Raw genomic sequence first — 558,717 nt, 5'->3', positions numbered from 1 at the left:
GAGCGACCATTGCGAGCGACAACCAATAGATGGAAAGCAGTGGAGCTCATTTAATCCGTCTCTCATCGGTTACTGGAGGGTTTGTTCAAACTGTTAACCAAAGCTAGGAACACCTTCAAATGATCTCATAGCAAGCGACACACAGTGACTTCATGCGGCGCTTTGCAGACCGTTCTGTGAGATTAGCTGCTTGCAGTCGAGGGAGGAGTTAACAAAGGAGCAGTCGGAAACCTATAAAAATGTCGGACACCTGCTGCTTTCCGTAGTGATGTTCGCGCTGTGTTTCCCTTCAAAGCGCAATGATTAGGATTAGATAGATTTGTCCAGTAAACAAACATTTAAATCAAAAAGTAAACATTAACATATATTATTAAATGACCAACGGAGTTGAATCAGTATTCGTTTCATTTTCATTTTATTAAACAACAAAAAATATCAAATTATGATTATACAAACAGAGTTTAAGTTGTTTTAAAAGCATGAGTTAATAAGTATAAATTGAACTGAAGGTGTTAGAATAAACCCCAATCATGAAAAGCTGTGTCATCATCACAGCCTGGTGGAGCCGCTCCTGAGATGCTTTGCCAGCTGAGCTGGACGGCTGTTCTCGAAACGCTCTCGCGGTACTTTGATTCACCTGTGAAAGTCACTTGGCGTCTGAACAAAATTTCTAACCAGCATGCACTGCATCAAGTCAGCTGGTGATCGGTCTTTGTAGCTGCGCATGAAGTCGAACTTACCTATTCAGTTTATTCGTTGCTTCTGCTGCTGTTGTTGATTGTTTTCACAGTCTCGTCTGGCCCCATGCAGGGTTTCCCTAGTTTTTCCTCTTGGACTACATCTCCCATCATCCTCCACCTTCCCTCACCAGTCCCTCATGTGCACTAAACCTGCCTGTCATCAGCCTCATCACTGGACTGCTTACATTCTCTGCCCTTTCCATTTTCTCAGTGTTGTTATATATTATTTTCCCCATAGATAAATAAGCCCACATAAATGAATGAATAAGTGCGGCCTATGTGTGGTTTTAAGGCTCACAGAGCGGATACCTGCTAGCAGAGCAGACCGCTGGCTAAATGTGGAGGTAGAGAATTTATTTAAAGCTAAACATTCTTTGTCTGACATGCTATGTTTTCTATACCTTATTTGGTATAGCCAGTGTCTTATGGCACACTATATAAAGATGTGTCTTCCATATAGTTTATATACCTTATTGGGTATAACAGGTGTCTTGTTGTGCACTATAGAAGTATTTGTCTTCCCTGAAATAAATGAGTTCAAAAGCTGGATGCCTTTGTGTCAAGTTCTTGTGCTCCCAGATCTGCAGAAGAATTCTCTCACAACATCCAACCTATTTCTGATTTGATTTAAGGGTAATCCAAAACACAGAAAGAAACTTAGTGTTCGAAAGGAACCTGAAGTTTAACAAGTGTCTTTCTACTGTTTACATTATTTTGCATGCTGAATTCTTAGATGTCGGATTACCTGTTTTTATTCCCGTGTTTCTCTTGGAACTTTAATTCAAGTGTTATTTTGGCAATTCTCCCTCGTCTCTGGTTCCTGGCAGTTGCATAACACTTGTCAATGTTAGTTGTTTTTCCAAAGTTTTTTCTTAACAAACCATGTTTGTAATAAATGATAAAAATGCATTCAACACAGTTTAAACAGTTACTTGAACCACGTTTTATACATTATAACACTAACAAAAACATTTTGTTCTGTCAATCATGTATCAACATGGTAACAGATATGTATTTTATTATTAAAGGGCCGATGAATTAAGACCTCAATTTTAACCCAAGCTTTTGATATATAAGAGGGAATTGTATTCAAGCAAACATCCTGTAAGTGTCCTGGAATGCACCTATCTATGAGGACATTGAAAGGTTAAACACCGCCTCAACAGAAAAATATCAACAACTACTTCTCTAGCCCCGCCCACAATTTCGAGCATGACAATTGTGAAGTAACACAAGTTGGAAACAGATAGAGTAAGCAAGCAATAAACATGCCTTTAAAGATCGCAAAGTGTTGTGGAGTCAGTGCCTGGTTGTGGAAGAACACCGTCACTCCATAACCTTCCTTTGAATTCTGATATTAGTAATTTTTTAATTTAAAAAAAAAATGTTTTAAAGAGGTTCCAGCTCACATGAGTAAAACATTACCGCGGATTCCTTCATGACCAAGGCACAGGTCAACGAGGGATTTGCTTAAAGACTAAAATTAAAAAGCAGTGCTGTGCCGTCAATATTGTATCCAATAGGAATGGTGCAGCAATCTTATGTGAGTACAACATTTTTGTACTATGCGTCACTATTGCTTTGTCAGAGATCGGTTGATATGCCCTGAGCACTATTCAAACCAGATTAGTATTACCTGGTCATTTGTAATACTTGCAGAGGTTGTCTGTGATCTTAAATTGTGCGAATCGGCCATGTCTGTAACTTGTAAAGTAAAAATTCCCCCACAACTGACCTACCATATTTTGACCAACGCGAGCTCCTGTGATAATATTGTGAATCCGTGTGAATCGAGATCTCTATGATTTGGCGGCTCATATATATTATTATATTCCACATTTTGCAAATAAGGCAGGCTGTTTTGAAGTGTTTTGGTATCATTTCAGGTGCATATCCATAAGTTACCGGGAGTCTCATGTTTGTTTATTTATCTGCTGTCTGGATCGTGATCACGGGCTCAAATGTTGACAAGTATGGATATCATTAAACACCATACAACTATAGGCAATACAAACTGCACACAAAGCCTTGCCATCACATCCGGGAAATGAATCTGTAAATTTGTGTAGAATCACAGGCTTCATTTATCCCGTGCGAATGCGCCACATGAAATATAGATGTGGGGAGGTCATTTATAAGTCATACGAGGTCCCCAGATAATACTCATCCTGTGCGAATAGGGCGAATGTGTATCCCAATGTTACATCTCTAATCAAATTCACAGAAGGCTCCAACTAAGTTTACTACGCAAACTTCTATCCAATCATAACATTCGAAACCGATCGTTTGTCGAGCCGGCCTCAAAACCCAGGTAGAAAATAGCCTATTACTCATTGATTTTGATGTTTTTGAATGTAAAAGCCATGCGAACGTCATAAGTAGACCTCATGCAACAATATAAACCAATTAATAAGCCCAGTTCATCAAACCTTTAAATTATTATATCTTTTATTGTTTTAAAAGATAAAATATAATAATTATTTTATTGAGAATTATTGTCTTTTGTTATTTAGTTATATTTGTACTGTACTGGATTTTATAGTTGCCACCAGTGTAGTGTAGCTCGGTCAAGAAAGCTCCCATTATGTACCCAAACTCTTTAAATCAATATTTATTAGTTTGTGAATAATCCCGCAAGGTGACTTGTAATATAGCTATGATAGACTCAACTGTGTGTCGTTGCTTTATATAAACTACAAACATTTAACAATGTCACTTGTGTTGTACAGGAAAAAAGTCAAACAGGGGACTTGAGGTTGACCGGGCGATGACGCGACCCACTCAATTCAAAGACTCTCACCGAGTCTTTGTTCTACAGCGTTTTGACCCCCATTTGGCAGGAAACCCAGATGTTTCGAGCGGCTGGTATAGATGGAGGACGCTGAGAGAAATTATATATCCCATTCTGGAACAGCATGTTAGATTCTTGTCATCATTATGTGGAAACATTGATCCTTTGAGGCGCTCTCTTAAATGAATGCACATATCCTAATGAATATATAAACCCTCTGTGTAATTCTTAACGGTTATAAAGGCAGTAAAAATGAAAAGCGTACCAGAAGAAAAAACCCAGGCCCCATTTTGTCTATGTAATGTAATGTTTGTAGTACAAAATGAACCCAGGCACTATATGTGATATTTTTATGGGCCTTATGCTTACACCCACAGAACTCACCGCTGCTGAGAAATAGCCTGAGTACGACGCAGGTATGCTGCGAGGATTCCAACAGATTCTGTTACCTTACTTTCCAAAATTCTCTTGGCACCCAATGAAGACACAGGGCCATTATCCCGCATACTTGCTTAAATAGTTCTCTCCGTATAATGTCATCATTAATGTTGAAGTGAGCTCTAGAATCTCAGATTTTTCCAGCATCATGACCACCTTGTCGCTCTTAATCCCTTTACAGACGCGCTCTGAGATCCATCACACTCAGACAGACCCGAATGTCAAATTTCATTCAGATTGTTGAGGTAACAGCAGGAGCTATAGATGAAGATTTCAATTGAATCATTGAAACCTCCTTTGAAATGTCTAAGAGATATTTTGAATGGGGATCACTTATAGCGATTTGTTTTTCCCGCATCCGTTGCCTCTCTTTAAAATCACAAACATGGAACAATGGTGAAGCGAGAGACGCGGCACACCTTTCCATTAAGACTTGGCTTTAATTTATTAATAAAACCTGCTCAAGGATTTCGATCATTATATTTTATGATGCTGTTTTGTCTCACATTATGATGCCATAAAAGTGGGCTCAAAACGCCTTTGATTGAAGCATTAACATCTGGATTTAGGTCTTATTCACTGCAAAGTGTTTTCTGATCCAAGAAAAAAGTGTCATGAGTGAGAACGGACTCAACTGCGGGAAAAATAACAACCTTTATTCAGACCGAGAACAGACGTTTGAAAGTCAAACAGATAATCCTCTGGCATCTAGCGGTGAGGTTCTGAATTGTAACCAATGCTCCTCCGGCCCTCCCTTTCAAAGCACTAAAATAGCTGACACTAACAATGATGTCGTCACGTTTTTGCTTCTCTTCCCAAGAAGATAACGTATTTACAAAACAAGCCCTGTAGAGCAGTTTGTCTGTTTAGGGCTAACTTACCGTAGAAACAGCATGGCGAATGTAAGGGGACCCACAGTCTATTTACATTTCTATTTATGCATTTGGCAGACGCTCCAAACGACTTACATTGCAATGTCCTACACATTTGTTTCTAAGTATGTGTAATCCCTGGGATCGAACCCACGACCCTGCATGGTTTACACAATGCTCTTACCACTGAGCTACAGGAAAGCATGTAGATAGAAATAGGTCATTCTAAGGCAACAACTACTAATGCTAAATTTGGGTATAAATGCAGTTCAAATTTGTACAAAGTGAAAAAATATATAGTTTATGTCTAGATGTCCAAGATTTTTTATATTTACCACAGAATTTGATCAAAATACATGCACTCCATCAAAGGTTTTGGGACACTACTCACTTATCTGTTCATATGTTTTCAACATTTTATAATAATAACAAACTCATCAAAGTTATGAAAGAAACACAACAAAAGGAATTGTGTTTTTATTTTATTTTTAAACATGTTACATTTGATCATCTTTGGCGTAGTCATCTTTTGACCAGTTTTTTCTTGTCATTTTATCAAGCAGCTTTTCAGGGTCTCTAAAATGCTCTTTAACCCATTTAAAGTAGTTCCCATCTATATTCTGTGCTGCCATTGGCTGTTCTTCATTATTCTGTCAAAATGATCCTTTTCAAAAACATTTCTTTTCAACCAAATTTTTTGAAAAAAAAAGACATTTTGTCTACTAATTTCAGACATTTAAGCATACACCCTGAAGTCAAACGATTTCTTTTTAATAATGAGAATAATTTCGCTCAAGCGTCCCAAATAATCTGGCTGATATCGTGTTATTTTGCATCTGATGGAATAATGACATTGTGTAAAAAAAATCATGAACATGAATGAATGCTCTTGTGATGTACGCGCAGATGATCCACATCATTTTCATACAGTATATGCCCTGCATCCATCCATCTTCGACTCTACTCTGAGGTCCTCCCGAGTGACTGAGTTTCTCACCCTACCTCTAAGGGATCGCCCAGCCACCCTGCGGAGAAAGCTCATTTCGGCCGCCTGTATCCGGGATCTTGTCCTTTCGGTCATGACCCACAGCTCATGACCATAGGTGAGAGTAGGAAAGTAGATTGACCGGTAAATCGAGAGCTTCGCCTTATGGCTCAGCTCCTTCTTCACCACGACAGACCGCTACAGCGACCGCATTACTGCAGAAGCTGCACCGATCCGTCTGTCAATCTCCCGTTCCATCCTTCCCTCACTCGTGAACAAGACCCCCAGATTCTTGAACTCCTCCACTTGAGGCAGGAACTCTCCACCCACCTGAAGTGGGCCATCCACCCTTTTCCGTCTGAGAACTTATGTCAACAAACTTATTTTCTTGTGTTTATTGACATATTCAAGACAAAGTTGTTACTTAATGTGAAAGAAAGATCCATAAGCTCCAGAGTTGTGAGAGAGCGTTTTCTTTGGATCTGTGCCCTTACAAGTCACCGAAAATCACTTGGCTCCATAAATAAAAATGAAGCAAATCTCAGTCTAGATTGCCTCGTCAAATCTCAACAGGATATTTCACATACTGTGCATTTCAATCAACTCCACGTTTCATGTTTACTGTGTAGCGAATGCTGATGTGACATTTCCAGCAAGCGCGCGCGCGCAAGCTCGTGTCCGCGTGCGTCTATACAAATCTGTTTGTCTGCATCTTCTGGCGCACAGATGAGAGGAAGGAGAGAAATTGGCAGCTTTGCAAGTTTGTTTTTCCAGCAGGCTAACGTTACTTGGGTCGACTCCATTCGGCGGAGTGCACTCCGATAGCGCGCGCTGCCAGAAAAGCTTTTGAATGCTGTTTGACTGTCACTCTTATCGACGCTATGACATCACGCGATAGACGAAATATGACTGCGCTGATCCGAGGTCAGCCGGGTGAACATTTCTCCAGCCGTTTGGAGGGCAGCAGGAAAAGTTAACAGCTCCTGCAGGAGTGAAGAAAGAAGAAAAGATTGACGTGTTAATAATGTTTGAATCGGGTGACTCGAGGAGGGCATTGAGTCCGCGCCAGCGCGAAATAGTTTTGTGAAGTCACGCATGCTGTCGGTAGAAGAGGTGCGATACACAGATGTTTAGAATTATTGAGGAATTTTGTTTTGGAGTGAAAACGTTCAGGAAACCAGGAAATTCTCGTTTTGCTTTTTATTGGAAACCTTTTTGGTTTATTCTTACGAGAAAGCTGGAGGTGACTTTCTTTTACAGCTCTGTCAAATTTGTCATTTCGCTGTGGGTTTGGTTACCAAATAGACGGAATATTTAAGGGTATATCGCTTTTTTTTCACAGATGTGATTAAAGGAGGATTATATGTCGATTCAAGCTACTCTGTGAAATATTAAAACCAAATTATAAAACAAATAAAAAAATAATTCATTATTTATTCTCGTTACCAAACTTTTTTAAAGGTGGTTAATTTGGCTACTTTGTACGATCTCATTCGTACAATTGAATGCGATTTGCTTCCGCGTCAGTGACGTTGGGTTTAGGGGTGGGGCTTCAGTATTGCTTTTTTCAAGTTATCATGGGTTTTTGTACGATCTACAACCTACGAATTAGATTATCAGGATTTTGAAAGCATGATTTTGTAACTGGAAAAAGCAAATCCATCCATCCATCAGAACGTAATGTGCAAGATTGTTTTGTGTGAATACATTTCCGTTCCTTCAGCAATCTTTGAAGAAATTGTCTTGAGGTGTGATGATGCAACACAAGTTTGAATTTTGGAAACTATTTTACGAGGTGGCAAATTCATATGAATTTGTACGAACTTATTCGTACATTTTAGTATGATTTGCTTTAGCTCCATGCAGTGACGATAGCTTGGGTTTATGGGTGGGGCTTTAGTATTGCTTTTTTCAAGTTATCTTACGTTTTTGTACGATCTACAACCTACGAATTAGATTATCAGGATTTTGAAACCATGATTTTGTAACTGGAAAAAGCAAATCCATTCATCAGAAATGTATTTTGGGGGTTAAAACATTTCCCTTCCTTCAGGGAAATTATATTGTTATTGCAGCAATCTTGTAAACATTGTCTTTAGTTGTGACGATGCAACACAATTTTGAATTTTGGAAACTATTTTACGAGGTGGCAAATTCATATTCTTATTCGCACCATGTGACGATAGCTTAGGTTTATGGGTGCTGCTTCAGTATGTATATTTTTATAATCATTCGTTTTTTGTACTATTCACATCAGACAAATTCCAAAACAATTGCACGCCAAAAACGTGACTATTTTACAATGTGGCTAATTTGCTTTCGTGCCAGTGACGTTAGGGCTTAAATATTGCTTTTTTCTGCTAATTGTATGTTTTTGTACAATTCACAACATACAAATTCATACGAATGAGCCACCTGAAATAGTAACGAATTCGTGAGATCAGGTAGGATGTATAGGATTTCGAGGTCTCATAAAGATATAACATCCAAGCAAAGGCCCAAATCACAAAATGAGATGGAAAATCACTTTTCAAGGAGTGTGAAACCTTTTTGATTCACCTACATAATGCGTGAGGTCAGAGGTCACGAGTACAGCATAACTCGACTCCCTTGTATTACGCACTTACCGTATACATATCCATAACACATACAACTGCCATCGAAATGTTTAACTTAAATATTTGAATCAACTGTTCCTTTAAACAAGGTCAGTCCATACATACTGGAGCAGTATAAATGTATCCGCTCAGTCTGATTATTTATGTATTATGGACAGGGTCGTGTTTGAGGTTTGGGGTGAACTATGCCTTCAGGTTTACATTTCGACATACATATACAGTCGCAGCACATTTTTCAATGTCTCGTAGCCTGGAACGACCCTTTCATGAGAGCCTTGATGAAACCCGCTCACTGAGATTGCTTTTCACTGGCAAATCTGCCAAAAGTGTGTTGGTTCCTCTCATGCAGGCGTTTTGCTTACAGTACTACATCTGGACACAATATTACAGTTTACCTTAAGACCACACAAGACAATATCCTTTAGCTTTCTTTTACATCGATAAGAACAACGGAATTCAATATATCAGTTGACGTATCCAATCGTCAGAATGAAAATCCTGAAAGAACATGACAAAAGACAAATTTATACACCCTTACACAGAAATTACCCGTGGTTTAACTATAGAAAAGATGATAATACAAATGTGCCAAAACACATACATTTTAACTAGAATAAACACAGTATTGCATGTGTATTATTTACATTATTATATATTTTAAAAAGGCAAGGACTTTGGCTATTTGACTAACATTACAAAGGCATTATTGTGATGAAAAAGGGGAAAAGAATTTGCCTGGCAGTCTATTAAACTGACCGATTAGTAACCGACTGGCATCTAAATTGTTTTGTTTTCTCAGTACAGAATATTCTGTTTCTGTTATTTGTTTGTTCTCTGTCTCTTTGGACAGCGGCCTCGTTCTCGCACCGAAAGGCCCAGGAATATTTCAATAAAACCGTACCACTCGCGTCCACCTTTGGTCTCCCGCCCGCCAACGAGAGCGATGCGGTGTGGAGTCAGAGGTCTGAAATGACCTCCGGAGGCACGGCGGATGTGCCAGCACGGTCGGCGGGCCTGTTTTTTTTTTGGACGGCTCCCTCAACGGTTATAACGTAAAAGCCACACTGTGGAATACATCATTAACATCTATTTTCCTTGGCTGTTCTTCGGCCCCAGGTTGGACACCGAGGAAATGCAAGCCAGTCTCAGAAAAGAGGTTAAGCTGCCTATAATTGTCCATATTTTTCTAATCAATATGCGGCACCGTTTGAAGGATTCTGACTAAGACATGATTTGGGGTGAATAATGCAAAATGAAAACTTTGGAGTATTTCAAACATTGGCAGATGTATTTGAGAGCCGAATATTTACAGCGGGAAAAATGAAAGATATAATAGGAAACATTCGAGCTATTGAAAGAAGGCAGGCAAACAGAAGAATGGAACGAACGGTTTCGGGTATACACACACAACTTGAGCGGCTGCCCAGATGTTTAAGCCATTAAATGATATTTTTGGATTGACCAGGTTTCACCTTAAACGCTCTCCAGTGATATTCAAGAGTTTGTTTGACGGTGAAATAAATAACAACGCGAGATGAGATTGGGACAGGTTGTAAACTTTGCACCGAATCTCTCTGTGTGAGATGTGAATGTTTTCCACGCAGACTGCACTCCATCACTGTCCGACATAATAAAAGTCCAAACCCGCCAAATGACTTGATCAAAATTGTAAATTGATGAATTCTCTGTAGATGATGGAGTAATGGAGGGGAGGGTGAGGCACTTTTGCTCCCTTGCTCTCTCTAAACTAAAGCAAGCAAATAAATGCTTTGACGGTGAAGTGAACTAGAAGATAAGTTTGATATTTACAATCATGCTGGATGGCGTGTCTTCCCAATGCATGATGGGATTTAAACCCAAAAATATTTATATTTACATATTTTCAAGAAGTCAAGATAGACGAATAAGTTTGAATAATTATGAGATAAAAGTACCACTTAAGAGCCTTTGTTTTCGATGTGTTGACCATTTCCAATGCAAAAGGTAGGCACATATTGAGTGGCTCCTCCCCCTTTTGAGATAGCCAATAGTGTTTAGTTTACCTCACAGCCTGGAATCTAATGAGTGCAGAACGATGGCATAAAAACTATTCATCCATATTGATGTAAAAGAGAGACTGCACGTTTTGAATCTTCTACATTTTGTCAGTTTTTGGACCACAATAGTTACAAATAGAACAAATTAATACAAAAAGGCAACAAAAAATATGTTGGTTTATGGATCAATTTCCTTGTTTCCTTTTAGGGTATTTGTCAGCTCGCTAAATCTTGATTCTGATTTTGTTTCAGACAGATCTGTGAGTGAGAAGTTTTATGTAAGTGAGAACTTTTTTAAGCGCAAACCTGTGTGAGGGTATAAAAGATGGAGAGAAAAAGGTTGTGTTTCCTTTAAGAGATGAAGAGTTTGGCTTAAAGCCCATTCTCCAATCTGCTGATGTCGAGACTTGGGATGAGGAAGAACCAAGATCCATTTTTAGCGATGAGTTCATTTTGTACAACAGAGGAGAAAAGAGCAAGAGTGCAGCCGGTTCACTGGCAGTATGACACTGAATTTATAGTGTGTGTGTGTAGGTGTGTGTGTGTGTGTGTGTGTGCGCATGCGTGTGTGCGTGCATGTCTGTCACACATACCACATAATTATAAAGAAAGCTTCAATCTGGACCGTTTTTGTGAAAAATATTTTAAAAGTCAGTAATTGTGCAAATAGCTCTGCAGAAAATATCAGCGTTAACAACTGTGTCGATACTTTATCCTGATTCACAACGGTAAACTTATAATAATATTTTCTAAGTTGAGGTGTCAGTTTGTCATCATTTGATTTTAACATAAAGATAAGGACATAACCTGCCATTTAGGGTTTCAAACAGACATTGAAAGTTATGAAATTCAGCTTTAGTCACACGATTATTGAAGATTTAAACAATCTTCTGTTCAAGCAGTATAATAATTTAAAATGTATAGTTCACAAAAATGACATTTGTTTAATCATTTTCTCACCGTCTTATTATTACCAAACCTTGTATGACTTTCGTCCTTCAGCAAATAAAAGAAGATATTTTGTTTACCAAATTGTCCACCAATGACTTCTATATGAACACAAAACCACTTGGACATTTCTCAAGATATCTTCTTTTTTGGTCCACATAACAAGTCGATTTTGTAATTTTGGTTGAACTATCCCTCTAATGTCAGTTTAATATAACATATCTTCCTTTAAAATGCAGATATTCTTCTGTTGATTTCCTCATGTTAGTGGACATGAAAAAAATCACTGCTTGTAAAGTGAGTGTAAAGTTGTACTAACTTCAATGAGAGAAAACTAAGGATTATTAAACTAATAACAATTACATTTTTCAACTGAAAATCTGAATTTTACAGAACATCTCTTATAGAAGACAGAAGAGTTTTTGTCACATTCTCTTCATACTGTCAGTGCTCAAACAGAGCCGTACACACTCACAGAAGTGCAGAAATAAACACCCATCAGCATCCTTACGTCAGTCCAAATGTGTTTCAATAACAGCCGCACGCTTATAGCGCCATCTATGGGTGAATGAGGGACAAATTCATCTCAATTGTGTGGTAAGACACACATATCCAAATCAGAAACTTATTAGGAACAAAAACATCACAAAATACCACAAAGGGTTGGTAATAGCCTACATTCACGATCTGCACATTGAGAAATTGTTAATAAATTGAGTTAGCAAGCAGATGAATTCATGGACACTAATGTTGTTTTTTGCAGGTAAAATTGCCTCGAAAATCAAATCCAAAGGCTAGTTAATATCTGACACCATTATAGCACTCGGTGTTCCTTTAGAAACACCCTAATTTTCTGACAGAACGGCTCGATTTTTGTAATGTGCCATTTCTGGAAAGGGAATGAAATATTTGTTTGCAATAATAGAACACTTCACATCAACAAGTGCGTGAAAATGCATGAAATTGCCATAATCTTAAGCATTTAAACAGCACATAGCTACAACTTTTGGTAAATGTTTGGTATCCAGTCAGCAGGGGCCTCATTTGTAAAATGTTGCGTAGAAAAACACATTTTATTTGACAAAGTGTGTATGTGAGGCCCCTGGTTTTGAGAATCAGAGTTGGAGAGGTCAGATAATAAGTACAAACATGTTGTTAAAGCGGATGTAACCAACGCAGGTACTGCCAATCTCACATTAATCTTCAATGGGCTCACGCTGGGGGAGTGTATCGAGCACAGAAACGTCATACGTCCAACTCGTTTTTTTGACAAGTTGACGTCATGCATGAGAAGACAGTAGGTTTAAAAGTGTAAAGGTGTCAGAACGCATTAAACACTGGCACCCCCCCCTTTAAAGGGTACCTCTCTGAACGCATACTAGACTTAAATTCAGTATTCACGTAAAGACATAATGTCCTCGTGACATCTGGATTGTGTGCGATCATCTCATTGACCTCCTGCATGAGACAGTGGAACATTTCTAAGACCTTTATTCACCTGAAGGGTCAGAACCGAGTCATCATCACAGATTATTTTTGTTCAGTGAATGTCTGGAATTCTTCTGTAGGGAAGACCGGGGCTAGTTGTCACATCCTACATGTTTTGCTATTTTTTGCTAAATGTTTGCTAAGTATTAGCAAACGTACAAAAATAGTTTATTCAGGCATGTTATACTTTTTAAAACTAAAAAGGACTAAAGAGAACTTAGTAGGAAAGTATATTTTCATGCAATTTTAAAAAATAAAGGTGCATGTCATTGCATTGTTTTTCTAAATGGTTCCATAAAGAACCTTTAACCTCCAAAGAATCTTGCTGTTTCATAAAAGGTTCTTTGTGACAATTTTTTTTCTTCAGATTATAAATAGGTGACAAAGAAATTGTTCTTTAAAGAATTATTGTGTTCTTTATTACTGTATTCTTCTAAAGAACCAAAAGACTGAATGGTTCTTTGTGGAACCAAAAATGGTTCTTCTGTGGCATCTACCTTTTATATATATGTATTTTTCAGAGAAACATTTGCTATTCAATACAAATATATTTCTGTTGCACATAATAAAATCATAGAGACGTAACTATGAAAAATATTTAAAACGTCAAAGCATGATTTCATGGAATTAGAATAAACTTGCAAACTAGCTTTGTACATACATACGTAATAGATAAAAGTACATTTTTAGAAACTATTAAGAGGGCATATTTGGCTCCCAGCATGAATAGTACACTAACAAGTATACTACTACTACCAATACTTAGCACTGTACATCAAAAATATATCTTGAAGTGTACTTATTTTTTGGTTGAGGAATGTTTTGTTAATGTGTACGGCTATATTGGGACTGATTTTCAAGAATACAAATGCTACAAAAATGTGCACTGACATCAAAGTGAAACATCTCATTGTTTATGTTTTAATCTGGGAAATCCAGAACTCTATAAGCGTCTATAGTTTATAAACTGTAATTCAGTGTAAGGTTAGAGGAAATAGCTCTTACAGCATTTGCAGATGCAATAATTGGGAAGCATGTCGAAGCATAAACCAGTTCACTGTCTGTGCCATAAAATGTGTGTACACTGAGTGGTTGTTTTTGTGCTGAGGGAGTCGTGTGTGTGTGTGAGTGTGTGTGAGTGTGTGCGAGTGTGTATATGGTAGGAACATTTGGAAAGGTCGTGCGAAATCAAAGGCTTTCATTATACATTATGAAAAACATGGTTTCCACTTTCCTCTAATTATGTTGCTGTTTTCTTAAACATGGATAATTTCCTTTAATTTGTTTTTGTAGAACATTAGCCTTAAGTTTAAAGGAGAGCGTGTTCCACACCTTCAAAAACTCAACCCAAGCTATAGTAGAGGAAGCACTGTGGTCTGGCACCAGATGTTCTTCTTTCTTGAGGAATAATCACAGTGGGCGTTGAGTGAAACAGATTGTAATTTACCTTTTGCAGTAATTGTTTTTGTTTTAATTCTGATCTTATGCTCTGATGAAGAGCTGGGTGGCTCGAAACGTCACCAAGGGGGGAATATAATAATTGCGTTTTTAGGGCCATAGCGTGCCGACATCCGTGGGAGTTTGGAAGATTCTATTCTAACGTAACAATTTATGTTCAAAATGAATGTACTTATAAGGTATCATGGCCCTAAAAGTATTTTAAGCCACACTTTAAAGGTGTGACTTAAATCGTGACAATGTGCAAACAAGTGATGTGATGTTTCATCTTTTCACAGATCTCACCTTTTTTTGTCATTACTTAAAATTAACTGTTGGAGGTACGAAGTCAGTTATTCTAGCAGAAAAACTAAAGTTCATAAGTACTGGTGTAAGTACTACCCAACTGATTTTTGGCCAATGTTTTGCTTTTGTTATCTTAAAAAACTTGGTTTTTATTTTGATCTAATGTACCAATATTCAGATATTTAAGTTGCAGTGTTTTATGGTATCTTTAATAACATGAGCAAAAAAGGAGTAGAACTTATGTTATTTTCAATTATGCATTCTCTTTTATATAAACTACACCTTCCTGTGCATTTATGTAAATCAGAGATTCTTCAACAAATTAGTTTCCTAAAAAGCGCATTAACATTTTAATTTAAAGCTAAAGAGCAGTGGTTTTTTTCTGGAGCTTTGCTGCCCCCTGGCGATTTTTAAAAGAATATATATTATTTTTATGATAACCATTTTATTTTTTACTAAAAGAAATATAAAAATGTAATGGATTTTTATTTGATCTGAATATATTACAGATAAATTCAGCAATGAGTGAAATATGAACCCACAAATAAATACAAGAAATATTATTAGAGAAAGAAGGATTGGGTTGTTAGGGTGACTGCAGGAGGAAACTGACACCATATTTGTCAAACATTTGAGTTTCCTACAGAACAGACGGGTGCCTTGTGAATAGACTTAAAAAACTGAAGACGTCTATGAACAAAAACATGCTCCTCTACAGCAGCTATTCAATAGCAATCTGGGCTTTTATTCTTGTTTCTTAGACGTGTGAGCAATCGACTAACTAATAGCATACAGCAACAAACAAAATACTTTCAACGTCACAATAACTATTAGCCAATAAACCTCAACCTCTGTTATTTACAGAAATCACATTTGCATTTGAACCCACAAACCTGACTGATGTTATGGAAGGGCATTTATAAATCATGTACGTTCTGAAAACGATATATTGCACATTTAAAACAAGAAGGGGTTAGAGTCAGTCAGGGGGACCTATATGAAGAAAACGGTTTGTTACCATAAATTTGTATAGTAATAAAAATGTGTTTTTCCAGAGTAATACTGAGGGACTATAAAAAACATTGGTGTGCTTTAAGCCATATGTTATTCTCATTTCTACACATAACTGCTAATTTATCTTTTTAAGATAATAGAACATAGACATGTCATCTGTCATTCTGTACAAACTGTTTGCCTTCTAGTTTAAAAAGACATTAATATAATCTCAACATAAAATTGTGATCCATCTGTGTAATAGTGTGAGTTCTCGGGTATACACTGAGGTCTATATAGGAAGGAGACGGTAACTGAAATAGCAAATTACCTCAGTAAAGCTAAACAAAACAGTACCAAATGTCTTCTTATCCGCAATTCCCAACATGCATTGCACCTTCTACGAACAACAAGATGACCGACGCTTCAGATTCCAATGTGTAGGGAGCACCGATGCATTGACTTCTGTCATAATGAAGACACGGACATGTTCAAAACAGTTACATCACCATCTTATAGCCACAACCGTCCAACAGGGTGCAGCACTGAAGCATCCAAAAACAGTAAAAGATCCTCTTACGTTGAGCTCTCCAAGGTGCTCGTCATCATATGGACAATGTTATTGTAGACACACCCCCATGAACTAAATCCATTTGATTCATACTCGACTGCTTCTGAATCCATCGATACTGATCTTAAAGTTTAAAGATGTACGGATGTTTTCAGCGATTTAACATGAATCTGTGGTAGAGCTGCGTCTCTTTTGGTCGGTCAGTTCCATGTAAATGTCGGAGCGGAGGAATCGAGGGTATGAGTCTCTTTCCATGAGTCCAAAGATTCTGCTCTGTGCCAGGTCAAAGCAGTCTGCACAGATGTTCTCCATGTTCTCCTTGATGTGCTCTCTAGTGTACGAGTCCAAGTTAACCTTTTGAAATAAAACAAGACTATTTCATCCAGGATTTAGTTTCTGGGGCGTGTGATACCAAGACTGAATTAGTGCAAATGAATGACAAACTAATTCTGTTTCTTTTCTGAGCAATGAGTATGGAAAAGAAGTTTATTCAAGTGCGCTATGAGTTCACTTCTTTTAAAATATATATAAAGTAGACTTGACCTACACTGAAAGAACAATATATTTAACATATAATTTTTTACATCAAAATATACTTAAAGGTCAGTTAAAGATATATTTCAAGTGTAAAAATGAATTAGAACTAATGTAACAAACATAAAGTGCAAAATTAATGAAAACGTACAAGTGCTGTTGACATATAAAACAGAAAACTAATAATGTACTGAGAGTATACTTTCATAAACTACATAAAATATACTTCAAATATAGTTAAACTTAATAAAATGAACTTGGTCCAAGTTCACAGGTACAAGTTAAGTTAAAAACCTGACGTGTTTTTACAGTTACATAAATAATTGTATTATTCTTCTATCATTTTCTCTAGAGGATTTGTGAACAAATTGTGTTCAAGCTCACCTCTTTACAGGACTGTATGGAGATGTACTCTGTGAATATCTTCTTTGCTCTGGATGCCATTTTGGACAGCGATTTGATCCTCTTGAAGTCCTCACATGCCAGCCAGAAATCCAGATTCTCCTCACTAAACTCTGTTTGCAGGAAAAAACGAAACACCACCTGGCCATCTGAAGGACAGAGAGAAAAAACAGGATTTGGCATAAATTTCCAAGCGCAGAAGTGAATGTGTATGAACTGAATGACATCACTGAGGATGGAGATCTTACATTTGTGAGAAAGGAGTGCGTCGAGTGAATCTGCCCATTTGAGCACTTCCTCTGGAGTCGGTCTATGAATGAGAGCAGACAGTGCGGTCAACAAAACCGTGACTCACCCTATGAGCCATTCCAATATAATTACAGCACATAAAATAGGCCGTCGACTTACAACGTCACTGTTGTTTAGATTTAAGCACTCAAAAGTTTTACACCATGTCTGGCTTATTCATACATTCAACATTTCACATGACAAGGAAGTTGAACGTCAGCAGGTCCTTCAATTCAATTATCAGGCTTCAGCTAACCTAATAAACAGTCATCATCTTCATTAGTGATGCTTGCGAGGGCAAACATTATTACCAAGATTACTCACTTCATGTGCTAATTCTTTTCAAGGAGAGCAGACAGATAACACTCATATGTGACCCTGGATCACAATACCAGTCTTTAGTAGCACAGGAACATTTTTAGTAAAAGACAAAAATATATTGTATGGGTCAAAATAATCGACTTTTCTTTTATGCCGAAAATCATTAGGATATGAAGTAAAGATTATGTTCCGTGAAGATCTTTTGTAAATTTCCTACCTTAAATATATAAAAACTGAATTTTTGTGAATGAATGGCAAGATAAACAACTTCATGGGCAATTTTCTCAATATTTAGATTTTTTTAGCACTCTCAGATTCCAGAGTTTTTAACAGTTGTATCTCAGCCAGATATTGTCTTATTCTATAGAAAGCTTATTTATATATATAAAAATCTAAATTTCGAAAAATTTACCCATAAGACTGCTTTTGTTGTGTCAGATATGAACTTTTCAGCATTCCACCTAGAAACACCCTAGCAACAGCATAGCATCAAAAACACAACTTACCGTAGCAATCCGCATAAAGTCAAACATCAAAGATTTCTACGACAATAAAAGTTGAAATCGAGGATAGCGTGGAGATGGAGTCATTGACAGAGGATGCAATGGATAATACACTGATTCACATTGCAAATTTCTCTACTACACAAGTAAACAAAACATATAACATTGTGTTTTTGTTTAACTGTAATTCGAAATCATAAACATTGTGCAAAATTGATACTTTTGTTATTATTTATTCACTTGTGTTCTGCTGTCTTAGATCTTTGGAAGCAAAGTGTGTTCTGGTTACTATTGGAGTGGATTGTGACCGCCTTCTCAAACTTTAAAAGTACTAAAGCATTATTATAAATTACGGAAATAACCGGGAAGCCTCACCATATAGCACACCACATAAATAGCATGGTGATGACTTTTGCATAGGCTTTACCGCTTACACTTTCTTCAGAAAACGCTCCAAAGTACATCTGCATGTGTGTTCTGATCATGTGAACGAGGAAACAATCACGTTGACTCACTTCTCTGACTTATGGACCTTCTCAAGCTTGCTGGCTGCATTGCTTCCATGTCTGTCGTTGGTCTTCTTCCGCAGGAAAGTCAGTCGATTTTTCATGTCTTTGGCCCTGTGAAAGGAAGACAGAAGTTTATTTGTGAACTCTTCACTCAAGTGAAGTTCACTCAACTTTCAAAAAACAGCTCAAAACATACCTGTTTCGCATCTATTTGACTAACCAATAACTGTCTATGTCTTGTGTCTTTAAAATAAAACTTATAGTTCAATCTCTCTCTTGCTTACTTTATATGCTCGGATAAAAGCGTCTGCACAACGATTAAATGTAGAGATTCTGAGTCGAGCTGAGAGCCTGACTGAAGAAGGAAAACTGATACAGGGTTTTTCCTGCATAGAGAAAATGTGTGCCGCCTCAGACACTCGCCAAAATGATGTCTTCACAAGAAATGCTGCGTTTTTACCCCTTTCTTTTGTAACTGCAGTTGCGTCATTACGCCACAGTAGTGGCGCTGTTTCGTAATCAACTCACCGAGGCGCTAAAAAGAGTCGCAGAACAAGAGCTGGCTGTGTTTCAAGTTAACTTCCGGTCTGTGTTTGGTTATAATATAACAATTTAACTAATATTTTACCATATGTTAATTGTATTACATACTCAACAGTTATAGATTCTTTGTGGGGTCTACTAGAATGTTATGTTTGGGCCACATATTGTTTGTTCCCGCTGAAAAGTCTATGAAATATAATATAAATGAGTAAATGTGAAATGTGCTTTACCATGTTATTGAGTTGTATGAGCTGTATGTTTTTTTTAGGAGTTAAAAATCTGATGTTACCAAGTGTTTTGTTTCTTGTTTACAAAAATACAAAATAAAATGTGTAAAAAATTGTGGTTTGACTTACAGGTTTTTGGATTTCTTCTTCTTCAGACCACTTTTTCCCGTGTCACATTTACAGTTCGGCTTCCCACAAACCTACGGGAGATTTCTGTTTTAATATCATTACTAAAGTGCACATTGTAAAAGGCAGAATCGATTATTTAAGTTTGTTTCTGTGTACAGAAAAGACACACACCCTCCGTCCGGTGAAGAGCAGACAGATCTGATGAACAGACCCTCCGTTCTTGGTCAGCTCTTTCCTCATAGTCTGCGGTGAGGGAAGGGCCCACCGCTCCTGAGGTTCTCGCTTGGCCTCGATGCAGTCGATGGCCTGATCGGAGATGAAACGTGGAGAACGCGGCTCCTGGAGCAAGCTGCCCTCGCTGTGCGTGCGTCTGTGGAGGGACCTCTGCACGCACAATCCCCCGTCCTGCTGGCCACCGGATGGTGACGCCTCCACCATGCTCCTCCTCTTCAGAAAGGCTTCGTCGCAGTCCACTTCTTCGTCGTCTTCCTCATCCTCCTCGTCATCATCATCGGTGGAGGGTGAGGTCAAAGCGTCTGTGTTGAAGGAGCGATCCAGGCACAGTTTGGGAATGATGAGAGGGGATGAAGAAGACGACGAAGATGTGGGTCGGGCGCCAACGCTGATGGTCTCCGAAGCGCTCTCACCCTCCCCCTGCTCCCTCTTCTCCAGCTGCGACTCCTCCCCGCCTCCCTTCGCCTCCTTCCGTCGCTCTTTCCAGATCTCGGAGGTCTCCATGTAAGCAGGTTTGCAGGCGTCTCGTGAAGTTGGAGAGGTTTGGTTGGCGTTTACGGTGCTGCAGTGGAGGTCGGGGTAAGAGATACGCTGAGCTGGGGAGCTGCAGGTGGCTCTTCTCATGACGGGGGATGCAGACGGGCATGATGGAGAACACGGCTCAGACACACTGTGAGAGGCGAAGCCCAGTAGTCCCAGATCAGCCTGTTCAGCTGCTTTTGGTTCCAGCATCTGTCAAATTGATTTGACAAAGTTAGCAGACGGCTTTACATGTCAACAAAATCAGAGAAATTCGATGAGTTCTCAGTTGTGTTTCCTTTAAATACCAACTTAGTTTCAGACATTGTTAAAAAACAGTGTGGAAGTGTTAATTAATGTAGATTGTAATGCAAAATATAATTTTGATTTGGTAAATGTAATGAGAAATGTCTCAGTTCATTCTTATTGAGATCTTGAATAATATTGACATTTGATTGCAGACTTGACAAATCTGAGCTCAGCTTGAGACCTCTTCTGAATCTCTAATGAAGACATTTGTGAGATGTTTGCCTCTCCTTCCCAAGAGAAATATCTGAGAGGCATGAGACTTAAGAAAACATTTCCATTGGCTTTTCATTTAATCTTATTGATGTCTAGAAAAAAAACAATTTATATTAGATATTGAATCTCATCCGTGATTTTTCTTTCTAATGGGTGGTTGCCAAGATGTACATAGTGTCATAAAAGATTTTTTAATCCACAAACAGTGCGGGATGAGTTATGACAGAATAATAATAAGCATGAGTAATACTAAAAGTTCTTGCTATTCAATTAAATTACACTGCTTTTAAATCATATAATAGCTTTAAATTGCTAATGAAATAAATACAATTACATAAAGGCTATTAAGTAAATGGAAAAAGCTATTTGTTAGAAAATTACAGTCAATGCCGAGACCCTTTCTAAACAAACCTCAATTATTAATGCAGCTCTCATTCACATCATAAAAACATCACATTAAGAGCAATGTGAAAACAAGCCTCCAGTATTCTAACTAACCCAATAAAACATGTCAACACGGCAATACAGTGTTATTCTGGGTATTGCTGCAGCAGGGAAAGCCACAAAAGAAAGGGCACCAAGCCGGAAAAGAAAGAAAGATTAAATCAATGTGGATTTTTAAGTCTCTCTATCGTAGTGGAAAAGGTTAATGTATTCATGCACCCTGCACATCTAATAAGCTCATAAAGGAGTTTGCTGGCGGTGCGACTGACTCACGCGTTCCCGTGCTCTTTAGCAAAGACACAGCGCTGGAAATCTGACAATACAAGATAAACACTAATTCTTTTCACAAAAGGCAAGAATGTGAACGTACGCTCACTCGCTCTAATCCTCAAATCAGACACATTTTGTCTTTGTTCAAATGTACAAGATACAAGACACAGTAACCTTACTCATGTTACAAAATTTCCATGACAAACAATTCATTCAAGCTGTTGCTCCAAAACATTACATTTAATCCGACACACTTTCTTACTTCTCACTTATGCCAAACACTTCACAATGAAGATTTTAGGTATAAAACAAAAACTGTAAATGCATGAAACAAACCAGAACATAAAAGCACAAAAAGCAACCTCACCTCTACAAAGATCCAACGCTTCTGCTCTACAAACATATAATATATTCATCCATCATACCAGCATGCATTACAACTGCCTTGTTCTCTCGCTCTTTCTCTCTTTCACGCTGTCACATGTGCGTGTCTGTTTGTGCTAGTCTGATGATGATGTCGCTGCACTCCCAATGTCACTCGCCCACCGAGCGGAGAAAGTGAGAGAGAGCATGAATAAGAAACAGAAGATGCAGGAAGAAAACATTATGTTTAAAGCTCTATTAGAGTCGAGTACCGAGCATCTTTACGCTCGCATTGTCAACTGTGCATCTATCGAACGTTAATCTACAGAAAAAAATCTCTCAAAATGTAGCAACTTTACGGCGAACGTCAAAAATATCAAAATTAAATTAAAATAAATAAGGAATTTTTTTAGCCCTTCCCTCCAATCACCTGTTTTGCACAGTGCACAAATACTATACTGTCTATTTGGGGGGGGGGAATAGATAAATAAAACGATTTAAAAAAAATATTCATCGTGATTAATCGAATCCAGAATAAAAGTTTGTGTTAACATAATATATGTATGTTTACTGCGCATATTTTTTTAGTATGTATTTATAAACACTAACACATACGTGTATTTACATTTGTAGGAAATATTTACGTCTTTATTAATATTGATCAATAATTAAAATTATAAATAAATGTTATAAATAAATGTTTTCTTAAATATGTGCATGTATGTTTGTGTTTATAAATACAAAATTTATATACACAGTACACAGACATATATTATGTAAACAAAAACTTTTATTCTGGATGCTGCCCTATTCGGCCCTAAAAAGACTATATGGAATATTTTACTTTTGATTAAAAACCATATAATTTATATTTAGTTTATTTGCATTTGCAACCACTAATTTGAATACAACTTTGCACGATGAAATAAAATGAGATGGACACGTGGTTTGTTAGTACCAGTTCAAATCAACTTTAAAGAGAAAGCAAAACTAAAAAACATCTAAAGATGAAAAAATAGCTCTCGTGGTTCATGTCAGATTGCATATATATTAAAAGGATCATTCATCAAAAAATGAAAATTTATCATTGACTTCCATTGTTTGGACACAAAACCACCGAGACATTTCTCAAAATATCTTCTTTTGTGTTCCTCAGAAAAAAAGAGAGCCATGAACGAATAAATGATGATGTTCGTATTCCGAGTGATACACGCTGTGTTTAAACGGAAGGCTGCGTGTGGGAGAGATGTTGTACCTGATCAGGCCCTATTCTGTCCCTCAGGGTGAGCTGCTTGTCAATATTGTCTCTTAAACACTGGACGACCCTCCTCTTCTGTTCCGCTGAAAAGGCCTCCAGACTGAACAAGCACTCGGTTCTCTTCAAGGATAGAAAGAGAGATCACGTAAGTGACATTGAGTGAGCGATCGAGTGAGTGAATGTATGAAAAAATTTACGTACACAAAAGAGAAGGAAGCAAATGACTCATCAAGGTCTCATTTATTTGAGAAAAAAGTAACAAGGTTTATCTAAACGCATGTTCGGCTCATAAAAAAGTCTCTTGCAGAAGACAAGATGCAATTATGCATGCTCACATGTTCATCTCAGAGAGAGTGTGTGTGTATGTGCGACGTGTTGTCAGGGAGATGGGCAGATGGCTGTTTGCTCGAGTTAGCAATGGGCACGTTTACTCTGGAGAGAAGGAGCAGCTTTAGGGATCTAATATGTGACGTAAACCCCGAGCTCAAGAGGCCTTCCACTTAACAGGTTTAGCAATGTTTACTTCCTGTAAATGTTTACCGCAGGGCCTTCCTGTCTGGTCACCGCTTTGGGAAACACATTCGGTGGCGTGTGATTTTTAGTGCGGTTAACAGTGTCAAGCGTGATTAAATCGTAACTTGTGGCCGTATTTGTGTGGGTTGGTGCTCGGATGCAGGATCTCACCTCTATCCAGTAGGAGACGTACAGCCGGAGTTTGTCTGCGGGAACTGGAAAGAAGGAGACAGAGGTGTGAATTTCTTCATCGTGAAGATCTCATGAAGGACTGCCAGGGTGTTATTTTAACATTTCCTGACGTGGGGGAGGAGAACACCCACATGTGACCTGACATATATGGTGCTCATATGTGGCATGATGAGTGACATCCCGATTTCCCAGAAGCACTACAAAAAACTCCATATGCTTTCAAAGGAACTGTCAAAATGAATGTTTATAAAAATAAAAAACTTTACGACGATCCGCATATAATGAATATGATATAACAAACTAATCCTGCAAGAAATAAAGAGCGAGGAACGTGATGCTTCGCGTTTGGTGTAAACATAGCATATGTGATCCTATTTTCCAGCCCTTGGCAAAGTACTTCAATTTTTGTAATATTGGACAAAGAGGAAGTATAGGAACTGTGAACAAAATATATAATATATAGAAATATAAATTTAATGATATGCTATACTAGAATTGATGGCATAATTTTTTTTAAACATACTTTATAAAATATATAATAAGATGATATGATAACAAATAAATGTTATGATAAATAATCATAATAATAATAATAATAATGCTATTAGACAAATTCATCTTAATTTTCTTTGTTCATTTTGTAGGGGGTTTCCCAGCTTCCCGAACAAAAGAACAAGGCTACAATCAACAGTAAAGCAGATCATTTTATCCTCCCTGTAAAGAACTAAAAATGTACTGTAGCTTTTACAATCAAAATATTCAATTAAATTAATCGGACATCACTAGGCTACACCAGTCACTTCCAAAGGTCAAATCAGACCAACTGAGCTGCGAATCATCACTTTTGTACAGTATTCCTATCATTATGGGACAAAGGTCAACAGCGATAGTTATTTCTAAAACAGAGATGTTAAAAAAAGGCTGGTTGAAGATAGAAATGCCCTCTGAGCCACACGCCGCAGTATTTCTGTCTGCAGGAAGCTAAAGAATACACGTTCCGCCCACTTTGCTTATAATGCACCATAACCGGAGACGTGAGCATTGTTCCCAGCAGACACACAGAGCAAGGAGCACTCTATTCTCATCACACAAACACACATTCACAGGCACACGCAAACACACATTCGCGTAGTCCCATCGCCTCCTTCCTGACTGTCGCTGCCGACACATGACAAATAACACAGGGTGGAACTCCTCAACATCCCCTTTACTCCAAACAATCAGAGCAGAGACATGATATACAGATGCTGCACTGATACAGACGGAGCGTTCCCACACCTTTTCACATACAGTATGAACTTCCATGACTTTCTAGTTGTTTCTGATGACTGGATAAAGATTTTTTATAGAATTTCTACAAGACACAATATTTTAGAGCCCAAAAACATTATATCTGGAAAAAAGGGTTTTCTATAACTATAGGATGGGTAGGTTAAGAAAGTAGATAGACAGACAGACAGACAGACAGAAAGACACAGACAGACAGACTTTGAAAGAAATGACATTAAGCATATATTATGCTTTTTACTTCAATATAATTTATAAATACATGTTGTTGTTTTTTATCTTTAAGTACATTAAAGATCAGTAGGTTCCCAGTTTTACTTCTGTGAAAGCACGTATTTTATTTTTAATGTACTTAAGTATCCCAGATATAAAATAACATGAAAACATGTATTTATGAAATGCAGTCGAGTAAAAAGTATGATTTATGCTTTATGCTGAAGTAAAAGCACTCCAATAATGTACAGATACTTAAAAAAAAGAAATACTTCAGTATCATCCATTTCTATTAGATAGACAGAAAGACAGATAAAACGAAAAACAAATATACAGAGAGAAAAGATACGTATATGCGTAGTTGTCAAATAAACCGTAAATGTGTCCTATGGCATGACTGCAACATTTTAGAAAAAAAACTGTTAATAATATGTTTTATATTTATATTATTAATACTTATCTTTATCATATCAAATAAAATAAGAGAGATTTATAGGACGCGTGCGTTTTTTTTATCAACTACCCATAGACAGACAGATAGCCAGAGATATCACATGACGTGAGTGTTTGTCTTTTACACAGAGTTAGTAAAGAACAGTAATGCGTACCATCCTGCAGATGTATCTGATGGAGGTAGAGGGGACTCTGCAGGACATTACAGCGGCCTGGTTCATCTTCTCTGGTCAACAGAATCAGATCGGTGTAGATGAACACTGTGACCTGCAGGGGCCGATAAAGTCAACAATTAGTTTCACACTGAAATGTCCATCTATGACCTCCAATGTCACTCTCTCTCTCAGCTTCTGCCCTTCCCTTATAATGGACGGCATGAGGCAAGACCTTCAAATATTTACACCTTTCATTTTAACTTCATAGCAGACAGCTAAAACCGACACCAATGCTAAAATTCAAGGCCTGGGAAAATTTTGTGATTGGTCACTTTGTGGCTGGGCTATTGAGTTCTGTAAAGCAGCGCAGAGTCCTTAGTTGGCCCTCATCACATTGTTGGACTCGGAACAATATTCTGCAGTGTGCTGTACCAATTTTTGTAACACTAGTTGGGTAAAATGAACAAAAATGTGGTCATGTTCCATCCAGGAATAAAAGTTAAATATATTTATTATATGCAAAGACGTTTGCATCCTGTTTATGTTACAGTTACCCATGTCGAGGTGAGGTATGTCATTTCTACACTGTTGGTGTCAACGATTGGAAATGCAAAAACTACTAAACCAATTTTACAAATACTGTGCCAACAGGTGCCCAGTCAATCTTCCTCCATTGGTCGAACCACTGTTGCTACAGTATGTCGGGCCATTCCAACAGACATAGCAATGTTGAAAGACTCAACTTACGAATAGCTTATTTATAGTTGTGGCATGAGAAAAAACATTGAATAAATTACCGCCGGCATCTTTAAGGTTACGATGAGGGCAGAGAAAGCGCTCTTTGATTCCCACACATGAAACGGTAGCAGGTCGAGGCACTTTGCTTTTATCGGCACCCACGGCCCAGGCTTGGATTTACGCCAACTTAATAACATCAGCCCATCTAAATCACGGTGAAACACACACTCATTCCAGGACACTGGAGGAATGTGCTTGGTGATGAACGGCTCATCCTTCTTAAACACTCTGATCTTTAGAAACTCTTGACTGCATTACTCAAACACGTCTCCAAGTGAAATTGAGGTCAGCTGGCAAACGGACGGAGGCCCCGCGAGCCAGCACAAAAGACGGGACGCGCTCTGAAAGGGAATCGCTATAGATACGAAGTAGATTTCGGAGGCTATTGTGGAACTCTGAGATTTATCTTTGCACAATATTGCTCATGCTGAGGAAACCAGAGGTCATGTTATTCCCAAACTGCAGGTTTCTCTTAATCTCCAGCTGAAAGATGAAGGCGTCTCCTTGCCCTCTGCGTCGAGCGAGTATTTTGTGTCAGGCATTACTGTCACAGAGATAAATATAATTCTCTGGTTCTCAAACCATCATTTAATGAAATGGATCTTATATGAAAGGTTGTGTTTCATCTAGCCGAAAACTGCAGTGGGGTGTCCAGACAAACAGGCTTTTAGAGAGGTATCATGAGAATGGCTAAAATCCTGAGCGAGCAAAAACATCAATTCTTTTGAAAGAGGACACCGATTCTTTACAGTTACAGGTCACCTTCAGATGAAGATATTTCAAGAATCCTTTTAATGTACAAGAGATGAGATTTAGACAGCATGTCCCAAACTAGATTACTGGAATTGGAGTAAGACTAGACCTTAAAGAAGAGAACATAATCACAGTGGTGAATGTAACTGAATTAGATCTTTTAAACATCTGGGTTCCCCCATCAAGCTCTACAGAGAGCAAATGAAGAACGCTGCCTGTGATGTCTTGTTTTTCTAAACATTGTCGCTGTCCTCCTGAATCCTTGGATGACCACTTACACCACAGTATTTTAGCATTTAAACTGAAAAGCGCTTTTAATACTTTTTGTTGGTTAGATATCTGCAAAACTCAGTGACAAACAAAGGGTGATAATAAGGCTTGATAGCAAAACAAAAATCACAAAATATGGAGATACAATGGTTCAGAGGGTTGATATGCGCTTCAGTTTGGAAGGATCAAAAACATTTTAAATAGATCAGATTGGCCAGGACAGCAAAACGTATTATTTTAAGTCACATATGAAATCTCTTTTATCTCTTAATTATTTCTCCTAGACATCAATGAGATTAAATGGTGAGCAAATGGAAAAATCCAATCTGCATCTAAGATAATTCTCCTGAGAAAAAGAGGCAGACATCTAATACGAATCCACTATGAACTCAAATATTTCTTATACATTGACCCAAATCCAGATTATTTTACCTCTACAAACTGCTTTCATTTAACATCTCTTTACTCTTCATGCATTTTAACAATTGTCTGATTTGTTTTCTGTTTCAGTATAGGGGGCAATTCTCACTATTAAACTAGTTGTTATTGGCATATTGGCTGATTATTAGAATGTATAAATAGGGCTGTCAAACAATCGCAATTAATTGCATCCAGAATAAAAAGTTTGTCTTTACATGATGTATGTCTATGTACTGTGCATATTAATTTTGTATTCATAAATACAAACACATACACATGAAAACATATTTAGGAAATATTTACATGTATTTAGTTATATTTACCGATAATTGAAATTATATATAAATGTTTATACATTTTTCTTTAATATATGCCTGTATGTGTATGTGTTAATAAATTCAAAATTATTATGAACAGTACACAGATATATATTGTATAAACACAAACTTTAATTTGGGGTGCGATTAATCGCAATTAATCATTTGACAGCCCTACTTATAAAGCATATATTCTGCATGACCTAATTCTACATCCCTAATCCTACCCAATACCTAAACCTAACAACTACCTTACAAACTATAAATAAGCAACAAGTATAGAGTTTATTGTGGAAAAGTCGTATTTTATAGTGTGTTACCTTCAGAGAAATGTGTTTACTGTCGTGAAGAGTCATCTCCTCTGACAACATTAGGATTCTCTCAGGGCTGCAGAGATCCAATGGCTGAAACACAATTAAAGCCACAATATGTCTTTGGATTTAATCATATGATTAAACTATAGTAAAATGGTGTGTGTCTGAAAAAGAGGTGAATGACACATTTACAGATATTCACAATTCATTTGAACCCATAATCTTTAAGCAAAGACATTAATATTAACAAAATGCGTCACTGCCATTGAAATTAATGGGGAGGAACGCAACGCTCAATATTGCGAAGCTTTGCGGATGCGTAGTATCTAAAGAAACCTGAAAATTCATGATTTGTAAGCTCAATTTGATCATAAGAAACAATGGTTATGGTTCAGTTTACGTCATTTTTAACTGTTGATTTTAAATATGCCTTTTAATTGGGATTTCCTACGGCTGTTTGAATTACATGATAACTGCCTGGAGGCGCATTGCAAAGATGGTCGCCGAGTGGCACGACTTCCCTAAACGGATTTTGTCTTTAACCCTTATTAAGTTGGCATATTCAACCACCTATTTACATGTTTAATACACTGCGCGAAACATTAAACTTAAATAATAATTAATATATTTAACTCAAGTAGGTGAAGATATTGAATGTACCTGTACAAAAACAGGAAAGATGAGAATCTTGGGTGCGAGGCTGACATATGTGCCGTAGTTGGAGTGTGGCAGGTGGGACTGGACGATTGTGCAGTTCTGGTAGTTGGCATAGCTCTGTCTGTATGATGAGGGGGGCATCGTGGTAGGTTTACTGCTTAAAGTCCTGCATAATGTGGCTTGAGGCGGCAGCGCTCCATCCTGCAGGTATCCCGGGCTCTGCTGCGGCCCTCTGTTGGTATGAGTCTGATAGATCCGTCCTAAACATTGACAAACAATGTACCAAAATGTACCACGTTATTACTATGTTTTTGAACATGATAAAACCGTTGTTGTTCAGATGAGCATTCTTTCAAATATTTTGGATACATCATGACATCCGTTACTTATCCATTACCATTGTATATATCACAATACCATAATATTAGCGGATACATCACTGTACCACAGTTAATTAATAAATAAAAAGGAAATCTTACCGAGAGTTCCCAGCGTTCCGTTGGTGTCTGAATACACCGGCTGCAATATCTGCAATGTGTTGCACAAATCAGTTATTATAAACATTACATTTACATTTGCATTAATCATATGGCAGATGTTTTTATCCAAAGCAATTAACATTTCATAATACTATACATTTGTTTCTAATTATGTGCAATCCCTGGGATCGAACCCATGAACCCATGGTTGGGCAACAAACACATACATTTCAGTGCAGTTCATTTCAAGGAATGTGCACAGGAAATAAAATACCCTTTCTGACTTCTCGAGATACCCGGAGATAAACCCAGAGATACCCGGAGATTTGTGAGACGCTTCTCTATCCCATGATGCAACGTGAGCTGAGCAACGTTCAAATTTCAAAATTGAATCAAATAAAAATTGCGGAAAACAAGTGGGTTGACATTTTTTAAATGTGAGTACATATTAAGGAATTTCTGGTGAATAAATGATGTTCGATACAGGTTAATAGGTCAAAGGTCAAAAAGCATGGGTGACATGACAATAAAACATGACAGATGCAGTACATCCAAAATCTATTCGTACTACCCCACACATGCTATATAGACGTATGTTTTATACTAAATCGTGAGTGTGTGTTGTATTTCAAATCTCTACCTGATTTCCAGGACTGACAGGCGAGAGGATGATGTAATTGTCGCCGTTTGATGATGTCACACGGGTACCTTTGAGGGTCTGGGTTCGCGTTTTGTAATCGTTCTCCTCTCGCTTTCCGGTCCAAGTCCACAATGACTCTCCAACTCCGTTTCCTGTGTTCTCAGGGCCACTTTCTTTCTTGCGGCGACCCGCTTTGTGATTGGTGGGTCGAGAGAGCAAAGGCGGGGTTTTGCTTTGTGTCTTTGTAGTAGAAGATACATTGTCAAAACCAGAGGGTTTGTAGGAAGGCCTGTGGATGAGCCCCTCGTAGTACGGTTTCATGACCGGCACCGTCCTCCATACCACCACTGTGATCTCATTCCGACAATTCCTTCAAGGATAAAGATCAATAATACGTTCCCATGTTACCATAACTGAACTACAATCATTCCAAAATCAAGTTTTTTTTTTCATTCAGACCTGATGGCATGGGCCAGGTCCACACATTTCCAGTGTTCCACCGGCTGGCCATTCAGTTGCAATACCGTGTCGAGGTGCTGCAAACCGGCCTGGTTAGCTGGTCCATCTAAACAACACAAAGAAAGATAATCCAGAAAGTCAGACCTAAGTCAAATGAAGCCCTTTATCTCAAGTCCTTCCATCTATATCAATGAAAACAGAGGCTTGTATTTGAGGGTTCTCCTATAAATTATTCTAAACGGTCGAAAATTACCTGGATCAACAGCTTGGACCCGCACAGGTGAGTCAGAGCAGATGGTGAAGCCAAAACCATCTTTTCCTCTCAAAATAGTCACCTGTGTGAGACAGGACAATCACAAAGATGTTATAGAGATAAACCAGTGATTTTGAATGAAAATGTGTCAAGGTCAAGCTCATTTTGAGACAAAGACTTAATCCAAAAGATTTCAGAGAAATGTATTACATCTTTCTTAGTAATTCCATTAAAAGATAATCGAAAGGAATCTTTTAAATGAAAAACAGTGACCTCGAGGTTTACAGGAACGTCCGTAAAATAGTACTTAGTTCAGAGAATGAGAGCCTTTGTGAGTCAGAAACAAACAATCCCCCCGGACCGCTGCTGTACCCCAGCTGCACGAGGACAGAAAAACCACAACGGCAAACAGTCAGTGATATTAAAATCCTCAAGCCGAGACATGAGCCGAGGTTGCTGGGTGATCCGCCAGCTTTGCTCTTTCCCTGGCAAGAAAAGGAAATGACGGCTGCAGAAAAGCACCGTGCCACCGACAAACAGCGGAGAAAGAATATTTGAACAGTAGAAGTTCAAAATGTCAACAGAACCTGGAGCCAAACTAAATAGGAAACGTAAGGGGAGGGGAGCAGTGTCTCGCATTTAACATGACATTGACCGCACAACAACAAAGAGGCTTGTTTAGAGAGGAAAAGAGAATGAAGAGAGAGAGAGCGATGACAGCTTTAAAACCAACCGTGCACATTCTTCTCTTCTGGGTCCACACGGTCGCCTTCATTTACAAGCTCCATTAAATGTCGGGATGAAATAATGAACCAAATCAAATTCCCTTGAAACTATTTTCCCACTTTCGATGTTTAAAACAATGACGCTCACCTGGGTAAACTGGATGAACACTGGCTCTCGTTATGAGAATATTCATGTTTGTATAATGTCGCATTCCAGTCAATGATGGAGTCACATATTAACAGGAAGCAAAATAAATATAGTATTTATCATTGTCTTTTTGCATAATTCGTTTTAAAAAGGACACGCTTTTTAACTGGTTACACCCGCTATAAAGTGTCTGGGGAAACATGATAAAATATCCCTGGAGAACCAAAAACAACATGCATTACATTAGCAAATTGAACGCTTTATATGGTCAATGGTAAAAAAAATACGGTTAAGCGTCGGTTGTAATTGTAAAGGTCTTGTTTTTCATTCCCATGACAAGTATTTGAACATTGTGATGTTCCCCCTTAAAGGAACAGTTCACCAAAAATGAAAATTCTGTCTTCATATACTCACCCTCAAGTTATTCGTAACAGAGAAAGATATTCTGATGGGCCAAACCAAACAGTTCTTGGCCACAATTGACAACCATATAAGGTGGAAAAATTACAACAGTAGTCAAAAGTGCCCCAGAACTGTTTGCTTTCCTACGTTCTTCAAAATATCTTCTTTATCGTTCAACAAAAAGCAATTTTTCCTTCTATGACTCGAGGGTGAGTAAACGATGACAGAACTCTTATATTTGGGAGAACATTCCCTTTAAATGCTTATTTAGGACTGTTAATTGTTCCTCTGATCTATACGGTGTCCAGACACCCCAGTTTACCTACAATGTGTCTTGATGTTCCAGAAATCCATGAATGTAAATTGTAAACCGACTTAAAATAGTTAATATTTCTAATTTCTTTTAGTTTGTGTTAATTCTGTTGTTTTTAAATCAATATAACATATTAAATATGAGGTGACCATGAGGGTTTAAGCACAAAAGCTTTAAACCAAATCTGTGACACCTACAAAGCAACCATGTAAAATAACGTTAAAACATGTCCGTTTTCTTTTTTTAACAAAATATAATACATTTCCTGACCTATTGTTATACTTTTCATCTTTGCAGACAAGGGTGAGTGGGCACTTCCCACTAAAAAAACACACCCTGTGTGTCTCGCTTTGTGGTTTTTTAACTTATCTAGTCCTGTCAATCACAACACTATATGTGGCTGCATACCTCACCTCCGTGACAAACCTATAATCGACCCCCTCGCCCGTCACCCCCCATCACCACATCCACAAATCCACCTTTATCTTTGTTATTTCCCTTTACATATTAACTAGCTTGATTTACTGAGACTCTTTGTGGATTTAATGTTTGACTAAATCTGTTACGGTAACACCATCTGACATTAGATGAACTCCTGAAGTGCATGAGGTCATCCCACATAATATATTTTCCAACCCTGAACACCTTAAAACAGACACTCACACTGACGTTCAGTCAGTCTGGGGCAACCTGAGGCAAGTCATTCCCAAAAAAAAACATTGTATAGAGCCCAGACCTTTAAACACCACAACACGGTAGACTCAGACTTTTAAACCTTCGTTATAAAAACTTCGCTCAATGTAATTCCTAAGACCGCACTAACCATAACAATTCAAAAGCACTTTTCTAAATCCCATCAAGCCGAAAGCAAATGAAACAAACCTGTGGCAGGTTTCGTTGGATGCACAGTCTGCACAGCCCGTGTATCGTATGCATCGCTCAACGCATATACATCCACCTACATCTAAGACGCTCTGGTCGACTCCTGGTGCCTCGAATCAAAGTCAAGTCACACAGGTGATGAAGTTTCCTTCTCAGTTGCTCTTGTGCGGCTATGCATGCCCACTCATGGGAACAGCTCGGAGCAGAAGAATGACAGGAAACCACCTTCCAACCCCCCAGCCAGTGGCCAGGCAGTATGTCTGCTCTCGATAAGCCAACATGTTTCCGGAGCAGCTCTCAACAGAAGCGGCTCTCGCTCTCTATGCGTAGACTGGGATTGAGCTTGCTCGGATTTAGCGTAAACACAAACATTCATTGCAAGCCAGAGATGTTAAAGTGTGTTACAATGTTGGTTTAGTGAGACGTCGGACGTGCAGCCCGGCGTAAACACGGTGTATGGTTTTCCAGATACCAACAGACCTGTACGGATCTGATGTGAAAGCACAATTGAGCAATTGCTTTTAGTAAATCGAAGCGTTGTTGTGGTTCAACTCGTCATGCTAAGGTCATGGGTTCGAATCCCATACTGTACATTTTTATGTACAATCAAACTATCCTTTTAGGTGAACTTAAGCAATTACTTAATGTAAGATGGCACATATTCATGAAATGTACAGCTTGAATATAAGCTACAAGACATTTTTAGATAAAAGTGTCTTGTAAATGAAAATCTGACCAGTCCATAGCCAGCAGACATGTTTTATCTCTTGTTTCATCATATCGTTACCAGTCCTCCCATTAAAACCAGTCATCACAGATAAGAAATTCTTAAAAGCTGCATAATCTGAAAAGTACATTTTAGGAAGAAAGAGGAAGGAAATACGAGATTGAGTAGCAGGGTTTTTGACCGGCCTCCACCTGAGAACTGAGGGAGCCAGCAAGAGTGTCAGCGAGGTGGGAATCAAACAGGGATAAATCATTAACAGAGAGCGGGATCCAGCTTCCTATTACAGCCACTTTGTTAGCCTTTCCCGTTTCCCAGCTTTGTCTGAGGAGAACAGAGCGGGCGGAGAACAGTCCTGGGAAAAGTTGCTGGCTAAAGTGGATGGGAGGGTTTCTGGAGTGCGTGTGTGTCGGGAACGAGAGCTGTTGGCTGCATGCTGTCATGCAATTTCCAAAAGTACAACCACACACCTCCCTGTATTCCTACAGTCTGTCTCATCCATGCGGACTTGTATTCCCAAGCGACGAAAACTGTCATCTCTCTGATGGCTCCGTGCTGAAAAATCATCTGTTTTAAGCTCTCTCGGTCTCTCTCTTTTTCTCTTTTTAATCACACTACTTTAACATTTTTGAGTTCAATCTTGCTTTATCTCATCGTATCTGATTGTTACAATGGGATCAAATCGTCTTGAGAATTCTTAACATAAAATAGGAAAATTAAATTGCAATGGCATTTAGAATTGTTTCATAACAACAGATCGACAAGGAGAAATTCACAACATTTAAACAACACAACATGTATATACTGTAAGTCCAAAAATAACATCATACTGTAAAAAGTGAAAACTGCAGTTGTATCATCAATTAGGGGAAAAATGATTTATGTATTCAATATATATATATATATATATATATATATATATATATATATACATATGCAACTAAATATTATTAATATGTTGTGATTAGTGATAAGTTAATTTACTAATAGTTACTATAAATTCAAAAGCACTAAAATCTAAATGCTTTGTAAAAAATATTAACACGTCGTCTTCGTAATTCAAAATATAAAAATATTATTTTTAAACAAACAGCTTCTTGCAAAAGACCTGCAATCCTTCAAAAGTCAAAACGTCATGTCGCACACTTACTGTAAACGACTGCATGTTCTCCGGTCGCGTGCTCTCGGCTCCTGCCTCATAGTTGGACGGAGCGGCTTCTGCAAGATACACAAGAGAGTCCCACGAGTCCCAGGCAGACAGATTGCTCTTTGAGTACATGTTAGCCCCGGGTCGAGTTCTCTCGACCGGAACGCTCCTCGAGCTGAGTAGCGATGAGCAGCGGAATCCGGTCACAACTGTCTTCAGGCTTCAAATGAAAGTGACTCTGCACCATATGAGATGACCTAACCCTGCATCCCTGTGACCAAGGCTTACTGCCCTAGAAAAGCATGAGCGAGCAAGAGAGAGAGCACGAAATCTAGTCCCCTAAAAGCATTGCCCCCTAACCACAAGCGACAGGCTCCCCCACTTTGTAACCATGGAGATTACGCTCCCGGGAAACAATGTCTTTTTAAACATTCTTCATAGAAACAGCTTTCAAGGGAGACACAATACAGCTGGCTCTCTCTTGAAGTCAGCCCAGTGCCTTGACTCAAGCCCCCCCTTCTCTCTCTCTATCATCTCTCTCTCTAATCAAACTTAATCTCCGCTGAATTTCTTAGACGGCACACGTGTCCTTCCGTCTCCGCGTTGGGAGTCAAATCCTTCTTGAACTAGAATTAAGATGATCCCTTAAACGCAAAGCGACCGCGCGTTCGAATCGCCACTAAAATACCACGTTTCTTTATAAAGGTCTTTATGAGCACTGGCTGTGGGAGGGGAGGAAGATCTCTAAAGTGGATTTAATCTGACTTGGACACGCCATGACGCTTTAGCCTTTTAATTCTCATCTTATTCCCACAGCTCATCAGTGCTGCTGCAAAGAGCGTTGGCCCCGGGCCCCCGTCTCTTTGTTACTTCTCTCTGCAGGGATGCTGTACATTTTAACACCAGGTCCTCTATATCCCGCTTATAAGTACAAGGCAATGCTTGTTAATTTAACAGCAGCTTTTTTGTGAGAATGAAAAAAGCCCATTCTGTTTAGAGTCATGGCCGTGGTTCCGATCACCTCGCCGGATGCATACGCCAATTAACAATTACTTTTACAATTTCTTTACAATTACTTTTAACTGGTAAAAATGACATTAATATACATTTAAACTGATCACATCAAAACTTCCGGGTGAAGATAACCGAGTGTCACTCAAAATTTGTCCGGTTTCGCTGTTATACCTAAAAGCCATCGGTAAGTGACCATAACCCAGAAAAACTTTAAAAAAAAGAGAAAGACAGCCAGACAGAGAAACGCTTACCAGCTGTCTGTCTGATGCGACGTGCGGCCACCTTCAGATGTTTGCTCCGGCCCAGCTCTTCTCCCAGGAGATAATACCAACCTCTGATCTCCTGTCAGCGGATAATGTGAAAAATACAGACAGAGTAAGAACGACAGCCTTGGGAAGAAACTGCTCTTTACACGCTGGGTTCCTAATATCTGCAGACTTGTTCATACATCCCTCACAGAGAGAAAGTATAAAGTCAGTCCCAGTGGTTGTGTGCTGATCTTAGAACTGTTATGTGTGTGTGTGTGTGTGTCTGAAACCTTTGACTCATCGCAGCTGATGCCCACACTGTCTCTCGCTCAGGCGGATGGCAGCACGTTATGTAAAACATCCATCGGGCCTTGATCTAATTTTTTCAGAACATATCAGCCAAAGAAAAAATATCTGCTGTCTTATTTCATAACCCGTAAAGAAAACACTCCTAGATTTGCAAAACGCAAAAGAAAAAGGAGCACAGACGGGATATATCTGTGGTTTCCACACAGAATAAAACCAGTATGCTAGTGTGTGCTGCCCTTGGTAATTGTGGGTCATTTTTTAAGCCTCAGTGAACAAGCTGCCGCTTCCCCCACTGTGTAATTAGAGAGGGGGATTCAATGAGGAGAGAAGGAAATCAAGAGGACCATTTTTCGAAGAAAATAACAAGTTATCTTCGTCAGAATAAGGCTAGTTAAACTAAGCAGTCTTACAATTACGAGACCCCTAAGGTTAAATAATGAGTGTTATGATTCACAATCCAGTCCCTAATTGTCTACTTTTTGATTTCCACGTCACCTAACGAATTCACTAAATGTGCTTAAGATGAAGTGTGTCATTTCAACATCACCTAACAAAATCATAGAGATGCACCGATACTAAATTTATTCACCAATTGCGATAGCCGATTATTCACACAGATAGAGTAATATAAGCCGATACCGTTTCTGGAGATTGAATTAATATTTCTTAACTTATTATTCATAGAATGACTATTAATACTGAATATCAAACTGGTGATGTTTCTCAACATTTTCTTTATACAGAGCACAAATTCATTGTATTAATATATATGATATATCGGCCCTGATCATTGTTTATTTTCAAATGATCTGCCAAAAGTGTAAAAATTCGCTTTTGGTGAATACATTTTTTTATCGGTGCATCTTTAATAAAAACAATATTTTCTCGTTCGAACACCTTGTCTGCAAAATGAACTAAAAGTAGTCCCGCCGACAATTCACGCAATTGCCCGAATAGAACATCGTTATTTCAGGCTGATTGGGATGCTTAAACAAAAAGAGCGATGTTTTGATAGCACAACAAAGCCACACTATGTAATATTTTTAGGGAGATCGACCTACAAGTTTCTTAGTTATAATTAAAAAGGAGGCAGACATTCTTTTATACAGAGCATCTTATTATGTTATCCCTTTTTTAAAGAATAAGGATATTTGAACAAATCATTGTCAAAACACTGTGAAATGCATTATGGGTAGATGTATGGCGAGCATAAGCTCATTGACTGCACAATATTTACCTTGGATGAGGTGATGAGAGAGCGGACACCAAAACTCATACAGCCCAGGAAATCACTGCGCCTGTGGGCAGAGTCAAACGCTTAAAAACAACAGGCAGGGGATTTCTGAACTCCTGATAAATTCTCCATGTATTAATATCAGTTCATCATATCATGTGCGCTGCCCGGGGACACTGCTGGTAACCCAATAACATATTGATTTTCTGCTGACTGTGCCAATGCAACATGTCACAAATAAAAACATACCAGTACATCAACATTTGAAAAATTAATTTAAAAAATATCTACCTGGATGTCCGGTCACGATTCCAGATTGTTACCACCAGCCTCTTCTTCTCATCATCTTCATCCACGTCTCTGGAACAGAAAATCAACATTTCAAAAGCTCATCCATCAATGTCCAGCTTCCCCCAAAACACAATGGCATTGTCTTCCGAAGACTTAAAAGAGATTCGTCCGATTCACCTAAACAAAAGGCAGCCTCAGACCTGAACTCTCTGTCAGGTCGAAAAGGCAACAAGACCGATGAAGATCTAAAGCCTGTCATTAAAGGATGTCATAGAGCACAATATTGTTAACATAATTAATTCATCCATAAGAAAACGTGACACTGCGTGCTTCCTCTTATTAAACCTAAAGAACATTGCGAACAATAAAAAAAGAGAAATATCACTCACATCATAAAGGTCTCGTTGAAAACCGGAGCCTTGCAGTCTAGAACGGTCCTGGTCTTCCATCGCCTACTGTGATCAATATCTGGAGCCATGGTTATCTATAATATACATACGACACATGTTAGCCAATGCAATAAAGTACATCAGTTTAACATTGCCGGAGAACATATTCATCCTAAACGGAGGGGAAATCAATCAACACTTGTATCTGGATGTGAGAGGACAGCTGCCAACACAACTGACAGTTCATAAGGCCTGAAACCTGCTCGAGCTGACATGAAAATGGGTTCATTTGAAGGGCAGACATCCAAAGCGGATTAGATGGCAAATAATGACAAAAATAATATCGCATCATCGCTTACTCGGACAAGGAAAGTTATTGCGGTCTCTCTCTACCGAGACAATATTAGTTTTAGTTGTATGCTCACTCATACATAATATCCTTCAGAATCTTTAAAACAAACCGCTTTATTTGTGCTTAAAAGAGCCCACCTTGACGTACGCGTCACATGGTCTATACTCTCTTCCCATGAGTCCTCTGGCTTCCAAAACTGTGGAAACATGAGCGATGTTTACAATTATGTCAGTGATGCACAACTTGTCTAGTAAAATTTCAATTGGACACATTGGAAACTGCTTGATCTAGAGCAAACAAACCGTTGAACCTCAAAGTACAAAGTTCAAAAACATATAATGCTTACTGTGAACGTAGAGCAGTCCGTTGCCGGGTGTTACTGTTAGTTTCAGCTGACCTGTGATCAGAGGAAAAAAACACGGCTTTATATCCAAATAATGAAGGTTACAACAAGTTTCATTCTTTTCCATTACAGATATTGAACTTCCAAGACTTTTAATGACTCCCTTGATTTCCCTGAAAAAAAGTGTTGTGGTCTTCCCCGAGGAGAGTCAAATTATTAGGGCATAACTTATATGACAAAAACACCATCCTCAAAAACCAAACACCATGTGTTACCCGCTCTCACACACGTCAACAACCCCGATGTCACAAACAGGTCACAATGTGTAACATAGCTGCAAGTCTTTTACTTCAGATGTGACATCCAACAGCACGCAACACTTAACTGCTAAATGTTATTGAAGCTTCAACACACAGCAGCTCAATAAAGATCTGACTCACCACACGTTTGTAAAATAATAGACGATCTCCGCCATTGGCTCAAACAGCTTAGTGTCATTTCTGTGCACGCTTATGGTCCATACAAGTATAAAAAGACTAAACTGATTTTAAAACTCTATATGTGAAACACATGAATTATCAGAAGGCTATTCATCTGATGGTTCATAGGCTCAGAGCTGCCACGGTGCATATGTTGCAACTGAAGAATAAAGGACAACAAAAGAAAACAGGCATAAATTTCAACCGCCTTTTCATTTTGAATAGCTGATAAGAGATGAGCAGCTGTGATTGGTCAGCGAGAGTGGAGGGGGCGTGTGGAGGGAGGCAGCATGAGTCCACCTGCTGTGCAAGTAATAAACAAAACCTGTCACTTCTGCTGGTCTGAGTTTTGTGGAAATATCCTGAAGGTCTTTGCTCATACAGTCTTGGAATAGAGAAAGTGTAAGAACGGCGCCACTTCAAAGAGCGACTCCAGTGGCGTAACGTGTTAAGTCTGTATAGCTTTGGCGCTGGAGACCGGTATTCTAATCCACCTCTCGCTGAATACGCTGTTTTACCTTTTTCTATCACATCATCATAAAGGCATTTACTTTCAATAAAATTGATGTAAGACTTCAAATTCCTTTTTATTCATAACATTTAGGATTATGGTAAGGTTAGGGGTAGGGCATTAATATCTCAACAAGTTGTCATCATTTTAATAATTTTTACAAATATAATGATTTAAATTCTTTGGATAATGTTTAATGCACAACAATACGGAGGTGCAAACAGTAACGTTATCTGACGCTATTTATAAGTACCAATAGCATCGAACTACTATTTCGACTTAATTCAAAGAAAATACAGCTATTTTGGGTTAATGTGAATAGTATATCGCTAAGAAATTCTGCAATTTTCACTTAGTGTAAACAGAACCTACTGCTATTTAAGGTTAGTGTAAATAGCATCTATTGCTATTTACACTTAATGCAAATAGCCGCTGCCGTTTTATTATTATTTATTATTCTGTTTGCAGCGAAGCTAGAAACATAGAAATGTTACATTTAAAATTCAAGGAAAATACTTTCTTTATGTCTGTTGACGGACTTTAATCTTTTTGAGTCATTTATTGACACAAGAAATTAAACAATCATAATTTGGTCAGGTCAAACCGTGGTAGCACTCAATTCACTAGTTAACATACAGACAATACTAAAACTCAAAGTTTATGATCCATCATATGGTTGTGAATATTTTGCAGCCCTCATCGAGAGCAAAAGCATGTTGGCTGCATAAAGTATTTGTGCTGAGCTGTCTCCTGGTGTCCTCTGGGAGAAAGTGGCCATGGAAAATGCATGCAAGTGACGGACAATAAAACAACAATAAAAAGCTGGTGAAGAGCATCCAGTTTTACTCGACTTAATTCAGGAATGATCTAAATCCAAAAATATGATACAAAATTATACACTTTGTTTTGGCACCTTAATCTCAGATTTTAAGTTTCTGAAAGATATAAGATATAGTAATTCACTAATTTTAAATATTGCATGGTGATATTTTGTTACTGGAACAGTTCAGATATGTAAACTAAAGCTGTGGTTAAAGACATGCCATTTTAGCACCAAGTGCCCCCTAGAGGTCTGTGAAGGTGCTGCAGGGGCTAATATATATAAAACTATTTTCTTCAGTAAAAAATCTCTCTTTCAAAATATATTATATGAAGTACTTTGATCTGTTGAATATTTCTGAAGGTAATAGTGTTTGTTAAAGCAATGAATGCTAGGAAAAATTGTTAAAGTCCAGATTTGTTATATTTGGGACCCTGGATCTAGATGGAGTTCCTGGAGGTAAAAACCCCCAGCTTTGACCTATTTCCTTGTATGCTTTACAGGAAGTGTGTCTTGTTATGAGAATTTCAACACTGCCATCTAGTGGTACATTGTGAACTGCAGCAGTAAATGTTTATTATGGCATCGCATTCAGAATGGACTGGGAAACAATGAAGAATATAACTGTGTTACATTGATGTCTAGGTAACCTCAATAATGTCTAAAAAACCTTTCCTTTACCTTTCCCTGTGAAACCAGAGGGGTGAATCTTTCTCCTCTTTTTAGGGGCAGGTTCTGAATCAATCTTGATTGTGGTTTCGACCACAGCAGCTACTTTAACCTGTGCAGATGAAATCTGGCTCACAGCTTTGCCCCAGTCACTCCCACTTTCTCTATTGGCATTGAGGCTGCAGAAATACAATAAAAACATAAATTATAAAACAATGCAAAGTTACTGCATTAATTATATTAAAAATATCACATTCTACATGACTTATAAGCAGTGGTATAGTCTACATGATACACAAGTATATGCCGTATAACCACTAGAAATAATCAGAGCATTGGTGCAACCGAAAAATATATAAAACAAAAGGAGATCATGAAAGGCAATCATTTACCCTACACTATTTCAGTGTTTTCGTAAGCCTGCCACTAAAGTTACACCGGGGTCCCCCTCCATCGCGACAGCGTCCCGGGGTCGCAATCGCATACCCTGTTTGCAGGTGTATTATACTTTCTGTTGATAACTCACCCTCACTTTTAAAACCACTGCATATTCTAAATTAAATGAGCATATTTGTTATCATTAACATAACTGTAAGGGGATTGTTGGCATATTAAATGGTATCTAACTAGCTTCACAACATTAGTTTGCATGGTGAATCATTAAATGTGGGAGAAAGGGAGAGATAACTTATACTATAATGTATATAATTGTTTTAGATGATTAGAGATAAGAACTCCTGGCCAGCATTGTGAAAGTCATGATAGAGACACTGCCAGCAATTTATAAGTGCAACAGGTGTATGATAAAAGTGCACAAATTATCATTGTTAATTTTTATAGTTAACGATCAATGTCAATAATAGATGCAACTTGCACTAATACGCGTGAGAACAGTGTGTGAAAACCAAAGGCTAAAAATCTAGTTATTAGTGACAAGTTTGATTTTAACCATTTATTTCAATATGGCCTTGGTCAGTCAAAATCATACTTAATTAAATTCTAAAGATTATACTTTCACAGGATATTCTTTAAATTATGTTGGTTGCCCTGCAGAAAAAATCCCAAAACACAATAGATGCCAAAGACATTTTTCTCATTTTGTAATAGAAAAATGGTTTGTAATAGTATGTAATAGTATTTTTTAGCAGGGTGGGTTTATTTAGAAATAGTTCATCACAAATAAATGACTTTACAGCTGGGTTTTCACATGGATCACAAATGTGCATTGAAAATTGCTGAGAAACCTGTGCTTTAGGGATTGTATACATATACCATCTAACGCTAAATGTTTGACAGTGATTAACAAAACCAGCAAGTCATAGGGTACTGTATCTTGTAATCTTGCTTGCAATAAATCTTTCAGAATGCTCTGGATTACATAAAGAGGCATACTCTATGCATTCGTGAGTGTTGTGGTGCTCATGGGTTGATCTGGGATCAGAGTATACACACTATAAAAACTAGACTACACCACTGCTTTTAAGCTATTACTTGACTGAGGAACTAGGATAAAGTCATCAGTTTTATTTCAAAGCAATTACCAATAAACATAATAATAAGTATAGTACACAAGACTGGTACACAAGAACACGCATAAAGATTCTATCCCAGTCCTCAATATTAGCAACAGTCCCGACTGTCTTTTAACTAAGTTAATGCATTATTGATTAGTTAAGCAGGATTATACTATTGGGTAATGTATTATTCCACTGGCCTGATCAACAGAACTAATCAGATAACAGTTGGTATGGGTTGTTTTGATCTGGTCACGCGACATTAAACAGAAAATGTTCCATTCACATGCAGGTCTGTCGCATGACGAAGTGGTTTCTTACTTTACGTGTTGGCTTGGAGCCAGTGGCCTTTTTTCCCTGACAGATCTGATGCGTCTCACTGAAGACCTGGTCCCTAGAACCTCGTCTGTGAGGCTGGTTCTTTCTCTGCACGGCTTCTTTGATGACACTCCCTTAGAATGCGACGGATCCAGTAGCCAGAGGGATTCCCTATGAAGTCTCTTCCTGTGGGCACAGCCAGAGGCGTTTATGTGTTTCACATAGTTGATTCAGACATGAACACACCCGACAGGAGGTTTCAAAGTGATCTTTATCCACTGAATACAAAAGATGAAACGCTAAAGCAAAAGGAATTTAATAAAGAATTAAACAACCAGGCAAAAGCTGCCAATGTAAAAGTTATATATATTAGAGGTATGCTTCTATAAATGATCTTACACTCTAAAAGATGTTAATTTGCTGAAGATTTGACAATATTTAAAGTATTGAATGCGTCATTGATTAAGTTAAATTAAAGCTTTGCCCATGAACTGAAGGAGATGACTTCTGACAGCCCAGCAGGAAACCACAAGATTACAAGGTCACAGTTCACTTAGAGCAAAAACACATCTCGTATATTTCTAGGCTAAAATCTATTTCAGACAAAGATATTCTGGCATTTTCTGCTTGTCATAAAGTAGTATCCAAAAGTGATATTCACAGATGGCAATCTTGTATAATATTTGCTTTAATGCCCCTCATGGTGATTAACCTAACAAAAAATAAGAGGATTATGGTAAACAATGAAACTATAAATAAACTTTGCTATCGTATTTGTTTGACAAAGTTAATAAGCAAAAAAGGCACACTACACCATATCGAAGGACATGGGTTTAAATCTAATTTAGAAAAACAGAATAGAAAAACTAAATCAGTTATTATATTTTGTTTACCTTGTTTTGACTACATTGTTCATTCTCTTGTATCTTGACTTAAAAAACTCTGTGTGTTGTGTGTAAATGTTTGCCCAGAAATGTTAACAGTGTCGTTATTTAAATCACCCCAATTTTTCCAAATCTATATAAAATTCTTTGTTCAGATGAACACAGAGAAAGATATTTGGGAGATTGCTTAAACAGTTCTTCGCCATCTTTGAATACCAGATGTTCTGTTGAACACAAAAGAAGATATTTAGAAGAATGGAGGGCAGCAAGTTGGGGCACTTTTGACTACCATTTTTCCCACTGTTCATCAGAACAAAGAAATTTACTTTGAACAACTCATGAGTTTGTATTGTTGGGTGAAGTGTCCCTTTAAATTCTTCACAAAATTTAGCTTCAGTTTACACTACACGCACGACTTTTTAAACCGTATTTAATATTTGTAAATAAAGGGCAAAGACATCCTTTTATTTATAGTTGGACATCCCTTCTGACTGACACGCACTACAGCACTTAATGGAGCATGTTAATAGTTAATGTGGTTAACTAGACAGAATGACTTCATTCATCCACTAAATATTACCTTGTGATCCGTCAGTTAAAAAGAAACTCAAAGAAAGACTTTGATTCAACAGTTTTGAGAAAATCACTAATTTCATTTGGGTGGAGCCTGGTTTTACTTCAACATTTAAATTCTATATTTTATTGACCTTTTTTGCTAAACATTATATAACGAAATAAATACGTTAAGAAGTAATACCTTTACTGGTTTGTTGCAGACTGTTGTTGTGCTAACAAAAAGCACATGCACACAAATAAATGCAAACTTGAAAAGCTTCATCATAAACTTCAATTAAGTCACTTATTAAACAAAGAATTTCAAAACACATTTTCATTTGGGTTTTCTGAGGGATTTAACGTTAGAAGTTACTTTGTTGCATTATTTTTGATAAAGAAACTTTTCCGATAGTTCACCGTTATTGCTGTTGCTCAAAAGTGATCATAAACTATATCCATAACGTGAAATTTTACCCAACTGCCTTTAAGGAATTTAAAGAGATTCGTAAACGTATTTCTGAAACGCTACAGCTGACTGGAGAAGCCTAGAAGGCGTTTCCACGCGGACTCTCACACTTGAGGTGATTTACTCTTACCTTTCTCGGATGTCCATATACCGTGTGTATTTTCTTTCATAGTCCATATCTATTAGCATAAAAGTCCAGTTCTTCTGTGTATTTTTGTACAATGGTCCGAAAAGTCCAGATGTGCCGCCGTAAACATTCAAACTCCAGAAACTCCCCCGTCGCTTTTGCTGAGAGGAATAGTGTGTTCGACGACTTCATGCGGCGCTGTGCAGACCGATCGGCGTGCAGCATCAAAGTACCGCGAGAACAAATGGGGAAAACGGCTTTTGGATTCCTCTCGCGGTACTTTGAGGTCATACGCCTATTCGTCTGCGTCGCTCCGCAAAAAGTCGAACAGACCCGAAGATAGCCGAAGCGTTCGCTATGAGACAGCATGCATGTTTCCACCAATCCGAGAGCTGCATTTTAAACGCAGGGGAGTTTGAGGAAATATTCACAAATTTCCCAAACTTTAAAAGGATCCAGATGTTCCTTTAATGAGGGAGTAACTGTTTTCTAAAAATATTTTTTATATAAAGTTTACTTCGTTGTGTTAACTTTTTGTTTTTTACCCTATTTGTAGCATAGAAGTTAATACTGAATAACCATTTCTTACATACACTAAGTTCACAGGGTACAAGAAAGCGGTTACAGTAACTGTGGTACCAGATTGTTCTTTCAACTTTAACTATCATTGAAGACATCATTGTTGCCAGGTGTCTTGAAAGAATGAGCATTTCTATGAAGGAATGAGTCGTTTAGGACGACTGGAGACATTATTGTTGCCAGATGTCTTGAAAGAATGAGTCCTTAAGGATTGTGAGCCAAGAAAGCTTGTAATATCAACATATTTCTTTTAGCAGAACTACTTTTTTCTTTTGTTGCATTTTGGTGTCTTTTCCCTTTATTAAAGAAAATAGTTAGAATCCTTTGTTGTTATTTTGCTAAAATAATCCTAAAGGCAGTGTTATTTTACAGTAGTGTAACATTTAACACAACACAGTAGATCTACTTTAGTCAGTAATTGTCCTACACAATGACACTGTGGAAAGAAGGAACAGAAGAAGTGTTGTCACCAGACAAAGATGTCACGACACGAAGGATGTGTCCTAATATAACGTGAGAACACTTCAGCGGGCATTAGAGATAAATTAACATGTTTAAAACCCTTTGCACATCAACGACTATTCACACAGATTTGAGAATTTAAGACCTGAGATAGATTAAATGTATAGTTTTTTTAGAATGCACTCTTTAATGTAAAGGCTCTTTCAGGTTTTATGGTTCCATAAAGGAAAATAACATCCACAGAATCTTGCTGTTGCACAAAGTTCTCAAAGGATCTAGAGCTTCGTTAAAGAACCGTTGACTAAAAGTTATAGCACTTTTATTTTAAGAGTTTATTTTATACGATACAGTTATTTATACAATTTAATGCAAATGTTAAGGCTCCTTTTGAGTTTTATGGTTCCATAAAGAAAAGTGACATCCACAGAACCTTTCTGTTGCGCATAAAATTCTCAAAGGTTCTAGAGCTTCTTTTAAGCTTCTTTACTAAAAGTTATAGCACTTTTATTTTTAACAGTTTATTATATATGAATACAGTTATTTATACAATTTAATGCACATGTTTGCAAATGTTGCAAGTTCCAATTAGTTCATTTAAATGATGGGAATACTTTTTTTATGAAAATCTTTACTGTTCTAATGTTTGACTAAATGAAAGGAAAGTGTACTTTAATGCCCTGTATATTATGCAGCACCTCCCCCCCACACACACACACACACACACACACACCAGTACCGCTCGGCTTTTGAGAAACCAAGGCTACATTATGCAGTGTTGACCCACTTAACATAAATAAAGCCACATAGTGTCAGACATATACAACACACTACACCCTGATTGTCAAACATCAGACTCAGTGTTCAGGCAAACGAACGCTCCCCCAAAGCATTTTATCAATTCATATTAGTGCATCTAATCACACTAAACAACTACTGACAGTTGTTTGCTTTGAGATATATTGTCAACAGTCAAACATGTTAACTGTTGGTGGTCTAAAGAAAAATGTAATATTTAGTTTGTTGGTTACCTCAAATGTTCTCTTTTTAGGAGGCTGGTGGCTTTTCCATGAACAGGAAATCTGTAGTTTGTGATGATATCTGCAGTCTACATCAGCTTGTTCATTGGTACTTTGGGAATTCCATTTCCTCGGCTCTCAACATCTAATTCCCAGAGAGTTCCTCATCTGAATGAACTGGCCTTTTCAGTTCTGCCGTGACATTTCAACCATACAGAGTTCATTTGCAATGCTTTATAAAGAGATATAATATACCGCTGCATTACATTAAATGCTAATAATGGAAATATCAAATAATTAAAAGATTAAATATTCTACGGTTGAGCGAATTATAAACAATTATTCATTTTAACGTTTTATAGCGAAACAGGGCCTAATATTTCACACTTCCTACTTTTTACACTATAGGTTTATTTTTGACGGTCAATTTCTGCATAGGAACATAATACAATTTAATTTTGGCCACGGAAGCTATTTAAGATTTATAAGGAGAAATCTAAAGATTTACTACTCAGAAACCCAGCTTTTGTACACACGTTCACATTTCGTGACAATATGCCCCTATTGAACCTTCATTACATTGGACATTGCCTTATGTATGTCAGTGAAGTTTAGTGTTTTCCAATATTTACACATTTGAATTTGAAAGATGGAATTCTTAAATAATTGTAATCATTTTAATAATCAAATCCATACAATTTAACTAAATACAGAACAAGAGGTATGCCATAACAAACAAAACAGAGTCAGCACCTGTCACCCCCTTAATCGTATAAAATACTGTATGCTATTGTAGTAAAGTTATAAAAACAACAACAACAAATAAAATCACACATGAGCTCATTGTATCTTCCACACAGATGCTTTAATATCATCACAAAGCATTGGCCAGTTTATAACACCAGACCACAATAAGATACAGATGGCAGCAGTATGATTCACATTCACCAGTTCCATTTGATTTGGTGATGCCGGCAGACCCCTCCATGGATGTATATACACACATTAAACCATATGCTTATATTTTTACAATCAGTTCATTTTCAATACGATGACGTTTTTATCAACACTCAGTAAATGTACATTTTGACACACAGCAACAGAAGAACAATCCCAGAGATGCACAACAGATATACAACAACACATTAATTTTCACTCAAAACAGCTCCCATATTTACTCTCAAACTTTTGCTGGGTCAAAAGAATGCATTTTTAACCTTCATCTGAGATGCATTTCATACCAACTATCCCTCGATTCAGACATCTTCTACGATTGCATCAAGAAATAAACAAACCGCGCAAACTTTGAGTCAAATATTTTCACTAGTACTTTTCCCCCATACCAGATATTTCATAATATATATATATCCTAATGTATATACAGTGCATTTCAGTCAAACATATCTTATTCGTTTGGGAAATACAAAGGCTTCTAGTGAACCGACACTGGACGAAACAAACATTTTGGGTTTCAAAGATTTTTTTTCCATAGATAACACTTACACACGGTACTACATGTTTCAACTATCAGGAGTTTAACTTCTGTGCGTCCACCGTCCTGTAGAGGTGAAGGGACACATACAGTACATACTGTAAGCTTATATACGGCTTATACACCTCGAGTGACAGCTTAATCTAAACATGTTTACATTGTCTAGTGTGTAAACACAAACACCACACAGTATCTTCATATAATAAACACTGCAGTGACTTTAAAAGTTGACATGCTGGGCATATCATTCAAGAGCCTGTGACACGAATTTCTCTTGTATCCCTTGATTTCAGCTATTATTTCAGCTGCTAAACTTGATTTGCAGCGATTCTGACAGGCTCTTGGTCAAAGGAAAAAACACAGAGAAAGAGAGAGAGAGGGAGGCGAAGGAGGAGAGGATTGGCTTTAAGAGTCAAATGACGGATGCTGACTCTCGCTGTGAGACGGGCTTCCTTTGCTTGGACGGCTAAAAGACAGAAAACAGAGGAGCGAATAAAACAAGAGGGAGAAAAGTGGAATTAAAAGAAAGGGATATTAGGAACAAGTGTGGCTAGGTCAACATCCTGTAGAAGGCATATTTTATCTGATTATTCTCAAAAAAGCACTTTGTGGGTATGATTAATGTAAATCAATCATGTATGGCTATATCTGATTAGAGAAAATACGAATATGAACATAAAAATATGATAAAATATTGCAGATTTTGTAATTCTGCATTGTTGGTTAATAACAAAATCAATCCATCAATCAATAAAATATATATATATATATATATATATATATATATATATATATATATACAATATACATATATATTAATAAATATGTATAATCATTTGGTGGGAAAAAATTGTCATTATTTACACACACTCATGATTCAAACCTGAATGACTTTCTCTTCTCCATTATCACAAGATGATTAAAAAAAGACTTTTTGCTCTATAATGACAAAAAAGCATCCAAAATATATTCCATAATAAAAATGGTTCATGTTATTTCTTATTATGTAACATGATATAAAATATTACTGTATATTTCAGGCCTTCAGGAGTTTGTGACAGCTTTCAATAGTTATTAAATCAAAACAGTGGACATGAAATTCTTAAAAAATTCTAGTCTTTCCATGCAAAAACGCTTAAACACGTTAGGAATAAAATGAGGGTTGGTGTACAGTGACAGAATTTTCCCTTTAAGATCAAGCTTAGCTCCACAATGAGTTCAAACCAATTCTTGGCACAATATAAAAATCTGGCCTTACAATAAAACAATACAGAAATAAAATATGACTTTATGGAAAGTGTGTGTAAAAAAACGATCTAGTCGAATACTATTTTATAAAAACATGCAGGGGCTCTTATTAAAATTCCAATTTCCAATTCCAAAGGCCAATGTAATCCAGCATTCATGTGGATACACGATAAAGCGAACAGTGAAAATAGACTGGTTTACATCGACAACTCCTGTGCATTTCATTATTCATGTTCTTCATTCAAAAATACAAAGCATTTCTGCCGGTCAAAGAAATAGAATGGTACCACATTTGTGGTCTTGAGAACAGCTTTTAGGTCAATTTATAATATTTATGTGATCTAAATTACACAGAAACTGTACATATACAATGTTGTAGGGTAACATACAGTGTACACCTTATCAAGTAAACGTGATCGTGTGTGTGTGTGTGTGTGTGTCAGTAGGGGGCAGTGGTGGTCTCTGCCGCTGATCTCCAGCGTTAACGCTCAGTGAGTGAGTCTCTGTTGGATCTGGTGGGGGAGGCAGGTGCTCTCCGACTTCAAAGATGACAAGAGACGGATTGATGGATGCAGACAGATGAACATAGGGACAGACAGACAACAGGGGAAGACACACAATTAGGAACGACACAAAACACTCACACACACACAGACCGTATGCAGTCGCTACGAACATCGATACCACATTAAAAATGAACGAGGAACATCATTGACCCTTCAATGAATCCAAAATAACACAAGCATGCTAGATGAATTATTCATAGCTGATCATCATTACGTCTTACAAATCAACACTGTTAATACAATTATGTAAGGTTGTCTCAAGAACACACATCAAACACAAACACCATGTCGCAGTTATGAAAGGAAAAACGTATTGGAAACGCAAATCACACGTTGACCTTGAATCCATCACGAGATAAACAATGTAAATGATTTAATGAAACGCACATTAGAATATTTTTAGCCTCACATCTGTAATGATAAAAATTGCAGTACATAGTTATTAAACATTTAAAAAAAATGTTCTGAAGAAAGCAAGTGTCAATGTAATGAGTGAATACATTTATAAATGGGATCATGCAGAAGAGGAAGTGATGTCACACAAGGACAATATGTGTCAGACATACCATTTGCGTATCTCCTCATTGGTCACTGATAGAAATTCTGAAAGAATAACCGGAATCATTGTGGAAGGGGTTTAGTGGAACTGAGATCAAGGAGAACATGGATCTACAGCAATGGCAGGAGGTCTTACTCTATAAAATGTCTATGTTTGATTTTGTAACTTCTAAAACCCCAAAGTCACGAGAGAATGATCTCACAAAGCTGATGCAGTGACGGTTAATACGCTGGCCCCAAAAAGTATTTGGACACTTAAGTGATAAAGTAAACTTCATATAAAATAAATAGATTTGGTAACAAAAGTGAATAAAAATATGCAACAATGAGCAAACCTTTTTATTTTAATTTATTACTTTATCAATTTATTTTCATTTATTCATTCTATCACTTTTGGCATATTTCTAAATGCCTTTCATGTTCTGTTATATAATCTTTTAATTTTATGGGCTTTTGTTTAATGTTTTGTGTAAATCTGCACTGCACAGATGCACATTGTGAAAAGCGCTACATAAATAAATAAAAAAATGTAATGTTTAAATGCAAATTGTATAGAGTTATTTTTTAATAAATGAATTAAAATATTTTGCACTTTGTTTGATATCTTGTGATTCTAATGCAATGAATTCGTACATTTTTAAGTGTCCAAATACGAGTGATGCATGTGTTAAATATTTGCATTACATGTAGTCAATTTGAATGAATATGGATATGAATTGTCACATAAATGGACGATGGAAAAAGATCCAGTGTTATGCATGAATACAAGTTAAACTGCGAGCTGATTGAGTTATGGATTGTGAATGGAAAGAGACGAAGAATGAGCAGAATGTGAGATTGTTACTAATCTTTTCTTTGTTGTGTTAAAGAACAGGGATTGTGTCACTGCGGGAGGGCTGTAAAGGTGCACATGGAGGGTAGTTTGTAGATCATTGCTCTCAACACCATCAGCAGTTGTATTACTTGCCACAGAACACACATCTATGGCACTATACAGTTGTCAGATTGAGGAATTTAATCAAACCAAACATTTCAAGCATCCTTTTTGTTTGTACTTTGATTTATTGTGTGTGTTATAATTATTATAGAAATGCCATTCTATATATGTCTAAATGTTGTTCGATTTTCATTACTCTAAAATCAGTGTAGAAGATAAAGTCCTCTACAACTCACCTGGGTACACCTGGTGGGGCACGGTTGGGACGTGAGGGGACCTGGGGCGGGGGGCCACTGAAGGGGTCTGGGGAGGCTCCAGGTCTAGATGGTACTGGTGGTGCTCCAGCAGAAAGGGGACCTGGGGCGGTGCGACTCCCAGGGCGAGGGGGTCCGGGTGGGGCCCTGCGCTGGGGAGTCGGACTAGACATTGGAGATCTGTTCAGATAATGAAAAGACCATACATTAACAAACACATAATATAACAGACGGATAAATTGGAGATTTGTCTTCCAGTTTGATTGTGTTAGCTTTATGGAAGTGCGTTGGATTTCCAAAATCATTATTTTCAATAACACAGAATTGCTTAGAATTACAGAATTGAGAATTTTCAATAAATTATCAAATAAATTAATACAAATTAAATAGGTCTCTCACTGAAAAATAAAACTACTACATTTAACATGGAATTACAGTTTTAATTTAAAATAAACCCCAAGAGAGAGCTTCTGTAAAAGTACAATAAACACCCTAACATAGGTTGGCAGCTCAACCAATAGGATGAAATAAAAAAAAACAGAAAATTGACCAACCCAATGAAAATCCTATAACTTAAATCCAATCTTAAAGCAAACTCTAAAATTCCATTAAATGACAAGGAATTAAAGGCACAGTACCTGCGTCCTGAAGGTCCTCCTTGTACCTGCAGCCAGGAGTCATCGACCGGCGGAGGCATGACGGTGGACACGGTGGTGGTGCTGATGTCACCGATGATGTCGAGAGCCTCTTTGAGAGCGTGGTACATACGCAGCATCTCCTCTCGGTGCTGAGCCTGATCGGCCGACTCCTCCATCAGAGAGTTCTGATCTCCACATGAGTACAGGTTAGCCAGCAAGTCCGCATGGATAAACTCCTTAGTCTGTGACCAGAGGAGAGATAAAGGGAAGAAATAAATGTATGCTTTATCTTTCCTTGACATCAATGAGATTAAATGGGATGGAACGTGTCTCACATTGTTGATCATGAGATGCATGATGGTCTTGGGCATGAGGTCCCGTACGGTCTTGTTGATGATGGCCATGTAGGAATCCACAAGGTTCCTGATGGTCTCCACCTGCCTCTCGAGCTGAGGATCCATAGAGTGAGTGAAGCCATCCGAGCTGTCCTCACTGCTGTCACTCTGATAATCATATGCGTGCAGATGTTTACACAAGAGAACAACACATGGAGATAAACACATACTATGAATGCTCAAATGACTACTTAGATTGTTTAACTATTATGATATGACTCAGGGGTTTCGTCCTTCAGTATGTGGCACTTTTTTACTCATTGTATCTTTGTTAACATCCCTTACCACACGTTTAAAATATGACGTAACAGATAACTTACCTTTTCTTTATCCTGCAGATGTAGACATGAACCATCAAAGAAAGGTTAGATGTTAATAACATGAATAAGTTTGTTAACAGTGAGTTAATGGATATGTAAAAGCTTTACAGCGCTGTAATGTGAAAGTTAACATGATGAATGAAACATACGATGATGCGCTCTGGGTAAACACCAGCACGCAGGAACGATGCTTTCCAGCTGTCCACCTCGTCCTGAGTGTCGCTGGCCAACTCCAGCTGTCTGTAGTCTTTATACACGTTCCTGAGACAACAATGACACGTTTGTGATGTCATACAAAACAGCATCGTCTTTACAATACTTTCATATTGATCCATTACATTAAAATAAGATATATTTTGTAAAAATAAAATACTCAATAACACTTAAGAAATACAAATTAAATCATAAATAATCACTAAATATTTTTCAATATTATTATTATACAAGTCAAAGTTTTCACAATTTACACAATTTATGCAAAATTAAACACAGGAATTTTTTTCTGCAATGAGTGTTCATTAAACATTTATATATTTTACACATTCTTGTTTGTATTAAATTAATTGTTTTTATGATAGTTCATTAAAAAATATTTTTCTGTTTCATAAGCAAAATGTAAGTATTTAGCTGAAACTGGTTAAGCACATTTATTACATTTAGATTCATTCATTTAGCAAATGCTGGTATCCAAAATGACTACAAATGTGAGAGATTTTATTCCTTCGTCTAAGTTCCCTTGGTTGGAAATCACTGCTTTAGTGAGAAGAATATTTCTTTCTAACCTCTGTTCAGTGTTAAAGAGAGCAAACACGTGCTTGCTGGACATGAAGCTCTTCTCGATGTCTCTGAGCTTTAGGTTGTCCAACGACAGCATGTACTTCTTCTCTTTCTCCTGCAGGGGGCAACAATAAGAATTCAAAATCAGGAGAAAAACAAACACTGTTAGATCAGACCCTGCATTGAAAAGCTATTAGAAAGCAAGATAGCTGAGCCAGGACTATATTTCCATGTCATGAAATAAAACGTCAGCCTAAATTAGATGTAACTATATGGCAATGGCAGTGGAAAAAATGTTCTTAAGAGGGCCCTGTTTCACATTTCTGTTTTCTGCATTCGGCATACTAAGGGCATGTTAAACAGTTCACATTTTTAACAATAAACACGGTATGTTTATAATAGTTTGGCTGTCACATGACTTTAGTGAACGCAGTTACAAAAATAAATAAATACGATTAGATACAGTTTGAATATGTTTGAGTTTTGAAAATGTAATTAAATAGTGTTTCAAGACAAAGATTAAAGTCTCATGCGTTGCGGGATACAAAATATTATATACAAAATGATATCTATTAATGCACATTTAGGCAAATATCTTAAGTATTAAATGACGGATAAAAGTCAGGCAGGAGCTCGGACCTCGTTCATTTTAATAAGACTTTCCAGCCGAGACGCGTTAGGATCCGCGGTACTAAGACTTTTAGCAGAGAAACTCATATATATCTATGGAGATACATTCCTGCAGAAAGTCGTTGGAGAGAAAGATGGTCTTAAAATCACCCCCGAGGAGGTTGCTTTCGGATCCGCATGTGAGTAACATTTGTATTTCTGTTTGTTAGAACCAAGATATGTTGTTGATTTTGTTCTAATATTAGCTGTGTGACGGAGCAGTTTTGAGCCTCATTGTATTTCTGGAACCGCTTTAATATTGTACTCATCCAGATACTGGAGAGAGAGAGCGAGAGCGCATTGGTGCTAAAACTGTAGAGAGAGCTAGTTTTTCTCTTCCTCAATGATGAATTGAGGTTCTCAATTCTTAGATTTAGATATATCTAACCCCGGTTCAAATGTGTCCTGAACCGTAGAGTACGATCCGTACGGATCATCTACGATCCGTTTCTCCACTATACCGCAAGGGGGAGGAAATTCGCATTTTCGAATCGTTTGTCCGTTTAGGGCTGCTGTACAAAACACTGTGTGTAGATATAAACAGCTTATTCTAAATTATGACAAACATAACGGTTTATTGCGTAAGGTCTTTATACACCACTGAAGAAATAGTTTTGTTTATTATATTGCATTTCTGTCAATAGATCCTCCTAAAAACCCTGTATTGCTCCTTTAAGAACAATGCATGAAGCTCTGAACTAACAAAATTCTTGATTTGATTGGGTGACTACAATAAAGATGCTGACATAAAGTATAATAGTTTTATTACACACACCTTACACATTATTCACACACCTAAAGGATCATTTTAGCGGCATCTAGTGGTGAAGTTGTGAATTGCAACCAACGACGGAGGCTGAATCAGCGCTAAGATATTGTCATATTTTCGCTTCTTTCCCAAATGAGATAATGTATTTCCAAAACTCACTCTGTTTGTCCGTTTAGGGCTACTGTAGAAACAACATGATGAATTCTATTTAAGAGGACCCATGGTGTATGTAGATATAAATAGCGAATTCGAGGGTAATAAAAACATCACTTCATTATATAAGGTCTTTATACACCTCTAAAGACATAGTTTTGTATGTGATATTTCATTTCTGTCATAAGATCCTCCTATATTTTACACACTGGACCTTTAAGGTTAAGAAGTTCTTGTGTTGAGTATGGATTTCTCACTGGCAGCCTGCAGTATCAGAGCCAAAATTGATTTCAATGAAATCTACTGTATTAAATGCTTTGAAACCTAGAGGGGTTTATAAGGTATGATCAGCAATTGATGATTATCTCCTGTGAAAATCTACACAATATGAAAGCAGGAGTAGGAGAAATGTCATGATGCAGTGGGTAGGAGGAGAAGAGGCAGTGAGGATCACAACACATCAGAAGAGTAACAGACTTACAAACAACCAGAGCAATTAATTTCAGTAGTAAAATCTCATTGAGTGCGTTTACATGCACAGTCTTACTCCGGTTATGCCTAATAATCTGATAACAAGTAAGGTCATGTAAACGTGTAAATGGTTTTCTTTTATCGGGGAAAGCTCATAAATGGCGTAAGCAAATCCCGCTGGGCAAAGGTATTTTTTGCTCATTACTCATATTTCGCGCTGCATGTAAATAACTTTACTGGTTTTCTCTCAGTTTTGTTTATGTGCGCATGTCTGACGGCACAGTTGTAAAAGTCCCAAACGGAAGTAATAATGCATAAAAGTACGCTCTCGAATCATGCAGTTGATGTAGAAACGAGAACAAGAACTATTGTTGAATATGCATGTACTGCGGACATGAGAAGATATATAAAAATACAGCTTCTGACCGTTTTCCCGCTGCATTTTTAAATACTAAACAGACTATCGACGATGACGTCACTGCACGTGAGAAACCCGGCAAATCTCAAACTTCCATGTAAACGCGGTTTTCTGCGTAGCCGGTTTATTACTATGCATTTCAACACGCAACAGGTTTCCTTTATAAGCTGTTTATTGATAGATATCCGTTTATTTTGTGCCTGAAAACACACTCGTTGATTCTGCAATAATGATGAGATGACTAAACATCAAGCTGGATTCTCAGTTTGTTTTAATAAGATAACATATAGAATTTTTTAATGAATTTAACTTAAAACGATTTAGTTATGTGGATTTATAAGATGTATAGTGCTACATGTCAATAGCACACAGGGGTCCAGGTTTAATCGTAAAATACACGGTTTAATGGTCATTATGTAGAAATATTTGAATCCTGCGATTGACCATTCATGCAAGAAAGGAACATGTTTCTGCCGAAAGCTCGATGGGAGCCATTTTAAAGTTTTAAACTCCAGCTAAGATCTTACATAAATTAAATAAATTACATCAAACTTTAAAAGGAATTGTAAGGACGCACAACCCAGGATAACATGGTTATAAAAAGCCCTTTGTCACTGTTCAGAATGTCGATTTTCTCACGATTTAGAAGGAGTTGGAAACATTTGAGGTATTGTAAGTACTCAGCTGAACAAAATATATAACACTAGCCTAGTGGTTTTTGGATATTTTACTGCAAAATTCTTACAAACTGCACCTTTAATTGTCTGTTTTAGGGTTTTGACATTTAATTCTCATACACTTTTTATTCTGCTTTGAAACGTCCATATTGTTCTGAGTATAAGACTGTTTTACTTTCTCTTAAAAAATAGGGTCATCATACTGTTTATTTAAGGTCTAGGATTTACATATCAATAATACAGCCGCCAAGTACGTGTAAAACAAGTTTGACCAGGAGTGAATTGAAGCCTCCATTAAAATGCTATCAGTCATAGAAAAGCTTCTAGTCAGTTTTTTTCTCACTTGAAAGACTTAAAATTTTACTTATATGTTAACAAATTTTTTTAGGCTGTTTCTAAATAATTTAATAATAGTTACAGCCCTATTTCTAACTGAGGGTTACAAGTTTAAAAGGCCCAAAAACATCAACCAAATTCTTTGTTTCAACAATTTATGCTTTAATTTATGATCATTTTCCTCCACGGTGTGATATCCAGTAATAACAGACTTTGGAGTGAAAACAAAAATGTTGAATTACACACACAGAGGACGCCTGTCTGCACAATCCAGAACACAGTCATCTGCTTTTTTAAGTGAAAAATCATTTGACATTTCTGGCAGTTTTGTACCAAACCTGAAATTATGAATTATGATTCTAAGATTCTTATTGTATTTGTACCCTATCAAATATTCCAAAACAATTCCATGTCTTTTTTCTGTAAAAAAGAAAATAATTTATTAATGCAAACAGTTCTGGGTCCCTTTTGACTTCCATTGTCATCTACAACTGTAGTCAATGGTGGTCAAGAACTGTTTGGTTATAAGCATTCTTCCAAATATCTTTCTCTGTGTTTATCAGAACAAAGAAATGCATACAGATTTGAAACAACTCGAGGGTGAGTAAATTTTGACAGAATTATTATGTTTTGGCTGAATAGCCCTTTAAGGACCACAGACTCTCTTCAGAATCACTGCACAAAGCAGACAACCATATTTCTTTCACCGAAAACGCAAAACTGCATCTCATAACAGAAAAAAGCCCATCCAAACTATGCGTTACAAAGATGAATGTCCTTACAGGCCAGTGTAAGAAGAGCCCTTGACCCCAGGAACAGATCAAACGCTGTAAAGATGATTTATGTCTGTTGGTTAGGTCATCTACATGTCACAATCCCTCCTGCATCGCAGAAGAACATTCAAGTTTCCTCCTGTGGCTTCACCAAAGTATCTTAAAGGGACAATGGGGTATTTGCATTGCACACGGTGAAAAATTACTAGGGATGTTACGATTCACTGTGAGCCGGTTAAAATCGTATGTGACAATTCAAGCCAGTTGAGATGTTATCTGAATTGCAATACATGTTTTAAACAGCAGTGGCCGCTCTGTTAACTGCAAACTTTAAAAACGTGGAAATGCTGAGATTCCTTAAATATAAAAAAATTGCAAAATCTTAGTTTGTTTAAATTAAAGAGACTTTGTGGTATTCGATTTTTATAAAATTGCTGTTTAGTTTTGTTATTTGACAAAAATGAATTTTCTTTTACAAAAAATGGCAGTCCCCGCCAAAGGAAGAAATCGCTTTTAGCAACTTGTTAGCAACCGCAGTTTGTAAGATACAATAAGGCTTTAAAATATCACAAGCAGGTTATAATTGGTGTGTTTTAAGTCATAGCATAATACGTGAAACTATTTAGAGGTTTTGTTTACCACAGACCTTATTTTGGTGATTTACCAAAAACCCATTAAAAAAACCAATTGACATTGGAGCGATGGAACCGGAAAGCCTAAAATGCTACCTCGCTTCCGGGTTTTCCATACAAAAATACATCATCTCTGAGCCCCCTATAGGGTTCAGTATTGTTTGGTGATCAAACATTTCAAAATATATATTTTTTTGTTATGCAGAAGAAAGTAAGTCATGCAGGTTCTGTTGACAGAATTTTTGCGTAAACTAGCAGTTTAACGTTTGTTGGTTATGTGTGTGTGTGTAAGCCAGAATAAAGAACTCTTTATCCAGTCCGTAGAGAGGAAGTCCGCTTCAGAAGAAATAGCTACATGAAGAGAGGTACAGACCACAGGACCGCACATCTGGAGATATTACAATTCCGTCTCCATGCCAAGAAACACCAGCCAGCCACCCCCCGCACACACACACACACACACACTCATGCACACACACACACACACACACACACATATACATACACAGATGCCAGAAATACATAAAAAAGCAAATGTTGAGTCTGACAGGTTTTCATCAGTGCCAGCACACTCTTTTTTGACCTCCGACCTTTCACTTCCTGTTTAACAAGCGAAGTAACATAAACCAAAGACGAATTGGAAAAAAGAAAAGCTCCGCCTCGTTCGCTCCCTCTCTTTTTCTAACAAGGGAAAGTTAAAAGTCTGCCACGTCGATCCAGAAAAATGCACATTTAAAAACTACGGAATAACTCTGTCTGGATCTGGATTCGTGACATAATCCGAAAAAACAACATTTTTTACCTTTTGCAACATGTAAGTTTATGCTACAGGTACACTTTTTCATTGATTTGAGAGGGATTTACGAGTTGACCGGCCAGGAAATACATCGCTTCTTACCACCCACATTCTTTGACTCCTACCTCCATCAAACACTCTGTGGTTTTAAAGGTCCCACCTCTCAGCCTCCTCCCCCACTCACCCACCGCTCTTTGGCATCTCACACACTCGGACGTCCAGCCGAAAGGAGCCAGAGCGAAAGAGAGACAGGAGAAGAAACTCATTGATGGAGGATCTCAAAGGACAGTCAGTACATCAGATCGCTAATGCCAAATCTGATTGGCATGGATGCTCAAACTGTGAGGTATTTCTATCTCTCTTTATTCGTCCCTTTGAAGTATTTATTAGTCACGTATGGTAGAAACGGATTGAGGGGTTAAAAGGAGGGACAATGATGAACACTTTCCGAAAACGAATGAAAGCTAAGTCTAGGAACTCTAAATGGGAGATTTTGTATATATTAAGATGCTTAATTTTTTTTCCAAACATATCTGAATACAGTACTTCTATTTAAAATGATTATTTAAAACTTTTTAGAAAAATTTACAGCACTATTGTGATAACTTCAATGATCAAATTTAAAGATGAACTTTCTCTCTTTCAGGATGAAAACTTCAAACACAGACAAGAGCATTGAACTAAAAACACTTTTAGGGATTTCCATGCATTTACATCACATCATCATCGCTCAAGACTCATCTCATCTTGTCTCCATGTGAAGCTTCATACCCACCCCGCTTGCCCAGTGTTCAGACTACCTGTTCAGGGCGTAGAGATTGTACAGTAGTCTGCACATTGGTTAGGCTGTGTGAGGGGTCAAACACATCGTCGCTTATGTACATCTATCAATGCAAACATCCATCTGCAATGTAATGTGTGTATATATGTGTGTGGGTAAGTAGCTATAGTTTTGTGACAGATTCATCCAAAGACATGAGCACTTCCTCGTTTAAAAAAATTAGAAGAATAAATACAAATCTACTCTAGGATTTGGGTTAGTTATTAGTAGTTTTATAGAAAAACTACTGACGTCTGTTTAATATCATTTTAAATAGCTAAATCAACTCATCTGTGAGGAAGAAAAAAAAAGAAAGTTAGACAGAAAGAAAGTTAGACAGAAAGAAAGAAAGAAAGAAAAAAAAAGTTAGAAAGAAAGAAAGTTAGAAAAGAAAGTTGGAAAGAAAGAACATGATTTCTCATTTAAATAGCTAAATCAACTTATCTGTGAGAAAAAAAAGAAAGAAAGACACAAAGAAAATAAATAAGTAAGTAAGTAAGAAAAGAAAGAAACATAGAACGTAAGTGAGAAAGAAAAGAAAGAAAGAAAGAACGTAAGTAAGAAAGAAAAGAATGAAATAAAGAAAGAAAGAAAGAAAGAAAGAAAAGAAAGATTAGAAAGAACGTTAGACAGAAAGAAAGAAAGAAAGAAAGAATGAAAGAACATGAAATCTCATTTAAAAAACTAAATCAACTAATTTCTGAGAAAGAACGAATGAAAGAAAGAAAGAAAATGATATCTAATTTAAATAGCTAAATCAACGTATCTGTGTGAAAAAAAAAGAAAGAAAGACACAAAGAAAATAAATAAGTAAGTAAGTAAGAAAAGAAAGAAAGATAGAACGTAAGTAAGAAAGAAAAGAATGAAAGAAAGAAAGAAAGAAAGAAAGAAAGAAAAGAAAGATTAGAAAGAACGTTAGACAGAAAGACAAAAAGAAAGAATGAAAGAACATGATATCTCATTTAAAAAACTAAATCAACTAATTTCTGAGAAAGAACGAATGAAAGAAAGAAAGAAAAAGATATCTAATTTAAATAGCTAAATCAACTCATCTGTTAGGAAGAAGAAAGAAAGAAAGAAAGAAAGAAAGAAAGAAAGGCAAATAACGAAAGAAAGAAAACTCAAAAAGATGTGATACGTTATAATGTTTGTACGATGGAAAATAAAAGCCATTCTGTGTAAAATTCTCTTGCCTCGGAGTCTTATTTCATCTTTTTGGAGCATGAGGAACTTATTTTGGCGGCGGCACAACATAGCTGCGGTTTTCAGAAATGGCGAGATTAAATGAAAAACTATTAAATGCAAAAGAAGTCGTCTTTTGTTTTAAAAGGCCTTTCGCTGGATGCCTAAACCAGCTCAAGCTTTTGGGAAGTGTTGGACCACAATCTGGTATGTACGGATAATGAAAACCATATGCCATCTCCCCCACCCCCAAAGCAGCCCTCCCACCAGCCCCTGGTCTGCATCTCCTCATGCCTGCGGTCTGGACTGACAGTGGGGGTGGGGCGGGGGGGTCACGGCGGTACCGTAACACCTGTGCTTGATCAGACCATCGAGACGGCCAAATGCCTGGCCATTACTGAAATGAGAAACAGAACTACTGCAACGCTCATTTGTCCTGTATGACCTCATCCGTCCTATTCCAACACATTTAAACCTTCACCTTGAAAGGAAGCTTTGATTCTGCGAGTTTATTTAATATAGCTTATCCGATGACTTAAAGCTAAACTGGTGAATAGCTTTAATACAGGGCGGGTTAAAAAGCATTGTGTAAACGTTCATGAAACAGAGGCTCACCTCATCATCTTTGTACCAGGACAGATTCTCAGCGGTCATGACGAACCAATATTCCTTTGCTCCACCTTTCATTATGCCGATGTTATTGATGGTCAGCCATCCCTTTCTGATCACCTAGACACAAGAGATGTAAGAGATAACAGACAGTGCGACCGCCATCAATGCATCGATAAAGTTTTTTTAACCCTTTCACGCACGGTGATCAGTATAGTGGGAATCTATAAAACGCCATTTCTTGTGTTTGCATGGGTAGACATCTTGAAATATATTTAAAATATTTAATCTGTATGTAAGAAATGTTGTTTCTTGTTTTTCGTTACCCTTAGAACAATAACTCGACTGAAGTTGTTATAATTCATGCATGAAGGGGTTAATACATAGACATAAATGGCTCGATTTAAATCAACTATTTGTAAAAAGAAAGAAAGCTATGTAGAAAATCAGCTGACTTTAAAGTTTAGCGATCATTATATAAAAACATCCACAGACAGTTTACAATCAGAATCACGTATTCCAGGGTGCTGTGCAATGACATGTAAATATAACGTTTCTATTGAAAACCTTGTTTATTTCATAGCTGTTGCCTGAAAGCATATCATTTCAGAAATATGGCTGAATAGCATTTTCTATGAAGAAATAATGATCATAATGGGAAATAGGCCTGTTTTTCAAAAACACACCGCATTACAGCCCATAATAACCATCATGGAATGCTATTTTTCAATTTGCTATTTTTATTAAACTGTACAAAGACAAGAGTGCATTAGCAAACACACACACACAAGAGAGGATACGCTCTCTACACACTTACCATTATCTCATCCTGAGATGCGTTTGGCATAGCAACAGTAAGGAAGCAAGAGATAAGTTCAAGACAGGTAATTATATTCTGAGAAAAGGCAACAGTGAAAACAGGCAAAATGAACAGAATACTAAAGTAAAAGAAAGATAATAGCTCGGAGAGGAAAGTTCACTCACACTTTTTCTTTTCACAATTTAAAAACGCTGGAGGTTAGATAAAATGTGGTAAAACCTAACCGTTGGTTCAAATTGACCAAAGATCCATATCTGAGCCAACTATAAGTTAAATCCCAGAATATTTTGAGCATATACGTATGTACAGCCAAATTAAGAGACCCATTCAAAATAATTTTCTGTTTTTCTGAATTTACTATTTATAGGTATGTGTTCAGGTAAAATAATCATTTTTGTTTCATTCTGTGAACTACTTTACTTACAATATATCTTCCAAATAAAAAATATAGTTTCTATTTGCATTTATTTGCAGAAAATGAAAATAACAGAAAAGATGCTCTGTATTTTTCAGACCTCAAATACTGGAAAGAAAACACGTACGATAATTGAATATTATTATAATATGAATATGTATGTAATATTATTATAATATGAATATGAATGTTATATTTGCTCATGTATATTGGAAAAGTTCAAACAAATTATGTTTGAACTCCTGAGGTCTGATTTTGTTAAAAGACGACAAAACTGGACTCAAATAGCCACAATACATCTAGACATGCTGATGATATAAAATGTTTTTGTAAATGTTTCCAATTTACAGTATGAGCGAAACTCTTACAAATGTCACATCCATTATCAAACATTCATGAGCATTGCAATGTAATTTAAGTGTTATTTAAACATAAGAGTACATTAAAACATTGATTTTAGTAACATTGATAGTATTTATTAACATTGAAAGAGTGCTATCACAGAAATAATTTCTTGGTTTAGTTGGGAAAGTCCGATGTGTCTGGCACGCAGCCTAAGTAAAGAGTTTCTCACCATGAGAGGCAACATTTGAAAATGACTTTCTTGCTTTCTCTCTGAAGGTAAAGTAATAAACATTTTTTGTCATGATTCTTTCCTTCTTGTCATGAGTTTTCTAGTTCGGTGGACAGAGTCATGACAGTACCATGTCTTTTTGTAGAGTACCCGCCCCCTTGTTTCCCATAATCTCGCCCTTTGTGTTGATTCCCGTCACCTGCCCGTTACCTGCCCTATGTCATTATCCTTTGTTAGTCTCCCCTACTTCAAGGAGCTGTATGTAATCATTTTACTGTATTAAATCAAAACAATATCTTAATATATTCGTAGATATTTGGGAAACATGCTATGTCCATATATTGGTTTGTCCAAATAAAAATGTTTTAGCCAGTTATCCACCGTGAAATGTGCGTTCAGTGCCGCAATGTCTGTTTTGGTCTGTGTGACTCCGCCCACTGATGATTTACGCAGTAGTGTATTTCGACAGCTCGGTTGCCAGTTGGTGACAATCGAAGCATATTACAGCAATTATTTTACAACTTACGAGGAGTAATATACAATTTTATTATGGTTATTTAACTCTTTCACCGCCATTGACGAGTTATCTCGTCATTTAAAAAAAACCGCTTCCCCGCCAAAGACGAGTTATTACGGCAATCAGTGTTTGTACTGTTTGCTCTATTACACACCTTTGGGAAAAAGTACAGAATCCCAGAACCTAGAACGTATATGTTTTAGTGGTTTTTAATAATTGTTCTGAGTGTAATCTTGGCGGAATCTTTGACAAAAAAACGTTAATTATATCAGCTGTTTAATCAAAATGAGGCATTTTTGAAGGAACCTACCCACATCTACGGAGTGATAAAAAACGAACAAATGAAGATAGAAGAATACAGTTTATTTTGTTTATAAGCTGAGACTCTGTTCTTTCATTTGACATATTGTTTGTCCATATATTCCTTAAAGAAAATTTACTGTGAGCCATTGGGTGAAAATTTAAAAAAAAACGCTGGCATAGGCTGGCAACTTTTTTTTAAAGAGGCTGGCGGCGAATGAGTTAAAAGAGACAGCAATATGGCCCCTAAATGCGACCGGAAGATGCAACCTCTGAAACGAGCTGTATTTCCAAACAACAAAACCACTCCAAACGTATACATTTGAAAGAATTTATGCTTTCCATTACACTCCTGTAAGTGTCTGGCAGGAGGAGGGGCGGGGAAAAACACTCCCCAATAGTTAGAATTTTGACTGCGATAACACACTCAACCGCTAGGTGTCAATGTCACATACAGTTCCTTTAAGGCCCTCTTGATTCTTGTCCGTGGGCGGTTCGTTTTGATTGATTCCCTGGTACCTTGTCCGTTTTGTTCCTGCCCAGTCCCTGTTATATACTAAGCCTTGTTGATTCAAGTTATTGTTCTTGTTATGCCCCCTTGCGGGAAGTGTTTGTTTTGTTGTTATTATTCAACCAATGGTTCCTTGTTTATGTTCTGTTTACCCACTCGTGGGGTTTGTTTTATTAATAGAAGTTGTTTCTGCGTCTGGGTTATGTGCACACATCGTGACAATTTTCTATACGCGTTTTGAATAACAGAAATGCTTAAAAATATATTAGTACATCGGTTTAATCTTTTTGAACCATCAGCCACCGTCATATCTTATAAAGGCACAGATGGACAGAATATGATTCATATTGAATGTATTCATGTTTGAGTAAAGCTGCAAACATCTGTGAGGTTTGTGTGAAGGACGCATCCGTAGCATCTGTTCGCTTTTGTTTGTGTTTACCTGATTGCCAACAGCTTTCTTCTTATTCATCTGACTGCTTCTCTGCTGGGCACTGAAGAGACGGACAAAAAACAAGACATAAAGAAGCGAACGAAACCAAGGAAATCTATCGTAACGTATTCACAAGTCGACAAATAATTTCACACAAACATCAAACCCACGACCTTTACAATGCTAGCGACAGGAACGCGAATAATACAACTAAAAAGAGACGTTCTTACTTGGCAAAACCGATGAAATCCTCATGATTGGTGTTCACGTAGGCCAACTCAATGTCTATCAGCAACATGACCTAAAGAACATCAAAACACATTAAACCTCGTATTTGGTCAAATCTAAGTATATTTTGATAGTGCTGATGTGTGACGGTTGTGCGCCTGCACCTGATCTTTAGTGCGACTCTCACGATCGCGGATGTGCTGGGTGACAATCCGCTCCATCTCCTCTCTAAGCATAGGGTACTGAGCCAGCTGTCGCACAAAAATACACACCGGATAAACCACAACCATTGACACAAAAAGATGAATTTTATCCTGAAGCAAATCCTTTTACCGTAAGATAATTAGTTAAAGGATAGAGCTCATGAAAACACCGAGCGGGTCACATCTAACCCCCAAACCGAATGAGACAGAAATGCATGAAAACAGTGTCAGCGGTTCAGTACGGCTTACCTTCTTGGTGCACTGCCTGACCGTATTAACCAGCTCGGTGATCACCAGGTCAACACATTTCTGGCACGGCTCTTTGATTTTGCCGATCTGACGCTTTACGATGGTCTCGAAGGCCATATCTGGAGTGAACAGACCGGTCCTGAAACAGAACAATTATTATGATTTCAGACATTAAATTAGCTCTGGTTAAAAAAATGCAAACCTCCCATAAGGGAAGAACTTTTTAATTTAGTTGTGATATTAAACTGCAGCTTTCACAGCTGACCAATCAAATACTCGTATTCCAGAGAGCCGTGTTATAACGTTGTTCTTCTTGTCATTTTGTTTTTGTTCCCATTTTTTTGTGCATCTTGAGAGCAGTTGTTCAGAATGTCACAGTGACATTGAAGTGAGTTTGATGTCAGAGCAGGTGAGTCACTGCTTTTTGTGTGTGTGTGTGTGTGTGTGCGCGTGTGTGTGTGTGAGTGTGTATGCGTGTGTGTTGGAAACGCACATACCTAATACCGTGGATATTCTTGATGGCGTAACTAATCTCCTTACGCAACTCTTTCTCATCAAACTCCATCTAGGTATTGTTAAAAGACAGATACGATTCATTGAGATACAACTTTAAAAGGGTCGAATACATGTTTTATGTGTCTTTGGTGTGATATAAGTTGCCCATGCATGTATTAGACACAAAAGATGCATTCTATCTAAAAGCGAATGCTCACCCAGACCTGCCTGAAATGTCTTGTGTATCCACACCCCCACAAATCTACGTCATTCCGGGGTATGAGTTGACTAAGACCGGCCAAATGTATACGCAAGTATAATGCACGTTTCAGAGAGGCAGGGCAAAGAGAAGATACAAACATGCACGGTATGTGGTAAATACAGCGTTGTGGAACCTTAAATCTTGTAGACATATTGTATTACAAACACAAAAACAAACGATAATATTCCCTTTAGCCGTGTCAGGACCCTTTTAATCATACTAATAATATTTTTAAAACCTCTGTTTACCACAATCTACACAACTGTTAAGAAGTATAGAGTCACTAAATTATTTTTCCCACATTTAACTAAACATATCAAAACTATGTAAGGACACAAATGGAACTATGAAAATAAACTAAAAATTAAAACTACAGCCGGGGGAAAAATAAGAGACCATTCCAGAGATTTTAAGAGGTACTATTCAAAGGTATGCGTTTAAGGAAAATGATCATTCTTCTTTCATTCTGTGAACTACTAACAATATTTTGACCAAATTTCATTTGATCAATTTGCATTTATTCGCAGAAAACGAGAAAACTGTAGAAACAGGTAAAAAAAACTAATAAATAATGCTCTGTATTTTTTCAGACCTCAAATACTGCAACGAGTTCATATTCACTTTTAAGCAATACAACAGTCATATTTCTACATGTATTTTGGAAAAGTTCAAAAATGATTTATTTATGTGATAACCTGGATTTTGTCATGCTGTCAGTCTTTCATATTGCTGTTGGATGACTTTATGTCACTCCTGAGGTTTGAAATTCAACAAAAACTGAACCGGAAGGACCATAATACGTCTAGAAATGCTGTTTTGAAATGAAAATTAGGAATGGTCTCTTTATTTTTTCCGCGGCTGTTTTTGATTATGGATACATTTTATCTGTCTAGAATTTGTAGAAATGTTCCCATGTCATTTAATCAACCTGAGACGCTCTAGTTTTGAAGGACATCCTTCAGTCAAATTTGAAAAATGTAACTAAAATAACATGTTTGTTTTGTAATGATATAAACAAATATGTTTGCACAATTGTTTTTTGTGTACAAAATGTATTTTATTCAACCCAAAAACATGTTATTTTACTAGAAACACTGCATCGACATGCTGAAAATCACCTTAACCAGCTCAAAGGGAAAGCGCTCGTGGAAGATGCGATTGATCCTCGCGCCCCCAGACAGCTCCACCGTGTCCACCTGATCTCCCGAACCCTCGATGCGCTTCTCGAAATCCACAGCAAACTGCTGCACCATCCTATAGAATCCCAGAGGTTTTCACCAGTGACTCACAGGCGTACATTCTCACAGAAACATAGATGTGTGTGTATGTGTGCGTTGGCCGGGAACGCTAGAAACGCTTCAATGGGTGACACTTACTGTAGCAGAGCTTTGGTCTTGCGGGATGGATCGTCGGGCCGGAAGTGTTTGTATTCCTCCACTTCTTTCTCAATGGACAGCAGCTGACTCTGCAGTTTGTTTCTCAGTCCGGGGAGGGTGTCACGGATGTGGTTAGTCAGTTGCTAGACGCATGTGGAGACCAATGGTTACCGGCCAACATTTATCGGTTGATGATTGTTTTCTAATAATTTGGAACCAACATTTCTCCTGTTCTCAAATTATACGATATGAAACCCATCTAGTATCTCTACCTGATTGAGGACCTTCTGCAGGTATGGAGTACCCATGCGATCAGCCAGGTGTCGATAGGCTGGGTGGGTGAGAAAAAACTTCCTCTCTGCCGCCATAGCAGCCGTGATGTCCTTTTTACCATCAATGTCCTTCTGACTGCGGTTCACCACCCCAACGTATCCTGCAGAGAGCATCACCCCGACAGAGAGATTCATGCAGTTACACGCCATCAGAACCAAACATGTTCAGCTCAAACAGAGAACCACGCGTGTCCTAGATAAGGTGCTTTCAACTCCGTTCCTGGAACCTGTTGTATCCGTTAGTTAGACATCTCAAGGTTGCTTCGGAAGTTTTGTGTGTTTACAGTCAATCTCAGTAAATAGTAAAGGGGCGCAAGACAAGCACAGAGTACCAGTTACTTAAATCCATAGGTACACTTGATAGTGCTTCAAAGGCTTTCAAAGCACAAATGTTCTTTACAGAAGCGCGTTTCATACATTACAGCCATTTTTTTGCTCCTGAATTGTTTGAAGTGTTTCTGTCTAAGTGCTCTTATACACAAATAATTAAAGAAATGGCCCACCTCTCTTTTTTGCTTTGAAATATTGCAATAGTAATTTATATTCTCTTTGAAAGACCCGTTTTTTAAATGAGATTAGATATGTTTCTCACCATCTCTCGCAAATTGGTAAAAGATGGGTTTACAGACAGATAGGGATGTTACGATTCACTGTGAGCAGGTTGAAAATAGATTATAATATGTGGCGATTCAAGTCCATTAAGATGTTATTTGAAACTTTGGGAAATGCGGCCGATATGCTGATATTTCTAAAATAAAAATAAAAAATAAACAGAGGGCTTAGGAAAAGCACAGACAAAGTCTTGGTTTGTTTATATTAAAGAGACTTTTGAATTACGATTTTTTTATTTTATTTGGATTAAATTTTTTATTGCAATTTAGTTTTATTTGACAGTTTTACAAAGAAATGCTAATAAAAGGGCAGTTGTTCATTTCAAATTTTGCTCAACTCATTTTGTAAAAAAAATATTGTATCGTGAGATCAGTATCATGTATTGCATCGCATCATGAGCAGAGTGAATCATTTCATCCCTACAGACAGATTCACAGCGGATCACATCAAGCTGACTCCACCTTCTTTATGATTTTGTGAGCATGATTAAGTAGTTAATGTTGTTTTTAATACGCAAGATAATGGAAAAAAATTAATGTAGAACTTACATGTAAGTAGATACTAGTTTATGCTTTCTCTTTGTTGTAAAAAGGTGGGGTTTTTAAAGGGTGCCTCTATTCTTGATGAAGTTAAATAAAATCTTATTTGCCATTACAAATTAGAAGCTACTATACAAAGTCCAAAATGTATTATATATCTTTTATGTAATATTTTGTATTGCTTATATATAAGTAAATATAATAGGTGCAAAGCAGAAAATGTGCAATAGATTTTCCTGAAAATTCACACAACTTATTCAATGTTAAATCCTTTTTTTTGTGTTTCAAATAAAATGGGACTTTGGATTGTTCAGAACACTGCTATTACAGAAATGTAAAGAACGGAGTGCTCTAAACTTCTCTAGTGTAAATAATGATTATGATATAATGAATAAAAATTACCTCGACGTAGGGGAAGAAGTTTGTTCTCCAGGATGTCACGCGCGTCAGTTCCTTCATCCATAAGATCCAATTTAGTGATCACACCTATGCTTCTCAAGCCTAGTTAAAAACACATACAGATATAAGTGTGATCACACTTATCAAAGCTGGAAGCTTTCATAAATGTCTCCTGTCAAGGTAAGGCTTCAACCATGAGCCATACCTGATCCTAAAACATCATCTGTTTCTGTAAGTATTACACAGTTGGATTTAAAAATGTGTTTTTAGTAATGGATGGATGATAACACACCCTGAGGGTCCACCTCCTTGGCAATCTTGAGGGCATCTGAGTTGGCCAGGTCAGAGTTGGCAGGAGACACAGCCAGCAGAAGGCAGTTCTCTTTCGTCACAAACTGCATCAGCATGTCTCTGATCTGGGACTCTATATCAGCCGGCTGGTCACCGACGGGTACTTTGGTCATACCAGGCAGATCCACGAGGGTGAGATTGAGAACTGGTGGAGAGAGATAGAAGTGAATTGAGCTTACATGCAGGGCCTTCATGCACCTGTTTTTGTTTGGCGACCAGTAGCAGTTTTGTCTTTCTTTGTGCCCTAAAATGGCGACTAAGTAGGCAAAACTCGGTTCTTAATATGATATTATCACACTATTTTTTAATAATTTTGAAAAAGTAAGATTAATTTCCAAAACATTAACAGTTTCCAATGTTTTTTAATGTAAAGACCACTTCGCAAGATGTTAACACTGGTCCGGTTTTATATTTTTTAAAATCTTACATAAATATCTTTAAAATATTAGTTTAACATATTGATTCATTTTAAAGTGTTGGTTATATTCTGTTCAACGTTTGTGCAGTTTTTCTGGACCAACTTTTTATATATTCAAAGCGGTTTCAAGCTGTAACCAAACCTTCTGTGTAAATGAATATGTCTGCCATTGAAAAAGGAAAAGTGTTTTTTTTACATAAATTTAAAAGTGAAAAAGAAGTTAAGAAACCAAAATCCTGAGAACTTTTAAACAATAAAAAGCAAAACATATGTGACCCTGGACAGCAAAGCCAGTCTTATGGGTCAATTTTTCAAAATCGAAATTGATAATAAATAAATACATTACTTGATCTATGGTTTGTTAGGATAGGACAATATTTTGCAGAGATAAAACTATTTTAAAATCTAAAAAATCTAAATCTAAATATTGAGAAATGCGGCTTTGAAGTTGTAACTCATAGGCACTGTAGCAGATCGTTGCTAAAAAGGAAGCAGGTTTGTTTTAACATTAAATTCTGAAATTCTACACTTTACATAGATACCAAACTTAAAGGGGTTATTGCCTAAGAGCGAGTAGCAGCGAGTTAAGTTTGTAAGCGTGTTTCTGGCCATTATTCTTAGCGGTTTTACTGCATCCACTCACACGAATAAAGTTTTGATATATTTACGGCAGGACATTTACAAAAATCTTAATGGAAGATGCTCTTTATTTAATATCCTAATGATTTTTGGCATAAAAGAAACGCCTCCTTCCTTCCTTATATGTTGAACTTCATTACACGATAATTTTCAAGGCAAGTTTTGTGGTCCAGGGTCACATAATGTTGCATTTCATGTGTTGCCAGTGGCTCAGTACCGTGTCGCATCTGTTTTGACAATGTGAGATAACATCGTACATAAAGAAAGACTTGCATATCAAAATTATGGTAACTGTTGAGTTACAGATAAACACTTTGAATATGAGAGGATCCGCACGCTACAGTTTCACTCAGCGCGGCATCTCTGTCTGTGCATGTCTTTGAACACTGTGTGGCGCGTTTGAGCAAGCATGGATATTTTCAGATAAAATATCATTTTAATTTGCGTCTAATGAAATTTGGAAATTTGACAATAATTGTGGGGTTTTAGTAGTCTAGTTTTAATGGAAAAACCAGGGGACCCCCCAAGTTCATTATTTTAGACTTTATAAGGTATCCTTTAAGGCTAATGAGGGGTCCGGGACCTCCCCAGCCCCCCTTAATTCGAACCCTGGCCTGCTCAACAAATAAAACTTAACAGACTTCATATTGCAGAAAATAATATGGTAAGTCATGTAGTGATATACCATGAGGTGAGTAGACCCGCAGGTTGATTGGGACCGGTGAGATTCCTTTATTCTGTCCGGTGAGGCGGTCTGTCTCTGCTTCAATCTCCTGACGGACTTCATCAAAATCAGTAAACTTCTTCCCCTTACACTGAAGGAACTCGGCATATTCTGAGAATGCAAATAAAGAGTATTAAACAAGATTGCACTTTTGAAAAAAAGTTCAAATGAATGAGCTTTTAACAACCATCAGTGTACAAAAGCAAGATTTTTACCAGTAGGGCAGTTGATGAGCTGAAGCACTAGGGGGCGCCGAGTGACAATGCCAGATCCACGGGGCAGAAAATCCCTAAAAGGGAAGGAATTACAAAATTAGCTCATGTATTTACCTTCCTGTTGTTTAACGCCTTTTTGTGGTTCGGTGAAATACAAAAGAAGATATTTTGAGAAATGTCTCAGTGGTTTTGTGTTTATATAAAATGGAAGTCAATGGGGGTCAGTGTTGTTTGGTTTCAACCGTTATTCGAACTCCTTTTGTGTTCTGTAAAAGAAAGAAAGTCATACAGGTATAAAATAATAATTTGGCCATGCCATGCTGCTATCAGACAAGAGAAAAAAACATAAATATTGTGAATACGAAAGTCTCAGTGATTCATCTAGAGATGGCTGTGTACGATCACACTAACAGCTCATAGCATAAACAGATGTACTGATATAATGAAAAAAAAGACCTGGTGCAATTGTAATTGCCTCTATGTGTCATAGCGTCTCTTGAAAAAGAAGCAAGAAGAGATGGTTGTAATTAAGAGAACTTGGAGAAAGACCTTCACACCGTGCGAGAAAAACACTGTACGAGATCAGTAAGCAGAAGTGCTCACAGTGTTTGGAAAGACAAACCATGTAATTTCATTGCACCTTTGACCACAGCTGATCTGAAATGGGTTTTCAGAGTTTGGTTGTATCATTTAGCCTCCATAATGTAATCTTGTTTATTTTAGGTAGCTAAAAGCCTGTATAATATAATCAAATATGATCTAGGAATATTATCAAATGAACCTGACAGCGTAACGCGATAAAGCAATCATGATACTGATATTACAGACCTAACAACTGTTATGATGATCATCTCTTATCGACCTTGAATGTTCACACTTTTATTCTTCATAAACTGCTTTGCAAGTTTTTATTAAGTGGGTGACGAGAGTTAATGATGAAGTTATGTTTGTTGAACTGTAAGTTATACCAGACACGGTTTATTTTAAAGATGCTCTGAATGAATTAGGTGCTTTAGTCGTAGGTCGATATTTTCCTCACAGCACTTTTCTGCAGAAGGAGGGCAAACCATTACTTTACAAATTGATTTGGCAATAATTTATTAGATTGCTGTTGCATTATTATATAACCTAATTTGATTCAGTGGAGCTAGCTTTCGTAAATTGATATTTATGTTGTTGACATTTTGAAAAAGGGCCACACATACAGTGAAAAGATTCAAACATAAGCCAAATGCTGTACCAGAAACCCTTTGCATCATTCTAGCAACGCCATAGTACAACTTATGAAATATTGGGACAGTGGGATTTACATGCATTTTCATAGAAAGTAATATGTTAAAAAAACGGTTTTCATTTCATTTAAAAGCTGCAAAAAACTGAGCAGCAATTGGTGTTTAAAACAGTCTCCTTATCTGATACACAAGGGTAAGCTTGTTATAATGATTCATAATCTGAGCCGTGTTAAATTCCATGGTAGATGTCAGTTTACTTTGAAATAACTTGTCTTTAACACTTCAACGTGAGTTAAACTGCACCCAACGTGCACTTTTATATTTCAAATTGAAATGGCGATAGAGAGCCAGAAGTTGTTAATAGTGGCTTTCATTTTATTTTAGCAGCACTCTTCTTTGGCTTCCTTTGGCAAAAAAGTGAAAACGCAACGACATCTTAGTTCTGTACAGCCACCGTTGTTTTTCAAAAGAGAAGTAGGGCTAGAGCAAGCCGTTGATTGCAGTTCGCAAACCTCACCACTAGATACCGCTAAAATGTCCACATTGCTCCTTTAATAGAAACAAAAAAGCTAAGTACTATTTTTTTCTTCAAAAAATTACATTTTATAAAACATTCTCCAGTGCGCTGACCAAAGACGACTGTTGCCAGAAACGAATTGACCTACAATTCGTCTTTCCTTCATGCCTCCCAACATAGCCTCCATAAAAATACCCATTCAAGTTTTAGCACATCAGCCCTGAATTAGAAATTTCCACTGCTATATGAACAGCTCATTTACTGACACATGTGCATTCACATCTCCTTCTGACAAGCACTATAATGACAGTCATACGACAGCTGTGAAACCCCGGCTGCTTTCCACAGAACTGCACCATCTCATAAATAATTATCACATCATGACTGTTAGTCTAAGCAGGCATGGAGGGCACCACGTCACACGATGTTATGACAAACCAATGTCCTCGTTCACCGAGAACTCCTTTCTTGTAACAGCTGTGGGCATTGTACTAGCATTGTGACTGACCGGCTCGACCGATGCTTGTGTACTGTGTGGCGTGACCAATAATACAATGAATACAGTAAATCACAATGCAAGTTCATGAGAGTGCATCAGTAGTCATAATGTTATTGAATTATTTTATCATTTACTCATCCTTATGTCATTTCAAGCTTGTATGACTCTCATTCTTCTGCAGAACAGAACATACTTTTACCCCAATTGACTTTCATTGTATGAACACAAAACCACTAAGACGCTTCTCGAAATATCTTCTTTTGTGTTTCACATGCAGAACAATAAGTCATGTACAGGTTGTGAACGCTGTGAAGGTGAATAAATAATGACAGAATGATCATTTTGGGAAACACTTGCACCACTATTGTGTTTTTTTGGGCTTGCGCATGCGAAAACAAAGCAGCTTACAAAGCTCACAGTGTTCAGAGCTTGTTGAAATGCGAAGAGAAACCTGGGGCCCATATGATGCATGTGTGTAGCTTAAAAATCCCCCCACTGTTTTACAAATGCAATTGTTGGAGCGGGAAACGTGAGATTAAGGAAGATTGACATTTTCAAGACCCCCAGCCCCTACAAACAGATTTTTTTGAAGAACTGTCCTTGGTCCTGAAAACAAACAGGGATCATCTGCCTGAAAGCCAAACACAAAATAACAAAGAAGATAAAAGATACAGATGAGAACTGTTTTGTTTACGAAGAGGTTGGATGGAGATGTATCACATATACAGTATACCATAGAAAACTTTGGTTACAATAATTTTCATAATGGCCCACATAAAACAACTGTTAGATTTACATTTACAACATGTTTTATTAAGAAAATTTAAATATAGCACTAAAATACAGAATGTAATGCATTTGTAGTCGAGATTGTGAATATAAAATATACAGCAAGGAATACGATACAGGCCTGTGGCTCACATACACCCGCTACACCCGATCGGTGAACATTAAACCCTTGACTGACTTCACCTCTGTTATACACGCGACCTCTCTGGATGCATTTATATCTGTTTTGTATGATTAAAACATCATGAAATAACTGAGCCATAAGAGCAATTTTCGGAGCCATTGACGATGCAACATTATTCTTGTACATTAAAGCAGGAAATAGTTGAAACCAGTTATCTATAACATATATCATATAATTGACATTATATTAAGACCATACGAATAATAACCCAGATAGGAGGAGAGCATGGGAAAACCAGTGAATCATTTGTTAATGCATCAATATTTCCAGGAGCTCAGTGGTTAGAGCATGCCACTTGCTTAGGTCATGGGCTCAATCCAAGGGATTAATCTCAGAAACAAATGTATGGTATAATGCAATGTTAAAAAAAAGCGTCAGCCAAGTGCATAAACGTAAATATCGCTTTTGCACCTGCAAACAATGTTGAAAAATGTTTGAAATGTTGAAAAATGCAGTATTGGCTCCTATAAATGTTTAAAGAGTTGTACCATAACATAGTTGGACATAAAATATAGATTTGCATATTTACTGACTGCTACAGTGTCATAAGTAGAAAGACATTTCTAAGATCCTTTGTTGTTTTCTCCTGCCCTAAAAGTGCCCTTTTTTTTGTTTCGGCCACCCTCATAATGTCTGAGCATGGCCCTGCTGCCCACAATCTATGTAGGCAGCTCGATTTAGAGCCTACCATGGCCTCAATCAAACGAGGAAGACACACACAGAGAGAGAGAGAGAGTGAGAGAGAGAGAGAGAGCATCATTCTTTGACACTTTTTTATGTCGGGTGATGCCGAGCAAGGATGTACAATACATGTCAAGATCATACTGACAAAAGCATTTATGCGGTTCAATAAATAAAACACTATACATAGGTTAGACATTGTCAAAACGCTGCATTAAAATACATAACAAATGTACCTCATGCATATAAGACAGTAAAACCATGCACCTGTTAATATTTATGAGTGCCTATCTTGCTTAAAGAATACAGCAAATATAAACATAAGCTGTGCATCGCATTTAATAACGAGTGATTCCTGTATATGGCAGAGAGAATAAATGATGCATTAACGTTAGATGCTATCAGTCACCGTGCATGTAACGTTACACATCAGATGACACTTACTTCCCGACGAAGTTCTCTAATACCGAGCTCTTCCCCGCACTCTGCCCACCGACCACGGCGATCTGAGGCAGGTCCAGGTTGGCATTTTGTCCGATGGAAGAGAAGGCGTCCTGCAGTTTGTTCACCAGAGGAATCAGGTCCTCCATTCCCCGGTTGCCCATCTTGTGGGACAAATGGGTAACGTTACTTTACAGTGGAAGAGAAACTCCCTCAGATGAACCTGAATGTGCAGGCCCCGCGATATCTGAATGCTGTCCCTTCCAGCGTTTTCTTCTATGTTTCTCTGCAAATCGACATACGTCCTCGTTCCCACCCGCTGCCGCCTGTCTGTTCACCTCCACTATGATGATCCGCGGGAGGGATGCGATGATGTGCTACTTGCAGTACCAAGGGAAGCCGTTGGGAGGCGCAGTTGAACATTTTACACAAATACCGTTATCCTGCTTAATTTTAATATTATGTGTATTAGTTATTTAACCAAGATCCTCATTTATGACCATAGTAGTTTGGACACAATTGATAACAAATCGTTACACTGGATAGGAATTTGTTTGAAAATGTATTACGAGCAGCTCATCCTCCGAGCCAAGTGAGGGCGCAAGACCGATAAATGAACTTCAGCGCCACATAGCAAACAACGCCAGAGGAAGATTCATCTGGAGATTTAAACGCTGATGGAGTGAAAATTCATTTCTGTATTAAACGGTGAGCAGTTTTCATACCAAGTTTTCTTTATTTACAGACATTCGTGGAACCCTTGCTGTGTATTGCTAGATTCAATACAGACTATTGTAAGATCTTCTTCGTCTCTCAAGAACAGATGTATAACTTGCTCTTCAGTCTGAATGTAATGTTTTTGCTCTGCGTAAAGAACTGTCAAGGCTTGTGTGGGAGGAGATGAATTGGTTTACTATCTTCTTCACCACATACATTTCATTTAGTTTTAGATGTATATATCAGACAAATATTGACTTATTTATTTATGTAACATAGGACTTACAAATCGTGCAATTATTTCATATTCAGTTTACATCTCAGCATATCCAATACTAAAAACTTCAGTCCATTATTATTTGTAAACACTTAAAACTATGTATTGCAATAGTGATTGCTTTATATTGCAGTGCATCCTGGTTTTCCCAAAATATTTCAAACAAACATTGTTCTCAAGATTATTGGTTAAATGCCATGATGTCAGCTTGATTAAATAGATGGACTTGCTCTTGGCTGCAAGCATACAGTATAACGTTTTCTGAATGAAATGAAAACAGTTTGATTGTGTAGTCACTTATATAATATATACTAAGTGTAAAAGGGGATATGGGCACACAGCCAAGCTGAACAGGTAACCAATGGTCTTAATGATATGGACAATATATATAAACTGGTCTGAAGTCCAGAGATAGATTCGTGTAGGGCTTATTGGAAAAAATATTGCTGTGGCACAGTATGTCTTAGACATCATACTTCATTACTTTCTTGTATTCCCTAGAATTTTACAAACTCTGTGTTTTAAACAGACATCAAGTTATTGCAGTGTGGATCTGGGCGATCACAGCAATAAGAAGAATGCTCAAAATGAATCAAGGGGAACATCCTAACCAGCAGCACAAGGAACCTGAACCAGGCCCATCAGAGCCTCATGGACCAGGAGCTTCAACTGATTCTTCTCATCAGTCTCCTCAACAGATCAATGAACTACATGTGCTTCCTCACAGACGGTAATGAGCCATTATTGGTTTATGACTGGCGGAAAAAAGTTTATGACTTTGCAATTACCTGTCTATATTAATCTTCTTAGAATGAAACAGAATTGAATTACAATATTAATCCAATTGCATTAGTTTTCAATTTTGACACATTTCTTCCTTCACCAACAGACCATCAGCACCCCATTCTCCCCCCACTCTCCCCTCAGTCAGACCACACACCTCACAGAAACACGTGCACCCAATCTCTGTGCCACGTCAGTCAGCATTCATCCATCCAATGCAAGGTAGAAGATTTGACTTTTTCATGCTGAATTTGCCCGTTTACTTGTTTCACCGCCCCTGCAGATAACCTCATTTAATAGGTTTAATGTTTTTATCTATTTTTATTGTAGGAGTACCGTTAAGTCACTCCAAGCAGGTACCTAAAGCGTCTCCAGAGGGAGGGGTTAGGCAGTCTCTTCTGGGACAGCCTCCCATAGGCTCACCTGTAAAAGATCTCTACAGAATCTTTTCACCTGGTCATTGTCACATTTATGTGAATCTTACTTCAAAAGGGTACCTGTCATTTCTCTTTATGTACCCTTACACTAACAAAGGCATAGTAACCTGTTCACAGCAGGAGAATTCTTGTTGCACCGAAAAACTTATTCAATGAAAATATTTGTTTGTGACATTAAAGCTGATAAAAAGTGCTTATACATTTAGTGTCTTTGTCTACATGATTTATAGTCTTATTTTATATATACATATTAAAGGTTTTGGTATTTGCTTTGTTTTATCGTTTATTTTTGTGGATTGAGGAGAAATAATTCTTTAAATATAATTTTTTCATGTTTTTTTTTTCAGGACAGTCCTGTGCAGATTATAGACAAAAAGGAAAATCATCTTAAAACAGCAGGAAAAAGTAATCAACCGGTTACAAAATCAAGCACAGATTCAGGCACGGGAAAAGGTACCACTGGACAAATTCATTCTTTATTTCTGGAATATGGAGAGCCTCTTTTGAAAAAGCAGAGAGGTCAGAGGTAATCATGATATGTGCTGCTTATTAAAAGTGCTGTGACTTCAAGATGTCATGCTCTTATTTAAATCAGGGGTTTTCAAACCCTAGGATGCCAAGGACCCCCAAATATTATTAACCTTTTGTGAGGGACCCCCTTTTCTAAAATATATATCAATCTAAAAATAAATCTGTGTAAAGAAACGTTTAAAAATTTGTTGGATAAATAGTAAATAACTCCATTCAGGGTGTATCCTGCCTTGATCCCCGATGACTCCTGAGATAGGCACAGGTTCCCCGTGACCCGAGGTAGTTTGGATAAGCGGTGGAAAATGGAATGGATTGGAAAATAGTAAATAGAAAATTCTAAAGACAACAGATTGTTTCTTAACCTAAATAGTCAGCGACAATTTCACTTTGAGTCCAAAAAAAGAAACTATAGTGAGAAAAACTCACTAGAAAGATTCACATATATAAACAATTCCTGAAACTATCCATAGCAAAATAAAGCAGATAAACACTGTGGACTTTTATCACTTTTCACGTAATCTTTTTTCTAGAAAACCTCTGGGGGACCCCTTCCATCCTTCTGTAGGCCACCTGGGGGTCCCCGGACCCCAGTTTGAAAACCTCTTATTTAAATGAACATCTCTGTATATAGATTACTGTTCATGATTTAATTCAAGACACTTAACAAACAACTTGCTTAAAAAACAACATTGTTTTTGACAGGGCAATTGAGCTGGGGGAGGAGTCTGCAAATGAAGATAAAATACAGCAGCCACCAAAAGCAAACTTTGCAAAGATATTGGACTGTGAAGGTATACATTACAAATCCCATACGGCACTCAATTTTTTATCTCTTTAGGCTCAAGATTACAAATCCATTACAAAAGTGTCACACCCTATGCTGTTTGAGTTAGACTTAACACTTTGCTGATAAATCTAGCATCATGTATACCCTTCATCAATTTTAATCATGAATATGGTTATTTTCCCCAATAAATGATGCAGAGGGTGAAAACAACAGTGTACTGCATGAAGACAACAGCGTGGATCAGGACAGAGCAGCAGGGGTAGAGTATCTCATCATCAATAATATATTTGTCTTTTTTTGGCTCTGTATACATCCCAGTACAGACATTTATTCCCAAAACCTGGAATATTCTTTTAATTTTGAGTATGTGTTGATATATACCGTAAATGATTTGAGTGTTGTGTTCCTCAGGTTCAAAGTGTTGGCACCTCACTTAAAGTGACCATTCAGCGCAGCAGTGAGAGTCGAGCCTTCAGCACTACATCTGAAGAAACAGATGTAGAGAAAGAGAAAGGCAAATTTACTTGCTACATTTGCAACGTCGCCTGTGCTAACCAGAAAGTAAGAACTAACTGTGTGGAAATGAGACAAGGAGTCAGTCATATAATGATATACAGTATGTTTACCAATTTCAACATGTTGCGCCCGATGACATGTGTAGTTTAAACATAGTGTATGAATTGACCTCTGCAGGGATTTCTGACACACATGGTCAGTTTGGATCATCAGCAGCGTATGATGGAAGTCCAGCGTGCAAGTAACAACTGCCTGGCCACACTGCTACCCCAAAGCCAAGAGTCTCTGCTGTGTAGTGATAGGTCAGTGGTGCTGTCAACATTTGATTTATTTCAAATCTTAAAAGTGCAATACGTCATTTTTGCCTCTCTATCGCCATCTCTTTTTAAAACATAATATATTACTTTAGAATGTGATATTTCAATCTACATACACCACGGGGCCCCTTCAATGGAATTTGCCATGTTGTTTCTACAGTAGCCCTAAACAGACAAACTACTCTACGGAGAGCGTTTCATAAATACTTTATCTCCTTCGGCAAAGAATCGAAAACGCAACGACATATTTTTTTCTGTATGAGCCGCCATAGTGCTTCAAAGGAGGGGTGAGCGGTGTAGTAATTGTTGGTTGCAATTCGCCCAACTTCGTCCTTTAACGTGGGTTTTAGTGAAATGTTGTCAAACTGACATTTTCTTGTAAATCACGTAGATTTGAACACCCTTAATTTGTAATGACGATTAAAATATGAATCGTGTTTACTCTAAACGTCACATATACTGTCAATTAAGTACAGTGTCATTTCAGAAAGTTGTAAGAGAAAACAATTCCAATACTGTACTTGGTAACACGTTCTTTATTTTTGTTTTGTTACAGGGAGAGGAAGATGGGCCGCCAGCGCTGGTGTCCTACATGTCAATGTCATTATTGTGGTGATCTTATAGAGCACAGACGAACAACAAAACACAAGGTGGTCTTCACAATAACAACCTCTGAAAGAAAAATGACCCATTTCAAACTTGGTTACAATGAAGACAAGTCTTGGATGCTTTGGTATAGCGTTACGTTTCAGAGAATTTTCTGCTTCAAACTTTAAGCATGTTGGGGTGGAGGTCCTTATAAAATGATTTATTGTCCTCGAGCTCATTATTTCATATGTCCATTGACAAAGTAAAAGTTCAAACAATTGTGGTGATGGAATCCTTAATACTAATAACTGAACTTGTTCTTCAGCTGGCCAAGATCTCTTCAAGACCCTTCTGTACAGTGTGTGAGCGCCATTTCAGAACTCCTCGAAAGTTTGTGGAGCACATGAAGTCTCCCGATCACAAACAGAGGGTTGAGGAGGTTTGTGTGTGCTATTATAATCTAGATGTGCAAAGTTATGTTAGATGACGTGCATTTTTGAGCTCTTTGAATTTTGTTACAGCTTAGAGACGAGGGCGGCCCGGAGGTGATGGAGGAGTTAATAACAGTGGATGCTGTCGGTTGTTTCGAAGGGGAAGATGATTATGAAGAGGACAGAACGGAAAAAGAGTTTCCGGTGCTTGAGAAGGTTAGTTGCGTGACTTCAGGTGCTTAAAACCTTGGTGTTATTGTACAAGAATGCTGAGTTTCTTCAATTTTGTTTACAGGATGCTGTTCATAAAGAGATTATTCCTGAGCAAAAAACTGCATGTGAGGTATATGATCCAGACATTCAGTATGGTGAGTGATGGACTTAAACCAGCATTTATGGATTTTAACTTTATTTCTATAACTCTTTTTTTATTACCCTCAGGCACTAGTTTTGTGGTCCCTGTCGCTGGCTTTCTCTGTAAGCTGTGTCATAAGTTTTACCACTTTGAGTCTTCCGCACATGAAACCCACTGCAGGTCTTTCATGCACTTCCAGAACTTACAGGTGAGAAAAAATGAATTTGACTCTTGTGACTTTTGATTTCCAAACGACTTTGTGTCATGTTACCGAAGATTTGTAAACCTTACCAATTAAATTCAAGCTTGTGACTTTGAGAAACCACATTTTTCTGTGTTGACAAATTTGTTTGTGTAAATAATGTAGAAAGTCTTTTAAAAGGCTTTTTTACATATTTTAGAAGTACAACGCACTAAAAATGCAGAAGAAACCTCATAAGGACACTGAGAGTGATGTCTCGCGCAGTAGTCCCACGGCGGACTCCCCAGAACTGGAGCTCATCGCTGGCTTCGCCAATGAGACTTTTGACATCATCCAGTCAGATCTCAACACATCACGCACTCGTCACGCAAGAAAGAAAAGGCGATCTAAAAGACATCACAAATCCAAGACTCCGTACTCGAAAAACTCTGTATCTGTTGTCAGGAAACAGTTAGTGTGTTCTTCACACTTCAGCCCAGGGTCAAACCAGGAGTCGTATAAACAAGAATGCAAAAAGCCAGGGGTTCCAGTAATGTCCTTCAAGTCAATTGGAAAAGACAAAAGCTCTTATGACCCTGATTATTTTCCTACAGAGCACAAAACTGGGAACATAATGCACAGTTTGTGCCATGTTTCACAGTTAAACCCCAAAGAGAATTTTTCACAATCTGCAGAATTTAAAGAGAAAGTCAGCAAAGAACAAGCAAAACAAACTCCTCATGTTCATAAAAGCCCTGTGAGAACGGTGAAGAATACCTGAAGTACACTTAAAGCGCTGCATGATAGAAATAACGTACACATTATATATTATTTATAAAATATATATCAATAGTGTATATTTATATATATATATTACTTATATGTTCTCTGCAATGCTTAACAAATGCTTTTAAAGCGTGCTCGACTAGACTGCCCCTAGGCACTTGGTGTAAAGCAATTATTTTCTGAGCTAAAGAAAAACAGGACTTGTATATTTCTCTTTAGAGGCAGTTGTGATTTCTTTGCTATTTCAGTTTTACCTCTCAGGTAGTATGGACACATGTGTTGTTTTCCAAAAATTGTTATTTATATGTTTTCGTAAAGCACAGATCAGATATCTGTCATTGTTTGTGGTTACCTGAGCGTGTAGGACATTACGCTTTTTAATTACACATTCTTATTTATTTAATTAAATGGTATTTTATTGCTTCCTCATATATTGAATTATTTCTTAATGAATTTTTATTGTACATTATATACTGACACCAAGGCTTGAGCTCTCTGGCAGAAATAGTACACGTGGCATGCAGCTGCGTATGTGTCCTGCAGGGGGCGCGTGCGCAAACTGCAGGGCATTATGGGGCGGAGATGGGATTCTAGCGAACGCATACAGACGACGGCGAGGAAGGAAACCAGTAACACTCGCCAGTGGGCAAAGGGATCGATAAACATCACATAAAGACTCAAAAGTCACCCCATAGAGAGGAAACCGTGTCTCGGATTGTGGTGTCATGGCGCAAGATGATTTGATGAGTAACGCGGAGGACGTGGCGGATCGGGTAAGAATTAAGGCCCTGCTAACTTCCCTCAGAAAATCACTGAGGGTTGACTTTTAAACCGCCTGTTGTGTTTTTCCTCCGAGCGAAGCTGCTGAAAAGTGTGTTTTATTTAGAGTTCAGCTCGTATTTGACTTGTTGCGAAAGCATTTTGTTTCTCAGCGAACTTGCTTTGTGTTCGGATGAGGAAACCGAAGTCTGCGCTAACGTTACTGTGAAGAATTTAAATATACAGTTTTCTCATGGCTTTGTTTATTTTAAATGCCATTTCTCGTGATATCATAATCCCTCCATATGCTGGTTTGTATTAACGTTAGTGCTCAGGGCATTCTCGAGGCAGCTCCATCTGCAGATGTGTTACGTTACGTTACGTTACGCACATATAGTGAGAAAATGGTGTTGAGCACATCGAAAAAAAGTAAAGATGATGCATTTAAAATACATGTGCATGAATTGAGTCTCGTTCATTTCTCACTTTTAAGTATTTTTAGGAGGAGGCCGTGCGTGTCATCATCTCTAAAGATATGAGATAAGATGCTTCGTCTTCTTATCAGTGTTATTTATTTAAGTCCTCTAAGAATGCGAAGACGTCAATAAGATGCAGATGTCGTCACATCTGTGCTGCTTGATAGTACTATTCGAAATTAAAGAGGGATGATTGTCTAAGACTTGATGGACATGTCAGTCATCTTGCTATTTTTGTATTTTGCCATGACGTATGTTTCTTTAAATAAAATTGATAGTCCATTGGTGCTTGAAAACATATCCCTTTAGGCACACTGATAAGTATTAATGTGTTGACAGAGAGGGAGACATTGGCCCTGAGGTCTCTTTCCATTCATTCGGTTTCACTTGGTACTTGTTGAATTGTGATTGGCTCATTCTTTTCTAAGTGCTGATGTGGATAGTTTGGGGGCGGGGCTTATGAGATGCCTGTATTAGGAGTGTTGGGTTAATGACAGGCATTATGAAGGTGATATATGAGAGACTGGCACATTTTTGGTTATTATATATCATCACTATCTCTGCCCAAAAGTGAGTTGGCATAACAAGATACTAATAAACCATTCAGATTCGTTTTATTTTGCTTTGCTCTATTTTGTCTATAGCAGCTTTACGGAAAATATGTTTTTGCAATAGCGAGTCAAAGGCATAAGGAAAAACTCTATAGAAACAACAAAAAGAAAACGAAATGGTGTCAGAACACAAAAAATCTAAGGTATTTATTAACATATGGTGCATATCAGATAAGTGCCTTTTTCAGGATTGTCACATCCATAACGGTCGACAAGAAAATCATAATTATAATAATAAAATAATTTTGTGTTCTTTTAAACGCCCTCCCTTCTCCATTTGTTGGGTATAATGCTTCTGGTTTGTGCATTTTAATTCAAAGAAATCCAACAAAGTTAGTCGTCTCCCAAAAACCATGTCCTTTTTGTCACATCCATAACATGTTTATTTCCCTTTTATACAATAGACTGACTACGTTTACATGGACCTGACGTCAGTGGTCAAATTATTTTCCTTATTTGGAGTAAGCTAATATAATAATCATGAGTTGCTTTAAGAAGATACCTTTCATGTTCCCGTTTTACATGTTACACTACATAGTTCGATTAATGGCATACGTCATTACGTCCCTAAGCGACGCCATTCGATTGTCATGCATCAACAGTTTGTCACCTTCGCATGCGACATACGGTGGACACAGCTACACTTGACAAGGGTCTGCGACAGGTTAAAAATTAAAAAAAACATGCGAACAGCAGCATAAGGAAATGATCAAAAACGGCATCTCCATTCACATATGATCACATTCTCACAAATCTGCAGCGTTTTGGACGATGGAGACAAAATAAAATAAGTATCCCTTTAATAATGAATTGTCACATAGTGGATGCGAAAACAAGTTTATCCTTGCATGCAAAAATCGTCATAAATGTAAACTCTTTCAAGAAACAGAAATGCACCAAAGTCTTCTTGTACCGACCTCCTTTCGAACTATGCACTTTTTAAGTTTTAATTTTTCTAAAAGTACTGCTTACTACCCTTGCTGCTATTATAAGCAACCTATAATAAGGACCCTTGTGTTAGCTGGTATAGTCTGTGTCAGGGATCATTACAACATCCTTGTGCCTCTGTGCTTAACACCTGTTGCATGTGGCAGTACTGAGGTGGTAAAGATTTATTGCTGGTGGAGTACAGGGTTTACTGTTAATTAAATGCTGGAAATGTAGCCAATGTGCTCTTGAGTCTTGAGATCTGGCCACCTGTGTGTCTGAAAACAGAGAAATGAAAGTTAACGGTTGAACATTAAACAGCTTGATATGCTGTGGAAGCAGAAACGAGGTTACTCGTAACATTCACACAAGGAAAGCCATTGGATTTTTATTAGGGATGTGCACGAATATTTGAAAATTCGATCCGCAATAACTATTCGAATATTACAAATGCTATTCGAATATTCATATTTTTCATAAGAATAAAACTGCGTCACCACAAGGTTAAGTTACCCCTAAAGAAGACCTTAGAGTTGTCAAGTCTTTTTAACGTTTCTTCACTTCATCTATAATGATTTTTATAATATACAGAAAATGTAAAAATGTATAAAATATAAACATATATAAAAATATGTTTTTTTTGATGTTTTAAAACGCGCTGTGATTCTTACGTTAAAATAAATAGGCCTACCTTATTTATTGATGCAAATCCAATTCAAAGCTTAACAGCACAAACACTGACCGTGAACGAGAAAGTAAACAATATTTTTTGCGCAGGTTTGAATGCAGTTTTTATTTTTCTAGTTTTTTCCAAATTAAAAAAACCTATATACAGCATATAGAATTGATGCATTATGAATATGTAATGATAATATACGCTTGATGTGAAATTGTGACTTGATAAAAACGTAGCAAATGACATCATTATTAACTTAATTTAAATGTACCAATATTCGAATATTCGTTTTTTTTTTAGCTCAAATATTCGAATATTAAATTATTGAAAAATGCACATCCCTAATTTTTATATCGTAAAAAATGTATAATACGTAAGAGACCATTTTCTGTGTGCATCCTATGCCTTTATAGACAGGTGATGTCGTAAGTGAAGTTTAATTAAAATAGATTTCTTAAAGCATAAATCTGAGCTACATAAAAGTTTTATCTCTTTGTTGTGTCTCAGTCGGCTACTGAATGCTTGCCTAAGCTAAAAAACGTTCTGTACTTATTTATAATCTTTGCAGAAAGCTGTAATTATTGTCTTCATACATACCCCAAACTTATCATTTATCATAATGACTGTTTCATGCCAAAGTCTAACAGTTTGAGACATAAACAGGTAGTCTTATGATAAGCGGACACACGGTCATCACTTTATAAGCTCGTGGTGAAGGGTCTGCTAATGATAACTCTGCTCTTTCACTCATCTGCAGTTCCTTCGGGTGACAAAGCAGTACCTGCCTCACATAGCGCGCCTCTGTCTGATCAGCACCTTTCTGGAGGACGGCATCCGCATGTGGTTTCAGTGGAGCGAGCAGAGAGAATACATCGAGAGCACGTGGGGATGCGGCTACTTCTTCGCATCACTCTTCGTCTTAATCAACTTACTCGGACAGCTGGGTAAGAATGATGCTGTAAGGGTGGAAAAATCGTATTATTTTAAAAGCATCATCTCTAAACTCTTATTTTTTTAAACAGGTGGCTGTATACTGATCCTAAGCAGAAATTTCGTCCAGTACGCATGCTTTGGATTATTCGGTATCATCGCTTTGCAGGTGAGAGCTGAGTTTGATTTCTTTAGTTAACATATTCAAATTCAAATTACAGTCTGAATGACGTGTCTCCATCTCTTCCAGACGGTAGCCTATAGCATTCTTTGGGACCCGAAATTTTTGATGAGGTGAGCTTCGGATATGATCATCTTCACGATTGTATTGCTCTGATGACGTCATTGTCTTCTCTTTCTTGATGTTTACAGGAATTTGGCACTGGGTGGAGGTCTGCTGCTGCTGTTGGCTGAGTCTCGTTCTGAAGGCAGGAGTATGTTTGCTGGAGTTCCCACGATGAGAGAAAGCTCACCCAAGCAGTACATGCAGCTGGGAGGCAGAGTCCTTCTGGTCCTCATGTTTATGACTCTCCTTCACTTTGATACAAGCTTTCTCTCGGTGAGCAGACCACCTCAGATAGAGCCAATATTTCAATACAAAATCAGCAAAACAAAATATAAAATTATGTTGTGCTCACTTGGCATGAAAATAACAGCAGGGTAGAGAAATCTTGGTGGCACTTTACAATAAAAGTCAGTTTCTTAATATTTTTTCATGTTCAATGCCTGATCGCAAACTTATTACGGTCTTAGCGTTTATATTGGCAGCTTGGTTTGTTTGTAAAAATATAGAATTTATAACATTACAATGATTCTAAAGAGCAAGATTCAATAATATTGTTTAATACAATAAATGATTTTCACTATATTATTACGTGGGCAGTTTAAAATACTGCAATTTTATATGGTGCCACTTACATATGAAAGTGTTTCTTTTGATGACACACAAAAAATTAAGAGACCATTTTAAAATTATTATATCTACTAAATCTACTACTTATAGGTATGTTACTACTAACAATATTTCTCCCAAAGTTCAAATAAAAATATACTTTCCATTATCAATTATTTGCAGAAAATTTAAATAACAGAAAAGATGCCTTGTAATTTTTCAGACCTCAAATACGGCAAAGACAACAAGTTTCACTTTTAACCGAAACAATAAGTCATAATGTTACATGCATTTAGGAAAGTTTCAACAATTATTTTTAATTTGATAACCTGGATTATCATCACAATTTTTGTGTGTCTTGTCATGCTGTCAGTATTTCACATTGCTGTGTGATGACTTTGTCACTCATGAGGTTTGATTTTGTTGAAATTCAACTTAGATGGACTGAAAGGCTGAATAAACGAAAAAGTAGAATGTTCTCTTTATGTTTTCCACGGCTGTATTTATAAATATAACACAATATTGCGATACTACTGTATACTGCGATAAATTCTTGCAATAATCTCTGTATGAAGAAGAAATATGCCGGCACACATATATGCTTATATATAGATAAAAAATGTTCAAATTTGTTGTAGGGACTGATTAACATTTATAGTCCGTCCTATCTGGGTTTATAACTGTGCTCAGAAAGTCAGATCTGCCATTTTATATGTTTGAAGAATTTTATTACTGTGCTTTCAGCTGTTGCTGGAGGCTAATGCTTCCGTCTTTGTGTATAGTGCAGATGGTGTAGTGATTTTGTTGCTCAGGATGTGGGCAGAATTTGTGTCAGTTGCATGATGACGCAATGCGAAGTCATCTGTGTCAAACCATAACCAGTATGGATTAAAATGTTTGATGTGTATTTACAATATTTATGTCTTAAATAGTTGGACTTAAATATAAACCAGAAGCAAGATTTTAAATGATGTCTTGTAAGGGTGTGATCATTGTGCATGCTTTCATTGTAGTTACCCATTTTGGCCACTAGAGGCCAGACTTGGCTTTTGCACAGCTGATTGGGTGTTCCTACTTCCTGCGTTTTGCCCTTTTACTTTCTTTATCAAAGCTGATAAAAAAATATTATTTTGCTTGTCCTAATGCACATTTGTGTTTGGTTTTAGATCTTGCAGAATCTGGTGGGTACAGCTCTCATTGTCCTCGTGGCAATTGGTTTCAAGACCAAGCTGGCTGCCCTCACCCTGGTCGTTTGGCTTTTGACCATCAACGTGTACTTCAACGCTTTCTGGTCCATTCCGGCCTACAAGCCCATGCACGACTTCCTCAAGTATGACTTCTTTCAGACCACATCGGTGATCGGAGGCCTTCTGCTGGTAGTAGCGTTAGGTCCAGGTGGAGTATCTATGGATGAGAAAAAGAAGGATTGGTGAGACCGGACTGAACTCGATAGGCTCACTCGGTAATTTTCGACGATAGTTTTTCTGTGCAGTTATCATACAAAGCAGGTACACTACTTAGGGAGAAACGAGCCAATTGAGGCATGGCCAGGACCAGGACCCCAGGACCAAAAGAAAGACCCGCTCCCCACATGTCAGGCACGGTCTTATGTTTCCATTCAACCTGCTTATGTCTACCAGCACTTTTAGACATTAGTTAATCATATTTATTTTCTAAGGTTTGGGCTTCTGTTATTTGAAAACCCCCTTGAAAATCCGGTTCATCCACATTATAAACGTGTTATATAAGGTTTGCAGCCATTAATGTAATAACAAAAAATTCGTTTCTCTCTGCCTTTTTGTCTGGGTGCCAACTGCAGTGAGCTCACCAAAGACTCACCAAAACACCAATGCTACTCGCTCATGTCGTTCTGTACAGTATCAATATGTTTCCAAGTTCAGTCTATCAAGAATCTGAAGTAAAACCACACACGATGAACCGTGGAAGTCATCGAAAATTGTGTTTTTGCAAGAAAATGGGTCAGGTGTTTGATATCACCCGGCTGGTCTTAAAATCGATGTCATCGTGTTGAAATTTGCTGCACACTGGTTATTTTTTATGGCTCACTGTGTAAATCTCTGCTGTCTCCCTATCAACAGGCCACAGAAGGAGTATTAATCGAAAATGTTCAATAGCATTTAAAAGCTTAGATCTTGCGGCATTGTAACGAATTGTTAGCTGTGTGTTTGCTGTCTGTTGTCAGGTCACTTTGAAGTTTAAAAAAGGTGAATTATAGTGTTTCTCAAAACAAGCAGAAAAGTCAGGTTATAAAACTTTAAACCTGTGGTTTGTCGGACCATTATTGATGCTCCTCTTTGTACAAAAAGAAATAACAGAAAGATATTGTTTTTCTAAATGTTTTAAATATTTGTTTTGACATATAAAGGGAAAAGAAAAACATGTCAGTTTTTTTTTTACACTTAAGCAGGAACCAACAATACAAAACGGTGTCAGTTTTGTATTGACAAAAATGGTTGTGATATTCAGGAGTGCAGAACTCATCTGGTCTAAAACATATTTGAAAGATTCAATTGAAGTATACATTTTTTTCTAAATTCTGCAAGTGCTATGACTGGTTTCATAAACTGCTAAGATACTTACAAGTAATTCATGTCACTTTCTGTTCAAAACTTGTAAGTCAGTTACACAAAAAGGAAGCTTAAATCAAGCTCATTTGAATCCGAAGAGTAAGATAAACCTAAAAGAATCCCTAGACAGTCAGTCAGTTCTTAAACGAACAGTTCCGCCAAAATTTTGAAAATTCTGTCATCATTTACTCGCCCTTGAATTGTTCCAAATCTGTATACTTTATTTGTTCTGATGAACACATAGAAAGATATTTGGAAGAGTGCTTATAACCGAACAATTATTGGTCACCATTGACTTCCATAGTAGGAGAATTTGCTTTATGAATGTCTTTACTACATTCTTCAAAATATCTTAATTTGTGTTCGGTAGAGCAAAGCAAACCGTTCTGGGGCACTTTTTGTCATTTTTCCCACTGTGGTAGTCACATGCCACCAACACATAGTCATCATAAACTTCATCACTGACCTGCATCTAAATACATAGAAAAACAGCTTTACCAAAGATATAAAATAAGAAATAATAAGTCTCATCTCTCTTCAAACATTCACCACAATAATACATTTTGCTGCCATTAATTGATTATTAATATCAATGATGTTATTTAATTGAGCATTAATTTTATCCTCATCAAACATTAACACTCAATTATTGTCACATGAGGAAAATGCTGTTGTATTTACTATAATAAATCATTCAGGAAATTCCTACATTATATATATAAAAACTACTGTATTTGCTGCAGTTTATCACTTCACCATAGTTATAATTATAAAACACTATAGTATTCAGTTACAAAGTCTAGTAAATAGTATATTGTGGTATGCTGCAATCTACTATAAGTATTGAAGTTATTTTTTAGTTAGTTTAGTTTGTTAAATTACCTTATGTTGCTGTCTTTAATAAATGGAATTGTCATTCATTTGCAGGAACTTTGTTGCAGTGCAAAGAAAGCAAAAAAGGTTTGTCTAAAAAGAGCTTGACTACCTATACATTTTGATAAATGAGGCCAGCAGAACTTTCACAATGCACACTTACAGTAAGACTGTGATAACCTGCTGTCAGCAAAGTAAACGCAAAAAAAGATTAGGCTATATGTGACCCGTGCAAAGTCTCAAAATCTATTAGATCAGCATCAAAGTTTGATTTCAATATTTAACATGGTACTGCTCAGTCAATATTAAATAAATCAAGGTTATACTTTCATAAGATGTTTATTAAGGATGATTTAATGCAGTTGACTGGGTTTGCACTGGCAGGGTCACATATGAAGATGGATTTATTGCAATGGGGTTTCAGGAGCGATATTTCTTTCAACATGTTTTTTGGAAACTGGTTTTTGAGGTTTGTAAAGACAGGATTTGCCTGTTTGTTTGCGAACACTTAAGTTTCTGTAGTAAGCGATTGGCGGTGCTGTGTTCCGCCAGCAGAGGGCGCGCCAGGCATGTCTAATACGGCATCAAACTTCGGCACGACCGCTTCGAACGATTTCCTTCATTTTGACACATTAACTCTCGTCGACAAGTATTATTTAAATTCTTCAAATAAGCCATTGGATTTAAAAATTTTTTATATATTTGTATAATTAAATTATATAATGTCAAATTTAGTCCTACTTCAGTATGACTCCTACCTATTGTCAAGTAGGCCATAACGAGCTGAACCGTTTATACATGCTGACAAATACTCATATCGAATAGTCAAAGTCATTTTTTTGATATTGTAAAATTTCTATGAAATCACGTGAGGAGATTGTAAATGATGACGTAATCATGGTTTTTGGATGGGGTACGATGGCAAGCGCATGCAAGTTGTCTTTTTTCATAAATAATATCGGTACCAACATGTATATTGTGCAGACTGCCAAGCACTACACACATTTCCCAAAACACATGCGAAGTCTTAAAAAATAAATGAAATTCATGTTTGTTTTTTTATTTAAAGGTGAAGCTCTTATTTTGTAATCCTAAAGCAGTTGTCTTTATTAACAAATTCACTTCAATATAGGACATTTTCCTCACACGGGTCTTGTAGTGTTTGACTTAGATTTGGCCCCCTGGCTGTTTTCCTCTCATCTTTTTGTTTTCCTTCTCTTTGAGCCCACGATGACTTCCTCAGCCTTGAGCCAAGCAGCGTTTACTCTCTTATTTGTAAACAAATACTGCCTTCTTTCTAGGCCACAGGTTTGAAAAGATGTTGTGGGGACAGCCGAGTTCAGTCGCGGGTCGATGGAGGTGGCGCATGTCTCGGGTTTACCGTACCGACTCTCCTCATCACCGCATTAATAACTCTTCCGGTTAAAGATGTTCCCGTTTGCATATCGAAAGTCTTGTTGCCTCCGCAGGAAGTGTGGAAACTGTTAAAGATCAATGTAGCACTTTAAGAGCGTCAACCTCGGGCCACACTTTAAGTCTGCCTCTGCGGGGTCACCGTTCTGAAGATGAAGGTGAAGAGGTCGGTCTTTAAGTACCATCAAAAAGATGTTTCTTCGCCGTTTCGGCCTCTCCTTTGAGAAGCCGGAACACACAGACAGCGATTTGTCACCAGACACGGCCTCGATAATTTCCAATTTCATGGGAGCCGGAGAAGAGACCGTGATGGTCAGCCACAGCTGGACGTGTGTGTGTCCGCTGTGGGACGGGCCATTGTTGAAGCCCCAGCCGCAGGCCAGTGTGTGTGTGGGGGACACTTTCATTCTGAGCTCTCTGACAGCCAAATGTCACCATTAAGCATGCGCTGCAAAATCGAAGGCATTCATGAGCGACGCTCCTCATGAGCCATAAAAAGGGTCAGCGGTGAGGGTGACTCAAGTTCAGGAAGTCAAGTTGTGCCCAGATTCAATGGTGTCATGCTTGTTCTGCTCTTTGATGTGACGTGTGTGGAAATGTGGCTTCTTTCTCACGCTTGTTAGCGCTGTCAATCATCCGAGGGATTCTTTGGTTAAACAGTTGTCTGTTCTGAATGCTGCCACTGTGAATTTGGTGATTTTGTTGACAGATCGTCAGATAATTTCATCGAGAAGTATGATCTGATCGGTTGAACCGTGAAGCGCTTTTTTCTAAACGGTTAATTTTGGTCGTAGATGCCGATTGGTCGGTATAGCTTTTCCTTCACGCTAAAATACGCAATCTTCTGTCTGTAGTATCTGTACAAGAGAAGATATTTTGGAGAATGTTTGTAACCGAACAACGGCAGGACCCATATTGAAGTCAATGGGGGACAATGTTGTTCGAAAACCAACATTTCTCGAAATATCTTCTTTTGTGTTCGGCAGAAGAACATCACACGGGTTTGAAATGAGCAGAGGGTGAATAAATGACAGACTATCTTTATTTTTAGGGTGAACTATCCCTTTAAACTTCCATACAAAGGCAGTATCATAACGTTTCGAACAAAATTTTAAAAAAGATTTATTTAACATTAAAATTTTCAATAACATGTTTTTATTTGTTATAGAATTGACAACATTGAAGGTTTAATTTAACATGTTGTACGTAAGTAAATTGATAAAAATGAAATGGCTTTGGCACTGAAAGATAAAACCAAGAAAGCTAAAGAGAGAAGTTAAAGCAGTAAAAAATACTTCACATTATACAGTATATAAAATAAGACATATGTTGGCGACTAAACCAATAGGATTAAAGTAAAGGATTAAAGTTGAAAAATAATTTCTTCACATTCCAACCCCATATGACTTTTTCTTCTGCAGAACATAAACAAAGATTTTTTGAAGAACACTGGTAACCAAACAACACCGGCCCTCATTGGCTTCCATGTTATCGACTCATTGTTCTTTGTATGAACACAAAACCACTCAGACATTTATCAGAATATCTTCTTTTGTGATCGACTGAAGAAAGACTCATAGACAGGATTTGAATGACAGAAGGATGAATAAATAATGGCAAAAAAATTATTTTCGCGTGAAGCATCCCATTAATATTGCTTATTTGTAAGAGGCTGGGCTATTATGCAAATATAGTCACAGTTAAATGGGTCGCACGTCGATCCACCTGTTGCCCGGTCCCACGCTTCTCCAGGTCTGAGGTGATCAGTCCTGTGAGATCTGTCAACACCGGGCTCTCAACACACTTCCTACAGCCCTCTATCCCTGATATGAAATGCAACATTTGCTCTTACTGTCAGTGTTGGATAAACACAAGAGTCTCTTTGATCACGGCAAGGGGAACCTGTTGGTGTTGTGGTTGAGGATAGGAAAGAGAGGGAGGGGTGGATGCTGGGAATCATTGCCACGCAGGAAGCGAGGCCGATCTGCCGGTGATTTCTATTGTCTTCTGTTGTTTGATTGACACGATGCCAGGAGGCTCTCGCCTGAGGGACCATCAGTTACTCCATCCACAAATTCCTCTGGAGGTCACGGGTTAGATCGAGGGAGGTTTGATATAAAGCGACCCCAAATGTATGTAATATAATTTGCGTTAAATAAAATATCTCCTTATAAAAGACACTTTCATCATTTATTTACCTTTCTTTAAAAGATATTTTGAGGAATCTCTGAGTGGGTTTGCATTCGGCTAAAGTGAAAATTAATGCGGAGCACTGTCAAACATTCTTCAAAATATCTTCTTTTGTGTTCTACAGAAAATAGTCATACAGGGTTTGATGACAGAATTTTCATTTTGTGTGAACTCCCGTATAGAAACTTTGCACATAACTCCTATGTCCATCTCCTCGTTTTATTATAAACATTTACTTTTTGTATTGATTTGTTTTTAGAGCTGTTCATTTAAAGTAAGCAACAGTTTATTCAAGTCACTCTGTCCCATCTTTTCTGGCCATATTGCAAACTTTCATTCCAACTTCTCTCCATCTCTTCCCCTGCCACCAGTTTCTTTTCTCTCTGCTCTTTGGGCCTCAATTGAAGGGCAATGAGGCAGCTAATGTGCAGAAAGATAGAAATTTACTTGCTTTAAGTTCATGCTGCAGACCTCTCTGAAAGAGAGCATTCAGCTCCCTGCCGCTCCACAATAAAAAGCGATTGAATAAAGCCTGCAAGCAGGTTCTTAGCGGCTACATGATGGTTCAGTTCACGGCCCATTTGCCTCCAATGCTCTCCTTTTTCTCCCCCGCATATTTTGATCTCTTCCCCTCTAGCCGAATGACATCTTTCGGCCGGACCCCCCTGCTGTGGAGGTTTAAATGAAATGCATTGATACGGCCACAAGAAGCAATTTGTCTCTTGAACTGTTTCGAGGATTTAAAGAGAGGAAAAGTGAGAGAGCGATTGAGAAGGTTTTGCATGACGTGACCTGTCTGAATTGCCGTGCCCGGTGGATTGATTTTTCCACGTTAATGGTGAATATGCTCAAATAAGTTTTGTCATATTCTTTTTTCTTTACTGAAGGTGTTTTACGTGGCAGGTGCACATGCTTGTAGAAAACATCTCTCTTCACATTCAAATTCAAGATGAATCACTTGAAGACGGGTCCAGGGACACACAACTTGAAGCAGAAAATGTTTTTTTCCCATTTTTCTCGCTCAGGAAATACTGTTGGGAAAAGCACCAATTGTTTACTCTTCAATAAAATGGCTTTAATTAAGGACAGAAATACGTTTCCTTTTTCCGATTAAGTATAGGTGACCTCACAAACTAAGTGGCACAAAGCTGTATTTAACCTCTTAGACCATGTCGGTCTACATGTCAAGCGTTCTTTGGCTCTCATTTACCCTTTCTCACCTCATCTCTCTCTCTTTCTCTCTCTATCAGCTCCAGCTGTGAATGTTTGTTCAGGTTGGGTGAAACCATCAAGGCAAGAAAATATCATTGCTGACTTCTGCGCTCGCTTGAACACCCGCCTCCCCCCCATTCAATTTTCTCAGACTTTATTTTTGTATTTTTTTCTTAAGAACAGACCCTGGATTTACCAACACTGGACTCTCAAAAGCTTTTAGATACTGGGCTCCTATAGTCTGAATTGAAAATATAATTTATATTTCAAAGTTAATCACGTTTCTGAAGATTCTTTAAAAAAGGTAATATGCAAACTCTTCTGTGCATGAGATTAGAAAAGCATGTTTCCATTTCTGAAACCTTCGTCAAACTTAATAATTGAACTGAAATGTCTTTATTCGTATGCTGACAATATACAGAAAAACTTGAAACATTTCAATCCACACTACATATGAATGTCATTTGTGGTTTGAAGGTTTTCCTTTTTGCGAAGACAGAATTATATTCATTATAAACCTCACATTGAATAAAAACCTGTAAGCGTTCACAAACAGCAACAACAAATGCGAAAGCATGCTAGTTTTAAAATGCTCAAAGCTTCAAAATAATATGTCACCCTAGAAAAAGATGCATTTTATCCTGAAAAGCCTAGCTTTATTTCCTCTCTTCGCATTCACGTTTTTGTTTCTCACTTCGTGCTCTTAATTAACGCACGTCATAGCCGTAATGAGCAAACACAACCGGTGTGAATAGGTATTAGAACCGCCATTTAATAGCAGACACTCTTTTTGAAAGGACTCTGCCTACATTCACGCAAAGGCCATGAATTCCTCGTGCTGGAAAGAAAGGACGCATGGCTATAATATTTTCTTCACGGCTCCATCTGCGGTAGCATTGTGCGCACCTCCTGAAAGCGATAAAGAGAGAGATCGTGGCGATCCATATTGATAGACTGCGTGGCAGATTGCGTATGCCCGGCGCATTCACACCACCACTTCATTTATTTGAAGTTTTAATCTAATTATTAACTATTTTGGGGGATAATAAGCTTTGCGGCTGTAATAGGCCAATTGTACGCCTGAGCTCTTGTGCCGTTGAGAGCACCGTACAGAGGCCGATACGCGAGGAGGGGGGGTTTGGTCCGCTCACAAAAGCGCTTGTCCAAAAATATTTTGTCAAGTCTTTTACGCGCCATTCTTACAAAGAGGATGAGAAACACGCCTTTATAGGCTTGATTGGCAACTGCAAGCACACTAAATGCTAATGAAGCCCAGATGGATTGAAGATTAGCGTCATAGCGTTTTCTGCCCTCTTTCTCCGTGTCCACAAAAGTTTCAGTCTCGTCGAACAGTCCCCCCCTCGTTCACCTCTGCAGTCTGCCACCCCTGTTCCCACTCCTAAGCCCTTTTATTGCTCATTTCGTACTATTAATAACCCGTCCAACGTCCCCCCTTCAGGCGGAGAGGCGGACGGTAATTAATTCATGGGATCCGGCCCCTTGATCTGGCCAGAGGAGGGGGTCCGAGTGTGCGCAGGTGGGGGAACCGTACTGCGTCCCTAGCCCCTGTAAAGTTCAGCGAACTTCTGTTTTCACTCTGGGTTATATAATCCTCTCGCTTTTAGGTATTCATAAGACGCTCACGCAGACCAGAACGCACGCATAGCTGTTATAAATGCACAGGGACACACGCACATGCTCAGGGCCTCTCCCTCCTTTTAAGACCCCGCTGCTGCATAGAGAGCTGGTGGGACAGAAGGTGCAGTGCGACAGGACAAAAGCATGGCATGAAATTCAATTAGGAAAGGGTCTGCTCGAGATTTCACAGACTTCACAGAGGAGAATAGCTTTTGATATATTGGTCCTCCCATTTACAGCCCATCTAGGCATTGCTCTCATTAGTAATCACCCCACCTCCGGCCCTCTCTCTTTCTGTCGTTCCCTCGCTCTTTCTTAGAGATTCTGGCTGTTTGCTAGTTGCGACAAATATTCTCTCTCTTGTTATTTTTGTTGGTCTAATACGTTTTTGCTAATGGTAAAAAGGCCAACGTTAATTCAAACTCACAAAGAGGTGATGACCTCTCTGTTTGGCCTGTTCCTGTACACCAGTTGATTCTTTCAGCTTTTTCGTACTTTAGGACAGTATTGTTTCTGCCATAACAAATTCTATGCTGTACAAAATTTTCGATGTTTGTAACACAAGTAGTGTGTCTTCATGGGATTTTCTCACTTTGTTTTTGTAAACAAAACAAGTGCACAGCAGGTTACTTATATTAATGCTTTTTTGTTGTTAATCCAACAAGGGTTCCTTGAAATGGGTTTTGTAGGTTTATCCTGATCACATTGAATTTTGTAACTGTTTTACAAGATGGCTACATTGGTATGATGTCAAATGTACAATATTTTTTTTTTTTTAAATTGTATCAAACATATTGTACCAAAACTGATTTTATGTATATTCTACGTTTTTCGCGAATCTTAATATGATGAGAATTTTTGTGATGTTTATTGAAGAAACAAGACCTTTGCTTGTTTTGTAACTTACATTTTAAGGAGAAGCATTAATCAGATGAATAAGTTGTACAGTTTTCGTTGAATAGGTTAACACAACTTAAGACGTTTTCCTATTTTTGGACAAAAATTTCTGCTTTAAAAATGCTTTAATAATGCTTTAATAATGCCGTGTTTTGTAAATCCAAATTTTTATATTCAGTCATAGTAACAATAACTATACAATTTTAACTCATTGCTATTTTGTTTAGTCAAATTTAATAGGTCAGAGATGAATATTTTAATGCGTGTGGCTGTTTGCATTTCATAAACACGCCTGTGATTGTGCTGTCATAAGTGCTTGATAAAGAAGCATACTTAAGAAAAGCTGATCTAGAGACAGCTCTTATTAAAAGTGGGGCGTGTCAACCGGCTAGTTAGTGCTGACAAATGAGGCTCCCTTAAGAAAGCTCTGTGAAGTTATGATCTCCCGGCCCACTTCTTTTGTTGTCCAGGGCCCATTGGGTAACTGATGACTGGGAAGTAATTAGTCCAGGCTTGAATGTTGGCAGGTACGGGCAGCTGTCCTTTGTATGGACGTCAGAGCGCGGTGTGTGTGGACGGTAAAGGGAGAGAGTTTGTATACATTTGCGTGTGGGAGGGGCCCGTGGAGGGCGAAGGGCAGTCTGAGCCCATCTGTTTGAGCGATCCCCCCCAGCTGCGGAGAAACCAGAAGGGCTTCCCGGGGTCCCACCTCATGCTTCTGCCCTCATGTGCAACGTATTATTGAGTGACGTATTATTGTTACAAATTGTAATTGAGATGGAATAGATAAGGGGACGTTTTCTCTTTTGGTCATGGCTTGTAAAGGTCCAAATATTAGGAACTCAAACATCTTTTCTGGTGTATACTTGTTTGTACATGGAAGGATGTCAAAAAGCATTGACATAGGGTGTCCGTATCTCTAACTTAGTGTTAAAACAACTGCATGCAAAATTTGTTATAGAAATTTCATTTTTTTAAAGAACTTGAATTTATTTTTGCAAAAATAACAGATCAACAGAATTTTCTAAAATCCTTTTTTTACTAAATAAATGTCAGTAATGTGCAACTTTTTTATTTTGTACAAAAATTGCTTACTGTATAATTTTCAATTTACCCTAAACATATTATAATAATGTCAATTTATCAGATTTTTTAAAACACTTTCCGACACGCAGTCAATGAGGATCCTAAAGTTAGTAAAGTTGGAAGTAGTCCCTTCCTTAGACTTTTATTTTTAATTCTTGTTAAAACATTTCCATCACAAAAGATGTGTATAAATACTATTATTATTTTATTTTAATTTGTTTTGCCATTTTTGCTTGTTTGTACAGTTAAGTGAGAGTGGGGACACGAAGCGAAGTGGGAGAGAGACAAGGGGGTGTGTTCTGAAAAGGACCTCGCAACGGGAATCGAACCCGGGTCGCCCCATGCGCAACAGCGCTACATGTTGGATCACTGCCCACGAGGCTTTCGGCTCCGACTGTATAAAGTATTTTATTAACTGCATTGTTTTTGTGTATTAGTGGCCAAATGTGATGTCTGAAAGGATATTCACACACTTTGTCCTACAAAGCGTCATGACACCCCCCTTTTTCAGCTACTGTCGTTTTGAAAAATGCAACTTAAATTGGCGTGAACGCTGTGTGAAGAGTGGTCACAAGAGAAAGTGATCCGATTCCTTTCAATATATATTAGTCATTACACTAACCATACGTTCAAGCCAGAGCGGTATTGACACCACAAAATGTAACGAGTATTTATTTTGAACAAAATGCAAGTGTAACTGTTGTAGTTAACGTATTTTAAGAGATAGAAATGTCCTCTCAGGTCACGGTACCCCATTCCTCATTCGCGATCGCATTCTGGTGGTCGGGCTTCTGTCAGTTTACAATAGCGTTTCAGTGGTCGGAAGTCCCTTCGTTCTGTTTGAGTCCCAAAAGCGACACATTGAGCTGTACTGGCCCACATAAACTCCGGCCCACCGAGAGCTCCAAATGGCAACAATTTCATCAACTGTCATGTAATTATCACTTTCTATGGGGAAGCCATTCCCCCATATACATACCACATACAGTGTATTTCACATAAAAATATACTTTTATATGCATAATTAGGCCTATATATTTTTGCAACTCCTGGTACTGCTTTTTCTTCATGTGCCATGAACACCTTTCTCTGAAGGGTCAGATAGAAACGCAACATATGCTGTCATGAATAATTAGGAGAAATGTCTTCTCATTGGAAAAGAAAACACCGCCTCATAAATAATCATGAGACACAGCCACTTCATCGATGTACTATCGCACAGGTCCAGGTGAGGATTTTAAACCCTGAAGGCACAAAAAAACACAAAATTATCTAGTTTTCTCTACTGTAATAACGGACTACTTTTCTATGATGTGCAACACACCCAACCTTGTTAACATCTAAACAAATGTTGTTTAGTGTGTCATGACGTTTTAACGGCCCTTTAGTTTATATTATACCATCCAAATATGAGATATAATAGAGAAAAACTGTATAAAACAATACAGCTCACTAAAAAAAATCAAACATTGTGTTCGGTTTTATCAGTGATGTTCTGCTGTTTTTGAAGTTTACACATGTTGTCATTTTTTGTCAACCCTCCTTTAATACATATGGGAAAAAGAGCAAAAACGGCAGGTTGACATCACTTTTGGCCATTACTATGTTTTGGGCTAATTGTAAAAATCCAGACACAAAAGATAAACAAAATGCCATTCATCCTTCTGTCGCCTCAGCCGCTTATAAACCCTGATCACATGTAAGTACATGTGATTGAAGCATGTCAAATATCTCATTGCCATCTGTCTGTATCCCGGCAGAGCAGTTTGACCTGCAGTAAATGGGTTTGTATGTACGATCAGGCCATTAGAGATCGACTCAGACTCTTCTGCCTGATGTTTTGAAGGCAGTTTGAGGATATCATATCCCTCATTAGCTCCATTTAACCACCGGCACATATCAATAACCATTTCATCAAATCTCTGCATTATTTACTTAATTGGATCAAACAACGTCTTTCAGTTACACTATTTACAGAATTCCTAAATTACACTTTTTAATAAACTCATGTTACATTTGTCATTCTAAATGCCGACAAATTTTGTCCATTATATTGACAATACAGAATGAATCGTCTCTCCCGACAAATGAATGCTTTTCATGCCTTTGTGTGGTCCGTGTTTCAGTGTGTTTGTGCCTGGGTTGGATGCAGACGTGTGTGTGTGTTCGTGTGTGATGGAGGGGGTCTTCTCTGGAGGACCACTCTGAGATAAAAGGGGTATGTCTAACTGCCAATTAAACATTTTGCCATTAATAGCAATTAAACCCAATTAGATGATGTTTTTTTCAATATGGCAGGTTTGGCCATCAGATGAGCTATAATCGATAAAAGGGTTCCGGCTGTCCCTGTTATATTGCATATATTACTGCTCCTACTGAACAAACTAAAGCCTCTTTATATGAATATTTTAAGTCAAATGAATGTGATAAAGAGAGCTTGTCTGTAATTTATTTAATGTTTTCGCCACACAAAATGTAACCATTATCTTTTTGCATGCTAAAGAAAATCTATTCGCTCGGCATACTGGATTTCTATTGATCAATCTCAGCATACTAAACAGAATAAATGATAGTTGTCCCCAGTAACCTATTTACCACATCACTGTGCTAGTTTCATGTCTTTCACATCAATCTCTTTATTCTTTCTTTCTTCTCATAAAAGAACATCATTTTATCTTCGATCAATATTTCTGTGAGTTTTATTTGAAAAGTAGCTGCGTAATAAACTGTATAATGTACTGTCATCTCTTTCAGCCTTTTTCAAATGGGGGGGCGGAGCCCAGTAGGGGGGCCATAAATGGCTTCAAGCGGGGCCGGATTATATAATGGGCATTATGGGCACAGGCCCAGGGGCCCAAGTGCGCTTGGGGCTCAAGTAAGGGGCAGCGGTGGGTAGTAATAAGCGCTACATTTACTTTGTTATATTTCCTTGAGTAACATTTAGGAAAAAATGTATTTTTAAAGTAAAATTAAAAGTTGGTACTTTTACTCTTTCTTGAGTATATTTCTAATAGGGTATCTGTTCCTTTACTTCGTTGCACAGCATGAGGTTCCTTCGTTCCTTTAAAATATGCATTTTAAAATGCCTCGTTTATTTCAAGGTTGTGATCTCTTTTTACTGGGGCATTCCCGAGTGATTGATTCTTTTGAGTCGATTCTTTTGAAAGCATTAATTGAACAATGGTCAAAACCGTCTGATTAGGTTCACGAATCAGTTCAAATGATTTGTTGAGCGATCTGGAGCGGGGGTGTTTTCTCGTAGCGTGAAATTTAAGAACACGCAGTACACAGAGAGGTGTGTAAAAGCGACATATTGTTCACCAGCAATGATAAACTGCCCACCATTTGCTCGCGCGAACTGATCGTCAAACATAAATCATGCGCGGGACTTGTTAGACACAGAGATGTGGGCTTGCAGAAATATACATTTGAAGAACAGAATGGATGCCAATAATGAATTTTATATTGACATAATGTTGATTAGGTCTTACTGCCTTACTTTACCAATTTTTTGCTTTTACATGCATTGCGAAATGTTTACTTACACAGACTCGTAACATACGTATACCTATAATATTCTCTAATGCCATTTAACACATTATATGCTTACATAAGAATGTGAGTCGAGAGGTGTTTGTTACACAAATAAAGTTTAAAGTGTCTACAAGACACTTGTGCCCAGGGGCCACCCAATTCTTTACCAGGGCCTGATTTAACGGGATAGTTCGTAATCATTTCGTCATTTACTCACCCTCATGTCAATCCAAATTTGTATGAGTTTCTTTTTCTGCAGAACACAAAGGAAGATGTAACAACATTGTCCCTCATTAACTTCCATTGAATGGATTTTTTTTCGAAATATCTTCTTTTGTGTTCTGCAGAAGAAACAAAGTCCTACAGATTTGGACTAACATGAAGGTGTATAGATGACGACATGTTAATTATATCTTTTTGCGGGATCTTTCCCTTGTGTAAGCAATTATGAAAGGGGGGCTTTTAAATATTGTCAACAATAGAGGGATAGCCTTGAAGTTATTATTGCAACTTTTAAGGCGATATTGACTAGCACATTGTCCCCTCCTCGTCAGAATCACCTGCTGAAAGTTCTTCGGATGCTCTCTGGTTAACACAGTGCAGAAATGAGGCCCTTTCCCCTTCCTAGATGAGACGAACCTAATTACTGGTTTAAGTTTCCCTCTCAAGTTCCCTCGATCCCTCCTTTCCTGACAGACTCTCCCTGTCAGATCCACCCTACCTGACTGAGCATGTGACGGACGAGGTGCTATTAGGAGAGATGCAACTCGCAGATAATTGGCTCAGATTAGGAGGGTCTTTTTTCAGACTCGAACACCTGTGGATGAACCAGGACCCTCCCTCTGTATATTCTTTCTTTCTTCCATTCTCCCCTGCACTTTTTCACTTTTTTCAGCCAAACAGAGCGAAGGAAAACTATGTAAGGCAGGGCTGGTCCTGGGGTGGGGTCAAAGGATGTGCCTCTCCTAAAGCTTTAGCTTTGTGGCCCTGAGGTTCTGAAGGGCGCTCGCAGAGGCCATAAGGCTGCGCTGTCCGTGAGATGAGACATGTACTGAAGTGGATAATGGAACTGAAGTGTGCTGGACAATTCTGCGCATTACGACCCTGAGAGCCGATCCTCGTCGCAGCACGCATAAATAAAGTGCAGTTAGTGCACTTAGCTCAGTAATTGTGGGTAAAACGTTACATCGGGGGTCCGAAAATGACATATTGCTCAGGTATGAGTTTGATGTCGGATGGAAACGGATTTATCATTTTTCAGAGACTGTGTAAGTGCACTTAATATTTCCATCGTTTTAGCCCTAAAGAAATAAAAAGTGCGTTTGAAATATGTTTTAAATCATATAATCACATGAGAAGAGTCCAGTCGTATCGGCAGCCTAATAAAAGCAGATTTATTTTACAGAGGGTGGGTCGTCTCGTGGCGGCTGACGTGTTCAGGTCACATGATCAGTTGAAGGCTAAGCACACATTTATCACAGTAACCCCCCAACCAAAAAAAGAAAACTTAATTAATTCTGAAAAAAGTTTCTGAAAACTATCTGGAAGTAAAACCCTCTGTGTTTCATGATGTTGCATGCACACAAGATATATCAACACAATATCTGTCACGATACCGAATTGCGATATTACAGCGAAATATATTCTAAATAATAAAAACACTTTCAATTGAGTGATCAAATTCATCCTTCATTTTGTTTGTTTTGTGTTTTCTCTAATTACTTTGGCCAAGTTTGTAATCATTGTGGATTTGAAAAAAAACCTTTGAACAGGTGCTGGATGGTTTACGATATATTAAAAAGTTTACAATATCACAATTCTGATACCAGTGACATTTTGATACCATGGTTGTTGGCAATAGCGGTATATTGTAACACCTCCAACTAACATAAACCAAAAACGATGTAGTTTACTTTACTTTAGTTTTTGGTCTCCTCTAAAGAATAATGCAAAGTTCTAGAAGATGCAAAATCGCGCTTAGCACCTCTTTTCCATTCATAAACAAACATTATGTTAATGAGAGCATTCGTTATTATTAGCATCGGTATATTAACATCTTAATATTGCCGCATTCATTTTGGCAGTCGGCTGCCAGACACACACAACCGCCTCCACTTTGAAACAAATGCAAAGAATGTGTCGTCTTTGTTGCCTCGTTTTCATCTCCAGTTGTCTAGAAAATAATCATCCCGGTGTCTATCCAATAAAGGACAGTAAAATCTGCCTATGCGGTTTCTATTTTGCACATGGTGTAATGGAAACAAAACAAGGGAACAATGGACCGAATTTAGATAAGCAAAAGACATTAACGCATCAAGGTAACAGAAAGCAGAGAATTGTTTGGCGCACAAATAAAAAAAACATTCATTACAATTTTTCAACACTCGTGCAACAACACAGCGGTGTTCAATGAATCGGCCTTAGAAATGTCTCTCTTTTCAGGCCTGCCTAACAAATAAAGCGCCGGCAATTTGACAGGATTGTCATTTTAATGAGAGTGATTAATTATGGTGGCAAAAGGGAAGGTTTGCTTTACAAACATCAGAGCTGTGGGGATGGGCGAGTGTCTCTGCTAGACTCTATACAATATTAAATACATTCATATCCTTCATTCACATGAACAATACACCTTATACAGTTTCTTAGACGGTACGACACCAAGCCTGAAGTGCTCTGAATGGTGGAGTTGGTGACCTTGGATAGAAAGATGAAAAAACTGTATTTAAATACTTGATGTATGGCTTATTTAGTAGCTTACCTCATTTTCAACCGACATTGATTTGGTAATAATACAGAGAGAAATGTAAGGAAAATAATAACCATACAAGCAAGAAAAGAAAAAATGTCAATGGGTACGGGAAGAAGATGTGTCTTAAGGTGAAGAGCTTTCAGAAATGCAGAGATATCTAAACAACATCGCCGTGACAAATCTTCAATGGCCAGGATTAGGATCTACAAAGTTAAAAATGCAAGGTGTTGAACTTTATAGAAATGTTTTCTTGAGTATAGCACATGAGATTTGATTGAGATTTTAGTCTTTCATTATGCTTACTGTGAATCAGATGATTCAATCGTAGATTTATCTCCTACGATTGAAAAACCCGCCAGAAACAATTCATGGTTATTATGAAGAGTGTGGAGGTATAAAATGTAAAATTATGTGGGGTTTTTTGGGGTGTGGATGTATGAGTTCATATTGAGATCTTTAATAATATTGACTTGTGATTTCACACTTGAGCTCAGTTTGAGACATCGAGCTCTTTTCTGAAACTAACGGACACATTTGTGATATTTGTGCTGCTGGAAAAATGTTTCCATTTGCCCTCAATTTGATCTCATTGATGAAGTAATTGAGATATACATCTTATTCTCTCGTGAGCTGATACCTGCAGGCCTTCCTATCGTATCTTTTCTTCTCTTCAGCTCCGCTCTTACTTATTAAATGATCCCTTAACTCGCAGGAGGAGGGCCAATTAGGAGGCTGAATCTAGACGCATGCACTTCTGCATCACTGTGTTTGTGTGTGAATAAACATGATCGCATGCAAGTGTATCTGCACTCCTGTGGATGCATGTCTATTACCTCCCGAAAATCACTTCTGGACTCATCGACTGCTCTGTTGTCTAAAATGTGGTTCTGGCGTTCTGCAAATTTGTCATGGAAACTTAAAAAGCATCACTTTTATTTACCATACATGTCTTCTTTTATCTATCTATTTACTGGTCCCACATACCAACTAATGAAGACACAACAGTGCTGTGCGTGTTGTTTTGAGGTGTGTGTGTGACTCAGAGAAGCATGCCAGACTCCCCCTGCGCAACACAACGCACTGATTGGCAAATTGCCACGCATATCCGCTGCAGGCTGAGCTCCGAGTGGCAGGTAGAAATTGAAAAATGTGAAGCGTGCTTTTCCGCTGATTGCTCGAAAGATTGCCGCGTCTCTCTCCGTGGCTCGTTGTCTTCTTCCACATCAGGTTGTTTCCCACTCCTTCCTTTCTGTACAAACGCGGTGAACACATAACTAGCGGTAACTGAGGCCTGCGGTGACAGGCGCTCTATTGAACGCGATGGCGGCGCGCGCACCCGTGTCATGTTTGTCACCGTGTTTTCACGCGCGTGATGGGTGGAGAGAATACCGAACACCGCTGTTGTCATCCGCCGTGTCAGTCTCTAAATCGAGCCATCCGACAGACGACACCTCCCGACCTGCGTGAAGTTGGCCCCCCTCCCAACATAAAACATTTGCAAAATAGTCTTAATCGTTTGTGCTCCGTTTGTGCTGGTTTGTGCCGAAAAAAATTTCGTTTGTGCTGTTTCCGTTTTTCAGATATTAGAAGAATAACTTTAGGTCATTCGGAGGTCACTCATCCCCCCGAAATGCTCCAAAACCACCCAAAATAGTGCCGCTTGTTTGTGCTCCGTTTGTGCTGGTTTGTGCCGCGAAAAGTTGCGTTTGTGCTGCTACGCTTTTTTAAATATTAGACATTGAATTATAGGCGATGACGTCACCAGCCCCCCTACATGCTCCAAACTTATCCAAAATAGCCTCAATTGTTTGTGCTCCGTTTGTGCTGGTTTGTGCCGTAAAAAAAATCATTTGAGCTGCTTTAATTGTTTTAATATTAGACATTGAATTATTGGCGATGACGTCACCAGCCCCCCTACATGCTCCGAAATCATCCAAAATAGCCTCAATCGTTTGTGCTCCGTTTGTGCTGGTTTGTGCCGTAAAAAATTTCGTTTGTGCTGTTTCCGTTTTTCAGATATTAGAAGAATAATTTAGGGTCATTCGGAGATCACTCATCCCCCCGAGATGCTCCAAAACCACCCAAAATAGTGCCGCTTGTTTGTGCTCCGTTTGTGCTGGTTTGTGCCGCGAAAAGTTGCGTTTGTGCTGCTACGCTTTTTTAAATATTAGACATTGAATTATAGGCGATGACGTCACCAGCCCCCCTACATGCTCCAAACTTATCCAAAATAGCCTCAATTGTTTGTGCTCCGTTTGTGCTGGTTTGTGCCGTAAAAAAAAAATCATTTGTGCTGCTTTAATTGTTTTAATATTAGACATTTAATTGTAGGCGATGACGTCATCAGCCCACCGACATGCTCCGAAATCATCCAAAATAGCCTCAATCGTTTGTGCTCCGTTTGTGCTGGTTTGTGCCGTAAAAAATTTCGTTTGTGCTGTTTCCGTTTTTCAGATATTAGAAGAATAATTTAGGGTCATTCGGAGATCACTCATCCCCCCGAGATGCTCCAAAACCACCCAAAATAGTGCCGCTTGTTTGTGCTCCGTTTGTGCTGGTTTGTGCCGCGAAAAGTTGCGTTTGTGCTGCTACGCTTTTTTAAATATTAGACATTGAATTATAGGCGATGACGTCACCAGCCCCCCTACATGCTCCAAACTTATCCAAAATAGCCTCAATTGTTTGTGCTCCGTTTGTGCTGGTTTGTGCCGTAAAAAAAAAATCATTTGTGCTGCTTTAATTGTTTTAATATTAGACATTTAATTGTAGGCGATGACGTCATCAGCCCACCGACATGCTCCGAAATCATCCAAAATAGCCTCAATCGTTTGTGCTCCGTTTGTGCCGATAAAAATATCCTTTCTTCGACTATTGTAACTATACAGTTGAGGTAACTTTATCAAGGTAACACCAAAACGCCCCGCCAAATCACATTTGTTATCTATCAACTCTGCGTTTTCAAGTTTAGAAGGACACAGCGGATTACAGAATGTGTGGAAACGCAAACGCCAAGGTAAGTGTTTTTACTTAGTACTTTATATTGTTGTGTGAAAAGCCGTGGTAAAATGAATGTATGTGAAAGTACACGCACTAAAAAGACGCGCATGCCAATCATTAGAGAGGCGCGAGGTGAGGCACATGTTTAGTAAACGTGAGCAATAACAAATGAATGTGTGTAGTGTTCGTCTTTGAATGATAGTGATTACCCGTTTCTTCAAAGATATTTATTAATTTAATCAGCTATAGACACTATTTTATAAATTAATGTCATGTTTCCATTGTTATGGGGCGTTAAGACCTAAACTCGCTGGGTTAAGATAGTGCACTCGGCGCATTCACCTCAGTTTATATTATTGAAATTGCAGTGAAGTTTTGCTGTAGTATGTCCATCCGTGTAGCCTCAATTGTTTTTCAGACATCATGTTGCTGTAAGGCTGATGATAAGTTATTAGATATGAATATAATTCTGTATATGAATATATTGCAATTGTATAGTATTGTATGTCGTAGTTTGTTAGTGCATAACTGTCAATACATGTCATTCTAATTGTTTCTTTATTATTGTAGATCCACCCTCACCGGTTAATCTACCTTTTCACAATAAACCCTTGAATTGATTCTGAATGCTGTATCCAGTGATACACACCAGAGACACACCAGAAGATAGGTTTTAGAATATTCTTACACTTTCTACATATTTAACATAGTCTGGTTGTATATACTGTACAAATATATGGTGGTCATTACATACACTGCAGAATCTGGAAAATGTCGAACATTTAAGAAAGGCAAGAATTTTGTAAACAAAGGTTTGTTTTTAATTTTGTCCTGAGCTTGATTGGCCTGGACTGTCCACTGATAGTCATAACGATCACACAGGTCCTGCATAATTGTCCCCTATCCAGCGCTTACTATATTAGCCACAAACATTTAAACAGTGATGCTCAAAGAAGTGAACACGTCGCATTTCTACCACTAACCTAACCCATTTAATTAATGTGAAATTGAATGTACTATCCAACATCTATTTGCAGAAATAACAGATCTTTAAACACATTAAACCTATAAACTCTTAATGATGTTTCAGAAATACCAAACTGAATAACAGATCTGAGTACAAACATCATCAAGCCCAACTTACAGTTTTAGACTCTCCAAACAGGACTAAGAACACAAAGGTTGGTGGCATACAGCAAAAATACTGTACTTGTAAAATTACTTTTAAACAATGTAATCATTCTTTTGTGTATAACACAGCATGTGGGCATATTTTTTTTTTTCTGACACTCCTGTCACTCCACTCTTCAGGTCGTCATACAACTCCCAGAAACATGGAGGCCTCCTACAGTAGGCCACATAATGTCCAAGAGCATCCTGGGTTAAGCCTCCTCTGAAAGCAATTACGGCCCTTAAGGTAAATCTCTTTCCTTGGAGCATCAGACTGGAAGGAAATTCACACAAAGGAAATTCTGTGGAGTTGCTGTTTCCCAGGTCAGTGTCAATCCACAGAAGTTCTCTTAGACTGTAACTGTGTGAAACTCTCCCAGCACAGACCATTGTTTCTGAGGTAGACTCTGTCTTGAATTCAGAGGGACACTGTGTTGGATTTCGGATGGGCCTGAGGCAGGGGGATTCTGGATGGTTAAGGCCTTCTTCCACTGCTGTCTGAAGATGAGCCATACCAGAAGCCTGCAGTACAGCAACAGAAGGGGAAACAAATGGAATTTCCCTTGTTACCTGTTTATTGAGAGCGCAGTACTGAGAGGAGCAATGTTTTGAGAAGGTAACACATGCACGTTTTGTCATTGACTTTTCAATGATTGTAGAGATGTGGCACTGTGCATTGATCTGAAGAGCACCTGACTTCAAATTGACAGCTTTGAATATTTCACTCAGCAGCTCTGCCCTCTGTGTGTAGACCTGAGCATTCAGACCATTTGTGGTGATAGTTTTCACAAGCTGGAGGACGTTACTGGCGCTTTCACTTTGAACTATATTTCTGAAAGTGCCACTATCGCAGAAAGCACAACACAAACATTGACAAAAAGCATCAAAAGCACAGGTGTTTAGCACAGAGATTCTTGATTTCCTGAATTTAACAGGCTGTTGATTATTTCCATTTTTTAACGTTTCCACTTTCAATTTTTTCCCCTTTACAGATTGATCTGCTTGGAGCCATTCAGGACAAGGTGAGAGGTACGATTTTCTCTTCCTCTTTTTGGGCGGAACTGCTAAGCCTCTCCAGTTTTCAACCACGTCTTCATCTTTTGGATGGATGTCTGTGACAGTGTCAGACTGTGCAGAAGAGGCAGCATCCATTTCTGGTTTTCCATCTACATTGCAAGTTGTGGTGGGTAGTGTATTCGCTCCTGTGATGATGACTGTGGCAGGATCCCCATCTTCTTGACCTTGTTTTTCACCTTTTTGTTTTGCGGCACAAATACGCATGTTGCCTTCAATGAAGGACAAATGTCGAGCAATGAATCGATCCACACGCATAGGCAGGTTTTCATGCTTGAAAAGGCCGTGTTTGATGTTTTTGAACTCTGCTTCAACATTAGCTGAACTAGCAGTGACGTTGGTGCTACGGAAGTGAGGGATCATTACCCCTGTCCAGAGTGGTAAGTAACTTGCAAGTCAGATTATATTAGGAATAATCTCAGGGAGGAAGTGCATATTATCACGATCACCATTAGCCACAGCAAGTGACCTGCTCTCCTCACATATGTCTGTAACCCACTGCTTTAGGTCTGTCTGTGTTTGGTCACATGGATCTAGTTCGTCCAGGTCCTCACCCTCTACATCTGGAATGATCACACACTCTTCTGCAATTCGGGCTTTCAGGTATTTCTTGCACCTTTCAGATATGAGGGGGCCTCCAGAGCTGTCATTGCCCTCTGCTTCACTGAGAGCAACAACAGTTATACTGCTTAGTATCTCCCTTGCATCGTCCATGGATTGTGACTTCAGAAGCTGTGCCATTGACCTCACATAGAAATCTTTGATGCGATGTGTTTTTTTCCGCAAACAGTCCCACTGGCAGATCATCTTGATGCAGTGTGCCACATCAACCCGTACAAAACAAGATGGCACTTTTGCTGACTGTTTCCCAAGTAAGACACCACAACACTCACTGATGTAGGTCTTGAGATCCCGATGAGAAGTAAATGCTTTGACCAGAGCTCCGAGCAAAGCCAGAGAAAAGTCACTCACAACCTCTTTTGGAGTTGGTGCACCTGCACGTAACCATTCTGTCATCCAATTTGTTATTGCATTAACATCATGTCTCTCTGACAGCATTTGCAGCACTGGGACACCTCTGCTTTCGTCAACTGCCAGAATGCCCTGATATAAAAAGATATGACCAGACATACCATTTGGTTTCTGTAGTTTCCTCACTACTGAGCCAGTTGCATCAAAACTCACAGTGGGGTTAGTAGATGTCTTTGATAATGTCTTGTAGAGATACATCTGTGTTTGACTCCAATAGTGACAGAAAAACTTGTCCAGTCCAATGTCTTTAATGCTACCACTGTGAGGTGCACTGTATTTTAGCATCTGCAGTGACAAAATAGGATCCTTGTCACCTAATTCTAAATCATTTCTCTCTTGCTTTGCTTTTCGCAGGGTGGCCAGATTAGGCAGATGGCTCGGCTCGGGATCACCAAACTCCATCAGTTTTGTTGCCTCTGATGCCCCCCATACATGGGGTTCCATTCTACCCTCACATAGTTCTTTGGATATCTGCACACGCAATTGCCCAGAAATTGCACGCTTGGGACAGCCAGTGTGCAGGGTGTCATCAGTGTTTGTGACAAAACACTTGAGCACCATCGGGGTGTTCATTTCAGGCTCTCGGTCACATTTTATTAGAATGTTGGCATGACACTCCTTACAGTTGCCTCTGATTTCGATGTATTTCTCTCTGTCTGATGGGTAGACCTTAGCTCTTTTAAAGGCAAATGTGCAAGAGCTCTTCACTTCTTGCCAGATATGAGAATTTATCACATGCGTCCAGATGCCAGGTTTCAAAATTGTATATTCTTTTTTTTGTGTTTTAGAGAACTTGTTTTTGTACTCAACTTTTTCAGGCATGAATTCAATCCATTTCTGAAATGGAACTTGAAGATCAAAAGTCCAGCAGTCTTTTGGTCTGGGGGAAAAAGACCCTGGCTCAAAGTCAGTGTCATCACTACTGACACTTGTTTCATGCTCACTTTCACAAGTATGCCCTAAAGCAGTCCAGATGTTGTGTCTGTTTAATTTCACAAAAGTGTATAGAGCCTTTGGGGTGATCTTGTTTTCTAGCTGCTCACTAAGCTCTGTCCAGATTCTCTGATTAGGAGTAGCTATGTTGCCATATTGTACTATTGCCTCTCTTGATGAACACAGGACTGTGAACATGGAATCCCTGTCAACTGCTGGTTTCTTGGGCATCTGGTATAAGCAAAATGAAATTACCCACATATCCTGACTATAAGGTCATTCATAGCATAGACGTATTTTCATGGATAACTGTATTGGTCAGAATATTAGGATAATATAATGTACTAACAATAAATGTGAACCTCCTTTTGAAAACCAGGCTAAAGTATCATAAACAATGAGGTCCTGAGCAAAAAAAAAGATTTTAACTATTATTTTCAAATTGTGATTTGGAAATTGTGAACTGGTTAATTAAATATATCAATGTTATATTTTCACAGAATGCTTATTGAAAGATATGAAGATATTTTCACACACTGTTCTTTACATTATGTAGGATGATTTTATGAATAAACAGCAAACCACCCAAAAATGACTAAAATGACAATGACTGAAAAAATAACTTTAACTCTGTTTTCACTGGCAGGGTTAAACATAAGAATATTATATGGCCCTTTCTGTAAAAACAGAGCTGAAGTGTTTTGTATGTGATTTGCTGTTTTTAACATGAAATCATCCTACATAATGTTAAGAACAGTGTGTGAAAATACCTTCATATCTTTAAAATCGACTAAGTAATACCATAACACAAATTGAAATCTTAGTGAAAATGAATGGTTGAAATCAAACTTTGTTGCTCATGATCTTATAGGCTATGAGACTTGAGCCTGGGGTCACAATTTAGAGACGTGTAGCTGTAATTAGCATTTCATGACGGATACTGATATTAGCAAGGAGTTTTTGGTTGAATAAATATTGACAATCGAAGCTTTCTTGAATGTCCTTCCCTTCATTTTTAAGGAGGTCTAATAATATTGCAACTGTCAGTGTGAAAATGGTGTACTTACATTTGCCAGAAATTTGATATAGTAACTTAATAATGGATTTTTCCTCTACTAACACTATTTACCATAGGATCTTGTTTAACATTGTGTCATGCGCAGTGTTGGCAGTGAAGCGTAGCAGATGATAGGCTACTCCGTGTAAAAAAAGAAAAAGAAAAGAGAACCCATGAAGAGAGGACAAATATTTATTGAATAAATATATTAGTATTGACAGAAAGTCGGCAGTTGGACTGAGTGACCTCGGAATGACCAATTCTATTTTTTATCATATGAAAAACAAACAGAAGCACAAAAAAAGAAGCGCAAACTTAATGTTTTAAGGCACAAACGATTGAGGCTATTTTGGATGATTTCGGAGCATGTAGGGGGGCTGATGACGTCATCGCCAATAATTAAATGTCTAATATTAAAACAATTAAAGCAGCACAAATGATTTTTTTTTTACGGCACAAACCAGCACAAACGGAGCACAAACAATTGAGGCTATTTTGGATAAGTTTGGAGCATGTAGGGGGGCTGGTGACGTCATCGCCTATAATTCAATGTCTAATATTTAAAAAAGCGTAGCAGCACAAACGCAACTTTTCGCGGCACAAACCAGCACAAACGGAGCACAAACAAGCGGCACTATTTTGGGTGGTTTTGGAGCATCTCGGGGGGATGAGTGATCTCCGAATGACCCTAAATTATTCTTCTAATATCTGAAAAACGGAAACAGCACAAACGAAATTTTTTACGGCACAAACCAGCACAAACGGAGCACAAACGATTGAGGCTATTTTGGATGATTTCGGAGCATGTAGGGGGGCTGGTGACGTCATCGCCAATAATTCAATGTCTAATATTAAAACAATTAAAGCAGCTCAAATGATTTTTTTTACGGCACAAACCAGCACAAACGGAGCACAAACAATTGAGGCTATTTTGGATAAGTTTGGAGCATGTAGGGGGGCTGGTGACGTCATCGCCTATGATTCAATGTCTAATATTTAAAAAAGCGTAGCAGCACAAACGCAACTTTTCGCTGCACAAACCAGCACAAACGGAGCACAAACAAGCGGCACTATTTTGGGTGGTTTTGGAGCATTTCGGGGGGATGAGTGACCTCAGAATGACCTAAAGTTATTCTTCTAATATCTGAAAAACGGAAGCAGCACAAACGAAATTTTTTACGGCACAAACCAGCACAAACGGAGCACAAACAATTAAGGCTATTTTGCAAATGTTTTATGTCGGGAGGGGGGCCAACTTCACGCAGGTCACCTCCCGCCATTGATCTTGTCACTCACGCGCCGGTTTATTTCCCGTTTAAGATTGAAAATCGCCCGGGTCTTCATCCGACTCCCGAGCTCCGCAATTGTGCAGACGCCTGTCAGCCGAGCCGCTAAGCCCATAAAGCCCTCGGTGGACATTGGCAGCCCCTAATTTGCCGAGATGGGCTCGCGAGCGAGAGTGCCGCGCTTTCTCCACAGCGGGTCCACCTTTTCTCACTCTATTAAAATTCGCCTCCTAATAAAAGCAAATTTGATAAACGCCTTTTCTACCTGTTCCATTACGGAGTCCCCGCTGTGCAGTCACACAAGAGGCTGAAAAGAGCCGTCTCCCGGTGAGTCAAACCACCAAGAGAGCAATTAAATGAGGTACACTTACCTACTCGCCCCTTTCTCGCGCCTTTAAACGTTCATTTCAAACCCCACGCTGCTATTTCTCAGTTACCGGAAGAAGAGAAATGTCTGACTGCACGCGCTGCAACTTTTTTAAAGGGGCCAACCATTAGGACAATTAACCGCGGTTTAACCACGTAAAGAACAAAAAGTCTTGTATTGTATATTTAAGAACATAGTCATGGTACGGTTACCATAGTTTAACCGTGATATAACCGTGTGGTGGATTTCCATAAGGGAACACACATTTGTGGAAAGCTTTCGTAGCGGGTCAAGATGAAATGTAAGGCCTTTTTGATGATTTTTTGCTAATGATTTTAGGAGGGTAACATTGAAATCAAATTGAGCTTGACGTATTTATGAATATTTATTTACATTTACGCATTTGGTAGACGCTATACATTGCAATGTCCTATACATTTATACATAAGTATATGCGATCGACTGAGATCGAACACACAACCTTGCGTTGTTGAAGAAATGATCTCACCACTGAGCTACAGGAAATGTATATGGGTCAATGACAAATAAGAAAATGTCAGGTGGTGCGACCATATATTAATTTAAAATAATATACATTTAATGTATTTAGCACTGAGTATTTTCCCCCTCATATATAAGAAATTTAACATAAAATCATGCCAAAATATTTTATTAAGAATTTTATTGAGAAAATTAACATTTATTTCTCAGTTTTGTTCTCTGTTTGTATGTTCGGACGGTCGCACCACCTGACATTTTTGGTCTTTCAAACACCAAAACTCAAAAAATCTATTGAATTTCAATAAAATGAAAAGGGTTTCTTATAAAGGACATCTTGTAGATCCATTTGATATATGACATGTATTTATTCAAATTCTTTTTAGGAAAATAATGAATTTGGACACAAAAAATACATGTCACGTCATTGACCCATATATGTTATGGTATAAATAGAAAATAGAATTTAATATAAATATATATATATATATATATATATGTATGTTATAACATATGAAAGCATAATTCCGTTTAGCCATACTATTTAAAGCTGATATTTTTAACAAAAAAGTCATTTTACAAGAACAATAAAACTTAAGAGTGTTCTACCTCTGACTCACTTTATAATTCTTATCTATACCTTGTGCTGTTATGTACAGTTTAGTGGGAGATGCCATTAGACTTTAACCCACACAAAGATAACTACAAAAAGTTGCAATTTAATGTTTCAAACAGAGATGGCGATAGAGAGGCAAATGTTAAATATTTCTGCTTGAATAAACAAACAACAAAGTTCATTTTCTGGAGTTCTACTGACGTTTAGGGGCACACATTCCATGGAACCTAGCAGCAAAGTTTAGATGGTTGTCGAGGCTGTAAATGATTTACTGTATCTAATGAGCATCAAGACTTGCTAATTGATTGACTGATCACACTGATTCATTCTCAGGTCTGATTTATTGGTTTATTACTCTGGTGGTCTTTGTTTTTTTTTTAAACACACACCTCTAGGTGGACCCTCAGGCATATCTGTCCAAGGCTGTTTCTTATCTCTCCGATCTAATGAGAGTCTCTTCTCCACCATAGACCCGGGGTCCTTGAGAGCGGAACGGATGACTTGTTTGCAGACCTTCCATTTGGAACGATCTGGTGCAGAATTTGTTTGTTTCCTGCTTGGTTTCGAGTGCATCAGTTACTCGTATGACACAATGGAGGATGTCATTTTTTGGGAGGTGTAGAGCAGCGATTTGCCCCACTCTAGTGAGCCATCTTACACAAACCCTTTACACACAACACAATGCACACAAACACGTCGCACTTACATCGCAACTCCACCTCCTTAAATCCCAACACGGCACTTAGGACTTATTTTAGCCTCCTAACGCAGAACGCACTCATTGACCCCGTCTGAAACACCACATGTCTGCAACATTCAGGCTGGGCGTAAATCTTCCCAAACGGTTATTGGTAAAATGACGATTGAGTTGAATTTTTTGGCACTCAGTTGATTTTCCCAGTTAAATTTTCATTTGATTTACTTTCTCTTTGTGTTGTCCCCCCTTCTTTAACACTGCACCCTCCCCTTCCAGCAGGAGAGGTTTAATTGCAGGGTTCCCGGAGCACGTTGCCCCTGGATGCCGCGCGGCCGAACGGGGCCCTACCCTGTCATTTACTTGCGTCAAGCTCGGCTCAGCCATGGGGAAGCTGGAGATTTTCACGGCAGGTCCCGCAAGTAGAGTGGACTTGTCTGCCCCTCAGCGGGGCCGTAATGACAGATGCCTTTTAACGGCTGCACGGGGAGAAGGAGGGGGGGGGCGCGGGGGCGCCTGTCAATGTGAAGGGGATCATTTTTATCACCAATGTGTGACGTTTTTAATCGTTCTTCCTGATTTGCTCTCTTTTTTTCTCATTTGTGAGTGCGACAAGAGAGTTAATTTGTCTCTCGTTGGGTGTGATTTGTCAATGGACGGGAATGAGGACAGTTCTTTCTCCATCACTAAAGACAGATTAGGATAACTTTATCACGTCGTGGGAATCTGTGTGTGTTTAGCCTTGAGTTTGAGGGATGATCTTAAAATAAATGATTAAGTGTAAAAGTATATATATTTTTATAACTAGTAACATACTTTTAAAAACGTGATATTAAAGAAACATTTGCACTAAAAGGTAATAATTATAATATATGAATACATTGAGTATCATTAAAATATTGCATATCATTTAAGTTTTAATAAAACGGGTTAAGGTTCAGATTATGTTTTTGAAGGTATTAAATATTTAACTTTTAAATAATAACATTTATATAAAATAAAGATGTACATTAAATAAATCAATATTATTTATTTTTATTATATGATTATTATTAATTGTAACACCAGTATATTTTTGTATGAACCAAATCTTTAGTGTTAATGTATAACAGCTAAACATAAATTATACAAAGTTGAGATGACAAAAATGACATGTAATGATGTATATCAAATATATTATTATTATTTATTCCATCCATGTATTATATGAATATGATCATGATGAATAATAACATCTGTAATTATTTGGTAGTAGTTGTTCTGTGTGCAAGTGTTGAAGGTGAAGTGTCATGCTCTGTTATCCTCAGGCAGTGTGTGTGTGTGTGAGAGAGAGAGGTACAGAACAGAAGGGGACAGATGGACACAGTGAAAGTCTCCATTGATAGGGTCCTGTCCTCAGGCTCCAGTCCAGCTGTCAGAGAGCACTGAGAGGGAGGGAAAGGTGAGCTTCACCTATTTGATAGGCAGACAAGTAACATATGTGTCAGAATTACTAAACTTACACAGAGGTGACTCAGTGTTTGATAGCCGGCAAACCTGCCCCTGTGTAAATGATAGGCAGATTAAAGTGCATAATGACCATCTGATGGCCAGGGGATTATCTGCACCGGCACTGTGCTTCCCAACCAGGGGTATGTTTTGCTCGGGGGTCCCATGAGAAAAAGCCCCAGATGAGACTCTTTAGTATCTCAGTTATTTATTAAAGACATTTAAGAGAATGGAGATCAAATGGAAACTTTTGCTTAAGTCTCATTAGCGTGTTTCTGCTGAGAAAAGAGTCAACAAATGTCTCTATAAATTTCAGAAGTGATCTCAAACTGAGCTCAGATTTGCCAAGTCTGCAACCAAAAGTCAATATTATTAAAGATCTCAATATGAACTTGTGCATCTAATTTACCCAAATCCAGATCCTCTGATGATTTCATCAACAGATTTCATCCAATATTTCATACATCTTTATTAAAAGATGCGCATTACTGATTTGGAGATCACAGATGGACTTGTGGGTGTTTGAAACACTATAAAGTTTGGGTAACACTTTAATTCCATTTAGGAAATCTTGGCATGCGCACATAAACAGACATTACTAACAGTTTCCAAGCGTGTTTTCACCTTGCTCAAGAAAACTTTGCATCTCTTCAATCTTTTACTTCTGACGCAAATTAACAGTTTGGACTTTAGCAGGGATCATTGAGTTCCTTCCGTTTATTTAGAGCAATCACTCTCGGATAAACGCAGGCATGCAAACACCTCCTCGCACCTTCAGAAGCAGCAGGAACCGAGTTTGCGGCGCCGAGGGCCCTTGTCAGGTAGCCTTCAGGTTCCCTCTGTGCTTATCACATCTCTCTTCTTTGTCCCTCACGCTTCATCTCTGTCTTTTGATTTCTGCTCGGCTGCTCTCCAAAGGCTTTGACTGACGGTGTCACATTAGGCATGGGGAGACACGGGCGCTCGGGAGGGGGGGGGGCGGAGGGGTGGGCGCTCTCTGGCGCAGTAGGTAGAAACTACCGTAATTATAGAGCGCAGACACAGTGAGGAGGAGAAAAAGAGCCGAACACGCAGCTCGCATTAAAAAAGAAAAGCACAAAAATAAAAGCAAGTGTGTTTTCATGCTGAAAGAAAAGAAAAGGGGGAAATAAGTGGAGTGCGGGGAAAGTAGGGGTTTGTAATGGGGGAAAGAGCTTAAACCGAAGGAGAATTGCCTGTTTTCAGATTGCAACTCTTTGTAGGGACCATGTTGTCTGCTGAGCGCATGTGTTTGTGGTGATGCACTCCTGTTTAGATTTGAATGCTTCACTTTGGGGAGTGAATATTTCTCACAGATGTTTCTTGTCTTCTGATAAAATCTGTATTTCTTGAAAAGTTTTTAAATGTTAATGCACTCGCCATCAACAATGTGATTCTTTGGCATTTATTAAAGGAAAAACGCAAATATTCAAATATTTTTTACAATACGTTGTCAAATATTTGTTGAAAGCTGTGCATTAATTTTATTATCTATTAAAGTGGCTGATCAATATTGTAATGGGATTGGATGTACTCTCTGAATAAATGAAACCTCTCAGCACTGGCGGACCGAATCTGAAAGAGCAGTCACATAGTGATCTTTATATCTTAAGATTTGACTTCTGCCTCATACTATCTAAAGTATCTGTATACAGTATCAGGTCACCAAACTAAGGATGTGAAATGTCCACAGAACATCTTCACAATATTGATTTAGAAAACTGAGTGGATTGCCGCAACAAAAGAAACATTTCCTTTGAATGGGAATGAAAACGCTGGAAGTCGCAACGGCTTTTGTTATCATTGGTGCCTCTAAAAGCGCCTCTTTCTCAGTGCCTGAGAAGTTAATGTGATGTGAAGGACGTTCCATGTGGCTTTTATATCTGCTGTTCTCTCTCTGTGAGACATTTATAGTCAGGTAGATGATGAACGGTGTTACTTGCCGTCAGGGGTAGCATGGGGGGAAATTTTCATAGCACTGCAATTTGACTAGTGAAAATAAAACACACTTTATTTTTTAAATTATAAAGTTATAGTTCAACAACTATAGCAGAACTACAGTACAGTATGTATGTAATACAAATATTTAAATGTATATTTCTATATAATTTGACCACAGTTTACTATTGTAAATGATGATCATATTTTTTCATGTGGGTAAAATTATAGAGGGTGATGGACATCGTTCTGAATTTTTTTTTACCTTAGCTTATGCATTAAACAATGTGAAGCAGAACATACCTTTATTACGAGCTTACTTTTCTTCATCTGCTTTTCTCTTTTTAGCTCCTGAAAAGTACAGTTTTGATGCCATTGTTTGCCTAAACCTAACGCCGCAACCTCACTAAAATAAGGAATTAGTTCTTAATCTCTTATTTCATTTAGATTAATCAAATTTCTTGATGTAATGTGAACATTACGTTGTTATGAGATACTACATAACCCATAATCCTGAACATTCCAAGTTTGCGCAATGAGACGTATTTGACATAACCTAACGCACCTCCGCAATTGCATCATGAACATTATGCAGATTAACCCACTCTGCCTCTAATTTCTAATGTTTTCTGTCTTTATTTATTCTGATGTTTTGCATTTATTGTAATTTTTCTGTTGATTGTCTTGTGGAGAGTTGATCCAGTTCCTGTGGGTTTTTTACTTGCCATTTTCTGATTCCTATGTTAATCAGAAAGCTCCATGCGCATGTAGCATTCAATTTCGCTTGATCACGTCTGGTGAAATAACACAAATATTTGGGGGCTTGTCCACGTTGTCATGTGGCCTCAAGCAATTGCCTGTAAGATGGGCCAGCCCTGCTTGCCCTTCGTTTGTTTGCATTCCAGCCAGGGCTGGATTCGGACCAAAAATCATCCCTGGACTTGTTTACCCAGCGGCCCATCGGTTCCGTCTGTGCGTGCCTGGTTTTCAGGCTCCTACATGACTGCTTCCTGTCTGCAATTAAGTTCTGACCCGTCTGCAAGTGCATTTCGCATTTCGGAGGGGTTCCCTCTTTGTTAATACCCATTCCGGCCCATCGGGGAGATGCCAAGTATGCCAGATTAACAATAGGGTTCTGGTTCTAGCCCATATTTAGACGTGGCCCAGCCGGAAAAAGTCCCTATACGCCAGATTGCCAGTCCGCCCCTGGTTTTCTGGATGGTGGGTAAAATCGTGCAGTTGCCACAACATAAGAAAGACCAAGGTTGTATGTGGGGGTTCTGCAGGCGTGTTCAATTGCTGTTTGAAAGAAAAAGAGATTTGATTGATATCAAGTTATAAAAAAAGAAAAATAGTACTACTTTAATAAGAGTCAATATTATTACTGTTTTATTGTATTACCACTAATATACACAGTTATGCCATTTACTGTATATTACTGTACTGTACATCCTGCAGACTTTTACAAAGTCATTTACTTTGTAGTTTTGTGGGCGGTTCGGTGTCAAATTAAAATATATTCAAACATGTAAAACGCTTAAATGGATTAGAAAGTATTTCGAACAGGTTATAAAACATAAACAGCTTTCCACCTCAAACACATTACATTAATTCATGGATATGTCCAAGTTTGATTTTATAGTACTTTACACACTTTTGTTACTGTTGGCCTTTGTTAAAGATTGTGAATGCCACCGTTGGTCAAAAAGATGAAGCTCTGAACTTTATTGAAGCCTCGCTTTTGTCAAGGACATTGTGTGCTATATTGTGATCGGCGGGTGTTATTTTATCTTTCCATCTCGCACAGGTCCGGGTCATGTTTAAAATATCATCAATTACCACTTCAGTCAAAACGGAGGTCCACCTCACATAAAAATTAAGTGCTTTGAAACCCTCTACTTCTTCCTCGCACAATTATTGAAATCTCGCTCTCAGCCGTAAAAAAATAACCATCTCTCTCTCTTTCTGTGGAGGGCGGGCGGGTGCGTTGGTGGGCAGGAGAAAGAATCATGTTGCATATATCTTTATGTATAAAGATGTGAGGTCAAGTCTGGTCGATAGGCAATCTCTCAGTTCGAGCGGAAGAGATGGGACTATTTGAGGCTGCAATGGCTCTGTTGTAGTGGAAGGAAAGGCTAATCTGTTGCAGATGGGTTTGGAGCCAGCAGGTGTGCTGGTCAGCTGGTTGTGAGACCTGTGTGGACATGAGCACGAAGAGAGGGGGCTATGGGGGGCGAGAGTTTCACACTATCTCGCATGGTGCTTAAGGCTGGGATATCTCACGTGACCTGGACTGTTGTTGAATTGTATTGTATTTGGCTTTCTGCACCGATGGCTGGGTTTTCTCCTGTATGATTCTTTAATATTCGCTCACATTTATATTCAATGTTCCTGCATTTCTGCCTCGGTTTATATTCTTTTCATACCATCATGAATAGTGTCAGAGTTGCAAATTCTTTCTTTCTTTTTTATTGAAACATTAATAAATTGTATATTAAATATGAATAGAATAATTATATATTACTACTATATTCATATTAAAATATTAATAATTACGTTTGATATTGTTATGTAAATACACTCACCTAAAGGATTATTAGGAACACCTGTTCAATTTCTCATTAATGCAATAATGGTGGTGGTGTAATGGTGTGGGGTATGTTTTCTTGGCACACTTTAGGCCCCTTAGTGCCAATTGGGCATCGTTTAAATGCCACGGCCTACCTGAGCATTGTTTCTGACCATGTCCATCCCTTTATGACCACCATGTACCCATCCTCTGATGGCTACTTCCAGCAGGATAATGCACCATGTCACAAAGCTCGAATCATTTCAAATTGGTTTCTTGAACATGACAATGAGTTCCCTGTACTAAAATAGAGCATCTTTGGGATGTGGTGGAACGGGAGCTTCGTGCATCCCACAAATCTCCATCAACTGCAAGATGCTTTCCTATCAATATGGGCCAACATTTCTAAAGAATGCTTTCAGCACCTTGTTGAATCAATGCCACGTAGAATTAAGGCAGTTCTGAAGGCGAAAGGGGATCAAACACCGTATTAGTATGGTGTTCCTAATAATCCTTTCGGTGAGTGTATATTAAACATTTAATAAATGGTTATTGATAAATGATACCTTGGTTTTATTTCAAGGGATAAATACAGGTTAGTGGTGTATTTAGTTTCACAGTACAAACTCCAAAATGATCACAGCTAGATAAAAATATCTGGGAAACTGTCATTTGGATTCGATGATAACCAAAAGTATCAAAACGAGATGCAGAAAAGTTTTGATTGCATTATTTAGGTAAAACACTGATATGAGCAATAATACTTGTTTGTTGTTTTGCCATTCGAAAATATTATGAAACACTTGCAAATAATGCATTTCTGATCTAAAGGTTAGTACCACAAGTAAAAAAAACTTGAAACAGCTTAATAAACTAACAAAAACTCATAAATCACGTTAAGGTAATAAATTAAATAAATATTATTAAATTCTTTGTGTCAGAGCCGATAGCCTTGTTGTTAGTGCTCCGACATATGGCGCTTTGTGCTCCGGGCACCCTGAGTTTGAGTCCCAGCTCGTGGTCCTTTCCCGAACCCACTCCCCCTCTCACCCACTTCGTTTCTTGTTCTCTCATTGTTACTATAATATTAATAAAGGCAAAAAACACCAAAAATAAATCATTTCTTTTGTTTTGATACTTTCAAAAGCTCATTTTGCAAGTTCTGCAAGAGGACAATTTTATTGCTCTATCAAATGAGATCAGATGGAGTCTTCAGTTGTATTTCATTTAAGTATCAGCTTAGTCTTAGAATAGAATAAAATAGAGACAAATGAGACAACCATTCAAACTCATGAAGAGTATGGAGGAATAAAGTGATTGATAGAGTTAAAATAATCTGGATTTGGACAAATGAGATGAGAAATGTTTGAGTTCATATTGAGATCTTGACAAAATCTGTGCTCAGTTTGAAACATTGTTGAGAATCTTTCTGAAACTCTAATGGAGACATTTGTGAGATTTCTTCCTCATTTTCTCAGGAGAAATAACTGAGACAGGAAACCTGAGCAAAATTTTCCATTTACTCTCTTTTTAGTCTCACAGATGGCAAAGAGAAATAATTGAGTTGTTAAAAAGATTTCATATATGTATTTTTTTCTTTCTTTGCCTCAACTTAAGACTGCTCAAAATGTGGAAAGCCAAGCTTTCATCCCCTGAGGTCTCCCATCTGGCTCATTAAGCTATAATTAGCTGTCTTCTTCAATCACTTTTAAAACGTATCCCTCCATTTAACCAATCTCACACTTACATTAGTAGTGTGTTGTTATGAAAATCAGTTAAGCCACAACCCCGTAAATTACTGTGCCACGATTGCTAATTTAAGAAAATGATCTTCTAATAAAATCAAATCATTAAGCAGCACGGCGGCTCGACTGTATCAAACGTTGAAGTGCACGTAAAACATCAAATGCAGTGCTGAACGTTGACTTTTGTAGAATTCTGGAGAAATGAAGGACTTTCCTTAGTTTTTCGTGAGCGCCAAGCGATCGGTTTGGCTCTTTGGTTTAATGTTCCTGAAATGCCAGGGGCTGTAAGAAGTAGCCTACCTGTCAGTGGTGGGAGGTCAGATTAATGATGCTTGACTTGCGTCCATTATATCCCATTAATAACAGTACACGACCCTCTCAGCCTCCTGCGGGAGCCCTTAGACACTCATTAAGGTATGAGCTATTGTTTCAGAGGGAAGTACGTTTAAGGTGATTTTTTTGAAAGAATAGCTCACGATTTACGAACATTTTTTTCAAGGTTTAATATATATTTATAAAAATATATATCAGTTATCATTTTTTCTTCTGCATTACATTTTTTTGACATTTCATGGTCATCTTCTGTATCATTGTTTTCTAAATTCCTCTATAAATTCAAGTTGTCCCAAAAAAAAAAAAAAACTGCTGTTCAAGTGCTGTACATTTGCATTCAATTCATATTTCATTCCCATTGATATCATTCTCTTCCTCTCTTATCCCACCTCTCCCCTGCCGATTTGCCTCCATGTCCCGACATTCAATCTCTGACACTCAGGTATCCAGGTTCTGGTCTGATGAACTGCCCGCCGGATTCCGTGATGCCTGCAGAACAATACGTGCAGGCGCTCCATTACTAAATGAGGGCCGTAAAGTGTTTGGACGGTGTAACCTAAGACCCGGATCTGTGTTGGTCTTCCTGGTAAGAGCACGAGAGGATTGTGATGCACGGTGGAGACATTAGTCACACTCTCTGCTCTTGCGGAACCAAAGGTGGGCTCCTCAAAACAGAGCGAACACTACAACAGCACTAATGATATGTTTTAGTGAGCTAAGGTATTCCATTGAGACTCACCTGTCCTGATGCTGTTCTGATAACTCTTAACTAGAATTACTTTTGTGTTTGTTTTTGGACTTTTAAAAACATTAATACTAATAAGAGAAAATACAAATAAAAACGACAAATTATAAGTCAACAGAAAGTTATATAGCTTTGACTGTTCTTTTAATAAAGAAGACCAGATTAAAGATGAAACAAGAAATAACAAGACACGCTGCATGTGATCTGCAAGACTATCTGTTTGTCCAAACAATGGTAGGCAGAAGGAAAGTATTGGAAAATGTTGTTTTTTCTTAATTTCTCTGCCGACGCCAACATTAAACACTTCTGCCTTTATTTATTTCTATTCTACATGGAGCACTATCAGTTTGGCTCAAAAAAGAAAAACAATCCAATTCCACCTCCATGTGCCAGAAAACCTTAGCATAAGTGCAGAAAGTTTAAAATGGTTAAACCGAGGGTTGTTTCAGGCCATTTTGCGCTTCGCATTTTTATGAAAGGAAGTGCATTACTGTGCATTATCAGACGTTATGATGAGCACAAACACGGTCTGTTTAATGGCACTTCCTGGCTTCCTGAAATATTGATACCAACCTAATTACCTGTCTTTAAGAAAACAGGAGAAATTTAAAAAGTGCTCAAGTTGCCTTTTCTCTCATCGTGTGTAAATGATGTTTGTTAGGAAAAATACCAACAACTGACTGTTGCTTCAAAAAAAAAAATGTGTTAAAAATGACCTGCATGTAATAGAAAATATGCAAATCATAGTCATGTAAATCACATCCCAGATCACAGTAGTAAATTATTTCCTTATAATTTGTTTTATACTCGGAACTGCCGTATTGTCCTTCATCTCTCAGATTCCAAAGTAATGAGATTCTTATCAATCTTGTGCGAGACGTTAAAGCTTTAGTCCACACTTACCCTCCTGCTGGGACTTAATCTTCAGCCTCAACACAGTCGCGGAGAGCCCTTATAAACACCCGAGTGTAAGTCCAGTGTCAAGTATTGACCAGACGACGGTGAATAGAGATGAGTGTGTGAGGGGTGTCTAACCTCTCACCAGCTGCTCGGCTGTTCAATCGGTTTGGTCTCCGTAACACCCCAGGGTAACAATAATGCAACAGCAGCTTATCCCAATCAATACCTTCATCTCACTTTTGGGGGCTTTACTGCAGATTCCCCAGAGTGCGGTCGTCTGTTTGCAAGCACAATTATGAGGACGTTTGATCTGCTTTTGATGTTGTCGGGAAAACATTTGCAAAACAAAACCGTGCACTTATGTGGCACTTATGTCATTTCAATGTGTAGTGCACTGAAAAATGTATTTTGAGAGTAAGTGCATCATTGAAAAGTAAACAAAGATTTAGGTTTTTGCAGCTGTTTAGTTCTAACAGCTTAAAGAAATTGTTGAAAGATTTTGAAAAAGCTTTATTAAAAGTGATATGTCACCCACCCCCCCAAAAAAAGAAAATGTACCCTCTTTTAAACCAGTATGACTTTCTTTCTTCCACAGAACACAAAATATGATATGGTGAAGAAAGATGGTAAGCGAACAGCACCGGCACCACTTCACTTATGGACACAAAACCAATGTAAGTGAATGGGGGCCAGTTAACAACATTCTTCAAAATATCTTCTTTTGTGTCTTGCCAAAGAAAAAAACTGAAACAAATGACAACATTTTTTGTTTATTTTAATTCATCTTAGTTTATTCTGGGAGAACCTAAAAAAGTAAATAGACTATCAATTGCATGTGTTTGTGATCTGCAGGGTTTACGTATGCACAATTGTTTATCTAAGCGTTCAACGTATTTCTGTGCGGGACGTGGTGTTGACTCGATCGGCGCGGCCTCTGCTCCTTCCAATTGTGTTGTGTCTGTGTAAAGAGGCCTCCGAAAGTGGAAAAGCATGTCCACTTGAGAGCCCTCCACACAAAACACGTCCACAAGAGCGTCTGAGAATGACACGCAGGTCACATATGACATTAGCTTCTTACTGCGCTTCTGCGTTACCTCTCTTCTTCGGAGTGGGCTAAAACAATCGTGACCAATAAGAAAAGCAAGCGTGTCCTTAATGGCTGCGGGCTTTTAAGGATTTGTGCGTTTCCAGATGGGACTCAGGCTCGTCGATGTGCTGAAGTCAAACGCGTTCGAATGCGAGCGTCTGCGTGAGCACATGTGTGTAAATATCTGAGATTTTAAAGAGACAATGGTAAGCCAATTACGGCAAACAAACTCCTGAGGTTGAGATGTAACACATAATGACTCCACTTAAACGCCAGTTCTCTTGAAAATGGACGGGCTATTGTGAAACATATTGAGTTCAAGGATGAAAAGGCCTCCGTTGATAGAAACAGATGGGAAAACGAAGAATGTTAATAGTCTGAAAGGATGTAGTGGAGTGTTGGGAATAAGAAATAGAGATCTGAAGCATTAAAGGATGAATGGAGTGTCTGAGACAGATAAAGCAACACATGAACTGCGCATCATGTCACCACGCAGTGCATGCGGAGCGATTTTCAGAAAGTTCATAAACAGTTTGATAATATTATTAAAGCTGAATGTTTTTTTTTCTCAGTGAGTGTGTTTTATTCTTTCGTTCTCTCTCACACGCGGACTTTGAAATTTGTGCGTCTGCAAAAGAATAGAGAGGTAAAAGCAGACCCGGGTGGGGGAGGGATGCGGGTACACCAAGGATCCCGTGCACCGGCCCCCAAAAAAGGAAACATTAGGGAAACGCATGTAATTTTCACCACAGGGTTCTGGGTAATTGAGTCATTTAAAATACAGATACATAGATGAATAAAAGCTAAGGGGGAGTGTAATAAGACAGAAGAGGACCCTCGGAGATCCAATTGAGGATTTCTTACAGGAGCGGAAACTGTTTTCTTTCTTCTCCTCCACAGAGCTTTTATGTGTTGTCATTTCAGACAGATACCTACCTCAAGTAATTTTGTTTTCATTTGGATCCTTTTGTCAGGCTCGCCTTTAGTAAAAAATGGAGGCAATTTGTCTCCGATGGCCTCTCGCCTTAGTGAAGATGCAGGTTTTGTTCTGAAAGGAAATATCGTTTTTGCGACGTTTCTCGCCTCGAGAAGGTTTGATCATTTACCAAATGAGTCTGTAGACCAGCGCCAGGTTTATTTTTGAATAGCAGTTCTTGATTCTCTTGTCTTGGGTCTGTTTGACCTCCTTTTGAATCTTGGATCGCTGTTTAGTGAACCAATATAAATGACATAAGAGGATATAACCATATGATATGACTGATCACACGGTTAAGAAGACTCCTCCTTTGTACATTTTTACTTTACGCAAAGATCTTTTATGAAACTCTAGGGAAGTCATTTGTGCGATTTCTGGTGTTTTTTCTCAGGAGAAATATCTGAGACACAGATGAGATTTAAGCAAAAGTTCCTAATTGCTCTCCATTTAATGTAACTGAAGTCTAAAATGTCATTATTAAAGAGATCTCATCAGCTTTTGTTAATATCACACCATTTTATTCAGTTTATAATATCTGGTATTATTACGTTCCTAATGCAACCATTATACAGTATGTAAAACATAACATTCATCATCATCAGGCCTAAGGGAGAGAAGACCCACCCATAATAATTACAATTTTAGTGAATTGTAGTGATGGCCCTGATAACATGAGAAGTCACCTGTTTAAAGTTGTGATTACCTGAACAGCCCAACCATTAAAACATGACGTCACAACGTGTAAGAAAAGGCTCGATTTCTTCTTAACACTGTATCATTTTCTATCATTGAGTGAAATCCTACAAACCTTTTGATCTGAAGTCGTATAATTGAATCTCTGAAAGCAGTTTTGCAGACAAAAATACAATCATTAAAACTATAATTGTATTTATGATTATTTTTTAAATGAATGTGTTTGACTAAATAATGAAGTAAAGTCCAGAATGAATGTGAGCACCTCCAAAACTGTTTGAAGCATCTCAAGGTGAGATCTGCTTGATGAAGAGAACATTTCTGCAAATTCAAAAGTAGACTACACTAAAGATGATCAAATATAAAAAAAACATTTTTCCCATAGTCACATTTGAGTTTCTCTGATTTGATGAGTTTATTAAAAAAAAATGACACCAGTTTCCTAGTGCAATTGTTTAATTTTTCCTAAACTGTTCTTTCGATCACATAACAAAAACCAAATTGTGAGTATTTTAATCCGCCTGTCCTACTGTAAATATTTTTGCACCGGCCAAAATAAACGACCATAACTAATTTTTGCCTCTTGCCAAACGGTCACGCAACCTTCTGTTAACTACAGATCTCTATATAGATAAGACATCAGCATGAGAGAGAGAGAGTAATGCGATATTCCCCCAAACCTCACATTCACGCACACACACACATGCCGCTACAGTAAGAATGCATCTCTTATCTATCTTATCGCTCCAATCAGTGCCATCTGGACCTACAGGCCAGGTGTGTGACCAGGGCAGGTCTTGGGTCACCTCTGTCACTCGGAGGGGTCAGAGGAGGAGATGCATTGACTTCATTCACTCGGGTTCTGGGGTTAGATTTCGGACTGTTAGGGTGCGAGTCAGGCTTCCTCCGTGAGGATCACCTATCAGATGAGCTGAGAAGGGTATTGTGTAGGTGAAAGTGAATTCCATCCACCCGAAATAGAAATAAGAAGACACTGGGAGTATAAATTCAATGCATCTTTTTAACCAGTGACAATACGTTTTTAAAATGTGTTATTGCTCAAAAGTTACTATTTCATTGCTCATGAAATTAGACATTTGAGATTAGTTTTGTTTCATTTAAGTGTCAACTTGGTTTCAGATGTTTCTCCTAAAATTGCTTTTGAGACTATTGTTCAAATCCATGAAGAGTATAGAGGTCTAGAATAATCTAGATTTGGGTCAATTTGATGAGAAATGATTGAGTTCATTTTGAGATCTTCAATAACATCGGCTTTTGATCGCAGACTTGACAAATCTGTGCTCAGTCTGTGACATTGAGATCTCTTCTGAAACTCTAATGGAGACATTTGTGAGATGTCGGAGACTTGAGCAAAGGTTTCCATTTGCTCTCCATTTTACCTCATTGACAAATAATTAACATTTTAAAGAGATCACATCTGTGTTTTTTATTTTTATGGAGGGTTAAGATACAGCTTGTTATCTTTGGCTTTTTAAACCTGTAAGACATTGATACGAACAGGTGGAAAGCAGAACGTGTTGAATATGAATAATAAATCAACAAAAGGCAAAATTTGAGGCGATTATACACTTATTTATTCATTGAAACTTGGCTGTCTTGTGTCCTCCCTCGATTGCATTGCATGTAAAAACATAATGAGTAAAGCGTGAAATGGAAGACGTTAAAAAGCCCTCCGCTGATGTATTCTGATGTACACTTACCATGTTTAAACCGTATTTAAATCCTCTCATAGAAAATCATTTTGGCCTTTGAAGAGCAACCATAAAAACATTAAAAAGGGACAGTGGGTATTCAGAGATCCCGTCCATTAAGCCTCGGCCATGCTGGAGTCTTTTCAGCGTAAATGCAAATAGGACCTTGAAATGACAAACAGTCCAACAACTTAGAGTCGATCTGTTTCGGTGAACACTTTGGCCAGCTCTCCCACATTCTCACGGCTCTTTTGCTCAACGCTCGTCCTGTTGAGAGAAATAAGAGAGAGATCTTAACCATCTATAGAGAAACAGAAAGAGGCTTTAGGTTGGCGGTGAGTGACATGCACTATTGTACGGAGGGCTGCCACTGTCCGACTGTTGAGCCTAACGCTTATCTTTTCATCCATTATGATCCCCGGGCCCTGAATTATTTCCCTTTTGTAGGTAAATAGACGCCACGGGAAAGGGTGGGAAAGAAGGAGCCGTGCCGTAATGCGCTTGAACGTTCGGCCAGGAATCCGCTGGATTAACTTCAGTCTGAGCTCAGTTTGAGGACAAAAATGTTCAAGTGGTGATGAGGGAAACACGGCAGGTTTCAAAGGCGAGATTATGAGTGCCTCCGAGTCGCACGATTCAACTGTAGACATTCTTACACAGCAAGTGTCTTCTCTTAAAAAGACGTATTTACATACATTTACAAGCCTTGGTAAAATTCTCACAGAGATGGAAGTCATTTAAAGGAATCTTTCAAGCTAAATACAATTTTGTGACTTGCTGTCTGTTCCCGTAAAATTTGTCACATTGCATATTATTTCAACAAACAAAAAATGTCTTGACGGTTATGCAGTTCAAATGGAAGTCAATGGGGTGATGAAGCTCATTTTGCACTCAGGGCTTCCATCATACCTGGATATTTACAAACAGTGGCGTTAAAATTATTATTCAATTTCTTCAATGAGACGTTTAATGACCAATTAATATAAATTCATGCCACAATTCAGGAGATCCCCTGCCAATTCTTTTGTTGACACCTGGAAGCATTCGCATTCATTTTGAGGCTGAAGAATCTCGTTTACCTTCCAGAATTTGGCACGTTGCATCTTTGGCACGTTCAATCGTGTTTTGTGCGTTGGTCGATTTTAATATGCAAAAACATTTATTACCCTGATCTGAGAATGAAAGACACGGAGGTTTATTATATTATCAGCTCAGCTCTTCGATCTACGAGTGTTGAAGTGTTTGATCTCACCTTAAACCTGCGAACGTCTTACATGTATTTTGAAGCAATGACTGCAGCAAGCTCCCAACCGAGAGTCTGTTATAGAAAATATTGACGTAGCCATTTCATTCCATTTTCATCAAATCAGTCCTGGATCGTTACACTTTCAATTTGCTTCTTTAGCCTCACGGAGGCCACATTTGTTTTTGTATTAAGTTTTGTAAGAAAGATGAAAAGTTAGATTAACTTCCAATCTCTTTCTCTCACTCACAGTGGGTAACCAGCTCGACTTGATGGTACAAAGATAAGAGACGTCGACTCAATTTACCCAGTGTATAAACTCATATTGATATTGTTCTCGTGAATTCACATTGTTCATCCAAACACACACAAAACATTGACACAACCTAAACACATTGCCCAAGTTCTTCAAGTTCATTTTATTAAGTGTACTTAAGCAATGTTCAATTTTTAGGTATACTTTATGTAGTAAGTATGATATCAATGTACTGATAGTAGCTATACTTTTAAGTGTAATATTTCTGTAATATGTAAGACTTTTGTGAGTTCTTTTTTGTTTGGGCATTTACCAGTTTCAGTGGTAGAGAGGACAGGAGGCGAAGTGGGAGAGAGAAGGGAGTGGGTTTGGTAAAGGACCACAAGACTGGACAAGTGAACTTACTGATGTTTTACTAGATCAATACTTGTAGCACATTTTTTTGTTTACTTCAAGGACACTTTAATATATACTCTCAGGTAACAAGTTTATATTACAAGTATATGTACAGTATCCCAGGTAAAAAAACAGTGGACTAAACCACTTAATGACACTTTGTACAATTCAATAACTGTACTTTAAGTGCTCGATTTTCACACATCAGGGGAAAGCAGTGACGAAAGTACTATTTTTCAGAAAAATGTCATTTAAAAAAATAATTATTTAGAAAGAGATGTTTTTTTGCTTAGAAAACTCACAAATGTGTAGCTTTAGCAGGTGGTATTTTGTTTGAATGTTAAACGACATCTGTTTTCACTTTGAAGTTGCACATTGTTACTTTCGACCCCATTAGTTGGAACGAAAGTAACACACAGATGTGTCAAAAGTAACACAATGTAACTTACTATGACCTTGTTAATATGTAACCCCATACAAATTTTGTCCTTTATCTTCACAAAAAATGATAACATCACATTTTCATTTAAATTTTTGTTTTATCAAATGTTTCAACAGTAAAAACTTTTAATTGTTTAGAAATATTTTTTGTATGGCACAATTGAGTAGGCTTTAATCTTTTTGAGTTGATCATTCTTTTATATTAAGTACAAAATTAATGAGTGAAAATAGAGCACTTTATATTTAAGTGTGGAGTGATTCAGAAATTGTGGGCCCCAAGTGGAACAAGTGGGCCCCTGGATTTTGTGGCAATATAGAAAATAATCATCAATTTTATGCAATCAACATCAGAAAAATAAGACCACCATGTTCCAGCATTGTACAAAACTTGTTTTGGGTTTTATTCAAATTCTAAGTTTAATATTATACATTTTTATTTGGGAGGCGTAAAGTGCTGGACTCTACACAAAGGGGGGCCTAACAAAATTTTCACCTTGAAAGTTTTTTTAAGTAAGCAACATACAGACGATTAGACATGATCTTTCACTTTATGCATACTACTATGCTCCTATTAAGGTATTATTTTTACTTGAAATACCTTGAACTGTATTCTTTAACTCGATTTTAAATGGACTACAATCGCTGAATACAAAGATCAAACGATTCCATCCTAAAGCTGACATGTTATGTAAACTTGAACATTTATAGTTTGTTTAAAAGATAGCTTGTAAACTACAGTATGTGAAAAAAAGAGTACACATAACTATAATAATCAAATACTTCTTTTTACTTTTAAGTCTATCAAAAAAATTGAGAACAAGCATAGGCCTTGTATAAACTTCAGTCACATGTACTTAAATTTTAAATATATTTCTATAAAAAGTAGACTGAAGTATGATTATTCAAATAGCACACTTGAATAAATTTCTTTTTTTTTAAGGAATGGCTTGTACAACCTGGCTTTTAATTCCTGTATCTGATATGCATTTTACTTCTTCCCTCAGTAGGGTTTATATATTCATCTTTTCCACCATATTGTAAGATCGCTTATTTGGAGGTCAGGATCTTCTTTATCTGTAACATTGACTATTCTAACATCACGAGTGAGAGCATTGAAAAGGTTTTATTATGTTAATTCTTTGATATTTTCCTGGTTCGGCTCTCAGAAAGGAAGTCATTTTAGGTTTCATAATGAAGTCTATACACCTGGGTGGCCGGTGTGGGAGAGCGAGAGTGTGTATGTGTGTCTCTCACTCTCTTTGACTTTTATTCTTTTTCTCTCCACTCATGTATGTATGGCTTTTAAAAGTACCATTTGCTCCCTACGTAAAGTGCTTAATGAAGGGGATAATGCATGTAAAGTAATGTGACATTAATTGTTTGAGGTTGATAATAACAGCCCTCAATCATCTGGAAGATTGCTTCGGGCTTTAAATGAAAGCCGTTTTCAAGGCGATGGACTCGAATGAGTGAATGACAGAGTCAAATTAGCTGATTTGCCATTCACGTACACTCTATTGCCTGCTATTTAAAAGTCATTGACCATTTAGGGACGGGCCGTTGGTCGCAGTGAGTGTGCGATGAGCGCTGGTGGCCGTGTTTGTGTTGGAGGCCGGGGATGGATGGATGGGCAGCGGCAACTATGATAGTTAAGAAAGAAAAAGGCAAGCAATAGAAATGTCAAGTGCCTTGTGTGCAGGGTGAATGGGACAAATAGAGCTGGTTTTAAGAGGGGCCCATCCTTGCATTAACATAAGAAACGGGCCAATATGGCTGGAAGTCAGCCGGTCTGGGTGCTGTCACGGTACCATTTCGCCGGGGTGATTAATGTGTTTACGATACCGCACGCGGGATTCGTAGGAGCGACGTGCTTCTCGGGGATCTGGCAACTTCAGGTCTTCACAGTTTGCAACGGAAGGATGCAGCGACTGCGGTTTTACATATGCTTCACCAAACGGATCACCAAGGTTCGGTTGATGAAATATGTTTTGCATCGTTGTCATGAGACACGCACGACGGCAACATTATTTTGCTTTCATGCTTTGGTCAAATAGGGACATGATCTAAGTTCATTCAAACCAACGGTTGGTCCATACTCAGCAGTTTTTAGAGTCCAGTAGCTTCTTGGCGGCGCACCGGCGGGATCTACGCGAATCGGCCGATTTTGCGGCTGAGCCGTTCGACATTCCTTCACACAGCTGTCCGCCCAGCCTCCCTTCTCTTGTGGCACCCCTAACCTGCTTCATTGAGACTCTCTTATTATGTCCTCTTGCCAAGGCCCACTCTATGAATTGAATAGTCGGTGTCTTTATTTCTCTCATTCTCCGACTGTAGACCTCATAATGGCTTCATTAATGCAGAAGTTGCATTTGGTTGACAATGGGTTAATGGCCCGAGGGTAGTCTATTGGCACTGGGAGAAGGCCAACAGGAGGAGGCGGCTTTTTTTACAGCCCTTTCAGCGTAAGTTCACCCCGGGTCAACCGTGTGTCCCCCAAAAGTGAACAAACATGTAATTGATGTTCGGACATCTCTAGCCGACTCTTTTTTTGAGCCCGGCCCAAAGAAGAGGGTGCTGTCTGGTCTTTGAGGGCCTTTTTTGCAGAAAGGGGAAACCGTTTCATGAATGCTCGCAATCTGCCACGGTGAAGAAAAAGGAGTGGGGGGGTACTCCTGGATTTTTCCCTTTATAACCCCTGCTGAATCGGTTCTGTTTGGCTTGTTGTTGAAATGCAACCCCCGCACATAGGTCGTGATGGGGGTGGTAGCCGCTGCTGGTGTTCCTCGAATGGCCTTTCTCCTCGTGGCTGGGACCACTGTCTGTTTTTGTCTCCGATTTTCATGGATGTTAGCGGAAAATGTCGAGAGGAGTCGCAGACCTTTTATCGGGCCGTGTTGGAGCAGCGCGGCTCTGCAGTCTTTTTATATTCACCTTTGCATAACAACCGGCAGCAATTTGTAGAATGGAGGAATACATTCTCATGAATGCCAAGAGGGTGTCCGAGTGACTCTTTCAGGAGACTATGATTGTGCTTCATAGTCATAATGTTTGCTTTTATAAATGGATAAGCATCGTTGCTGTCCTTTTGAAACCATCTCCATATTTCATTATTTAAATGTTTTACTATAAATCAATATTATAAGTCGCCCTTTATGTTTGTCACTTGGTTTTGCAAATATCTACCCAATAAAAATTATACAACACAGTATTTATCATTTAAAAAAGTACAGTGTTTTCTTTTTAAATTCCTGAAAAACATCAAAATATATATGATATATAATGACAAATAATGCATATAAACTGTGACAGAAACTAATTTGACAAAAAAGTTTAGACAAAAACATTGACTAATACAGCTTTTGAAGATTTGTGGTTACAACCCATAAGAAAGTAAAATCACATATGAAATCTCTTTGATATCTCAATTTTGTCTTCTAGATGCCAATAAGTTTAAATGGAGAAGAGATGCCTAGGTCTCGTTTGCATCTCAGAATTTTTTCAAATAAAAAGAGGCAGAAATCTCTCAAAATGTCTCAGATTTGTCAAGTCTGCAATTAAAAGTCAATAGTATTGAAGATCTCAACATGACCTCAAACATTTCTCCTTAAAATGACCCATATCCAGATTATTTTACTTTTACAATCTACATTCATTTTACACCCCCGTAATCTTTGCTCATTTGTTTCTATTTTTTACTCCTGAGCAATTTTAAGAGAAACGTCTGAGACTTAAGTTAATATTTCAATGAAACACAACTAAAAACTCCATCAAATCTCATTAACTATGAAAGAGCATCATCTAAACAATGACATTTTTCAAATCAAAGACAATTTTATATATGAAAATAGTAATATTGAGAAATTATCGACTATAAAATACTTTTAAGTGAAATGCATATGCTTTCCTATTGCACTAAGCCAATGCAAATCCCATAAACGCTTAGCTCATACCATGCACCTTCTCCTATATCACACACTTTCTCTCTCTCTCGCTCCTCTGCGGTCAGGCCCACGATGATGTCAGCCATCAAGTATTTACCAGTAATTACACATCAGATGGCAACAACTTAAAATTGATGTCCTACGCGCGAGCTCTAAGTGGCCATTTGAAAAGTTTGAGACAGGAAGCCGGGAGAAGAGGCGCGTTATGAGGGTGTCGGCATGGGAATTGATGGGCCAGCCGTACTGTACGTGCGGCGCTGTAATAGACGCACACAGCCTGGTGCCAAAAGCACATTTGGCATTGCTCGCCAACGAGTAATTATTGGGAAATGACCCAGAAGGTGTCCCTTAATTGAATAGTGAATGTAGGGAGAGTGGTGCCACACTGTCATAAAGGCAGATGGATTATTTCAGGAAATATTCTCTTAAGTGGAAGGGTAAATACTGATGAGCCTGCATTTATTTCTCTGACCTTTAGATAGATAACCACTGATTAAAAATTTAGGCTCTGGTGGGAAAAGAGGTTTTCGCTTTTTGCCTTTCTTCCACGACGGACCGCATTCAGCCTGAATTCTGAAATGCATTAGTCACAAAATCGACTCGTGCCAACTTTAGGAAAAGCCGTAAGTGGACTATTGTGTGGACTAAGAGGTCTTTTGTTTTGAGATCATTGGATGCGGCGACGTTTTCCCCAGTAAAATGTCAAGATCGCCCCCGTGCCCAGGAGGCTCATGCTATTTTCTCCCTCTTTGCTGAATGATAGGTGAATTATGTAAATGCACACATCAGTTAAAGTGTATTTACCTTTTACAAGCGTTTACCTTTTCTTTTAATGCACTTATCTCTCAGAAGCAAATTGCCCGTTGATGCCATCACTTATCTGCAGGAATAATGCAGACGGGTCTTGTTTTATTGCCATCGCATCTACATGTTTCCGGCATTCTCGCTGCTTATCCTTGTACTCTCACCTTGAGTTTTGTCACTGTAATAGGTTGCTGTATCAAATCCCCCTGAATTGAGAACAGTACGCTGGGGTTATGCATCTGTCGTTAATGTTTGGGAGCCCTTTCTGACACGCTATACAACTCGTATTTATGTGCTGGCTCTTAAGTGCTGACAAAACAAGCATTTGTTCAATTATCAGAAAGACTTGATATAGAGAATTGACTTAGACCTTAATAGAAAGGGATTTTTTTTGCTTTAGTGGATAATACGCCCGGCTTCTTGGGCACCTTAAAAAAAAGAAAGTGGTGTGAATGCTGCTTCTTGAGCCTCATGACACCATTTAAAAAGATTTAATATTTCAGAAGTATAGATGATCCGGCTAATCATCAAATCTTAATCATTCTTTTACAAATAAGACTCCCAACACATCTTGGATTTTCAACAGGTTGGTTGAACAAAGTCTGCTCCATTTGGTACCGGGAACCGTTTCGCTATGAAATGTGTGGCATGGAATTGCCAAATCCGCTGTGTGTGTGTGTGTGTGTACTGTGGTCTCCACCCACCAGGAGACCTGTCTCTGTCTCCCACTGACTCTGACAGCAGCTGTTTTCAAATTCTGCTCCTTTTCAGATCATTCCCTGCTTTGCTGCATTACACGTGAGACTCTGAAGTGTCTTCATTGATTATCGTTTTGATATCTTAAAATTTGCTTTAAAGAAAGGATAATAGCAGCAGGGCGAACGGTGAAGTCAGTGTGCGAAGTAACACCTTAGTTCACAGACACTTGATCAATCTGTATATAGAACTCATCATGAGTACATAAAATTAATAATCCTGAAAAAAACATATTAGTGCTGCATCACTCCGTGTGGGTTCTGATCTGTTGAGAAATACAAAAAAGTTATTTAGGTGCAAAGTGACTTTCAGTTTACCAATAATTTATTAGTGAAATTCAATGAAAGCAGCCTGACAGATTTATATGATGTGCTGGATTTGTAAAGAAAAATGTATCATTTGTGTCAGCTGAATATATAGATATTTTTATATTTTAGAGAAGCTTTTGTGTATGTTCAAGAAAAGCAGTCTGTCAGGAAAATCTTCAAGAGTATAATGTAGAGCTTACATTTTGTTCAAGTCTTACATTTTCACAAAAAATTGCAAATAATAACAATAATTATTATAATAATTGCAAGAATCATTCCTGCCATCTGTCTGTCAACTGTGGAACTCTTCTCCCACTTTCTCACTTGCAAGTGCCTTCGAACTATTTTCAGGATTATTAAAAGGACCACGTACATTTAAGAATTGTGAATGTTGAAATACTACTGACAATATTCACATATTTACTATTTTACTGTCTAATTATTTAAAACTTGTCTCAAAGTATGCAAATGTACCAAAATGCGCAAAGGTCTGCTTTGATTGATTTATTCAAATCTTTTCTAGAAAATGATGCAAAGATGTTGGGCATTAGGCATCTGTGTAATTAAAACATCAAACCACTAATCAAACGGCTGTTTACATAATGCAGTGAAATAAGTAAATAATATATTTACAGCACAATTTAGTAATGCAGTTGTAAAAGAGCTGGCCCATTAAACGCGTTTTACTAGTATAGTCATAGAAATTATATTTTATTACAAGTCCACATAACACAATTTATTCATAATTTTCTCTGTAATTAATTGGTCGTATAAGGCTAAGGACTAATAAATATACATTTCATGACAATAATTCATGATACGGTTAATTCAATTTAAGTGACCATTCAAGAAGCATCAAAGATGCTCAAAACAGAGCTACAGTACAACATTTTAATAACACTAATTTTACTCTGTGTCGATCTACATTAACGGCAGCGCTCCAGCCAGACGCTGTCATCTCTCAAATCTCTCCATGGAAATTGCGCACGTGCTACGGCAATATCCATCTCTCAATAAAAGAGCGTCTCTGGACGCATTGAACTCTGCTTTACACTGTACTAAGACAGACGATGAATATGAACAATACTCGCGTGATATTGGTTCCGCTCTTGGCGAAAGTTTTTGTCCACCATTTGGGCGCATTCCCATGAGCACTTGTGTGATGTCGCACCCCTTTCCGACTCGGCTTTTTAGCGCTCTCTGTTTGCTTTCGAGTCCCCCTCTGGTCTCTCTGCTCTATTCACGTCCTATAGTCTCAGCTGGTCTAAGTGGGCCAAACCTGGAGAAACCTCTATTTTTGTTTTGTCTCCTCTCTCTTTCAAATAATCAGCCGTGTGCCAAAAGTGTCCCTCTTGTTTTTACGCGTGCCAGTCACCTGCCGTCTGCCTCGCTCCTTCCCATTCTCAAAGCTTGCTTTTCTCTCTCCAATTCTTTTGACTTTCTGCGGTCTGCACCCCAATGAGATTCAGATTGGGTACATATTGAGTCCTCTATTGTCCTTCAAGGGCTGTACTACGCTAATTAAATTTTATCCAGCCATATAAAAACCATTTCTCTCCTCCACGCTCCCAATTCAGCTTTCCAACCCAACTCTTCTGTTTTTCATAGCCCTAAAAATCCAATGTTCATTGAGTCAAATCAATAGAAAAACATTTGCAAATCTCCATTATTCTGGGATTTTTGTCTCCTTTCTATTCTGATAAAAGCACCGCGCAACAGCTTGCAGCTTTGTGCAACCGAGACGCTCGGCGCAGACGAAGGCCATGAATGTAAAAGGCATTACGCACCGCAGCAAGTTTCTTTATCGTCCTGTTATTGAACTCGAATTATTTCCACGCCGTTTTTGCATTTTATTGAAATTAAGTTAGACTTCAATTAATTAAAACATCATTGATTTTATTTAGGCTACAATCTGGGTTGTTTCTTATTGTGCAACTTTTAAAGCAGTTCCATAAGAAACACGACTTCTCTAATAATTATACGCAATAAAAATATGGTTATTTTTTAAAATAAACAAACAAATAAAAAAGAAATAAATGTCTTTATGTTTCAGGCTTGTATACATTCTAAACAGGATTTTAAATTCGTTTCTATTTGTTCGCAAAAAAGGCTAAATTATTTGTGAACGTTATGCTTAAACTTTCACGTTTTGTCCTTTTCATCTTCAGACATTAAAAGCGTTTTTTTGCAAACTCTTTGTATTCTCCTAAATGATGTCAACATTTTAATTTCCTTTCTAATGAAAACGAATCGTTGCCCTGTTTGTTGTGATACATCTATCCCCCCCAGGCTATACGTTTGCCCTTATTTATGAAACTTATAATAGCGCAATAAAAACAAATCAATCTCTACTTGTGCAAATCCAATTCAAAAGGGAGGGTCAAATCCCAAAGAAAAAGAAACCCGAGGACGGGGGCTATCCCCCAAAGCAGCTGTTGAGTCCTAATCTTTTTTCTTGCCCTATCACTCACCTACATTCTCCTCTGCGCTCTCCTCGCATCTCTCTTTGGAAGTTCTCGCTCGCGGCTCTCCCCACTTGCCAGACCCCGTCCTTGTCCAGATTTTTTTCGGGCCATCCCCTTGTACTTATCTTAAAGAAAAGAAGAGTGCATGGATGTCAAATTGCCCTCAAAAACACCATGAAAGATTGATTTGCAGCACTTTTCATTCAGCCGGCATTATTTTGAGGAGAGCTGAATAGGAAACCCGCAAGCCGGGGAAGGAATAAAGATGTCCTCCCTGTTGGAAAGGGGGGTACTGCCCATTTTGTCTCAGTCCATCAAGCACGGAGAAAGAGGGGGAAAGGCAAGGAGCTTTTCATAAAAAAAGCCCATATACACCTCGCACAATACTAAAAGACTTTAAATTAACATCCATGAATATTAAATTACTTCGGCCTGAAAAAGATTGAATAAAAGATATACTTGACCCAGACGACTTTGCATATTTGCGTACTCCAAAGCACATCATTAAAACTCATTCAGAGTGTTTATGCGAGTTTAATTTCGATACGATTACTGCGTCCTACAAATAGAACTAAGTCGTAAATACAAACTAACAGAAAGTTTGTGATACTAGATTTGAATTGAAGCAATAATTAATTGCGCACTGAATGTTTATAAAATAATCTGGTACAATAAATATTGGCATCATGGCACGAAAAACGCTCAGGTAATCTTTAAACTCCAGAAAGAAAAAAAATCTAAAGATACAAAATAGTAATTTTCTCTGTGCGCATCAATACAACGGATTTATATTTTTGGATTGATCACCTTAGTCAGCAAAATACATAAAAAATCAACAAGATTGTCAATTTATAAACCCTTCCCTTTACTCGTCTTCGCAATAAATATTTGTGTTGTCTCAAGTGCTTTTCCATGCCAAAAGCGCAGTGCGCCTCTCAGGCGAGCAAACAGCTGGAGCGGGGCGCACAGTGTGGAGATGCATGGGGGCTTGTTATTTTAGCCAAAACGTGGTTGTTGGATCCTGAACATCAACACACACACAAGGCCCCCCTTCTTCCTCAACCCCATCTCCCCCCCCCCCCTCAGGAGTAGCCACTCAATAAAGAGTGTGGCGTTTTTCCTCTGGTTGAACAAGTCTAAAGAACACAAGGGGAGGGTCATTAATAACTAATTACCGTGGGTCAGACCTGACGCATATAAAGCCCACCGGGACCGCGGAGAGGCGCAACATTCTCTCGACACTTAGCGAAGAAGAGAGTCTCCATATTGCGCCGGCTTCTGACTTTTCGTCCAATTTTAACAGCAAAGGGGATATTTTCCGTTATTGTCGACAAGAGTTTTTGCCGTCATCATGGGTTCAGTGTTGCCTGCCGATGCTTTGGTTCTGAAGGCTGGATTTAAGCAGCAGACTTTGGCCCTGTCCGACATCATCACCTCTGACATCCTTCACAGTTTCTTGTACGGCCGCTGGAGGAACGTGCTGGGGGAACACCTGTTCGAGGAAAAGACAACCACCGTCAGCCCCAAAACAGCCTTCACCGCAGAGGTCCTGGCGCAGTCCTTTTCTGGAGGTGATTGAACACGATTTCGCATTATTCGTTTTCTAAAACGTTAAAATGATCATACATTTAAAATGTTTACAATTTCATGTTTTATCAATTTAGAAAAAGCTCCAAAGCGCGTTTGGCAATATGGCACAGATTTTAAAGGATGATTTTTAAAATCTTTTTCCACTACAAACACGCTTTTTTTTAATATGAATGTTCTTAATGGAAACTTTTTTTTTTTAAAGTGCATGTGAAATTAATATTATTTCCAAAAGCTTTCTATACAATATCACATTTTAAGCATTGCAATTCATACACCGCGTAATGCTTAAAGTAATTCAAATCAGTCTATTAAAATCATGAGGGTTGTTCTTGACCTGAGAAAGAATCCAGGACGTTAGATGGAGAATAGGCTGTCATTCATCAGCCCGGGACAGTCTCCACACCCCCGCCTTGACACTTTTCTTTCCCTCGGTCTCATTTAAAGTTTCCCGTCCCGCTGTTAATATGCCGTGAAAGCTGATTTCGCTGCTATTCACACCATGTCAAGCAGCTAATCTCCTTTTCTGCGTTTTGTCAGAAATTCCTGGGCCGTTTAAAGAGAAACCTGGTTTCATTCAGCGCTCATTTTGTGCTACAAAGTTGCTGAAAGGATAATGAATACGGAATAAGCTGTTTCTTGCCTATGAATATGTAGCCTCGTCACATTTAAAGCGTGGAAAATTCCTGGATTGTTAGACTTAAAAGGCAATTGACATTTATTTGAGTCTCGCCATTTGAAGGTATTCTGACGCGCAGACTGCACATTCCTTTATACAGGCCTACAATAAAAAGCACAGTTTGAAATATAAAACGAAAAATATGCAAGGCATAATTTGTTATAATTTAACATTATTTTTATGATTTTATTGTGCTTTTTGCCTTTTCTTTTGCTTTAAATAGGCAAATAGCGTTTGTAAAACAATTGAGTAAGTTTTCTTTTCTTTTCTTTGCTTGCTAATTCATCTAACAGCTCACTCACCTTTACCCGCTTTCTCTTTCCAGAGGTCCAGAAACTCTCCAGCTTGGTGCTGCCAAGTGAAGTCATCATTGCGCAAAGCTCCATCCCAGGGGAAGGGCTTGGCATCTTCTCCAAAACCTGGATAAAAGCTGGCACCGAGATGGGTCCGTTCACTGGCAGGGTCATTTCACCCGAGCATGTAGATCTCTTCAAGAACAACAATCTCATGTGGGAGGTACGTGCAACAGGTGTCGCGGGCGCAAACGCGCTGTTTTTGAGAGTTTGGCTTCGTACAGTCTCAAAGTCAGACATTCACGAAAAGCTTTCTGTTGTTCTCAGGTTTTCAATGAGGATGGCACGGTGCGCTATTTTATCGATGCCAGCCAAGAGGATCATCGCAGCTGGATGACTTACATCAAATGCGCGCGCAACGAGCAAGAACAGAATCTCGAGGTTGTGCAGATTGGAAGCAGCATATTTTACAAAGCTGTTGAGGTGCGTTGATCTATTTTATTTATGTTCATATTGTATATTTATGTCATAGGGCACATCCACAAGAAGCCTAATTTAATTATATGAATTATTTGTTTATGAAAGCAAACACTTTAAATATTGCCCTGGCTTAGTAAATAAAACATTATTTATTTGATTGACAGACAATTCCTCCAGATCAAGAACTGCTCGTGTGGTATGGGAATTCCCACAACACCTTCCTGGGCATCCCGGGAGTCCCTGGCATCGATGAGGAACAACAGAAAAAGACTAAAAATGGTGCGTAATTCTGCTGCTTAAAGGGCTAAGGGTGGGATTTGGTACCTCTACGACAAGCCGGATCTTTATCATAAGCATAGCGTTACAATAACACTATAGTTAAGACTGCATTAACATCTGTGTCAAGTATTTGAACATTTCACTTTATTCCTCACAGATGACTTCAACCTGTGCGACAGCGTCTGCTCCGCCAACCTCTCCACAGCCAGTCGCATGCGCTGTGTCATCTGCCACAGGGGCTTCAACTCCCGCAGTAACCTGCGCTCCCACATGCGTATCCACACGCTGGACAAGCCCTTCGTGTGTCGTTTTTGCAACCGACGTTTCAGTCAGTCCTCCACCCTGCGCAACCACGTGCGCCTCCACACGGGCGAGCGGCCCTACAAGTGCCACGTCTGCCAGAGCGCGTACTCCCAACTGGCAGGGCTGCGGGCACACCAGAAGAGCGCACGACACAGGCCGCCCAACACAGGGGCTGTGATGGGATTGCCGGCCCACTCACCCCCACCTCCTCCTCAGCTGGCACAGGTTCATCACCCGGCCTCGCTGGTGCATCACATACCCACCATGGTGCTTTGAGAGAGCTTATCAAACTCAAGCGTTTCAGATGTTTGCAGTCTCGCAGGCTGTGTGTCTATGTAAAGCAGGTCCTGTTCAGTACTCTCACTTTGTGGTTTGCCATCCTGGCCATGTGAAGCAGAAAGCAGTGATCAGATATGGCGAAATAAGGCCTGCGCAACTCACAGACAGAACTGAAGTAAACTGGCCATCGAGGGGCCGTTTTTGTATGTTCATGTTGAATTCTTATTGGAACGACAACAAATGGTTCTTAAAAGTTTTTTTGTCATGGCAAACGACTGCCATACTATCAAACTAATAATGCCATTTAGAATGTATCTTTTCATATGTGCATGCAACTGTATTGTTTTCTTCCTTATTCCACTAAGGTTAAATCAAGCATTTTATCCACATTAGTCTCAAAGATCAACGAAAAGGCAAATAATAAGGCATTAAAGAATTATGAAGATGAAAAATACAGAGAAAGAGTGTCTATTCATCTGCCTGTATAACAGACAGTAAAACAGGGGATACACCGGGATCAAGCGCCACTTGCTGACCAATTTGCGTCACTACTTTCCGGTCATAGAGGCGCAAGTTAAAAGCATGTCATTGTGAATGAACAATATGAAGTATGTAAAAGAATGTATATATGGTTTTAAGATTTATTTCCAAAAATATGGAATAGTCACTTTATCTGAGTGTGTATGTAAAGCTTAAAGTATTATTACCAAACTTGGTTCTATTATATTATGTATAAGCCCTATATGTTTGCTTTTATCAAATTATTTGGGTATTCACAGTGTATGCTCAATAAATAATTAACAAACGCCGTCAGTGTTTTGTCACTTTTTCATGGTTTAGTTTTTTTGTTGGTAGCTTTTTATTGCTTGGTGTCACATCAAATAACTAAAAAGTATAATTTAAGAACAAGTACAGTATACTAATCAATGTAATAGCACTGTAAGTGTACACTGTAAAACCTTTGGTTTGCTAGTAACTTAGATTACTTTCCTATTAGTACTGTTTTCAATTTGTGTTAAACTTTACTTCAATTAAAGTAATACACATTGACTCAAAATGAACAAGAAGAGATTGACATTACCACAGCAACACTCCAAAAAAATGACATTTTTCCTAAGCATTATTGTGTTGTTTTCTAGTATACAAATATTTGAAACATCCTAAATAACGATACATTTACATAACAAGAAAAGTGATTTAAGATATTCAGTCTTGTTTCATTATAGAAAATATAAGAAATAAGTTTATGTTTAAAATTTAATTAAAAATGAAATCTACAGTATGCTACTGGCAAACCTGCTGCAAAACTACAGCAAAGTTTTACAGTGTAGGCTATTATTTCAATACTTCAGACTATATTTTTAGTTTATAAAAGTATAGGGGAGTGCGGGGCACAAAGTAACGCAGTGTTAACTGTGGCATGGATGTTTTTGCTTTCTGTATTTTTCAGGCATTGTCAGATGACGAATTTCTGCAAATATTTGAAAAGTTTTAATGTGTTTTCACAAAGATATTGCACAAAGTATGTTTTGGCAAGTAAGTTTCTTCATGTATTTTTCAATTTCTCATTTAGGTCACCAAATCCAAACCTATTTTATCTTAATCACTGTCCTGTTGCCTAACACATGTACCATACTGAAATATGTCAACCACTTCATAGCAACTGTTAATGGCTTTGATGGCAGGATAAATTGTAACAATGTTACATTTAATCCTAATGTGTGAAAATGTATACAAGACAATAATAATCAAATCGATCCATATGTATTGATATATAATAGATGGGTGGTTATATGAGGGATGGCTTGATGAAAGATGTGTAGATTTCTGTCTGGCAAGTTTTACAACTAACAACTTTATTTGTTTTTTATAGTTTTGGCCAGACAGTACAGTGTACAGTGATGAGAAGGTTTTTGTTTTATACTGGAATTATACTACAAGTGAGGTTTTTACGAGGGTACTTGACATTATACACACAGTTTACTATTTTTTGTGTTAATTTAGCAAGTTATATATAATACCAAGTTTTTATTAAGGTAATTTAAAAACATAATTTTTTATACTCGTAATATACCTTTATTTGTACTTTCAGTAGATTTGAACTATATCTCGATCAAGAGACTAGATACAATTACAGGTCAAATGTACTTAGACTTTTCAGTAATAATGTGTCAAGCATATACATATATTTGTATCTTTAAGTGTTTAAAAAATTCCCTTTTTAGTTCAAAAGAAGTATACTAAAAGCACGGCTAAATAAAATATTTTTTGTAAGGGTGAGTTGCAAACTTTTTTCACCCATGACCCATATTCAGCAAATCAATGATAACATTTCCCGTAAATCAGAGTGTTTTCAAGTCTCTTGCACAATAAACCATTGCAAAGCAAATAGCTCTGTAAAATCTATATTTGTGGCAAATAGATCTATACCTGTTTAAACTGTATCTGAGCATTGACCATTAAAATGTTACAATTTCTGATGTAAAAACAAAATAATCATCAAAATTGTGATTGTTTAGGTCTAGTTTATTCTGACTTTTCCTTCATTCATTTTCAGACTTTTTAGAGAAATCCTCTCTTCTTTTAAGACAGTTGAGCTAATAATTAACTTAAAACAAGCACAGCAGATGATATGATGATATGAACTAGTAGCAGAAGCTTGTTGTTTTGCAGCAAGCAGTCTATGATGGCACGTTTCATTTTGATCTGCTTATTTCATCTTTTCGCTTGCATTTGCGCTCAGGATAAAGTGTAAGTCGAAAGTTTACATTCTTTAACATCTTTACAATAATATTGAACAAAGATCATTGTTTAGTATATACGTATGTAAGTGTATTCACTCTTTCTGTTTACAGTCAAGCATCTATATTTAAAATGAATAGCTTTGTCTACAACTAAAGTAAACCCACAGACTTTTTTACAAATCAATTTTGGTGCTATTTTGCAGATATTTAATCACTGCACCCAAACTCCTGCGACTCGACGCTTCAGAAAGTGTGCTGGTGCAGTTGTTTGGCTATGACACGGAAACCATTGTGGATCTTTCTTTAAAGAAAACACTGGCACATGGAGACAAAAGATATGCCTTTCAATCCCTAAAACTCAATGTCCACAACAAATATCAAGCGATGGCCACCTTAAAGGTAAGCCCGTGAATATAACGTTATTCTAATCTAACGCATCCAATTCAACGTTATTCTGTATGAATGTTTGATTAAAGCTCTTTTCTTTGCTTCTAGATCATGCCTGATGATTTTCCTAAGGGGGAGACGCATGTCTATCTTCAGGCCATTTCGAGTGGTTTCAATACACATGAAAGAATCCCAGTCACTAATGTTAATGGTTTTCTTTTCATCCAGACTGACAAACCATTATACACGCCTGATCAGGAGGGTCAGTATGATAAGATTCCTTTATATCTGAGTGTGTGTGGGTTTCTTAAACATTTCTCATCTTGTCCCGGCAGAAAGGGATTAGAGTTCTGCAATAATATTGATTGTAGACTTGACAAATCGGAGCTCCGTATGAGACATTGTAGAGATCCTTTCTGAAACTCTAGTGGAGACATTTCTGACTCTTTTTCTCAGGAGAAATATCATAGACGTGAATGCCACAAATGTAAAGAGTAAATTTATGTGAAAACACTTTGATCTTCTGTGGGTTCACAGTACAAGTGCGTGTTTATTCCATGAATGAGGAGCTGAGGAAATCTGGGCGTCCCGTAACCCTGACGTTCGTGGTGAGCATCTTTATCGCTGCTTCTTACTAACCATTTTTTGCTACAGGTGAACCTTATTGATTCAAAGCTTTCTTTAGGACCCCAATGGTCTCAAGGTAGAAATGATTGACATGACTGAAATCAATGGAGCGAAACCACTTCTTCCTCCGTTCAAAATACCTCTTAAGCCAACGTGAGACATATTTATTATTCAAAGTTATGTTTAGATTGATCCAAATAAAGAGACCCAGTAAAGTCCAATTAAGTATAACTATTCCGTTTAGTTAAATCAGCATCCAAAACATGTTGCTTATCAGCAATGTTCATCTGATGTTTTTCAGTTTTGGAATCTGGAAAATCCAGGCCACTTACACTGAAATATTTGAAACTGCTGCCACTGCTGAATTTGAGGTCAAAGAATACGGTAAGAGCAATGATTTAATACCATTTCCAAATGAATATTAAAAGTTGAGGCATTTGAAGTGTTGTTGTTTGAACCCATGTTACTGCATCCGTCTCAGTGCTGCCCAGTATTTCACTTCAAATCAAGCCGGAGGAAAACTACATCAGTGCTAGCAACATTGAGTCTTTCAAGCTGAGGATTTCTGCCAAGTGAGTTTTTCTGTTTTGTTTTTTATACATAACGTAGGGACAAAAATTCTGAAACCCCACCGGAAATCTATCACGTTTCAATGTTTTTATAAAAATGTCTTACAGGCAGAAATGTTTCAACATTTGAAATTGTAAAACAAATATTGCGTCAAAAACAACATTTGTAAAACTATGTTAGGATATAAAACATGGAAGAGCTATTTAGGATTATGAAACACAAAGCCATTGTATTTTTGCAACAATAAATAACGTTTCTAGAACGTTGCAAGGTGTTTTTTAAATAACCTAGAAATAACCGTTAGGGAACATATTGTAATTTCTAGGATATTTAAAAAACACCTTGCAACATTCTAGAAACGTTATTTATTGTTGCAAAAATAACCATTAGGGAGCAAGCTGTTATATTTAGGTTATTTAAAAATACTTTGCAACATTTCCTAGAACACTGGTTTCCAAAAACTCAGATAAAAATAAACAACCAATCGGGAAGCAAATAATAACATTAGGTGAAGCTCCTGTGTTTGCTGGGTAAATGCATTTTGCAACTTACATTATCTTTTCGATTGGAACATGGAACTATGAGGATCGTATGTTTTGCAAGCGATTTTAATGTCTGATTTAGATTTGTGTAACTACATAGTTCCTTGCAAATGACAATCACTTATTTGCCTTGAAAGGTATTTGCAAGGAACACCGGTTAGTGAAGCTGCTGTGTTCTTGAGGTTTGGCTACAGTACTCCAGATGAAACTGTCATGATCCCATCAACCTTCACATTTTATCAGGTAGAATCAGTTTTGCAGTCATCAAAACTCACGTGCGTATATCCGTTCTCAAAGTGTGTTACCCCTTATAGATGATAGATGGAAACCTGGATGTCAGTCTAAAAATCAAGTCAGCTCTGTTGACTATGCCTGATGGACCTCAAGACCTTCGAGACATGAAGCCAAATACTTTCCTACGCGTGATAGTTTTGGTGCAAGAGTCAACTGGTGGGTCTAGTTAGCATTATTATTTTTTTTCAATATCAAACTAAATAATAAATTATAAGGATCAAATATGATTCTGTAAAATGCACTTATTGTTACCCCTTGTCATATTCAGGTGGTATCTCCGAGCAGGGAGTGATGTCACATGTGAAGTTTGCAGAAACTCCATTTACCCTGAAAGTGGTCGCAACCCCTCCATTCATCAAGCCTGGCTTACCATACGCTATCCGAGTAAGATATCGGTCTTTACTGTAATTATTTTTACTGTAATAAACTTGTATGTGAAACTACAGCAACTCATCATAAGAAATGTAAAGCTAAAGAATCATTCTACAAATATGCATGTCCGTAGTCTTTGTACTGTATGAGTCTTCTGGTCATAGGTCTTGGTGACGAATCCTTTGGGTGAGCCAGAACGAGGAGTATCAGTCAAAGCAAGAGCAATGATAACAAATGTTAACAACGAAGAAGATCATTTCAAATTCTCTGGAAACTATGATACGATGACAGCAACAAGTGCAAGGGATGGAATTGCTTACTTCATATGTAATATACCCACAGACGGGCAAAAAGCTGAATTCAGTGTGAGTGAACCTGTGGAACATTTTAATATGAAATTCTGAACCACTTCAATGAGTTGTCTATATACAGAGCCCAGTTCAACATTTTCTAGTGACTATTTAAATGATTCAATTGGCTCAAATATTCATGAATGTTTTACTTGGGGTGTTTAAAGGAGTAATGAGTGGTTTGTGGCGGCATCTAGTGGTGAGGTTGTAAATTGCAACCAACAGCTCAATCCACCTCTCCACAACGTAGCACTACGGTGGCTGACACGTTCACGTTTTCGCTTCTCTTTAGAGGAGTTTGTCTGTTTAGGGCTACTGCAGAAACAACATGGCGAATTTCATTCAAGGGGACCCACTTTGTCTGTAGATAGAAATAGCTCATTCTAAGGTGTAAAAACCTAACCCTTCATTATGTAAGGTCTTCATACACCTCTGAAGACATAGTTATCTGTATTATTATATTGCATTTCTGTCAATAGATCCTCCAAAAAATTACACAAAGCACCTTTAACACCCCTTTGTAAAATGTTCAAAACTTCAACTGAGCCACCTGAAAAGTAATAATACAACACATCAATAGAAATGTGACTTGTAGATATTCAGTGAATAGGGAGAAAAAATTCAATGTTTAATTTGTTATTTAGCGCTATAATGTGTCAAATATGTATGCTAAATATATTCATATTGTTTTGATTTCAGTTTGAGACAGAAGATCAGTCCCAAGTCCAAGTCAAACATAAGGTCGAATCATATGTGTCTACCAATCATCGGTATCTGTACATAAATTTACCATCTGACTCTATCAAGTTCAAAGTCGGCGAGTACACAAATATCGAAGTTCACTTTGAATCTCGCGTATATCTTTCTCTGAAGGCCTTCAGCTACCAGGTAAAACTCACTTGTTGTTTACCAAAATTCTAATACTTACCTTTGTGCTATTCAGTTATAGTTTTGTTGAGTTGGCTTTTCCCTAAAATATAAATGTCAATAGGTCATCTTAACCCTTTTAGCAGTAGTGTACATTAATAACAGCATATGTACTTTAAATATGTAGATTCCAGTAATGAATTAAACATTTCTCATGTTAGATCATCTCAAAGGGGAAGGTTGTGAGGCACAACACGGTCGAACGTAGAAATGAAAAGAGTCAGAATTTGAACATTCAGATAACGGCAGACATGGTACCTTCTGCACGTCTGCTGGTGTACTACGTCCTGACCGGCGAGGGCAAAGCCGAGCTGGTGGCAGATTCCGTGTGGTTGGATGTCCAAGCAAAATGCATCAATGATTTAAACGTAACACTTTCTATTTCACTACGTTCACACTGTAACTGATTTCCACAAAAAAAGGGGTTTTCCACAAAACAATTTTAAGTTTAAAATTACAAGTCTTTATTTGTGGCGGCACAAAGCGATGCACTTACAGGCAAAACTTTTGAGAACCACGGCCATAAAGAACCTTTAACATCCAAAGAACTTTCCTGTTTCACAAAAGGTTCCCCCTAGTGCAACTACAAAACAGAAAGAAAGGATTTATATAAAAAACCTTTACGTAAATGGGTCTTGGGGAAACCAAAAGTGATTCTTCTATGGCACCATATATATATTTCAGGTGGACATATCAACTCCCAACTCACAACAATACAAACCCAAAGATAAGCTCCAACTGACGGTGTCAACCAAAAGCAGAATAGAGGACTCACTGGTGGCATTGTCTGCTGTAGACACGGCACTGTACAACCTCAGATCGAACGATAAAGACCCTTTAAAACAGGTGAACGAGCTGAGTTGTACACTCAACAAGCACAATGACAAAAAAAACAAAGACGCTAATGATATACATAATTGTTAACGCCATGTTGCAGGTGTTGCAATACATAGAGAAAAGCGATTTGGGTTGTGGAAGAGGGGCTGGCAAAAACAACGCCGATGTGTTCGACCGCACCGGCCTTATGATCCTCACCAATGCCAACGCCCAGACCACCAATGCAGGTGACCTTCACATCCATCAAATGTAAACGTGAAGATTTTTTTTCCTGAGGCCTCTCACAGTCTTTCTTTCATTTATCAGGGGTTTGCACGTCTACGGCTAGACCAAAGCGCTCGGTCAGCTTGAACGATGAGTTTGAAAAATATGGTTTGTTTCTCGCCATTCAAAATAGCCCGCACCTCTTCTGCTGATCTTTCAATAACAACAACAATCACACACAATGTTTATTCAACAGCCAACACGTTCGGGCAGTTCAAACGGTGCTGCCTAGCTGGGACACGCAGTAGCCCGACCCTTGAATCCTGTAGAGAACGTGCTGCGAGGCTAACGGTGCACCCTAAGGCTGTGGTACAGTGTAAGAACGCCTTTCACAAATGCTGCGAACATGCGATGAAGCTCCATGAAGACAACGAGGACAGGATCATACTTAGTCGCTCTGGTATGTTTGCTGCCCACATCAACATATAGACGACAACATATTTTTTCATCATTTATTCATCCTCACATCATTCCAAACCTGTATGACTGTCTCCTGCAGAACACAAAAGGTATTTTGAAGTCCCAAACGACGTTGGTAACCAAATATTTAAAGTAAATTGGCGCCATTGTTGTTTGGAGACATTTCTCAAAATACCTTCTTTTGTGTTCGTCAGCATAAATGGTCGGGTTTCGATTGACATGAGACCAAACAAACAGAATTGTTATATTTGGGGTGAACTATTCCTTTAACAGCGATTGACTTTCTGTTGGATATATCTCCAACGACCCGGAGCTACTTTCCTGAGAGCTGGTTCTGGGAGGAACACACAATAAAGTAAGACCACAAACACTACAATGGATTTCATTACTTAAAATAAGTTTGTAATAATATTTATTTGAGAAAGAGAAATAAATAGTAAATTAAAGCAAAATTTGCTATATCTTCTCAAGATCTGGATCAGTAAGCATCAACAAGAATCTTCCAGACTCGCTGACTACATGGGAGCTGAAAGCTGTTGGGGTTTTCGATGATGGTGAGTAATAAAATCCATTGTTTTGGCGTCACCTTGTGGTGAAAAAACGTAGAGTAGACCAGTGTTTCTCCTCCGGGGGTACTCGGACCCCAAGTGGTCCGTGGCGTAATTGCAGGGGGTCCGTAGAACCATTTAAAAATGATTTGAGGCATTATTTTTCTTTCAGAGTTTGAAATTAACACCCAGCAGACTCAGATAAGAATCATCCGAGTCGTCTATTGCAGTCACATTAAATGCCAAATTGACTGGTTACTTTTTGTTCATAAATTGTCATTCACTTTGCAGTGAAGGTTCATGTAAACCAAATAATATTCTGAACATTTCTGCCTCAACATACCCATCATGTGGCGTCATATAGAGCAGTCGGCGTAGAAATCACAGCACCGCGAGAGAGAGTCGACTCTCTGGTTCTGCAAACAAGTATATTTTCATTTAAGCTCCATCTATTACCTAATTCAAGAGCTTTAGCTCTTAGCAATAAACAGTAGCTTGAGAAGTGTAACGGAGGCCTTCTAGGCCTGTTTCCGACACCTGACACCATGGTGACGAAACGCTGCTAGAATGATATGCGTTTGCATCCAGTTTCCAAACACAAAACGTGTAAACCAACGAACAAGTGACATTTTTCCTCATAGGAATAAACAGTTTTTAAGTGTAATGCACCGCAACAGGCACATGACCTTCCCAAATGACCGTTTGGGAACCACAAACTGTGAGACCTGGAGTCAAAAAGCGGAGTAGGCAAGATGCCCTTCAATATATTACCAAATTAATTCATTCCATAAATTAATATAACAGTGCCATTCGCTCAACAAATGAACTGGTAAATAACACTTGCCATATTTTCTTTACAGAAACTAAATTAACAATGCAAAGAAACCACATATTTTACAAAAGGATCCATTAGAATGAGACGCTCATTACTTTACTTACCATTACAAACAAACTACTATTATAACGTGTTAAACTGTACAGTATTCACTAAGTAGTAAACTAGTGCTCGATTCAAAACATATACATTGATTTAGGAAATAATGCATTATGCATAATTCATTATGAATATGTAATATATTATGAATAATACATATTCTTCTATTGTTTTTCTGGTTAGGTATATGCGTTTCAGATCCAGCAAAGGTTCAAGTGTCTCAGGGCATAAGTGTGAATGTACCCTTACCGTATTCAATGGTGCGTGGAGAGCAGATCGAGCTCAAGGGTTCAATCTACAACCGGCATTCTTCAAGTACTTCGGTGAGATCTTAACTCCAAAACATATGAAATACGGTTTAGTTAGAAGTCTAAGACAGTCTAAGAATATTGTTCAAAAGTTTGGGTCACTTAAATGAAAAATGTATGACTGTTTTAAAACTCTGTGTGATTTGAATATGTCTATATGCAAAACAGTAATAAAACTTAGATCAAATAATTTATAAATACATGAAATTATAGAACATTTATCTCATATATATATACAATATTTAATTGCAAAATCAACAAAAGTTTTGATTTGGACCAAATTATAAAGAAAAGCAGGCAAGAGAAGTCCATAATAGATGCTGGTTGATAGAATAAGACCACATCGTTTCTATTTATTTTGAGTTCTACGTTTGTGTTATTTCATCGTTTTCAAGAGTTTACTATTATTCAAAAATACATGCAAAATATGAATAAAAAGAGAGTAAATGCCACTAAACTTGTGTTTTTATATCTTCATGTGACTGTCACATCACTGTTTTCTCTGTATCTCTCACACAGTACAGTGTAACCTTGACAGCACCAGAGGGAGTGTGTGTGTTTCAAGGTGTTCAGAAGGGGACAGGGGGATTGGCACATGAAAATAAGGGCAAAATAGAAAGTCGCTCTGTGGCTTTGGTCAAGTTCTACATCATGGCCATGGAAGCGGGAACTCATACGCTTACATTCACTTTAAAAACAAGTCACGGGATTGACATTCTCAAAAAGACATTGAGAGTTGTGGTAAGACCTGATACATAAGAATAGAGCTTTGGCGACAAACACATTTGTATGTTCCCAAGTTATATTGAAAGAAATGGTTCAGACACAAATAAAAATTATCTCACAGTTTCCTCGTCCTCGTGCTATTTAAGATGTATGTGACTTCCTTATTCTAGTGAAACAAAATAACTATAACAAATAATTTTATATAAGCATGTTATCCTCTAAAATATTTTGAATGAATTGTTTCTTTAAGTATATAATCTACTATTTCCTTTGTACTGTACAGCCAGAAGGAATAAGAAAGGAGCAGACGGTTGGAGGAAGAATCGATCCAAGGGGCGTCTTTGGTAAAAGAACCTCTGAAGAGTAGCAGTACGCTCTCTGCTCATTGCACAATTGTGTTTTAAACCTCATTTCTTTTGTCTTTTTGTAGGCACTCAAATACGAACACTAGAGTTAAAAAATTCCCTGCCTCTAACAATCGTGCCAAAGTCAACGGTGGAACGATCTCTGATAATTAACGGTAATAAAGCGATGAAAGAGCGTGCAGCATTTTTGGAGATTGAAATATGCGAATATCTTATTTTCTTATTTAAGGAAATTTCCTTTAAAAATGTTTACTATTAGTTACTTGGACTATTAAGTAAAGTAAAACAACCAATGTCTGGACAGACAACATATAAAAGAGTATAAAAGAGCCGAAGAAGCAACAACACAAAATTAGAGACCTTCAAAATAAAACGGACCCAAAGTGTGACACTCTAAAACTTAAGAGTCTTGATATCATGATGCGTTACAATCAATGTTAACCCTTTTCACTGAGTTTGTAACTTCTATATATATCCATCAGGTGAATTGCTGGGAGAACTCCTGTCAATATTAACCAATCCACGTGGTTTGAATCAGTTGACTCAACTACCAAGGGGTTCAGCTGAGGTGGAACTGATGGGTCTTCTACCGATCTACTATGTCTACCACTTCCTGGAGAGCACAGAGCAATGGGACATTCTGGGGAAAGAGATGGCTGCGAGTAACGTAGAACTGATGAGAAAAATGAAATCTGGTAAGCTCCATCGCACGGTACAACTGAAGCAGTACAACTGGATGTAGGGATTTGCTATTAAGTGATGGAATATCTCACTGTTCTTTGCAGGCATCACCAGCATCATGTCCTTTAAGTTAAAGAGAGAATACGCCTTCAGTATGTGGTCAAATGAGGAAAAATCCGCCAGCACCTGGTAAACAACTGCACATGTTCTTCTTCGCCTGGAAGTTTGTTAGCTGAAATGAGTCAAATCTGCAGTATGTTTGATTGATATCTATCTAGGGTGACTGCTCTTGTGGTCAAGACTCTCGCTGATATGAACGACTACGTCCATGTGGATTCTAATTTGATGAGCAACACCATCTCTTGGCTGATCAGACAATGTCAAAATCCTGACGGCTCCTTCAGTGAAAAATCTGAAACTAGACCACTGAAACTTATGGTATGAGACAACAGAACATAATGCATGTTTTACTTAAATATTCATTTAATATTCATTATGCTTTATTGAATGGTGATTTTACATGAAACAATTTACTCCACACATCTGGGTACATTTTAAAGCCAAATTAAATATAATGTTTAAATTGTGTAAATTGAAGTGAAAAAAAGTGTTTTGCACAGTGTTGCAGTAATCGTTGTTAAAGATATATCTGTGCAGACCATCTTTTTCTATTTGTTCGACTGTCCAATGGCCAGGCATTTTTACTCCTCACCTCCAGGTCTAAATGGAAAGTGCAAAATAAAGCCTCCCCATAATTTTTTTTCTAATTTCAGAAGCTGTTTCCCTCGGATATAAGTCACAATACGGAAAATTAGTCAATTGCAGCTTCCGTTTCATGGTGACTTTAAAAATAAAATTCAATTTAATACTTTTTTTCATTAAATAAACTTAAATAATGTGTATAGTTTATAGAAGTTAACTGTTAAACTTTTTTAATATGTCCTACTGAAAAAAATCTGTTAAATGATTTTAAAAGATTTTATCAAGTTAATATAACTGTTGATTTTTCTGACTAAGCCAAATGAATGATTTTTTAGAGAGAAACAGAACGTATTGCAGGTTTTTTATATAAATATGTTTATAAATATACTAGGGCTGTCGAAAGATAAATCTTGATTAATTGCAATTGCAAGTTTGTGTTTACTTAATATGTGTCCGTGTATTGTGCATATTAATTTTGTATTTATAAATACAAAAACATACACATAAATATATTTAATACAATTTTGAGATGTATTATTTATATTTACCAAAAACTTAAATTACATATAAACGTTCATCAATTTTTATTCCATTCCATTCCATTTTCTACCGCTTATCCGAACTACCTCGGGTCACGGGGAGCCTGCGCCTATCTCAGGAGTCATCGGGCATCAAGGCAGGATACACCCTGGATGGAGTGCACACCCTGGATGGAGTGCTATCAATTTTTATATTTTTCTTAAATATATGCATGTACTGTATGTGTTTAAAAACACAACGTTAACATGTACAGAACACAGACATATATAATGTAAACAAAAACTTCTATTCCGGATGAGATTAATCGTGATTAATCATTTGACAGCCCTAAAATATACACTCATGATTTTAGGAATATTTTTGCAGGTATATGTCTGAATGTTATGAAATCCTTTGCAGACAAATTTTTCTTTCATTTTACATGAACAGTATGTACAGGTTGGGTATATAGATTATATTAGAGATATCTTGTATTCCAGCATTTGATCATCTTTGTCTTGTTTTTTTTTCAGGGAGCTGGAGCAGATGTTACTGAACAGACTGTTTACCTCACATCGTTTGTCATGATTGGAATTAAAAAAGCTATATTCATCAAAAATCTTAATTTAGAGGTATGACTCCCAGTAATATATGATCAAATTTAATAAGTTAATACTGTAGAATTAATCGTGCATGTTTATTAAATATTATATTTGAAGTTCTATTTTTTTCCAAAGAAGTGCACAATATTATCTCTATTTATTTCACGTAAATTAAAACAAGGTTGTGCAGTAAAGACAGATGTAAATTTAGTTTTTGTATTTTAAAATTCCCCCCAAATGTTTGCTTAATATTAGAGATGCACCGATACAAAATTTCTCCACCAATACGAATATGTAGCAGATTATTACGAGTAATACATGCCGATACCGATTCTGAAGATTAAATTAGTATTTCTTAACTTTCAGAATGTTATTAACGACTATTAATATTGAACATCGATGTTTCTTAACATGTCCTCTTTTGTTTGACAGGATATATCGGTCCAGATCATCGGCTGTTTCTAAACTATCGGCCGATGACCGATAGTGAGAAAATGGGCTTTTATGGACCAATACCGATTATCTGCCGATATATCTGTGCATCTCTAGTAAATATGTAAACAGTAATTGTACAGTGTAATGGAACAACTTTTTTATGTTTGAAACCAACAAGAATGCTAAACTTAATCTGTTTGTCACTGAGTCTGTTCTGTGGGTTGTACCTTAGTATCAACCGGTCAGCCATTGCCACACCGAAAAGAAACTTGACTAAATGTTTCAAACAAACATTTGAACATTGCACAAGACCTTTACACATTACAACCTCACAAACCTGACTGTTTTCCAAATGAGTGTTTGATACAAGTCTAATTTAATGTGGCCTCCACCCTGAAAAAGTGGAGATCTGGCTAACAACACATTCATCCTTTCAGGAATTTAAAATGGCTTTAAACCGTGCATCCGACTATGTTTCCGCTCACACGCGGAAGCTCAACAATTTGTATGTAAGAGCCATTTCTTCCTATGCCCTAACACTAGTAGACATCAACAATATGCCTGCAAATGAACTTTACGAGGGACTCAAGAAACAGGCTCAATTCATAGGTAATGTCTTATACTTGTTTTGACCCCAAAAAAAGAATCACTTTCCTATTTCTAAGAGAAAAAATCACATTTTGGTACATTTTCAGGAAACCCAGCCATGGTTCGTTTCTGGGAGGAGGCTCAACCCAAGAAAGATCCATTAAAACCCAGTAAAACAGCAGCAAAGAGTGTGGAAACGACAGCGTACGTCCTGCTTAATACTTTACTCAGAGGTCACTCAGACTATGCCAAACCCATTCTGAACTGGCTATCACAAGACCAGAGATACGGCGGAGGCGTCCATTCAACGCAGGTCTTTCTCCTTACAATTTATGCTCGTTTCGAATGTATGTCTTGCATTATTTTAGCTCATGTTATCTTTCTTTTCTCATTTTTCTAGGACACTATTCTCACTTTGGAGGCGCTTTCAAGGTACAGCCTGTTAGCTAAACGAGCCACCTTAGCCATGAAGGTCAACGTTGAATACCGGACTAAAGGTGACATCACTACCATCAACCTAACTCAGCAGAAGCCAGTGGCTAAACCAATAGAAGTATGGCTTGTGTTTTTTATGATGTAAATCCATAGTTCACAGGAACAGTGTTTCTAAACTTAACACAAAACCTCTGCTTTTTCCATTGCAAAGGTGACCCAAAACGATGATGTCATTATCAAAACGGCAATGTCATCGGGAGTGTCGTTCGCCACGGTTAGCATTTGATTTCATGTCAAAGAAATTCCTTGTCATTGTCTTTACATGTACAAAACTATATTCTCATGTTTTGACAGCTGAGAACAGTGTACTATGAAATGTCAGAAGGCAATGAAAAATGCCATTTTGATCTCTTAATCGACGTTCACGGCCGCATCAAAGATACAAATGGTAGCTGGTGCACATTTGCTTTTCTCCGCTCAGTATTCTATTACATTTTAACTACAGTTAAAAATATTGAATTTTCTGTTTAACCAGATCCAATGCAATCATCACAGCGGATTGTAGCTTGCGCAAAGTAAGTTGCCAAACTTTTTTTATGCTCTTTGTTATGGGTACATGTTTTAAGCATTCGCTTATATATTCTTTTACAATGCCCTGTTTTGCATGAAGGTTCAAGCCACATGAAAATTCGGTCGAAAGGGAGACTGGACGCGCTGTGATGGAAATTAATTTGCCGACTGGAGTGACCCCGATCCAGGAAGATCTAGATTTGGTGAGAGCCTAAAACATTTTATAAATAGTCTTTCTGTTTTTGAAAACTGTACACTGTAAAAAAAGTAATTTTCAGGCAGCTGGGCCACCAGAAAAAACATAAAATAACATTTAGATATAATGAAATTGAATTAAGTTTTTAATGCTATTTTACACAAGACATGTAATTTGTCTTAAAAATATGTGAAATATGTGAACATTTTGTAATAATAAACTGAAAAAATGTAACTGTTTTTTTACTCTCTTTACAGTATCAGAACGGAATTGAGTCTCGGTTTTCCAACTATGAAATCGAAGGTGACAAAGTCATCCTTCAAATCGATTCTGTGAGCATCGATGAGCAAATCTCTTTATCTGGCCCATTTCTGCATTCTAATACAGTGAGCTTATCCTGTGTAAATTGTAAAATGCATTTCTAATGACGTAGATACCGTCAGACGAGTTCTACTGCGTGGGTTTCCGTATTCAGGAGGAGTTTGAAGTGGGCATGAGCAGTGCCTCTGTATTCAAAGTTTACGAATTTTCTGCTCCAGGTACTTTACATTGTTTCCTGCTTGTAATTGAATTCAAGTGTATAAGGCAATTACTCAACTGACTTTATGATTTTAGATTATCAGTGTACAAAGTACTACTTCAAACAAAGTCGCAGGCTCTTACGACTCTGTGACGGAGAACAATGCCAGTGTATGGCAGGTGAGTCAGCATGTCACAGTTTAATATTTTAGAGCTAAAACTACTGATTTATAAACAACTCTGATATGAAATAAAATACACAGAATGAATTAAAATTTAAAATAAAACTAAACCAAAACCAAAATATGTGAAACGCTCAATATGGCCACACTAGCGTGGAAGTCCCGCGTTTTAGTAAAAAGAGCCAATCATCAACCATTAAAGATTGATATCAAACCACATATTTATACTGCTGACCCATATTTACTTAAACTTTATATAGCAAAAGAAGAAAAAAAAATATTTCAAACCATATGTGTGCATTGAGATGAATTTGTTAGTTTATTAACAAGGTATTGGTATTTTTCTTCAAAATTAGCGGAATGCGGCAATTTCAAGTCTAATGTTGATCCCAGTATCACCTCTGAGCAGCGCAGACAGGACATGTGCAGAGAAAGCATTAAATATGGTAAATGTTTATCTTAGCCTTCATGTCATAAATTTTGAAATGAATAAAATTATTATGTTAATTTATAAAGCTACTTTGCAACTCCGGATGCATACTCTATCATATTTATGTGCATGTAAAGTCATTTGCTGTTGTTTTTTTTGCAGCCTTTAAAGTGTCGATTGAATCCTCTGAGGCTGCGGGGGACTTTGTGACCTACAAAGCAAAAGTTCAAGGAACCCCTTTGAAAAAAGGCAAGTGTGTATTGAATTGACTTGTGTCTATGATTAATCTCCACGTGGTGTTACCCCAAATCTGACACGTTTCCCAGCTCAATTGAAACGCTGACTTTGTGTTCTACAGAACCAGCTGATGACATCAAATCGGACACAGAGATAGAACTTGTCCGAAGGGCGACTTGCAGCTCAACAAACCTTGAAGTTGGCAAGCAGTATCTGATTATGACCGCTAAAAACATGCAGATACGAGTGGGTCGTGCTTACAAGTGAGTTCTTCTCTGCACTCCTGCTCATTATAAAATGTCTCCCGTCAGCTCATTTCCTCTCATTATGACGTTTCAGGTATAAGTTTCCCTTGGATTCGGATGCTTGGGTGGAATGGTGGCCACGTAGTTCAGACAAATGTTCAGACGCTGCCTGCCAAAAATACATCACTGTTCTGGAAGATTTTGAATACGACTTTACCATATCTGGCTGTTATTGATAGTACATGCCAACAGAGGATATTCATGTGCCTGTTGTTACAATATCCCCTCGAAAAAAATGCTATCTTTAATATGATAATAACATTTACAAATGAGCTATGTGCCTCCTTAAGGAAAATGTTTTATGTAAGTATATTGTTTGAACAAAAAAATCACAGTCTTGTCTGATCATTTTACTTATTCCCAATAATCCCTTCTCTAGCATATTTTCCCTGTTCAACATACCTCACTATATTGACCTTTTGTCATTGCCCAATATGACCTTCTGTCTTAAATCTTGAATTAAACATACAACACTACAATCGTTTCCACAGTGATTTTTCATCCGGAGAGGATAAAAGAATAAAAATATACATCATATAATGATGTATGACTGTAGTCTAGCTAGCATAATGGAGCACACTCTCTCACACACTTTTACTTGTCTAAATACAAACATTCCAATAGAATTTCTCATGCAATTTCTATTCAAAGCTACACAAATGTTTAAACAAAATACAACCAACAAAACTTTTAAATGAGTACATGTAAGGTTGAACGATGTATGTGAAAATAAAATAAAACAAATGAAACCGGAAGTGCCTCGAATACAGTGTTTACATCTTGTGAAGAGGTCTATACACAGATAATTATAAATATTACCCACACACTTAACGCTAAAAGAAACGTGTGCTTGACTTTCGCCAAATATATTGTATTTGTTCGGCTTTTAAACAAATGAAAAAAAATACCTTTGTGAACTACTATAATAATATTGTAATATTCAATACTGATTAGTCAATTTACGTTATTTATAGTTTGTTATCCTTGTTAAATCATCAAGTAGATGAATATCTTAAATATACTAGTTGTGTTATTATTTGGCTGCTTTTAAACGAAACATTTACAAATAAAATCAAGGTTAAAAACTGCATTGACGATTTGATTTCGGCACAAGACTCTTATTTTGAAGTTCCTGTGGCTGTGTCACGTGATCCAAACATCACCGCGAATCGTTTGATTTCGTACTTCAGAATTACAGTGAATGGTCACTTTAAACGTTTAGAAACCCAACGCATAATATCACACCTTTGACACGAGAAGAGATAACCGTTGGTTTATTTATTTTGACCGATTTTGACCGCAAAACCATACGGACATGTTATATCAGACGGTTGTTGGCTTAGCTTAGAGTCTTATCTGTCGCCATGGAAACTGGGCTAACAAAAGTTGACCAGTCGTCATAAACCAGTGACCATGCAGTTAGCTGCTTGGAAAGCTATGACTTGATATCAGTTAAATTATTCTTTTTGGTTTTATGCATCGTATCCCAACGTAGAATAACACACGGTACTTTTAAATGTTTTAATAAATACTTGAGACTCAGGGTGAACGTTGAATGTGCGCGTCTTCTCAAATGACGATATGTCTGAATGTCAAGATTGAAGATCCAAATTACGTGAGAACAAAATGAAAAAAGGAGGTCAGACGCGCAAAGGATCACCGAAGAGCGTCCAGGGCAAAGCTGCGTCTCCCAACGCCATCTCATGGCCGGAGACTGAGGATGGAGATCTTAAGGGTAATCCCAGTGATGATGATACTAAGTGTCTTATTATTCAACATATCATAAAGTCGCCCACCACACATGCATTTACTCAAATATTTCCTAACAGACAAAAGAAAACACAAGGGAACAAGATACATCACTGAAGATCTGATCAAGAAATTGACCAAATGTGAGAATTTAGCACTTGTGCGGACTCTTGATCTGTCCACATTGTTGAGTAATGACAAACAGTTTAGGGTAAGATTTGCACAGTGTCTGTTAAATCTAATGCAAACACTTTATAGTGTAATCCATTATTGGTACTGATCCCTGTGCTTTTACGTTTTTATAGTATATTGAAAACTTGGACAAGTGTGAGCATCTGCAGGTTCTCATCCTCAGTAACAACAAAATCGAGAAAATCGAGAAACTTGAGAAACTAAGCAAATTGCGGGAACTCAACCTTTCCAATAATGCAATACAGTAAGATATGACGCTTGTTTTAACTGCGGCGGTACTGTGGTATCAGTTTACTCTAAAGTTGTTCAATGAATACTATAATACCTATAAAGTACAAGCTATTTTTATTAGTGTTGTAAATGAAAATGTAATGATCATTTTATATAACCACAGAAAAATTGAAGGTCTGGAGCACATGTCAAGTCTTCAGATTCTGAATTTCGCCTTCAACAACATTGAACATCTACCGATATGGTTGGCAAAGAAGCTCAGATCCCTTCAGACCATAAATCTACAGAGAAACAAGATATTCTCGGTGGGTCGTGTTTCTCTGTGCTTTTCACGAATCTAGTACATGCCTATATTGTTTTATTGATATATATTTTCATCGCTCGTTTTTCAGGAAATAGAAAAAACACTGTACTTTTAAATGATTAAATACTGTGTTGTCAAAGTTGACAAGCACTTTCAAAAGCTTTTTATTGGTTTGATGTTTGCAAAACCCATTTAAAAACATAAAGAGTGACTAATAATAATGCTTTGTGGCAAAAGAATGACCAAAAATGGAGAAATTATATTTCAGAAGGACAGCAGCAATCTGCTTTATCCAGTGATAAAGTGATGATAGTGATGATAAAGTCGCCATCGTGTCACATCCTACACAGTGTGTATTGATATTAAGTTTTTTGTTATCTAGCTCAATGAAATGGCTAAACTGAAGCCACTGAAGAACCTGACGAGTCTCACTTTAGCAGAGAACCCTGTTGCCGGCCTCCCCCACTACCACCTCTTCATAATCTTCCATCTGAGGTCACTGGAGATACTGGACGGACAGCCAATCAGTCCACAGGAAAGAGAACAAGCACATAACCGCTTTCACATGGGTACAACAATGACTTTTACACATTTGTACATACACAGTTGTCTTATGTAGCTTTATAATCTGAGGCTGTCCTCACAGAGGAGGTTGAGCGTCTGGAGCAAGAGCTTGAGTTGCGATCTGAGGAGATGTCTAGGTTGCAGAGAGAGCAGACGGCAGCGCAGGCAGAACTGGAGCGGCAGGAAAGAGCCAATCAAAGCCTGAGGCAAGAGAATAAGGAGCAACAGCGGAGCCACGAGGAGCTCAGGAGAGAACTGGACACTAAATCTGAACTGGTGGGTGATTTAGTCTTCACTGACACCAACCACATTGTGAATGCGGCTAAAATGAGTTACAGAAAGAGCGTTCCTCGTGTCATTTGAACGTGCATGATGTTTCATCTTTCATGGAACATTAAAGGAGACCTTTTTGATAAATAACAGTCTGGTTAAATCACCTATTGTGTTTCAAAGAAGAAAGTCCAATTGTTTTTTTTTATTGTTTTTTTTATTTGACTAAATTTGACATTTTACTTTGAAGTTGGAAAGAAAGATATTTAAGAGCTGGTTGCAAACTTTGATCACTTAACAAGTAAGTTGTGAAATCATGATAAATAGTTCAGACCATTTAATTGTGAAGTAAATCTTATCCTTCTGATATCTTCATTTCTGTGTATTTTCCAAGTCTCTGAACTTGAAAACTTTGAGGGCACTTTCCTTTTCTCTCTATTTCTTGCTAGTTTCCTGTTCAGGTCTCTCTTCTTCCTCCACGCTTTTAACAGCTACTGTAAAGGTACCTTGTTGCCTAATTCCTCAAAAAACACAACGTCATGCACTTTTTTCACCCTGTGTTGAACTGAACTTGAGTTCTTTTCTGAAGCAGGTGTAGCATTAGACTTTCTGAAATTCATACAGCAGATCAAAATATTCTCATCTTGATATCTGGAAGGAGGTATAAATCATTTTTGTTTTGCTGACACCTGCTGGTGGAGATAAAGTGTCACACAATAGCAAAAATGTAACCCTGAAATATTTTCTAAAAACGAACTTTTAGTTTATATAACACAAAGGTGATATATTTCCTAAATTTCTACAGTCAAAACAACTATGTGAAGTCCACATGCATCAAACATGTGGACTTAAAGGGACAGTCCACCCAAAAATTGAATTCTGTCATTATTTACACCCGCTCGGGTTGTTTCAATAAATTTCTTTGTGAACCGTTCCTTTAAACGTCAAAACTATCTTCTCTCTGTTTAGCTCACTGAAATCTCATGCTCTATTTTCTTGTGTAAACTGTCTCCTTGTCTCTCTCCACCTCTGCTCTTCATTCTCACTTCAATCTCAGCCTTCACTTTCCGCTCCTCTACTGGATTCTCTTTGTCAGGTATCTGTTACCCATAAGCCACTGCTCAGTGTATGATGTGCACATGATGTTTTCTGTGATTTCAGGTGCACATTATGTTGTCCTGTGCTTGACTGTCATGTTGATGGTATGGCACTGCCATGATCTTTAGCATGTTTTGGTATTGCATGTTCTATAATTTATGTGTGTATATTGTTTCAACAGTTTTGTGTACAGTACAATTCACTTAAATCTCATTTTGTGCTGAGAAGTTTGTGACTTCATGGTAAAGCGTTGTGTCTAATGATCTGTTTCTAACTGAACAGCTAAAGCAGAAGTCGGTGGAGTTGACCCGGGCCTGTCAGAAACACTATGAGCTGGAGCAGGATCTTGCCTTTCATAAAATAGATGCCAAGTTTGAACCTCTTCCGTTTTCTCCAGACCCTGTAAGTTTTTTTAGTGTTATTTATTAGGGTTGCATAATTGAGTTGGGTGGACTATTCCTGGTTCTTCGTGTTGATCAGGAGGTGGAGATGGAGAACCTTTCTAGTGAGAGTCCTTACATAGGAAAGGCTCGACAGAAACGAAACGTCACATTCGCTTCAGACAACAAGAGAACACGAGATCTGAAGCAGGACCTGACGGAAACAGACAACTCAGCATCTCATGATATGTTCAGACATGCTCAGCTTAGAGGTACAAGGGTTAAAGGGCATTATGTCCTCATAATATTATAGACTATAAAGTTGAACATTTTTAATATCTCTATATTTGCACATTTCCAAACACATGCCCTGCTTTTAGCCGAGGAGTTACTGCAACAACTACATAAAGAAATTGAGGAGAAAGAACAGCAAATCCTCAAAGTCAGTGAGGAGCTCCAACAGCTGGAGGAGACACTTTCACAAAGAAGGGTGAGATTTGTCCTTTTAAACATATTCTTTTAACTGTATATCAATTGACAATCTGGAATGAATAAATTCATTTGTCTTTTATTAAATATAATCTGACTATAAGGTGTCATTTGGTTCTTTTGCAAACAGATCTGTGAAGCGGAGAAGGATCAGGTCAGACAGGAGCTTCAGAGGAGAATACAGAGACTGGGAGTACTGAGAGAAGAGATGAAGACGCTTGAGAAACAGCTGGACAGACAGAGCACAGAGAAGATTCAAGCGCAGGGTGAAATGGAGCAGATGCAGAGTATTTTGGGCAGCCTGGATCCCAATGACCCCAGATATGTCAGTGTCAATCATTTTTACACATTATCACGATATTTCAACGATGTTGCAATAAAGACATAGGGATTGTACAACTTTGCATTTACATACTTATGGTGTTTTCACGGTATGGGGTGTCACAACAAACCAATGTATCGACATTATTAAAAACCATGATTACCCATAATATATTAATAGTAGACATATGAGAATATTATAAAATATTGAGCACCAGTTTAACATTTTGATTTAAGAGCCACAATGGTTCAAAAACTACTTCTCTCTTCTTTCCTGAAGGCAAACGAAACGCGCTCTGAAGAGCAGCTTATTTACCTCTGAAGACATAGTTATGTATATTATATTGCATTTCTGTCAGTAGATCCTCCTAAATATTAGGTTGTGTGAATATAGTCAAAAAGGATGGAAGGATGTTACTTCCAGGGGAAAATAAAGACGTTTTACAACCGCTGCTACTTTTAACACTCAAACGTGAACAATCACACTTCAGTTCTGTACAGTACAGTATCATTCAAAGGGCACCACAAGCGTTTAATTATCAGTTTTTTTAGATGTGAGTTTATTTATTATACAGCTCCATAAAACATTGAAATCACACTAAAATTGGACTTTAATCAGCATTCTTACATGAGTTGCAGATTGAATTCTATTCTAGTGTTTGTTGAATCCAAAAGAAGTCCTGTTGAGTGACATAAAGTCAGCGAACGTGCCGAGCACACAAAAGCATGAAACTTATTTGAAAGTGATCCATAAATGAGGTGTATAACAAGTTTACATCTTTCTCATTTCAATAATTGAGTCTTAATCTATCATATGTTGTGCCTGCTCCCTAACAACAAAGTCAACTATTATAAGATGACGTTCCCTATGGAGTTCATCATTTCCATCCCTTGATGCTCAGGATTAGAGATCACTGACTGCAATGCGTATGAAATAAACACCCTGTCTCTTTAAGAAACAAGGGAGCACTTGTGTCCTCGGGGAAGCCTGTTGTTGAGGTGGGCGGAGCCAAAGAGGTTCCTCACTCCCTGCCGGCCCCAGGCTTCAGACACTGATTGGCTAAGAGGGAAAGTTTCCTGTGTTGATTCAAAGAGTGCAGAAGAGGAGGGGCGGGGAGGGATGTCCAAAGGAGGGGGCGACTTTACTGATAGTTGTGCACTGAAGACAAAAGCTTTAATGTTTAGAGTAGAGAGCAGCCTTTAAAGAGACTGCAAATGCTCCCTTACTGCACAAAGTTTCCCTGGTACACCTCCCGGGGCCGCAACAGAGCAAAACTGGACATGTAGAGACAGCAAAAGAGATAGCAGACGCTCCGCTATAGTAAGTACCCCACAGGGGCAAAGGAGGGGCTCGTGGTCGCCTGCTGTCAAACTGTTACAGTTTAAGGCTGTCAAAGTTGGCTGTAATGATTATTGCTAACTATGTAAACTTTATTCATTTTTAAAGTTTATTATCGCAGTATGGTGTGTTTCAGGACTTTAAGTGCTTTTCACTTTTTTGCTTTCAACAGGAAATTGCAAAGGAATTATGTCATCTTACATATTTTACAAGCTTGTGTTATTTTTGAAAGTAGTTTGCATAAATGCTCAGCATTCTTTAACCCACTTTCAACAGAACACTAGATAAGTGCCTTGAAGTGTACAAAAGAGTATTCGCTATGTGACTAATTAATTATGTGTAAATAATGTTTAGTGAAACCAAAAAAAGGGCTGGAAAGGAAGAGGAAGTGAAGGGGTGGAGAAAGTACACAATGACTGTTTTATTTACACTGTAAAAAATCTAAAACTGTAGCAATAGTTCGCCTAAAAATGCTAATTCCGTCACCATTTTTTCAATAACACAAAAGAAGATATTTTGAGAAATGTCCCTAGGGTTTTGGTTCCATAACATGGAAGTCAATGGGGTGCAATGTTGTCTGGTTACCAGCGTTCTTTGAAATGTCTTCTTTTGTGTTCTACAAAAGGAAGAATGTCATAAAGGTATGGAATGGGGTGAGAATGAGTAAATGATGAAAGAATTGTAATTTTGGGGTGAACCATCTCTCCTCAGACCCATGTGAAGGCTCGGCTGTCCAGTACGACGCAGCTGCTGGCCATCATGAGCCGAAAACATCAGGAGCTTGAGAGCAGGCTGGATGATATGATCACACGCATATACAAGGAAACCCAGGAAATCAAAGAACTTGAGCAACAACTTACTGATGGTGAGAAACTTTGTCAAACTTCATACTGATGGATGCATTATTCATAATCGCAGATTGGGGATTTCCAATTTATATATGGATGATGATGAATGTATTCAAATTGTGTCTTTATATTGCAGTAGTTGATGCCACAGTGGTATTGGATTAGTCATTTAAAACATCATTTTTAAATTAGGAATGACTTGCAATGATGAAAAATAGTAAATGCACCTTCAAAGTCAACGGTGAGCATGAGATCTTTTAGGAAGAACTTTCGAAACCTACTGATGTTGAACATCTTACATTCCTCAGGTCAGATCGCTGCAAATGAAGCTCTAAAGCGTGACCTGGAGGGCATCATCGCAGGTCTCCAGGAGTATCTGCAGGGGGTGAAAGACCAAGCACGAAGAGCCCAGTCTGAATGCAGACGTCTACTAAGGGACAATGACGGTCTGCAGCGCCTCCTACATGAGAAGGACCTGCAATGCTCGCAGCTGGAGATAGAAGCTAGGAGTGCAGAGAGCAACCAGGAGGTGGGAATCAGTTTCTGACATTAAATCATTTAGGAACATGAGGGGAAACTGAGCATTGTGGGTTGTTTGGTTGCAGGAGTTAATGCGTCAGCATGAGGAATTGGAGGATCTGAGGAAGGAGAATGAGGAGCTCCGGCAGGTTCAGGGGCAGGTCAGTGAATACGAGACGCAGCTGCAGGAGAGAGATGCACAAGCCACACAACTGAAGGAGGAGCTGGACAGACTGAGTCGACTTAGTCAAGTAGGAAATCATTTTTTTTACAAATGGCAGATGCTTTTGTCCAAAGTGACCTAGAGTGCACTCAAGCTATACATTTATTATCACTCAGAATTTATACAGAATATTTTTTGGTTTTCATCATTTCCAGAAGGAGCACTCTGCACTACAGGCAGAGCTTCAGAAGGAGCGGCAGGCTAAAGAGAACGCTTTAACTCAGATGCAGATGACTACCGACAGAGAGCTGGAGTATGCGGAGCTACTGCAACAGGTCAACACCCTTCAGGTGTGTTACTAGAGATTAAGATTTGATACCAGGATAGTGTGTTTTCTGCTCTATTTGTATTCCTTATTTTACATTTCCTTGCCATTCTGGATGACCAGAAGGGTAGGTTTCTGGCCCCTGGGAGCCTGCTTTACATAAACCACAGACCTTACATAATGAAGCGTTATGTTTTTATTTCCTTAGAATGAGCTATTTCTATCTACATACACTGCGGGTCCCCTTTACATGGAATTCATCTTTGTGTTTCTACAGTAGCCCTAAACGGACAAACTGATCTGCATAGTGCGTTTTGTAATTGCGTTATCTCCTTTGGCAAAAAAACAATAACGTGACGACCTCTTAGTTTTGTGTTAGTGCTTCGAAAGGGTGGGGTGTAGTGAGCCTTTGGTTGTAGTTTGCAACCTCACCACTAGATGCCACTAAATTTCAGAGTCTAGTCGTTGCTGCTTTATTCACATGGACAAATGATGCAACCTGCGTCAACAACATTTCCTAGAGTTCATTTGTGCAAGAAACTGAGCTTTCTTTACATCACTATAACCTTTATTACCTTCTGCTTGTTGATGTGCTGGATGAGAATTTTTCCGCCTCCAGTGAAAATCCCAAATCTAATTCACTGCCTGTACAATTTATTCAAAGGAGGAGAAAGACTTTCTGAAGGATAAGGTAGAGACTCTTCAGGATGATTTGGAGCAGGTCCGGTGTGTCCTGCTGTGTCCGGTGGATGTGTGTAAACATCTCAAGGAGTTAAAGCGAAGCATAGCTGCGGGACAGGCTGAACTGAGGTACAATGCATCAGCAGGTTAACAAAAAGTTTTTTGTCTAGCCTGCTACAGGTCCATCGAGAAATGAGATTGTTGAAATGAGATTGTTTTCCATCCAAACGCATTAGCTTTGAAGATCTTGGAGAAGCCGTGAACAAGAGTCTCATGGACCTGCAACAGGAGGTTCATCGTGTGGTATCAGCAGCCCAGAGAGATAGAGATGAAGCCCAACAGAGTCAGGACACACTCGCTGGAGAGATGAAGGCCCTCAAAGAGAGATTCCGGAGGTATCAGGAGAGATATCAGATGGAACGGAATCAGGTGAGAGACCTGTTGTTTTTAATCCTCAAATTCTTTAATAGCAGGCCTGAGTTGAATGTGATGCTGATCTCCCAAAGTTGTTTTCAGCAGGCGGCGGAGAGGCGGGTCGAGGAGGCGGAGCTCCAAAGATTGAAGGAGGACCTTGAAGACGGCCATGACCAGCATTACTTGATGCTGAAGCGTCTAGAAGATACAGAAATTGAAAGAGACCGTCTGCTGGCTGAACTGGAGGAGCAAGAGAAAGAGGTGCACATGATTCAAATGACATTCAAATGAATTTTAAACATTTATATTCACAGTCATTTCACATTTTTTATTATTTCTACAGTGCAGTGAATCAATATTTACTCACCGTTATGTTATTCCATCCCAAAATGTGAGTTTATTAATGAGTTTGATAGCTGTGGTGACATGCTGTTGTCCTTGTGGGTTGATAAAGGCTAAATAATGACAGAATTGTATATACCGGATTTGTTTTTTCTATTTCGAGATGAAGGTCGAGGAAAGTCAGACTCGGGGGCAGTTGGAGTCTTTAAGTCTTGAGTTGCAGAACCTCAAGAGATCATTCTCCACTGCTGACAGGATGGCTGCTCAACAACTCAACGACGCCAAAGACAAACTTCACTCTCTCCACAGCACTATAGAGCAAATACATCTGAAGAGAACAGCAGTAAGACATAAAATTGACAAAGTCTAATGCCCTGTTCAAATTACAAGCGACCATGTCACTGCAAGTCACCAGGGGTTGGCGGTTAGGTCGCTAGTGGGCGTTCCCACTACTGGTGATACTCCTGCAGGAGCTGAGAGAAGAAGAATCATGTCAGCTCCCATCCCAAATTCTTTTGGCTGTGGCTCCCAAAAGTCGCTCTTCATTTGCATAAAGTTAAACATTTCTTAACTTTGTCGCGTTGCTAGACACGCCCCATCCGTTGGCAGCGGTTTCTACTGCTCCTGTCGCCTGAAGTCGCCAGCTCTCCATTGAAATGAATTGGATCATGTTGCTTGTTATGTGAACGGGGTATTAGAAGATAAAGATGGGATGTGCGTGTGTCTCATTAGCTATGAAATGTCTTTATTTTTGATGCTCCTCATAGATAAGATGTCCTCATTAATACACTGAAACAAAATTGTGTTTAGAATGCAGAGGAGTTGAAGAACACCAAACTTCAAGCTGCTCAAGCCATTCAGGACTTGACCGATGCTGAAGCTGAGATCCAGGTTCTCCAAAATCTTCTGAGAGAAAGGGTAATGCATCTACTGTAAATTCTCAGACTGTCACATTCTCTGCAGCTATATATTCACGTTTATCTTGTTTGTAGCTTTATGAGACAGATAGGAACCACCACAGCGTCTCAGACTTTCAACAGCAAGAACTGGACAGATTAAACCAAACCCTGAAAAAACAACAAGCCCACACCAAACGCCTCAGAGATCAGCTAGCTCAAGCCAATGAAGGTTGGTTTGTATCGTTTTATACTGTATAGGCTTATACAGTACATCATAGCCATAAATACAAGATACATTGTGATCTGTTTAGCAAACAATGAAAATTTACAAGAGCTGCTGGAGGAGATTGGAGCTCTGAGGGAAACTCTACAGCAGCAGAATAACTTCCTGTCAAGTTTAGGAGATCCCAGCCCGCATGCTGGGTATTGGTACTATGTACCGTCAAATCAAAATGTAAGACATTGTATTTCTCATGTTAAATGTGTTCTTCAACTTCAATCGGTTTTATATAATAAGCCGCATGTTTTTCATCTTCAGGCTCCTAGTCTGGGATCTCAGGGCACACAGGACTCAGGGTTGGGCTCTGCGCACCCTCAATCTCCAGACAAAGGTCGACGGCCCAGAGCACACAGGGACCGAAGACCACCTGTTAATGGAGGATACTGGGTCCATTCTCCACATCCACACGCTCATGCCAGAAGAGGCAGGGTTTTCCTTGCATATTCTTTCTCTCGAGAAGATCATGTCACATAAACCTTCATCTTTATTTTCATGTTATGACTCCACAGATGCTCAGGTGTTCAGAGACAGCGGAAGAGAGAGTGATGTGGAAGGTCTGTCTCCTCTCGCCGGCACCGCTGGATTCACTCCGGTTCCTCCCGCTGGCTCAGTTATGTACGATCACCCTGTGCCTGGCCTTCCCATTGGCTCCAGCACTGTTCTGTATGGGCCGCCCCCTGATGGAGCCAGGCTGTTGTACGGTCCCCCTTCCGGTGGTCTTACCGTTCCTTTGGTGCCCAGTGGAACACTGCACTGTAATGTGCCGGGACATCAGGACTTGGTGAGTTGCTTTTTATCATTCAATTATATGATGACATAAATATTGTATTAGAAATGGTCACTGTGTTAATGCTAAATATGATAACTATATTAAATAGAAACGGGTAAAAATGTCAGTCAAGATGATTGTTTGAATCGGTGTAGGAGCGAGATCTGAAGAATGCAGAGCGCAGGTTGAAAGATGAACGTGCTGATAGAGTTCACGGTGAGAAAGAGCATTCGGCGCTTCAGGAGAAAACAGCAGATCTGCAGCGGGAAATAAAGCGTCTCCGCAGGGCCATCCAAACGCTACAGCACCACACGTCAGTGCAACTCCAGTCTCGCGTTATTCTATATCAGCTAGTAGAAACACACCATGAAAATACATTTATTCTCCCTGCAAATTGCCTTTCAATTGTTTGGTTCATTAGGAGCAGGGTGGAAAGCTCCGTATCTCACACGGAGGATGAGCAATGTGTGTCAGGAGAGGTGGCGTGTGTGGAGAAGACCCTTCTGAAGCGCAGAGCGGAGCTCAGAGAGGCTGACAGACTTCTGCTTGAGGCCGAGACCGAGCTCAAAGACACCAAAGACAAAGTCCGACATCATTCAGACTTCATTGTGTACATGACATGTAAACTTAAACTTTCTGTTAGAAGAATGCTAACGATCTCATGCATGTGTGCGTTTGTAGACTAAAGAAAGCATGCAGAGTTATAATGAGGCCAGGAGACGGGTGGAAGAGACAGAACGAGAGCTGGTAGAGATGGAAAAGAGAGCTCGAGACAGCGCCACACAGCTGGTCCACAGTAAACAACAGCTCAGGTAACACTCCAGTTGTTTTGTTCAGGCTAGTTGCAAAACTGTTATGTAACCTAAATGTTCCACTGCAGAAATCTTCAGGAGGTAGTTCTGGAGCTGCAGAAACAGAAACAGGAACAAGAACACACACTACAGGAGGTGCAGGACATAATCGCACGTCACGACGCAAATTTTCAAGAAGTCAACAGAAAGCTGGAAAGAGCGACTGACAGGTGGTCCGGCGATTTGTTTTCATTTAACAACTGATTGTGTGAAATGACAAACTCATTTTATTGAAATGTCGGTGTGTTTTGTTTGTCTTATAGACTGGAGACTGTTCAGAATGAGCTGAAAGAGACACAGAACCTTGAAGCAAAACTCCTACAGAGCTGCAGAGAGGCGGAAAACAACCTAACACAAAGGCAGACACAGCTGGACGAGATCAGCGACCAGGTACACACAGTTATACAAGTGCTTAACGCAAATACATACTTTAAGAACAAACTTTCAATCCTCTGCTGAAAAAGACTTTGTGTTAAAACTAAGCTTTAAAACAATAGTAAAACGAGTGCCTGAAGTTCATTTTCAAGATCATGTTAATGTGTCTGAGTGTCTCAAAAGCTGTTTTGTGGGTAACAGGTGGAGTCGCAGCAGAAAGAGCTGTCGTTGCTGGACAGGAAGCTGGAACAATGGAAACAGGAAGAGGAGGTGCTTAGAATTAGTGTTGATAAGCACAGGCAGGGTCTGTTAGAGGTGCTCAGACAGGGAGAGGAGGACGTCCACAGCTTACATCAGCGCATTCAGGTCTGTTTTGAATCACACTGAACAAAATATAAGTGAAGTGGGTCAATGCTTATTGAGAAAATATAAGAGAAGTGTGTCCATAGTTAATAAACGTCCAAACTGTATGGGTAGGAGCTACGTGTGGATGTACAGACTCTGGCCGTACAGAAGGGAGAGCTGGACTCTCAGCTGTCCGAGAGGAAGAGCAGACTGGCTCAGTATAAGACAGATCAGCAAGAAGAAGAGGAAACCCTGCATGAGCTGAGATCAGCTACCAACAAACACAAAGCAGGTGTGTTTTATAAAAATACAATCTTAAAGGATAGCTCTAATATTACAATCTGAATAAATGAGTTTAAATAAGCTTTAAAACAGCAAAGACCTGTGATCACCAGGGTGACAAAACGTATGAACAAAATTGGGACAGTGCTGATTTTACAAGCTAGATCCCAATAGAGTTACAGTCGGGTAATACAATTTCAATACCAACATGACTGCTCAAATTTATGTTTGACTTACTATAGTGTCCAAATAAGGGTCCAGTCTTTAATATTTAACTATTCTTTTAAAACATTGCTTAAAATTAGTGTAAATAAATAACTAAACTGTATATAAATAAATAATCTAACCCTAAATAAATAAACTCAAATTGAAATCAAGTATATATTAAACCTATAGACCGTTTCATCTGACGCGCCCGCCAGGACTGCACTTAACTTGCGGTTTGTTTATCTGTCTGGCTAGCGTCTGGTAATATTACTATTTATTTATGTAAATATGAATTATATTATTATTTTATTGTATAATAATTTATTCAATTAACAATGTGTTGAATGGGTCCTTTAGCTTTGTGGCATTTAAAGAAACTGTATGTGACATTGACATTTAGCTGTTGAGCATGTCTACATTTTAAATATTGGAGAGGCAAGTTTAACCAGGTTATGCGGTTTATTTTGCTTTTTTATAAATATTTTTTTTTTAATAAATAATCTACAAGCACAATATTGTTTGCGAATGTGTACCGGAAGTTAAGGGCAGTCAAGTGATGCATGCGCAGCAGAGTTATTTTAGTATTAATTTTAGTTTTATTTAGTATTATTAATATTTTAAATACGTTTATTTTTTGTTGTTGTTGTGTTAAAGTTAAAGTTTTAGCAATTTTGGTATATGCTTTTGTCATTTTATAATTTATTGGTTTATTTTTAATGTTGCTATATAAGATTAATTACTATTTATTTTAGTTTTTGTTTATTATTATAATTTTACTGCTTTAAACTTAGTTCAGTTTATTTTGTTAAGTTTTTCCAATAATTTTCAGGTCAATATATTATTTGATTTCAATGAACACGAATGTGTTCAAAGGTTTAATTTTAGTCATCTTAAATAACTTGATTTGCATTAACGTTTGTTCATGTTTAGGTTTTTGCTTTGAAATTGTCTATATAGCAATATTAAAAATAAATAAATAAAAATAATAATTATTAAGAAAATGACATTTTTTGCATCAAAATTGCAACAATAACTAAAATATAAAATATGAAAACAAAAGCTAATACATAATTTTTATAAAACAACAAACAAAAACATTTAAATAACTCCTATCCAAAGACCAAATGTGTCCAGATGTGTTGGATCACACCAAGCTGAATTTAAACTAACCATTATCGTTAAACTAGCACATAGAAAAATGTAATTATGTTGTTTACCTTACATATTCATGTTGGGGTATGTATAATGTTTGTAGAGCTGAAGCATGTGTTGGAAAGGGTCCATCTGGAGTCATCAGAATTAGAGGGTGTGAAGATCCAACACAACCAGAAGTTGGACCAGCTTGTGAAGAGCCAGGAAACTCTACTGCAGGTAAGTTCTGTAGAAGGTCTGTTCTCATTTTTTGATATGCAAAATTATGACATGCACATTATTACCATGTGAGTATATGTTGCTCAGGTGCGCGTGGAGCTCCAGCGTGTCCATGAGCAGTTGCAGGAGCAGAATGGAGAAGCTGAGAGACAGAGGACACTGCTGGAGAAAGAGATAGAGGAGCTTCACGCACTCCAACAAAAAAAACTAGAACTACAAGGGCAAACAGACACAGCAGTCCAAGAGCGTAGCAGCCTGCAGGAACAGTGCAAAAACCTGGAGGCCAGACGTATGCATGCTCAGAGGTAACTGAGCTTTAACAGATTGGATGGGCTTCATGTTTTTGTAGTGTCTGAAATGAATAATTTTGTCAGGTGTCTGGAGGTGGCAGAGAAGGCAGCAAGGACCGCAGAGACAGAGCTGCTCAGAAGACAGACAGAGCTTGACAGACGTCAACAGGACCAGAAACATGCACACGAGCTCCAGCAGGAGATCCACAGAGACGCCGCAGCCAAGCATGAAGGTCTGTGCTGTTCGACATCATTACATCACCATGACAACAGCTCGTATGGTGCGTGTTTATGAACACCGTTATAATATGTGCTTACTTACGCTCAACTGCTTGTTCAAACCCACAGAGGAGATGAACAGACTGAAGAAACAGCTTGTGGAATCTCAGATGCAGTTAGATGAGATCAGAGAGGTGAGTTTAATGCACATCTCTGCAGTTTTAGTGTTTATTGTGCTTCAACACAAAACATGTTGAACTTCAGGAGGTGAAGAGTGCAAAGAAACAGCGAGACGATCTTGTGAAGCAGCAGAACGATCAAAAATCTGAACTGCAGGAGAAGATCAAGAGAAGACAACTGAAATTGGACAAACTGGGACAGCAGCTGCAGGAGCTGAAAGCACGAGTGGACGAGAAACAGAAACAGCTTGAAAAGCGAGACAAGGTGACAGAAGGAGGAAAAATAACAGACGAGATCTCTTTAATATCTCAGTTATGTCTCCTACAGTTTTAGGCAATGTGGGACAATCACTATAATGCACAATTTCACATACATTCATCTTAATAAGAGTAATGAATGATATGTGTGTCCTGTTTACAGCTGATCAGAGTTCAGCAGCAGGAGAGCAGTGATCTGGAGCAGCTGCACAGACTGAAGCAGCAGACGCTGCAGTCGCAGCTGCAGGCAGTAGAGGGAGCTCTCGCCCTGAGGCTGGAGCAGGTGCAGCAGGTCACAGCTGCATCCTCAGAAATGCAGGTGGATAAACATGCAAGTACAGTGATAATAGGGTAATTTGTTGTAACATGGTAATGAATAATTACCTAGTAGGTTTAAGGAATACCATGGTACTACAATATCCCAAAATATTGAAATATCGTTCTGTGAACGATAAAAAATAATCTTAAATTTTGTCTTACAAAACGTAGTAAACAATTTTATTAGGAATTCTCTGCTTGGCTTACACTGTAAAGCTACTTTATAGCCTATACAATCTTTAAACCAGCAAACTCACTTCATTTCAGGATCGTCCACAGCTCCAAAGGGAACTGCTGATTGTGGAAAAAGGCGCTCAAGAAAACCATAAACAAGCCAGGACGCTGCAAGAACAGCACGGCACATTTTCCCAAGAGCCACCAGGCCTTAAAGACACGGTACACAGATAAACATATTATTATTTCAGCCGAACTTGTTTGGTTGATTATATAAGGACTTGTGTTATGAGGTGATGGGTAAGATTAGTAAATGTCGTCTCTCAGCTGCAGGAAGACAGCATTGGACTGGACTTTAGGGACACAGTGCCCTCCGTGAGGTCATGGGTGGACAGCGGGGAGGTGAGGGAGCTCGAGTCGCCCCCCAGCATCTCCTCAGATACAGACAGTCTGAAGGAGAACCATCTTTGTGTTACGCTCGCTGGGGGGAAACCAGGCTACAGCATTATGGTACTATTAGTATGATTTATTTGATTTTTAAACATCAATCTAAAATAAAAGATCTGTTATTAATAAATTAAGTCATTCACAGTGTTGATGATGTAATTGTGCTGCAAACAGGATGAGCAGTGGCGTGGCGATGCACTTAGGGAGAGACTCAGACAGAAGGAAGACCATTTAAAGGTACAGTAATAATGATTAATAATAATAAATATATATATTGAATATATTCTTAGAAATATATAACATATATTTGGGTGAACTACTCTATTTAATCGTACTTTGCCATCCAACAATATACAGGTCCAGCTTCGCAGGCGCATGTTCTCCCAGCAGGAAGCTCTGAGTCAACGCCGACTAGAGGCCGAAGGCAGCATTCAGGGTTTGCGCAGACATGTCGACAAATTGGACCAGCTCCTGTGCAACTCTACCAAAGACTCCTCATAGGCTCTTCTCGAGGACATCTTTAGCAAAAATGCAATTGTCAGTAAAAGGTTCCTCTGAAAATTGTGCATAAACTGTGTAATAACCTTACAACACATGTAAAGAAGGAAGTTCTAATTCATTTTCTTTAGTTCTGTCAGGTTATGAAACCAAGCGGTTAGAGAGACGAGCAGATCTGGTCGGATGAGCAGTTACTCTAAGCCAGACAAAGAGCAAGAACACGGAAGACAAAGAAATGATTGTGGCAGATTTACCATGGGGTGAATAGATTCTTGTGTTGGTCACAGCAGTCCAAGGCTTCTTTAAACCAAACCAAATCGGTTGCCATCAGCACTTTCCATATACAAATGAGGAAACTGAAACTTGAGGTTAAAACTAAGGGCAGTGGAGGTTTAACTCACTACCTCAGTTTAGGTTTTCTGTTGTGTTTAGAGATACAAAGGCATTCACAGATATAAAACCTGTTATTTGTAAAACTGAAACTGTGATTTTCCTTTTTATATTTACATCAAGCAATTGAGTTTTGCAAGCCAAGAAAACTGTTGTCGACTTCACGCGGCTGTGCAGACCACACGAGGAAAGACGTCATATTATCGTGAGAGCCCTCTGAAGTGTTCCGCTCTCGCGATACCTCGTCCTCATGCACGGTTTGGTCTGCGCAACGCCGCTCTTTGTATTATTGTGAGGTGATTGACACTTTTCCATAAGGCTTACAATTTAAATGTGAAAAGGTTCCTTACATATTTATATTGACTATCAAACATGAAATTGTATTCATGATATGCAACGTATTTATTACAGCGCTTTTCTTTGTGTACAGTTTGTACAATTGTGTCATTATTGCTGATATACAGTGCAATTTATTATATGTGTGGACAAAAACACTGTCTACAGTAATGTCTTTATTAACATAATTACAAACAAATCTCACTTACAGAAGACATACTTGAGTTCAAGAGCAGGTTAACGTTAACTTTTTGCAGTGTAAAGATGTCATTAAGACATGAAAAAGCAAGACAGTAGGAGCGAAATAAAAACTGAATTTTAGTTTACAAAACCACATCTAAAATCTACCATAATACACGAATAGAAAATTATATTTGGAGTGTCATTTTGCCTTTTAACCTGTTCAACATCTATGTGTATCTATGAATAAACAACTGCTGGTTGTATCATCAGTCCATTTGTGTTGTTTCTTAAAGGGACAGTTCACCCAAACATTGTCATGTAGTTTAAATCTGTATTTGACTTTCTTCTCTGGAACCCAAAAGATATTTTGAGAAATGTCTCAGTGGCTTTGCGATCATAAGTTTTAATCATTTGTGTTCTGCGGAGATAGGGGGTGAATTATCCCTTTAAGAACATTTCCCCACATTGATGTTTCTCATGCTGCAGTGGTATATTCTTATGCTAATATTGGAAAGTTAATAACTCCCATCAACTTTAGGAAAACCTTGATGCCTCTTAAAAGCAGTCGTATCATGCATCATGCTTAAGAAACCGTTAATAAACTCAGCTCAAAGCATAAAGTGATCAGTGTTTGGAAATAAATTTAATGGAATGCTTTTGAAAAGGCAAAATCACTATTGCAATTTATTACACGTCATTTACTGAATTCTTCTGTTAAAAGCTATAGAGGATTATAAATAAAAATGGCCAGCACAGAGTCAACAAAAGCAAATCATAAGGCATCGTAAATTATCAATGTAAAAAACAATGACTATATTGATATGACGAGGGTTTTTCGGGGCCCGAACGTTTGGTACCTGGTCCCTAAACAGGCACAGATTGCTCTGGTCCGTTTCTTAAGTGACGTTGAAATATTAAAAGAGAACGGACCAAAGATCTAAACCTTGCAGCATGACAGACTTAAGACCTCAGTAACAAAAACAAGCTCCATGCCCTCGGAAAACCAAATCGAAAAAGCAAAGTGCGAAAAACATTCTTCAGGACAACAGTAACTATTACCAAGTTAAAACAACTGCGTCTGACCACAGAAATAGATTTTTTTTTACAATGGACCTTCCATTGAAATTTCTTTCAAAACAATACTAATCTCGTATAGTACATGTATAATATTTCCTGAATAGGTACAAACAGGGATAAATATTTGGTGATTTGATGTGAAACTGCAAACCTCTAATTTAAAACAGAATACATTATTTCAGTTTTAGATTCTTTAAACAAAACAATGTTACATACAACGGTGATGCAAGTCCTCCTGATCACTTCTGACACCAATAACGTTTGCCAATATCTCCATTTCATTTACATTACGCTAGCATTCAGACAGCTTCTGTACACGAGATGTTTCGCTTATGGTTATGCACATCATGTCTGCAAAGGATAAACCCAGCATTTCTTCAGTTTATCAACAATCATCATCTCTCTTCAGGATTAGTGTTCGGCCGGGATCTGTCCTCCCTCGAGTGCTTGCTGGGCACACTGGGATGTGTGCGTATGACAAATAAGCAAAACGAGTAAGGGAAGACAGAAGAGATGGGAAGGAGGATGAAAGCAGGAGTATGGAGGGAATTAATTATGTTACACGTCCATCACGCAGAGCCATCTGGCCCCAAACGCCATGACCAATCATACAGGAATGGGAGGGGCTTTTAGATACAGAGGGAGGCAGAGGTGAGAGCTGGGGTAGGGTATAGAGAAAGAGAGAGAATGAAGTCTTCATGGTCATTAACAGCTGCAACCCTCTTTTTGGGGCTGTGCATCACTGCTGAGGCGACCGCCCTGAGGAGCGGTTGGCTTGTGCTGGACCCCCGACTCGGCCGCATTCAGATCCAGACTACCATCCTGAATATTCTGGTAGATCTTCTTCGCTGCTTCAAGGAACGCATCCTCCACATTCTCACCTCTGTTGGACATATGCAAAGATGCTAAAGAGAACTAAAATATCACGCTAGGCGTTGTACAGATAAAGCGATTATACTCCATCAGCAGGCAGCCTGAAAAGGCACTTACGTTTTTGCGCTCGCCTCCAGGAATAACAAACCTATTTAAATAGATCGAAGAGGCGAAAGTGATTTTTACAATTCAATCCTTCACACGTTTGCATCAGCCTAGCATTGAATTCAGAAGGCCATGAACTTCAGCGATATGCGAGCTAATCTTACCATTTTCTTCCGCGAACTGCTTGGCCTCTTCATACGTGACATCTCTCTGGGCTTCAAGGTCTGCCTTGTTACCAATCAGAATGATCACCTGAGGAAACGTTCAGATTGTCTTACAAAGGCTCAACATGTGGCCACCCTGCAATCTCAACATAAAATATGTATGAAGCTCTGACACCATACTGAACATAAAACCACAGCAGGAGAACATTAAAAGGGCAATTTTAAGGCCACTACCAATTTGAATGTGTAATGTAACAAACTTACAGTATTGGGATTGGTGAGATTCCTGGCATCAGTCAACCAGCTGCTGAGGTGGTTGTATGTGCTTCTCCTGCAAACAACAGGCATCACAACCGATAAGGCACCAGACAAACATGTAAACAGAGCTGAATAATGACAAGGTAACATCTGTCTACCTGGTGATGTCATACACCATGAGGGCCCCGGCGGCTCCTCTGTAGTAGCTGCGTGTGACCGCGCGGAATCTCTCCTGCCCCGCCGTGTCCCAAATCTGGAGCTTCACCTTCTGCCCGCTTACTTCAATTATCCGCGTGCCAAACTCAACGCCAATTGTATGAGGACAGTCAGCCATAACTGAATAGATGGGTAGATAAGTTAACTACAGTAGTTGACAAATAAATGTGTCCTTTGGTCTGAGAGCAAAATTTTTACTTTATTTTATAAATATTCATACTTAAAAAATTATATTATCAACAGTTTGTTTTCAAAAAATTGCTGTCACACCAGAGGACACATGTACGGTGAATGAAATAAGTGTGTATAAACAAGATTACTATCGTTGAATGCGTTCTTGTTTCAAGGAATATTAGGAAATGATGATGACAAAAACATTGCGAAAAAAAATATAAACAACACAACACATATGGCGTATAAGCCTGCAGCGCGGATGTCAATGGAACGTTGTTAGTGTAATTCACACCGCCCTTGGCACTTACATTTCTTTTCTGTAAACTGGTGGAGTAAACACGACTTTCCAACCCCCATGTCGCCTGTAAAAACACCAAACAATCTTATTTGGCACAACAATAGAGAAAAAAAGAAACCTAAAATGTATATAGGTAAAATATGAATCTGTTTAGTATACTACAGTATTTCAAACAGTTTATCAATTACAGTTGATCTACTTTGTAACACTATATAGCACACACTACAAAGCATAAAAGTAATTGCACCATACTGTAGTACACTACAATATATCATACTATAACATACTTACAACAGTATATGAAGAGTTTGGCTCCAAAATGAAATAACTAAGTGCATTCCAATTAATATCAATCAAACAGCAGTTGGTTTGTTTTGATTTTAGCCCTTATAACTAAAAAAATACAGCTAACTTACACAATAAAAACATGACTTTATACCAAACTCTTCATATGTATGTTTACACATGCGAATAAGATACTTACCAATAATGATATATTTGAAAATATAGGAATAGTTATAAGGTGCGGTCGTCATTTTGTTGATCTAAAAAGCAGAAACAATGTGCACATGTATGAAACTGACATACACTGTGAAACAAAAACGTCCTTTTAAATGGATTACGATGAGATGTTCAGCCAACACAGCAGCTCTCTCTCTCAGCTGACTACAAAGACACATTTCCTTTACAAGTCCACCCAGCTTTAGACCAAGAGATCGATAAAAAACTATCCATCCAGGATCATAATATATACAGATGGAGTTAAACACTTGTTATGTAAAACGAAAGGTACACAGGAACATGACACTTGAGTTTAAGCAGCCTAAACACACAAGACTGCAGCATAACAAGCTGCCAGCGCCATGACTATCTCATCAGCTAATCACACTGTCATGTCAAGGGTTGTGTAGCTTTAAACAACACCGTACTTAATATAAAACACTCCAAATTTATGTATTAACGACTCCAATACGTATTTTGATATGTTTGTGGAATTTCCCGGTGGTTAAAAGTGTAAATTCAGCACGAAAAGGCTAGTTAGCGTTAGCTGACCTCGCGCTGAACCAAACCCTCAGATGCTAAAGCTAACGGCTACTCCCAAAATAAAGCGTTGGAAACGTTGACGTTCAGTTATACGCAACACAGTTATTGAACAAAATGTGCCGAACGTTGTCTTATAATGTCTGAAGTTTTACCTAGTGTATAATTCAAGTGGTTTCGGAGGTTTGGGTTGGTTCTCGCGTTGAAGCCGTCCGGCCGCTTTCTTCCTCTGAGCGCTATGATACAAACAGTGAGAATAGCGACCTCTACTGGAGCAATAGCGTCATACGTTACACTAAACACCTCCACTGGAGCAACAGCATACTACATATACATTAAACACACCGACAACACATTAAACTTATCTGCGTAAACAAAACAGCCAACCAAAAACCGCTGTCATCCTTCATAATAAAGAAACACATCAGCGTGATATTATTAGCACACAAAGGATGGAACTGCACCAATAAAAATAAGCGTTTACCTTAAAAAATAGTTTGATTAATTACAAATATGTAGGCTACCCACTTTCGAGAAGCTATAGTAAAGTTATTTGAATACTGTAGAAAAACATTCTGTACTAGGATTTGTGTTCCTGTAATGCAAATATCTGCTCCACACGACACTGCTTATAAAATACGAGTTTACAATTTCGTTTTTCACCAGTAACACACATTAAACTGCACGATGTGTAGTGCATTCAATCAAATGTGTTATTATTTTTAGCTGAGTAATATTGCAGATTTGTGTTTTTTATTGTGTAGCAAAAATAGGAAGTACGGTGTAAAGGAGGAGTGTCGTGCGCAGATATAACACACCTGTGTAAAGGGTGCTGCTGCTCTCAGTACCTGCGGAACCTCTGAGCTCCACACAGAACCCGAAAGCTGTCTGTCGTCTCAGCTCTGTTGATAATCTAACCAGGACTTCCGCAACAGGTAATGTGCATTTATACCAATATGAAAATCCTACAGCCTATTAAATAATCAATCATGTGTTTTATGAAGCGTAGGTCTGATGGAGATTATTAATGATTGACTCTTGTCTGACAGCATCTCTCTAAATAACCATCATTCATAATAATGCATTCAGTGTATGGATCTTGAGTGTTTAAAACGCTTTAGCAAACATTGTATTATTATTTACTACTTCTATTTTAGTTATTTATTGTAATTAGTGTAATTTATTAATTTGCATGCAATTATTAAGTTGACATTTAGTTTCTTTGTTTACTTATGTATTTAGCTGGTGTATTAGCAAATGTGTGGTTTAAACAAAGAAACCAACATATTGTCATTCGTGATGACTGGGGAAAGCTTCATTAAAAGCAGCACTTTTGTAAATATTGCAGATTATTGTTGTTTGTATTAGTGATAACTGATACAAGGCAATCAAAAGTCAGACCAGCCTCCTGGGTAACTTTGTCCTTGTAATATCGCCCACACCTGAGCCCCATTATATAATGCAGGGATACTCTTGCAGAGATACAATGCAGTGAACAGGTAGGTTTTTTTGTGGCACACCTCTACAGTGAGGAAAAAAGGACCCGCCCTATGTCGCTCTTCTGTTTTCCAGTGGGGGAGGAGAGCTCTGCCTAAGGCATTATGAGACTTAAATCACCACATACCAGGAGAGCAGTTTGGTTGCGGAAGCATTATGTTCCGGGTGTAGCGGGAATGTTCTAGACGGACAGAAACGTGCCTTTGTTATTTAATTTCCCCTAAGATTATCTCCATAATTGTCATTACACTTATAAAAGAACAAACAATATCACCCACTTCCTCTATTTTGTTCTTACTTTCGAACACAATAAACTGCACCGATCAATTGTGGAACAGCACGCAATGAATGACTATTGTGAATTGTTTCCAAAAACAGCACCATGGTGAATCACCCTGAATTTCAGAAGGCAGGAAAGCAGGGAGGCCTACAGGTATGGAGGGTTGAAAATATGGACTTGGTGCCTGTGCCTCAGAATCTGCATGGCGGGTTCTACACAGGTGACACTTATCTTGTCCTCAACACCATCAAGCAGAACTCCGGCCATCTACAGTACGACCTGCACTTTTGGATAGGTGAGATTGCGGCTTTTGATTCATGCCAATTATTGTCACTTATACTTGAAGGAAGACTGGAATTGTTGTGGATCTTGAACACCTTGTTAAATGGTAACCGCAGGTGATGCGTGCACCACGGATGAGAGTGGGGCAGGTGCCATCTTTTCTGTCCAAATGGATGATTTCCTGGGAGGGAAACCTATCCAGTACAGAGAAGTCCAGGGATATGAGTCAAAAACCTTTGTGGGTTACTTCAAATCTGGCCTTAAATACATGGTGGGTAGACCCGATCGGACATATTTGGCATAAATATGTTTTTTAAAAGACGCGTTCGCTAACGACACAAATTTTATTTATTCAGCAAGGTGGAGTTGCTTCTGGGTTTAAACACGTAGCTTCCAATGAAGTGGACGTGAAGCGCGTTCTCCATGTGAGCGGCAGACGGGTCGTTCGTGCCATTGAGGTGCCGGTGAGCTGGGACAGCTTCAACCAGGGCGATTGCTTCATCCTCGATTTGGGAAAGGTGATATGAAAAGCAACTTGTTTCCATCATCTTGCTTTTAAGCAAATTTGATCCATTTTGAATGTAAACGTTAAAAATGTATTCGTTCTTGGTGCCTCAGGAAATCTACCAGTGGTGCGGATCCAAGTGTAACAGATTTGAGAGGCTGAAGGCCACCAACGTCTCCAAAGATATCCGTGATAATGAGCGGTGCGGACGAGCGAAACTTCTCGTATGTGAGGAAGGATCAGAACATGAAAACATACTATCGGTGAGTATATTACAAACTAACGAAATTAACTAACTCATAAACTATCCTCATAGTGAGTACTCAACATTTTATATTACGTGTATATATATTGGCAGATTCTTGGACCCAAGCCTGACCTTCCTGATGCACAGGCTGAAGACACTAAGACTGATGTGTCCAACAGACAGTTGGCCAAGTTGTACAAGGTACAGTTAGCCTAACACAAAATGTAATCACTAGAAAGTATCTTGATGGTTGTTATAACGTTGCCTATAATTGTTCAGGTGTCAGATGGCAGTGGAAGCATGTCTGTCTCTTTGGTGTCTGGAGAGAATCCCTTTTCCCAAAGTGATCTACTGTCCACTGACTGCTTCATTCTGGACCATGGTTCCAATGGCAAGATATTCGTTTGGAAAGGTCGGTTTAACGGTTCAGTTCAGTCATAATGTGCAGATTTCTTAAATCCAGGGGATGCCTAAATCTAAACCATGGCCCTTTTCTTGAACACTTGTAAAAAAATAGGAAAGGATGCTAATAAAGAAGAGCGAAGCGCAGGGATGAAAGTTGCATCTGACTTTATAAGTAAAATGGGCTATCCAAAACACACCGAGGTCCAGATCATACCTGAGAATGGAGAGACTCCTCTTTTCAAACAGTTCTTCAAGTTCTGGCGCGACGTGGACCAGACGAAAGGTATGGGACAGGCTTATGTGTCTAACAAAATCGCCAAGATCAAGAAAGTGCCATTCGATGCATCCTCTCTTCACAAATCGGATGCCATGGCTGCACAGCATGGGATGGTGGATGACGGGAAAGGGGAGAAAAGGGTACATCTCTATCATCTATGCTGTTTAATTATCGGGAGCTAACAATTTAATTATTTTATTTATTTGACATTAACAGACTTTTATCTTGTTGTTGTTTCTGAAAGATGTGGCGCATTGAGGGATCCGACAAGGTTTCTGTTGACTTGTCAGTCAGTGGACAGTTCTATGGAGGAGACAGTTACATCATTCTCTACACCTACAAGCACGGGGGACGCCAGGGCCAGATTATATACATATGGTAAGACCCTCCTTAAACTGAAAGAAATAAACGCAACCAAAGGATTTGAACCTGAGCCAACGGCTTTGTCTGCTCATGTTACGCAAGAACACTCAAGTGACAGAACTGGATGCAACCTCACTGGGCTGGGATCCTGTTAGTCAATAGAATGAGTCATCACTGTAAAGGTTCATTAATTGGAGATGTTTGTCTGCAGGCAGGGGGAGGATTCCAGCCAGGATGAGAAAGGAGCCTCTGCTATCCTGGCTTCACAGCTTGACAATGAGCTTGGTGGGAGCCCAGTGCAGGTGATGTATTTTCTATTACATTCAACATTTAATTATTAACTCCTTCAAAACCCTGAACATGAGATTCGTAAGCTTAAATGTGTAAAGAATTAACGTTTCATGATGTAGGTAAGAGTAATCCAAGGCAAAGAACCCCAGCACCTCATGAGTCTCTTCGGAGGTCAACCAATGGTGATCTACAAGGGTGGAACTTCACGAGAGGGTGGCCAGTCAAAGGCTTCTGATGTGCGCCTTTTCCAAGTGCGTGCCAACCCCGCCGGACACACGCGAGCTGTTGAGGTGAGTTAAGTTTTTCTAAGTTATATGTTTTTTACATTTGTAAATGCAAAACAAGGTTCTCCTTGAGCAAAGCCGTTTTGTGTGGTTCATGTTGTCTGACACAGGTTGATGCTGTGGCCTCTAGCCTGAACTCCAACGATGCCTTAGTTTTGGTGACTCCGTCAGGCTCTAAGCTGTGGATGGGTCAGGGTAGCAGTGATGCTGAGAAGAATGGAGCAAAGAAGCTTGCCACCATTTTAGGAGTGAATCTTTCTGAGATAAAAGAAGGATCAGAGGGAGGTGTGTGTACATGTTTGTTGTGCTAGATTGCCTTCCAATTACCTTCCTATATTCTTTTTCTATGTCTCTGACATGTCCCTTATGTCTGCTAAAGAGTTACGTTACTTTTATGTTACTTATTCCTGCACAGGTGACTTTTGGAGTGCTCTCGGAGGAAAAGCAGAGTATCGTACATCTGAAAGGCTTAAGAACAAAACGGACTCTCATCCACCCAAACTGTTTGCATGCTCTAACAAGACAGGACAGTTCCTTGTGAGTTCCTCATCACTGCGTCGACAGTGACTTGCAAAAATTAACTGAAAGTCACTGAAATTCACGTCTCAATTCACTTATATTTCACGAGTTATTTGTTGTTCTAGATTGAAGAGGTGCCAGGAGAGTTGACTCAGGATGACTTGGCTCCCGATGATGTCATGATCCTGGACACCTGGGATCAGGTAAACACCTAAACAATTACTCCCCAGAAAACTTTTTTCAGTAAACCGAATGCTACCATATTTATACAATTTTGTCTCCAAGGTCTTTGTTTGGATTGGAAACGAAGCTAATGATGAAGAGAAAAACGAAGTGGCTACTTCAGGTAAGGACTTGTTTTTTTAAAAGGACTGAACCAGTATTCATTGGTTAACCATTGATCCTTATACTTTTTTTTTACCCCAGCTGCCAAATATATCGAAACGGACCCTTCAAACAGGGATAAGAGGACACCTATTGTTACAGTGAAGCAAGGCTTTGAGCCCCCCACTTTCACAGGCTGGTTCCTGGGCTGGGACCATGATTTTTGGAGCTCTGATCCATTGGAACGAGCTTTAGCTGGATTGAAAGTGTAATCTTATGTTGGAGTTCAGCACACTGGGTTGTTTGTGTCTGTTTTTTTTGGATGTGAATGCAAATGCTTTAGGCTGATGGTTAACACGGCATACTACAAATCTTAACATCATCTACTTGTTTGTATCACAATCTAGTTTTACCTTCTTGTGAGATCAATAAACACTCAGAACCCGGTTACACTTAAGACTTGTTTATTAATGTGTAGAAAAATAAATGTCAATAAACATAAGATTTGTACATTCTATACATGAACATCACAAGCATCTTTAATGAAGAGCTTTTATCTATACAGTAAAGGAAAATGTAACGTAATTTAAATCATCAACATCAGATTAAACTGTAATAAAGTAGTGCATTTTCTATCATTGTCCACTCTCCTCATCCACTTCAATATCGCCTTAACTGTCGTTATTCGCATCGTTATCATTGTCGTCATCGCTGTCAGCGTCACAATTTTCATTTACATCCTGAAAGATGTCAGAGAGAAGGAAACTCTGCTTCTGGTCAGCTGGCAGGTCATTCTCATCAAGATCCTTACATTCATTCTCCAGTTTTGGTTTGACCTTCTCATGCAGGTAGTCAACAATGTCTGGGAGAAATGACATCAAACATTCATATCAGTCAGCAGGTACTATACAGTGTGTGTATATATATTCATATATATACACAGACGTGCTCAAATTTGTTGGTACCCCTCAACAAAAGATGAAGAATGCACAACTTTCTCTGAAATAACTTGAAACTGACAGAAGTAATTGGCATCCAACATTGTTCATTCCATATTTAATAGAAATCAGACTTTGCTTTTGAATTTTTATTCAAAATAATATTGTTAATAATAAAACAAATGAAAATGTCATGGAAAAAAATGATGTTTGGCCCACTCTTCCAGCTGTCTCAGGTTTGATGGGTGTCTTCTCCAGACTGAAAGTTTCAGCTCTTCCATAGATGTTCGATAGGATTCAGATCAGGACTCATAGAAGGTCACTTCAGAATAGTCCAATGTTTTGTTCTTCTCCATTCTTGGATGATTTTAGCTTATGTGTGTTTTGGCTCTTTATCCTGTTGGAGGACCCATGACCTGCGACTGAGACAGAGCTTTCTGACACTGCGCCGTATGTTTCTCACCAGAATGCCTTGAGAGTCTTGAGATTTCATTGAGCCCTGCACAGATGAAGCAAAGAAGCCCTAAAACATAACTGAGCCTCCTCCATGTTTCACTCCAGGTGTGGTGTTCACTTCTTTGAAAGCTTGATTTTTTCATCTGTGAACATGGAGATATAAACTCAGCAAAAAAAGAAACGTCCCTTTTTCAGGACTGTGTATTTCAACAATAATGTTGTAAAAATCCAAATAACTTTACACATCTTCAATGTAAAGGGTTTAAACAATGTTTTCCATGCACGTTCAATTAACCATAATCAATTAATTAACATGCACCTGTGGAATGGTCGTTAAGACCTTAACAGATTACAGAGAGTAGGCATTTAAGGTCACAGTTCTAAAAACGCAGGACACTAAAGAGACTTGTCTACCGGCTGTGAAAAACACCCAAAGAAAGATGCCCAGGGTCCCTGCTCATCTGCGTGAACGTGCATTAGGCATGCTGCAGGGAGGCATGAGGACTGCTGATGTGGCTAGGGCAATAAATTGCCATGTCCGCACTGTGAGACGCCCAAGACAGCGCTACAGGGAGACAGGAAGGACAGCTGATAATCGCGTCCAGGGAGGTTGGCTACAATTCCATCGATCATAAACTTCTTAATAATATTTGCAACTGTTGTCACAGGAACATTGAGCTGCTTGGAGATGGTCTTGTAGCCTTTACCTTTACCATGCTCATCTATTATTTTCTATCTGAGCTTCACAGACAACTCTATCCTTTACTTTCTCTGGTCCATGTTCAATGTAGTGCACACAATGACACCAAACAGCATAGTGATTACTTTTCTCTGTTTAGGCTGAATGATTGATCAAAAGATTGGAAACACTTCTGTGATACTTATTAAAAAAACTAAATCGTTTGGAATATCATTATAATCCAATGATATATTATCTTTTCTAAGGTGTTTAGAATATCTTTGTAGAATAAGCAATAATTCATCTCTTTCCACAGCTTCTTTGTTTTATTCTTTGACACACCAAAGGCATGCAAGTATACATGATACAATAGCTTTTATTTTCATCACTCTTCAAGAGGAATGAAGCATTTTTTCCATTAGATGAAAGGGTCCCAACAATTTTGAGCATGTCTGTAAACAGTATATCAAACATATATACACACTCAAACATGTATTGATATTATATGATTGTTTTATAAACTCGTGATTATAATATAAATATACACTGTGTTCAAAATGATTAGGCAAGCTGATTTTCTGATCTTAACAGTTAATATTAAACAGTAACTATTAATTGTGCATGTAATTATTTATAAGTGATATATAATGGTTGACAAAGGCTAGAAGTGAACAATGCTTTATGTTCAGATGTACATAATTATGAAGCAGGATTTATTTACAGGTGTAGTGAGTAAAAAATCTTTAACGTTGCAGTGATGAGAAAAATTTTGATGCCCCTTATAAGAATGCAATACGAAAGCAATGCTAGAAATCGCAGCAGTGAATTTTGACCAAATGAATAGCAGAATGTCCATTGGGTCTGCAGTCAGACATAAGGAGGCCAAGAAGAAAAGACACAGTTTAACTCCAGAAGAATGAAGATTAAAATGAAGAATAAGGTGTGAAACCATGAGGAACATCTCAACTCTCCAAAGGTACAAGGTGTCTGGCTCTCAGAGATAAAGTGTCCTAAAATATGACTTTCACTTTATAAGAATGACCTAAAGTGTTGCGAAATACATGACGACTGGTCTCATGAATGAATTGGGTGATGTACCAGCACAGTTCAAGTCAGACAATCGTGTTTTTGGCAAGGGAGTTATGGCATAAACTATAACTAACAATGAGCAAAACACACCTCTCGGGGTAAGAGATGGACTAAAAAATAAATTGTTAAAACTTATTGTCTGATCATGGAGAAATAACATTTTCAAACAGTGGTATAAAATAATGTCATAGTGGTCCGTCAGGAGTCACTTTTAATCTTTGTCCTACAGTTTCAACATGTGGCTTTAAAGCCTTTTAGCTCAATATTCATGTATTTGACAACATTCAGTTTGTGTTACTTGGTATGTGTCTGTGGTGGGGAGTTAAGATTCTTTAGCAAATTCTCTTAGAACCTGAGAAACTTGTACTTGTAGCCTGGAGACTCCAGGTAGGTTGAAGTTCTGGAAAATAGTTGCACTGGAGGCTTAAGGGTTCCTTATGGTTTCACACCTTATTCTTCATCTTACTTCTTCGTTCTAGCAGTTAAACTCATTATTTTCTTCTTGGCCTGCTTTTGTCAGAATGCTGTACCAATGAACATTCTGCTACACCACTTCTCACGATTCAATGTTGCGATCTCTGCATAAGTATTGCATTCTTAAGGGGTCAGCATTGTACATTCGAAATCGAAAAAACGACCATCTGTGACCTAATTTCGACAATACGACAATTTGTTTCACTAATTCGCCGCAGCAAACCAAACTGAAATCGCCAGGAAAGATTGTGTTGGACGGTAAACACCCTCGAGCCACCATTGGTACATGGCCATTAGGTAATGGGTGGATGTGTTATGTAGCACCTACCAGTCTGTAGGAAATAACTTGTTATTTAATTTAGTTTACGTCATGTAAACCCCGCCTCCAGAAACAAAGGGGTGTTGGTTTATTCGAAGACACTATGCCTTCTAACGTTTTCGAGCTTCGTTTTAACCCAAAACGCAGAATGAAAGTGCAATTCGCCCGGACTATGCCAAGCCCTTTATAATGGGCATTTTAATAACTCACACCTAAATATTAAGCGTTTTTCGCTGCAAGCCTTTGTTAACCATTATATATACCTTATACTAATGATTATATACAGTACACGCATTTAATAGTAGTTATTAAAATTGATGTGTTTAGCAACTAGTAAATGTGCCTGGAAAAAAATATGATCATAAAATCAACTTTCCCAATAATTATGCATACTTTGTAGTATACAAAAAGTTAAGTACACACAGTAGGAAACATACAAAACCTAAAAGATAACTAAACAAATCCAGCAGTACTGCTACATGAATAACAATACTTGCCTTCAAAACTGTTGTTCTTCCAATTTGGCACGTAGCACACTTTGAGCTGATGCCATTTCATCTGAACATATGCAGGAGGAACATCGCTTTGAGAATGAAGACAAAAATCATGACACTGAGATTATAATCATGCCTGAATAACCAGACACATTATTCTAGTTACTTACTAGAGACTCTATAATAATGCCACCTGTGTAATTGCACATCTTTTATGTACTTAATGAACTCCTCAGAGAACACTCCTTTCGTCATTTTGGATCAAGTGACCTCACAATGTAATCTCCAGAGAGATCTTATTTTTCCCATTGTTGAAAATGCTCGCCATGTTCAATGAAAAAACATGCAAGCTGAACACATCAGCTTTTATACAAAACAAAAAACCTGTACAAAACACGAAGGGATGATGTGATGATGTGTTGCTTTCTTGAAATGATGTGCTGGTGTAGTTCCGTCCAACTCTCCCCACTAGTCCCACTTTAGTAGCTCGTGTTTTTCCGGAAATAATCGTACAGTTGTATCTCTCTTTTATAAATTTGATCAAACTAAAAACTCTTCGTAGAAAGGAATGGCTAGTAAAGACTATTCATGTCTTTCGCAATATAAACTCCAACTTTTTTCATGCGACTTTTTTCTTCATAAAAGAGAGTGATTGTGTGACTACACAAATGACCAAAATCTCATTTTACCCACATTATGAAACTTAATTTTTTTGTATCGCAATACCGTTGAACGGCGTTCATACTGAAAACTCATACTCACCCAAAAGTACTCGTGAGATCCTCCCAGTCAATATTTACCGGATCATCTACCTGGCTTTCATACATTCTGTGTGGACAAAGATAATTTTTCATGTTCAAACTTATGACGGGTAAATAAAAACAAAACAATATTAAAGCTGCGATCATCGGGCCCTCACGCAGAAGTGCCATCGCAACCATGTGCTACAACCACCCGTCGGCCTCAGGAACAGTGAACGGTGGGCAACATGCATATATGGAGTTACATTATAGATTTAACCATGCCATATTTCCTATTAGCAGCTGGTGGCGCAATGACTAAGTGAACACTGACATGGATATGTGTTCGCCCTAACAATCCAAGCAAGCATGGAAAACCAAGATTTCTTACGCTTGAATGAGTCTGATTTTGGCCAAGTGGGATTTCCTTCCCTGGGATAAAGTCCCAGATGACATCCGCACCGCAAGAATGTCCATCCTTAAGGGTAAAAGAAAACTTTCTTGAACAATAGAGAATCACTTCGAGAGCATGTTTAAACCATCCTTCTCTAAAATGTGTTCTAATCTGATATATCTGATAAAATAATCTGATTTCTCTCACCATTTAACTCTGCACTTGGTCCAGCATCGAGTTTTAACCTTGCGAGCTATTTCAAACCACGGCAGTCTCTTGTAGAGAATTTCTCGACTGACTCTGGTTGGCGTCCTCGTATCAGTGGACATGGACTTAAGTTCAGTTACCATATAGTCGTGCACAGCCTTCAACAGTCTCTGCAACTCCTTTTCTGACCATGGTCCAAATTTTTTACCTGTGTAATAAAGAACAACCGATATGACCTAGAATTCCCCCCATCATACAACATGGACCCTAATGAAGAAGTGAGCCTGGCCACTTTTACATAGAGATGTTTCATCCAAAGATTTTATCATCATATATTGTCCTTTTTTGTTCAAACCTTTTTCTTCTGTGCAACACAAAAGATGATATTTAGAGAAAGGTCTCATTGGTTTTCTGTTTGGTTACCTGATCTTCTTAAACATAACTTTTATGTTCTGCAGAAGAAAGCAAGTCGTACAGGTTTCAAATGCCAGGTTTGTTTATCACATCAATTTGTTTATAAAAGGGCCAACATACAATGAAAAACTGCACACACATCTATTAAGGGAGCACCTCATTTTACCCAGAAACACATCTTCTCTAGCTTTTCTGTACACAATGAAAAAAAGCTGAATTAAACTTACTGATTTGAGAATAACGCTTCTCAAGAGACAAAGTGCTTCGACCAGTTAGTTTAGAAATCTTCAACCAGTCATTGCCATGTATTGTCTGATATTTTATCAACGCTTTGACCTCTTCGTCATCAAACCTTTTGAGGAAAGAAATGAATTGCATTGAACTCCCTTTCAGGACAACGAAAAGCAGAGCATAACGTTTCTATCGCTAAACAAATATACCACCTTTAACATAGTAATACTTGTCTTTACCTTCCTTTATAATTGTTATGATCAAAACATTTCCTTCCACGGAAAAAAACTTTATAGCAAGTCCGGGGAATTCCTTCAGCTGTTGAATAGAAATTAATTAGTGAAAGTGAACTTTTCTTCAAAGCTCCGGACATCTTACTAAGCAGAAAAACATTCCACTTGATTCAGTACAACCTTTTACAGTGTTTAATATGTGTATACGTATCTATGGAAAGCAAGTTGAATCTAGTACGCTTCATGGAAATGAAGTTAAATCAATGTGAAGTCTCACCTATTTTTAAGAAAAACTTGTTCTCCCTTTTCAACTTCATCAATTGCTTTCTTTCATCTGGAAACCTTCGCACGTGAAAGAGCTTGTTAACATTGTCAACTCCTGTGAGAGCAAGAAAATCCAAAACGTTCCGTCTCAACCTCTTATTTTCCTCATAGGAGAATCGTCCATATCTCAGTGGGATACCTTTAGACAAACATTCACAAAGAAGATTAGTAATACCTTTTTATTTGACGTTTCTATATTATTTACATTTAAGACCTACAGCATGTGTGATCAATAAACTGGTGCAACATATAAGAAATATTAGAAAAATGTTTTAAGAGAATACTTTGTGTTAAGAGGCGTGCTGAAAGCAGTGTACCTTGCCTTTTGAACTCCTTGAACCTTGGCAAGTCATTTAAGATCATAATTCGGACATTAATTAAATTAGTGGACTTAATGTCAGGAACAAATTCTTCCAATTCATCCCTAAGTTTTAAATCAATTTCTATAATTTTAAGTTGTCCATTTTTCTTTCTAATTTGAAAGGTTTGAATATGAGTTTGGGTGGCAGGATCTGTGAGGTCTTGGGCAGTTTGCTGGTCATTTGGCATGTTCTCCATCTCCGTGGTGACACCAGACTGCTCTTCATGAGGGTCTTTTGCCGTGTCATCACAGTCTGAATGTGTTCTTTTCACTTTCTTTCTTTTTTTCTTCCTCTCCTCCTCTTTTGATGGTGAGGTGGCGTCATTTACTTCATGTAGGAGTCCATCATTGATCAATGTCGCCTGTTCAGTGTCAATATCAAACTCTCTTTTATTCAGTTTCCTTTTCTTCTTCTTCTCTGTAGGTGTCTGGTCACTTAAATTCTCCACGTCTTTTTCCCTCTTGTTCTTATGTCTTTTCTTTTCAGACTCGTTCTGCACATTTGAACTTTCAACAAAAGTTTGCACCTCTCTTTCTCTTTTCTTCTTCTTGATCTTTCCTTGATAAACCGCGTCCATTTTAAGCGCAAGTGACTGTATTTAATCTTTACGTCTGCTCATATGACCGTTGTTTTAGCTGTAAAACGTGCTGCGCATAAATAACAGTTGACGTAACATCTAGTCTTCCACTCTTCACTTATCATCACACATTTAAACTAGAAACATGTGTATTAAAAATAAAGATTACATTTACGCACCTGGAAAGTTATGTTTACGGGATGTTTACCACAACATGCTTCCTTCTCTTCTTCACTACCAAAGACTACAAATGCATTACTACACTGCCATCTGTCGGACAGGAGGAAGTCTACGTCTCTAAGATCCCTGGTGCTTTCGTGAACACTTGTTATGGTGCTAGTAAGGACCCTGGCTCATAACACATTGGGACAAGTACAGATTATTTACTTAAAATATTACAAAAGTATTCCGTTTCATATCCCTGCAACATTTCATCTGAAAATGTATTTAAAATCGCACCCACACCTATATAACTGTGCGTGTTTAACTGTATGTCATAAATACCCCAATCGGACTGTGCAAGTCAAACAGGCGTTTATTTATTGTAATGGTTGACTGTTGTTTATTCTCACTCAGCTGCCAAATATATGGAAACGGAACATGTCAACAGTGATAAGAGGACACATATTGTTATAGTGAAGCAAGGCTTTGAGCGCCCCACCTTTACAGTCTAGCTCATGGGCTGGGACAATGATTTCTGGTGCTCTGATCCATCTAATGTTGTCCAACATCGAATGTTCTCCTAGAGCTGGGCAAACGCTCTGAGCTGACAGTTAACGTGGCATACTGCAAAATAAAATCTCACATTTGGTTTTACTTTATTGTTAGGCTAAAAATGCTCAGAGGCCTGTTACATTTAAGACTTGTTTATTAAAACGTGTGTAAAAAATAACAATAAAGACAAGATTTGTACATTCTAAACATAAACATCCTGAGCATCTTTTATGTACATCTTTTATCTAAACAGTAAAGAAATCTAATTAAACTGTACAAGGAATAAAGTAGTCCTCTTTTTATCATTGCCCTCCTCCTCCTCCTCATCCTCCTCCTAATTTATATCCTGAAAGATGTCAGAGAGAAGGAAGCTCTGCTTCTGGTCAGCTGGCAGGTCATTCTCATCAAGATCCTTACATTCATTCTCCAGTTTTGGTTTGACCTTCTCATGCAGGTAGTCAACAATGTCTGGGAGAAATGACATCAAACATTCATGTCAATCGATACACAGATATTTCATTATATTATATTTGACGAGTCACAAGATTAATCGCATCCAGAATAAAAGTTTGTGTTAACATAATCTATGTCTGTGTTCTGTACATATTAATTTTTTATTTATAAAAACATACGTGCATATATTTAAGAAAAATTTAAAAATCAATAAACATTAGTATATAATTAAAATTACTTGTAATATAAATAAATACATATACATATTTTCTAAATATGTATACATGTTTATAATACAAAAATGAATATGACAGTACACCAACATATATTATGAAAACAAAAAATGTTATTCTAGATATGATTAATCGTGATAAATAGTTTGATATCCCTAACTTATATATACTAAATTATAATAAAATAAATATACAATATCAAGGTATAGTACACACAATAGAAAACGTGTTTACTAAACCTAAAATATCAAATCAAATTAAGCAGTTCTGCTACAAGAATACCACTACTTGCCTTCAAAACTCTTGTTCTGCCAATTTGGCACGTAGCACACTTTGAGCTGATGCCATTTCATCTGAACATATGCAGGAGGAACATCGCTGTGAGAATGAAAACAAAAATGATTATTCATACCGGCTGGACAATTAAAATGCCTGAATAAGCAAACCCATTATTCTAGTTACTGACTAGAAACTCTCTACTAATGCAACCGGTGTAATTGCACAATTACATCTCTTACGTACTTAATGAACTCCTCAGGGGCACTCTTTCATCCCAATATGCAATTTACCAGTTGACACATCTTACCTGACACCACCCAATAACATGTTGTTTGATGGACAAAATGTCTTATCCAACAAAAAACTAAACAAATACTTTACGCCGGTTTTTACATTTACTGCATTATTCTAGGGCAGCCATATGATTAGTCTCGACTAATCGTTTGCAGAATAAAAGGTTTAATTAAAAAATATTTGTGGGTGCACTGTGTGTAATAATTATGTACATATTTAAATACACACACATGGATGTATGTATTTATATATAATTTGTATTATATATACATATTTAATATATTTCTTTCTTTAAATTATACATGCAAGTGTATTTATAAACATTATTATTATACACAGTGCCGCATTATTCATGAGTCGCCTTTGTGACGAAATTTCTGGCTGGTAAACACTGTTCATGTTTTTCTCAAAGTAAGCTCCAACTATTTTCATGAATTGTTTACATACACGCATGTCTTGCACAAAGACAGACAGAGAGATGGGCAGGTGTGACAGAGTTTATACAACTGTGTTTTCCTTTAAACCGCCTAACTTCGCTTAGATTACACCTGGCGTTTATACTACACTTCGAGCACCGAAAACTGAGATTTTGTGGAAACGAAGATGTCCTTGCTTTTCCTCGCTTGTCATCAAGAACCAACTTACGTATGCCCATACATATATAGTTTACATATATGTTCGCATGCCCAGCGTGTCTGAATGGTCATGTGACCTGCGTTTTCAGTAGTGTTGTGTAAACGCAGATTTGTTCTATAATGCATGTGGACACAGCAGAATAAACACCACCTAACTACATGTTTTTATAAAACATATTTTGGGGTTTTTCAAATGGTAGACTATTCTGACTGAAAACAATCCTCACCCAAATGCACTCGTGAGATCCTCCCAGTTGATGTCCACAACATCATCTACCTGGCTTTCATACATTCTGTGTGGACAAAGACAATTTATCACGTTCAAGCTTTTGACGGGTAAAGAAAAACAAAACAACTCAAGCAAGTTAAGCATGGAAAAACACAATTTCTTACGCTTGAATGAGTCTGATTTTGTCCCCATGGGATTTCCTTCCCCGGCATACACTCCCAGATGACATCCGCACCGAAAGGATCCCCATCCTTTAGGGTAAGTGAAAACTTTCATGAACAACAGAGAATCCCTTGGAGTACATGTTTTACGTCCTCCTTCTCTAAAATGTGTTGTGAAAATAATCTGATTTCTCTCACCATTTAACTCTGCACTTGGTCCAGCTTCGAGTTTTAACCTTGTGAGCGATTTCAAACCATGGTAGTTTCTTGTAGAGAATTTCTCGACTGACTCTGGTTGGCGTCATCGTATCAGTGGATATGGACTTAAGTTCAGTTATGATATATTTTCGCACAGCCCTCAAAAGTCTCTGCAACTCCTTTTCTGACCATGGCCCAAAATTTTTATCTGTGTAATAAAGAACAACCGATATGACCTAGAATTCAATACAACATGGACCCTAATGAAGAGCTAGCCTGGGGCCCGTTTCAATAAGGAAGTTCAACCAACACTGAGTTAAAATCTGAACCCTGAGTTGATTTACTCAGAGAATCGTTACTCTGAGTTTTCAGTTTCAGAACAGCTGATTTGAGTTAGTTTAATCAACCCTGAGTAAGTTCACTCTAGGTTACGCGCGTGCAGCATGGCGATGAAAAGCCATCATCAATTGAGTGAAGATAGCACGATTCACCATGGCAACGGCACGTGACAAAAAGCGCTCTGTTCATTTCTCGCCAATCAAATTGAAGGAACTGTTACAAGCGTATAGTGAATATGAGCAGATATTTAGAAAAAAGTGCAACACAGCCGCAGCAGCAAAAGAAAGAGAGTTGGCGTGGGAGAAAAGTGCTTCACGTGTTAATGCGCAAGTTTATATGTCAATCACTTTTATATTTATTTTGTTGAAACTGTGAAAATGTAAATTATATTTAACTCTCTTGCTCTCATGTAGGTGAAATCCTTCTGCAATAAAAAGATCTTGGCAGCAGCTGAATATGAAATATACGACGGCGTCGTAAAAAAAAAGATTTCGAGAATAAAGTCGAAATGTTACGAGAATAAAGTCGAAATGTTACGAGAATAAAGTCGAAATGTTACGAGAATAAAGTCGAAATGTCAAAATCTGACATGAACTACGAATTAACTCACTGATTCAGATGACGTACTTAAACATAATTTAAACTCTTAAACTACAACTTTCACGAAAATAAAATACGTATTACGACGAGTTTATTCTCGTAACATTTTGACTTTATTCTCGTAATCTTGAATTTATGTTATTTTTAACGTGGCACTAAAACGCCGTGGTAGAAATACAATAACATCATTCATTCAGGAAAGTTTAAAGAAATAAAATAGTCTTGCTAGTAGGATGACTGATTGGGAAATGTTAAATATACTTCTTAGACTGGCCTTAAAAGTTAAGATAAAACGTCCAAACGGGGCCTCACAATTCTCTCCCGACATAAATATAATTCTGTGCGAATTAATGCAGCTTCCTCATCTATGGGTTCATGAATAAACGAACATGCTATTTTAAGTTCTGTGTGACTAAATAGAGCGCGATTAGGAACTCTAATCAATTAAACATATGACGTATGTCATTTCAACCCGCTCGCGCTTCGAAAAGGGGGCGGAGATTGTAACAAACCCTGCGTTTGCGGAATAAAACCTGCTCCCGACCAGGTTAGGTTCACGGAGTAGGTTACTCTGGTTACTCACCCGGAGTATAAGATACCTCGATTTCTGAAATGGGCTTGACTTACTCCGCGGTCGCGGGTTTGACATTCCTCGCGTTCTGAAACCAAAAACCCTGAGTATTCCGTTTTCTGGGGTTGACTTACTCGGAGTTTGCACTTACCCTGCTTTCTGAAACGGGCCCCTGGCCCCTTTTACGTAGAGAAAAATATTTTTTCATCATTAATCCACCTTTTTTGTTAAAACCTGTTTCTTCTGTGCAACACAAAAGATGATATTTAGAGAAAGGTCTCATTGGTTTTCTGTTTGGTTACCTGATCTTCTTAACATATCTTTTGTGTTCTGCAGAAGAAAGCAAGTCGTACAGGTTTCGAATGCCAGGTTTGTTTATCTCATCATTTTGTTTATAAAATGGCCAAGTACAACATACAATGAAAAACTGTCCAGACAACTATTAAGGGAGCACCTCAGCTTTCCCACAAACACATCTTCTCTAGCTTTTCTGTAGACAATGAAAAAAAAAATGATGAATTAAACTTACTGATTTGAGAATAACGCTTCTCAAGAGACAAAGCACTTCGACCAGTTAGTTTAGAAATCTTCACCCAGTCATTGCCATGTAGTGTCTGATATTTCAGCAACGCTTTGACCTCATCATCTTCAAACCTTTTGAGGAAAGAAATTAATTGCATTGAACTCCTTTTCAGGACTACGAAAAGCAGAGCATAACGTTTCTATCGCTAAACAAATATACCACCTTTAACATAGTAATACTTGTCTTTACCTTCCTTTATAATTGTAACCATCAAATGTTTTCCTTCCACGGACAAAAACCTCATAACAAGACCTGGGAATTCCTTCCGCTGTTGGATTGAAACAGAATGACGAAACTTTACTCACTGCTCCTAACTTCTTATTAAATAAAGAAACTATTTTATTGCAACCAGTACAATCGCTAACAACCTTCAAGGACTCAAAAGTGTACATAGGTCTTTATTAAGAGCAAGCTGAATCTAGTACACTTTATGGAAAATAGGTCAAATCGATGTGAATGCTAATACTCACCTATTTTTAAGAAAAACTTGTGCTGCTTTTTCAACTTTACCAACAGGGTTTTCTCGTCTGGAAACCGTTTAACGTGAAAGAGCTTGGTCGCACTGTCCACTCCTGTGAGAGCAAGAAAATCCAAAACGTTCCGTCTCAGCCTCTTATTTTCCTCAATGGAGAATCGTCCATGTCTAAGTGGGATACCTTTAGACAAACATTCACAAAGAAAGATTAGTAATGTCTTTTTATTTGTACTGTACTATATTATTTACATTTAACCCCGAAGGCAAGTATACTCCATCAACTGGCGCATGAATGCAAGTAAATAAAATAATTCCACTGGTGAACAATGGACTACAATGTTAGTTTGTAAGGATTGAAACTATGTCTTGACAAAGTATTTAAAATATTACCTCAACATAAAACAGTAGTCGACATTTGAAGTGGATCAAAAACGTTCATCAAAGTTGTCCTAAGACAAGAACAATATCCGTTCTTGTCTCACTTTGATAAAACTTTTTCTTTATCCACTTCACACGTTGACTACTGTAGTTTGTTTTAAGAGGCATCCTGAGTGTACCTTGCTTTTTGAATTCCCTGAACCTTGGCAAGTCATACATGATCATTTTTTGGACATTTATCATGTATCTGGACTCTATGTCAGGACAAATTCTTTCATTTCACTCAAAAGTTTAAAATCAATCTCTAGAACTTCTCCATTTCCCTTTTTCTTCCGGAAGGATCGAGTATGAACTAGTGTGGCAGGATCTGTGAGGTCTTGGGCAGTTTGCTGGTCATTTGGCATGTTCTCCATCTCCGTGGTGACACCAGACTGCTCTTCATGAGGGTCTTTTGCCGTGTCATCACAGTCTGAATGTGTTCTTTTCACTTTCTTTCTTTTTTTCTTCCTCTCCTCCTCTTTTGATGGTGAGGTGGCGTCATTTACTTCATGTAGGAGTCCATCATTGATCAATGTCGCCTGTTCAGTTTCAATATCAAACTCTCTTTTATTCAGTTTCCTTTTCTTCTTCTTCTCTGTAGGTGTCTGGTCACTTAAATTCTCCACGTCTTTTTCCCTCTTGTTCTTATGTCTTTTCTTTTCAGACTCGTTCTGCACATTTGAACTTTCAACAAAAGTTTGCACCTCTCTTTCTCTTTTCTTCTTCTTGATCTTTTCTGGATAAACCGCGTCCATTTTACTCGCACGTGACTGTATTTAATCGATATGTCTGTTCATATTCTGTAAAACACGACAGTTCTTTTAGGTGATTCGCACAAATAACGCAAATAGCAGCTGAATTAAGATTTAGTCCTGCACTCTTCACTCATTGTCAGCTATATAAACTAGAAATGTGTGTATTAAATATTAAGACGGCATCTACGCACCTTGAAAGTTGTATTTACAGTATTGTTTACCACGAGGGTACAGCTTTTCTTCTTCACGACTGCCACATAAGTTACTAAATACGCATTACTACACTGCCATCTGTCGGACAGGAAGCGGTCTTCATCCTCAAGATCCCTGGGACTCTTGAATCCCTATAACGTGAACACTACTTAGGTCACTTGTAAGAAGTTTAACCTGCTTATTACCATTGAGCGACCGACTTCCAAGCGAAGTACTGTCTCGGTGTATCTTTTAACATTATGTATTTAAGTTACATTACAAAATATTTTGTTTTATATGCAACATTTCAGAGGAAAATTCGATTTCAAATTACGAAAAAAATTGCGCCCACACCAAACTGTAGAAGTTGTCGCTCTCGCGATAGTTTGATGGCATTCGCCAATCAGACTGCGCAGCGCCGCAGGTCAGTCAGGTGTGTTTATTCCTATTTTGCAATATAATAACAAATGTTTGTCTTTCGAAACAATAATGTAATTTTTGTTAAATGTATATTATAATACACAAAGAACGTTGATATACATGACATGTTGTGTGCATCTATGCCGTGTAAAACAAATAACAACATGATTCGCGTTTCTGATGTTGTGCTGCCACCTTGTGCACTGGAGCTAACGTTACAGTCTGCAAAACAACAACACCGCATCGCCAATAGGAAGTAACAACGCTAGAGCTTCGTGTTCAAATACAGTCAACGGAACAACAACAAAAACAAGCAGAGCGATTTGCTGAACCTTTGTCATCGGTAAGCGGATTAAACAACATTGAATAAATTGTCACAAAATGCATGCATTTCGCTTTATTGCACCGGTTGATGTTGGGAGATGAGGTTTGTTTTAAATCAAACAATAGTCATTCTCGTCATCTCTGTATTTTAATTTTTTTTATGTCAAAAAATATAATTTACCTCAGTAAACACGCTCGCGACATTCATCGCGAGACATTTTGATTTTACATGCAGGTTGCAAAGGTTTAATGTGAAATTAAAATGCGGTTTGGTGCCGCCGTATGTTGTTTCTTGATTAGATAAATAAATAAATTAACTGAAAGCGTTTATGTGATCCGTGTCATCGTCATACTCTTGCGTTTCGGGACGTGACTGTACAAGGGACATTACGCCTTTGGCTCTATATTTAGTATATCATGAAGGTATACAGTGACGATTTAAGGACATGATATTATAGTTTTTTTGCCTTCATTTTATTTAGGAATACATAAATTTCATGACTCTCTTTTACAACACGAGTTCCGTTGAGAATTTGTGTTTGTATTTAACTTAAATACCTCAAACGATTTCGTCATAATCTCATCGAACGCGATTTCAAAACAAACGCGTCGTCATGGCAGCGCTGCGTTTTTAAACTCAACAACGTGTCAGTGGTGCAGCTGTTGACTGCGTGTGCTTGACTCCTGACCCGAGGCTTATTTTAACATCAAGTCGAGTCATGTTAGAAACTTTTATGGGCAGGACGACAAATTGGCGTTTTTATTTTCACACTTTGCTTATGTTGGAAACATGTTGTTTTAAAAGTTCTCGGCCCCACCCACTAGGAGAAATGTCAAAATCTTCCGGACAAAATATCCGGTCAGACAAGGTTTTGGAAGAAGATCAATCTTGCTTTTGATGTGAAGCTTGTGTGGTGTATTTTGAGTGGACTTCATAGAGGGTTGTGACAGCTATCTGCTCTGCTTTCATTCACTTTTAGATCACAACTCCACTCACTCATCTCAGGAGGTCATTCTGTCAGCAGTAAAGATCTATTTACTCTTGCAGTTTGTCCTTCAAAGACAATAGATCACACATTAAACTGTAGGTGACAAGAGTCCAGAGGGGCTTTATTTGCTGTTAGGGAGAGGTTGGAGTAAAACGTCAGCAAAATGTATTTATTTAACAAAATTATTTGGGAGAAGACGAATCTAAATTGCATTTAGTATGCAAAGAAATGCTTAGAAAAACAAACACTCACAGGAAGTAAACCATACGCAGTGTTGGGAAAGTTACTTTGAAAAAGTAATTCATTACTAATTACAAATCTAATAGTGTAATTAGATTACTGTTCAAATTACTCTTTCCAAGAATTATTTAATTACTTACTACTAATTACTTTCTATATCCCAAATCGATCTTTATACGTTAAGTGATTCAAGGATAGACATGAAACGACTCTTAATTCATTCAAATAAATAATGAAAAATTACATAAAGTACTCTTATTAACTGACTAAAGTATTACAAATGTGAGAAAGATGCATTAATGCATACATTTTAAAGTTAGACTTTGAATTTTGATGTCAATTCCAGTATTGGGTACATTACACACAGTATTTAGTTCAATAACATCCAAAAAATAATCCCTTACTTTACTTTTTAAAGGAAAAGTAAATACATTTTAGTAACTAGTTACACCCAACACTGACCATACGGTTATTAGTATATTGCTGTTTCTATTTTGTTTTTAACATCAGTTATCCTCCCGGTCCTAGGTCTCTAAAAGCGTTTCTTTTGTTATGTATTATTTTTAGTGAAATTAAAAATTAAGTTACAATTTCAATTTTTTCATGTGCCCTCATAATCCTTAGTTAAATTCTCAAAATGCATTTCCCCCCTCTAGTGACAATCCATTTTAAATGAGGTATGTTAGATGACTTGGGTGGAGCATCCGTTAAATTGATAGTTCATCCAAAAATGAAAATTCTGTCATCATTTACTCACTTTCATGTAATTTCATGCCTGTATAAATTACTTTGTTCCTATGAACACAAAGAAAGATATTTGTTAGAATGTTAGTCCTTTTCAGTTCCGTGACATCATGGACTACCATAGTAGTAAGAATGAAATGGTAGTCAATGGTACACAAAAACTCTTTGTTTTCTTTTGTGTTTAGCAGAACAAAAAAATACAATTATTTTCCCTATTATAGTAGTGAATTATGTTCAAGAACTGAAAATCGCTAACATTCTTCCAAATATCTTTCTGTGTGTTCATTGGAACAAAGACATGTATACTGGTTTGAAATAACCTGAGGGTGAGTTAATGATGCAGATTTAAATTTTTTGGATGAACTATCCCTTTAAAGGGAAAGTACACCTAAACACTCAAACCCATATAATGGGTTCTACTGCGTTTCTAATGTCTTTGTCATGACGCGTCATGCCGTTCGCGTCCTGTATAGACACATTGTAAGAGTTCCTAAAGCACATAATCCAACAAAAATTGCTCCTGTGACATATGGACGTCTTGTGAAGCGAATTGACCGTTATTTTTCAATAAACTGAATGTCATTTTTAATAATATTACCAGTACTGTACAGTCTCTGGCAGACACCCTGATCGGGATCTTCTTCTTGTAGTATTTGGTGGTGGATGGCATACCTGCTTCTGGTGTGTTTAGCGTCACCTGCAGACAGGGAGTGTTGAGCGACCTTCGCAGAAATTACGTATGCACGGTGTCAAACGCGGGAGCAATCTAGAGGTGAGGTTGCGAATTGCAACTGAAGGCTCACTCCAAACCTCCAATTCGATGCACTACGGCGGCTCTCACAGGACAAAGATGTTGTTGCGTTCACACTTCTTTGCTGAAGGAGATAATGTATATACCAAACGTGTTCTGTGGAGCAGTTTGTCTCTAGTGCTACTGTAGAAACCACATGGCAAATTCCACAAAAGGTGACCTGCAGTTTTTGTAGATAGAAATAAAAACCTAACGCTTCGTTATGAAAGGTCTTAATCCACCTCTGAAGACATGCAATTATATTGCATTTCTGTCAGTAGATTCTTCTAAATATTACACACAGCACCTTTTATTTTGTCCATTGTGCTTCCTTGAATGGCAGCATATGGTAGTCGAACAGTGTTTTTGGATCTAATTTCAAGAGCAGACCTTTCGATACCAATGCTAGTGTTACTTCATTTGTCTAGACATCATAAAAGGATAGAAGAATGATTGTTTGTGACCACAAGCATTGCATATGACACATGCGGTCAGTTTATCCTCCTTTCTTGCTTGCTATTTCATCCTCGGTTTTGTTGCTATTTTCATGTCAAAGGTCATGAGGCACCCCCAACCCTGACCCACAAGGTCCATTTTTGAATGCGGTACTTCCATAGGCATCGGAGAATTGGGAACCAGAGAGAAGGCCCTCCATCCATGAGCTTCTATTTGACCTTGAGATCCAACAGGAGACCTCCTATGTAAGCTCTTCAGCACGTTACATTGTTTACCAGAAATACATCATGGTGCTTTTATTATGTTAACACAGGTGGAGTTGTCAGGGTCAGCTGCATACAAGCTTACATTTGTCTGTTCACCTTTTAGCTGGTTAGATTTCTTATCTTTCATACAATTCCACACAATAGGCATAACCTTTCCCCTGATTATTTGACCAAAACTCGCTTGTTTCACCAGGTTTCCATGTTTTGACTCTTTTTGTGTTTGTTCAGCTGAAGGTGTGAGCGTGGGAGGTGAGATGGATTCAGATGAGAGAGGAGGACGAACTTTGGTGCAGGTGATCAGTGAGAAGTACAGCCCTGACAATTTCCCATACTGCCGTGGGTCAGGGGTTGGAGTAGTGATCCGGTCGAGTCCTCAGGGTTCACCTGTCAAAGGTGAGTGGTATTCCTGCCTGGCATTGGATTGAAAGCTGATCTGCGGTCTATTGTAGTGGTAATAATACGGGCTTGACATGTAGAACTGTTTTGTGTTCTGCAAATCAAGTTAATCTCTGTTAACAACATCAGTGACCTGTTGGTGATTGCTGCGGAAAAGTTCAACTAGTCCCTTTGTAAAAATAATCATGCAAAAAAATAAACCTGTCCTCATTTTCTAACCCTCGTATTTCTCCAAATAAAGTCATTTTTGTAAAATGACAGAATTTATACTTTAGGGTGAACTATCTCTTATACTTAAGCATGTTATATAAAACCCAGATTTTGTAAGCCAGAAACACATATTGTAATGCCACTGTACATATGATATGTGTAGATAATTTCTAGATATGCATTACATTTATAATTATATTTATCCTCACTTATCTCTATCCGTGTGTGTCAGATCGTCTTAATCTGCCCAGAATTCTGGTCCTGGATGGTTGTGGAATCACGCAGGCTGGAGATGAGGAGGAGGTAGCCGCCTTCTGTTCTCACGTGGTTGAGCTGGACCTCTCTCACAACCAGCTGAACGACTGGGGAGAGGTGAGAAAAATTGATTGTGAATTACTTCAAAATAACATTCCAGTATTTAACTGTGTAACTCTAACATTAAAAAAAGAAAATGAAGTAGATAGTAGATTAGGGCTGCAAAATAAATTGCGATTAACACAAAATACAGCATAAATCAACCTGTCTAGAGCGATTATGAGACCGTACTGTCTGCGATTATGTTTAGTGCTCTGTTTGTCTGTGAAACTGTGATCAGTAGGAAATGCTGCTTGAGTGTTTTTTTAACATGCATTTGAAAAAGCAACACACGTCAAACATCGACATTATAAATATACTCTTTGTAATGAAAATACCTGAAGGGCGTAAAGAATAACAATAAAATGTGCCGTTTATTTTCGATTCATCATGCAGCTCTATAGTAGATCAGGTCTGTTTCCAACCTCAACTATAGAAAAATGGTCTGTTATAATTAACGTATCATCGCTCGTATCTCCAAAACTACAACACAGCATTTAAGTTGTTCCAAACCTGTATACATTTCTATGTTTGGTTGAACACAAAGAAAGACATTTGGAATAATGTTAGCAACTGGTATATCTGGTTTATCATTGACTACCATTAGATATTTTGAAGATACAGTTCTGGGGCACCTTTGACTACCATTTTAATGTTTTCTACTATGGTAATCAACTGTACCCTTAGAATTCTCAGTTGCTAACATTTTTGCAATACCTTTCAGAAATAAATGTATACATGTTTGGGACAACTTGAGGTTGAGTTATTCATTACAGAATTTCATTTTTGGGTGAACTGTCCCTTTAAACACTATCAATGATGACAGGCTACTTTTAATACTTTTTATTGGTTAAATATTTGCAAATGACAAACTTGAAGGGTGACGAATAGTAATGATTTATTCAAAAAAGATGAAAAATGGAGCTACAGGGTTTGACAGTGAAAGTATTGTAGCTTAGTCAGTATGATAATTCTATGATTATTCTCTGCTTCTCTAGATATGTAAGATCCTGTCTAATATCCCTAACCTGGACTTTCTCAATCTGAGTATGAATCCACTGAGAGGGTCGTATCTGGAAGCTGGAGCAGCTGAAGTGTTCTCAGGCCTCCGCCGCCTCGTCCTCACTAACACACACGTCACCTGGAACATGGTGCATACGCTTACACGAGAGACCCCAGAGTAAGTGTGTGTTCTCAAACATTTCAGTAGTCTGAATTTGTGAGTGAGTTACTATATTTAGCATCCCACACTGATTATTTTGCCATACACTAACATGAGTGTGTGTGTTTGTGTGTGTAGACTGGAGGAATTGTTTCTGTGTTTGAATGAGTTTGAGAGTGTGAGCGTATCGTCTGTACCGTGCCCATCCCTGCGGCTGCTGCATATCACAGATAACCAGCTGCAGGAGTGGGTGGAGGTCCGTAAACTCGGCCTCATGTATCCAGGCCTGGTCTCTCTCATCCTGGCTAACAATTCTCTTTCATCGATCCACGAACCTGAAGACTCCCCCCAGAGACTCTTTCCTAACCTGCGCAGCATCAACCTGCACAACACAGGTGCCTGAACGCCACCACCTGCTGTAGATCAGCAAACACACTCTCCTAACACCGACACACACACAAATGTCTGTGTTGTTGCAATGTTAACCTTTACATGTCATGTGTTAAATGAGCACAGTGTGTGTTTAGTTTTGGCAGCAGTCACTGCAATTGAGCAAATACTGACATCTAGTGTAAAATGAGTAGAGTTCTGCTCTAGATGTCGGCCCCTGTGAGGCGACCAGCCTTATGTAGAGTGAAACAAACGTATTTTACTTGTTTATTCTTTTTTTTTAATTCTCAGTCTTTATTTTGCAGCCCTGATGCTTTATTTAAAAACAAAGTGTATTAAATGTCTAAAAATAGAAACATACATTCTTTGCAGATTTGCTTATTTTTTGGCTGGGATAAAGACAATGGGTTGTACATGTTATGTACTTTCCTGAATAATATTTCGTACACAGTAAAAAATGATTAGCTGTTGTTGTCTTATTTTTAAGGTCTGGCTCGCTGGGAAGACATCTTGAAACTGAATTTCTTCCCAAAGCTTCAGGAGGTCAGAGTTCAGGGAATACCTCTACTACAGCCATACACAGACCATGAAAGACGCTTCCTCACGATCGCACAGTGCGTAAACACACAACAGTTAACAAAACAGCAACAAATGTTTTAAACATCAATGGTCATAAAGGATTACACATCAATGTGTGTCCCTTTCTTGCCCTCTTTCTGCACATACACACACACACAGACGTCTTTCTGTTGTTTTGGTAGGTTACCTAGCATAACTGTATTGAATGGCAGTGTCGTCACCGATGGAGAGAGAGAGGACGCAGAGCGATTTTTCGTCCGCTACTATCTGGACTGCCCTGAGGATGAGCTTCCACAGAGGTAACCTCTCCCGCAACTCCTCACACCAACTGTGCCCAAGTCTTTAGAGAAAACTTGGGCTATCATTAGATTAATTGCGATTAATTGCATACAGATGTCTGTGTGCTGTGCATGTTCATTTTGTATTTATGAAAACATACACATTCATGCATATATTAAAGAAAAATATAAAGATTTATATATAATTTAAATTATTGGTAAATAAATTAATACATGTACATATTTCCTAAATATGTGTCCATGTACTGTATGTGTTTATAAATGCAAAGTTACAGACACACACACATATATATATATATATATATATATATATACACATAAATAAAAATTATATTTAACTCAATTCAAGGTCTTTAAAGTCATCTGTACTTTGTTACAATCATTTTGTAAAAGAGCAACACATCTATCTTTCTTGTAATTTCAGTTACATCCTTTCGCAGTCAGTAGACATTAAAGGTTAGTTTCATTTGGATCTCATAGTCAACATTTTTCTCCCAGTATCGCTTGTTTTGGGATGAAAGGTCAATTTTCTGGTTAATACAACTCAACTTCACTGTTTTGGATGGACCAGGTAATAGAATCTTTAGGACGTCAGTGCCCAGCCCCTTTTTCCGGATAATCAGGAATACTTCCTTTAACTATCCTTCACTCGCCTGCTAGCAAAATATCCCGGCGAGAATCCGCTACTTTCTAGTGTAGTTTCCTTTTTCTTGTTTTTAGTCTACCGTCTCTAGTTATACAAATGTTATAAAAATGATTGTAGTCTTTAGGTGGACATTTTTAGGTTTTTAGGGCAAATTTTGATGGGTCTTCGTAGACAATAGACACTTAAAATGGATCACCCACGTTCTGTATCCCGCCTCATTCCACTTAATCTGGGAGATTGTACGGAGAGTTTTTCAGTGGTTACGGCAGGCTCCAGCCTCCAGCAGGGGAGTCTAACCTTTGGGAGACAATGTGTCCACTCTCTTTCTCCTCAAAGACGCCTTTGTACCAGAATACTCCAATCAGAAAATCGATACACGAGGTGGCAGCTTTATTCGCTCTTCCCCCCCTTATGCTCCCTTGCTTGTCTCTCCTGCCCCGTTTCATTTAGGGGGATTGGGTTTGCGGGAGTTTCTTTTTTTAAAGGAATGGAACGACGTACCAGACTTTCTGTTTCATCCATTGAGTGATGCAGATGCTGTGTTTTTCGTTCTGGAATGGCTCACATAGGCCTGGTGTATTGATGAGGTTGTGTAAACAGTGCCACAGGAATTTCCATTATTGCGATTGTTGTGAAACCGGAGGTCAGGTGGAAATGAGTCTTTCAGCAAGTGTTCTCTTGTGTCTTATGTCTAATAGTTGTGTAAAATAAAACTCCCATTGTCTGAAATATGAACAGGTGATTCATTTTATAGGATTTTTTTTTCATTAGAAATGTATCCAAAGGATCATCAGTTAATGAACTGGACGTCTCATGTTCGCCTCACCGACTCAATAATGGGGTCACAATAGTTTACAGCTCCCATGAGAGAAACTAAATTCAGATTCATTTTCTGTCCGTTTCACACAAAGTTATCGAATAACCTTAAAAATGAGTACAAAGTGCACAAATTTAAAGTGATAGTTTATCCCAAAAAGGAAATTCTGTCATCATTTGCTCACCCTCAAGTTGTTCCAAACCTGTACACATTTTGTTGTTCTGCCGAACACGAAGGAATGTTTTTAACCAAACAGATCTTGAGCTCTATATCAGAACAAAGCCATTTAAACAGGTTTGTAACAACTTGAGTGATGAAAGAATTTCATTTTGCACGACCTACCCCTTCGAGCATATAACTTGAAAATGTTGCATTTATTGACTCACTGACCCTGCTTATTCTGTCCACATTCCCATCAGCCCTCTCTCCCCTGTCTCTTTTCTCTTGCGAAAACGCTGCTTTCCCAGAGGGATGAGGTTGAGATGAGAGTTGGCACTGGAGGGTAAAGGGCAGGTGGTGAGGTATACTGGAGATTTGGGTTAAGGTTGGCCCCTTTTTGAACCCAGGTTGCTCTCGCTCCCTCCTGGGCAGAGATCAGAGCTTAGGCTATGTTACCAACTCTGTGATAACCCTCTGAAAGAGGGCAAAGATCTAGGGAACAGAGACAGAGATGGACAGAAAGGAATAATGCCTACCTGACCTCAAACACACCTTTTAACTCAATACATGAGACTGAAACCCTGCTTCTGTAAAGTAATGAATAGGACAACTTGAGAAACTTTTAAAGTGACATTTTGTAATCTTAGTTACATTTATGGTTGCTTGGTGATAAACTTAAAGCAGAAGTAAGCATGGCAGAGTTATCTTAATAAAGCTGATGTGATATAGAGATTTAGGAAGAGTAATTCTTACCCCGTAGTGCTTTATTGCTCACATCGATTTTATAAATGATACCTAGGGTTTAAATGAAGCCTGCACAACTTAATGATATGATATAATTCAATTCTAAATCGTTTTGTCACCCTTATGTGATTTAAAACCTGTATATGACTCTTTCTTCTGTAGAACACAAAAGAAGATACTTTGAGAAATGTCTCAGTGAAGTTAATACAATGGAAGAAAATGTGGGTCAGGGTTTTTTGGTGACCAATTCTCTTCAAAATATCTTTTGTGTTCTGCAGGGAGGTTTGTAATGAAATGAATGAATTTACATTTCTCTGATATGAACACTGAAAGTGTTATTTAAAGAGTCCATCTATCAAAAGGCTTCAAATGTTTTAGTTTAGTTCAGCAGTGTAAATGAATCAATCCCCCCAATGTCGGAACAGTTGCCTGGACAACTTGGGAATTTTCCGTAAACTCTCTGTGAATGAAGCTATAGTGTGTGTAAGTAGGAGAATGGCAGTATAGCACTATACAGCCTTTAGCCTTTGAGAAACATAAACCTGAGCTGTGTCCATGGTACGCTGATCCTCCCGCGAGGAGCTGGAAATTCAGGAGGGAGGTGAAACATAAATGGATGAGAGGAGAAGAGTGTGAACGTTGTTAAAGAGAGTTTTGGTCTTGCTGTCTTTGAGTAACTATAGCATTGAACATTGCTAACATACTTAATGTGGGTTAATACTTAATACTTAACTTGAAGGGCACCATACGTAAGAGTGCATCACTGCTCATATAGTGCGCCTTAAGACTAAGAACAATAATAGATTGTGTAATTTAAGAAGATAAGTGGATCCAGCCTCTTTAACATCCACCGTGATGGACGTCTGTGGCATAGATGTCAAGAGTTGCTGTAATAACTACAGTAAATGATAAAAACGCCATGGAAGAGGTTGACGACTTAAAATTGTATTTAAAAAATGTATCCTACTTGAATTTACATCTACAGTTATTCATTTGACAGACGCTTTTATCCAAAGTGACTTACAAGTAGGAGAGCATATAAACATTTTGTCAGGCCATGCTACATGGAGGATTAAAGCAGGAGTAAGCAAGGGAGAGAATGAACAACAATATTTTGTTGACTGTCAATAGACTGACATAGAAGTAAAGTAGTAGTTTACCAAAATATTGACTCAACTTCATGCCATTCTGAATGTATATGACTTCCGGTCTTCAGCTAAACACAAGCAAATTATTTATTTGTTTAAATATTATATTATTTCAATATTTCACACTGATTTGTTCCTATGAATGCACTACACAGCCGCAGACAAAAGTAGGAGACCGTTTCATTTGTTAGTTTTTCTGAATTTACTATTTATTGGTATGTTTTTTGGTAAAATTACATTTTTTGTTTTATTCTGTGGACTACTAACAATATTTCTCCCACATTTCAGGGTGTGTTCATACATGACATGTTTGGTTCGATTAAAATAACTGGAGTGCGTTTTATTTGCGTAAGTGTGAACGCTGCCACCCAAACCCTGGTGCACAGCAAACAAGCTTTCAAAAGAATTCTGGCAAGGTTCGATTGAAATATGAACACAAAGGCATCCAACCGAACCAAAAACAGGAAGTGATAACAATATAGGACCCGGAAATTAAGTGATTTGGTCATATAAAAGGAGTGTTTATTAGATATGTGCTTGCGCATGTAACGGAGGAATGCCTCGTGCCCTTTTGACTGCTTTAAACACTTGCTTAAAAATCTTTAGGTTCGCTATTAAAATTCCAGTCTGAACACTAAGCGAACCAGGACTTAATTTTTATTCCGCACCGAAAGAACCGAACAACAAATATGAACGCATCCTCAAATAAATATATTTTTCTATTTCCATGTATTTTCAGAAGATGAAAACTGGATGATGTACTTCAGACCTCAAATACTGCAAAGAAAACAAGTTCATATTCACTTTAAAGCAATATAAAAGTAACATTTCTAAGTATAATATTTTTTAATGTGATAACCTGGATTTTGATCAAAGTTTTCATGTGTCTTGTCATGCTGTATGACCGTCTGTCATATAGTTAATATTAAATGGTTTCAAGTGTGTGCATTGTGAACAAAGCTTTTGAGTTCAGTTTCACGTTTGGTTCATTTAGGGTGACTGCCACCAAACATTTCCTTTGTATGAAACTATTCACACAGTACACACAGGTATTTCGTTGGGTCAGATGAAGTTTTTCTTATGTTAAGTTGTAGTTACACCTCATATCACATTATCTACATTCACTGCTATCTAAAATTGAAGCTAATGGCGATTGTATCTTGGTTCAGATTATCTACCTGAAAACCGAGCGTGTTTTGTTTTTTCTGACAACGACCGCAGTATCTACAGTACCCTCGCTGTACGTGGCTCTACCGTGAACCTGTTGCACCGCACTATGCTGACCGTCCGGACCCATCCCAGAGAGAGGCACTTTCGGAGGAATCCGAGGCAGCTATGTTATCGCGACGGCGAACACCGTTCGCCTTCATTTAAGGAGCTTAGCCACACTAAATGAGACCCTTGAGTGAGACTGTTCTTTCGCTCAGACAGAGTGGCACTTTGTATAGAAGGGGCTGTATTCCCATGGCGAAGGCAGGGAGCCACAGGCACCTACCCAGGCTCATTCTCGGCATTGTGGGTAGACTGTTCTGGACGGACTGGGGAAATTACTTTGATTGGCTGTGTCGGTTACTGTAGCCCTCTTAAGCTAAAAGACTTTTGTGTGGAGATTTTATTTAATTGTACCTGCCGATCTCCTCTTATCTTTCCCACAATCCTTCGGCAAGACGGGATGGGAGGTAGGGTGAAACGGCCGGCGGTGAGAACTTTCTCACGGTTCAAAAACTCACTGTGCTCTCAAACAGCTATGCAAACGCACAACCGGGTCAGAAATACACAAGCTCTGTGTTACCTGCCTCTATGCGGCTGTTATAACTTAGCATTCCATCTCAAATATTGGAGAATGATTGAATAAAAGTAAAAGCGCCATGTGAACAGACACAGTTATGTTGACAAGTCCCGTTTCAGGCATTCTCTATGATTTTTTCAGGTACCAAACTTTGCTAGCACGCTACGGTCGCCTGGCCCCGCTCGCGGAGGTGGACCTGCGTCCTCTCAGCAGCGTCCAGGTGGATTTGCGTTGCGGGGATCACACAGACCCTCTGGACCTCAGACTGGACCAGACAGTGGCCGACCTAAAGAAGCAGTTGAAAGCCGTGGTTCAGCTTCCTCCGAACAAGATGCGCGTGTACTACATCGACCGACAGCTCGGCTATGCATTAGAGCCCCAGGAGCTGAAATACGGAGGTAGAGCACTTCATTCCTACAGCATACGGGATGGAGATGAGATCTTGGTGGTGCCGAAGATGCAGTGACGGAACAACTGTTAGGAAAACAACAGCCAGTTGAGATGTTTCTCCATAGAGAGAGAAGGAGAGACAACATGAACACTGTCTAATAACACTGTGCAGTAGTGTTGTGGTTCATAACAGAGGGAAACGGATTTAAGAAGCTGATCAGGTTTTCGAGCATCTACAGTTGTGTTTGACAAGGTGCCAGTCCGCGAAATGAGACGTCTAGATGAAAACCTTTTCAGGTTAATAGGTGTGAATGTTACAAAATGGTGTGGACTTTTAAAAACGTTTTTCTGTTTTCCTTTTTATTCACAATGTTTGTTTAGTTTTTGCCTGTTTATGAGACTGCTTCTCAGGAATTACCCGCAATGCCATACAGTCTCTGATCTTTTTTTGGCAATTAGAAAATAAAAAATATCAACACCAAAGGTCACACATGCTATATAAAAATATAAGCATAGTATAGTCTCACAAAAAGTCACATTTTTTCCACCTTTTTGGCCCATGTTTGCAAATTTAGGTAGGTATTCCCAGGCTTGAGTGTTTTATCAATAAACCATACATGCTATATGTACAGCTTTAAGCTCACAACCCTGCTGTCTAGAGTCCTGAAATAATTCTTTTAAAAACCCTTAACAATGGACATCTTGTAGATAAATAGCCATCAGAGGGATTGCGAATTATACGAAAGAGGAGTAAACGGAGAACAGGCACTGTATTCGTTCTCTATGTGATCTGGATGGCGGGCTGGCACAAGGGATTGTGGGATTGACAGCAAAGTGGAAAGAGTGTTAAAAAATTGGGGAAAACAAATGAAAACTTGTCGCAGCCATTTATTGTGAGTTAATGACATCCATCCTCTTAATGAAAATGAAGTCATAATTTATTCACCTTCCTGTCGAAGATTCTATTGAATTCATTGATTTAATGTCATTGAATTTATAATTTATTCAGATTTTAAGAGGTTTGCATGGATTTATTGTGACCAAATATGTGCATTTTGGACATACAAAAATAAAGTTTTTCTGATATATAATCATGCATATGATGAGTGTTAACCTTGTATTTAAAACAATCATAAATCACACTTGACCTCTTTTGCTGTGTTTTTAATCAGCAGACCGCCAGCTTTCAAAGCTATGTGGTGTTACAACAGTTAAAGGAACGGCTCACCCAAAAAATATTCTGTCATCATTTACTCACCCTCAATAATACATTCTTTTCTATGTTGAACACGGAGAAAGATATTTGGAAGAATGTTTGTAACCAAACAGTTCTTGGCCACCAATGACTACCATTGTAGGAAAAATCCTTAATACATTTCTTTGTGCTGTTGAACATGATGTTAAAGATATTTTAAAGAATGAAGGAAAGCAAACAGTTCCGGGGCACTTTTTACTACCATTGTCATTTTTCCTACTATGGTAGTCAATGGTGTCCAAGAAATGTTTGGTTTCAATTATTCTTCCAAATATCTTTCTCTGTTGTCATCAAAACAAAGAATTTTATGCAGATTTGGAACAACTCAAGGGTGAGTAAATGAAGACAGAATTTATATTTTTGGGAGGAATGTCCTTTTGAACCACACAGTCAGCTGTAAAGATGGTCCGTGCCTTTAGGATAAAGCTGCAGCTGTGAGGTATTAAAGTGGTATGGTTGCAAGAATTAAGAGAGGGCCTATAGAAAGTGAAGGAAGACCAGCCACAGAGATACTTCCTCTCTGCATGAATAGCAACAACTCAAGCCTTCAAAGGACAGCCATACATGTGTTTTGACATCAAACTTAGTAGGATAGTTCGCCCAGGAATAAAAATTCACCCTCATGTCGTTCAAATCCTGTATATAATTTTTTCCTTTAAGAATAAGAAGACTTTAAGAATGGTCTCAGTAGTTTTGTGTCCTTACAATGGAAGTCAAAGGGGGCCTGTGCTGTTTGTTTACTAACGTTCTTCAAAATGTCTTCTTTTGTGTTCTGCTGAAGAAAGTCCCACAGGTTTAGAGTGACATGAGGGAATAAACTAATTTGGGGTGAAGTATCCCTTTAAACTATACCCTACTCAGCAAAATCCAGTCTATATGTTACAGGAGTTGGATTACTGGGGCTTGTCCTGTTCATTCCCATAGCGTTTCCCAACAGAATGGCTCCAATGTCGGAGTCTCTGATATAGTATAGACTTCATCTCTAGTTACCAAAGTGTCCCTATGCAACCCTATCCCTCAGAAGGGTGTTAACAAGAAGCTCAGAAACCATTAGGGGTTCAGATTAGCTGAAGAGTTATATATATTACCCCTACCGATAGAAGATGAGCCCACATGGATATTGTTTTCAGACATTGAGACAGCTTTATTGTTATTGTCTTATCACCTGCGCAGTTTGAATCCAGCTTCTTCAATTTGAGTCTATGGTCCCATCACTGTGTCAATTGTTTCCTATCACTGAAAATTGAGCTTGATCTTCATGTTTTGTCCAAATCCTATATCTATACCATATTTTTGTTATTTATTTGCCTCCTCTGATAATCAGAGATCCTCATAATGCTTGCCAATGTCCTCATTTGGATAATAATCCTGACCAATTCAACGCCCCAGTAGGCCGCATTGCATGCGCTCTGATCCACAAACTATAGTCTGTTCTCCATTCTTTTATCCATGCCTGTGTCTCTACAAGTTTCTCATTGCTCATATTCTGTTCTCATTGTGTTCTGGCTGTGGTGATGTCACTTGATCCTCTCTGTTCTGCTCCCAATGGACGTCTGGCCTCTAACGCCAAAATGTTGTTAACAGCGCAGGTGCTGACGTATTTACTTTGTTATTGCTCTGGTGTCTGTAGGGTGGGTTTAATAGTGTAAAAAGGTCCGTTGGCTTGTGCTACGAGTACTAATTCTGTGTCAATGATTATGTGAATGCTGACATAGGATATAGTTGTGAAGGTGTGCGATGTGTTATTTTAACAAATTCTATCATGCTCCTGTGTTGTTCTGTGGATGTTTTATTGAAACATGTTAATAATAAAACGCTGGCAGTGTTAACATGAAATCGATCGATCGTTTCCTCAATCTATGTAAGTTTATTGTTACATAACGTGTTTGGATTTTGCAGGATTTGATGGTATATGTTCCATCTTACACAAGCAGATGATTATGCAGATATCATGCTCTCATTTTTGTACAATCAAAAGATTTATGATTCCTTCGCTTTTGACATTAAGTAATTTAAAGTATACTTTAAAGTGTACTCTTTCAAAACTATTTAATCCTAATTGGCCAACTTTTTAGTTTTTAAAAGTAATAGTAAACTTTGAGCACACAACTAGTTTACAATTATATTTTCATTTTGTACTGCAACTGTACAGTATAAAAATACTAAAAATAGATACACTAGTAATAGTACTAATACTACTATACTAATAATACAACTAAGTGTATTACAATTCAGTTTTTGAAATACACTCAAGTATACTTAGGATTTAACATCACACTTATAGATGTAGGTTATTTTTGCACTTTTAAGTATACTATAATGTTCCCTTTTGAAGTATTAATGTTGGTACATGCAATATACTTTAAAGTTGAATCAGGTTCCATGCATAGGTTGTAAAATGATGTGAAAATATTTAATAGGCTACTTAATCAAAAGAGAAGATACAATTACAAGCAAGTATACTTAAAAATAGTCCAATATACTTTTAAATATATACCCATCAAAAGATTTAGTACAGGTTTACTGTGTCATTTTAAGTGTATGAAGAGTACATAAAAGTAGACTGAACGTATACTTTCCAATTTTGAGTTTAAAAGAAGTATACTAACAGCACACTTGAAAAAAAATCTTTTAAGTAACACTCACCAGAGATAAGCCACTATATAACCTCACCAAAAGCCTTGACATAAATTCTAAAGGGAGTCCAACCACATGTTTCCTGCCTCCTGGATAACTGCCACAGTTTGGCTGATAAAAAAAGATGTCTAATTGGTTCTGGAGGCTTTGAGGGTGCTGGTGTGTCACACCTGCAGGTGAAAGCTTCACACGTGCCAAATCACTGTCACACAAACACCATTGTCCAACCAGACTTTCATTCTTTGAGAGGCCTTTCTATTGGACAGCATAGCTTTCCAGAGTTCACCAGTGAATCGGCAACACCTAGAGCTGTGCCAGTTTGAGGGAAGAGTGACAGAAGGGGTTACTAGGGCATAAAAGCAGGGCTGGGCTACAAAGGTAAGGTCACACAGGGAGCTGCTAAGGGATTTGGTGTTTTGGATAGGTGAGGGTTTTAAGTAGGTTTTTATAATCGCCTTACTCTGTAGCTAGAGCAAAAAGAGCTGGCTGGGTAGCTGGTAGGATGATCTACCCTGTGCACCACGAAGCAACGAGAGCTGAAGGAGACTCATTGTGTGGCCAGGAGGGGGAGATGTTTTCTGGGAAGATTTTAGTTACCTTTGGGGGGCCTGACATTGTTGAGGAAAGGAGAGAAAATGAGGGCAAAACAACTGCTTGGGTTTGCTTAAAAAATTAAGATATTGGATGACCCAGCCAGGTTCTTGTCCAGGACCTTTCCTGTTTTCAGAGACAGGCCTGGTGGAGCTAGCGGCACGACACTGCTGCGTAAGCGTTCCCGTCTTTGCTCGAGTCCTTTCCCACAGAAACGGTTCGATGACTCCAAAGGTCCCCGTTGTACCCGTTGACATTATGGTAATTTGGTCAGCCCGATTCAGATCTGCCAGGTTTAGTTGGCAGGTGGTTGATGGGGCTGACAGTTTGTGATTACGTTTTATCAGACACTTGACTCCTACGCCCAGACAGTGGAGGTAGCGCTTATCGTAAAGTGCATAGCGGTCTCTTGTTCTTTGTGAGACTGAAACTAGTTCTAAGGATTCAGGATTATCTCGGCTAGGCTGACCTATTCCACAATCACAACATTTCTGTTTCTGAGTCGAGATTAATAGATTTACGGACAAAATAAAAGACCCAGAATGATAAGACCTATTAGCAGCTCATTACATCGTAAGAAGGGGACGTAGGTGAGAAGATAAAGATTGTTGTCTCCCTCCTGTCCTTACTTCTTTGTTCTGCTCATGTTTTATCTGGACATTCCGGCACAAGATGATTCAACTGTCCAACAGACCGTCTGGGACCACATTGCGCTCTTTGTCAAATTCTCAGCGTCCTTGTTTGGTTAAAAGTATGGGTTGCATTAACACAACAAAGCAACAAGGTGTAAAAGAACCCTCCGCTGGGACCCCCTGCATTGGTCACAGGGAATCTGGGGTCTGCGTCCGTCCAGTCGGCTTTCACACATCCTGCCCACCTCCGGTATCTAGTTTCGTCCACTGTCCTCCTAGAAACAATGCGAAGTCTGACTCGGATCTCTCTCCCATCTCCTTCCCAGACCCTATCATCGCGGATGCACCAATGATTTACCTCCTTTTTAGTTATCTCAGCACCACATCTATGGAAATGAGCCCCATTTGGAGACCAAACCAGGGTTGAGTGAGCCGTTGCAAATGAGGTTGTCTTTAATTAGTGGAGGTAGCCCAGTTAGACTGGAGGGGGAGCACTGATTCGCTCATGCACTCTTGAGTCACACACACAGAGTGTCAGAGCTGATTCATGGTAATGTGGCAACCTAAGATCTTCTCTCTCTTTTTAAACAAATAAAGCAATGTTTTTCTGCCGTGTTTCACTTTTGTAAATAAATGCCCCTAGGGAGGGCCAAAGAAGCCCTGGAGATATGCAGTGGACTGTGCACTAGCTAAAGAGTGGGCTGCTGTCTAGGGAATTGGGGTTCATTCCAAAGGCCTGACATTTTCTCCAGAAATCCTCTTTGTGCCTATGGGTCTAGTTTCAATATTTCCCTTTGCTTGCATAGCGAACGCCACCCTTCACTGGTCCACGGCTCAACTCCCCCCCTCACATTTCTCTCATCCACTCTTCTTTTTCGTAAGTCTCAGCCCCTCTCTTCATCCCCACCCTCCCTCCTTCCTTTTCCCTCTCCTGTCCTCCCCCTTTCCCCAAAAACTGATCTCAGATTAAGTTTAACACTATACCCGGTGCAAAAGGTACCGCCTGCCTCTGATGCGTCTCCCTCCAGTAGAGCCGTGCAGGGAACCCAGGCACTCACTCCTCCTCAGTTCGCTCATTCTGGGATAACTTTCTCCAGACTTTTGCTCTTTGAAATCAACCATACCCTGAGGCACGCATCGGGCCGTGTTCTCCATTCTTGTCATTGGCGGTAGTCCGGTGGAATTGGACCAGTGTTCTCTGTGAGTGGAGGATTTAGAAGGGTTCTGAACATTCTCCCCCTCCCTTTTCTGCATCCGAGAGCAGAGCCCCTCCGCTCTTGAGACTGCATTGATGGTACCCACTTGGATGTGACTTAGAGGCTGATGCACAGGTGACGTGCTGAACTTCCGTCCTCTGAAGGCAGGTGAGTGCTGATTTCTCTTCACCATTTTCTTCTTGTGTTGTTTTCATGTCTTCTTTCCTCATTCTCTCCTTGTATTTTTCTCACAAGTGATGTTCAGCTGCTCTCTGGCTATTTAACACCCACCTTCTCTCTCTCTGTTTCGGAAAACACTTTGAACAAATGTAAATGATAGGTTTTAACAGGCAATTGGTTACAAGTTATTTTGATAACATCATTGGTATTAATGTCAGTTGTCGGATGGGCAGCTCGTTGAGATCAGTTTCTAAGAGGTTAGCCAGATGAACTCTGCCAGTCTATCTAATGTTATGTGGACGGCAATGGATTTGCCCTTTTGGCATCACACACCGTATCTCATGGTTCACTTGGGAATCCCACCAAATGGCAGTTTTGTCCATGCTGTGGTTTCATGACGAAAGATGTTAAACAGCATGTTATCCGAACACATAGGCTTTCCTTAGGAGACTAAATTTCAGTTATTTTGGCCGTTGGATATTTAGGCAATGAGAACCAGTGATGCACCTATCAGAATCAAATTCTTATTCAGATAGATTTAACATGATATTTTCAAATGCCAGTGGACAAATTAAGTTGTTATTGTGTAAAAGTAATGTAAGAGTTTTTTTTACTTTAAGCTTCATTGTCTTTGTCTTCACAATTACAACGATTTCTGAAAAACTTCCAAGTCTTAAATTCCTATTGTTTGATCTTTTAATCTCATTTATGCTTTCATTTTTGATTGATTATAGGAGAACAATAAACGTGTATGCTATATGATACTATACATAATGTGCCAAACATTTGCATTTAACATATTTAATCACATAGAGACATATTTTACTGACCCAAAGTCAAAATTTTTGAAATTAGGATTTCCGTCTTGTATTCTGTCATCATGGTGAATATGGTATATTGTGAAGTAATTACACCATGTCGTTCCAAACCCATATTAAATACTTCTCCCTGAAATACTGTACAAAAGGAGATGATAGAAAGAATGTTTGGAATTCACATGCGCTTTCATGTATGAAAAAAAGAGCAGAAATATTGCAACGTTCTAAAATATTTTTTCATTGGTTTTTCATGAAAGTTAAACAGTTTGGAATGACATGAGGGAAAATGATGACAAAATGTGTGGGTCAATTATTTCAAAAAGATTGCATTGTCATGCCTAATACCAAAGGCCCGAAATGACATATTCATGTTGTAAAATATTATTTTTCACAACCAAGTTGTATTTAAATATGAAGTTGTATTAGGTTTTCATTTAATTGAAGGTAAATAGCAGCTTAAGCCGTTTTAAAGTGCATCTTTGCTGATCTGTTTGTTTGTTATTGCCTTTTCTAAAATGCATTTGATTGACCAACTAAGTGACTCTTGCCATCATTCCAATTTTTGACAACATAGTCTCAAATCAAATTTACGTCTTCATCCATCACCTGATCCCGGGTTTTGAGTGAATGTCCATTTATTTTGGCACGCTAAGGTTAGGGAAATCCAAAGGGAGGGAAACTAAAACTTCAGCCCCTCAGGGTTGCCGTAAAGACCCTGGCAACTCAAGCCTGCTAAATTAAACCCATTAGCCTCACTGTTCAAGGCCCTTCCTCTGATGCCAACCAGTCATAGCACATAAACACCTGGTAATGGACCCTTCAGATGACGGAGAGGAGCAAGACGAGTTCTCCCAGCCGCCGGCTCGTTGGCACGATGGTGGCCCAAGAACGGCATCACCAAAGCCCACTCACACGGTAGCGCTGGAGAATGTGATCCCTGCACATTGTTCAGCATCACATAATAGAACCTTTTCAGATCAGGGCGAACAGGCCCACCATGCAGGGGGAGAACGGGGCAGAATGCCCTCATGGGAGACCTGGGAGACTGCTCTTTAAATCAGTGAAGATTGGAGACAAATGGGTCTTGGCCTAGTTGTTAGTTTATTTAATTAGCTCATTTCCAGTGCCGTTTATTATATAAATGTACCTGGTGTCTGGAAGCCTGGCATTTGTGATGCTCATTGTGATAAGACGTAAACACCTTACATATGTGATTCTCAGGTGTTTAGGATGGTCAGAACGGGCACTTTAGTCTCTCTGCTCCAGCTCTTTAGCACCCTGGCTCCCAGAGGAGGTAAATGAAATTCTCTCACTATATAACACATAAAAACATGTACAATTAGATACAACAATGCCAGATATAAGAACTATTAAAACACTTTCATGAGTAAAAAAGGGGAAAACATGTATCCACAACACTTACCCTTTCTAAAAGGCGCAACATTGAATTTATGTTGTTTAAATGTTTTTGTACAGTTGTAGCCAAAATGATGTCCAAGGGGATTTAATGCCACCTCAGTTAAAGTGATAGTTCACCCAAAAACAAAATGTCTGTGATCATTTACTCACCCGCTTGTCATTTCAAAGCTTTATGACTTTCTTCTCGATATTTTGAATAAAGTTGGTAACCAACAGCGCCGACACCCTTTCACTTCTACTGTATCGACACCAAACCAATGCAAGTGAATGGGTGCTGGTTAACAACATTCTTCCAAATATCTTCTTTTTGAAAGAATGTCATACAGGTTTGAAATGACAAGAGGTTGTGTTAATGACGTCAACATTTCCTTTTTGGGTGAACTATCCCTTTAAAGATTTAAACATCAATATTAAAGTGTATGACAAAATGCACAAAAAGCAAACATAGACTGATTTTATTTGTTAATAATATTTGTTTATCGTTTCTTGTGGTACTATTTTAAAGTCATTCTCCGGGACTTAAGAAACTTTGCACATAAACTCAAACTTTTTTGTTTCTTAAAAAATCAGACCTTTAGTTTACACTGCAAACAAACCAATGCAACATAGCCTAAATGCAAATTGTTTTATGTATCAAAATAATTGAATAAAGACTGAAGACTTCCAAAGTTGGACATAACCTTGGCCACTTCTGTACCAGTACTCATCTGACCTTTGCTTGTTTGCTTTGGTGACATTATTTCCTTATCCCCTGCTTAGCATTGTCTCAGGATACCCTCTACCCCTTTGGACCATCTCACAGGGATTTAGAAACCCCCAAGATGGATGATGGCAGTTCTCTGGAGATCCCATTGCTAATTCCCTTCATATTCTTCAGTGTGCCCTATAGATCCCTTTATGTAAGTATCAAAAAACGTATTTCATAAACTCTTAGAGGATGTGATGAGAATTATGCGTGCAACATCTTTTGTCAGCCTATCATCTGTTCATGCAATCAGCGCAACCGCCTCTCTATCCCCTCAGGTCAATAACAACGGAGTGATCTCCTTCAATGTTCAGGTTAGTCAGTTCACACCCGAGGCTTTCCCGCTCAGTGACAGCCGGTCCTTCATTGCCCCCTTATGGGGTGATGTGCATAACGGCATCCGTGGCGATGTATACTATCGCGAGTCCACGGAACAAGAGATCCTGGAGAGGGCCACTCAGGACGTCCGGAAGTATTTCAAGATTATGGTGTCCTTCACCGCCACCTGGGTCTTTATCGCTACCTGGACTCAGGTCACATTTTACGGAGGCAGCCAGACGACGCCGGTGAGAAATATATCATTTTTGTTAATGTTCTGTTTGACGTCTGTTAGCGTCCAGCTCATAGTAGAATACATTTTTCTTGTTTCTCAGGTAAATACATTTCAGGCAGTGTTGATCTCTGATGGCCATTCTTGTTTCGCTATGTTTAACTATGGAGAGATCAACTGGACCACAGGAACGGCTAGCGGAGGAGACCCTCTTACAGGCCTGGGAGGAACCTCAGCGCAGGTAATCCTGAAAAGATAGTCTGTGCTATAACAGCTGATACAGAAATTCCTCTGGTTATACTTTCTACTATTAGCTAGGAAAGTGTCCTTTTGGACATTGTAAAAGTAGTCTATTTCATTTCTCGCCATTATTCTTTCCAGGCAGGTTTCAACGGTGGAGACGTCAGCCATTTCTTTAACCTTCCCGGATCACGCTCGAATGAAATTGTCAACATTGAACTGACCACTAACGTCAACGTCCCCGGACGGTGGTTCTTCCGTATTGACACGGACCAGATAGACCCCGCAAATGGCTGCAGCTACAATGGTACAAAGTTGGATGCTGCGATGATTAAAAATAATTTATTCACACATTCAAAACCTGTATGACTTTCTTTCTTCTGTGGAACACAAAAGAAGATATTCTGATGATATTTCTGAGTCAATGGGGTTTCATTGCGTTTTGGTTACCAACATTCTTCTAAATATCTTCTTTTGTGTCCTTAATTGATGTTGTAGCATCTTGGCTTATTGTATTTGAAAGCAGTCGCTCTCCCTTTCAGGGCGCTTCTACCGTCGCGGGGAAGTGTTCTGGCTGTCAGACCAGTGCACTCAGCGATGTAGGTGTCTTGATTTGGATAACGAGGTGACCTGCCAGCACTCTCCATGTGGTCAGTTAGAGACCTGTGAACAGGTGGAGGGGGCTTACCACTGCCAGCCCACCCGTACCAGCACCTGTGTGGTGTTTGGAGACCCCCACTACCACACATTCGATGGATTTCTTTATCACTTCCAGGTACAAGACAGGATTAAAATGGTAATAATAGTAAATTAACAAGTTTTGAGCATTTTGAACCAATATTGGATGCAAATTAAAACAAAAAAAGAATACAAAGATTTCACTGATTTGACTATTTAGAGGTTATGTTGGATGCAAATGGTGGAAACAGGTTGGAAATGGTTAAAAGCTGCTAGGTATGGCTTTCCAGACTATCGATTAGTTTTGGAAAATAACCTTTACAATAACCTTGATCTCCCATCCAGGGTACCTGCTCGTATCTGTTGGCTCGCCCATGCTGGGAAACACCCGGTTTGCCTTTCTTCAGTGTGGAGGCCAAAAATGAGAACCGTGGCGTGACTACGGTATCCTGGCTGCGTGACGTGACGGTGGAGGTGTATAACCACCGTGTCACACTACCCAAAGGAACTCTGGGAACTGTACAGGTCAGCTTTCCTCATGTTTCTGTCCTTTAAATTAAATTCTGCTAATTTGACTCACTAAACAGTGAACTATGAACGGCTTAGAAGGTTCAATTATTCTCGTAGGACACTACAGCTAGGCAATAAAGCATCTTTCACTTTGTGTTTCTGTTCATACAGGTGGACGGCCTAATAAAGACTCTCCCGGTTCAGCTTCAACTCGGTGCAGTCAGAGTGTACCAATCTGGCGTCGCCGTAGCTTTGGAAACCGATTTTGGACTCTTGGTGACATATGACGGATTGCACTACGCCTCTATCTCCCTCCCCAGCTCCTATTTTAACAACACTTGTGGCTTATGTGGCAACTACAACGATGACCCGGCTGACGACCCTGTGTTGCCAGATGGCTCTTTGGCAGAGAGCGTAGTGGAACTGGGCGGTAGCTGGCGAGCGGAAGACACTGATTTTCGTTGTACGGATGGCTGCGCCCAGAACTGTAGCATGTGTGAGCCAGCAGCTGAAGCGTTTTACTTTCGTCCAGACTACTGTGGATTGATCAATAAAACCGATGGGCCGTTCAGGGACTGCAGGGCTGTGGTAGACCCCACGGCATTTGTGTACAGCTGCGTTTATGACATGTGCAGTAATCGTGATAACATCACCACCCTATGCCAGGCTATACAGGCATATGTGCTGGCATGCCAGGCCCTGGGAGTCACTATACGACCATGGAGATCACGCTCCTTCTGCGGTGAGTGATGCAAGATGATTTTTTGTGTACTTTTTTTGTAACCCATTTATAATATTTGCTAAATTGTTCGGTTTCAGGATGACGCAATTTTAAACAGGGCTTATTGAATTTACAGCCATGTTTGTAAGCATATGTTAAGAAGGACATTTTAATTAATATGGGCTGCCGTTTTTTCTATTTCCCATGTGTGATTAGCATTGACGTGCCCTGAGAACAGCCACTACCAGGTCTGCACCAGTTCGTGCCCTCCCTCCTGCTCTGACGTAACGGCTCACCTCTACTGCACCCATCCATGTACAGAGGGCTGCCAGTGTGACCAGGGATACGTGCTGAGTGGCAGCCGCTGCGTTCGCCGCTCAGAGTGCGGATGTGAACGTGACGGCCTCTACTACGCCTTAAATGAGACCTTCTGGGTGGGAGAGGGGGGTGAAGAATGCTCCCAGCGTTGTGTATGTGGACTGGCGGGTGAAGTAAAGTGTTACAATGACTCTTGCAGTGAAGGCGAGGTGTGTATGGCAGAAGTCGGGTTGTTGGGGTGTTACCCTCGCCGGGAAGCGGTCTGCTCGCTGTCTCAGACTCAAATACTGGCCACGTTTGATGGGTCCACAATTCCGTTTCCAGATGAAAGCTCATTCTATCTGGTGAAGACTTTGGGGCGCTTGCCTGCGAACGTTACATCAGTGGAGGTGAAGATTGGAAGGAAGTTGGTGAATAAGGGCCCTAGGTGGCTGCGGCCAGTGGTGGTTAGGGTGGCACATTTGGAAGCACAGATTGGTGGCTCGGATTTAGACGTGATCAAGGTCTGTAGTGCCGTTTTACACTTTGCATAAACAAATTAAATTGCTGTTGGTGATGCTAGTCTTCTATTCCTCATACAGATAAACAGCGAGCCGGTGATTCTTCCTTACGTCCATCCGGTGGAGCCACTCATGATATACCGTTTCTCTGGCAATTCCACAGTGATCGAATGGACCGGCCTCGTCCGTGCCCGATACTCCCGCCAAGGCCTTCTAAACATCACTCTGTCCACTCTCTTTTACAACACCACCTGTGGTCTCTGCGGTTTCTTCAACAATGATCCAATCGATGATTTGCGTCTACCTAGTGGCAGGCAGGCTGATACAGCCGACCAGTTTATTGAAGGTTGGAGAGCCATTGCGGACGATTTGACCTGCAATGGTGACTGTGAGGACTTATACCGTATGTGTACGGATTTGAGGCTGTACCAGAGTCCGTGGCTGTGTGGAAACATCAATGACCCTGGAAACAGTTCGTTCCTGGCCTGCCACACGGCTGTTAACCCCTCTCCGTTCTTCAGGAACTGTCTCTACAACATGTGTGTTCGAGAGGGAAACCGTTCAGCCCTGTGTAACTCCCTGCAGGCTTATGCCTCAGCTTGCCAGGACGCTCAGATCAGCCTGGAGGCTTGGAGGAGTTCGACCAATTGCCGTAAGAGAGAATTGCTGAAATAGTTCAAATCATTTACAATTACAAGAATCTTTCCTTTCCTACAAATTCATCAACCATTAAGTGTTTTCCTGTTTCACTTTGTCCTCAGCTCTACCCTGTCCTGAGAACAGTCATTTTGATGACTGTACATCTGCATGTCCACTCACTTGCTCCAACCTGGACGAACCCGAGGAGCCGTGCCCGCTTCCGTGCTCTGAGGGATGCCAGTGCGAGGAGGGCTACGCCCTACGCGACGGCTTCTGCGTGGCTCGCAGCGACTGCGGATGCTTCTACTTGGGTCGTCATTTAGCCACCAACGAGACCTTCTGGACAGATTGGGAGTGCCAAGAGCGCTGCTTCTGCAATGGCACAGACAACAGTGTTTACTGCACCTTTTCACCCTGCCCCCCAGAGGAGTACTGCCAGGAGAACGACGATCTGTTTTTCTGTCAGCCAAGGACAGAAGCCATGTGCGTTGTTGCTGGATACGGACACTTTTTGCCATTTGGAGGCGTTCCATTTGACCTCCAGAGCAGCTGCACTCTTCGGCTGGCCACCACTGAGTGTGGAGAAGGGGACGAGGACGGATTTGGGGGAATGGACAGTGGAGAAGAGGTTCCAGGTGGACTTCCTAGGTTCCAGATGTCGGTTCGGAGTGAGGAGAGAGACACCGGTCAAGCTATATGGGTACGGGGATTCGTACTGGAGGTTTACGGATATGAGATTGAGGTGTCTCGAAGTTTCAAGCACACAGTCACGGTAAGATGTGGGAAAGGGGTTGTCCTGCATGTCAAAACTGAATAATGCTGATGTAATGTTTTCTTCCTGTTTTTTTTAAACAGGGGTGTGTTTAAGAAAATTATTTTGCGTTAAAGCTGTTATATAACTTATAAATGTTATATAACTTATAACCTCTTTCTCGCCACCTGTGTTTGAATGTAAAATTCCAGGTTACTTACATGCTTATCTTAAGTCAAATGACATCGAACTGAGACAACATCCTACCTGATAGCTCAAATTATAAATCATTATTATATGCTTGCCGTTGTAATTCAGAATAGGAAAAGGATACGGTTCTAAACAGTGATATTTTGTGTATTTGTGCTGTTTTTTAATTTATTAAAAAAGTAATTGTTTTATCAGTTCGACATTCTCCACCTATACTGATACAGATAACCACTGATAAATGTTCTGCTATCTGTCCATTTGCTCAAAAATGTTAAAATCACAAGAATTCATCTGTAATTCTAGAACACATGAATCTACACCTTTCGAAGGTCAAGCTCCTCAAATCTTATGACACAAAGTTATTTTAATCAACCAGACAGAGGAGCTTAACACAGGAGAACATTCCAAATTTTTACAGGTGGGGAGTATAACATTTCAGTGAGCATCTGTTAGCACAATGGAGCAAATTCAGAAAGATACTTATAACTGTCTGACCCCTGGAATGAGTTCACAACACCATCAGAAGATCTGAAGAACTTTAGATCAAATGAAGATTGAGAGGAGAAGAAAACGAAGATGGAGAGTGAGAGACAGAGTGAAGCATCAAGAAACTAAATTTTTAAAGTTCTGTTGTGTTAGACAATATACAAGAGAATTTTAAAGGATACAGTTAAAGTGTTTTAGAGTATTTTTGTTTTTCTTATTTTATGTTTATATACTGTATATCTCTTTAAGGTGAATAAGGAGCGTCTCTATCTGCCTATAAAACTTGGTCCTGGGAAGGTTAACATCTATTCTCTTGGTCTCCAGTTACTTGTGGAGACAGACTTTGGCTTGAAGGTAAGAGTGCATACACTAACATTACAAAACTTTGATCTTTTTAGTTGGTATCATCGCTTATGCAAAGAAAATATATTTTCCTAGTTATATTAACTGTCAACATATTAAATGATTTCATATGTATTAGAAAATAGACTTTTCATATATTAAAAATAAGCACTTGGTTCCATCCATCCATCCATCCATTTTCTACCGCTTATCCGAACTACCTCGGGTCACGGGGAGCCTGCGCCTATCTCAGGAGTCATCGGGCATCAAGGCAGGATACACCCTGGATGGAGTGCCAACCCATCGCAGGCACTTGGTTCCAGTTTATGGAAATACATTATTTAATATATTACATTATGTTTAAAGTAAATGACCATATATGTTGTTTTTTATAGGATAACACAAACACAACCAAGCAGTTTAGCACATACTTTGTGGTATGTTGAATTGGACCCTTGATTTGTAAAGTATGTCAATAACGGTGCCATATTGGGAAGGTCAAGACTGCCTTATAGACACAAGTAAATGGAGCAGTTGTATTTGAGCAAATCACAATAATACTTACATTTCTCAACCAATTTCATTGGTTATCAATCAATTGTGTAAACTCGAGCATTGAAATCGGTTTAGAGATTCAAACGATACTGTACCCCCCCCAAAAAATGCACTTCTTTTGTCATTGTTAAGGTAATCTTGATAAAATTAGATAATCCTAATAAATATGGTGGCACAATTTACACCAGCATCACCATGCCAAAGCTTTCAATGCTTCATTTACTTACTTCTATGGTTTACAATGTGACTAGCATGTCATTATCCTTTGTAAATATTTCTCTACAGGTGGCCTTTGACTGGAACACTCTCTTGCACTTCACTCTGCCTCGCAGTCTCTTCAACGCCACCTGTGGGCTCTGTCAAGGAGTGCCCATTTCTGGCCCTGTCCTCAGTGTCAGTGAATGGGGCGTGGCATGGTCCGACCGTGACACCTTCTGCCAGGTTGGATGCGGTGACTCTTGCCCTCGGTGTGGAACGGCCGACAGAGGCCTTGCTGCAGAGGTCGCCGCACCTGCTCAAGTAACCGATGCTGTTGGTAACATTGACGTGGACGGTAACCCCGGAAACCGCTTCCATCTCTCCGAAGGGTTGTATGCGTATGTGGAACCCGAGGCGGTGAGATTGTGTGGACTTATTATAGACCGTGGAGGAGTGTTCGCTCGCTGTCACAGCAAAGTAGCGCCGGCATACTTCTACCAGAGCTGTCTGCAAGACACGTGCGTGGATCAAGGTGCAAAAGAGACCATCTGTAATTGGCTACAGATTTATGCCAGCACCTGTCAGACACAGGGAGTGTCCATCACTGCCTGGAGAAGTTCAACACCTTGTGGTGAGAAGGATAATTTGCTACTGTATGATGTTGCAACTGTATGTACATCACTAGTGTAAGTGTCATTACTATTTTTGCACATACCTAGGGTGAATTCTGTTCTCCAAACCCGAAGATATCTTAAGAAAGGTGTGATGTACTCATACTTCCAGTAAGAGAGGCAACGAAATGTCCTGTAGACCAATGAATCTCAACCTTTTGACCACAATAATAGTTGAAGGTCCCCCTTCCTTCTGCCCAATAAAATATTCTTGAGTTTGGTAACTTATTTCTGTTTTAAAAATCTGTTATAATCATTAAGAAATATCTCAAATTGTAATGCTTTTTCAATTGAAATAATTTTTAGCCATCTTGAGGCCTGCTTGGAGGTTCATTTAGGGTCAATAGTGGGACACAGACCCCTAGTTAAGAAACCCATAAACTTAAATTGATGTATAGGGCTCTCACAAGTATTAAATAGTCACCTGATCGCTATTATTTGATTTTAATGGAATAATTTCAAATATTAGCAATTATTGTGCACAAGGAGGATAATTCTAGATTTTTAGAAGATACATTATCTGCATTTAATACATTTAAAACATTTACATTTACTCAATAATTGTTTTTTGTGAAAAAGACAAAAGTACAGTAGACTTCTGAGTCTGAGCGAACTAAGACTATAAAAAATGTAATAGAGTTAATTCCAATTGCATTGTGTCTTCTGTTACGAAAGCTAACCGCAAACCGTGATGGCTTGTTTTACAAACGCTCTGTTTCGCCATCAGAGCAACTACAGGACACTTTTCAGAATCAAAGCCCTGTGAATGCCACACATTCATATAAACCCTTTACAGTGAAATACAATACATCCTTCTCCTTACTTCTGGAAACTCAACCGTTCTCTTGTTTTGCGCCCTGTGTGTGTTTAGTGTTGTCGTGTCCCATGAACAGTCACTATTCCAGCTGTATGATGGTGTGCCAGCCCCAGTGTGCCCCTGCACGTGGACAGAGAGACTGTAACCAGTATTGTGTCGAGGGATGCCAGTGTGACCAGGGCTATGTGCTCAACGGTAAAAGCTGTATCCTCAGTCAAAACTGCGGATGCTACACAGATGGTAAATACTATGAGGTGAGATACGATGTTGGAATATGACTGATGATTGTACAGACTTGGATAAATAATTTATATTTGTATTTTTTAATTTTTTTAGCAGATGCTTTTAGCCGCAATCGCTAAAAAGTAAAGAGCGTTTAATATTTTGCCTTTTAGGGACAGTTCACAGAATTTTTTAATTCAGTCGTCGTTTATTCACCCTCATGTCAAAACCTGTATTTGACTCTTTCTTAGGCAGTCTGCACTATCGTCTCTCAAAAGTATGCAGCACAAACTATTCGTGTGTGTCTCAAAAAAACATTTATAGTTTATATACCTGTATAAGTATATTTACCTGAGAAACAAAAATTTTATAAAATAACTTGTTCTATAAAACTTGTTTACTTGGCAGAGTTTGAATTATTTTTTTAAGCCAAAGTGAATTTATATTAATTTGTTTTATTTGTTAATAAAAAAATTGTGGTACATAAAATAGTGGCCAATTTAAACACACTAGATTTAATAGTTTATTCTTTTAATTTTTATGATTTAGGAGATTGATTATTAGTTGTCTTTATAGAATGTAAAATGTATATCCTCCTAGATTGATTTTGATGTCTCTTTCCCACTCTATTGCTCTCAGCCAAAGCAGTTGTTCTGGAACAGCGACTGTACCAAACGCTGTCAGTGTATTGGACGGAATCTCATACAGTGCGACCCGCGCCGATGTAAAGCAGAAGAGGAGTGCATTCTGCGTCACGGCGTGCGAGGCTGCTTCGCCCGCCGTAACCAGCACTGCGTGGCATCAGGCGGTGGCGTCTTCCGCACTTTTGATGGTGCATCCCTTCGTCTCCCCGCCTCTTGCTCCTTTGTCCTGTCAACCATCTGCCACAAGCTCCCAGAGTTATCATTTCAGCTCATTGCCAATTTTGACAAGTGGAGTACGCCCAACCTGACCACCATCTCCCACGCTTACCTCTACATCAATGAGGAGAACATTCTCATCTCTGGAAACACAGTCAAGGTAGGAAGATGTAGAAAAATTAACCTGGGAGGATGTTATATGTGTCATGTTATCAAATGCTAATGCAAATCTCTTTCATCTCAGGTAAATGGAACGCCGGTTTCTGTACCTTTCGTCACAGGTCTCATGACGCGAGTGTCCACGTCAGAGGGATTTCTGGTGATCGACACGCCGCAGGACATCCAGGTGCGTTACAACCGTTTCAACACGCTGAGCATCACCATGGGTCCACGACTCCAGAACAAAGTGTGCGGACTGTGCGGGAACTTCAACGGGGACCCCACAGATGATTACATCACGTCTCGAGGCAAAGCTGCCCTTAGTGCTCTGGAACTGGCACAGAGCTGGAAGACCAACGGCATGCAAAACAGGTTAGTGCGAACAAGAATCTATACAGCGATAGAAAATACGTTCTTTTGAATTGGTCTGATTTGAATCTGTCGTTCTCGTCCACAGCTGTGATGAGACTCAGTATGTGGCTTTGGCTCAGTCCTGTGATAATTCGGCCGTCTCGGAGCTTCAGGCCGAGGACAACTGCCTGAAACTCACAGATCTGAAAGGTTTCTTCCAACCCTGCCACGGCCTGCTGGACCCCCACCCCTTCTACCAGTCTTGCTACCTGGACGGGTGTTACAACCACCGCAAAGCCCAGGTGTGCGGCTCCATGGCGGCCTATGCTGAAGCCTGCCGATCATTCGGCACACTCACTACCAAGTGGATCGCCCAGGAGAACTGCTGTAAGGGGACACTGCCATTTACAGGATTAGTGCTGAAGTGCGGGGGAAGAAAGACTGAAATCATAAATAAATAAATCAAATCTGTCATGATTTACTTTTCTTTCCTGTACATGCCTTTTTTCTTCTGTTGAACATGAAAGAAGCTATTTTGAGAAATGTCTGCGGTTTAGTCTATGTAATAAAAGTCAATGGTGACTAATCTTCTTTTGTGTTCTGTAGAAGAAAGAAAATCATAAACAAGTTTTTCAAGTTTGGGTCAATGTTTCAAAAATCCTATCACAAATTTAACAAAACATGTGGAAAACTGACTTTTGCAGACCTTCCAAATGACATATTTTGTTGTGCCCTAAATCAAATAGTGTACACAGGTCTGTTTGAGGCTATAGGTTTAAAATAATGTTTAGTAGTCTGTAGTGTGGCAAACCTGTGTGCTTGTGTTTTTCTGTGTGCTAACTTTGTAACTGGACCTGTTTTTAGCAGAATGGATCTATGACCCCTGCGCAGGAGAGATTTGCTCAAACACCACATGTGAGCAGGAGAATGGTGGAGATCTGTGCGGCTGTCCTGAGCTTCCCAGCACTGATTTTAGTGAGTAAGACAAGCTGTTAGACACCTACATAATCTGCAAGGTCTAATGAAAGTAGTTTACTATCAGGGTCTTAAAACATATATCTATGGTTGAATAGTTGTCATTCACGTGATTTGTGATGAGACCCATGAGAATAAACCAGGTTTGAAGAAATCAATGTGCCGCCATATTTGAATTATGCACTCAGATCTGTTTACATCGTTTAACTTATCAAGTTCACAATAGTCATCATTTTGCTTCAAACGACATTTATTATTTTGAGATCATTTTGGGATCAACTGTTCCTTTAATTCCACATATTTTTTATAAAAAGTCCCACAACGTTTTATTCTTCAGTAACCACAAAAGTTAGACTGCGACTTTGTTAGAATGCATATTTTAACTTGATGACAGATAAACGCCCGCAAAAACTGAAGTCAGGTAACCATAGCAACAGTGGCTGCTCAAGTGCCCTAATGTTTATTCAAGCAATCTGATTTTACATTGTAAAACCGTAAGCATTGTTAACATTATCACTCTATAATAAATTTCCCAATCAAATTCGCCCTACGTCATAAAAAGCAGCTGTAGGCGAAGTTTAAAGGAGTGCACCTGCACCTCTTTGTGGTTTTCTAGATGAAGATGACATCATACAGGCCGAGGTGACCTGTAAGCATGCTCAGATGGAGGTGTCCATCTCCAAGTGTCGTCTGTTCCAGCTGGGCTTCGAGAGAGAGGACGTGCGAATTAATGACCAGCACTGCGCTGGTATCGAGGGAGAGGATTTCATCTCATTCCACATCAATAACACCAAGGGACACTGTGGCTCTATTGTACAGGTGAACAGTTCCCTCATTCTCATTACCAAATGTTCAGGAGCAGACAGTCTCGGCTCTGCCTCTCGAGAGAGAATAGAAACTTCTGTTCCTCTGAGTAAAGAAAATGTAGAGTTAGGCGCGTCACACAAGACTGTCGTGTACATGCAGCAGAACAGAAATACATGCATAAAGGTGCATAAAATTTCAGGTTTATTGAATATGGACCTATGCAATATAATATACAGAACTATGTTTTTAGAGGTGTAAAAAGACTTTACACAATGAAGCCTTGTGTTTTAATGACCTGAGAATAAACTTTTTCTATCGGTACACCGAGGGTCCCGTTACATGGAATTCACCATGTTGTTTCTACAGCAGCTCTAAACGGACAAACTCCTCTACAAAGCGTTTCGTAAATACGTTAATCGTAAATCTCCATCAGCAAAGAAGCAAAAACCTGACGGCATGTTTTTCATTTGTCAGTTGTCGTCGTTATTTGAAAGGGAGGGATGGAGTGAGCCATTGGTTGCAATTCGCAACCTTAGCGATAGATGCCGCTATAATCTTCACATTGCTCCTTTAAAGGGGTCATATGACATATTATCATTTGTTTTAGATATAATAGGATGTGTTTACATAATTTAAGGTTCCCCTCTCTGAAATTAGCAGATTTTTCACAACCAGTGCGTAGTGATTGGTTGAATCCTGCAAATGTCTAACGGAAATGTAAAGCCTCTTACCATATTTGGAACATCAGGTTGCAATGCAATCATACTGACAGGTACGCCCACCTTACTTGCGTGTACATTTGGGTGGTCTTAGTCAACTCATACCACAAACTCACATAGATTTGTGGGGGTGTGGTTGTTGCAACAAGATGGGTTTTAAGCAGGTCTAGGTGAGCATTCGCTTTTAGATAGAATGCATCTTTTGTTCCCACACTTTAATTTTTGCAATGATCAGGACCAATATATCCTGTCAATCAAAAAAGGAAACTATCAGGAAACATCACAGTATTGACAGATATCACTCTTGAGTTGATGGAATTGAGCTATTGGTATTGATAGAAATTTTGTATCGGTAAAAAATAATATAATAAATAATTCAGTGGCAGTATTTGATTACAAGGTTACAAACACACTTTGCGTCTCCAACCTCATATTTTGAGTTTGATTTATTTACCAAAAAACTGAAAATGTAATATAAATCATTCTAGTCGATATATCACAATTTGATTTTTATCGTGATTTATTTGCCCAAAATAAAAATACGATATTTTGACATTCAATTCAAAAGGTGTGCATGGAAAGTGCATTTGTGAAATGACGCAACACACTCCTTTTAGACTTAATTTTATGCAACATTGCATGTATGGCAGTCCATAAATTCAGCAAAAACATGTTGTTTGTGCTTTACAGATTAGCAGTGGAACAAATCTTCTCGTGTTCTCCTAAATGTCATCATTATATGCGCACTTACTGCGCTGTCTTGTTAGCCGAGTGCTCTGTTCTCTCTGGAACGCTCATTAAATTCAGAGTAACTTTATGTGCGCGTTTGTGCTTTGTGCGTGTGTGTGTTTGTGAGTCCAGTCGAACGGAACACACATTATGTACAAGAACACGGTGTGGATCGAGAGCGTGAACAACACGGGAAATGTGGTGACACGTGATAAGACCATCAACGTGGAGTTCTCCTGTGCTTATGAACTGGACATAAAGATCTCCCTGGAGACCGTCTTAAAGCCCATGCTCAGGTACACAATAACATATGTGCGTTCTGTAACATTTTAAGTTGTATTTTTATTTTTAAAATCCATATTTTTTTCTCTGAAGTGTGATCAACCTCACCTTGCCTACTCAAGAGGGTAACTTCATCACAAAGATGGCCCTATACAAGAACTCTTCGTACCGGCAACCGTACCGTGAGGGAGAGGTTGTTCTGAGCACCAGGGATGTTTTGTTCGTGGGGGTGTTTGTGGAAGGAGCCGATGATAAACAGCTTATTCTCATTGTCAACATGTGCTGGGCGACGCCATCTCGACACAGCAGCGATCGCCTCCGTTACATTATCATAGAGAGAGGGTAAGCAAACACTACAGAAAGTCATTTTTCTGTCAGTTTTTCACATGAATTTACATCACATTGTCATGTTGTTCCAGATGTCCGAACATCAAGGATAACACTATAGGCATGGCCGAGAATGGCGTGTCACTCACCTGCCGCTTTCACGTCACCGTCTTTAAGTTCATCGGCGATTATGACGAAGTGCATTTGCACTGCGATGTTACACTGTGCGATTCTGAAACCAACGCCTGCAAAGTGGTGAGAATTCTTACACACATTTATTTTGGGCTTTTTGCCTCTCTATAACCATAGAGACAAGACTCGAGTCAGAAAAAATCACAAGTGGGACTTTCATTGTTTCTACTAGATGGGAGTGAGAAAAATGTTAGTTCAGAAAGTCAACAATGTGCTCAGATTTGCTTAGACTGAAAAATCAAATACTATTTTGATAGGAGCGGTGAACATTATTTCTAGTACTGCTATATTTTAAGCGAATAATTTTAGGAGAAACTTTTTTTGTACCTAAATAAAACAATTTCTATCAATTCTCACAGTTTTGAAGCAGCATCACCTAAGCAACAAATGTTCCTATAGAGAAATGTGAGAGGGTGTGTGTGTGATTGGTACATGATGCAAACTCATCATTTTTACCATCTTCATCTCTCCGTCTATTATCTTTGAGAAGCGTTTCTTAAAACATACAATCATATTGAATCATATGTTCCATTGACAGAATTGCCCTCATAACAAACGCAGTTACATGGATTACAGTCAGCATAAAGAACAGATCTTGTCAGTGGGACCAATCAGAAGAAGAGGTATTTTTGAGCGTGCGTGTTTGTGTGCGTGTGTGAGTATATAAGATGGTAATAGGATGTGGGTGTATAATCGGGTGTTTTGTGTATGTGCTCATTACCAAGGTGATTACAGCCGTGTGTGTGTGTGTGTGTGTGCGCGTGTGTGTATGTGTGTGTTTTAGATTCAGACTGGTGTGAAGAGGATAATGGTGGATGCGAGCAGATCTGCAGTAGTCAAATAACTGGTGCCGTGTGCAGCTGTGTGACTGGAATGCTGCAGAGAGACGGCAAGAGCTGCAGAGGTGAAACACACGAGCATCTCTGATTATTACTGCTTTAACAAATTGATCAAAAATCTGTTTCCAAGGGGGGATTAGGTAGGGTTATAACACCTAGTCCTATTAAGCGATTTTTTAACAAATTGTGTTAAAAGAAGTGTTTCCAAAAACTACAGGATTAATTCCCACCTTACCATCTGACTTTCATTGTTTGGACATACTAGCTATTCTCCCTTGAACAGATTAGTACAAGCCCCGCCCTAAACTCTTATCATTGGTTAAGCCAATGTTACTATGTTGGCCCATTCAGGCAAACAAAGCGTTCTTAAAATCGCCTCGTTTTTTAAGCTCTGGGAGGTCAACTTTAACCAATGGATTACTTAGAATTGTCCTTACATATTAAACCAGGATAGAAGAAAGTCTGTCAAATAGTATAATTATTTATAAACAATAATACATGGTTATATTTGATCTCTTGTATATTATATCTCTTATTTGATCAATAGGAATGAACTACCTTTTTGATGTGTGTGAAGTTGTTTTATGTGTAACTTTTTGTGCTGCCATTTTGGCCAGGACTTCCTGAAAGAGACTATCCTGGTAAAAAAAATAATATATATATATATATATATATATATATATGTCATATGTAACTTTTGATAAAACCAAGGTTATTTTAGTTTACTAAACCATTTATAAAATCTTCCTGTTCATTGTTATTAAATACAATATTGACCTAAACATTATAAGAAAATATATATTAATGAAAAAAACGTTTCCTCAAAAAATAAGTTTAAAGCACTAAAATTATAAAAATAAACAAACTGAACTAAACTAGAACTAGAACTAAAATAAAAATAATTAATCTTATATAGCAACATACAAAATTAACAAATATCTTATTACTTATAAAATGACAAACGCATACACCTAAATTGCTAAAGCGTTTACTAAAATGAAACAAAAAATAAAAGCTCATTTAAAAGATTAATAAAACCAAATAAAACTTAAATCAAAACTATAATAACTATGGACAAAACTTGAGATTATCACATAAAAAAGTAATATTTAAACTTTTCCTAAATTCATGTAGAAATATGACTGTTGTAATGCTTAAAGGTGAATCTTAACTTGTTTTCTTTACAGTGTTTGAGGTCTGAAGAAATACAGAGCATATTTTCTGCTATTTTGACCTGTCTCTCCAGTTTTCATTTTCTACAAACGAATGCAAATAAAAAAAGAATTTACTTGAAATTTTGGATAAATATCTTTAGTAGATCACAAAATGTCACAAAAAATATCTTTTACTGGAACCAAAACCTATTAATTGAACATTGAGAAAAAATATTATTATTATTATTCATTATATATTGTAGTAGATCACAGTCATTTTATGAGAACAGTAAAATTTGTAATGATACACTCTATTGTGTTCTTTTCTGCATGTATTTTATATATTTCATGCGTTTCCTTTTTCTGTGGGTTATTTTTCTAAAACTAAGCCACATTGTTAATATATATATATATATATATATACATATTTATATTAAAATACATTTCCATTTAATTAAATATACTTTTCACCATTAACTGAAGAGACCAGAAGACTAGACATATATTGATGAACGGTGTCCTTCATCAGAAACCCATCATTGTACTATTATGTGTGAAGTTATAATAAATGTCAATATCGTCATCACACACTCCTGTGCACCGCAAAAACATATTAAATGTCAACAGCGTCACAAACGTCACAATTGTGTCGCTTTTGCTTTTCTGTAACTCAAAACCAAAGTGAATCATGCATGACTCCACTTCTTTTCCTTCTCCAACAGTCACCAGTACGAGCGCTGATCTTCGACCCCTGGTTGCCCTGGTAGCCGTCGTCGCAGGCGTCAACATTTTACTTCACACGCACACCTCGGTTTTCTTCTCTTAATGCCCAACCAGCAAGGCCAAGGGAGAGTGAGGAGCATACAGACCAACGGGAGGAGAAACGCAACACAGAGCCAATGACGGCATGCGATGACCCGGCAGCCCCGCAGAAAGGACCGCCTTCATCGCAGCCAAAACTGTGATCAATTACAACCAGGCGATCCTTCACCAGGATAGCGCAGACGTTAAACAACAAGTCTCGGTCTAACATGATAAACCCTTCAAACCTGAAAGAACCCAGACGTCAGCTCTTATCTTTGGCGTAACATCTAAACACCGGCGACTGAATATTTCACAGACACTAATGACAGATTAGATAACATTTTACTTTCTAGATGATCAATTCAATTCTCGAATCACCAAAATGTGAGAGCATGTGTTGCGAGAATGGATGATGATTCTCAACACCAGTTTGTCTTTTATTTAGTTGATTTGATGAAATGATGAAATGCATACCTTCTCCTGCTCTTATTCTCAATATGCCATTTTCTTTCTTATTTAAACCCCATTTTTGCCATATCGAAGTATTGCTGAGATCAACAATGCCAACCAACATTTGCATATTCCTGTGGATAAGATTGAGCGCCAACACACAAATGTTCTTAAAGCTTCACTTATTTAAGCTGTATATAATAAACCTTGTTTGATGGATGTGAACATTTTCACCCTGTACTATTAATAATCAATGTACTGTATGAATCATCTTTATGATCATCAACTTTGATGCAGTTTAGCCCGGCAGTATCAACTTGATGAAGTTGATATTAAAGGGATATTTCACCCAAAATGATGTCATGATGTACTCACTCTCATGTCGTTTTAAACATGTATGACTTTCTTTCATCTAAACTGGCCCCCATTTGACTTCTCAAAATATCTTCTTTTGTGTCATAGACAGGTTTCGAATGACATGAGGATAAATAAATAAATGATGACTGAATGTTTATTTTTGGGTGAACTCTCCTCTTAAAGAGATAGTTCAGCCAAAAACTCAAAATTTGCCGTTTATTTACTCACACTACATCATAGATGTAGGTGACATTTTTTCTTGAGTAGACCCATAAAGAAGATTGTTTGGTAAATCCGCATCCCTCTCTGCTTCATATAATGGGAGTCTATGGGGTCCGCCGTTCTAAGAGTTCCTAAAGCATAATAATTCCAAAAAGCAGCTCCTGGCGACATGTTGACGTTTCGTGAAGTGACTCGCTCGATATTTTCATAAATTTGAACGTCATTTTTAGTAATATTAGCCATACTCTACAGCCTCAACACTCCCTTTCTACAGGTGGCGCTAAACGTACCAGACGCTGGTATGCCATCCGCCATCAAATACTACAAGAAGATTGTGTGCAGTGGCTGCACATAATGGCTAATATTATAAAAAATGACGTAGTAGTATTTGGTGGCGGATGGCATACCAGCGTCTGGTACATTTAGCGCCATCTGCAGAAAGGGAGTGTTGAGGCTGTACAGTATGGCTAATATTATTAAAAATGACCTTCAGATTTATGAAAATATCAAACGATTCGCTTCACGAAACGTCAACATGTCGCCAGGGGCTGCTTTTTGGAATTATGTGCTTTAGGAACTCTTAGAACGGCGGACCCCATAGACTCCCATTATATGAAGCAGAGAGGGCTGCGGATTTACCAAACAATCTTCTCTATGGTTCTACTCAAGAAAAAATGTCACCTACATCTCGGATGGCCTGAGGGTGAGTAACTAAAAGGCAACTTTGAGTTGTTGGCTGAACTATCCCTTTAATAGAATGGGCTGTTTATAATAGTTAGCATTTGGATTTGCTCATGACATCACATTGCACATTACACCTATGCGTTTCCTATAGGCTTTGGACACCCAACACCATAGTAACACAAACAGTTAGCTTTTGGTGACCAAAAACATAATATCCATATGTTATTGTTTTGTAACGTTTTCTTATTCTAGGGGTTGTTTGTTTTGTTTTTAATCCGATATGATTTATTTGAGAATAAAGTGAGCAATTCACATCGTTTTTGTGATTCTATTCATAGTGCATTAGTCACTGCTTCTGCAGCAGTGCCTGAGGTAAAGCGAGAGAGCGCGCGCCCGCCTGCCCGCCCGCTCTTGAGGGTTGCTAAGGCGACCGCTTGGGAGGCGGTTCCTTAAATCCCGACTTGGGAAAAGCGTGAATATCCGAGCTGGACTGTGTGCTGGTATGCTGTGACTTCATACCAACGATCGAGCGAACAGTCCCGCGTCCGTTTCTTGCGGTCCTCAGATGAATCTTGAAGATATTTAGGGAAATATTTTGGTAGTCAGTCGAGAGGATGAGCTGGAATTCTTCTGGTAAGGATTTTAAGGGCTCGAGCGTAGGATTAAACGTGACATAACTTGCCCAGATCCGCCAGGCGGTCTTACAACGTTTATATCCTTCATGCTATTTGATGAACCACTCCTTTTCAATGGTGGTCTTGACATTTTTTTAAATTTCTGTAAATTAGGCACCAAATGCTCTATATATATTTTAAAGTACCAGTGTGTGCAGTGTGTTTGATGGTGTTTATAGTTATGTTACAGTGTCAGTGTGTGTGTTTGATGGTGTTTATATTTATTTTACAGTATCAGTGTGTGTTTGATGGTGTTTATAGTTATGTTACAGTGTCAGTGTGTGTGTTTGATGGTGTTTATATTTCTCTTACAGTATCAGTGTGTGTCTGATGGTGTTTATAGTTATGTTACAGTGTCAGTGTGTGTGTCTGATGGTGTTTATAGTTATCTTACAGTGTCAGTGTGTGTTTGATGGTGTTTATAGTTCTCTTACAGTATCAGTGTGTGTCTGATGGTGTTTATAGTTATCTTACAGTATCAGTGTGTGTTTGATGGTGTTTATATTTCTCTTACAGTATCAGTGTGTGTTTGATGGTGTTTATATTTCTCTTACAGTATCAGTGTGTGTTTGATGGTGTTTATAGTTATGTTACAGTGTCAGTGTGTGTGTTTGATGGTGTTTATACTTCTCTTACAGTATCAGTGTGTGTTTGATGGTGTTCATATTTCTCTTACAGTATCAGTGTGTGTCTGATGGTGTTTATATTTCTCTTACAGTGTCAGTGTGTGTTTGATGGTGTTTATATATCTTTTACAGTGTCAGTGTGTGTTTGATGGTGTTTATAGTTATCTTACAGTGTCAGTGTGTGTTTGATGGTGTTTATAGTTATCTTACAGTGTCAGTGTGTGTCTGATGGTGTTTATAGTTATCTTACAGTCTCAGTGTGTGTTTGATGGTGTTTATAGTTCTCTTACAGTATCAGTGTGTGTCTGATGGTGTTTATAGTTATCTTACAGTCTCAGTGTGTGTTTGATGGTGTTTATAGTTATGTTACAGTGTCAGTGTGTGTGTTTGATGGTGTTTATATTTATTTTACAGTATCAGTGTGTGTTTGATGGTGTTTATAGTTATGTTACAGTGTCAGTGTGTGTGTTTGATGGTGTTTATATTTCTCTTACAGTATCAGTGTGTGTCTGATGGTGTTTATAGTTATGTTACAGTGTCAGTGTCAATGTGTGTGTTTGATGGTGTTTATAGTTATGTTACAGTGTCAGTGTGTGTGTTTGATGGTGTTTATACTTCTCTTACAGTATCAGTGTGTGTTTGATGGTGTTTATATTTCTCTTACAGTATCAGTGTGTGTCTGATGGTGTTTATATTTCTCTTACAGTGTCAGTGTGTGTTTGATGGTGTTTATAGTATCTTTACAGTGTCAGTGTGTGTTTGATGGTGTTTATACTTCTCTTACAGTATCAGTGTGTGTTTGATGGTGTTTATATTTCTCTTACAGTATCAGTGTGTGTTTGATGGTGTTTATATTTCTCTTACAGTGTCAGTGTGTGTTTGATGGTGTTTATATTTCTTTTACAGTGTCAGTGTGTGTTTGATGGTGTTTATAGTTATCTTACAGTGTCAGTGTGTGTCTGATGGTGTTTATAGTTATCTTACAGTCTCAGTGTGTGTTTGATGGTGTTTATAGTTCTCTTACAGTATCAGTGTGTGTTTGATGGTGTTTATATTTCTCTTACAGTATCAGTGTGTGTTTGATGGTGTTTATAGTTATGTTACAGTGTCAGTGTGTGTGTTTGATGGTGTTTATACTTCTCTTACAGTATCAGTGTGTGTTTGATGGTGTTTATATTTCTCTTACAGTATCAGTGGTGTTTGATTGTGTTTATAGTTCTCTTACAGTATCAGTGGTGTTTGATGGCGTTTATAGTTATCTTTCAGTGTCAGTGTGTGTCTGATGGTGTTTATAGTTATGTTACAGTGTCAGTGTCAATGTGTGTGTTTGATGGTGTTTATATTTCTTTTACAGTATCAGTGTGTGTTTGATGGTGTTTATATTTCTCTTACAGTATCAGTGTGTGTTTGATGGTGTTTATATTTCTCTTACAGTATCAGTGTGTGTTTGATGGTGTTTATATTTCTCTTACAGTATCAGTGTGTGTCTGATGGTGTTTATATTTCTCTTACAGTGTCAGTGTGTGTTTGATGGTGTTTATATATCTTTTACAGTGTCAGTGTGTGTTTGATGGTGTTTATAGTTATCTTACAGTGTCAGTGTGTGTCTGATGGTGTTTATAGTTATCTTACAGTCTCAGTGTGTGTTTGATGGTGTTTATAGTTCTCTTACAGTATCAGTGTGTGTCTGATGGTGTTTATAGTTATCTTACAGTCTCAGTGTGTGTATGATGGTGTTAATATTTCTCTTACAGTATCAGTGTGTGTTTGATGGTGTTTATATTTCTCTTACAGTGTCAGTGTGTGTATGATGGTGTTAATATTTCTCTTACAGTATTAGTGTGTGTCTGATGTTGTATATAGTTCTCTTACAGTATCAGTGTGTGTTTGATGGTGTTTATAAATATGTCACAGTATCAGTGTGTTTAATTGTGTTTATAGTTATGTTACAGTATCAGTGTGTGTTTTATGGTGTTAATAGTCATCTTACAGTATCAATGTGTGTTCAATGGTGTTTATAGTTCTCAATATCCGTTTGTGTTTAAAGGTTTATAGTTCTCTTACAGTATCAGTACGTGTTTAAATGTGTTATTAGAGATCGTATACTAACAGTGTGTGTTTAATGTTGTTTTATAGTTATGTTACAGCATCAATGTGTGTTTGATTGCGTTTATAGTTATCTTACAGTAACAGTGTGTTTTTGAATTTTTGTTGTTTGATGGTGTTTACAGTTCTCTTACAGAAACAGTGTGAGTTTGATGCAGACATGTTACAATACCAGTGTGTGTTTGACGCAGTGTTTTTGTAACTGCTGTATGTTACATTAACAGTGTCTGTTGGAACACACAGTGAGGTTGCTTTAATAGGCAACAGTCCATTAGTAAATTACTTTTTAGTTTTTATATTAACTTAACCATGAGTGTCGGTGCACATGCTTAAATGCTACTATTAATTGTGTGTATATATATATATATATATATATATATATATATATATATACACAAACATGCATAAATACATTTAAGAAAAATATAAAAAATAGTAAACATTGATGTATAATTTAAGTTATTGGGAAATAGAAATAAATACATGTGAATATGTAACACAACTTTTATTCTCGGTGCGATTAAATGATACAAGCATACTCACGTCCTTCTCCCACATAACTGATACTGTAAGATGAGACAATGCCATTTGTCATTTCTCTTCGTGAAGCTTCTGTGTTTAAGCAAGACGTAAATTCTACTTTGTTTCAGTCACGTTATAGTTTACAGTTCCATTATCTCATCCTTGCGTCTAACTTGTCTTCTTTACATCTTGGTCATTTCTCCAGTCTACTCCCCCTCAAAATACACCACCGGCTCCACTCTCCTAAGCCCTTACAGTTCCTACAACCCCTACGACCGCACCCTGGGATACATCGTCCGTGGTCAGCCCCAGCTTTCCAGGTATGCACCTTCTACCTCCCGCTACCTTACACCCGGCCCTTGCCTCGACCGAGGTTTCCCATTCTTCCCTCAAGAGCCTGAACGAGGTCGACCTGCACCCCATTCAGACCCCCACATCACCCGTCGGAGCGAAAGTTCCAGTCGTATGCAGGTTAAAGGGCCGGTTCTCCGGATGAATGGGTTGAGGGGACGCTCACCTTCGAGGACCGGTTACACATGCACGTCTGCACTGTCGAGGCAGCGGAGATCGGTGAGTCAGTCAGATCTGATGCAAGAACTGTCCACACTGGCGATCTGTGACGCTGGAGCAGGAGAGAGAGGAGTCTACACAGTCAAAGAATGTCTAATCAGGAGACGGACTGAGTACTCAAGGCCTCTTTACTGGAGCTCGGAGGTGAGTAACTTTGACTTATACTCTCATAATAAACATATTGAAATAAGGATATTTTTCTCGTGCTGAAGAGTACATTGGAAAAAATGCTCTGAACTTTACAACAATGTAAACAACTTGATATATACAGAATATATATGTGGTCGATATTGCTGTTATCTCGAAATCATACTGCATATCAGGCAACAAAAATGAACTGCTCGCTTAGTATTTTTATCTTGTTAAATTAAATCTGTAGAACAATTAAACACTCTTAAACCAATATATGTTTAGCAAACAATATTAAGTCTTGTTTTATGAAAAAAAAATGTCTAGATTAGGATTTACCTCCTTATTAAGTACTTAATTAATAAGTTTATTCTTCTTACAGATATTTTATGTTTAAACTAAGACTGTCAAACGATCGCATAAAGAATAAAAGTTTGTGTTTACATAATATAAGTCAGTGTACCGTGCCTATTAATTGTGTGTATATATATATATATATACACAAACATGCATAAATACATTTAAGAAAAATATAAAAAATAGTAAACATTGATGTATACTTTAAGTTATTGGGAAATATAAATAAATACATGAGAATATGTAAACACAACTTTTATTCTCGGTTCGATTAATCGAACACAAACTTTTATTCTAGATGTGATTAATTATGATTAATCGTTTGACAGCCCTAGTTTAAACATAAGCTTTTTCTTAGTTAGAACAGACAACTCTGTGGTCATTTTGCCTCTAAAGTAAAATTATCTTGATTTAAGAATGTTTAGATATTTTTACTGGCAACTAGAAAAAAATAAAGAGGAAGAAGACGTAATCTAAGGAAGAAATAACATTTTTAAAGTGTTATTAAAAAGAGCACAGTGCTTTATGTCTTTATTCTTTATGTCTTTCATTACAAATATGTAGAAACGCTTAAATCAAAGAAATAGAATTACAATATTAAGTCTAATTTTCTCAAATCGAAATGGTGGATTGCATTAAACAATACAAATGATCTGCCAATGGGGTTAGAAAAATAATGTTTTTTTTCTTGTTTTCTGCATGTACTGAGTTTATTTTTCCTAACCATTGGCTAATATTTCTTCTTGTTTAACCAGTTAATTTTGAAACATTGGTCAGAAGCCAAATGTATTAAAAGTAAATATATCTATAGATTTTCAAACTTGCAGTAATCACCACTTTTGTAACCAATCGTGCCAGTGTTGATCATCTCTAAACGGCCAAATACTGTACCAATAATAACGCTAAATCACATATCAGTTTTACTAATTCAGTCTTGGATGTATATAATAACAGTACATAATACAGTACATTTAAATGGGGAAATTTTCCATTATGTCATACAGTTTATTATGTTTATTATTCAGAAATGCTTTGTGACACAATATTACAGCTACGGACCAAACTTGGACTGTGTAAAGCACATGAAGTGCAATTTCATGAGCTTGTAGTTTGACACTCTCGCACCTTTTTTTCAAACACTCATGCAGGCACATCTGAGGATAAATTAGACTCATCAACACCACACGGGCCACACTTTTTTCCAGGTGGGCTGTGAACTGGTACACACAGAGACACACGGCTGCTCGACACCCTTTAAATGTATTAGTGGTTGCTGTACAATAGGTGCATAATATATTTTATTTTTATTCCTTAAGTCACTGTGGGGATTTTTTCAACCGGACTGAAATAATTCTCAGAGCGATAAAAAAATATTTTGGAAGAATGATCAGCTGTGCATTTTTTATCCTGTAGTACTCACGTTTACTCACTAGAGTGCGCTGTTGTCCTCTCTTTAGTACAGAGTACTGTACTCTGCAGTATAAATAAAAGCAGTATATTTCTTTGGTAATGATTCAGTTTAAGAAATATGTATTAAACACATATTTCCTTATGAACACATGCATACCCTAGATAACAGAAATAGATGTGAAAGTGTCATTGATACTAATGAATGACCTCAAAAAAGATTGAGAAACAAATGATACACTTATATCTGTTTCATCACTTTAAGACCATAAAACTATTTTGAACTGCGTGTATTATTTTGAATTATTTTGTATTACTTGAGGGATAGTTCACACAGAAATGATTTCATTGCACCACCTCATGTCAATCCAGACCTGTACGACGTTTTCTATAGAACACAAATATTTTGAAGAACGTTAACAACAAAACATACACTGGGCTCCATTGACAAAACATTTCTCAAAATGAGTGATTTCTGAAAATATGTTTGTGTTCTACAGAAATAAGGGTCACATTTGTTCACAACCACATGAGGGTGAATAAACAATGACATCGTTTTTTTATTTAGGTGAACTGTCCCTTATAAACGTGATACTTTTTAAGCAGAAAAAGGTTAGAGCCCCTTTTAATAAGTGACCTGTTATCTTTTACACCTGAGCGTGCATCATTATTGAAGCCATTGCCTGGACATGCCCATGCTGTGTGTGCGATCCTGGATCCAAGATCAGGTCTTACAATCTCTATCGCACCATAAACAACTTCAGATTATAACAGATTTCATGCACTTGGCTCAGTTTATTCATTTATGAGCTGACATTGAGCCAGATTGATTGTTCGTGGTTTGCTTTGACATTACAGGGCCATGAGTTTGTGGGGCAGAGGTCTGTACTGTGCTGAATCCAATGACTTCTTCATGGTTACACCTCCGTATATCAGTACAATTTCATGTTGTAGTTTGGACTTTGTCGGCTCTATAATGTATCGTCAGCCAAATCAGGGTGATTTAAAAAAAAGTGCAGTACCAGGTGTTGTACCGCTAAAACAATGACTTAAGCTTATTTTATTCCGCTTCTCCTCCTGTCCAAACAGGGTGTTATGACCAGATGCTTTGAAAGTGAATCTCATCATTTTTCATGCATTATTTCAACATCAAGAGAGGTCATTGTGGCCGGACGGATGTTTTTATTTCTTTTTCTTCGTCTGCATTCCACTCCGTGTGGTTTCAGGAGAGGCAGGGAGAGAGAGGCCTTTGATTTTCTTTTGACGGTGTGGTCTGTGTTAATCTCGCTGTGCTGACAGATGTGATTTTATTGCTCGGCTTGTGTGTTTTGGTTACATAAGTTTTCATATTCAGGTCTGATGTTATTGTGAGGATAAGAGTAAATAAAAAAGATAAGATTAGTGTACAGCATCTTATACCATTAGTTGCGTTTTTCATTGTTTTAATGTGAAGTCTTCATTGATGTCAGTTTTTGTGTCTTTAATGCACATTAGATCTGAGGTGTTTTACCGTCACATGTGCAGTTCTGAATGTACTGTAACTTTTATAAAGTTGCACATTATGTTTTTGACACATAGTTTCCTAACAATGCAGTCAGACTGAAGTCAGAAATCTCGCTGTGACAGAAACTTTATTGTGAGTCATTCTCAATTGATGGGACATGACTCAAAAGTACGCTGACTGAAAATATAATCGTACATAAACAATTAGGAATATTATCGGCCATATCTGTATTTTTTATGTTATCGGTAATGGCCCGATAATAAAATCAGTATATTAAAGCTGATAAATGATGAATCATGTCCTCTGGTTAAACCACTTCGGGTGCAAGCTGCTCACAGTTAACGTACAGTACAGTACTGGAAGAACATCTAAAATTTGTTTATTAAATAAACATAATACCAGAAAGTTTAAAAGTTCAAGAATCTTTACCTAGTGTAAAGTAGGAGTGGTACATGAATTTTAAATTTTTGGAAATAAAAGCAGTTCTCCAATTTTTATCTTTTGTTTCATGCTTAGAAAAAGGTTTATAAAAATGTTTAATTTATTGGCTTCCAACTTCAAAGAATGATCAGTTATCGCTATCAGCCAAAATCTAAATATTGGTGCATCACTACAAACAATAAATATGAAAATAAACTTTGACTAAAGTACTTAGAAAGAATAAATGAAATTGCTTTGGTTAAAAGTCGTTTTATTTTCAGTTCCAAATCCGCGTTCCAAATGTATGTTTTTGTGTTTCAGGTTTAAAACTTTAACGTATATTTTTAGGTTGCAGTTTGGCATTGAAATTAAATCTTCGACTCTTTTATGACATGAGGGTGTGGATATGAGTATTAGGCGTGGTAACTTCAAATTCTCTGAATAACTTTCTTATCTTTCCTCCTCTGGTTAAGAGCAGTAATGGTGAAAAGAAGGCCACAGGGTAGCGGATGGAAACCATAGATACACAACATCAGAAAATTAACATCATTACTTTAATACGAAGTTTGCTACACCCAATTTCCATTTCCACACCCACAAATTCAAAGATATGTCTAAAAGTTTATTTTTTGTTAATCTGAAAACCAAATCTATAGAGATATTATAGATTTGAAAATATAAAAAAACATATTTTTGAATTGAGAACCTAACACTTATGCACTAATAAGAAAATAATATATTTAAACCAAGGATTTATCTAAATCTCATAACTTAAACGATTTTATATCTTAAAACATCTTATAACTTTAATTTAAAATGATTTTTAACACTGGAAATACTCCCTATTATGTATCTTTTGTTGTTTATCGTGTAAGCCTGTTTTATTTACTAAATGCTATTTTTCCAGTTAAGCTTATACCATATTAATAACTTTGTATATTGATGCTCCTGTGTAGTTTCTGGTATATTCATTCATTTCAGTGTTTTATTTTAAGGTTGATTTATCATTTTTTTAAGATAAAAAGTCACTCGATGTTCAGTGTAAGGTCTGTGTCCGGAAGTACAGAAACAGAAAGCAAGAGAATCAGAGATAAAGAGAGTGAGAGAAAGGGTGTGTTATAGTAAAACATCATTCTTGTGTCATTGGGAGAGTCACATACATTCTCACTGCTTCTCCCACGGCATGTGGTTTCAACATAGAGTATGTGTTTGTACAAACCCACATGTAGATACACTCCTATTCAAACGAAGAAACGCACAACAATATGCCTACTTCTGTGGTTTGTGTCGCATTGAATTTGCATGGGAACCCGTCCTCTGTCCTGCATTCCAAATCACAAGCTCACTTCACATGCAAATCAGCTCCTGGGATCTCACCATGACAACCAAACATGTCTGCACATGTCACCAGAATGACTCAACTCTGCATGCAAGCTTATTAAAAGGCCTGTTAGCAGTTTATAGCAGCAAATGCAAAGTTGTTGCTTGGGTGTTGCTATGAATGCAGCGGACAGACTCTCACGTGCAAGAATATTGATCTTTGTCCTGCCTTCGAGTATCTGGATGGGTGGATCTCAAGAAAGCTGTCAAGAACATGGCCGGGTTGTATTTTAATAATGAAAATAACAAATCAGAATTGTTATTTGCTTTATAATACATTTGTAGAAAATTACTCCTGATTTTAAAGTAATAGTTCAACCATTTAAGTGAAAATTCTGTCACCATTTACTTGTAAAAATGACTTTGTTCTGCTGAACACAAAGGAAGATATTTGGAAGAATGTTAGTCATTTTCAGTTCTGGGGAACCATTGACTACCACACTAAGAAAAATGACAAAGGTAGTCAAAACTGGCCCAGAACTACTTTCCTACATTCTTTAAAATACTGTATCTTCATTTGTGATTAACAGAACAAAAATTGACAATATTGTATTATGTATTTCCCTTTGTGTACAGGTTCGAAACCATAGATGTAAATAACTAGATGTTGCATTCAAGCGCTCCAGGCACGTAGATGTGTCCGCCATTTTGGAACGGTCCAGTGCCGTCACTCACAGTGCCTCAACACTGCACTGCGCAGCCATGGCTGTGAAACGACGGAGATTTAAATTCCCCAATAATGGGATAACCTTTCGTCGCTGTCATGTGTTAGTGCAGCAGATATAAGGTTTGAGTTACACAACAATAAATATGTTTTCATAATCATACATACTTAATTTGATGTTAACGGACCCGCTCGCACCGTTCCAATATGGGGGATGACCTACGTATAGTGGCCCATAGAAACAGTTACTTATGCGGCATCTTGTGATTAATATCTGTTTGAAAAATAAGTGATGACAGAATTTTCATTTTTGTGTGAACTTTCCTTTAACAAGGTTACAAACTTTGCAAAGAAATTCTGAAATATTGCTCCGATTCTTTAAGATTCCTGATATTTTTCATGACCAAATGATCAAGTCTTTAATTTTAACACTTTATGTTTAGTTATATTAGTGTAAAAGTTTTGGCTTATCACTCATGCTAAACATTAACATTTGTGTTTTTATTTCTCCTATTTAGAAAACACCTGAGAATAGATGATAGCTAAACGAAACATGACTGGAATTTCCATTATGTAACACTTGAGCAATTACATGACCTTTTATTCTGTTATCAGTGAAAGGCTCTAGGCTAAAAGTTGTTCTACTTGTTACACAGAACTCAGAATGTCAATGGCCCATTACTTCCTCTAAACATTCTTACCCGTGTCTATAAATGAGAGTCTCACTTCTGGATGCACTGTCATGTGGAGTTCATTTTGTTGGCTATTTGATTGGCATTTAAGCAGAACTAAGGTTATGATATTAGCCAATGTTAATTTTTCAAAACGTTTCGATTAGAAAATCCTTTTAAATTTGATACATTTACTCTGTATATGTGTCATTTAGGCTCCGTAAATGCCTAAATGACACATATACAGTCTCGGATAAGAGGGTTTGTTGTACAGCAAGAGCAACTTTGCACTTTCATCTAAATTAGTGTCAAGGTCTATTGGTTGATTCGGGCCTGCAGTAAGAACAGGTCTGGGGCCAGCTGTGTACTTGACTGAGAAAGAGACATTTGAAGTGACAGTCCGAGACTTCCTCCGATAGATTCCAGAGACCTATGATTTCACGCGAGCTGAGGGAGACCATGGCTTCAATCACGTAGGCCTACCACATGTCCAAAACACAAATGCACAGGGTTATGGAGAGATCCACCAACTGGAGAAATAACTGTTGCCATGGAAATGAAAACCACAGAAAAAAGCTCATCAAAGACCGTCTGGTCCCGTGAAGCGCCGCTGATGATGTGATGAAAAAGTGGGTGGTCCTCAACATCTGTCAATTCTGCAGGGCTCATTTACAAAAACTTATCCATTTATCTAATTGACTTAAATATCTGAGAATCAAATTTAGATTCAGAGAATAAACGTTGCATGATTTAGTCTATGTAAGGCTCTGATTGGCTCATCTGAAGGTTTCTGATGATGAGAAAGTCAGGAGACTTGGAGATCATGTGATAAGGACTTCAAGATCTCTTTCACATTCCAGAGAATCCAATATCTTTGTGTAACCGCATGCTCACCAGGTTCCTCACATGCTGTGTGTTCGCATGACGCTTCTTCCAAGCGTGTGTGAGTTGAGCAAGAGCTCCAGATGAACCTTCTTTCTATCGTGTGGTGTTTGAGGAATCCTGAAGATTCTGGGCTGCATCCAAATACATTCTGCATAATTCGCTTTTAGTGAAGAAAACTAAGGCAAAAGTGCATTTATCATGTGAGCCAGTTTTCTCTTGACCCCAGGCCATGAATTCAGGATAGTTTGGTATGTACTGTATGTCTACCTTCAGGCAACGCTTCACAAACCCTTGGGAGCGTTCAGTTTGCCACTACATGTTCTATACCTCCTGAGTGAACGAACACCTGATGGATTAATGAGTCCCATTGAGAACACGCTTGCTCTGAGTCAGCACACAAGAGGCTTAAACATTCCAGGAATATCCTGCAATTCCTTCCTTTTCTTTGAAAAGCATGATGGTTCATTTTACCAAGGACCTAATTTTCATCGCCTCCCTGATCTGTAATGTATTGAAAACACCTGCTCGTTTTTTCTAGGAACGTCAGATATGGTTATGCAACCAACCTGCCGATCACGCCATTTGATAACATCAGCATTCGACCTGTTGCCAACCCGATGTCTCTGTTGTGTCTCAGCTTTCATTTTTGATTAATGATCTGATTTGCTTATTTTTAGTTCTCGGGTTGCACTGACTGGTTGCTTGTTGTTATAAGAGCGGATGTAACTTGTGGAAAGTCAGTAAATCAAGAAATGATGGGTGGGATACACTCAAACTGTGTTTTGCCCTACAATGTGGTGAAACACACCCCAGCACACACACACACACATGATGCAGTTGGCATGGCGATGAAATAACGCCCAGGGAGAATCGAGGAAACATCATGGGACAGACAACAAGAGCTGTTGCCAGAGTTACCTAATGGAGCTCACGCTTCGTGATTTTTGGCTGGATTATGCTGTCCTGGACAGATTTCCAAGGTCTGCGACAAAACCCTCGGATCGCGACCAAATCGGTCGCTGAATGTCATTAAGTATAAGCAGGTCAGCTATCCTATCTCGACCTATCCCAGACGCTACAAAATTTTCAATGCTTGATATTATCGGCAAGTGATCTCGTTATGGTCAACAGTGGAACTAATCCAGCCAATCACAGCGCAGAAGGTTTGCTTCAAATTGTTGCGTGGAGGAAGTAAAAACTGCTGGTATATATTCATTAACATTACAGAGCCTTTTAAATGGCTGGTATAACAGACATAGAGCTATTTTTAGTAAGGAGTAATTGACGACGGGCCGTTCAATTATTCAAAAGTTAATGCACAACCCGAGGTGGTAACAACATGGCGCAAGGCGAACTTTCGAATAATTGGACCAGAATAAACGGACCAGAGTCAATTATACCGCTTATACCACTGTTACCACACCACAGGACATTGTTCAATGTTTCATTTCAACGTTTGTCATCTTATCGTCTTTACAATGCTGTAGATGTTAGGACTACTTTCTTGCGCATCTCAATTCAAGCGTCCATTAGAGTGAACGGACTCGGAAGCTTGGGCCACTGCGGTTACGTGGTGCAGGGGCGGACTGGACTGAGATTCTGTCAAAGTCCAGAACGGCAATCCCTCCAGCGGCCTTTGGCCGAGACCAGGGGCCGACTGGCCATCTGGAGAACCGGAACTTTTCCCGGTGGACTGCTAACGTATAGGGCCGGAATGGTTGCTTGGGCCGAACAGACGGGCGTATTATAAACACGAATGCATTAGCGAGTCAGACACGTATGCATGTAACGCAATGACATGTTACATACAACGTATTTCCATTAACAGTAAAGTGAATTGGAACTGTAATGCGGTCGACAATGATACGTCTTAGGTGTGCATTTAACGATAGTTAATGCATTTCCATAGAACGTTTGTCAACCAATCAGATTGAAGCATTCAACAATCCCGTGGTATAAACTATCCTAAAGCAACAAGTTTTTATAATAGAATATAAAAAATCCTTTTCACGCTCAATTCCAATGGATGGCGTAAACGCACCTACAACTCGCTTGCAATCCACCATTAAACTAGAAGTTAGCGCGATATGGGAGGCATTTTCGCTGTTGGTGTTGTTGTTAGTGCACTTTGTCTGCATTGTGTAGTGTGCGTGCTGCTACAACAAGAAGATGAAGAATGACAAGAAGCTTGTTGTGTAATGTAAGCGCCATAGTAATTCTAGGAGTCATGCAAGTCATGCAAGTACAGCATGCGTAGGCTTGTTTCCCGTTGAGTGTTTTCACTTTTTGGGGTTAAAAGTTTATTTGTACCAATCTCAAATACAAGGGTACACCATGTTGCTGCCTGTCTCGATGACTCTGTCCTGTGCATACAGTGCACACTCAATGTTCTCTATAATCCACTTTATAACTCCAGCTGTCACAAAAATCCTTTAATCCTCATGAAAACATTGTTTGCACACAATGCCAAAAAGTAATTCACACTGTAAAGGGAAAGCATGTCTTTCTGCTTGCAAATATATTAAAGATATTATTTAAGATGTAAAAAAGCCAATTGCAGAAAGCAGTTTGTTTTCATTTCTTTCTTTTTACGTAACCAACTGATGGTTTTGGTGATAGCTACTAACAGAAAGAATAAAAAAATCAGTTTAAAGCTTAAACCTCTTCCAGGTCATGTTTATTTGTCACCCTTTTTCATATTTGTTCATAGTATAAAAGTAATTTATTCATCTGTATAATACACAAAAGTATCACATGTTGGGTGTTAACCCAATTGCACATTTTGCTCTTGTTTGCGCAAATCCCCATAACCACTTAAAGGTGCTGTGTGCTTTCGTGTATCAATTGACAGAAATACAAGTTCAGAGGTGATGAAGACCTTAGAAATGTAAGCGTTATGTTTTAATTATCTTAGAATGAGCTATTTCTAAATATATACACCACAGGTCCCCTTACATGGAATTCGCCATATTGTTTCTACAAACGGACAAACTTTTGCTTCGAAAGAGAGGGTTGGAGTGAGCCGTTGGTTGCAATTCGCAACTTCACCGCTAGATGCTGCTAAAACCACCACATTGCTCCTTTAAGCTCTGGTGCATTTTTTGTACATGAATTGTAAATTGATAAAATTTTACTCTCTTAATTTGAATAATTTAAAAAATAATTTGACACTTTACCTATGTTGTGTTATTCTAAAGTGGTAGATCGGTGACACATGCAGTGATATTCTTGATAGTAAGATCTTTCATTTGATGAATGGCCCATCTATGTTTTGTGAGAGTGTGTGATGTACGTGCAGTAAATATACATTACCAAATATTATTTATATTATTTTTACAGGCGATAGTGTTGCCTTGGTTTTGGGAAGACAAATTCAGACCTTATAACAAAACTATAAATGTAATAAATCTGAGGGTCTAAGCTTTCAAAAGATACCATATATGTCTAATTAAGTGCGTCACAACTTAAAGATTTGATGAAGTAATATTGGACCACAGAGTTTAACATAAGCAAAATTGCTAATTCAGATGGTACAAAAAGAGAATTTTATTTTAAAAATAAAATGATAACATTTGGTCAATATAAAGGTGAGCAACAGCACCACAACAGTCTCATGTTTGAACGTTATGGCACTCTTGTGTGCTATAAGGACATGCATAAAAAGAATGATTATATTATAAGCAATTATTGTTATTTTAATAATTTAAAACAATGCACACAACTATTAATAATAAACAGCAACAAAAACATCAGTGACTGTTCGAATGTTGGTCGAGAGGTCTTCTTGATGTGTTCGTATTAGAGATCTACGTTATAGGTTAAGATTTACTTTGAAGTCAAGCAGAATTGCAGCATTTGTCTTTGAATCTCACACAGTCTTCTTGGATCAACCCACCCCCTCTCTATCTCTCTCTCTCTCTCTCTCTCTCTCTCTTGCATTCTCTTCCCCATCAATCTTTCCACTCATGACTGTGAACATTTCATTATAGCTGAGTAAACTCATTCTCTCTCTTTCCATGAATGTATTCACTGGTCATTTCACCATCAGCAGTAATTCATTTGCCCCGCACATGTCTGATGGCTTGCTCCAGGCCATCAGAGAGAAACTTTGATGTTATGTAATTGAGATTAAAACAGCCTGGGATTTACGTTCCAAAGCCAGATTCATTCAAGCTGAAGTTCAATGTACAAATGTCTTCATAACCATCTATATGGTGCAGTTTTTCAATGTACCGTTGCTATTCGGTTTGGATGAATATAAGAGATTATGAGTCGTGTCCTCTGTTGTTAGGATGCCACCGAAAAAATGTTGCTCTGCCAAGTGCCTCTGGTTTTATTGAACTTGCACAGACATTATTGACTCAGCACCTCACATTTTGTACGTAAGCATTATTAAGGCGGGACAAATCAGAAACATTTACATTAAATCACAATTTACAGCAAAAACTGCAACAATGCGGTTGTTTACTCTCTGTCTGATTCTAGTTTAAGAAATGGACATTTTTAAATGCAAATATTACTTTAAGGATAAAGGCTTAAAGAACCGGTCAGGCCACATACAGAGAAGGTTTCAGAGAAGAGTCAGTTCTGGCTTTCCTGGACACCACAAATGTGTTACGCAGTACTGTGAATTCATTAACATTCATTGTTCATTATACGAAAGGCGCACTGATTCTAGCTTATGTATTACTTCTGAGAAGTCATCTTCCTAAGCGATGAGCCATGTTCCTAATGAAAATGCAGTGCCAGAGAGAGTCTGATCTGATCTGACACCACATCAAACCCGGCCTCACGCATACTAAGCCTGTGAGTTATCAACGCTTTGTTTTTAGTCATCGGCGTCTGATGCATGAACACACATGTGCATATTTTGCATACTGTACATTTTAGGAACACATGACACATACTCGGCGAACACGGGTGTAGAGCAGTGCAGTGTTGCCTTTTATGAACACACCACACTCCTATTATAAATCATGAAGTCATGTTGGACGTTCGTCACCATTGCTGAGATTTGTATGTCGAGTGCAGGGAGCCGCTACAATAAAAACGTTAATAAAGTACATTTATTGTACTAATACATATCGTGAATACATTTATTTTTTTAATTTAATTTTAAAATGTGGCTAAATTCTCGCAGTGTTAGGTTTTTCTATAACTTGACAGAACCAGAGCAGTGTTTTACTATTCACTGTACACACAAGGAAGATATTAAAACAGCGGATGTACAGTATTGTAATGTATGAGCAAGTGATAACATGTTTAGTTGGTCATGAGGGTGTTGTGGTGAGAGTTTTGCCAGGCAGATGATCTGAGGGATTGATAGGGTCAACTACTGTAAGTGTCACAACCAAGTCCTTCCAAATCTATGTCACTTTTTCCATATGTTTGTGATATTTTGTATCAACCTGCAAAAATCTACTTTTACTAGGGTCAAATATCTTTGTTTTTTCAAAACTGTTGTATGTGTGCTGTTGTGTTTGTGGAGGCAATTAGAGGTCACGGTTGTGTTTTTGTGATATTGGAGTTGTGTTGTTTGAATGTGGAAGTGTATAGAGGTCACAGTGGTTTTTTTATTTTAGAGGTTCATGTGTGTATTGTGTTTGTAGAGGCATCTATGTGATTTTTTGTGTGTGGAAGCTTTTAGAGGTCACAGTGATGTTTTTGCGGTATCACAGTTGTGGTCTGTGTGTGTGGCGTGTGTGCGTGTGTGCGTGTGTTGTTATTGTTGAGGCCTTTAGAGGTCACTGTGATGTTTTTGCTATAACAGTTGTGGTCTGTGTGTGTGTGTGTGTGTGTGTGTGTGTGTGTGCTTGCATGCGTGCGTGCATGTGTGCGTGTATGTGTGCGTGTATTGTTTGTGGATGCATTTAGAGGTCACTGTGATGTTTTTGCAATATCATAGTTGGGGTATGTGTGGATGTGTGTGGTCTGTGTGTGTGTGTGTGCATGCTTGCGTGTATTTTGGAGGCTTTAAGAGGTCACTGTGATGTGGTCTGTCTGTGTGCGTGCGTCCATGTGTGTGTGTATTGTTTGTGGAGGCATTTAGAGGTCACTGTGATTTTTTGCGATATTACACTTTTGGGATTGTTTGTGTGCGTGTGTGCGTGTATTGTGTTTGTGGAGGCTTTCAAAGGTCACTGTGATGTTTCTGTGATATTGGAGTTGTGATGTGTGTGAGTGTTGTTGGTGATGTTTTGGTTCTATTTCTGTCTGGTGGGTTCAGAATGAGTCACTGCAGCGGTTGTGGTGACATCACCTCGTCTGCGTCGACAACTGGTGCTTATAATAGAGCCAAACACATGCAGCCTTTCTATTTTTCTCTCCTGCTGTCATGCACCCGGTGTGTGTGAGCCTGTGGAAGACATTAGCATATACAGTGGCTGAATGAAGATATGCTTCACTTCTCCAAACCTCTTGTGTTCTCACCACCAAGCCTCATTCATGCTGACTCAACACCTCATCCACTAAACAACTTAAACTGTTTCAAGGATCTACAAAAGTTAATGATTAAGGATGAGGCAAGTTACCAAGAATTTTCTGTTCTGAAAAGACGGCTGATGCCCTTACCACTCCAAATCCTCCGGCTGCTTTCTGAGAGCAATGACCTCTGTGTCATGCAGAGTGACTGTGGCAGTCTGTTGTGCAGCAGCCCTGCATGCTGATGTGCTCAGTAATGTAAACACCAGTCATTCAAAGTGTCTGTACAAATTCTGTAGGTTAAACACTGTAGGCTTTAGATGGATTTGTACTCCTCTCTGCTCTTTTTAATAGTCTCTTTGACAAGGAACAATGGGTCAGAGAAGGATAAATGTAACATGACTTTTTTCACAATGTAACATTGTTTCAGAATTGTGTTTCACATCGCACACGAGCGCGCAGATGACGTACGATGTCTGCGTGAACTGGGTGTGCAGTGGGATGCAAATACGCTGATTGAAAATATACACATGACGTATCATTGCTCTCGGAACGAGGGCATTAATTGGTCGATCGTCTTTTGACCCTACGCCTTTCACAGAAGATATATAATTATAAAAATACAGATGTTTCGCTTTAGTTATTGTTTGCTATCAGGATGTTAGGAGACTTCCAACCAGCATGACGTTTCTGGACAGGATTGCCTACTCAGCCTTTAACTGAAATCAAATTAAATTATTAATATTACAATAATACATTTTTATCAAAAAAATATAGATAAACCTACTATTAGTAACTGGGAATAAATAAAAACTAAAATAAATAATCTTAATTACAAAAGTAAATAAAATAAATTGTCAAATAAATAAAAACTACAAAATTGATATTTAAAAAAGAATTTGAATAACTAAAATGTTAATAATAAAAAGATTAAAAAAAAACTTGAATAAAAATACACTAAAGAAATATAATAAAAATATAATATTGACGTGGGAACATTAATGTTAAACGGCAGTAAATAATCGTTGAAACAATTATTTTAAACGTTGAGAACCACACAACTAAGAAAAAAATTGGATGGATTACAGTAATAAGAATTTCAATGAACAAATCTGCTCGACTGCCTAAAAATAGTTGTGCAAAAAATGCAAGAAAAAAATGTATAAGGTTCATTCTCTTCTTGCAACACAAAACAATCTCCATCTTTTAGATTTTTGTGTAAAATATAGGTGATCTATACCTGTGTTAATCGAAGGGAATGAGTTTACTATCCGTGCATATGGCCTTTGTTATTAAATGTGTGCTTACTGTACAGTATGTGTGCTCGCTCTCTTTGTGCTCCTGGTGTCACTCTGGTTTGTTTACATACAGGCTTGTTATTCAGGTCTCTTTAAAAAGACAGTCCCTTTAATTCTCTTGGTCTCACTCTCTCTTACACACATCTGTTAGTCATGGCAGTGAGACAACAATGCTTTGGCATGTCCTTCACCGTCGATTGTGGCCGGCGTCTGTATAAGGATCAGCACACAGCTTCTTATATAAGCTTGATTCACTGATTTCATAAAATGAATGCAATTATTTGCACAGAAAGGGCCGGTTCTGCGATGCTTTGGATGGTGCTTACATAATAGGCTGGTGAAAAGACACAGGAGAGCTTTATAGAAACACCAGTAGGGCTTTACGAGCCGTTTGTTCCCACGCAAATTACCCTGCAGTTGCTTCTGGGTCACTGGTCTGTTGCACCCTTCGGTGCAGAGTACTTTAGGGTGAGATAATAGGTCACTGGAGGATGAAGCTAAACCAACAGGATTCCATCACACAAATGCTTTCATTATTCATTCACCTCACATTGTTACGAAAAACCTTGAATTATTATTAGTGTGACTCAATTGGTATTGTGTAAGCAGGGCAAAGCTCATGGGTTCCATACAGAAAGTCATACATGTTTGAAATGCCAAGAGGGCGTGTAAATGAAGACAGAATTTTCATTTTGAAGGGGAACTACTCCTTTAAACAATGGCTAGAGACCTCCCTGTTGAAACAGAAGCACTAGAAACCATTAAATCAGTTGTAATAGTTTAAGAAGGGATTTGTATTGGTTTTAAAGGAAACTGTGGTGTCTAATGGTATGTGATGGATTCTATATAAATTCTACCGGAAAGATGCCCAAAACACACTACAAAACAGAATTTCGTAATGGTTTTAATGGAAAAAGAATTTCTGAGATGGTTTCTATTGGGTTACTATGATTTCTTCTGTTTAAAAAAAACAGAAACCCAATACAGACCATTACAGAAATTGTATATGGTTTCCATTTAAATACCATTATGAACCATTAACTTTATCCATTAAAACCATTACAGCCTTTTTGTGGTGTGTTTTGGGCATTATTCCAATAGGATCTGCCAGCTATAACACCCAACAAATCCAAAAACGAATCCATCACATACCATTAGACACCATTATAGTTTGCATTAAACCATTACAATGGGGTATATGCACACGGGACGATGGCGTACTTCGCTAAAATCTCTGCCAGGGTCACTTTTGCTCTTATAGCACTACAGGGATTTTTTACCAAGTGATAACGATGTGTTTAGTAAGAAAATGTTCACATTTCATCGAAACCGACAGCATTACGGGTGAGCATAGTTAAAGGGGTCATATGTCGCGAATACGTGTTTTTCTGTGTCTTTGGTGAGTTATAAGTTGCCCATGCATCTACTAGATACGTGAAATTACCAAAAATTTAAGGGGCGGAACAAGAGATGCATTCAATTTCACAGCGAATGCTCACCCAGACCTGCCTGAAACACCTGATTTGACTTAGACCGCCCAAATGTCCAAATATGGTAAAAGCTAAGTACCTGTATGTACAATTGCTTTGGAACCTGATGTTCCAAATATGGTAAGAGGCGTTACATTTCCGTCACACACTTGAAGTATTTGACAAATCACTACACACCGGTTAACTGGCCAATCATAGCACACCTCGCATTTCAGAGCGATGAGCTTTGTAAAAAACCTGCAAGTTTTTAGAGAGCCGAATACAAACATGAACGTTTATTTTGAAAATACAGCGTTTTTTAACCTTAAATCATGTAAACACATTGCATTACATCCAAAACAAACGATGATTTTAGTTTTAGCTGTGTCACATGACCACTTTAATGAAACTATAATGGTTCCACTGGTATGTGATTGATTCTATTGGTGGGATCTGGGATGTTAAATCATAATGGAAAGATTAACAAAAAAAAGAATTTTGTAATATTTTTTATGGAAAAAGCTAATGTTTGATAATGGTATTTAATGGAAACCATTTCAATTTTTGTAACGGTCTCTGTTGGGTTTCTATTGTTTTTTTCTGCTAAAATCTCGGCCAGCTACGTCACTTTCGCACTCATAGCACTAAAGGATTTTCACCAAGAGATAACGACGTGTTCAGTATAAAAACGTTTAAATTCCGATGAAACCTACGGGTGAGAACCGTTAAGTGCAAAAATTCACTTCGCTTTTTATCATATTTGGTGATGTACCCTGAAAAGGATAGCCTGAAGCGCTTCTCCGTTTTGGTTGTCGACGAATGGCGTTTGAATAATTAGACTCACGTTGTTGATCGTAACCCTATGTGCATCCTAAACCTATGGCGCCGGATGTAATAACCTGGCTGAGATTTTGCCGGAAGTACGTCATCGACCCGTATACGTATACGCATTAAATCCCTTTGAATTTCTCTTGTGTTGTGGGCAAGGTTCATTGCTTTTTCAGCTCTTGACCCGTTGGCAAGAGAGAGAAAAGATCAGAGAGCGTGATGAAATGATGTGTAATACAATACATTATAAATACCATCCCAGTGTAATAAGAATTCATTTCATAGATCATAAACACAAATTTAAGTGTTGCCATAATAAACAACACGTGGTCTTGAACCAGACATGCTGTTGCGCTGTCAATGATGAATGGGAAGGTCTTGTCCTCTGCTGGCTGACGTCCGCCCGCACATGAGCCGTCTCTGTGACGTGGGTCTCTCTCGTGCCGAGGGGGCGTGTCCTCGCCAGACTAAAACCGATCGGCTCACGGATTTTACCATCATTCCGCCACTGATCGCTGGTGCAGAACGTTAACAACCGGAGACTTCATACAAACACGCTTTAGTCCGGTTTCCCGTATCGTTTATTTATATGCGTGCGACCTGCGCGCTCCGTGGATCGTTTTACGCTCAAGGACGTTGACGTGTCATCACCTGAGGAATACACCTGTCCGACGAGACTGCGCGAGAAAGGATCAGCTGCATCAGGCGGGAATATAACGTCACATTAAGACCGAACACCAGACGTTTGCTGTCAGCTCCTTAAGTCATAATGCCGAGTATAAGACAGTCGTACACGGTGACTGTCCCGGAGGAGCCGCCGGCATCGGTCTTCCCTTTCATCAAACCGGATCTGCGCAGAAAGAGTCCGACCATGTCCCGGTCTATGCTGGTGTCCACGTTCATGGGTCTTCTCATTAACCAGGCTAAGGTAAGCCAGATGCGTAAAGTGCGCTGGAGACCGTGCGCAAACTACGTTTAGTGGAGAAACTCGTTACCACCAACAACACAAAACATCTGAGCCACAATACACGAATATTACAACAAAATGTGATGTTTTGTAAATATGACTCTGGAAACCCAGAAGTGCACACAGATTTCTTTATGAACTTTTTTAAGTATTGGTGGTAAAACCATGATAAAAAATCATTATATGGACCTGCTTGTTTTTATCAAATAGCGTTAACGGACGCAACGCGTCTGAAACGCTCTTCCGTTATAAATAATTGTAGGATTGAATTGTATATCTTTGCTTTTTGTCCGCAGAGTGTTTATTGAGTATAATACGTGATGTCTGCAATATAAAAAATGAATTAAACGCTGACAGCAAGCATTGTTACGCAACGCCGGTGGCTGTGAGTACGCGTCTGACGCCATCTACCTGCGCAGCTGGTGCGTCGCGTTACGTGCGTTAATCACAGTGTTCATTTGAACGTAAATCACAACGGTCGACATCGAGTCATGATGTTGAGTCATATTCCCCTAAAAACGCACATTGCTAGGATGACTGCATCATCTTTAGTGTATCAGGTTTGTACTGTAGGCTACTAGACATTAACAGTCAGCACACATGAAAAAATACTGTATTTACTATGGTAAACTGTAGGACATAGTGCTTGTGAACTTCACCATAGTGAATATGAATGTAAAGCATGCTGAAGTGTATTCAGTTAGTATAAATAATAATGTATACATAATACTGTAATATACATTAAAAGTGTAGTAATGACTATACCATGACACTTATGTATTGTAATTTGATGTGGGATCATTATCAAGCAACTGCTTTGGCAAACAGACAGAACTTTGGTCAAAATGGATAAATGTAAATTAAATATCCATTAAGGTGGCAGTAATATTTTACAAGCGTAGTGTTTAGTTGATAAGGGTCATGTTATCAACTAGTGGAGTGGCGATATCACTTTGACCAGCGTTTGTTATGCAACCAAGAAACAATAAGATCGTACGTCGTGTGTTGTTTAAAAGGACCTTGTAAGCAATGTGTTAATCTGAGAATTCAGCAAAGACATTCCAAGAATCGCCAGTTGGTCTTTTTCTTCACACGCATGGGACTTTAAAGACTAGTGCACACAGTTTCACTTTTATCTTTTAATCTGGATTGTTAATCATTAAGATAGCAGTGTAATGTCGTTGCTTATCATTAACAAATCGGGTTGCGTTTTGGGTGACAGTGAGCAGATGTTCTGGATTTTTGGGTAGTTTGGCGTAATCTTAAAGGGATAGAATACAAATTCTTTCATTATTTACTCACCCTCATGTCAGACAAGAAGATATTTTGAAGAACGTTGGCAACCAACGACCTTTACCCCCATTGACTTCCATTGTATGGATACAAACCACTGAGACATTTTTCAAAATATCTCATTTTGTGTTCCACGGTACAAAGAGTTACATTAATGTTTTGAAGATGCATGATGAGAGAATTTTTGTTTTGTGTGAGCTATCACTTTAAGCGACTCAGTACAGTATGAACATGTGACAAACCTTTTGAGAACAGCGCTCATTGAGTTCTTGTGATTGTGACAGCCGCGGCTTCTAGAAACTAAGGTCAGGACACAATGTTCCCGTTCGCTTTCTTTCAAGCCGTGCCAGCCAATAAGCTCACAGCCCTCTGAAGATATTTGAAGAGTCAGACGCTGCGAGACCCTGCCGTCTGTGTGTCGTCCGGCCGGGCCGCTCCTGTCGCACCACACCGTTTGCTTTGAGAGTTGGGTGTGAAAACCAGAGATGGACCCAGCGGAGTCAGACCTCGGACCATCTGTTCCACATCTCTCATCTTCTGTGGGGAAGAAATATGTCATCGGAGAATTCTCTTCCCGTTTCGGAATAAATAAATAAATAAATGAAGCTCCCAGGAGCCTGGGACCGATGCTGAAGCATGTGTTTTCAGAGGTGTTCGTTTGGAAAAAAGCATAATTTGATCCGTTTAATCAAACATCACCGACACCTCCACAACATCGCCCCGATCAGAGAGTGACGCACAAGAACATGTGAACGTTAGTGCTGCTATTCCAAGACTTAAAAGTGATTCTGAATGTGACTCATTCTTCATCTTCTCATTGTGTTATGTCACGGTCAACAGGCTGAGTTCTCGTGTCGAGAATATCCAACCTGTAACATCATCAGCATTCCTCACCGACATGTCAGAATTTCTCACTGATGCGCTGGATGTGTTTATTTGCCGTTGAATAAATGGCTCATGGTTTTCGTCGTGCCGTGGCAGATGGGCATTGTTTGTTTGCGTGAAGTCTTGGACAGCAGGGGTCTCGGCCTAAATCTGCTAGCTTGCTATTTAATGTCCCGGAGAAAGTGCTTGGGTCAGCTCGCGCACAAACACACACGTTTAATTTACAGCATACATTTTTACACAAAAATCTAAATATTTATAGGATATTTGTGTGTCAGTGAATGTTGTCATGTCTTACATCATGAGTATTCAACAATCTGTGGCAAACAAACCATGTGGCCGGTGTGAGTCACATGCTTTAGTCATATTCAAATCTACTTCAGCCGTGTTTTTACATATCATCTCTGGCTAACATGCAGATCACACTCAAATCTCACTTTAGAAATCCTACTGACCTCTTTTTTTTTCCTCTGCACAGAACTCGAAGCACGCTCAGGGTCTGGTGGGCCTCAGGAATCTAGGGAATACTGTGAGTATTTCTCAGCAACGTGTCTCGGCCGTGTTAAACCTTTACAAATTGAACCACAGTTTAACTGTAGGACCATTTAACGCAAACCATCTCACTTCTGTCTCTGTAGTGTTTCATGAACTCCATACTTCAGTGTTTGAGCAACACTCACGATCTGAGGGATTACTGTCTGCGGAACACACACCGCGTCGACCTCAACAACAACTGCAGGGCTAAAGTGGCACTGATGGAGGGTGAGACGCACAGATGTCTACGAGAACGTCTCAGCGGACAGATGTTTGATTCATGGATGTGAAAATAAGCGTGTGTTTTTTTCTCCAGAGTTCGCCAAACTCACTCAGACTCTTTGGACGTCAGCTAGCAATGAGGCCATCAGCCCATCAGACTTCAAAATGCAGATCCAGAAATACGCCCCTCGATTCGTGGGCTACAAGTAAGTAACAACATCATATCGCCGCTGTCCTTCTGAAACTTCGTATATCCATATTTCGTGAATTGTATTTTTTGCTATGAATCATTATTATTGGTCATCCTTTAGGTTTGTCACTGGGTTTTGCAAATATCTAACCAATCAGAAGTATCGAAAAAGTCGAAAGTCTTAAAATCTAAATATATTCAGTGGACCTTTTTCGCATTTCTCAGCAGCGGAAGTTGTTAGTAGCCAGGTTTCCATTACAGATTTGCGCAAAAATATTTCGGAATGACTGCGTTACATTGGAGTTTTTGCAAATTTATGCATTTCCATTGGGCTTATTTTTAATGCGCTATTTCAATTTGGTAATGGAAACGCAGCTTTGCTTGGGTGAACTTCTAAGGTAAAACTAGGGTAAGACTACCACAAATATATTTTTGCATTCGAATTTGGCCAAACAGCAAAAGAAAAACTTTGATTTACGTCAAATTTACCGCGACTTCCATAGACGCTGTGTAAGAAACACCCTAGCAATAACTTAAACAACATTTTTATATTAGTAATTTGATACAAAGGTAATATAATACAAAGTATAGTGTTATAAACGTTCTATCATTTAAATTTTTAATTTTAAGCATGAACTTGATGGTTGTGTTATGTTGTTGCTCAAGGTGATATATGTTGTTTAAAGGATGTTTCAATAATTTTGTTGAAAAGCAAGACAAAAAAGGAAATTGTAAAAAAAAAAAATTTGTGCTGGCAAAACAATTGAATCAATACCATTTACAATAAAATCATGCAAAATACAGTTTCACGGTGTGTAAATATTCTCCATCACTATATATGCAGGTGTGTCAAACCGTTCATTTTGGACCCTGACTGTAGAACCTTATCTTCATGTCGTCTCATTTCTTTCTCATAGTCAACAAGACGCTCAGGAGTTTTTGAGGTTTCTGTTGGATGGACTTCATAATGAAGTCAACAGAGTGACAGTGAAATCCAAAGCCCCGGGGGAAGACTTCGATCATCTCTCGTAAGTACACATTGTGTTTGAGTCTCTGGCACCATAGATCGCGATACAAAAAAAAGATTTGATTGTATTGTTGAGCTAAAGTGATTTTTTTTTCTTTTTTTAAATACGTGTCCCCGGACCACAAACCCTGGACCACAATTAGTTTATGCCAAAAATCATGAGGATTCTAAGTAAAGATCATGTTCCATTAAGATATTTACTCCATTTTCTACCGTAAAGATATCAAATCTTTATTTTTGTGAGTGGATGCAGCAAAATGACGGAAACACGACTACAAACTTCGCTCACCGCTGCTCGCTCTTTGGGAATAACCCACACAAGTCTGGTATCTATGTAAAGCTTAGAATCTACTCCGCACAATATCATTACAGCGATAAGCCAATAGAGAGAGTTAAAACAAACTTGTTTCTTCTTACCAACGGCCTGCCACAGCGCCTGAATTAACAACTTTAAAGGCGATTTTCTCAATATTTTGAATTTTTCGCACTCTCAGATTCCAGATTTTCAGATAGTTGTATCTTGGCCAAATACTGTCCTATCCTAACAAATAATACATCAATGGATATATTATACTGCTTTCAGATGACTTATAAATCTCATTTTCGAAAAATTCACCCTAATGACTGGTTTTGTGGTCCAGGATCACCAACGTTTAATCCGATTGGTTGAGCTGCCAGCGCGTCACCTGCGTCATCATGTTTAAATGTTGAAATCTGGGCTCTTAAATGAAATGTGTGTTATCTACAGGGACGATGAGAAAAGCAAAAGAATGTGGAACAAGTACCTGGAGAGTGAGGACAGCAAAGTAGTGGGTAAGACGCTTTGCAATATTAACACGTTTGTGCGTGTGTTTGTTTTCTGCTCTGGTTAGTAAACGTTCTCGATCTGGTTTTCTATCACAGATCTCTTTGTCGGTCAGCTGAAGAGCACATTGACATGCAGCGAGTGCGGTTACTGCTCAACTGTCTTCGATCCTTTTTGGGATCTGTCTCTTCCTATCACAAAGGTGAATACACACACAGACACACTCAAACATACACATGTCTGTATTTATGTGTTACTAAACACGGTTCCGTCTCGTGCACGTAATAATAAACAACTGTTATGCTTCTTTAGACCTCTGGAGAAGTGAGTTTGATGGATTGCCTTCGTCTTTTCACAAAAGAGGATGTATTAGATGGCAATGAGAGACCGGTAAGTGTACATCATACATGTGTGTTTGTGTATATGTAAATACAGTATTTGTATACTCGTGTGTACAGTATAGACAAATCCTGATCATCTCTCTACTCTCATGCAGACATGCCACAGATGTAAAGCCAGACGGAAATGCACGAAGAAATTTACGATTCAGAAATTTCCCAAAATCCTGGTGCTTCGTATCCTTTTTAAAAACAGACAGCTGGAATAAATCACATTATGAAAGCTTATTAATATTCAGCATGTGTGGTTTGGATTGAATGCAGAGGAACGGTTTGATCTTAACTCTCGGACTCTCAGATCTGAAACGATTCTCAGAGTGTCGTGTCAGAACCGGCAAACTGTCCACGTTTGTCAGCTTTCCTCTCAAAGACCTGGACCTCAGGGAATTTGCCTCCAATAACTGCAGTAAGTCCTGCAGCGTACTGGATTGTGTTACAGGTGTTCCCTCTGTGTTTGTATTATGCTTCAGGTTTGTTGTGTTTGATTGTTCTTTGTGTATTTACAGTTAACACGGTGTATAATCTGTACGCTGTGTCGAATCACACCGGGACGTCTTTGGGTGGACATTACACAGCGTACTGCCGCAGTCCCTGTACAGGAGAGTGGTACACCTACAATGACTCCAGGTACATACGCTTGACTCCAAAAGATGTTCAAAGAAATAATATATAAGCATGTGCTTTAGCATTGAAGTCTATTAAAATCATTTGACACCTGACAACAAATGATCTTTTTCTGTGAATAAAGAACAATCACAGACTAAATGTCGTTGATATGTCAGTTATTTAGGGCTGGGTATTGCGACCGAATTGGTGATTTGATTCGATTCTTATTTATGTGGTTTCGATTCAATATCGATTAGTTATCAGTACTTTGATTAAAATGCTAGTTTTGCGGACATGGAATCCATATTTAAATATATATGCTGGTAAACTGTATTAGTGAAATACACATCAACAGAGCGTACGCAATTATGTTTGGAATTACTTTTTATTTTTACTTTGCGTAACGTTACAAGTAACCAACAGTTTTATTTGTAAATTCATTACAACATGAAACATGTTTATAAAAATAAAACAGATTTCAACATTCAAAACAGGACAATAAATATCAGCTCGAGTGATGGCGACATCTTCAGGACGACAGGGGTTATACAGATCCTTGAAAAGCACACGCATTAAGAATCGATTCTGGGATTTCCCGAATGGATATTGTTTCTTGAATTGAAGATCGAGTTAAATCAAAAAATCGTTTTTTTCCAGCCCTAATAGACATCAATGAGATTAATGGAGACCAAATGGAACCAAAAGGTCTCCAGCATCTTAGATATTTTGAGAAAAAGAGAAAAATATTTCAGAAGAGCTGTCAACGATGACTCAAACTGAGCTCAGATTTGTCAAGTCTGTCATCAAAAGTCAATATTATTGAAGATCTTGATGTGAACTCAAACATTTCTTATCAAATGTACCCAAATCCATTTTAACTTTACTTGTCCATTATTTTGTTGCTTGTTCTCTGAATGTGTGCAGAACTCTCATGTCTCTCTCTCTCTCTCTCTCTCACTCAGGGTGAGCCCCATGTCGTCCAGCCAGGTGCGCAGCAGCGATGCGTATGTTCTCTTCTACGAATCTGCAGTCTCATCACGAATGTGAACAAACTCACCCAGAGGCTGAAACGGTCTTGGATTAAAAAAAGGTTTCTGATGCTCTTGCACTGGGTCTACATGCTCCGATCCCGAGACTCAATACCAGTGGAGGGCCGGGGGACTGTCAACCAAGGGGAAGTGAATAAAACTCATGGACTGAGATGAGAGTTTAGACTGAACTCGAGTGTAAGGGCTTCTACATGCATCACGCCTCTTAAATGAGTCTGAAACGGCGGACGATGAACGAGGGGTATGAACTACTACCTCGAATAAGCAAGATGTGTTTGTGCGAGGCTGTGTGTATGACTGATATTGTAGGACTCTATGCACTGTGTAACAGTCGGTCACCATTACACACCCCAATCTGTACCGTATTTAATTTATTAACATTAGTTTAACGTTTAAATGAATGCTTTTTACTCAGTTGAGAATGAGGTCATGCAGAGAGACCATAGAGGTCAATAGAGGATGTTTTAAGTGATGTTTACTATTTCAAACAGAAGATACACCTCTGCTTCGGGTGATTTGGTCACTTTTGAGAGATTATGCACGTTGAAGGGCATTGTTTTACACTATTGCATGACTCTTCGACATTACAGAGATGGTTGTATGGTTTCTTTCCTCTATGGGCCAGGCGTTGTTTAACCGAGTATAAACGATGAATATTTCATTCCTCTGTATAATTTTGCTAACTCAACGTTTTCCCTCCAGGGGGAATATAAGCTTTGGAAGAGGCCTTAATATGTTTTCCTCATTCTGTCAGGGACAATATATATTCTTTTGAGAATGAGTCTGAATCAGACAGAAATCCACGAGGAGGTGCATATGTGTAACAGAGAGAGAGAGCGCGAGTGTGTCTTTATGTATTATTGCTCTATTTATAAAGTGAATGTTGTGAATGTAGATTTTTGTTGTGCTTAAACCAGACAATGTTTTTTTTCTACAGAGAGATTTTAAATGAGTGCTAATTTCGTGTCTGACATGTGACTAGTGTACTGCATATCAAGAACCCTTGGGTATGTGAACATGAATAAAAACAAATATCTACACGAACCATCGTGAATGATCGGCATTACTACGTTAGAAATAGTCTATAATAATCAAGGGACGGTTCACCCGAGATTAAAAATTCCATGATCGTTTATTTACTCGTATGTTGTTCAAAAGGTTTTCTTCAGCTGAATACAAAAAAAAAGATATTTTGAGAAATGTCTCAGTGGTTTTGTGTTCATACAATGAAGCTCAATGTGATTTAGTGTTGTTTGACATTCTTCAGAAGAAAGAAAGTCATGCATGTTGATAAAAAATGTCTTTATTTTTGAACGAACTATCCCTTATGTGCTTTTCTGTAGAGAGAGAACAAGATTAGATGTGCCTGTAAGTGCGTCATTGCATTCATTTATGAAAGTAATATGTAACACTTAAAGACTTTCTGATAGGATACAGCATTATTACATTGTTCATTGTTTATAAAAATACACTCACAGGACACTTTATTAGCTACACTCTGCTAGTATGAGGATGGAGCCCTGGTTGTCTTCAAAACTGCCTTCATGGCATTAATTCATGAAGGTGCTGGAAACATACTTATAAGAACAAGAAGCTTGTTATTGACAAGAAAGCATCACACAGTTGCTGCAGATTTATCTGCTCTAAGCAATGATGCAAATCTCACTTTCACTACATATTAAACTAGATTGACATCTGAGGACACACACTATTGTGTAAGCTCATTTAATGTTTGACATGCAACAGCTGTGTCAATGGCATCATTCTTTTAATGGAGAAGTCACATTTGTATGGCCCAGAGATATAGATGCTCTCTCTTTTCAGTTTATTATTTGGAACTTTCAGTTTTATCTTTGTAAGTTCTGAAATTGGTCCTTTAAGTTTGTTATGAAAGCAAAGGCCAATCCAAATAATCAAATTGGAAGAATAATCGCACTATTATTTTCCACTAGACAGACAGTTTCAGTGAACGGTCGCTAGAGGGCGATGTTAGTTCTCTCACATTTAATGAGGGATACTCCACTACGTCATCATTTACTCCCCTTCAAGATGATACAAACCTGTATAATTTGTTCTGTTGAACACACAATTGTGTATTTTGAAGAATTTAGGAAAGCAAACACTTTTTAAAAGATTTGTTTTCTACTATTTTCCAAATATTTTATTTGTGTTCAACAAAACAAAGAAATGTATACAGGTTTAAAATAAATAACTTTGGGGTTTGGAGTAATTCATGACAGTTCTTTCATTTTTTGGTGTAGTAACCCTTTAACTTAAAAGTCCTAATGTATTCTATCCTGCACAAACTTTGTATTATATCCCCCTACATCTGTGGGTACATTTGGTTTGGGTTTACTAGAACACACACATTTGTTTTTGGTTTCTTTGTGGGGACTTGCAATAGACTGCTGTTGTTTTATAATGACCAGGTGATGAACTGAAGTGATGGCTACACCTGGATCCACACACACACACTTATCTATATCAAGATGCTCATGTACAAACACACACATTTCTGGTCACCAGCCTCCTTACAATGACCTTTGCATACAGAATCCTTTCCAACTAATGTCACTGAGCTTATTACTGTCACGTGTTGTTTGTCAGTGTGTGTGTGTGTGTGTGTGTGTGTGTGTGTGTGTGTGTTTGTGTGCACATGAGCATCTTGATATAGATAAAGAAGCAGTCAATCAGTGATTATTTGTCATTCAGGCACATAGATTGAATGATTTGTGCATGTGTGTGCATTATACATACAGTATAGATATGTTCTGTCTGAGCGTTCTGTCTCTTGGCCGTGTGTGTGCTCTTAGTGACTTTGCAGATTAGGTTTCCAGGCTTAGACAGATGATCTGTTCAAGAGAAGAAGGAGAGAATTATCTCACTTCTACTGGCTGCTGTAATTCAAGCCTTCTCTCTACTGTAGTGACAAACAGCTCTTCCCTATACCCGTCAGTATATACAGCACACCACTAACCTCGACACCATCAGAGCGGACTAAAGCTCAATGACACACTTTTGAATACACATCGTACAGGGTTTGATAAATGATGTTCTTCTTGGCTGTCATTTAAGTACAGAGTGACATTATAAAGTATTTAATTTTTTTTACATTTAAGAAAATCTAATACTAACACATATTAGAAAGAAGAAAAAAAAAACATTAAAATGTAAAACATAAATAAAAAAAACGTACTGTAGGCTATATATATATGTATAAAATTATTTTTGTTTAAAATATACAAATATTTTTACAAGATAGATAAAACAAGCACAATGATTTTTGTTTCATTTTGAACCATACGTACATTACACTTTTTAAATATGAAGACGAAATAAATATCTGAAATTGCTTCATAAAGTTAACAGCAATTTGGAACCAGTTGCCAAATCGTAGTTTTAAGAATGAAAAAGATGTTAATTAAACTTTAAAAAGTATCTGGAGATGCCGCTTGGTTTGATATTTTGAGGGAAAAAGATGAACATCACACATTATCAAGTATCCACTTTTATGGGTGACTGTGTAATGCTGGTGTACTTTTGTTATACACAGTGATAGATTTATTATTGACAATATCAGACTGACAAAAGTTTTGCAAATCAGGGCCGATCTGTCTCTATAACATCCTCTTGCCTTCAGATGTGCTCTTCATGTGGAATTAAACAGAAGAGTGTTTATAAAGCAGTAGCCGACGAGGAAAGATAAATATTTGATGCGCTGATGTATTTGGATGATGAGAGAGAGAGACAGAGAGTGACTGCTTGCTCTTTTACCCGCTATTTTAACAAACATACCTTGCGGTTAAACACATCAAAGTGTTCTTGCCTGTGTGGTTCTACAAACTAACAGTTGTTATATATATATATATATATATATATATATAATATTTAGCTTTTAAGGCCTTCACCTTCAAGCCAAACTATATTACAGGCCTGCTGGTGTAGTGGTTAGTGCATTGGGTTTGTGATTTGGCAGGTTGTTGACTTGGTAGGTTGTTGAATTTTTTCTCGTTTAACACAGGGGATCCTTATCTGACCTCAACATTCTTAGTTGTCATAATAAGTTCTTCTGCTTTGATTGAAATGTTCAGTGATATAACCCTGAAGCTCTGAGAACCTACTTCTTGAGGTCCGGAAGGTCAACAGTGTAAATGTGAGACAGGTATAACTTTCTATTTCATGGAACACAGGGGAACGGTATCTGACAGTTAAAAACTCAGCTGTCACATCTGTTCCCCATGCTATAGTTGTCAAAATGTAGCTTTTAAGGGCATCACCTTCACACCAGACGTGCGATAGGTGTGCTGGTGTAGTGCTTCGGGTTTGTACGGGCAGGTCGTTGGTACGTTTTTCTCATTGAACAAGGGCGAACCTTATCTGACAGCAACATTCTTAAATGTCCTAATACGTTCTCCTGCTTTGGTTAAAAATGCAGTCATATATGTCAGTTCTCGTAATACCCGAACTTTGAAGTTAAAATAAATAAATAATGTGTTACAAGCTATTAACAAATTAAAGAACAGATTTTGCGTTTATATAGTAGGCAAAATTATAATAAATGAATGAATAAATGATTACACACCACTACTAACAGTCACAATACTATTTAACTTTTTGAAATAATATTTAGGAAAAATATGTCTTTAATCAACTTTAACATAGCAGTAGAATAGCTGTTTTTCATTAGTCTTTACTGTGGCTTTAAGCTTATGTACGTCTTATATAATGAAGTGACTATGTGACACCCTAGTTAACAAGCACTGCTTCATGTTACAGCGGTTGCTAGACTGGGAAAACTAGGGACCGGTGACGTGGAAATGTGCATCAAGGAGAGCATGTAATTGGTCCCAGAGAGCGGGAACCGCGTCCTGGGGAGTGGAGGGTTGAAATCCCACTGACCCCGGATCAGTGTCTCCTGTCTGTAGATAAACATGAATGGGTGTCTAACAAGTGGGGGTTGAGGAGATGGATTAGGATTGTGAATACAGGTCAGGAACAAAGACTCTCCTGTATATACATTACCACTGAGATTCATTCAACCTGTATTGCCATTGTGCATGCTCGTCTCTCTTTCTATTTTTGTGTAGAAACATTATAAATACAAACAATTCAACAAACTGCATGAAAGCTTCTAAACACCCTCAACGGGACAGTTGACCCAAAAAGAAAGATTTGGTCATCGTTCGTTCACCTACTCAAAGCATGTATATCATCTTCCATCAAACACACAATTAAATGCTTTTTTGTGTAAGTGGTTTGTGTCCGTACAGTGAAAGTCAATGGGGTCATTCAGATTAGAAATGACATTGGATAAATAAATAATAAAACAACGTTGAGGCGAACTATCTCTTAAGGTCGTCAGAGGGCGCTGTTGTGCGGACGCAGTCTGCGCAGAATCGCGGATGCAGCAGCGCGTTCACAAACTCCAACATTTTAGCACAGAGCTACGCTCGCGAGAAGCGGATACGCGCCCGGTCCCGGTGAATTGCCCTAATCCCTCTCGCGTGCACCGTGCATGAAAACCCGCAAAGCAAGGCCGAAACCGAGCAAAAGCCAGTTCGTCGGTTTACAGACCGTAACATGTAACAGAACACCCGCCGGGTGAGAAGCACGAGAGGAGAGCGATCATTCACCGGACACCTCCACCGTTATTCGGGACAGGAGGAGGCTGGAGATCCGCCGCTCTCATGCTGTCCTGACCGGACCGGCTCAGCCGTAGACTGTTGTTTTGGACCCAGCGTCAGGTCAGCTTTATAACGGCGCAAACGCGAGGCGAAGATGTTGCAAGTGTTGGCGTGCGGTGTCGTGCTCTTCCCCGGTCTCTTCTTCACTTTCAGGAAAGTGCTGCCGTCCATTTTCAAGCATTGGACAGAAGCAGACGTCGTGCTGGTCAGCGAGAGGTCGGTCCGGGACTTTCAACACATCCTTCGCTGTATTTATTGCTGTTTAACGCCACGATGCAGATGAAATAACGTCATCTGCTTCAATGCGTTCATGTCTATCGTTGTTGTTTATATATTGTAACACCCTTTTAAAGATAAATACTTGCCGTTTATAACCCTCATGCAAATAATCAATGTTTTATTATAGTAAAATGTAGTGGTCATGTTTCTTTGCATTGATTACCATTTGTATCACTACAAATTTGACTGTAGTAAGACCATAGTTAGTCTTTCTGAGGGAAGCGGGTTAATTCATTCGTATTACATTAACGTCAGGTTATATAGCTGTGTTAGGTTGGATGGTGTCACGTGGAGCACGTGTAGATTATTTCCACTGAATAGTTTCATTCTTCACGAATCAAAACGGCATGTTTCAACTCCACATTAAATGTTTATTTGCACTTTACCACAAAGTTGCGCTTGTACACATTAGTTAACATGATACAACACCGAAAAATCTTTCGAAAGCATTTTTTCATCTTCGTTAATGCTAATACGTTTTAAATCATATGTTGTATGTGTAGATATCCTACAAAAAGGCTGAAGTACACTTCGTAGTATGATTCCAAGATACTAATGATTTTTTACTGCTGCAAACATGCTTATCAGTTGTTATCATTGGGTAAGCACATTAAATAACATGAATAGACAATGATCGATACTGAAACAGCCTTTAGTGTGATGAGAGGTAATTCTATATTTACTAATACGCTTAAAATTCATAACGTGTGTCTATTGGCCTTCCACAAGAAAAAATACGGTAGTATACCATACAGTTAGTTCTACTGTAAGTTGTAGTAAATCTGGTAGTGTTTGAATACTACAACACTAATAGAACACTACTACAATAAGGATACTATTGTGTAATTGCTGTAATAGACTGCAGTATACTACAACGGACTACAGTGTGCGATAGTAAATGCTTTAGTACACTACAGTGATTTGGACCGTAAGCAAATACAGTAAGCAATTGTATTTGAACAATTGAAGATTACTTACTGCTGTAAATATAGTTTGTTCTTAGTTTGTGTTATCTATTGCATTTACCTACGGTAATGACACCTTTTTGTAAAGTGTTAGCCAATGTTTGCATCATAAAACTATAGCCCGCCCCAAAGATGATACGGTTACAGTAATACATTACATTGTGGCTTTTGTTTTCTGTTAAAGACACTCTGTTATGTTTCTCATCGGACTGTAAGCTTCTACAGTCAGTCATGCTCATATTATCCTATGAACTCATATTAAGCTTATCTCATGGCCTTAATCGCTCCGTCCATCAATTCATCCGGGTACAGACTGATCGTACGAATACAAACCCCTACGTTCTTATTTACTGGCAGATATTCAACTTGTTACTTTTGAAAGATGTGCAACCATACCTGCTTTAGATTAGATTTTAAGTGATCTGAATCAAAGCTGAAGTGCAACATCTCAAGCAACTTGTAAATATTGTCATCGCTGTGGGTGGGGAACTTTTATCAGTGGTCATTCGTGCATGCCGGCATCTGTGTTTCTGGCAGATAAGCAGTTTCTGGTTGGTTCTGGGTGGGTTCAGCATGAATTTTCAATGTTGTGTATTCTTGTTTATACAAGTCAAACGTTGTATTTAGTGTAATATGGGGTCGCACTTGTAGCCAAATATGTGTCAACTTATTCTTTTTGAAACGATTGTGGTTTTGCTTCTAGCTTAACTTCTATAGTTAAAGGGTAAGTTCATCCCGAAAAAAAATGTGTGTAATTTTTTTCAACCCACGTTGAAAGTGCGACCGGTTAAACATCCGAGTCGCACTTTTATGCCCAACCGAATGCGCATGCGTCGAAGTGCTCTTGTGAACACGCACCATAGACTGACAAGCTTGAGGAGAATATATCAATTAAAGTGGTTATATGGTTTGTTTCTGCACATTAAGTATTGTCGTCGCTTTAAAATAATTCAATTCAGCCACTATAAGCCCATGGGCCAATTTAATGTATCATTTGTACTTTTCTGGACCTTGACAACAACTATAACAATTATGTCTATGAATAGGCCTGGAAATCTCTCGGATGTCACCTAAATATCTTTATTCGTGCTCCGAAGATGCCAGGTGGTCTTAAAACATGTTAAACGTCATGTGGGTGAGTAAAATATCACACAAATTGGACTTTTGGATGAACTTGCTCTTTAAACAAAGTTGTACAAGCGCAGGGGTGTCACAAGACACTTATCAGACGAGACGAGACACGAGATGGGGTTCACGAGAACTAGACGAGACAAGATTTTTCGACGAAAAAAGTATAGAGGAAAAAATGGTCTCTTATATACCTTAAAACACAAAATGCAAAAAATGTAGTCATTATAACATCAACTTGTACTTTATGAAACAAATTACACTTCTATTTTAATGAAGTATATTATGCAGTTATAAACAATATGTAAACATGTAAACAAACTTAACTAACAGGCAGTAACTGCACAAAAATGATGCTTTGTTCTCTTAACAGGCGCAGCTTTTAGTAAAGAGCTCTGGTTGTTTTCTCTATATGCTTTTGCATAGTGCTCGAGTTAGCAGACGTGGGGATCATATCACGCTGTAATCCTCCTTCCTCCACTGACTGAACCCTCATAGCCTTCAGACAAACAGTTAAAACTATATAAACACATCATGTTTTATGCTTACATTGCACATAAGTAAGAGACTGTCTGATCTGTTTTGAAGAGGTTTGCCTGTGAATCTATTTAAAATAAGGTAATGTGAACTTTCAATTGCTATACTGTACTTGTGGTACAGTCGGCTCAGCTGCTGATCAGCCGCGCTCCCAAAGCCTGAACCGGCCTACTCGTGGGCACGAGGCGCTGCAGACGCGATAGATGCCCTCGAACGTTGCCACCCATCCGTCTAGCTCGTTTTTACATATAAAACGGTGTGAAAGTAGCGCTGCGGGATGGAAAATCACGTTGTCGGATGGCCGGGGCGGTCACTGTTGCTCACAGTTCGCACATAAATTGTGCAGTTATTAGCGTGTTTTGGAAAGTAATGTCTTAGTCAAATCATACCACAAACTGACATAGATTTGTGGGGGTGTGGTTACATGAGGCATTTCAGGGAGGTCTGGGAGAGCATTCGCTTTTAGATAGAATCCATCTTTTGTTCAGACTCTTAAATTTTTGCAATTTAATCTAACCTTATCTAATACATGCATGGGCGACTTATAACTCACCAACGACACAGAAAAACACGTATTCGTAACATATGACCCCCTTAAATGCTTCTTTGGCTATATTTACTTTCTCAAAAGTATTATTAATGCCAAAAATGTTATGAAAACATCTCGATTTAGTTGAATTGACGTAATCCCCTTGTTTTCGCCATAGATCTGCTTTGCTAAGGGTAGTTGTTAGGGTTTTATTTAGTAATAATAACTATAATCCTATCTAATACATTTTGGTTGTTTCACATCATTAGTTATGTGCCGTTGTTCACTGTTCATTGCTTCAAAAGCCATAGTGTGTTGTTTTGAGCTGTATTGGTCGTTTTCTAGTTGCTTAAGTGTGCAATGTATCATTTCAGTTTTGTGCTGACTTTTCTGTTCTGGTCATCTTACACCAGATTCTTCTAACCCGATCCATTATTGTGTCTGTCAATGTAAGACAATTGCTAAAACGGATGCCCGATCAGCAATAATACTTAAAACTGCTTTGCTCAATTGGTAACATGTTTTTTGTATTTGATGCTCTCTTTACATACAGCGAGAGAAATCAAATTATTGCAAAAAAACCCTAAAATGTATTGCTAAATCTGAAAGCATAATCTGTGACCTGCCATCCAATGATTGTTTCAAATGACAGCTGATTTGAGATTGCGCAATGTCTATTCAATGACACACCGAGATAAGATTAGCTGTTTATACTTTTGCAAGAGATGAGAGCTTGCTTTTACAGTCATCTGACTGTATCTGACATCAATTTTTCACATTTCCTGTCAAGAAAAATGTATAGCAAACAAGTTTCAGAGCCAGCCTTCTTATATTAAAATCATATTGGCAGATTGATTGAAGAAGGACCTAAAAATGTAGGTTAAAGAAAGTGAACAAAATCAATAAGTAATCAACGACCTGATGGAACAAAAATTAAAATGGATTCTTTAATTGATTTCATGGCGTCTTGTACATGGGTCGGACAAACAGACTGATAGATTGATAGGTAGGCTGCTAATCTTTGGTGGTGGTTAGATGATGTGTTGAGTGTCTGTGTGGACTCGGTTAAGTCTGAAGATTGTTACACGAGTGATAATGATGTGACACAGACTCTGGACTTTTACGAACAACTTTTGATTCAATCACTCTATTCTGTGTGTGTGTGTGTGTGTGTGTGTGTGAAACAATGAAGATTTTTTTTTTTTAAGTAATTTCTCCCAAACACACACACAAAACAAATTACAAAAAAATTTACTAGGGAAATGCAAGTTTTACTATAACCGATAATTCTTTAACATTGGAAGCCGATAACCGATATATTGGCCGATATACAGTATCTAAATATTAATATAAAACTCCCTAGGACTAAAACAAAAGGCAAAATGTGGACAACTGCTTTTATTTGAAAACATTGAGTGCAGAAAACAAGGAACCATTAGTTTTATTTATTCACCTGAAAATGATGTACCTAGCCTACTTTACACTATACGATTCATTAACCTTCAACATTTTCGGGTAAATGTTTTATGTAATAAACAAATTATAGATGTTCTTCCAGAGCAACCCAGAATTTTTTTTTAATAGCCACATGTCTAACAGGTCTCAAGACAGAAAGCATTCAGACAGCAGTCTGACTCAAACAATATGCTTTTGTTCCTTTAATTAACGCATTCATTAATACTGTATAATACTGCTAATAGCAGTAAGTGAACGATCATGACCGAAACACAGTACTGTACGGTATTTTAACTGTGAGCAGCGTGCAGCTGAAAGAAGTCTAACCAGAGGAAATAATTTATGATTTATCGGCTATAATATATCGGCCTAACTTTTGTTATCGGTATCAAAAATTGACATTTATCGGCCGCTACTGATGTGACCGATAATTTATCATGCATCCCTAATTTCGGACCTACGCCATACATGCCTAAGCAAAGCCGCATACCCTACGCCGCATCCTGATGGGCGTCAATTCAACAACGAATCAATTCGACGTGGACCGCAACTTGTCTGCGTAAGCATCGTGCATACGCATGAATTATCAAACAAAATATGTTTTTCCATATTTACCAACTCAAGCTGCAACAATAGTGATGTTTACTTGCCGCCATCAGTGATAATGGTTCTCCGGCAGTGTACACGACAAGCTGCTTCTTCTTTGGCTCTTGTCTTGGTTACACAAGCAATATATCCGTGGATAATGATGACTAGCGTTCATTGCCTGACGACGTGGACAACAGAAGTATAAAGAAAAACCGGCGTGTTGCCCCTGAAGTAAAAATCGCCCTTAATGAAACCATCTTATCGCATACATTAAGCGACACCAAATAGTGTTTGTCACATTGCCAAATAATAATCATAACAAATAGAACTATAGTTTGGATTAATTTAATAATAAACACAAACAGGCTATTGTTTTAGATGAATAGTTTGCTTTTCATGGGGAATTCATTTAAATATAGAAATATAATATAATTTAAACTTCACACAACATTCAGGAATGAATTAAAGACAAAATGACACGGGCAAAAGTGCCGATATCTGGCCATAACACACGACTGTGAGTGTGATATTGCTTTTATAGGACAGTTGAATGGACAACAGTGCCTTGCATCTGTGAGAAGGGGTTACTTATCTATGCTTTTAAAGAGTCCAAAATCACCTACTTCCTTATGAAAACATCAGTACGCAAAATGAGTAGTATGTGACCTCTGCTTGCAAACAAATGAGAATTGCTTGCATCGGATTTTCCTATGAGACTATCTAGCTGATAGAGCTGGAAAATATAACCGTTTTAAAAAATGTGACAATACCGGAAAACTATGAGCCACTTACAGGTTATATGATATGATACAGGTAACAAGAAATACTATTAATTCCTTCTGATTAAATTTTACTTGTTTAACAAAGCCTGAGTAAATCATTTTCAATATTGTATTTTTGGTTAGAACATCATGCGTGAACAAACACACGTCACATGACAATGTCCGTAAAGTATGCACTTCGTTTAACACTGTCACAGTATTTGAGTTGGACGCAGGTCAACTCTCGTAGATTTCAATTCCAAGTCTGATCAAACACAGATGAATCACAGCTGATTCAGGCTTCCCTTTGAAATGATGGACGGGTTTGTTAGATCCGGGTGGAAACCAGAGACAGAATAGGGAAGAGGAGACCGAGCACTTATAGATGAATGAATGAAGCGCTCAATGTCTGCGTCTGCAACAAAAGAAAGCAGCATTGCTGCCTGATCGCTCGATGACAAACAGTGTATTTGCACGCAGGTCTTAAACTAGCTTTTGATTCTGTCAAAACAAAATTGGTATGTTTATAATTAGTTTTGGGTATATTGACATGAAGTGTAATCTTAACAGGATAGGAGATTTCCCCTGCACTTGCATGAAAAGAAAGTATCTGCCCGGGGGGAAAACTACCATGGCTGTTGTTGAGTAACTGGCACAATTCTTCTGGAGGCTTGACCTGGATCTCCATGGCCGGATATCCGGAGTAAACTCTGCTTTACCTCTTTACATCTTTCTCTGGATTAAAACTGGACACATATGACAACATGCCATAGTCACCCACATGCAACACAACTATACAACAGAAACATTTTGATCTTTTTCTGTCTCTTTCCCCTCCCCGTTCCTATAGAGAGAGAGAGAGAGAGAGAGCGGTATACAAAGAGTGGATTGTGTGAAATGGGTCTTGTGACCATATTCAGGCAGCAAGGCTCCAACTAAAGCAGGTTATGGGGAGCAGAGCTCTCTGTGTGTGTGTTTGTGGATGGCATCGCTTATCTAGCAGCCAACTCAAGCGTGCAAGGGTCATGTGACCTCCGTTGTCATGACGAGCAAGCGTGATCCCGTGCAGAAAGTACGTGCTCAGCCAGAATTAGACCAATGTTTCACATGCCAAAAACATAATTTCACTGAAATTCTATCGTCTGATAAACATACATTTCTGATAGTTTTATAGTAAATTACATTTTTGTTCTGTGAACATTTTTGTTCTGTTTTCTGTTTGTATAAATATGGTACATTTAAGGAAATAGCTTGTTTGCTTTACATAAATGCTTTCTCGCTTCAAATGACCCATGGTGCGCTCGCTGTACTCCGAAGAGTACAAAGAGTAACTATTTCCATCTCCTTGCGGCTATACGTAGTTATAAAATGTTGTGCTATAAATTCTCTTGTTTTAATGATTCTATATATTTCTACAAATATTCAATAGTATATTGAAGACATTACCCAGCTTTACCCAGACAAACCTAAATGCTTTTGCAATTTTTCTACAGTCGTTTTCTGCAATCTCTAGAATGGAAATGACTGTATGTGTGAATGTGATCTGAATGCTCTTCTCTTTCACAGACTGGTGTCATCCATTCACGCTGTCATGGCCGTGACAGCCGGCATTGTTGTAGTGTCTTCCTGTACAGGAAACGTGATTACAGACCGGTAAGAGATACATTTTTATGTGAATTATATTCATTTTGATTTAAATTCTTATTGATGATGAAAACAGTAAAAAAAATTGTTGACTATAGTTTACATTATTTACATATAGTACATCTTTGTTTAAAAACATCAAATTTAAAGTTACTGTACATGTTTATCTTTAAAGTATGTGTGTTGAAGTCAAACGACGTCAAACTCACATTTCCAGCAAAATCGTACCCGACAGCACAAATGATACATTATTATTATAAGCATACCGTTGTGAATCACTGACAATTTTCAAGACATATTTTTATGTACTTGCTCAATAACTGCTTATTTTTAACTATAAAAACGTACGGACTGCAGCTTTAACGTGATGCGATATCACTTTAAGAGGAAGTCTCTATACCTGCTGATGCCCTCGTTTAAGACAGCAGCCAATCAGAATCTCCTCAGGGCAACAGTTCTTACTTCTATTCCTACATCACATCTGCTGACCCCTTGGCTCCGCCTCCACTCCAAGGACACAGAGAGGAGGAAATTAGGTACACCAGCTGTTACCTTTCTCTGTGCCCCTCCCACTGCCCATCCCTGGCACCAGAACGACACCTGTAACGCAGCCTGTACCACCTGTTCACGATGACAGGGTGACATTTGCGTGTGTGTGGATGTGTTTGTGGCGTAACAGAGAGTAATCCACATCAGCCACTTGACCTGCAGGTCTACAGTAAAACTCCCAGCCGCCCCGCTAATCCCCCAAAAGGCTTAATACTTGGCTGGAGGACATGCACAACAGGGATGCTGAACAGCCCAAGCGACAAGAAAAATCCAATGACACTTACATGTTTCTTAAAGGGGTAGTTCATCCGGAAATCATTTATTCACCCAAATGCGTTAGAGGTTAATTTCTTACCTTGGTGACACAAAACAGTCTACAATGTTTCACATAGTGGATAGTGATGCCAGTCTTTAAAAACATCCATAGTGTAAAAATCTAGTTCAATATTTCAAGCCAGTATTCTCACACATGCGATATATCTGAATAAACAGTGTTGTGTCATTGACTTCCCCCTGATTCACAACAATAAGTTTATAATAATGATTTATACAGTAAGTTCAGCCGGCGGGTACGATTTCATGTCAAATGCAAGTTTCGTGTAGAGATGTACCGATATTAGCGGTGTAAATCGGACAGTTCATCACGATACGATGCCGTATACTCGAGCCATTCGATATTTGCCGATATCTTGGAAATGTTTGCGATCCAATTAATTGAATCGATATTTTGATATTACTTGCCTAGTTTACACATGCAGTTACATTTTTAATAACTCACACATGAAACCAAAATATATGAGATGAACGCTTAACTAAACTCTTTGAAATCTGCAAACACACTGTCCAAATGGGACATTCACAACAATAAACTATAGTGTTTCTGCTAGGATTTTACAGAACAGAGGTGCTGGAGGGCGTTTTAGGCTAATTAATAAGTCATGATGTCATCACATAGTTTTGTGTGTTGCAACTACAGACCCGTTTCTAAACCTATTTTAATGCAGCATATTGCCCAATAAAGCCGTTCACAAAGTTCTCAAGAGACACTTTTAGCAAAGAGAGATGGAAACTATATATGGACCTGTGTTCCGCTGAAGCGAGGGCCGTTATGCCTTTTGTAGTCTTAACGTCTAGGGGCTTCGGCTTCTCCTTTCGCTGGGAAATAAGTTAGACGCTGAGATGTGATCTCTGCTCTGGGAAAACGAGACCTTGCGCTCGTGGGTCAGTCGCACTGCCGACAATTTCCCGCTGAATGAAAGCTAAGGTTTATTCAGACTCTAGCTTTGTCTGTATGCGCATCTACTGAACAAAAGTCACTTAAACTAGTGAAAGAGTTGCTAACTTAGCAACACGGGCGAGACAAATTGGGAATGAATGGGAAACAGTGTGTCCTGAGAAGCTGCAGCTGTGGTGGTCTGTATTTGTGATGTGACAGCGTTCCATGGCCAAATGAATCCAGCGAAAACTGAAATAACAAAAAACACTTATACAGGGAGAGAAGGAACGTGTCAAAATAAAGGTACCTCATATCTATGTCTTACGTGGGGCATCGATCCATCGTATCGTTAAAACGAATGCAAAATTAATCTTTTGTTATTGTTGCACTCCTAACCGATAGATCGGTCAAATATCGGTATCGGTTGATAAAAGCAATTTTACACTATTGGCTATGGATTTTTTTATATTATCTTCTGAATCGGTTATCTGCAGATATTACTCCTAATAATCGGTATCGGTGGAGAAATTCAGCATCGGTGCGTCCCTAGTTTCACTGCATTTGACTTCAATGCACATAAAAATAAGTACATAAACTAACCTGCAATTTTATGTTTCAAACAGAGGTGGTGATAAACAGGCAAAAGTTGTGATGTGAAGCTTTATTGACCACTAATCACATGTTGACTGTTTGTGTATTTGTGTGACTTTGTTGAAGGTTTATTAAATAAACTGAGCATACACCGTTGTATCGGCAGAAACCGGTTTGTCCAGATATATATTTTAATTTAATTAAGCATTTAAATAACAAGTATTTGTTATGCTTCTATTGTCTGTGTTTTATTGTTACATCAGTGTCCTATGATCTGATCATTTTTATTTGAAACGTAGTATAAAACGCAGAGAAGGAGTGTACTTTAGTATTTTACACAACTTTTTTCAAGTACCTGTACTTTATCATTGCTTTTACTTTGTAAAAATTTTACCTCACTACATTATGATTCTGAAGCATACTGTATATCATACTTCTTCAAACGTTTCATAAAAACATTTTTATGTGACTTTTTATCTTTAAGAATATTAAAAATGTAGAAATTTTTAAGTTATAGTTCACCCAAAAATGCAGAACACAATGGAAGATATCTTTACCTATTTACTTGCCGCGCTGTGTGGTTACCAACTTTCTTCAAAATATCTTCTTTTGTGTTACGCGGAAGAAAGTCATACAGGTTTGAGATGACAAGAGTCATGAAAGATGAAAACGATGAAAGAATTTTCACTTTTGGCTGAACTATCACTTAAAGTAAGAAAGTACTACATTTTTTATGTACTTAAGTATTCTAGGGAAAAAATGTATTTATGATTTATGAAAAGTATGATTTTTGATTTTATAATGTATTAAGTAATGTTTTCCCTCAAGTAAATGCACCTTAATAAAGTAAAGATACTTGAAAATATACTTGAAAGTAAAAGTACTTAAGTAGTGTCCGCCTCTTATAAAACAAATTAATTGTTTCTTGTCGTTTCATACAACGTCTCTGTTCCAAAACCTGGTGAGCTGCCCACCTAGACAACATCTTGAGGCGTAGACACTAAGGCTATGACGAACAACAAGCTGTCAAATTGTGATTGATGGATACATTTAGTAGTCATTGTATAGCCACAAACATTTTCAATTCCTATTCCCTATTTATGATTTGATAATTTTAGATGGAAACAGAAGTAACCTGTGAGCAATGTTAACCACAGACAGTCCACAGTCTTTAGCTCTTTCCTAAAATACCCCATTAGAAAACCTTTAGGAAGCCCAAGTCAAATCGGCCATCTGGTTGGGCTCACAAATTGACACGGCGACTAAACCGAATCGATTTCGACTATAGGTTCTCTTCTGTATGTCACATGTGTTCACAATCGCTAGAAAAAAGAAAGGCAGCTGCCTATGTCTGTGTCTATGTTTCACTAGGTTTTGCCACAGCTTCCTTCACCCGTTCTGTTGGTCTTTTGTTCCAGACACTGGCTGGCCACCCATTTTGTCATTTGGTACGGTGTGCCCTACATGTCATATGACATCTTCGCCATGTACCTCAGCCATTACCATCGCTTCCGGGTCAAAGGTCACGAGGACTATAAGAGCCACTCCCTTCGAACCGTCAACTCATTCGTGAGGAAAGAGTTCCTGCTGGTCCTCCATCACATTGCACTGCTCACCATTCTGCTTCCGGTGACTCTGGTGAGAGAGATGCATAATAAAATGAAGGCGGAGAGTAATGGAGCATCTCAGATAACCGCAGGAACAGACACAAACCACCTATAGACGGGACCAAACGGGAGGGCATGAATGTAAAAGGGGAGGGGGGCGCAATGCTTTTGTGTTTGTTACGTACCTGATCCATGACACACAATTAACCTAATAGCAGCTGTTACACTGCCAGAACACATGCAGTGGTGGAAACCTGCTCTTTTGTTTGGTGTCTCTGGGCTGTCAGTGGTGATATGAGATCATTTTACCCACGCTTTCATTATTCACACACAGCTGCTGCTCGGATAGCAGCACCACACAAACATACAAACACACACACACACACACACTTTCACAAGACACACAATGACCCACGGAGCCGAGTCACAGACACGACAGGTTCTGACGGGATTATATCACTACTGCCATACATCTGAGAGACACTCTCTCTTTATAGTTAGTAAATGAAAGTATACATTTTTACATTGTACAGTAATGCTTTAAGTTTTACATTTATTTAATACAATTTTAAGGTCACATAAATCCGCTGTGGGATGTCAGGAAGACTTTAATTTGTCCGTTTAAACTGGAGTTTTATCTGGTGATATATTTCTACACATTACATATATCTTTGATCCACCCATCATGAGCTCTCTTGTGTCTTACACGTATGGTGACCTCAGAAAGTTTTTGGACACTTGAAGGGAATAGTTCTCTCAAACAAATGTCCGTAATTTGCGCAGGATGCGATTCACATCTTATATATGAGAGAATTGTCATTTTTGGTGAACAGCTCCTTTTAAAAATGTATGTATGAAGAATAAATGATTGTAAAAATAAAAATGAACTGGAGCATTTAGTTCAAAGTAATTGCAAATGGAAGTATGGGAAATACATTTTCATTTATGTTACTTGTTTAGCGGACTCTTTTATTCAACGTGACTTATAAAGAAGAGAGCATTTAACGTTTTTGACCCTGGACCACAAAACCAAGTCGGACGGTTATATTGAAAGTTTGTTTCCAATATGAGATGATCGTTCAAAAATCGTATTTTTTAATACGTCATCATGTTTTTATTGTGCTAGTTAGCTGTATTGTTTTAGTTATTATGGATAATTTTAAACACAGATCATCTCATTTTGGAAATTAAACTCTTCATTTGTAGCAATAATACATTGTACTGTATGTGTCAAAAGGATAGATTTATCTTTTGTGCCAAAAATCATTAGGATAAACTTGATTAAGTAAACATCATTACTTTACACCACTGGTTTTGTTTAGTGGAAGGCACTTAAGGCCTGTTTAAGTACTGTTTGGTTTTTGGGGCAGCTGATGATGATCATCATCATCGACACATTTACAAAACCAGTCAGAATAATTTCATAAGCAGACATTATTTGTCTAAAAACTACTCTGTGTAGTGTAAACTTGGCTTTGTCCCAAAAGTGCCAGCGTCGTCTTTTCTTTCTTTCAGTCCAGTATTGACTTTATTTGGGAAACTATTTTTCTAATTTATACTCTTTATTAAATTCAGGAGAACAGCTGTCAGCGTTCTGTCAGTTGTGTTAAATGTGTGGTGGGAGGTTCAGTGGTTAAATATTTGCTCTGACAAAAATTATATTGGAGGATAATTATGTAATGCGTCATTAAATGAACAAATGAGTGCTATTGGTCACGTTGTGTGTGTTTGTGCTGACTGTTCTTTTGCTCTTTGTGTACATCAGTTCTTCAGGAAGGACCAGGGCGATTACTTCATTGGTTGTCTCTTCCTCACTGAGCTCAGCACTCCTTTTGTTTCACTGGGCAAAATCCTTATTCAGGTAAACACACACACACAAACACACACACACACAAACACTTGCTCAGCGATCCTGCACAGCGCCAGTCAATAATGTTCCTGTTTTTATTTTCTTAAGAAATAGCACACCCAACGTCATGTTGTCTAATGCCAATATGACTTTCTTTCTTTGGTTTAACACAAAAAGTAGACATTGACAACCCCAGTCCCCATTTACTTTCATTGTCACAAACATGGATTAAAAATAATCACAACTTTGAGGAAATTCACACAGGTTTGACACAAAGCCAGGTGTGAAGGTTGAGTTAATGATGACAGAACTTTTATTTGTGAGTGTACCTTTCATTTAAAGGGATAGTTCACTCAAAAATGAAAATTCTGTCATCATTTACTCACCCTCAGGTCGTTTCAAATCTATATAAATGTCTTTGTTCTGTTAAACACAAAGAAAGATATTTGTAAGAAAGTAAGCAATTTTCAGTCCTGTGACATCATCCACTACACAAATTGAGATATTTTAAAGAATTTAGTAAAACAAACACTTCTTGGGCACCTTTGACTACCTACTATGGGAGTCAATGATGTCACAGAATTCACAGAAAGCCTACATTCTTCCAAATATCTTTCTCTGTGCTCATCAGGACAAAGTCATTTAAACAGGTATGAAATGAAAGGGTGAGCAAATGATGGCAGAATTTACAATTTTGGGTGAACCAACACTTTAAGACGGATGTGTTCACTGAGCAGGACAGAGACAGCGCCAAAGTGTTCGCTCAGAGTTTCAGCTTTCATATCATGTCTCACAACGTTCTGTCTAGTCGTTACATTCTTCATCTCTTGTTCTCTTGTCTGTCTCTTTGATCGGTCTTGCTGTTTTCTCTCTCCGCTCACATTTCTCTTGACCACCGCTAACTTGATAGAAATACTTGCTGCACGCATAATCTTTTACTTTCACACCGCCCCCTTTTGGTAGTCATGGTTGTTGCATAGCCAAACGTTATCCTGACAGGGTTAAAGGGATAGTTCACCCAAAAATAAATATTCTTCCATCATTTTTTGTATATGACTTATGTCTGTGAAAAACAAAAGAAGATATTTTGAGAAATGATTTGTGTCCATACAATGGAAGTCAATGGTGGTCAATGTTTGTTAGGTAACCGTCGTTGTTCTTTTGTGTTCTGGAAAAGAAAGAAAGTCATTAAGGTTATAAGTGACATCCATCAGTATGTTGAACGTCCCTCGTGTTTTGTTCCCCATAAGGATGATCCTTATTTCTTCCTCTCTTTCTTTTCACAGTTGGGTTTGCAGGAATGCCGGCTGCACAAGTTCAATGGCGGCGCGGTGCTTCTGAGTTTCTTTATGTGTCGCATCGCTCTCTTCCCGTTCATGTACTGGAAGTACGGCTCCCACTACGGCATCCCGCTCTACGGCGTTCCCTTCCACCTGCCACTCTCCACCAACCTGGGCAACCTCTGCATCCTGGCACCTCAAGTCTACTGGTTCGTCCTCCTCTGTTGCAAAGGATACCGACTCTACAAACGTCAACGGGATGCTAAGAATCAGGCTTCTCCGCTGTCCTCACCCGAGCCGGTCTCCGACACCAGCAAGGAAGATTAGAGAACCAATCACTTCTTCATCTAAAGCAAACCGACATGCGTCACATCTGAAGGCAGCCGCATCACTGCTACTATTGCGTCTACGGTTCCCACAACTCCAGACTGTTCCTGTTTATTTTTTATCGACACACGCACGGCTGTGCCCTTCAAGGAGTGTCTCTTAGGTCGAGTGTTGTGACCCGTCTGTTCCTGTTCTGATTGGAGGATCTGCTACAGTTTTGACTGATGTCTCTCTGTGTCATTGGAATTATCTGTTACTGCTTTTTGCTTAATCTTCTACGATACGCTGGCCCTACTCAATCGTTTATATGTGTGTGCCTGAAGTACACTGGTTTAGAGCAGAAAAGATGTTAAGCGGATGGCACGACCACATACATTAACATTCACGCATTCGGCAGATGCTTTTATCCAAAGTGACTTACAAGATATATTTTATCATTATCGATCAAATGTGAATTCATTAGCATACATTATTTCTTTCAGAGCCAAATTTAAGACCCGTCCGCCCCCGGTCGCTTATACTTTGCTTTCAGCACAAAGCCGGCATCACCAGGTAAACATTTCCATGACGACATGGCTGTTGTTTACAGCTCATTAGAGTCGTGTGAATGTGTTTGCACACACACTGCCCTGCTGTGACTGTTTACACTCCTCTAACACATATCGCCCTTTACGCTCGGGAGGCGGCTAATGAATTCTGCTTCTGTTCTACGAGCCTTTTCACAAGCTTACGTTCTCCCTGTCACATGGGGGCGGTAGAGAGTTGTCCCTTATGTTTACCACTGTACACAGGGGGCTTGAACCTAACGGGGGTCTTTGTTGGGCGCTCAAAGCACATTACGCTTGACATATCTTTAGAGGGCACAGTATGTCCGGGCCATCTCCAGGTGATAGTTAAAGCAATAACACAAGGGGATTGTGGGGAAGGATAGAAAAGTTGCCATCCTAAACGTAATGTTTGGGTATCTACTCTGGAATGGAAAATCCTACAGAGCTCTATAAACAGATTTCCATACATTCTAGTTATGCTCAGCTGCGAAATATATATCACTGACTAGAAATTGATCTTTACGAGTGCAATCTTTATGAATTCGTTTTTTATGTAGTAAGCACGAATGACTGAAAGTGGAAATTCATGGGTCATAGAAGTGGGAACACTAGTAATAATCGCTGTCTTTATGAGGAATTAGGGGAGCTTGAACTTTTAGCTTTCACCCAAAAATGAAAATTCTGTCATCGTTTTCTCGACCTGTTGATATTTTAAACCTTTAAGACATTCTTTCTTCCGCAGAACACAAAAGAAGAAACTTTGAAGAATGTCGGTAACGGAACAGCACCGGCCCCCATTCACTTCTATAGTATGAACACAAAACCAACGCAATTGAATGGGGGCCAGTTAATGACATTTTTCAAAATATCTTCTTTTGTGTTCTGCGTAATAAAGAAAGTCCTACAGGTTTGAAATGACGAAAGGGAAGAGTTTTCATTATTGGGTGAACTGTCACTTTAACTGAGCCTGCGGTTTTGTGTTTTAGGTCATTTGATTCAGTTCAGTTTTGATGTGCAGTGTTAATCGGTCGGAGGGCCTATGAGGGCTTGTGAAGTGCAGGAACTCAGAAACCTTAGTGTCGGGGCATCTTTCCTAATACATTTAGTGGACGCTGAATGCCAGTGCATCTTAGATGTTTTCACTACGACTTCTAGATTCCTTAAAGCTTATTTAAAAGTGCATAGCTGTCAGATTAATGCATCGCTTATTGTTACACTCTTATTTAGCACATTTCTAAAACAAACTGGACTCGACTCTAGCAAGTGTGTCCGATGTCTTATAAAACAGTGTGCATAGGCTCTCAGCTCACACTCTCAGAGGCTGAACAGGGTCTTTGCTGGATTGAAAGAGAGAGAACGCTTTTCTGCTTTGCCTTTTTAAAGGTTTGGTACTTTTCAAAAGTAACTATGCAGTCTTTCATGCTGCTGCTTCACAACTCTTCATCCGGTTTCTTTGGGCTGCGATGCATTTTGGTGATGTATTCCATCAATGCATGTTGTGTTCCAGATTTTTTTGTTTAGTATTTGTTTAGTTCTCCTATAGCTTTCAAAAGTGTGTCATGTGCTTTTCATCATCATTTAAATGAGTCAGTGTGTTGAAGTACGATGGGCTGGTCAATGCTTAATGCTTACATCATTTAACCTTAATCTCATTCTCTCACAGGTCAGAGTGTGTTTTGTTTGCATTTCATTTGTGTCGCAAAATATATTATATCCAACGTATACAATATACAAGTATTATATATATATATATATATATATATATGTATACAATTTCATAATACATGAACAGACTTTAGCTAGAGGTTTAAAAACACAAAGTTACCTTGTGTTTAAGGCATTATTAACCTTTAAACCACAGGGCAGGTGTGATGCTATTAATCATATGAATGAAGCCTCCTCTCAGCTCAGGGTTTGGTTAAGCTCTTATCAATGATTCAATATCATTCAGACCTGAAAGATGTTTCCTCTTGTGTTTTGGTTTTCTTTCTGAGCTTTCCAACATGGCATGAGATTTTTACATCCTCCGGCTTCAGTAGACCAAAGACTGTCATGGCACTTTATACAGCAGTGAAAAGTGACTGACACACAGTTGAATTGCGTTTCCCTCACTTGACTGTCACCAAAAGGTCATATCTCTACAATCTTGCGTTTATGGCTCAGGCATTCTTCAGTCTCTGACACAAACACTGTATTTCTAAAATGTTTGATTTACTGTCTTTTATTTAACTGATGTATAAATCTTATAAATCGTACCAAAACGCACAGGACGTTTAATTCCAAAATCAAACAAAAGAAAAGTAAATAATATTTTGCATGAAAAAGATGAGAAAAAGCCTAGTTTTAGAAACAATACTTGCTTTGGGACATTGTTTCCATGAGACTGAAAGTGATGGTTCTGCCAAAAATCATCGTCATCATTTACAACCCTCCTGTCATTTCAAACCTTTATTGCTTTATTTCTTCCGCAGAACACAAAAGAAGATATTTTGAAGAATGTTGGTTGCCAAACTGCACTGGACACCATTCATCTGTCTTGTATGAACACAAAACCAATACAAGTGAATGGGGGCCAGTTAACAACATTTTTCAAAATATCTTCTGCGGGAGAAAGTCAGTCAAACAGGTTTGAAATGACAAGAGGGTGAGTAAATGATGACAGAATTTTCATTATTTGGGTGAACTAACACTTACATATCTTTTAATTTTTCCTTATAGTGATTCTCATAATAATGTAAAACAGCCATAGTAATAATTGCAAATTAGCAAAATTTTGATTTTTTTTGTTTGATTTTGAGGTCAAATTGACCCAGACATGTTAACAAGTATGGTTTGATGTGTGAAATGAAGGACAGAAGTGAGAGATTGGGAGGTTTATTGTTAGAATTGCTTTTAGCTGCTTTTAAAACATATCAAACCAGACGGGGACTCTCTCCATTTGATGGACTTTCAGTTTGCCAGATTCATCGAAATGGATGTAACGGAAGAACGAAAAGCCGGAAAACATATGTAGATAATTCAGTTTGAAAAATGCTAGGATGTATATTATCTAGAAAGGTTTTTCCCAGAAAAGTTGTGTTCGGAATATCATAAATACAGTGCCTTGTATAAGCGTTGTGTGCTCCGTAAACAAGAGCTGTAGGCAGGTGGTGTTTATAGGTTATCACTGCGTCTGCACACTTTTATTTCTTATTAATCAAATTCCACAGGAGACGTCTTTATTATCAGGCATAGTGTAAGTTACACTTTAATCCTTCATTTGCTTGTCTGATTTTTACATTTAATTACGTTTATCCTTCAAACATGCTTCCGAGTCTTAAGTTATAAAGTATGCTTGCTGTGTTTTATCTTTATATTTGCATAATTAGAAAGTGACTAAGATAATCTAAAGGTCTGTATTGTTTCTCAGACAGTGTGGGTTTCACTTAGTTCTGGTTAAATCCATGATCACGGATCTGTTTTGATTTTGCATGGATTTAACAGTTGAGAATCAAAATGTACTCGTCTTCAAAAGCATTCCTCAGTTCCATTGATAAATATTAACTTTTGCGTAGATGTTGGTGGGGAAGGAAACCTTTCAGAGAACTAGGATGTAGCCAGAAAGCATGCTTGCATTATCTGTTTCCTGGTGAGGACAACTCGCTTCCTCTCTGTCAGCTTGGCCTCAAATACACAGGTTTCTAATGCACAACCTTTAGCACTCCCTGCCTCTTATTTTTGATAACCTGTTGATTTTCACATCAAATTTCATATCTAGGTTGTTTGTTTGTTTGTAGGCTAAAAAATAAATCTCCTTTTAGAAAGGGGTTTAGAGTGAATCTAATATAAACACTTGATTCAGCTTATTTTCTTGAAGCTTGTGAATCCAAACACCACTTTGGAGAAAATAAATCTGATTTGATGAATCCTTTCAATGGAGTGGTCTTTTTTCATACAGAGAAGCTGTACAATATTTAACCAGAACACTACAGTAATGTTGTAGTGTTGGGAGCCAAGATGTGCAGCTGTTGATTTGATCTCGTTTCACACGATCATGACTGTTTGGATAAACTTTAATGGACAGAAACAGCCATTCACACACACAAAACATGTCAGGGGTCATTGGCCAAGAAACAGTTTGCAGGAAACTGATACTTCATTGAACATTCAATCAAAATATTTAAATATTCTCAAGGGTGACGTACACCATCAGAAGGTTTGTTTTTAAGCCAACAGACAGATGCATTTAAGATAAGAACGTCCGCACATCTTCCATTAAAACAATGTACAGCTTGGGTTCGTCATGGCATTGGTCCACTCAGACAACAGAGCATTATAATCCTCTTCTGGGGGAATGGGAACTGGGATCAGTGAGACGGAAGATTGCTCTGAAAGTGTTCTCTGTGTGTTCCATCACATCGTGTGGAACAACACAGTATACGGTATAAGAGTCCCGACACTGATGTTCATCTGAGGTAGTACTCGATAGCCGCTGAGAAGGCGGCGAAGCCTCCACAGCCCAGAACTCCAGCCTTGAGACCAGCTGGTGAATAAAAAACAGATCTTAGCTTTACTAATACAGTATAAATCACAAGAAACAAAGCAATCGCATGGAGGTCATTTCAAATAGGGCTGTCACCTTTAACAAATAACCGCGATGGTTTCAGATCACACAAGGGGGAGCTGTAGTGCCTGCATATTGCATATTTTAGTGTATATAACCTGTAGTACAATCTAATATTACTTAAACTAATCTTATTGTGTAAACCAGCCTACCAAAATTTCATTAATAGTAGTAAAATTTTATTTTAATCTTGCAAGTGAGGAAAAAACAGACTAGAGGCATTTCTATGACTGATAGCATTTGAATGATGGCTTCAATTCACCCCTGATTAACTTACAAGTATTTGGTGGTTGCATTATTGACAGGTAAAAGCCCACACCTTGAATATATGATGACCCCAATTTTTCCAATGTATTTCCAAGAAAAAAAACATATAGTCTTATATTCAGAACAATGCTGTCATTTTAAAGCCAAATCAAAAATGTATGAGACGTAAATGTCAAAGCCCAAAAACAGACAATGAATCGTAATAGTCGCAGTGATTTATTAGACAATTGTGACCCTGGACAACAAAACCAGTCTTATGGATCAATTTTTCCATAATCTAAAAGCTGATAAAACAGATAAGCTTTCTATTGATGTATGAGTTACTAGAATATAACAATATCTGCCTGAGATACAACTGTTTAAAACTAAGGAATCTGAGTGTGATCCTCATAATATTGAGAATATTGCCTTTGAAGTTGTTAATCAGGGACACTGTGGCAGGCCATCCACTCACAAAAATAAAGTTTTTACGTATTTAATGTAGAAAATTTACAAAATATCTTCGTGCAACATAATCTTTACTTAATATCCTAATGATTTTTGGCATTAAAGAAAAAAATATATAATTCTGACCCAAAAATGTACTCTACTAAAAATGTTCCCGTGCTACTTAAGACTGGTTTTGTGTTCCAGGGTCACAATTAATCGTCAGCAAAATTTCATAATCGTGACAGTCCTAATTTCAAATGTAAAATCGTTCTAATCTTTCCTAAAAATGTATGATCGACATCGGATCCCAATCTCTGATAGAAAGAAAATAGAAGAAACTATTCAGGTCATTATGCTGAACAGTCATATATACCAGTAAAAGAGTTTCTTATACCTCTAAAACCAATGGCGCCTCCTGTTACACAGCCACTATAGACTGCATTTTTCCAATCAGATTTCCCACGATGCTATAAGAGAGAAAAAAGACAATTCCTTAGACAAACAATCCTTGGCAAAAAACATATTCAAGGGAAGAAGCAAGAGGTGTTGCTTGGACACCACCGGACACTTTGCACCTTCAAATAAAGAACCCCTAGGTGGAGCCGTTAGTTCAAATTCATTTGAAGTCACACAAGCAAAACCCACTAACATACTTCTTTAAAGAACGTAATATATTATAAGTTTAAACCTTATCTAAACCAACATGTCTGAGTGAGTATACAAACAGTAACAGAACAGTATTATCAATAATGTGTGATCTCTCTGGGCCTCAGCCTTATAATGTATTGAATATACCATCCTATGTCCTCAAGAAATGGTGTGCATATGACTGGATAAGGCTAAAATAAATGACTAAAAGATGGTCCGACTGATAGCTAAAGATACTTACTGATTCAATTATACACTCACTGCATGAAAACATAGCACCCACAATGGCAAAATTTTTAGCGTATGACATTCCTCTCTGTCCCATGTCTTTCAGCACTTCCCTTGCTGTGGGGGTTCTCAAAGGGTCTTTAGGATCAAATCCAACGTTGGAGTCGATACCGGCTGTGAAGACCCCGAAAGCACCTCCCAACACGAAGCCTAGGATAGAGAAAATCATGAATTATTAACTGTTTTAATATTGGGAGCATTCAACTATCCAGTTCTTGCACTTCATACAGGACCACTTCATGGTTTCCAATACAAACGAACTCAGCGGCATTTCAAGTGGTCCTTGCAATGTACTGCAGGGTTGTGCATCACTCAGTTAACCTCAAGATGTCACGAAGTGTCAAATAAATTTAAACTGGTAATGAATTGTAGATCACCCATATCAACTGAATACGTTCTTTACATGCCAACATACTACTGCAACCTTTTGAAGAATCAATGTGTGGTGTGCTGCCTGTCAGAACGGACAACACGTATACTTAATGGTGGCACATATATGGCGAAGTTTATACCTTCTGACGTGTAAAATCGTGTAAGATTGTCTGTCAAGTGAAATACCTCCGACACACGCGATCAGTGATTTGAAAGCGCAGCTCTCCATGCCCCTCTCGATCATCTTTTGCTCGTTCGTTTTGTGCGGACTCGGCATAGCGCCCATCACGGTCGGGTTCAAGTCTTTAATCGGTCTTCTGTCACCGATGAGGTGCTCCAAAAGAAGACTATACTGCAGTGAAACATTTTCCGCAGGAGAAACACTTTCTGACTGACCAGAAGTGACTGTAACAGAAGCATCTCTGTTCTGTGCGGGCGCAGCCATGTTGGAAGCGTGCTGCAACAACCGCAAACTGACGTAAACAAAAGCACATTCGTTAATATTTGCATGAAAGATAGTTGAATGCTTTTGTCACATAAAATAAAAATGACTGGCTTAGTGCCACACTTGGAACGAAACGAATATTTTAAATGACATGCATGTACACGCCATGTTTATTTGTAACATGTTAAAAAACTCAACACAAATGGATCCGCAGATTCAACAAAAAGAGAGGTGACCTTAGCATATTGCAGTGAACTGTACTGTACATTACGTGTGTCCTATATGTCCTTTTTGGTGGTACTGATTTTCGCCAATGGTTCCAATAAGATCTCAATATATCTCTAGATATTCTGATATTGTTGAAACTTGCTAATTTTATGGTCTTATGGAAGAAACAGCTGTCCATTTAATTCTATGATTGTAATTTAACCAGACAATTTTGGATTGACTTAAGTTTGTATTTGTTTAACCCTATAAATGTAGGCTATACAACCACCCTTACAAAGGTTTTTTGTTTACTATGAATGCCCTAAAATGCTTTATCAGGAAAATGTGGTCATTTTTTATTATGTATGCAATTTTTCACACACAAAAATAGCTTACATCCCCATTATATATTTCCTTTTATTTCTTGCTGAAATTATTTTTTGTTTCATCCTTAAGATTTGTAAATAATAAAGGCGAAACCTTTTTGAAACATTATGATGGTTTGTTTACAAATATGACTCTTTTATCTTGAGTATACTGTACGCAAACCAAATATTTTTTTTTTCTTATATTGTGATTATTCACTGTCTATGACACATGAAGATTTCTTTCTCTGATGTTATATGTATGTAAAATGTTTGAAATATAGTATTAAAAAAAGATAGATTTGCTGTTCCTTACGCCCCAACTATTTTTACACTTTCTCGCAGAAAAGTTTCAAACTACTGGTGATAAACAAGATCAATTTAAATGAATTTACTTAATAATTATAATACGACAACAGAATAAAACCTCCTGTCTATTGTTGTTTTAAATGTGCTTTTCCTGTATGTGGGTTTTTAGGACACCAAAAAGTATGATTTTGGCGCCCCTAAGCGTTCCATGCGTAACACTATAAAACAAACCAAGAGTGACTACATATCCCAGCAGGCCTTTCGCTCACTGCACCAAAATGTCGCGCGCTCCATCTGCTGGAGACGTCGAAACTGAAGCAAGAGCATCTTCTTCAGAGAGTAACCGCGTCGCTCTTCTAAAGCACGGAACAGGTGAGTCTCCACATCATTTTGTCATTATTATGTCGTCGGAACACCTTATTGTCACTGTAAGAACTCGGTTAAAAAATGATATCGCTCCACGAAAGCATTGATAGTTGACACCGGCAAGTACACGACTTAAATCCACTGTACTTACCCGCACTTTTATCAACGGCCGTTTCGTGTTGCGAGCGCGAGAGCTGCTGTTTTTAACGGTTACCTCAGTTAGCCATACGAGATTTTTACCGGTCAGTCGTGATGTGACCGTCGAATTAAGTGTCACGTATGTTCATTTTGGTTTTAGATCATTTTTAAGCGTGACGTTTCGATGAGCTCCATGGGTCGTGGTTGTGGTGTGTGTGACATACTGCAGTAGTTCTGTCACGAGAACTAAATCAGTCAAGACTTCTGTCAGTGCGCTGATGCATGGACCACATTTGAATTTATAGCTTTATTTACGAGTCTGAATGTTTAGGAAATGAATAGTTGTTTTTATTAAAAGAGATTCCTATATTACACGTAGTGTCATGTTCATTTACTCATTACTTTATTTCAATAACAGGGAAAATGGGAAATAAAATCGTCGTATCTATCTATAAGAGTTATATTTTTAATACAGATAACGTTACTCTATTGAAACATATTCTATTACATCATTTAATATCAAATTCAAACTTCCACGTGGGTTTTTTGTAGCACATCCAGTCTTATCGTCCCAACATTTGTTTTTGGTAATGATGTGGTGCCACGGTCTCTTGTTTTTATGGGCGTCTGTGAGAAGTTGCAGTTTGTATTTTAATAGGCCAACTAATGGCTCACACATTATGATATGACCACAAAGCTAAAGTGTTTAATCTAACTGTATCAGCAACTAAACATATTCTCATAAAAAGCCAGTCAGGAATGTTAAAAGACATTTAAAGGACTCATTATTGTGGTTGTAAAGCACCAGGTTCATCCTGCTGTCATACACCTTAATGGTGCAGTTTAATGGTTAGGTATTTTCCAGCTGTAGGCTATTGATCAGTGTAGTGTTGGTCCATCAAGGTTAGTTGCCAGTTTTGTGTACAACCAAAAACCAAGAGGAGCTTTAAATGCAGTATGAAGGAACTGGCTTCCAGTGTGTAGACAGTCGTGGAAACAAGTTGTTTGTCTTTTGAAAACCTTCATACTTCTTTCACCAACCGCAAAAATGCAGTTAAATACAGGCAATGTAAAACTTCACCAGTTCACTCAGCGTTTAGCTTTTTGTAGATAATTACACCCTTAAGATTTTATTTCTGGATAAACCATCTAAGGAAGTAGCAAGTGTGTCTCCGAGACCCGAGGTCTGTAGAACACGCTGTCCTAGATAAAGCTTTCTGAGTCTAAACTGCAGCAATATAAATGATCATACAGTACATATACTGTATATCTGAAGTGATAAGTGATTAAAGGAATAGTTCACCCAAAAATGAAATCGTATTTTCCCTAATATGGTAGTACATTTTGATAGCAATAAAATTCTTCACAACACTATGCATAACTTCATAAGATCATACCAGCAATTAATGCATATTAAAATATTTAATTAACGTGTAATTTGGGTGTTTAACTCATTCTCTGTTCAATAGACAACTACTGTAATGGACTGTGACAGCACTAAGGCTTGTACTTCAAGTCAAGCCCATATTTGATCATTTAGGGGTGCAGCGACATCCCAGTTTCCCAGTCACATCGTCCTCTTTGCTCTGATGAGTTCCAACAAAAGCACACACTCTCAGATATAATGACTATCTATAAATAGTCTTTGGCTTCTGAAAAGGAAGGTCAATTCCAGCTGTGTGAGATGTACAGGAGAGTTCATCTCAATGACCAGAGAAATGTGTCAGTGTCGGTCTATGATAGTTAAAGATGTAAAAATGTTAACCAGAATAACCTTTTCAGAGTTGTGTACGCAAATGTGGTCAGTGTTAGGCGACAAACAGACTAGATCAGGTCTGAAAACATTACTTGTACCAGGTGCGGTTAATATGTGAATCGTGGATGGAGAATGTGTGAATCATGGAGAGAATCACCTTCTCAATTGCATTCTTGAGATGTTTTGACAATGTTTTGAAGAACAACAAGTTACTCGTAAAATGATGAAGTAAAAGTAAATGAATAAAGACAAAAGTATATTTGTATAAAGATTGTTAATTTGTGTTAAGCCCTGGAGTGTAAGTGCAGGCTGGGAATGAATTGGAAATTTGTATCCTGGATATATACTGTAAAATAATGACTTAACTTAGTTTTTTTTATTGAATAACATTCAGGATGCAGTACGGGTCCTAAATGTATTATTACATATTATTACAAATGGAATATTACAAATGAACCATTAGATATTGTGTAAGCCAGTGTGTGTACTTATGTGTTCAGTATGCAGTAACTCCTAATTATGTAGTGAGGGGATGTAGTTTACGCAGCGCCTCAGTCAGCATCCCATCACTACGGCATAATCAATGAAACCATTAGACCAGAACCAGCACAGTTATTTTTTTGGAACAGATGCGCATCAAAAATAGTTAAATGACACTTGAAATCTTGTCCTGAAAAGATTCATTGATGTAAATCTAACCTGAATGTACCAGAGTAAGCTACAAAAGTGTAACTCTATGACTTGCCCAGTTGTAACAAAAAGTTGGTGAGATGCTCTGTTACTGTGTGTTATAATGACTGGTAGAGAAATTCAGTTGTTTGCGTCAAATAAAAAAATCAAGAGCCAGATTTCAAGAATCTATATGTGACAACCCTTGACAACCAAACCAATACAATTTTCGAAATTGAGATTTTTACATGATCTGAAAGCTGAATAAATATGATGTATGAGTTGATAGAATATGCCAATATCTGGCTGAGAAACAACCGTTTAAACCTCAGGAATCTAAGAGTACAAAAAATCTAAATGTAAAGAATACTACCTTTTAAGTTGTTAATCAGGGGCACTGTAGCAGGCCATCCACTCACAAAAATAAAGTTTTTATATATTTAAGGTAAGAAAATTAACAAAATATCTTCATGTAACATAATCTTTACTTAATATCCCTAATGATTTTTGACTTTCAAGAAAAAATCTATAATTTTGATCCATACAATGTACTTTACTATAATCGTTCCCGTGCTACTTAAGACTGGTTTTGTGATCCAGGGTCACATATTTGTGGCTAGTTTCCAATGAGTTGACTACATAATTGATCATTTTGTTTGTCACTACTTGGACTATTGAAATCATGGGAAGTCTTTCTTTATGTATTGTTTTGACATTAAAGCAGCAGACTCATTTCATTCATGACCTGTTTTGCCGTGAGCAGTCAGTCCTGTACTCCTCCTTCTCCTCTGATCGCATTCTTCCCCTCGCTCTTGTTCTGTGGCTGCTGTTTGGTCTGCGGGTGGATTGGTTTAGCAGTACCCAAGAGAACTGAGGGCTGTGGCTTTAATCGCTGAAATGAAGATCGAAGGGGGAAAGGAGATTCTCCGATCGATCTTTGTCTATTTGTTTCAGATTTACACTGGATTAACTCTCTACATTTTTTGTGTAATTTTTTAAAGGACCACCCATAAGGTATGACGCAAAATCAGGATGTCAACACAGCTGATGTTGTCACTGATACGATTTGCTGTAGATGGTTTGCATTTTTTCGAGCATGAAAGCACACACCCTTTGCCTGTCAGTGTCAATGAATGCTGCACCTGCCTCTTCTGTGAGTTGGCAGGTGCAGGTGTGTTTTCAGTCTCTCTGACGCTGGACGCTCATTCTACCGGCTGCTCCTAATTTCATTTTTAGTCAATAACAATCTTTTCAGTTTACCATAGAGGACTTAGGAAACAAAAGAACCTGCCTATAAAAAGTGGTAACTGATTGTTTGATCTAACCCTTAAACATTACTTTAGTATGTATCTGGCTTGATTAACGTTTGATAACATGCAGTTTATTTGATGGTAAGCAGTTCATTTCAAAGTTACTACCTGACAAATAATTTCTAACAGTACTGTGTGACCCTATTTATGTTGTGGAGTTTTTGATAATGAAAGATTAAGTTTAATGAAAGCTGTTGGATTTTGACTTGATAAGATCTGGTTTGGTGGGGAACTACTGTACTGTAAGTGTTTAGAAGAGATGGATCTGTCTTGAATCTGAGCATGTATCTCAGAGTGCTTATGGTGGGTTTGAGTTCAGACAAGAAGAATGTGTGGAGGATACAGACTGCATACTTGCTTTGTAAATCTAAGTCAGCCCGGGTAACTGCGTGGAAGGATATCGATACATCTGACAGTGAAATGCCTCTGCTAATTTGACACTGACGCTTTTCAGTTTGTTTTTGAGGGTTTCTTGACACTTCAAGACTAGAGTGTTTGGACTATTAAAATAATAAGGCCCAAGAAGCAGTGGGTTACAGTGCTTAAACCCACTTAGCTGTTATAAAATGCACAGAAATGTAGCGCCTCTTACCATATTCGGAACAACATGTTCCCAAAAAAAGAGCCTGAATCTGATTCGGAAAATGAAGATGATCAAGATGATACATTAACTTTGCCAGCGCGACTTGAGCAGAATGTACAGGAATGGTAAGGTATTTAAAATATACTATGTTAAATAGTTAAAAACACTCCATCCAGAGTGTATCCTGCCTTGATGCTCGATGACTCCTGAGATAGGCGCAGGCTCCCCGTGACCTGAGGTAGTTCGGATAAGCGGTAGAAAATGGAATGGAATGGAAATAGTTAAAAACTATAGCTAAATGTTTTACCTTTTATATACAACGTTATAAAGATTTGCCGTTAGTGATTAACCAGTGTTACGCCATGTCTCATCGCGACTCAACAAAGACAATAAACCCTATTATAAACACAACATTTGTTGCTCCTAGTTGGAACATAATTACTGATTATTAGGATTTATGTTGTCTTTTTTCACGTTGCGTGTCTGCATTTGCAGATCACACAAAGAAACAACATCCGCTACAAACACATGACAAACTCAACTTGCCTTAGTCCGTAACAACGTCTTTAACAATGAAAATAAGCGAATCTGAAGCGGCAGACTGTCCTTGCGAAGTTGTAATGGTTGAAATTGCCTCACTTTTTAACAAAAGCTTTCGTGCACACCCGGCCTTGATCTCTCACAGGTTCATGAAGCAATCATCTGTAAAATGCGCTGCATACACTTGAGTATTCGGATTGTACTGTTCTGGAACAGTATTGCAAATAAAATTCAACCATTTGTTTTTATTTGTCTCATCTTTTGGAAGGGCAAACAAAGGGGCTTTCTTTTTGCAACGAAACACACAGCGTCTCCACGACTTTGCTGCAGCGGCGACTAGAGGTCGACCGATATGCGTTTTTCAGGGCCGATACCGATTTTTCCAAGTTAATTCGATCGATTATCTGCTAAATCCTTAATATCGACGCCGATAATCGGCCAGTTCGATAATCGGTCGACCACTAGTGGCGACGATACAATGAGATTTACAAGTACGCCCACCTTACTTGCGTATACATTAGCCAAGTCATACCACGAAATGACGTAGATTCATGGGGGTGTGGTCACACAAGGCGTTTTAGGCAGGTCTGGGTGAGCATTTGCTTTTAGATAGAATGCATCTTTTGTTCCGACACTTTCATTTGTGCAATTTTTCGTGTCTAATACATGGGTAACTTATAACACACCAAAGACACAGAAAAACATGTATTAGTGCCATAGTGCCAAAATTTATTATCTTTTAAAATTTTCTCAGACATTTTTAGTATTTGTTGAGTTGTGGATGGGAATCTTCTTGACTTGCAGGTCATATGAGGTTAATGTTTTTGGAGGAAGGAGATCCTAGTGCAAGCTATGGAGTGTTTATTCATGCCGTGCTTTGATACCACATATACAGGAAGCTGTGCTCCATGGGGGTTTTAGATCTATGAGAAAGATGAGATCTGCTATGAAAACTGCACGAGGCACTCAGATCTCTGAATCCCAGACCAGCTTTGTAGTGTACTTCATGTTTAGTACATTTTAAGGCTTTTCACACTGAGCTTAACTCCGGGTTATCTTCATTCTAAACCCCGCATTTAACCCCGGGTAAACGAATGTTTCACACATGTAATTTAGAATTTTGAGTTAAAAGCGGGGTTTTAACCCTGCATTGCGGTGTCAAACATGTGCAGTGTGAAACGAAGCGGGGGTAGGATGATACAACCAGAATGTTTTCCTTAATTTTTTTGGTTTTAGTGTGTTATTAATAGAATTCAATAAAAACTATTTCAAAGTTTTTAAAAGAAATTTTTGGTATCGTTTATTTGGCCTAGTGCATCCTAAATTTTCGTTATCAGTTTCAACCCAGAATTTTAATTTCGCCGAAGCCCTTGTTTTTACCATGCACATCAAACTTAAAAGTCAATTTTACTGCACTAAGCAAAGAAAACTCAACATGTGGAGGAAAACATGTCTAAAAGAGTTTACGATAATAAAACAACTTGTTGCAAAGGCAGGCACCAGCAGGTTGAAATGCAACGTTAACTTATCTGCTAAAACGAGCTGTGAAATAACGTGAAATGAAACATATCCCAAAAGAAACCAACACTGTCCTTCTTTTGTGGTTAAATGAATTAGTAAAGGTGGGTCTAAATAAAAGGACTACTGAAACTCTTGTTTAGATGTGATACAGATGTTGTTCAGGCTTGCAGTGCATGTCTTTTGGTTTTGTCAAATCAGCAGAATTAAAGCAGCACTGTGGTTTTGTTAGAAGCAGTGAAACTGGGATGTTAAACCAGATAAATCTCATGCTGACTTCAATGTGCGGGTTAAGGGTATGGTGTGACGTTAATGGGAGCTTAGTTTACCTTAAACTGGAGAAGTAGATGTGTCCAACAGAGAAGTAACTGGCTGCGACCGAAAGCTTAAAAATGCTGCCTTAGGGGGACATATTACAAGGTAGGACAGATAGGATCAAAAAGGATTTTTGCTGCCTTTGATTACCCAGAGTTAATGAGTTTTTATGAGTAATTGTGCATATTCAGTCAGATATTTAAATAATTTATGCCTGCTGATTCCCACCCCAACTTTTGTGTATACCGAAAAGCACTTTGTAAACTTTGTGCTGTGTAAATATTTGTACCTGTCACCTAATACTTAAGGCATTTTTGCATGAACTGTAGCTGAATTTCTGATTTTTGAACCAATGAAATAGTCTGGCGAACCATCAGAAACATCTAATCTTTTTAGACTGGTAGTGTACTTTCTGGGAATCTTTGGTAAATTTGTTTCAACAAACATCTGCGACACACTCTTGCATACGTTTTAGAACTGTAAATATGTGAATTGGAATTCTGCCAGAATATGTTTGTGTTTCAATGGAGTAGCCATGTCCTGCAGTAGAACATAATGAGATTCTCTTTTCTGTCTTTTTGCGTAGGTGCCTTCTTGCCCATGGCCATCTGAAAGATGTGAATAGATGGCCATACTACACTTGACCCCTTGTTCTTGTTATGAATTCTTACGTGTTAATATTAAAAAGGAAGCTATTGTTTTCAATATGTAGGTGTTGGGCTCACTCTTCATTTGTGAAGAGGCAATAAATGTAGGCCGATCATAGTGTTTACTCTAGCGTTGGCCTAGTCTACAGTTGATTTATTTGTCTTTGACATTGTAGTTGTGCAGAATCTGTAATAAAAAGATGACAATAGGATTACTTTGATTATGGAAACCATACAGTTTTAAAATTGCCATTAATGTTGCTATCACTACTCATGCCTTGATCACAGTTAAAATGTATGCATTTTCATTATCAGTTAGACATGTATATATGGTACCACCTAGCAGACCTGACCTAGATAAAATCATCATTTTATACCGCTTACTTCCTGTCAGTCTGTCAGTGCTTCCTGTAGATTGAAACCAACAATTCTATGAGCTGCAGTCCACAAACAAATTTTCCTTCTCTGTTTCACTCTCTCCCATCATCGAACAGGTGGCGATATTACAGACACTTGGCTGTACTCCTATCCCACTCCTCTGCATTATTAGCACTGTATATGTTCTGTTGCTTTAGCGTGTGACTCCTCTCTGCATCCATTAACAATGATTCTTCACAGTAAAGGAATGAGCCGACTGCTAAAATGAGTCTGTGTAAATAACCCTGCAAAAATAAGTAATGATTAATATTTCATTTTCACAAGCATGACTTAAAGTAAGACAAACACAGCATAATTTTATTGGTTCTTATTGGGCAAAACCCAGTTGGACTCCTTTTATATGCTCGGTTCCTCGCGTGCTCCTGGGCTGCATCCGTGCAGAATCTGGCCTTAATCGTGTTTAAATTGGGTGTAAAACAGGATTTGGCGTCTCATAAAGGCCTCTTGAAATGTCTCGCTCATTTACGAAGATTCAAGAGTCTGGGGCTTGGTCACTCAGCTTCCATCTCATTGATGAATGCAAACTGCTGGCTTAGAACTTTGACCGACTCCCTCACACCCACAACAATACAAAGAATGTCTTTAATAGAGTCCTTATTTCTCTGGCTTCTGTCATAGCTCTGTTTCTGCTTGGCATCAGTGACGACTGTTCAACTACAAAAAGCAAAAATTTTAAAAGGTCTATGTAATTGCACCTTTTCGACTGACACACTCAAAGATTCCAGACACTTGAACTTTTACTCTGGTTTCACACAACGCGAATTAAGCGATTTTGCACAAATAAATTACATACGAAGTCAATGCAAAGACGCATATAGACGAGAACTCGTGCCAGGCGTTGCTCGTGACGTGAATCGAGTGACGTGAGATTGACGCAAATGTCAAAAATATTTGTCGGATCACATCACTCATGCAAAGTAACGAACTTTTCCTGCAAGTAATAAACGCGATTGTTGTTGTTTAGTGTGAACCCAGCATTACATGTTGTCCAAACTTGAAGTTAGTCTTCAAGAGTTTCCAAAAACAACTGTTTTGCTACAGTTCCAATCCTTCTTTATTTCGGTATACTGTACCTCTTTAATTTGTTTTCTCAAATCTATTAACAGACTTAATTGTGCTTCCTGTAAATGAGTGATAAGGCTTGGATTTTGAACATGAAACTCAGAATTGACTTATTGAATTGAATTATTGATCTGAAATGATTTGATACTTTTTTGAACATACTATAATAGAGGATTGTAAGTAAATGCTGCTCCAGTCGGGCTCTGCTGTAAGTGACTGTAAACTATAAAATCATGGATTTAGGCAGACTCCTCTCTTGCAAAAATCTTTGTTGTATCTGATTGTTCACTCTTCATTTTTGTTTTCACTCTCATGTACCATCTTCCCTAAAACACAAGGATCTATTGGTACTGGTGCCATGACAGCAAGAAATATCTACTGTATTTTTGTTTGGGGTTATATCATAAAAGAGAATGGAGACTAGTGACATGTACTGACAGTCTTCATTTTAAAGGCATTTTATACCCCAAGTGCTCTGTCCTTAGTTTCATGTCTGGATTGATTTTAGAGAAGTATAAGCTTGGCGTTTTGTTTCTCTTTTTCACGTCCCCTTCTGTTGAAATACTCGTGATTATTTTAAGACTCAGGCTAAGGCTGAAAAATGTTAAGAGGATGTGATAAAGCCGCTTGATATTTAGCTTCTACATCCTCTTTGGCCTACTACGTAAACATGACTAGACCATGAGCAAGAATATGCCAACCGAGTTATGAAACAGTACAGAGACTGTGGTTTTATGTGGATTTATTTCTGCCTCACCCTCATTATGAATACGTTTTCAAATGAATTGTTTATGCAGAGTTAATTGTGTGTTTCTTTTTTTCTGGAAAATAACATGTCATTTTTGTGTTCAAAAGGAAAATAACCAGTAAGCAGCAGATTTCTTTTTTGAAATTGTGGTTTAAGTCATATACGTCCTTAAGACATGAAACAGAGAACTCTTGAGTCATTGTGAGTTTCCTCTCTGTCCTCCAGTTGTTCACTAACAGGAAGTTGGTTACACTGCATCATCCTCACATTGTAAGGAGGAGGAATTCATTTGTGGTTTCAAAAACACAGTTTTTTATTCACCAAGATAACTCATGTAGCTTGATGTCTTTGGCCAGTGACTCTTCTGACTGAAGAGTTGCACTTTTTAATGTCACGTGTCAAGGTGACCTGACCTGAATATGATCATGTGATTTTAGTTGATTTAGTTCCTCTCGCTCTATCTTATTGCACAGATGCCATTCATTGATGATGACAAGTCTATAAGTCTATGGCATGGTAATGCAGTTGATATGAGCCTTTAAGCTTTAACTGTATAAGGAGTCATTAAATGGATACATACTGCATTTGTCCAATATCCATCTTTGTTCATCAGTCATGTACCATTTGAAGAAAACATTTGGCTGTGAGTTGGAGGAATAAACACAAGCTTGAAGGCATGATAACATGTTCCATGTATATTGGGCCTGTAAATTCTCAGGTGCAATGGTGACTGATATCCCGATATAGAAATCCCGTGGCGCAAACTGAGACTGCAGCATTTCTATTTTTTGGCATACAGAGGTTTTCAATTTTACTTTTTTGAATGTGGGATGCAATGAAATACACTGTACATTTGTTTTACTTGAGGAGTGAGGACGTGTTTTACACATTGTTGCGGAGCAGTGTAACATTTGGAACTAACATCTCTAACAACTCACCTGTTTCCGTATAGGTTATGTCACGGATCTCCGGGGAGACAGGGCAGGAGAACCCAAGTGCAGGCAGACTCAGACAAGATGGTATGGGTACAGATGTTAACAGATTTATTAGACACTAAAAAACAGGCAAAACAAAACCCACGAGGGGGAAAACAAGATAGGATAAACAATAATCTTAAACAAGGACAAGAACACTGACTAACTGAACTATAAGAAAACAAACACTTGAATTACACTAACATTAACTATACAGGAACTTCAAAGGACAAGGAACAACTTACAGGCAAGGTAACACAGCATACAGGTACATACAAACAATGCAAAGCAAGCAATGAACCGGCACAAGACAAAGAAACATGAGGACTCTTATAGGGAGACAAAACACAGGATAATTAATGGGGACCAGGTGAAACAGATGAAACACTAAGGGGAAGCTAATGACACGGAAAGGGCGGGAAACACAGACGAGACTAGGGGAGAGTATGGAAGGCCAAAAGGTCCATAATGTCTCTCCCCACATGAAACAGGGAATTCTGTTTTGGTTCTGCCTCAAGACCAAGAATTAGCCAGACAAGATAGGCAGAACCGTGACAGAACCCCCGCCTTAAGGAGCGACATCCTGACGCTCCTCAAGGAGACCCACAGGACAAGACAGACTGGGACATAGACAAGACTAAGCAAAACATGGAAAACAAGATAAGGGGCAGACAGGCAAGAATCAACAGGGGATTGGGGTGACTCAACAAAAACAACAAACAAGGGAGGGGGGGTGGGGGCAAACAAGACATGGGTGGAAGTCCAAAAGGGGTAGGGCTGGGTGGGGAAGTCCTTGCCCTGGGGGACGCACCAGAGTGCGGAGCCCCAGGGGGCTTGACAGGGCTTGGCGCCGGTCGGAAGATCGGCAGGACAGTTCTTGACGCCGGCTGATGGGCCGGCAGGACAGGGCTTGACTTCAGCGGCGGCGGGGCGGCCGGACTTGACGGCGGCGGGGCGGCCGGACTTGACGGCGGCGACCGGGCTTGGCGCCGGTTGCTGGACCGGGCTTGGCGCCGGTTGCTGGACCGGGCTTGGCGCCGGTTGCTGGACCGGGCTTGGCGCCGGTTGCTGGACCGGGCTTGGCGCCGGTTGCTGGACCGGGCTTGGCGCCGGTTGCTGGACCGGGCTTGGCGCCGGTTGCTGGACCGGGCTTGGCGCCGGTTGCTGGACCGGGCTTGGCGCCGGTTGCTGGACCGGGCTTGGCGCCGGTTGCTGGACCGGGCTTGGCGCCGGTTGCTGGACCGGGCTTGGCGCCGGTTGCTGGACCGGGCTTGGCGCCGGTTGCTGGACCGGGCTTGGCGCCGGTTGCTGGACCGGGCTTGGCGCCGGTTGCTGGACCGGATCTGCGGCCGGGCTGGACGCTCGGACCGTCACCTCCCCACAGCGACCCCCCAAAAAATATTTGGGACTCGGGACCGCAGGACTCGGGACCGCAGGACTCGGGACCGCAGGACTCGGGACCGCAGGACTCGGGACCGCAGGACTCGGGACCGCAGGACTCGGGACCGCAGGACTCGGGACCGCAGGACTCGGGACCGCAGGACTCGGGACCGCAGGACTCGGGACCGCAGGACTCGGGACCGCAGGACTCGGGACCGCAGGACTCGGGACCGCAGGACTCGGGGCAGTCCTCCGTTGCCTCTTCTTTCTCCCCCGCTTGCCAACAGAGCTGGTTGGCGGTGGAGTGGCTACAGGAGGCGAGGAGAGACCTAAGAAACCGATCTGCAGGGCACTACCCTCGGGAATCGAGGCTAGCCCAGATGGAGAATCCAGTCTGGACCACTCACGATCCAGCAGGGTCTGGACTGTGTCCGCGAAGCCCTTGGACTTCAACTGGCGCATTTCAGCGGGTCCTAGGGGCTCATCGAGGCAACTATTAAAAATAGCTTTTAACTCCGCCTCGTTGAACCCCGAAGACCGCGCCGCGGCCAGGAAGTCAAAGGCAAAGTCCTTCACGAACCTTCCCCGCTGCCGGAGGCCAAACAAAACGTGGGCTTGGTGGTCTCTTGTGGCAGCGATCTCCCCACGACACCCCCCCAAAAAATATTTGGGGCTGGATAGCTCCGGCTCCGGACTGGGTAGCTCCGGACTGGGTAGCTCCGGACTGGGTAGCTCCGGACTGGGTAGCTCCGGACTGGGTAGCTCCGGACTGGGTAGCTCCGGACTGGGTAGCTCCGGACTGGGTAGCTCCGGACTGGGTAGCTCCGGACTGGGTAGCTCCGGACTGGGTAGCTCCGGACTGGGTAGCTCCGGACTGGGTAGCTCCGGACTGGGTAGCTCCGGACTGGGTAGCTCCGGACTGGGTAGCTCCGGACTGGGTAGCTCCGGACTGGGTAGCTCCGGACTGGGTAGCTCCGGACTGGGTAGCTCCGGACTGGGTAGCTCCGGACTCGGGATCGGTTGCTGCACCAGACTGGACGCTCCTCCACCCTGGCTCCTCCTCCGGAAAATCGGACCCTTGGATGGGCCCGAGGAGGACAGAGGGTTTTCTGGGACAGAGGAGTCTACTGGCAGCGTCCCCGAGTCTCTCCTCCCCCGTTCATCTTGGGCCCCACCAGAGGAATCGGCGACCATGGAGCTCAAGCCAGCGGGTACGGAGTCCCCCAGGGCTGCGGTGGCCAGGACGAGATCCTTCGGAGCGCTCGACCGCGAGGTGGAAGTCCCAAGTGGAACCTCGCCTCCGGGATCACTCCGGTTGCTCACGAACCTGACCATGTCCGCAAACCCCAGGGGAGCCAGCAGCCTCTTCTCTGACGGCGTGAGGGGCCGAGTGAGGCAGCAGTTGAAAATTGTTTTCAACTCTTCCTCTCCAAACTCGGTCATCACCGCCGCCGTCGAGAATAGCTTGGCGAACTCCCGGTCACCGACACTCCCCTGGCGGAGTCCAAGCATTAAGTGGGCCTGAAGAGACCGTGGAACTGACCCCTTACCGTCCATGCTGCCTGCTGGGTTCGGATCTGTCCGGTTCATTATGTCACGGATCTCCGGGGAGACAGGGCAGGAGAACCCAAGTGCAGGCAGACTCAGACAAGATGGTATGGGTACAGATGTTAACAGATTTATTAGACACTAAAAAACAGGCAAAACAAAACCCACGAGGGGGAAAACAAGATAGGATAAACAATAATCTTAAACAAGGACAAGAACACTGACTAACTGAACTATAAGAAAACAAACACTTGAATTACACTAACATTAACTATACAGGAACTTCAAAGGACAAGGAACAACTTACAGGCAAGGTAACACAGCATACAGGTACATACAAACAATGCAAAGCAAGCAATGAACCGGCACAAGACAAAGAAACATGAGGACTCTTATAGGGAGACAAAACACAGGATAATTAATGGGGACCAGGTGAAACAGATGAAACACTAAGGGGAAGCTAATGACACGGAAAGGGCGGGAAACACAGACGAGACTAGGGGAGAGTATGGAAGGCCAAAAGGTCCATAATGTCTCTCCCCACATGAAACAGGGAATTCTGTTTTGGTTCTGCCTCAAGACCAAGAATTAGCCAGACAAGATAGGCAGAACCGTGACAGGTTATCTTATACTGTATATGTTTGTAGAGTTAAAAAAAAAAAAAAGGTAAAATAGATTAAAGTATGTATATCGTAGCTAATGCAACTACAACATATACTTGATTAGTAATAGTTGCAATAACATTTGTAAAAGGGGTTTGTCTGTTTTTTTTTTTGAGATGTTTAACTAAAATAACTTGCACTATAGTTAAAGCAATTAATAGTTTTACATAGGATTTAAATATAGTATTTTCTAATAAATGTTTTAAAGATGAGGTAACATGATTTTATGCATTCTAACGTATTTACACTGTAAAACAAGCTGTCTTCTCATGCTTGAAATGGTCAACTTGTCAAAAAATGAGTTGGACGTATGACGTAGTATTTCTGTACTCTTTACATTACCCCAGCATTTGTATTGGTTTAAGAGAGTTTTTTTTCGAACATGAAAAGCCGTTTCGTAACAAATTTTCTTAGTCCATTATTGGGCAATTCTCCCGGAAATTGACTTGCAGCTACAAATAGTTACTATTGTGATAGTGAGAGAAGTCAAGGTGTGTTTGTTTGTTCACAACATTTAAGTGATGGATGTTATATAAACGGTGGATATAACGCTGGATCCGCATCCAGCGAGCGAAAGGGCACGGGGGAGCGTGAGAGAAAGAGCATGCCCATGCGTCAACCAGCCACAGTGAGAAAGAGCACGCCCATCAATGCCGCTTCTCTCAGCTGTTGCAAGTTTAGCTGTGTTTGTTTGCTCACTGCATTTCGGTAATGAATGTTTTTTAAATGGTTGATATAACTCTGGATTTGGAGATTGTTTGAGAACTGATAGAGGGCGCTGATAGAAACTGATAGATGGCGTTAAAAGCGCTAAAAGATGCCAGACTTGAGTCAAATTCAAAGTCAAACTAAGTCATATGTCCGTGTTTTGTTTTGAATCAGTGTGTATGTGCATAATGTAAACAACAAAAACTCATAGAGAATCAATGCGATGATGTATTCTGTGCTCGTGCTGTAGTTCCACCAACCCCCTGCACGCCTACAGGCGCTTATCTTTTTCCGGAAATAGTCGTAAAGCTGTATCTGTCTTTTATAAATTTGATCAAACTAAATACTCTTTGATGAAACGAAGTATACAATAGATACTACTGAATAGGTACTCAAGATTAATATGAGATTAGCAGAAACTGCATGGGTTACCTCATCTTTCAACATGAGTTCATAAATATATGTTACAGTATTGTTCTGTGCTTTAACCCTCCATATTTGTTAATGTGCTTTCTGGTTATACTTTGATTATCAGAAGGGACTCTTTGGATCCCTCACTCATATGACTTTTCACAGGCTTCCTCTTATTATAAAACCCACCATGCATATACTGCCTTCTCACCAACATCAGTAAGTTTGTTGTGTAAAAATATTTTAAACTTTCTTGTTGAATAATTGTCCAGAGGTTTGCTCTGATATGTGGTATAAAGGGAATGACTGAATATCCATTTTTATTTTGCATTTTTTGCATCACTTGTACATTTGTATTTTTAAATTCAGTTTAATTCCTCTTTACTCTAATCATTCACATATACTATACAATGATGATCACATAACTAAAGTGTTTCTGAATTTGTGTCTCACTTTTGCATAGCCACATCACAACTTCTTCACATCACGTCTGCAATCACATGCAGAAAGCAGATGAACACTGAGTTATTGTTTTAACTCTATACACTTATCATTCCACATCTTTTTCAGACACTGTTAATGGTTGTGCCCGTATACACTTACACCCCACCATCATGCAAATCAATGAAACCAAACCACAAGGGTAACCCACAGGTCACTGCAGAACACATTAACTCCCTCACCCTCTTCTTTTGTCTGTTTTGAAGAGCACTTATTCCTCTTTCAGTCAATGGCCACCTGTCTATTCCTCTCACATTACCTCTGTTTTGGTCTCTTATATGTCATGCATTTACTGCGAGCCACTTTTGTGTGCGTTAATACTCTCAGAGACTGTAAACAGCCCTGTATGGAAACTGCAGAATTGTTTTTGTTGATTTTACATTTAGAACTTTGTCGTAGCCACATTTTTATTTTCTTAATAGTGGGATTCAAATATTTCCTATGCTAATCTAAACACAACCATCTAACTCTGCTTCATCTTTGCCCGCAGACCAAGTAGCTCAAAAACTGAAAAAGCCATGTTGAAAGGGGGCTCCGTGAAGGCGGCACTGCCCAGACCAGGAGCCCCAGAGCGGACGAAGCTGTCTACCAGCAGCTCCTATTCCAGCAACATCGGGATGAGGACCTCCCGGTCCTCCAGCACCATCGCCTCTGACCTGCGACTCAGCAAGGTGAGCTCAGTCAAAAATATAGAGGGGGGAGTACAAACGGTTGATTAAAGAGAATCACGGGAGTGAAAAAGAGACACTGTACTGTATCCACTCAAAAATATTGAATATATATTATGACAGTGTAGTAGAGTAGGCGGGGCGAGACCGTGGTTCGAGTCCGGTGAGTAATTGTGAATTAGCGCCAGCTGTGCGCACACCGGCCTCGAATCACGTAGGAGATGGGAGCATATAAAAGGAACGAGCGACCGGACCGTCGAAGAGAGAGGACCGGGCCCGAACTTGTGTTATGTTTGTATTTGTATTTATATTCTGTTTTGTTCGCCGGCGGTCGTCCGTGAGGGGCCGCCGGCTGTTATATTAATTTATTAAATGTTTAAATGTTTGCCGGTTCCCGCCTCCTTCCTTCCATTTTATTGAGATGTGTTACAGACAGAAAGTATAACTACATGTAGTATTGAGTAAATGGAGCAGTTTGAAAAACTATTTTATATTATTTGAGAAGGGACATGTGCCATTTTAACATAAATGTTTCTAGTTAATGTATTGTTCTGGATTTAGCCTAAGGCTAATCATCCACAGTCCCCCTGCAGGTCTTCACTAACATTAAAGCAACAACGAGCCGTTTTGTTGTATGGTTCCCCATGTGGTTGATGAGCACAATGTCTGTTATCAATGTCGTAAAAACTGTTGCTGTATAGGCATGTCACTTCAAAAGCACTATTTTGCCTCCAACGGGTTATACTACTGGGCTATACTAATAGCTCAAACTAGATTCTGAGGTAGCAGCTGGTTGTTAGCTGTTAGCGCATATCGTGCTGCTAGCTCCATAGCAGGTATCTTGCTAACTTTAGCTACATTTCCACATTTCCAGTCACCCAAAACACAACGCATGGACGTGAATGTGTTTAGTTACCAATGCAAATCATTTTCTGCAGTTATATTTTCAGAAACACAATTTGCTATAGGAATAGTGCCTAGCATAGTAACTATAGATACCGTTTGTCTACGTGCATGAACTAAGGAATCAGCAACTTTTGACCATAAAACATTTATTGTGGTTTGGTAGTCATTGTGTGCAAGCATAAGACTAAATTCATGAGGAGGCACGATCATGTTTTGTAAGCTATTGAGCTCAACATTACATTATCTCTAGTCTACCTTGCTGTTATAAATTGCGAACCAGTAACCTTAGAACGCCAATAAACAACCTGAGCACAACCAAATTACTAATACACTCAAAAGTCGAGGACTGTAAAAACATTTTCAATGTCTCCAAACCGTTTGCAATCTGTTGCCTCTTGCAGCTCACCTTACCGAGTGTAAGTCCGTAAGATATTAATTTGTGTTCAGGCTCGTGTCCGATCACTCTCTCTCTTTTCCTCTTAGTTTTTTTAGCAGGATCTGCCATGGTGATGGTTTAGAGAGTTGTCTTGAACTAGATTGTTTCGTCTTATTTATAGAAGTTGGCTAACTTCACTCAGGTATGCCTTAAAGCAGGTGATGGGCGGGGCTTGTGAACCAACCCGCACACCAAAGATACAAGTGTGACTTCAGCCAATAGAGGGCTGCTTAGGTAGCAATGACAGTAAATTTGTCCAGTTAAGAGTTGTCCTACCACTAAAAATTTTTTAGAGAGACTATTTAAAGGTCGAAAAACAGCTTGTTGTTGCTTTAATATACAAACTTTTCAAAGTACAATGACCAAGTTGTTTTAAACAAACAATCTTTTAATATACCACTATTACATTGACCTTTAGTGAAGCCAAACTTCATAACACCTTACAATAAGGTGCTATTTGTTAATAATTTGTTAATGCATTAGCTAAAATCAACTAACAATGAACAGTTCTAATACACAAGTATTAGATTTTTTGTACAGTAGCTAAAAGAAAGCTGCACATAAATGTCAAATTTATTATGAAATCTAAATCGCTGTATGATGCCATATATGATCTATATAGGTATTGTGTTTTGATTACAGGACCTTAAATATATTTTGTCAATAATTCACAGGTAATAAACTTTACCATATGTTCTTGTGTGTAGATGAAGAGGGCAAGCAGTGATGATGCTTTGGCTAAGCCTGTTCTGGGGTCAGTGGCTCCAGGCTCTCGCATGAAGAAAACCATCACCACAGGAGCCATCTCCGAACTAACAGACAACAGACCACGTAGTGCTTCAAGTAGCACTTTTACACGTACAAGTAGGACACACACCTCTCACCTGACATTTTTGGATTGCATGGTTACTAGTTAGATTAAATATATAGATAAATACAGTAAATACACTTTCTATATCATATCATGATTTTATGAATGGTCAAATATATCCTTAGCTTCATTTTTTTGGTTGTGAACAGTTCGAATTTGAAAAGGTTAAATGTTATGTTAAAATAGTTTTTCAGAATTTATTGGTGGATTTCATGTGAGCTGTTTTTTTATGTTTTTCACATAACAAAATCATATGACCAACCTTAAGCAGCAATTGGGTGCAGCTGTTGGCCACTAGAGGGCAACAGGAGACTTCTTAAACCTCATATCCTCTTCTTTATGTGGTGAGCTCATAAAGTTTGCCTTAAGAATGAGAGAAAGTGAGGCGTGTTCCCTTTGCAAATCCAGCTTTGATGAGATGATTCGGAAAACATGAGTTTGCTTCTGGTATTAGATGATGGAAACCGAAACTTCTGGATTGCTCGTGATTGGATTGACTTTGTTCTCATTTGAGATATGAAGCTTTGGCCTTGTGTAGGTTGTGTGTGTATCCGTGCTGTGTTTCCGCGCTCTTCATTGTACATGGAAACTGAGGTTCAATTTTAGGTCATTGAAGGAAAAGTTAAATAGATGGACTCAGGAAGTAATGTTGTGCTGCGTGTGGCATCTGATATCATACGTGCCTCCATCGCTGACACAGAAAAGCGGTTAACAGCTTCACTTTCCAAAGCTATTTTCTGTAGGACTGTGTGTGTGCAGACATGCCAATACAAAGTTATTTTTTCATAAGTGTTCTGTTCAGAAACAGGGAAAACTGGAATTGACATCAATGATTGAGGTGTTAAACAGGAATGCTGTATGGCAGCATGACCACTGTGGGTTTGCCATTACGTTTAAATACCAGCATCAGGGTGTAGCAGAATTCTTTGTATTTTATGCAATTCTCTTCATTTTGGGCATGTTTGATCTTTAAACAAAAGAGGTTCTGATGTCTCAGACAGTGGTTTAATCATTGTAGATTTAATTACAGATCCTACACATTCAAATGGCAATAATGCCACATGATGTTGCTACTTTGCCTGTTGTTCCTAAACAATTTCCCTTCAAAAATGATTATCCTATTTGTCCTATTTACTCTATGTATTATAATGGAAACAAATATTTGTGTTAGATTGTTTTGTGTTTACAAAATGGTATATTGTTGTGGGCAATATATTTAAGATTTATGACAATATCTTGTGCTCTTACATTATGCTAATATCAGTCCCGTCTGATGAGATAATTATGTCAGCATGTCACTTTTCACTCTAATGCTGTAAAATCATTATCATACTTTCTCTCACGGTCCATAAAAGCAGAAGCAACAAAGAACTGGAATTTTAAGCTCCTGGGGAACCAGAAGCACAGCTCCTTTTTGAACCTCCTGTCTTTTGCTTGTGTCAGTTTGTTTGATATACATTATTGTGTTATAGTTCTGTCAATAATAATAATAATATCATAGTATTACAAAATTCACATGGACTCCACTTGAAAATGGTGAAAATATAAATTAATTTAAACATGATTCTTTTGATAAATTGAATTTCCCATTTAACAATAAAAAAGAAATCCTTGAATAAAAATAGCACATACGTACTAGTTAAATAGACATAGATTATTACATACTGTATCACAGCTCACTTCACCTGACAACTGTCAGAAAAATAATTTCAGCCAGCATTGGCACCATACCATAAACAGGAGTTTGACAGTATGATAGTGCTTACAGACGCTGAGTCGGTAGGTAGACATAACTGACAATTTAACCTCTCCATGTATGAGCCTTGTGTTGACATTACAGCCAAAACACTTCGACGTAAATGTTAAACGTGTAATGATTTGTCATATTTGTGCTCAATGGCTTCATCATTTTTGTCATCTTTAGTTCTGCTTGTGTTGTCTATTAAGCCAAAATTTATCAAGGACTTTTGCCTTTTAGTGTAAATTGGTAGCCATTTGGATTGCCTTAAAAGATGAATGCTGATGTTTTACATAACTGCATTCAGATGATTTTCTTCTGCTTATGACTTTGCTTTCACTGTTCTGTCATATTTGATGAGTGAAAGGATGAGAACAATGCGAGAGTAAAACAAGGATGAAAGCTGTCAGTTAAACAGGTTCTCACATGTTTTCTGAACATGTTTGCACAATTGTTTTCACCCACACAGAGTGACTAAGTGAAGTTACCTGCGATTCACAGAAACGACTTGATCTTAACGGGCAATGTGACACACATCACAGAAGGGACAGCAGGGAATGAAGGCCCGGGCATACTTGACTTTCCTAGTCTATGTCGGTCTCGCGCACATTCATAATATGCGTCATACAAATAAGTATGTGTGCTCTACCAGACCGTCACAGGGCAGCGCTGAGTCGCGTAACGGACCCTTCTGATGACAAAAAAATTGTGTAATGCGGACGTGGATGGACGGACCATACTCCCGCCTTTACATATGCACCTTGAACATTTGCCTGCATACTTCTAAAGCCAGCTGCCATTCTTCTAAATAACACATTTCTTCCACTACTGCTTTTTTTGGACGAATCTCTTTGCTAAATGTATATTTTGCACTTTTTACTGAAAACAAAAAAAGTGTGTGTGTGAGCGTGTTTGTGTGTGCAGACACGAGAAAAGTAATTTCCAGTGTAAATGTCTTTCGAGCCCAGCATCCTTCACTGCAGGGCATATGAATTAGGTCAGAGATGTTCACATGTTGAGGCAGATGAAAGAACACTTTTCATTCTGTCCATCTCCATCTGTCCTACACATTCTTCTAATTGTACATTCCTACCACCTACTACAATGCAATATAGAGGTAAAACGAAGAGGAAATGGGATAGAGTAACTAATTTGTATGTTTGAGCCCATGGAGGCGGAGTAGATAGATGTGACAGAGAGAGGCCACCCCCCCTATGTATCTCTGATCATAGCCGACTAATACAACAGTGTCTACACTGTGCTGCAGCTGTTCCCTCACGCTGAGAGAGAGAGAGAGGGAGAGAGAGTTATAAACAGCGACTAGTGTTTGCCTGGGACAGCAGGAATGTTGTCCAGCTGCTGATTCATAGCCAGAGAGGACAAACAGGACTATCACTTTGTCTTTTTACGCATCGGCAGTGAATTTGGACTGTGATCTGTCAGGTGTGTCTGGCTAAGGTCGGCAGAGGTTTGCTCTGATGGATTAGCGTGTCTTACGTGGAGCAGCGTATAGAACAGACATGGGGAACCAAGAAACCCGGGTGGAGGAGGCGGACACAGGTCTGACTAATGTGTCACCTTGCTGTGGATGTATCTTTGTCATTCATGTGTGTGTGTGTATAAGTGTTTGGGCTCAAGTCTCTGTTACCATTGTACAAGTTTTTTATTTAGCCTTCTAATACACATAATGAATGAATGATTTCTCACATTTTTGTTTGTTCTCTCTGTCAACCTGTCTGTAAAGCAGCCAACATAGGTTACATGTTGTGTTTTGAATGTCGGTTAGACCCCCAGACCAGTGTTTCTAATCTAGCTTAAGCAGTAAAATGTGAATGTTGTATCAATCAACCAAATGTCTGTAGACCAGCTAGGTCTTTTAGTTGTCCACCAGCTAGATGCACTGTTCTATTAGGGTATTCTGTATCGTTTTCAGTCTCGTCTCTTTTGTGTTTTTGGCCGGTGTGACTGTGCAGCTGTGTGAGTGTTTGATGATAAATGAAGCTCTTATCTACACTTGACTACATCCCATTGCTCTTCATCATTGTTATGTGTGTACATGCTGTCAAGACAGAGTACTACACTGAGTCAGAGATGCCCGGAAATAGCCATCACACTCTTTGACCTTTGATACTGAAGCAAACATTAGTATTACTGTTATACCCTAACTTACCTCACAACGCTTGTGCTTTACAGACATGCATAATATCTCAATTTCTGGCGGAGTGTGAAAACATCTCATAGACTCACATTGAAGGTGGGATCCATGCCTATATAATGGGACCAGATTATCACAGACATCATAGAGAGGAGATGGGTTGTAGTGCAATCCCCTAGCAACCATCCAGAGCACCCTAACAACTGCATAAAAGCAGTGATCTGACATCCACTCACAACACCCTAGCGTCTTGACAATGTGACCACTCACTTTCCTTCAGAAGATGTTGAAATCTAGTTATGTGGTTATAAGCGCTTGGCATAAAAATGTGCTGAGAAACATTTGATGAAACTCACTCTGTGGGAGAGAGAGTGTCTGGGTAATATATGTTTGATGTGTATATGTTAAATAACCGCAAACCCACCGCAGGGGATACATTTTCTCATATTTTTGCATTTACAAGAGGGCTGCATTTCAGCCGGCTTTAGTATAGAAATAAAAAGAAACATTGTAGCTTATTCAGTTTTATGTATCTCTGTTTCTTGATATACATTGTTGTGTTCTTGACTGGTAGCCCATGACAGATGACATTCAGATCAATAGAAGCGTTATTGTAATTTCCACCTGTCCTGGAGATCGAATCGTGAGCTTCCTACTGAGTTTTCTGCAAACAGAAGTTCCTTTAGTGTTTGTGTGTGTGTGTGTACTTGCATGTCTAATGTGTTTGTGTGTGGTGATTGAAGTACAAGAGTGTGTGTGTTGTCCGGCAGAGACTGTGGCCCGCTGCCAGTTTACCACTGCAGGAATCTTATCTATGAAAGAAAACACTGCCTGTGTGTGTGTGTTTGAGATGAAACAGTAGGGTTTTATGCTGAACACACAAGCAGACTTTATCTATCTTTACAGCTTGACACCTTTTGGCATCAGTAAAGATGTTTTTAGGAATATGTTGCAACGCATCCTCTTGATGCTTAAAGTTCCTTGCTCTATCCAGACTTATAGTTCATTGGATTCTGGCAAGGAATCTGCAAGGAAAATCTGCAAGGAAACTTATATCATGATAAAGCCGTCACTTTATGGAGGGGGAAAAATGAGATGATTCATTTATAATGTAGAAGGCTCGGATGCAAAAAAATACTTTGGCTTGTTTGAACGAGTCAACATTAGATAAAGATACCAGAGCATGAGGAGGAAGATAGTTAGACCATTCTCTATGTGTACGCATCATTTTAAAAGTATAACATATGCTTATAAAACATATAGAACATAAAAGCATTGAATCTGTGATTTAATTTCATTCACAGATTTTATTCTGTTCTGTTTGCTGAACAGGGCCATTAACTCATAAACCCAGAGTTCAGCAATAAGTTATTTATTTATAGCCCTTTACAGTTTTTTGTTAACAGTACAAAATCTAGATATCTTATGCATGATAAGAGCATTAGATGACGTACTTAATAACTTTGTTCTTATTGTGATTTCGGATCTGTCTTTGATGTTAGTTGAGGTACCCATAATGCAACGGTAATGAGGATTAGTGAGGGATGACCTTGTTCAGGGAGAGATATTGATTCTAGAGGGGAAGTTTTAGTGTCCAGACGTTTTATTTATTTTCATACTTAATTATACACGGATACTGATGATTAAGTCTGATTCGGACAACAGATGTTTGCTTTTATGCTTTGCAGCCAAAACTGTTACTTGGTAATGTGGTACATGTGGCAATGTCTTTGATTTCTTGTCCTTGTCTTATCAACGACATCAAAGACAGTACTGTATTTGTAAAATACGCCTCCTAACACCTGCTGAACTCCGTGAGATAGAAGAGATCTCTGTTAAGGTTAGTTCAGGTTGCTCTGAGCTCTGAGTCAGAAATGGTTTTTAGAAAGCGATTCATGATGTGAGAATGGGGGGGTGCTTTGGAAAGGGAAGCTCATTTTATCTCTGCACACATGCCTCCTGCTGCAGCTGAGATATACCAAGAAAGGAAGTCAAAAGCTGCTATCCCAAAAATCCATGAAATTTGGTTTCATCGACCGAAGGCAGCTTTATCTTTTAAAATTCATACACTTCATCTGCAAGCGAATGGATCGGATGTTTATTGACAGCAAAGCGGCTGTTAGTGTAGTGGAGAATGAACTAGCGCCTGTGCTCTGTTGCTATTCTGATGACCTTTGCATTCAAAATTCGACAAAGGGCTTTGGAAATATATGGGGCTCCAAAAATTGTGAGAGACAGGAGAAAAAAGAAGCAATTGCATGCTCATAAAAGGACTGAAGAGAGGTCCAAGTGACTGGGTTAACATAGCCCAAATGTTTTCAGGTTTGTGTAATACTGACCTTATATGCCAATTGCTTTGTTGAGACGGGAAATGATGAGTGTTGTGATTGTATTGTGTGAACCTTTGGTGATAGCAACACAGCAATAACATTGCTGGTCATTGGAACAACAGCTCCTGTTTGTTTTCTCAGCTCCTCTGCGTCCAGCTCATCAGATAGTTTGTGTATGCAGGTTCAATGCAGTCAGCGGTGTTTGTTGTTTTGGATAACAACATAGGAAGAATTTAATTCTGGATATGTGGAATGTTTCTGTCCACTGCAGAAGAAAACAGCTATATTGATGGTTGAGCTGTGTGTGGTAGTAAACGTACTTGTATACTGTATAAACACTTCTAGTTGTTTAATCATTCCTTTACTCTCTAAAGCGTTTGAAAGTTGTCAGTGGACAGATTATCTAAGCCCTTATTTTTAAGTTTGTATCAAAGTTTTCTAAGTATCTTAGTTTGCTTTTTTGTAAGATGCTTTATGCAGCGGTCAGACCAGACTTTGAGGAAGCAAAATTTGTTCAGACGGTGCTGCAAAAATGGACTGGAGCGATTCCTCCATCTTTAACATTTCTGTTCCGAGAGGTCACACTATGACGTTTTGATCTGCTTTTGGTCTCACGCACTCACGTGATGTGAATTTGCATGTCAGGGTTCACCAAACCGGTCTGATGCACTCGCATGCTTATGAATAGAAGTCAATGGAAGGAAAGGTCAAGTGTGACCGCGGCACTCTAAAAAGTTTTTAAGGTGAAGCGTTTTACAAATTTCACCGTTGTGAAATCAATAAAATATACTTTTAATCGAGTTAGTATAAAAGTAAGTATATCTGAGTAGCTCTAATATTTCCATTAGAATTCACCACAAATATTAAGTGTACACATTCACTTATTATATTAACTTGCTATTATTATGTTTTTTTTTATATTTAGTAAGCCACTGAATTATTTTTAAAAGTCAACCCTAAAGATCAATCAAAGCAAAATTGTACAAATATACCCTCAATTGATCCCAAAGGTAGGGATGCACCAATACAAATTTTTAAAGAGTACATAACTAGGGATTTTTAAGGTTTTATTTTGGTTTATTGTACAACAACAAGTTTATGTACATAGAAGGTGTAAAAACACTATTATTTTGTAATAATAGGCAGTTATTCTCACCTTACTTCTTGACTGACTCTCAAATGATTCGTTCCGCGATTCATCTGTCTAATCCCCTCCTTTCCTGTGATTGGTCTACAGCAAATGAGGCACACGAGCTACAGTGTTTGGGGGAAAAGAGTGATAGTTTTCGCCGGCAGTCCTAGCAAAACATAGGCGGGGACTATATGTAGTGACATAAATCCGATTAGGTATGACTCGTTTGCTTGATTCAGAGTCAACCCCCTTATTATTCAAGCCAATAACTTTGTTAATCATTTACAACTTGGCAGACTGCTTATTTTTAAACATGGCAACATTACACACTGCATGAAATGTCTTTTTCATGATCTCATGTTATGTACTCTTTAAAGAGCAAGTACGAGTACTGATATTTTTATCTGGTACTGGCCGATACCGATGCCTGTACCTTTTCACAACACAGTGAGACTAACAAAAATAGAATAGCTGTCTAATTATGAACAACTTCACCTTAAACACAATATGAAAAAAAATGTGTATGTATGAGCTTGTCACAAACTTCCAAAGCAAATTTCGCAACAAATTTCAGTTAGTTTTGTCACATGAGGTATCGTTGCATTTTTACAAGAACGAGTACGAGTACTCATTGTTTATTTCTCTAGAGATCTTTGCATGCTACTGTAGCAGTCTCTGAGATGGAGCAATCTGAATTTTGTATGCATTCACTCCATGTTCTGAGGCATAATACTGCATGTGCAGTGCCATTAAATTGGAAGTTTATGCAAAGCTTCATGTGTAAAAGGGTGGTTACCTGCTTTTGTGCCCAAGGGCACAGCTCTGCCTTCTCTCTCCCATTAGCATATTTTCTTTCTCACGGTAAATGTACCACTTTAACACTGCTCCTATACGAATATAAACAGTACAAGAGCTAATATACAAGAGATGTGATGTAATGCATCTACCATCTATTATGACACATGTTTAGTTAGAAGGATAACAGACTTTGTGGCAAATAAATGAGGGTCATTTCTTTTTTGTATGGGCACTGTAGCTGTGAAACAATCTTAACCTAAGCACATGTTCAGCGTGGATGAAGATAATAAGGTCTATGATAAATGTTCTACAGTTCTTGGAGTTGTATTCACTGAAGTAAACACATTGTTGTACACACCAGCGTTCGTCTGCACAGGTGTGGCATGTTTATAATTACTTCTCTGTCCTGTTTGTCTACGGGTGTATGTGTGTGATGCCAGATCATACAAAGTTATACAATATTAATCATTATGAATAACAATCCTGATAACTTAAGCAAACACTCATAAAAGACTGGTCAATAAGATAAACATTGCATTGAGTTTCTTGTCCAAGATATAAATCATTAGTCTAGCAAAAAGCATTAAAGGAGCGGTGTTGCTTTTAAAGGTCTAATGCCAAAAGAGCTGTTTTCACAGTCAACAGACAAATAACACAATCAGTTTTTTTGCTTGGCTCTGCAGAATCAAGCATGACACCCCTATTGAAAACACTTAGTTGGTTTTGGCCCGCCATTTCTGGAAAATTGGTCGAAACATCACGTGACCATTTACACGTAAGTAGTTCATAAATATCTCACTGAAGATGTTTCAGAATTCAGATTCAAAACAGAGGAGATGTTTGGAAGTAGAAATGTAATAAAATCTAGTGAACACATAGTTGGTCTTTTACCAGATTTGCCCGTCAGGAAAGAAACCAGAGCTATATCTAGCTTGTTTTTGTCTCTGCCACAATAAGCCTTCAGGGTTTTATTGGGCTTCAACCAAAAATAAGGATGTTTCAGCATAAAATATCCTTTTCTAGGCAGGCCTGCTCAATATCCACACATCATTTCATACCACTTTGCAACGAAGGGTAAGCATAAGGTCAGTAGATTTCAGGCCATGAGCGCCATACAGAGCTACACACATTTCTCAGAAACGGCTAATAGATGTGATTAAATAAAACCATTCTCCACCTTTATTAGCTGCTGTTTTTCAGCCTGAACTCAACAAGAAACTTGAGAATAGTAGCACTGTAAGAATCTCTGTCGCTCTCTTTGATGCTATACCTTTGGCCTACTCTGTTAAAGAGAACCACCCAAAATAATTTGACAAGTAATTTGCTTGCAAATACTTAAGTAGATTAAGTTAACCGTTGCAACAAAACAGCTTTTCAAAGTGATGGGGATTATTTTCTTAGCATTTTCAATATCTAAAATAGGGCTGGTCAGCACACATCAAGCCATATAACTGCCCCCATGTACTCCACCCACGTTTACATTTATTTTAAGTAGATTACAAATTTTAAACTAAGTATTATATAAACAGTAGTTGCCAAAATTGTTTGTTTTAAAATATATTTTTGAAGTTATATTTTTTAGCTTTATTTTGACAGGACTATATTGGGTGAAGAGAGGGGTTGGCACAGAACCTAACATTTTCCATATACAGAGTACAAATTCATTGCATTTTCCTGTCCTCTTTCCATTTACTGGATATATCGGCCCTGATCGTTTGGAGTTGAAACATTGCTTTTAGTAGCTGATACCGTTTATTGAATGTTATATCGGTGCCTCGACTCCTATGCATTCAGTATCTTTACCTGATTACCAAGTGATACATTTAGACCAGACCCCGACTGTCTGTTATCTGAACAAATGCTATGTTTACACTAGTCATGTGTTTTATGTGTATGATGTTAAAATGACATAAGCAAACCTCTTCAATCATATATAACTGGATAGATCACTAAGATGACCAGGTATCATACAGAATGTATCAACTTTTTTCTTTCTTATATATGGTGGTTTTCAGTGTACACTAAATATCTGTTGTTGGATATCCGACGTCACAGATTTTTTTGCACAAGCAACAGCACTAAGCAAATGAGTACATTGTGTAGTCGAAACAGCTAATACTTGTCTTTATTCGTTGAATTTGATTAGCTATTAAATTTGTTTTAAGAACGTTGAGTCATTTCAACCGTACATCTAAGCTGACGTTTGTTGAAGACAGGAAATGAATTGCTGGAATTGTCACCAGTCTTTATGTATTGTTTCCTGTGGAGTTTGGTTTTATAAACACCAGGCAGTTATCCTGAGGGGTAGGTCATACATTACAGTAAATAGAAGGGGCAGAAATTGTTAAAGATTGTTAAAGGAAACAGTCCGAGCAGAATCAAATGACTCAGTCCAGCATGTCAGTTGACAGCTTGAAACGTGATCAATTCAGCAAGAAATCATTACAGCAGTCCATCAGTTGATTGCACAGAACGTTGCTATGCAGTACATCAGACCAGAATGTTGGAAGTTTTCCCAACAAGAACCAAATAAAAGAAAAGACAATGTCAATTCCACAAATCTTTCCTGGAGAATTAAATGTAGAATGTGTAATTTTTTGGATGATGTATTGTCAGAAAAATGCTATATAATATATAGAATTTAGTTTTAGAGGTGCATAAATACCTTACATAATCAAGCGTTATGTTCTAATTATCTTGAAATAAGTATTTCAAATGAGCTATTTCTATATACATACACCACGGGTCACCTCACATGGAATCCACCATGTTGTTTCTACAGTAGCCCTAAATGGACAGACTACTCTACAGAGCGCCTTCGTAAAGCGTAAAACAAAAACATGATGACATTTTGTCCTGTGTCAGCCACCGTAGTGCTTCGAAAGAGAGGGGGGAGGGCTGGAGTGAGCCATTGGCTGCAATATGCAACCTCACTACTAGATGGCGCTAAAGTTAATTCACTGGACTTTTGAAAGACAATTTAATCCATGGCGCATTCTGCAGACACACAGTAATTCTGTATTCAATTTTGCCTACTATAGTAATACAAATAGTAAAGTAAAAATTACATATTCGTTTCATATTTTTGAGACAAATGATGAATGCATATAATAATGCTGAAGGAAACGGGTGTATATAATCACGTTTTTTCATCTGTTCCATGCTCAGGTTTACTGTAAATTATGGCCCATCAATGTGCTTACAATACGTGTATAGTTGCTTTTTTATCAAAAGAAAATCAGAAAATAGAATTGTGTCCTTATCGTGCTTATGCAATGATCACAGCAATGCTCATTACTCCATAAACCTCTGTTCAAAGAGCCAGATTCCTTCTACTATATATGGTTACTTCTATCAAAACTGTAAATATTGCTTGGCTTTAAAAGTTTGTGCCTCTGTCCCCTGTAGCATGAACTGCTCTGGATTTTTAAGCACGATTCACTCATTCAGATCTCTAGCACGAGACAGATTCTGATGCAGCTTAGGGAAGAGTTTTAAGGTTATGTCTTCGTTTGTAAATGTGATTTTGTTCCTTTATAAAAAAAAATAGGGCGAAGCCTGACATTTTTGGAAATAATGTTTAGGGAGATTAAATAAAATATATAAAAATATAAAAATGTCACTGTTACATCAGCATCGAATAGGTTTGGATTTTGTAAATCACCTTATTACAGTTCTATGTTATGCTGTTAGAGTTTGGTCATTTTTGCTGTGAACTTGAATATTTGTGTCATTCTGACTGGTATCTTTACACAAGAGGATCATAACAGATTTCCGCTTCCTCTACCATAAGCTCTCAGAATGTCCAGGATGGCTAAAGTGTGTAAGCCGTCTGACGCACATGGAAAGTCAATGATTGTGTTTTCCTCTGGGTGCAGGATGTCAGCAGGGCTCACTGCCTCTTCTTCTGTATATGGACCTACATGTTTTTACCCAGTGTCCATCTCATTCACTAAGATTGAATAACAGGAAGATATGGCAGAGAATCAGGAATGAATCTGCTGCTCCTGTATAATGTGTTGGAAAACATTAGGCACTGTGGATCTTCATCTTATTTGGGTTTGAGGGTCGTAGTCGGTTTATTTAAGCATGAAGCTTATTTGCTTGATAACCTGAACCTGTACTTCTTATAATCACCACTGGGTTGTTACGTATTCAAAGCATTTGTTTTACAATTTGAGTCTGTATAAGAATTACGGTAAAGGGAGGTAAAGGAAAGGGAGGACAATCTTTTTCTTAAGCATTTGACTTGATATCAGAAGAAATACATCTCAGATTATAGTTATTATGACAGTTGAACGCCCAAGATTTTGCACACTTATACATCAACACTGTTACCAGCTACCAGCATATGATTAAATGCATTTTAATATAATACAATTATGAAACAAGACAGCGTGAGACAATTGGTTAAGGAAGCAGTCGGTTTTCTTTAATAAAACAATACAAGATGCTTCTAAAAGCTTTATCAGATTAAATGTGCTTTCCGAGACATCGCTTCATGCTGAGGGAAAACATGCCCCCTTCACATAACATTTTTTGTTCATGACTACGTTATTGCAGCGTGAACTGTTGATTTTGGCTTTCAATGGCTTCTCCATTTGGACTCACCCCATGCTGTCATGTCCAGCACAACAGCATAATTCCTAGATGATTATATTCGCTTTCCTCACATTGTAGCTCAGCCAACAGTTCTTTACTTGATATTTTTTGTGCTAAACCAGCTCACATTTTAGTTAATTCATCTGGGGCTGTTGAAACCTAAACCCCATTCACTGTGATGTCGCATGTCTGTGTCTCCAAATGATGCGCTCCATGTATCAATAAGAAACTCTGGGTACCCTTGTTTAAAGATTTAGGATGGACGATCTCTTTAAAGAGTCTGGGCTCTAAATAAAAGTAAAGATCTGCTTTTCAATAAAGACCACAGGACACTAGAGACTTTTTTTCTTAAGCTTTCATTTTAATTTTCAATTACAATTTAACATTCAATTAAGCTTTTTGCAAACACATGTTGTTCTCCATATTCCCACATCACCTCTGTCTAGCTTTATCTCTGTCTCTTTCTTTCTCTGTCCTTTCACTTTGACAAATACTAAGTATTCCAAGTAGTAAAAGTACACCCTTTAAATCGCCCAGACCATCTAATTCAATCTTATGAAGTTCCACTCACTTTCCACTCAGAAGATCTTTCCACTGATTTAAGAAATACACTGCATGTTTACTGGACAAAGATTACTAGTCACAATGTTATGTTACATTTCTTGACTGTAGACAGTTTTGCTGTATAAAATAACACAACTGACTGCTGTTATATGTAACAAAATCAAAGTCAAGTCAAACATCTTGCTATCCATTCTGAACAAAAACATAACCAAATGTGTGCATGACCATATGATTCTCAGCAGGTCTGACGACACAGATGAACAGACCATCGACGAGGGAATGGTTGAATTTAATAGAAGTGTGAATCATGCAGTCCGTTAAGAATGGCACTGCCCAAACATTAGTCACGCAAAAGAGACTTTCACATCTCCTCATCCGTTACAAACTTCGTATCAGGCTGCCCAGTGTGAGATTGAAATGTGTTGCGTGTTTTTATGCCTCATATATCTAAAATATTATTACTATATAGAAACCAATTTTAGTAAGTGGTGTATGACCCCATGCTGTCATGTCTATGAAAACAGGATTATTCCATACCCAAACCCACATATGAGTTATTATGTTGCTATAAGAAGCAATTCAGAGATGATGTTTCTGCCGAGATTAAATATGTGTGTGATGAAAGCGTAGTGAAAATGGTGATGTATAAAGCACGAGTTTGTGTCCTGGTTCTGTCTTTGATGGATCAGCGAGGGGTGGGGGTGTGAGACAGAAAGAGCCGTATATGATTCATTTATAGCATCTCTGGTGGTCCTGGCACAGTCACTCTCTGCAGACTGTTTCTTTACTGCGCCAGCTCTCAGCTAGAGAGGTCAAACTTAAGTACATTAAACTGAATATGTCACTCACAAAAAACACTCAGGTTACCCCTTGGCGGCACGTTACGGCTCCGACAAGGTTTTGTTCCGTCCTCAACGTGGTACCGATGAACACCAGGAGCTTCTCAAAAGCAAAGCGGCTGAATTTGCGAGACCACATGATTTGACTGTCCAACATTTTTGGTGTTTTTTCATGATTGATACCATGGTCAAGTTGGCTAAATGGTTATGTTTTTCCGGTATATAGTGTCATGCTTTTTCCCTTACGATAATTAACCATTGTTTTCGTACACTTAAAAAGATGATTATTATAGGCAAACAGTATTTTACCACAAAATAACCATGGTTTTGTTCGAGGATGAACATCTTGTCGTCCTCATGAATTTCCAGTCTCATGTCATGGATATGTTTGTTATCTGATATACGAAAGGAAGTCTACAGAGGGACATTTATTTTGACATAAAGCTATGCAGCTTGGAGCCTTTGACTCAATGTCCGTCAAAAATAGACAAGGCTTGTATCCTCAGCGAGGCGGTGCTTAGACCCACTTCTTGGAGGCTTCAGTGATGTGCTGTTTAAACAAAAGCATTGATTAGAGTCAGATTTTGGTAGAACTTTATTTGTTAAAATTTTATAGGTTGTGTGGGATAATAAAGTGGAACAGTACAGAGGCATTTCATACATCTCTATTGTTCATTGTGTAATACGATATCTGTCTTTGATTTGATTTTATTATGTAGATTTGCTTTCTAAATCTCTATCTACCCATACAACCATCTTTATGCCCCCCGGGTCGATTTTGTTTTGGCCTTTGGGACTGTGATCTCTTTTTAAATGCTGTCGCTTTGTAACATTGCCTTTATTGTAGTGAGGCATCAGATTTAACAAGCTCGAGTCGAACATATTTGGCATTTGCTGATTATACCAAAATCCTTTCACAAGACTCCCCCTATGAGGGCAATTAACCTCTATTTTGCAAACAGCATAAAGAATGGGTAAATATATCACCCGCACCCACTCTGATGCCACTCGCATGCCAGTGGTCTTGTTCTTCTGCGCTGCTATGGTTACAGTGAGGTCGTGCCTGGTGACCATTCGAAAGTGACGAGACAAAACACAATCTGTCCAGTCATCACTCTTTAACTGAATGAATGACCTCTCACACAGATACACACGGCTTTGAACAATGAAACGAGAAAAATGGTGACATTGTCAGATCTCTGGACTACATTACCCTAAAATGTGTGCGTGCGTGATGTGGACTGGAGTTCTGGAATCCTGTTGGTTTACCGATTTCAACACGTTGCTTTTAAAGTGTATGGTGTCATAAGAACTTTTTATTACTTCATTCATTGGGTTGAAAGAGAGAAAAAGTTGCCAAGAGTAATTGTGTTTGGTTTGGATGTACAGTCTTGAACAAACAATTAAGACAAAAAATCAACCAGTAACAAAACATCTCTTTTCTTCATTTCCAGGCAACCAATCAAACAAAAAATCTGGGATCCCAGCTCCCCGCGAGATCCCACAGACCATCTCCAGAGAACGGCTCTCATTGCGTGATCAGAAAAGCTCCAGCACCAAAAAGATGGTCGGCAGTTCCAGCACCTCCAGCCTGTCTGCTTTGACCAAGCAGTCCCGCAGCTCTGTCAAGACCAGATCGGAGTCTGTAGTTTCGGACAAAAACCAGCTGGAGAGTCAAGTGAGGGAACTTCTGGCTGAAGCCAAAGCCAATGAGTTTCAGATCAGTAAGTTAAGAACAGAGCTCCAGCGGCATCCAGGGATAGGTTTATCATCGGACGCTGGAACACCAGAGGGGAATTCGCTTGTAATGGAGCTACGGGACAAAAATGGACGTTTCCAGCGCGAGTTAGCCACATTGCGAGAAGAAAACCAAGCTTTGAAACAGAAGCTCATTACATTGGAGAACAACACAAACATCACAGCATCTCTCACCGGATCCACTACACACGCAGTTAATGGGGTTTTGCCAGACTCCACTTTCGACGCTCAAGCTACGGTCAATGGCAGGCACCCCAAAACGTCATCTAGTAGTGACACCACCAAAGGATCTCCTGTACCTTCCTCAGACTCTTCAGACTTTGTGAAGATCCCTTCAGACTCGGACAGTAGCAGTGTTCAAGGTGAGCTCTCAATAAAGTCCCTGATGGAGCGCATACAGAAGATGGAAGAAAGTCATCACAGCACATCTGAAGAACTTCAGGCCACTCTTCAAGAGCTTGCCGATCAACAGCAGGTTGTCCAGGAGCTGACCGCTGAAAATGAGCGTCTGGCGGAGGAGAAAGGCCTACTACAGACATCTCTACAACAACAACGGGAGCGCGTTGAACTCCTGGCGCAACAGAATGAGTCCCTTCACCAAAGGCTCAGAGAACAAGCTCAGAGTCAAGAAGCTGAGGCCTCTCGTGTCACCCGAACCGCGGAGCTGGAACAGCGTCTGACTGAGCAAACGGAGAGTTCCCGCTTCGAAAGAGAAAAACTGGTAAACATCCAGCAGCAGCTGACGGGCAGTCTCAGGGCTTTGGAGACGGAGCATCAAGAGGCGCAAGCAGCCATGAAGAGCTTTAAGGAAGAGCTGGAGGTTCTTCAAGAACGTCTGGAGAGGGAGAAGGTTGCTGGAGACGATGCGTTGAGGAAAGCTGAGGAGCAGCGGATGGATGTGGAGGCTCTGAAAGCAGAGAATGTTAGTCTGAAGGATCAGGTTGAGACGGAGAGGCAGAAGGTGGCTGAGCTGAAGGCGATGCAGAGTGCCAGCGACAACACGGAGTTGCAACGTCTGCTCGAAGCAGCGCATGAAGACAGAGACAAGCTTGAGAACAGCTGCAAGGAGCTGCGACAAGAATTGCAGCAGGCGCGGAGTAAAGCGGAGAGCGCTCAGGGCATGCTGGCTAAGGTACAGAACCACATCAGTCATTTATAGACAAGTTTCATCAGACGTTTGTTTCTTTCGGCTTACTTTATGTTGCTTATCATGTTATGCCGCAGCTCACATAAGTGGATAAATTCCCATTGACAAATAAAGACGATTGCCTTTGTAATGAGTTTTGGGGTGACTCGCCAGCAGTCGTGAAGGATTGTGAAGGAAAAAAAGATGCTTTGTAAACCAGGTGAAGACACAGATTTTGTCTTCATGTTCAGCACATAGTGACAGAAAATTTGAGAGTTGCTTTCATAAAAATGCTAAACTTATGCAGCTGCATAGTGCGCACTTGTAAAATGTTTACAAGGCATACCTCGTTCTTTAAAATACAGTTAAACACAGAAACGACACTTGTAAACCCTCAAGGACATTAACGTCACTGGCACCTCATGCCTCTGACAACACGCGAAACCAGATCACACCAAACAGCGAAATGCTTTTATTTTCTCTCTGACCTAACCACAGAGAGTGAGCCAAGCCTTGTGGCTTCAACATACACCCTCAGTTTAGAGAGTTTGGTGCCATCAGAGAGAGCTTTAAAAACTCTTATAAGAGCTTTTCTCCTCTCACTGGACAAGGTTATTTAGATAGTGGATAAGGTTCTTCCTGAGCTTAATGTTTTTTGTGTTTTTTACATTTTATCCATAGCGACTTACTAAATTATCTTAAAGAGGCAACACTAATACAAGAAGTGCTTTCACAAGTTACCAGGTGTTTTTGAAATGCTTGCGTGTCTGTTTGTGCAGGTGGAGGCAGAAAGGCAGCAGCTCCTGGAGAGGGTGGAGAGACAGGAAGAAGATCACAAAGTCAACACACTCGCTCTAGAGGAGAAAAGCCAAGATGCTGAGAACCAGATCAAGGACCTGAAAGAGACCATCTTTGAGTTGGAGGACCAGGTGGAGCAGCAGAGGGCTGTTAGACTACACACCAATCAGACCATCCTGGACCAAGAGAGTAAGACTGCATTTTTCTCAGTATACCAACTTGCCAGTATCACTTATAGTCTGGAGTGTATGGGTTTATCCGCTCTCCTACAGCCAATGCTAAAAATACAGCAGAATCCAGCAAAATCTGAAGACTCAGACAAACACACATTGATTGGATTTGACAGTCTGGATGGATAGAGATGGTACTTGGTACTTGGATCTCTTCAGCTCAGACCTGAACATCTTTATCCAGGAATAACATTTACCATGAACCTCACTCTTCTTCTTCACTAATTCAACTCATTGAAATTGTGATGAAACATTTTTATTGCAAACATTACAGAGTAAATACTCACCATTCATTAAATATTTCCCCTTTGTCCTTGTTTTTCATTTTTCAATTTCGCTTTTTCAGATCAAATGAAGAGGCTTGAAGAAAACAAGGCTGAGCTCGAGAAGCAGATTAAAGTCCAGAATAAACAGATGAAGGTGGATTTCATGTTGATCTCTTTTTATCTTTGTAACGAACAGTAACATTACCAGTGAAGTTTGACAGTCGTTGTCAGTCTCAATAATTCAAGCCAGATATCTTCTATCTGCTCCTAACGGGGCAATATGTTTGAGAGCAGAGCGATCTGAATTAGTGCAGTTAGAGCTGCGACAAGTCACTGCCCATCCATCAAAGTGATTGAAAATGACATTACTATGACCAAGCCCAGGAGATCATGAGAAACCCAAGCACGTCCTCTCGGCTTACCAAAGATGTATTTCTCTCTTTGTGTGTGTGTGTGTACGTTAACAGGATGAGACAGAGGAGTGGCGCCGTTTCCAGGCCGACCTCCAGACAGCAGTGGTGGTTGCTAATGACATCAAGGTGGAGGCTCAGCAGGAGCTGCGCATGTTGCGCAGACAACTGCAGGAGGAGGAAGAGCACAATGCCGCACTCACCACAGAGCTGGAACAGATGCGAGGCGCCAGGTGCATTATCATTCATGAACTCAACATCTCTAATGTGTCTCCTCTATCCAGATGTGCTCTACTGGGTTCACTGGTGTCGTTCACTGCACTTGTCTTAGTTGATGGGCTTGCTTAAGTTACAATCAAAGAAAGATCATTTGTTTTGACTTGTAAGGGTTTAAGAGGCAAGGGGAAGTCTTTCCCCGCCAGACTTTAAAGTTGACAGCATTTTTTTTACCATTTTAATGAATATATAGACAAACAATATACCAAATGAAAGAACAGAGTCTCTGCTTTAAAAAAGAAGTTGCAACATTTTGATAATTAGTATTGACATTCTAATTATGGACACTACCCATATCAGATCAAATATTTACCCATAATAGATTCAGAGATACTGTGGTCTTTTAGAAAATGTGTAACAGTGCCACCTGCTGTATAACAGTGAGAAAAACAGATTCCTGGAAATTCTGTGTTTGGCGGGGAAAGAGTTAAGGGCTTTGGTAAACTGTATCAATGAACCCACAAACGAGTTGCAAATGTATCCTCACTCCCTCTCTCACTTTCCACTTTCTTTGTATCTATTGACTCTTTTTTGGTGTAGCTGCTGCATACTGTGGTACGTTCTTCTATGACCCCCTGACTCTGTGCCCACTGTTTTAAATACAGACAGACCTGATATAACATCAGACAGCAAAACCCACCAACACACAGACACTCTCACACACATTTTATTGACCATTTACAAATTCCATCCACCAAGAGCAGATTTTTAACACAGGAGCATATGACCGTCCCGCTTGCAAGACCTGCTGTACTATATGTGAAAAATGTCTATTGACTGGTGTTTGGTGAACTGGGCTGGCATCAGTGTTTTGTGTTCTCATGCTTGTTATCTATGCCACCGTAGCTCTATAGAGTTCAAGACATACTGTTTCTTCTTTAAGATAGTCTTTCATCAATCCACAGCACATCAAACACTGTCTAGAACGGACCATTGTTTCCCCGTTTACTAGGGGTGTGAGGAGACACTTATCCCACGAGACGAGACTGAGTTCACGAGACGAGACAAGATTTTTAGACTTAAAAGAAATCCTCAATGATGTAATATATAGGGTAAAAATTCAATAATTCACCTAATGCACAAAAATGATGCTTTGTTTTCTTAACAGGCGCAGCTTTTAGTAAAGAGCTCTGGTTGTTTTCTCTATATGCTTTTGCATAGTGCTCGAGTTAGCAGACGTGGTGATCATATCACGCTGTCAATCCTCCTTCCTCCACTGACTGAACCCTCATAGCCTTCAGACAAACAGTTAAAACTATATAAACACATCATGTTTTATGCTTACATTGCACATAAGTAAGGGACAGATGATCTGTTTTTTAAGAGGTTTGCCTGTGAAAGTATTTAAAATAACATAATTGTGCTCCCAAAGTGCTCTAGTGCTTACCCTGCGTTCACACCAAATGCGAATTAAGTGTTTTGTGCATGTAAAAAAGTCAATGCAGACGCAAACTCGCGGGAGGTGGTGCAATGGAAGCAAATCGGGCGGTTCCATTGCTGCGAACGCGCGTCAATATCGTCTTCTGCGAATGTTGGAAATATTTGTTATTTCATCTCACTCAAGCGAAAATAACGAACTTTTCACACGAGTTATAAAGAGCGTGGAACACGATTGTTTGTGCTTGGTGTGAATCCAGCATTAATGGGCGAGGCGCTGCAGACGCGAGAGACGCGCGTGAAGGTTGAAACCCATACGTCTAGCGCAGCAGGATGGAAAATCACGTTGTCTATATGAATGGCCGGGCCGGTCACTGTAGCTCACAGCAGCACACACATACAGTACTTTGTATATTTATAAGGGTGTTCTGTACAGTAATGAAAAGGTTGTACCACAACAAAATGTGCACTCACTAATGAGCCCAAATATATTTTGAGGTTCCAAAAGGGAAAATTAAGGGACGGTCGCAATTTCGAGCACAGCACTCCATCATGCCAATTGCGTGTGGATATTGCGTTCTCAAATCTGATCTCGTGAGCCATTTACACATCACCTGTATATACTTAAAAGTATATACTGTAGTATTGTATGTTCTTATTCAATGCAATTCTGTTTTATTTACTCACTCGTGTCATTCCAGTTTGGTATAATTTATTTTCAGAAAGGAAGTGATGCACCATAATAAATGACCGAATTAATGTTTTTAGATAAACGGGTCTATAGTGTATACATCTATAAATATCCATAAATATTTTTTTTAATTTAGCTTAGTATATACAGTATCAGGGCTGTCGCAATTTACTGGTAATAACAATAATTGTGATATTAATAACTATGATTACTGATATTGTGTTATTCAACATAGTTGGGGGTGCGATTGCAATGGTTCCAAACTCTCTAGATCCACATTTTATGTATAATTAAAGACTTTAAAATTAAGAGAAAAATCCTAAATAAAACATGTATTTGGATAGTAGCTTTTCCTGAAATTTCATATATTGTGATGATATGGTTATTGTGAATGATAGATCTTAAAAAAACTTAAACGGACAGCCAGTGCGCGTCGATCTCCCCTCCCTCCGATGTGTCCTCTCTAATGGATTGTCCTCTGACCCAGGTAAGTGCACCAGCCCAGCACTTATATAGAATGCTAGTATGAATGCACATGAACAGTCAGAGCCATTTCATCTTTAAGGATGATGAAGAGCTTGTGTCTTGCCTATTTTCCTGCTTAATCTGATTGGCTTGTGCTGTGTGTTATTCAGAGGGGCCTGGGTCTGCCTTGCTTGGTGTGCTCTTGTAATGATTTTCTTACTCTGTTAATGCTTTTCAACCAAAACCTTGTGTATGGCGTCACCTGCTGGTTGCACTGATTTTTGCACACACATTGTGAAACGAAAATCTCAGGCTGCTGAAAAATGTTAAACTATTTTGTGTGTTTTAAGTCTATATAGATTGCTTAAAGGAACAGTTCACCCAAAAATGCAATTGTGTCATTATATCCTAGCAAACACAGAACGTTGCCCTAACGTTTTTGGTTATTTTTTGGGAACCAAAAAATAACATTCAAAGGACGTATTATTCAGGTTTTATTTTTTGCAACCATAAAATAACGTTCCCTGATGGCTGTTTTTGGTTATTTTTCTCAACCAGAAAAAACACAGAAAGTAAAGTTCCCTGAATTTTTTTTCTTTGGGTTATTTTTAGCAACAATCCCTGATGGTTATTTTTTGTAGAACATTAACTGCTCTTCTGTGGATTCTGTATGTATGTTAAGTGTAAAAAAGCAGACCTAGTGACCACTTTTTATAAAGTGGACACATATAAATGATTGTGCGTGCAATTGATTCTCCAGATTGTGCTTTGGAATTTATAACGTGTATCTTTTGCCGTTGGTTGCTGTCATAAAACCAACATGAGTAAAAATGATAAAATGTGCAGTTTTCGGTGAACTGTTTCCTTAAGTGAACAAACGCAAAGATCTGATGATGAAAATGATCAGATGTTTTATTCGTTTGCAGAGGAATGCATGATGGATGATGATGAGCGTATGCTGCCATAATGAAACATAGTTTTTTAATGAAGCTCAATTTAGCAGCGATGGCGCTTATCTCAATGAGTCGGTCTGAAGCTTTCATCCTCATCAACTCGAGAGGGTTTCATTTAGCAAGTGCTTTTCATTTGCATTCATTCGGACACTGTTCTTTCTTTCTTGTTGCAGGCTTGGCGCAGGACCCACATACGAGACCTCGAAGGCTGTCCTGGAGGGCCGATAGATGTGTTACAACCCAAGACTGGTGTACAGTATTGTAATGCAAAAAATTGTGTTTGTCAGTATTATTCACGTAGACAAATTCTGTAATTTCGCATGGAAAAGATCACAGAAGCAGAACTTTTTCACAGCTGCTCAGAGGAGATTTGTTGTATTTGTTGGTCAACATCACTTGCACTTTTTGAGTTGGGTTGGATCATGTGATCTAAAGTGAGCGAAATGTTTGTAACATTAATTTATTAAATCTCCAATCGCCGTTGTTTGAAGTAAAAATGTGCTGCCTTACAGTAGGAATGAAGCCAACTTTTATTGAACTTTTGCTACTCACCCAGCACTTTTTCATTTTGTTTCAATGGTTTGTATTATGACCGTGGCCAAAGAGCTGTTTCTGCTTAAAATAATAAACTAAACTTGAATTAGATGACGACGAGTAAACATGTTGAAACTGTTTAATCGCCTCAATGGTTTATTTTTTTCATCTTTTCTATGTTTACAACCTTGGGTAAAATGTAAATGAATTGGACTTTGATTTCTGTGTTGCATTATTTTAAGTCCAACACTAGATGGCAGTGACACAAAGCATATCAACTCTGCAACATTAAAGAAGGTTACAGTCTAAAAAAAATCTTCTCATACTAACTTACTGACATTGAACCCTTTTTTTACAAAAGCACTAACCACTAAAGAATATTTTCACGTTGCTGTAAGGTTATGGTTGTACGTCCGTTGGAGCACTATAAGTCGTAATATGAAATAATTCAGAGCAAAATGTGCTTCACCTCACGTTCAATGTAAACAAGGAAACTAAGCACTTCTGTTTGTGTAACCCACGGCTTTTCACTCCACTTCACCCTCCCCTTGTAGGGCTTAAATGAGCTATGACCAATTTCAGTTTGAACGTGCGTCTCACTTAAATCGATGGATGTGAGCATCACATTGAAATTAGAAATGGTAATGAGACAAGGCTTTCAGATTCTCGACTGCCGCTTTGTCAAATCTCAGGTCGCATGTCTCCTAAGGAACGTGCATTCATCACGATGTAGATAAACACAAATGTTATTATACGCTGGTATTAACACTCCAGGTGTGCCAAAAACACGATTACACGTTCAGTGCTTTGATAGCATCTCCTCTGCCTTTAAATGATGCAGTTTGTACAAATAGTGAATGTGCAAATCTAACTTATATACTGTTGATGTGTGTACTAGAGATAGATGCCATATGGGGTTTTGAATGTTCATGTTTGAAACTGTTGATCATCCATGTAATCTTTTCTTCTTTTGAGGTCAATAAATCACATCATTCCAGAGCGCAGCGTCTCTGTGTTTCCACCGGTTGCTTTCGTCTATTTCTCGTGTTTCTAAGCATTTGTTTACAGTAAAATGAATACTTTATAATACAAGCAGTTTGGGACTTGATCCTGAAATAAAGGACTGATCAGAATTGATCTTTGGTCATGTTTCTTTTAGCTTTATGTGGTAAAACAAAGGTATGAGCATTTTAAACAGGCGGTGCTGAGAATGAAGGGTTTTTATCAACCTTTCACTACATTTTGTAGCTTCTTGGGAAGCCAAAATGTATCCCCAGCAACAAAAAGAACATCAATAACAGCAGTGGTTCCCAAACTGGGTGGGGCGCAACCCCTAGAGGGGGCACGAGGTCATTGCAAAGGGGGCTCAACAAGGCTTAGGTATTGTCAGTTGTGATTTCCTCAACTGCCAGCTTACAATGTAGCTGTTTATTGGCATTTATCAGATCGGCGATTTACACTCTTAAAGTGACTAGTTCCTTATTTAGGTGTCACACTAATATCAGTACTTTAATTACATTGTTTTAAACAAAGCCCTGACAGTTCTCTATTTTAAGTATTATTATTATAACATTTTTTGATATTTTATATATACTTTATATATATATATATATTTAGTTTCTTATCTTCCTACTGCTCACTGTTAAGAGCTTGGTCTTAACTTTGTACTTCATCTGCGCATGCAAATGAAATCATATTACATTGAAATCAAACCAATTTAATTCAATAAACATTATATGAGTTTGCAGATAAATTACATTTTATATCTTTATGTGGGTGTGTGTAGGTGGTTGGGCTTGAAAACATGTTTCTTTACAAAAGAGGGCCCCGGGGAAAAAAGTTTGGGAACCACTGTACATTATAACAGTGAAATAATTTTAAAATTGGATCATGTGACTAAATTGCTATAAAGCAGGTGGAGATGGAACTTGTCATAGGATACTGAACATATATCTGATGTGGGTCACATGTTCAATTTCTCTCAGAATGAGTGACATTTCATTATGACCACAGACCTTCTACCCGTACCGGTTTTATGTTCTGTGATTAAACGCAGCAGTGTGTGTGTGGGCAGTTTGTTCTAATGTTACTAATGCTGTCCTACTGGGAAACACATGTAAACACACACTGAGTGTTCATCCTAACGTCTGTCTGACTGAGTGTTCATCAAATAAACTTGATTTATATGACCGACTTTTTATACATGTGCTTAAATGTTCTATAATGTAAATAGTAAATTATCATCATGTTTCCCTGATGGATTAATTGCACATGGATGCATTTTATAAAACCTGTTTGCCTGATCAAACCAGTCGGCCCTGGTCATATTTCATTCAAAATAATTGTCTTAAATAGATGTGTTATTTTATGAGTTAAGTTTAGGTGCTTTAGAAGTTTTGTCACATTATTTTCTTTATTATATCACCCCACCCCGATTTAGCTTGCATATGATTATTATTTGTATTATTTTACAAAACAACTTTTATTACTGTGTCACAGTATTAAGAATGTAATTAGAATCACAGTAGAGAATGATGGTAGGTACATTCAAACATATTTCCTACATTAATACATTGCATTCATAATGCCTACATTATTGTATTATGGTCTGTCTGTTTTTTAAGTTGTTGTTCTGTTCTGGTTAAACAGATTTTCACCCGTTAAACAATAAAAACATATTCTATTCCAGACGAAATGTCAATAAAATTTTTCATATAGGCTTGTAAAAGAAAAGCTTATTCATCTCATACACATGTATTGTTCCACGTACAACCTACAGTACACTCCGCCCATGGTCCGTCTCTATACCTCTGTATGTTGTCTTTGTTATTGACAGGTCATGGAATGAAGTTATTAGTCTCTCAGACTCAGAAGGCAGTCCTCGATGGTGTAGAATGTCCGTGTCCCAGAATGCACCTGGCAGTTTTCTAACCAATGGCAGTGGGAGTGGAATCATCACCCCAACAGAACCTGAAACCACAGTCAAAACACTCATCAAATCCTTTGACACGACCTTACCAAGTGAGCACATGAACTTTTTTCTCTTTTATTTCCGATTTCTGCCTCCCACCCCATCAATATCCATGAATGTCCAGGATCATGCAATAAATATTTAGACAGCATTTATATGGAGCCACTATCAGGGTAAAACAGATGGCGCATCTCAATCTGAGCTAATGATGTAATGCTCTCCAAACATCTCCCGTCTGCAGTCACAATGTGTCTGTAACTCACGGACAGGAAAGTCTGGCTCGTATTGCATCAGATGGGTCTCCCAAATCACTCTCGCTTGTCTTTGTGTTGGACGGAAACTTTGGTAAGATATGAGTGGTGAGGCGGCCGGACTTCTGGTCGTTTATTAGCCCGAATGTCAGAGCAGAGAGCTTGTTTAATGTTCTTAAAATAATATGACAAATAGGCCCATTATTAATGACCTTTACTGCACTACAGTCACTTTATTACTCTACTCTCATGACTCTGTTCTGCACAATACAACTGCTGCTCTTAAAAGAAAAAGAGCTGTAAAATCTAATGTGCCATCAGACGCTTGAATGAACAAAACTGTCAACAGATGCTCAGAGACCATTTCTTTACCTTTTCAACGTCGGTCTCGTGCCATTGAACTGAAAGGTGTAATTTGTATGCCACAAAAATGAACGTTTCTCGTTTTCCATTAAGAGACACGAGGGCTTTATCTGTCAAAGCCTGTTACGTCAAGTCACAGTAAAAGAATGTTAGCAACTGAGATTTATGGGGAAGTCAAAAAAAGTAGTCAAAGGTGCCCCATAACTGTTGTTTTACTAATTTCTTCAAAATGTCTTCTTTTGTGTTTAACAGAACAAAAGTGATACGATAATTGTTCTTATTATTGCAGTCAATGATGCCGTAGAAATCGCAGTTGCAATGTTCCATGTTTCTTTCTTTGTGTGCGACCAAACAAAGAAATGATACAGGTTTGGAGCAACTTGGGGTCAAGTAATTCATGACAGATCTTTCATTTTCACCCTCGTGTCATCCAATCCTAAATGACTTTCGTTCTTCTGCGGAACAGAAAAGAAGATGTTTTGAAGAATGTTGGTAACCAAACAACATTGTCCCCCATTGACTTCCATTGTATGAACACAAAACAGCTTAGACGTTTCTCAAAATGTCATCCACTTGAGGGTAAATAAATAATGACAATAAACTTCAGTATTTCAACAAAACGTTCAAATGTTTCAAACAGAGACGGCGACAGAGAGGCAAAAGAAACAGATCAACCTTCAAGTCCTTTTCTTCTGAGATACTTTGTTTTGTATATTCAACTAAAAAACTTATAAATAATAAATTGTCTTAGACGGAGGCAGCAGCTCAGTACAGATGCACACGTCTCCCAGAAGCCCTTTGAGCGGCATACCGATCCGCACGGCCCCTGCTGCAGCCGTCTCACCTATTCAGGTATTACAGTACTCATGTGACACCTCTAATCCGCTCCACACTATGAGACATGCTATTAGTGACCTATGTTTTATATTTCTAGAGGCATTCTGGAATCAAGCTGTTGCCCAAGACCCTTGAGAGAAGATTCGTATTTGGAGGCTTCCCTCACTCAAGTACTATACAGGGACATTGAACTCTTACACTGAAGCATCTCATTAAGTTTATAAAAACAAACAATTTGTTTAAAGTTAACACACTTATGACAAAAGTCTGGAGCATTTTAGCACGAGACTGGCGTGAAAAAATCACTTAGTAATCTTGCCAGGGCAAAGATACAGTAAATCCATTTACGTTACATTTACATTCATGCATTTGGCAGAGGCTTTTATGACATGAATTGCGTTTTATGTGTGTTCCAATGAGATAGCAAGTCTTTCAAACGATGCCATTCCCGTGAAAAGACTATACATTTACTGGTATTCAACAGTTGAAATAACATAGTTTTGTATGGAATAAATACCAGAGTGGATTACAAAATAATCCACCTTCCTGTTTTTAAACCTTGTGGGATGACTTGGTTTGTGGGATTTCCGTTGTGCTGTAAGTGTTTGTACGGTAAACAACATTTGTTTTGTTTTTATGAACCGTGTGTAAATTAGTTTCTGTGGTAGAGCTTACAGTTACTGAACCTGAAGCATATCCTTAAACTCTTACCGCTGAAGCCATACAGGAATTCAAACGCTGTTCATCTGTTGAGCTTTTCACATAACACTCTATTATTTATTACAAATTGTAACTGGTGTGTTGTGAACAATATTTCAACCATGAGCTCCTTAAATAATAAAAACAATGACAAAAGGGGAATAGTGATTTTAGCCCTTCAACCCTTAATATAGTAATGCTTCAGATTATGCTTTGCTTTGTCAAATGTCCAGTGTGTAATTCTTTGGAAAAACTGTTGACAAAAGTTCAATATAACATACATAATTATCTCTTCAGATGTGTGTAAAGTCCTTACATAATGAGGCGTAATGTTTTTATTACCTTAGAATGAGATATGTATATCTACATACACCGTGGGTCGCCTTACAAGGAATTCTCTATGTTGTTTGTACAGTAGCCCTAAACGGACAAAAGGCTCTACAGAGCGCATTTTGTAAATGTTTATCTCCTTCAACAAGGAAGGGAAACGTGATGACATCTTTGTCCTGTGTCAGCCACCGTAGTGCTTCGAAAGGGAGGCGTGGAGTGAGCCATTGGTTGCAATTCACAACCTCACCACTAGATGCTGCTAAATTTCATACACTGGACCTTTAACTGTCCCATTTTTATTTTAATGAAGTAGTTCTTGTCATTTATTTTTTCATTTTTTTGCTATGTCATTCTGAACCTGTATGACACAAAATGAGGTCATGTAATTAAAATCTGGTTTGGAGAATTCAATGCAGTGTAAATAGTGACTGTAGCACTTAATAAAGCTCCCAAGTGTCAGCAGAAAAGTTCACGTGGCTCGCTGATAATTTTCCTGATATTTAATGAAGTTTTCATTGAAACTGTCAGCTACCATTTCTCTCCTCTGCGCTATTATGCCACCGCTGAAGTGAGATTTAAACACTCTATTGAACTATTCCTTTCAATAAATATTAGGTCATTAAAGATTCTGAACCTTTGGAAAGTGGCGTTAATATGTCCTCGGAGAGCGTCGATTCCCCAGATACGTGGTAAAATGAGGCCAGATAAGAGCTGAGGAAAATAGGACACGATGTTTCCCAACAGACCTGTTGTTCTGTCTCTCTCAGGGTCATGTGATGAAGCGAAGCCCTCGTCTCTTATGAGGAAGAGTCCATCCCTGGAGTCAGTGATTAAAACTCCAGCTCATTTCAACAGCCGGACCTCCTCATTCACTTACAACAGAGCCAACAGCAAACTAAAGTAAGCTTCACACACGTCTTTCCCACTAGAGGCAGTAAAGCAACTTTCGAATTTATCCGTCTTGGCAGTCTTTGAAAGACACAGCTACTTCTTTAGCTCGAAATGTTTATTCAGATGAAGTGGAGATATGAGCTATAAGATGAGTCAGAGCAGAAAGGCCCTAAACTGTATTTCTCATCTGTGAACTTGAAGCGCATTCTTCTGTTGTTTCGCCATGTTGTTCTATGAACTAACCCCTGCTGTCCTGCTCAGAAACAGTGCCTGCAGTCATCGGTGACTCACACTTTATGCAACATCACGTCAGACAAGACTAATATGAAGATAAAAAGTTTTGACACAAAACATCTTCGATTTTCCTGTTCTAATAGCTAGGCATCACACACTTGCAGACTTTTTGAAAGTTTCAGATAGAAACACACTAACTGATAAAATCTGCAGACTACCACAGACTTTCTGCAACAAGTCCAGACTGAAATCTGGGTAAAATCTGAGCAAAAGTCTTGTTGTGTATTTTGGCCTTAACTTAAAAAGACTTACATGGGTTCATGTAACAACACTGTTATCTGTCAAAACACAGCTGTTGTTTCCAGGCTAGTGAAGTTTAACATGCTCCTTTTTTGTGAAGATTTATTCTTCACCTACACCTTCACCATTATTCAACATCAGAAAAAGATGTGAAGTTCTTCAATTGTGTTTGACTTGATTCTTTGCATTTCTTGAAAAACAGCGAGTTTGGACATCCGAGATTTCGGAAGGAGAGCGACAATAACCGTTTTGAATTATTTAGGAGACATAGTTTCAAAAGTTACATTTCTGTTTATTTTTTACTTATTTATTATTGAGTTAAATATTATTCTAAAATGTGGTAAAATAATTGATAAAAAATAATTTAATTTATGTTTTAGAGGGGCCTAAATCATCTCATATATAATTTGATGCACTAGTTGCTTATTACAAAATACTGAGCTGTGGAAAAAAATAAGAGACCATTCCAAATGTTCATGTCATCAGTATTTATAGATGTATAGTGGCCTTTCCAGTCCAGTGTTTGTTGAATTTCAACTACATCAAAACTCAGGAGGGACATAAAATCATCCAACAGCAATGTGAAAGACTGACAGCATGACAAGACACATGAAAACGGTGATAAAAATCCAGGTTATCACATAAAAATACATGTAGAAATATGACTGTTTGATTAAAAGTGAATCTGAACTTGTTTTCTTTGCAGTATTTGAGGTCTGAAAATTACTGAGCATCTTTTCAGTCATTTTCACCTGTTCCTGCAGTTTTCATTTTCTTCAAATAAATGCAAATAGAAACAATATTTTTAATTGAAATTTGGTAGAAATATTTTTAGCAGTTCACAGAATGAAACATAAAATATAATTTTACCTAAACGCACACCTACAAATAGGAAGTACAGAAAAACTGAAAATTATTTTGAAATGGTCTCTTCATTTTTCCATGCCTGTATGTAGTATGTTACTAAAATGCATGAAAACGCAAAATACTAAATCACACTTAATATGCGTAGCAGGATTATATGCAATATAGCCTATAAATATATATATCTTCCAACATCAGATAGGAAATGATAATAAAGCCGTGATGAAGAAGAGAGGTCATATACAGTGTGTGACCACAGGGTCGTGTCATCTTCCCATGAGCACACACAAGACAATCTGATGATCTTTCATGCTGTGTGTGTCACAGCAACGACCCTTCATGTACCCGCTGCTCTCTCACATGTGTGTGAGGATTTTAGCAGCACTTAAACACTCCAACAGGCAAAGTCACGTACAGTCTGCCGTTACATCCCATGTACATTACTTTGACACTGTGTCTAAACCGGACGCGACATTGTGGGCAAAATTTTAATTTATAATGGGTTCTTATGTGTTTATAATGTCTTTTGTTGTGTCGCGCCGGGTCACGTCTGGTGTAGACACGCTGTTAGAAGATGTTAAGTGTTTGTCTTGGCGCGCAGTTGTACACAGACGGTTTTAAAGCATTTAATTAAAATGTCATCTCAGTTATACTCACACATAACACCTGAGTACAGTTGTTGTATTACTGACATGTGTGTTTGTGTCCCCGATGCTAGTGTGGAAAGAACAGACCCTCTGTCTGCTCTGGCGCGGGAGTACGGTGGATCTAAGAGGAATGCTTTACTGAAGTGGTGCCAGAAGAAAACAGAGGGCTATCCGGTAAGGAGCACAGATCCTGACCCCTCTCTCTCTCTCTCTCTCTCTCTGTCTCTCGCTCGCTCCCTCATTCTGTCAGTGACGTTTTATTGGTCGGACTGTTGAAATACTGCATTGCAAAGGGAATGAAAAGTAATTTATGGGTTTTACAGTGAAGTGTGTATCTTCCCCGCCACACAATTTACAAATGGAAATTCACTTTCAAATGGTTTGACGCACAAACAGCTGATATTGAGTCAATGGAGAGGATCAGAGTAAGTGGTTCCCTCGACCCAAGCCTGTGCATTTTTCCCATAGACTTTTGAAGATCGCAATACATAAACTCTGTGATTAACAAAGGTTTATGATGTTTACACGATTTGTCAATCAAGATAATATTTACAAATTAAAACCACGTTTGTTACGTTTGAAGCCGAAATACAATCGGCAGAAGTAAAAAGTTAACGCGATGCTAAAAACAGACTACAGTTAAGGTGGCCCATTGTTTGTGAGCTTTATATGCGCAATGGCGTCTAAAGTCACTGCCAACGGAAGTAATCGCTTTTAGCAAAAAATCACTAGCGGTTACAATTGGTGTGTTTTATATCATAGAATAAAACGTGAAAATATTAACAGGTTTTGTTTACCACAGAACTTATTTGATGGAATGGAAGTCCTAAAATGCTAACTCGCTTCTAGGTTTTGCATACAAAAATCGTCATCTCTGAGCGTCCCTATGCTACTGTGTCTGACTGTTCATTGCCAAAGAATCACTTTACAGGAGAATCGAATGTCTTATAGATGTCCTGTCTTATGCGTATACAGGATACATATTGAAATATGTATAAAATTTATATAAAATTATATAAAAATTATAATCTTTTTGTTGTTGTTAAAAACAGCTTTAAGTACCTCGTTAAAAATAATCAGTGGCTCCTCCCCCTTTAAAGTAGCCAATAGCATTTAGTTGACCTCACAGCCTGGAATTTGATGACAAGCTGAAGTGCAAAATGATGTCATTAAATCATTGATGCATAATAAGTTTTGAATGCTTACTTTATTTCTTCAAAATCTGAATTTTAATAATTTTGTTGAAGCACACTTGCTTTCCTGACAACTCTGACAACTGTCAGAGAAAGAACTTCAGTTTTCATTGCATAATTTTAACGTCCTTCATCTTTTCATTTCTTAAATCAAATCAATCTGAATTCTCTCCCTGTCCTCCCACTTACTTTGTGTTGTTTTTGTCTTTTTCTCTATCATCCTCATTCGTAATCCACTGCCTCTTTTCCCCTTAAACTTCACCACAAAGCAAATACTCTTCACAAAAGAATTCACTTGTCAGAGCGCAGAACAAACTTTCTCAGGCTTCTGGCGGCGTGGTCCACAGAAATACATTCTGCCTTTATCCAATAATCCAATAATAACTCTGCCAAGACCAATTACAATAAAAATTGCGGGAACATTTTGTCAGAAAACATTGCTTCACAAATTGTCCTCACAAGGGAAACAGGAGCTGTGTAAAGACCACGACAGAAGACTTGTGGTGTCTGCATCAGTAAGGGATAATCCACAGCTTGTGCGTTACAGCGTTTTAATGCACAGCTTCCAGCCAATCAAACAGACCATGGTATAACATCATTTATTTCAGTGTTGTTGTTTTATAGCATGGTATGGTGTATAACAAGTTAAATTGGAGTTTCTACCAGAGGGGTCCGTGTCAGGCAGCGATGTGTTCTTGAAAGAAAATAGTGTTTAATTGGGGATGTGCAGATGTGCACGAGGAGCTGATGTTTCTTCTGCTTCTCTCTGGGTTTTATTAGTTTGTATGAGACCCTCTAAACCCTTAGGGGACCAGACCAAAGGCTCTGCCATTGTAATGTGTAAGAGTAAGATTAGCGGTTAAAGTACCCTCAGATGCTAAACAAATTGAAGGAGGGGTGCTGGCGTAGCCAGAACACAGCGCTCAATTCGTGGTGATCTATTTAAGCAGCGGCTACAGGCAGACTGCCCTCAGGTGACCTGCTCTGGCTCTTATTAGACAATTGTAAATATAGCTTAGCTTTGTTAAACATAGAAAAGCTCAGCCGGAATTTAGGTGTCTTAAGTCACAACAGACGGTACGCTGGTTTGTTTACAGCCAATTCTATTGTTTCATAATGCGATGGTCAGTGTAAATTCCCGGCAAGACAAACAGTCACTTTACATCGAGCTGACGACCATTACGCCGGAACTCACATTTTACGTCATAACTTTGCAACTGTTTATTTTTTCATGATTCATTCATGGAGTAAAGGGAACTTGGTTTAAATAAAGCTTGCTGGTGGGGACGTTGATGTGTACGTCTGTTCATAGCCTCATGTTAGCTTTTTACTGCTGGCGATTGCATTTAGGCTTTCAAAATAGCAAAAACAGTGTTCATATGTAAAGGTTATATCGATGGACAAAACGTGTAAACATCATAAACCTTTGTTAATCACAAGTCATATATCGAGTAAAATCCATAGGCTTTCGGTCGAGCTAACTTCCGGGCTGGCCCACAAAAATGTGTCAACTCTGCTGCCCTTAATACAATACAGAGAATATGGTGTAACAACCAATGCAAAACATAGTAAAAGTCTACTTGAAAGGAAAGTTACGACCTAATGTTTTGTTAGGTCTTAAGATGACCTGTGTTCAGGGGTCCTGAAATGAAAAGGTTTGGGAACCCCATGGGCTAAAATAAGTTATGTGTGTGTTTTTTATGACCCGGACAAATTTCACTTATTTATTCCTTATTCCCAGTCTCTTGTGAGACTGGGAACACAGTCACAAGAGACTGTGTTCTCATTCATTCATTTTCTCATTCATTGCTCACTCAGCATGAAATTCATCCATTTATCCATTTTAAGAGTATCGGTCGTGAAGAGGCGTAGAAAAGATATTGTGTTGATGGGAACAGCTATGGCCACAGGCCTCTTCTCACATGGCAGAGCTGAGAAAAGGTTAGCAGAAGAACACATGCTCCAAATTGAGTTTAATACGGGCTGAGGAAAAGGTCAAGGAAGGCTACTGGTACACTATGTCATAAGAGACATCAGCCGTGAGAGCAGAGGACCACTAATTACCCGCTAAGATGGACACCACTGTCACCTGTGACTATACACACACACACATCCGTCCCTTCTCTCAAAGCTGGCTTAAATCTCACTCCAATTCTCTTCCATTCCCATCACCATCACTCATAGCCGCCCTACATCTACTGCACACCCCAGTGGGACGGTCTCATTGGCTGTCGAGCGGCAGGTGGGTGGTGTTTATGTACTTAAATGTGCCGTGCGAGACCCCCGTGACTGTGTTTGAAGATTGAGAAATGATTTGTTTAGTTCTACTCCCATTTGCTTAGAGATGAGCCCTATTACAAGAGGCATTATAAGTAAAGCGCTATGAGTATTGACTGGCACAGACGCACACACACACGTACGGCTGCACAGTTCAAATGATGTGTCAGGAAACTGCCTGCTTTATTGTTCTCATCCGTCTTGTTTGGAGCCTGTAAGGCCGGTGTCTGAACCCCCACTCGCAGATTTATTAGATGTTATCGCATTATGTAATAACTAATTGTGAATGCTCCAATAGCCTTGATCTGCGCTCTTCACAGGACAATGTCTAAGGTACAACGTATCCACAAATGAAACAAAAGAATAAACAGACGATAGAATGTATCAATGAATGGGTGTAGGAATGAAAGAACAAACAAATGAACGAAAGAACCAAATAAAGGGAAGAACAAATTAGTGAAAGAAAGACAGAAAGAACCAATGAAAATAAGAACAAATTAGTGAAAAAAGAAAGATAGAATAGTAGAACCAATGATCAATGCATAATTAAATACGATTTATTTTTAATTAAATAAAATTGCTCAATATATTATACTCCTCGATTCACGTGCGCTCATCATAACAGCATCAGTAGTCCACACTGTTCGGTACACATCAGCTCATCGGTTCTCAGTCGGAAATGTCTAAAAAAACAACTCTTGGTTCAGTGTTCTGGAATCCTATAGCTGTTGCGACCGGTTCTTGACTCAAGAACGAGAACCGTTCTAGCAGTGAAATGAATGTAAACGGCGCTGCAGATCGCTAGCATACAGTGATACCGCAGTAATAAAGTCCTAAACATATTAACCATGTGTTTTATAGTATCACACCTCTGAAGTGTGATCAAATGTCTGACTTACAAGCTTTTTATCAACAGTATCATCGGTTCTGAATCGGACGTGTCTGAAAGAAACAGCTCTCGGTTCAGAGTGCACTGGTGATCTGAAAGCTTCTGCAGCCGTCGAGTATCAGCTGCTCGTGCTCATTAGTTCTCTCTTCACCCCGTGCACTGTATAATAAAATGGTTTATTTCGCGTCAGAGGGACTGTATAGACACCATTTGGTAATCGAGGGGTTCACTGAAAAGGTTCAAAAGAATGATTTTTTTTGCGAACCGTCCATCGCTAGAAAAAACAAGCAAATTAACGAATGATAGAAAGACAGCAAGATAGAACAAAAGAAAAGAAAGAATTGAATAAGTGAATAAATGAATAAATGAAAGAGCCTAAAATATGTGTACTAATGAACAAAAGAATAAACGAATGAAAGAAAGAATGATTGCACAAATGAACGAAAAAAGAACATAAGAAGAAAGAACTAAATAATAGAAGTAGAGATAAAGAATGAATAAATGAACGAACGAACGAATGAATGAAAGATCAAACTAGTGAATGAAAGGAAGAAAGTGTGTGAGAGGTTGTAGGAATGCCGGGTTGACGTCAGTTAGTGATGATTGAGTTGATGTTAGAGGAGTGTGTCTAATCAACAAAGTGTGACAATCACTGAAACATCACTTCACTTGATCTGTTTCTCCCGAGACCCTCATAACCGTCAATAACATACACTCAGATTTAACACTGTCTCTCACGCTAACAGGATGTTTGAACAGTACGCGTGTTGCTTAAATCTGAAAGCTTTGTTGTTCTTGTTTGAGAGAATTCTCATCACAGTGCTCACGGGACGTGTCGTTGCCAAGGATACAGCCATGCTAATCCTAATTTAAATAGCCAGGTCGCCACACTCTCATCAGCATACACACAGGCAAACATCCACACACGGCCTTTTCGCCAGAGAGAGTCTTAATGTTATATGTGCCTCTAGAGGTTTTTTCTGATGCTCGTGGGCCCTCAGGACTCGACGCTACGTGTGAAGGCCATGCTGCACGTAGACCACGTTAAAATGTCAGCGTCTGCGAATGGAATTGATCATGGAGGACTCGTAATAATATAGTGCTGGACAGAGTGTGAATGATGGAAACTTAATGAGCACGCGCGCCACATGTTTGTATGCAGAACCACTGAATCACTCGAACAAAACACTGCTTTTGTCTTCTGGGTTCACCTCTGGATGTGCTTTGATTCGCTTCTTATGTGATATTTTTTGCGTCCTTTTTTAGGAGCGATGTCCATTGTGCGTGCACTGGTGGACGATGCGCTCTTGATTTTTTAAATGATGTGCAACATGCCATTTTTCGAGGCTTAACATTTGAGTTACATGGTTCAATAGAACTAAAGCGTTATTGACAGACTGTGAAGCATGATGTCGATTACCATAGAAAATCATTTTGACTTTCATCTCAACCCTCAATTTGTAAAACCAAGCATATGTTGGAATTCAATGAGGTAAATCATTCAGAAGGGTTTAAAGCAAAGACTTTTTGCTAAGCATCACAATATAACCTTTTTTACATTTTATGCATTTTTGGCAAATTCTTTATCAAAAACAAGATAAAGTAATTAATATCTCAATTTTATCTCCTATTCATCAATGAGATTAAATGGAGAACCAACAGAAGCTTCTGCTAAAGTCTCATGCATCTCAGATATTTCTCCTGAGAAAAAGATCCATTAAATGTCACAGATTAGAGTTTCGGAGGGGAATTTCAAATAATTTTACCTCTACAATCTACTTTTATTTTACACTTCCATACTCTTCATGGATTTCAACAGTCATCTCATTTGATTCTCAAACTTGGGGCCGTGGTCCCTTTGGGGGCCCAATATGGATCCAGGGAGCCTCAACTTTTATGGCATTTTATTAAATATAGAAATTTATCTTAAATGTTACGCAATTAAACATCTGAAAAATACGATTTCCAGCGTAAATAATTGATGTTCCAGCATTGTATAACTGAATATGTTTTTGGTTTAATTAAAACTCTAAGGGCCCTATCATACATCCGGGGCAACGCAGCGCAAGTGTTTTTGCAAGTTTCAGCCCGACGCAGTTCTCATTTTCCATCTCATGCACTGCGTTGTTTAAATAGCAAATGCATTTGTGCGCTCGTAGGCGTGTTGGTCTAAAAGAGATGTTTTCAGGTGCATTGTTGGCGCGTTGATATTTTGAGGAACTGAAAATAGAGTGACTGAAAAGTCAATGGCGCAGTATTTTTTTGTTATTTAAATAGCGCCTTAGTATAAAATGTGTTTTTTAAAACGGTTTCACTTTATTTATTACACAGAGGGAAGCGCATCAACACACAAACATGCCATATATAAAAATAAATGGAGTACAATGTTTTTTTTTTTGTGGACATAAAGATAAAAATCCTGTAGATGCCCTTCCTCTCTGGAGAAGAGTCCAGTCTTTGCTCTTACAAAGTCTGTGTTAACAGCGAATCCACCATGGTGCGATCGCAACTGGCTCTTAAAGGGAATGAGAGATGAGACTCTGATTGGTTTACTGATTGGAGAATCGGGACAACCCGTTTAGACCATGCGCCCGGGCGCCGACAGTTTTCCCGTCGTAAACTAACAAAACTGGATTCGGACTCACCCTGTACACTTGTGCCCTTCGCTTTAGTTCATGCGCTTAGATCAGGACTATGTCTTAAGATGTTTATGTCGATTTATATAAATGCCTTAGAAGAATATATAACTGGCACGGCACTGATATATTTTAAGATCCTACCAAGTTATATTCAGTTAAGACAGGTCAAATATCCATTTAAGTCTGGGACTACCCGTAACCCTTGTCTGTGAAACCGGGCCTAAGTTTAAAATTGTAAGTCTTTATTTGAGAACCACTGTTCTGAGCATGTCCAAATTGATCTTTAAATTAAACACAATTGAGATCTCCAATCTCCCTAGATGTGAAAGAGCAACATCTGAGCAATACAATTTTCTCTTGGGAAATAATTTTTTCAGTTATCAACAGCATCTGCGGTCAAACATTTGATTCATTTGAAAAGATGAAGTTTATCCAAATAGAAGCTTTGTGTCAATGACACGGTGGCTTAAAAAATAACTTCTCAACTCAAGACGTAATCCGTCCCAATATTAATTTCCCGAACAATCTTTTCCCACTGCAGTCCCTTTTTAAACTTTCTTTGAAGGACTTTATTTAGGTCAGCTGTATTTTTTTCCAAAAAATCCTAACAAAAAGCCGTCCCCGGAGCTGTTTGTTCAGGATGAAGACAATAAGAAATGAAAACAGGGGGTCGGCGGGCCCCTTTAAACAGAGGAATCAGCTGGACCTGAACTGCATCCGCCTCTCTCTGTCGTTCTTATTCCCTCAGAAAAACACAAACAGCACCGCTGGGGGTTCGAGACGTTCCGGGGGGGGGGGCTGATTTATGAAGAGATGAAGAATGGCTTTTGGATATAGAGAAATATGTGGTATAACGCTTCAAGATATGGGAAGACGTCGGATGGGGGCCTTCTTCCGCCGCTTCGCTGCTCCTCGCACACGGAGCGCTCCTCGTGGGACATTTATTCTTGGAAACGAGCGCACAGATGTTCTCCTTATGTGCCGCATCATCGACACTTTGATCCAGAAATACCAGACCAAACAACGTCTGAAACACTGTACTTCCTCAAATGCCGATCTTTCTCAGAGCTCTAAAATTGCCACATTAAATTTGAGCGCTTTCAGAGAAAACACGGGCGCCGCTCATCCATGCAAAACTAGCTGCAGGCCTATTGTGACATTGTGGCCGGTTGCCAGGGGGCACCTAGGGGGCGATTTTTTGAAAATTGTGTAATCAGGATGTAACTTTTGCTTCTCTCTGTTTAAAACATATATTTTGAGGTTAATTAATGTACTTTTCTTTACATATGTTACAAAAACAACCAACCTTTGCTCCATAATCCAACAAAATAGCTTGAATTATAAATCATTATTAAAAGCTTAATGTTGTGAATTGGGGTAAAGTAAGAGGACAGTTTTCAACACTGATTTAATTTATTTTCATTAATTATAAAGTATTTATTAATTGTATATATAATATACATATTATATATATATATATATAATATATATAATTAAAATATACATTTCCATTTATTTCACTTTATATATTTTATTGCTTTGTTTATTTTTAATTAATATATAAATCACAGTTTGCAGCATTTATTTAAGACAACACCCAAAATCTACGTTACTTTCTGGTCACAAAATATCACTCAGATCTGTATGAAAGTTTATTTTATTTTACTAATTAACTGTTTTATTTATTTTAATGTAGATTTTATTATTTTTATATATTTTGTATATATATTTTTTACATTTAAGTTAAAGTTTGTCGCTTTAATTTAAGACAAGACCCACAATCTCCGTTATTTTCTGGTCACGAAATATTGCTTGGATCTGTATGAAAGTTTTTTTATTTATTTTATTTACTATCTGTTTTCATTTATTTGAATGTATTTTTTATTATTTATGTATTTTTAATGTCTCTTTTATTGTTCTTATTATGTTTAATATTCGAGTTACAGTTTGTGTGCATCTTTCATTTAAGACGACTACGATCTCCATTTTCTGGTCACAAAATATCTGTATGAAAATATTGTTTTGCTTCCTATATCATCCATCATGTGCAAAGTCCCATCATATATAAAAGTAATAGCATATTAATCCTCAACAAGCTATTGCATTTAAGGTTTCATCACTCGTCTTTCTAACAAAAATGATGCAGGATCTAGTTAATAGTCAAAGTTTATTACCCCAGATCACGGGTTCAAATTCACTAACATTAAATCTGAGCGATATCCTTTAATAACAAAGAACGGTGCCAGAAGCAAACTTTCCCATTATAAAGTCCTTCACCGAGCCGTCCATCATGCAGTAGGTTAGGACTCACTTTTCTTTTCTTCACCTCCTCATGAGCGAGTAAAGATCTAAGAGTGATTACCGGAGCGTCTGAGAGGTCAGACAGACAGCCTTGAACTGTTTGAGAAGCTCTAACCCTGTCTCCTCTAGTTTATTTGTGTCTTAGCCCTCTCTAACCTCAGATTTTTCCACCACCTGTATTTATTGTCCTTCCAGCCTGGTCCCATATAAACAGGCGTGGAGAACAAAGATGCAGCTTAACCAATGCCAGTACAAATATGTATGACTTTCTTCCTTTTTAGTGGTTTGACGGGCTGTGCACCCTTGTGTGCTTTTGTTGCGGGAAAGAGCGGTCCTTTAAAATCTAACTTCAATGTTTCTCATAAAATTGAAAGAAGACACATCATCTGAAAATGAATGTAGATCCTAGAGGTATAATAATGTGGATTTGGATAAAGTTGAAGAGAAATGTTTGAGTTCCCTGTTGAAAAAACAAGCATATGCTGGTTAGGTAAGTTTTACAGCATGGTATCTGTTTTGTGCTGGTTTAAGGTGGTCCTGAGCTGATTTAGAACCAGTTAAACCAGCACATAACCCGTTTAGGACCTGCTGAAACCAGCACATGACCCGTTTAGGACCAGTTTAAACCAGTTTATGACCCATTTAGGACCAGCTGAAACCAGCACACGACCCGTTTAGGACCATCATAAACCAGCACATGACCCGTTAAGGACCATCTTAAACCAGCACATGACCCGTTTAGGACCATCTTAAACCAGCACATCACCTGTTTAGGACCAGCTGAAACCAGCACATGACCCATTTAGGACCAGTTTAAACCAGCATATGACCTGTTAAGGACCAGCTTAAACCAGCACATGACCCGATTAGGACCAGTTTAAAAAAGCATATGACCCGTTTAGGACCATCTTAAACCAGCACATGACCCGTTTAGGACCATCTTAAACCAGCACATGACCCGTTTAGGACCATCTTAAACCAGCACATGACCCGTTTAGGACCAGCTGAAACCAGCACATGACCCGTTTAGGACCATCTTAAACCAGCACATCACCCGTTTAGGACCAGCTGAAACCAGCACATGACCCATTTAGGACCAGTTTAAACCAGCACATGACCCGTTTAGGACCAGCTTAAACCAGCACATGACCTGATTAGGACCAGCTGTAACCAGCACATGACCCGTTTAGGACCATCATAAACCAGCACATAACCCGTTAAGGACCATCTTAAACCAGTTTATGACCCATTTAGGACCATCTTAAACCAGCACATGACCCGTTTAGGACCAGCTGAAACCAGCACACGACCCGTTTAGGACCATCATAAACCAGCACATGACCCGTTAAGGACCATCTTAAACCAGCACATGACCCGTTTAGGACCATCTTAAACCAGCACATCACCTGTTTAGGACCAGCTGAAACCAGCACATGACCCATTTAGGACCAGTTTAAACCAGCATATGACCTGTTAAGGACCAGCTTAAACCAGCTCATGACCCGATTAGGACCAGTTTAAAAAAGCATATGACCCGTTTAGGACCATCTTAAACCAGCACATGACCCGTTTAGGACCATCTTAAACCAGCACATGACCCGTTTAGGACCATCTTAAACCAGCACATGACCCGTTTAGGACCAGCTGAAACCAGCACATGACCCGTTTAGGACCATCTTAAACCAGCACATCACCCGTTTAGGACCAGCTGAAACCAGCACATGACCCATTTAGGACCAGTTTAAACCAGCACATGACCCGTTTAGGACCAGCTTAAACCAGCACATGACCTGATTAGGACCAGCTGTAACCAGCACATGACCCGTTTAGGACCATCATAAACCAGCACATAACCCGTTAAGGACCATCTTAAACCAGCACATGACCCGTTTAGGACCATCTTAAACAAGCATATCACCCGTTTAGGACCAGCTGAAACCAGCACATGACCCATTTAGGACCAGTTTAAACCAGCATATGACCTGTTTAGGACCAGTTTAAACCAGCATATGACCTGTTAAGGACCAGCTTAAACCAGCACATGACCCGATTAGGACCAGTTTAAAAAAGCATATGATCCGTTTAGGACCAGCTTAAACCAGCACATGACCCCTTTAGGACCAGTTTAAACCACCACATAACCCGTTTAGGACCAGCAGAAACCAGCACATGACCCGTTTAGGACCAGCTTAAACCACCACAAACCTACCTAACCAGCATATGCTGTTTTTTTCAACAGGGTTCATACTGTTATGATAATTATTGGGTTTCAATAATATTTGACTTCTGATTGCAGACTTGACAAATCTGAGCTAGTTTGAGACATTGTTAAGATCTGTTTTGAGACTCGAATGACAGAGACCTGTATTAGATGTCTGAAATATCTGAGAGGCAGATGAGACTTTTCCATTGGCTCTCCATTGAAGTCTTGTAGAAATAACCGCAATCTAAACTGTATTTTATTCTTCTGGGTGTGTGTTCCTCTGTTTTTAAAAGCCTGTCATTCTCATAGCTATCACATGTCATGGCTTTGTTAAATAACACCGCTGGAGAGATGTGAACGGATCATTGAAAACCTTTCAGTGACTGTTGGCAGTGTGCGTGTATGTGTGTATTTGCTCTATCTCAACAGGCAATTAAAGTGCATGAGCGAGTGTGTTTTAAAGGGCCAGCGCACATTTATGCACATCACTATAAAGCAACTCTACTCAACCCAGCGTGTGAGCACCTGAAGTGTTAACGTGACACACCAGATGACTCAAAGCCATAAATGCACCATTACGCTGTCTAAGACTCTATGTATTTATAAAGGAGACGACGTTTTCAATTGAGGCTCACCAATACAAACCAGGATGAGCTGGCTTTCTATTTTCACCGCAGCGACTGAAAATACGTCTGCCTTCTGTTCTGGCTGAAAAGCAGAGCACGTCGGTTAGCCAACGCTGATGGAAAACCACCAGCGTTTATCCTCTCATTCACTGACTCGTCTCTCTTTTGAAGAGACCAGAAGGTGATTTCCGGTGAGGTGTAAGCTGTGTTTGCTTTATGGTGTATCAACGGAGGCTGGTGTTTTTATAGCATTTGTACTCCTCCTCTTCATTCTGGTGACATTATCCTCCCCCCGTCACCCTCACACGCACGCTGACCAGGATGTGACTCCGTGCCTCACCGCCTCACTCCCGGCATTCCTGCGCCAAACACACAAACACATGTCTTGGGTGCTGTGTACAGTGGCGAGTGTTTATTTGCGTGTGTGTGTGTGTAATCAGGGTTTCGGGTCCACCTGTGCTTAAAATACATGTGTGGAATTTCCGTGTTTGTGAAGGTACATGTCCTTCAATAGATCGAAGGAGCCCTTAGGAAATCAATAGAAGAGCAGAATGTTTAAAAAACGTTATTTTTAGCACTGCATGTGTTCAGGGTCATTCTCATAACGGAATGTTAAAATAAACACAACTCAAGCACAATTCAGTGGGTTTGCTGTTTCTAGGAACTGGTTGAGTACATGTGTACATACTGATTTTCGTGTGTACTCTAATGTAAGGTAAATTGAAATCTCATTCGTCCACTGTAAACAAGAATGTTCAAAATAATCAAACAGATTAAGTAATGTAAACTTGATTTTATAAAAAAGTTCTACTTACTTAAATATTTTAAGTTACTGAAACACTTTTTTACTTTTGAGTAAAGTATAATGATAATTTTCGATTTAATTTAAGTTTTGACTAAAACTAAAAAAATTGATTTGCTCCTAGTTCAATTTACTTAATTTAAACAATAATTCAACACAATTGGTCAACAAGGATTTCCAATTCCCAGCAAGCTTTACGTCAGACTGCATTAGGAGAGTAAATTAAAAAAAAGATTATTTTATATGTTATGTAAAGTTAAAGACTTGTTGGTGTTTAATTATTTTAGATATTTAGAAGAGTTTGAGATATTTTTCAGTTTTGTGGTTACCATTGTTTAGAAGAGTGGTGCATGTGCTAAGTGTCTGCTAAGCTACATTTGACAAGTAATATGTGTTGCAGGAACTGCGCTAATGCCAGTTTTGAGATCAGTCTCTTTTCGTCGTTTTGGGTTGCATAAAATAAGGTGTTTGATTTATGCATAGAAAATATGTTATGCAATGAAAAAATTCTGCTAACTAACACAAGAAAAACATGATAACATAATAAGGAACATGATTTTTGAAAAAAAAACAGAGTTATTTCATACATGCTCTTGGTCTCTCACAGTGTGTACGTTACTTGGTGTTTATTGATTCAATGCAACAGTCGTTATTCCCAACATAATAAATCTAACCATCAACCATGTTTGTTTGCATTTGTTGGATCAGTGTGAATAAGCCTCAAGGTGCCGAACATCCGAGCACACCTGAGATAAAATATCAAAAGATATCGCCTCGCGCTGTCCCTATGTGGGGACGTCCATACCACCAACCTAATGACCCGCTGGGGGAACGGCTAATGAACTTCTCTTCCCCTTTCAACTCGACCCCAGCGGCCCAGATGGGGATGGAGCTCGTATCAGGGTCTCCTTTCAAATCTAACATCTGATTCTAAATCAAATAATATTTTTGAAGTGTTGGGATTCTGAGGGCTCAGCAGGGGCAGATGGGGGCTGAGCCCAAGAGAACCGTCATTGGCCCATTGCCCCGTTCCCAAACTCAGACGTGCATGCATTCACACAATGAAGAATGACATAGCCGAAATGACAGGACGTCCTGTAAAAGACAATATGATAACAGTGTGTTGTCCATCTTCACTTCCGTTGTGTCTTCTGTCACAAACTGTTTTGGGTTTGAGTCACCTTTTAACCTCTTCTTTTCCTCTTTACATAAAGATGCTTTGACAAGTGCAGTTTTCTTGACCGTGTTGACGTTTTTCCCTTTGCAGGAGGAAGTTGGGAATATTTATTTTGAGTTGTCGGTTGTTTTAAGACTTCTTGAGACATTTAAGGCATCAAACCAAAATTTTATATTTTGAAGATTGTTGGTACCAAACAACATTGAACTCCATTTACTTCCCTTGTATGAGGCATTTCTCAAATTATCTTCTTTTATGTTCCGCATTCAAAAAAAGGGTTCATAAATGATGACCGAATTTCAATTTTTGTGTAAACGTGTACACAGGATTTAAAAACATGTTTCATTTTCTTTCTTGTAGAATATAGATGTGACAAACTTTAGCAGCAGTTGGAGCGATGGCCTGGCGTTTTGTGCTCTGTTGCACACCTATCTGCCAGCACACATCCCTTACCAGGAACTTATCAGCCAAGACAAGGTACACACGCACACATCCGTTGTTTCGATGGAGGTTATAGTAGCGATCAGTCTCCAGGCTCAATCCTCCATCGTGCCCTCTCTTTTTTTTCTGCTGGTACACAGGATCCGCTGACCTGCCGCTTGTATTGAATTACTGCCTTCTGTACATTACTGTTGACAGAATACATAAACAGATGGCATATAGAGCGGCGTACACCCGACATACCAGACAAACAAACAGCGCTCACCTTCCCGTGTGCTCATTCAATCACACATGCACATACAAAGAGCCGTGGTCTTCAGAGCTGTGACAAATCGCAGCCATAAGTGTTATGGTGATTACAGGAAGACATGGTACATTATGCTTTTGAATTATTCACAACACCTCGTCGGGTGTGTTGTGAATGTCAAGGCTAGCCAAAGGCCTCATGTTTGGTATGGTCACCATGTTTTGGAGAGCTTCAAGTGCTGCTTGAGAACTCACATCTGATTTCTGCTTTAAGCTCCTGTTTTTTTAACTGCAATTAATATTATGATGGTCAGTTGCTAGTTTTGATAAAAAGAATCTCGTCTTTTTTTTTGTTGAAAGGGACGAAATCTCACACTGGCTTTCCAGGCAGCTGAAAACATCGGCATCAAGTCCTCTCTGGTGAGTTTACATTAACAAACGCACATTTATTTTTTGTGCGGACAGTTCTATTTATATTTTTGGATTTTCAGATTATTTTTATTAAAAAAGTAAATAGCGTTTAAAATGTAATTTTAATTTATTTTATTGCACTGCTTTTTGGAATGCTTGATTCTGATTGGCCAGTCGCAACATTTGCAGGTTCGTTATTCCCAGATAACAACCTCTCAAAACTAATAACCCCGATGCAGCAAATCATTTTGACAAATATCCGAAAACCAAAAGACAGCTTTTTCTTGTGGATGGTCAGCATTCGGTAAAAATGAGCTAATAAAATATTTCACATTTCATGTCTATTTTTTCATGTGGCAAGTAGCCGTGTAATAAGCGGGGTAATGTACAAGCACACGGCTGTTATTATGAAATACAAACTGATACACACTGAAAATCACACTGTCGGGGCTTATTTCTGCTATAACAACCTGCTGCCTGTACATTATTCCTAACTTATTAGACTTTCTTTTTGCTTAATGAACGTCACTTTAGGAATTTTATACCAAGTCTTTAAAAACTTTTATACCAAGTACCTCCAACATTATGCAAACAAAATGTGTGTATTTTGTAGGGCTATCAAGCGATTAATCGTGATTAATCGCATCCAGAATAACAACTTGTGTTTTTACAAAATATATGTCTGTGTACTGTGCATATTCATTGTGTTTTTAAAAAACACATACACATATACATATTTAGGAAGTATTTAGATGTATTTTTTTATATTGAGCAAAAATTCAAATACCAAAATATTTAAGTCGCTTTTATCCAAAGCGACTTACAAGTTGTGTAAACAAATAATATATGAATGTTTTTTTATATTATACTAAAAAAATCTTAATATAAATTATATGCATACTGTATATATATATAAACACAAACTTTCATTCTGGATGCGAATAATCGTGATTATTCAAATAAAAGTATACAAAAATTATCATAATAAATATATATAATATCGTGGTAAAAATAGAATTAAAATGAACATTTATTTGTGCAAAAGTTTTGTCAAATGACAAAAAAGTGTTGAGATTGTGTCGTCCATGAATACTTCCATATGTTAACTACTGAAACATAGGTATTTCTTTTTGTTTCAAAACCATTTGAAATATATTTTCCTTTAAAGATCTTAATCAAACACTATACATAATAACATTAAGTTATAATGAAATAACTTGAGAAACGTGAGCTGTTATGAGTCTATTGTTAAAATAATATATTGATTAAAGAAAACACAAAGTGATAGTTAATAACCTTTGGTGTTCTATTTAAATAATTTGCTCATTTGATCTATACTAAAACACTTACATACACACAGTTTGCTTATGCATGGTAACTGTGAGATGGAGCCAAACATTTGACAGCTGAGCTGTAAATTCAGCTGCCAATGCCTACATAGTGTATAATGCTCCATTCACAAATAATAGAAATCAAGAGCCGTCGGCTGTTGTCAATCATAACGTTCTTTTTCCATCCAGGAGGAAATAAACGATGTAGCACACTCTGTTAAATCAGAGCGACTCACAGAGAGTGATCTTTATTGTGCTAAGCAAGCATCTATTGAGAAAATACGTGTAAATTCACTTGACAGCTGTGACATGCTGAAACCAGAAGAAACTCAACGCATCAGCATTTACAGAGAGATTGAATCAGTCATACATTATACAGTTTATACAATGCCGTATACCTCCGTGTTTACAAGAGCCAGAACATTCACATAATGGCATCACAAAATTTTAAAGAAGAAAATGAGATGAGTTGCAGTAGTGAAGTAAATCCTTTGGTGAAATATCTTTCACCTCAAAATGATAAATACAAAACAAGAAATTGCAGTTTTCATGAAAATGTAAGCTTAGCTGTAGGACCATTGAAACATCTTCCTTGTGATTTTGCCCTTATGTTAATATGAACTGGTAATATGTCACAATATTTTGCAAGTTTGAAACTTGCTCAACCAACATCAAAAGCAGTTTTTGACAACATATGTACATCAGCTTGGTTGGCTTGAATTCTCTTCTTAAACCCTTTTTTGTCGATAAATGGTAGAAATGTTTTCATTAGGCACAACTAACATACTTTTTATCAACTTGAAATTATACATTTCAGTTGTACATTAAAATAATTTATGTTTTTATTTTACATCACAGTAATAAAAAATATATATATTTATTTGTTTGTTTATTTGAAAAATAACTTTATATATACAATATTATAATATTTATAATATTATAATAACAATATTTGAATATTAATCTTTTTAGATTTTATCTTCATATTAAAGGTCCAATGTGTAATATTGAAAGGCAATATAACAGGACTGTACAGTGCGACATATATGTTGCAGATGCTAAGTAAAAATTGGTCTGTGCTACAAATAAATGTAATAGTCTAGCATGCGTGCGCGTTGTGCTTGTTCGTGAGTGACCACTATTTATTTTCATTTTTTATTTAATTTTTGCAATTACAACTTAATTTCCGTCGGCATCGTGTCCAGTGATCTAGAGCCCTATGATCTGTGCGATGTGGGAAAACATGGAAGGAATCACGAAAGCAGAATTCTACTATTTAAATATGTCCTCTGCTTGTTCTGCGTGTCTATGAGTGAATGAGCTGCAAACTTTAACATATTACAAGCGTGACACTTGTGAATTTGTCCGTATCTCACTATACAAGGACATGAACTTCATCGATAGTGCAAAACAATATGCAAACGGTGGTGAGGAACCCAAAACTCCCATCGAGAAAAAAACCCTCAGGGGAACCCAGGCCCAACCAGGGGATTCCAGTTCCCCTCTGGCAAAAGCTGCTGCCTCTGCACAAGCTCAACAGTGCTTGCACAACAAAGCTTAATAAAATATAAAAATTAAGGATTTAAGATTATCATTAACAATCTAATAGCATTTTAAATGTTGTAGGAAAAACAAAGTTGTCGCGTCCTTTATCCAGCTCTATCCTCTTAGCTCTTTTCAGGTCACCGCTTCCCATTCTTAGCTCTGCCATCAGGTCTGGGCATGAACTGCATCCTGCGGTAACCTTGGAACAAAGAGACAAGACTGGACAACCTGTCCAAATCCCAAATCTGGTTAATTTCAACCAGATTAAAAAATATTTTCTTGCAGTAAATTCATAAACTGTAGGAAACAACATAGCATACTTTAATATTTACTATAGTAAGGTTTAAATAAACTATAGTACACAATAATTTCACTGCAGTTTAATGTAGTAAAAAATTAAGTATACCTCAGTATTTTTATGGATAAATGTATTAAGAGAGATTATTAAAGGAAATGACTAAAAAACTAAAACTGATATGGCCCTAATTTTTCCATTTGTATAATGTCAATGTCCTTTTTCAGTTACCTGTCTTTTTATGTAAAGACCTGCACTTTTGTTTATTTAAAGATGATAACAGACGTATACTTGTGCTTCTGTTTGGCCTGTGCTACAAAACTTTTAACTCCTGTAGCACTGGTAAAATGTGTGAAAAATTGAACGTACAGCCCTGTTTAATTAACATTAATTAAGTGTGTTCAGAGATTTATAAAGACCTCGTTGTGTTTTTATTACCTTAGAATGAGCTATTTCTATCAACATACACCGCGGGTCCCCTTACATTGAATTTGCCATGTTGTTTCTACAGTAGCCCTAAAAGGACAAACTGCTCTACAGAGCGTTTCGTAAATACGTATCTCCTTCAGTAAAGAAGCTAAAATGTGACGACATCTTAGTCCTTTCTGTGAGCGATGGAGTGAGCCGTTAGTTGCTATTTCCAACCTCACCACTAGAGGCCGCTAAATGACGTTCACTGGACTTTTAAATATTAATGTAATTTTTTATTATACAATTGTGGCTTAGAGTGTCTTAGTCATTTTGGTTGTGGGGTGATGTTTGACATTTCTCAGCAGCTTTTGTGGGATTCCTCAGTGAGTGAGTTTATTTTCCGTCTGCCATTGCTCATGTCTGAGCCCCATCTGACCCTTCACACTTCCATCCTGATGTTTCCCAACACAAACAAGCACCGGACACAAAACAAATCGCAAGAATCCTGCTCACCAATCTCAATGTCACTCTGACCTGCTTCACTTTCCAGCAAGCAAAAGGATCGAGCTTTGAGATTATAACTTCATCTCTCTGCGGGAGTGCTGACTCTGCTGTTAGTCACTATTGAGTCACAGATGTTTTGACTGATCACCTCTTATCAACTCAAAACAAGTTAAACAACATTCATTTACGCGTGTGTGTGCTCAATTCTACACGTGCCGTGTTGAACATGGACTATCAGGAGCAGAAATGACGATGAATGGACGTAATGACTCATCTCATTGCTCTTGTTAATGCGCCCTTGAGAACCATCGAAAGGTTCTTAAACATCAATGACCTAAGAAGAGCCGCTTATACAGCAGAAAAGCTAATGGACGGTGATTATGAAAAGGAGGTGGTGAGAAATGTCGATAAATGCATCTGTTCTCTTCACAAGGGCACTATTGAGATAGATCGCGTTATAATTTCCATCAGGCATGAGTTTCTATTAGAGATGGATAAAAATAATCTGTTTGCGTTTAGATGAATTGTATAGACACAACACAATACCCAGACCTCGATATATTATTCTGTCTTTGATGTGTTGCTTTGTGAAATGCATGTCATGTCAAAAGACCGTTTGATTAGTGACCTGGAGCTATTTTAACTTCTTCACAATATGGACACGATGGTTAAGTTCGTCTCTTGCAGCCGTCGTGGCTCACAGACACAGAACAAACACATGTAAGACGATTAGGATCCTGGATCTGTGTTTGGACATCCGTGTGCGTGATGATATTGAAATGAGATCAAACGCTTCACGGCCGTTGAAAGCATTGGTTATAGAAGTTTTTCCACACAAAATTTTGTGCTTGAGCAAACGGGAACGAGAGCAAAGGTCAGAGCCGAACATATTGGATTGGCGCTTCTTCTTTCTATCCCATATAAGCTGTTGATATAACTGCTCATTGAAAACAAGTGTGCTGAGAAAGAGAATGGTGAGGAAATGCAGGGGACTGTGTCGAAACGCCTCACCGCCCGCTGGGGTCTTTTTAAAGTGACCTGTAAATCTTTCATGATTCTGTGGGTTCCTATACAGCCTACTACAGAATATTCCACTAGACCATATGGACACACGGAGGTACGGCTGAGGAGAATATTGAGGCAGTTAGTAATAACCTTAGCACAGTGTCTTGAGCGGGATGCCGCACATTTCAATTATTGAAGAATTTCTTTTACAGTACGAGAATGCTTGAAACTCGAAGGGGAAGAAACTCAGCGAACAGCTACTTAGATTTTAGACGGTTTATCACAGAACGTATTACACGTCTTTAGAATATAGAGCACACTGTGCATCTTACAGTGTAAGCTTTTGCTGGATGTGAAGGAGCACAATTAAACACTTTTTAAGAACAGATCCACCTGTATGCATTTATAATAGCCAATACTAGTATGTAAAACAAACAAGGTAGCCGATATGAGGCCGATATAACACAAATGTAAGTGATTTAAATGAATGAAATACAGAAAATAGTTCTTGCACACGATATCACAAACATTCTGGATAGTTCAATATGAGAGACATTATATAGGAATTCAAACATATTATTTATAAGAGATTTCGGTACATAAAGCTTAATACAGGTGTGGCCAAAAGTGCGAGATCAGTCCACATTTTTATTTCATTCGCTTTGTATTGTGGTTGTTTCAGTCCAGTGTCTGTTGAATTTCAAAAAAATCAAACCTCAGGAGTGACATAAAGTTATCCAACAGCAATGTGGAAGACCGACGGCATGAAAATCCAGGTTATCACATAAATCTTTTTCATAAAGAAATATACTGATAAGTGAATCTGAGCATGTTTTCTTCGCAGTATTTGAGGTCTGAAAAAATACAGAGCATCTTTCACACGTTTTTCCAGTTTTCATTTTCTGCAAATTAATCCGAAGAGAAACTGAGAGTAATTTGGCAGAAATATTGTGAGTAGTTCACAGAATGAAACAAAAAATGATAATTTGAATTTATGATTTTTTTCCGCGGCTGTATCACAGCCCTCATACACTTCATTCAGACTCATAATGTATGGATGTCTTCTATATTGACTGTGGATTGGGCAGAGATCTGTGCTCCTGCATATAATATGTGCCCTGTGGATGTGATGTAATTGGCTCCTGCACATGTGATCATTATGACCTCTTGCTGGCTGTGATGCGAAAAGTAAAACCCTCTGCCCTGCTGACCTGCTCTCTTAAAGCCATAATCCCCATATCTCATCACCACAACATTAGCGGATGACTGGAAAATCCAATTTCCAGGACAATCACTCTTCCTTAGCAGAGAAGAGATCTGCATGGCTTGAGGATGTCACAACCTCTGGCAGTCTGTGAAAGACATTCGTCCCGTTTGCCTTCTGTTTATAATCACATGAGGATCAACAATTGTGTATTAACTGTCTATCAAAAGTCTCTCCCAGGTAAATGCCTTTAGCCATATGCTTTTTCTCTCTCCGTGTAGGACATTGATGAATTGATGCACACGGACCGACCAGACTGGCAGAGAGTGATGCAGTATGTGTCTCAGATCTACAAGTACTTTGAGACGTAATTCTGAACAGAAGGATGGGAAGATGGACGCGGCACCAAAGCACTTTTCTGCATCGGTTCAGTTTAGTCTAGTTGTTTAATTGTTGGAAACACAAACATATAAAACATCCGACAGTCCGTTTCACATTTGGATTTAACTCATTGTTTGAACTGACTGCTGTCTTGCATTAACACATAATTTAGTTGTGGTTGCAACATTTTGCATCCGTTAATCTTTATGAAGACAATATTATTACTTAAATTTACAAGTATATTATTATACCTAGAAAGTATTTTTAATGTTTTTGTTTTACCGCAAATTATTTTAAGGACTACAGCATGAAAATGAATTTAATATGCTTTGATGGAAACGTTTCTGTAGTTTTGAAACAGAAAAAAAAAACTTTTCATAAAAAAAGGTTCCGATTTATCGAAGCATCCAAACACTATGATCATATCGCTAATTTGTTGAAAGCAAGTCAGAAAGTCAATATCTGATCCTGTGAGACATTTCAAACCACCAATATTGATTTTTTAATGTTCATTGTGCCTGTTAAAAAAAACATTGGATGTGTTTAAACTAACAACGATTGGGAATGAATATGGAAAAATAAGGAGCGTGTCAGCGATACATTCTGTGCCAAGTTTGACCAGAAAATGGGATGGACATACAAAAATAATATTTTTGGATAAGATTAAAATATGTCAAATGCATTTCTGTTTTCAGCTGTATCAGATGACAACACTCAGAATGTTTTGTACTGCATCTTATAGAAATGCTATTTATTAACTTTATACTGTTGAATATTTGTGGATGAGTGTATGTTTTGCTTTATGACACCTGATGGTAAACAGACAATAATAATAAAGTATTTTGCTTGATTGTTTGTTTTCAAGTAGAACTTGCTTATATATAGAAAATACAAGTGAAATAGTGTTTTGACAATAAAGGAGTCTGCACCAGGTTTTATAGGTCTGTTAAAAGCTCTGCCGAAGCAGTAAAACAGATGTGTATTGATTCAGTCCTCAGAGATACAAAGTGTCCATAGTGTAAATCTTTAGGAGTTACCCAATATTATCACTTCACTCACTCGTTACACATTCCAAGATCTTCTCTGAAATACTACACACTATCAGATGCTTTGTGTAGACTCGGCAAATACAATCAATGCGTGACACATTAAAGACACAAATAGATTTTACAAAGCAGAGAATATTTCACATGACGTCATTGTAATTTTTGCATACTACATTATTTTTTATGCTCAATAATATTAGCATACGCCTTTTTCATATTTATGTTTAGTGCATTTGTGATATTCTAAAATATGAATTCAATGTGAAACAGCATCTTAACTTTACAGAAGTAGCTCATGCCAACAACCCCACCGATATATTTATAGCAGCCTGAATGCAAATCTAGTTTCACTAAACACTTTTTGTATCAAGCGCACTGAATCAAAATGACCAAACTTTGTGAGGGTCTGTCTTTAAGTGCACCGCTGTATTAACAAACAAACCAACATCATCATTTGCATCACCTTTCAGTTTGACACATCGTGCACGAGCGCATTCGAGCGAGTGGGCGCGGTCACGAACTGTCATGTACAGCGCGAGATTTTTTTGTTTTCCGCGAGCTGCTTGAAAATCCATGTGTTGCGCTCTCAGTGAGTCAGATGACCGCCGCTTCTCCAACATGCACGAGACACGATTCCTATCCAGGAGAACGACGAGAAGAACCCACTGACGTTAAAAACACTCTTTAATATGAGGGTAAGTCGTCTCATCCAAACCACACAGACGTTGACTAATAACTTTTGCGTCAACTTCTGGGTAGAAAAAGCACCTCTGCGTGCGCCTGAGCGTCTTCGGCGCAATATGTCGTCCAAATGAAAGACATTAACGTTGTTTTCCATTCAACAGATGTCCGTTTCGGCAAACCACAAACTTTGGGATTATTGCAGGAGACTGACGCCGTCGGCACCGGAGATGTTTGACGATGTTTGTCATTGATGCGCGCAGATATGGATTCTCTGTACATCGCTACTGAGCTGGCGATCGCGCTCGTGTCTATCGTGGGCAACGTGCTCGTGTGCTGGGCTGTGGCCATCAATTCCAATCTGAAAAACGCCACCAATTATTTTCTGGTGTCTCTGGCCGTGGCCGATATCCTGGTGGGCTGCCTCGCCATCCCGTTCGCCATCACCATAAGCATCGGGCTGCGCTCGGACTTTTACGGATGTCTCTTTCTGGCGTGTTTCGTTCTGGTTCTGACACAAAGTTCAATATTTAGTCTCCTGGCGGTGGCCGTGGACAGATACCTGGCCGTGAAAATCCCCCTGAGGTGAGTGTGTTATCCTTACATTGAATAACATCTATATACGGTTCTGCTCTGTCTTGGAGGATCTGAGATGTCTTCTGCATTTTAAAGATCAATGGTTTCACATCTCTTTATTTTATACCACAGTTTTATCTAAGGAAAAGTTTAATAGCAGTGATGCCCATTTAAACACTAGGGTGTATTATGGTGTTTGCTTTGGTAAAGTTTAGTAATATACTATATTTAAAGAAGTTATACTTTACTGTTGTGGTAAGAATAGCAAATTGATAACCGATAGTAAAATTTTTATATTTATTTAATCTAGTAAGGTTCAAAAACACAGTGATATCTAGATTTTAAACTGTGAATTCTGTCAAAACATTTTCTTTGTAAATACATTAGATGTTAAATAGATGTGTTATATTGATTCTATTCTGTATTATTTTTCATCATGTCAACCCCCCCGACCTGAAAAATATCCTGATGATGCTCGTGGACAGAATAGTGACCTCACGTACGCCATGATGAATTAGATGCTTTACTATGGTTTTCCATCCCATTTTTTGGGATGTTGCCATAGTATAACACTTGGGTTTATTACAAATGCTATGGTCAAACTATGGTTACTGTAGCAAAACTTTGATAAATCGATAAAAAGAGTAAGCTGAAAATGTGAGTGTTGAAGTCGCTAAGAAGAAAATACTTGATGTCTTGAGATGTACTGTAGATTTTCCAGAATTCCTGGAGCTCAAACAGTTTGTGTGAGCAGCGTAAAGGTTGTGGGTTTGATGCCCATAGAACACACGTGGACTTGAAATTCTGGCTTTTGACATAATTGAAATGAATATAAAGAAGACAAACAGAAGCAGCTGCATTTTAAGTAGCATGCAAACAAAGAGTGCATGTCTTATCTCGTGCACGAGTGTAATCTCAGGCAAAATATTTTCCCAGCATGCAAAGGACACGTATGAAAAACCGAATCATTATGGGAATGCGTAGTCAACAGGATATAGTTTGGTACAAGGAAACGCTTCTAATGAAGTGTTTAAAGCACTTTGAGTTATTTCTCATTCTGGGTGGTCATGCTACTCTCACAGTTTTATGGGGGAGATGTGTAGAACTTGATTCTGGCTTCATCTTGGACTGTGGTTACTGGAAACACTGGTACTTGCTTTGATCGCTGTTAGTAGATCATCCAAGAGGAACTCGATTTCCACTGTGTGCAGCCAATATTTTCCACTTTGGTTTTATTCACCAGTTTGGACCACCACCACTTCTCTCTCTCTCTCTCTGTTGAGTTGCTTGGCCTCAGACTGTGGGGACTAAATAAAGCTTTGGTCCCAAAACAGTAGACAGCTATTATTTAACATTGAGCGTGGTCTTGCATCCCAATGTCTTTCCGCTGGTGGAATATCCAGATTCATTGTCCTGTAGATCAGTTTGCAGAGCATTGTGGTAGCAACGCTTAGGTCATGGGTTTGATCACAAGGGAACACGCATACTGATAAAAAAGCCCAAATGTAGTTAAAGAGGAGCATCACCTTCCTCAAATGGGTAATCTACTGAAGAAAAGTGGAAGGAAGGACGTTTTTAACCAAACTGCCATTGGTTGGAGAACAGACAGTCCCGACCCAAACACATCATTGGTTGGGCCAGTGTTGCTCAAAGAGACATTTCTGATGGAGTCACCGTACGCTGTAAAAAAAGCAACAATTTCAGCTGGCTTGAATTTTTAAGTTAAATAAAATTAGCTTTATGAGTCAGTTGAACTTAATTATATTGAACTGATTTAAAGAATAGAGTTGAAAAAATATTTTGAATCAGTTCAATATAATTTTGTATTAATGCACAAAATTTAACTTAAAAATTTTATGAAGCTGCTTAACTTACTGTAAGTTTTAAAGTTTGAAATGTCAATAAAGCTGGAGGATGGAAGGAACTCTATGATTATAGATATCCAGTACCTCAGACATGATGTGTTTGTGTAGGCTAACACCTCCAGGTTCCCTCGACCTATGGATTTTCGCTTAAGACTTTTGAAAGATCTCAAAAAATAAGATGTTCAAAATGTTTACATGGTTTGTCTATCAAGCCTAAATACAATCAGCAGAAGTAAAAAGCTAACACTAGCCTATAAACAGACTAAACTCAAAGTGTGAGTGTTCGCTTGATATCAACGTCACCACCACCAATCCTCCGACAACTTTCTCAAACTTTATTAAAAACGTGTTCCCCGGTCATTACTCCATGAATGAATCCCCAACAATGTATTTAGACATTTGTGCCCTTGTTGCATTATTTGTGAGCTTTATATGCGCAATGACGTAATGTCCCCGCCAAAAGAAGTAGTCGCTTTTAGCAACTCGCTAGCAACCGGCATTTTAAAGACACAATAACGGTTTAAAATGTACAACTGATGTGTTTTAGTTCATAGATTGAAACGTGAAAATATTTATAGGTTTTGTTAGACACAGCCCTTATTTCAGGCGATGTGCCTGAAACCCATTGATAAAAAACCCTGAGACTTTGAAGTGCTGGAACAGGAAGTCTTAAAATGCTAACTCACTTCTAGGGATTGCATACAAAAATCCTTCATCTTTGAGGTGCTCCATTATTAAAAAATGAAATTTCACGTTATCGACGTGCCACAATATTTATATTTACAATCTTGATCTATATAATTCCATGGATATGATGAGGTTTAAATAAATCAGACTGCTATTGAGGATTAAATTACCCTCCTGAAAATGTAAAAGGCCGTTTGATATCTCAGGAATAAGTGACAACGCTGTGAATTGACGGACGGGTGACGGATCACAGGGTCACCTAATCGATCTTTCTAAATAGCTGAGAAAATCCATTCCAGTGAATTCCGCCTCTTTGCATTCATGAATTTAGAACAGCGACCGATTTCGTTTAATACAGTTAGAATGAGCTGTCGGATTTTGAGTCTTTTAGGTTGTACTATTCTATAAAAGCACCTGTTCACACGCATTCAAAGCGGTCCGGATCTCAAGGTTTTTTTTTTTACTGAAGCTGGAGCGTGTTGGCAGAGATGTGCGGTGTGAAGCGGAAAGCTTGGTGAAGAGATTTTTGTGTGGAGGGTTAAAACAGCATGAGGGAGGGTCACAGACACTGAGACGGGGATGCCAGTGGGTTGTTGTCATGCCGCAGCTAATCCACTCTTTCTCCATTCATGTGTCCTGAGAGCAGAGGAGCTCCGGCGCTGGAGAAAGAATAACAGACTGCGGCTGAATGATGCCTTTAACTAACAGAGACTGCATGTGCGCTCTCAGATACACGCAATGACATCATCTGACCTTGTGTGTCAGAAACAGCACTTTTCGTGTAACAAATACAATGTTTCGGTTTAAAATGTGGTTATAGAATGACAATTCACAACATGGTCTGACGAAGAAAAGCGCCACGCTAAAGTCTTTCAATTTATACTTTTTGTTGAGTTTTGGTGTGCAGACTGTATATACAATTCTCTGTTTGTTTTTCTGGTCGAGCACGCACTTGAAGTCGATGTGCGTGCTTTTGTCTTTTTTTAATTCACAACATCACCCCATGCACCACATGAATTTGACGGTTTTCAGATAAATTTCACATGTGGAAAACACACATTGTTGCTGTCGGACTGAAACCTAAAAATCAAAATTTGTCACGTTTTTCTCATAAATCATTACTATCGATCACCGTTCATGTTCGTCTGTGGGTTTTTGCACAGATTTAACCAATGAAATGTGTTGAAAACAGCTTCTCAACGTTGACAACCGTGTTTAAATCGTGAAAAATGTGTCAGTTTGGAGATAAAGTGCATGCTCTCAGTCCAACAGTGAAAAGAGGAAACACGTGATTTTGGAGAATGGAGAATCGTTTAGGAGAGGATTTTATCCAAAGTGACGTACAAATGAGATGAACAATGGAATCAAGCACAACAACAAAAAGGGGCAACAATGTGTCAGTCAGTGTTGGATGTAACTAGTTAGTAATTATTTACTGTAAATGAATTACTTTTCCCTTAAAAAAGTAAAGTAAGGGATTACTCAAATTTTCCCTGTAATTTACATTTACATGTAAATGTACGTTTACTTTTATCCAAAGCGATTTACATTATATTATCCTATACATTTTTGTTTCTAAATATGTGCAATCCCCTGGGATCGAACCCACAACCTTGCGTTGTTAACTCTTTGTTCTTACCACTATCACCTACCAAACATTATGGTTGTATTAAAGTGTGTAATGTTTGCAATAGTGGAATTGACATCAAAGTCTAACTTTAAAATGCACCTATTAATATATCTTTATTAGAGTCATTTGAACAGTAATCTAATTACACTATTGAATATGTCATTATTAACTAGTAATTCTGCCCAACACTGGTGTCACTGTTATGAAATATGTAAAACACAATGTGAAATGTTGTTGAACCATATGTTCCACGTGTGATCACGTGTTTTTGCACGTGTGAAATTCGTCTGGTTTTCTGTAAGAATAAAAAAAATATCACAGACACATTTTAAAAGAAAGAATCATAACAACACAACGAAAACCAAACTTTACACTTTAAGTGCTACATAAAATGGAAATGAGGAAAAAAGGACGGAGAATTTGAGAAACATAACAGGTTATGTGTAAAAAAAATTGAGACATGGGAATTTTCTCCTGATTTATTCACCCTCTTGTCATTGCAAACCTGTATCACATCTGCTCTTCTACAGAAGACAGAAGATATCGTAAAGAAACACTAAACCACACAGACATTTCTCAAAATATCTTCTTTTGTGTTGCACTAATACAGGTTTTGAACCACCTGAGGGTGAATAAATGATGACAGAATTTGTTTTGGGGGGGACTTTAAGCCCTGAAGCTTATGTGAACGACACAATTTCAAGTTTGACTTTCGAGAAAATAAACTAGATTGCTATGCAGTTACTGTGATGTTCTTTGTGTTGTTGTTTAGTTTTTACAGTACCGGTAGTTGTTTTTGTACTGCCACCATCCCCGCAAGTCTCTGTGATAATCTAGACGCCAGATATGGTTGTCCTTACACCTAGAATCACAGCAATTCAATAGTTTTCTGAATTAAAAAACAAACGATGCGTGTACAACATGAACATGTTTTTTTTAAACATAAATAATATATAAAAGAAAATACCAGCACACAGTTATCTGTGGAGAGAGACGTTGGCGTTATCGCTCCACACTTTCTCTGTGGCTGCATCTGTCTCCGGCACAACAGCGGTGACGGCGGCTCGGGTCTCAGAGGAAGCTCGGGGATAAATAATGCACCTCATGTACCGCTCACCTCGCTCCATCAGAGACGGCAGGATCTGAGCCGTCTGTGGGGTGTGATTCATTAAAAGTTTCGGCCATCAGTCACCGGAGTGTGTTTACACTTCCTAAAACCTACCCGACAGCCCCCGTCCCTGTCTTTCTGCTTCTATCTCACTAAAATGACTAAATATGATCTCACAAATATTGTTTCACGTGAGCTTGTTTAAAGTGTATAATGTTTTAGATCTTAATGGGGTGTGGTTCTAAAATTTCCTTCAGTCAAACACAAAAGAAGATATTTTGAGAGATGTCAATGGGGTTCAGTGCTGTTTGATTTCCGACTTTCTTCAAAATGTCTTCTTTCGTGTTTTGTCTTTTGTGCGGAAGAATGAACGCCATACAGGTTAAAAACGACACGAGATAGTAAATGCGGGGAATTTTTTTGGGGGGTTAACCGTCCATCAGACGTCAAATGACAAAAGCAATGACATTCGTTGTGTTGATTTCTTCGTCTTCTTGTGTTCAGGTATAAGGAGCTCGTCACAGGAAAGCGAGCGCGCGAAATCATCACCATTTTATGGATCTTATCCTTTATCATTGGACTCATCCCGTTCGTGGGTTGGAACCGGAGAGGCAAGTCCTGCCCCGGGAACGCGAGCGGCTCGACACCGGCCGGCAACGTCAGCGACGCCGCCGCAACCGAAGTGGGCTTCCTGCAGAGCTGCTGCCTGGAGTGTCTGTTTGAAAACGTGGTGGACATGAGCTACATGGTTTACTTCAACTTCTTCGGCTGCGTGCTGCCGCCGCTGCTCATCATGCTTGGCATCTACGTCAAGATCTTCACGGTGGCACGCAGGCAGATGCGTCAGATCGAGCTGAAGTGCAGCGCCAGCAACGGCGACAGTCATCACCGCAGCCTGCTGCAGCGCGAGATCCGCGCCGCCAAATCCCTCTCCATCATCGTGGGCTTGTTCGCGCTCTGCTGGCTGCCCGTTCACATCCTCAACTGCCTCACGCTCTTCTACAAACAGCTGCAGAAACCCAGCTTCGTCATGAACACCGCCATCCTCCTCTCGCACACCAACTCCGCCGTCAACCCCATTATTTACGCCTACCGCATCCGGGAGTTCCGAGTGACCTTTAGGAAGATCCTCAAGCGTCATTTCTTGTGTCGACGGGACGAGTTGTATCTCAGCGCCAAAGGCAGCAGCAGACACAGAGACCAGATCACAATGACCATGGATCCTCTTCTATAGATGCGGATGATGGAGGAGAAATGTTTACAGACCAAAGAACTTCACTGAACGATAAACTGTGAAAGAAAACCTCTTTGGGAATATTTATGGACTTATTAGACACGACCAAGCACTAAACCTGAAGACGTTCCGCGCATTAGCGCAGGAATAAAAGGTGAAAGTGATGACGGAGAACTCTTGTACGAGTTTAATGGATAAACCTATAGAACAATAACACAACAGGCTCTGGAGATGGAAGAACCCAGAAATCGAATCAGAGGTGAATGAGCCACATTAGAAAACCAATTTGAACACGAGCGCTGTTATAACAAGCGTCATGCTTGAATTCATTAGGACCTTCGATGTTTTTGTTATGACTGAAATGGTTGACGGTAGACTGCTCAGGAAAACACACGAGGTAAAACCTTTTTCAGAACCTGTAAAAGATAGATCACGCCGTACAAAGCCGTTGAGGAAAAGGACTTTTAGTCTTTGTCTTTTTAAAGACATGCTATGTTGTTGTCACAATTAAAGAGAAAGTTCACCCAAAAATGAACTTTCTGTCATCATTTATTCACCCTTCGTGTCATCTTTCTTCTGCAGAACACAAAAGAAGATATTTGGAAGAATGTCGGTCACCAAACAACATTGAACCCCAATGAGCTCCAGTATGTGGACACAAAACCACTGAAACATTTCTCAAGATATCTACGTACACAGGTTTTGAGGGTGACAACATTTTAGGGTGAACTATCCCTTTTATTAAGTGACATATGGTGACCCCCAATTCAGTTGCACTTAAATCGCTGCATTCGAAATAATATCACATCTTTGTGTCATTTGTGTCACGTACGGTGTAAACTGGTCTTCTGCTTGTAATCTGCTGTGATTGGCTCTTGACGTGTAAAACCCATCAGCCAATAAGCTTGCGTGCTCCGTACGTCTTTAATGTTCAAGTGATCTTGTTCAGTTGTGTGACGTGTGACCATCACGACGATGTTACATCTATACGGTTTTGCAAAGCAGCATGAATCACATGTGTTACAGCAGCGTACGCCGTTCTGAACACACGGACGTGTCACATCCATTGTTCACAAAAACATTCCTGTAGAATTGTTTTGCTTGAAAGTACACTTCTGCTTTCTCTCATTGAAATAAATGACATTAGGTTTCATCTTTTATGCAACATTGGTAAGTCTGGCTTCAACGTCCAGAAGCTTTGGGGGTCACTTTATGTAAAAGAGTCTCATTGCCTCTGTCCCTCATCATGAAATTGCCCTTTTAAGCATTTGACCGTCATACACTTTTATCCTAACAAACATTCCCGCTGTCCCCAGATGTGATGCTACAACACTTGGAGCTGATATCTGTCTGCACAGCCCTCAGGACTGCGTTTGTCATTGAATGTCTGACTGCGACAAAACCATCCAGACCACAACCACAGCATCTCCCCCAGAACAGAGAGAGAGAGAGAGAGAGAGAGAGAGACTGACAGCATCACCACTGGACCTAGATAGAACGTAACTCTTTAATGACAATACAGTGACTTCATTCTGTGACACTTACATTTCTATTTAAGACCAAAACTGTTTAGTTTCTGTAGAACAAATTGAAACCGTTTTGTTATAAACATGAGTTACAGCGGTTTATGGTTTCGTATAATGTGAAATATTCCTTAAAAAATGTTGATAGACTGTTAAGAAGAAATGTAATAAAGTTGATCTAAACTAAGTTTATCGGTCAGTGCACATTCTTATGGTGTCAAATATTAAAATATAAAACGGTGATAGACTGTTTAGATAAAAGGAATAAAGTTGATCTTACACGTACAGTGCTTGACACATTTATTCTACCACAAAAACTTGTTATTGTCATTTATTAGGCAAATAACAAACTAAATGATTTTTATGAACACTTTTATAACCAAATTTGTGCCGCCTCATATAACTTCTCTCAGAAGTCAGAAATGAGTCAAGAATAACATTCAACCACTAACATATTTTTCTCTTAAGGAACGCAAGTAAACGTAATTGGTCATCTGAATAGAAAAATAATAAAGTGCTTCAGTGTTTAGTGAAGCTTTTCTTGTCAAACTGTTAGTTCCTGAAAAACACAGACACACAAAAATGATTTTGTTTCTCACCAACGTTGTTAGAGCAGCTGAGACATGAACTAGTGGTGGTGGACTAATTCATGTGTTGAGCACTGTAGGTGAAGCTGTGGTGCTCATGTGGGAAATGTAGGTTCAAGTCTGACCTGCGACATGCCTTTCCCCTCTCTCGCTCTAATAGTTCCTTCAAGTTGACTTTCACGATATATCAGTTTAATAACGCAGGGAACAAATGATAATACACATGGTTTGATCTGCAATTGGCGATGGCCTAACGTGACTATCTATCACTGAGACCACATTCAAATCCAGCGGAAATGTTGATCTATTTTTGCGTTGCGAGTGAAGTGTGGAAGCATCATATTCATTTTTGCTCACCGATGTACCCTGACAGCACTGACCCCAAAACCACATCTGTGCCAATCAGTGTTGGGTGTAACTAGTTACTAAGTAATAAGTTACTGTAATTTAATTACTTTTCTCTTGAAAAAGTAAAGTAAGGGATTACTCATATGTTTTCTGTAATTTAAATACAGTTACTTTTGATGTAATTAAACTAAATACTTTGTTAAATATATACGTGTGCAATAGCGTAATTGACTTCCAAATTCAAAGTCTAACTTTAAAATCTGTGCTTTAATGTATAATTCTCACATTTGTAGTACTTTGGTCAGTTAATAATATTATTTGAATGAATTAAATAAGCCGTTTCATGTATATTCTTGAATCACTTAACTAATCAAGGTGGATGTAGGATATAGAAACTAATAAGTAATGAGTAACTAAATACTTTTTGGACAGAGTAATTTGGACAGTAATCTAATTACACTATTGAATATGTAATGAGTAACTAGTAATTAATTACTTTTTCAGAGTAACTTACCCAACACTGGTGCCAATGAAGCCGGCAGTGTTTCTGTCTCTTGAGCCGTGTGCTTCAGGAGTGACATGAAGCTCTGCAGTATTTTTCTGTATTCTTTGAATGATATTACTGTACAGATCTTTGCTTTGTTGCTGTTTAGAAGGGCTAAACCACAGGAGTGTGCCTGACATCTTAGACATTCCAATGGAGACAAATCTGTACCGCACTGAACTTGTCTCATATCTGATGTTTTACTCCTTGTGTATTGAGATCTTGTGACAGCAGTGAATCACAAAGATGCTTTCCTGAACCTATTTCTAGTGTTAACCGTTTAGGAGAGCGAACAGAGAATAATCTGGGCTTATAAACGTGTGTTTTCGATGTGTGTATCTATCATGGCATACACTGTGACGTGCTCTTTACGTGTTGAACCAAAGTCTTGTTATTTAACATGAATGAATCTGTACGTGAATTATTTTGTAAATAAAAGCTGTTTCTATAAACGTCTCTCTTAATGAAAGGACGGATTGTTTTTATCTGGCTGCGCTGCTGGTTTCAGTATTTCTGTTTATTCAGAAGGAACGTGTGCGTTTATATGTGCGTGTCGTGAGAAAACGTGTGCAAGTAAACCATTGTTCAAATAAACTCCAGAGACGGAGTCCCGCATGACTGCAGTGGTGGTTTAGATATTGTACTCACTAAGGCAACTTTGTGGCTCATGAATGCACAATAACTTTGTGTTAAGATCACATAGTAGATATAATTCACAGATGGTGCTTCTATTCCCTGTAATGGGAATTAAGTGAAAGGAAATGTTTCACTAAAACAACATGTTCACATACTGCAAGTACAAAATATCAAGTGCTTTCTTTTATAACTACGATATATATTGCACCAATATATGTTTATATTATAGGGTCTGTCTTTGTTCTTCAGAAGCAATGTTGATGTTAAACAGTAGTTATGGGAAGGTCACCACATACTGTACACCAGCGTTTTTCATGAAGCGATGCCTCACTGTTTTCACAGCTGCTTCATCTTATTCTTTCCTGCGATTGTAGTCATTTTAATGTTTAGCAGTGTTTCTGGAAAATACAAATGTTTCTAATTGCATTTATTTGCAAAAAAAGAGGTGAAAATAACAGAAAAGATGCTCTGTATTTTTCAGACCTCAATTACTTTGAAGAAAACAAGTTCAGATTCACTTTTAAGCAATACAACAGTCATATTTCTACATGTATTTAGGAAAGTCATTTTTAATGTGATAAACTGGATATTTATCAGTTTTCATGTGTCTTGTCATGCTGTAAGTCTTTCACATTGCTGTTGGATGACTTTGTCACTCCTGAGGTTTGATTTAGTTGTAATTCAACAGACTAGAATGACCACAGTAGATCTAGAAATGGCATATACTTTTTCCGTGGCTGTATATCTTTTTTTTTTAATACATACAATCGAGCAAGACAAGATGAAGTCACTTTGATTATATTATACTGTAAGGAGCATTTATAGTTTCTTTTTGAACAATTGCTTCAGAGAATTTCAAGAAAAACTTGTACAAACTTTTAATGCAAAGTACAAAATTGTCTCGTGGCCTCATTGTTTGTCTAGGGTGCAGAACTTTCAAACAAACGGAAACTCCAAAAATAAACACGGTCACGCTCAATGAACAGATGTACAATCTCTGGCAGCACATACAATATATTTAACAAATGCATACACAAACATCTGGCCCTTCGCTTTACGGCTTAGCATGTTTATCAACGAGAATCAATCCATTAATCAAGCAAAACTGATCACGGAAAACAAATCAAAATGTAAAATTTACAAAAAAAAGCATTGCACAATATATCACATTTCAACCAAAAGCACATCAATCAAATTCACCCACATCACAAATGTATGAATCTTCAATATTGCAGAAGTCACAAAAATCATTTTGAATTCCTAATATTTGCTTCCGAGCCTCTGGAGTCCCTCTCAAGACCAGCTATTCATGTGTTGGCCTCCGTTTGCCCTGAGAGAACGTGTGTCATCTGCTGATCTGAGACCTGTTCTTGGTGGCACAAACCCATGGCCTGACTCAAGCAGGCAGCCAGGAGATGCTTACACTGCAGAACACACAACACAACATGTCAAACACATTTCCACAAACCGTGACTAGACCATGAGAAGAGAAGCTCTTTGGTCTAATGGAAATAAAACTGCATTATTTCATTATAGTCTAAAAGGAATCGAGGAAAGTTCACGTACGTTTGACACTGACATTTATCATGTGCACACAGCATCTATTTTCAATTTAAGGTGCACGTCTCGCCGATGCATTTACGCAGTTTCAATAGCTAGACATTTATCACATAATGGAAAAATAAATAGGATTGCGAGGAACAAAATATCGCAGGAGAGACCACAGTAATAGCCAAAAGATGGAAAATATTATAAATGCTAAACTAACAGAATACAGCAGATGAAGGTGAAAACACTTTTTTACGTTCAAACGTGTGCGGAGTGCTTAAATGTGCCATCTGAATACAGTATATACACATCTATGTCATGCACCACCAACCCAAAAACTGCTGTTTTGAGCCCCACGGCCGATGAGAATTTCAGATTTTCTACTTCTGTTCTGAAACACTGTTTATCTTCTGGACAAAGAGCCAATGAGAAGACCGCTCAAAATGTCTTGCAGAACATCATCCAAATGCTAATAACGTTACTCGATGGACCGTAAATAAACAAGGAAACCGTTCCTTTAAGACCACATGGGCATTGGTTTTCTGTTTCTGTTCGATGATGAAGTGAGGTCGCGCAGTCGGAGCGAGCACCAGATTTCGGGCTGGTCTCTTGGATTTTCTTTCTCAGACTGGAGGACTAAATTTAGTCTCATCCTCTCCCCTGGGCTCAGAATCAGGCTGATGCGCATGCAACTGTGCAGCCAAAGACGCTCGAGCCCCGATGGAACCCGGAGTCACACCATCACAGAGCAGACGGTCAACGCACACCAGGATACAAACAAAACCACAGTAACAAAAACACTTCAGCAGGGGACAAAACTGACAGGATAGAAACCGAAGAAGGTAAATATATTGCGACTTATAACTCACTTAACAATCGGTTGCTCTGTTGATTATTTAATTCTACGGATAGAAATGATTAAAAAAATATTATAGCATTATAGCAATATTATAGCTTTTGTCTAATGCTCTCTTTAAATAATTTAAAGATATAAAATACACATTGTATCCCTTACAAAAATGTTCTTTTTACTATTAGTATACTTTTTAAGACTAAAAGACATCAGTCGACTTTTTATTGACTTCTCAGATATAATTGTAAACTAGTTGTATACTCAAAGTTGACTACTGTTACACTTAAATTATAAGTCAATTTACACTTTTGTAAACTAAATTTAGTCCCAAGCAGTATTGAAAAATATACTTTCTACATAAAGTGTTCTCAAATATACTTGAACTTTGTATAAGTATACTTACTAAAATGATCTTGAACTGTACATATTTTTATATGGGAATCTAATTAGATGAATTTTATAATTTTTTTATGGTCCAGATTTCACAACCTTATAAGTAAAAAACTATTCAGAAAAAAAGTGTGGAATACATTCAGGAAACCAGCATTTTGGCTCACAGTTTGTGTGTGTGATCTTTAAGCTGTGAGTTCAGCTGTGTGAATGTTTGAGGAACAGGAAGTGACCTCACCATCAGACTCTCGTTCCGTCTGAGCACAGAGAAAGAAAAGGCGGGGCACGGGCAGTAGTGACAGGACGAGTAACAGGTGTACAGACGTCCCGACCCTCCCAAAACCTGATGAGAGAGAAAGAGAGAGAGAGAGTACTTCAGAGTTCAAGCTTTAACACTGTCAGACGCTTCAAACATGTCAAACTGTGCAGACAAATGAAGAGAGAAACTCAAAGAGACCGTTAAGAGAATCCATCACACTGAAGCCACATCTACAAAGAAAAAAATCTGATTAAATGAGTCTTCTGCTTGTCAAGAGAAATACACAAGCACATTGTTTTCTCTCTTTTCAAGTCAGTCTCTCACTACTGTAAGAAAAACTGAATTAATGACCTCATCAAAATGCATGCAACCCACATTTAAAATAAGACAATAAATCTTGTCAATGAAAGCATAAAACGTGCTTAAAGCATAAAACGTGATTTTGGCATTGTATTATGTGTGTGATACTCCAGCAGATTCAGTCCAGAATGTTGTTGAGCCACACATCAGATCTAATAACATCTAGATGACAGCAGACATTCTTCTCCACATGCAAGCGTTTACAGAAATTAGAATAAAATACCATATCATAAGACTTTAGTATTAGTTTCCACTGCAACAGCATAAAAAAAACGAGGCTTTACTGTAATTTCTAGTTGTGACGGTAACATTCTGGAATAAGAAAAAGTCTCAGAAGGGCAGAAATAATGACAAATCATCTCCTGTTATCCTAGACATCAGCAAAATAAAAAAGAGAGAAAATTGAGAATTTTGCTTATTTATTTTTTTCGTTTTTCGGATGCCGAACTGTCCAATTCCGCATAAAGCCATCATCAACCTATCACAAGAGACCGTGGTTCATTTTAAAGCCATATATTCATTATCATTATAATCAAAAGTCATACAGCCGCAGAAAAAAGCATGAGCATGTCAAAATTATTTAATTTTTGGTTCATTCTATGAACAACATTCTCCCACATTTATTTAGGAAAAGTTTTAAAATGTTTTTTTCATGTGTCTTGTCAAGTTGTCAGTCTTTCACATTACTGTTAGATGACTTTAAGTCACTCCTGAGGTTTGACATTTTTCTCTATTTACTTTTGTATTCTATGACAGCATGCATTCTTTATATTTCTTCAATGTTTCATGATTTTATTTCCCTGTAATATTAGTTTGTTCTGTGAAGCTGTTTTGCAGCAAAATATGAAAAGCACTATTAAATTGAAGCCTGTGGACCCGCGCTGACTGTAAACATTTCATCAAATTCCTAACTTGAAACTTTTCTTGCCATCATCTTCTTAGTTCAGTATTGAACGTAGCTCTATGAGTGCATTATCTCTACAGGAATAAATCTTGCGGTGCTGGAAATCTCATCAGAGTTCCCGGTCCATTATCAGACAAACATTGATGAATTTCCCGCTGTGAAGCTTCTCCTGTATGCTGTGAAAAGGCCTTGCTTTGTCAACCGCTGACACCTCATTGTGGATGAGTCACAGGACGGATAATGAGAAACATGGAGCCACGGGCGGCCGCGGTAGAGAAAGAAGAGCAAAGGCCAGAGCTGTCGCCACGCTCCGGAACAGAGCGGACGCTGAAGAAGCGTTGAACACAAAGTCACACTGTATTCACGCCTCTTTAAGCCACGCTTTGTTTTTTTGCTTTGAGAGCAAAAATGTGACAGACTTATGAAGTCAGCTAAAGCGGATTGAATGTTTGGTTATTTCAGAGCTGGGTTTCGATGAAATGAAGTCCGATTACAGATGCAGCGCTTACTGACGGACACAAAATAGCATTAAACTCATGGAAAGCTTTCACCCCTCATACAGACCTTACTGTGAAAACATAAAGAAAAGCAGTTCGACTTCGGTCCACATATAGAGATGCTTCTTTAAAATCTGCTCACCCGTTAGGAAGAAAATCTCTTTGATCTCTGTCATCAAAAGTCAATATAATTGAAGATCTCAAGGTGAACTCAAACATTCCTCATCAAATTTACCCAAAATTCTCCTCCGTACTCTTCATATATCACATGGAAAAGGCTGTCTTTATATAAACACGTTATTAAAGATTGCTTAAATTGTGCTTGAAGTATAAGATAAAACTCAGCATGGTCAAGATTTGAAAGAACCGGGAGAAGAAAACACAATACAATCACAAATATTATGACAAGTATGGCCCAAAGATCTGGCCACCATTGAGCTGCTGGAGAAGTTTCAAGCACCATCACATGACTCAATCACGTATCAAACACATCAAAATGATTTATAAGAAGAGATTTGAAGCCAATGATACCATTAAAAGGCTTCTTCCTCATGGGACCTCTTTTAAACTGATAGCGTGCAGTGGAGAAGTTTGGTGGTTTGGAAAGGCCGGTATCTAAGCCATCAGACCACAGAGATGACATGGAAGATCCTCCTGGGAGCAGCTGATGAGGATTTGTGGGAAGTTGAGTTAAACTTGAGTTGTAGAGCAAAATCCAGTGAAACTGGTGGCTTCAATACCAAGGTCAGACTTGGTTGGTCAAAAAGGGTTTCAAAAGGTCAAGAGGACAATGTGTGATGTAAACATACTTCATAAATTCACAACATGCGGGAACACTTATTGGAAGACACTTATTGGAAGACACTATTGAACGTCTAAATAAAATAAAACTATTTAAGATTATGCACCATGAAACAGTTTTAAAGGAATAGTTCAAATTTGCATAATTTACTCGCTCTTATGTTGTGTCAAACCTGTATGACTTTCTTTCTTCCTCAGAACACAAAAGAAGATATTTTGAAGTACGTTAGTAACCAAAAAACATTGAACTTCCATTTTATGAACACAAAACGCTTCACAAAATATCTTCATTTGTGCTCCACCGAAGAAAGAGGACTATCCCTACATCCTATTTCCAGCTCTGATGTAGAAAGTGTGCTCGATGTACACTGTGTGCTCGATCATATTAGATAAAACACATCTCATAAATAATACACCCAAACACTCCATGTGCCACCTGCTTTCTGCAAACAGAGTTGACCTCACAACCCTCATTTACATAGAAAGGGGCGTGGCTCGGCAAACCCTTTTAATCTGATGCATATGGTGTACACCGTACCATCGCAGATAGACCGAACGGCAGGTGGTTAGCGAATAAGAAGAGGTTTCACGTGTCAAATTAACAAAGCTTTCATAGTCACGGAGTTGAATTTGACTAATATAGAAGATCTGCAATCAGCCCGGTAAACCTCCCCCACACTTCCAAATGCCCCGGGCACGCAGAAGAAGGCGCTACTGTACCTTTCTGTACGGATATGCATAAAGCATGAGATGAAAGACGGTTTGAAATGAGAGGTGAAGGTTTGATGTGAGTCTAAAGTCTCAGAGAGAACAAATAAGCAGGTGGGAGGAGAGAAGCCAAACTCTGTTTCTAGAAATAGCACCAATGAAATGAAGGATGTTGGTTTATTCTAGACAGCATGTACTGTATATACAGCACACATACAGTATATTACTTTTATTAATAAACTCATTTAAACTATTTAATTGTTTGTGTTTATAAAAACATTTTACTCCTTATGCAGATCAATTGGAATTTCTAAAGATCAACAATATACTCAACTTGCGTCTCAGCACAAAACAATATAATCTGTCTTCAAACTCAAGGGTTAATGTGAGAAACACACTTGTGAAGGGTCATAATCTCAACATGAAATGCTCAGTATGTAATGTAAAGCGCCCAGGGGACTCGGACCAAACATTTTCTCGTATAGTTTGAGCATGCACATTCTTGCCCAAACTCGCGGTAGACAGGACAGAAATGATGAGGGAAACAACAGCTAATAGCTCAAATCCATCGATGGATTTGAAAGTGTTGTGTATTTTTCTCATCATTTCTGTCTTGTCTACCGCATACACAATGTTAACAAGTTTACAATTCAAAAACACCCAAATCCATTTCTCCTCCCAAAATACCTGCATTCCTGCTTCCTTTGCCCCTCGGGGAAAAATCCCTCCTTATTAAAACACAGAGAAGCAGCCGGCGTGACAAAGAGCGGGCATTATTTCCCAGCATCCTAAAGGCCAGGAGCTATTAGTGTCAGCGGAGGGTTATGACAACACCCCCATACACTGTTATCTGTTTGACTCCATGTTACACAGAAGGATTTCAGCATACGTCAAGCGAGTAGTTGCATGTTCCTGTTTACATGTTTGTGGTTCGGCAGAGGCAAAATAATAGACAAAAAGGCAAAGTTACATCTCTTCTAATTTCAACATCTCAACAACATCGACTTTCATTGTATAACCTAAAGCACAGAGACGTTTCTCAAAGTATCTCTTTCCGTGTTTCGCAGATAAAAAGTCATATACCGGTTTGAAACAACAAGTGACAGAATTTTTTTTTTAAGTGAACTATCCCTTCAACCACATCAGTAAACTGTGCCGCAGGTCACACTTGAGGGTGTTTGAGGTTTAGTTTATCGCTGTAAACTGTACGTGACAGTGTTGGCAAACATCCGTTTAATAAGTCACGCCACATCTGTAGTTCAGGTCTGGATAAAGACGGTAGGAGGAGGTCTGTGAGAAAAGCATGACAGATGGACGGTGACCTCGGGCCAGAACGTTATTAAACACAGCTGATCTTAATACAGCATGACAACCCAAATGTGATATTAATGAAGCCTCCGACCCAAGAGAAGAGATGGAGGGGATCCACTACTGAAACATTTCCTACACAATGACCCACAAGAGAACGTCTGCTACATCACTGCCAATACACTTCTGCAAACAAACATAAGGGAGGAACTACAATTACACAAAGTCATCAAACAAATATTAAACAATACAAATTCACATTGACCTTCACATTTGGTATGAATGAACTCCTGAACACAGACACACGATACAGAAAATCCAATCTCAAGTTTTTGGGAAACGACTGAAAGCTTTTAAAAACAATTTAGCACATAACAGCCTGATCTTTATTCTGGACAGCTAAACTCATCCTCCACATCATTGCACTTCACACATACTCGACAGATTCATCTACATACTAATATGTACATTAAAACATGGAGTGAGATTAAATGAACAGTTCAGTCAAATGTGAACATTCTCCTCATTTACTAAACATAATTATTGGTTCAGCTTGAAAAAATAAGTTACCTGGTTGCCTTAAAATTGTGAGTTAATTCAACTTAAAGATAGAAGTCAACACACGGTGTTCGCATAAGATTCATTGAGTTAACTGATATCTTTAAGTTGACTTCACTAAAAATGTGAATATTTTTTTCTTTTAAAAATTGAAAGTTGAAACAACAAAAAACAACATGACTTCCTTTCGTTATTTAAAAACTAATGCTGTGTCCAGATAGACCCTTTTCACAACGACGTAACTTGACTTCCGCATTTTTGCATAGCAGTGTATCATAACATCCGTCTTCTAACCAACAAGAAGAAGAAGAACTTCCGTTATGCCGTCACGCTGGAATTTAACAACAGTGGGACAAAAAACAAAAGAACACGTATTCACGTACTTATCCTAACACTTTCGCTAACACAAAAAGAAAACATGGCTAGCCGTGGATTATCCCGCTTATACCATGGTTATTTGCATACCTTCCGGCCAATGAGAATCCAGTATCCAGACCACGGTATAATCATTATTATTGCACCTGCCAATCTGTATTGCACGCGTGCTACACTATTACATTTAGCACAGACCAATTTTTTCGTAGCATGTGCGACATACAGTATATGTACAGCCTTGGAAAGAGGACTGTTAAACAATTGATGGTGATTAATCGCATCTAGAATAAAAGTTTATTTTGTATTTATAAAAATACACATACATTTATATACTTGAATGTTTATGTCTATACATAATAAAAAATAAAAGATTACATAATACATTTTTCCTAAATATATGCGTGTATGTATGTATGTGCATTTTTTGTATGTGTACAAAATAAATAAGCACAGTTCACACATAAATGACATAAACACAAACTATTCTATTCTGGATGCCATTAATCGCAATTACTTGTTTAACAGCCCTAGTCCGGAATTGAGCTCACAACACACCTAAACTTCACCATTGAAGTAATAAGGTACTTAAGAAAAAATGTGATGCCATCTTTGTCCTGTGAGACGTGCTGTAGTGCTTCGAAAGGTATAGGGGGGGTAAACCGCTAGTTGCAATTCCCAACCTCACCCCTAGATGCAACTCCACACTACTCCTTTAAAGATCACATAACACACAGTGTCTATACAGTAGTATTGCATACGTTGTATCTTCAAAGAGTATTTAGTTTTATCAAATTTATAAAAGAGAGATGCATCTGTACGATTATTTCCAGAAAGACACGAGCTGCTAAAAGTGGAACTAGTGGTGAGAGTGGGAAGGAACTACGGCACGAGTAAGCAACACATCATCACATCATCCCTTCGTGTGGTGTACATTATGCACGTTTGCGCCGATTGCCAACAAAACACTGAAAAAAACCACTTAAGTGTATACTTCACATTAAATCTGAAAACTCATTGTCAAGAATTATGCAATATATCAAGATTTAGAACACTACAGGCATCAAAAATGAGACTTCCTGTTTGAAACGACAACAGGAAGTTCATGAGCAAATGTAAGTGAGAATGAAGAAAACATTACGCATGTAAACACTCAAGCAGGTCACAGCGGTGCCAAACCTCATGATGGTACAACAGTCTAACATTACACAACTCAAAGATTTCCAAATCTCTTCACAGATAAAGATTCCCTGTGGTGTGTCAGCGGCCTCTCTCACGTGTCTGCAGTTAAACCAAAGACGCCACATTTCTGCACATCACATCACCCGACTGCTCAAACACTGACGCATAATTGGAACAATAAAGAACACTCTAAAATTACTAGAAAATACTTAAAAATGCAGTAAGCGGGAACATTAAACTGGTACAACAATATAACATTAGACATGACACACCTTTAGATGAACACACAGAAATCAATGACTAGCTCTGAATCACGCGGGCTCGTAAAACGGCCGTTAACTTTTATCACAATACCGTTTCCTTTGTTTTATTGTAATGTTTTCTCATTTGCTCTGTGCTGTCATCGGGTGGGTGTTTTACAGAAACCCATACAGCGGTTGCCCAGTAAAACAATGGAATTATGGGAAAAAGAAGTCAAACCAATGTGACTGTTCTCAAACCTTTAGCTCGACGTTCCAGAACGCTGGTGTCTGGACTGAAGGTTGTGGTGAGGATATTTAGGAAAAGCAGAGATGGTCGGAGAACATCTGTTGTTGTGATGTCATTTCAAACCTGTGTGACTTTTTTGAAGAATAACAGTGACCCTCATTGGCTTCCATTGTACGCACAGAGACGTTTCTCAAAATATCTTCTATTGTGTTCCACAGAAGAAAGAGTCACATCCAGGTTTGAAATGAAATGAGGGTAAATACATTTTTTTGGGTGAACTATCACCAGGTTGTCATATCACTTTGTTCGTTCTGTGCAAATGTGCACCTACCTGAAAAACCTTTCGGCCGCTGGGTGATGTCACACACTTGACCGAGTGCTTCTCCACCAGGTCCAATGCCTGCAGGGCGCAGGGGCCGAACACAAACCGCAATCTGAGTAAAAGACAGACAAACTATAAACAGATCATGTGATAAGTGATGTCTTCTCCTCCACAATTATCCTTCTCTCTATGATACAAGTGCTACTTCATGTTTAATAATAAACAACCAGTAAGCAAAAGTGTTTTTTATAAACTTTATCCAACCACATCATAACCTAAAAAAAATAATTTGAGCAATAAAGCAAGAAGTTCTGGTAGTGTGAATGTGTTTCCCACAGAAGAGTCATTACTGTGGCCGTCTGATGACTGTCATTGTGGTTCTGAGGATGCTTTTAAAGTCATCATTTATTCAGTGGTGACATCTGGAGACAGAGTGAAGGGTAAAGCATGTGCGCCTAATGGAAAGAGCTGCTGTTACTGCAGTAAACTGTTTGACGCAGGAATGACATATAACTTTTGACAAGCTCGGGGTCAAAGGCATTAACAACAATACCTTCACCCGTGTCCAGATCTCACAGTACTGTGACGTATAACATTACACTGCACATAAACATGTCTGAACACATTCACAAACCTTTGTCATATTAGCTGTATAGACCTTTTTCACGTTTCCGGGTGTCTCAGAAGTCATCATAATTGGGTAAACTCCTACAGCGGTGAATGGGAGACTACCACAAATATATTTTTTGCATTCTCATTTGCTCAAATAGCAAAAGAAAAAATTCAACGCTAGTGTTTTTGCTACTCTCAACCAAATGAAAAAAGATTCTGATAACGGCAGTCAAAAGAGAAAATGATGTCAAATTTGGAAACACCCTCGCATTAGCGTTAATGTTTTTTTGTAATTTGAAACAAAGGTCATTGTATATAAAGTGTAGTGTTATAAACATACTTCGATATATTTTTTTAATGAAAACATCTTAAGTTTTTGAGGATTTACGATGCTGATGTCCAATGAATGTGTCATCGGAGGTTATTGAAAAAGATCCTTTGAAGGAGGAAGATGTAGTGAAACATAAAGAGGAGATCGATTACTTTTCAAGAGATGCTCGAATACTACATTTTTCCTCCAATGCCGATAGCCGATTATTCAGAAATCTGAAGATTAAATTAATATTTATTAACTTTCTGAAAGTTATCTAATGACTTTCAATATTAAACATCAAACTGATGTTATTTAACATTTTCTATTTACAAAGCACAAATGGATTTTCGGTCCACTTTTGATTGACAGGCAATAAAAAAGAGCTTTTATCTTTTATCACTTCCGATATCTGGCCGATATATCGGTGCATCTCTATTTTTTTTCAAATCTTTTCTGTTCGATCTGTTGAGTTATAGGCACAGTATTTTAGACTAATTTTATGCAAGAAAGGGTTGTGATTTCTTATCTTAGTTACAGGAATAAATTTGCTTTTATAAAATAAAGACTTTTATAAAATCTGTATTTTTTGTTATTTTGATTTTCTCAAATAAAGGACTGCTCACTACCAAAAGACTACGATTGGCTCTTTGCAGATGCTATTAGAATTGGGATGTTCCCCTTTCTAAAAAGCGATTGATTAAAGAAATTTGATTGGAATTGACGTTGCATTTTCCCAGAAGAATAAAGCCCAATTTTAAAATCATATATCTACATAAGGTTAATTTTACACAGGATTATAGATGACCTCAAAGCTAATAAGCATAGACTTAAAGCCACAAATATCAGGAGATCTTTTATTTCAAACTCCTAAAATCCTTTTTAATCTTCTGGGAAGGTTTTTCACTTGATGTTGGAACATGACTATATGGATTTCAAACACAGGAGCATCATGCCTTGTCCATACTAATACGTTTTTATTTCAAGATGCATATTTTTTGCTTGGTTTTGACCTCAACGCTAAGATTTGTGTCAACAAAAACAAAGCATTTCGATAAAAGCTCTTCAAAGCGGTTACACTGTAGTAATATGACCCATTCAGCCCAAAGCAAAGCCCTCCAAAATAATTCTTATTTATACATATTACTTTATTTACTATTTTATATTTATGCCGAATGAAAAAGCTTTTCGATGTATCTGGATTGGTGTTTGCGTGGCCTCAGTGGGGTTGATGGTGATGGGGTCTGGCTGGCGTTCCAATTCAATGTGTTGAATGGGGTTCAAATCTTGGCTATGTGCTTTTCTTCTACGTCATCACTAAACCATTTGAACATTATGGACCTCACTTTTTCAATCTGCATTTCCAAATAAAAAATGTTTTGCCCAGAGCTTGCTCTTTTATAGCTCACATTTGATTGTTTGGATTATTAGAAGTTTCTCCTAAAATAACTCATGAGAAATAAAAATAGATGAGATACATTAAACCAGTGGTTCTCAAACAGGGGGCAGCAAGATGGATCCAGGGGGGCCTCAGATTTACTTCATGTAGAAACTACATGAAGAGTATGGGGGTGTAAAATAAATGTTGATTGTAGAGGTAAAATATTCTGATCTTTTGATTGCAGATTTGACAGTTCGGATCTCAGTTTCAGACATTTTTTCTCACACGGAAGACTTATGCAAAGGTTTTCCTCTGTTTTTCATTTATTCCAATCTGGAGACTACAGTAGTGAGATCTTTCTTTAGTGACATTTCAATAACAACCATTTGTTTTAATTCAAAGGGGATATTCACATGCTTTTTTTGACCAAGTGGTAAATGCATTCAGAAGGAGAAGGAAAAAATACTCACGCTATCAGTAGATCATCTGGAACTGCAAGCCATTTGAGAAAAGAAAAAGGGACAAAAATGATTGTTGGTTAAAACTTAAATGCACTTGAAACAATTCATGTACATATTTTAAAGCACAATAAACCCAAGTGTTAAATTCTGCAAAAAAACAAATACATATTTTATTCGCCATTATCAATCGTTCAAAACAGCCAGGAGCACAAACATTATAGTATTTATGTTGGTCACTGTGGTTTTCTAGAGAAAGACTGAAACAAGCATGTACCGGAAATGTAAATGACATCTCAATGTAAAAACATGACTGAGATTCTTAACATTAACAGTGCACAGATACTCTCATCACTCTTTACCAGATGTTCACAATTGAGATTTGTCTTGAACAAAACATTTATTTCAAGAAACAAATTAGGGCATCTTAACATGAGGCATACAGTATATTTTCAACCACACAGACCACTGTATTAAGTATGTTCAACATACAACATCTAGCTCTACGGTATAAAAAAGATTAGATATAACAGATTTGATGACATTAAAGATGAAATAGAACACATCAGCCTCTTCTTTGTGAAGTACTACAACTGAAAATGTTCACCTAGCAACTGATGAACTGTATTATAAAGACTTCTGTGCTTCACAGATTGCTTTTCTAGTTACTTTCATGTGATACTGCTCAATTTATATTGTGTAAGTGCTGAATACTGTAAATAAAGGTAACTTGAGGGCTTGGGGATATATCTTGCGGTTCTTATGCTCTGATTCTCCATGAATTACGGTTAAATACCGTCACCTCCGAAAGCCAGAGGGCGCTCTTGCTCAGAAACTCAAATTATGGGAAACAGAAGAAGATTGAATAGTTCCAGGAAATGCCAAAGGTCATCTTCTATCGCTGTTTTTCCAAACCTTTACAGGTGTTTTCATGATAAAGTATATTTATAGTGATGATGTTTGACGTACATCTTTTTCAAATGTACGATATAAATGACACACTTGTAGTGATATTAGATCGAGCAGTACTAACTACTGATCAAAAAGCCGTAGTTCATGGAAGAGCCGTGCATAAAACACAGAATAGGTTTAGACTTGTATAGCTTTCCTGTTGCTCAGTGGTACGAGCATTGCGTTAACAATGCAAGGTTGTGGGTTCAATCCCAGGGGATTGCAAATACCAATGTATAAATGTATAGGATAAAGCAATGTAAGTCACTTTGGATAAAAGCGTCTGCCGAATGCATAAATGTAAATGTAAATAGTGTGAATTGCCCAGCTATTTTATTCAGGAAATTCAGGAATAAAAAAAACACTGCACTTGCTCTTTCTGTTCATTAGAATGCGATGTAGAATAAGGATAATAGAATAAAAGTGTCTCTTCACATAATGTAGTTCAATTCTGAATAGCACTTGCAAGGGTCAAATCGTGTTCTTGGCTGAGACGTGAATTAAAGGCGATTTGCTGTTTAAAAACAGACAAGCACTTTAATATGTCCTGCCCTCATTTCTTATTTCAATAGGAAGTGCATTGACACGGAACACAAAACTGCATTTGTCCAGTCATTTCATGGAATAATTCATGTTTTACAATATTAACCTCTGACACCACTGACTGAACATCAGGAACATTTCACACAGAGAAATGATGAAGCATCAGTGAAACACTAGTCTCAGTGCTTCAACATCTGTTGATTTCAGAAATTACACATATTCTTTTTCTCACAGAATTGTGCAAAGTCCAATTTTCTCTTTAAACGAATGACCGTACCTTTAGAAACCAAACCTTTAGAAAAACTTACCATGTTTTTTATGGGGTTCCATTTGTGCCAAAAATGTGTCGACTGCTTTGTGTCTTGTATTAAGCATTTGTCTTTGGCTACTTGTTCAGGTAAATCAGTACACGTTGACGTGTCTGTTGTCTGTTGAAATCGTCTTAATCTGTCGTCCTGCCGTCTATTTCACTGTTGTCCTTAATGTCGTCTGGTTCTGTCAACTTTACTTTAGTTTGTTCTGTCGTCTTTGCTGACACTTTGACCTGTTATCTTGCTCTGTTAGCTTTAAAATCATTTAAACTGTGTCATATCTGTGCACAGGAGCAGACGCAAAGATGTCCGAACAAATGTCTTATCATCCTCACAAAAAAAAGTAAATATAACTTTAAAAAAGTCTATAACTTTTTCCTGAATGCACAACGTGGAAGTCGTGTATGATTCGTAACTGGAAGGATGCCAGGGAGACTAACAATATTTATTACATATATGTAATATTTGAATCTGACTTAGTTCTTCTTGTGCATGTTATAGAATATATTTGTTCTGCATTGTGCAGTGAACTGAAAGCATAGAGTATAGATATCAAGAGGTGAAACTCAATTGAACCTTACACTGCAACACCGGCGTACAGGCTTTCGGAATCCTTTTTTTGGTGAGGATGAGAAGACGTTTGTTTGGACATCTTTGGGTCTGCGCCAATGCACATATTTCACACAGTTTAAATTTTAAAGCTAACAGAGCAAGATAACAGATCAAAACTACAGCAAGGACGACATAATGGACGACAGCACGGACGAGAGAACAAACTAAAGTAAAGTTGACAGAACCAGACGACAATAAGGACAAGAGTGAAATAGACGGCAGGAGGACAGATAAAGATGACTTCAACAGACAACATACACATCAACGTGTACTGATTTACCTGAACAAGTAGGCAATGACTGTAGACAAAGACAAATGTTTAATTCAAGACACAAAGCAGTCGACACATCTTTGGCACAAATGGAATCCCATAGTTTTTTATTATTATGGTTTATATGCAAGTAGTAATGGTTGCAATAATGATTCAAAATCCGAAACACTTTGTGTGTATATTAAGTGTATTTAGCAAGTGAGTGTGTAAAGTGATTCTTACTGTGTTTCGTCTGTGTGTAGGTTCTCTGAAGATCTTTAAAGAGCTGTTCAGCCACTGACAGCAGACATGAGCCCATCACACACCTACAATACAAGAATCACAAAACTGACTTTCATCTGTTAATGTAACTACAATAGTGAGTATAAATAAATATTCATTTGTTATTGAAACATGTGTAATGTTAAGAAACGTATTCATTTCAACCTATAAGAAAATGTTCATAGTAAGTGAAACTAGTTAAACGTGTTCACTGGAGTAAAACCAAATTTCCTTTACTAAAGAGTCTTTAGTAATAATAATAATTACAGACATAAAGAAATACAATAGATCTGCACATCGTACCCTGATAATACCTCAATTTCTTAAAGTGCACACAGATAAGAGACGATAACATAATGCCATGCTGTCACATATTTACCGCGAGCGTTCGTGTTTCCCGCGTCCCCGGATGTCTCTGAAAGGTCGAATGGAATTGTGGGATTTGTAGTTTAACTCCATGTTAAGAAACAATGCCAAACTGGATATATATCGAACATATTCCAATATCACAGAACAGCACTGCATGCATCTGTATAGAGAAGTGTCGTATCGGTCATGAAACTTCGATTTTGCTTTAAACTGCAAGTGCATCGGATTATTTATTTGTAATTGTTTGTAAAAATGTACAGAAAAATATGCATTACGTATATATGAACTTTAATGACGATAAATATAGTTAATAAGCTAAAAAAATGCTAAATAATTATGATAAAAATATATTTAGTTATTTCATTTGGTAAATTGGAAGTATGTCGCCATCTAGCGTGCATTTAGAAGTACTGGCTTCTGATGAAAACTGAGAAAGATGCAACTATTGAAGAAATAAAGTGTATATATCTCCAATCTAGTTCGACAACTCCAAACAGTATTAGTATTAGTATTAGTAAACGTCATAACTATGATAACTATTTATCTTATTGTAAGTCTCAAAGTGTAAAAAAATGTATTTATTTAACTGAATTACAAATCAAAAAATATAAAACCAAGTGATATCATTGCGCAGTATATTATGATGACAGTTTCAACCATTAATACTTAAATTTTGAATTTTACGTGTTTATTTTGAGTCACTTGCTTTATACATGTATCTCTTGTAATTACTTTAATAAAAAAATACCATTTTTTTTGGAGAATGTCTAAATAAATTAAAGATATTAGGACTTCTTAAAAGAAGGTTTACAAAGCTAGATAAATCATGTTTGACAAAGTTTACAATTTAGCCCGTAAGTTGTTCAATTTGAAATAATAGTTTCAATTAGTTTAAAATACTGGTGAAGCTGATGCAAACTCCCACAAATGTATAAACCTAATATTTTTTAAAGCGAACAAGATTGTTTAAAGTTTAAAAATATTGCGTTATTATATATTTTTCATTTTCAGAATATGAAGTTGCTTGAGTTTGCATGTGTAGGGCAACTAGGCAAAATAAATAACAACAGCAACAGATTTTCAAAACAATTATTGTTTAATAATAATAGCAAACCTGCTAAATGCAATTAAACACATAAAGCTTGTTTGAATGCCATAGAAAAATATATTCATTTGTAACCGATAACTTAAACAATGAACAATGATGTATTTGAACATACATATTTATATAAACACGTCTGAAACAGAGCCCCACAAACTCACATGTTGACATCCAAAGCAAACAGTGTCTCAGTGTTCTTTCATGTGATGATGGTTGTTCCTCACGGGGCAGTACTGCCGGGTGTGCGCCCGGTCCCCTGTGGCCGAGCAGAAAGGACACACGTAGTTCCTCAAGATCGGGCAGATGACCTGTCCGTCTCTGCTCTTAAGTCTGTGGCTCGTGTAAATCTCCAAACTCTCTCCGTTTTGCTTGCAGAAGCCGCAGGTGTCGCGGGAGTTCCGCTGGTCCGGGTTCGACGACACGCTGCTGCCCGCGGAACCGATGCCCTGGCTCCGGGGGCGGGGTTTCACGACGCCTCGATCCCACCTCGCAGCATCACCGTCGGGTTCTCCCTTGAACAGCTCCGATAGGGTTCTCCGCAGATCCATGTAGTCGTGCCACATGAGGAAGCACCCGTCCGGTGCGGGGATGCCCTTCTTCTCATCAGATTGACGGGACTGCATCTTGTCCGTTCGTGAACATCAGCTCTGCGTCACACATGACCCGGGATCTGTATTTATAGAGGAAGCGTGACCGACCTGTCTCAAAATTCCAGACAGGAATGCACCTGTGTGGGGCAACGCGCACCTGATCTTGGGGTAACTCTGCGGTCAACCTCTGCGCGTCTTGCTTGACCAGGTCTTTAAAAGGTCACTGTGTCGAGACCTGTCTGGACGCAGGCGCAGGTGCATGCACAGCACTTAAGATGACACTGGCTCATATTGGGGGCAATTACACTTTTTTCAGTATTTGTGATACTTTTGCATCTTTTTATTTATGAAGCATAGAGTCTCTAACCACATGAAGGAAGAATACTATAGCCTAATATCTACTAGGGTCAATTGTAGTAAAATTAGACACTGAAGCCTCTTGGAACCTTATTATAGTAAATATTGAAGTATACTACAATATTTATAGTTTATTGACAGGAAAAACGAACTCATTTCTCTCTCAGGAGTTGTTCTCGCATTGTGGAGTTTGATAACTCATAGCAGTGCTTGTAATATTGCATCCCTATCTTACAGTAGTTGCTTCATTATTTCATAATTTTTGGATACAAGTGTCTGATGACGCCGGAATGTAAACGCAAACCCATTGTGTATCATCTTACACTATATAATTACAATGTACTTCTGTGAAAAAAGATTCAAATTTACTACGGTTTACCATGGTAAATACTAATATATAATAGAATCGTTTCCTTTTTAAAAACTGATGATAGTGAAGTTTTTTTGTTCGACACTGAGGATAGAACTCATCTAAATCATTAGTATGGAAAATTATATACTTTTTAGCTTAACACACAATATTAATCAGAATCATTTAGGTAATATAATACAATTACGTTTTTACATCTTATTTTTAAATTGAAAGTGATCACCCCGGAGGATACGGTATAACACTATTACATAAGTATCATCTGCCATCACCTGCAATTTATTAGATCTGAAATAATTTCTAGTCACTCACACGTCTTCAATTCAATTCGTCCTCTCACACGACACCATAGACAAACACACCTTGCAGTGCTAATGGAACACTTTTATTTATTTTACTAAAAAGGGGAAAAAAGGTCACATCAACTTGTTATTAATACAGCATATCTTTCTGACAGAAGTAAAATACAACAGTTTTTCACTTCTTATATTAAAATATCAAATAGTCTGTGATCTACTGTAACAGTGCTTGTGATGTAGTTAACTGGCTTTAAAGCGGAAAAGTTGTTGTTCCCTCCTTTCTATCAGCAGTTCTCAGCAGTGGAATCCAAATAACAATGAAAACAATTAAATAAAATCCAAATATAAAGATGAAATCAGTTCACCTGCCCACTGTTTATCTGACAAGCCGAACATCAAGTTTTCCTTTTTCCAAGGTCTTTCACTATATTTCACACTGTGCCACGACTTCTGGCTTTAACTGTTAAGAGTTTCTAGTCCAAAGTTTAAAATAACCATGAAATTTCACCTGCTGTAGGTGTACTGAACTGTACAGGCACGATTTACAGGACACGTTCATAATAAATAGGACAATTTTTGACCTGGATTAACTTGGACAAGGAAGGTCCGCCATCTCAATGTTTCGTGCAGAAATATGTCCACTCACTTTCTCTCTCTCTTTACGTACACAGACACACACACACACATCACATGCACAAAAGCATATGAAAAACTATCAAACAAATAATATCGATAAAACATGTAAATGCTGCTGGAATGGCTCTTGGAATAAAAAACAAGAGTTTAAGAACAGGTTGCTTCCGGCTCCGGGATCACTGAACTGAGGTTTAGAGGAGCCGTCATGCCGGACGCAGACATCCCAGCATGCATCTCGAAGCAACAACCCCGTGTTGTGTGTTTGTGTGTATCAGGACATCAGTGTGATAAGTGCAAAATTTGGAAAAGGTGATGCTGCATCCCAGTCTCCCTCGAGACGTTCTCAGTTCTTCACCGGGTCGGAGGCGTGGACTCCCTTTACGCAGACCTTTGACCGAACATGACAAATGCAGGGGGATGGACACAGTCTCTTCTCTGCTCCCTGCTGAACCGTTGACTTTGTACAAAAAAAACTGACGATGTTTGGGAGGACGGGGGTCAGTGGAGTTAGACGTCAGTTGAGAAATAGAGTGTATTCTTCTTCAGCTCAGCGAAGGATATGGGTGGATGCTGCAGGTAGTACAGCAATACCTGAACCTGGAAAACAGACAAGAATGGAGATGAGGTTTACAGTAAATACATTTATTTTATTTATGACACATTAACATTAGGACAGCTGCTTACTGTCAGGTGCTCTCACTCATAGACAACTTCATATGACAACATAGATCAAGTGCTTCAACCAGGTTCACTTTTCATACCATGCCCTAAAAGTATGTACTCATTCTGTAATGGCGAAGTATACAGATTTAGGATAAAAGTGACGGTTGTTGCCTGGCCGTCATTGTGACCATTAAGAATTTCTGCGTTTAATATTTCTCATGTTTTCATTCAATATTTACTAAGTTTTTATTTGAAGACTTTGCTTCCAAAATGAAAATTGCTTTTCAAAAATCATATTTTTAATGATGTTTTTCTTGTTATTTTTTAGTTATTATGGCTTGAATCAAAACAAACCAATTGCAGTCTGACTGATATTAAATGGAATGCACAATAACAAAACATGATTTTAAAATTGTTTAAAAATGGAGTCATCTCATTTTGGATACAAATGAACTAAACTAAAGAATCACCGAACTCCTCCCACTTGCAATGAATTGTGGGTAACATCAGCCATCAGAGTGTGCACATCTCTGCACTTCAGTTCAAAATAGAAACAAAGACAATTCTAATTTCGAATACTACTTTGGATGGATAGAAAGCGAAACAGGATTAACATTACCAAACAAAATCAAGTGAGCCTAACCCAGAAAATATTTATCGACCACATTTGCTTATTCTTCTGTAATAACAAAGTCATAATACATTTCACAAAACTCCTTATAAATACTTTATCAGGTTTCATTTTTCTTTCAAACGGATCAATGAGCTACACGTAAAGGATTGTGGGATATCACAGACCCAGTAAATGAACATTACAGCGACACTGATACAAGATGAATTAGTTGCTTGCGCCAGTTTAGTTTCAAATATTTCGTGCAATAGCTAAAGAGGAAGAACATAACAATTAACAATAAATCTCAGCGTCTGCACTAACAGTGTTTATGAAATGACAGAATAAAGACATCAGTGGCCTCTCTAATATCTCAACTCTAATATCACTGTATCATGGTTATGATGACATAAGTAAACGCAGCCGACGGCTATGAGCAGCGGATGAGATCTTTAAACTGTCAAACAACCGGTCGATGTTTACTCTCCACAAGCCATTAATATGACACATGACACACAAAAGATGTAGAAGTGTAACAGACTTCAGAAGACTCGATCCAAGACTCTAAAACAGCTGTGTGGTTATTCAGACACGGATATTTGTAAATATAAAAATACTGTCAACACTTATTAACCCTCAAAACCTGTTCATGACTGTATCTACCTGAAGTACAACTTAAAGGGGTCATATGACACGGCTAAAACAAATATTATCGATTATGTTTTAGATGTTATCCAATGTGTATACATGATTTAAGGTTAAAAACGCTGAATTTAGTCAAATCATACCATGTACTGACGTGGATTTGTGGGGGTGTGGTTACACGAGGCGTTTCAGGTAAGTCTGGGTGAGCATTCACTTTCAGATAGAATTCATCTTTTGTTCCCTCACCTTAATTTTTGCACTTTTACGTGTATAATCCATGCATGGGTAACATAAAACAAAAACAGATATTCGCGCCATATGACCCCTTTAAACAAATCACAGACCACTTGAAATGTACATGCTGTTGTGTTTCTATATATATGCGGGACACGAGCATAGCCACGTGTTTTAAAGTGTGTTCTGACCTGTGCCATGACGTCATGGCTCCAGATGTCGGAGGCGAGCGTGATGTGAGGTTTATTGATCTCGGACTCTGAGGGTCTCAGCAGGGTGGGGCCGAACACCGTGGCCAAATTATGCAAAGACATCTTATTCACCGGCTCTTTCTCTGCCACCCTGAAACAAAAAGACACAACATCAAACATTTCACAGTTTGTTATTGGAACGGGTCATTTTAGGCGTGATGTGTGCAGTCGGCCAGCAGGTGTCCTCAGCCAACAGTACAGTGTGTTCTGTGTTCCTGTGTCGTGATTCGTATGTGATTTAAAGTCAATTCGGCAGTTTTTACAGTATTAAACACAGAACCCTGGGTGTTCATGACGCCAACTGAACTGTCTCACCTCTTCAGGTGTTCGAGCAGGGTGAGGAACGTGATGAGATTTGGGTCCGGTAGTGAGCGCAGCAGATGCATCATGCAGTTTTCCTTGGCTGCAGGATCTGACAGGGCTGAGAAGAAGACAAATGTCAAATTCAGGTTTTTATTTCGCTTTACGTTGATGTGCGACTTATCTAACAGGCTCAGTCACCATTCACTATCACTATGTAGAAAGAGAGCATTGTGTGAACTGTGACTGGGGCTGTCAGTCCATCACATTGTGTTTTGTTTTCCACCGAATAAACAAAAGCGTGAAGTAAAAAAAACATGAAGATGAGTAAATTACACAATTTCAGTTTCGGGTGCAGTGTCCCTTTAAATAACTTTGTTTGAATCATAATGCGATTGCTATAGATGCAACAAAGGTGAAAGGTCATACCAATGCCCTCCATGAAGGCCGGGTACAGCCGATCTGTGAGAAGAGGTTCCGGCAGCTCCCTGAAATACAACTTGAGCGTCCCTGCTATGGCATTAATGTCCATATCACTCAACATCATCAGGATATCTTTGGTATCTGAGAAAGAGAGTAAACAACATGAAGCAGTCATAATAAATGCTGTAGCAACTCAAGAATATAAATATGACATAACGTTGGGTATTTTGTTTTATGTTTGCTGACTATACTACTGTTGAATCAGTGTGTGTGTGTGTGTTTATAATAGAAGCAGCTGACAGCTGGAGCGTCCGCCCTGTATGGCCTTTCCCATGACACTGCTGCTGTTTTTATACAGAACACACAGTGACCTCATACGACCACAGAGAAGACTGAAAATAACCGAGAAAGACTCTAAACAGAATATTAAGAACGAAACAACCATTATTTATTTCCTACCAGCAAACACAGCAACTTATCATCAGCCGTATGAGATAAAGGCGGACACAAGAAAACCAAGTCAAGTGCTCTGGGGGTCTATTTGTCGATACACAACTAGATCTTCACGATCTTAAAAATGATTTCATCTAAAGGTGTATGCTTCTGGTAAATGTTTGAATGGGTCTTTATAGATAAAACTGTAATTGTGTGTATACTTTCATAACAAAACTCACTTTTTCTTATTGGATGACTAATTGTTCAAATAACAAAAAAGCATCCCGTAAGAGACCACAATACGCTGAAATTACACCTCGAGATGAGACCTCAAGAAGCTGATGAGTTACTACTTTGAAGATGCTAGAATACGACAGATTTGATTTAGTTTAAGATTCTTTTAGGCAAAACGTATTTCTAATGATTACAATTAAGTAACCATTATTCTAAAACGATGAAAACAATATAATAAAGTGATTCAAAACTTTTCAATGGTCATAAATGTGATTTTTTTTCACAGCACTGCATAAAGTTTACGATTCAGAAAGTATCGAGACCCCTGCGGTGTGTTTCAATGCGTTTTGTCAAACTATGTCTTAATGCATGAGCACACTGTGTGACTGTGAACTTCTCAAATCTTTTCCTTACGGTGTTGTTAAGTGATATTGTTTCAGCAAGTCATTATGTGCTCATAATGTGTCCTCACACATTTGTGTCACGCGATTGTGATCCATTATTATTAGTCACTCGAGCACTCGTATGAGGACGTGTGATTGGCTGAACAGCTCTTACTGATGTCAAAAGCGGCTTTGAGAGCCTGGATGTCTGTGGCCACTCCTGAGATTCTGTAAATGCCCACTTCATCAATCCCTCTCTTCTCCACCTCCTCAATGCACTGACGCACGATGTAAGGCACCTTGGAGCGCTCGCGCCTGAGCAAAAACACAAAACATTGAACTATAAATGATGGAGAGGAAAATGATCTAGGCACGTTTAATATTTAACAGGAAACATGAATGTTGATCGCTCAGAACTTTACTCACTTTGTCACAACGCTGATTTTGACTCCAAACACGCCGCTCTGTTTTTTTGACGGCGTCCGTTTTAAGCTCAAGTCTCGACTTGTAAACTTCATGGAAAACTCGACTTTGATCTGATGGGAAACAGATGCACATTAGCATCGCACATAAGATGCAGGAAACTAATAAGACAATAATGAGAGGGTATCAACACGTTATTCTGATGAGAAATAAATCTGTACCCCGTTCATTTCTATGACATCCATGTGCCAGTTTTTGGACTGAACGGTCTGTGGGTCCAGCTGGAGAAAGAGAGAGAGAGAGTTAAATACACTGTTGGGCTTCATTTAGCTGTGATTTCAGAACTTAATGCACAAAAACATGTTCACTGAAATGTAAGTGACTTTTAGGGACAAGAAGAGTTTTTAATGTTGTGATCCAAATCAAAGTTTTTTTTGTTGCTGAAAAGCACACATCATCTATACTGAGTTCCCAGACCGTCTTTTCTCAAAAAAAGGAAAAACATTCCTGGGAAACTCAGAGCAATGTTTCCATTGTTATCATTGAATATTTGTACAGTAAACATCTGATAAAGTTACTTTACGACACTCCTGTATAAACAGCACGACTGCAAACATATAGAGACAAAAATAACACAATGCTTTTTACATTCAAGACTGTAAGCAAGGCATATAAGAAATCAAATAAGACATTTATACACAAACCATAAAGAACATGATTAACAATGCTAATGAATATTCTCATTTTTCTACTTTAAGACATTTTTCTCTGACAGACAGAACTAAATCTGTGCAGTTCCCAAAAACACACATCTCTCAGAGGAGCACACACACACGCCATGTTTCCCATGCCACAAAGAAGATGGATGATGAGAATGGCTCTCTGGGGAAGACCCTCCCAATTCTTAAACTAACCTGTCAATCAAACACACACACTCATGAGTCAATTACTGTACGAGGTGCACAAAAAATAAACCAATCAAACCAGATCTCAACTGTCTGTAAGAAATCTACTCTTTGTGTTTTATGTTGGTCTAAACAAAGAATCTTTCAACCAATTTCTGTAGCCGAGTATTTCATAGTCTAATTCTGAACACAATCTGCATTACTACATATACGGTACAATGTCTGCTTTTTACACTTCCCTAATACACAGGCTTCAATAACTTTACCTGACCCTGTTGGATAAAACCGCATATGTTGGGTTTGGTATGTTTTGATGCTGGTTTAAGCTGGTCCTTAGCTGGTTTAAGATGGTCAAACCAGCATCAACATACCAACTCCGCATACGCTAGTTTTTCCAACAGGGGATCTTTACCCTTCAAGCAGTTCTTTTTTTTCAAATATATGGAATCAAACCACGGGCTCATGATATATGTAGAAAAGCCTTCTAATGCAGTTAAACGCCTGAAACACTGTTGTCCGCACATCTGACACGAGACCTGAGGGAACCAAACAGCACTCTTCTCTTTCCTCGTCTGTGGGGATCACTTCAACAACACATTCAATTGATTTACAAAGTACATCATCATATTAAAATACCACAGAACTTTACATTTCTTGGTAAAGAATACTATGGTAATGCTAAGCTACATAACCGCAAACACATTTAATACTTTGTAATGTTTTGTAAAATAGATGTTCAGGTGTTGAGCACAGAACCGAGTCACAGAAAGTCCATCTTGGTCCTCTTTCTCTTCTCTTTTTCTCTGCTGTGTCATTCAGACTCATTTCTCTGTTCTGCCAGTCTGCTGCGGATGGGAGAGGAACACAGTGTTCTCTATCACTCTCTCTCTTTCTATAGTCAAGTGCTCGACGGTGAGCAGATTCTGCAAGGACGCTTCATTCAGAGAACAAAACCATTAGTTCATCTGACCCCTAAACCTAACAATCACACAAAATGTTATGCTCTTTTAGACTTTCAAAAAAGTGATTTATAAGCTTGCCTCCTCATGGGGACCAAAAAATGTCAGACCTCTATTTGATCAAAACAAATCAAATATCTCATTCCTCCACTTCTCGAGTAAAAAAACGTCCCGCCATGCCCACCCTTTGTCTTTACCAACATACAGAAGCACACGCATAAATGTAAATTAAATAAAAAACAAGCGCAAAAACACATCTATTTATCAAATTCAATTAATTTATACTTAGAATAGAATAAGCGTGCAATGGCAACAGCACACAAATAGCTTAAATAGTTTTGTTCATGATCTTCAAACATGGCATTCTGCTTTATAACATGCTGACAATGTTATTTACTGAATAGACCAACACAAGGTTGAATTACATAACAAAGCTCGGCAACATCATATATTAATATCTCTCAATGAACGGAGGGCAGCAGGTACGGCTTGTAATCTGTCTTGGCATGTAAAGGAGAAACTGTGTGTTTGGTCTGTTCGGTGATGTGGGAAAAAGCCTAAATTTACATATGGAGTGGAGGTCAGACTAATGTTTTTATTGTGTGTAATGATGCATTAGAATATGATACAGATTGGACTGAACCAGGCCTTCTCCAGGAAACATAAATGAACACGACAACTGCTCATGACAAAGATCGCCACATGACTCATGAATATCATCATCATCACAATAATATACTATACTATATACTAATCTACTACGATCCCAGGATAGCATGAAACAAATGTATAAACAATGCAATGGATAAAAGCGTCTGCAAAATGCATAAATGTATATGTACTTGTTTCTTGCTCTTTATTCAGTATATTTTGCTGAGTAGACAGTTTTGAAACATTAAACATATAAAGCTTATATGGAGTTTTAAATAACACTTTTGACTTATATTTCTCCCACATTTCAAATTAAAATATTGTTTCTATTTGCATTTATTTGCAGTAAATGAAAACTGGATAAAAAGGTGAAAACAACAAATAGATGCTCTGTATTGTTTCAGTCCTCAAATACTGTTAAGAAAACAAGTTCATATTCATATTCGCTGTACTTGAACAGTCATATTTCTATTTTTATCCCAGGTTACATACGTCTTGTCATGCTTCACATTGCTGTCACTCCCGAGATTTGATTTTGTTGAATTTCAACAAACACTGAACTGAAAGTATCACAATACATTTAGAAATGCTGGAAATTTGGAATGGTCTCTTTAATTTTTTCCGCGGATGTACAGTGTATTTGTGATAACACAGAAAATAAGTTTTTACAATATGACATGTGCTGGTTAATATGACTACTCTCTAAACAAATGCTAAAAGGCCGGCCGTTTATAAATTCAGCGGTCAGAAATAATAAATACTCTCGCGTATTTGTTAACGTATGTTTAAAACAGACATTCAACATCAGACACTAATGCTTTCCTTGGTTATAAATCTGAACCAGTTTCGACTAACCATATCCTAAAACTGTACCATGAACGTTCACATGAACACATCAAGTAAAATAAACGCACAAATCATCACAAATAAAACAAAGATGAGAGAATTAGCAAATGAAAGACAGAGAGCAAAGACTACAGGGAAGAAGTTTGGAATGGCCCGAGCCATCATCTCCAAACATCCAGCATCCCCCTCTGACCCTCTCTACATCATTAACCCAATGATCAGAGCCCTTCTCAGGGGTCTGGTGTCTTGAAATTGCCATCGGAAGATTTATGTGAGGAACAAAAGCAGGCATTAGCATATAGCTGGCATTTAATGGCCTTTACGGAGGAGCAAGGTTCATCAGCGCTTCACTTAATAACTTGTAAAGACCAGAAACTCCATTTGTGAAGGCTGGACAGATATTAAAATGAGCTCATCTCCAGAGATGTTCTTCTTCTCATGCATAAATCAATTCTTTCACACACATGCTTAAAGCTACGAGAAGCACTGCTGTATTGAGCAATGTGTCAGAATGCAGTAATGCTATTGATAAGAGGGATTGTTTAGGGGGTTCACTCCAGGTGAAAAGTGCCGGCATATGGCACGTGTTTCTGGTCTTAAAGTGGCTCAATAAAATGTTCTGTTGTCATTAAATGAATGGGAGTCTATGGAGGCCAGACACTATGAGACTACACCGAGAGATCATATCAAAGAAAAACACAAAGATACAAAATCAATTACAAATACACACACGCTCTAGGCAACAGACTCCTTCAATATTCAGTCAATGACACCGCCATATGTGTCAGAGAGCTAAAGTGCATTTCAAAACCTTTAGTATATAAGAAGGTCTGCGGAGGTTTGTTTAAAAATCTAATTGGTACTTAGTGATTATGTGTGTTTATTTATCACACTGGTATCTGAATAAGAGTGTGTATGAGAGTAATTGAATGTGTCTAACATCAACACACTCGCTCTGTATCAATAATGACCGAAGCTTATGCTTGTGTAGATTGTGCATGAAATAAAGCGAAACACAACACAACCCAAAACACAACTCAACCCCAAACATAACCTTACAAGATAACACAAATCAAAATCCAACACAACACATAACATAACATAACAAGATAACACAAAACACAACACAACCCAAAACACAACTCAACCCCAAACATAACCTTACAAGATAACACAAATCAAAATCCAACACAACACATAACATAACAATATAATACAAAACACAACACAACCCAAAAAACAACACAACCCAGAAACATAACCTAACAAGATAACACACAACTTCATTTATTTATATAGCACATTTAAATGCAAGGTTGTTGCCCAAAGTGCTTCACAAATTTAAGTAAGAAATAATTGACGACGGGCCGTTTAATTATTCAAAGGTTAGGTAGTGGTAAAGCCGACAAGAGTCTCTCCCAAATGTGCGAAGGAGGGGACGGTCGGACAGGGAAATACATTTTTGTGGCATTAAAGTGAGATGTTTGTCATTCAAATGTAGTGAAGTACATTAAAAAGTGTCCAGAAAAAGTAATAGTCAAGTATAGCACAGGTACTCAAAAAGTGTCCTTAAGTATAATACTCAAGTAAATGTACTCTGTTACTTCACACCTCTGAACTCAATAAACCACCAAATCAGGGTATTTAGCACAGCCTGAAGAGATGCATGCAAAACACATCTGACTTTAAAACGGCGCACCTGGCGCTGCACGGAGAGACACGCCAAATATGATGATTTTAAAACTGAAGAAGACGCGCTTGATTTATTACTGCACAGCACGCAAGTGACGTCACAGACCCAACTAATCGATAATGAAATTCCTTGACAACTCTTTTCATTATCGATTATTTTATCGATTAGTTGTTGCACCCATGAACCTAACAACATAATACAAAACAAAACACAAAACATACTTTCTTTTTAAGCATACTTTTGTTGAAAATTGATTTAAATCCATCACTATCCTACAAACCCCTGCAGTTCCATCACCAATTCCTCGAAGTTCACAAATCCGTGGTTGGGTAATCCTGCTGTGCACTTTTTCATTGAGTGACAGTGATGTATGTTACAGGTCCAGGATCAGATGAGAACAGTAAAGCAGAGAGGTTTTATCTGTAAACTGTCTCTACGGTCAGTCCCGGGTCAGTGGATCAGTGAGAGTATTGGACTGACAGAGCGGGGCGGACGCAGAACGCCAGAAATCCTGCGCACATAAATTAGTGTTCAGAGAGCTGGCAGGACACATTCCCCACGTGGACAGACCTAGATCTCACTTCAACACACTCACACACAACAGCTGTAACTAAACAGTTCTCGGGCAACATTGACTTGCATAGTAGGAAAAATGACAACTGTTGTCAAAAGTGACCCAAATCGTTTGCCTTATACATTCTTCAAAATATCTTCTTTTATGTTTAACAGAACAAAGACAATTATAAAGCATTTTTTCCTACAATGGTGGTCAATATTGGCCTGTTTGGATACAAGCATTCTTACAAATATATTTCAGTGTTCATCAGAATTTTATACAGATTTGGAACAACCTGAGGGAGACTAAATGAAGAAGGAATTTTCATATTTGGGTGGACTGTCCCTTTAAGAAGTTCTCTCAAATGTGACGCAGTATTGTAACACATTAGAAAATGTATGTTTTCCACATTGGAAGGTTTTTTAATGTTACTCGTTGGATCGTGTCTAGTGTGGACATAGTGTTAACATTCATTGTAAATTTCATGATTAAATTAAAATTTTATGTAATTCCTTTTTTCTCTGACAGACCCATTTCATTTTTATTGATCTAAAAGCAGAAAGTTCAACTTGAATTGGTTAATAATTTTATGTTGAAAAAATATTGTGATACTATTGTTTCATGAAGCCATTATTGTGTATTGTATCGAATTGTGAGCTGAATGTATTATTAACAATACAACATATAGACTGTAGTTTGTGTGTGTTTGTGTGCATGTGTGTGAGTGAGAGAGAGAGAGAGAAATTAAATGTGTGAATAATTGACCTTCATCAGTAGGTGGTTGATACTTGCCACAGGATGTGAGGACAGAAGGTTAAAGTGATAATTAACCTCTAATTTCAGGCCAACACACACACACACACACTATAGCCCAAACATAAAATCACATGCTTCCCATTGTTTCACTGTTCAAACTTAAATCTGCAAAAAGGCTTTTACATGAAACTTCACAAAGACACAAAACAATCAACAACATCCATCTAAAAATCTCCGTGCCACCAACCGGCATGTAATAACATCCCCATCCGACTCTCTTTCCAAACACAAAGTTCAGGCAAAAGTCACAGATGAACATCAGACACACAAACAGCCCTCACGCAAACAACAGCACACAACACCACACTTCTGCAGTACTTCATCTTGAGACCAGAAGGTGGATAAAGAGCCAAACAGATGGAGAGAATAAAAGAGAGAGAGTGACCTTTTGTCGGAGGAGTTTACTGCGCACACGACCCCACAGCCTGGCACCGGTGTTGCCGTGTCTTTTGATGACCGATGGATCATTCACACAACAGTGCTGTTCAACACGCTCGCACACCGTGTTCAGATTACAATCCGTCACCACGATCTCCGTCATCCTGACTTTGTTCCTCTCCGACCCGTACGATGAGAAAGAAGGGTTGACGCTGACCCAAGAAACACAGACGGAAAGCTTCCCGAGCGTCAAGAGATAAAAATATTCTCTGAGGATGGAGCGTGTATAAAATGATTTAAAACGAAGAGATTCTGTTCAATAAAAGAGTCATTTCTGGAGGATAGTAGACGTTTCCATTTTTGTGCTCAGGATGAAAGATTCTGTTATAGATCCTTCAGTGGATGATAAAGTAACTGTGCCCTCTGTCTGCATCTCTCTCCCGCTGCTCTTAACATCTGAGCTCCAGCACGCAGACACGCAGAGGAAGAGTGGGAGGAGAAAAGAACAGCGCGAGAGAGAGAGAGAGAGAGAGAGAGAGAGGTGACTCTATCACTGAGCAGAGGTGATAGAGAAGACAGAGAAACAGAGACATTTTCTACAAAGAAAATGGAAAAAACCTGCATAAAGACAATTTAAGACTGTTCAAGTAAAAAAATAAAGACTGTTTAAGGTTCATTATGGTTTTGTGACATTATTTTCTTAAATTAATGCAGTTTCACTACTATAATATACCACATTTAGACTGTTATACTGTATATTACACTATTCTTTATTGTTTTTTCACTATAGTATTACACAAACCCACTTCCTCCTGTTTCTTAACCGGTGAAACATTTTGTTCGACACTCGGTTTTCATTTTGTTGCTTTTTAAGAGGTTTCTGTAGCGCCGCCCATTGTCAAGTCTCGTGGTCCAAAATCCAGCACCAATTTATGCTGAATATCACAAAAACCTCTGATTGGCTGAGATTGTGTCACGTGACCGTACATCAAAACTCTTCCAAATAAGGTCAAAGACCAAAATTCTAACAATAAAGGAAAGAAAGAAAAACATCTGGATGGATTACAGCAAAACGCGAGGAAAGATATCATGTTTAAAAGTCATGAATTCAAAGAATCTCAATCTTATATCTCCATAAAAAATATGGATTTGAACTTTGATCTTTGGGTGAAATACAACTTCTTTATAAACACACAACAATATAAAGATCCGAGACTTGACTTGACCCACCACCAGAAAGTGCCACACTTGCCAGCGAGTAAAAACACATTTCATCATCTCATAGTCTTGTTACAGAGCGCTTTGTATGTGTCATCTGTGCAGTGTGTCGCTAGAAGCCCGAGGCTCTCGTGTCTAGAATGTGTGTGTGTTTGTGTGTGTTGTTATATAAGCAGGAGTGGGATTCAGCTGGATCTCCTCATGTTCCTCTCCTGAGCCACATGAAACGCTCCAGCTTCAGCTTCACTACCTTCTCTTTCTTTCTTGTTTTCATGGAACGCAACCCTCAAATCTTGACATACAGCCGAATAACCATTAAGACCAGGTGAGACCAATTTAAGACCAATTTGGACAGACAGTTGTGAGGAGAAAGTGTCGTCACAAACGTTTGGAGTGTGTGTCGTATGAGCCTGTGTGATCTCTGTTATCTGCCGTTCATGTGTGCCAATCGTACAAAAAAAAACGCTTTGACATGATTGTGTGATGACTTTAGTGACACACGCGTACGCAAGTGTGTTAATGCCTTAAAGCTATGGATTACACTTTTATCTCGGGCCGCCGGGTGACTGATAAAGTGTGAATTTAAGCCACAACATGAATGCCTCGATGGTCCTTGAACACCTCCTACATTTCTAGCGAACAATGCGGAAGTGAGAATTGTTGCAAGCCGGATTCAAACTCTCATTGTCCATATGACCACCACGGCTCTGACAAAAGTCTGAAAAACTACACAAAAAGAGTCAAGAGCAGAGCGGTGTCAGTCATGTAATTCTGGATTAAAGTGTGTTGGTTGCTTTTGGCAGCGCGAGCAGTGTCCTCGGAGGTTTGTGGTAGGAGGAACGTTGCGACTTGGTATTTGTTAAATGAAGATAAAGCGCAGCGGACTCTTTGGGGTTGTGCGTCATCAGTGCTGAGGAAAGAATGTTTGGGAAAACAAGAAGCCACCAGGGAAAACCTTGGGGATGCGGAAAACGGGTTTAAACTCGTCTTAATGTTGGCCGTAAGAACAGAGTACAGCAGAGATGCTTCTTCTGAGGAATCTGTTACAAAGGGTTTTAAATCAGTTGAATTTGGTCATCCAATGGGAAGGATAAGTGGAGATGAGTGACAGTGATGCTCATTAAACAGGTGAAGGAGGACAGACTCTGTTCTTCAGCTTTCTTTGTCAGAGACCGGCGGTTTGCGCCAACAATCCGTGAGGGAGGGGCGTCTTCATCTGACAGCAGTAGTTCTTTCATTTCACCTCATGCTGAAGTTGACGTCCGCGTTTCTTCGAAGCGCGTTTGGCCCTCGAGATGCATGTCTTACAAACTGTTCAAATAATCACACACACAAACGTGACCTCAAGTCTGGTTATTCATGGACATAATGACTACATCTACATCAGACATTCTGACCAGAACCACACACACATGTGCACATAAAGAGAACCGGTCACAACACAGGTCCATTTTGAGATTTCTCTTCAAAGTAATGACATACGTACTGTTTGTACTGACTTCATAATGAAGGGAACATTGAAATTTATGAGAACACGATGGTGGCGTTTAACATGCAACTCCAAAAAGATCTCAAGTCTTGTCCGGGGAAGCTGAACCGTATGTGGTGATGTCATAGAAGCTTGTTTTGAATAGTCGGATGTAGGGCTGCACGATCATGAGTCAAATGATTATCACGATTATTTCCCTCAAAAATTTAATCACGATTAATAAAAGCGATTATTTTGTTGGTTCAGAACTTCTGTTTTTTATTTCACGTCAGGAGGTTTATTAGGTCTATACTTTAAAGCCAATGAATATGTTATAATCTGCTGCCGTTGAACTTCTTCAACACCGTATTTTAAAGCACGCATTCAATCATCTAAACGCTCCGCCACCAAAACATTTTGTTACCTCCATAATGAAACCTTGCTACAATATATGAGTATATACCGAGTGGTTTCATATCATCTGCAAAATGATGCTAAACATTTTCGTTGTTTTATAAACGGTCATTTTTTGTGAATGTTTCCCTCACAGATGTCCTAGCACAGGTGTAGTTCATCACATTAACTATACACATGTGCCCACCAATGAAACAAACATTTTGTTTTTCCTTTTTTCATCTTTCGTAACATGTTTGCCTGAACGAGGGCCCTTGTTCTTTCTATCTTTAAGAAGACACACGCCAACGAAACTGCTTCATTTGAATTATTTAGCGTCTCTTAGACCTCCTCAGAACTTTGACTCATGTGTTTATATAGTATCCAGTAAGTCATGAATCTTAATGTTTTACAGAACGAGAGTTTCCCATTAATAAATATAAGCTCTTACAAACTCTGCCGTAACAGTCACGGCAAAATTCTTGCGCTGTCATTTTTACAGGGTGATATGAATATTTTGGACGACTGCCATCCTGAAATCAGAATGAAGAGAGCGGGAATGATGAAAAGTGTGCGTGGAGATGTGTGTGATCGTCCAGAGCTTTGTGATGTGAGACAGGAGGGTGGGGGGGGGGTTTGGGGTGAAGAATGTGCTGGATGCTGCATGCACAGTTCAAAGAACCAAGTGTATTACTGTGATATTTTTCCAATGACTTTTGAATGCCGTATTAAAAACATAATACATGCATATGGTAACGACTACAACAAAATATTACCAGCTGGTACCCTTAGATCGCCAAATCTGATACAAAAGACACTCTGGGTTTGTGAATCACAGAGATGCAGGATGACTACAGAAGGGCGGAGGGGGCAGAGAAACAGGACGAGGTCTTGTCTTTCATGTGAGGGGTTGAGGGTTGGGGTGGGTGTGTCCTGGGGGAATGAGAGGGGGGCTTTGAGTGCATTAGCAGAGCCGTCTTTCATGTGCGGGAAGCAGAGCACATCTCACATCAAACTCACTGTAATGAGGGTTTTAAGAACAAAAGCAACACTCCACAATTATCATACATCTCTCTCTCTCTCTCTCTCTCTCTCTCTCTCTCTCTCGCTCTCTGTGCAGCACCTGAGGGGCACAGAAAGTATTAGTGCACCATGACATATTCCTAGATGATGCTGGGTTGCCGCGGTGACTGCTTTAGCAGCATTCTAAGCGTTTTAACTGAATCAATATTCAGAGAAGTTAAATTTAATAACAGCTCCTCTGATGCAAGCACCATGTGATAAGCCGCAATACACGTAGCGGATTACAGTTTTCACAATTAACCTAAATCACCACGCAGAATACAATACACACATGGCATGCCGAACACACAGATATTGCCCCAGTTACATCTCAAGTTTTGTATGAATGATAGTGTCAATGATTAAGAATTCTTCAATGTTTTTTAGAAAGGGATTCAGGGTGAATCTCAAAAAAACTATCTGGGTCACACTGCACCACAAAAACAGAAGAAAGAAATGATATTTTGCATTAGGAAAATGAAGCATATTTTGAAAATCTTTATTAAAAACGTTATTTTTATGACAGGCACACTAGGCAAAATCTTCCAGGCCATTGTGTCTTTCAAAATTAAAAAATCAGATGGTCTAGTGGGCAGTGCTCGGACATTTGGGGCCTCTTTTTTTATCGAAAATGTTTTAACTTTTCATTTTTCTAATTAATATAACAATCCATGTAATAAAAACAAAATACACGACACAAATCCTATATAACGACTAAATACACCAAACAACACCACTTGGAGACGTCCACACAAACCTCTTCAATCGCACTACAGTGACCTGGAAACCCAACAACCCCCCATGTAGCATCCAACCCTACTGACGGTCCCCCGGTCAGAGCGTCTCACTGCGGTGATGCTGTTACATATGACTGCTATAATGTGAGGAGAAATGTCTCTGTCACTCACTGAAAATGTAATAACCCTCGTCTACATCAGTCACTAACTCATCCATCTGAACGTGATTCTCAACCACAGATACAGAAAATGTATGAATGCAGTCAGCTTGGAATGTACACAGCTCAAATCTGATCTCTGATCAAGTCTTTGAAAGCTTGATCAGCTGGTACACCTGCCCTCTGATCAGTCAGCCGCTGGTCTACGGACCACTTAACATCCGAGCTAATTCTGAACCTGACAGTCAACTGATCGATGTGCGGGTGGATGCTGTGTGTGTGTGTGTGCCGTGACCTACTTCCAGACAGATGCTTTGAGAACATTCACAAGTTAATAATTCAGTTTTAAGAACACGCTGAGGAGCGTTCTGTCCGCCAGCGAGAGAAATAAAACCACTGTTCCACAACCTTGTCTATACTTCACACTTCCTTGTAAACCAGCGTTCTGTCAAAAGTAGTATGCTTCGCTTGTATGTTTTTAACAGTCTTGTCAACAACAAACACACAGACAAAGAATCTGCAGATGTGTCTAAAAAAGGACTTCTACACTTCTACTGTAACACACAAGCACAAAAACACACAACACACGCAAGTATTGTATAAAGCATAGCTCAACGCTACGCTAAGGTTGTGGGTTCGATCCCAGAGAATGTAAAAACTTTTGACTAAAGTGTCTGGTCCGCCAAAAGCATAAATGTAAATGTGAAAAAATCAGTCTCAATTCACTATTTTACTAAAACATAATAAAATCTAAGTTTATATGTTCTGAAGCCATCTTTGAAAATCTTCCGTCAGTGCTTGACTGATAAGTTCTGACTTCGATCTCTTTTCTACGATTTCTATCTTTAAAAAAGAAAGCTTTGTATACTGTGGTAGGCTACATGAGACCAGTTTTACTGCGCTTATGCGATTTGTTGTCCTTCCGTTGTTGACCTCATTTCTAAGTCGCTTTGTAAAAAAGCGTCTGCTGAATGACTAAATGTAAATGTATTCTCTATATCTTCATTTATAAAATCTTGTTTTTTTCTATGGCTGCCTTTCGAAGTCCGGTAAATCAAGGCATCTTAAAGGCGCATTCGCGAACAAAAATGCTCCCTGCGTAGGCAGCACACTAGTGTTTGTAAGAGAGCTGCAGACAGACAGAGAATTATCTGTGATCACAGTGTGCAAACACAGCCATTAGGCTCTGAAAAGCTCATCTAAACACAATCAATATCAAAGTTGAAAACACAAGCCATACATTCCCATAATGAGCTTTTTCCACGGAGCGGCACACGCGGCGCTAACATCATTACAGCAGCATCCTCAGGCACACGGCGCACATGTAACATGGTTATATCTGTCTCTCTCATACAAACTCGCTTGTGTCGGGGTGTGGGATGATTTTACTCACGGCTGCTGGTGGAAGGGTGAGGTAAAACACAGACAGATGGGTAAAGAGTTTTCAAACTCATCACACATTTATGAACACCAGTTCTTTGCTGCGGTTTCATTAAAGGTCCAGTGTAGGAAATTTAGCGGCATCTAGTGGTGAGGTTGTGAATTGCAACCAACGGCTCACTCCACCCCTCCTTTTCGAAGCACTACGGTGGCTGACACAGGACAAAGACTTCATCAATTCAGAGACACCTTATAAACGTGCGCCTAATACAATTTTTTTTTTTACCAAAAGTTGGGACTGTGTGTGCAAAGACACTAAGGCTGCACATCAACCGAGGCACATTTACGGGGCTTAAAATGGCAGTTGCGGGGGATTGAATGCGTTTTTTTTCCAAGCCGAGTTGCATTGGTTACTATGAAAAGCTGAGCACTGGCGCTGAGCCTGTGGAATAGAACGGCAGCTGCTGCCGTTTTCAGAAAACGTGAAGTTTCCGTTGAAAACAATTGAAGAACACGCTGAACGGCGGCAGAAATACCTTGGTGGACACATTCTATCATCCTCATGTAGTAGATATAACCAAACACTATTGTTAATGTGTACAGTAGCGCTGGTTTGAGTCAGGCCCACATCATTTTTCCCAATCCTCTTCTACTTCTGTGCTTCCTCGCCTACTCTCATTTGTCTCTATATTTCAAAGAAAACTCGCAAAAAAACACAGTCTGATGGGTGATGTGCTGTAGAAACACTGCATCATCCCTCTAATCTCACCAGAGAGACAGCTGTGATTTACCAGAACTTTATGAGATGTGCCCCCTGTGCCCGGACTTTTCCCGGAAATAACAGACATGTAATGCTGTAGGAGACAGCAGAGGAGGTTGACATATGAAGCTGTGGGTTGGGATTTCTGTGGAGGCTGACAGATGCTCTATCAGAGATAAATTGCTTTGTCCAAATGTGTTAGAGTTTAACTCAATGTTACGCAAAACTAGGTTTGAAGATATTTAGAGTAGCACGCGTTCCACTTTTCTGCTTTTTTCTTCATACAGGATTGTCAGTACACACACATATACACCTACAAAAATGTTCCTGAGTTGTTTTGTGGCGGAACTAATGTGCGTGAGCACGGCACAATCTTGTTATGTAAGACTAAGAGGAACCCAATGAGACCTCTGAAAGATTCAGAGCTGAACATTTTAAATCAATTCATTTAAACATGAAGAACACATGAAGAACACAGAGTACATGTTAGGCATTAAAGCAGTTAAACCTCTGCTTAGAGGTCATGTCATGACCCTGGAGGTCACACCCTGGTGACCCCTGACCAGGAAATAGGGGCACAGGATCGGAAATGACTCTAATCTTTGAACGATTGGCAGCGGGAAGTCCAAGGGTGAGAGGTGACCAAGAGTGCGTGTGTGTGACCACATCCCACCTGAATCCAGTTATGCTTTAAAAAAACAAAAGCAGTTTGCAGTAAAACACAGTAAGTGACAAATGAGCTTTTACAGTCATAAGTTGAATTCATCATTGCTACTCCCTCATAAAAACGTGATTAAGATTCATCTTCAATTTCAAGCTGAGCACATCAACATTCCAACAAATCTACAGAGAACAGTGTGAACAGAATATAAGTCTGATAACATGTCTGCGAGTTCCACAACGAAGACAAAACTTCAAAACAATGAGCTCATGCAGTCTGAATGAAGGACGGATCTGAAATGCAAGCTCAAGACTGTCCAGCGGGTCAGCAAAGATCATCTGTACCCGTGCACAGCCGTGAACAAAACACAAAGATTAGGGTGTCAGACCCTTTCCATTAAATGAACAACAAGAAGATAAAGAATACGCCAAAAAGTGACATCATATGTCAGGACCTATAAAACAAAGCGTTCAGACACATTTAACAATATCTACGATATTATCATACCTCATATCTCCTCCACCAGGATTTGGGTGATATGGTGGTATAATAATCTGCATTGATTGTATTTTGTGAACTAGGCGCAGGGCGGACACTTTGAAGTCGCCACAAAATGACTGCAGACTGTAGTGTTGTTTTGGGTCTTGACACAATCGGATTCATGTTTTTAGGAGCAAAAATGAAATACCGCACCACCACATGTCTAAACACACACAACCTAGAAGCATTAAGTGGATTCCTGCTATGCATTGCTGATAGAGTTATGTGTTGTTTACAGTAAAGGTCAATGGTCACCAGATAAGAATCGTCCCTGTGGATACTCGACCTACCAACGCAATAAATCACACACACACGCTTACACACACACGCTGCGTGCGTGTGCACACACACAGTGTGTAAGAGGATGAGTAGAAGGTTAAAGTTCAGAGCTTGCAATCAGGCGTTTGCTGGTTCCCTTCCTACTACATAGTTGTGATCATTCAACCACAGATTTCACTGAATAAAAAATTCATGCTGCAATTCTTGCCTCTGTATCACCATCTGAGTTTGAAACATAAAACTGCAGATTACTTTACGTACTTTTTTTGTGTTGAAGTCAAATGAAGTCAAACTGATATTTCTCGTGAATTCATACCCAACAGCTCAAATGATCAATTATTATCCTATGCTTGACGATGTGAATCAGGTTACGATAAAGAAAACGTTTTTTTTAAATGAACTTGCTCACTAACAAAACTTTAATGATTCTTAAAGGCCCCATTACCCGCAAATCGCATTTTTCATCCTTTAGTAAGTGTGTAATTTTGCTGTTAGAGCATAAATAATACCTGCAAAATGATAAAGCTCAAAGTAAGAATGAAGCTACACACATTCTAAGATGACTAATGGTCAAATAACAGCGTCCATGACTTTAACATCGGCTGTGAAAGCTGTTCTGTGTAACACACTGATATTGTGTGTGCGCATACCTCTGTATAAAACACTTCTATGAAACGTCTGCTTGCAAATGTCTCCTGATCAATCTGCTTGTTTTATTATCCAACTTGGATCCAATATAAAAAGGCAAAACTAAAGCTTTTGATAAAAGAGTGACAGCGATGAACAATAAACTTGAAATATGTGAAATATATTTATATATTAGAAACATGAACATCCATTGTTAAACACCCAGAAAAATCATCAAAGCCTCAGATAAAACAAAAGACTCTCTCCTTCAATTTTTAACCCCCAAAAAAGTATTAAGTTCAAATTTGAAGGAATATTTTATCATGGAAACTGTGTACTTTACCGGCGGACTAGTGCGTTTTTGGATTATTAGTAAATCATTGTGATTTATGCTTACTATCTTCGGTGAAGAACTACTCATGAAAGTTTCTGTATGAAATTAAAGTGAGCGTACATAGTGTGTGAGATGACTTCTAACCAACATTCATACATGTACACAGAATTCCCATGATACCAATGGATTGTGAATTATGTGTGTGCGTTACGTAGACGCTTCTACTGAAAACAAGGTCTAGGAAATCTCAGTGACGTGATGTCAAATGTCATGTTACGTTGATACTTAGGCTGAAAGATTTGATACAAAGAGTCTTTATCTCGGAGCAAAAGAGACTTCATCCATATCAAACACATATCACAGATCTGACATCATAGCACAGAATGTACAGTAACAGAACAGAGATAAAGTGTTCAGCCAAAAATGAAAACTCTCATTTACTCACCCTCCTGTCATTTCAAAACAGTATGACTTTATATCTTCTACAGAAAGCGAAAGAAGATATTTTAAAGATCGTCGGCAGCCATTCACTTCTAATGTATGAACACAAAACCAATGAAGTGAATGGGTGCCAGTTAACAACATTCTTCTAAATTTCTTCTTTTGTGTTCGGCGGAAGAAAGTCATCCTGGTTTAAAATGACAAGACAGAACAATGACAGAATTTTCATTTTAGGGTGAACTATCACTTTAAGCGACTCCTCAGTCTGTGTAAGTGAATCTGGAGAGATAAATAGAAAATTTAAGATGAGGTAAGATGTTGCTGTTTTCCGGTGGAGTTTTTAAAATGGATTCATACAAAATGTATGACTGCATACAATGTAGAAGGCATCCTCCTTCTGTAAATATCCTACGGGGTGTTATGTAAGTGATTTAAAGCAATAACCTCTTTGCTAAACAGTTAATCCTCGTCTTCTGGGGCTGGAGCGGCAGATAAGAGGTGCTTAACACCCAGTTAAACCTGAACCATTCAGTGTATGCAAGCTTTAATAAGCATTAGCAACTGCTTGAATAAGAAAAAGTCGCATGCACAGAAACGCTGACTCTCAACTACTATTCAACATCATCAATCTGACACACCTGCCTACTGAAATCTGTCGACATCAGCCGAGAATCACACAGATGCAGTTTATTACTGTATCTATGCGGCGGAATGAAACGTTTACGTGTCATAAAAATATCTGAAATCACATGGCGACTCCAGCATCAATGTGTGATGCCGAGTTAGCAGTAGTATGATCCAAGGTTTTGATGGTTTCCAATGTAGCAGAAAGCAATGTCCACATCTGGACGACAACCACTGTACATTACCCATAACCACAGGCACAAAGTGTTCTTCGGTTTGAGAATTAGAGACGGGATTTAAGGGAAAGTCATTTAAACGATGCTTTTAACCCTCATTTCATTCAAACCCTGTATATGACTTTTTGTTCTGTGGGACAGAAAAGAAGATATTTTGAGAAATGTTTCGGTGGTTTTGTGTCCCTACAATGGATGTTAATGTGGGTCAGTGTTGTTTGGTTATAAAAGTTCTTCAAAATATCTTCTTTTCGTGTTCTGCAAGGTTTGTAATAACATAAGGGAGTAAATAATGAAAGTTATTAAATGTATATATATATATTTGCTAAATATATCGGTCTGGTTTTCTTATAAATAATATTAAATCCTTAAATTGCGTGTTGCAGGTCTGCAAATGTATAGTATCACATCATCTGTGACAGATTATCTTCCGATCAATACAAAGATCAGGCTGGACGCAGGCAAAGAGAAACTAAAATAGGAGTTGGAGAGGCAGGAAATTAGAAGAGAAGAAAAGGAGAAAAGTATTGAACAAATACAGGAATAGCAAGAAGGAAAAACATCTGAAACCAGTGGGAGAAGCAGGAGACACAAAATGTTCTGTCCTGGTTTCTAGAAGAACAAAAGAAGAAAAGATGGATCGCATTGAGAGGGAAAATCTGGCACTATTAAGACTGGGAAATCTGATAAGCCGACTGGCGAACAGAAAAGGAAGCCTGGAGGCATCACCATGAGTAAAGAATGAAGGCCAGCAAATGTGCCAAAAGAACAAGACTTAACAAACCTCACTCTCTTTCTCTTGCATAAGATACTGGAGAGTCTCTGTGTATATCAGTAACACATCTATAGTTACTTCAAGACATCAAACCTAAACATTATGAACATCATTGAGTATGATAACAAAACTGCTAAATGAGTTATTATTCGATTTTTAGATTTATTTATCTATTTATTTTTATTTGGTATATGCTTTTGTCATTTTATAATCTACTTGTTTATTTACAGTATATGCTGCTAAATGAAATAATACAATTTTGCTTTATTTTAAATTTTTATTTATTATTATAATTTTAGTGCTTTAAACTTCAGTTTCATTATGAGGCAACATTTCAATTTTCCTTTAGTTAAGTTTTTCCAATATTTTAGGTCAATATTTTATTTCATTTCAATGAATGAATTTTTTAATAGTTTTAATTGTAGTAAACTCAAATAACTAGGCTTGTTGCGATAGTTGGTGTCAATACATTAAATATTTTTTTAAACACTCCATTTTTGGTTGTTTAAAAACTAGTTTCACACTAGTCACTAGTTTTGAGAAAAGGTTGGGATTTCAGATTGAGATATTGAATGTCTTGAAATATAATTGAAAACATTACACAGGAAGAAAGGGGAGAAGCTGAACTCGGTATAAGCAGTATTGCACAATCTTCACATATAGAATGAGGGGCACCAGACACATGCATTACATTACATTTATGTATTTGGCAAAAGCTTTTATCCAAAACGACTTACATTGCATTGTTTCTGACTATGTGTAATACCCTGGGATCGAACCCATGACCTTGGCGTTGCTAGCGCCATTCTCTAATCACATGAGCGAGCAGAAACACACTAGATAGAGCAGGTTTGATGTAAGAGTAGGGATGTAAAGATTCACTGTGAGCCGGTTGAAAATCTATTAAAATATGTCACGATTCAAGTCGGTTGAGATGGTAAATGAATCACAATACTGTACAGGTTTTGAAAAGAAGGGGCCGCTTTGTTTACTGCAAACTTGAAAAATGTGAATTTGCTGATATTTCTTAAGTGTCAAAGAAAAGCACCAACAAAATCTTAGTTTGTTGAGACTTTTGTATAATCATTTTTTATTTGATTTGGAATTTGTTTTAAAACTGCAGTTTAGTTTGTATTATTTGACATAAAAGATATTTTTATATTACTAAAAAATGTGCAACATTTGAGAAATAATAAAAGGATTTCTCCAGATCTCGGTGTGTGAAGATGGGGTAAAACCCCCCTCACTGATTTGTGTTTTTGACACGCTGACACATTGCACCTCCTGCCATCTCTCTCTCTCGGTCTCTTTGTTCTCATGTGTTCTTTCTGTTTCTCTCCTTGAGACACAATCTCACGCTTATGACACATCTCTGATTAAATATTCTGCGCTCATATGCGTCAAACTATCCAGTTAGAGCTAATTATTTTAACTGGAGACCGGCGATGTTCTTTCTGAGAATACCAGATTTTAATAATCTGATGTTTGAGGAGAAAAAGGTGTTCTGTGTTTTCAGTAAAATCTTGGTTTCTAACAAAGTCAAAGGTAAAGTAAGATTACTGATATTCTGATCCTTAAAAGCACTTTATTGGACAAAATGTCTATACGCCCAAATGAATAGGGTTAATAATTCATATCTTTGTCCGGTTTTCCTGGAAGACTGTGAATCTGAAACATGCACATCTACAGCTTTCCTGTAGCTCAGTGGTAAGAGCATTGTGTTAACAATGCAAGGTTGTGGGTTCGATCCCAGGGGATTGCACATACTTAGAAACAAATGTATAGGATAATGCAATGCAAGTCGCTTTGGATAAAAGCATCTGTCAAATGCATAAATGTAATATGTAAATCTGTCCTTCGTCCACTTTCAAGTGAACACTGGCACATAAATATCTTCAGATACACACTACTATAATAAAGTTTTCCACATTTTTGTATAATAGTAAACTGGAAAAACACAAATGTAACTATGGAAATTATGTTGTGACTACAACTGTACTATATTTGATCATGTTCAATGCAATCACTCTTTGTCTGGAATTTGCAGGAATGTTCTCTTGACTCTTTTTCGAGTAGATTCTTAAGTTACTGACTGCATGTTATTTTTATTATTTAGCCATTTAAGTAATCCACTACAAAACTTCAGTTTTGTGATTTAAGACATTTAAAGGAACAGTTCATCAAAAAAAAAAAATTCTGTCATCATTTACTCACCCTCAGCTTGTTTCAAATCTGTATAAATGTCTTTGTTGTGTTGAACACAAAAGAAGAAGTTTTGAAGAATGTAGGAAAGCAAACAGTTCTGAGGCATCATTGACTACCATAGTAATGTTTCTACTAGGGGTCAATATTGGCCAAGAACTGTTTGGTTACAAGTATTCTTCCAAATTTCGTTCTCTGTGTTCATCAGAACAAAGACATTTATACAGATTTGGAACAACCTTAGGGCGAGTAAATGATGACAGAATTTTTCCTTTAAGCATTAGCCTACAATCACAATTTCTAAGGTTATTTCATCTCAAGTGACCATTAACGTTTAAACGGTAGTGTTCTGTAAATGCTAACAGACATTGTCTGAACGCAACAAAACCCCAGTTCAGTTTTTTTATAGGATGAGGATCTTACATGATGAAGCACCAGCGGCTCATATCGCAGCCCTTAATGAGAAATCATTCTTCGTCTCTCATCATCCCTTGTTCTTTTTCTCACCGAGCAGATACTCCAGCTGGACCTTTTATTTCCGTATGCGGCTATACTCTGTTAGATACATATGAGTTCAGTTGAGAAGACATTAATGGATGGCTGGTGTTTTAGGGATCTCTGTGGGATCCGGGTTGTTTACGTAAGTATTGATTTACACTAGTGATGTGGAATATAACAGCGAGGACACTCAACGTTTTTCTCTTCCATTACTCCACGAATCCCTTTAATCTTTGTGCTGCGAGCGCTTTAAGCATGGATGAATACTTCAGTTGGAAGTGAGATGAAGACACAAAGATAAAGAGAGACAGAGTACCGCTCTGGGAATAAAACATTGAATAAATACCAAATCTGATTAGAGTTTATCTAGAGATAGATGCTGATAAACATGTTGGCAGGTCTGTGAATATTTCAGCTAAATGAAGATGTTTTCACTGGGGCTGGTGTCCCACTTTCTGTCCAAACATGACCTAGTTATATCCTCATTGCTAAACTAATGCCAAATCATTTTCATTGCATGAATGTAAAGTGAAAAAAGAAACTGGGAACGCTTCGGGGAAACACATATAATAAGAGGGTAGTTGCGAAGGTAGGCAGATCTGTTATTGTTGCTTATCCTCAACCTATTTACTTGCTTATAACTTCTTTAAAAAAAGAAAACAACAACAACCACACACTTGCTTCATAAATGTGACATGTTTCTTCGGCAAGCACACACTTTTGCAGAAAATGAAAATGTTGTGTTTTATATAAATGTCATTTATTTCAATTTTGTCCCAAAATGAACCTCGATCCCCTGAGTTTCTATTAGTTCCAATTAATAATATAATTTAACCAAAAGGAAATAAATGTAGTATACACAAGTCTTTTAATTCCACTTACAATTGTGGTTGAGTTAATCATTGGATTCCATACTGATGTATTTATATGTAAAACTATATATATTTAAAAAAAATTATTAGTGCTGTCAATCGATTAAAAAATGTATCTGAAATCACATTTTTTTTCTGTGATTAATCACGTTTAATCGCACATAACATACATTTTTTTAGATATACTTTTACATATTAATAATTTCACATTTAATCTACAAATGAATGTAGAAAAAAAATGATTTCTTTAACAACATCATTTTAAGAATAAAGGGCAACATTCTGATATTAGTACAGCAACTGATGTCTCCACTAAATTGATTATTTTTTCTTAATTTTAACATGAATTATAGCCATTTATCACTGAAGAACAGTATGACTGGGAGCTCTAACAGGTAGGAAATATATAGAAATTTAATTAATGGAGTCGTTCACTTAAAAATGCGCCCACATTCACTTCCGATGGTAATCTTTATTCCTATTATGGAAAGTCAATGGGGGCAAATTCTGAAGTGAACGACTCTAAGTTCTCAAACACTATACAGTGTTTAATGGTAAATTCTAAATTAAATACAGAATTAAAGCTACAAAACAATTAAGCTTTTCTTTTGTTCTTTGATTAACATTAATGACAGGATTCACAGCAGCATGTTTAAGAATGCGGTCCCTTTAAGAGCGTTAACGTTGAAGGTCCTATTTTTTATGTATAATCTTTTCTCACAGCCACTGCTAGCATCAGCCGGGTTTGGCTAATTGATGTCATATATATGCATCAAATCTGTCTTGCCAATTTGTTATTGTTCACACCCTGCAGCGAGCATGTGTATGTATCTGGAGGTCCTATAAAACACCCATCTGTCAGGCCTGAGTGATTCTGAACCCCTCCGGGATTGTGTGATGTTTCAGAGAAAGTAAAAAAGAGAGATATGAACAAAACTACATGACAGTCGGAGCGCTGATGATTAATGACTGTCCAGAGTGTTTACATCATCAAATCTGCTCCATGTATGCACACACAAAAACAATCATAGCTAAAGCAGTATATTGTTCTTTACCATGAACAACAACAAATTTGAAGGGAAAAAAAGAAGGAAATTAATTAGAAAAATGTTCAAAATATTAAAAATGTTTCCACATTTTGAGTCCAACCCGTTACCTGACTGGGTGTCCATAAGCAGAACCGAGGGGGTACAGGAGGCCATGATGTTACATTAATGTACACATGACCTAACAGAGACACTTTATGATTAAAAGCCATCCTTTTCTCAACTCTTCCACCCTGTTGTGATACAAGGTATTATCTAAGGACAGTGTCGCTTTCAATTAAGAATGAAACTGTGCAACCTATTTTGGACCTGACCTTTAACTTTGTACCAGAAGAATGTTCAGCCAATCATAAAGAAGTAATTTACATATTAAACTCAAACAATTGATCAACATTCCAGTACTTTTAGGAAGGATTAAGATGTAGTATGATAAACCACAGCTATAACTGTAACAGAATCTCATCCCCACCCGCAGAGATGATTACAACTACAAAACACAAGATCTCAGCAGACATGAGAAGACCATGAGATAACAGCTATAGAGAGAGAGATAGGCTGGTGATCTTAAAGATGTTCTGCCTGTGAAGTGCTGTGCTTGTCCTCTGAGCTTTTATATAACAAACCACAGAGAGAAGAGAATCACAGAATAATGATCTGTCTCTATGTACCACTCACATCACTGGAGGAGATGATCATTTAAAACAAAATACTCAAATGTCCTTTAACTAAACTAGACCTCTGTAACTTTTGAAGTTCAAACCAGCGTCCTATCATTGCTTTATAATAAATAAGTAACCTTTTAAATACGAAGCAATAAAGTTGCAAATTCCATATAATTTGAAGACAATTAGATATGTAAAATCATACAACAGAAATAAACATGAAATTAAATATAAAAAAGGTTTTGAATAGAGGAAATGTCTGTTATTGTAAGAAAAAACATTTTCCAGAAAATATTATATATTTAGAAGCAACAACAGAGCATCTTTTCTGTTATTTTCACCTGTTACTACGGTTTTCTTTTTCTGCAAATAAATGCAAATAGAAACAAGATTTTTATTTAAAATTTAGAAGAAATGTTGTTTCTGATCAATTGTGACCTAAAATACTTTTCAACATTTGGTTAGAGAACAAACAGTTCAAGCTTTGGTTTTGTAAGTGTATGGGACGTAAACACCGACGGGGAACATCACATGAAACGAGCACATTTTCAATCAACCTCAAAGTCTAATTTGACATGTTATGTGTGTGTTTGTAGTTAAATGGTATTGAGCGGTTTTCCATAAGTAGTCTCTCTCTCTTCAGACCCGTACAAATGCAAGAGCACTTTAAGACTCTTTAGTGAATAATTGCTGATGAAACACTCTGGGGTCAAAAGTCATCTCCCAGTGGTCTTAACACATGAAGATATGCTCCAATAAACAGCCACGGGTGAAATAAATGGATCATACAATCTGCAAAACCAAACAAATGAACAAAATATGAACATCAGCGTTGCTAAAAATGAAAATGTATTACTTATTTATCTTTAATAACAACGTTCATTTATGTTTCGTGTATGGACGTGGAGAGATAAATATAAGCTCGTATATAAAACGTGACTTCAGTAACAGGGTATATTAAAAGCAGAAGGGAGTTGCTACAATGTGACCATTTAAGGATTTTAAGATGTAGGAGCCAGAAAGTTGTTCAATAAATCAGGATTTCTCCAGGGAGGGAAGGGAAACATTTAGGCCCCGTCCACCTCGAGCAGAGCGGTTAAGAAAACAGAGGCACAGAGGGCAAGATTCAAAGAGAAGATCAGACTCGCCAATGCAATCGTCAACATTCACAACATTACATAACCTGAATGAAAGAACCTTATCAGTTCTGAAGAATAAGGCTTGAGAAGGTCCAGATGTTTGACTTTGGGTTTGATCTCACTGAACCAGTTGACAAATAATAACAATATAAAACAACATCTTTAAGACACTTTGAAAGACTGTAATGCACTTTCTTCATCTTAATATCAAGTTCAAGTCCCGGTGAACCTAAAGTTGCGATCGATTTTCCTTGCGCATTTTGACGCATTTCCAAGTGAAATGGAATTTTGAATGAGAATAATAGTGGGCGTGGCTTTCGTCTTTCCCTGCGATTTGATTAGATGTATAAAACAGCCATTGCATTTTGAAATGGACTGGCACCAGACTGACAGCTGAAGGGGAGGAGTTAACGGATGCTCCGCCCCAAGCCGTCTAACATACATCATTTAAATTGGATAGTCACTACAGGACGAAAGTGCGTTTTAAGAGGACGAAAAAGGTTATGAAGGAACACATTTTTTTAAAAAGAGAATGACCCACATTATCAAATGTTTACAATAAACAATATTTCATGAAAAAATATGCATTGTCATGTTAATCTAAATGGGACATTAATGTATATATTCATACTTTATATTATACCATTTACTATCATGTTTCTTCAATGTCTAAGAAATAACATGGTATTAACATAGTATGCCTAAACACCACAAACTTCTTGTTTCAACCCATAGTTGAGTCAAATATAAACAAACCCAACTGCTGGTTTACATTAACGCAATGTCTATATTTGACCTGACCATGGGTTGAAACAACCCAGCTTTTAATAGAATGTTGTAGTAAGATACATGTCCAAAAAACATAGAACATGCACACAAAATCATGGTGTCACAGTGCACGTGCACAGCAGCAGCTGTCATCACATGAGATGAGGTTCAGAGAAGGTCAGTGGACAGGTGCAGTATGACTTTAAACCTGATGAAGTCATTAAAGTGTCTCATTGTCTCTAAATGAGCCATATTTCCCAGCACAGCTGTGTATCTCAGCCCACTCTACACTCATTACCCATCTTAGATTGTTATAACCACAGCACAAATGATCATATTCCACAACAGCGTCATTGCTTTCACAAGAGACGTACATCAGTTAATGAATGAAAAATATACACTGGACATGTGCCCTGGACAAAAAGTGCTTAAGATCTCTCAAATGTTTTGTTATATAAAACTTCAAGTGCTCTGAGTGAAATCTGAAGCATTATGAGTGGTTGCTAAGGTGTTGCAGATGGATTTTTTCTGCACAGGTACACTGCAAAAATGCAAAACTATTAAAAACTCAAAATAAATAAATTTCACTTGATGCAAGGGTATCTTGGGTGGATGCATAAGTGTTTCTATGAAGATCCTAAAGTGTTTTTGGTGGTTTCTAAAGTGTTGCTATGCAGATTATAGCATGTTTTGAATGTTAAGGTGTTGCTATGCAAATGCTAGGGTGTTTTGACTAGATACTTAGGTGTTTCTATGCAGATGCTCGGGTGTTTGAGTGGTTTCTATGGCGTTGCTATGCAGATGACAGAATGTTTTAAATGGTTGCTATGGTGTTGCTAGTATGTTTTGGGTGTTCCCAAGGGGCAGATTATAACATGTTTAAGGTGGCTCCTAAGAAGACCTAGGTTGTGGGTAGATGGGTGTTTTGGGTGGTTGCTATGGTGTTGCTATGCAGATGCGAGGGTGATCTAGGGTGGGTGCTTATGTGTTGCCAAGCAGTTGCTAATGTGTTATAAAGTCTGCTAGCGGGTAGGGTTGAGTTTCGTTTGAATTTAGCAATTCTGATTTCGATTCTTATCGATTCCCAGTTGCAGTTACACAGTTGAAGTAAACATTGAGATATCAACCTGTACGATCATTTAGCCTGCTTATTGACTTGTTTACAAAAGTATATATATATTTATGAGGACCATTTATATAAATATATACACATAGCAGCCATGTTTTGTCAGATTTTTTCAATTTGTATTACCATACATTAACTACATAATGGTTAAACTATAGTATGTTTACTAATTACTATAATGACAATATGTTCAATTTGTGGTTCCTGTGCTTTAACACAAGTTAACACAAACACATTTCTGACAATATGCACACAGGAATTGATCATAGGTATAATTTCAAGTATCCGATTCCTATTCCTTTTCCATTCCGATCCGATTCCTACCCTTCCGATTTTTGATTCCCAACCCTACTTCTGGTCTCTGGATAAATTTGTTTGGTTTTTATCTGCCAGCACTCAAAAATAAAACACTTAACAGAAAGTAAAGCAATTCGAAAAGTAATAGCACACCTCTCCCTATATTTAATATTCTGTACTTTTATATACACAGCCTGAGGGATTATTGGCCAAGTGTCAGTAAAAACCTGTGAAGTTCTAAATCTGTCTTGGACCCGGCACAAGCTCTCCTCTCAACACCAAATGACACTCCTCCTTTATTTCAACACGCTAAAATACAAACAGAGCCTCTCACAGGCAGAAAAAGACTGACTTGAGTATCAGAAGTCTTCCTGTGCAGGAAGGAAGGTATTAACTAGAAGGCCAAGCAACCGAATATCTCTTAAAAATATACGGTACACCGCAAGAGAGCGGTGAAGTGGGCCAGAGGTCACACATACTAAGAGTTTTGTGTGAAACAGACCTACTGTACGAACAGTCCTCTCACTTTGAAGAGCCACTTGACTTGGTTTCAATTACGAGGGAGTATAAGGCGGGTGTGTTCAGCAGATGTGCTTTTTCCCAGAACAAACACACATTCACACTGTGTATCTGGGTAATACCTGTCAACTTTCTTCAAAAGGGACCATCTGCTACAATAAGTTGGCCTACCAACTCTTTGGATCTTTTAAATATTTTTCATTTCCAAATTACTTTTTAGTTTGCATTATGAAGTGTAAGCTACAATTTGGTTTACTGTGGCGTCTCTTTTCCCCAAAGAGTGTAACACTGATGTAAACGGTGTTGTGTGTGTAGCCTGTGGTGGTACCGTGTGTTCATGTTTATGGGAATGATATGCACATCATATTTTGTGAAAACAAGACTGAACTCTCTTTCTCTTCATTCACCTACGGCACAAACCAGAAATAAACTGCAGTAAATCCACCTCATTTTGGAACCCTGCCCCAGACTTAAAAGCATGCAAGGAATCATTTATCTAATCGTTTTAGAATAACAATTTGGCAGGAGATTGGATCGTAGACAGTAGCAAATCAAAACAGATTGATTATGACAGTCGAAGAGCAAATTAGCCGCTAACATGGCCTTCAAGCTACGGTGTCACGCTAACACGCAGCCATTAGAATACGAGGTCACTAAGAAATTAAAAAAACTGTAAAAAAGTCCTTGATTTGGGCTTTCCCTGCTCCAAATGTCTACCAAGCACCACACAAAACTTTGCACGCTCTGTTCTCATCAAACACACACACGATTAAGTTTAATTGGTGCATTGCCCAAGTATGCGAGGAGCCGTTAGTTCTCAGGCAGTCAAAGACACGCCACCGCCACACATCTGCAGCACACGCTAATACCAGACAACAGTTACTGTCTATGAGTCACGTCAGCAAACTTCTAGAACCAGCCTGGCGGGACAGACTCACATGTGATGGTATTTTCCTCCTACCTGTACTTGACCCTTTCCCATGATCTTGTCCACAATTTCGTTGTCGTCCTTGTTGAGTTTGGTTTTGTCGTAACACTTCTCGTAACACAGGATCCGCAGACACTGGGAACCCTCCAGCTCTATCTCAAACTCCTATTGGAGGAGAAATTAATCAATCGGGGATACACGCTTGTGATTGGCCATTGGTTTCAGTAGTAAACAAACTTGATCTCACCTCATTCCACTGTGGTTCTGCTGTGTCTCTGAACACACGGGTTTTGGCCTTACTGACAAAGTATCCAAAAGAATCCACCTCAAGTGTACAGTAAAGACCTACAGAGAACAGATGACAATGACATCATCAAAAAACTGAGCGGTTCTACACAAAACTCGTATTGGCTGATTTGCACACATGCCTGAGTGAGATGCAAATGTCTGTAGTTTTATATATTCATATGACTGTTGTCTGTGTACTGTGTGTATCTTTTGTGTTTATAGTGTCCAATGTGTATCGTTATTAGTATAATATATCTAATTGTCTTCTCCATTAAGGACTTTTATCGCCAAAAATGAAAAGAAAACAAGTTCATATTCACTTTTAAGCAATACAACAGTCATATTTCTACATGTACAGTATTAAGGAAAAGTTCAAAATGTATTCATTTATGTGATGAAAAAATCAAAGCATGGACTCTAATGTTAAAAAATAAAAGGAAGACCAGTTAAAGAGTAACAGATAATATTGTGCAATAAGAGAAAACGGCAAGACTTCATATAATTCCTTGATGTTGTGTTTAAATGCAAATACAGTAATTGTAACAGTAAATATTCTCTGAATAGCTCACTGCGTCTACATCATGTATGTACATAAAACATTTTCTCTCCATCAACACCATCAATTATCAAACACATCCACATGTGTCAATACTCCCACATAATACAGTGAACACACACACATAAAGAAAGAGTCATGTTGAGTACACAACACATTTAGCTAATCAATTTATCTGGCTATGTGTTTCCCGTCACGCACACTTCTCTCACAGCCACTATATTTTATCACATCGCCTTAGTGGGTGTGGCCTACCGACAGCATGATGGATTACAACCCATTGTGACCTCTGACCTCAGGAATATGTGTGGTGTATGTTTGAGGTGGGTGAGAAATGATGTTCACTTAGTGTGGTGATGCTGTCACAAAAGAGCGCTCAACTTCACAAAACACGCCGTGAGTCTCGTGGGTGAGGGTTTGACATGCGCATGCAGTCGGTCAGGACGGCCGATGGTAATTGATAGTCTGGTATGTAATATGTATGTTAATGAATGTGGGGAGGATGTATTGGTTTATAATGAGACTGTATGAGCACACACACACACAGATGCGGGGTCAGTTACACGGTCCCAAGTCATGTTACAAGACGAACACACATTAACAATACGACAATTTCGTAATTATAGCTTGAAGCATTTCTGAGCCTTTGAACCGTGGTGGAAACAAATAGTCTTCATTTTTGATAACTTCATTTTCAATTAAATTTGAACTTTAAACTCAGATTACACATGAATTTGTGTTGCTATGTCAAATGGTTTGGCAAGTGCTCATTTTTTCGGCTTGTGACAAGACAACATTTCCCTGATACATCATAATACTGACAAATGATAAGCATATCGGTGCTGTCCCTTAATCATAATTATTATAAAACCTTTATGTTTGTCACTGGGTTTTGCAAATATATAACCAATAAAAGTATTGTGCAACTTTGTGCTTGTCAAGTGCTTGTCAACTTTGACAACACAGTATTTAATCATTTAAAAAGTACAGAGCCGATCGCTGGAGCGGTTGCGCTCCAAGTGACCGTGTTTAAATCGCGGCTCGCCGTCCTTTCCCGATCCCGCCCCCCTTCTCTCTCCACGCTCGCTTATGGTCCTCTCTCCCACTGCAGTCTAAATAAAGGCCAGAAAATAAAAATGCCAAAAATAAAAAGTACAGAGCTTCTTCCATTTCCCGAAAAACTGCATATTTGGACTTCTGAGGTTTTCGGAAAAGAAAGCAACGATATGCAAAACCAATAATGATACTGGTCTCTTCATTGTCAGTTTTACAACTTGACATTTATTGTCTCGCATTTATTACTTCCTTTATATTTCTGTACATGTGTATATTTGTGTAACTAGCAGTGCTGTCTTGTTTCTTCTGTCCTGTGGGAAGTCATTCAAGAAAATAAGACTTCCTTACACACCTAATTCACGTTTGCTCTTAATATCTTGCATAATGCCTAAAAAAATCCTCCTCAATGTCTTATTTTATTATATTTCACTCAAAATCACTTCTATGCAAATGTCTCATCTTTATTTTTGCAATTCTTAAAAAGAAACTTGAGGAAGAGAATTTAGCCCCCTTAAAAACTCTTCTTCAAACATCTCCAATAGGATTTCTTCACGTGTGTCCCATTTTCCCCCGCCTGAACGCTCTCATCAAAAACCTGAAATAAGGCCAGCTATATCCCTCCCGGTTTCAGTTATAGCAGCACTAGACACAGAAACCCAGTTCTTCACAGAACGGCAGATGTATTTATAAAAACATAAATATCGGCGTGAGTCAGGAATATGAGGGGGCCTAAAGTAGTATGTTGTGTTTCTGAAGGGTTCAGAGGTCACAGAAAGCATTGAGCAGGCTCATAAAGACCGATATAACGCACTGTCATTAATGACACGAAAACCTTCAAGTACTTCTGAAGCACGTGTTTGACACGCTCTTGATGTTAAAATGAGCTCCCATTATATCCAAAGTGATAAATAACCATTTCAGTGACGTGAAACTAAGAGGTTTGGTGAGTGGATGAAAAGACAAACTAAAAACTACTGGTGTTGTTTATAAAGAGTTCATACACAATGGGTAAGAACTCCTCCTCGAGCTGATGTTACGAAATGAAATGAGATGGTGATGAGCTGATAAAAGCCATATGGCAGCCGGGTGACCCTCTTTTCTCTCACAAAGTTACAGCATTGATGCCAGAAGTACAACTACAGTATATTGTGCACATTATTGTTATCATGCAAATATAATGTTTAAGATCTAAAATAATGAATTTGTCTATAGTCTATAGGCTTCAAATGGATGTGATGTATTGATTTAGACGCTCTTGCAATAACAAACCGCATAACTGAATTTCTCGGAGTGATCTGAATCGAATTAAACTGAAATCTGTGTGAAATGTGAAGAGATGAGTGGATAAGATCGACGGATAAAACAGAGCCGAAACCCACAAACCATGGAGAAAAAAGCCATTTACTGTAAGCGTTGAGACAAAAGAAAAAGTATTCTGGGTCAGTATTTCTCCCTAAAGCTCTTTTGATCAGAAAGTCAACGACCCAGTTTGTATTCACGGCCCAAAGCTAAAGATCTGGATGTGTTTCCAGTCAAAGAAGTTCAAGACCTTTAATAAACAGAAGAATTCAATCAGCCGATTAAGCCGTGTAACCTCTTCCGCTTACAACCGGACATCCGTCTCAATATATACAGATGAACACACACAAACACCTGCATATGCTGAACACATGTGTACACACACAAAAAAAACAAGACGTTAATACACACAATGGCTCTTTAAATGAGAGAAAATATATGACGTGATTCCATAGGGATACAAAACACACCCGAGGCATGTGTCAACCCTGTGTTTCAGTATGAGCTGATGTCCTGTACTGTATGTTTCTATGCAGATTGTGGTTTAATTGATACGAGGCGCAGTCGCTTATTGTGAAAAAATATCAGTAACTATCAAACCCTTCTCCGTTTCCCAAACATATGAGGGCAATTACTTGTTCTTGTGATACGACTGTACAGACCCCCTCTGCGGGGGTCTATACTGTACCATTGCATGGTGGGCTTTATGTTTTTGTTTAAAGTTGTGGACACGCTCTGTATATCCAGCCTTCCATGCAGGTATATTCAGAGGAGCGTAAAACATACAAAACGCTTCGACTTACTGGCTGATTCCTTTAAGCCCGTGGCTTTGTGAACGATGACGTGGAGGAAGCCGTTCAGCCCTGGAGATTCCTCATCTGGAAAATACAAGAAATACATGTAATTGTTTCTGTTTAGTGTCAGTGGTTTGATTCCTCGGGAATGTGCAATTGATCAAATGCAGATCCATTAAGTAAAAATGTCTGCGAATGCGTAAATGTAAATGTGTGTGCAAAAGAAAAGTGAACATCTACTGCTGCTATATTCATCATTTTAGGTATACTGTGATTCACCCAAAAATTTAAATTCTGTCATCATTTATTCACCCTCATGTCATTTAAAAAGGAAATCAACAAAAGGAGATATTTTGAAAAATGTCGGTAACCAAACAAAGGTGGTACCCATTGACGTGCATTGGTTTTGAGGTCAGTACAATAGAAGTGAATGGGTACTGCCATTGTTTGGTCACTGACATTCTTCAAAATTTCTTCTTTTGTGTTCTGCCAAAACAATGACATGAGGGTGAATAAATGATGATCTAATTTTCCTTTAAAGGATCATCGTTGATTTACTTACAATCCTACATTTTTTAGACACACATTAAAGTCTTCAGTTACCCACATGCTTTCTACTAAAATAAGACGAAAACATTTGACCGACCACCCAAGAGTGACTTTGAGAAGCATGTGAGTGTGTTCATGTATGGAGGGGATGAGAGAATTCCTTCAGGGAAAGAAAACACCTGCTGTTGTTTATCAATGGAAGAGCGTCTGAGTATCGAATCACCTCCGATTTGCTCTCTGTGCACAATATCAGACATTTGTCTGAAATAAATATGCGAGCTGTTGGCGAGAGTATTGTATGCGTGTTTATGTCTGAACACTATTCTTATCTCCTGTCTGTGTGGTCCATTTCTGTGCCGGTGATGATGGAAGATTTATCCTGGAATGAGGATAATATATCTAGCCGTCTATAACACAGTGTCACAAATTGTTGTTTCTCCTGACCTTTTATAGTTCTTGTACGATTCTCCGGTGCTAATTATTGTGTTTATATTTATTTCCGTTTAGCATCAATGTTTTAAGTGCATATTTAGCTCAAGTAAATTTTGAGCTTATTTCATTTATTGCGATAAATTGGTATATTGCATATAAACAAAAACTGTACAAATTTTCACATTTTTAAAAATAGTTTTTATTCCTATTGTCACTGTCAGAAAATTCTTGAAATGTCTGTAGTGCAGGGCAGATGGGATGAAGCGATGATGGGTGACTAAGACAAAAAACATCAAACGTTTTTTACTTTTGTACTCATTTTTAGTAACAGTTATGTAAAACTTTTGTTTTGAAGCCAGTACCTTGTCATTTCTGTGTATGAGTGTGCACAGAAATTTATAAATGTGTGAAAAAGTATTATTTGTAAATAAATACTGTCAATGGTAAAAATAAATAAATGTGATTTTCGTATTCAGCAAGTTAAACTTCATAAAGAAACAGTAAAAAATTCAGCAAAACACAACTTACATTCTGATTTACTCACCGTCAAACCTGTATATGACTCTTTCTTCAGTTGAACACATAAAAAGATATTTTGAGAAATGTCTCATTGTCTTGTGTCCATACAATGGAAGTCAATGGGGTTCTATGTTGTTTGGTTACCAACATTCTTAAAAAAAATCTCTTCTTTTGTGTTCTGGAGTAGAAAGAAAGTCATACAAGTTTGAAATAACAATAATTGGTGAAAGAATTTTATTTTTGGTGAACCGTCTCTTTAAGTGGTCAAATACATTGTGTATAGATGTTCACATCCAGTTTAAATCAATATGATCAGAAGTGTGAATACGACCCGGAATAAAAAATGTGATTCTCCATATACAGATCAGATCAAACCTAAAGTCACTTGACTTAAGTCATTCTTTGTAAAAGGAGCTGTTGAAAAGAATGCAGATGTCAAAGCAAATCAAAACAGCGTCACATGAGAGGAAGTCTACAGCTGCCTTCACTAAAACCCTCGGTTTGGATGTCCACACAGAAAGCGTTGAACGTTATGTGAAGTGGGTTGTAAAAACCCGATTCATAAAAACAATATTTACACTAAGCCCCAGCGAAAGCAAAGATTCATCGTCTTACGGACTGAAAGACTTCTGAAGACCTGTTGCACGTGAGCAGTCGGTCACTTCAGGGTGGCCCCGATCGACCTCTCACACACACACAGTTCAACTTATCACATCGATATCACTAGCAGTGGGTGGCACTCCTCGAGTCGAGAAGTCAAGAAGCCGAAAAGCTCTTTGAGCATCCACTGAGAACACGTGAGAGGATAAACAATCACAGAGCCGTGTGTGAAGAGTCCAAACATTGTGCGGATATAGTCAACTGACCTGAACTCAATAACACATTTGAGAGCTGAGCACCATCAAGTCATGCCCCCTCAAACACCTCACACAGAATTATGGGAAACATCTGGAACATTGTCTTTAAATAAGGAAAACAGAATGGGTTTAATCTTAAAGATGACCCTTCCAGTGTGAACCATGAGCACAGCTACACTCTCCAGTGGTGATAAGAGCAGAAAAACAGCAGCAGACTATTGTCTTCATGTACACTTATATTACAATCTGACAGCTGACAGATCTGAGCTGAAGAAGGAGAGGGCTGTGTGTGTGTGTGACGTTTTTGATATGATGGTGTGTGTGTGTGTGGTTTGAACTGATTGTGTGGTTGTGTGTGTGTAGTTTATGTTTGACCTGATGGTGTGGTTGTGTGTGTGTAGTTTTTGATATGATGGTGTGTGTGTGCGTGTGTGAGTGTAGTTTGAACTGATTGTGTGGTTGTGTGTGTGTAGTTTGTGTTTGACCTGATGGTGTGGTTGTGTGTGTGTAGTTTTTGTTTGACCTGATGGTGTGGTTGTGTGTGTGTAGTTTGTGTTTGACCTGATGGTGTGGTTGTGTGTGTGTAGTTTATGTTTGACCTGATGGTGTGGTTGTGTGTGTGTAGTTTATGTTTGACCTGATGGTGTGGTTGTGTGTGTGTAGTTTTTGTTTGACCTGATGGTGTGGTTGTGTGTGTGTAGTTTGTGTTTGACCTGATGGTGTGGTTGTGTGTGTGTAGTTTTTGTTTGACCTGATGGTGTGGTTGTGTGTGTGTAGTTTGTGTTTGACCTGATGGTGTGGCTGTGTGTGTGTAGTTTGTGTTTGACCTGATGGTGTGGTTGTGTGTGTGTAGTTTGTGTTTGAACTGATGGTGTGGTTGTGTGTGTGTAGTTTGTGTTTGACCTGATGGTGTGGTTGTGTGTGTGTAGTTTGTGTTTGACCTGATGGTGTGGTTGTGTGTGTGTAGTTTATGTTTGACCTGATGGTGTGGTTGTGTGTGTGTAGTTTATGTTTGACCTGATGGTGTGGTTGTGTGTGTGTAGTTTGTGTTTGAACTGATGGTGTGGTTGTGTGTGTGTAGTTTGTGTTTGACCTGATGGTGTGGTTGTGTGCGTGTAGTTTGTGTTTGACCTGATGGTGTGGTTGTGTGTGTGTAGTTTGTGTTTGACCTGATGGTGTGGTTGTGTGTGTGTAGTTTGTGTTTGACCTGATGGTGTGGTTGTGTGTGTGTAGTTTGTGTTTGACCTGATGGTGTGGTTGTGTGTGTCTAGTTTGTGTTTGACCTGATGGTGTGGTTGTGTGTGTGTCGTTTGTGTTTGACCTGATGGTGTGCTGTGTTTGTGTTGTGTGTAGTTTGGATTTGACCTAATGGTGTGTGTGTGTTTGTGTGTTTTTTGTTTGTGTTTGTGTGTGTGGGTGTACGCATGTTTAGTTTGTGTTTGACCTGATGGTGTTTGCGTGTGTGTTTGATTGTGTGTACGCATGTTTAGTTTGGGTTTGACCTGATGGTGTGTGTGTGTTTGTGTGTGTTTGTAAGCATGTTTAGTTTGTGTTTGACCTGATGGTGTGTACACATGTAGTTCTGTTAGATCTGTTGGTGTGTTGTGTGTGTGTGTGTGTATGCATGTTTAGTATGTGTTTGACCTGATGGTGTGGTTGTGTGTGTGTAGTTTGTGTTTGACCTGATGGTGTGGTTGTGTGCGTGTAGTTTGTGTTTGACCTGATGGTGTGGTTGTGTGTGTGTAGTTTGTGTTTGACCTGATGGTGTGGTTGTGTGTGTGTAGTTTGTGTTTGACCTGATGGTGTGGTTGTGTGTGTGTAGTTTGTGTTTGACCTGATGGTGTGGTTGTGTGTGTCTAGTTTGTGTTTGACCTGATGGTGTGGTTGTGTGTGTGTCGTTTGTGTTTGACCTGATGGTGTGCTGTGTTTGTGTTGTGTGTAGTTTGGATTTGACCTAATGGTGTGTGTGTGTTTGTGTGTTTTTTGTTTGTGTTTGTGTGTGTGGGTGTACGCATGTTTAGTTTGTGTTTGACCTGATGGTGTTTGCGTGTGTGTTTGATTGTGTGTACGCATGTTTAGTTTGGGTTTGACCTGATGGTGTGTGTGTGTTTGTGTGTGTTTGTAAGCATGTTTAGTTTGTGTTTGACCTGATGGTGTGTACACATGTAGTTCTGTTAGATCTGTTGGTGTGTTGTGTGTGTGTGTGTGTATGCATGTTTAGTATGTGTTTGACCTGATGGTGTGTACACATGTAGTCCTGTTAGATCTGTTGGTGTGTTGTGTGTGTGTGTGTACGCATGTTAAGTTTGTGTTTGACTTGATGGTGTGTACGCATGTAGTTTCTGTTAGATCTGTTGGTGTGTGTGCGTGTGTGTGTGTGTTGTGTGTGTGTTGTGTTGTGTTGGAGGAGAGCAGGGTTTGTGATTCTATGTGGCAGGGGTTACATTCCTCCAGCAGCTGGTCTTTATTTCACCTCATTCTCTCCATCTTATATTTCTCAGCAGGAGGGATGTTGTTGGGTTCTGAGAGTGATCTCAGGGGGTCTTCTGTGTATGTCACTTATGAAACATGAATACTACAAACACTAACTGCTTACACACACATTTAAACTCAAGACCCCTGAGAAAAACAGCAACACTTATACATCATGTCCATTTCTAACATGTATATGTCAGTGGACTGATTCTGTAATACTATAAAATATTGTCACTTTATGATTTAACTTCCTTGGCAACTATAAACATTGTACAGACAATCAGATTTCAAACTCAGACAGTGTTTTCATACAGCTTACCATCTTTGTTGCTGGTGACGGGGATGTTGTGGACGGTTCTGAGTTTGAAGCAGGAGCCGGTTAACACCTGCAGTTCAACAGAGCTCAACACACACGTCTGCAGATCTGAAACATACACACACACTATGAGGACCAGGTGCTCCGTACACACTCTTCAGTACCCGACAGGAATGTCCTGACCTTTCTTCTGCAGTTTCTGGATGCTCTCGCGCCATTCTGACCTCTCGTAATCTGACGACAGCAAGAACAGGAAACTCTAAAGACAGAGAGAGAAGAGAAAGTGAACATAGTGAAGAAAAACAATGGCGCCACCTGGTGGACAGCAACAAAATTGACATTAGATTTGCATTAAAATGTCCCAAAGAAAACATTCAGAGTCATTGTGGATTTCCCATTCATTCAAGATTTGAGTGTATATTCAAAAATACACCATCAGCACCAAAAAGTGAAATGCAATAAAATTATTGCATAAGTTCCGGTTTTAAACCTTTTCCACACGGTTGTCATGCAGCATGAAAAATGAATTCATAAGTAGGAGTATGCATGAAAAAAAGTAAATTGCAGTTGAAAGTTACATCCCAATTCAGAAATGCCGTTTGAGAGGTTGTGTTGTGTCATACCTTGTTGTGTCTGTTGTGAATGCGGAACGGGATTGTGGGCGAGTGTAACAGCAGATACGACTCCTGCTCGTTCATCTTTTTCCTGAGGCGGTCCAGGTTGCGACTCTGACCCTTTTGTGATTTCTGTCCACACACAACATCAATCTGTTATTAGCGCATTAAACAGGCGAGAACAATATAGCAACAATGTGTAAACAATGTCCTACACACAGCGGACAGACGGCAGCACGAGACATATGAGCAATCGCGTCTATTATCATTTAAAACTGAGAAACTTCCTGCTCTGATTAGCTCTCTCTCTCTCTCTCTCTTTCCCCTTCTGTTCTCTCATCTGTCCGAGTAAGTTTTCTTGGAATTGAGTTAATGAATAAACGGCTCACTGAATGTGTGTGTACATTATATATCGGAGGCAGATATATGCAGTTGCTAAGGTGTTACAAATAACATGCACTGTATTAGCTTCACTTGACCAATGTTCAATCTCAATCACTCGTTTTATCAAAGTACACGCAAGTTCCTTTTTTCTCACCCAAAAATGTAAATTCTGTCTTCATTTACTCACACTCGAGTTGTTCCAAATCTGTATAAATGTCTATATTCGGAAGAACGCGTAGAAATATATTTGTAAGAATGCTTGTAACCAAACATTTCTTGGCCACCATTGACTCCATTAGTAGGAAAATTTGCTTTATAAATGTCTTCATTCTGTTGAACACAAAAGAAGATATTTTGAGCAATGTAGGAGAGCAAGCAGTACTGCGGCACTTTTGACTACCATTGTCATTTTTCCTACTATGGGGGTCAATATTGGCCAAGAAATGTTTGGTTACAAGCATTCTTCTAAATATCTCTCTCTGTGTTCATCAGAACAAAGACATTTATACAGATTGATAACAACTAGAGAGCGAGTAAATGACAGAATTTACATTTTTGGGGTAAACTGTCCCTTTAACATTAAATGCACATCTTTCACAACTTTCGCCAAGAGATCGAAATAACAAAACTAGTCCAGAACCTTTTTACTTTTTTGTTCAAATGATTGCATAAATGGTATTTTGTCAGTTAATGTAATTGTAATGTGTGTAAGAGGAGTGAAGTTTGTGGACTTGTGAAAAAATGGTAATTTCGTGTATACGTGATAAAGAAAAAACTTTTGGAATTTGAGAAGTTGATGAGTGGTGAGTCTCTTTGTGTGTGTATATGAGCGTTTCCATTACAACCATCCTCTCATTATGTTTGTACGGAAATGATGGTTATAGATGCTCAACAGCTAAAGAAACTTAATCCACAACGTTCAGCCTGTTTCTTCATCGTATTACATCTTGATGTAATGTATTTCCTTGTGATACGCTACATGATATCAACATCTGTCAGAAATTATCATTATCAAAGCCTTTAATTTCAAGTACAAGTGACATTAATCGACTCATGATGTGCTCAGAAGTGACTTAATAAAGCAGCAAACAATAGTAAACAAAACCCAAAGATGACGTTTATCTCTAATACCACAAAGGCCCCTAAAAAGCAAAGCTTCAAAGAACCATTCATGGAGTGAAGAAGATATTAAAAACAGTATTTCAGTGAAAACCCACTTTCTCTTTCTGGATATCACTCTTGATGGCAGAGATCTTGATCTTCATCTCTTCTATCTCGTACTCGGGCAGCGTCTGGACGTGAGGAATAGAGTCCGAGTCGTCCAGAGTCTGGAAGCTCAGATCAGCCAGAGGGATGTACCATTTACACTCGTACTGCTGATGTTTTCTGTCGTCACACAAACAAAAAGACTGTAACATCATGTACAGTAAAAATATTATGAAAATGGACTAATCTGCTAAACATCTGGAGAAACCAGGAGCCAGCCTTGACTAAATGATAAAGAAAAGCATCTTATAAGAGCCTGTCGAGATGAATCGTAAACAAAATAAAAGTTTTGTTTATTGTGTACTGTGTATAATATTTATGTATATATCAATGCACACACATACATTGACATTTACCGCCACCTGCTGGCAGTTTTATTTTTTATTTAGTGTAATAATTTGTTATTTTATAAAATTACACTATTTCATATTTCCATTTTATTTAAAAAAATTAAGTATAGTTTATCCAAAATATCACTCATCATTTTCTTATCCTCATGGTCCAAATGTTTGTGTACTATATGTTGAATCTTTACATGTCTTTCTGAAACTTTTTGTAATGTTTCTTAACATTTTTCTTTAGGGTGTAATTTCTCAGCAAACTTTATGTGTAAATAATTTGTGATTAAATAGATTAATTAATCGCCATATCATGTAAATAATTAGATCAAGAATGGCAATCGCTTGACACCTAATAACAACATAACACCCATAGTTACATGTAGAGTTTTGAGTTTACTCTTATTCTACAATGTAAAAAATGAATATTAAAGTAATTCTGACCATTTTAAAGTACTTGCTAAAATTTTATTAGTATGCATTCAAAACGAATACCCATAAAAATAAAAGTTTTTTAAATGGTAAGCAAAAAATGCAATAAACCTAGATAGGCATGATTGTATTTTAAAAACACACGAGTCTATATCATTCTTATGAAATAGCTTTGTTTACAATCTTTGTTTACAGCAGCCATCAATCATTCTCACTGTCTCTCTGTCATTGTAACCATGACAACAACAAAGTGACAAATGATGCTGCACCATCATTTCTGTTTAGTTTATGTACCACAAGAGGGAAAGTGAGTTAAAAAGACTGAAAGCGAGGTTAACAGAAAACATTTTCGTACCCCACGGCGGTCTTCTTCATCTTGGCACAGAGCAGAAGGTCTGTGAAGAGGAAGACGTGACGGAGTTTACGTGTGCCCTCAGACACCTCCACCAGGAAACCGTCCTTGACCAGCTGCCGAACCTGCAAACGCACAGACACCCGCCGTTTATTCCTGTGGACCCGTCACAACTTAAACACACAGACGGTGTGTGCACGTCTGCAGTTACACGTTTGTCACTGACAGATGATAAGATCATAACTCTCTCTCTCCGTCATGAACACACCTCTCCTTTAGGTGTGGTGACAGCCGTCCGGCGCGGATCGATCTCTTCATTGATGTTGGACAGAAAGTTCTGGGATATTCTCAGAGCGTCCTGCAGCAGAGGAAAGTCTGGATGATCCTTTGGGGTGTGTTTCAACAAGTCCTGGTGAAACGCAGCAAACACAGACATTGGTTAGTTTATCCTAACAGAAAGAGAGCGAGAGAGAGAGAGAGAGAGAGAGACTCACATGGAGGACCAGAGTGCTTCGGGTGACACGATCAATAGGCTTGTAGAGGAGAGCTGTAAAAACAAAAAAGATTATCAAATGAATTCATACAGTAGATAATTGATCAAATACTGACCCAAACACACACTTTCTTTCACACAAACGTCTATGACATTGATATGAAATCCTATCACAGATCTATTACAGAGCAAACAGTCAGCGAGGATGAGATCAGCATCTCTTGTGTGCTCCACAAACACCAGACGATCGCTTCAATAAACACTAATACTGAGAGTTTACATCCTCAGATCTGTGAATCCACACACGCTGAATGACTCCACAGGTTCAGAGAGAAAAGAACATGCACCTGTCAGCAGGGACATGCCATACACTTTTAGAAACAAGGGATTCTGTTCCCTTCACTATTTTTGACGCATCGCCTATATTTCTGACAGTGTTCTCTGGTTTGTTGCTTAGATTTGAGTGAAGTAAATTCAGCGAAACACAAGCCAAATCATCTCTGCGCCTGCCAAGAATTTCAAATCTACTTATGGGAGTTGCGCTCTTCAGTTCTTTCATTTCTTGCTGTTTTGGGGTAGCATAAATATGCCCCAGAAAAAGCAGAGGACGACTACGTCCTTTTCTCAAACACATGTATGTTTGTGTTTTGTCGCGTCGACACGAATCACCCAATCGAATTTAAACGTTATGATTTGAAATGATGCTAATGATGCGAAGTGAGAAGAACGAGGCATGTGTCGCGTCGCATCGTGCCGAGTATGTGTTAAATTTTCTTACTGGTACTGGACTGGTAACTCGCTTACACGCTTTGGATGAAAGCGTCTGTTTAATGAGTAAATGTATAACTGATTATTGGGTTCTGTTGTCTGCTCGCATCCGGAATGGAATTATCCTTAATTCCCACTAAAGAGAAGTTGTTTTGCGCCGAATACTCACAATGTATTATCATACTTCATCATATTTACTACATAAAAATGTAACATGTTTAGTTTCATTTTATGTTGAAATTGGCAAAAACAATTGGTAATATGGTAAAGTCAGTGTGTTCCAATAGTGTTCCCTATGGTAGGCTATCATGGCATTTTCCCAAAATTTCCACTAGGGTCCTCTAAAATGCCAACTGGTATTCTATACAGAAGTTATTATATGAACATGTACATGAAACGTTACTTTTATGAGAAGCAATAAAATACATTAATAATTAATTCCTGTGTGTTTCGTCCAAGGTAAGAACACAATTGTTTTTAATGTCCATCGAACTGTATGTTTTGTGATTCAAATCTTGATATTTCATTGGCTTTGTGAGAATGACCCAGCTAATTTCTCTAAATATATCTGTTCCATGAGTCTAAATAAAGAAAATATAAATAACACACTTTTTATATTAGTTATAATATAATATATAATCCTTTTTAAAGTACGTACTCAATTCTTAAAAAAATATAAATACTATATTTTATTTTAGCCTAGTTTGGTCCTTTTGTAGCGTGCAGCAGTGCACAGAGACAGTGAAGAAAATACTCAAAGTTACTCAGGAAATAGAGAGAATGTGATCAGGACGAGACGCAGATCGAACTGAATCTGTCCTTCAACAGTGAGCAAGATGTCTCAACATCACAGCTCTCCAAAACTAAGTTTAACCTCATATTCACGATGAGTGAACTTTTTTTAGCGTGAAGCTTTGCTGTTTGACGACACTAGTGGGAAAATCTCTCTCACATTTTCATTATGTGACAAAATTATGACGGGCGTCCTGCAGTGGTCTTGGCGCCTTTCACTAATGGCCGTCAATTCCCAGCAGCCCTCTCTCACTTACACACAATCTAATCACATCAAGATAGGACCGAACAGCCTGACATGAAATATTTCCCATGAGTCTCTGCAGGGCTGATGGATGACTAAAGAGAGAAAGTGTAAAGAGGCAGAGAGTAAAATGAGAAAAAGAACAATGCTTCTACCGTGTGGGTACAACAGTGATATTCTGATTTGGATATCCCACAATCCTCTGCATGTCACAGCTGCCTAGATTTCAGATATTACACAAAATCAGTTCATTCAGCTTTCTCTGATTTATTCCACCCCAGACTGGCCAAATAACAGGTGACTAGAAAAGACCCAAACAGGACATAGGTTGTGACATCCAATCACAATCCTGGAGCACAAATCTCAGCACAGATACTTGCATACTAATTCGACTCCTACATGCCTTTCAAATAGAGTCCAAGAATAAACCTCTCATGATCAATAGCTATGATTTCTATACATTCACCTGCTATTGAGCGAAAGGGAACAACGGCGAAAGTTGATGTGTGTGTGTGTGTTTGTTTGTGTACAGCATGTGGGTGTGAATGCCAGTTCGTAAAGTCCCTGTGAAATAAAAAATTACAATGCCTTTTCATGAAATATAGCAGTGTTTATTGTAAATAGTTTAACAATGTTGTTCATTTTCTTGTTAATAACGTGTGCCCACATAAACTTCAGTACAAATCTGAAAATGCACTTCCACCCTGAGGTGATTATTCATCTTATGTTGGCTTGGGCGGAGCATCCATTAACTCCTCCCCTTCAACTGTTAGTCTGCTGCTAGTTTCATTTCAATATGCAACGGCCGTTTTTATACATCCAATCAAATCGGAGAGATAGACAAAAGCCACGCCCACTGTTTTTCCTTTTATACAGAAGTTAAAACGATCGCAACTTGCAGTTCACAGGGACTTTAAAGTTCACAAATCCTGTGCAAATCAATCCACAAAAACATGGAAGCCAACACAATTTTGTGCAAACGTTAAGCAAAGTTAAATAAAATATTGCACTCCGGTTACTCTTTGCCATCTCTCTATCGTCATCTTTATTTTACTAATTAAATTATGTCATGTTTTGTCCTTTAATAAATAATATTTATATATATTGCACTCCGGGCTCTCAAAAAATTGCCATCTTTCTATTGTCATCTTTGTATTTTTAATTAAATTATGTCATTTTTTGTCCATTAATAAATAAATAGAATAAAACACTATAAAATAAAATAAAATAAAATATTGCACTCTGAGTACTCAAAAAATTGCCATCTCTCTATTGTCATCTTTGTATTTCTTATTAAATTATGTCATGTTTTGTCCATTAATAAATAAATAAATAAAATATTAAACTCGGGGAATTTAGATCATTGCCATCTCTCTTTTGTCATTTTTGTTTTTCTAATTAAATTATGTCATGTTTTGTCAATTGATTAAGAAGGAAAATAATATCAAATAAAATAAAATATTGCACTCCGGGTACTCAGAACATTGCCATCTCTCTATCCTCATCTTTGTTTAACTTATTAAATTATGTCATGTTTTGACCATTTATTAAGAAGGAAAATAATAACTAATAAAATAAAGTATAAAAATTGTCCGTAGGGTGTGAGTGCGTGAGGGAATGAGTGAGTGTGTGTGCCCTGCGATGGGTTGGCACTCCATCCAGGGTGTATCCTGCCTTGATGCCCGATGACTCCTGAGATAGGCACAGGCTCCCCGTGACCCGAGGTAGTTCGGATAAGCGGTAGAAATGGAATGGAATGGAATAATAAAATAAAGGACACTTCATACACGACAGCATTATAAAATATTATTCAAAGCTTCCTGTCACATATCCTATTAATATAGTGAAAGTCTTTAACAATGAATTTTTATGTACTTACTGTTTCTTATTTTTAACCAAAAAATAGTCCAGATTTCACCTTTGAGATCACATCATTTGTTACATAAGAAACCTAACAAGACGTTCATGGATGAGTCAGAGTTTAAGTATGACATAGTTTGGTATGGGAGTATTAAAATAAACACACATAAACCTTTCTTACATTTGGCTTTTCCTGTGCTGTATATTTTCTCAAACCACCCACATGCAGTTGATTCAGAAGGTGTTTGGAGATGATTTATTTGAAGCGGTCCTGACAGCAAAACTATTGCTCTGTTAGAAACAAGACAACAGATATTGGAGACAACTGCTGTGGGCTGATGCTATATGTGTCGCACTCACGTAAGACATTCAAGTGCAAGTTCTAGTGCTCTTCTGAAAACCCCAGTGCTTGAGGATTCCTGTCACACCAGCCAGAATTATTTATTTAAACAGTTAAAGAACAGTGTATAACAACATCTCCCTTTTAAGAAAGGAATGATAGCAGCCATTGGAACATCTTAAATTATAACATTGCTTTCTTGTTTTAACAATTATGAGAAAACAACTGAATAAAACACACACGTCCAAACTGCAAACTTTCAACAATGACACCACATTTGAATGCGGGAGTGAATGCCCTGATAGTTCCATGTGTCGGCATTTGTGATGATTGACACACTAGTAACCATAGCAACGTTCTGGCGTCTCGCAGCTGTAAGAATATAACCCGTTTGGTATCAGTTATTTTTCATAAATTAGCTTTTTCCATCAATTAAACTAAAGTACCTCTGACAGACCAGTGTGTTTTGTTAGAGAGCGCTATTTTGCAGTGTTGCCATGTTTACTTGTTTTTAACCACTTTTGTGTTTGGTCTTACATTATAAAGCCCGAAACTTTATTGGTCCTATCATACACGCGGGGCAAGGCGCAGCAAATGTGTTTTCGCTAGTTTCAGCCCGACGCACTTTCATTTTTTCTCATTTGCGCTCATTTGTGCGCTGGTGGGCGTGCGTCTTGGTCTAAAAAAGAGGTGTTTTCAGGCGCATTGGCATTTCAGGAACTGAAAATATACTATGCCATAGACCAACTCAAACCTGGTCTAAAGTCAATGGCGCGGTATTTTTTTGTTATTTAAAGATCGCGTTAGTATAAAATGTGCCTCTGGGCGGGTCCACAACGCACTTTATTTATTACACAGAGGGAAGTGCAGCAGTCCCTAAACTTGACAAATATAAAAATAAATGGACTACAATGGAAAAGATGATTATTGTGGACATAAAGATAAAACTCCTGCAGATGCCCTTCCTCTCTGGAGAAGCGTCCAGTCTTTGCTTTTGCAAAGTCCGCCGTTTAAATAGCGAATCCGCCATGGCGCGATCGCAACTGGCTCTTAAAGAGAATGAGAGATGAGACTCTGATTGGTTTACTGCACGTTACTCCCAAAAAACAGCAATTACTCATTAAGAGAATCAGGACAACCCGTTTAGACATTTTAGACATTTACATTTAGTCATTTGGCAGACGCTTTTATCCAAAGCGACTTACATTGCACTTATTACAGGGACAATCCCCCTGGAGCAACATGGAGTAAAGTGTCTTGCTCAAGGACACACTGGTGGTAGCTGCTGGGATCGAACCAGCAACCTTTTGATTACTAGTTCAGTGGTTTAACCCACTAGACCACCATCTCCACCATGCATCTGGGCGTGCTGAACGTTTTCCCGTCGATAAACAAGTAAAAAATGATTCTGACACACACTGGGCACTTTATACCATGTGCTTAGACCGTGAAAATAGGGCCCTAGGTGTTAAAAATGGTCAGTTGTGGTTATAAGAGTACATTATTTGTATTTTCAAGGTTTATTTTGGACTTGTCTTTTTTTGTCAAATGTCAAATTTGCAAAAGGAAAGACTTCTTTCAATGCTGTTTTCTAGCACCTCGCATACAGACGGAAAGATACGTCATGAACACGTAGTTATTGAGTTTGGCTGTGTTCACACTGCGTATAGTTCTGGTAAATGCTTTTGTCACAATCTGCATTTTTCAGGGGTTAATTTGTTAGAATGCCATTATCACTCTGGTAAACCAAATTTATCCACAGTGTGTATGCGTATCAGTTTACTTGACTGCAACAAAAATGAGTGACAGGCAACGGACAGCTGAGTGATTTAGCTGAACAGTCCAGACCTCATAAACCGCTTGATCTGCACAGAGCATCAGTTGAACACACTACGGTCCACACGCTTTGTGTCATTTGATCGGCTCTTTTGATCAGCCGTTATGGAGATCCTCTATCAAGCTATTTAAAGCGATTAGCAGCCAATAATGATTGGTGACCGATCAATCGGAGAACCCCTCCTTGAGGTTCTGGTGCACGGCGGAGGACAGCTCCTATCTGTTTTCAACAGAAACTGATTGTTGGAGTCTACTTGATGATGTCATCAGAATGTTTGTAATCGAATAGATAAACATTTGACTGTATGAGAAAAAGTGCACAGATCCATTCGTCTGATCAGTTCTCTCTCTCCCCACAGCTTGCTCACTTGAAAGAGCTCCTTCATCTGTCTATCATCTATGGCTGTGGTGACTGCAGCTGGTGCATTGTGGGAAATAATCCTCCATTCACCTTGGAATGGAAAGAGGAAGAAAATGCATGCAGAGTGACAGGCATGTCCGAGGTACAGTGAACTAAAAATTCAGAAATTCAGATGGCAGTCTGCTGTCATTCACAACAGGACACAGTTACTTTGTATTATATGACAAAGTGACTAAATTAAGTCATTTTTGGCGGAAAATAAAATAAAGTAATAAATATAAGTTTTGGTTCAAAGGTCCAAAAGAGATCGACTTCATGCGTTCAAGAGATCCTCTGAGAAAAACTAAAGTGTGCATTGTTGTAGATCTATTCATGTCACAGCATTTAGTTATTTACTAAAATCCGATTGTAATTTCAGTTCGATTAGTCATGCTTGGTGGCTTGGTCTTCTGACATATTTATGGATCGAAGCAATTAAATCAATTACAATATTTGAGCGATGATCAGCCAAATCGAAGACGACATGCTTTGAAAATCTATGTAGATAACGGGCCAACTGATCTTAACGACACAAACTCAAAATGTTAAGGACACACAATTTGTCCAAAAAAGCAGATTCGTTATAGAGGTAGTTCACCCAAAAGTGACCATTCTGAGAAATGTCTCTGTGGTTTTGTGTCAATAAAGTCAAAACATTCTTGAAAATATCTTCTGTGTTCTGCCGAAGAAAGTCATACATGACTGGAATTACATGAGAGTAAATAATGAAGATTTTCTTTTTAGGATGAACTACTCCTTTAAGTTAAACTAACATATATGTCAACATTAACTCAAATAATTGTTTTTATTCTTTTTTTGGAGTGTTGCACAGTGAACAACTGTTTTGCACTTATTCTTTAGATTTAGTCATATAGCCCCACTAGAATATCACAGCAAAACCTGCACAACTGTAAAACAACGGAAACCATCCAGAACTTATGGTGATCTCATTCAAATTAGTTCGTCTGATCATTCTCCATCAAATCAAAAATGCTGCACACAAAGCCAGGACACATCCAAAGTCAATCAATATTAAGCCAAACCACAGAACAATCTAGAAATAAGCATCAAAAGTTTCGTGCACCCCTCAGAAAACCTGCCCATCAATGCATTGAATAGCGCTTCAGTTACCGTAAGTGCAGTTACAACAGAGACGGAGAACCAGCAGAACCTCCATGATAAACTTCCCCGTTCCTTCAGTCCTCAAACTGCACTCGCACTACTTCTCATTCTGCACCCGCTTTTATCCCTCACACACACAGCGCCAGAGAGAGAGAGAGAGAGAGAGAGAGAGAGAGAGAGAGTGAGAGAGAGAGAGAGTGTGAGAGTGTGAGAGAGAGAGAGAGAGAGAGAGAGAGAGAGAGAGAGACTCGCACACTTCCATCTCACAGGGACACACACACACTTGAGTTGTGGACGCTGCATACACAAGCAGGATGCAGAAGACACTCTTAAAGAGACACTGCGCTCATTCATACGCAAGCATTCACTCAATGAATCCTTCTCTTACCCTCCATGGTGTTATTTGTGGTGCAGTCCTTGGATTCTTTAGGTCCTTTAACTTTCAGATTCTGTCAAGAGACAAGAGTGTTCGCTATAAATACACACTGCCTGACAATCCATACAAAGACGCCACATCTGCTTCACACAGCACCATCTGATACTGTACATTTGCATTTATGCATTTGGCAGGTGCTTTAATCCACGGCGAATTATACTATAAATTGTCTATACATACGTACATCCGATATGAAATTAATGAAAAGAAATGTGATGTGGAAATACTTCTGTGTGTCTGTGAAATTTTTTATATGTACCAAGATGAACTTTTCCTTAAAGGTCCGGTATGTAATATTTAGGAGGATCTACTGACATAACTGCAATATAATATACATATCTATTAGAGCCCGACCGATAAAGGAATTTTAAAGCCGATTCCGATACACATATTTGGTGATTTAAAAATCCGATATTCCGATATATCGGTCGATATATATGTTTAAAAAAGAAATTCCAGAAACGCCTGACAAAACATAAACCGATTTCCCTAACATTAGTTATTTATAGTTATTTATGAGTCCTCACAAAAATAATAGGATAACTCAGTTTAAAAATAAACTTGTTTGTTTTATTGTCACATCAGAACATCACTGCTCTGCAGAGCGCGTTTCGTAAATACGTTATATCCTTTGGCAAAGAAACGAAAATGCTGCGACATCTAAGTCCTGTGTCAACCACTGTAACGCTTCAAAAGGAAGGGGTGGAGTGAGCCATTGGTTGCAGTTCGCAACTAGATGTTGCTTTTTTTATACACTGGACCTTTAAGCTGTGTAGTGTTGACAAGCTCACCTCAGAGATCTTCTGAAACTGGCCGTTCGCCTGACTGCATTTCTCCACCGTCTCCACTGCCAATTTGTAGTTGTCCACAAAGGCTTTGTACACACCGAGCTGACTGGCCTGAGAAATGAGAGGGGCAATTCCAGCGTTATGGACGTGACATTTTGCGTTATGGACGTGACATAAAAATGCTCAGAGAATGAATGTTACGATTCTATTGAACCATCTCTTTATATTTTACTGAACCCTTGTTGATAGACTCTAAACATAAAAAAATGTCAGTCTATGAAAAAAAAATATCTAAAAAAAAGTGTGACAAAAAAAAGATGTAGTTTTTGAGAGGAGATAAACTTTGTAGGACTTCTTTAAAATATAATGCACAATCCTGAAGCAATAATACACAATGAATGGAGAAGGGATGACTCTTCATAGAACATAAAATTGTTACTATCCTGAAAATGTCACTTACCTGACTATGAAAAATCATGCACTAAAAATAAAACAAATGCTTTACAAATTTGAAGAGCGACCACACAAGGGTATTTGAACCACCAACTGTTAAAATCTGTGCTGTTACCATAGTTAAAACCCCTGGTAAAAGTTTTTTTTCGTGGTAAGGTTGATATTTTTGTGGAATTCGTGACATAACAACCAACAGAATACAATGCTAAGAGAGAGGTGAGGATGAAAACCTGAGATGAGAAACTGAAGAACTTCTGAGATACAGACGGATGAAACAGACTGAATGACAACATCATTTCTAGACTTCACAGAGAATTTATCAATGTCCGATCGTCACGCACACACCTGGGTTCAACCTCAGGATGAGAGATACACAGAAACCTGAGGTTCCGCGGAAAGACATCAAAGTTAAATGAAACTCCTCACATCACAGATTTTCCAACTCTCACTTTTTTTCCCTCTCAATATCTTTCATGACCCATACACTGTTCTCCTTCATGCCGACTTCTGTAATGTTAAAATGATTGCTGCAAGAACAGAATAACCCGACACAGAGTTCTCAATCTCCGTCCCAGCATGCTCTTCTCTCCCGTTGCCTGGTCAAGGTTCGAAACACGTCGCTTAGCAACACCGTATCGAGCTCTATGACTCACTGAGCGCATCCCTGAACAAGCGCTGACACACACACACACGTCACAAAGACGAAGAGACATTTGTGGGAAGAGAAGTGGGAGAGTGAGAGAATGTTGTCTAAGGGAGAGAAACTCTATTGCTCATGCTAAACCTTCCCTTCTGTTCAAAAGCCCAACATGTTTGACGCTGTCATTACTGTTTCGTGCATCTCTGTCGATGTATTTCAAAGTGTCGGGGGGAGCTGTAAGTACTCCATCTGCTAACTGAATGATTGTCACAGTGTGGTGTTAAGCGGATAAAATTATTTTTCAGAAAAGTGTTGCTGCGTAACCTTCTGCCATCTGGCGTTTCATAAATGGGATAAATGAACTGTAACCTGTACCGAAGAGTAATGCATGCTGGGAAGAAAACATTGTGTGAGAATAATGCTCCTGACCTGACATATTACTTGACATTTTTATGGATTTCTTTTATGAATATTAAAATGAAACCCACGCTATAATATAATTTGCCTTTTTCATTTTCCTATAAAAGAAGATAGACAACCGCAGAAAAGAATAAGAGACCATTTCAAGATTAGTTTTTAATGATTTTAAATGTACTATTTAGAGGTCTGTGTTTAGGTAAAATGATCGTTTTTGTTTTATTCTGTGAACTGCAAACAATATTTCTCCCAAATTTAAAATAGAAATCTTGTTTCCATTTGCAGAAAATAAAAACTGGAGAAACAGGTGAAAATAACAGAAAAGATGCTCTGTGTTTTTCAGACCTCAAATACTGCAAAGAAAACAAGTTCATATTCACTAAAATTCTTTCAGCGGCTGTATATACTGTATGCATACGCGTGTATCACCCATAAATATAAGAAAACAAATATAAAAGTATTATAAAAGGCAGAAATCCAGTATTGTGTCACACCTGCAAAAGATACCTGCAACAAACATCCATTAGCACATTAAGACGCCGAAAATACCTTTAACCAGGTTTAAGAAAGACCATCCAGGCTTTATAAGACGTTTAATCTGTTTAGCAGCGTCAGAGAACCCAGAGAGACATGAAGCGTCTCACAATAACACAAGTTATTGCACATTTATCAGGAGGACGTGATGAGTAAACTACCTACAGTCTGCACTCCAGCAAATTCATTCCTAACACACAAACACCGGCTTCAGGACATACACGAAAAAACACAACAGTCATTTTTTCTTTTTCTTTTCAGCTGTGTCTACAGTTGTGTGCTGCCCATCTAGAAAGCATCTGCGGGCATCGCACACGTGCCGTGCCTTTAAATGAACAATCGATAAACACACACACAATTACACGCACACACAGGGGTCTGAATAGAGAGGAATCATTAATTTTCATCTGGCGGGACAGATCATCTGAACAAGACTGGACATATTGAGACATTATCTCAGACTGTGCTCTCTCTCTCTCGCTCATTCTCTCTCCCTCTCTCTCGCTCTCTCTCTCTCTCGCTCTCTCTCGCTCTCTCTCGCTCTCTCTCGCTCTCTCTCGCTCTCTCTCGCTCTCTCTCGCTCTCTCTCGCTCTCTCTCTCTCTCTCGCTCTCTCTCGCTCTCTCGCTCTCTCTCGCTCTCTCTCGCTCTCTCGCTCTCTCTCGCTCGCTCTCTCTCTCTCGCTCTCTCGCTCTCGCTCTCTCTCGCTCTCTCGTCCCGTCTCAACAGATGGAGAATGAAGACTGCATTGCGAGGATTTTCAGCAAATACTTCAATTTTAGTTAATCACCAAACCCATTCATATACCAGGACACTTGATGTATTGGGTGCAAGGGCACAAAAGTTATTTAATTGTGAAGCTTGGGAAAAATTTAACTTTTCGGTTCGAATAGGGCTGGGTGATACTGCGAAAACATTTATCATCTTTCATATTATTCAATATTGATAATTCTTCACACAGTTTAAAAGCCTTTATTAAGATCAGTAGAAAATGAGGTTTGATTTTACCGCTGTATTATTCACATTTCCTCCTATTTTGACTGTATTACTGTTAAGTGTTTTGGTAATAAACAGACTTGTTATAACAGAGACAGCAACAGATTTATTAGGTTACTGTCACTTTAAGAGCTAATGCTAATGCTGTTGACTTCATTTATAACATTAGCCACTGTGTTTATGTGAACCTTGTGTGTTTTTTGCATAATCTTGTGTGCCGTTTTGCAGTTAAATAGCTGATAGTAGCGCTGTTCGCTGTGCATGCGCGTAAGATGGCTCAGACAGACAAACTGTCTGTGAGTCAAATTGCTTATCAGCTTAAACAGGCAGAACATTAAAATGCATGCAATTAATAAACTTTCGTGATGAAGATGTGCAATGCGTGGGATGTGTGTCAAGCACGCTTGATGGACGCGCACGCATGAATAGTCGTTGATTGAACATTTAATAGCACGAGTAACTATCTCTCTGTAAAAGCAAAATCAAACCTGGCAGGTTACATGCAGGCTAGTTCTTAAAAAATGCTCGCACAGTCTAAGAAAATAAAAGAATGTTGATGATCCAGTGACTGCGCATGGGTTGTTATGCAAAAACTTCATGTCTATTTTTGGAGTGTTGCATCAAACGTTATTCTATCATTATTACCTAACACATAAAGGTGTTTCGTCCATACATATCGTAACCGTTTTAACGGCCGTCCCTAGGTTCCAAAAGACAAAAAATCCCATCAGGGCTTTCAACAGTAAAAGGGCGAAGCTACACATTTGAATGGATTTGTTTTAATGGATGACCAAAAAAAAAGCCAATAAGAGCTTAGCATGCCGTTTCATGAGGTGACAGCTCAACTCAACGCTACATTTCTTGTTAACCACAAACAAACACACTACAAAAAACTGACAGTACACCCTACAAATGACTTCATTATGGGGACACACCGGTGCCGTCTCACACTCACCAGTTTTTGGAAGAGGTGTCCTACGATGACTTTCTCATCCCACTGCTGAATGTTGGGAGACATGGCGTCATAAAACTCCTTATGAATCTCAAAGATGTCTTGGATCATAAAGAAAATAGTGTCAATCTGCTCAACGGTCAGCACAGGCTTTGATGTGGTGGCCGTGGCCTTCAGTGGCTTCATGGGCTGAGGAAGAAGAAAGAAACATTGTGATGTGACATTCTGTGAGGACAGCTGTGAACGAAACCTGTCATGGAAAATGAGAATTGAAACGAGTATTGTGAAGTGCCTCTGTGGTCTGTTTGTCTTGATGACATATAACTCTGCAATGCATTATGGGAAAATGCTGAAAAGAGGAAACTCACGCTCACACCATCCAAAAGCGGCTTCAGAGCGGCAGAAAGTTTCTTAACGTATGTATGTATGTATTAGACTTCCTTTCCTCACCAGTGCTGGTAACACTGTGTGAAAGTTCACGGCGGTTATTTTCTGACCCACATAGGGTAGTACAAGAGTCCACTCTTTGGTACTTAAAGCCTATTGAAAATCTGATAACAAAGACAGGTCTATAAAGGAGTAGTTCACGTTTTTTTTGTGCACACAATGAACATAAAGTTGACATCGGTCACATTCTGGACTAGACATTTTAGCTTGTTTTATAAATTTGGGATGACATCGCTGGTTCAACGCTGGTCCAGAAGAACTTCCCCTTTATAAATAAAAGGGGGATTAAAAAAAAAAAAAACTTGGCTTTAAAACTGTGAATTCAACTGAAAAATAAATGCACAGCTGAACCACGTATAAGGAAAGGGGTGCGCTGTGGATTTATACCACAAGAAAAGAGAGAGGATCCTTACAAAATGCGTCACAATAATCGTTTTACTTAGATTATTTTGTTTTTGTAATTATTGAAAGCCAAAATTGAGGTTTACGGTTCATTTTCTAATAATTGCACAGCCCTAAATGTATACAGGTCTGAAATAACTTGAGGGCGAGTAAATTATGACCCAATTTTTATTTTTGGGTGAACTATCCCTTTAATACCCCAAGACACATAAATGAATCTTATTATAGCAGCTTATTGAGTCATTACTGTTTTATTTCAGAAACGATTGGAGAAGATCCGCTCTATTATTTATATATCCAGCCCTGCAGTGGCTTTTGCAACTTTTTTGTTAGCGTGCCGAGTAATGTTTGGACAGGAAGTGTGCAGAGAGCAGAACTGCACAATTACTCACATCTGTTTTAACTAAGACGCTTTGAGTTTAGAATAAGCCGACAGCTACTGACTTCTCCCGAGCATGCTTATGAAATTACATGTTTTTATTTGTTACATTTTTGTAAGGATTTTATTGTGTCCCAGTGTCTGGCGACTGATTCGGTTTGCTAAACAGCAGTGGAAGCTTTCGTTGGTTTCATTTCGGTTCTGTGTCCACCCCATCACTACTAGCGTAGCATACAGAAACCCAATGTTGATTCAATTCCCATTAGACAGTAAGAAGAAATAATGAGAAACTGGGGCACTTATGGAAGTGGATGTTTGACCGGTGTGATATGTTATGTCAAATAATGAATGCTTTGAAGTAATAAAACAAGATGGGAAATGACACGCTCAAACAAAAGAGGAACAAAGTACACACCGACATCAGATTTAGCGTTATCTATAAATAGTGAATGACGCTCACTCATTAGCTCTACGTGCACGATTCATTGACATAACATGAAGATTTGCCACGCTGCTTTAAACACGAAGAGGAAAATAGAAGAACTCAGAAGTGTACTGTCCCTTTCACCTTTAGATTCAGAACACCTCGCTAACAGTGTGACACAAATACACGACTGATGCGTGAGAGGTTTATGACAGATGTACTGACCAGCAGAAGAGCCTCCAGCTGGTTAATGTAGATCTCTTCACTGGCCAGGAAACCAGACAGCACCAGTTTCTTCATCTCCAGACCTTTCTCCATGTTTCCCTGCAACACAGATTCACATACACATGAGTTTGTTATGTGCCATTAGACTTATGACATATGACTACATGCACATATTTGAAACAAAATTTCTGCACATAGCATCTGTTTGTTTGGAGTTCACATATTACACCAACTGAGCTACAGCAATAACTGCGTTATTGTAATACATCAAATAATATTCTGTCTCCTCCAACCACCAGCTGTTCCCTCAGGATGTCATGTTTAAGACATAAGATGCTAAGATACACAAATCCCAAACCCAAAGATCTTGAGTCCCAAACTCTGATTTGGGCGTTGACATGCTTTTGTTTTCACGATTGAAAGACTGTTGATCACTGACATAAAGTTTAACAAAGACGATAAATGTGACCCTGGACCACAAAACCAGTACAAGGGTGAACCTTTTGAAACGGAGATTAACATATCAAGCTGAATGAGTAACCTTTCCATTGATGTGTAGTTTGTTAGGAAAGGACAATATTTGTCCGAAATATAACGATTTGAAAATCTGGAATCTGAGAGTGCAAACAATCTAAATTTTGAAAAAATCGCATTTAAAGTTGTCCAAATCAAGTCCTACTCCTTAAATTAACGCTCTCTTTTGGCTTACAGCTGTAATGACGTTGTGGATATTAGATGAACCTGAAAGCTCTTACACATTTGTGCTCCAGGGTCACAAATGAAGTCTTATTCGTCTAGAACAAAAGAAGAATCATTCACTAAAGTTTTGTTTTTAGTTTTTATGTTAATTTTAGTTAAATATTTTAGCTATTTTGTTATGTGCTTTTGTCGTTTTGTTTGTTATTTTTTATGTTGCTAAATAGTATTAATTTATTTCGAATTTAGTTTTTATTATTTTCTGTTATTTTTAGTGCCTAAACATATTTCAATTTATTCCTGAGACAACATTTCTAATTTTCGTTTAGCTTAAGTACTTTAAATAATATAAAGGGTAGTATTTTATATCATTTCAATAAACAAAAATGCACTGATAGTTTAACTATTTTATTTAAGTGAACTATAATAAACTTGATGTAAGAATGAGTAAATGTATTCCAAACAAAGCGCACATCATTCACACCAAACAAATAACAGGAAACCACTAAATGATCTAATAATTGCTTTGCCTTAGACTACCATGCATAAAAATCGTTTTCAAGTGTTCAAGACCAGCAGGTAATGTCTCCTTAAAAAAAAGTTTCTATCATTTTAGATCGAACTCAAACGGACCTATTTCACCTTGATTATTTGACTGCATGTACGTGTCGCTACACAAACTTCATAGAAAAATAGAAATTTATTTTCTGTAATACTTGTTTTTAAGTTGTGAGATATACAAAATAAATATAAAGATATTAACACACAACCAGACATTTAAAGAGAGAGAGAGGAGGGAATAAAAAATATATATACAGACAATAAAATAAAACACTAATAAAGTCTGAGTAAATATCTCGCTTTTTGCTATTTACTCTCTCTTTCTGAGAGTGCGTGTGAAATTTCTCAGGTAGAGACACACCCAGTATCCAGGCACAGAGTTCAGTCTGTGTGTTCAAACAGAGGCACAGATAGCCTGTGTAAACTCAAGCATTGAGACAAACATCAAGAAAAGTGCAAGGAGCCTTTAACCTTCAGGAGAAATCCATTTGACATTTTACACCAAATCCCTCCTTCACATTTTACATCTTAAAACACATTCAGCTGCCTTATAACTTGATTTCCTAAAAGCAATTTTAAAACAATAACTGTACGTGTAAAAACTTCGACCCTGTCTGTCCTAAAAACCACTAAAACCATACGAGGACAAATGAAAAGCTGTCTGGCTCGGCCGTCTTATGAAGTCTTCTAAATGTTGATTTTATAAAGGAATAAACAGGAGAGACAGGAAGTACCACCCTTATGACTAACTACATGAAAACAGAACAGCCAAATATATCCACCAAAGCACTTGTAATTCACTCACAAACAGTCCTTTGTCCAGAACACTACATTGTGCAATAGATCCATTCTCTCATCGTCTGGTTGGAAATAAACGTAATAAACTTCAAACCCCGTCTCAAACGCATGTAATCTCCTAAACAACAGATGCTCCAGTCATTTTGCAAAGTGTGAACCAGCGAGACTTAATATTATGTGAGCGAATGTATGAAGTCAGTTCCTTCACATGCACTTCATAGCATTATTTATATGGAAATTCATGCAATAAATCTATCGTTTTATCATACGATATCAAACAAACTTGGTTCTTTTCAAAACACGTCCCCTGGTTTGTTATGTAATGCAATGACTTTCAATTTGATATAAGGTTCAAATATCGAAATGCTTTTTGTATACAAGGACTTGTAAATAAACAGCTATGACATCATGTACGATGGTTGGTGCTGATAGTGATAAGATAAGCGAGAGCGACGAATAAGTGACCTTACAGGAAGAACAACCTCTAGAACACAATTCAACTTTTTCAGATACAAAAAAATGAACACACGTGAGGAGAAAAGAGGAAGACCTCATGTTATTCGAAAAATAAATTTAAACAACTTCAGCCATCTTTTGAGTGTTCACATTTTTCTAAAATTCTTGAAATCAATTAGAATCAACATCTTGATTCATATCTAGCTTCCAGAATTTCCGATGTGGCTTCTTATGATTCCGGGCGCTGTTCTCTAAAAACTGTTCAAAACACAATCTCTCCTCGCTGTGTTATTTATGTGTTATTTTGTGTTATTTATGACTAAGCCTTGTGTTGTTCTTTTATTTATTTAACACAAAAAATCAAAAAACAAAAATCAAAACAAAAGGACACGTAATGTGTTAAAATGTTATTAATACAATGAAAATGTAATAAACCCCTAGCAACCTCCCAGCACATCGTTTCAATGACCCCGAACATCCTAAACCCGAAATAGAAACACCGTAGCAACAACACTACAGCATCGTGGTGCCATGATTCAAACACATTACTTTACATATTCTTGAAAAAAGTTCATGTTCAAAGTAGTCGAGTAAAGTAGGACCTACTCCTCATCTCGGACCTCCGTTTCTTTACTACAAAATAATGTCTTAAAGAAACAGTTCACCCCAAAAATAAACATTCTGTCATCATTTACACATCATTAATTGCATCCCCAAATAATTTTTTATTAAAAATGCAATATATTTAATATTCACAGAAAATTGTCTCAACCCAGACAACAACCAACAGTGTTACTATTCCGCCTAACATCTCTTGAAGAAACACAGAAGGTCACACATGTGTAAGACACCATATATGATAACAGAGTGTGTCTAGTTTTGGGTGATCTGGCCCTTTAAGATCATAGATTTTATAGACGGTGGGCTCTGAAAGTGAGGGTGCTTCTTAAGCATACACAGATTGTGTTAATGACAGCTATAAAGTCAAGTTATTGCTGTTTGTGTCTGAGTCAGCACAGGCAACGTGGCCCACCGCACACTAGTATGGAGATTAAGACATCACAAATCAGACATACAGCTCATACTACACAAAAACAACAAAGACCACTGCAAAATCTGGTAAAGAAACACATTTCTGCAGAAGTAGGTACAGCAAACTCTTTCTTTTGTGGAACACAATAGAAGATATTTTGAGAAATGTCTCTGTGGTTTTGAGTTTATTCAGGGGAAGTCAATGGAGTTCAGGGTGGTTTGGTTACCAACGTTTCTCAAAATATCTTTTTTTGAGTTCTGCAGAAGTAAGAAAGTCAAACATGAGGGTGAATACATTCATTGTGAACCGTTCCTTTAATATCTCTAACAGGGGACACTTTGCAGAAATGTTAAATAAGACCGGTAGAGTGCACAGAAGCTTTGCACACACCGAAAAACGCCACGTGTTAAAATAGGTTTAATAATTTCCATCTCACTATTTTTAGCCGTTGAGACATAGCAAAAACTCCGTCAGCTAGCCAGTAGAGGAAGACAGAAGAAGTGCTGCTGCTGCTCTCTCTCTCTCTCTCTCTCTCTCGCTCACCTTAAACGTCCTGTCGTCCATTGGTGTGAATGGACAATCCAAATCCATGTCATTGTCAAACACATCTTCATCCTCCAGAACTTTGTCCAGAAGCCCCAGCACCTCCTCCTCATCGTCCTCCATTCTAACAGATCTCTCTTGTCCCTCTCTCTCTCTTTTCCTCCTCTTCAAGTTTTAATGTGCCGCCCGCACCACATCGGCCCTTCAGCTGTGAGCGGACCTCTTCTGTCCAGTTGTTTTGTATCTTTATTTTTCTTTGGATCAGAAACGTGTCGTGCCTCTCAGACAAACAGAGCAACAGCGGCTCGCTTCCTCTCTCTTGAACACACACACACATTCACATTAACCTCGACCGGCCCGCCTCCGTACACACACACCTCACACACACAGAGGCTTGAGTTGAGAGTGGTCCCGCCCCCTGAAAGCGCTTCTGTCTTCCTGGTGTGTGTCAATTCCGGGTGTCCTGGGTTAAAAGTGTGTCTAGCGTTTCCTTCTCTGGCCTTTAAGGGCTCTCTCTCTTTTTTTTGTTGGTGCATTCACCAAATATGAACATATATTGGCCTTTAAAGATCTCAAAAATGCAAACTGGAAATAGTATCTGGTCTACGCACAAACACAACTAAACCAAAAGCCAGTCATCGAGCGAACACAAAAAAAGCGAATGGATGAAAAAGAATACCAGGAAGTTAAATGACATCTCATATGTGTAATTTTGTTCATAAAGATCTAAGTAAGATCTTTTTAAATGTGAGGAATCCCTGACGGTTTAAAAGAGGATGTGAAGTTGATGATGCCACAGCGCCCTGATGTTTCTGGCTTCTCTTTTCTCACTCGATGAGAACTGATGTAGATGAATGACGAATGGTTAACATCTCATTTATTCAACGTGAACAAACAAAAGCTGCGGCCCCTGAAGAAGAGTTTGGGGGAGGAAGTGATGTCAGAATCTGATATATGATGCAAGACTCTGTGGATTCTTATTCTTCACACTACAATGCTCGCAAGATAAGATCTTATTAGAGGGCGAGAGAAAGAGATTCTCATGAGGTCTTTGTGACTGTACCCACTTGACAGTCATGTTTGAGATGTGTTATGTGCTATAAAATGTTATTTAATGTATGAACAGGGTCACTGCTCTCTCAGATCCGTTATAGTTACAAAAAAACACTGAAGCAGTGCTGGAGCAAATATACATACCTATACGGGTGAGTCGAGAAATGTGTAATATTCTTTAATATTAAAGAATAAAAACATCAAGTTTTTCTGTGACTGCTTGTTTTGTCGGTGGTAACATGGATTAACTATATTGGAAATGTATTATAAAGCAGATACGTGTGTGATAGAGCGGTTTGCAGCAGAATTAAAGCTAACACTTTTGCATGCTTATCAAAAATAAAGGAGCTTTCGTGCTCAAACAGAGGAAAATATAAGATAAATAAAACATTTATACATGTTTGACAAATCTGTTTCATTGCTTTGCACATGACTATAAACAATAACAAACATCTTTAAATCTTACAAATGATATGTGAATTTGATGTGTAAAAAAATAATATAAGTATTACTCTTTATCAACCAAAAGTTTGAGAAAACAGTTGTCGGTTTCTAACAACCACTATGATATGGCATTTGTGGTGCCTGGGTACATTTTTTTTTATTTCTATAACAATTATTACGACTTTCAACCAAACAGCACACACAGAATTGGCATAACACATACGAAGAAAATTACATATGCTTTTTTTACAGCTGGATAGATTAGATTTTATCTGGCAAATAAAAATGGCATGTAGTTTTTTCGGAGTATCAGTAATGAACCAGAATCATAGCAGCTAACACAGCGAGGCCGCACTTCATCTACTCCACCACTAGATGGCGATAATGTCACAGAAGTTAAAACCTGGACACATTAGGGCGGTTTCAATTCATTCATTTATGCATTTGGCAGACGCTTTTATCCAAAGCGCCTTTCATTATATTATAGTACACAATTGTTTCCGGGTATGTGCAAACCCTGAGATTGAACCCATGACCTTGGCGTTGCTAACGCTGTGTTCTAACAACTGCGCTACAGGAAAGTTTTCTGGACAAGAACTAGATCAAGCCAGGACAAGATCTTAGTTGAATTAGGACATTTAAGTGGCTTCAACAAACATACTTTACAAAAAAAACATTTGTTGTTTTTGATCAAGACACCTCTAACATTAAAGTTAGTCTGGAACTAGGCTTAAGACCCGTCCGGAATACCGCTCCATTAACTTCTAGTTTTTCTTCAAATGATTTGTGTCACCGGATGGAAATAGTCAGGCATGCGTATAATGGGTGTGACAAACACACAAACACCTCAATGTCAGTTTAAATCTCTGTAATGCGTCATACAAAAAAGCACATCCGTCATTAAAGAACAGCATGATGTATAATGAAACAACTTTGTGGAAAGAACTATTGATCAAGTTAGAGTAGTGATGATGTCATCATCTTTAACATTATCTCATCTTATGGTCACTGGTGAGCTGATGAAGAGCACTCTCCACAAATAAAACGGCATTTGGACACTTAAGTATGAGTGAACTCTACAGAATAAAACCTTCATACTTTATTTTGATTCCAATGTCATTTTTGTGAATTCGGTTCACCTTAATTTGACAAAAGAGCAAACACAGGTGCACCTCTGCATAAACTGCACTAACCATGCCATCACTCTGAATAGAATATTTAAATAATACAAACAATAATGAATTCAAAATATTACATTATACTGTATTAACAAATCCACTTTTAGTATTTTACTGAGCCTAGGGTAAAACTGTGACTTTTGGGAACCTCTGTTCAACTTTCAGAAGTTAATATAAAAGGCTATTACACAATGTTCATGAAATGTTCGTCGATAAAAGTTCTTGTTCGTTCATTATTTTGACTAAATCCTGCCTGGTTTATATTTAATGCAATCATATATTTTAACCATTTTTATCTGTGATGGAATCAATTTCAGCAGCCGTCTCTCCACTAAGACACTGATCTGTAGGTTTCACTGTTATGGATAAACACTCAAAGATATTCATATACATGAAGACTGCAGAAAGCATTGGATAACCCGTAAACACCATGCATTTTAAGTAATTCATAACATTAAAATGATCTATTTTCCCTTAAAATTACATCAATTAAGTAAAAAAATGGCAATAAATGTTCAAAGGTTTTGAAAGGTTGTGTTACTGTATGTACAGTGTACTGTAAGCACTACATTACTCAGCATACTGAATCACACCGGCTCAGTAAACAGTTTTAGCCCAAAGATATGCAAATGATTTGGTAACAAAACAGCGAGAGAGACCGAGAGAGCTCACATCTCCATCAAAGGCCTCATGTTTTGAGAACACGACTACAAACTGCACTCAGACTCTCACATTATCCTCGAGAACAGCCGGTAAAATCCTAACTGTGCGTTCACACGGCCGCCGTTGAGTGTGTCAAAATTCGCTCTGGCCACCCTGCCAACAACGCTGTAGAAATATTTGTGGACACTCTGGTGCTCTGACATAGACCAACGTTTACAAGGCTGTGTTCTCGGGAATCCTCTCAAGCCGTGGTTGCCGCCGAATCGCGTCATTCGGACACTTTGATGCTCTCGACGGTGGCGCTGTGAACGCACAGGAACAGCACATAACGCAAATAAGACATAAGATCCGAGCAAACATTTATACGGTACACAGGATCTGTTCGAGAGAATAGAGCAAATCCTAAAATAGTGTCTTGGCAAACTTCATAAGCAGAGAGCATGCTGTCATCAGTCCTCCTAACAGATGCTCCAGCTTTAATAAAAGCATCAATAGAGACTCATTACAGCTCAAAGTCATTACAGCTAAACAAACAAAGTCCACATGATGGGATGTGTTTGTTATGTATATATTTATATATTTGTATGTATAATATGTACATATTACACAGTATAAATAGTATATACTGTATAGTAATTTATTTTGCCGCAAATACAGTATATATTTCCTGTTATATATGTATTGACTCTACAATATGGATTTCGATGAATATTAATATCACTATTGTTTATATGTGCATTGAGAGAAAGGAGGATCATAAAGCATTATTATAAACACAGAGCTTCTGCATAATTTATAGCACATCAATTCACTGAACAGAATTCTCTTAAGGATGTTTACAGACACAAGCACACAGTCGTACCCCAGACAGTAGTCCTTCATGTGGCGTGGGTGAGACGGCTTCTCCGTCCTGACCCCTTGCGCACAGGTGAGGGGACATGGTTGGGGACTCGTCTATGAAGGGCATCGTCTCCGAACCGTCGTGTGACTTGCGGTCCTCTGCCGCCTCCCCCTCATAACCGTCGGTGTTGTAGTTGAAGTCTGTGGAAATAAAAAAGGGTTTGAATGCGCACCAAACATGACTGATCTGTAAAAATAATGATTGTTTGTGAACAGATTGGTTAGAAAATTCGACATTTTGGACCGCTTAAAAAAAGAAAGACTAACTAGGAAACTGACGTATTTACTGCAGAACATGCAGGCAGGAGGAGTGGGCGGAGCCTATGGAGTTGATTGACAGACTCTGTAGGGCAGGATGGGAAGTGGTGGTGAGAAAAGAGTGGGCATCTTTGAGATGCTGTAATGCATCATTACATAAAGTGTTGCGCCTGACGGTGTAGTGGGTGGGAACACCATCTTTCAAAGCTTGTCAATATTCCAGCAACAACAGAAAATCTCTCGCATCGCGCGGTTTCAGACACAAAATGTGAATCACCCATAATGCACAGACTTTCAGAAAATACATCATAAGTGCAAATAAAACACTGCACTGCTGAAAGGACCAAATTTAATACATTTCCTTTCTTTTTGTGTTTTGAGACGAATTCAGAAATATAATTTACAGCGAAAATTCACGGCAAAATAAAATTTCTTCTGTAATCATTAATTCATGTGGTTCTCTACAAGACTCTTTCTGCTGTGGAACACAAAATAAGATATTTTGAGAAATGTGTTTAAACAGTGGAAATCAATGGGGTTCAATGCGGTTACCAACATTCTTCACAATATCTTCTTTTGTGTTCTGCAGAAGAAAGTAATCTTCATTTGTGTTTCTTAAATCAACCAACCTACTTTTGTTGAACCCAAAATCCTCTTTAAACTGTAAAACCCAATACAGCCCACACAGAGGAGTAGATACAGCAGCTCTTGTGAAAGAGTTTATGAGATTGGCAGTATTCACAGCAGACGTGCCTTCATTAAAAATGTGTTTGTGTCACTGCACACTCTCCCACAAGGCCACAGACAGCGGAAAAACAAAAGAGCCACATAACAACTCGACCCCGGGGGCGGGGTCATCCCGTCTGTCACCAGGGTGTTCCCTTAGCTTGTTACTGTGACAACAAATGATAACCAACAGACTGACTGACAGTCGCTTTACTTGGTCACAATGGCATCTTCCTCATCCATTGAAAACACGTACATGTAATATGATAAAGTCAGTCAGTCAGTGTCTAATCAAACAGCATTGCATTCTGGGATTGCTTTTTTGCAAACAATACATGCAAAAATACCTTCGAATTTGGCTATCTTTCGGAACATCTTGTGCCAAAGTGAGGCAAAACTGTCTCACTTTTCTCGTGCATGAGTACGAGGGGTTAAACAAGCAACAAAAACACACAACTGTGTGTAAATCTAAAATGACTTTTTCCAAAAACCTACTTTCACACACTTTTGCAGCTGGACACACACAGCGCGCTGCCCTGCTCAGCAATGACATCTGGTTAATGTATTTGGCGTACTGTACACGGTAAGAAAATCAATCCAAACATCGACCGGCCTGAAGCGCATCTATGACAGAGAGGTTCTGTGGTGGTCACAAGTGTCTCCTAGCGCCAACTGCATTATAGGATTTCATAAACTCTGAGAGTCTCGGTAGACATAAATCCACCGGGAGAGAAAATCCAATATCAATCTGATGGTATAAGCAACGTTTTAAAGAGATTTACAAAGATCCAACTTGTAGTTTGCGATGAGGGAAATCAGTTTAAGAATTAACACTAAACTACACAAGTTGTCGAGTCCATGAAAACAAACACTCTTAACCAAGAGGACACACAAAAAAGAAAAGAACACGCATCAATCTTACCATGATGAGAAATAAGGGATCTCAGGACGCACGCTGCCTCAAAGAAGAAAGCCATGTGGACATTATCCTAAAGTTCATTAGATGTCACAAAACTGCCCTGACATACACGGTGACGTACGAACATCAAACACACACTCGCAGTGTGGGTGTAACAAGCAGGAACTTTTGAAAAGGTTTTATTCAAATATATGGAAATGTAATTCACAGTAAACACACGACTAGGCTGCGCTTGAAAAATAGTGCGCCCTACATACTCCAGAATACTGTATGCACTAATGTACAAAAGATCAATGTTCATTCTGGTAACATCACTGTGGGTACAGAGTCTGACGCATGCAGATGCATAAGCGGTTATGGATAGCAACGCCCTGGCAACCACATTAACAAGGATAATGCAGCTCGCCTTAGTTTTGCGCCTAGGTGATAACACAAGCAGAAAGGTGACTGTAAATATTGCTATTCTCATCTATACCCTTCACAATTCCAGCCTCGAGTCAACTGATCAATCAAATCCTGTACGGAGACTACAGCAGACATATCGATTCTCGGAGCATTTATGATTTAGCACTCGGACGGCAAGAAAGTTCCTGCGATAACGGACCTGGATCCATAACTCACTAAAGAAATAAAACACCCAGGAGGACATATCAAACATGTGTGTGTGTGTTTCTGTGACCTACTTCAGTGCCACTGCGTCTCGTGCATTTTCAATCTAACACATTGATAACATGTAAATTCACACACATGCACTAAAAAAGCAACATCCCATGACCTCATAAAAACAAATTCATAATTCAGTTAATGCTAAATTTAAAGTTCCCCAGTTGTCGATACGTTTAACCTTTAAAATTAATCTTTGACCATCAAGACAACATATTTAAACGTTTCTAATGTCTTAAAATAACTTTAATGGAACTCTACACATGCATTAAGAAGATACATAAATATGCTAATTAGCCCCGCCTCCACTAAGTCGCATGTGAAAATGAGATCTGACACAGCAGTGCACTGATCATTCGCACCTGAATCTATGCGCCATTTTTGCATATTCAGGCCTTAAACTGCTGATCTACAGGGGTGAGTTGAAGGAATTGGTTACAGGTTCATGACGTCATTAACCGGAGCATATAAAACTGCTGTTTACCAAAGAAAATCCTCAGCAATGGTTTAATTGACTGTTTTGCACATGGTTTGTCTCAAACATAACATATTGTATACGTCAGCCTCAAAACAATCACAAACACGGTCACAAAGCAACACACAGATCTCTCCTGATGGACACTCGTCCACCCTTTAACCCCATCACTTTCAATCAACGGCTTGTTTCCATGACGAGTGCCCAGGCTGCCATGACAACTTGAAATTCTTTTATGCAGTCAGTTGCCGAATGGGAAAACTGAAGGTTCATGAATATAAAACAACGATCTTCATGCTAGAGGGTTAAACAAAACATTCTTAGGGCAATTCATGACCATTTAATAATGTGTATGATTGGACTATTAGGTTTAGGAGTGGGTTAGGGATGGGGCTTCATTGTTTGCTTTTTTCTAATAATCATAGTTTTTTTATCACAGGTATGTATCAATTTTACGAAATCGCCTCCTCCTAAAACAGTTAAACTTTACATTGAGATCATGTTGGTTTAACTACTATCAGATAAACACAACCTTACAAAGTCATGTTTCACACTGCAACAGGTGACCTTGTACATTTAGAAATGTATTTTATTTTTGTCAGATTGATTGCCATTTGTATAACTGGTTTTACTACCAATATAATGTTTAAAGTTAACTATAGTTTTAAAGTGAGACTAGTAAATTATACTAATGCCATAGTTAAACTATGGTTGCTGTAGTAAAACCATTCATTTTCATATGGTGAGGTAGAACATATTAACAAACAATGGCACAATGTAACAAACAAATGCTTAAAAAAAAAAGAAAAATTTGCCATCTAATGAGAAGGTTAAGACGTGATGTTCGTCAATTGCTGGGACACAATTAGTCTCAGAATCAGATGCGGTACACCCACTGACAGCCCACGGACCACACACTGTCTGATGCATACACAAAAATTGCAAGAGCTGTGCTAAACACGTGTTCAGTTCAATGCAACTTTGACCACAGAAAACAGTTTTGTGTACCAGGCTACTGAACACAGTTTTCATGTGTTTTATGTAACACACTAATAACGTCTACAAACATTTTCACTAATATGTTTAGTATTGTCCAAAACATTTTGCACACTGCTGTGCTATCATCTGAAAGTGCTACTATACCACTTTGTTGCACACAATCTACTTCTGTTATAGCATCGATTTCAGATCTAATCATGCCAGAATAAACTTCAATGTGCACCAGACCTCTTGCCATCCATCAAATGTCTGACTCCAGCACAGCCAGGACAGAATTAGCATGCTTTCAGCTAAATGTATGTAAAAATAAACGCTGACGATAAAAAGCACTGAAACTGCAGAATGCATCACATCAGGATGGATTCAACAAGGTGCAGTTATCATAATCAAAGCAACATACACAACTTTTTAATAATGATTTCTACAGTGCTTTGCATAATTTATATCTTTCAAAGTAATGTCTTTGATATAAATTGGACAGTTAGATTAAAAGCAATTTGCAAAACTGTGCATATAAGGCACCGATTCACTAAAACATAAAATGAGTTACAAAATGCCATCACCTTGTGTGAAAACATCAGCAACACGTGCACATCAGACCAGTGACATGCTATTGCGACTATATGCAAGTACACACCAATAAATGAACAACATCAACTTTAAGCATTTAAAAAATAAATATCTTCCTAATATCACCTCTCTTATTGGCTGTGACGTAAACCGTAGGCCTTCAGCCTATCTCTCAAAATAAGTGATTCATGTTTAGGGCTATTATGAGTAAAAAGGGCCGAACGTGTGAGTGTTTGTGTTGGTGTGTGTGCTTGCATGACTAAACCAACGCCCCACACAGATCTATCTCAGCAGCGGGATCTGCTGTGTTTGGAGAAAAGATGTAATGAAATTAGCTGGGTACTGGGTAGAGGGTGATTATTAGTCCCAACGCTCTAAAGCCCACAGCAGAATTCAGAGGAGATCTGGGATTACATTTCTGCCTCTTCATGCTGATCTCAGCATAAAACGAGAGAAGAAACTAACTCTAGAGCTCCTTATGCAGAGCCTGCTTTCATTCTTATATCAGTGCATGTCATTTAAAGGGGTCATATGTGTAACCACACCCCCACAAATCTACGTCAGTTCATGATATGAGTTGACTAAGTCCGCCCAAATGTTCAAGCAGGTAAGGTGGGTGTACCGTACTGTCAGTACAATTGAAGAGGAACCGGGTGTTCCAAATATGGTAAGAGGCGTTACATTTCTGTCACACGCTTGCATTATTCGACGAATCACTACGCACTGGTTAACTGGCCAATCACAGTACTACTCGGTTTTCAGAGTGATAAGCTTTGTAAAAAATCTGTGCGTTTTAGAGAGGCGGGGCAAAGAGGAGATACAACCATGCACGGTATGTGGATAATACAGCATTTTCGAACCTTGAGAATAGTGAATAAACATTGCATTACATCTAAAACAAACGAAAATATTAGTTTTAGCAGTGTCATATGACCCCTTTAACGTGATGCAATTTCTGTCCCACCACAAAACAGAAATTGTATATAATCAAATATTTTCAAACACATTTCTTTACCACAATGTTGCTCTGTCAGGATAGATGAGATATTCAAATAAACAGCAATGTCTTTCAATAAAACAACCCCACACGTAGGCCTACCGTACATTTAAGTGGCTTAACCAAAGTGACTTTGACATATTTAAAGTTCTAATAAAATTAGATAAAAATGACAATTATGCTGTATAAAACATTACTTTTATTTAACCAAATATATATATTTTTTTATCAAATAAAGTTTTTTTTATCATTTTCAACTAACTTTTCAGCCCACAAAAGCCAACTTAATTAAGCAGTCTTTCTAAATGAGCAAAGCTCATTCACATCTTGCATTCTCTGTGGTTCACTTTCAATGATTCAATGATCTCTTGTAGTCGCTAGTGACTGAAAAGTTCAATAGTTTAAATGAATCGGTTCAAATGAATCATTCTTGTGCGAGTCGTTCTGAACACAATATGCGTTCATACTGGCAAACTCGCAGTATATGTGTACAGTATATGCTGATTAAACGAAAGACATTACAATCATGTACGTCATGCTAATTTAAGAAAATTTAGAAATTAAACGTACTTTGATGCAGCCGTGAAACACAGGCTGGCTCTTGATCTGCAACTCTTTTTAGCGCCTCAGTGTGCCGATAACGGACAGTGCCTCCATTGTGTCGTAATGTCGCAACTGCAGTTACAAATGACAGTCTGTTAAATGCACGCAGCATTTCTTGTGAAGACACCCGACAAAATTTGGGCGAGAGTCTGAGGCGGCCGCCTCCAATTTCTCTATTCAGGAAAAAACCTGTTCTTTTCTACGATTACAAAACGTCAGCATCTATACACACATGGATGCTCACTTCTAAAAACAGCAAACCAATATCGATTCCCATAATATTACAATTTTGACACAAACGCACTTGCATCCAACGGCAAGACCCGCTCGCACACACACACAGGCATCTGTACAGGTAAAGACAATTCCCATCAGTGTCTCTATCTGAGCGTTAAATTGGAAATCTTTCATGGACACGTTTCATCCGAGAAGAGCCAGGAGCGGTTTATAAGAAAGAGAGAGATCATTTTTTCTCCACGGATTAATCGCCATCTCTGCCACTCACACGCACATTAATTTCCCTCTCTCTCTCTCTCTCTCTCTCTCTCTCTCTTCACTTTATTGTTACACATTTTTTGCTGTTCTTATTGACAAGGTGAATCCTATTGGCTGCTTACACCGGATATATGTATTATGTATTATTATGGTCAGACAGACTATTTCTTGGTCTGCTTGTGAGAAGAACTGTGACATTAACAGCTCTCTGCAATTCATTTAACAAATCCATATTAATAGATATAGTGAGACAAGCTCAAAGAACAGAACGCTTGAAGTAACCTTTCTAAGAACCTTACATCTCAACAATAGCGCATAAAGAATTTCCTCTCTCAACGCGAGGATGCTCTGAATAAACAGAGAGAGAGAAAGAGAGAGAAAGAGAGAGATACGTGCCCTGAGATCAAGTGAAGCAGGCCTGCACCCATGAAGATAAGGTGATGCCTTCTAAAGACCGTATGCATGAGGCTCACGCTGTCACCACGGCAACCGTCTCCAGCATCCCCCTATGTCCTAATTATTCCAATTCCAATTCTCGGATTGAGATGACGTGGTCGTTCGGTAATTATTTGGACTCAACTGATTCCAGCACTCAGAGCACAAGGAAGAAACTGACAGACAGAACACACAGATTAATGTTTTTAATTACAACAGCAGTTTCAGTTTACTGATCATCTGTGTCCACAATCCCCTGCAAGAGGAAATAAACTCTTCACTGGCTTTGATTCAATGTAAAAACACTCAGATGCGAGTTTAAAATTAGATTCATGAGATTCAGCAGTAACAGTGGGTCAATAATATCAATGCAAGTGGTATAAAAACACTGTCCAGCCGAGGTATCCTGAAGTTGGCCAGGTTACACACCGGCTCCCAGGACGCACGTTACTGAAGAACAAACCAGTGGTGTTTTAAACAGAGCAGACAGAAAAGGGCACAGTCATAACCTCATCAATGTGTGATGAGATAAAAACCCTTCACGCTAACACCGTTTCAACAGCGGCAGCGCTCCGAGCCAAATAAATCCCGACGCGCGATGCAATGTCACGGCAACCTGAAGTCTGGAGGGCTTTTAATTAAACGGATTTCATTATCCTGATTACAGGAGGATAAAATAAGACAGACAATCAAGAGGAAATGTCAGCCAACGCATCAGGCTTCTGACATTAAAGAAAAAACTTGAGATAACACCATTAAACAAAACAGTCCACTGAGGAGCATCCCATAAGTTACTGCAAGATACATTCGGCACACAATATGCAGATCATTCAGCAAAAATGAATATGAAATGCCAAGGAAAGTCAGAAAATCTCGCAGCCAAAGGAGACTGACTATCTATCTATGTTTTTATTATCTTAGAATGAGCCATTTCTATCTACATCCACCGCAGGTCCCCTTTTATGGAATTCTCCATGTTGTTTCTACAGTAGCCCTAGATGGACAAACTGCTCTACAGAGCGTTTGGTAAATACATTATCTCCTACAACAAAGAAGAGAAAACTTGATGACATCTTAGTTCTGAGTCAACCACCGTAGTGCTTCAAAAGGGGGTTGAGCGGTGGAGTAGCAATTCACAACCTCACCACTACATGCTGATAAATTTCATACATTGCACACAAAATCATAGCTTTCTTCTACAACGCTGCACACATTTTAAGGAAAAGTGCTCTGAGGCATTTTAATGAGGACTGGTTGTTATGTTATATAACACAGGTTTAAATGTAACTTGTAAGTTTTTATGCTGGAAGAAAACGTAGAGCTTGAATATAAATATGAGCGAGAGAGAAATAGAGAAAAAGTTATCTTGCATAAAAAGCATGTCAGCAGTAAAACACTTTTCTATAAAATACTGTGCTGTCTGTAAATGCTGCTCAGTTATTAAAAAAGCTCAGTGATCTTTACTGATGTTGAATTCAGGGGTCAAGACACAACAGCCATGATGAACCTGACAACCTTAAGGTGGCAATTTCCCGTGATGCCTAATTTCAAACTTTAGTTAGTGTGTAATGTTGCTGTTAGAGCACAAACAATATCAAAGTGAAGTTGACGCCATTGTTACCATTTATTGCTAAATGCCAAAGCTTATAAATACACGTAGACTGAGAGGGGACCGACCAATCACAACACCCTGAGAAGCGTAAGCTCGCTGATATGGTATGGGTGAGACATCTTCAGACACACGCTCTAAGCGGGGAATCAATCACGACAGACTGAATCAGCTCTAGCAATCAGAGCGTCTCGGAAGTAGGGATGGAAAAAATCTAGTCGTTTTGTGAGAAGAGGGACGGGGTGAACAATAGACTTGAAAGTCTATAGACTATAAAGCATTATAAAGCAACTAGAAATCCATTGTAAAACACCCCAAAAACATCATCAAAGCTTCAAAAACAGCAAAAGAATGGCTCCTTTAAAAACCAGTAGATCCACCCGACAATAGATCTAAGAGTCATAAAATTGACAAAAATTGAAAATTAAACAAGAATAACAGCTGCTACTTAATTTGAAAAGTGGAATCTTATCTACTTGGAAAGTTGCAGTTAAATTGTTACAGAAATGCTTTTGCATAATACAGTCATCACTTGGGTCCTTGGCTGGGGGTCTTCTCAAAAGCAGCATTTCATTTTGACATCAATATCACCCAAAAGCTTAAAGGGGTCATAAGGCGGAAATACGTGTTTTTCTGTGTCTTTGGTGTGTTATAAGTTGCCCATGCATGTGTTACACACGTCAAATTGCAAAAATGTAAGTGTCGGAACAAAAGATGCATTCTATCTAAAAGCATTGCCCACCCAGACCTGCCTGAAACGCCTTGTGTAACCACAACTCTACGCACGTACGTCACTTTCTGGTATGATTTGACTAAGACACCCAAATGTATACGCAAGTAAGCAGGGCGGTCTTGTAAATCTCATTGTACCGTCACCGGCGCAGCCTGATGTTCAGATGTTCAAATCAGGCTGAATATGGTAAGAGGCGTTACATTTCCATGTAGTATTTCACCAATCACTACGCACTAGTGACCTGGCCAATCATAACACCTCGCTTTTCAGAGTGATGAGCCTAGTAAAATATCAGCGCGTTTCAGAGAGGCAAAGCAAAGAGGAGATACAAACATGCAAGGTATGTGGAAAATACAGCGTTCTTTAACCTTCAATCGTGTATACACATTGTATTACATCTAAAGCAAACAATAATATTCGCTTTAGCCAAGTCAAATGACCCCTTTAAAACTGTATGCAGTGTCGCAGGAAATACTAAAGGAAATTCTATGACAGCTGTTGAACACACCAGGACTATGTCAATCACATTACCTGGAGCAGATGTGTTTTGTCATGAGCAGGATGAATCAATCGTCTTCCTCCTGTATTTAGCATAGTAACCCTATACGTTGTAAATCAGCTCTAGTTTCTCCAGCGCCACAAATTACACACACGAATCAATTCTGAGCAGCCGTGAAATGTTGTCTCACATAACCTCTGTGCCAAACACAAGTCTGTCAATCAATCTCTGACAGCATGAGTGATGAGAGAGAGCGGGCGAGTTGAAGGATGGATAAATAGGTGGAGAGATGAATGCAAGCACACCTTCAGATAACCTTGACGAGTCTAAGTTACTTTAGACAAGCTCCAGTCAAAAGTATTGATTATGTTTCGTTTTCCACTTTAAAGGTGTGAGACAAGTAAAGAAAACAAATGATGTGATCAAACGGACAATAATAACACCATAGGGAAGATCTGACATGAGCCTGTTGATCCAAAAATAAGAATGTCATCATTTATTCACCATCATGTCATTCAAAACGTGACTGTTTCCTGTGGAACACAAAAGAAGATATTTTGAGAAATGTCTCCATGGTTTTGTGTTCATACAGTGGAAGTCAATCGTGGCCAACAGTCATGAGGGAGGAAATTACTGTTTATAAAAAATGACTGAAAGGTGCTAGCCTGAATATTTTTTACATTAAAAAAATTGAAAGTAAGGCGAGTGTCAAGTATAAGAGAGAGAGAGAGAGAGAGAGAGAGAGAGAGAGACTCCTGGCTGGATAGTCAAGGCTCCGCTCTGCTCCCTCTTCACCTCCCCTCAATTCCTCCTCCTCCTCTTCTCTTCCTCTTGACTGGTCTGAATGCTTTATCGTGTCTCGACTCTCTGGTGAAGAAAAAACATGCCAGAGGCCCCATTGGATGAGGTATCTGGTGTGTGCTCTGTACGCTGCGCTATGATTGGTTAACATTCCGAGGGCAGAGTTAAGAGGTCCCTAGTTACCAGCTGGGCAGGGCATGTCTCCAACCATGACAACATACAATACACGCTGACAAACACATGGTAGACACAACAGGACATCATTGAAGACAGAAAAGAACAATCTCAGAGAAACATCTCATAAAGATGAAAGAAAAATGTATACAACAAAGCCTACACACACATATAAATGTAAAGGTACGTTTTAGAGTAAACTAAATCAAGACCAGAACACAGAAAGAGTAAAGGATCAGCAGGCATTTCTTAAGGTCGCACTTGATCGTATTGTGAGTGTATCATCATCATCAAACATCATCAAACTTCAATGATACATAATAGAGTAAAAACCCTCGGGAGAAGCCAGTCTCAGCCGGGAGGGCCTGATCTCCTCTGACTGGTAACAGCTGCACTCCGTAGCTGTGAGAACAACTAGGCCCTTCATGTGTTGAAATTAAGTCATTATTATTTTTAGAAACATGTCAATATACTGATTGTATAATGTTTTCCATTTGATACAATTGATTCATCTTGATATAGTTTTCAAATGATTTTGCAACTATTCTGGAAAAGATCTCACTCCTGCAAATAATTCAACACTCTTAACACTCTTAAAATCAGATAAACGCATCCCACCTCACCGATCGTTTGCACAAAACACTCACAGACAGAAATGAAATGCTCTCCTCTCATACACCTGTTAATTCAAAGAAAATTCAATTCAAAGAAAGCTCCTGTGTAACATCTTTCTCTTGTGCAGAATTGAGGCACTTGAAGACACCACAAGCTAAGGCATAATATCCAGACAGATTTGTTAATATCTAACATCTCCACGTGATCTCAGGCCGTGGGCGAGCGTTTCTCTCACACGTACCCACCCTCTGTTTTAAGACAATACGGCTAACATGATTTGTCTTGCTCACGGAGAAGAGTCGCCTATACAGCCCCATATTAAACCCAAGGCGGCACTTTACTGCCCAAAGACATCTATGAGATCTGAAACACCATCAAGCTCAGTCTGAAACAACCACGTAAAGAAAATATTTGACTCTCTAATACAACTGACAGATATGCACATATTAAGTCATATTAAAGCTGCAATATTTATTTTGTTACATAAAATTGTGCTCAAGTCGAACAGGATATTATGTAATATATTTATTGTGGACTCTTAATACAAGTGGCTTGTGATATTCCACTATTGATAAGTTGCTTTGGAAAAAAAACAGCTGGTAAATGAAGGAATGTGAATATACAAAAACACAATGAAGTTAGAATACTGATATTTCTTTTGTAAAAAAATTCTGAAAAAGTATGGGGCTTTGCACTATGCACATCTATAATCCACTGTAAAACACCCAGCACCCTGTGGCTCATTGCATAAGCGGTACCCTGACCTCAGCATCCCTCTCAAATCACTGTCATGAGTCTCTCCAGTCAGCAGAATCACTGAGACTCTATGGGTCCTGCAAACACTTGACATCAAGCTTTATTGCAGCACTTGTAGTATTGCCTAGCCGCTCTAGTAAATGCCACCGATACGGTACGTGTATTTCCATGAAAGCCGGTTTGCTGAGAACACATCTGTAAATGTCAATGTCCTGCGGTAGGCCTTTTTCTCTCGCGCTTACGTAACTGAGCAGCTCTGCATCAAGCTACAAGAGAACAGCTGTGCTCGATATTGCTGTGTGCCATAACTTCATTTTTTTTAGATCTATTGTTCTGTAGGTCATCTGAACAGATACGGCTAAGGCAAAGCATCACTATTATTAAAGTTTAGTTTGACCACAGCTGTTGGACTTAAACCATTAAACACTTTGTTCTGAAGACAGGAAACCATGACAACAGCGGAGAGAGGAAGCAGATGAGAGATGATATCACAGATGGAAGAAAAGAAGAGATATAAACAGATGCATAACCTTGAATATATAGCTTAAATAACCAAAATGAATTGTTTTACAATTTAAAAACGAGACTAATAAATAATTAAATAGATAAGGACAGAGCAGCACAGAGCGGTAGGAAGAAAACACACTAGCATCATGAATCCCCCATTGGCATGTTACGAAAACATAAAATATGACTTGTATATACTCAACATTACTGATATTAGTCTCTGTGGATGTATTTGAAATGTACAGCCTTTGTTAAACAACACAGCCTTTTAATGTTTAATAAGATCAATCAATTATTAAACGGCTTTATCTTTTGTTTTGTTAATGAGGCTGAACCTTCAACACATAACAAAACAGGTTAACAACATCTGCCAGTCCAGACACGGTTATTGTTATAATAGAGATTAATGAGTCTTTATATCTAAACTCTGATGTCCCTTTTTACAGATTTCATCGTGACTCAGAGATACACATGTATACACAAGTTTTCTTATGAGTTTTTTTAAAGGGTCTCAGACAAAAGATGACTGCATTCTGCAATGATAGTTTTAACTTTGTGAGATAATTTGGTACTAAAAACATATATTTTTTGCTACATATGGTTCTAATTTTCTCTCTCTTTGATTTAAAAGGTATGACAAAAACTTTAAATTTTTAACCAAAGTAAAACAATGGAGTGCACATGGAGAAAATTAACAATACATCAAAATGGATCGGTGCATCGATTAGATTTCAAACGATATGTTGCATCGATGCCACATGTAAAATATCAATATGAAGTACGTTTACTTAGACACTCTCCACTTCCTCATTTTTTTTGTCCCATTTGGGACAGAGTGTTTAATTTTCAAAGAGTTTAATAAAACAGTCATTTCATATATTGTGTTTTCATTTGTGAATTATAAAAAATTTAACTGCTTGTGTAAACTAAGCAAGTTATATCAAAATATCAATAAATTAATTGAATCGTAATCGTATCATAGAGATTTCAGAGGTATCATAGTTAATGTATTGCAGGCGGAGAAAATCGATAACATGTCGTAATGTAATGAACTGTCCGATTTACACAAGTATTAATACAAAAACAAAAAAAAGAGCAGCGTAAAAATACAAAGTAAAACTCAAGTGAAAACTAAAGACTTTAAAAGACCATGAAACAATGAAACACTAGGATTAAACATCAATGTCCTCAAACATCAAGTCTCTTTCTTAAAATAAAAAACAAATAAGTAAATATCCCTGCTAAATGCAATTTCTTTTCCATAAACCCAGACCGCGATGATACTGCAATACCTCTTCAAAACACACACACACACAAAAAGATGTGTGAGGGTGTAAACAGAGGAGGACAAGGGCTGAAAGTACTAATATTTCGGGGTGACAGCCCCCTTTTCCTGAATCACCAATTACATCCATCATACACACATCCACACACACACCTACGCACATTCACAAACACACACAAATCTCGTATAATTCAGTGTGAAATTATGGGGGAACAGACAGGGTCCTTTCCTGGTTAAATCCTCAATGGATTCTCCGTACTGAATGAAATGAGCTCTCTCTCCCTCGCTCGCTCCATTACCCCCCCATCCCCTCCAGAGTGATTTGTGCGATTCTGCCAGCCTTTGCCTCCATTTACCGTTCTCTAAAAGCCCTTTATGTAACTCAAGCTTCCAGTTGGAGCGCACGAACAGGCAGACGAAACAACCACAACAAGTGCATCTCTTCAGCCTTAACATTACCCACAAATCCGTTGCTGACCGCTTCCGCCCACATGACTTCCACCCCAGAGAAAAAGAGCCCATCTGTCAGTAAACCTTCAACACAACAGCTGAATATTCATGAGAACAGCATGCGCTCGTGGTCTCAGATGAGTGTGATGCATAATCCCGGTTAAACGTAAAAATTAGTTTCATTTTCATGAGTACGTGGATGAGAAGAAAGTAATAGAGAAGAAAGAGTGAAGAAAGTAAAGACAGAATAAAAATGGACAGAGGGAAACAGACAGCGGAATAAGAGGGAAGAAAGAGGGAATACAGTGAATAGAGGAAAGAGAGTAGGAAAACAGCAGATAAGGGGAAAAAAAGAGAGAGAGTAGAGGGATGACAGCAGAGAACGGGAAGAGAGGAAAGAGATGGATGAGAGAAATCAAACACCTAGCAGAGAGACAATAAAGAAAGAAGAAACTGGCAGCAGAAAGAGGGAAAAAATGAAAAAGAGAGAATGATTACAAACATCAGAGAAAGGGAAGAAATGGGGAAAGAGAAGGAAAACTGGACAACACAAAAAGTAAAGACATAACGAAAACAAACAGCAGAGAGAAGAAAGATATAAGGAAAACTGACAGCAGAAAGTGGGAAGAAAGAAAATTGGATGACAGAGAGGGAGGAGAGGGAAGACAGAATAAAAACAGAGAAAAGAGACGAAAGAAATAGAGGAAAAGAGGAAAAAGGGAGGAAATAAACATAAGAGGGGGAAGAGGGAAAACTGGCATCAGAAAAAGGAATACATCATGAAAACAAACAGCAGAGAGAAGAAAGCGAGACGGAAGAGTTGAAAGATAGAAAGAAAACTGACAGCAGAAAAAGGTAAAAGAGGGTAAAAGAATGCCAACAAACCGCAGAGAGAATGAATAGAGGAAAGAAATGAAGGAGAAAAGGAAAACAAATGGAAGAGAGAGAGTTGAAAGGGAGAAAGAAGGAAAATAGGGAAAAAACAAGGGAATAGAGAAGGAAACAGATAGAGAGCAGGGAAAAGAAAGAAAGAAATGTAATTGTAACAGTATATAATTTTGCCACACTGTAAAAAACAACAATAATTTGTTTTAGTCTGCGCATGTTTTGGAAGTTCCAAAAAAAAAACTTTAAATTAAATTTTACTTATTTTTTGTGTTAAAATTTACTTTAAACCGGTGTGCAAGAACATGCACAAATAACACAAAAATTAAGTAAATCTTATAATTGTTCTTTACAGTGCACATAATAAAAAATCATGATACTTCTAACACATGGTTGCACCCTATCAGTGTGAACAAACATAAATCACACACACAAAAAAACTCAACATGAGCTCATACACGCAATCAACACGTCTGAAATCAGATGTGAGAAAAAGAGTCAGCGGCGTTACGTACTGCTGTACAGAGTATCAATCCAGGAGAGCCTGGGCAGCTCACGAGCGCTCAGGTGCTCCATCTCCTTGCCTGCCGTGTCCTCCAGCGCTGCGTTTCCTCCGTACACTCCCCCGCTATATTCCCTCTTTCTTTCTTTCTCTCTCTCTTTCTCTCTCTCTTTCTCTCTCTCTCTCTCTCTCTCTCTCTCACTCGCCCGCTAAAATCCTCAACGTTGTTTATGGATGGAGGATGATGGTCATATTTGAGTTTAAGAAGCAGAAAGATGCACGCGCGATGCTGTCTCCGACTCACATGTAACACAACAGACCAGAGCCGCTCGCTGCCAACCGTTGCTAAGGAAATGGAAAGGCACTCCTCCCCTCTCTCTCCCTCACTCGCTCGCTCGCTCACTCGCTCGCTCACTCTCTCACTCAATCCCTGACCGCTTCGCTCCTGTTCTCTTTCATCCTCCCTCTCATTCATTAACTCTTATCTCTTATTAGTGCTGAATTGAGTTGTATCATAATACTTTGTGTCTGGTGTAAATGTAAAAGAAGATCAAATGTACTGTATAAATCACTTTCTGATTTCAGAACGAATGTACAGTAATATGTATCTCACTGAAAAGAGAGACTGTGGTCTATATGTTATCCTGTGATTGATATTTGTATATTTTTTCAACTTTGCACTACATACATATTTTTCATATTTGTAAAATACATTTGCACTATTTGTAAGTAGGCTAGTAGAAAATGATTTGATAATAGAAATGTAGTTATTTTCATGTCAATAACGCACACTTACATTGCAATTGACTGTGATTATAGATGTTTAACAAGAAACATGTCTGTGTTCACAAAAGACAGATGATACACTTCAAGGTCTCTCTCTCTCTCTCTTTGAGCAGCTCTTACATTAGAAGATCTCCACTGGGATTTGGGGATATGTGGTAACAACCCCCTTCTCTCCAGAAAACAAGAGTGTTTGTGTTGTGTGTGTGTTATGGCTGGGTGGTTTAAAAGAAAATATATTTTTAAGCCTTTTGATACTGTATATTTATCAATATTTATTTAAATATAATATCAAATTATTAGTTAAATCTAGTTAAGAATGTTTAAGGAAACCTTTGTTCAAGTGGAACAATAAGATTCGATTATTCACTAACATGACCCAATATTAGAATACAATGTTGTATAAAGTATCCTGATGGTCAAAAAGTCTATATATATTTCTGATTTACATCGCTTCAAATAGGACTTTTGTCTGAAAACGTACGGATAAATGCATATATTTAAGAAAAATGCAAAATATAAAGATTAAAAAACATTAATATATAATTTGAATAACTGGAATCTATAATAAATAGAAGTAAATATTTCCTAAATATGAATACATGTAAGTGTTTATAAATACAAAATTAATATGCACAGTACGCAGACATATTACTGTAAAATATTTTTACAGTATTTTAGTTTTTTCAACATAATTTTGTAAGTTGACACAACTTGCAGTTTCTGAACTTGTTGATTTAACTTAACGTCTTTAGTTTTTACTGTCTCAACTAGTCTAAGTTGACTGAACCACAGTATGTCGACTCAATTTAAAAACGTTTGCTGAGATTAGCATATACCATCATTTATCAAGAGATCTCCTGGAGCGTGAAGCAACATGTGATTTAATTCTTCAATCGTCATCAAATCTGGTAAGTACAATTATTCATGTTGGTGTAATAACTTGACATTATATGACAAAATGACATGTATGAAGTAATCATCGATGTATTTTTACAGAAGCAACGTTTCTAGATCAGATTGAATAGACCGTTGTAATCCATGTGGCATTCCCACATATAGCACAGTTAACAGTTAGATAGTTGATAGTCTGCAAACTAAAGCTGTAAAATGTATAAAACTAGTAAACTAGAACATACATCTTTTTCTTTAATTAATTCAACGACGTACATAGGCTACCTACCCTCCCCTATATAAAATAACATCACAATATTTCAAGTAATGTGGAAATATCTTCACCCTTTTCTTATGTTAGAGAGACTGAAATATGGACGAATGCCAAAATACGGAGCAGGAAATGTGTTGTGTGGAAAATAATGCGCCTTCATTATTCATGTTCAAGTTCTTTCCGCCAAAACCAGTGAGTATAATCACCCTACAGGCAAAGCAGCGTTGATGCGAGAGTACAATGGACAACCATGGACAAATATAATGTAATTGAATGTAAAGTGTGTAAAACTGCACATATAGGATTTCAAGAATGCCAACTAGTTCCATATAAACAAGAGTCTCAGGAGGAGACTAGTAAAAACAGTGGAAAGGATGAAAGCCACACACAGCAGGAAGCCAGTTCAAAGATGGATGATCATAGACAGAGCAAGGATTCAATGAAGTGTGTAAAGGGGCTGATTCAGATTGGCTCCGTCTAATTTCTCTCTGGGCTTGTGTCATCATCTCATTCACACTGGTCCTGGTGTTCATGTTGTGCTCTACTCCATCCGTCTCACTGAATGAGCATCACGCCGGCACGCATCCCACATCCCACATCCGACAAAATCCTCTTACAACAGCCAATAAACAACCAGCAACAAACGGAGCCAATCACCACCACTGACATTTACAGTAGCACACTCGCTGGTGCAAGATTCACGTGTTTGATTTATTCAAAAGTACATCAGGAGAGAGAAAGCATGTGTGGACAATACAGTTCTGCGGGCCAGCGAATAATATATGTGTGACATTTAATAATGTGTCCAACTTGGTATTCATAAATGATAAGAAGCTGTCAAAAGATTTACAATTATTATCATAAATATTTATTATGGTTGGTCGATAACGTTGGTGGTTTATACTGGCTTTACTATGTTTTTGCTTTTACATTCTCATTTCTCTGTGACGTCTCACAGCATCAGTCAGTCATTTTTAATTACTTGAACTTCCCATCATAACTTCTATAGTTGGTGATTCATTCTGCATTGTACTAGTATGTAAACTGACATAATAACTGATTTCTTTCTTTTTATTTCTGTCTAAAATATTCCGCAAATTCTCTATCACAGTGTCACAAATACATTAGAAACGCATTAGAACCCATTATAATTTCAAATAATGTCCAGACCGGATGCGGCACGGCGACACACGACAAACCATGTCGCGTTCGGAGTAGACACGTTGTAATTGTCTAGTATAGCATTTATATAGTTCTTCCTCCATTTATAAAAAAACATTTCATTAGGGGTTAGCACAGAAACACGTATCCATGTAATATATAACGCATAAAACATGTAACGTGTTCATGATGAGTGCTATCTCTGCCATTAGGATCATTATTTAATACCAAGAGACACAAAGAGCTGCTTAACGCAAGATACCCGTCCCGATCATGGACATAACAACGAAATCAATGTTTACAAGGCTTCCCCTTCATTCTACTGATAAAGATGCCAATTAACACACACACAGAGAGAGAGAGAGAGTGAGAGCGAGAGAGAGAGCAATTTAATGCATCATGCCCTTGGCAACAAGGAAACCCCCCACCACACAGGGCCGTGGGTTGTGATAAGCCAGGCGGTAACTTCAATTAGGGGCTCTGGGAGGATAACCCCCGCGCCAACTCCTCATGGCAAACAGCCGGCACTGATCCCATAACAAAGACCAAACTCACATGCACAAATACAGTATAAACACACAAAAAAAAATGTCGCCATATCAGGTCTTCACTTCGCGGTTGTTGCAGTAAAAATGATTTGTATGGGTATTAAAAAAAACGATGCAACCAGTAGAATTCATCTTTGATTTTGGTTAATTAAGTTTTGTTCGTCATTTGGTCAGTAAAACACATTCATAAAAAGGTGTTATGGTGAACCTTAAAATTTTGAGGTGCTGAATAGTTAACAATCTTACGATGCGTGTATAATTTACAATTTCGATAATTCCGTTTTGTAATATCAGATTATTAACAATACCGGTATATAGTGACACCACAAATTCATGTATAATGTTAATTTTTTCATTCATAAATAAACACACAATGACAGAACTACACACTCTCTACAAAGGGTCTCTCCAGAGATCTGAAGACAGACCCTTTCAAGAGGCCCCTGTAGACCCCAAAATAAAGCACTGTCTACTGCCAGGTTGACTTTGTGTGTGTTCACAAAATAACCTCTCTGCATAATCTACTCGAGTCTTTGTATGATGCTATTCAAAGTGACGGATCTTTAAAACAAGAGAAGTATAATATAGGTCAAACACACACGGATACAGGAAGGCTAGTCATGCCAGGGATAAGTAGCAGTTCATCAAATATGAATCTGCAGAAAACACACCCAGTGCTCTTTGTTTTCGGATGAAGTCCACCCGCTACTAAAAAGGGTGATGAGCACCATAAACACAGAGCTTGAACAAATTCAAAAATACACATGACAATATTATTATTAAAGTCACCTGCAAACCAAAGATGCAGAGATGGGGGAAATACATTACAAGTTTGTTTACATTTTTGTAATATTAACAAAGAATTGGTCAAGAATAATTTTGCAAAGCACTATAAAAAGAAAAACAACCTAGTATTAAGTGAATGTAATATTAATATTATTTTACCAACTCTATGCATTTATTCATACATCATTATCATATTTCAATATTCATTTGAAACTGGATTAACCACTAAGACGAATGTCGTGGGGGAAATGTCTACGGCAGCCTTGTGTACAACCCAAAACAAAGAAACCCACCTTGCAAGACGTACAAACCACGTGAGACCATGAGAAGCAAGCCCACCACAGGACACACACAAGCCACACTTGTCCTCTTTCTGGTGAATCACAAACAGGTGTAAACGTTTGATCTGATTCCCCTGAGCGGTCATAAAGACATTAGCACGAGCGGTGGGAGCTACAGATCTCTCTTATTAACACAGCTTAGTGTTCAGTCTCTCTCACACAATACAATACAAAACAATGCATGTGATGTTCACAAATATGGGCTATTTCATTCAAACAAACACACATGTTGTCTAAATACCAATTACAGCCTGTGAACGATACAAGAGAGCTGTTCCAAGATCAGCTCAAGAGTCCTTCAAGAGGATTTTTGGAGTAGACAAAGACTAACTGTATGAATCTGCTGCCACACATTCTGTGCCCACCGAAACCACTTTGATCTATTGAGGTCACAGCATTGTGTTCTGATTGGCTGCTGGGTTCGGGGGTCGGATGTTTGTTCTGTGCATGCAGTGTACACCGTATCTCACGGTACAGTGATCATGTATGAATATCACTGACTGTACAATACACCTGCTGCTGTAGTTTTGTTTTGTTGTGTATGGGTGCAGATTAACTATAGGCTGTAAATAAGCATTACACTGATAAATCTTTACAATACTTGGTCTAATAGTGATTGATCAGACCAGATATTACAGAAATGCACAATATTCATTCTATTTATAAATACTATGGGGGCATTTTAAGGGCACAGTAACCGAGAGATATAAAGGCAGGGGCAGCCCAACCAAACATTTTGCATATTGCTTTTACAAAAAGATCTATCATACTTCTCATCTGGGATAAATATCTATTTAGTTTACATTCATCTGTGCTGATCACACCACCTCTCTGCTGCCATCTAGAGACACATCATTGTCAGTACTCAATTCAGGCCATTTTAATGAAATCAAACAGCTGTCTTTACACGTTCCTTTTTCAATGAGAATATCTGGTTGATTCATTAAGTATGTTAAATAAATGACCACCATGCTACAGTGCATCAGTGCGCAGCATCACAGCATGTTATGAGTTGGCATTCTGTCACAGTTTACATACCTGGAACTTTTTGGGGTTTATTACTTGACTCACTTCAGTGGTTTTCTAAACTAAGCGGAAATGATGGTGGGTTCTGCCTGCAGACACTGTTAAGAGAGCCCCTTCACACACATACACACAAACAACTCTCTCTTCGTGTGTTTATAGTCTATTCTCTAGGAGCATGTGATCAACATCATTATCATCATCACGACGGGAAACATCAAAGCTCTGAATGAAAGTTCATCCTACACAGACATACCTCCCTAAAACACTCAAACACTGGAAATTCACAACCAGAGAACTTCACAACAGTCACTTAAAGGTCTCCTCATATAACCACTTTCAACAAGTTGGTATGATTTAATAGGGCCTTCATGAAATGTCTGGAACATATTTTGCTTAAAAACAATGGCTGTGTAAACAAAACCCTTCTTGCCTGATCAAAAACAGCTCTGCTCACAGTAACCCGTTTTAGTGCATGTCTCTTTAAATGATAATGAGTTACAGCACAACCTTCCGTCCAGCTTTTTAAGACACGCGTAGTACTGCCATGGCACTGGTTTAGCTAAATTATGTTTCCTGAACTCCTCTGTGGTTAGTTTCCTCTTAAACGTCTCAAATCATTGGTCCGGAGACAAAAAAATCTGTCATAGCAAACAGCGCTCACGTTGTGCATGTATTCTTGCTGAAATCCACGGATTGCGACCTGGAGATCTCAGCGGAATAACGTGGATTTAAGCGCTTGTCGTTGACAAGTTATAACGTTACACACACAACATGAAAGCATAACTAGTACGCTGTGAATGATTTTTCAGCTTAAGCACGAATGATTAGAGACGTTTAAAACGAAACTAACCGGCAGTGTTCGCCCCTGTTCATTAGCAAAACAAACAGCTTTCCGCAGCTAAACATATTAACGCACATAATGTATTAGCATTCATACAGCTAAACTCCAATTGTCCATCTGCACTTATATACAGTAAGTTTAACACGGGCTATGAATGTTCTATTAAGCCCGAGAGTGACGTAGCTCCCTTCACTATCATATGCTAACGTTATCCTCTTATATATACGGTACATTTACGTCATTTCAGACTGTTGATAAATATTACTCAAATTGGCAGTTTTATCTCGTTCATTCGGTCTCGGTCACTTTTGAGGAACAACTTTGAAGCTTATCCTGCTTGTACTGTCTTAGGTTGAAAAAGCACTCCAGCTTGAAGTGATTCGCTTAAACAAGCAGGTTTTTACTTATGGTTTCTGAGGGATTTTCACAAAAAAAAAAAATCCACCCCTTTCTCTTGTCCATGAACTATAGCCATGGCGTCATGAACGAGGCTGTCTCTTTTGAAAACAACAATGGCGGAGCGCGGTGGGTGGAACTGTGTAGATTAAGGGGCGGTAACATTATAATAAAATCCGCTTTGAACATCACAACCGGAGCGAAATCTGAGCGGGTCGAATTTCTCACATGCTTGCAAGGAAGGGCACACCAAAACAAACCTACTCGGTTCTTATTTTTCAAGTTTTCTGGGTTGCTAGATGCACCAGGGACCCGATTATAGCACATAAACACAGAAAAAGAGGGGTTTTCATATGTTGTCACCTTGAACACATATTGTGTGTGCGTGTAACAGAGAAAGAGAGAGAACGAGAGAGGGAGATTTCTTTTGTTTTATTCCTATAATTATCTTTCTTTTCGTTTGTTTACATACTTGCACTTTTTGAACGAGAGAGAGAGAGAGAGAGAGAGAGAGACAGAGAGAGAGAGAGAGAGAGAGAGGCAAATCACACATGAATAAGCAGAGACCTTAGAAACTCCCTGAATGCACTGCAACCGTTAAGCGTGTCATCTCTAGTTTTCACTAAAACCTTACAAACCACATTGACACTTTAATCGACTTCGAGAGAGACAGACATTTAACACAAACCCTGATTTTCCTTGCTTGTCATTTCAGTCACATAGTATGGCTAGGTAACCTTTTGTTAAAGGGATTATTCACTTTCAAAATGAAAGTCCTAACATGATTTAGTTTTGTCATTTCAAACTGTGTGATTTTCTTGCTTATGCAAAACATACAAAAAAGATGAAAAATGTCTGTAACCAAAAACCTTTGGTCCCAATTGACTTCGATTGTATGAACACAAAAGCAAGGCAAGTCAATGGGGACCAACAGTTTTCTCTTACTAACATTCTTCTTTTGTGTTCTGAGGAAGAAAGAAAATCACACATGTTTGAAATGTCAAGAGTGCAAGTAAATGATGACTAAATTTTCGTTTTTGAGTGAATTATCCCTTCAATGTCTATAATGAATCTAACCCCGATCCCGCTATCTCTTATTTAAATAAATGCCACACAGTTGTTATTTAACTTTGTTTTATATATGTATTTTATATATTTACCTAAAGTGTCTGAATAGTATTTGAGACCTCTATAGATGTTACTGTCTGTCAGGTGGGAGTCATTAATATCATCTCTGGACAGCTTCTTAAACTAAGGTTACAGAAAGACAATGTGAATGTGTTTAGGAATAGTGCAAGCTCGAAATAAGTAGACATATGCTACCAGTCTAGCAGAAATATTTGTTACTTCTCCATTTAACCTGGTGAGACAGAAGTGAGACTGATGAATGCAGTACTTTGAAAAGTGAGATAGACTTGTGTAAGCACACACACAAACCAGAGGATTCTGGAGACACATTTTTGTGTCAAGTAAGCATTTATGTGGAAGATTCAGATTTTTGACATGGTTTTGAAACATATGTGCATGATTTAAATGGAGCTTACAGAAGACCGTGGTATTTAATTTAATTTATGCTTTATAATTCATTGATTTACTGAGTAAAGAGTAAGTAGCATATGATTTTAAAGGTCCTACTTTGGTTTATGGCGTGTCCAACAACAAATGTATGTACATAGAAGGTGTACAAACCCTATTATGTCGTAATAATAGGTAATTATTCTTCCCTTACTCTTTGACTGACTCTCAAATGATGTTTATGTTTGTGTGGCCGGCAGTCGACCGTGAGGGAGCTGTCGGCATTTTACTTTCATTTTGTGGTTTATTTATTTTTTATTAAAAGTTGTTCTCTAGTTCACGCCTCCTTCTTCCCATTCCTTGAACTTGTAACAGCGTTCACCATGTGTCGCAAATGGAATGCCTACCATCATTGCTAGATTACGGTTTACAGGTTATGTATTATATACAGTGTATAGAGATGGATGGGACTTTACCTTACCAGTTTGAGCAGAGTCTGACGAAAAAACATCAAAAGACGATAGTAGATAATAGACGATAATAGATTGAACACTTTAATTAGCCGGGTTCATAGATAGATAAACAAACTGTTATGCCCCAGAAATAACGCTATATGTTAACGTTAGCGTTATATGCATTTGCTAAACACAGATATAAGGTACACAAATATTTCTTAAAGTCAGACAAAAATAAATAGTCACACTTTTAGTCAGGTTGTGATATGGTAGAGCTAACAGGTCCAAATAAGGTTTGTACTTCTCCCTCTTTCAAGGACAGTCTTATAACATATCCTGCAGTGAACGTGCCAAGATTATTGAAGCAATCTTTGGTGAAAGGACGGACGCACAGTAAAAAGAAAATGAATTGTAACTATTGTTACCTCCAAGTTCTTCCTTTGGTATTAAATAAGACGCACTTAGTTTCACAACGTAGAACACAGGTTTTAGATGGCACACACATCACGAACGAGCGACAGTGTTTTGGGGGAGGAGAGAGTGAAGTTTTCACGGCAGTCCCAGCAAAACGTAGGCGGGGACTATGTCTAGTTACGTAGATACGCGGCGGTTAGAGACGCGTCTCGTTTGCGTGATTCAGAGTCGACTCACTTTTTTACAAGCCAATACCTTTGTTATTCATTCACCTTCAGACTTACAACTTGGGAGACTGCTTACTTTCAAACACGGCAACATAACACACTGCATGAAATGTAATTTTCATGATCTAGGTATTTGGGGCTAAATCAGCTTGGCAGATCAGTCCTCTTCTGTCTACAGAGTGAAAAGTGAATGAGAGTGTGAGAGAGAGATCGGAAGACAGAAGGGTGCCACAAACAAAATCTGTCCAACAAAGCACTAAATGAGTCTACATTGTCTGCTCCTCACAGGGGTTTCCATAAGCGTACCGACCAATCACAATGTGTCAATTTAGTGGAACCTCTTTTGTGCCAGGAAGGGTCTTTCAACAAATAGGGTGAATTAGGAAAAATGAAACACCTAAAATAGGTTACATCCTTAGTTTGCAGTAAACTGAACAACAGAGAAACTGTAGTACACTCTTAAACGCAGGGTGTCCGATTTCCGTATTACGCTTGTTTAGACAAAGTTGGGCTAAGTACCAAAACAACATTGTTGCCAATCAGCAGTAAGGTGCACAGTGCACAGGATGGACATTAGTCGAGCCGAGCGCTTACGAAAGCGAAAGATGGACAACCTGTTTGTTCTTAATGGGTTTGTCGCATCCAGTGTGGACAAAATGTAAAATTATAATGGGTTCTAATGCATTTCTAAGGTCTTTTGTCACGTCGCGTCCGGTGTAGACACGGTGTTAGTCCTCTGAAAACAGAATGTTTGCAAGAAATAAGCAAGTTTATTTCGAAATTTTAATCCATATATAAATCAATTTAAATGTAATTAAACAAAAAAAATGGGAACACATTTCATTAACTTTACAAACAATTCTCCTTTACAAACAAGACTTTTTGGAGAGTTACAAAGGCAAAATGTTCCTGTTTTTTAGATCTGCATCCTTGAAACACATTGAAATCCTAGAACCATAGCAACAGGAAACGTGCAAGAATAAGTCAGCTTGCACAGTTGTTATGGCTCAGTGGCTTAAAGGAAGCTGACTGTTTAAGACAACTCATTACTATACAAACGTGCCATGCATGATGCCAGACACCCCAAAAACGAAAGATGCCATGAGACCGTCAGACAGTGTCATCAATAATCATACAGAATGACATAAGACCGATCAGAAGATGTACACCCACGATGTCACCCAGACCCTTTCTGTTAAGATATACACACTAAATGTGCATGGGTGTGAAACGCTCGAAGAGCACACGGTATCTGTTAACCAGGATAGGCATGTGTGCACACAGTAGAAGGCAGAACCGTATGTATTCTGCAGAGCAGCTGTTTTGACAGGAAGTGTGCAAACAAACAGGACAGACCAGCGAGCCGTCAGCAGATGAGCAAACACACATCTGTCATAAAGGTCAGAGATAAAACTGCAAGATCTTCTCACAGATGTAAAAAACACAACACAGCCAGCACATCTTTCAGGGTACGGACGGACAAAAGAAGTACTCGATTGAGTCATCTTTTGAGTAGTCGAGTACACAAAAAACGTAAATGCCCTTTCAAAAGGGTCAAACTCCAGGAAATTATCACCTACAAAAATGTCCTTTGATTGACCGATTAGGCTGTTGCTAACACTGCTATTGAGAAAGCAGGGTGGCTGATGGCCTGTATTAGAAACAATTTTAAATTTACAAATGATAAAGATCTGGATTTTAATATAATACATGCATGAGAGATGACAACAATTTCACTGCAAAAACAATGTCATTTGTCATTTTCTCATTTCATTAACATTTGGTGTGGATTCAAATCGCTCGTCTAACATTGTTTTGCATGTATACGCATGATGATACAGGTTTCATCATGCGTTTCATCATTCATCAACGCTGTTTGCTAAAATTAATGTCGATAATGATTCAGTATAAATGAAACATGCTCTTAAAGTTTGCCTTTTCAGGCCCCCAAAGACTTGTCATATAAATGAGTATTAAATGTTTTAGTTTTTATTCCAAGACAGCGTTGTGTAAAGCCCTCTAATAGAATTCGGAACAGAAAATATAACTTTTATATCATTATAAGCAAAGCAAGCACAGTTTTTTCGGCTAATAATTAGCTGAATATAGAATGACCAAATTTATATTGTGGCTGGCGGACTAAAACATCGTATTTTGATTGTTCATGTCTTTTTATTTTTCTGAAATATTAAAATTTTTTTAAAAAGTTGTGTTTCGCTTTCATTTTTTGAGAACTTTGAGAACGGGTGTCTCAAGGCAGGTGGAGCACTAGACCAGGGGCTCATTTCCTGTTTCCAAAATGCATCAAAAACTGCTTGAGAAAGCTGTTCTACTATGATAATTGGTGATGATAAATAAATGATGTTCAATAAGATTAACTTGTGTTTACTTCCGCATTAGCTAAGGGATGATTTGCGTTTAGCCGGTACTTGAGACTGGAAGAGCTCCTACAGTGCATTTACATTTAGTCATTTAGCAGACGCTTTTATCCAAAGCAATTTACAAAGAGTGAGGGAGCAACAAGCGATATGTCATACAGGAGCCATAATACATTAGGTGCCAATACAAATTTACTGGTTTTAACTAAAGCTGGACCACTACCTGTTGAGAGAAAGTTTTTTTTTAAACCAATTCCGCATTGCACAAGGTGCAAACAACCTTAGTCTTGTCGATGTTTCCATTGGGAAGGTTCTTAAAAATAAATTTTCCCTGAAGCAACCCGGCGGCTTCAAAGCTGCATCCATGTTAGCACGTCACGTTTGATGTGGTAATTTCACAGTAACGTTATGTTGTGTTCAGACCAAACGCGAATGGCGCGTCAAGCGCGAGTGATTTACATGTTAAGTCAATGCAAAGACGCGATAGACCTACTTGCGGCGCGAATCGCGCGAATGAAGCCCTGGTCATGAGATGATAAGGCGGCGCGAATGACGCGAATCACGGGAGTTGAAAAATCTCGTTCTCGCCCGGTACAGTGCAATTCAGCTAGGTATACATCCGCGCTAAAATATCAAGGTGATAGTCATCATAGCTTGTGTAGTATAGACCCACCTCCCAACCCAACTTTGAGAATAGATTCATTTTTATCGCGCGATAAGAGTCTCAAGTTAACGCAGCACGTTAATGCCGTTAACGGCCCACCACTAATATATATACACATATATATATATATATATATATATGTATATATACATATCAAAAACACCATTGTCTCTGAAGAGATGCTAAACTGCATTTCATTGTTCCCTTGACTATAAAGTTATATTCTATTCTATTCTAAAGGAGGAAATTCACTGCAGTGTATCATTGTAAATAATATAATAGTTTACTACAATATGTGGACAAATAAATACTTATTTAATAGTAAAAGAATGGAAAACACGGAACTTAAAACGGAAAAAAGGAACTTGGGAAAAACTAAATTCTATGGCACTAATTTCCCCAACTGTATGTGTGATATATTTTTTTATGTGTGATTTTTTGATATACAGTAACAGGTTATTTAGATTTGTGCCACAAATGTTTGGCCTGTGCAACAAAACTTTAAACCGCTGTAGCAGCAGTGCTATCTGCAAAAAAGTTAACGTAAAGCCCTGATATATTAATGCTACATGAAAATAAATATTACCACAATAATTTGCACCTTGACAACAGAGTTTAATTGATTTAAAAAAAATGCTTTGTCTTTTCACTTTCTATAAAGTGTAGATACAAGCTTTAAGTATGACAGCGACAATATGCTAGTATACGTATGTGCATAATAATGGTAAAGATATCTTCTTCCAAAATACCATATTGTAAAACTGGTTACCACCACTGACATCACCAAAGCAGTAAATCTAGATGTTACAAGAATCAATATACTGTCCTTGGATTTCAATATAACTAGTTTTCAAGCTGCTTATCACAACCAGACAGGTGTTAAATTACTCACTGGGGATGTGCTGGCCTTGAGCAGGTGAGAACTAAGACATCTCTGCGGTTGAAAATGACATGTGACAATATGAATCTATAAACTGAGGTTGTTTGCTATTTTGTTCTGCTGCAGCATGATGCTAATGCAGTCATGTTGCACACTGTAAAACCACAAAAAATCTGACATCCTGCCCTCTACTCACTTCCATGGAGGCAAAAAAGTTTTCAACATCATCTCCGTCGCAAAAGCTTGATCACAATGACCAAAGGCAGAAATTTAAATTTTTATCACTAAATAGCTCAAGAAAGTTTCCTAAAGATAGATTGATGTCTGCCATTATTTAATTGTATTTACAGGGTTGTGTCTCTAATGGACTGGATATTAGAGAGAAGATTAAAACGATAACAGGACTCAAACCTACATCAGCAACGTGTTATTTGTGTATCACAAGTTTATGAACTACACAATACACCACATCTCTATGACGTCCATGTAATCTGTCCAGACGGCGTGAAGCATCAGAGCAATGCAGAATATCTGCTTCTCAATACATTTGAGCAGGTCAAACTTCTCGAAAAGAGAATACACACTTTTCCCCACATCACTTATGAAGGCATTCATGAACACAAGACTGCGTGCGGTAATTCCGCAGCGGAGATCTGCTGTTGGCGTTGCTCGTGTTTTTTCCCTTATTTCCAGTTTCACACTTTTCTCGTCCTAATTTTACGAGATGCACGTTACTAAACACATGCACAGTGCTGACCAGTCGGGTCCCGGGTCATCCCTGAAGACCTCTAATCCCAGGGACCTTGCCCAGTTCACAGCACAGGAAAGTTTTGACTAAGGTTCAGGAGTGATGTAACCAACTAAGTGTTGTAACAGTTCTAGAACTGAGTCAGACTGTACATGACAAAGAAAACAACTGAATCAAATCAGGCACATTCAAATGTCAAGTGAATCTGAAAGAATCTGATTTAATCTTGAGATTACTGTGATATAAAGTAGGGAAACCGAAAATGTTCGGCTGAAAATAGCAAAAAACGTGATATGATCAAGCTCAGAGAGGGAGAGAGAGAGACACACGAGTAGGGTTGTATGGTGTACCGGTACTACGGTAGCATTGCGATGCTAAAGCTTTAAAATACCTGCGATGCCTCTCTATTTTTGAAACGGTAGTAACGTAGTACCGTCGTTAATGTTGCATGTGCGCATTAATATTCATTTGAACATTTACATCTGCCTTTCTGCAATGTTTATCTGCTAAATGAATGTGTGCTTTGAATGACTAGGACCAGATAACGATTCAAATTAGCATTTTGAACAAGTTGGTTAAAAGATTCACTAACTCAGTGGCGTTATTGAGGCCACCTACTGGCCGTTTTAGTTCAGCATTTAAAGTAAGCCAAAAATTTCCCTTTATAAACACTGCTGCATCAATGAAATTTGTCCCACATTTGAATTAGTTCCCACGTGAAAAATGATCTAGTGTACTTTAGTATTTACTACGGTAAACTACTCAAACTTATCGACACTTGTGTTTTTGAGTCTTACCATAGTAAATATTTATGTATACTACAGTATTTGCTACAATTGATCCAATTACTACAGTTAATACAACAACATATTCTAGTGCAAAGTAAAATAGAGTTTACTATGGTAAATACAAAATGTTTCATCTAAATCTGTGTTTTTTTTGTATAGATTTGAATTAAGAACATGGCACAGCATCGTGATACTACTTTGTATCGAGATACTTCAACTGGTATAGTTATTAATTAAACATAATTAATATTGCATATAAGATTTATAGTCTGTTTAATATTTGACCTGTGGTTCTCTCTCCTTTATCCCAAATGTGTGCTTTCACTGTGCATGTGTGCGAGTGTGTTTGCGTGTATGCGTCTTTGTCAATATGTGTAAGTATGTATGCATTTTGTGTGTGTGGAGCATTTGTATGTATGTCTTTTGTTGTTTTCACCTTTTTCTTGTTTTTACAGGTATATGCCTTTAGTTGCTTTTCTTGTATTCAATGTGTGTGGGTTAGGGTTAGGGTACAGCTGCTTTGTAACAATGAAAATTGTAAAAAGCGCTATATAAATAAAGTTGAGTTGAGTCGAGTATAGTATTGCAAGACATGTTTATGGTACCTGACAACCCTACACACGAGGGCTTTACATTTTGGCAGTGTGTGTGTGTGGAGCATTTTAAAGTGTCAGAGAAATACACAGCACGGGACTTGACGCAAGTCTTTACCGGTCGGTAACTTTAACAGAAGCGGGTTGTCTGACTGCTGCACCGACGCTCGCGACATCCTTTGACATCATACAGTGGTCGCTTGCGCATAGTTCCCTGTACTAAACAACTTGTCAAAGTATGTTCTGTGCATCCCGGCCACGAGTGGGCGGAGTTTGCAGGAGAGACGTGAACGGATATTGTTGTCAGTCAGCATCAGTCAGAACTGCTTGAATTGTATGTTTTTTTCTTAAAATCATTTTGCAATGTAGCCTATGATAATCCAACAGATTTTGTTTAGTCATATTTGTAGAATGACACTTTTAAATGAATTGTGATGTTGTAGGGGTACAGAGTAACTTACATTACATTATTGTTAGTTGTAGGCCTAATTAATACAGGCTATTCATGAAGGGAGAGTGCTACATTTATTTTTTAAATTTACTTTGTTTTGCTCAATTTTAAATTAAGTTGTATTGTATTTTATTGAAAAGCTTTGACTATTCAGTTTGTTCAATAGTGAAAAATAGATGAAATGCAAAAAACTTGTTCGGTATCATTCGGCCAAGTGTCCTGCATCATGTTCGGCTTCGGCCAAGAATTTTTGTTTCGGTGCTTCCCTAATATAAAGCATGATAAAGTTTTCTGTCCACATTACTCACAGAAGCTTTAGAAACAAAGATAAAAATCATTAATCTAAAAAAAGCAATGAGGGCAGAGCAGATTTTATTTAATTTTATCCCCAAACTAAACTATATTAAAGCCTCACTTACAGGCACACTGTGTGCTGTCCTTAACAATACATTACATGATCCAACATATGACTTTATACTAACTAAAGCTAACAATTTCTTTAGTATTATTACACTGACGAAATGTAAGATTCATCTAGTAGAGCAAAGACACTGGAGAACAAAATAAACCGCTAAAAACAGATGAAAGATCTGAGTTCTTTAGAATAGAAAACCTGCTTTTTAATTAAGTTAATGTAATTTAACTTAATGAAATCACTGAATAACTTCTCAACTTTCAAGTCGATATTGATCTTATAAAAACAGTGTTTTCCTTTAGATTCCCAGCACACTGAATGGTTAATATGAAACTGAGAGGAACTCACAAACATTTAGCATTGAAATGACTGGAATAAGAAGCTCCCCCTCGAAAACCAAACACTGAAATAACCACCAGTCTTAGAACTGCACACGTACATGGCTAAACTGAACATGGAGTCAATTCATAACACAAAATGACAAACAGGTTATGATGGGGTTATCCGATCAGGAGATGCAGACAGAGATTATAACAGATTTGGTCACATCTAAGCTTAAAGTGAAAAAAAAAACCTGTATGACTTTCTTTCTTTTGCAGAATACAAAAGGTGATGTTGATCTTCTTTTAAAGGCTCATTATAATGGTTTTGTATAGCTTTGTAATTTAGAACAATGCAAGCAATGTTAGATAAAATATATTTTTCAATACCCATGTTGAAATATTTCAATTAATATCATAAACGTGCAAATAGTCGACTAATGGCCTAAATATACAAATATAAGTCGACTTAAGAAGTCTCCAGTTGAGGGCAGCCCTAGTAGTAGTAGTTTGTCAGACTTTACATTTATCTACACAGGTAAACGATTTATTCACAACAATACCACAAACCGTATCCAGACCGGTTGTGTTTCTTTGGTTGGAAGCAGTGTTCACATTAGATCATCTTAAAAGGTTTAGGCTCAGAACACAGACTTTAGATGTAGAATAATTATACAAATCAAATCAAATCTATTTTTGAACTATATAAAAAAATAGACAAATGCTGCGTAACGAACTATTCGCTAGATTTCGCATTTGGTGTTAACACAGCATAAGACGAACAATTTGAAAAAAACATGGTTTGTCATATTAAACTCTGAAAGTGTATTGTTTTTCAGGGTACAAAAGTTTGTCGACAAATAGATGCTATAAACACTCTTTATAAGACATTTTCACTACTCCGGCTGACAATCTATCTTCAAATCTCTCTCTTGCACCAACACACTCTCTCTTCAGAGACCAGATGTTCTTTGCCACTGCAAACCCAATCCCTGATTATCCCATATCAAGAGTCCCAGATCAAATCAAACCATTAAAAATGTCACAGAGAACACCGTCAAACCATCTGAGAGAACATCACTGACAGTTACCGTCAACACACAATGATGATGTTAAGTGTACAGATTTCAAGGAACTGAACAACTTAACAATTAAAAAATGTGTCTGTGTATCATTTATCAATCCTCTTAAAGCAGCAATCCGTAACCGTAACCTTTTTTGGTTAATTTTGCATACAGTACTATCTTTCCTGGGTTAAAATGAAATGACATCACACTGACATTTCGTACAGCTCAACGTGTAAATCCTTATTCAATGCTTAGCAGTTTTTCATGTCCTTTTTGATCTATTTCACACAAAGTTACGTATTTTTGCTTTACGGAAGCGCACAGGGGAAAGCGATAGTGTTCGTAATTTGCCATCATAGTTAACAAAAATGCATCCAAAAATCTCTCATGTGTTGTGGTGCTGTGTGGTAAAGTCCAATGAAAAATCTGGGACCTGAAGCACTTCCCTAAACTGACCATTGAGCAACACTTATGTCTGAAATCTGTGTTATTGTTGCGAAGGACATTGTAAATACAAAGTTTAGGGTGGAGAAATCTGGCCTTTGATCAGCATTAAACTCTACCTTCCTCGAGAACTTGACCTTCCTTACACAAGTGTCAGTCTCATAGAGAAGCAGCTTTCACAGAGGAAAAGCCCTCTTCCTTTTTTTTTGGGGTCTGCAATGAATGATATCTCACGTTTGTGAAAGTTGGTTTTATGAAAGCAACATATAAACAAATATGAAGATGTAGGGATAAAAAGAGAAAATAATTTTCCTGTTATTAACCATTTCAGAATAAGATCACGCAGATCGAATGAAAAACCTATTAATAGGGCCTAAAGTATATCGCACAAAATGCTATAAAAAACATGAATAAACACTTAGGTCGGTATACGATCATTACGTTTATATTAAGACGGATTCCAGCACACTGGTTTTATTCGCATTTTGAAGTTTCGCATCAGAAACGAGTAATGGAACTCAAAATATCAAAATAAAAACCCTTAATTGGGATAAAAGTTTGACGCTCACTTTAGGTGGTTTTTCATTTTTGCAAAAAAGGGTTCATGTGAATAATGGGGGATGGAAACGCATTTGCCAAATAAATTCCTCTAAAAAGTAATGTAACTGCACCATGAGACGGCCTAACCTGACTAACCAGAGTACTGAAATGTTGTTATGGTCGTTCTTAAATGCCTGAGCAAAGTCGTCACAGTATTTCTGTAATCGCCTCTTAGAACTGTCACGACTATGTTTTCCAAACAGCAAGCATCCACAAAAGCAAAAGTATAGTGTGTCTGCTTGCGCAAGTATTATCATATATGAAAATAATTATATTCAGTGGCTCCTCTTACTTTTCTACGAACTTCTCCGCAGCCCAGCACGAGCACATCAGGTGCACACAGCAGTGTTTTAAAGGTTGGTAAGCGGTTGGTTTATTGAAGCGCTGTGTACTTTGAAGTCAATAGTTTTGATATAAGTTATTTAATGTTTAAACTGCGTTTAGAAGCAGACTTTTCTGGGATCAGTGGGCTGTGTGAATGGGGTTATAGAGTGTCACAAGCAACTGATGCATGAACACGGGAGAATCTGATATCCTCCGCTTGAACAAAAAAACACGAACAATACTATGACGTAAAAGGCAGAACACATCATTCAGTGAACAGAACATGCTTCAGCAGACTGTCGCAATAAGCATACTTGATAAGTGACAGTGTCAGATCACATTCCTGCTGAAGGGAACCTGAGTGAGACACCACTATGTGTAGTGTTTTCTCTCATAATCAAATATCTCAAGATCAATCCTTCACTTAATAAACACGCATTACACGTATTAAACCAAAACAAGCACATTTCAGAGCGAAACACACCATTGTCTTAATTCACAACCTACACAACTTAGCACCTATTGACATATCGCTTATTGCTCCCTAAACTCTTTGTAAGTAGCTTTGGATAAAAGCGTCTGCTAAATGACTAAATGTAAATGTAAGAATTACAAGGACAATTTTAAGTCCCAATCTGTCCCTGTTCTTCAGATTATAAAAAGATAAGAAAGAGATGGTGTTTGAAGAACACTTGACTGAATGGTTCTTTATGGATCCAAAAATGGTTCTTCAATGGCATCGCTGTCAAGAACCTTTTAAGCACCTTTATTTTTAAGAGTGTATACCAATTACCTGTATATAGTGCGCTATTTAAGAGGAAAGACATTTTAGTGTTGTCCAACACCAAAGTGGACATATCGAGTGCACTTGTTTAATCCCATGATGCACCACAAAAACAAGGTGAGTAAATCAGTGAAGTATGTAGGGAATAATAAACGAGGGAACAGGGGGTGCCATATTTAAACTGAACTTGGGTTTCGATTTTGCGAAATGAGCTCAAAACACGATTTCACTTCAGAAGAAATAAATTAAGCCCTGAAACCGATTGGATTTCAATTTTTTGAAGGATAAATGTGACTTTTTCGGTTACTTACTTCAACATTTTGGGTCATGCGTATCATTTTAATAAAGAAAATGTACTGAAGAAAAGAACTCAAACGCATAGGTCAATTATAAAAGAGAACATTGATTTTTAGATGAACTAATCTTTTTGTTTATCCTACCAGCAGATGAAGAGTCCTCGTGTTCGGAGCTCATGTATCCATCGCTTCGTCTGTCAGGTGTGCTGCGTCCGGATCCGTGAAACCCGCGGTGCGCCACTGAGGGAGACAGTCTCCCGTCATCCGAGTCCAGCTCTCGGCTCAACCGGACCAGAAGGTTCCCCCGGACACCTTCCCGCACGTTGCTTTTGGGATTGACGATGTTTCTTTGCACGAAGTTCTCGTTCAGCTCTTCGTCTTCGTAGTCGTGGTCGCTGTCGCTATCCCGTCGCTCGCCACCGAGTTTAACGTTACCGTCCAGCTGAGAGACAGCGCGGGGCGACGAGTTATCCTCGTGGACATCGGGCTTTTTAGGAGGGGGAGCGAGAATGGGCTTGCCTGTCTTGCTGCCCCTACAGACGTCCGGGGCAGCTACGTTAGTCTCGAGCTCTGTCCTGTTGGACCATCTCACGTCATAACTTTTCTTCTTCTGCTCCATGGTGGTCTGCAGGTAGATCACCTTGAACTTCTCCTCAGAAAGCGACTGCTGTAACCTCTTCACGTTGGCTTTGCATTTCTCCAGCTTTTCCTCTATGTCCTCCGCCGAGCTCAGGTTCATGAGGGGCACCTCGCCGACGGGAAACTCCTTTTTCCAGTGCTTCTCGAACTCCTCCTGGTCCCACATCCCGCGAGACGCGTCAATGTAGTCCGACAGAGAGCGAAAAGTCCTTCAAGGCGTCTCGGATCCTCCACAGCAGCTCGGTCTCGCCGTCTCTCAGTTGTCCGCGATCATTTTCTATTTCACGCGCCGTCTTGAGTCCATTCGCACGAGAGATCAGTTAGCGAATGAAAAAACTTTCAGCTTCCGCTGGAGAGTCGTGACGTCAGCCGGACGCGCAGCCAATCACATTCGACGACCGTTCACGCTCAGACATGCAGAATCCTTGTCTGTGGACTCGGTTTTCTTCTTATTACACATCGTTTGCGCCCCACATGTTGAGTACACACGCTACACGATATCCGGGCTTAATTCAGTTCAGTTTGCACGAGTTTTATCGTGAAGAAAACATATTATATGAACTTTATAAAAGTCAAAACTAAGTTAAACTAAACCATTATGCAAATGATATGCTGTGATTCAGTTGTTATGATATATATTTTTGGTTCAAGAGATGATACGTTTTTTCGTAAGTTCCGATGTAATATATATATATTATTTAGGATCTTTGATTGTTGATGTACATTGTTCATTTGCAGGAAGATTCATGCACAGCCTATATTGAGAATCATCTATTTTATTAAGGCATCCTCAAGTACATCTGAGGTCAGACTTTTATGCCAATTGAGTAATTCATGATCCATCTGCTGTCCAGAGCTGCCAGGACTCTTTATTCGCATTCCACTTCTCACCTCGTGTCGATACCATTAGCAAAGCACCAGAGGACAAACTCGATACGGGTATCATCAGGTCACTGGAATGACTGGGCTCCAGCGGTTCTGTGAGAAACTAAAGATGAGAGATGTGTGCGGTGATAGCGCCCGATCATCATGGGTTGAGCTCTGCCGTATGGATCAATCTCAATTTCAAACCTTTATGACTTTCTGTACTCCGCAGGATACAAAAGAAGATATTTCGAAGAATGTTGGTAGCCGAACAGCACTGGTCCCCATTTACTTCTATTGTATGGACACAAAGCCGATGCAAGTGAATTGGGCCAGCTGAGAATATTCTTCAAAATATCTTCTTTTCTGTTCTCTGGAAGAAAGAAAGTCATGCAGGGTGTAAATGATGAGAGGGCGAGTAAATGATGACAGAATCATCACTTTAAGGCTTTGAGAGCAGCTGTACACATGTAGAGTATGTTCATGCATTAGCACCGGACAGTAGATTGCAATTGGAGTTTTGCAATACTGCAATGTGTCTTAATATTTCATGTGGTTTTGCTCCGGATATCTTGTTTCGCTGTGTTGCTTTGTAAAACGTATTTGTATGTGGGCCGTTCGGTGGTTTGAAAAGCTTTATTTATAGAGAAATATATTTACATTGGCTCACTTTAAACTAGCAAAAAATCTTCTTTCTTTTTTCACCCCAACAGATATTGTATGATTGGCTGCCTAAGACGAAATGTTAATTGTTTTTCTCACTATCTTTGCCCGTTTGATATTTGAAAGAATAAAATGCAAAAAAATCTATTGAGTGTGTGTGGGGGGGGGCAGCGTGAGGGAGATCTTGTATTACATTAGAAAGAGGAGATAAGCAGATTTATTGACTATGCAGTCATACCTCTTGGGAGGCAGAGCATCTTCTTCTTTCAGCTATCAGAAGGGTGTGAACTCCATCAAACCTTTCTGCTCATCAATAATCATCCAGTAAAGTCACACATCACTGCAGAAACAACAATTATTCACCAGTTATTTTAGTCCACCAGGTTTATTGTTTCAAATAAAACAGTCATAACATTGGACAGTACGAGAACCTAAAGAACTTATTAGGTCATGATTTATTTGATATGCATCAGTGCATTTCACTCATGCTTTGAATACCAGCCAAAGAGAGATAGTCCTGGGATAAAAGTAAGGCTTGTAGCTTGAAATGTCTATGGAGGGTCAGCATCATATCTTGGTTGAAAAAGAAAAAAAAAATACGATATGAAGTGAATTTAAATAAAATCTTTTGCCAAACAGTAGTTACTGCATCATAAACCACTTGATTCTGTTACCATGGTGATTGATTGACAGTAGAAAATTTATTAATATAATTTGTGAACAAAAGGATGGACACAGCGAAACGCATGATGCAAAGTATTACCATTATCCATCCTGTTCTGTGGGTAAAAAATAATCATATTTTTTTTATATCGAGAAAGGTTGTTTTTTTGGAATATTGGGACAACTGATTATTCTGCCCCTCACGTGGATCAATTCACACTGATAAAAAATCCTGTAAAGAAACTGCAATTTTCTTGAGGCTGGGGTACTATTTACAGACGTGCTCAAATTTGTTGGTACACTTACAGCTCATCAAAATAATGCTTCATTCCTCCTGAAGAGTGATGAAAATAAAAGCTATTGTATCATCTATACTTGCATTCCTTTGGTATGTCAAAGAATAAAGCAAAGAAGCTATTGAAAGAGATGAAGTATTGCTTATTCTACAAAGATATTCTAAACACCTTATAAAAGATAATATATCATTGGATTATAATGATATTCCAAACTATTTAGTTTTTTTAATAAGTATCACAGAAGTGTTTCCAATCTTTTGATCAATCATTCAGCCTAAACGGAGAAAAGTAATCACTATGCTGTTTGGTGTCATTGTGTGCACCACATTGAACATGGACCAGAGAAAGTAAAGGATAGAGTTGTCTGTGAAGATAGAAAATAATAGATGAGCATGGTAAAGGTAAAGGCTACAAGACCATCTCCAAGCAGCTCAATGTTCCTGTGACAACAGTTGAAAATATTATTAAGAAGTTTAAGATCCATGGAATTGTAGCCAACCTCCACCTTTGAAAGAAAAACATAAAAAAGACTGGAATTTACTAAAATTCACATTGACAAGCCACAATCCTTCTGGGAGAATGTCCTTTGGACAGATGAGTCAAAACTGGAGCTTTTTGGCAAGTGACATCAGCTCTATGTTCACAGAGGAAAAAAATCAAGCTTTCAAAGAAGTGAACACCACACCTGCATTTGCTTGCAGTCATCGCCTCTAAAGGTTGTGCAACAAAATATTAGGTTAGGCGTCCCATCATTTTTGTCCATAACATTTATATATTGTATTTATGTATATATTTATATTATATTGAATAAAAATTCAAAAGCAAAGTCTGATTTCTATTAAATATGGAATAAACAATGGTGGATGCCAATTACTTCTGTCAGTTTCAAGTTATTTCTGAGAAGACCGTGCATTCTTCGTTTTTGTGGAGGGGTGCCAACAAATTTGAGCACGTCTGTATATAATTTGAAATTTTTTGACTGTATTTCAGATGAATACCTGAGAAGTCTGTAAATAAAACTTTAAAATGACATGTTTTTTGTACATAATTCGTGAAAAATCTGTTACTAAAACAGCAAATTTAGTAAAAGTAAAACATTTTTTACAGTAGTCTTGACATTTGTTCTCTAATGATAAATGATATTTAATTTCAATTTTTACATTCAGCCTTTTATTTCGTTTTGTTTATCAAAAACAAATAGATCATATTTCATATAAAGTTAAAAGGGAATAGGATCATTTCAAGTTTAATAGTCAGGTGCTGCCCTCCAGTGGTCAAACATGTAAAACACAATACAATACCTTTAAATCCCATTGTTTTTACAGACATTTGGCAGATGCCTTCATCCAATTACATATGTGTATTCAATGGAAAAAATACATTAGAAACAAAATCATGACAGAAGTTTATTTTTTTTGAGACTATTGATTTGTTTTATTTTGAATAGTGCAAAGTTGAATTTAAACATTATTAATAATATATCTTTTCAAATGAGACACATTTTAATATTTCTTTAACATGGTTGAAATGATTTCCTCTGAATCCATTAATCTAATAAAGACAATCAATATTTTATGTCATATAAAAACAAACTGGCACAATTTGACAACATTAAACTTAAAATTAAAATGCCATCTGTACCTTAGGAACATTTATAAATCTTTAAAATATTTTTTGAAATAATCAAGATAAAAGTCTATATATTTTTCTTCTTGCATAGATAGATAATCATACGCACACCATTTCATAATACACACTGATGGGTCTTTCAATGATCTACACATACATCACGAAACAAAATCAAAGTACCACGATCACACATTTTCGTTACAATCCCATCATACTCCTTCAAGATGAAGGTTTTCAGTGCCTGCTGAACATTTTTAAACAGTTCCAACAATCTATAAAGTCATAAAATACAACTAAGGATTGATCAACAATGTTTGACTCATCTCTACTGTACAGTTTTCTATGCTCTTATTATCGGTGACTTTAAGAACACCCTGCCAGCTCCTGTAAATCAACGCTTTCTTATCAAACTATTATTTCTTAAGGCAACGGTTGGGTTGCATAACTGAACAAAAGACAAAAATGGGTATTCATGAGGGAAATACTAGAGGTATTACATCACAAACAAAACAACACAGTTTAGACAGATTCAGGACACGTGACGTCTACAAACATAGTGCTTGGAGGTTATTTTGTTTTTAAGGCTTTTTCAGGTCAGAGTCTACGGTGTGTTGAATCACAGACTCAAGGGCAGTAAAGACTGTTCCTGAGATAGACCACATTATTACCTGTGCTAAGAGGTCTAGATATTTATCAAGAAATCTATTTCCTTATTTTTATTGGAGTATTTTATCAAGCATTTTAGTACAAAAGATGAAATTCTGGAAATGTTAGAAAATGCGATTGTTAAAAACATTAATCGTTCTTGAAAACTAAACTGTGAATTTGATAGGTTATATACTGAATTTAAAGGGTTTTGTCCCTCATGTTGTTCCAACCTCTAATGGTTTTCATTGTCCTACAAAACTGTTTCGATTTATGCTTCGTTTATTCCTAAAACAACTTATTACACGACAAAAGTCCTAAAGGCAAACAAACAGGTTTGGTCGTAAATATTTCTTTCTAACATTTGTATAATTTAAAGAACCTTTTTTCCACTACAAACAATCTTTTGTGTAACAGAAGCTTCTTCAGGTGTTTAATAGTTTTGCTATGGCTTTTCGAAGCAGCTTTATCTTTAAGAGGAACAAGTTGCATTAAGTTATTAAATGATGCTTTCTGTGTGCTTCTGACGCTTGATGATGCAGTCACCATCCACTTCCATTAGAAACAAAAACATTTTAAACAAATCTGCATTTTGGTTCAGAAGAACAAAGAAATCATGGAAGTTTAAACAACACTAGAGCAAATAAACTGAGTTATGACAACTTTTTCATTATAATGTGAACCATTACTTTAAAAGACGAGACTTGTTTTGACACTATGCTTTTCTGAGAGCATTACCAGTTAGTTTTTCTCTACATGTGGTCATAAACGCTTGCTGTTTCTCATAATACGCGGCTTCATTAATGAACGTGGGGTACACTGTGCTGGCACCTTCATAAGGGATTGTTCTCCCGTCGAAAGTTAGGAACATAGGGTCACCCCGGCTCAAAGGTTCCCAGTCACAATCCTGCAGAGAGAAAGAGAGGAAAATAACTCGTAAACAGATGCATCTGAGTCGTGCGTTTTTTTACATGCATTTTCCAAATACATGAATAAACTTCCATTTAGCTGCTTTTCACAGATGAAATACCTGTAGATGAGGGTGCACCATGGCTGTTATGTTGCCATTGGTGTCTCGAGGGTAATCCATTCTCTCCTGAGCTCTAAACACTTCCACTGTACACGGAAGAAACTCCACACCTACGACACACAACGCACATTATGCATTTGACAGATGCTTTTATCCAAAGCGACTTACATTGCATTATCCTGTACATTTGTTTCTAAGTATGTGCTATCTCCTGGGATCGAACCCACAACCTTGGCGTTGTTGCTCTTAGCACTGAGCTACAGGAACGCAAATGATCTCAAAGGACAGAAAATCATGAGAAATGGATAGATTTCACCAACTCTGTTGTTGCCGAGTTATTAGTCAGACGCTTATATAAAAGCATCATATGTACAGTAAATCAATCTAAAAACATGTTTATTATGTTCTATTCATGTTGTGTTTTTTCAGCTGTGTTTTCTTCAGGAGGCGGTGGATTCAGCTGGGCTTAAAAACTCTTCTGTAAATAAACCCAACCAGCAGCTTCCTTGTTCCACAATATTCTAAAATAAGTAAATAAGTACTATATTGACAGTCCTCTGTAATGAAAGTTTGTTAAATAAGTAGCAGACATATTGGCCAATACTAAGCATTTTACAAGATAAGCATCGGCTAATAATTCTTTCCATTCAGCCACAAGATGTAAAGCCAATGTCTGAAAGGACCAATTTTCAAACTGTACAATGGGGTGTCAGATTCGCCACCCAGTGGGAGACACAGAGGTGATAAAAATGAATGTGAACTCCAATTTCCAACTCCCTCAGCTCAGATATGTGCTTGTTTTTAAACAAGATTCGGATTACCTCTAGGCTTTAAAGTCTGTGTGACCTGAAAGAAAATCTGGCTTGTGTAGGATGAATGAGATACAAACATTTAAAAATAATAATATGTTTGAATTCCCACATATTGCTGTCTGGTGTGCGCTGAAATGATCACACTTAAAATAAAAATGTTATGCTTTATGTGATGCATTAAACTGGTTCTACAAATATTATTAAGAGTATTAACATCCGATATTAACCTGTTTTTCAACATTTTAAACAAATTTGTTAATATGTTTAGGAAATATATTTTTCTATATTACAATATACAGATACTATATACAGTATACTGACCCTACCTGTAAAAACCTGTTTTTGTCATCCTACATAGTTTTGGAGACTTTGGCGTTTTTTCAGAGGCAGAGTCTCATATATAATGTTGTAGTTTTTTTACATTTATATGAAATGTGACATTACAACATTAAAGGTATTATAAATAATAAAAAAACTCTTAAAATATTTTCCATGATGACAGAACATAAGTTTGTTTTTGTTGATGTTGTCCTAACACGCTAAACATTAGCGAATGGAAAACCTGTTTGAGTGCCTACAATGAGAGATTCATCCAGAACAATGCAGCTCAGACAAAAAACCCAGGAAACTGCTAATGACATGGAAACAGACCAGCCAGCCAACAAGCATTCAAGTCAAAAAACAGAAAAGGAACTAGCCGCCCGGTTCAACATGTTCCTGGTTAATGTGAGACAAGGAGGATGTGTTTTCACAACGGTCTGAAAGTACACGTGACGTGTCGTTGACATTATTGTGTTTATCCAGCCATCGAATCGGACGACCAGGGGGAAAAATACATAAATATATCATATGCATTCGGAAGTTACATTAACAAGAAACATCTATGGTACAAATAACAACACAGCTCGATATAAGATGCACATTATGTGTTGTGTCTTGTTATAATTCAAAGGAAATAAAAATCTATTTTAAGTTTAAGGTTGCAGTGTAGTGTGCATTCTGGTCTGTGTTTAAGATTCATTGATCTCACCACTATTGAAGAGCTCAATGAAGTCCAGCGCATGCTTCAGTATTGTCCGCATGGACTCGAACACATTACTCCGTAAAACCCCTTGCGGCTGTGGGCCCACCTCAACACCTGCAATACACACAAACACACATAAACTGTGAAATCGTTGAAATCGATAACGGCAAAAAAAATCCTTTTCAGTCACAAGCTTTGATGAAAGGGTTCTCAACCTTTCTGACTCCAAGGCGCCCCGTTGCATTCAATAATATTCAAAGGTCCCCCTCCCACATACAACAACTCACCATTTCTACCCAATAAAATATTTCAGAGCTTGAAAAAACGGCTCATATTATAAGAAATATCTTGGGATTTTAGACCCCCTTTAGACCTCCGCTGGGTCACAGCCCCTCTGCTGAGAACCACTGTTTTAATGTAAGGCGTCCAAACACAGAAAGCTAAATGAGTTTTGCTGCTTGCCTGCTTCTACAAGATCAGCAGATTCTGTCGCCATCTTTAAGAATCGGCTGAAAACACATCTCTTCCTTCTGCACCTGACTGATCATTTCTGATTTCTATATCACATTTACATTACATTTAGACATTTGGCAGATGCTTTTATCCAAAGCGACTTACATTGCTTTATCCTATACATTTTACATAGGTATTTGCAATCCCCTGGGATCGAACCCACAACCTTACGTTGTTAACACAATGCTCTTACCACTGAGCTACAGGGGAAAAAAATCTACAATATCAAAAAAAATGCATGCTTATCTAAGCTTATATAAACTAAACTTGGCTCTGGACACTGTAGCAGGCTTTGTGAGACATGTTTTTATTGCTCTTATGCTTTTTATTGTCCTAATGTTTGACCCAATTGCTTCCATTGTTTACCCAACTTGTTAGTCGCTTTGGATAAAAGCGTCTGCTAAATGACTAAATGTAAATGTAGAGTAAATGTAAAATAAACTTAAGTAACTTAAAGTTACATTAAAAGAAAGGTGGGAGGTGACATTACTGTGGATGTTCCAGAATTATGAATTCATCCAAAGATCAAGTCTCTTATAAATCTCAAAACTACAATTTTACCAATTTAATGATTCTAATGTGTATCAAAGCTGTCCTTTCACAAAAACACATCGAGCCAACAGATTTGTGACCTAAAAGTGGGCAACAGTTCTGACACCCACCCACCCACGTGACGTCTAGGGATCTCTGAGGATTTGTATTCAACTAAATTCAGACCTTTTGCATAATGTGTCCCACTTCTGTGTATCCAGCTTTCCTTTAAGATATAGAGGTAATAATCAACTTGATTTAGCATGTGGAGGTTAGACTGTGGATTTGGGCGAGACTTTGTACTCACCAATGGGGTGTTTGGCCACAGAACGTGTCGTTGAATATTTCAGCTGTGGGTGCTCATTTAACAGCACTGAGCAGGTGTGTGGAGCCATGGCTTTCTGAAACAAAATAACACAAGAGACTTTGAGTTCCAGACAATTGAATCAAAACTGTTAACTGAAAGACAATGCAAGATCCTATTCAATATTTCCAAAAAATGATTTATGCAACAAATTATATTTGTATGTGGGAAAGTTAAAAGAATAATGAGCGTAACAGTGTATATAAAGCTACAAAAATGTCTCTTACAGATGGGCAATTCCGCTCAGATAATGTATTTGTAACCAATATACTTAACCATTTGTTCTTATTTAACAAAACCCTTGGTGATAGGGTATCAGTCTATTCACAAGGTTTCTATTTTAAAAACGGAAAATAACATGCATGAAGGGATGCCTCTTCATAGAACATAAAATAATTACTTTATTTTTATTTTAATGTGTCCATTTATGAGGATTATGTACCCTTATGGATGTGATTATCCTGAAAATGGCACTTACCTGACTATGAAAAGTAATGCACTAAAAATAAAACAAATGCTTTAAAAACTGAAAGAGGGACCTCACATGGGTATTTGAACCATTCAAATGATGTCTGTGCTGTTAGTATATTAAATACCTTTGGTAAAAACTTTTTTATGTTAAGGTTGACATATTCACTGAATTGCTTAGATATCTATACTGAAGTTGGATCACACGTTTGTAAGTTCTATATACATTATAATTATTTTAATCCATTTTTAAGAACTAAAACAATGTTGCGAGTGACATCTCTTACTTTGATGTAATGCACCATCTGAAGATTAAAGAGATCTTGTGAGCTTTCCAGAATGAGAGTGGAGCCCATGTTTGAGGTGGTGTTGTGAAGGTCAAAGATGACATCGTACGCATCCTGGGTTCCCTTGGGTCCAAACATTCGATTGATTTCTCGGGCCCTCTGGACTTCATATGGCATCCCTTCTACATCTGGAGCACTGTTGATGAATCATCTCTTATTAATATAACCACACATTCATTATGCTAAGTCACAACAAATAAGAACCAAAAGAAACCACGTCTGCATGTAAACACACATTCAAAACACGGAAAAGGGTTAAAGGTTCAAGAATCCAATACCAGAATTTGGACTTTTAACCCTTCTCTGTAAGCTGAGGACAGGTGTGTAATATTAACAAAAAATAATATTAAAGTCCATTTGTATTCCAATAGTTATTTGTATTCCCTGAAAATAGAAAACATGGTGGCTCTTTTTGTTTGAGCGACAACATCGGCCAAATCCAGCAATACAGACGTTTCCTTTAGACTGGACTGGGACTGTTTGTCTGAATAAAATAATAATCATTCAAAAGAAGGTGTAGAATTAACTATTTTAACAGAGCAATCGACCAAAGACTAGATCAGCTATTACATATTCTGTGAAAAATTGACTTAAGTAAACTTGGAGCTTGAGTTATCATTCAAATGAGTCAAGCCCTGGAAATCCTAAAAAGCCTATTACCAGATGGATACATGATCAAATGATAATAATATAAACAAAGCATATATAAATAAATGATTCGGTATTTAACTGTTTGGAAATGAGATAACATTCCAGATCCTACATTAGAACTTTTTAACATTTGCATTTTATCTGTAAACATCTCTCATGATGGCCACGCATTAAAACGGCTTGATATCTGCTTTTTGTCCATGGTCAGTCTCAAAAGAATACTATACGCATGTATAAAATCCTAAATTATTGTATATCAATTTGCAACATCAATGATATTGTTAATTGCATTTCAGTTTAAGGAGCCTCATTCTGCATCCCTCATTCTATTCAAATCTGATCCATTCTCAAATGCAGAATGCTTTATTTTTGTATTGTTTTTCTTTCTTAGGTGCTATACAAAAACATCAAAGGTATTCCTGAACACCTTATTAATGTGAGAATGCGCAAATTGTTCAAATTCGGTTCATTTAGATATCTGTGTGAAAAAATTCATTACGCTCATTGGCAATTATAAGTGCACGGATCCTTAAATCCTACAGACGTGCTGTTCATTGTTAGCATGCATTTACCTAGTGTGGTTAAATATTGGTTAGCAAATGGACCCCAGTGTTGATGTCGAGGGTCTACTCAGGTATGTGGCGTGTACCCACTTGTGTGGTGCAGGGTATGCAAGGGTATACGTCGTACAGCCTACCCTCGTCATTTTTCCATGGTGTGTCATAAAAGTCGTGAATAACAGGACAAACTGCTGCCAATATTGTAGAAAACACCTATGAGTGATCTCAGGTCTGATCTACCTCAGCGTTCTACAAGTGCTCATCAATCTAATTGAGATGGCCAATCAAATGAAGGAAGCCGAGCATTACAGTCCAATCAGACGAAAGAAGGCAGGAGGTCATTTTAACAGAAGTCCAGTTCGAGGTCAGTTTCACTGTGAAAGTACCAGATGTTTTATCATAGAAATTTCATTCACATGGGGTCAGACTGATGAGAATGAGATAACTCATGAGATGTCTCTCTGATAATGGCAAGGAAAGGTAAGTATGCTGTGTATTTCTATAATCAAAGGCAGAGGTTGCCTACCCGATGAATCCTCAGACCTCTATTCATATTCTTGACTGCTTCCCGTCATGCATAATGCGTGGGAATTGGGCAATTCAACTGTGCTAAAATAGTGGGATTATAACAGTGAATCTGAATCACTCGTTTATATTTATGTCATTTCAAACACAAATGCTCTGCCGTGAAACATTGACTGGATAATATTTGTATAAAAATATTGACCATGAGTTTACTTTTTTACTGATGCTGATAATCATGAAAAGACAGACATGGTTGTAAGTTTGCTATTGTCATCTAAATTGCACTTCATAGACGAGGTTTAGCCTTAAACACGACTATACCTTAGTTAATCTAGACCATTTAAGTCGCTTTTATTAAAATGCCTTAGAAACAACACTACCGATGTTCATCTTGCGACAACACTATGACAAGGGGCAAGTTACTTTTAGTTAAAACAGCTAAAAATTCCTTTTAGTCTGGGACTGGCCTTAAGCCTTGTCTGAGAAACTGCCGCGAAAGATATTCAAATGCACATAAATCAAGGAAGTCACCATTTTTTTGGACATTGGTATTTCTAAAATCCTGCGTACATCCATGGCTCTTCGTATAGGTTTGGTTCAGCATCTAAATCAAACATTAAGAGACTACAATGAATAGTCTGGACCGCTGAGAGGATTATTGTTGCCCTCCTGCCCAACCTCCAAGATCTTGACACCTCCAGAAAGAGAAAAGGGTATTTTGGACCCCTTCACCCCCTCTTCCAACTGTTGCCATTTGGCCGGCGCTTCTCATTTATTTGCACCATGTGTACACTTTCTTCTGCACTAAGCTTCTAAACCAAGTCAAAATCCTCGTGTATGTAAACACACTTAAAGCTCTTTCTGATACAGATATAGCCTGTATACCAGTTTTCTGTGGCTATCACTCATTTCTGATAGGAAACTTCAATATGTGCATAAAACCAGGGGGAACACTGTCTACATTATAACACCGAGGCGTTCATCCTTGGCTGGGCCGCTTTAAAAATGGGGGCATAAACCCAAGTACCCAACTCTCCAGTCACCACTACACCACTGATTGAACCTTTTGATTGAATGTGTACTTTACTATCTTGTTTGGTTTACTTGGCGTTAGCTAGTCAGTTAACGTGAAATAGTTCACATATCCTTAAGTTCACATTTATAATATATTTATTATAGCAAATGTTGCACCGAATCTTTGCATGGCAGGACATCATGCCAGCTATCCAAACACACACTAATGACATTCAAGGTACTTAATTTACCGCCTAAATATTTTGTTACGAGTTTAATTTAATGTTATTCAGTTGGACGTCCAGTTCACGTTGGCTAAACTGGAAAACAAAACTAATGTTCATGTCTCTTTAACCGACAAACATCACGTTTGTAACGCTCATGACACGAGCAGAGTAAACAGCGGATCCGTTCACTCGTCTGATCCTGTCAGTGCGTCCATGGACGCATTTGCGTGTGAATTATACGTTTTTGCATTTAATATAACAGATAGGAACAGATCCACGCGTCACAAACGTGCACAAAGCGTTTGAAAACATGACAATTCGATGCGTTGAATAAAAAAACGCAAAGACGCGCGCCACTAATGCGCATCCGTAGGATAACGTTACATCAACAAAATCAAGGAAGTACCGTAAGAACGCGCATTATGTGAATGGCGTATCAAAGTTTTGCAACAGTTTAAAGTCTATCACGTCCATATGAATGCGCGTTCACGCTCTACAATGTTGTCCATTAATAAAACACAGAAAATAACGTGTAACAGGTGCCGTTTACCTGATATTCGCAAGAGTGAAGGCTCGGTTCAGGTCCGTATCGATATACCGTGTACATTTCTCCACAGCTCTTGGATTTGTTATGAAGGGCTTCGTCACCAGCCCGTTTCTTTCTATCTCAGCCGCGTTCTTCATCCACATATTTACCAACGTAATGCCGGACATCTCGTTCCCATGCGTGCCCCCGAATATAGCCACTCGTTTGAGTCCCGGAGAACATTGAGTATTAATACTCGAACTCATAGCGGTGCGCAAAGTTTCAACACTGTCGCCGTTTCCTCTGGTTGTGAATGCGGTTGTATAATGGTTATTTAAAGGCTGTGCCTGAGCCCGTTTCTCATTCTTATTAAGCGCGTACGGGTCGGGTTTCACAACCGTCCTGTCAGTGTCAGTGTCTTACCGAGAGCGATTACGTTTGTGTACCGTCACTATTATGACGTATGAGATTATAAACGGAGAAAAAAAAACTGAAAACACGACCAGATGACGCAAGCGAACATCGTTAGAAATGTGCGAAGAGAAATAGAATACAAATAAAACAACGAAAATAAATGATAAAATACATTACTGCATATATGTCAGATTATACACAGACAAAAGTAACAGTAGACCACTTACACTGTAAATCCCGCACAAAAGTGTAACGCCAGAAAAATAGCGTAAAATAGAAAAAACTTGCACATAGTAAAAATATGTTTTTTTGTTATTTTACACACGGTTGGTTACCTTTGCATTTTGTTTCTGCAATTTGATATTTAAACGCATTTTAAAAATGTATATGAAAATAATAACAAAATAATATGTGACCCTTGACAACAAAACCAGTCTTATGGGTCAATTTTTCGAAATTGAGATGTTCACATAATCTGAAAACTGAATAAAGAAGCTTTATGTGGATGCATGAGTTGTTAGAATATATGGACAATATTTGGCTGAAATACACTAGTATAAAACTAGTGTGAAATATTTAGAAAAGGGCCTTTTGTTAATCGGGGCACTGTGGCAGGTCATCCACTCACAAAAATAAAGTTTATATATATTTTTAAGGTAGGAAATTTACAAAAAACTTCATGGACATGATCTTTACTTATATCCTAGTGATTTTTGGCATAAAAGACAAATCTATATTTTTTTTTACAAAAAAATGTCCCATGCTACTTTAGATTGGTTTTGTGATCCAGGGTCGTATAGGTAAAATAGTACATGGTCGATTTACCCATGAAGAAACACGTGGGGAGATTTCATTGCATTTTAATTTCTATGCAGCAGAGCTTGCATAAAACTTTCACAAAAATAGAAATGAACAAATAAATTCTTCAATGAACTGCATGCAATGATTTTCCCTACACGGAGTCAACAACAACGTAAATTATTACAACGGAGTCATGTTGTTTTCAAAAAAAAATCATGCAAAATAAAGCACAGTAATAATACAGCATAGGAGGACCTAAGATGTGTTATTTCAGAAATGAGTAAGATGTAAAAAAAATACATCACAAAAATCTGCCAAAGTTTTTACAAACTGTACATTAAACATTTTTTACATTTCAGTTTTTTCACCACTTGAAACTTGACATGTCTCGGAGAATGAGATTACCTGACAATTGCTTGTTTTAATAAAGGGACAGTTTACCCCAAAACTCAAGTTCTGTCATCATTCATCCTCATGTCTCTTTAAACCTGTATCCGACTCTTTCTGCTCTGGAACACAAAATAAGATATTATGAGAAGTGTTTTAGTGGTTACATCATTGAAGTCAAAGGGTTCCATGTAGTTTGGTACCAACGTTCTTCAAAATATCTTCTTTTGTGTTCTGTAGAAGAACAAATGTGATACAGGTTTGGAATGACATGAGGGGGAATAGATGATTACAGAATTTGTTTGTGGGGGCAAACTGTCCATGATTCCGCTTGCTAACCTTGACCATTCACAATGATTTTCCTCTTCTTTTTCTTGATTTTAGGAACCTCCTCATCAAAGTCTCAATTCTTACAGCCTCACTGTGGATGGAAGAGTTTTGGGTATCCTGAATGGACACATTTTCGACCTTGCTTTTTCTTTTCTTCTTTTTGCTCAGCAACACATCATCAGTCTGAGACTCTGAATAGTCTTCCATCGCCGTAATGTTTTCAGCATCACCCTTTTGCTTACATTTCTTCTTTCTATCCTTTATTTTGTTCGCCTGCAAAACAGTTTCGCCACAGGTTTCTTCATCATCACATCTGTTTTTTTGCCGTTCTTTTTTAGGCCTTTTGGGTGTGTCACTTTTATTTACCTGAGTACTAGAGATCATCTCTATATCATTGTCAGTAAATTCAATATCCTTCTTCCTCTTTTTTATTTTCACTCCAGAATTACCCGTGAACTGTTCTTCAGTATTGTTCTCTTCTATGAATGAGTCAGTCTGTCCTTTTGTAAGTAACACAGGACTTTTATCTGCTTCCTTTACTTCCTCATTTTTCTTCTTCTTTGTTTTCTTTGGCCTTATTTCAGATGGTGTCGACATCAGACTCTGAGAGTTTCCAGAGAGCTCGTGATTAGTATGTGATTCACTGCAGTCTTCAATGAGACCATTTGAATGTCCTTTATTCTTTTTCTTCCTCCTCTCAGGTGTTTCCTCAGATTGCGACACAATCCTCTTCTTTTTGCGTTTAGCCTCATTTAATGCATCGCCTGCATTACTTTTCTTGTATCCTCTTTCTTCAAACTCTTGTGTACTCGACCCGTTTTCTTCTTGAGACACAGGACACACATCAGGCCGCTCACTTCCATTCCTTCTCTTCTTTTTCTTCCCTGATTTTAAAAGAGTTACACCGGGTGATGAGCATCTTCCCGTTTCCTCCGTCGTCTGTGTATCCGCAAGTTTCGTGGGCTTCAATCTCATCTCAAGATTTTCCGCCACACTTGTTGTTTCTTCGTCACATGTTGTCCTCTCTGTCTTTTTGTTCTTCTTCGTTTTTTTGCAAGACAACACGGCAGTTTGCGATTCGTTGTGCTGAGACGTCTCAACAGAGTCTTCATCTTGCGTTTTCATCTTTTGCTTCTTTTTCTTTTTAACCGTTGTGCTGTCTAAAGCCACCACATTACGTGTCGTCTCCAAGGGCTCTGATGTTTTTCCACCGCGAGACGAATAACTCAGACGGCTACCAGGTTTAGAAGAATCCTCCATACTTCCATTTGACAGGTTTAATGTTGCGTCATCACATTTCCTCTTCTTTTTCACTTTGTGGGACACTGAACCACTGTCTTGGGCATTTTGAGTGTCTACACTAGGCTCTGCAGCATCGCGCTCTTCTAATTTCTGCTTTTTCGCTTTTTTCTTCTTAACATGTGAGATATCTGTGTCATCTGAATACACAGACAACCTGCTTGCGTCACATGACTGTTCTTCGTTGGTTCTGTTGTGCTCACGTGACTTCCTATCATCGTCCTTGTGTGTAGTTATGAGTCCGGTGACGTCATCACCGCTGGTCTCCACTTTTGTTTCTCGCCGTATCGTATCAGTTTTTTTCCTCTTCTTTTTCCTTCTAAGAAAGCCCAGTTCAACAGGTTTAAACAAAGGACTATCACCCGTTTCAACAGCAGGGTAAGCATTCCTCGCAACCTCAACCGGTCCTGATGCTGTGTCAATCACTGTGTCTTCATCTCCAACTTCAACATCTTTGGCAGACTTCTTTCTCCTTTTCTTCAGAGACTTGATTTTCCTTCTTTCAGACGTAGGTTCAGGATGCGAGTCCAACAAACTCTGGCTAGCGTCTTGAGAATCAGAACATTTATTGTCGTCAGCATTTTCCTCCTGTTCACCTGTGACCAGCGAAGGAGCTTTAAAAGACGTGGAGATTGTCTGAGATGAACGGTGGGTCATTTCACCGGCTGCTTCTGAATGCGCTAGACTCTTACCTTTCTGTCTAGTAGTCCCTGGTCCAGATTTAGAAACATATAGACCAGTTGCTCCATCTATTTCAGTTATGTCACTGTCTTGATCGCTGTTCTGCATGAACAATAATGTTTCTTCTAAGTCCAGTCCAGGTGTTTTGTGTGTGATGCTGTGTTTTTTTCTTGCTTCACTATTATTATCATCATCAGGCAATATAGTTCCAGTTCCACCATGTTCTGTGCGATTCTGTATGGTTACATCGCCCCCTGGTGGCAGAGATAAGGAATTGCGTTCTGTGTTCATTCTAGGAGCTTCGTTCACCACTTGAGTCAGTCTCTGCGTGTCCTCAATGAACCACACATGACCGCCATCTGATTCTTCATCACCCAAACGGATGACGCACACTTGTTCAGAACCATCAGAATCTGAAAGTTCAGATTCTGAACACAAGACCTCCAATGTTTCACTTTGGTTTTGTAACCTCTCGCCCTCCGCATCTTGGACCCTCCTCTCCAGAATGGATTGTGTGAGCCATTTTTGCTTGATTTTATTGAGGACAAAGCAGGCTTTATTCTGAAATGGATTAAAATAAAATAAACAGATTAGTACTTACTCTATGCTGTCTTGTCATTCTTGCACACTAGCATTCACATTAGTAAAGAATTACAGCACTGACAACACGGAATAATTCACAAAGTACATTTGAGATGGTCAAAAGAAATACACACCACCACTGTGACTTCATGATCGCTGGTTTCCTCGTCAAAGTCATCAGATGGCCTAGAAAAAAAGTTTACTTATCTTAGAAAAGTTATTTTTATAACTTACAAATATGCTTGTTTTTATGACTTACACAAACTCCAACATGTTTGGACTTCCTTTAGACTTATGCATTTTCTTGATGCATTTGAAGAACCCTCCAATTTCTGAGTTCTGGTAGACAAACGAATGAAATATAAATCAGATAAATAAAATAACAACATATGCGTGTGACATACAGAAATATTGACATCCCCATACCTCTAGAACCTGATGCTTCTGTAAGGACAGGTGCTGTTGTTTTTGTGACTTCAACAAGAATGGAAAACTGGCTTTTATGGGGCGAAAACGTTTTCTGGGACCATTTCTTTTTGGTTTCGTGTAGCGTTTCTTTGGTGTGATCATAAAGCCACCTAAACATTGCCACCTTTTCAAGAAGTCCTCTGAGGTGCATTCCTCCTTCTCATTTTTTGATTTTTTGCCAGAGACGGACCGCGATCGAGCAGCTGGTTTTTGCCTTATCACCTTTTTGGTCTCTGTAGCAGAACATTGTGTTATAAACAGGCTTTCACCGGAGTCTCTGTAGATGGGGATACAGGACAGAAAGTTATGCATGTGGAGCTTGAGAAAATGTGCAATTGAAACCTTTCCGTTAAGTGCAGTATAGATAATACATAGGAAACAATAGCAAACAGAAATTCAAACAAATTTGATATTATTATGGTAATCGTATTGGTTTTAAAAGAGACTGTTATCTTTACAGATATCACCTTACCAATATAATATTTTAGTATAAGCTCCAAAACAGACCTTTTATAATGGCTTTAATGGCAGAGAGCGAGTGGCTCATTATAGTATTTGTCATGGTTCATAATGTTTGTTTTTTATGCAAGGATATCTTCATTCTTAATCATTTGATATTGCATTTACTACTATAAATAGAACCTGTTATGATAAATGAATCATTAAAAATGATTCTACCTGTCTGACGACAGCTCATCCCCTGAAGCATGTCTTCTCTTCTCAGGAGTGCACAAGGTCTGAACAGGCGAGCTCACAACATTGAGAGCCATGTTTTTAAAACTCGTGCAAAGTCAAGTTCTCGAACAGTCCAATGGAGCGAAGCTGATGTCATTCAGGCTTTTTCTGCAACTGACTACGTCCAAGCACGAAGATAATAGTTTGTAAATTAAACAAAGTAAAACAAAGTTAAACACGTGTGCTATCGTTTCCAGCAGACGAGCGCCATGCGACTCCGCCCAGGAAATGCGTAGGCTGACAGCCCACGTGATCATAGATTGGTGCAGAACATATACATTTAACATTATGTATTTGGCAGACGCTTATCGAAAGCGACACACATTACTGTACATTGTATCTGATTATGTGCCATCCCCTGGGCTCGAACCCATGATCTTGACACTGCTAGCGCCATCCTCTAACCACTGAGTTACAGGAATGCTTAAAACCGTACCGGAAGCGAAACAAGGATGTTAAATGCGTTCACTGATATAAAATTAACAAATAAATCGTGAAATCAACGAAAGGGATGCTCGAAGACTTTAAACCACGAAACAGCATAATCGCCACCAGTTGAGGGAGCCAGAACCAAAGACTAAATTAACAAACCGATGCAGTGGAATAACTAAGAATGGGGAAAAGTGCAACGCTCATTACCAGGAAGTCCCGCCTTCCAGCAAAAGAGCCAATCGTTAAGGAGTATTGCTAACTAGGGGATGGGCTCTGTACGGAGTGCCTGTCAAGCGCTTGCGCTTACATTTCATAATTTCATCGGTACTATATTTAATATTATATTTAATTCGAGTTTAATATATGTACAAAATTACTTTACGTTCTACTACGAAATGATATGTAATATCATTAAAGTCAAGTCAGATTTATTTTTATAGCGCTTAATTTGTATTGTATCAAAGCAGCTGTACCCCCCATAAAAACAAAATTAAAACAACAACCAAACATAGAATAAATATATATCACCTTAAAAAGTAGTATTAGAACTTGGAGAGATTTCCGCAACATCTCGCGAGACCCAGGCAAACGTCTAACGATATCCAGAAAGTGATGCATTGTGGGATACACTTAGTCTTGAATCCCGGTATTCAAGATAGTGTGGGTTAAAGGCACTGCACTTTGGCTTTTTTTAGACTTCCTGGCGTGCAGGCGCTCTCAAGTGGCCAAGGCCGTAAGTGGGGGTATTTGGACGCAGCCTTTGCCAGAAACCGGATGGCCAATCAAAACACTTTCATGAGTTTGTTTAAACGCCCCGGTTTAGGGTCCGTCATATCATATGACGAAAAGAAGAGTGTGAAAAGCTCCTCATCACGTGATTCGGCTCTATAAACCTGACACATAGCGAACGATACGATAGACGCACGGAGAAGAATGGCAAACGCCAGCAAGACCGAAAAATTCCAGCTCCATGTACCAAATCTCCAAGAACTGTGTCAGGGTAATCCTTCTCACTTCATTTCACAGTAATGTACAGTATTTCCTGTCAGTGTGTTTAACACGAGTAAACAGAAACGACGCGAGTCCAAAGTTCAACAAATACGTAATATGCATGAAACATCTTTTCAATGTCCATAGTGTACAGGATTGGTAACAATGCTTCTGCTAAAAATAGTGCTTCGGTTAACACATTTAGAAGTCACGTGCAAATTCCTACAGTTTTTTTAAAGATCTGCAAAGGCCTGTCTTTATGGTTTAACTATAGTTACCATGTTTCTTTTTTATTTTGTAAAAACAAAGTAACCACAAATGTTTTTTGGTCTCTCACCACAAAAAAAAAACAGATTTTAGGTCTGTGGAATACACTTCCAATCTTCATTAAAAATAACCTCAGATATATTTTTTAATTCAATATAAATGTGTTTCACAAGAGTTAACCAGGGTTACATTTTAACTAGGGCTGTCAAAAGATTAATCACATCCAGAATAAAAGTTTGTGTTTACATAATATTTGTCTATGTACTGTGCATATTAATTATGTTCTTATAAATACAAACACATACACATGTATACATATTCAGCAAATATTTACATTCATTTATTTATATTTACCAACAATTGAAATTATACATAAATGTTTAATAATTTTTTGATTCTTCTTAAATATATGCATGGATGAGTTTGTGTTAATTAAAATAATAAATTATTATGCACTGCACACAGATGTATATTATGTAAACACACACTTTTGGATGCGATTAATCGCGATTAATCTTTTGACAGCCCTAATTTTAACTATAATAAAACCATGATTACATTCCCAAAGATTGTCTGTTGTTTCATCACTTATAAATGATGTTGTGGATGTAACAGTGCTGGAATCGGGACTGAACAAGAACTTTGCGGATGTTAAAGTATCCGTCACCGACTGCCCGGATCTCACACAAGATCCTTTCAGGTTTCCTGTCAAAGGTGAGCACAGACATTACTTAATTCATACGTCAAAGAACAACACGCAGTACAACACACGTCACTCTTTAAACAGGTCTGTGCGGAAAACCTCGCATAACTGATGTGGGAGGTGTTCCCTATTTGATTCCGCTGGTCCAACTGGACAAGGTTTGTTAAAAAAGCATATGAACATAATTATAAAGAATCACTCTTATTTTCTAACTTGACACATTCGTCAGATGTACAACATGAATGCCGTGTCTAAGCAGTTAGAGCTGCCCGGAGCGTTTATGCTTGGTGCTGGTGCCGTCTCCGCCAAAACAGCCGGGATAAATGGAGAGGTGTGTATCACAGCAAGCTGGTCTTGCACGTAGAATACGGACACAGATAAATAAATGAAAGGTGTTATTACAAAAAAATATTTGGAATAATGCTTATAACCAAACAGATCTTGGCCACTATTGACTACCACGGCATGAAAAGTGCTCCAGAACTGCTTGCTTTCCCACATTCTTCAAAATATCTTCTTTTGTGTTCAACAGAACAAAGAAATATATAAAGCAAATTTTTAATGGACTGCTCTGTTCTCCCTCCAGTTAATGCCTCTGGTGTTGACTGAAGCTGAGGGGAGACCTTTTGTCAATGGCAGTTATTATGCCACCATCAACCCACTGGATGGAAAATGTCTGCAGGAGAAATACAGCGACAGGTTCCATGACTGTGACTTTGGCCTTCTTGCAAACCTCTATGCGTGTGAGGGTAAACCTGGAAAGGTGAGAAACAGGTCAGATTCTAGTCTAAAAACAAACACTTTGTGTTTCGAAATGCAATTATAAGGAATAGTTTACCATAATATAAGTGTTATTTACTTTCCCTTGTGTTGTTCAGTCCCCTTTTTGCTTTCATCGTTTTGTTTCATTATGGATTTTTTAATATTATATTTCAATAGATTTAGAATAAATCAGAGGATATGGTCTCTTTTCAACCTTTAAAAGACATTCAATATTATAATATAATACATATGACAATATTATATTTATTAACTCCACGTTACTCCTTCTGTGTATGTGAAGTGTCCTGAAGGCATAAGAGTGGGTTTGGTAAAAAACAAATAGATTATTTAAACAAGTTCTTGACCTGTTTCTCTTCTATTTGTCCACTAGAGGGCGCACAAACAACATTGTTAAAATGTTTTATTCAAATGCATTTGCTGTGTGTATTGACAAAACGTATGCTTGTAACACAGTGTTTATAAGCGATGGCAAATGTCATTGCAGGTCATTGAGGTGAGAGCCTGCAGGAGAACCGGAGAGCTCAGCCTTGTGAGCTGCATGAGAAAGACCATGGAAGAGCATTATAAAGAGAAAAGTGTCGCCCTGGGGGGAACTTTCATCATACAGAAGGGAAAGGCAAAGGTCCACATCATGGTAAATATACAGTAAAATAAAAAACCGAATGTAAGGTGTTTCAATGTAGTAAATAAAACGTTATATGTGAAATGATGAGATGGATGTAAACGTAACCTTGTCCCTGTTCTGATGCGTGTTAGCCACGTGAATTTTCCTCCTGTCCACTGAACACCGATGAAGATGTTGAGAGCTGGCTCAGACATTTTGAAGTCAGTGCACCGTTTATCTGTCAAACTGTCATGGTGTCCAAAGATCCGGTGAGTTTCGACCCACACTTTCACATCAATTCTTCTCCATAAAGTCATACTATCAGTATCTATCAGGTTTTTTTTTGGTCGCACCATATTTAGCATTTCATTTTACATTAAATAATGGATATAGTAGCTGTGTATGTGATGGATAAATCTTGAAACATAATGTGCACAAAGGAATTAAGAAATGGTTTACTATTTAATATTTTATACTGATTCTTCGATTTTAATCGTTCTTCAAAATTTAAAGAAACAAAAAATCCTGTATCGATTCTTAAGGGATTTCCCCTCTCGTCCAGAGGATGGCGCTATTGTTCAAGTTGAATTTTGAATTCTGTTTTATTTCTTAAACGTGTTTCAAGTAGTTCATGAATTTCAAGCTGTTTATGATTTCACTTTTGCACATTTTTTACATTAATGTTTGGTGACTCATGATACAATTAAAAAGTAATTATATTGTGTAGGCTATACTAATATCATGAATGTGTATTAAATTAATTTAGCTGAGTAGGCGGGGTTTCAGTTAAAATATGGATTCCATGTCTTCAAAACAAATATTTGAAATACAATGCTCATAACTAATCGATATTGAATTGAATCGAATCTAAATTGAATCGTATTGTAACCATAAAAATAAGAATCGAATCTCCAAAACGGTCTTAAAACCCAGCGCTTACAAAAATACTGCATTGCTTTACATTTTATATTATTAGACTGAAATTGTGGTCACACTTTCCAAGAAAATATTGACTGGAGAGCAACATAATTTTATTAAATTAAATTTGCATCTAAATAGCCTGTATTATAAACAACATTGTTTAGCTGCATTTAATTAACAGTAAAGACATGAAACTAACATCAGATTGTGTTTGTTGACTATTCGCAGGGTCTTGACCTGAGGGTGGAGCATACTCATGGTTTTAGTCATCATGGTGAGGGTGGGCATTACTACATAGACACCACCCCGAACACTGTGGAGTATGTGGGATATTTCCTCCCTGCTGAGTTCGTCTACCGTATCGACCGACCGACAGAGACACACAATGTCGGAAGAGATTAAACTCCTCACAATTTAGATTCACGTGTATTTGTACTGCAAAAGATTGTTTTTTAGCCCTCTTCATGATTTTTTGTCTGTACAGTTCTACATTAATGAATGGTAGATAGACACATTCGAGTCAACACTAAATCATAATTTACTTGCTTTAATCATCGCTGCATCTAAGAAAACAACAGAAGATCTCTTTCAGGCAGCTAGCTAAGCAAACATTTTTAAACTGTATTATTAATAGTAATGAAGTTATTGTCATTCATTCACTTTCTGATATTAAACATGCATTTTTCACTCTGAAACATGATATGAAGAATTTAGGAATACAAACCGGGGCCCCTCCCCAGAAATATATGTTGTAAACATTCTTCCAAGTATCTTCTATTTGTGTTCAACAGAACAAAGAAACTTATACAGGTTTGGAACTACTTGAGTAACTCATGACAGTATTTTCATTTTTGGGTGAAGTTAACTGTTAAAGGGCCAAAACCCCAAAGCACAATTCTTTATGATGTTTAAGCATAATTAAAAACGCTCTTGATGTTTATTATTTAGTGTTCCTTTACCCCTTTTTCTGATTTATTTGGTTATTCTTGAATGCACATTCAGAAACTCTAATGGTAACACTAAATCAGTTTTACTGATGTACATTAGATGACTATTAGTGATGTACTGAGAATTCACTTCAAACAGAAGATTATACTGGCCATTAAAAGGGTATTTAAGTAAAACATTGTAAAAAAAGTGGATTTTTGTGGAAAATTATACATTTTTAGTAGTTCAGTAACTTTATTTTTCAACACTGTTACGTCAAGATAAAAAGACAAAGGCACAATAACACTCCGCTCTATCACTAGAGTGACCTGAAAAACATTTTTATTGGCTTCAGGTTTAAGATGAACACATACAGCCATTAAAACGAATTCTAAATTATTCTTTTAAACAATAACAAAACAATAAAAAAATATTCTAAATTGCCGTTGGGTTTTGCGGGCAACAAATGTGATGATCAATAACACTATGATCTTAAAAAACACTAGATATTAAAACAACACTGGTTTCCTTTGTCAAAAAAACTGAAGAGAAACCAAATATACTGGTTAAGTTTAGAAGCACGTTGGAAAATAATTCTAGATGAGATTTACATATTACTTTCGCTTCCACACATCTGTTAAAAAGAAGTAGAAAAAAACATGACATATTAGCATTGCTTTAAAATAAAATAAAATCTGAAACACAGAAATAGCTGATGACATAAAAAACCAGACCAGTCGTCGTTCCGTTGGTTAGTTATGGAGAACCATGACATCTCTTACGAATGTTGTATAATTATCAGGTATAGCCGCACTCATGACTGTTGTAAAAATGGTGACCCTGGAGAGAAGATCATACTCTGGTTTACTTCAGCTAGTGAATGTGAGAATTTGTTTACAAAAAACACAAGTAAATGAATAACAAGGAATGTTCGATTTGATTTTAAAACATCTGGCAGAGAGAGCAATGGTTTGACTGTTGTGAATCTGTCTGTGTCTGTGATGACGTAGAGAGATTCACATGACGGATTGGCTTGCTTGATTCACACTAAACTCAACATTGTCTTGTTAGATCACCAGTCGTGGTACGATCACCATGAGATAAGTGCTGAAGTATGTTTGCATTGCTGATCAGCACACGCATATGAAATGAAAGTCATTACATAGGAATAGAATGTCATGTGATAGAAATATGGGCAGTACACATCAAGACTGCAATAAAATATAAGTCCTTCTTACCTGTTGCGTACAGGAGTCACAGACAAAACCTGTGGCAATGACATTATATTACATTGCATATCCCTTTACTAGTGATAATAAGCATGCAAAAAGATGATACTCAAAATTACCTATCTACGGTACTTTTCACAATTTTGCTAAACTTTAATGCAAAAATTGTATAGAAAAATTATACAAATTTCTTCATATACCTGAAACAGAGTATTCAGACTAATGTGGTTTTGACCGGTGGCGTTCAATGCTTTCATGGCCACGTCTCTGAAATAAAAAGAAACAGAGGTACAATCCTCAATCCAAATTTTTTTAAGATTTTGATTAGTAATTGGTCGTCTACTAACCGTCGATGGTCTCTTTTAGGGGGGGGCAGCCAGTGGTCATAATTTGTTTCAACTCGGTACCAGCTAAAAAAATCAAATCGTTCAAATCACAAGTTACGTGAGGTCTTAAAAATCAAATGCATGAAATGTAGCGGCATCTAGTGGTGAGGTTGCGAATTGCAACCAACGGCTCACTCTACCCCTCCCTTTCAAAGCACTACTGAGGCTGAAATAGAACTAAGATGTCGTCACGTTTTTGCTTCTTTGCCGAATGAGATAACACATTTACAAAAGTTTACAATGAAAACCTATTGTAACATGCATATGCAAAGTAACATCCTTATTTTGTTTTTCTTTATATATATTTTTTTTTGCCGCTTACTTTCCATTGAGTGGATCCAGAGGCCAGATATCTGCTGATCTGCTCCTGTCTCTGGTGATGACCACACCCTCGCCAGGACGAACTCCGCCCACAATGTAATACACATCTGCTATGATCGGCACCTTGGCCAGTCTTATTACAGCATCCCTAAAATCCGAAGCTTCCTCAAGAGTCTGAAAAGATTAAAGGGAAAACTATATTAGTTCATCCAAAAATCGCTTTTCTGTTGTTCGAAACCTGTGAGACTTTCTTCTGTGGAATACAAAGAGAGATGAGAGGTTTAAAATGTCCTTTCTTATGTTTAACCGAGGTAAATAACTAAAGAGAGTAAAGACAGGCTCAAAATAACAAACAGAAATGTTATGTTGTGTACTTGTTATATCCATTTCGCGCATCAGTAAATTCATTTGATATGTGCTTCTAATATAGAAGGTATTTTAAAATACACTTTAAAGTTGACTTACCCTTCGCACGAGCCAGCTAACAGGAGAACGTTTTAAAAAAACGGCTGAAATTACATTCTCCCACCAATGTCCCTTATCTGTGAAAATACAGACACAAATAAAACTTGTGCAAAAAAAATCTGATTATGTCTTTTAAGATCTACCTACTGCGTTCATTGGCAGTAACTGTAAACTTGTTACGGCTCTGTCCTGTCCACAGTCCAACATAACCAGCAAACGTGGTTCCCCTGTAAGCCACCTGCACACGTACACAATTTATATTTACCATACTTGAATCTATTATGGAAAAGTAACAGGGTTTTTTCCACAGTCTGCAGTACCTTTCCGTTTTTAATAAAATGTATATCAAGTGTAAAATTTCTCAGCACATCGAAGGGATAATCCATGTTTCTGCCATGGTAGATGTTTCCCTTAATGTCCTGAGTGACGATACTGGTGCAGAACCTGCGTTAAAGCAAAGCAACCTCAATGAATGTTGAAATATCAGCATTGCATGTGATGACGTTATGAAAGTAACTATACATACGCAGACACTTCATAGGCAAAGTTTAAAAGTACAATATCCGAGATGTCACTTCCATAGATCGAAGCCAAGCCCTGTATTTCTCCAGCATACGGCTGTGGGATGTATTTCTCCAGTGCTCTCACTACAGGTTTAATGGCATTGTGAACCCATTTAGGAACAGTCTTGCTGGAAAAAAGGGAGTTCTAGATTTATTCAGAGAAGATATGCAACACTTGTTTCGGCAAACAAATACTGCAAATAATACTGTAAATAAACTGCATACATTTATAACATTTTATCAAACATCCATATTTGGAAACCCGGGGTAATACATGTGCGGTTAGATCTCCGCACAAAAATGTAAAATAACGTTTTACATTTTTTAACCGAGTCTTTACAATTGCTTATGGATTTTTTTTTGTTGACAATAAATAAAGTAATGAATGGAAATAGTATATTTTTTATCTAGAAACCTTTATCTCCCCATACCTTTCATGGGTTTAATGGAGATCTTGACCTTACCAATATGGCGGCACATTGACTAATGATTAAAGGGGTCATATGAATATTCGTCTGACACACAATCAGACGAATATTATCGTTTGTTTAAGATGTAATGAAATGTGTATACATGATTTAAGGTTAAATAACTCTGCATTTTCCATATACCGTGCATGTTTTTTATTTCCTTTCTGCCCCGCCTCTCTGAAGCGAGCAGGGTGTAAAAGATTGTTAAGGTTTTTTTTTTTTTTGTTAAATATGTGTTAATATGTTAAATAGTTACTGTTTTATACTGTTTTACAATTTATATACGACGTTATAAAGACTATACACAAACAGCCAAATACATCATACAGAGTTTGTGTGAGAAACAAGCTCTCATTACAGCAGGGAATGGTAACATAATAAATAACGCGAGTGCGTTGGCCCTTCTTGATCAACCAGTGTTACGTCACATCTCGTCGCGACTCAGCAAAGACAATAAATCCCATTATAAACACCACATTTGTTGCCTGTGGTTAAAACATTATTACTGATTATAAGGACTTATGTTGTCTTTTTTCACGTTGCGCGCGTGTCTGCATTTGAAGATCACAAACACACGACAAACTCAACCCGCGTTAGTCCATAGCAAAGTCTTTTACAATGACAATATACTTACAGGCTCAGAATCTGAAGCGCCTGTCATGTGAAGTTGTAAAGGTTGGAATGGCCCGCTTTTTTACCAAAGCTTTCGTGCATTGCCGGTCTTGATACCGGTAAATAAAATGTAACCTATCTTTTTTATTTGTCTCATCTTTTGGAAGGGCAAACAAAGAAGCTTTTTTTCAGCGTCTCCACGACATGGCTGCACCAGCGACGACACAATGAGATTTACAGGTACACCCACCTTACTTGCGTTTAAAGTTGGGCGGTCTTATATCACGAAATGACGTAGATTCATGGGGGTGTGGTTACACAAGGCGTTTCAGGCATGTCTGGGTCAGCGTTCGCTTTTAGATAGAATTCATCTTTTCTTTCAACACTTTAATTTTTGCAATTTTACATGCATGCGGGCAATTTATAACACACCAAAGTCACCGAAAACACGTATTCGCGCCATATGACCCCTTTAAGGACTCTAATAGTAATCGATTAGCACCCAAAAACAGCAAATTATGATCACATTGGGAATAGAATGTGACTGGACCATTGACATAAAACCCCTTTAGAAAACGAACCCCTTTCCCGTACTTACTCGATCACTTCAGATGCTGCTTCTTGCAAGACATTCATGTCAAAGAGATTTTTCAGAGGAGCCCATCTCTGATCTGCAGGCACGTCCAGACTAATATTCACCACCGGAGGAGAGAAATCAGCTGTCGATACGCAAAAACAAGTCAACAACGCAAATATCTGGAGCTTCATGCTGAATTCAGTCGTTCCTTTGGACACACTGACTCTCCTCGTGCTGTTGACACATCGCCTGTTGTGATTTCATGTGACACCCTTCACACCATAACTTCCGTAGAGTATAAAAACAAGGAACTGGCGCAATGACTGCGAAAACACAATAACCACAAGGGGGTGAAGCATGTGCGCACACTGGCCATTATTGTGAGGATAAACGAGTGAAATTAAACCAAGAAACTTTCGCGATCAGGACAGATGCGCACGAGGAGTTCATAGCGCGTAAAAAGGCTCGGACCGTTAATGTGATTCTAATGCGCCACGGGGACCAAAAGTGGAGCTGAAAGTCAACATTTGTCGATACGTGTATTTTGCGGGATTGCCGCAGATGTTGAATTTCCTCAAAATCGGCCGAATAAGGTGAAGTGGTGACGAACTGAGGGAACGCAGGAGCGAGGTGAGAAAAGACTTGGGGAGAATGCGGTGCACGTAACGCGAAGCGCATGGCCATGTTGCCTAGACACAGTACACAAGTGGTACTCAAGTGACTAGAACATCATTTATTACCCTCATCTTACTATTATGCTTAATTTTCTATATGTTTTACTCTTTTTCTTTTAATCGAACTAAGCCAGTTTCTTTGAACTGCTAACGCATATGCCACCAGTTAGTGGGTCATCAGAATAGAATGAAATAGAATGGAATAGAAAAGAATAGAAAAGAATTAAAGCCACTTACAATCACAAAATAATACCGATTATTACTTGAAGATAATAAAACATCGATGGGTTGTCTTAACAGAACCCCAAAGTGTATGGAAATATGTGACCCTGGACACCAAAACCTGTCTTATGGGTCAATTTTTCGAAGTCAATATTTTTACATCATTTGAAAGCTGAACAATGAAGCTTTCTATTGATGTATAGGTTCTTAGGATATGATATCTGCCGGAGATATAACTGTTTAAAACTCTGGAATCTGAGGGTGCAAAAGAATCTAACTATTGAGAATTTTTTTTTTGTACCATAGATCGCTTTGGATAAAAGCGTCTGCTCAATGACTAAATGTAAATGTAATAAGAGGAACTGTTACTGGTCATCCACTCACAAAAATAAAGTTTTGATATATTTAGGGCAAGAAATTTACAAATATCTTCGTGGAACATGATCTTTACTTAATATCCTAATGATTTTTGGCATAAATGAAAAATCAATCATTTTGACCCATACAATGTATTTTTGGCTTTAACTTAAAATGTTCCCGTGCTACTTAAGACTGGTTTTGTCATCCAGGGTCACATATATAGTTTGTATTATTGCAACATTTTAAAGGTAAGCATTTTTACCACGCGTTTGGGTTTGTCCCATAGATCTATGGTTTGTACCGTAGACTGGTAACAACTGATTTCATCTGCGCATGCGCACAACAGTCCAGTAGGTTTAACCTTAACCGCAACTGTCTTGAGGACAGCAGGGCGCGCCACGCGGATGTTTACACTAGTGCGTTGCGACTTTGTTACGAGTGTCAAGGAAGGATTTTTGGGGTATGTTGGTGTTAGCTTTATGGCATGCGATTCGACAAATGTTTGCATAAGAGCTTTGCATGTTAAAATAAGATATTTCTTTTTCAAATTGCGTAAATTATCTCACTGCAGCATTCTCATGCGTTTACTGGTTTGCCTTTTGTATAATACGAGTACGCAAGCTGTTTTATAATTAAATACGCAATCGTTTGGCATTTTGGTGATGTTGCATATGGAAAAACGCACGTGTTTATAAGACGCGTTATATTTTAATTGTAATTCTTTCACATAGACACGATATGGCGTTGCGTAAGTTTGTGATGTAACTTTGTTTGATAACTTTTCCGATCATGGTTACATATCATAACTTTTCTCAACACATTGGCACAATACTACATATGTACACATGTGATTTTCTATTTATGTCTCGTCAGGAATCAAAGTTGTGTCCAAGATGAAGATTGCAGTTCTCGGAGCGACAGGTCAGACGGGACAGGAGCTCGTGCAGCAGGCGCTACAGCAGGGACACACAGTCACAGCCATCGTCAGAAACCCTGCAAAACTCACCGTTACACATGACAACCTGAAGGTACTGAGCTCAAAACCTTCTGAATCTTCTGTTTATAATGTTCATGAAAATGTTTATGCACAACTGTTGGACACGTTACAGCACAAGATCCAGTCACAAACGTATCTAAACTTCTATACTTTGCTGTGTTCATCATTACAAACTGAACACTTTTACATATTGAGATTAGAATAGTTTGAGTGGAGTGTGTTGAAATAATTATCCAGAAATATTGTATTTGAAATAATGTTTCATGGCAAAGAAGTGAAAATATACACTTATTTGTGTCTTACATTTATTCTGTTTTGTATTAGAACAGCTTGAAATGAGATTAAATCATATTTTAGGTTCATTGAGGGCTGAAGGTCATACTAGTCACAAGGATTGCATAAAATTGTAATGTGTTACATTTATTGGTTGATATCACATGATATGTTTGGTCCACGTGTTGTGCATTTAAGAATGAAAGAATTTCTTTGAGTCATACACACACACAGACAGCAAATTTATTAGATTAACACCATGCCGTCCTACTTGTATCATATTAGAAGTGTTACAGTATGCTTCTAAAGAAGCCTCCCCGTCTTATTTACTTGCATGAACTCATGTGACAGGTGGTTGAAGGAGATGTTTTTGCTGAAGACAGTCTGAAACCGCACTTCAAAGGTCAGGATGCGGTCTTCTCCTGTCTTGGCTTTCCAATCTCATTTTTGTATGGAGTCACTGGCTACACGCAGTCCATGACGGCAGCCATAAACGCCATGCGTGAAGTCAAAGTTAATCGCATCATCACCATGACATCATGGTACACTGACCGTAAGCACTGTTTTTCTAAACCAAAGAATTTGTACAATTATCGTGTTTCTTATATAATGTTTGGATTCCTGTGGCACACTTTTCAGCGAATTCGGGCACCAATGCTTCTTATCTTATCCGCTTCATGTTGCTGCCCATGATAAGAAGTGTTCTGACCAACATGTATGAAATGGAAACCTTTCTGAAGAAGACGGAGGACATCAACTGGACCGTTGTGAGGCCCCCTGGTCTCAAGAATATACCAACAACTGGTGAGCATCGTGTGTGAAGCAGCATCATCCAATTATTGTTTCTCATTACTAATTAGTGTTTGCCTGTCTCACAAGACCTACATTTATATTTATGTTCTCTTTGTTATGAAAGCCAATGAGTTTTTAACTCATGAAGGTTACTATGTTCCTGATGAAAATGGCCTTCCTATTGGGCAGTCGGTGTCAAGAGGAGATGTGGGGCGCTTCATGCTTTCTCTTCTCAACAACAATGCTTGGATGAAGAAGGCTGTTGCTATCATCACCAAATAAATTTGCACTACACTTATGGAGGTATTATTTCATATACATAGCCCTTGCCAAACAAGAACTCCTGGTGGTTTATAGTTCTCTCAAAAATGAAAATTCTGTCATCATTTCTACTACTGCAATAAATGGGGGATGAGATCTGTTTGGTTACTGACATTCTTAAATAGCTTATTTTGTGTTCATCAGAACAAAGAAATGAATACTAACAATCTGACAGTGAGCAAATGACAACAGAATTTTAATATTGGCGTGAACTTTCCCTTTTAAAAGTACACGTGTATACTTTTTATTTTATTTTAGTGACGCATTACGACTGCTAACCTTATATCATAAGACTAGATGAATGCCGTTTGTATTTATGGATAAACAGTCATTTACCTTATGCACTGATTTGTGCTTCTCTTTAAATAGGGAGTCTGTCACCCTGAAAATAGCACATTGATTTAGTGTTTAAAAACATAAATATAAACATATATTCAGATGCAATTTAATACATGTATGAAAAATAAAATCACCAATACTCAAATACAAGGATAGACAAAATAAACACGTATTTACTGCACATTTAAATGTTTGTTTCTTTTTAAATTGCCGCGTAAATGAGGTATCATAACCTTTTTAAGGTATTTCGCTACTTTACATCTCTAATAATTTGACTTCTATATCAAAGACTTTTATTGTAAATTAAATAGAAAATTGTCTAAAATAGAAAGATTGCTTTTATATAAACTGTTTTAAAATATATTGTGTGATCAGTTTGTTCACAATTTACATCTTTCCCTCACAGTTATGATGTCATATTGTGACACCAATAAAGCTTAAACTAAATATTTTTGTCTTATATATTTCATTAATACAAACTTTCATCACTGATTCATGTCAAACCTGTTTGACTGTCTTTCATCTGGACAAAACAAAATAAGATATTTGAAGAATGTTGATAATCAAACAACAGTGGACCATATTGTCCTCCATTTTATGAAACATTTCAAAATATCTTCTCTTGTGATCCACTTTTGGGTGAACTGTTCTTGTCAGTAAACTGGAGTTAATACAGCTGGAGTAGACTGGTGTCTTCTGACCACATGAGAGCAGTATTGTACTGTTTTCTGTATGGGCTGTAGTGTCAAACATCTTCAATGCACTATCACTGAGCCCTTTGGACACGGAGGTCAATTGATGTTTAAAATAGTTATGCATTCCAATGCACAACAAACAAGCATTTCAGAATTTGCATTCTCTCGCTATCCCCTTAAGGCTTCTAGACGTTTTGCCCCACATTCATTTTTCGAGTTTGTTTTAAGAATGGTGTGAACATTTATTTGTACCATTAAAATGTATAGTTTGTAAAAAGTCAGTGTTGAGAGACATGAGCACTGTCATTGGATTGCCCCTGTAAATGGGCATGTGATATTTCGCTTTATATGAATAGATCAAACGTCCGTTCTGACCAACATGAGGATTGTAAATATTTCAAGGCATGGTACTGAAACTGGTCAGTTTGTGTTATCAAAGTCAGTCAACTCCCTGTCATGAAGGGGATTTTTAGAGCCAGTCTGATCGGTTCCTGCACGTCATCGGTATGCTTTTATCTTCAAGCATTGTTATCATTCATTTACATAGAACAATGAGAATAACATGTGCATGAAAAATATCTCTCGTTTACTTCACTGTACATCAGAGACGCAGTAAACGAAAGAAAATGATTTATTTGTAGCATCTGGATGACAGAGTGTAAGGTACAGTAAGGTGGCTGATAATAATGCATGAAAAAAATCTGGTTGATAATCTTGCGTTGATTATGAATGTGTGATGACGAGATTGTGATCTGAGGACTTTGATTCCTTTGCTGAAATATGCTGCGTTTTGTAATCCGACACGGGCAATAACCAGACTGTTGAGAAAGAATAAATGAGGTCAAATGTCATGTGTTAGACAGTGGTCAAGGTTATGTGATCCAATGAATCTTTCATCAGAACATCATCAGAACTGTTATATAAACGAGCACTTAACATTTTGAATGTTTTTTTTTTTTTTTATAAGTATGACTTGCATAGGCGCCTCCTTCTTCCCGGGTTTTGGCATCAATGTAGCAATGTTCAAAGAATAGGAGGAAGGAGATGCTCACTTTATGCTTCCGATCTCCTCCGTGAGAGATGCGGGACTGATGCAACGCGCAGCTGACACTCATTATCACTCGCGTCACTGGCCCAGCCTCGTTCCCTCACGGCTCTCGTCCCGCCGTGCTCGTTACAATCATGTCTCTGTTCTTTATTATTAATTGAATTAGTTGTTATTTTGGGTGGATTGCAATAATTATTGATTTATTGTATTTTCTTAGTTAGCTGGCCTAAGAACATCTGGCAAAGGAACTACCAATGAAAACTAGCCTTCTGGCTAATTTGGGCACATTTACATCCATGGATGTGTTTTAATGTACACTGTCTCTTTTGAATTAAACAATAAACTTAATATAAATCAGAGTTTTACCTTTAAGTGTACTTCTAGACGACATTTACTAATAGCAAATACACTGCCTGTCCAAAAAACACACACTCCAATATTTCGTTGGACCGCCTTCAGCTTTGATTATGGCATGCGGAATGTCCATTTTTTTCCAGAGTTGAACACATTTTTTGCCCAGATCTTGTTTGGATGATGGGAAAGTCAGTCCGCTGCGCAAAGTCTTCTCCAGCACATCCCAAAGATTCTCAATGGGGTTAAGATCTTGACCCTGTGGTGGCCAATCCATGTGTGAAAATGATGTCTCGTGTTCCCTGAACCACTCTTCACAATTTGAGCCCGATGAATCCTGGCTTTGTCATCTTGGGAGTCATCTTGGGAGTATGCCTGTGTCATCACGGAAGAAAAAGCTCATTGATGGATTAACCTCGTCATTCAGTATATTCATGTAGTCCTATTACCTTACCTATTTGCTCAGTTAAATGGTGACTTTTTTGGATGGGTAGTGTATATAAATCTTAAAGACAAAGTTCATCTAAAAATGAAAATTCTGTTATCCTCCCTTCACAAAAGACAAGATTTTTCAAAATTTCTGCTTTTGTGTTGCACAGAAGAAAGAGACATTTTCAGATTTTAGCAACATGAGAATTAATAAATAATGACAGAATTTTTATTTTTATGTTATAGATTTGTAAAAAAGTAAAATTTTCACGTTCAATGACTTTTGATTGCATTTCTAGGGAGAAATTAGTATTGCAACAGAAGACACCCTTGGATACTATTTGTAACCATAACGCTGCCAGCTTTTTTTTTTACTAAGCGCTCGGCAACATTTACTTGTCCAAATGAGAAAACGTCTCTGTATTTTTGAAATACGGTAATAAACTTCAAATTATAGAAGAAGACTACAATTTTTTAAAACATGAACAACATTTAATTTTAGGGAAAAAACTGAACAAAAAACAAAACAAAAAACTGAACAAAAACAAAAATTATCGCTTTTTGACAAGGTGATTTATAGTGTGGATTTTAAAGACCCTGAACTATAGTACAAAATGTAGAAAACACTAAACCTGGTCTAAGTATTTATTTGACACAATTATTTGGAATGTTACAAGGTCCATCAAGAAATGTTTTATTCTATTCTATTTTGCAAAAACATGCATAGAAACACGAAAAGCTGACTACAGTATCTGAAACAGATTCTCTCTCGTTTTTGACTACAGAAGTTGTTTGTCAATAAGCTTTGCTCATGTGTTGTTTTTTGCCAAACCTTCTTTAATTCTTACGCAACCTTCAAATGACACATAAGCACAACTACACAACACGCATACAAATTCTTTAATAACATATTTAAATAAAGGGCGACAACGTCCATTGTCCTTTGGTGGATATCACTTTTGGCCTCTATTGTATGTACCGTATCTTAATGATTCTACATCCCATCCCGTCTGTGTTACTCTCAATAATTGAACAGTACAACATTGGCATTTGCAGTTTCATGTTACATCAGACAGTTTCAATTAT

General features: G+C 38.3%; 26 protein-coding genes and 1 long non-coding RNA gene across 71 annotated transcripts; 15 read left to right on the top strand and 12 right to left on the bottom strand.

The window, feature by feature from the left end:
- Positions 1-15,383: 15,383 nt before the first annotated feature.
- LOC130419369 (regulator of G-protein signaling 3-like) lies at positions 15,384-46,530 on the bottom strand. 2 transcript variants are annotated; one of them, XM_056746046.1, is made up of 25 exons: positions 46,330-46,530; positions 44,298-44,480; positions 42,475-42,641; positions 39,987-40,037; positions 39,778-39,836; positions 39,289-39,383; positions 38,900-38,968; positions 38,612-38,672; positions 37,069-37,159; positions 35,807-35,874; positions 31,463-31,544; positions 31,210-31,315; positions 30,751-31,120; positions 30,111-30,159; positions 29,635-29,891; positions 28,981-29,064; positions 26,103-26,214; positions 23,974-24,017; positions 23,287-23,409; positions 19,851-20,645; positions 19,680-19,750; positions 18,787-18,891; positions 17,408-17,469; positions 17,142-17,308; positions 15,384-16,577 (listed from the first exon to the last, which is right to left on the bottom strand). In XM_056746046.1, the coding sequence occupies exons 1-25, from the start codon at positions 46,386-46,388 to the stop codon at positions 16,383-16,385; spliced, it is 3,525 nt and encodes a 1,174-aa protein (XP_056602024.1). In that variant the 5' UTR covers positions 46,389-46,530; the 3' UTR covers positions 15,384-16,382. The 2 variants fall into 2 exon arrangements, with proteins under 2 accessions (XP_056602024.1, XP_056602025.1); XM_056746047.1 differs by lacking the exons at positions 42,475-42,641; positions 44,298-44,480; positions 46,330-46,530 and adding an exon at positions 40,424-40,573.
- A 2,696-nt stretch (positions 46,531-49,226) lies between these two features.
- dnm1b (dynamin 1b) lies at positions 49,227-79,178 on the bottom strand. Its single transcript, XM_056745873.1, has 22 exons — positions 78,832-79,178; positions 74,486-74,559; positions 74,232-74,381; positions 72,431-72,634; positions 72,142-72,240; positions 70,529-70,689; positions 70,257-70,399; positions 69,999-70,134; positions 68,621-68,688; positions 68,124-68,262; positions 67,836-67,922; positions 67,674-67,744; positions 67,453-67,504; positions 64,691-64,702; positions 63,880-63,993; positions 55,574-55,683; positions 54,941-55,052; positions 54,792-54,803; positions 54,412-54,579; positions 54,077-54,318; positions 53,421-53,618; positions 49,227-50,341 (listed from the first exon to the last, which is right to left on the bottom strand). The coding sequence occupies exons 1-22, from the start codon at positions 78,990-78,992 to the stop codon at positions 50,281-50,283; spliced, it is 2,574 nt and encodes an 857-aa protein (XP_056601851.1). The 5' UTR covers positions 78,993-79,178; the 3' UTR covers positions 49,227-50,280.
- Positions 79,179-80,473: 1,295 nt separating this feature from the next.
- Positions 80,474-85,963, top strand: ciz1b (cdkn1a interacting zinc finger protein 1b). Its single transcript, XM_056746104.1, has 14 exons — positions 80,474-80,552; positions 80,712-80,827; positions 80,994-81,098; positions 81,390-81,568; positions 82,276-82,364; positions 82,558-82,619; positions 82,772-82,921; positions 83,054-83,178; positions 83,750-83,843; positions 84,107-84,220; positions 84,303-84,428; positions 84,508-84,580; positions 84,654-84,775; positions 84,969-85,963. Exons 1-14 carry the CDS (start codon positions 80,474-80,476, stop codon positions 85,527-85,529), a joined length of 1,995 nt encoding a protein of 664 aa, XP_056602082.1. The 3' UTR covers positions 85,530-85,963.
- Positions 85,964-86,088: 125 nt separating this feature from the next.
- On the top strand, positions 86,089-93,205 carry surf4l (surfeit 4, like). The gene is made up of 6 exons (XM_056746282.1): positions 86,089-86,307; positions 89,741-89,927; positions 90,006-90,082; positions 90,164-90,207; positions 90,286-90,472; positions 91,972-93,205. Exons 1-6 carry the CDS (start codon positions 86,260-86,262, stop codon positions 92,236-92,238), a joined length of 810 nt encoding a protein of 269 aa, XP_056602260.1. The 5' UTR covers positions 86,089-86,259; the 3' UTR covers positions 92,239-93,205.
- A 21,919-nt stretch (positions 93,206-115,124) lies between these two features.
- Positions 115,125-117,178, top strand: LOC130420060 (uncharacterized). Its single transcript, XR_008906576.1, has 2 exons — positions 115,125-115,417; positions 115,613-117,178. It is a non-coding gene; the product is annotated as an uncharacterized LOC130420060 (long non-coding RNA).
- A 29,617-nt stretch (positions 117,179-146,795) lies between these two features.
- Positions 146,796-150,095, top strand: prdm12b (PR domain containing 12b). Its single transcript, XM_056746749.1, has 5 exons — positions 146,796-147,094; positions 148,115-148,305; positions 148,410-148,565; positions 148,727-148,841; positions 148,999-150,095. Exons 1-5 carry the CDS (start codon positions 146,875-146,877, stop codon positions 149,418-149,420), a joined length of 1,104 nt encoding a protein of 367 aa, XP_056602727.1. The 5' UTR covers positions 146,796-146,874; the 3' UTR covers positions 149,421-150,095.
- A 1,930-nt stretch (positions 150,096-152,025) lies between these two features.
- c5 (complement component 5) lies at positions 152,026-167,794 on the top strand. Its single transcript, XM_056746712.1, has 41 exons — positions 152,026-152,174; positions 152,371-152,566; positions 152,663-152,816; positions 153,092-153,162; positions 153,240-153,334; positions 153,483-153,565; positions 153,663-153,753; positions 154,431-154,536; positions 154,608-154,743; positions 154,856-154,971; positions 155,124-155,324; positions 156,009-156,197; positions 156,398-156,604; positions 156,921-157,082; positions 157,174-157,300; positions 157,380-157,445; positions 157,534-157,737; positions 158,031-158,112; positions 158,229-158,311; positions 159,423-159,562; positions 160,067-160,288; positions 160,557-160,617; positions 160,704-160,793; positions 161,121-161,333; positions 161,424-161,508; positions 161,598-161,757; positions 163,074-163,172; positions 164,015-164,186; positions 164,273-164,478; positions 164,566-164,718; positions 164,812-164,874; positions 164,955-165,048; positions 165,136-165,175; positions 165,271-165,373; positions 165,624-165,698; positions 165,800-165,905; positions 165,982-166,065; positions 166,424-166,513; positions 166,660-166,746; positions 166,856-166,997; positions 167,074-167,794. Exons 1-41 carry the CDS (start codon positions 152,107-152,109, stop codon positions 167,213-167,215), a joined length of 5,064 nt encoding a protein of 1,687 aa, XP_056602690.1. The 5' UTR covers positions 152,026-152,106; the 3' UTR covers positions 167,216-167,794.
- A 126-nt stretch (positions 167,795-167,920) lies between these two features.
- cntrl (centriolin) lies at positions 167,921-186,203 on the top strand. Of its 10 annotated transcripts, XM_056746701.1 has the most exons (44): positions 167,921-168,545; positions 168,637-168,774; positions 168,869-168,999; positions 169,094-169,224; positions 169,375-169,516; positions 169,898-170,084; positions 170,162-170,355; positions 171,407-171,445; positions 171,730-171,849; positions 171,928-172,099; positions 172,208-172,317; positions 172,447-172,641; positions 174,688-174,841; positions 175,133-175,353; positions 175,430-175,594; positions 175,722-175,856; positions 176,496-176,641; positions 176,749-176,941; positions 177,029-177,187; positions 177,270-177,317; positions 177,432-177,611; positions 178,079-178,186; positions 178,261-178,396; positions 178,479-178,621; positions 178,706-178,871; positions 178,957-179,228; positions 179,372-179,529; positions 179,638-179,800; positions 179,898-180,028; positions 180,097-180,237; positions 180,331-180,457; positions 180,644-180,808; positions 180,920-181,079; positions 182,532-182,647; positions 182,735-182,952; positions 183,022-183,170; positions 183,286-183,350; positions 183,421-183,600; positions 183,757-183,924; positions 184,179-184,307; positions 184,413-184,595; positions 184,707-184,769; positions 184,890-185,069; positions 185,162-186,203. In XM_056746701.1, exons 2-43 carry the CDS (start codon positions 168,666-168,668, stop codon positions 185,031-185,033), a joined length of 6,216 nt encoding a protein of 2,071 aa, XP_056602679.1. In that variant the 5' UTR covers positions 167,921-168,545; positions 168,637-168,665; the 3' UTR covers positions 185,034-185,069; positions 185,162-186,203. The 10 variants fall into 10 exon arrangements, with proteins under 10 accessions (XP_056602679.1, XP_056602680.1, XP_056602682.1 ...); XM_056746702.1 differs by having other exon boundaries at positions 167,921-168,774; positions 177,032-177,187; XM_056746704.1 differs by having other exon boundaries at positions 167,921-168,774; positions 177,438-177,611.
- On the bottom strand, positions 185,920-190,454 carry rab14 (RAB14, member RAS oncogene family). Its single transcript, XM_056746713.1, has 8 exons — positions 190,301-190,454; positions 189,589-189,649; positions 189,115-189,168; positions 188,575-188,752; positions 188,423-188,489; positions 188,159-188,246; positions 188,007-188,037; positions 185,920-187,899 (listed from the first exon to the last, which is right to left on the bottom strand). Exons 2-8 carry the CDS (start codon positions 189,638-189,640, stop codon positions 187,722-187,724), a joined length of 648 nt encoding a protein of 215 aa, XP_056602691.1. The 5' UTR covers positions 189,641-189,649; positions 190,301-190,454; the 3' UTR covers positions 185,920-187,721.
- Positions 190,455-190,927: 473 nt separating this feature from the next.
- gsnb (gelsolin b) lies at positions 190,928-195,871 on the top strand. The gene is made up of 16 exons (XM_056745734.1): positions 190,928-191,080; positions 192,021-192,217; positions 192,321-192,475; positions 192,561-192,722; positions 192,823-192,972; positions 193,068-193,157; positions 193,236-193,368; positions 193,474-193,778; positions 193,883-194,016; positions 194,213-194,303; positions 194,412-194,582; positions 194,687-194,861; positions 194,992-195,113; positions 195,221-195,298; positions 195,381-195,441; positions 195,522-195,871. The coding sequence occupies exons 2-16, from the start codon at positions 192,025-192,027 to the stop codon at positions 195,689-195,691; spliced, it is 2,190 nt and encodes a 729-aa protein (XP_056601712.1). The 5' UTR covers positions 190,928-191,080; positions 192,021-192,024; the 3' UTR covers positions 195,692-195,871.
- Positions 195,867-203,593, bottom strand: LOC130419202 (transcription termination factor 1-like). 7 transcript variants are annotated; one of them, XM_056745736.1, is made up of 10 exons: positions 203,530-203,593; positions 202,729-203,420; positions 202,365-202,550; positions 202,094-202,172; positions 201,851-201,975; positions 201,210-201,417; positions 201,000-201,086; positions 200,631-200,696; positions 199,872-199,957; positions 195,867-196,281 (listed from the first exon to the last, which is right to left on the bottom strand). In XM_056745736.1, the coding sequence occupies exons 2-10, from the start codon at positions 203,348-203,350 to the stop codon at positions 196,091-196,093; spliced, it is 1,650 nt and encodes a 549-aa protein (XP_056601714.1). In that variant the 5' UTR covers positions 203,351-203,420; positions 203,530-203,593; the 3' UTR covers positions 195,867-196,090. The 7 variants fall into 7 exon arrangements, 6 of the variants coding, with proteins under 6 accessions (XP_056601714.1, XP_056601715.1, XP_056601713.1 ...); XM_056745737.1 differs by having other exon boundaries at positions 202,729-203,408; positions 203,530-203,577; XR_008906473.1 differs by adding an exon at positions 197,228-197,378 and having other exon boundaries at positions 196,152-196,956; positions 202,729-203,577.
- Positions 203,594-204,200: 607 nt separating this feature from the next.
- Positions 204,201-210,617, bottom strand: ttf1.6 (transcription termination factor 1, tandem duplicate 6). Its single transcript, XM_056744815.1, is given in 11 exon segments — positions 204,201-204,532; positions 205,043-205,128; positions 206,186-206,251; positions 206,352-206,438; positions 206,547-206,754; positions 208,586-208,710; positions 208,829-208,907; positions 209,110-209,295; positions 209,672-209,761; positions 209,764-210,331; positions 210,478-210,617. Coding segments are annotated over 10 exon segments (1,584 nt in total). The 5' UTR covers positions 210,287-210,331; positions 210,478-210,617; the 3' UTR covers positions 204,201-204,398.
- Positions 210,618-211,107: 490 nt separating this feature from the next.
- tbcelb (tubulin folding cofactor E-like b) lies at positions 211,108-224,942 on the top strand. The gene is made up of 9 exons (XM_056744816.1): positions 211,108-211,241; positions 214,542-214,686; positions 214,936-215,100; positions 215,546-215,685; positions 216,666-216,847; positions 216,968-217,224; positions 217,707-217,833; positions 217,981-218,097; positions 223,542-224,942. The coding sequence occupies exons 3-9, from the start codon at positions 214,962-214,964 to the stop codon at positions 223,864-223,866; spliced, it is 1,287 nt and encodes a 428-aa protein (XP_056600794.1). The 5' UTR covers positions 211,108-211,241; positions 214,542-214,686; positions 214,936-214,961; the 3' UTR covers positions 223,867-224,942.
- Positions 218,522-250,938, top strand: tecta (tectorin alpha). 2 transcript variants are annotated; one of them, XM_056744814.1, is made up of 26 exons: positions 218,522-218,553; positions 232,321-232,393; positions 233,278-233,417; positions 233,542-233,829; positions 233,917-234,054; positions 234,195-234,360; positions 234,596-234,828; positions 235,077-235,256; positions 235,413-235,983; positions 236,179-236,783; positions 236,862-237,432; positions 237,542-238,191; positions 239,116-239,220; positions 240,049-240,592; positions 241,504-241,703; positions 242,311-242,691; positions 242,776-243,062; positions 243,148-243,428; positions 243,906-244,016; positions 244,633-244,835; positions 246,404-246,567; positions 246,647-246,895; positions 246,973-247,135; positions 247,611-247,695; positions 247,857-247,976; positions 249,788-250,938. In XM_056744814.1, exons 2-26 carry the CDS (start codon positions 232,330-232,332, stop codon positions 249,889-249,891), a joined length of 6,603 nt encoding a protein of 2,200 aa, XP_056600792.1. In that variant the 5' UTR covers positions 218,522-218,553; positions 232,321-232,329; the 3' UTR covers positions 249,892-250,938. The 2 variants fall into 2 exon arrangements, 1 of the variants encoding a protein (XP_056600792.1); XR_008906390.1 differs by lacking the exons at positions 246,404-246,567; positions 246,647-246,895; positions 246,973-247,135; ... (1 more) ...; positions 247,857-247,976; positions 249,788-250,938 and having other exon boundaries at positions 243,909-244,016; positions 244,633-244,656.
- Positions 250,939-251,537: 599 nt separating this feature from the next.
- On the top strand, positions 251,538-282,532 carry usp2b (ubiquitin specific peptidase 2b). Of its 4 annotated transcripts, none has more exons than XM_056746570.1 (13): positions 251,538-251,601; positions 255,716-256,224; positions 277,136-277,186; positions 277,296-277,419; positions 277,508-277,619; positions 278,521-278,631; positions 279,379-279,443; positions 279,534-279,637; positions 279,748-279,825; positions 279,932-280,010; positions 280,132-280,239; positions 280,340-280,460; positions 281,402-282,532. In XM_056746570.1, the coding sequence occupies exons 1-13, from the start codon at positions 251,553-251,555 to the stop codon at positions 281,484-281,486; spliced, it is 1,596 nt and encodes a 531-aa protein (XP_056602548.1). In that variant the 5' UTR covers positions 251,538-251,552; the 3' UTR covers positions 281,487-282,532. The 4 variants fall into 4 exon arrangements, with proteins under 4 accessions (XP_056602548.1, XP_056602549.1, XP_056602550.1 ...); XM_056746571.1 differs by lacking the exon at positions 251,538-251,601 and adding an exon at positions 252,042-252,215; XM_056746572.1 differs by lacking the exon at positions 251,538-251,601 and having other exon boundaries at positions 255,731-255,830; positions 255,905-256,224.
- Positions 282,533-286,898: 4,366 nt separating this feature from the next.
- On the top strand, positions 286,899-306,939 carry tlcd3a (TLC domain containing 3A). Its single transcript, XM_056746132.1, has 5 exons — positions 286,899-287,388; positions 294,981-295,067; positions 298,833-299,052; positions 300,787-300,882; positions 302,157-306,939. The coding sequence occupies exons 1-5, from the start codon at positions 287,267-287,269 to the stop codon at positions 302,475-302,477; spliced, it is 846 nt and encodes a 281-aa protein (XP_056602110.1). The 5' UTR covers positions 286,899-287,266; the 3' UTR covers positions 302,478-306,939.
- Positions 306,940-307,061: 122 nt separating this feature from the next.
- timm22 (translocase of inner mitochondrial membrane 22 homolog (yeast)) lies at positions 307,062-310,105 on the bottom strand. Its single transcript, XM_056746134.1, has 4 exons — positions 309,819-310,105; positions 309,214-309,410; positions 308,719-308,791; positions 307,062-307,547 (listed from the first exon to the last, which is right to left on the bottom strand). The coding sequence occupies exons 1-4, from the start codon at positions 310,075-310,077 to the stop codon at positions 307,471-307,473; spliced, it is 606 nt and encodes a 201-aa protein (XP_056602112.1). The 5' UTR covers positions 310,078-310,105; the 3' UTR covers positions 307,062-307,470.
- Positions 310,106-311,238: 1,133 nt separating this feature from the next.
- specc1 (sperm antigen with calponin homology and coiled-coil domains 1) lies at positions 311,239-384,238 on the top strand. Of its 7 annotated transcripts, none has more exons than XM_056746123.1 (16): positions 311,242-311,330; positions 322,001-322,067; positions 327,723-327,903; positions 329,950-330,106; positions 345,726-347,161; positions 347,935-348,142; positions 348,530-348,603; positions 348,917-349,092; positions 355,992-356,176; positions 357,492-357,592; positions 357,675-357,747; positions 359,374-359,506; positions 361,614-361,716; positions 376,010-376,126; positions 376,697-376,756; positions 383,324-384,238. In XM_056746123.1, exons 3-16 carry the CDS (start codon positions 327,751-327,753, stop codon positions 383,411-383,413), a joined length of 3,066 nt encoding a protein of 1,021 aa, XP_056602101.1. In that variant the 5' UTR covers positions 311,242-311,330; positions 322,001-322,067; positions 327,723-327,750; the 3' UTR covers positions 383,414-384,238. The 7 variants fall into 7 exon arrangements, with proteins under 7 accessions (XP_056602103.1, XP_056602101.1, XP_056602106.1 ...); XM_056746126.1 differs by lacking the exon at positions 311,242-311,330 and adding an exon at positions 318,239-318,258; XM_056746125.1 differs by lacking the exon at positions 322,001-322,067 and having other exon boundaries at positions 311,239-311,330.
- Positions 384,239-384,972: 734 nt separating this feature from the next.
- On the top strand, positions 384,973-393,960 carry adora2b (adenosine A2b receptor). Of its 12 annotated transcripts, none has more exons than XR_008906501.1 (5): positions 384,973-385,164; positions 385,315-385,735; positions 391,521-392,509; positions 392,833-392,897; positions 393,567-393,960. XR_008906501.1 is itself a non-coding variant. In XM_056746131.1 (3 exons), the coding sequence occupies exons 2-3, from the start codon at positions 385,404-385,406 to the stop codon at positions 392,248-392,250; spliced, it is 1,062 nt and encodes a 353-aa protein (XP_056602109.1). In that variant the 5' UTR covers positions 384,973-385,164; positions 385,315-385,403; the 3' UTR covers positions 392,251-393,960. The 12 variants fall into 12 exon arrangements, 1 of the variants encoding a protein (XP_056602109.1); XR_008906498.1 differs by having other exon boundaries at positions 392,833-392,949; XR_008906499.1 differs by having other exon boundaries at positions 391,521-392,647.
- Positions 393,961-396,506: 2,546 nt separating this feature from the next.
- On the bottom strand, positions 396,507-412,639 carry zswim7 (zinc finger, SWIM-type containing 7). Of its 3 annotated transcripts, none has more exons than XM_056746518.1 (6): positions 412,529-412,639; positions 412,111-412,193; positions 409,213-409,234; positions 406,449-406,551; positions 398,918-399,022; positions 396,507-397,312 (listed from the first exon to the last, which is right to left on the bottom strand). In XM_056746518.1, exons 1-6 carry the CDS (start codon positions 412,606-412,608, stop codon positions 397,196-397,198), a joined length of 510 nt encoding a protein of 169 aa, XP_056602496.1. In that variant the 5' UTR covers positions 412,609-412,639; the 3' UTR covers positions 396,507-397,195. The 3 variants fall into 3 exon arrangements, with proteins under 3 accessions (XP_056602496.1, XP_056602497.1, XP_056602498.1); XM_056746519.1 differs by having other exon boundaries at positions 412,464-412,529; XM_056746520.1 differs by lacking the exon at positions 412,529-412,639 and adding an exon at positions 412,453-412,526.
- Positions 412,640-413,682: 1,043 nt separating this feature from the next.
- Positions 413,683-414,429, bottom strand: nanos2 (nanos homolog 2). The gene has a single exon (XM_056746521.1). It carries the CDS (start codon positions 414,241-414,243, stop codon positions 413,809-413,811), a length of 435 nt encoding a protein of 144 aa, XP_056602499.1. The 5' UTR covers positions 414,244-414,429; the 3' UTR covers positions 413,683-413,808.
- Positions 414,430-415,306: 877 nt separating this feature from the next.
- On the bottom strand, positions 415,307-522,135 carry abr (ABR activator of RhoGEF and GTPase). 4 transcript variants are annotated; one of them, XM_056745348.1, is made up of 23 exons: positions 521,337-522,135; positions 484,786-484,964; positions 476,499-476,597; positions 474,625-474,810; positions 470,634-470,741; positions 469,795-469,855; positions 462,046-462,098; positions 461,820-461,960; positions 461,555-461,676; positions 460,381-460,549; positions 458,789-458,911; positions 458,349-458,424; positions 458,169-458,273; positions 453,027-453,101; positions 449,272-449,369; positions 449,058-449,189; positions 420,695-420,754; positions 420,477-420,586; positions 420,226-420,365; positions 419,005-419,139; positions 418,591-418,696; positions 418,216-418,366; positions 415,307-416,469 (listed from the first exon to the last, which is right to left on the bottom strand). In XM_056745348.1, the coding sequence occupies exons 1-23, from the start codon at positions 521,995-521,997 to the stop codon at positions 416,380-416,382; spliced, it is 3,180 nt and encodes a 1,059-aa protein (XP_056601326.1). In that variant the 5' UTR covers positions 521,998-522,135; the 3' UTR covers positions 415,307-416,379. The 4 variants fall into 4 exon arrangements, with proteins under 4 accessions (XP_056601326.1, XP_056601327.1, XP_056601328.1 ...); XM_056745349.1 differs by lacking the exon at positions 521,337-522,135 and adding an exon at positions 500,793-501,061; XM_056745350.1 differs by lacking the exon at positions 521,337-522,135 and adding an exon at positions 486,730-486,830.
- A 3,413-nt stretch (positions 522,136-525,548) lies between these two features.
- aspa (aspartoacylase) lies at positions 525,549-535,628 on the bottom strand. The gene is made up of 6 exons (XM_056747121.1): positions 535,208-535,628; positions 531,621-531,816; positions 530,809-530,902; positions 529,464-529,571; positions 527,622-527,731; positions 525,549-527,498 (listed from the first exon to the last, which is right to left on the bottom strand). Exons 1-6 carry the CDS (start codon positions 535,447-535,449, stop codon positions 527,307-527,309), a joined length of 942 nt encoding a protein of 313 aa, XP_056603099.1. The 5' UTR covers positions 535,450-535,628; the 3' UTR covers positions 525,549-527,306.
- An 813-nt stretch (positions 535,629-536,441) lies between these two features.
- On the bottom strand, positions 536,442-541,461 carry pho (phoenix). The gene is made up of 5 exons (XM_056747211.1): positions 540,824-541,461; positions 540,104-540,422; positions 539,937-540,016; positions 539,812-539,863; positions 536,442-539,656 (listed from the first exon to the last, which is right to left on the bottom strand). Exons 1-5 carry the CDS (start codon positions 540,913-540,915, stop codon positions 537,134-537,136), a joined length of 3,066 nt encoding a protein of 1,021 aa, XP_056603189.1. The 5' UTR covers positions 540,916-541,461; the 3' UTR covers positions 536,442-537,133.
- Positions 541,462-542,054: 593 nt separating this feature from the next.
- Positions 542,055-546,520, top strand: c4h11orf54 (chromosome 4 C11orf54 homolog). The gene is made up of 8 exons (XM_056745937.1): positions 542,055-542,312; positions 543,185-543,283; positions 543,357-543,430; positions 543,502-543,603; positions 543,859-544,035; positions 544,540-544,689; positions 544,812-544,928; positions 545,809-546,520. The coding sequence occupies exons 1-8, from the start codon at positions 542,246-542,248 to the stop codon at positions 545,980-545,982; spliced, it is 960 nt and encodes a 319-aa protein (XP_056601915.1). The 5' UTR covers positions 542,055-542,245; the 3' UTR covers positions 545,983-546,520.
- A 307-nt stretch (positions 546,521-546,827) lies between these two features.
- On the bottom strand, positions 546,828-551,466 carry LOC130418927 (N-acylethanolamine-hydrolyzing acid amidase-like). Of its 2 annotated transcripts, XM_056745141.1 has the most exons (11): positions 551,152-551,466; positions 549,435-549,599; positions 549,229-549,352; positions 549,056-549,146; positions 548,909-548,985; positions 548,445-548,617; positions 548,084-548,146; positions 547,937-548,003; positions 547,746-547,774; positions 547,242-547,347; positions 546,828-547,141 (listed from the first exon to the last, which is right to left on the bottom strand). In XM_056745141.1, the coding sequence occupies exons 1-10, from the start codon at positions 551,319-551,321 to the stop codon at positions 547,260-547,262; spliced, it is 1,047 nt and encodes a 348-aa protein (XP_056601119.1). In that variant the 5' UTR covers positions 551,322-551,466; the 3' UTR covers positions 546,828-547,141; positions 547,242-547,259. The 2 variants fall into 2 exon arrangements, with proteins under 2 accessions (XP_056601119.1, XP_056601118.1); XM_056745140.1 differs by having other exon boundaries at positions 546,828-547,347.
- A 152-nt stretch (positions 551,467-551,618) lies between these two features.
- On the top strand, positions 551,619-556,744 carry LOC130418928 (flavin reductase (NADPH)-like). 2 transcript variants are annotated; one of them, XM_056745143.1, is made up of 5 exons: positions 551,619-551,760; positions 553,260-553,414; positions 554,008-554,209; positions 554,296-554,460; positions 554,573-556,744. In XM_056745143.1, exons 2-5 carry the CDS (start codon positions 553,280-553,282, stop codon positions 554,728-554,730), a joined length of 660 nt encoding a protein of 219 aa, XP_056601121.1. In that variant the 5' UTR covers positions 551,619-551,760; positions 553,260-553,279; the 3' UTR covers positions 554,731-556,744. The 2 variants fall into 2 exon arrangements, with proteins under 2 accessions (XP_056601121.1, XP_056601122.1); XM_056745144.1 differs by lacking the exon at positions 551,619-551,760 and adding an exon at positions 552,738-552,846.
- Positions 556,745-558,717: the final 1,973 nt, after the last annotated feature.

Source organism: Triplophysa dalaica, chromosome 4, assembly GCF_015846415.1.
Source record: "Triplophysa dalaica isolate WHDGS20190420 chromosome 4, ASM1584641v1, whole genome shotgun sequence".
NCBI lineage: Eukaryota > Metazoa > Chordata > Actinopteri > Cypriniformes > Nemacheilidae > Triplophysa > Triplophysa dalaica.
This window is presented reverse-complemented; position numbering and strand designations above follow the sequence as displayed.

Excerpts from the sequence above, each read along its gene's own strand:
- pho (XM_056747211.1), bottom strand. The coding sequence starts at position 540,915 with ATGGCTCTCAATGTTGTGAGCTCGCCTGTTCAGACCTTGTGCACTCCT. Across the intron at positions 540,423-540,823 it reads GATGAGCTGTCGTCAGACAG|AGACTCCGGTGAAAGCCTGT; the intron begins GTAGAATCATTT and ends CCCCATCTACAG. Across the intron at positions 539,657-539,811 it reads ATCATGAAGTCACAGTGGTG|AATAAAGCCTGCTTTGTCCT; the intron begins GTGTGTATTTCT and ends AATCCATTTCAG.
- LOC130419202 (XM_056745736.1), bottom strand. The coding sequence starts at position 203,350 with ATGGACGCGGTTTATCAAGGAAAGATCAAGAAGAAGAAAAGAGAAAGA. Across the intron at positions 202,551-202,728 it reads CAAGGAGTTCAAAAGGCAAG|GTATCCCACTGAGATATGGA; the intron begins GTACACTGCTTT and ends GTTTGTCTAAAG. Across the intron at positions 201,976-202,093 it reads CATAACAATTATAAAGGAAG|GTTTGATGACGAAGAGGTCA; the intron begins GTAAAGACAAGT and ends TTTCCTCAAAAG.
- prdm12b (XM_056746749.1), top strand. The coding sequence starts at position 146,875 with ATGGGTTCAGTGTTGCCTGCCGATGCTTTGGTTCTGAAGGCTGGATTT. Across the intron at positions 147,095-148,114 it reads GGCGCAGTCCTTTTCTGGAG|AGGTCCAGAAACTCTCCAGC; the intron begins GTGATTGAACAC and ends TTCTCTTTCCAG. Across the intron at positions 148,566-148,726 it reads TATTTTACAAAGCTGTTGAG|ACAATTCCTCCAGATCAAGA; the intron begins GTGCGTTGATCT and ends TTTGATTGACAG.
- LOC130418927 (XM_056745140.1), bottom strand. The coding sequence starts at position 551,321 with ATGAAGCTCCAGATATTTGCGTTGTTGACTTGTTTTTGCGTATCGACA. Across the intron at positions 548,986-549,055 it reads AGTTACTGCCAATGAACGCA|ATAAGGGACATTGGTGGGAG; the intron begins GTAGGTAGATCT and ends GTATTTTCACAG. Across the intron at positions 548,618-548,908 it reads TTAGCTGGCTCGTGCGAAGG|ACTCTTGAGGAAGCTTCGGA; the intron begins GTAAGTCAACTT and ends TAATCTTTTCAG.
- adora2b (XM_056746131.1), top strand. The coding sequence starts at position 385,404 with ATGCGCGCAGATATGGATTCTCTGTACATCGCTACTGAGCTGGCGATC. Across the intron at positions 385,736-391,520 it reads GCCGTGAAAATCCCCCTGAG|GTATAAGGAGCTCGTCACAG; the intron begins GTGAGTGTGTTA and ends TCTTGTGTTCAG.
- zswim7 (XM_056746518.1), bottom strand. The coding sequence starts at position 412,608 with ATGGAGTTAAACTACAAATCCCACAATTCCATTCGACCTTTCAGAGAC. Across the intron at positions 409,235-412,110 it reads CTACACACAGACGAAACACA|TTCCAGATGATCTACTGATA; the intron begins GTAAGAATCACT and ends AATGGCTTGCAG. Across the intron at positions 397,313-398,917 it reads GACGGAACGAGAGTCTGATG|TGTAAGCATCTCCTGGCTGC; the intron begins GTGAGGTCACTT and ends TGTGTTCTGCAG.
- rab14 (XM_056746713.1), bottom strand. The coding sequence starts at position 189,640 with ATGACGACCGCACCTTATAACTATTCCTATATTTTCAAATATATCATT. Across the intron at positions 189,169-189,588 it reads TTTCAAATATATCATTATTG|GCGACATGGGGGTTGGAAAG; the intron begins GTAAGTATCTTA and ends GTGTTTTTACAG. Across the intron at positions 187,900-188,006 it reads CTGGAGGCGAGCGCAAAAAC|AGGTGAGAATGTGGAGGATG; the intron begins GTAAGTGCCTTT and ends TATGTCCAACAG.
- abr (XM_056745348.1), bottom strand. The coding sequence starts at position 521,997 with ATGTGGGACCAGGAGGAGTTCGAGAAGCACTGGAAAAAGGAGTTTCCC. Across the intron at positions 458,912-460,380 it reads GTGATATCCAGAAAGAGAAA|AAATCACAAAAGGGTCAGAG; the intron begins GTGGGTTTTCAC and ends GTGTGTGGACAG. Across the intron at positions 419,140-420,225 it reads CAAAGCCGCTTTTGACATCA|ATACCAAAGATATCCTGATG; the intron begins GTAAGAGCTGTT and ends TCTCTTTCTCAG.
- tbcelb (XM_056744816.1), top strand. The coding sequence starts at position 214,962 with ATGGATTCAGATGAGAGAGGAGGACGAACTTTGGTGCAGGTGATCAGT. Across the intron at positions 215,101-215,545 it reads TCAGGGTTCACCTGTCAAAG|ATCGTCTTAATCTGCCCAGA; the intron begins GTGAGTGGTATT and ends CGTGTGTGTCAG. Across the intron at positions 217,225-217,706 it reads CATCAACCTGCACAACACAG|GTCTGGCTCGCTGGGAAGAC; the intron begins GTGCCTGAACGC and ends CTTATTTTTAAG.
- tecta (XM_056744814.1), top strand. The coding sequence starts at position 232,330 with ATGGTCAGAACGGGCACTTTAGTCTCTCTGCTCCAGCTCTTTAGCACC. Across the intron at positions 233,418-233,541 it reads TGCCCTATAGATCCCTTTAT|GTCAATAACAACGGAGTGAT; the intron begins GTAAGTATCAAA and ends CTATCCCCTCAG. Across the intron at positions 238,192-239,115 it reads GTTTCAAGCACACAGTCACG|GTGAATAAGGAGCGTCTCTA; the intron begins GTAAGATGTGGG and ends TATCTCTTTAAG.
- LOC130419369 (XM_056746046.1), bottom strand. The coding sequence starts at position 46,388 with ATGCTAATAGATATGGACTATGAAAGAAAATACACACGGTATATGGAC. Across the intron at positions 39,837-39,986 it reads CGGACTGCTCTACGTTCACA|TTTTGGAAGCCAGAGGACTC; the intron begins GTAAGCATTATA and ends ATGTTTCCACAG. Across the intron at positions 38,969-39,288 it reads TTCAACGAGACCTTTATGAT|AGACGTGGATGAAGATGATG; the intron begins GTGAGTGATATT and ends TTTCTGTTCCAG.
- usp2b (XM_056746570.1), top strand. The coding sequence starts at position 251,553 with ATGGTTCTACTCAAGAAAAAATGTCACCTACATCTCGGATGGCCTGAG. Across the intron at positions 279,826-279,931 it reads TAGATGGCAATGAGAGACCG|ACATGCCACAGATGTAAAGC; the intron begins GTAAGTGTACAT and ends ACTCTCATGCAG. Across the intron at positions 280,240-280,339 it reads ATTTGCCTCCAATAACTGCA|TTAACACGGTGTATAATCTG; the intron begins GTAAGTCCTGCA and ends GTGTATTTACAG.
- LOC130418928 (XM_056745143.1), top strand. The coding sequence starts at position 553,280 with ATGAAGATTGCAGTTCTCGGAGCGACAGGTCAGACGGGACAGGAGCTC. Across the intron at positions 553,415-554,007 it reads TTACACATGACAACCTGAAG|GTGGTTGAAGGAGATGTTTT; the intron begins GTACTGAGCTCA and ends CTCATGTGACAG. Across the intron at positions 554,461-554,572 it reads CAAGAATATACCAACAACTG|CCAATGAGTTTTTAACTCAT; the intron begins GTGAGCATCGTG and ends TTGTTATGAAAG.
- gsnb (XM_056745734.1), top strand. The coding sequence starts at position 192,025 with ATGGTGAATCACCCTGAATTTCAGAAGGCAGGAAAGCAGGGAGGCCTA. Across the intron at positions 193,369-193,473 it reads CAAGATATTCGTTTGGAAAG|GAAAGGATGCTAATAAAGAA; the intron begins GTCGGTTTAACG and ends GTAAAAAAATAG. Across the intron at positions 195,442-195,521 it reads AAACGAAGTGGCTACTTCAG|CTGCCAAATATATCGAAACG; the intron begins GTAAGGACTTGT and ends TTTTTACCCCAG.
- cntrl (XM_056746701.1), top strand. The coding sequence starts at position 168,666 with ATGAAAAAAGGAGGTCAGACGCGCAAAGGATCACCGAAGAGCGTCCAG. Across the intron at positions 172,318-172,446 it reads AGACACTTTCACAAAGAAGG|ATCTGTGAAGCGGAGAAGGA; the intron begins GTGAGATTTGTC and ends TTTTGCAAACAG. Across the intron at positions 180,029-180,096 it reads CACAGTAAACAACAGCTCAG|AAATCTTCAGGAGGTAGTTC; the intron begins GTAACACTCCAG and ends GTTCCACTGCAG.
- dnm1b (XM_056745873.1), bottom strand. The coding sequence starts at position 78,992 with ATGGGCAACCGGGGAATGGAGGACCTGATTCCTCTGGTGAACAAACTG. Across the intron at positions 74,560-78,831 it reads TTAGAGAACTTCGTCGGGAA|GGATTTTCTGCCCCGTGGAT; the intron begins GTAAGTGTCATC and ends CTTCCCTTTTAG. Across the intron at positions 72,241-72,430 it reads CAAGGAGGTGGACCCTCAGG|GCTTGAGAAGCATAGGTGTG; the intron begins GTGTGTTATCAT and ends GTTTTTAACTAG.
- ciz1b (XM_056746104.1), top strand. The coding sequence starts at position 80,474 with ATGGACCAGGAGCTTCAACTGATTCTTCTCATCAGTCTCCTCAACAGA. Across the intron at positions 83,179-83,749 it reads TCTCTGCTGTGTAGTGATAG|GGAGAGGAAGATGGGCCGCC; the intron begins GTCAGTGGTGCT and ends GTTTTGTTACAG. Across the intron at positions 84,221-84,302 it reads ACAAACAGAGGGTTGAGGAG|CTTAGAGACGAGGGCGGCCC; the intron begins GTTTGTGTGTGC and ends ATTTTGTTACAG.
- specc1 (XM_056746125.1), top strand. The coding sequence starts at position 327,751 with ATGTTGAAAGGGGGCTCCGTGAAGGCGGCACTGCCCAGACCAGGAGCC. Across the intron at positions 330,107-345,725 it reads TAGCACTTTTACACGTACAA|GCAACCAATCAAACAAAAAA; the intron begins GTAGGACACACA and ends CTTCATTTCCAG. Across the intron at positions 356,177-357,491 it reads CTTTGACACGACCTTACCAA|ACGGAGGCAGCAGCTCAGTA; the intron begins GTGAGCACATGA and ends AAATTGTCTTAG.
- tlcd3a (XM_056746132.1), top strand. The coding sequence starts at position 287,267 with ATGTTGCAAGTGTTGGCGTGCGGTGTCGTGCTCTTCCCCGGTCTCTTC. Across the intron at positions 299,053-300,786 it reads TTCTGCTTCCGGTGACTCTG|TTCTTCAGGAAGGACCAGGG; the intron begins GTGAGAGAGATG and ends TGTGTACATCAG. Across the intron at positions 300,883-302,156 it reads TGGGCAAAATCCTTATTCAG|TTGGGTTTGCAGGAATGCCG; the intron begins GTAAACACACAC and ends TTCTTTTCACAG.
- timm22 (XM_056746134.1), bottom strand. The coding sequence starts at position 310,077 with ATGGCTGCGCCCGCACAGAACAGAGATGCTTCTGTTACAGTCACTTCT. Across the intron at positions 308,792-309,213 it reads GTGAGTGTATAATTGAATCA|CATCGTGGGAAATCTGATTG; the intron begins GTAAGTATCTTT and ends TCTCTCTTATAG. Across the intron at positions 307,548-308,718 it reads AGGCGCCATTGGTTTTAGAG|CTGGTCTCAAGGCTGGAGTT; the intron begins GTATAAGAAACT and ends TTTATTCACCAG.
- c5 (XM_056746712.1), top strand. The coding sequence starts at position 152,107 with ATGATGGCACGTTTCATTTTGATCTGCTTATTTCATCTTTTCGCTTGC. Across the intron at positions 155,325-156,008 it reads GGCAAAAAGCTGAATTCAGT|TTTGAGACAGAAGATCAGTC; the intron begins GTGAGTGAACCT and ends TTTTGATTTCAG. Across the intron at positions 157,301-157,379 it reads CGCCCAGACCACCAATGCAG|GGGTTTGCACGTCTACGGCT; the intron begins GTGACCTTCACA and ends TTCATTTATCAG.
- c4h11orf54 (XM_056745937.1), top strand. The coding sequence starts at position 542,246 with ATGGCAAACGCCAGCAAGACCGAAAAATTCCAGCTCCATGTACCAAAT. Across the intron at positions 543,284-543,356 it reads TTTCAGGTTTCCTGTCAAAG|GTCTGTGCGGAAAACCTCGC; the intron begins GTGAGCACAGAC and ends CTCTTTAAACAG. Across the intron at positions 544,036-544,539 it reads GTGAGGGTAAACCTGGAAAG|GTCATTGAGGTGAGAGCCTG; the intron begins GTGAGAAACAGG and ends ATGTCATTGCAG.
- aspa (XM_056747121.1), bottom strand. The coding sequence starts at position 535,449 with ATGAGTTCGAGTATTAATACTCAATGTTCTCCGGGACTCAAACGAGTG. Across the intron at positions 531,817-535,207 it reads TTCACTCTTGCGAATATCAG|TGCTCCAGATGTAGAAGGGA; the intron begins GTAAACGGCACC and ends ATTCATCAACAG. Across the intron at positions 529,572-530,808 it reads TGTGGCCAAACACCCCATTG|GTGTTGAGGTGGGCCCACAG; the intron begins GTGAGTACAAAG and ends TGTGTATTGCAG.
- nanos2 (XM_056746521.1), bottom strand. The coding sequence starts at position 414,243 with ATGCAGTCCCGTCAATCTGATGAGAAGAAGGGCATCCCCGCACCGGAC.
- surf4l (XM_056746282.1), top strand. The coding sequence starts at position 86,260 with ATGGCGCAAGATGATTTGATGAGTAACGCGGAGGACGTGGCGGATCGG. Across the intron at positions 90,083-90,163 it reads TCGGTATCATCGCTTTGCAG|ACGGTAGCCTATAGCATTCT; the intron begins GTGAGAGCTGAG and ends CATCTCTTCCAG. Across the intron at positions 90,208-90,285 it reads GACCCGAAATTTTTGATGAG|GAATTTGGCACTGGGTGGAG; the intron begins GTGAGCTTCGGA and ends TGATGTTTACAG.